Raw genomic sequence first — 576,716 nt, 5'->3', positions numbered from 1 at the left:
ATGCGTTGTAGTGTCATGCTATGTAATGGAATGCGTTGTAGTGGATGTTGCGTTGTAAAAAATGCGTTGTAAGTGCATGCGTTGTAAAAGTGTGCGTTGTAACGACATACATCCTTCTAGTTCTGTGCTGAAAGCTCTCAGGTCCGACGGTGTCCCTTTGGGCTTGTACAAGGAGAACCCCGAGCTGTGGGACCTTATTGTGACGAATATTATTAATTGTGCTGCTACCAGTAGGTTCCCTAGCTCCTGGCATGCTGCAGTAATCATTACGGTTTTCATAAAGGGAGCTAGGCAGGACCCTCATGCACAGACCCATTTCGCTCCTAGATTGTGCAGTTCATACCATAAGACAAATAGTCCTTAATAGGGATGAGAGCTGGGGTAAGCTTTCCTATCCAATATGGCTTCAAGAGAAGAGATTGGCACTCTAGAAGTGTGCCTCATCCTATGTCTAATCATTAATAAGTATAAACGCCCAAGGGGGGGCGGGGGATTATACCTCTCATTTATGGACTTAAGAAGCATCTTCGATAGAGTGAACCAAAGTAAACTCTGGAACATACTGTTAAAGTCGGGCTTAGATCAAGATTTGATTGATTTTTTAAGAGCCTTGCACTGTGGGGCAAATGCTTCGGTACAATATGGCCCTGGTGGAAAATGTTCTGCTTCTTTTATGGTAGAGTGGGGTGTGCATCTAGGACACGTGCTTGCACCCATCTTATTTTTATTCTATCCTTTGCTTTCTCACACATGAATGACCTGAGAGCCCAGGCTGAAGGCTTTGTGACATTTATGGATAGCCTTGATCTTGAGACAAATTTTTCCACAACCAAGATTATAGTCTGTGGATCCAGAATGACTAAACCAGGCCTCATCAGAATAAAAGGGCAATTGCTTGACAAAGTGACTACCTTTTCGTATTTGGTACTAATTTTTGACTCCTGGAGTACTTGGCCTACTTGTACTATCAATAGGTGTCTGCGTGTTACCCAAGCCTGTGAGGGCGCTTTTTGATTTTGCTTGCTTGCAGAGTGGGCAATAAACCAATACAGCCACTTAATGAAGTATTTGTGCGTAATCCTTTACCGCTTTTAACATATGGGGCAGGGAAATAAGGCATTCAGGATGTGGCCAACTCACTTATCAGACCTTCCCCAATCGATCCTCCATTTTCTTCTTCATGAGGAACTGGGTTTGCCTTATGTAATGGGCTCAATAAAAATGGCTCCTCTATTGCTTTGGGTCTCAGTATGGGCCAATAAACACTTACGTTTTAATCAGGCTGTTATTTTAGATTGTTTAGCTCAGGGGTCTCCAACCTTTTCTGTGTTGAGAGCTACTTCTGCTCAAGGAAAGTCCTGCTGAGCTACTAGCATATGTTATCACTGTAAAGTAGTGGCAACATGTGTTAACATTACATTAGGACCACTCGAAGCAGGATTGTCAGTAATAATCACCCAAGCATTCAAGATAAGGTTACCAGCAGAAATAGCAGGAAAGCGTTTCTCTCTATTAAATGCCACCCCCTCACTAATGAAGTTACATTCAAATTATCAAATGCTCTGCGGCACAAAGGGCAGAACTAGAGCAGTAAGTCCTTCCCCCAACTCAGCTTGAATTAGCATTTGGCTATCAACTTTAAATGTGTTTTAGAAATAAAATATTTTGTCTTCGTCAGCAAATTAGTTATTGAAAATACGCATATTTTTTTTCTATCAAATACCACTTTCCATTTTGGGCAAACAAACTCAATTTCCAGAATAAAATTCTTTTCTAAAAAACATATTTGCCAATAAAATATCAGTTTTCAATTTTAGAAAACACACAATCCACAAATATCAGTACTATCATGTAAAAATACCTCACATAGACAGATTCTGCTTAAAGTACTCAGGTAATACAATCATAGGTAATGGATTTTCACCATAGCACCAAGTATGCTTTTGTTATGCAAATAATGCCCACCGTTATACCAGGGCCAACGTACCAAGGCTGGGCGCCATAACATCCAGGATGCCCAACGTATATCAGTTATGACAATTTTTATGCAAGAAACAGTCATCATTTTGTCAGGGGTGGCTAAAAGTAGGCCAGTCAATATGTCAATGATGGCAGCCGGTATTGGAAAACTACACTAAAAGATACCCGTAATAGTCAAGGATGACCATTATTACAGCATGAGCACTATTATGCCATGAACGGAAACAATTGCACCAAAGATAAAACCGTTATATTGCAGGCGCGCATACACATTTGACGGTCCTTGACTCTAGACGTAGCTTCCAGGAAACAACACTGTTTATTAGGGAGCGACACCATTGTCAGATAGACGACACATAAAAAATGCAGATGAGGCTATTATTTTACACTGCTCCTTTCAGCTCTTGGGTTGATCATGCTCCTAAAAAATTTTCTCTCCGGCTCCTACAGTCCCACACTTTGGTGGGTCAGCACTGATAACTACTGTCATTCTTTGATAGTGCATTGTTCACATATGTGCTGGGACTGAAAGAGCAGGGCGTATACCATGGCCAATCTCCTTGAGATTTAGAGTTAGAGTGGAGACAGACGGTCATGTGGCAGACCCGTAACCCAACTCAGTTTGTGTTTGAGTGTTATTAGAAGGGTCTGCTATTGGTTTGATTGGCTTTCACGCTAAGTGTTTTGAGATGAGCGGTGCGGCCTTCTTTAATATGCATAGACTCTCTGAGATTGTCTTGACTTGTCTTCAACTCTGAGAGCTACTTTCAGGGTACTGGCGAGCTACCAGTAGCTCCCGAGCTACTCGTTGGAGACCCCTGGTTTAGCTTCTGATAACGGCAACATGACTCCCTGGCTCAAGTTTGTAGAGTTCTCTGCAAAAGCAATTGGTAGAAGTGATTTGATTATGACTCCTCCCCTTCAGATATTAACCGGGTTAAGAAACAATACCAGTCATTTTGGAAGGCATCCGGGGAGATGGAGGAATTAGCATAGTCAACACTGCAGGCCTCTGTCTTGATGCTAACCTCCATGGGACCACTGCCTGCTCTTAAAAAATATTTCCGCTGCCAAACACAAAGGGGAAGGGTTCCCCTAGGGACCCCTTTCCATTTGCCACTTGCTTACCACCAATTTGAAATTGGTGGTAAGCAATTCGCTATTAGGAAGGGGCACCCTTGGCACAGCCCTTCCTACTAGCAAATCACAAACCCTATTTTGCAAGTCGGTAATAGGTTACCAACTCGCAAAATAGAGTTTGTACATGCTGCAACCCTTTTTAGCGGTCGCAAACGGCCCTAATTTTCCGTTTGCGACCGCTAAAGCAGTCATAATTCTGGCCCCAGGGCTTCAAAAAAAGGAAGTTGGACCTTCAAACTGACATGTGGGAGAAGCTGGTTTACGCTTGCAAGATAAAGGATACCCAAATGTTTTGGAAAATAGTTAATCTAAAAAAGCTTTCCAACATCTCGAAGGATAGTCTGGGAGTGAACATAGGTCCCAATTGGTGGGCAGTTCATTTTAAAAGGATCTACTGACGACCAGCAAGCGTGATGGCTCTGGCATGGCCTTGCCCCAATTCCCTCTCACTATAGAATTCTCATTGGAAGAGATAGAGGAAGCAATTAATAAAATCCCCTCTAAAAAAGTGCCAGGCCCAAATTGGGTCCCCAAGGACCTCTACAAAGGAAACACTGAGGTGTGGACCCCGCTCCTTACCAAAAGTATCAATGCTGATTGTAAATACATTTTTCCAGATTCCTGGAGATCAGCTATTATAGTCCCAATCTTTAAAAATGGAAGGATTTGCCAAGACCCCCAATGTTATTGCCCAATTTCTCTCTTGGATTCCATGGTGAAAGTCATTAGCAGAATCATCCTTGATAGGCTGATGCTTTGGACAACGGAAACCAATATTCTATCTGAAGTATAATATAGGTTCAGGACAGGTTTAGGGATGATGGAACAATGCGATAATTTACATCAATGAATAGGCAAATTGACAGTTGCTAAACATAGTGCCATGCATCTAGCCTTTATGGACCTCTCATACACTTATGACAGTGTTAACAAATTGAAGCTCTGGGCCATATTGAAATCTATGAGGCTGGAAGGGGTGCATGCCCTTCATTTTGATCTCTCTGCCCCAGTAAGATATGACAATCCTTTTGTAATTGTACATCAATGAGACAGGATATGGCAGTGGGTAAGAAAAAGCCTGCATATGTGTTATTATACGACTATGATGCGGCCCCTCTCTTTAAAACCTCAAATGGTCTAAAAATTATACAGGGTGCCTTGTAAACTTTTTCCATGGTCTGTGGCCTCCAAACAAAACCTAAAATGTTGTAGCCTGTTTATTAAGGGTAAACCCATAGAAAGGATTTATGAGTTTCCCTATCTTTGGGTAACTTTTGATTCTTCTAGGACATGTGACCCATGCTCGCCTAAGGAGACAGTGATTCTTACAATAGGCCCCTCTGTTTGAACTTTACAAAAGGAAATGTATTCCAATTCTAATTTATGGCGCAGGAATTTGGGAGTACAAAGAAGTCAGTGGCTTGCTGGTTAAGGAACACAGGGCATATAAGCGTATGTTGGGCCTCCCTATGAGCAGTTTACGTCATCCATCACAGCTCAGCTTGGGCTACGTTGAGAACCAGATTAAATTAGTTGCCATCTTACATTGGTGCTCAATCTGGTGTAATGCCCATGCCTTAATCAATAAAGATATAATTGATGATTGCCTTTCATGTGACCTGGGTAACCAGTTCCCTTGGCTCCAATACTTCAAGCAAACATGCATAAAACTTTGCAGCCTTACCATTTTCTATAAGCAATTAGAGCAGAAAAAAACTGATAGGGTTGGCTCTCAAATAGATTTTCAGTTTTAAGATGGTAATACCTTCTTATCAAGATTATGCCACGATCGGGGGGGCGTGGCCAAGCCGCAGTTAGAGATGGCTGTGCTGCTCTGAGGCTCCGCCGGCCGCATAGGCAAACATCCTGTAACCCGCAAGTCAGAGCAACCCAAGGGCTCTAAAAAGGCTGCCAACAGCTGCGGACTGAACCCTGGACATCGGGAGCCCTTCGCCGCCTGAGCTTTCAGACGGGAGCGAGAGATACGACTCGGGTGGCACACCGCCGCCCATATCTCCAAAATAGTGGCGCGCGAAAGTGGAGGACAGCCTAGGGAGAGTGCAGCGGCGACGAAGTGATCAGCGGGACTCTGGACAGATGTAGGGAGGTGAGCTGGTGGGGGCGGACCAGTGCGCTGCGTGTGGGAACGCCGGCAAGCGCAGAAGAACACTAGCGGGAGGTCCATAGGCCTCCTGAAGGCGGATACCGGGAAGACTCCTGAGCTGCACGCTGACCCTAACATCGAGACACACTGGGACAGGGCCCGCGTATATGTCAGTTTGTGCAGTAATTAGCAGCGCTGAGATCCTGCAGTGTGTGAGCGTGGGGATGCGCTAAATTTACACGATTTGACTGCCGGTTTTGCCCCCTGCTGATCTCTCCACCCCTCCCCCACTCCCATGTCGGGGGCGCCCGCATCGCCGCATTCTCACCTGAAATGGATTCAGCATGTAGCGTACTGCATGCGGCCACACTGTGAACAATCCTGATCCCTGCTGACACATGAGGTTGTGACCCCCTCAGCGAACTGGTATCCTATTGCAGTGTGCAAGCTCTTAAACAAGGGCAAATAAGCGTGGGCAGCACTAGTGCCCTGGGACTGGTGGCACTTAGAAGGGCATGGGCCTTGGCATGTCGGACCTGGGAACACGTGAAATCGCGCAGCATGGCCGACCATTGCGGGCGCTGTTTTAAATCTATGAACTCCTGGAGGCACCTTCGTGGCGTCTGCGCTCAGCCCTGTACACACTCCCCTGGGCCTATATAGACAGGCAAATCAAGGCATGGGCCGCAAAGATCAGAGACAACGCCTGCTGCCATTTGAAAAAGTGACAGACTCAGATCAAGAACAGCCCAGCGAGATGGCGGAGGGTGGACGGAAGACGACAGCCCTCGAGGAGTCTGGAGCTCAGATAGGGGCCCTCCTGCAGGAGATGCGTGCTGGCTTCAAGTCACTGAATGTTCGCTTTGACGCATTGGATAAGAACATTACAGATATGGGTGTCAAAATCCAGGCACATGATAGACGCCTTGATGTAGTGGAGTCACGCACCTCTGAACTTGAAGATGGCGTGGCGCAATCCCTCAAGCGGCTAGAGCATGTTGAAAAATCCTCAAAGACGTGGCGATCAAGAACGAGGATTTGGAAGCGCGCAGTCACCAAAATAACGTACGAATTCTTGGGGTGCCCGAGTCCACAGCTACTGGTCGCATGGACACCTTCGTGGAAACGGTCCTCGTAGACTTATTTGGTGGGGAAGCATTCACGACTGGCTTTGTGGTGGAGAGGGCACACCAGTCTCTTGGACCTCAGCCAAACTCTGGATGCCCTCCCAGACCGATAATAGCTCGTATCATGAACTTCAGGGACCGAGACGCTGCGCTGCGTATGGCACGTGAACGTGGCGAAACAATATGGCAGGGCTCAAAACTTTCACTGTTCCCAGACTTCACCATCATGGTGCAGGAAGCCAGGAGGAAATATAACGGGGTAAAGGCCACCCTGAGAAACCTTGGACTGAAATATGGCATGTTATACCCCACCAGGCTCAGGGTGGAAGTTAATGGGAAGACCTGCATCTTCTACAACCCTACAGAAGCTCAAGAATTCTGCCACAAGTACAAGGCTAACAACGCTCGCACTAATGAAGAACACAGAAACTCCCCTCCGCTGAGTGGGTCGGACGCCAGTATGGAACTCTTCTCCGGAACGGGCCATGGATAAACTGTATTACAGTTTCTATTCTCAGTTATGGGTTAAAAGTGTATACTTAATTTTAGTTTACATTGCCTAATGGCAGACGTGGCGTTGTCACCCCCCTTGGTGATCACCGTAAGACTGTTATATGTTGTGTTAATGCACATTTCACGGAAGGCTTTTTTGGTAATATTACTGTTCCATATATTCAGTTTTTGTTCAGCAAAGAAGGGTTTGCCTCCTAGGAAGGGTAAGGAGGCTGGGTGGGTGGAGTGGGGAGGGGCTTTTTTGCTATTGAGATGCGTGATTATGCTAGTTACACAATGGAATACGGTCGGAAGAAACAGTCATGATCAAATGACACTTGACATAGATGGGATGTTAAATTTAATATGGCGCAAGTAGTACATAACTCTGCCCCCTCGGAACTGTCTGTGGTGACGTGGAATATTAGAGGCCTAAATGACACTCGCAAGAAAAGACAGGTGCTGCATTATTTGATCCGGCATGAGATTGACGTGGCATTTCTGCAGGAAACGCATTTATCCAAGACTGATCAGAATCGCTTTGCTTCTAGCTGGGGAACGCACAGATACTTCGCAAATTTTAGTAATTATGCTAGAGGTACCGCCATTCTTATACATAAGAGTCCCTTTCTGCTTCCACTCTGCGACGGCGGACAATGAAGGCAGGTATATGGTGGTTCTGGGCACGTTAATGGGGCAAAGAATAGCGTTGGTTTGTGTTTACAGCCCTAAAAAAATAAAAAAAAGAGCTTATGCCACGATCCAAACTTCTTTAGGCTTGGACCTTGTGACCAATTGTTTGGAGCTTGGATGCTCTTGACTAGATTTGATTGAGATTAATTAGATGTCAACTTTGTTTCTGTATGGGCGAGTTTGATGCAGCTATTATAGTCAGCTTTTCTTGTGACGAATCGTTGCCTCGGAGTTTGCTACACGTTACCTTTGTTTGCAAATAATATCAGCCATTTGTGAGGCAATTTTTATTCCTAGTACTTAGGAGTTAAAATTTAGAGAAATGCAAACCAGCCCTACTGTATCTCCAGATGCTTAATTCTCTTGAGGTGCGTTTTAGAGTATGTCTTTTTTGTTAAATATGCTATACGACATCAGAAAAATCTAATTCTTTTAGCACGGGTGGTTGATATTATATTCCACTGGTGTTTATGAACTTCAACTAGTTGTGTTTTATTGGACCTATATAAGCAAAGAGCTATGGTTTTATATTTGTTTTTAGCTGCTGGAATCTCCTTTCTGTTTTCTTTTAAATTGTTATTAACATTATGAATTTTCTCTTATTTCAGACTTTTGGAAGTTTCTTGTCCATTATGTTGATACTTGCTTGTTTTTTATATAATTTCTCTCTGGGATTGCGTTGTTGATATATTATACCTTTTGCAATTATTTAGTAATATTGATTCAAGAAATAAGGAAATAAAGAAGAAGAAAATGAATGGGCAGGTAATGAGTGCCTGCACTTATTTAGCATGAAAGGAAGAGTACCTGCAGTTCTCTGCAATTAGTGGGAGAGTACCACCACTTTTCAGTAGAGGTGGGCGAGTCACTTAAGGCTCAAGCCAGAGGCCTGGCTTTGGCTCAGCTCAAGGTCCTCTTCGACTTTTTTGCCAAAAAGGAACCGAGTTTTAAAATGGCTTCTGCTTGCCACCTACACTCTACCATCAGGCTCCAAAAATTAAAAACAAAGCATAAACCTTTGGTGTTAAATGGGAGAGAAAGAGGTAGCCATCTAGTAGGTGAATTCCATAATATAAAACCAGATACCCTGCAACCAACCCTGGCTTCCCTGCTGGACTAAATTGTTTGATCCTAGGCAAATATTTAATCTTATAAAGCCTCTGTTTAATTTGTTATCCCATATAAGAGCGTCTTCCAATACGTGAGCTCAGGATGTGCACTGTACAAACATATCCTGAGGTAGTAAGTTGAAACACTTCAGCATGTTGAAGAAATACTTGAAAAATATTTTTAGTAAAGAGACTATCCTGTTTTCACATGATATTTGTTGTATGATGTAGATGTCTACTATTTTCAGGGCTCAGCTAGCGCACTGGCTTTTAAAGCCCAGCCAGACCCTTGACTTGGCTCTGGCTCAACTCCCTAGATAATTATTAACCAATGCCCAAAGTTCCCCTAATATTTTGGCAGATATTATTGCCAACAGAAAAACTACTTTTGCTGACCCTCAAGCCATATCTGCAGACTCTAAAGGTTCAAGTGGCTTTTCCTGCAATGCCTTGAGCAATTTGGATAAAATCCATGTAGCAGTCGGAAAATGAATTACTGGCTTTTTCAACCTAAATGTCCTCAAATGTTTTACCACCAAAGGCAGAATCTTGTCAACATTAACAAATGGCTCTCTAAAACTTTCAACATAGTCCCCCTAAAGGGGTTTTCCTATATCTTACTAGGCTTTCTGGACCCAAGGATCACAGATGAGAATGATCGTTATTTGTTAGATCTTATGCTAACTTTGGCTTGTAAAATTGTACTCAATAAGTGGAAAAATTCCAAAGAAGTCTCCTTTAGGATGTGGCAAGAATGGTTGTCCTTCCTCAGAGGGGCTGACAACATCTCACTTCACGCATCTCACTGGCGTATATCACATAGGAAATTATGGAGGTCCCTCGATGCCTTTTCCATTACATACGACCCACCGTGAAAATTATCTCAATCCCCTATGATGCAGTGCTTATAGTATGCTATGTCCTCTGTGGTGCACCTGTACTGTATTGTAGTTTTTTTTCATGACACGTGAAAATTGTGTTTGATAGACCACCTGTATTTCTTTCCAGTTTCACTGCGACTTCCACGATAATGCACTTGAGTAACTTGCTGTTTTAATTTTTTTATTGTTTGTCTGTATTCTTGTGTTCACTGTAATTTTACCATTGTGTTTATCATGTTACCATTGTGTTTATTATTTATCTGTTCTTTTCTTGAAAATTCAATAAAAATTATTTGAAATAACAAATGGCTCTCTAAAGCATACAATAGCAGCCCATTGTGGTGCCAGGATTGAGGGGGGCAACCCCAACTCAAACCCCTCACGCGAAAAATCCAAAATAAGAAGCTGGTCACAAGACATGGGATCAGTTCCTTTCTTTTGACACCAAACTTCTTCTAATGCATCACATATAGATCAGGAGTTGATGGTTACTTACAAGCTTGGATCAATAGCCACTTCATTTGACCAGCCTAAAGCTTGTAGGGTCTTTAATTTTTTAACCTCAAGACTGTGAGATGCAAAGTTTCATCTGTGCCAGCGACAGCACTGGAGACTGAATGGATGGAGTAAAAAGCAGGAGGTGGAAGAACTGCCTCTGTACCATCTGGGTCAAGAACAAAACCACACCCATCTAGGCCAAAAAGGTGTACACCAAACCACCCTTACAGGCACATGCATCAAGCGTTTAAAAAATCGCAAAATCAGCGAATCGCTAAAAAATGGCTTTTGCGATCACAAAATACCGTGTAGCAATGCATCAACTGTATATTTGCGAAAACACAAGTTTTCGCAAATATAAAGAATCGCTAAAAATTCTGCGATTTATATAGCGATTCTGTATTTGCGTCTCCCAAATAGCGAATCGCAAATATAGAATCGCAAAATATATGCATGAAAACTCGCAAATTACGATTTCACAGAAAATCGCAATTTTGCGAGAGCTAAATAAGAAGGATCACAACCAGGTGGTAATCCTGAGTGCAAATGAGATACAGCTGAAAATCAACTTAAACCTATTTAAACACACCCAGAATGAGCTAGCACAATTCACAATGGCAGGGATTTACCTGATGGTGACGAGGATGAGGCTGCAGGCTGCTGGACACAGACGGAGGCGAATAAATGAGCGCATTTTCCGCATTACTTTGCTAGGACAGCAAGAGGATGAGATATACGATAAGTATAGGCTCAATGCAGCAATGATCCATGATCTAATCAATGAATTGGATCCCATTCTGCAACAACAGACACGTAGGACCAATGCTATCCCAACAACGCATGCGCAGGTCCTATGTTGCCTACACCTACTGATGTCAGGCAGTTTTCAGGGGGTCATTGCTGTAGTGGGAGGTGTGTCACAAAGCGCACTTTCAAGAATATTCAAAGCATTCCTTGATGCCATGATGGCCTTGATCGGGTCACACATCAATTTCCCTACCACCGCGCTTGACCTTGCGAAAACTAAACAGGAGTTTTACCAGATAGCTCGCTTCCCACATGTTTTGGGTTGTATTTATTGCACCCACGTGGCAATATGTCCCCCTGCTGCACAGGAATATTTATTTAGAAATAGGAAATGTTACCATTCCCTCAATATTCAGGTTGTTTGCAATGCCAAAAACATAATAACTGACATTGTTGCGCAATTTACCGGGAGTGTACATGATTCATATATATTCAGGCAAAGTGGCATACACACCCGTCTTGTCAGGGGAGAATTTGGAGAGGGAAATCTGGTTGGTAAATATGGGTAATTGATTCTCACAGTCATTGTACGTATGTCAATGTCAAACTGCCACTGACCCTTTGCTTACTTACATGTAGGTGACAGCGCATACGCCTTGCGTAATTACCTTATGACGCCTTACCTCAATCCCACATCTGCCAATCAACAGAGGTACAATGAAGCACATATTTCAACAAGGAACATCATAGAGCGCACATTTGGGCTGCTGAAGAGCCGATTCAGATGTCTCCATAAGACGGGTGGAGCACTTCAGTACAATCCTGAACAATGCTGCAAGATAGTAGCAGCATGTGCCATGCTGCACAATATTGCGACAAAGGGAGGAATGGAAATCGAGGTGTCTGACAGCGACTCGGAGGATGGGAACCAGCAAGTGCCACACCGCCCTGCTGCACAAGGGGCAAGCGCAGCAGAAAGGCGCAGGAGAAGATTGGACATCACACAAAATTATTTCTGAGGTGAGTAATGATGACACAGAAACTTTATATTGCAATCAAAGTAATCTTTAATGAAATAAATAATGACATGAGTGTTGAAGCACACTTTTAATGTGACCAGAGGCACAGGATTCTGAGTAATGGACATAAGTGGTTTGAGAATAAATAATGACTTGTAAGTCAGTCAAAAGGTCAGATTACAACAATGGTTACGTCACCATATTGGAATGTTATTGTACATGGCAGTCTAGCGCTTTCTCCCACGAACACCCAGACACCTGTCAGAGCCAGCATCGTCATCCCTAATGTTGGAAGCGGAGGGGGTACTGCTGCGTGTGTTGCGTCTTTCTGCAGTGGCGACTGGCATTGCCAAACTACTTATGCTTGAGGCCCCCTCACTACCCTCTTCCTGCGTGGAAATGTTGGCCGCAATTGTGGAAGCATTAATCAATTCCACTGCATTGGTCACCTGGTCCAGTGCTTTAGCCACATCCCCGCTACAATGGCACATTTCTGTTTGCATGGTCACAGACCTACGTGCCAGCAGTACAGTTGTTGTGGCCAGCCTATTGTTTGATTTAGCATACATTTTGAGGTGCTGCATTAGTTCACGATGGTGTCTTTTCTGGAATACATGTCCCTCATGCATGACCTTGGTCAGTTGCTGCACACTATCGGACAGTACTGCAATGTTGCTTGCCATCTCCCTAATTTGTAACTGTACTGCACGTGTGTTCTTGGTCTGCAGGCGCTGCACACGGAGCATCTGTCCCTCAAGACCACCTCAGACATCATTTGGCATTTACCCTGTTTTGGATTCGGAGCCATATTTTTCGTTTTTCTTGCTCTGCCACTTTTAAGGATAATTTGCCAAAAAGCTTATCATGGCTGTGGACTACTCCCTCAATGAGGGTGTCAATTTCTTTTTCAGAAAACGTTATTTTCCTCTTCGTGCTTGTTTGGCTGTCCTCTGCTGTTTGTGAGGCTTCCATTTCATTGAAATTCCAGGTGTTTCAAATGTCTCTGTCCCACTCCTGTTCAGCTCCCAGAGCCAGCTCACTCCTCTCCCTGAGACTGTGCACTGAAAATGAGGCTGGAGCTGCTCACTTCCTGGTTCTGATGTCATCAAGATGCATCAAAATGCGAATTCGGTAATTGGTAGTTCGCTAAAAGCGAAACTGCTAATAGCGAGTTCGCAATTGCCGGAATCGCTATTATATTTGTGATTTTTTACGATTCATTAAATTATCGCAGTTTTTTTGTTGCATCGCGTTTTGCGAGTCTTTATTTGCGATTCCTTAAAAATCACAAATAAGGAATCGCAATCTTTAATATTGATGCATGTGTCTGTATGTTCCTTCCAATTTGAGGAGTTTAACCTCTTTGTGTTTGACCACTCTCCTTTTGCTTGCAGCCCCTTGAGAGTGGCTCCCCAACTCCATTCACTTGCATCTGACGGTACTAGCTTGAAAATTGAAAGTAAACACCCTTTTCTAGATTTCTTGGATACAACCATATCTTTAAGTGGCCCTTTTTTTCTTCTGACACTTGGATCAATGTCTCAAACTCCTGAGTGACTGGGCACCAATTGTCTAGAAGATGATGTACCACTGGTTTCAAGTGGTGATGGGACCAGGAAACCACAGATGTCGTAGCTGACATCAAGAGTTAATCACTCTCTGGCTGTTGCTTGGGGAAATTACACAATCTGGGACACCGTGGCCTGAAGAGACTGGATCATGCTCACTGGCAAGAACTCGTGCCCTTTCTGAGTATCTATTATTGCCCCAATAAATGTCTCCAACAGCACTGTGAGCAGACTGGACTTCTGAAAGTTCACAATGAATCCCAGATTCTTGAGACAGGAGCACACGATCTTCACATTGGACTCTTATTTAAAAAAAAAGGAGCCAGATATCAACTGTTCGTCCAGATATGGAAACAATCAAATCGACTTCAATTGTAAAAAAGAAACAACTGGAGTCAGTACCTTTGTGAGCACTCTTGTGGATGACAAGAGTCTAAAGGAAGGTGCTCTGAATTGGACATGATGGTCTTGAATTGCAAACAGACATACTACTAGGTATCCTGCCTTTTGGGGACATGAAAATAAGCACTCTGTAAATCCAGAGTCACTGGAAAGTCCTGTTTCACCAGGATTGAAATCCCCATCTGTGAAAGGGTGTACTGCACAATCTTATTTAGCTGCTTCAAGTCCTGAACATACCTCTATTTCCCCTTTAGTTTTGGAACAAGGAAAATTATAGATTCATGCCACACGCTTTCTGTGAGACCAGAACTTGGACTATGGCTCCTTTCTGGATCATTGTTTGGATCCCATCTCACATTGCTTGTTTCCTTGCCATGTCCTTTTAGAACTGGGGTAGATTGGAACCGATTACCTGGAGCTCAGTCGGCCAACACTATGGAATAATCATCTCTTACCACCTGCAAAACCCATTTGTCCTTTACCACACGAAGCCACTGTGGATAAAGGTTTGTTGGAAAAACGTTTTTTAGATGTGCTTCCACTGCCATGCCCTAATTACCAGGATTATCTAGTTGCTGACTGTCTGACTGTGGCTGGGCCACATTGTGAGAACGGCATACCACCCCAATCTTGGGCACTGCCTTTAATGGGGCCCTTTTTATCTCTAGCAACTTGACCTCGCTTCTTTTCACAGAATGACTTATTTTCCAGAGAATCATGCAAAGGAAACAGCATCTTTCTTTCCTCCGCTGATTTTTTAACCATGTCATTCAACTAAGAATCAAATTATTTCTCTCATAAGGACACCAGGCGGCAAACCCCTCATCTTTAGAGCAAGAGTCTAAGACCGTTGACACTAACCCACACATTTGGAAGGTTAATCTGTTTGCTGGATTAACTTTCCACAGTTTCAGCCACATCAGCCGCTTGCCAGCAATTGCTTCCCCTGAAGCAGTTGATGCTGCCCATAAAGAATCAAACAACAAAAATTGTGCCAGAAGTTCGTTCTTTCCCAATATCTCTGTAGCTTCTTTATCTCATGCAAACAGTCAGAGACAAATTGGAAGACTTTCAACATAGCTGGGGAAGCATAGGCAGAATAGGTGTTAGCTATTCTCTGGTTCAGCCATGCTAAATTCAATGCCTTCTTTCTGTGGAACTGCTCTCCCTCTGGTAATAGAAATCAACTCCTTGTCTTCCAGTTCATCAGGAGGCACCGATACATCTTTTTTCTGAGCACACTGCCTGGCCTTCATTACATCCTTCAGAGATTGTTTCATCAGCCTGACTCACACTGATTTTGCTGTACTCTGAATTGTACTCTGAACATCCCCCAGCTGTAAGGGCGAGCTCTTGTCAACGCAGAACGCAGAAAACGGCAGCACCCCCGCGCTCCTTCAAATGGCCGCCGTGGGCGGCAAAAGCAGTGACCACAAGGGTATGAAATTGTTACTTTACTGACAAAACAATTACATCCTTTTAAACTCCTTTTGGATCCATTGTATATAATTGTTGCACTTTTATCGTCTTGATGATAATTCTGCTTTTATGATATTTGTTTATCTAAATAAAGCTATTGAATAATGAATACAGTGACCACAAGGGCTAGCTATGCCACTGGTCAAGGGTCTGTAATTAACCAATTAACCTCTTGATTAATCTCAGACATCGATAAAAAAGTGCTATGTTAGGTCCTCCCTTTCCTTTTGCCAAAAATTAGACACTTAAACACTTGGCCTGAGGGCGTACATGGGGTGAAAGGTAAGACAGAACGAAACCTTCAGAAACTTTGCTCTACTACTCTAGAGTCTAAGACATAAACCACCAGCCCACCAGTGACTCTACTCTTTTTACATGACGCCAGAATTATTTTTCATTAACAAACCAAGGTTAAAAAAAACATTGAAAACATGTCTCGCTTTCACTACAACTCAAACACTGGCCTCCCTGCAGCTGAGCACACCCAAAATAACATGCGTGTGTTAAAGTTTTTGTGCATTTTTTTTTGTATACTATTAACAACGTGCAGAACGTACATTTACTTTTGTATTTACATGTGCACGCTGACATTGTGCTATTGCATTCAAAATGAGTTTTCTATGGCTATAGAAGTGTGGTTTTTTCGCTTTTGAGAACTAGACCTCAATTTAGGCACTGACACCATCTTGTTCAAAATGGATGCATATTCACTGTTCATCATTTCTGCAGCACACAGTGAAGCAGAGTCATGTTTAGGTCTCGCCTGAGCCAGCGCATGCACTGGTCTGGCGAGACATTTAGTGAGTGGGCTTTAGAAATCCCACCACAAGCTTTAGCTGGCCGAGAGCGTGCGGTTACGCGCACAGTAACGCGCATTCCTCGCATCGTGCGATCAGGTGCCATCTGGCTTTCCTCTCAAACGCTCCTCCCCCTCCCCCACCACAGAGCGTGTCCTGCTGCTCCCGCTGACTGCTGCTGCTCCCAGTGCCATCTGCCTTTCCTCTCTTGTTTACATTTGCTGCTCAGTAACACAAACCCCTGCTCTTAAGAGCGCGCACGCTGTTCAGCACCAGGACAGCTCCCTCACGCATCACATCGTATGAAACGTGGTTCAACGTCTGGGAAGAGTGCGTGGTTTATTTGAACCTTTCTCAAAAGAAAAGATGAAATGAAACCACTCAATTAATGTGAAATTTTTTGGCACAGCAGCTATGCTGCTCAAATTACCCACAACCAGCATGTAAAGTAATGCGACAGTAGTGAATGGGAAGTTGGTATTCACGAGCTATTGCGTGATCGGAGCTCCGGACCCTTTCAGCTTCGCTTAAGGTTCTTCTGAAGCTGCAGTAAGGTATCACGAGTGCTCCTCTGTAAAACACATGCAATTCCTTATTGATTAGTTGATTAATCAATGAATCGAAACTCTTTTTAGTCTACCTAGTTAAATGACAATGTTTGCAGAGTTGGAATCCACTTGCCACCCATCCCCCCTACCCCCCACTAAGCTAACCTAATTAAAATCTCACCAAAGCGGGGCCTCAGGGGTGACGCTGGCGTAAGTTACACTTTTCACGTAACTGCAGCTTTCCACCGCACGAGGAGCGGGCACCAGCTAGGAGCTGTCACTGAATTTTAGTGCTGTATCTTCACACTTTTGGCCGCTTTTGATACAACCTTTCTCTCTTCGTTTGGTTGAAATGTTCCAACATCAACACAGCCCCTGAGAAGGGATTTACAGGGCCTTCAAACACGTTCACCAGTATCAGGACACTTCAATAAGTGTCACTCCCGCACCAGTGTTACCTCACGTTACATCGGAGGCTCACGAAAATATTTCCAATTAAATTAGTTAATACATTTACGCCATATGGAACTCTACGACCTCTCGCACTATGCAGTTGATCATTCATTGTAGAATGAGAAAAAGAATGTGCCTCAGATCACACAAGGAGCCACTGGGTAACCGGGACTTGAATGTGTGACTTCCACACACCCTTAACCATTTGCCCAAACGTCTTGGTGCTTCTGACATCACCCCTTTATCAAACTCCTTCAGATCTCCAAATATGGGACCGTTGGTTCATGTAAGAAGGTTGTGAAAACAATCTGCAAACAGTGTAGTGACCATCCTGGAAGTTTGAGCATGCACAGTGTCTGTACATTGCACAACGCCTCATCCTGTACGACTATTGTGTGTCTGTCGCTATCAAACAAGAATATCACAGCCAGAATACTGTCTGGTATAAACATGCGTCATAATATCGTCATGAAATATGAACGCTGTAGCATTAGGCCCTTGTTTACATAACAATACAGACAAGGTACATTTAACCCCTTCTGTGCCACGCCCTTTCCCCCTCCTGTGCCGGGCGTTACATTAGTGGGTGGGGTTCATGACGAGATAGTCTCGTCATGGGCACAGCGCAACCGTGCTCCATGACGAGACTATCTCGTCATGGGCACTGAAGAGGTTAACTCACCAGTATATCACAATCACCTTTGTATGAAATATACCACAGTCCAGGTGCATTGTGCTCACTAGTGCATCGCAGTACCCTTATTTGGGTGAATTGTGTTTACTGGTACATCACAATGCCTTTTGTTTGTATTACCACACAACAAGGCTACATTGTGCACAGTAGTACACCACAATGTACTTTTTTTACACCAGCCACTGTCAGTGGCACAAGGTCTCTCTCTCTCTCGCTTTCTCTAAATCTCTCTCTCTCTAAATCCCTCTCTCTCTCTCTAAATCTCTCTCTCTCTAAATCTCTCTCTCTCTCTCTCTAAATCTTTTTAGTTGAATAGGAGGATCAGCATTGGGATCAAGGAAAACCCCCAGTTCAGCTTGATGGATCCAACTGATAATACTATCTCCCTTCTTTGAAACATAAATCTTCCCTGAGATGATACTTCCTTTTTATTCCACAAGACCAAAAAAATATCCATGAAGGTTGATGGGTTCACCACCATATGCTAGAAGTCTTATGTCAGGTTTCAAGAGCTTTACCTTCCCCTTCAAACTTTCCATGTAAAATCCACAAGATACTATCGTAATTTTTGCACCAGAATCAAATAGAACTCTAGTGCTGGCTCCTTCAACTAGAATGTTGTCACAAGGACAACTTTTCTTTTTATCCCCACTCACAGCTTGTACTATAATTTATCCACATTCATAATCATCTGTGCTTGACTCACCATTCTCCCCATCATATACTTCAACCTCTTTTACTTTGGATACAGGTTTACTATTGCACAATGAGGTTGAATGACCCTTTTGTTTTTACATTTAGCGCATATTTGACTCAGAGCAGGACATTTCTTGTAGTTAGCTAAATGTCCTGTTCTTCCACACCTGAAACATTTTATATCTACCCATTTTCCACTCAACTTTTTCTCGTTGAATGTAGCACCTTTAAAGTTTTTATCTTTTACACTTACTTTACTCTTACTTTTGATTTCTTGCACCTTGCACTCCTTATCCGAGTCTTTCTTTAAAATTGCAACACATTTTAATGAATGTTCAATCCTTTTGGCTACGCTGAGAAGTTTGTCTAATGTTGGATCATCGCGTAACCACAATTCCTCCCTTACCTTCTCCATACTACAACCAAACATGAATTGGTCTCGAATTTCGTTCATCCGTCAAGTTATCAAATTTACACGACGATGCAAGTTTTCTTAAATAAGTAACATACTTTCCACCGTTTCATCCTCTCCTTGCATTCTTTTGGCGAAATTCTACCTTTCTAAGATGGTGCTAACCTTGGGCAAGTAATGCTTGTCAAGCTTCTTGATACAAATTTCATAATCATTGAGTCCATTTGCCTCTTCCATAGATAATTCCGGTAAATGGTCAAATACATCCTGACCTTCCGAACCTAAACAGTGCAATAATAACGAAGATCTTCTCTCAGCACTCAGTGAAGGTCCACACACCCTTGCATACCTTCCATTTCTTCCACTGAATAGGTGGATTTCCTGGATTGGTAAGAAAAAATGGGGCCGCAGTAACATTCTGCATCTCAAAATTCCTAAAATACTCAACAGTAAGGATAAATATAAACCTTCTAATAGGATTACAATGCACTGCACTTAACTATATAATAAAGTGTATGACTAAGTTAACACATCTGATATGACACTTCAGTTATTACATCTAAATTAAAATAATTATGCAAGAATGTATTTGATTTGATGTACCTTAAAAATGACTCCACTTTTTATGATTGTTGTACATACACACTGCTTAATACATGCCACCCAGAGCTTCACAATGTATGACACTGCTTAATATACGGCACCCAGAGCTTCACAATGTACGAGAGTGTCTTTCCCTTTCCACAATGCTAAATAGATGACTGAGAGCTTTGTGGTATAAATGTTGATGAGTTACGCTGAAAGCACAATGTAACTTACTGTGCTTCAAGTGCTGTGCGTATCAGCGGAGATATATATACAGCTGAATGCATCCACGACGATAAAAATGAAGAAGTTACAAGAAGCTTTAAGTGCTGTGCGTATCAGCGTAATTATGCACACAACCGTGTACATCGGTGAAGCAAGCGTTGAACCCACAACGGCTTGACGTGGGAAAAGAAAGAAGAACTAGACTGCAGCCTCTTGTTCTTTCTTTTTTTTTTTAAAGAAAACTTTCTCTCAGGAATTAACAAATCAACAGGCAAAGTCGTAGTGTTGTAGGTACAACTTCACTTCCTTCAAGATGGATGCCAGACAGCGGAATGACCGGAATGACGTCTATCGCGTTATGACGGGGTGACTTGCTTTATCACAGAACACTTTCTGGAAGAAATTCTATGGGACTGACGCGTAAAAGAACCTTGAACTCCAGATTCCACTGAAGCAATGTCATGCCAGATTCAAAGGAAAACATATAGAGGTAACGTTAATGTTTACTTTCAGATCTTCTAGAAATATAGAGGTATGCTGTTCCTCAAAAAGTGATCAAGGAGGGTAGAAAATGGTATTGGAATGTATGAGTCTGCTGAGTCAGGAGGAAAATCCTCCTTTAGGAAAAAGACCCTCACACATCCAGCAGATTAGCTGTCATATTTCGTCAGCAAATGGCCTAGATGTCATGTATCATCATCAGGTCTGCTCCGAATCGGGGCGGCGCTGCAATCCCCGATCGGCGACCTTTGTGGCGCCTTTTAGTGGAGATCTTTTTTCCTTTAAAATGCCGGTTGGTGTGGTGCAGGTGAGGGCCCTAAAGTGAAGTGTGTGTTGGAAAAGGTGTACTAAAAATAAGTAGTGGTGATCCTAAGTAACTCAGTTTAATAAGGAAGGTCCCACTCTTAATTAAAAACAACAAAATGCGTAATCCTACAGTAACGGTGTCTGTTTTACGCTATAGTGATTTATGGTCAACATGTTTCTTGCAAAGGTTAATTTAACCGCAATTCGTCAGGACCGGAAAGTTCACACACTTATTGGTAGTGGTAGCAACTGAAAAGGCACTTACCACCAGTACAGCACCCTAATAAGTGGTTACTTATGTGGATACGGTTAAGCACGCCCTAAAGTGCAATGTTTCAGGTTCCAACGAGCGGCGCTGGATTGTGACACTGAATAGTGCAGTATCATCAGTCCTCCATGTGGGACGCCTCGAATCCTTCCCTGTGTCCGCGCCGTCTCGGGAGAGGCAGCAGACCCGGAAGCAGAGGACGGTCTGGGACCAGGGTTCAATTCCCGACGCGGCAGGGTCGTGGACCAGGGCCAGCGGACTCGATAATTCTCGCCTCGGTGCCTACTCTAACCAGGGATCACACTCGGCAACTCTGGGCATTAGCTTGCCTCATCTCCACAATGGCCTCCCACATTCGCCGGGGATGCCTGGTTTCACCTTGGAGATACCCAGTAGGGACCATCTCACAGGGATAGCCAGGACGGGTTCCCCAGCGGTCTACAGCGCCACGACGCCTCAGAGCAGCAGTGCGCTTTACAAGACGCATACATTTACATTTACATTACATTTACATACAAATCTCCTAAAGAATGCAGTGACATAGATGGATTACACCTGTAACATTCTGTAAATAACATACTATAATTCTACTCCAGCACAGCAACACCTGGGAGGAATACCACAATCTCCTTCCCCGCTGTTCCCTTCCCACACCCTTCCCCTCACCTGGTCACTCCAGTACTCAGCGCTTTTATTGCATCCTGAGTTGAAGGTGTCTGGAGTTGGGCCTCAAAAATCATCACGCAGATCCTGAGGAAGACGCCCATTGTGATACAAGACCTCAAGATATTGTTGTTGAACTTGTCTGCAGAAAAGATAGTGTATGAGGTGCCACATTCTCACAGGTTGGGATTATTCTGAATTAAATTGTTTCATTTCTAGGGTTTATATGTTCACTGTGTTGGTATGCTTTGCTCATTGATGCACAGAAGTAAGTATTCTAGCCAGATATGGATTGTCGCTTACCGGGAGTCTGTTTTAGTGTGAGCTGAGTTGACAAGTGCTGCAGAGGCACTATTCTTGTTTCTATGTTTTTGAGATCCTTTTAATTCGAATTTATTGATTGTTTTCCTATTTAGGTTGAGCAGACAAGAATTATTTTGTTTATTTGTGGGTATTCAATGAGAAAGGTTGTGCATTTTTCTTCTCATTCACAGAGAAGCTGAGGATTCACGCTGGGATTGGTGAGATGTCACCACCAAATAGTGCTGTCATTGGCTGGTTGCTGTTAAAGTTACACTGTAATTGGTTGACTTTAGGCATAGCCATGCTGGGATTGGTTGCTGCTCACTTGCTTGCTTTGTGCATTTTTTGGATTATTGTGAGCTGGAATAATGGGTGCTGTGTAGAACAAAGCCCAAAGCCCATTCCTAATGGACAAAATACCTACAGTGGGTTTGCTTGTGATGGAGCTTAGAAAGCTGCAGACATGAGTTCTAAAATGGCACGCAGATTGTGGCGCAAGCAAGATGAAAACATAAGGCCTGATCAGAATGCTTCAGTTTGGAGGTGCTTTCATGTGAAAACATGCTCAATTAGTTGACCAGCCCTGTTTATATGTGATTAATCAATATGTAATCTCACTATAGAATGCACATTGATTTAGAAAATGTATTTGTACTTTCAAAATGGCATCATGTATTTTTGCAAGAGTAGAAATGTGCTGAATTGTGTTTCACAGTGTAAAAAAACAACGTGATTTCAGTTTGCTTTAGTGGACTCAGCTTACTGCAGTTTTTGCCCTTGAACATTAGAATGGAATATGCTCCTCTTCCCTACCAACTTTCAATGAAAGTGCTTTGTTAATAAATCACGCCCTCCTGTTTCCATCTCTACGACCTTCACTATGTTTCATATTTTTGTAGCCTGTTTAAACGTGGAGTGAAGAGCACACATTTTATTTTCATAATCACAAGACTGAAATTTGAACAGGAACACGCCTGATTAATAACGTATCCAGTCAGCCCATGGGGAGATGATGTTTCTTGAAGTTCTGATTGGATCAGCTATGAGGACCGAGCACGTGAATTTTTGCTTGAAATATGGCTTACAAGTGGGAGGAGTACCTCTTTTTGCTCATTTTTTTCTGAGGGCCAGGCCCAGGTTCTGTGCTGGACACAGAGACGGGGAGGAGAAGGAAGGAGGGGCTGCATCTGTGGGGGCTATTTTGCAGCCCGAGACAGAGACTCAGACTAGCACAGCAAGGCAGAGAGAAAGAGTTGAAAGGATCAGAACAGATTAGGATTTTAGGTGCTAAACTTTAAATTTTATGCTTTAACTAACTGCCTTTGAAAAGATGTATTTGTCCTATGCATTTATTTCTCTTTATGGGAGATTTTTGCCATTATTAATTATTGATTAACCTTGTAAGACTTACTCTTTTTCTTAGAAACTCTTTAAGAGTTTTGACTGACAATTTGCGCCACATTTCCCTTCCTATATGTGATGCTTATATGCAGACTGTAATATGTTCTGTATTAATGCTATTTTTTCTATTTTTCAATTCTGTAGCCTGATTGATATTTGACTAATGAATAAAAAGTCAGAGAACCTTAACTTTTGACTTAAAAATAAAACCCTTTAAAATAACTCACCACTCTCATTATTGCCTTAAAATATTGTTTGCATTTAATTTTCATATTTATGTAAAGTCTCCTGTTTGGTGAAACATGGTCATCAAAAGGTCCATCATTTCACCCTTTACAGCGGTAAACAATAGGTAATGAGGTTTTGAATAGGGAAATTACCAGGTAATTACCGCGGGACCAGTTTTTGATAGCAGCGTTAAGGTTAGTGCCATCACCAAAAGGAGCATAGTTAGTTTAATGCCTAGCGCTAGAAAATAATTGCTGATACCTGTGCTCAGAACATGAGGACTGGCAAAGCAGTACTGGAAAGATGATGCAAGAAGGAGATTGCTGGAGTGGTGTGAGTATTAATAGGGTTGTGAAATGTTAACGTGCTTGCAGGTATGTTTTTGTAGTGTTGAAAAATAGTACGTGTTTTGACTGTGGAGAATATTTTGCTCATTTTGACTTGATGTTTTTTTATTTTTCTTTATTGATTAAATTGGTAATTTCATAGGACAGATTTATTGATTATTGATTTATGTCTAACATTTTATGTTGAGTTTGTATTGCCTTTTATGTTGTCAATTGTTTTAAAGACTTCCGGGAAGTAGGAAGTTGGTTGCCCTGTATGTAGACAGGGAAATGTGTGGCAAGTGAAGTCGCACGGTGCATTGTCTGGTTGCCCTGTATGTAGATGGGAAGAAATGTGTGGCAAGTGAAGTCGCACAGCCAATTGTCTGGTTTCAAATCGGTAACATCGTTGTGTGTTATCTTTAGGGATATTTTCCGTGTGAAAGTGGTGTATGGATAGCGAAGGCCACCTGTGAAATTTCAGACTTAAGAACAGGAGTCAATTGTGAGCTCTGATTACGCTTATCCCCGGGAAGGTTACAGGTCTCCCCTAAGCTTGTAAGAAGGGTGAGGTAGAGGGAAGTGCTACTTTATCGGCGAAATGACATAATTCTGTGATAGGGTAGACGTAAGCGCTGTCTACTGGAAGTACAGAATTCTTGTGTAAATGGACAAGACTATCCCTTTGGTTTAGCGAAACAGGCAATGGTGGTGTTTTTATGTTGTTGCTAACGGAATTTTGATTAAAGAAAACTCAGAAAAAGGTTGCCGTAAGATTTTGTAAAGGGAGGGCTAGTAGCAGGAGGAGAACTGACATTCCAAAGGGCTGCGCTGGCACTGGACGAGACAGTGGGTGTGTAGTGAGCCCTGTCTGTAAAGAAAGGGTCAGTAGCAGGAGTTAAATGGACTGAAACTGTCAATTGTGGCAGGATTGGAGAAAATAAATTGCATTAAGATATTGCAGACATGGAATTGTTTGAAGGTCTAAAGAAGCTGTTAGGAGGTAAAGTCAAAAATTCATTTTTTATTGGTGATGCTCCTGAAGGAACACCTGTGCATTTTATGTCTACCAATTTGGGACAAAATTCATGTATGTGGGTTCACCAATGGTGCAAGATTACTGGAAAAGAGGGTCCTTTGAGGTTTTCAAAAGATGGTACTTTTGAATTGCAAGTTATTGACAAATTAAGGGAGGTGTTATGTGAAATAAATACACCATCTAGAGATGCACAATTTGAGGCCTTAAGCATGTGGGAAAAGACAGCAAGAGACAAAGCAAGTGAGGATAAAAAGGTAAAGCACCAGATGCAGGAGAAGAGAATTAATGATGATAAAAAGCTTCAAATAAATAATAATTCAGGGGATGAAATAATGGTTGCATTGTTAACTGAGTATCCGCCACTTTATGTGGTTCTCATTAAAAATACTGAAAATAGTGTACCAGTAAGTACTACAGTGGCTACTGCTTCTGTTGAACAGAGAGAAATACAGAATGAGAGAAATGTGCAGACATTTCAGATTGACCCACTACCTGTTGATTCAGCACTGACAGTGATACCTCCAGGTGTTACTGCTTTAAATGCGACTGATTAAGGGAAAAAACTACAAGCTGCAGATGCACAGACAGTGCCTAGACAAATTGTGACTGTCCAAATTATTATGAGCCCTACTCAAAAGGTTCAAAGAGTTGTAGAAGGAGTAAATATGTCAGGGTTTATTTCGGAATCTCAGAATTCACAGATTATTGAACAGAAACTACCCCAGACAGTCCAAGCACTGAAAGGTGGGGGGAAATGGTGTTTACAGCACCCACAGCCTAGGATAAAATAAATATATTTGGAGATGGGATTTTTCAAACCTGCTTTGAGGAAGCAGCAGTAATTAAAAAGATAGAAAGCATAGGGGAACAAATTAACCCAGACCCCGAAAAAGAGAAACAGTTTAGTGTTTTAAATTCAACATTAGAGCATGAAGAAATTAACGGTCCTTGCTATTTAAATCATGAAAATGTGAACCAGTGTCAAGAAAAATAATTAATTTCCCTGAGTAAGGAAACAAATACATGTGCAGTAACTACACATGGCAGACTGACCGATTTGGCTCAAAAATATGAAATTAATGTTTCAGGAAGTTATCCTTTTCAGAAAAGTTTCAGGGTACATATGGATGAAGAGGCAAATGAGACAATGTGTTCTTCAGGAATGCAATTGCACATTGCAGAAACAAAATATATTTTTAAATGCAATGGGTTTGAGAAATTAGGAGACAAGTGCACAAGAAAACATGAGAAGAAAAAGAAACCACCAGATTTAGTTGAGGAAAATAATAAGCAGAATGAGGGAGAAGCTTTTGCTTCCTCATTGAGAGAAATGGTGGGAGAAGTGTATGTTCATGTGCCACGGAACAAAAGTGAACTTGCAGAATTTCTGATCACATTCCCGATGCTGAGAGACAAACTTATGCTGTGGTACCCACAAGTTGATGGATTTATCGATTTTTTTTTTAAAGGAGTTGGGTACTAATTTGGAAATGATTTTTGACACTGCCATGCAATCTGAATTACGGTTTGAATCTAAAGTTGCAGTGCAAAGGCCAAGTGAGGAGACAGTGAAAAATGTTTGCATGATGTTCTCTTGTTGTTGAGAAAAATGAAGCAGTGATTACTTTTCTGAAGGGCAGAGTGCCAGCAAAATATGTTAATTGGGTACAGATTAAAAGAACAAAACAAGAGCTAAAATTGGTTGATGAGTTTTGTGAAAGTGTGTGTTTAATGTTTCAGCAACACTGCGGTAGAGTATGTCCTGATGCCACTAGCATACGATTCTTTGCGACTCAGGTGGTTATTGGTTTAATATTTTCTGATCAGATCAGTGTGCACATACAGCAAAAGCTGATAGAATGGCATCTGAAGGATGAAGGTTACTATTGTGCTGGACAGAAAATGAAGCCAAAAGAGTTTGAAGAAAAACCTATGATGGTACAGAGAAGGTTTGCACAGAAATGTTTTCAGAATACACTGTTTGCAGAGAATAAAATTGTGGTACAGGGTGATGTTTCACAAGCAGAGGTAAAAAGTGCTCAAGGAAAATTTGGTGTTCCACAGGATGGAAATAAAGGTGTTTTGGTTTGTGCAAATTCAGGTATGGATGTTGTACTGCTGTAAAAAGTGTCCTTTTGCCATCTTTGTGACAGATTTGAGCATTGGAAGAAGAAATTTTAATTTAAACATGATGCAGCAGTAGGAAATGTGCACAAACAGAGAGAAATGCAGGTGCAAGAGGTGCCAGCTAAGCAAATGAAAATGTCAATTCAGAAACAGGTACCAATGGCAGTACTTTTTTAAGCCCAAATGGTCCCACAAAATATGGGAAATGATAAAATTAATTTAAGTCTGTTGTCCAGAGCAAATGTGAATTATTTCCAGGAACAAAATCAGAACCCAGTTCAACAGGTTACTGTACATGAAAATGAGAGTTTTAACCCTAACAATTCTGAATTTACCAAGTCCACTATGAAAGCAGTGGAAGGTCGAGATTTAGTTGGCGTTTTAAACAAAGAAGTTACAAACCCAATTTTAAAAGAATTTGCACCACAAATAGGCTCATTTGAGGGAAGTTACCAATTTATTGTTTGTGACTCAGGCCTGACAGGAAAACAATTGCTTTGCAAATTAAACAGCATACATTACTGTACACCAGATAATGTTAATTTTCAGATTCCGGTTGAGGATGTACATTTTAAAATGGCTCAACAAGAGACAGCTGTAGCATTGTTTTCTGAAAAGACAGTTGAAAAATTACCTTCTGATTTGAAAGAAATAATAAAAACAGAAATAAGAGAGTTCACAGAGAAGGGTGTCAGATTAATAAAATGTGCAGAAAATGTCTTATTCAAATTAGAATTAGATGACATGTATTCAAGAACAGCATCAGTTGCAGGAATTTTACCAATACAAGGATTTTTGATGGAATTGATTAGAAGTTTATGTAACTTTCTGATCACAGGTTAGCAGAAACTAAATGAAAAGAACAGATTAGAACAGGAGATTAATAGCATATTTTTTCCATGTTGTCCTATGGTACCGAATCCAGCCAATATATATTTTCACTTTCCATGTGCTGAAGAATGGCTTAGTGTTATTGATTTTTGCCAAGTTCATGTCACAGTGCCATTGCATGAAGGTAGTGAGGAGTGCAGTCAGAAAAAAAATGAATGTCTGGGACACATAATTGGAAAGGGAGGTAGAAAGGTGTCACCACAGAGAGTGGAAATAATTTACCAGATGAATCCACCTCAAATTCAGAAAGAAGTCAGGAGCTTTTTGGGAATGGTTAGCTGCTGTAGAGAGTGGTTGCTAATATAAAAAACGGAGAGGGACCCTGAGTCAGTAAGTAGGAGGGGAGAGGAGGCAGGGAATAATCAATACAAAAATCAGTGACACAATCCCCCCACTGATACAATATTCATAGGCATTAAGTCCATAAATTGAAGTGTACCCACAGACTAACCATAGTATTTAAATTGTTTTTACTTTCATTTTCATTTATTTATCAAAAATACGTTTATACATGTTGTAGTGATGTCACTACTAATATTCATTTGTTATATATAAAAACAAACACATTTTGAATTCAACATAAACACAATTTATAATTTAAAGAAGAGAAGACAATCCAATTTCCCGACACAAAAGCAATTAAACAAAACAAACAATACATATAATAAATTCATACATATAAAAACACATACCATAAATAATACATACTACAGTTTACCATACACAAAAAACAATGACCAAGACAACAAAGCACCGACGCGCGTTTCGGAGATCCCAAAATATTAAATGAGCTCCTTCCTCAGGGCGCAGATGACGTAACAGTCTTAGTGGGGATAGCCAGATAAATTATTAGAGACTGAATAATTGTTTACATGTCGGGCTGCAATCACATAAAAGCTGAAGGTCGCATAGAAAGAGCGGAGATGCAGCGGGTGGTTCAAAGAGATTATGTAATGATACAATTGTCAGGTTGGTAGGGAAAATTTCATGCCCCCCAACTGATAAACCACAGGCTAATCGTTGGTTTGAGTGAGTACGATGAGAACCGAGAAAACTCAGCAATCCCCAGAAGTCCTGGGAATCGAATATGTCCCCAGACGGATGCCTAAATAGAGACAGCAGGTATCGCAGCAGGCCACCATCAGCATAGGGGCCAGAGTTAAAATGCGCTACTGAAATACTGATCAAACAGGACTAAGAAAACTCAGCAATCCCCAGAAGTCTTGGGAATCGAATATGTCCCCAGACGGATGCCTAAATAGAGACAGCAGGTATCGCAGCAGGCCACCATCAGCATAGAGTGGTTGCTAAACCTCTCCCTAGTGGCTAAGCCTTTACTGAGGCTGATACACAAGGATGTGTCTGATCCGCTTCCATTGGACAACAATTGCACAAAAACATTCCTAGAGTTGAAAGTGAAAAAGTGTTGCGCGCCGGCACTAGGAATGCATGTTTATTTAAAAGAAAATACACCGATGTGCAGTGAGAGGGAGGGCTGTGCTCTCTCAGTGCCTGTTCAAAAACATGAATGTGTTCAAAGGTCTGTGACGTATTTCCCAATGATCCTTGACCCCAACGTCACAGAAATGCCCAGCTGTCTTAATTTAGTAGCTGTGGTAGATGTCAGTCATAAAAAGAGTGAGTTTATAATAATGGAATTCCCAATTATTGAAATGGTTGCTTCCTTTGTGGAGTTGTTTTGGGAAAATACTGTGAACAAGAAATGTCTAAATTCAAATGTATTTAGCTTACTGCCAGCAAATGAAATTGTTTGTGATCAAACTGAACCTAAATGTTTAAATGTCATGAATTTCTGCCTGAAACCAAAGTTAGACTTTAATGATGAACGTCTGATTCAACCCAACAATTTTGTAGATGGCCCATATTTGAAAGGTAACAATGACACATTAAGAGCAGCACATGCTGTGCTTCCTATATATTATGTTGTCAAAGGTTCATGGCTGTCAGCAGTTACCTCAGCCCAAAATTCGAGATTGATTGCCCTTACCATAACATGCAATATAATTTCTCAATTGGGAGTCACTGTTGTCCTGGGAAAGAGAAATGCTAATTCAGTTGCACAATATTGTATCCTGTTAGTCTCAAATGTGTTATTGCAAAAGCTGATGCCCAGGTATAGATTGCCAGTTTCTCTGAAATCAGATCATAATGAGGTCTCAAAGATGATGAGTGCAGAACCACAGACTGGACAAGAAGTGGATTGTAGCTATCTGCCTGAAGTTTCAAGCGTAATAAAGCAACACAAAGGCAGCACAGAGTTACACTTTGCAAAAGACTGTGTTTCAGCATCACCAAAGTGGTTTGAGTATTTACATGCAAATGCACTTGTGAAAACAACTAATGAAAAGACTAGCCATTGCTGTGAAGGTCTGACTGGTGTGGGGTGTGCAGTTTCTCATCAGATTGCATCTGCTATACAAGATCTACATAATGAATGTTGCCAAAACTTTGATCTGAGAGATGCTGTGAAATGGAAAGGCCTGTTCCAAATGATCCTGGCAAAAACTGTTGTGAAATGTGGTAACCTTCCAAATTGGGTGCATGCCTCTCACACACGTATGGTCCTGTGTCCCCCTGATAAAACAGCTCCTCTTCAAGAAGATATGCCAGCAGTGGTCAAAAGTCAGAAGAGGGTCAGTCAACCTGTAAGGGAACACACAGAGTTTGAAGCAGCACTAGAGAAAACTGAGGTGGCACTGGAAAAGCAAAAAGTGGAAACTGACTCAGATGAAAGTGGTGTCCAAAGGGTGAAAGAGTCAGATGCAGCCTCTGAAAAAGATATTAGTGCTGTGGGCCTACGAGTGGAGGTAGGAAAAAGCTGGCTGAAAGGGAATCCAAAAAGTTTGCAGTGGTCCCTTGAAAAATAATTTGCACCCATAGCTGAAACATCCAAATCTGATCAAAGGGAAAATAAAAGTGAAAGGCTTTGATTGGAAAAGTGCAAGGAATTGATGGTTCTCTGTCAGAGTTTTTCAGCACCTGAGTGGTCAAAATGCATGAAAAAAGTACAGGATGCCACACTGTATGAGCCACCTTGATGACAAGCCTGGTGACAAGCAGCCACAATTTGCTGAAACAATAAATGAGAACTGTCAAACTGTTCCAAGAAGCTACTTACAGAAATCTGCACTACAACGTTTGAACTTGGCCATATATGATCTGCTTACAGACCAAATGTGTGTGGCATTAGAAATAGAGGTAACATTGTTATATGCTCAGCTGTTGTAATAACCAGTGATAAAGAACATACTAATTTAGTAGGGTTTTCTTTTAGATACCTGTGTGAATTAAGTGTGCTAATGAACACTAAAAATGAGTAGTAATATTTTAGGTAGAGAAAAACATATATTTGACTCAACTAATGATGTGATTTATTTAAACAAATGTAACATGTGAAATTAAATAAGAGTTATAAATTTAGAAATCATTTGAGGTACAATGATTTGATATTTATCAAAACGGTGAATTGATGGAGCTTAGTTTTCACCTATAAAATGTATGCATTATTATATGACAAAAGCTGCAGACATGAGTTCTAAAATGGCACGCAGATTGTGGCGCAAGCAAGATGAAAGCATAAGGCCTGATCAGAATGCTTCAGTTTGGAGGTGCTTTCATGTGAAAACATGCTCAATTAGTTGAACATCAATTTAGGGAGGTTGTGGAAAACCATAACCTACGTGAATCACTGCTTGGACCCGAAGGTCTCAATAAATGTAAACCATAATTGCATAGAATATTCAAGAAAAAAGTGTTGTCAATAAAAGACACAGAGTGATACACTTTTGAAAAATGAATGCGAATATAGATCAGTACAACAATTTACTTTGTATTTCGAGCAATTAAACATAGATGTACTGTTACCATCACAATTCATCTAACACATAAATTAGATTCCATGATATACATAAAAATGTTTCATAAACGGTCCCAATGCATTTCGGGTTAATTTCTAGCCCTTCGTCAGGGGTTATATATGATTCACAACAAGCAATGAATTTAGTTTCTCTCTGTCGTGTCTTGCAGATCTCCAGCCGGAGCTACAACAAAAGCCACATAAATATAATTTAGGAAAGACAAAATGCATTAATTTCTCATAGGATTTGCACTCGAGGAATCGAAAAAGGAAAGAAGGCCAGTGAAACAGAACCCCTCACCTGAGAGGGATTGTGCGCAACAGACGTCATGTTGCCAAAGAGTGCTTAATTGAAAAAATGCCTCAATTTTAACAGACCAGCAAAGTACCCAAAGACACTATATGTGTGCTTACCACAAAGTTATATGAACTTGGATCAAATAGATGCTCAAGCCGATAGGTACGCAAGCTTCTGCAAAATAAACATACAGTCACTAACTCATGTAGCCCCTGACGTTTCATCGAACCTCAGAACACAGGAGACGCAACTGTTAAAGAATGGCTTACCCTCGTCAACCGCCTGTTTCCGTGTGGTGTGCCTCGACTCTATCAGTTGGTAAGAATATGGATTTAAAACCAGAGACATAGACGATAGAGAGACCTTCTAGCAACTTTAACCGCTGAAACCTCAAAAGTATGTATTCCAAAGGATGCTAAAAGCCTTATGTATACAAAACGCCTTCGTGTCTCACCTTAAACGAAAAGGAGCCACCTATTCCCAGGGTTACTTCCGGCAATGACCAACGTACGCCAAAGCGCATGCGTCAGATAGAATCGGCTAGTGTCTTATATAAGAAAAGAACTCTCGGGTGACAAAAATAAACAAAGGACTTTCTGTTTTGGACGTTCGTGGTCTGTGTTATAAAGAAACGCGTAAAGAGTGAAAAAAATTTCAAGATATTAGGAACGGCAAAAATCGATATAACACCACTGTGAAGTTGAAAAAAATGAAATACAAGAATGAATGAATAACCGAATTAAAAATTAGGGTGAGCTCTAGCAGTAGACTATAAAAATGAATATAGATGTGCAAGTAAAGTAGACTCCGAGTGCAAATCCTGTACAGTAGAAAATCAGGTTAATGAACAATGATGTACACGAGTGTGAAGAAAAATCTCAAATGAAACATAATAATTCGTAATGATCATTTAATCCTTTGAACAGCCATGTTTATATGTGATTAAGCAATATGTAATCTCTCTATAGAATGCACATTAATTTAGAAAATGTATTTGTACTTTCAAAATGGCATCATGTATTTTTGCAAGAGTAGAAATGTGCTGAATTGTGTTTCACTGTCATGATCCGGTGTGCGGCGGCGCAACTCCGCGATGAGCGGACTCCAAGTCCCAGGAGCCCCCACGCTTACCCGCAGCATGAGACCACACGTGACCCCGGACACGGATAAAGTGCGCGTCGACCTGGGAGGCGGGGCCAATGATTCCCGTAAACTTGTACCTTATCAACGGCTCCGCAGCAAACCCTCGGAACATCGCAGCGACCTCTGCTCCCGCATCTTCAGACTTGCTGAGACTCCACGAGGAAGTAATAGAAGCACGCCGTGACGCTTCCCCCGGCATCGTCGAGGAGGTGAGCGCGCCTCCGTGACTCTTCTTCGCTTCGCCCGCGGCCCTCGCGGCGGTGCAGTCTCCCCTACCCTTATCATACCTACGTCCCAGACAGGGAACCTTACCAGCCCCTCAGGCGCTCCTCCGCCCCAGGATTTCCGGGCGTGACGTGGCAGCGCCTACTACGCCTCCAGCCTCTCAGGCGCTCCTCCGCCCCAGGATTTCCGGCATAGAGTGGCAGCGCCTGCTTCACCCAACACCGGCTCCTCTGGTGTCTTTTGGCTCTCTCTCTTCGCCTCCCCGTGACGTAACGGGGCAGGTGCATGAGGAGGGCGCCCTGAAAACAAACCCGCACCAGCTACACTCAACGCTGGCTCCTCTGGTGGCTTTTGGCCCTCTCTCTCTTCGTCTCCCCATGACGCAACAGGGCAGGGACATGAGGAGAGCGCCCTGAATCTAAACACTCACATCAGGGACCCCACCAGCACCTGTGAGTTGCCCCAAGCGGGGATCCAGAAGCAGGAAGGAAGGAGTACCAGGTAGGGGGAATGACAGGCCTGGGGTGGTGTCTTGGGAAAGGGAGTGAGCCTTGGGCTAATCCCTCTCCTTGTTTCTTGCAGGTCTCTCTTCCCGCTGTTCCTACCCTTCCTTCCCTCACCCACCTATCTTCTCGTCCGAGAGTATTACACGTACACCGGACAGGGGACGGATGGGCGGTGGACCCACACATAGCATCGGCGTCATACTGAGGAGAGGATCCAAGGGGACCGTGACAGAATCATTGGCTCCGCCTCCCAGGTCGACCCGCAACCAAACACCTGTGCGGCCATGATAGAACTGGCTTCCAGGCTCTAATATCGTCTCAGGGAACGAAAAGGCGAACATAAACGAAAGGACAAAACACCGTCGCCGTTCGAGCCTCCCCGAATGTCGGAACCAACGCCAACCAGAACTGACCCCATGGAGATAGGGACGGTGAGAGCTTCCTTGACCCTTTCTGAACGGGACCACCGACGAAGACAGGGCCTCTGTTTATACTGCGGCAAGAAGGGCCATTTCTTGCGCGAGTGCCCTGTGCGCCCGAAGACCAGTCGACTCCGGACGGGTCAAACAGCGGCCAGCCTCGGCGAGGGACCGGCGGAAAACCTACGCGCTTGAAGGAACGGGAAGGGAAACCTTCAAGCTGTCATTTCATCCCTTCTCTGGAAGCCGACGTCACCAAAGAACCCGACCACCTGTTTATCACAGCGCAAGTGACGCTTGACAACGGCCCCCTTGACGTCAGAGCCATGATTGACTCGGGAGCCACGGGCTGCTTTATGGATGTCAAAGAGGCGGAGAGGTTACGGATTCCGCTCCATCTCAAAGAAGCTCCTGAACTAGTGTATGCCGTCGACGGCAAGGAGTTGGAATCCGGTCCCATTCGGCAAGTCACTCCGTCCCTGTGGGTCACTATAAGGAAAGACCACGGAGAATGGCTCTCCCTGAACATCATACAAGCACCACGATGCAAGCTCATCCTTGGGTTGCCATGGTTAAGACGACATGAGCCCTGTATACAATGGGCGACGAACACGATCACGTTCAGCTCTCCCTTCTGCCAGACCCATTGCCTTCACAGAGAGAAACCTCAGGGGAGGGAAGACGTAACCTCGCACCATGTGGCCACCGCAGCAGAGAAGGAAGTTGTTCTCCCCGATTGGTTTGCACCGTATAAAGGGGTCTTTGATAAACAAAAGGCCGAAGAACTGCCACCGCATCGCGACTATGATTGCCGCATCGATCTGATCCCGGGAGCCACCGTCCCGTGCAGCATGGTGTATGCCCTCACCGGTCCCGAAACCTGCCACTTGAAAGAGTACTTAGACAAGTACTTAAAACTGGGATTTATTCGCCCCTCCAGCTCTCCTGCGGCATCCCCCCTTTTTTTTATACCCAAGGCCAACGGCGAACTACGCTGCTGTATCGACTACCGCTCCCTCAATGCAATGACCATCAAGAACCAGTATGCCTTGCCGCTCATTCCCGTCTTATTGGAACAAGTCCGGGAAGCGCGGATCTATACGAAACTGGACCTCCGAGGGGCGTACCATCTGGTTCAGATACGCGCGGGGGATGAGTGGAAAACCGTGTTTAAGACACGATTCGGCTTGTTCGAATACTTGGTAATGCCGTTCGAGCTCTGCAACGCCCTGGCCGCGTTCCAATACTACCTCAACAAAGTATTGAGGGACTTCCTGGACAAATACGTCGTGGTGTATATCGACGATATTTTGATCTTTTCGTCTGATCCCAAGGAACACGTCGGCCACGTTCGGTCGGTGTTGAGGGCCCTTGAAAGAAACCGCCTGTTCTGCAAACTCACAAAATGTGAGTTTCACGTTACCACCGTGGAATTCCTTGGCGTCCTGCTCACCCCGAGGGACAGATCATGACTGACCGGAAGGTTCAAGCCGTTGCCAGGTGGCCACAACCAACCACTGTGAAGGAAATACAGAGCTTCCTCGGCTTCTCGAACTTTTACCGGAGGTTCATTCATCATTTCTCTCAAATGGTAACACCACTCACCAAGCTAACACGAAAAGGGGCCCCCTTCATATGGTCTCCGGAAGCCCAGACCGCCTTCGAGCAACTCAAGAGAGCTTTTACATCCGCTCCCATCTTACGACATGCCCAGCCCGAGCTACCTTTCATCGTAGAAGCCGACGCTTCCGACGAGGCTGTGGGAGCTATACTGTCTCAGCGCCACCCGGACACCGGGCTACTCCATCCGGTAGCCTTTATGTCCAAAAAATTAAGCCCGGCCGAACTCAACTATACCATATCCGAGAAGGAGTTGCTCGCCATACGAGAAACATTCTTGGAATGGCGGCATTGGTTGATGGGGGCTCGTCATCAAGTGACCGTGTTCACGGACCATCGAAACCTCCAATTCCTACGGTCAGCTCGCCATCTTTCACCCAGACAAAAGAGGTGGATGCTCTTCTTCGCGGAGTACCATTTCATGGTGACATATCGTCCCGGAACGCTGAACAGAAAAGCCGACGCCCTATCACGCCAAAGTCCTCCGTGTCTCCCCGCGGTGACCCCCGAGCAATCCGTTATCTCTCCGGAACAGGTCGTAGGCAGTCTAAAGACCGAATCCTTTTTACAGGGGGTGAAGAAAGGAATCCAAACTTTCGCCTGGGCTTCATGGCTGAGAAGTCACAAAGAATGGCGTCTACACCACGGTCTTCCCCTGTGTGGCTCCAGGGTGTTAGTCCCCACACTCCAACTCCGGAAACTCGTCTTCTCATGGTGTCATGAACTGCCCTGTGCTGGACACATGGGAGGGACCAAAACCTTGGAAATGGTGTTGAGACAGTTCTGTTGGCCTTCCGTTCGGCCGGACGTGTTACTATGGGTGAAAAGGTGTGCGGTATGTGCACAAATGAAATCGGACCATCAACGAAAACAAGGGCTTCTGATGCCCCTTCCTACCCCGATGAATCCATGGGAACGAATCTCCATAGACTTCGTGGTGTGGCTGCCGAAGGACCAGGGATGTACAGCCATCATCGTAGTCGTGGACTATCTCACAAAGATGGGACACTTTATCACCTGCAAACAAGTCCCCACGGCGGGGGTCTTGGCGACACTTCTGTTGAGACACGTGGTGCGTCTTCATGGACTTCCAGTGGGGATTGTGTCTGACAGGGGGTCGCAATTCACTGCCCGGTTTTGGAGGGTGTGGTGTGAACAGCTCGGCATCCACTCCTCCCTCTCCACGAGCTTCCACCCTCAGACAGATGGTCAGACAGAGCGGCTCAACCAGACCCTTAAACAATATCTGCATTGCTACGCAGATAGAGCAGCGGACTCTTGGGTTGACTTGCTCTGGGTAGCTGAGGTGGCGTATAACAACTCACAACACTCCTCCACACACCACACTCCCTTCTTTCTCGCATCAGGATTCCACCCACGCTTTGTTACCTTTCTTCTCCCACGGGAGAATGTGTCTCTCCCTGATTTACAGAAAAGGCTCGGCACCATACACTCCGCTCTGAAAAAAGCCAGGGCTAGCCTTCAGGTAGCAAAGAAACGTTACAAAGCACAAGCAGACAGGCGGCGCAGACCTGTATACCGCAAAGGGGATAAGGTGTGGCTGTCTACAAGAAACATCCGATTCCGCAAACCCAGTGTCTTCCACCCATAATATATAGGGCCCTACCCTGTAGTCCGTCATGTGAACCCCGTGGCGGTGCAGCTGCGGTTGCCCCCTCAGCTGCGCATCCACCCGGTGTTTCACGTGTCACTGCTCAAACCCTCGCTGTGCCCTATGAAGAAGGCCCCAGCCCCTGTTTGGGTGCACAACGAACATGAGTATGTCGTCCGACGAGTCCTGGATTCCAAGCTGGTGAGGGGCAAACTGTGGTACCTTTTGGCCTGGAAGGGTTACGGACCGGAGGAAAACTCCTGGGAGCCTGCTTCGGCGGTGCACGCGGCCCGCCTGGTGGCGGACTTCCACCGCCGCTCGCCCTCCAAACCCGGGGGCTCCGGCGGCCCGGTGACCGGGGTGAAGGGGGGTGTGCTGTCATGATCCGGTGTGCGGCTGTGCAACTCCGCGATAAGCGGACTCCAAGTCCCAGGAGCCCCCACGCTTACCCGCAGCATGAGACCACACGTGACCCCGGACGCGGATAAAGTGCGCGTCGACCTGGGAGGCGGGGCCAATGATTCCCGTAAACTTGTACCTTATCAACGGCTCCGCAGCAAACCCTCGGAACATCGCAGCGACCTCTGCTCCCGCATCTTCAGACTTGCTGAGACTCCACGAGGAAGTAATAGAAGCACGCCGTGACGCTTCCCCCGGCATCGTCGAGGAGGTGAGCGCGCATCCGTGACTCTTCTTCGCTTCGCCCGCGGCCCTCGCGGCGGTGCAGTCTCCCCTACCCTTATCATACCTACGTCCCAGACAGGGAACCTTACCAGCCCCTCAGGCGCTCCTCCGCCCCAGGATTTCCGGGCGTAACGTGGCAGCGCCTACTACGCCTCCAGCCTCTCAGGCGCTCCTCCGCCCCAGGATTTCCGGGCGTAGAGTGGCAGCGCCTGCTTCACCCAACACCGGCTCCTCTGGTGTCTTTTGGCTCTCTCTCTTCGCCTCCCCGTGACGTAACAGGGCAGGTGCATGAGGAGGGCGCCCTGAAAACAAACCTGCATCAGCTACACTCAACGCTGGCTCCTCTGGTGGCTTTTGGCCCTCTCTCTCTTCGTCTCCCCATGACGCAATGGGGCAGGGACATGAGGAGAGCGCCCTGAATCTAAACACTCACATCAGGGACCCCACCAGCACCTGTGAGTTGCCCCAAGCGGGGATCCAGAAGCAGGAAGGAAGGAGTACAAGGTAGGGGGAACGACAGGCCTGGGGTGGTGTCTTGGGAAAGGGAGTGAGCCTTGGGCTAATCCCTCTCCTTGTTTCTTGCAGGTCTCTCTCCCCGCTGTTCCTACCCTTCCTTCCCTCACCCACCTATCTTCTCGTCCGAGAGTATTACACATACACCGGACAAGGGACGGATGGGCGGTGGACCCACACATAGCATCGGCGTCATCCTGAGGAGAGGATCCAAGGGGACTGTGACATTCACACTGTAGAAAACCACTTGATTTCAGTTTGCTTTAGTGGAATCAGCTTACTGCAGTTTTTGCCCTTGAACATTAGAATGGAATGTGCTCCTCTTCCCTACCAACTTTCAACGAAAGGGCTTTGTTAATAAATCACGCCCTGCTGTTTCCATCTCTTCGACCTTCACTATTTTGCATATTTCTGTAGCCTGTTGAAACGTGGAGTGAAGAGCACACATTTTTTTTCTCATAATCACAAGACTAAAGTTTGAACAGGAACACGCCTGATTAATGACGTACCCAGTCAGCCCATGGGGAGATGATGTGTCTTGAAGTTCTGATTGGATCAGCTATGAGGACCGAGCACGTGAACGTTTGCTTGAAATATGGCTTACCAGTGGGAGGAGTGCCTCTTTTTGCTCATTTTTTTCAGAGGGCCAGGCCCAGTTTCTGTGCTGGACACAGAGACGGGGAGGAGAAGGGAGGAGGAGCTGCATCTGTGGGGGATAGTTTGCAGCCCGAGACAGAGAAACAGACTAGCACAGCGAGGCAGAGAGAAAGAGTTGAATGGATCATAACAGATTTAGATTTTAGGTGCTAAACTTTAAATTTCATGCTTTAACTAATTGCTTTTGAAAAGATGTATTTGTCCTATGCATTTATTTCTCTTTATGGGAGATTTTTGCCATTATTAATTATTGATTAATCTTGTAAGACTTACTCTTTTTCTTAGAAACTCTTTAAGAGTTTTGACTGACAATTTGCGCCACATTTTCCTTCCTATATGTGATGCTTATATGCAGACTGTAATATGTTCTGTATTAATGCTATTTTTCCTATTTTTCAATTCTGTAACCTGATTGATATTTGACTAATGAATAAAAAGTCAGAGAATCTTAACTTTTGACTTAAAAATAAAACCCTTTAAAATAACTCACCACTCTCATTATTGCCTTAAAAAATTGTTTGCATTTAATTTTCATATTTATGTAAAGTCTCGTGTTTGGTGAAACACGGTAATCAAAAGGTCCATCATTTCACCCTTTACAGCGGTAAACAATAGGTAATGAGGTTTTGAATAGGGAAATCACCAGGCAATTACTGCTGGATCACTTGCGTACAAAATATTGACGAATGTTGGGCTCTATATGTGTACCTGGATTCATGATTGGCATGAATACACCTCTGGAGATAAGCACTAGCAATTTCCATTAGAGGGTACCTTCAACATTAGAAAGCTAGATTTCTTAAGGCAGACAATGAATGAGAGAAATCCATTACCTAGACCTACATAGTTTTAGGCATTTAATAAATAGGATCAGATGGCCATGGAGAAGGAGAGGATGAAAATGAAAAAGCAGGCAAGGGTTTCTTATAGAAAGTGGTTTTAAAGCAAGTGGGACAATCTGTAGATGCTGGAGATCAGATATAGTAGAAGGAGTGAGATTTGTCCCTGCGGTAGTTTAGGAAACAGCAGACAAAAAGAAAGTTGATGAGGGAGATGGAGAGAAGCAGAGCAAAGAGAATGATTTGAATAAGGAGGATATTTTTTTTAATTATCTTTTTAATTCCAGCCCTCCTCCATATACGGACGAGATGCAAAGACAAGTGAAGGTCTCCATGGTGTCTGATATGAGTGCAGCAACAGAGGGTATGAGTAAACAGGCACAATGATTGACAGCGCTTGCAGTAGTGGGAACATCAGCAAGTTTCCCATCTGAGAATACATTGATAACCTTGCCAAGTACTAGCAGAGATACTACTTCCGTCTCTTCAGTTTCTAATGTGATGTCTACTACTGTTTCTGCTGCACCTCCTAAAGAGAGGGAAATTAACATTAGACAAAGATTGTATTTGAAGAAATTTTACTGGGGACGTTGATTATAATAGACTGATATCTTACAATGTTGATTTAATTAGATATTTGTTTAGAGAAGCAGCAATGTGTGTGAAAGAAACACATGCTAAACCTGGGGAATTAACTGAAGAGTGTGAGGTGGACATCAGCAGAATGATGAATGTACAGAGAAATTATAAAATGGATTTGACTAAAGAGGAGATAAAAGAATTGGGCTGAGTGACTTTATGAGGTCCCTTTAAGGATCTAGTTGAGAAAACTAAACATCGGAAGGATTTGAAGAAGTACAGAGATAAGTTTAAAACAAAGTAACTACTTGAAAGAAAGATACAGAGGCAGGAAAAAGTGAATGTGATTTGTAAGACCTAAAAACAGAGTCAGAATTTCCTGAGAGAAGTGCATAGAGGGAATTATGTGTGGGAAGCTTGGACTAGAGGTAATCTTAATGCATTTACAATTTTTCCAGATTTGTGAGAGGAACCTTGTGGTATTTTAGGATTGTGTTTGCATGTAAAGCATTTAGAGTGTAAGGACATTCTAACCCAGCTATGACATGTTGTAGGTTTCATGTTCAATGGCAGTTACAACTGGACTGGAGCTGCTGCCTGGCCTATGGATGAGATGCTCTTTTAATAAAGAACCTACTTTCACCTTGTTAGAAATGGGGATCTCTAGTTGGCAGCGGCTGGTGCCGATGTCCAAGAAGGGATCCTTCTTCCTAAGTCAGAGTAAGGGGCTACACCCTTTGATAACCCCTGCTCAACCCTGTGGTAACGTAGCACGACAAGACAGGCCTATCTCAGAGGCAGTGTGTGAAGCATGTATGACCATACACAACAACGCAGTGAAGACACTACAAAGGGACACCACACATGTAGCTATAGAAAAATAAGTATCTTTATATAGGCTTAACACAAGGCTCAAAAGCGATCAAGAAACCACATTGCACATAATTACTTCAAATGCAATAGAGGCACTCAAAAAGCGTACGGAACGAACTTAATTCGAGGCCGGGGTCCACGCGACCCAGTGATACACAATGTACCTGAGATTTAAAAGGGCACGCCACGCAACCTCACAAAAAAGCTGCGGTGGTGACAGGCGGACTCGCAGCGGCTACAGCTCCCCGCTGTAGCGGTCCGTGATGTGCACTCACAATAATCCTGGGATGGGGCTTAAAGGCAGGCACCCAGCGGCACCCACAGGTGATAACAAGATCCTCGAAGTGATGACTAGTGCGGGCACTCAGCGGCAGCAGCCCCCAATAGCGATAGCGATGATTCTCTTAGGACGGCAAATGCAGGCACTCAGCGGCACAGCTCCTCAGCTGCAGCGCCCAGAATAGCGATCACGATGACTTTGGTAACACAAGCAAATGCGGGCTCTCAGTGGCAACAGCTCCTCAGCTGCGGCGGCCCACAATAGCGATCACGATGACTTTGGTATCACAGGCAAATGTGGGCTCTCTGCGGCAACAGCTCCTCAGCTGCGGCGGCCCACAATAGCTATGTGGTGACTTTCAGCCCACGTTCCCCGCAGTAGAACCAGATGCTCTGGAATTCTCAACAGAGGCCTCACCTGCGAGTAGAATCCCTCTCAAATAGGAATCCGGATGACTGATGGGTGAAGTCTAATGTCCCTGAGACTTCAGCAGGAGGCAAGCTCAAATCAGGCCCTTGGGTAGTTGCTTCAGCAAGATGGATAAAAGTTTCAAAGTCCTTTCCCTCTCGGTACAGGGACAGAGGTTTGTCTTGACATCCAGAAGTAACACACTGTGTAGGGGTTTTTTCACAAATCTTTATACCCCAAAAGTCTTTGTTCTCAAAAAGTCACAAATCACTGAACCCAGCCAGAACCAGTTTGGTGTCGTCCAGGAGCACCTTATTTACGAGGCTACATCCTGCCTTTCAGGGAGAGGGGGTCTGCCATCGGACGCACAGTGGGAGATGGAACCATCATTCACCTTGCCAGGCACAGCCCTGCTCGGATCAAAGGGTCACTCCTCCCCATACTCCAACTGCGATCTCTTTATTTAATCCAGGTCGGTCTCAGCCTGCCCTGACCCTCCAAAACCAGACAGCCAATACACATACAGCAGAGCACACGGGAAGGCTTAGGCAAGAAAAACCTACTTCCCAAAAGTGGTAGTTTTAAACACAAAATATAGAAATAATCATCACTAAAAGATGCCCTTTCATATTTGGAGCTCAGGCATACTAAATTCGACTTTCCTATCATGTTCCTTGGGTCAATTAGGATTATACCAATTCATACAGTCAATTTACAATAGGGAGCATTCACGCTGTGGCACTGAATGGCAGTGGCACAGCGCCCAGAGCATCTAACACCAGCAAACACAGAGGAGACAAAAGCGAAAAATGGACGGGAGACCCACACCAATGGTGCCAGGTCTAACACACCTTAAAGGCTTTTCTTGCTTTATTACACTGGCGGCGAACTGAGAAAAGCATCTTAACATACTGCTGCTCATTTTCCAGCAGGTCTCTTCATATTTGTGTAAAGATTTTATTCATTTATCCCTGGAGAGGTTACTTTTCAACTACATTCGGGATCAGGGAAGAAAAGTATTTTCTCCAAGCAACCTTGTAAGTAATGTTTTGTTACTCTATCATCGCTTCTACAGTTTACCTTTTCCCTGTGTGACTGTGTGCATCGTTGAAGCCATGCTCAGACCTGGCATATTTCAAATTCCAGTGCGTGTATACTTTCAGGGTGTCTCAAGCATTTTTCCGCATTGCGTCTCGAGTGCCTCAGTTTATCGCACTCACCTCGTCACACCAGAAAGCTCTTTGAGTCAGTGTGTCTGAGCTTTCAGTGTGTTTTGAGTGCTTTTCCACATCGAGTCTGAAGCGCGTTGTTCATTGCGCTAACAATGTCACATGAGCAGGCTCTTTGGGTTTCACACAGAGACTAGTACATACTGCTATGTTTGGTATACAAGGCCTAATTCCTGAAGAAACAATGGAAAATCGATGTACGAAGGCCATTTTTAATCTGTTTTTTGTTTGTGCCTGTGTACGGTGATAGGCACACCTTCTTGTTGCATCAACAAGCTTTCTTGCATCACCTGTATGACAATAGGCACGCATTTTTGTGTTTGGCCTCTCTCCTTGGCACACCTGGACGAGGATTGACACCCTGTATTTCTACATTTGTATATAGGGCAATTAGCATGCCAGGACTGGAATTGTCTCTCCTGTGCCGCTGCATTTCTATGTCTGCACATGTTTTTTTTATCATTCACAGCCATTTGCGTGCTTTTCCAATATTTCTTTCAGTGTTCTATGCACAACAATAAGCATGCTCTCTGCTGTTTAATTCTGGATAAAAGCAACTAAAGTGTAAGTAAGTGTGCAATTTCTTTTATCATGACCCTGTTCAGCAAGGAACCTATGATCTTTTTCACACACATCTTGTAGTTAGTGCATTGGTGTTTCTTATTATTCGGACTGGATTCTGTATACTGTAAAATGTTGAGTTATCTGTTCTATTGTCTTTGTGCAAAGCATATATTACCATGCCGAATGTAGTTCCACACCCTATTTTACTACACTGGCGGATCCACCAATTCCTTGGAAAAATAGAAAAAAACATGTATGCATTTTGCTAGAGTGTGTGGGTCAAATCTAAGTAGTGAGAGAAATACGTTGCTCCTTTTACATTGTTTAGGCTCCAAAGTACGTTCCATGCCTATGTCAATGAGGGAGTCGGTTGAGGTAGAGGTAAAGAGACTATGTTAGGAGGGTACCATTGAGGCAGTGATAAGTTGTGAGTGGGTTGCACCAATTGTACTGGCTTGCAAGCACTCAGGAGATATTAGGCTATGTGTTGACCTCAGAGCCCTTAATATGTATGCCATCTGTGATAATTTTCCAAACCCCAATATCATGGAGATGGTTTCTTTGTTGCATGATGCCAAATATTTTACCACTGTGGATCTGATAGAGGCATATCAGCATATAAGCTTACATCAAGATTCCAAGGATCTTACTACCTTTATCACACCTTTCAGGGCCTACTGTTTTGTGTGCATGCCTTTTGGTTTAGTGTCCACAGCTGCAGTGTTTCTGTGTGTCATGTATCATCTGTTTGGAGCTATTCTGGGAGTCAAGTGCTTAAAGGGAAAGACCAACTGTCAAGAAGAAATTAGGAAACACTGACAATCTGAGTTGTTTTGATCCTTTCAAAGAGTATTTCATCATGACGGATGCAAGTATTAAGCGACTTGGTGTGGTTCTTATGCAGAGGGATTCAGAGGTGGATGGATTGAGGCCAATTGTGTATGTTTTTCGGTCTTTGCTAGGGGCAGAGATGAAATATTCTACCATTGAAAGAGAAGCTTTAGGCATATGTTGGTTGATCAGGAAGCTGAAGAATTGTGTGTGGAGTAAACAGTTTACCGTTTTGACTGATCACAAGCCATTGGTTGAAGTGTTGACTAGGAAAGGACTGGACATGATTTCATTGAGGATTTAGAAGTGGATTGTTGGATTGCAGGATTTCAAATTTTGAGGTGTATTATATTCTGGGTCCAAGAAACAATGTCACAGACTGTCTTTCCTGCATGAGTTCTGTGGTTGAAGAAAGTAGTAAGGATGATGAGGAAGTGAAGGTTTGCGGTGTCAATGAAGGGAGCATGTCTCAGGAAAAGTGGGTCATTGCAGTTGCGGCTGATCCAGTTTTGCAGCAGGTGTCTCATGACATGTAATAGTTAGAGCTCTTAATTGAGGAAGAGTGCAGAGCTAGGAGGTTAATGGAAGATAAGAGTAAAATGATCTGTGGCTGCAGATACTATTTTGTGTGGCATGAGACTTGTAGTGCCTACCGTGTTGAGAAAAAGGGTCATGTGTTGGGGACATGATGGACACTAGGGAATGAGTAAGATCAAGGCGAGAATACATTTGAGTTACTGGTGGCCAGGAGTTGATTTGATGATAGAGAGTAAATTAGAGAGTGACAAGGTGTGCAAAGTCAGGAACCCCCTTATGAGTTGCAGAGATTTGCCATCTAAGCCATGGAAAGTAGTTTCAATTGATATTGTTAGACCAATGCATTTAAGAGGAGGTTCAAATTATTTGTTGGTTTTCAATGATCAGTTTTTGCGTTGTCCAGAAATGGCATTGTCACTGGCATTGAAACCAAGAGAGTTATATAATTCTTAAAAGAGGTCTTTAGTCGTGACGGTTTGCCCAATGCCATTTTGAATGACAACGGTCTCCAATTTGGGTCAGCTGATATGGAAGAATTTCTGCTAAAGAGAGGTATCAAACACAGGAAGTGTTCATTGTATCATCCTGAGGGAAAGGGCACTGTGGAAAAAATTCAACAGAGCAATAAAGGAGTGTGTGCAGTTGGAAATGAGTGCAGGAAGAGATTGTAGGGAAGTGATGTAGTGTTAGAACATTACTCCGTTCACTAGCTAAACTACAGTTTCCTAACTTATTGTCAGTTACTATGTAAAACAACAGGTTATGATTTCATCATCACCATCATCGTCAAACTTTATTCGGTTTTTTTCAGTTAAAACCATAAAAGTAGTACAAACATCAATAAAACTCCACATATGTGCATTAGCAATATAGTACAACCGATGTATTCTAATTACAGGGTAAAAGATAGGTCCCATTAACTAAATTAATCACAGCTCGACCTAAGCCTGATAACAGCCTGTTAAAAGCTAAGAGTATACAATACAGTATCATGTGAGAGAAGTTGTTAAAAAATAAGAGCAGGTCTCACCCTCCTAAAGCAGGCCTTTTTAAGAATAGGGATAATAAAAGACTTTCTAGGAACCGCATACAAACTACAAAACATTAAAAAGTGCAACATATCCTGAGGAGACTGGCCGTCACAGCCTCAGAGCATGAGACACTGCCCTCTATGAACACCACGTGATTGGGCTAAATGATAGTGAAAAAAGATCAAGCTGAAATCTGTTCAGAAGAAGCGCTCATGGTTGCTTTTAACCCCTAGAAGCTTTGGTTCAATATTTGGCACGGTTTTTAGTGTAAAATACCAGTGCACACTGAGCTTACTCAGCTCTAATTCTTCTCTATCACAACAGCGCCTTCTGAAGCACCACTCTTTTAGCCAGGTTAAGTCCCTCTTAAATATGCCGTCCGGGTTATCAAATAGACCCGCCCTTCCCAAACTATGATGATTTATATTTGTCATGGCCTCAATGTTCTGCATTCCTTCTCCATGGTTGCCTACCATGACTCTAGTCAGTTTCTGTTGGAACCACTGGAGAGAGACCTACAGGACCTTTGGCTCCTATGCGTGGAATGAAGAAAATTTATTTTTGTAATTCTGGATGTCTACAGCTTTATATACCCAACTCCACTCTTCATTTTGCGACGAGTTTAAAGAGGGAGCCCACCGATAATTTCATCAAACCTCATCTTGCTGTTGAGGTTTTCCTCTAACCTATGCGGAACGCTACACTTTGTCAGAAGTGGCTTGCACAGGATGCCCACTCACCGAGATACCTTGTGAGGCATCAGCCCACTTTTCTTGCCGAACGCCTCTAAGAGCATGTCTCTTCAAGAACCCGGGACGCTTTGGAGGTCCCCGGTATATGGACTTGTGACCTCCTCACCCGTTCTTCAATTGCACCCGCTTGCTTACAGGCGCACAAGTTCAAATCTATGGCACACACATAAGCGCGGAGTTGGGTTACCCTTGAAACTGGTAAGCAACTCAGTAAATGTTTTGACACAACCTCTTAACGTGGTGGCCATCTTTAATATTTGTTTGTTGTTTCGGAAACAAATTTCTTCACATCGCAAAGCATTTTCTTTATTAATATAACCGGATTTCTTCAATTTTAGCCAATTTGGTATGTACATTTAAAATTTCCAATATTTTGGAAACTGTGGCAAGATTGATTTACAAGTTTTTCTATGCAGACACAATCTTTCATTAATAACATTCACTCATCCACAGTATTTCTGCAGAATTTTTGCATACATTAACATGAGTAATTTGACACAATTAGTACATCTGCAACCTTTCCTACAGCTTCCTAGGAAACCAACTTTAACATGGAAACAGTGGTCTAAAGTATTTGAGAGCTATTTGTTTGCTCTAGAAGCAAAGAAGTTTGCTCCCAAAAGAAAAGCAGCTATTCTTTTTTAATAATTTAGAAACTAAAGGGCAACACGTCTTTGACAATTTGCCAAAAATTATACCTATACAAGAACCTAAGGACTGGAATGAATACAAAGAAAATATTGCAAGATTAGAAAAGAAATTCACAAAACAGCACAGTGTACTTCTGGAATATTTCAATTTCTTTAAAAGAAACCGAACTCAGGATGGTACTGTAGAAGATTACGTCCCTGCAATTCAATTCTGTGGCTAATTGTAATTTTAGATGCACCCTAGACATTAGAATTTGAGACCAGTTTGTGTTTGGCTGCAATTCTAAAAAGATTCAGGAATGACTCCTAAATTGCAGAGATCCAACTCTTAACAGTGGTCATAGATTTAGCCAAGTCACTTGAAAGATTTATTATTTCTAGCAAACGAATGGGTACTGAATTGGTCTCTCATACTGTTAATGTAATTCAAAATGCTGACACGGGCTTGGGTTATCTTTTAAAGAAAAGAGTGTTAAGTCTGTTCTGAAGAAAGGATCAGTGTCACAAAGTAGGACACTTTCAAGGTGTGTGCAGGGTTAAAGGTGATGTACACATCCATATGATTGATACAAAGGCATCACCCTCTCAAGATACTTCTTATTTGCAAAACTATGTTCTTACTCTAGATACTATTGATAACAGTTCTAAACCAGTAAAAGGTCCGCTATGTGAGGCACTTATTGGGAGAATCAAAATGCAGATGATGGCTGATTCTGGGGCCCCCATCACAAATATTGTAGACATTTTGTATTAACAATATTGGTCTGATTCCCAAAATTTGTCTCCTACAGATGTGAATCCTAAAGCCTATGGGGAGCAATACATTACTATGTTGGGAGTTACTTTAACAAATATTTATTTTTTAAGAAGTAAACAGATCATAGGATGGCAGGACTGAGCTAAATTGAAACAAAAGTCAAGATGTTATTAGATAAATTGGTCAAAGGGAAAGTGATTGCTTTTACAGACTCATCTGAATGGATAAGCCCCATTGTAATAGTCCAAAAAGATAACGTGATCTACACTTGTGTGCTGACTTACGCTCTCTTAACAGTAATATTCTGGTGGATTGCAAACCCCGCCCCAGAATTTAAGATTTATTAGCAAATTTGTCTGATGCTAAATTATTTTCCTTATTAGATTTATGCTCAGCGTACCACCAAGTCCCACTCGCTGCTGACTCTCAAGACTGGACCACTTTTGTACAACCATTTGGAGCCTATACATTTTTGAGACTTCCCTTTGGTCTGGCGTCTGCAGCGAGTGTCTTCCAAAAATTCATGGATACCATTCTTACAGGGATAGAAGGCACACAGGCATACAAGGATGATGTCTTGATTTTTGCAAAATCCTTTGAGGAACACAACTCCATAGTGGTTAGAGTTCTTGATATTTTTAAAAAGGTTGGTGTCACATTGAAAGATAAGTGTTGCTTTTTAGTACAACATTTGGATTACCTAGGATATCACATATCACTGGAGGGTATTAAACCAAACTTTTCTAGAAATTTCTGAGGTACCTTCTCCCAAAGACAAAGAGGACTTGAAATCATTCCTTGGGAGGACTGAGTATTACTCTTGTTTCATCCAAGGTTATGCTTTTATTGTTCAACCTTTACGAAAACTATTAAAAAAAGGGGAGAAATTTATTTGGGATCAAACTGCTGCTCAAGCTTTTGACTCTATCAAGAATTTAATTGATTCTTATAAATCTGGGTCTGAATGTATTCTGATAGTTGACACAAGTCAAATAGGATTGGGTGCAGTATAAGCCCAAAACTTTCAAAGAAATGAACAAACAATTATTTTTGCATCACGTCAACTCTTACACTCTGAGAACGCCTACAGCACAATAGAAAGGGAGGCATTAGATGTTCTTGGGCCATAGAAATAATTAAAACATTCTTATGAGGTACACATATCATGCTCTGCACAGACCATGAGCCCCTTCTACAGATGCTAAATGGGAAAAGTTCAGGCAAAGCATCAGCTAGACTGGTGAGACTCTTATCACATCTTCAGGAATCCAATTCTACAATTGCACACATTCTTGGAGGCAAAAATGTCAGGGCTGATTGCCTCTCTAGGTTGCCTGTAACTAATCTGAATACTGGAGACAATAAAAATGATGTTGAATGTGTTGTAGCCAGTATGGATGATGCATTGGAACTGTCTGTTGGTGCCATTTCTAAGGTTGGTTGGATGGGTGCTTTGAATAAAGATGAAGTTTTGTTGAAGGTTAAATAACTCATGCTAAAGGGATTGCCAAGAGAAAGATCTCTAACTCCACCCCTTAAATATGTTGCTCATATCCAAGAAGAATTGTCAGTGGTTGATGGGGTTCTCATGAGGAATGATGTGTGCATTCCCCCATTGTCACTCAGAGACAAACTTATTGAGGCAGCTCATTTTGGGCACTTGGGTGTGGGCAGCACATGCAAACATTTAAAAACAATTCTTCTGGTGGCCCTCTTTGGACACCCAAGTCTCCAATTGGATCTCTAAATGTAGCACTTGCTTACTTTCTGACAGGCGTTGGTCAACTCACTTCACAGTTCCCCTACCAGAAGATGTCTGGTCAAAAGTTGCGTTGGATTTTGCTGGTCCATTTGAGATTCTTCCATCTGATCAAAGGTATTTAATAGTCCTTGTTTACGAGTTCTCAAAATGAGTGTATTTTGACTTTTTACCTGCTGCCTCAACAACCAATGGCATTTAATTTTAATGGAATTAGTGACAGAAAATGGTACCCACTTTACCTCAACTCTATGCTCAATGCACCTTTACCTGCAAAGTTTAAAGATTTTTATATGAACTAAACTTATGTGAACCAAATGTTCTTATATATATATAATTTCGTTATTGATACTTTATTTGTGTGCTCTTTTTCAGTTATTGATTTGCTATTTGTTTAGAAGGGGGGAGATGATGTAGTGTTAGAGCATTAGTACTTTCGCTAGCTCAACTACAGTTTCCTAACTTATTGTCAGTTACTATGTAAAACAACATGTTATGATTTACATTAGTCATGGCCTCAGTGTTCTGCATTCCTTCTCCATGGTTGCCAGCCATGACTCCACTCTTCAAGGACTCAAGAGGTTTCTATATACATATCGGTTCTCTCAACATTCCCACTACAGGTGGTGCTCCTTTTGAATTGTTCCAAGGGAGGAAGGGGGACAAGGAGTTTACTCCAGGTTGGATACCTTGGGGAAAGGATGAAAGTGTGTCTTGTGAGTCATTGAAGGGTGGTGTTGAGAGAAAATTGAGATGTGTTGAGAAGTGGAAGCAGAATTATGGCATCAGGAAAGGTGTAAAGCAATTGATCTATCTGGAGGAAACATGATAATGATTAAAAAAAACTGTAATGTCCAAGGGTAGTTCTACGTTTACAGGACCTCACAGAATTAAAAATACTCTTCCACTATGCTGTGAATTTGGAATCTTAATAGAGTGGTACTATAATTGAAATTATAATTTTATACATTCATGTTCGATTTATTAAAACCATTACATGACTAATGACTGTACAATACATTTTCGCTTATAATAAAAACATGCCCACTATGACCAGAATGGAGTTTCAGGAATTTAAAAACAATGTTGACTATATTATTTCATGAGTATAAATAGAATTAAAACCAACCCCACATAATTAAAGTAAAAACAATGTCCAAGATTTTACAGATAAACAGATAAAGTTGTACTATACAAGGGAGATAATGTTGTCTAGGTCTATTGCAGTGGATTTCTTGGATTTGGGTGTGAATCAGAACACTTTTAAATGTTTTAGTTTTTGGTCAGAATTTTGCTTTTGTTTCTTTTATTATTTTGTTGTTGTAAGGAGGAAGGGGTATGGTATTTAAGGATTGTGTTTGCATGTAAGGAATTTAGAGTGTAAAGGAATTCTAGTCCAGCTATGACATGTTGTAGGTTCCATGGTCAGTGGCAGTTACAACTGGCCTGCAGTTGCTGCCTGACCAATGGATGAGATGTTCTTTTACGTAAGAACCTAATCTCACCATTTTTTTGGTAAATTTCTTATTTGGCTTTTGTTGTAGGAAACAACTTACAGAAACACACAATACCACTTCACAGTAATGACATTGCAGGCAGACCAGTCGAACATCCTGACAAATGTTATTACACCCATGAGGGAGATGACCATAGACCCAAGTGCCCAGGTGTGTGAGGCTGCGGCCTCTGAGTGGACCGGCACGTGGAGGGCGTGAGAGAGCAGCTAATTCCCCATCCCCATTCCCCTCAGTGTGTGGCTCAGTGTCTGCGTCATCCGCCGCAGGGTGTTCTAGGAGATATGATTGGAGGGGGGACCAGATGTCCCGAGGGCAGAAAGAAGGCGGCAGAAGTCCAGCATATGTGGTCAATTGTTCTTGGCAATATAGGAGGGTCCAGTAGCCACTCTTTAAATTTAGGAGCCCGTCCTCTGCCCCATCTGCAAGCAATCTGTCTCTTTGTGAGAAGAAGTGGCAAGGAAATATGGCGCCGCATCGAAGCAGCTAGTGTTGCGGTGTGACCCAGAAGTGTTACCAAGGGGTCGTCAGGAACATGTAGTCCAGTCATCTGGTCAAGCGCCGCTAGCACCTCCGTCCAGTAGTTTCTGATAGGAAGGCAGTCCCAGGCTAAATGTCTGAAGTCCGCCCACTCGCAGCCACAGCGATCGCAGCGATCACTGTCGCGGAGATGCCGGCGTTGTAAGCGTGCAGGTGTTTAGTAGAGTCTATGAATATATTTAAAATGTATGATACGCACTTTGCTGTTGGCAGATATTTTTCCAGTCTGTCGGCAGCAAAAGAAGGGGCCGTTTGTTGGAGGAGGGCACGCAAGGGGGTCATGATAGGGGGCTCCAGTGGGAAGCATGGGGTGAGGGCTTTCACATCTTGCCGTAACCTAATATAGCAAAACAGCTCCAGAGGGGTAGGCGGGGTAGCGCCAAAAAATTACGTGCTGGTGCAGAAAGTTACCTTTACATACAACTTCCCCCAGGTCTGGATGGAGAGTTTCCTAAGAAGGCGCCGGCAGCCTCCCTCGCATGTAGCGGTTAAGTCTAGGCGGCCTTGGAGGGGGAGAGAAGGAGAGTAAAGAAAGGGTGCATGAAGGCGGCGGGCCAGGTTATGCCAAGCGCTGACTGTACACTCCACAGTAGTGGAGGCCAAGTGACGAGGAGTTTTAGGCGTGCTGAGGAATGCAGAACAGGGGGTTGGAATCATATAGCCCTCTTCAACTGCGAGGTGCAGCATGTAAGGGGGGTCATCCAGTATGACGCAAAGTGGGCCTGGGCACAGCTAAAATACAACTTTAAATCCGGGATTTCAAAGCCTCCAGCCTCAAAAGGTCACGTAAGAATGTCCCATTGGAGCCTAGTGTGTTTTACTCCCCATGTGAGTTGTATGAGTTGAGCTTTTAGGGCTTTGAAGAAGTGCTGACTAGGAGCGTAGGAGATGTTAGTGAATAGGTAAAGCAATTTAGACAAGATAACCATTTTGATCGCTTAGGTCCGCCCTGCTAAGGAGATGGGCATGGCGATCCATCTTGTGATCTTGTCGGTGAGGATGTCGAGTACGTGGCCATAATTAGCTGTCATGATGTCGTACCGATTACGGGTGACGACTACACCGAGGTATTTAACTGTGTCGTCACACCATGTGAGAGGGTAGTCTGGGATGTACCGTGTAGTAGCATCCATGAGAGGAAACAGCTGTGACTTCTCCCAGTTAATATTGACCCTAGAGAGGTGACCAAAGAGGATAAGCAGCCATAAAATACGGTTGAGGCTCTCTTCTGGGTTGCGGAGGTAGAGAGTGAGGTCGTCGGCATATAAGGAAATAAGGATTTGCCTATTAGGGTAGATGAGGGCATGATCCTGATACTGTTGGTGGATTTTAGCAGCTAGGGGCTCGATAGCCAGGGCGAAGAGGAGGGGTGAGAGGGGACAACCCTGTCTGGTGCCTCTGGCGATGGCAAAGGGAGAGGATCTAGTGCCATTGACAAGGTTGTTGGCCTGTAGGCCAGTGTAAAGTAGGTTTATCCATGCCAGGAAGGGGGTGGGAAATCCCATGCGCTGGAGGACATAAGCCAGATAAGCCCACTCTAGGGTGTCAATTGCTTTGGTGGTTTGGTCAATGTCCTGCAGTACAGCGAATAGGGTGCACAGGTTGTGCGATGTGCCTCTGCTCGGTACAAACCCAGACTGGTCAGGGAGAACCAGGGCATTCATCAGGGGGCTAACCGGTTGCAATCAGTTTGGCTAATACCTTGGCATCGACATTTATAAGTGAGAGGTGTCTGTGTGAGTCACATTGTGTCATCGGTTTCCCAGGCTTCGGGATGGAGATTATGAGAGCCTCCCTCATTGTCTGAGGCAGGATACCTGTCTACCGAGCTTCTTCAAAGACCTGCCTCAGTATTGGGATAAGTAAGTGGCGATAGATTTGGTAAAATTCGGCCGGTAGGGGCCTTTCCCGATTGCAGCTGCATAATAGCCGCTATAATCTCTTCATCTTCGTGATGTGCAAGGAGGAATTCCCACTGCGTGTCCCCCAGCCAAGCAATCATGGTGTTGTCGAAAAAGGGGGTATAGTCGGCTGGATGTGTCCTGCGTCACGTGTATAAGGTTTTGTGAAAGGTTGGAAAGGTTGCCGCAAGCTCAGGGGTATTTCGGTGTATTTGACCGTCTGCGTCCGCAATCTCAAGGACAGTGTTAGAGAATCTGGGTGGGCGAATTAGAGCCACGAGCGCCTTTCCCGGTCTCTCTCCCTCTCCATAGCGGCGCGCCTGGTGATATTTCCCCCTAAATTTACACTCTCGTTCTGCCATCTCTTGATAGTCAGAGAGCAGGTCTCGCAAGCGCGATTGCAGTTCTGGGGTGAGGGTGCTCTATATCAGAGCTTCTGTTCGTTTGAGCTCGGCCTCTAGTTTACGGAGCTTTGAGCGAATATCCTTCAGAATTCCTCCGCCTTTAGCAATACATATACCGCGCACGGTAACCTTGAAGGCCTCCCATATGGTAGAGTACAGCATGACTGAGTGCTCGTTGCGGGGAAAGAAGTCCTCTATCTCCTGCTCCAGTTCAGATTTAAAAACAGGGTCTAAAATAATCTGCGGGGGTAAAGGCCTGGACAAGTATGGTGCCTCTTCGTGAGGGGGGTGAGTGTCATGAGCACCGGCGAGTGGTCAGAGTATGTGCGGGAGAGGTGAGAGGCCCGGGATAGCCACGGTATCAGTCCCCGGGAGAGAATCCATTTATCGAGTCTTGACCAGGAGGAGTGGGCAGGGGAAAAGCAGGAGCCCTCCCTGTCGTGGGGATGTAGTGTGCGCCAAAGGTCAATGAGGCCATGGTCAGTGAGGATTTGATTAAGGGTGCGGTGCACATTGGTGTAGTGGTGGGGGTGCGGATGTGACCGGTCCAGGACCAGGTTTAAAGTAACGTTAAAGTCTCCTCCCCATATTATATGGGATGAGTCAATGGCCAGGATTTTACCCCAGAGTATCCGGAAAAATTCTGGGTCATCCACATACGAACCGTAACATGAGATGAACGTAATAGACTGAACATCCAATCTGCCCCATATGGTGCTATCCAACAAACAAATGATGGACGGAATGCTGACAATGCAGACATTCTCCCCCAGTCAAGAGATCTGGGTTAAATCCATCGTTCTTTTGCCCACTACACCAACCCAGTTCAGACATGGCCATATGCAAATCAGTCTTGACCCTGTGCCTCATGGGAACAGTCCAGCCCGAACTGCCAAGCCATGTCTTCCCTGGACCGGAATCAAGCATCCTAGGACCGGTTTCTGGCTATCAGCCGTCATCAGCCAGGATAGCTTGACTCCAGTGGCGTAGTGAGCACGGGTCCCACGTCTGGGAATACCCATCCCACTTAGGGCGAAAAGCGTTACAACAAACAAATGATGGACGGAATGCTGACAATGCAGACATTCTCCCCCAGTCAAGAGATCTGGGTTAAATCCATCGTTCTTTTGCCCACTACACCACCCCAGTTCAGACATGGCCATATGCAAATCAGTCTTGACCCTGTGCCTCATGGGAACAGTCCAGCCCGAACTGCCAAGCCATGTCTTCCCTGGACCGGAATCAAGCATCCTAGGACCGGTTTCTGGCTATCAGCCGTCATCAGCCAGGATAGCTTGACTCCAGTGGCGTAGTGAGCACGGGTCCCACGTCTGGGAATACCCATCCCACTTAGGGCGAAAAGCGTTACAACAAACAAATGATGGACGGAATGCTGACAATGCAGACATTCTCCCCCAGTCAAGAGATCTGGGTTAAATCCATCGTTCTTTTGCCCACTACACCAACCCAGTTCAGACATGGCCATATGCAAATCAGTCTTGACCCTGTGCCTCATGGGAACAGTCCAGCCCGAACTGCCAAGCCATGTCTTCCCTGGACCGGAATCAAGCATCCTAGGACCGGTTTCTGGCTATCAGCCGTCATCAGCCAGGATAGCTTGACTCCAGTGGCGTAGTGAGCACGGGTCCCACGTCTGGGAATACCCATCCCACTTAGGGCGAAAAGCGTTACAACAAACAAATGATGGACGGAATGCTGACAATGCAGACATTCTCCCCCAGTCAAGAGATCTGGGTTAAATCCATCGTTCTTTTGCCCACTACACCACCCCAGTTCAGACATGGCCATATGCAAATCAGTCTTGACCCTGTGCCTCATGGGAACAGTCCAGCCCGAACTGCCAAGCCATGTCTTCCCTGGACCGGAATCAAGCATCCTAGGACCGGTTTCTGGCTATCAGCCGTCATCAGCCAGGATAGCTTGACTCCAGTGGCGTAGTGAGCACGGGTCCCACGTCTGGGAATACCCATCCCACTTAGGGCGAAAAGCGTTACAACAAACAAATGATGGACGGAATGCTGACAATGCAGACATTCTCCCCCAGTCAAGAGATCTGGGTTAAATCCATCGTTCTTTTGCCCACTACACCAACCCAGTTCAGACATGGCCATATGCAAATCAGTCTTGACCCTGTGCCTCATGGGAACAGTCCAGCCCGAACTGCCAAGCCATGTCTTCCCTGGACCGGAATCAAGCATCCTAGGACCGGTTTCTGGCTATCAGCCGTCATCAGCCAGGATAGCTTGACTCCAGTGGCGTAGTGAGCACGGGTCCCACGTCTGGGAATACCCATCCCACTTAGGGCGAAAAGCGTTACAACAAACAAATGATGGACGGAATGCTTACAATGCAGACATTCTCCCCCAGTCAAGAGATCTGGGTTAAATCCATCGTTCTTTTCCCCACTACACCAACCCAGTTCAGACATGGCCATATGCAAATCAGTCTTGACCCTGTGCCTCATGGGAACAGTCCAGCCCGAACTGCCAAGCCATGTCTTCCCTGGACCGGAATCAAGCATCCTAGGACCGGTTTCTGGCTATCAGCCGTCATCAGCCAGGATAGCTTGACTCCAGTGGCGTAGTGAGCACGGGTCCCACGTCTGGGAATACCCATCCCACTTAGGGCGAAAAGCGTTACAACAAACAAATGATGGACGGAATGCTGACAATGCAGACATTCTCCCCCAGTCAAGAGATCTGGGTTAAATCCATCGTTCTTTTGCCCACTACACCACCCCAGTTCAGACATGGCCATATGCAAATCAGTCTTGACCCTGTGCCTCATGGGAACAGTCCAGCCCGAACTGCCAAGCCATGTCTTCCCTGGACCGGAATCAAGCATCCTAGGACCGGTTTCTGGCTATCAGCCGTCATCAGCCAGGATAGCTTGACTCCAGTGGCGTAGTGAGCACGGGTCCCACGTCTGGGAATACCCATCCCACTTAGGGCGAAAAGCGTTACAACAAACAAATGATGGACGGAATGCTGACAATGCAGACATTCTCCCCCAGTCAAGAGATCTGGGTTAAATCCATCGTTCTTTTGCCCACTACACCAACCCAGTTCAGACATGGCCATATGCAAATCAGTCTTGACCCTGTGCCTCATGGGAACAGTCCAGCCCGAACTGCCAAGCCATGTCTTCCCTGGACCGGAATCAAGCATCCTAGGACCGGTTTCTGGCTATCAGCCGTCATCAGCCAGGATAGCTTGACTCCAGTGGCGTAGTGAGCACGGGTCCCACGTCTGGGAATACCCATCCCACTTAGGGCGAAAAGCGTTACAACAAACAAATGATGGACGGAATGCTGACAATGCAGACATTCTCCCCCAGTCAAGAGATCTGGGTTAAATCCATCGTTCTTTTGCCCACTACACCAACCCAGTTCAGACATGGCCATATGCAAATCAGTCTTGACCCTGTGCCTCATGGGAACAGTCCAGCCCGAACTGCCAAGCCATGTCTTCCCTGGACCGGAATCAAGCATCCTAGGACCGGTTTCTGGCTATCAGCCGTCATCAGCCAGGATAGCTTGACTCCAGTGGCGTAGTGAGCACGGGTCCCACGTCTGGGAATACCCATCCCACTTAGGGCGAAAAGCGTTACAACAAACAAATGATGGACGGAATGCTGACAATGCAGACATTCTCCCCCAGTCAAGAGATCTGGGTTAAATCCATCGTTCTTTTGCCCACTACACCACCCCAGTTCAGACATGGCCATATGCAAATCAGTCTTGACCCTGTGCCTCATGGGAACAGTCCAGCCCGAACTGCCAAGCCATGTCTTCCCTGGACCGGAATCAAGCATCCTAGGACCGGTTTCTGGCTATCAGCCGTCATCAGCCAGGATAGCTTGACTCCAGTGGCGTAGTGAGCACGGGTCCCACGTCTGGGAATACCCATCCCACTTAGGGCGAAAAGCGTTACAACAAACAAATGATGGACGGAATGCTGACAATGCAGACATTCTCCCCCAGTCAAGAGATCTGGGTTAAATCCATCGTTCTTTTGCCCACTACACCAACCCAGTTCAGACATGGCCATATGCAAATCAGTCTTGACCCTGTGCCTCATGGGAACAGTCCAGCCCGAACTGCCAAGCCATGTCTTCCCTGGACCGGAATCAAGCATCCTAGGACCGGTTTCTGGCTATCAGCCGTCATCAGCCAGGATAGCTTGACTCCAGTGGCGTAGTGAGCACGGGTCCCACGTCTGGGAATACCCATCCCACTTAGGGCGAAAAGCGTTACAACAAACAAATGATGGACGGAATGCTTACAATGCAGACATTCTCCCCCAGTCAAGAGATCTGGGTTAAATCCATCGTTCTTTTCCCCACTACACCAACCCAGTTCAGACATGGCCATATGCAAATCAGTCTTGACCCTGTGCCTCATGGGAACAGTCCAGCCCGAACTGCCAAGCCATGTCTTCCCTGGACCGGAATCAAGCATCCTAGGACCGGTTTCTGGCTATCAGCCGTCATCAGCCAGGATAGCTTGACTCCAGTGGCGTAGTGAGCACGGGTCCCACGTCTGGGAATACCCATCCCACTTAGGGCGAAAAGCGTTACAACAAACAAATGATGGACGGAATGCTGACAATGCAGACATTCTCCCCCAGTCAAGAGATCTGGGTTAAATCCATCGTTCTTTTGCCCACTACACCACCCCAGTTCAGACATGGCCATATGCAAATCAGTCTTGACCCTGTGCCTCATGGGAACAGTCCAGCCCGAACTGCCAAGCCATGTCTTCCCTGGACCGGAATCAAGCATCCTAGGACCGGTTTCTGGCTATCAGCCGTCATCAGCCAGGATAGCTTGACTCCAGTGGCGTAGTGAGCACGGGTCCCACGTCTGGGAATACCCATCCCACTTAGGGCGAAAAGCGTTACAACAAACAAATGATGGACGGAATGCTGACAATGCAGACATTCTCCCCCAGTCAAGAGATCTGGGTTAAATCCATCGTTCTTTTGCCCACTACACCAACCCAGTTCAGACATGGCCATATGCAAATCAGTCTTGACCCTGTGCCTCATGGGAACAGTCCAGCCCGAACTGCCAAGCCATGTCTTCCCTGGACCGGAATCAAGCATCCTAGGACCGGTTTCTGGCTATCAGCCGTCATCAGCCAGGATAGCTTGACTCCAGTGGCGTAGTGAGCACGGGTCCCACGTCTGGGAATACCCATCCCACTTAGGGCGAAAAGCGTTACAACAAACAAATGATGGACGGAATGCTGACAATGCAGACATTCTCCCCCAGTCAAGAGATCTGGGTTAAATCCATCGTTCTTTTGCCCACTACACCATCCCAGTTCAGACATGGCCATATGCAAATCAGTCTTGACCCTGTGCCTCATGGGAACAGTCCAGCTCGAACTGCCAAGCCATGTCTTCCCTGGACCGGAATCAAGCATCCTAGGACCGGTTTCTGGCTATCAGCCTTCATCAGCCAGGATAGCTTGACTCCAGTGGCGTAGTGAGCACGGGTCCCACGTCTGGGAATACCCATCCCACTTAGGGCGAAAAGCGTTACAACAAACAAATGATGGACGGAATGCTGACAATGCAGACATTCTCCCCCAGTCAAGAGATCTGGGTTAAATCCATCGTTCTTTTGCCCACTGCTATAGCGGCCCTGTGGATCAGCATAGGAGCCAATGGTAGTGTAGGGGAGGGTGCGTTTGAGCAAAATGGCCGTTCCTCTAGCATAGGTAGAGTAGGAGGACAATCCTCTGCAGCTTGCCCAGTGAAAAACAAATGTTGCTGGGGCGGTGGGGTTGAGATGTGTTTCCTGAAGCATGGCGCAGTGAATGTTGTGCCGGTCAAGATAAGAGAGAATGTGGCGGAGCGTGCGGGGGTCTCCCAGTCCCCTCACGTTCCAGGTCAGAAAGTTGTATTTGGGTAGGCTAGATCGGTCCGTCATGGGCAGTTGTCAACAAAGCTGTCAGTGTTCGTGTGATGTCTGTCATGTTGGGTATCAGAATAGGTCAGACAATGGTCGGTCATATCCGTAAGAAGTGGCATAAAACAACTCCATCCTCCTCCCCCACCCACGTCAGCATCCCCATCCTGCCGTGCCGCAGTTCCACCGCCACATCCCCAGGTCCATGTGCCTCACGCGCCCAACAGGGGAGGGTGAAGGCAGAGTCATGTATGTGCTAAACCAGAACAATGTGGGGATTCCCCCAGTGGGTAGTATCTAGAGGGCAAACCAGAAACCCCCCGCATCGGCGAGGATGCTCGGGGGATATGGAATGTGGGTCTCGGCTGTCCCAATAGCGTTGAGATAAAGTCCGCCAGCGAAGAGAGGGCCAGTACCTTACTGGAAAAGAGCTCAGCAGGTTATGGTCAGCATTCCAGCAGGAGACCTGCGAGAAGTTCAGCCTCGAGTAGAAAAAGGAGGATCACTCCTGGCGATCACAAATGAAGTCCAATGCGGGAGCCCCGGTGCTGGGAGAGGATATCATTCTACATCGGACGTGCCACCATCATCACCTGATTTATTGAGGGAGGAGGTGCGCCCCACAGTCTCTCTGGGCAGACTTTTTATGAAGTCATACACGTGCTATGGGTTGGTGAAGAAGTGGTGTTTCCACAAGTGAGTGACCTTTAGCCGCGCCGTATAGAGCATGGCGTAAGCCATGTTCAATTGCTGAAGCTTTTTCTTCACAGGGATGAATTTGTGCCGGCCCTCCTGAACAGCCATGGTAAAGTCAGGTTATAGGGAGACTTCATTGTTGTCGAAGAGCACCTTTCCTCGCTCCCTGGCCAGGCAGAGCGCAGTGTCCTGGTCCCTGTAGTTGCGGAGTCTCGCCACGATGGGACGGGGCGGGGCACCGGGGATCGGGCGAGGGGCGAGAGAGTGATGTGCTCGCTCGACAACGAAGACAGGCGACGTCTCTTCCAAAGGTAGTGGTCAGCATGCACTCCACAAACTCCTCCATTTTGCCTGTGGCAGTGGACTCCGACACCCCTAGGATCCGCAGGTTGTATCTCCTCGAGCAGGATTCAAGGTCTTCGTTCTTTGCGGCTATGACCTTCAGGATCTTCTCCATATCCAGTGTTCTGTCCGCGGTTGAAGTAGAGGTGTCTTCCAGGTCAGAGATACGGCGCTCCGTCTCCTTAATGTGCTCCTCGTGGTTGTTGCTTTTGTGGGTGAGGGCATCCAGCCGAGCATTCATGGTGTCCATTTGTTCTCTAAGGAAGACAGGCTAGATTGGATGACCAGCAGAGTCGCCTTGAGGTCCTCTGTGGATGTGGCTTGTTCTGGGGTAGAAGCGCCGGTCTGTTCTCCCTCCATATCCACTTGTGTCCTTGTAGCTTTGCGGGCATCAAAGTTCAGTTTGGGCTGTTTACCATCGGTTCATCCCATGGCGGCAGGTGCGGTGCAATGGGAGATGGACGGGTGAATACGTCTCCGGAGTTGCCCACTGGTCCGACGGGACGAGAGAGAGGATCCACTGCAAAATCAGGGTAAAAAGCAGCAATAGCCTCGCACCTGCAAGGGTGGGGGTGAACCTAGCCAGCTAGTAGTGTCAAGGACAGTAGGTCACTATTAATTTGGGTGTTGTAGGCAGTGGCGTACCAGGGATCGCACCAAGAGTGGAGGAGCAAGGTGAGCGGCCATGGCCCGTGGTGCACAGGGCAATCGTTTCCCCAGACGCTGGAGCAGTACCAACGCAGCAGGAGTCGAGAGGGGGACAGCGAGGGTGGTCAGCAGAGAAAGGCCTCAGACAGGGCTCCGCAATGAAGTGTCTCTAGCTATAGCATCAAGGAGGGCCAAGGTTCCCTGAGAAGGCCGAGGGCAAGGCCACTGTCGACAGGGTGCACGCCCCAGGTGAAGAGGAGCAGGACGGGGGTGGTGATGGGAGTGGGCCTGTCTTGTAATTTCTACTTCTTAATCAAAGCGCAGAGAGTCAGGTGCACTGCGTGGCAGGGCCACCCGTCTAGGACCAGCACGGGGCCTTAGGGTCATGGAGCATAGGTGCGGCTCCCACGTGAATTTCGCAGTCTCACTTGCTCGGCGGGGCTACAGCGTGGTGTGCGCCACAGTGAAGGAGTGTAGAGGTCTTCACCCCGGGGTCCCACAAGAGGGGGCAGAGCAGGCGCGTGGACTGGCACAAATGGGGAAGAAGCAGAGTAGCGGCGGCCTTTGGAACACAGGTTGGCCACGGGGGTTCACTCACCCACGCTGGTCCCTCCGTTTTGCGGGGTTAGGTAGTGAGGGCGGCGAGGCCCCGGGCAGTGCCCCGTGGCCCCAGACAGTCCCGGTCAGCCTTTGGAGCCAACGCAGCCACAGAGGAAGCAATGCAGGTCAGGCCAGCATCACACACGGGGGAGAGACAGTCCTCAGGCAACTGCGCAAACCCTTACACGGACGTCTCTCCTACACCAGGCCCCCGTCGAAGCCTCAAGTCGGATGGGCGGGCCGCGACTACAAGGCCACCATCCCGGTGTCGCAAGTGACGGTGCAGCTGTAGACAGTCACCCGGGTGTATGCTATCCGGGAGGGCAGGCAGTCGCAGTAGGTGATGGGGCGGCTCGGCTCGCTCCGATCGCAGCTCCGGCAGTCGGGGGACTAGATGAGAGCAGCAGCCGCCATTTTAGGCCACCCAGGCCCCGCGCCCACCGCGGCGCTCTCCATAGAAGCAGGCCTTGTACAGGAAGGATGGCAGCAGAAGCAGACAGCGGATGGCTTCCTCTCTACATAGGCATAATTTGCAGCGGTGTGGGGCAGGTGGAGACCAGGATACTTGATGGATAGTGCCCCAAGCAGCAGGAGCCTCACGTAAGTGCGGCCATCTTGCTTGGCGCCCTCTAGTGCCCCCAAACCTAATTTCACCTTAAAGGATTTTCTTTCCTTAGTACACACCTAGCAAGTGATACAAGGAGGTTCATAGATTAGTGACACATTTAAAAATGCTTTGGATAGATGTAAATACATTACTTGAGATTATTGTTCCTACTGATCAATGGACAGCTGCTGCAGTTGCCTGGAGGAACCAGCTAGAATTGCACCTAACAGTACTCCATCAGATATGGTTGCTGACAAATATAAAGCAGAGATTGACCATTTGAAAAATAAGGTGCCAAATAGAAAGTGAACTGGGCAAAGATTCTGTGAGCTTTAAAACACAGGGGAGTTGAAGATCTCAAAAAAGGTGTTAGTGGTTTGCTATCGGCATTTGTTATGAGTTTGCGTCTTGAGCTTCATTCGCATATTCAGCAATGTGTGATATGTTTGCAATTTAGGGGTAGCAATGAGATCCTGAAGTATGCCATGGAGTGATATGTTTGCAATTTAGGGGTATCAATGAGATCCTGAAGTATGCCAAGTTGTTCAGATATTGGCAGCAGCAGAATCCATTTAATGATTTTCCTCAATTACCCCCAGATACTAATACCCTATGACAGTGCTTGAGCAGGGAGAAGGATTGGAAGCTTGGTGCAGTCCTCGAGGTAGACCAGAGTAGATATTGAGATGAATGGCCTGTATCATTTCTAATTGACATTGGTACTACCCACAGTTAGACCTGGGAAGGTTTCAAACCTACTCTCACTGAGAAGAGAAATTCAAGTTGTAGGCATTAGCAATAAACAAATTTTTAACCAGCTTCCAGCAGACATCCCTGTTAAAATCGGAGCAATGGAGAACAATCATACTGTGTGATTCAATTCTTCTTAATCTGTTGTGCAGAGATTCGCTTTGTAAAATGAACTGTATGATTGTTGGTCACCGGATAGTGTTGCAATTGAAACTCAAGATGAAGACTGAGGGCTTCATTTACAAGAAAATGACGCAGTGCAATGCCCCAAGCCAGTTGGCAAAACACCTAACATATGGTCCTCGGCGTGGTGGCCAAACTCATTAGGACAGGCCCCCCTTCCCAAAGAAGAAGTGAAGAATCTTGGTATCTGGGTCGACGCCAAATTATCATTCGACAGCCAAATACGTAAAATTGCGGGAAAATGCTATGGAACAATGAAAACTTTAAGGAAAGTTGTGGACCTTCTCCCCGTAAAAACCAGGAAAATGGTTGTTCATGCTGTAATCACATCCCAACTAGACTATGGCAATGTATTGTATCTGGGAGCCTCTAAAAAAGGACTCACGAAACTGCAGAGAATACAAAATGCAGCTGCCCGCCTAGTCCTCAGCCTCCCCAGGAGAAGTAATACGAGGAAAGCTCTGACCACCCTACACTGGCTGCCCATTGAAAAAAGAATCATGTTCAAAGCTATGTGCTATGTACACCGCATTTTGACAGGTAAGAGCCCCCTCTACCTCAAGTCTCTGGTGTCAAGATACTCTCCGGCTCGGGTTCTACGGTCTAAGGATATGGCCTTACTGAATATCCCGAGAATTTTCAGAGCCAGAATGGGAGCTCGCTCATTTAGGTACCTAGCGTCAAAACTATGGAACACGCTACCTATAACAATGAGAACCGAGCCTAACGAACACGTTTTCTGCAGACAACTAAAGACATGGCTATTTCTGAACAACAACTCATAAGCTATTGCTCAGTCTCTATCTAACATACTCGTCTCGAGGTCTCAGCGCGGGGACACACCGTTAGGTATAACCATGCGCTCTATAAATGAATAAATAAATACATTTGGCTGTCATGCTGTGTCATTTTCAAAGCACCGGGATGCGTCGTGTTCACAACAATACGACGCATCTCTGTGCTTTACCCTGCGCTGGTGCACCAGTGACTGCCATGCGCCAGGGTAGGCACCCTTGTGTCATTTTGCAAGGGTGCCTGCGCTGTCCGGATGATTGTTTTTGTGCAGGAAGGGACACCTTCCTGAACAAAAACAATCATTAATGTCATTTTCCTCTTTCTATGCGTGTTGCAGAATGCAACACGTATAAGAAGAGGAAAATTCTGGGAGAAATAAAAGTATTTCTCCTCGTTGTGCCATTCCTACGCCTCCCCTGGGGAGACGTAAGATTCTGATGCTTTCACAGTTTTACAAAATGTTGTAAATCTGGGAATGCATCAAGTTCCATTGATGTTGAGTGGGAGCACCAACACCAATGGAATGCCCCTTTCACGCAGAGTAGTGCGTGAAAGGGGCCCCTATTTACAAAGCCACGAAATGTCACGCAATGTGAGTTTACATGGCCTTGTAAATATGGGCAAGCCCCTTGCCCTGTGGGTGTGTAAAAAAAGTGACGCACCAGCGGCGTAAGGGGCTTGTAAATGAGCCCCTTAGTGGTTAATATCATATCACATGATTCAAGAATTCAATTGTTCCCAGTTCTTACTAAAGATGATCCACCTCTGGATTTAAGACTTACTGCCAAAGAAGAGGTATGGGATTTCACAGGTAAAGAGATAGGATTGATAAAGGGAGCAACACTTGTAATAATGTAAAACCCAATGTAGCTTTCCCTAATCCTCATTACTCTGGGTCCCGTTGTCCTCGTCCCATTCATTACAAAGTGGAGATAATCATCTTCCGACAGAAAAAAGAAAAGAGGAATGCTAGGACCCTAACTCTAGCCCCTCCCACTGGGAGCACATAAGCAGTACTTACCCAGCATCCCGCCTGAACCACCAAGCCCCCAACAGGAAGGTCAGCCATTCGGGAGGGTGTGCGGGGCATAATGAATGGGGCGAGGACAAAGAGACCCGGAGTAATGAAGATTGCTGGTAAGTAATAGAGCATTGCCCATTTCTAGGGAAAGCTGCATTGGGTTTTACATTAGTACAAGTGTTGCCCCCTTTATCAATAGATAGAGCATTACCCCCATGTCCCTCCTGTCCTCGTCCCATTCGTTACAAAGTGGAGAATACCGAAGCAGAAATCCGGCCTTACAAAACCCAGAAGAACACTCTGGAAACCACACCAAAAGGCAGCAACCGAATGGGAAGCAAAAGGGGGAAACGCAGGAAGCAAAAGGCATAGCACCCACACAGAGGCCGCCCACAACAAAAGGACAGCAAGGGGGGCACACAGGAAGAAGACCCCCGGCAGACCAACCGGCCAGCAAGCCAAAACAGGCCAGCAGGGACACAACCAAGGACCGGAAACTGGAGCCAAGAAAAACACAAGGCCACAGTAACAACAAGGAGGCAGCCAACTGGAGAAACGGGAAACAGAGCACCCAGCCCAACCAAAGGGAAACCCCAACCCGCCAAGTAGAGGGGAGCACACCAAAAAGACGACCAGGCCAAAAGGGAAGCAGAAAAGGAGGAACCCAAAGAGACCGCAAAGGCAAAGCCTCAGAAGGGAAACAGGCTCCAAACCAACCAACACCCAGCAAAGCATCAGACCAGAGAAGACGAAGCCCCAACGGGACACGACCAAGAGCGCACACGGAACAAAATGCCGACAAGGACTGCACCACCAGGAAGGCACATAGGCCAGGCGGCAGCAGAGACACAGAGTGAGCCACAACAAGAACAGAAGGGAAGCCCCGACACACAAGGCATCCCAAAAAGACAAGGGAAAGAAAGGAAGCCCACAGCCCCCGATGCAATCTGGCACCAAGGGCGAAAAGGCCAACCAGAGGGACAAACCCCAACGGCACTGGACAGCCACACCAGAGAAGGCAAAAAGGAAAGAGGCCCGGGCCTGAAAACAGGGCAAAAGAACAAATCCAAAGGACCACCCAATGGCAGGACCACCCAGACTAAACTAGGAAGGAGGGAAGAAGCGGCCAGGCACCAGCCGCGCCAACCAGGCCCCCAGAGAGCCAAGAGGACAAAGCCCCCGAAACCCCACAGAGGAGGACCAGGCCCAAGGAAAGAATGGCCAGCACCAACCACCAGAGCCGCCACACAAAAACCACCAAGCATCCAGTCGGTAGGGGGAGACACAGCGAGAGCCCAGGAACGGGCCAAGAGTCAGCAAGGCAAAGGCGCACACAAGAAAGCTGGGGAAACAGGAACACCACCCCCGGAACGCTGCCCAACAAGACCCACAGAGCCTAAGGGAGCAGGCCCGAGCACCCAACGTAAAACCGGCCTCTGAAAGATCGAAAGACCCACCAGGAGGACCAGACAATCAGACTCCAACCCCAACCAAACAGAAAAAGGGCAGGGGAAGAGCCAGAGACCAGAACCCCAGGAGGCCAAACGCGGCCCAGGGACCGTCAGGAAACGCCAGAGCAGAAGGGGAAGGCGAGGCCAACCCCCAAGGCCACAAAGACCAGGGCAGAAGACCAAGCCAGCCAGAGACGCCCTCCAAAGAGACCAGGCAGATAGCCAGTCAAACAACTGACAGGCCTGCAAAGAACGGGGACCAACAACTCGGAACCCGAATTGGCCTGGAAGGGGTGGGACAGAGCCAACAGCCCGTAACCCCCGACCCCCAAGGGGAGGGAAACGAACCCCGAAAACCAGCCAAGCCAGAGAGGCAACAGAAGCCAGGACAGAAGCCAAGCAGACTGCCCAGGCCCACAAACTCCACGGCCAAGCACCCACCAAGGGACGGCAGGAGCAGGGGGTGTAAGAAAGTGGCTCTGTATATACTGTTCCCAAATCGGTACAGTGTGCACAGAGTCCACAGTCCCCAGAGATTTGGCATAGGCTAAAGTTAGATATAACCTTACTCTCTAAAGTGGTAGCTTGGTCGAGCAGTAAGGCAGTATCAAAGGACAGTCTAAATCATTTGTTGTACACACTCAGTCAGCAAATGGTCTCACACACTTAAGAACTAAACTCTAGGCCAATGGTTTTGTCAGGTGTCAGCAGCGCAAGAAGGAGTCAGGAATCACTAACCTCTGCGTAGCAGCCAGCAGGGACGATGTCGTGCAGAGAATATTCCCTCCTCCACAGGACACTGCCTCTCCCCACAGGGTGACGTAACACAGCTATGGGGGAGAACACCCTGGGGAAAAGGGACAGGGATAAAGCAAAAACACTGCTGGGGATCTTGCGTCTGGGGTCTGGTCTAGGTGTGTGCATAGGCAACCTGCATGGAGGACATAGAGACACACAACACACGCATCTAACATCAAGCCTCAACCATCAACGTCACCCTCCCCCGACTTCCCCTATTCCCTTGTTGTCAGTCACAAGTACCTGATAGTTACATGACCTTGTTAGTTTATCTTTGCATCTCTGCTCCTGAAAGTCACGATTTTTTTGTCTGCAGTTCCCAGACAGGCAGAAGACGTGCCACTCCTCCGCTTTTTACTCACAGCAGGCAGGATAGCACTCTTAAAAGGTTCTTAGATACTGTTTTAATAGCACAGCATCTTGTGTGAAACATCTCTTCCTGGTACCAGCACTCAGCGAGATTCAGGTCTCTGAGTGTAGCCAGGCAAAACACACAGGATATAGGGAAAGGAACACACCCTAAAAGTAAAAACAAAAAGAGGGGGAATACTACATGCGCCTCGGGTGGGGGAGCTCAGTACCTGTCCGTTTCCCAGCCGGGAAACGGGAGGCGCTGCCCAAAGGAAAAAGAACACCGGAGGAGCGTTCCAGATTCTCTCGCCGCTCCGCTGTCGCCGGTCTTGGAAATCCGCTCTGCGTGAAGTGAAGGAAGGTAGTATATGTTTTTGCGGGCGTCTGAAATTCTTTTGAAGTCCTCTCTGGAAACACGCAACACTGACAAGGTCCAAGGCAAGTGATCGGCTAATTTCGATCCGCGGGAAGGAAAGCGTCCGCACGTCGCTTTCGTCCAGAAGGGATTGTCAAGCGCCTCTCCCTTGCCCCGGAAGCGCTTTTGTAGCAGGAAGCCGACTTGGAATCCGCGTTGTCACCCGGAAGCGGCCCATGGCCTTCGGGGATTTGTAGTGTAGGAGGTCGCCTGCCCTTTCATACATGCGCCCTTTCACTCGGGGAAGGAGTACGCGATAAGTGCGTCCCTGTCTATGGCTCAGTAAGTGAAGGAGCATGACAGAACCCCCTCTTAAGGATCGCTGACTCGCAGGTCGTCCTGGCTTTCCAGGGTTAGCCTTGTGGAACCGTTCAACGAGATCAGGGCAGTGGAGGTTCTGTACCGGTTCCCATGTCCTATCCTCTACCCCAAAACCCTTCCATTCCACCAAATACTGCACTCGTCCCCTTACCAAACGGGAATCTAGGAGTTCCTGAACTTCATATTCCTCCTGTCCCTCAATTTCCAAAGGGAGGGGATGTTCCGGCAACCTTATGTTGCTAGGGCATGGTTGGAGCAAGGAAATGTGGAAAACGGGGTGGATGCGCCATGACGGGGGTAAGGATAGCTTCATAGCCACGGGGTTAATAGTTTCTACTATGGTATAGGGACCTATGTATTTAGGTTTCAGTTTATTGGCCCCCTTGAGATGCAGGTTCCTGGTAGCTAGCCACACCATGTCCCACACCTTGTATTCTGCTTCCTTGGTTCTCTTCCGGCCTGTCAATCGTTTGTGTGCCACCTGAGCCTTGCTGAGGTGTTGTTTTGCATCCTGGAGTACGGCTCTTAGATGCGCATGATGTTCTTGAACGCTAGGGACCGGTGAGTGGACGGGCCATTCAAAAGGGAGCATGTTGGGATGGTGTCCGTACAAACAGAAGAATGGAGAACACCCTAGTGTGGAGTGTTCTGAGTTGTTGTAGGAAAATTCCGCTGTCCACAGTAGGGTGACCCAATTCGTAGCACTCTGGAGGGTAAAACATCGAAGGTATTGTTCTAGGGTCTGATTTAGGCGTTCCGTTTTTCCGTCGATCTGGGGGTGATAGGTAGTGAACAGTCTGGCGTCGATGTTCATGGCTTTGCATAACGCTCTCCAAAACCGGGAGGTAAATTGTGTTCCTCTGTCCGTGATGAGAACGCCAGGCAGTCCGTGGGCTCTGACTACATGTTGCAGAAAGATGAGGGCTAATTTGGAAGATGAAGGTAGCCCTTTCAAAGGTATGAAATGCCCCATCTTGGTCAAATGATCCACGACTACTAGCACAACCGTGTAACCACTGCAGGGGGGCATTTCCACGATAAAATCCATTGATACTGTGTGCCAGGGTCGAGGAGGGATAGGCAAAGGTCGCAGCAGTCCCACCGGTTTGGTGTGACCAGCTTTTCCTTGAGCACACACTGAACACCTACTGAGGTATTCTTTTGTATCCTTCCGTACCGTAGGCCACCAGAAGGAGCGTTCAATACAGGCAATCGTTTTGTAGGTTCCCAAGTGTCCCCCTATTGCGGTATCATGAGCCCATAACATGACCTGTAACTGAAGACCGGTGGTTGGCACATACAGCGCCTGGTGATGATAAAGTAAGTTCTTGTATTTCGCTCGGTGTCCGGGTTCTTCTTGTATCCATGCCTGGACATCGATACCGGCTAAGGAAGTTCTCATTTCTTCTACGAAGTTCTGGGAGGAGAGTAAGGCTAGGGTCGGTTCTTCGATGGTTCTGTCCGTGAGGATCAAGGGGGGTTCCGGAGTGTCTGTTTCTACGGGGTCCTCAGGGTGTCTTCAAAGCGGGATAGGGCATCTGCTTTCCAGTTTTAACGAGGACGCAAAACCCCAGGAGGACAGAACTGAGGAGGAAGGAATGATTGCCTGGAATTATTCTGCTGAGAAGAAGAAGTGCCCAACTGGAAGGGAGACCGCTGCGGAAGCTGTTGCCCCGAAGTACCTAGACGGACAGGACAGATAGGAGGAGAACATTGAGTCGGGCCCAGAGGAGTGGAGGATTGCCCTGGACCACGCTGATTAGCAGCCGCAACTCTGGAGAGTTGTGGCATTGTGTGTGAATCAAAAGTCAAAGAGAAAATTCCACTTTTGGCACAAAAGAGCTTCTATCCACACATTCACAACTATACCCAATCTGTCACCAGGATAAGACACCAAAGGTAATCCCCAGTCAGGTTTTCATATGAAAAATTCAATGTATTTTATTAAAAATATCATCATGTGGCTTCACACAATCGAAAATTCATACAACACAAAATTAAAACAGTTAAAAACATTAAAAAAGTGTACAATATGATGAATGCACAAACAAAACACTACAAGGGGAGAAACAGTAAGAAAAAATGTTTTCTTATCTACATGGAGTAGGGAAACATATGATCAAGATCAGCTATTTTCCTAATTGGTTCTCTCAACATTCAGTAATTCGGAAAACAGATGTCAATACAATCTATAATCTCCCTCCTAGACTTGCGTCGACGCGTTTCGGTGGAAATCAAAAGATACACGACCACCTTCTTCAGGACAAACATTCTATTCTCCCATGAAGTCAATGTACAATCTAAATCAGATAACAAAATATACATATTAAAAACATTTCCAACATTATTTTATTCTATTCACAAGTAAGAAATCCAATTTAAACCCCACCCTATTCAAACATTAAGCTATGCACAGAAATCTTTAAAGCACAGCATTGATTCGTTCCCATTCTTCCTTGGAATTAAGGCCATTCCGCACTGTATTAAACAGAGAGATATACCATTGTTCTCTTGCTTTCCTTTTCTGTTCCATATTCCCCCCACGGGCCCCCATCCAGATTTTCTCCAATATAAACCACTGTATATCGGAGTCACTGTGGCCAGCATCGATATAGCATTGTGTGTGAATACCAGGGACCAGATTGGAGATTTACAGAGGAAAGGGCAGAGGTTCCGCTTCAGCCGGATTGTACGTGCACCGGCCCTGGTAACACATTATTGAAACACGAGCCTGCCGTGAGGGAAACGGCCATCGTTGGGGGTCCTTACCTCAATTCTGACCAGCACAAGCAGTGTCGCCGCCGTGAGGAGAACGGCCACCGATAGTCTACATTTCCCAGTATTCTCAGCCCCGGGCGCTCGCCGCTGACGTCACCAGGCAGCGCCTGGGTTACATTTAAGCCCTGCAGTTGCCCCGCAGCGCGGGACGCGCTTTTCAGCCCTGGTGCCACATTATTGAAACACGAGCCTGCCGTGAGGGAAACGGCCATCGTTGGGGGTCCTTACCTCAATTCTGACCAGCACAAGCAGTGTCGCCGCCGTGAGGAGAACGGCCAACGATAGACGACATTCCCCAGTATTCTCAGCCCCGGGCGCTCGCCGCTGAACATCACCAGGCAGCGCCTGGGTTACATTTAAGCCCTGCAGTTGCCCCGCAGCGCGGGACGCGCTTTTCTGCCCTGGTGCCACATTATTGAAACATGAGCCTGCCGTGAGGGAAACGGCCATCGTTGGGCGTCCTTACCTCAAATCTGACTAGCACAAGCAGTGTCGCCGTCGTGAGGAGAACGGCCACCGATAGTCTACATTTCCCAGTATTCTCAGCCCCGGGCGCTCGCCGCTGATGTCACCAGGCAGCGTCTGGGCTACATTTAAGCCCTGCAGTTGCCCCGCAGGGTGGGACGCGCTTTTCAGCCCTGGTGCCACATTATTGAAACATGAGCATGCCGTGAGGGAAACGGCCATCGTTGAGGGTCCTTACCTCAAATCTGACTAGCACAAGCAGTGTCGTCGCCATGAGGAGAACGGCCACCGATAGTCTACATTTCCCAGTATTCTCAGCCCCGGGCGCTCGCCGCTGACGTCACCAGGCAGCGCCTGGGCTACATTTAAGCCCTGCAGCTGCCTCGCAGCGCGGGACACGCGTGGGCGAAGCCCGGGCAAAGGGCGGGCCGTCTGTGGCCGTCAGAGGCCGAGGAAGGCCGGGCTGGGCCACCCCTCTAACCATTCAAAGTACAGTAAGACGTTTCGTCTCAATGAGTTAATGCTAACCCATTGTAGTCCATCATTCCTTGCAAAGCATACTGGTGTGTATCCTATTAAATGGCAGGGAAAGGGAAGCGTACGGGGGGGGTGGGACTGTATCCGGTACCTTAGACCAGTTCATAACTAGGGCTGTTTCGGTCCTAGAACATGAAATTGCTATAACTGAGCGGCGCCTTTCTACCGAGCCAACGTATGTTAGACGCTCATCTATTGGGTCAATCGCACTAGTAAAATCCCCTGTTAGGCCAGTAGGGCATGGTATTAGTGATTTGTTCCAGCATGGGGATGTTGAGGTTAGCCCTATTATTCTACAGGACAGTACGAAGAACTCAGAGGCCCTTGGTGAGGCTGCCTCTATAATCAAGGGTTCTTCAAGATCCGAAGTAGCCTATCCCCAGACAAGGGCTAGTAAAAGAGCAAAAAGATCTACCAATCCGAAGAGGAAAAGAGGAGGGGATACTCAAGGTGGGAGGCAGCCTGAAAATATCTAACATTCTGACAAATACACCCAAAGTGTCTGGTGTTATACTAGCTGAGGAACGTCTGGTTCTAGGAGAGGCAAACAATCATCTCCCTGATCAGCCACAACTAGGAGTAACGAATCCCCAGATTGAACAGGTAGTGCGATCATTAATACTCCCCCTCTTAGAAAGGGTAAAACTGGTTAACGAAAGAATCGAACGCCTAGAACAAACGATCCTTGATAATTTCTGCTCATTAAAAAATGTTGTAAAACTAGCAACTCAAGATAGAGCAAATTCCAACTCAATGCCTCCTGACGCATCTACGATTCTTGCACCTATTCCCACTGCCGATCCTGTTGTGACAACTAAAGTTAATTGAGGAACTGATCCACAAAAGGTTTTGGCTAATGCCAACCAAATCAATCTAGGGGCAGGCCAAAAAAGTAAAGAATCTGGGGTAACACTAACAAGGAAAATAAGGGAGTAAGAGAAGATGTAAATAGTGAGATCCATGTCAAACCCACAAAATCCTCCATGGTCCAGATCCATCTTCCTCCAGATTCCCTTCCTTATGTAGCCGTACTAACTGGTGTCCCCGAAATAAAAGGCGGCAAATCTGAATCCTACCAAGAACTTAAAAACAAAGTGACATTTTGGTTAAATAAGAACAGACCAATCCCCAATAACATGAATGGGAAGATCTTATTTGTTAGAAGGGTCAGTTGGGTTGGATCCAGACCAAAAGATGTCTTGGGTGACTCCATTATTGTCAATTTCAAAGATAGGCGCATAGCGCGTTTTATCTGTGACTGTGCATTCCCTGGGGACTGGTCGGGGATTGGGGTGTATGACCTAAATTATTTTTATAATCCAGCCCCTAATCCAGATGGAAGAACTAGACAGGACTGGGTAGGGAGAGGATTAAACTCTGGGTTTATTATTCCCCCCTCTGACTATTATAATGGATTGTGTACACTAGATGATTTGGACTGACCGGTGATAGAGGGGCCGATTCTAACTGTTTCTAGGGATGCTATTGCAATCAGAGATGCGCTCATGGGTGGAGCAGATGTAGCTCATCTTGCATCACCCAGGACGCCTAACTTAAAAAGGGTCCCAAAACTAAATCTGTCCAGGGAAAACCAGAGGCAACATGAAGTAAGTTCCAATATTACCCATCAGGTTAAAAAGTTTGGATCACGGGTGGGTACAATGATTTCTTGGAATGTTGCTGGCCTGAAGGTAAAAATTGATTCTCCTGATTGGGTTGAATTCATCGGTAAATTCGATGTCTGCCTTTTTCAGGAGACTTGGTCCTGCGAGTCGCAGCTCTTGCTGGGATATTTGAATTTTCATGTTCCAGCATTAAAGGGACCTAAAGGGCGCCCTATGGGTGGCCTAACTATTTGGGCTCGCCAAGATTTATTTTCAACGGTCAGTGAGATATCAACTGGGTCTCATGATATTCAACTAGTCAGGCTATCTCTGGGCCCCTTGGGCAATTTGGATATTTATAATCTGTATCTTAGAGGGAGCAAGGGGACAAGGTCACGGGTCCTGGCTATTTTGGATTCCCTTATAGACCAGCACTCGAGTGAGAGGGGAGTGCTCGTCGCGGGGGATTTGAATGTAACTTTTGAACCCCTCTTGGATTCAGACTCTGATTGGGGTCTTGATCCTGAGGATGACCAGTTTTGGGGTATACCTGGACTTGACCTCGAACCAATTAAAAGGTGGTCTGAGGCTGCAGTCCAGGTCAATGCTCTCTGCTACGAGAGAGGACTGAGGGCATTGAATGGTAGGACCCCGGGCACAAGATTGGGGCCAACACATTTGATAATGGCCACCATAACAGCAGGATTGATTATGTCCTCTGTAGCACGAAACTATAGCAATTTGTAAAAGATATGGTGGTCGAATTAAGAGCTGAGAGCGACCCTAATCCTATATGTGTAACGCATTGGTGGTGGATGAGTGGCCAAATAGAAGAAGAGGTGACGGAATTTAGGCCACCCCTCTAATGATATGCGCAGGCTCAAGTGGCGTGAAGTTAAGACTAATGATAAGGCCACTGCTAACATTGACAATGAGTTAGCCAAAGTTATATTGGAACTTGAGGGTGCTATGGCTACCGAGGCAGGTGGTGTACTAGCTACTGGATTTTAGGAAACCTTTTTTGAGGGAATACGTTGGCATTTTTTGAGACCAGTTAGAAAATACAAAAGGCACCACCTAAGCGGTTACGATGGTATGATGGCGATTGTAGGAGAGCCAGAGAAGATCTGGCTGCAGCCCTTTCGAGTGGATACAATGATCGCATCCGAAAGGCTAGACAAATATATAAACAATGTGTAGGGCAGGCTAAATAGAAATGGGATGAGCTATTTTGGCTAGATTTGAAGGGAGCAAGCTATGCCAGGGACTCAAGATTATTTTGGAATATCATCAAGTGGGATAGAGGAGGTTTGCCTGATAGACCCTCAAACTATGTTACTCAAGAGGAATGGCTAAAATATTTCAAACCGCAATATGCATGTAATTCTAAACTCAATCCCACTTGGGTGACAACCTATGTTCTTTATTCCCAAGGTCCTTTTAATAACGACGATGCCTTAATGGCTCTGAGATCCGTTGCAAGTGGGCGAGCTCCAGGACCAGATGGAGTACCATCTGACGTCTTTCTCCACAATATAGTCTGTTGGAGCAAGTATATTACATTATTGGCAAATGCTGTGGCCGAAGGTGCACCAGTTCCTAAATCATGGGGGGGGGGTGCAGTCATAATTCCAGTGGTTAAGAAAGGAGATAAGGCACTACCAGGTAACTACAGACCAATTAGTCTGATAGACTCAATCCAGAAGGTTATAGGGAGGATGGTTTTGAACAAGATATTAGAGTGGATCGAAGATAATAAGATCCTGTACCCTTTCCAAGCTGGCTTTCGTAAGCTAACTAGTACAGTGGACCAGGTCTTTCGTTTTGTCCAACTTCATTGGAAGGTAGTAACCTTGGGAAAAGGCAGTCTCTATGCCGCTTTTGTGGACTTACGAGCTGCCTTTGATCTGGTGCCTCGCCTACGGTTGTGGGCAGTGTTAGAAAAGTTAGGGCTCCCCGTAGAAATTTTGACCCTAGTAATGAGGCTACATGAGACCAACTCTGCTAAAATACAGTGGGGAGGCCCGGGTGATGTTACTCCTGAGTTTCCGGTAGAGCGTGGTGTGCGTCAAGGCTGCACCATGGCCCCCACGCTCTTTTCATTATACATCAACGGGATAGTAAAATGTATGATTAGTGTCAACACAGATGCCCCTAAGTTAGCCGGAGTTATTACTCCGATATTGATGTTTGCGGATGATACGCTTATCGTATCAAAAACACCGAGTGGCCTGCAAAGAGCCTTGCAAGTGTTTGAAGATTTTTGTTTTGGTCATGGTTTGGAGGTAAACGTGGCCAAAACGAAACTTATGGTTTTTAACCCACATCCAAGCTATAGAGGGAAAAAGTTTTTTATGAACGGACAACCGTTAGAAATGGTTAATAATTTTGTTTATTTAGGTATGCACGTAGCAAAAGATAATAAATTGAGTAAGCACATAGAGATGGCTTCCCTGAAATTCAGACAAATATCAGGAGCTCTAATTAGGGAGCACAAAAAATCTTTTACTAAACCTATAAAACCAGTGCTCCAAGTCTATGAGGCCAAGGCCCTAAGTTCTGCGTTGTATGGGGCAGAGCTATGGGGGTTTGACCAGCTAACTTCCTTAACTGTAGCTGAAAATAAAATGTTTCATAGCATAACTGGTCTCCCCTAGAGTACCCCTTTGGTACCTTTAAGATATGAATTAGGTAGGAAGGCCATTATGGATATTGCTAAACTCCGTCCGGTTTTATACTGGCGGAGGCTCTGGACCACTCCGGAGCTCTCCCCTTATGCCAAAGGTCTCATGGATGTTATAAATTAGATGTGTTCCATAAGATCGGATGGTTGAGGAACCTCCACGAGACCTTGATAGATTTGGGTATGGAGGGGCTGTGGAGTGACCCAGTGGCTGCTCTGTTCCCTTCAAAGAGTTCTTTGAAAATTATATATTGGGAACGAGTTGAATATCACATATGGAGCAGAGCAAATTCCTCTGGGATGACTGGCTGTTATCTGGAGGCAAACAATATACCTGCTCTGGAATTGTACTGGGATCTGGTTACAAAACCTGGAGATAGGAAACTTTATTTTCATTTCAGAGCTGGTTCTTTACCACTTAGGTCTCTCACAGGAAGATGGTCTAGTGCATGCGAGGAAATGTGTCCCGCTTGTGGGTTGCGATCAGAATCAATCGCCCACTTCCTGTTTGTTTGCCCTGTACTTGCTACCCCAAGACGAGTTTGGTTGACTCCAATGTGCAAGACTTTAGGTACTAGGAGCAGTGCTGTTGCACTAAGAATCTTACGCACAAGCACTTTACCAATCATCTCTATAGCATTAGCTAAATTTTTGGGTTGGGCATGGACTTTAAGGGAAAAAGCCTCTAAGTAAACACTCGAAGTACCCTCATCAAAACATACAATCGATGAGATGTGGGCTTTCCCTCTTGTATCATGATACGCACTTTATTAATTGATATCCTTTTACCTTGTAGTAAATGCACGTTGTCTATTATCTATGCAATTTTAATTCTGTAGTCTTTCCGATTTGTTTAATGCTTTTTTAAACTTTTTTAAGTATTCAGTGACGTATTTTAATAATTCTATTGGGCATTAGATGTTACGTCTTGCTTTATGTTTGTGTCTTTTATGATCTTTTAAAATCGAATAAAGACTTATGATGCATCAGTTTCCACCACGAAAGGGAGAGAAGAATCAGGATGCCGCAAGATAGGGGAATGGGTGAATCTATTTTTTAAGTCCTGAAATGACTGTTCGGCCTCCTCTCCCCACACAAAAGGGGCGTTCTTTCTCAGTAACAGTGAAATGGGCTGGATGATCTTCGAGAAGTCTTTGATAAAACGCCTGTAAAAGTTGGCGAATCCTAGGAAACTCTGTACCGATTTCACATGATGTGGGGTTTTCCAGTGAGTGATTGCCTCTACTTTGTGATATCCATTTGAAACCCATCAGCGTTGATCACGTAGCCCAAAAAGGCTACCTCTTGGACATGGAACAAACATTTCTCCAGCTTGGCATACAGGGAATGTCTCTGGAGCCGTTCCAACACCGCCTTGAGATGTGTGATGTGGTCCTTTAGACAGGGAGAGTAGATGAGGATATTGTCTATATACACCACACAAAAGACGTCCAATAGGCCTCGCAACAGCTCATCCATGAAATATTGGAAAGACGCTGGGGCGTTACAGAGCCCAAAAGGCATCACCCTGTATTCAAATAGCCCGAATTTGGTCCGGAAGGCGGTCTTCCATTCATCCCCACTCCTTACCCTGACGAGGTGATATGTGCCCCTCAGATCTAATTTGTAAAGTAACGGCACCCTTAAGTTGATCCAAGAGCACAGGAATCAAAGGAAGAGGGTAGCGGTTCTTCACTGTCACACGGTTTAATGCCCTATAGTCGATACACGTCCGTAGCTCGTCACAATCCTTCTTCGGTATAAAGAAAAGAGGGGATGATGCAGGAGAAGAGGAATGTGTGATGAATCCGGAGGCCAGGTTCTCCTCCAAGTAGTTTTTTAAGTACTGGGTTTCTGGTTCTGTCAGGGCGTACATCCGACTGCATGGAATGTCCGCTCCGGGGATCAACTCGATGCGGCAGTTATGGGCTCGGTGTGGAGGTAACTGGGTTGCCTTCTGTTTGTCGAAGAGTGTCTGGTATTCCCGGTAGGCGTCAGGTAACGTGACCGGGTTCTCATAAGCTACTGTAATACAGGCGTTTGCCAACAGAAAGGCCTGGGTCTTGGAGTCATTCTCTGGCACGGTCGTCTTCTTTGTACAGTGCACCTTGCAGTACGGAGAACACATGGAAACGGTGCGGGCAACCCAGCTGACAACGGGGTCGTGCAAGGTGGCCATGGCATGCCTAGGATGAGACGAAACTGGGGTGCATCGATAAGGTCAAACGATATGTGCTCATAGTGATCCGTACCAAGCCGCATCAGGGGAGGTTGGGTATGATTTACCACGGGTCCGGACGTCAACTCTGAGCCGTCCACGGCTCTCACGTTGTCAGGGTTCTTTTTCCTTTCCCAAGACACTCCAATGCTCCTTGCGTATGTTAGATCCATGTCGTTTCCTGTAGCTCCTGAATCAAGTAAGGCCTCCAAACGCACTACGGTAGAACCTTCAATCCACAGGGAGACGCCAACATTTAAATGAGCCACCGAAGGATGGATGGTGTTCACCATGGCAGATGAGATCGTTATGCGTTGTTTACCCGAACCAGTGACCTCAGTCTGACTCGGGCTCTTCAGTTTTCCACCAGCCCTTTGGTCTCCAAGGAGGCTTGGGCCCTTGGCGCGTTGCTCCGTTCCGGGAGCTGAGCCCTGTCACGGCATTCTCATATGAAATGCCCTCCCTTTCCACAATAGAGGCAGAGTTTCATTTTTCTCCGCTTTTCCCGTTCTTCGGTAGTGAGGGGGCCTCGGATTCCCCCTATCTGCATTGGTTCCGGTCCGTCGGCTTCCTTTGAGCAATCGTCAACTGGAGGCCTAGGACGGGGACCGAGAGGACGCACCTCCCCTCTATTCCTATCCCCTTTTCTCTCCTGTAACCGGTGTTCTAATTGAACTGTAAGATCAATCATTTCTTCGCACGTGGGGGGCAATTGTACCACCTGTGCCAAGACATCCTTCAGATCTCCTCTCAGCCCTTGGTAGAATAGAGTGGTTCTTTTCTCTTGGGGCCAATCAGTCTCCACAACTAAATGGTTAAACGAGGTGATGTAGGACAATATGTCCTGGGACCCTTGTCGCAGGGTAAGGAGTTCGCGATCCAAGGACATCATATGGGACTTCAGATGAAAGAGTTTCCTCATCTCTAAACAGAAATCCGCAAAATTTGTGTAACACAGGGTCGTTTCTTTCCATCAACGGTATGGTACAGCTGGCCGCGTTCCCTCCCATGTAGGACATCATGAAGGCCGTCTTTGCAGTGTCGTCCTGAAAGACGGTAGGCTTACACAAGAAGTGATGCCGACACTGATTGAGAAAAGTTTCGAATTTCTTGGGGTCTCCATAGAAGCGTTCCGGGGGTGCCAATAGAATACTGAGGTTCTGGATCACATGGACAGTAGGTACGGACTTGGAGGTCGGTGGGGGACCTGGAGAGGCTACGAGGAACCCACCCCCATGTGTAGTAAAAGACGAGGGAGGGTGAACTGTTTGAGCGGGGGTTGGAGAGTGGCCTCTTTGATGTAAGGACTCGACCCTGGGCCCCTACGGGATAAACCCGCGACCTCCCTACGTAACGTGCTCACTTCTTTACGCAAGTCCTGGTTCTCCAAACGCGAAGTTTGCACCTCCTGCTGCAGCGCTGTTAGGCTCTCCAGCAGTAAGGACAACACAACATTAGTGTCCATCGTCCGGGCTGGGCGTCATTCTTGGGCTTGACAATCTGTCAGGTGTCAGCAGCGTAAGAAGGAGTCAGGAATCACTAACCTCTGCGTAGCAGCCAGCAGGGACGATGTTGTGCAGAGAATATTCCCTACTCCACAGGACACTGCCTCTCCCCACAAGGTGACGTGACACAGTTATGGGGGAGAGCACCCCGGGGAAAAGGGACAGGTATAAATCAAAAACACTGCTGGGGATCTTGCGTCTGGGGTCTGGTCTAGGTGTGTGCATAGGCGACCTGCATGGAGGACATAGAGACACACAACACACGCATCTAACATCAAGCCTCAACCATCAACGTCACCCTCCCCCGACTTCCCCTATTCCCTTGTTGTCAGTCACATGTACCTGATAGTTACATGACCTTGTGAGTTTATCTTAGCATCTCTGCTCCTGAAAGTCACGATTTTTGTCTGCAGTTCCCAGACAGGCAAAAGACGTGCCACTGCTCCGCTGTTTCCTCACAGCAGGCAGGATAGCACTCTTAAAAGGTTCTTAGATACTGTTTTAATAGCACAGCATCTTGTGTGAAACATCTCTTCCTGGTACCAGCACTCAGCGAGATTCAGGTCTCTGAGTGTAGCCAGGCAAAACACACAGGATACAGGGAAAGGAACACACCCTAGAAGTAAAAACAAAAAGAGGGGGAATACTACATGCGCCTCGGGGAGGGGGGTGGGGGGGGGGGAGCACAGTACCTGTCCGTTCCCCAGCCGGGAAACGGGAAGCGCCGCCCAAAGGAAAAAGAACACCGGAGGAGCGTTCCAGATTCTCTCGCCGCTCCGCTGTCGCCGGTCTTGGAAATCCGCTCTGCGTGAAGGGAAGGAAGGTAGTATATGTTTTTGCGGGCGTCTGAAATTCTTTTGAAGTCCTCTCTGGAAACACGCAACACTGGCAAGGTCCAAGGCAGGTGATCGGCTAATTTCGATCCGCGGGAAGGAAAGCATCCGCACGTCGCTTTCGTCCGGAAGGGATTGTCAAGCGCCTCCCCCTTGCCCCGGAAGTGCTTTTGTAGCAGGAAGCCGACTTGGAATCCGCGTTGTCACCCGGAAGATGCCCACGGCCTTCGGGGATTTGTAGTGTAGGAGGTCGCCTGCCCTTTCATACATGCGCCCTTTCACTCGGGGAAGGAGTACGCGATAAGTGCGTCCCTGTCTATGGCTCAGTAAGTGAAGGAGCATGACAGAACCCCCTCTTAAGGATCGCCGACTCGGTGGTCGTCCAGGCTTTCCAGGGTTAGCCTCGTGGAACCGTTCAACGAGATCAGGGCAGTGGAGGTTCTGTACCGGTTCCCATGTCCTATCCTCTACCCCAAAACCCTTCCATTCCAACAAATACTGCACTCGTCCCCTTACCAAACGGGAATCTAGGAGTTCCTGAACTTCATATTCCTCCTGTCCCTCACTTTCCAAAGGGAGGGGATGTTCCGGCAACCTTATGTTGCTAGGGCATGGTTGGAGCAAGGAAACGTGGAAAACGGGGTGGATGCGCCATGACGGGGATAAGGATAGCTTCATAGCCACGGGGTTAATAGTTTCTACTATGGTATAGGGACCTATGTATTTAGGTTTCAGTTTATTGGCCCCCTTGAGATGCAGGTTCCTGGTAGCTAGCCACACCATGTCCCCCACCTTGTATTCTGGTTCCTTGGTTCTCTTCCGGTCTGCAAATCGTTTGTGTGCCACCTGAGCCTTGCTGAGGTGTTGTTTTGCATCCTGGTGTACGGCTCTTAGATGCGCATGATGTTCCTGAACGCTAGGGACCGGTGAGTGGACGGGCCATTCAAAAGGGAGCATGTTGGGATGGTGTCCGTACAAACAGAAGAATGGAGAACACCCTAGTGTGGAGTGTTCTGAGTTGTTGTAGGAAAATTCCGCTGTCCACAGTAGGGTGACCCAATTCGTAGCGCTCTGGAGGGTAAAACATCGAAGGTATTGTTCTAGGGTCTGATTTAGGCGTTCCGTTTTTCCGTCGGTCTGGGGGTGATAGCTAGTGGACAGTCTGGCGTCGATGTTCATGGCTTTGCATAACGCTCTCCAAAACCGGGAGGTAAATTGTGTTCCTCTGTCCGTGATGAGAACGCCGGGCAGTCCGTGGGCTCTGACTACATGTTGCAGAAAGATGAGGGCTAATTCGGAAGATGAAGGTAGCCCTTTCAAAGGTATGAAATGCCCCATCTTGGTCAAATGATCCACGACTACTAGCACAACCGTGTAACCACTGCAGGGGGGCATTTCCACGATAAAATCCATTGATACTGTGTGCCAGGGTCGAGGAGGCATAGGCAAAGGTCGCAGCAGTCCCACCGGTTTGGTGTGACCAGCTTTTCCTTGAGCACACACTGAACACCTACTGAGGTACTCTTTTGTATCCTTCCGTACCGTAGGCCACCAGAAGGAGCGTTCAATACAGGCAATCATTTTGTAGGTTCCCAAGTGTCCCCCTAACACGGTATCATGAGCCCATGACATGATCTGTAACTGAAGACCGGTGGTTGGCACATACAGCGCCTGGTGATGATAAAGTAAGTTCTTGTATTCCGCTCGGTGTCCGGGTTCTTCTTGTATCCATGCCTGGACATCGATACCGGCTAAGGAAGTTCTCACTTCTTATAGGAAGTTCTGGGAGGAGAGTAAGGCTAGGGTCGGTTCTTCGATGGTTCCCTCCGTGAGGATCAAGGGGGGTTCCGGAGTCTCTGTTTCTACGGGGTCCTCAGGGTCTTCAAAGCGGGATAGGGCATCTGCTTTCCCGTTTTGTGGTCCGGGTCTGTATTTGATGACGAAATCGTAATCAGAGAAAAAGAGCGTCCATCGCAGCTGTCGGGGTGTGAGTGCCTTGGCTGTTTTAAGGAACAACAGGTTCCGGTGATCGGGGTAAAATTCGATTGTGTGGCGCGCACCCAGGAGATAGTGTCGCCATTCCTCACAGGCCCTTTTTATGGCAAGCAAATCCTTGTCGGAGATGGAGTAGTTTATTTCGCTGGCAGTGAGTTTCTTGGAGACGTATGCTACAGGGTGTAGCTGTCCCGTCTGTGGGTGTCGCTGGGACAATACCCCTCCTAGGGCATACTGGGAAGCGTCAGTTTCCACCACGAAAGGGAGAGAAGAATCAGGATGCCGCAAGATAGGGGAATGGGTGAATCTATTTTTTAAGTCCTGAAATGACTGTTCGGCCTCCTCTCCCCACACAAAAGGGGCGTTCTTTCTCAGTAACAGTGAAATGGGCTGGATGATCTTCGAGAAGTCTTTGATAAAACGCCTGTAATAGTTGGCGAATCCTAGGAAACTCTGTACCGATTTTACATGATGTGGGGTTTTCCAGTGGGTGATTGCCTCTACTTTGTTGATATCTATTTGAAACCCATCAGTGTTGATCATGTAGCCCAAAAAGGCTACCTCTAGGACGTGGAACAAACATTTCTCCAGCTTGGCATACAGGGAATGTCTCTGGAGCCGTTCCAACACCGCCTTGACATGTGTGACGTGGTCCTTTAGACAGGGAGAGTAGATGAGGATATCGTCTATATACACCACACAAAAGACGTCCAATAGGCCTCGCAACACCTCATCCATGAAATATTGGAAAGCCGCTGGGGCGTTACAGAGCCCAAAAGGCATCACCCTGTATTCAAATAGCCCGAATTTGGTCCGGAAGGCGGTCTTCCATTTATCCCCAATCCTTACCCTGACGAGGTGATATGCGCCCCTCAGATCTAATTTGGTAAAGTAACGGGCACCCTTAAGTTGATCAAAGAGCTCAGGAATCAAAGGAAGAGGGTAGCGGTTCTTCACTGTCACATGGTTTAATACCCTATAGTCGATACACATCCGTAGCTCGTCACAATTCTTCTTCGGTATAAAGAAAGGAGGGGATGATGCAGGAGAAGAGGAATGTGTGATGAATCCGGAGGCCAGGTTCTCCTCCAAGTAGTTTTTTAAGTACTGGGTTTCTGGTTCTGTCAGGGCGTACACCCGACTGCATGGAATGTCCGCTCTGGGGATCAACTCGATGCGGGAGTCATGGGCTCGGTGTGGAGGTAACTGGGTTGCCTTCTGTTTGTCGAAGAGGGTCTGGTATTCCCGGTAGGCGTCAGGTAACGTGACCGGGTTCTCATAAGCTACTGTAATACAGGCGTTTGCCAACAGAATGGCCTGGGTCTTGGAGTCATTCTCTGGCACGGTCGTCTTCTTTGTACAGTGCACCTTGCAGTACGGAGAACACATGGAAACGGTGCGGGCAACCCAGCTGACAACGGGGTCGTGCAAGGTGAGCCATGGCATGCCTAGGATGAGACGAAACTGGGGTGCGTCGATAAGGTCAAATGATATGTGCTCATAGTGATCCGTACCAAGCCGCATAAGGGGAGGTTGGGTATGACTTACCACTGGTCCGGACGTCTGAGCCGTCCACGGCTCTCACGCTGTCAGGGTTCTTTTCCCTTTCCCAAGACACTCCAATGCTCCTTGCGTATGTTAGATCCATGTCGTTTCCTGTAGCTCCTGAATCAAGTAAGGCCTCCAAACGCACTACGGTAGAACCTTCAATCCACAGGGAGACGCCAACATTTAAATGAGCCACCGCAGGTTGGATGGTGTTCACCATGGCAGATGAGATCGTTATGCGTTGTTTACCCGAACCAGTGACCTCAGTCTGACTCGGGCTCTTCAGTTTTCCGCCAGCCCTTTGGTCTCCAAGAAGGCTTGGGCCCTTGCACGTTGCTCCGTTCCGGGAGCTGAGCCCTGTCACGGCATTCTCGTATGAAATGCCCTCCCTTTCCACAACAGAGGCAGAGTTTCATTTTTCTCTGCTTTTCCCGTTCTTCGGTAGTGAGGGGGCCTCGGATTCCCCCTATCTGCATTGGTTCCGGTCCGTTGGCTTCCTTGGAGCGATCGTCAACTGGAGGCCTAGGACGGGGACAGAGAGGACGCACCTCCCCTCTATTCCTATCCCCTTTTCTCTCCTGTAACCGGTGTTCTAATTGAACTGTAAGATCAATCATTTCTTCGCACGTGGGGGGCAATTGTACCACCTGTGCCAATACATCCTTCAGATCTCCTCTCAGCCCTTGGTAGAATAGAGTGGTTCTTTTCTCTTGGGGACAATCAGTCTCCACAACTAAACGGTTAAACGAGGTGATGTAGGACAATAGGTCCTGGGACCCTTGTCGCAGGTTAAGGAGTTCGCGATCCAAGGACATCATATGGGACTTCCGATCAAAGAGTTTCCTCATCTCTAAACAGAAATCCGCAAAATTTGTGTAACACAGGGTCGTTTCTTTCCATCAACGGTATGGTCCAGCTGGCCGCGTTCCCTCCCATGTAGGACATCATGAAGGCCGTCTTTGCAGTGTCGTCCTGAAAGACGGTAGGCTTACACAAGAAGTGCAGCCGACACTGATTGAGGAAAGTTTCAAATTTCCTGGGGTCTCCATAGAAGCGTTCTGGGGGTGCCAATGGAATGCTGAGGTTCTGGATCACATGGACAGTAGGAACGGACTCGGAGGTCGGTGGGGGACCTGGAGAGGCTGCGAGGAACCCACCCCCATGTGTAGTAAAAGACGAGGGAGGGTGGACTGTTTGAGCAGAGGGGTGGAGAGTGACCTCTTTGATGTAAGGACTCGACCCTGGGCCCCTACGGGATAAACCCGCGACCTCCCTACGTAACGTGCTCACTTCTTTACGCAAGTCCTGGTTGTCCAAACGCGAAGTTTGCACCTCCTGCTGCAGCGCTGTTAGGGTCTCCAGCAGTGAGGACAACACAACATTAGTGTCCATCGTCCGGGCTGGGCGTCGTTCTTGGGCTTGACAATCTGTCAGGTGTCAGCAGCGCAAGAAGGAGTCAGGAATCACTAACCTCTGCGTAGCAGCCAGCAGGGACGATGTAGTGCAGAGAATATTCCGTCCTCCACAGGACACTGCCTCTCCCCACAGGGTGACGTAACACAGCTATGGGGGAGAACACCCCGGGGAAAAGGGACAGGGATAAAGCAAAAACACTGCTGGGGATCTTGCGTCTGGGGTCTGGTCTAGGTGTGTGCATAGGCGACCTGCATGGAGGACATAGAGACACACAACACACGCATAAAAGATCAAGCCTCAACCATCAACGTCACCCTCCCCCGACTTCACCTATTCCCTTGTTGTCAGTCACAAGTACCTGATAGTTACATGACCTTGTGAGTTTATCTTAGCATCTCTGCTCCTGAAAGTCACGATTTTTTGTCTGCAGTTCCCAGACAGGCAGAAGACATGCCACCCCTCCGCTGTTTCCACACAGCAGGCAGGATAGCACTCTTAAAAGGTTCTTAGATACTGTTTTAATAGCACAGCATCTTGTGTGAAACATCTCTTCCTGGTACCAGCACTCAGCGAGATTCAGGTCTCTGAGTGTAGCCAGGCAAAACACGCAGGATACAGGGAAAGGAACACAGCCTAGAAGTAAAAACAAAAAGAGGGGGAATACTATATGCGCCTCCTGTCCGTCCCCCAGCAGGGAAACGGGAAGCGCCGCCAAAAGGAAAAAGAACACCGGAGGAGCGTTCCAGATTCTCTTGCCGCTCCGCTGTCGCCGGTCTTGGAAATCCGCTCGGCGTGAAGGGAAGGAAGGTAGTATATGTTTTTGCGTGCATCTGAAATTCTTTTGAAGTCCTCTCTGGAAACACGCAACACTGGCAAGGTCCAAGGCAGGTGATCGGCTGATTCCGATCCGCGGGAAGGAAAGCGTCCGCACGCCGCTTTCATCCGGAAGGGATTGTCAAGTGCCTCTCCCTTGCCCCGGAAGCGCTTTTGTAGCAGGAAGCCGACTTGGAATCCACGTTGTCACCCGGAAGCGGCCCACAGCCTTCGGGGATTTGTAGTGTAGGAGGTCGCCTGCCCTTTCATACATGCGCCCTTTCACTCGGGGAAGGAGTACGCGATAAGTGCGTCCCTGTCTATGGCCCGGTAAGTGAAGGAGCATGACAGGTTTGTATATAAAAGTATATGCTTGTTTTATTTTAGAACCAACAATAGGTATTAAAATATACTTTCTCAGAATGAGATGCTTTAGATACGTACTTTCAGTAGGCAATAGACTTTTGAATGCAATAGATACAGTTGTTGCAATAGACAACACAATTTCAAACACAATTATACATTGAGCTCAATGGGAATTTCTAGTTAAATGCAATTGATTACTTTTTGGATTACTTTTCTTACCACAGGACTGGATACTAGATTCAGTCCTGGGACATCGCCTGTAAACAGTTGAGTAAAAACGTTTTGGTCACAGCTGTGATTTTTAAGGAATATGATTGTATTTTAAACGTTGACAGAAACATTTTCACATAGAATCACCAATGTTATCCTATGGGACGAAATTCACTTAGGAGGTAAATGGGGTTATGGTTACTTTTTCTAACTCAGGGTTGGATCCTGGATCCAGCACTGGGGCATCTCCTGTAAACAGTTGAAAGAATGTGTTTTTGTTATACAGGCAATTTTTAACAAATATTTGTAAGCTTGCAAAATCGACACTGAATTTCTGGTGAAAACCAGGCAATGTTCTCCTATGGAAGGAAAATCAAGTTATAGGTAAGTACGGTTGTAATTACTTTTCAGGGTCAGTGCTGGGCACCAAGATCCAGCACTGGGATCTCTCCTGATAACAGGTAAGTAAATTTGTTTACATAATTCGGCTGATTTTAGATGAATATTTTATAGTTTCAAAACTCGACACTTAGAAGAATTTCCAAGTGAAACCAGTCAATGTTACCCTATGAAAAAAAAGTGAATTATCGGCTTTTGGGTAAGTACTCGACTGGCAGAGGCAAGGTTCTGGGCATAGACTCAGGGGTCTCCCAGGGTCAGGTAAGTACAGTTGTTACACCCTCAGTGGCACAGGGGCAGCCGGGTGCAGAGTGAGTTAAGCCCAATGTTATCCTACGGGAGGCAGGGAGCCTTTGGTTGGTGGCTGCTGGCTAGCAGGCCACACGGCTGTGGGAGCTGGGCTCCTGGTCACTTGCTCAGGGCAAATGGGGAAGTAGATTAGAGTAGAAGTTGCACTGCCCGGGACACTCAGGCGGCTGGGTGCATGGTGCTTTTGAGCCGTTGGGCGCTCAATGGATTTCAATGGAGAAGCTCAAGAACGAACAAAGGCTGCAAGCTCGGGTATGAAGATTCTTCAGGTGCGGCCACCGCTTTGAGAGGTAAGCTGGGTAGTTGGAGGATATGTAGGCACCCAGGAGTTGGGCACAGGGGGCCGCAGGGCACCGGGTGCAGGGGTGCCTTTTGGCATCGGGAAGTCTTACCCTCTACTGGTCGCGGTTGGAGGGGTCCCTGGTTCTGAGGCTGCAGGCGTCGTCAGGAGCGTCGAGGTGGGTCCTTGAGTGCTGGATTTGGGGTCACAGTCGCCGGGGGGACATCCTCGTGGTCTTTGTCCACTCCAACACAGGCCAGGCTTGGCGGGTGCAGAGTGTGCAGGGTTTGCGGTTCCTGGTTGATGCCAGGGGTCAGTTACTTGCTTTGAGCAGTACCACTGCTCGTGGGAGTCCCAGGTAGTTAGAGTCACAAGGCAGTCAGGTCCTCCAGGGTTTTTGAGGTTGCTGACCACTGGAGATGCCGGGGTTTAGCAGGAGCAGATTCGCGGGTCGACAGGCCGGCAGGGCTGGGGCCAAATCAGTTGGTGTCTTCCTCTTGTTAGCAGCTGCACAGCAGGTCTTCTTGTTCCTTGTTCTTCTTTCTTGTTTCGGAATCTGGATCTGAGGAAGGAAGGTTCAAGATGCCCCTAAATACTGAATTTAGGGGTGTTACAGGTAGGTAAAGGGCAGGGACCAATGGGTCCCTTCCCTGGGGTGGGTACACCCCCTTTCCTGCCACTCTCCTGTGGCAGGGGGACAGTAGCCTAGTCCTGATTGGGCAGGGCTTCCCATCTTCAAGATGGCGAGAGCCCAGAGATGTGCTTCACCTTGCCTCCCCCACATTTGGGGTTTCCGGCCAGTCTTCCCACCAGAGTTGGGGGTCAGAACCGGTAGGGGCCAGTTGCTGAGTACAGCAAGTGGCCTGGAGAAGCTCACAAAGGCAGCATGCCTTTGAAGCTTCCCCTGCCCATCCTGGGGGAGGAGACCTAGCACCTCGCCCAGGATGTGCATTGTTGCAGGCCCAAGAGAGCGGATGGCTCTCTACCCAGGGGTCCAGCAACATGTCTGCTGTGTGGCAGCCTAGACAGGCCCTCAGACAAGACGTGGATTGTAGGTTAGGTTCAGGGGGCATCTCTAAGATGCCCTCTGTCGTGCATTGTACATTAAATCCCACACTGGCATCAGTGCGGGTTTAATGTGCTGAGAAGTTTGATACCATACTTCTCAGTCTTCAGTGTAGCCATCATGGTGCTGTGGAGTTCGTGTTGACGATCTCCCAGCACCATATACTCTTAAATGGCAGCACTGCACTTACAGTGCCCAGGAATGGACCTGGGTACTGTAAGGGCACAGGGCTCATGCACCTGTACCCACAACACTGGCATAGGGCAACCAGCTAGAGGAGTGGATGATGTATGCCAGGGCAGTGTGTGTTGTGGGCATGACACACAGGGATGTGTGCCATGTCGACTCTCTGTTTTGTTCTGCACCCACACACTCAGCCTGCAAGGGCAGTGTGTGTGTGTCAGGGTACAGGGCCTCTAAGGGTGGCACAATAAGTGCTGCAGCCCTTAGGGGCCTTCTCTGGTCACAACTAGGGAAGGAACATAGGCCCTGGGTACCTGATTGACAGGAGCCCAGGGCACACTCAGTCAAAGTATATCAGCAATTCAGCAAAAGGTGGGGGCATACCATGCAAGAAAGATGGCACTTTCTCACAGGGGGGCAAACCCCCAGGGCAGAACCCAGAAAACAGAGTGTCAAGCAGACAGGAAGGCAGGACCAAAGCCAAGCAGCTCCCCCGACAAGAAGGACCCACTGGCCCAACCCATAACCGGATAAGGGCCCAAAATGGGGAAGGCTCCAGCAGGGCACAGGCAAAAGTAAAGGCCAGGGAGGGCCACAGGAGCCAGTGGCACAAGGCTCCCAACCACCGCCAAACCACAGCAACCAGCCCCAGAAAACCAGCAGCCAGACACCCAAGGGGCAAGACAAACACCCTGTGAACGCCCCCCCAAACAGAGGGAGGGGGACACAGAACATCAGACACTGCCAACGAAAGCGGACCGCAAAAAGGGGGGGGGGCACGCAGGGAAGACAGGAGCGGCCGCCGAGGCAGAAGACCAGCGCAGCCGGAAAGGGAAGGCCCAGGCCACAAGGCGCAAAACCAGCCCACCCCAGCAATGACCAGGAATCGACCGCAGAGGGAACAGCCACCCACAGGCGGAGACCACACAGCCAGAGACCATGGGACCAATCCAAAAGCCCAAACCCAACAGAGCAGAGGAGAACAGCCGGCAGCAGAAGCCGAGAGCACCCGACCACCCAGGCCAGCACAAGTAGGCCACCAACCAGCCCCTACTCACCAAAAAAAAGGGCAGAGACCAGAAAAGACCAGGGACCAGCAGGCACACCCAGCCGGAGGCAGGGAGAGCCCGAAGAAGAAAAAGGCACACAGAGGCCCCACCGCAGGAGGCACAAACACCACAGCCCACGGCAACCACAGGCGGACACGCAAACAGGGAGGGACAAGACCCAATCCAGCATCACACCCAGCAACCAGGCAAGAACCAGGGGCGGACAAGGAAGCAAGGATGCAGCCCAAAACCAGACAAAAAGAAACCCAAAGAACAGAGCAACTGCCCCGCTTACCGGAGCCCCAGAAAACAGCAAAAGCAACAGGCAAGAACAGGGCCCAACAGGGAGCAAAGGCACAACCCCACATCCCCCACAAACATAGGCAGGCACCCAACCTGGGAACCTCTGGGCCAAAACAAGCAGAGGGCAGACACACCCCAGGAGAAAGACCGAAGCCAGGGCAAAGGGCGCAAGAGCGACAAATGCAGGGAGGACCAAAGGACCACCCCAAGAGGAAACGTGGCACAGGAGCGGCAAGGGAAGCGACCAGGCGAGGAACCCAGACACACACGAGGACGAGCCAGGAACCAGCAGTGCCAGCACCAAAGGCAAGACAGAAGAGGTGAATCGCCACTGCAACCAGCCGTCCCAGGAGGCCAAAACCGCCACTCAGCCCACACCCGGAGGTGGCGGGCCTCTGATACAGAACAAGCCCCCGCCTCGTCCCACGAAGAGACAAACCCCGCAAGAGGGAAAGATGAACAAGCCCAAAAATGGGAACCACAGAAGGAGTACAAGGCAACTGGAGTTAAATCAGGCAGCCAGCAAGAGCACACCGAGGAAACAGCCCCCTCCACGTGGAAAACACCCGGTGGGGGGCAGAAACAGGAACAAGGCCCCCCCAGGCCACCAGAGACCGGGACACCAAAGAACAAACTGCGCCGAGGAGCCACAACACCTGCAATGCAAATAGAAAGAAGAAGCAGCACGTAAAGTTCTTGGTCCATCAGGTCAGACCGTGCTTTGCAGGCAGAAGCCATATTAAGGCGTGGCTCGGTCAGGGCTCGTGGGACCACCAGCCATAGCTCGAGCCAGGCCCTTCCTCACCCAGACTGCGACCCCAGAGGGCAGCAGTGGAGTCAATTGCAAGGAACCCGATGTCACTCAAACATACAATGCATGTACCAACAGTGCCTAATGTGAGCCAGCAGCCTTCGGTGCCCACCACAGGCACCCAATCAACAACAATGGCGTTTAGCATGAGCACCAGTAAAGGACACACACATATATGGTACGCTCAGGAAGCAGGACGTTGAGCTGAAGCCAAGATACTAACCCGCATCCACAGCTCCGAAGTCGGCCGCTCTGGCCATAACACCACATCTCCTCCCCACAACAAGAAGCAATATGCTGTTTAAAAGAAAGCGCCAACACCCATAATGTGACAGCAGAACCACAGGTATCGAACACAGAACCAGAGGAGCAAGAGTCTGCAACCGCAACCACCAGGCCACAGCCAGCCCTCCACCGAATAGCACCCGCACCAGCACTAAAAAACGCCAGAGGCAGCCATAGCAAACCTGCAACAAATGGGGGGGAAAACAGCACTTCGAGCCTCCAGGCATGGCAGCAGCAAGGATGCACGGCACGGACCCCGGAGAGAACCCACCGCGCATTGTAAGGAAGAAGAGGAGAAGCAGCTGTCAGCTACCTCGGCAGGCAGAAGGAGACACAAGGACAGACATAAAAAACAGAAACCGCTATGCGGGACTCACCCGGGGGGGCGGAGCCAACCCAAGGTTCCCAAACACATCCCTGCCAGGGCAGGCGGAAACAGGAAGGCAGAGGAACCAGGCAACACAGCTTGTCATCCAACCGGCCAGGCCCTAGGAAGACGAGGCCAGCAACCCGGAAGGAACCGGGAGGCTGGCGCACCAGCCGCAAAGTGCCGGCCGGCCGGCCAGCATGGAAGAGCCAGCCGGGAAAACCAAGCCTTCCAGCAAGCCCGGCACGCTGGGAGGCAGAGCACCAGACACCCGACCACACAGCCAGGCAGCTGGGTGGGGAATTCCAAGGTAGAAAGCCACTCAAGCCCAGCAGGAGCTGCACCAGCAACCCCATCCCAATTCTGTTGACAGACAGAAAAAAGGACAGGCGAATGCTGGGTAAGTACTACTTATGTACTTCCGGTGGGAGGGTCTAGGGTAAGGGTCCCCGCATTTCTCTTTTCTTTTTTCTGTTGGAAGATGATTATCTCCACTTTGTAATGAATGGCATGAGGACAGGAGGGACCTGGGGTAATACAGAGTTTCAAAAGAAGCAGAAGGGGGAATGAAACCCTCATTGAACAAATGATTGAACAGGTCATTTTGCAAGAGGTGTTTGGTAGTCCTTGCAAATCTCTGATAATGGGCATTTAAAACATGAGTGATAAATGGACAATTCAGCAAATTTGCGGAAAATAAATAAAATATTGATCCTATGTTTTCTGGTTGGACCAAATCCTGCAGTAATAATGTTCCAAATTCCTGCAGAATGGTATACAGTCATTGATTTGAAACAAGAGTTGTTCTCCATTCCTCTGCTTGAGGATAGTCAGTTTCTTTTCACATTTCAATTCTAGAATAAAGTTTTTGTTTGGTGTTGAATTCCACATAGGTATACTGAAAGTCCTTTGCTTTTTAATCAGATTCTAACGAAAGATTTGGAGAATCTACAGTTGCCATGTAACTTGCTTCTGGTTCAATATATTGATGATCTACTTGTGGCTTCAAAGACAAAAGGAGTCTATAAGCTAGAAACTATAGCACTTGTGAATCATCTTGCTGACAATGGTCACAAGATTTACCCTACAAAAATGCAGTACTGCAAAAAAGAAGTGATTTATCTTGGTCATGATTTTGAAGATGAGTCCTCCAGTTATCCAGAGGGAGGTAAGAATGTTCCTGGGAATTGTTGGCTCCAGTCATCAGTTGATTCCAGATTTTTCCCTGACTGTGAAGCCTTTAACTCACAGTGATATCAAGGATGTGGTACAATTTGATGACAAATGTATGAAGACATTCCAGGATTTAAGAGAAAAACTATGTAATGCCACCATCCTTTGTATGCCTGATTACGATAGGGATTTCAACCTCTTTTGTCATGAGAAAGGCCTACATGCCTTTTTGTTATTGACCCCAAAACATGGAGGGATAATGAGGCCTGTGTCCTATATATCTGCTGTGTTGGATCTAGTGGCTGTAGTTCATCCTGGTTGTATGGAATCGGTTTCAGCTGTTTGCATTGCAGTTGAACAAACTGTAGGGTTTGTAATGGGTCAAACACTACTTTTGTATGTTCCTTCTTCAGTTGACATTTTACCGACCTGACCTAGGACTCAGCACATGACAAACAGCCACCCTACCAGGTATGACCAAATCATACTAGTAGCTGAAAACATCTCTATCAGATATGATGTGTAATCTTCTGAACCCTGCAAGAGTGCTTCCTGTCTCAGGCAGCAATGAAGACAGACACATAAATGATGGTAATGATGATCAGCAGTGGCTCCTCTACTAGGATGGAGAAATGCCTCCACTCCTGTCGCGAGTGCAGCAAATGTGAAAAATAAAATGGTAATAAAAGGATTTTATTACTGTTTCATTTTGTACTGCTGCCAGCTCCTGCTGAGTGTGGGGGTAGGGTGGGCCATTGCTGTTGATTGGCAGCAGGGAGGAGAAATGGTGGCCACTCCAGTTTGAAGCATGAAAGTCGATTTGGTCAGCTGTCTTGCGACAGCCACATCGAAATGTGCACTTTAAACCTCTCCTACAGGAGCTTTGTGAGAAAGCCAGGTGGACAGCAGACATAGGCCCCCAGTGTCTCAAGGAGTGCTGAGCCGCCAGCTCCAGTCAATCCTGGCGCTTTTCTCACGCTGGTTAATATTATTAACAGCACAAGATCAGTGTCAGGATCGGTTGGGGAACTTGACTCCGGGACCCCACGTTCAGAACCACAGACTAGAGATGAACACTGTGCAGCCAGTGTGTAAGTAAACATTTCATTTTTAACTCCAAAAAGTTAATGTAATGCATGTCAGTGATTTAGTTACTGTTTGTATTGCATGTGTTTTATTTAATCTTGCATTCCCTAAGCGATTTAGCTATTTCCAGCATGTTGTATTTATTTTCTCCCCATGTAGCTTATTACCCTTATAAAGTGCATACTTTGAACTTAGTCGGCACGGTGTTTTAACATATTTTTGACTCACTGACAGGTACTGTGAGAACTTTGTACTATTTTCAGCCTCAACTCCACAGCTCTCAGTAGTGGTTTGTTATAAACACTGTCTATAATGAGCTACGATCAAGAGCTTTGGCGCTGTGTCTGAAGGCATTGCTGGCTCCTCACAGTGTCTTTCAGGGAGCCAAAATATGCGCTTCGCGTGCCCCTCCACTTTCAAATGTCACCAGCTGCTGCGGAGGAAGATGATGATGATTATGATGATGATGAACCAGGACATGATTGTGCAAATATCACAGAATGATTTATCAAATCAAGACCAGGCATCAATGAAATTGCTCACTTGAAATTGCTGATCTGAATTTTTTTGTGGATGGCTCTTGTCTTTAAGTTCATTGTGGAGCAATGAAAGCTGCTTATGCAGTTTGTTCAATTTCTGAAACTGATAAAGCATCATACCTGCCTAATGTGACTTCAGCACAAGTGGCAGAGTTGATTGCACTGACAAGAGCCTGTTGCATCACAAACAATTTGAATGTGCCGATTTATACAGACAGTCAGGATGGTTTTGGAGTGGTTCATGATTTCAAGCAGTCGTGGTCATAAAGGGGTTTTATAACATCCTTTGGTATCCCCATCGGGAATGGTTCCTATATTCTTGATTTGTTGGAAGCAATTCAACAGCCAAAAGTAATTGTGGTAGTCATGTGTGTTGCCCATAAGGCTGGAAATGATTTGGTCACTCTAGACAACAAATATGCAGACCAGGTGGCGAAATACTGTGCACTTAAGAATGCAACTGTGAGATTACTGAGCAATGTAAGAAACAGACCAAAATGAATCAAATGAAAGTTCTACTGAACGGTCAGAAAATGTAAATTGTTTCTTGTTGAACCCACCACAGGATTCATTAAGTGGATTGAGTAACTCCAGAGGAGCTCCCAGAGGATGAGAGACAGACATACGTGGGAGCAGGCAAGTTGCAAAAAAAGTTACCACAATATTTGGGTATCTCCTAAATACAATTACGTTTATCCTGACAGTATTTTATATTCAGTGGCCAACTATTCATGAGGCCAGGCTCAGGTAGAAAGTGATTTAATGACTAGAAGTTTCAGAAAGTACTGGTTCAATACAAAAATTCAGAAATGTTGCAGTTGATCTGTGTCAGAAGTGTATCATTTGTCACAGAAATAATCAGGGAAAGAGGACTGTGGTGTTGATGAGTCACATTGGCAAATCAGATGTTCAGTTTACGACTTCACGCAGATGTGATTGAGATGCTAGTTTACAATGGCCTTAATTATTTTCCTGTGATTGTCCGCTGGTTCTCTAAATGGGTTGAGGCCTACCCTGCAATGAGATCTGACAGTATGACGGTAGCCAGACTCTTGTAAAAGGAACTGATACCATGGTTTGGCGTGTCAGCCTTTGTTCAGATGGATCGTGAAATTCATTTTAAAAAGAAGATTCTTTAAGTGATTTGTACAGTTCTCTAGATTAACCAAAGGTTTCACTGTAGTTATTGCCCACAATCATCAGCCATAGTAAAGAAGATGAAAGGACTGATCAAAAATATGTTGCAAAGTGTGTGCATCAGCTATTCTGAAATAGCCACATGCTCTTCATCTTGTACTGATGAGTATTAGAAGTACCCCAGACAAAAAGACTGAACTCGCATCTCACAAAGTGCTCATGGGCAGCGCTATGAGATTGGCCTACATACCTTCATCAACCCTGGTATCAATAACTGATGTCATCGTACTAGATTACTGCAAACGTCTGGCTAATGTGGTGAAATATGTTTTCTCATAATGGGAATTTGGCAACAGCACTGTCAAAAGAAACAATGCTATTCCTTGCAACCAGGTGACTGGATTCTGGTGAACAAGCATGTCCACAAAACCTTCCTTGAATAACGATTGTAGGGTCCTTACCAGGTCATACTTGTGACTAAGACTGCTGTGAGGTGAGCCGGAGTCCGATATAGTGGATCCATGCCGCTCAAACAAGGGGAGTGAAGGTGGCGGATGAAGAGGTGGTGACAACAACCCCAGATTCACAAAGACAAGCTCAGGTTTGCAGGTTGGATCCAGAGGAGGATGGAGAACATTTTGAAACTGGTGAACCTGCTGATTAATGTGAAGGTCCTGCAAAAGGTATCAGTGGCCAGTGATCCAGCGAGTTACCAACCTCAGGTACAGACTTACTATACATTTACTTGGGCCCATAAATACACTCATTCATGTAGGCTAGTAAACTCCGCTGGGGTCAATTTATTGTGCTAATACCTGTAAGATCAATTTTATCCTGATTATATCTTACCAAACCTCTTCATCCAATGTATTTTCCTCTGGTCAATGGACCATTTAGTTAACTAAATAAGTGAAATATTACATATAATAAACCTTTATTGAATAACCACAGACTCAGAAGAGTTTAAAATGTTTATCTAGTAAATTTGTGTGAGCCAAGAACCATAATACAGTTAGAACACCGTCGGCTCCAGAGTGAGTGTGTTCGGTTACTTAATGTGTATTTCACGAGATAGATTCAATATATTCTGGTCATTTATTCATTGTATGTTTGTACCGTATATTGCTGCTTTGTTTGTATATCTATAGATGTTTGATGAATTTGTAAATTGGGATACCTTTTTATCTGTTCTGCATATAGTATCTTTAGAATATAATTTGTTTATGTTTTTTAAGGTTTTAAGCACCAATGTCTTGAAATGAACTATGGTTTTATGACTATTAGCTGTTGAATAAAGTATCTTTTGACTTTGACTTTGACTTTCAGTATTTCATGAGTACTCATCCCTGTATTCCTATCAGGAATGGTTCTGAGCCCCATCAGAACAAGAGGTAAAGCATCAGGCCAATCCAGTGGGGTGGATGCACATATTTTCCCCAGTCTTGCTTTTATAGTGCCATTCAGTTGTTCTACCACTCCAGAAGCCTCTGGGCTGTATGTACAGTGCAGTTTTTGTTCAATTTTAAATGCTTCACAGATTAGTCGAATTACTTCATTATTAAAATGAGACCCTCTATCTGATTCCAAAGTTACTGGAAAACCGAATCGAGGAATCAGTTCCCTCAGCAAAAGTTTGGCAACTGTTATACTGTCATTTCTTCGTGTAGGGTATGCCTCCACCCACCGTTAAAACAAACAGACTATTATAAGTATGTACTTCAAGACTCTGCAAGAATAAAGTCAATCTGTAGTCTTATAAATGGGCCTTCTGCTTTTCTAATTGTTCCCATACAGACTACTGTCTTTTGTCCTGGACTCACTTGTTTGTATTGAACCAATCCTGCCTAAAGACTCTGATCATGGCATCCCTGCCTGTGTGAGTGTCTCCGTGATACATTCTAGCCATTTGTGAAGGCATGCGGTCTGGCATTACTGGCCTGCCATCTGGGCAAATCCATACATCATCTTCTGACCTCCTTTGGTACCCAGCTTTAATCCATTCTTCCTTTTCCTTCATCTCTGCCTCATCCTGCAGTTGTCTTACTTCTTCCCATGTCTCTAATCCTGAAAGTAGCATAAGTTGGCAGCTGATTACATTTGTTTCGATTTTCTTGTTTACTGCCAATTTATATTTGGCACAATGTTGGGCAACTTGGTCAGCATACCTGTTATCAACTGTCACATAGTCATTTCCTGACTGATGTGCGGCACACTTGACCACTGCCACTTCTTTTGGCAATTGTATTGCTTCAAGCAATTCCTTTACGAAAGTTCAATCTTTGATTGGGGATCCTGAAGAAGTCAAGAAATCCCTCTGCATCCAGAGTTGGCAAAAATCATGCACAACCCCTTAACCATACTGACTATCAGTAAAGATGGTTACTTTCCAATTTTTCCCAATTTTGCATGCTTTAATCAAAGCCACCAATTTGGCTACTTGTGCAGATTTGACTCCTGGCCAATTGGATGCTTCGACTATTCCAGCCAATGTACATACAGCGTAAGCAGCACTCAGCCCTTCCTCCTCATGGCGCATACACGAGCCATCTACAAACAACTCATGCTCTGCATTTTTCAGGGGTTCTTTCTGTATGTCTGAACGGGGCTTAGTACAAAGCTCCGTCACATCCAGACAATCATGTTCGACTTCATCCTTCACTTCTTCTCCAAAGGCATCTGGTAACAAAGTGGCAGAGTTCAACACTGTACACCTGACTATTGTCACATTTTCAGCACCTAAGATGATCCTTTCGTATTTTGTCATTTGACTAAGAGTGAGATATTGAGTTTGAGTTCTTGTTAAAAGAATTTCCACTGAATGTGGGACGTGCACTTTTACTGGATGTCCCATCACAATTGACTCACTCTGTTCTAAACTTTTACAGGTGGCAGCTGCTGCTTTTAAACAACCAGGTAAAGCTGAGGCTACAGGGTCTAAAGTAGCAGAGAAATATGTCACCGGTCGTCGCATTAAGCCATGTCTCTTGAGTTAAAACCGAGAGTGCACAACTATTCCTCTCACAACAAAACAGTGCGAATTCCTTTGAATAATCAGGCATTCCTAATGCTGGGGCTTCACACAGACATTTTCGTAATTTCACAAATGCTTCCATACTTTCATCATCCCATTCTATTGGATCTTTTGCTAATTTCTTGGTCATTTGTATAAGGGGTTTGGCCAATAAGGAAAACCCTACAATCCACTGCCTACAGTATCCTACAACTCCAAGGAACAATCTGATTTCTCTCTGAGTTTGTGGAAATTTCATTTGTCTTATTATTTCTATTCTTTCAGACGTCACTCTCCCTCACTCCACGTTCTATTTGGTGTCCAAGATATTTGACTCTGGTTTGGCAAAACTGTATTTTTTCTGGGGACACTTTATGCCCATCTTCAGCCAAATGGTTCAACAAGGCAATTGAATCAGCAACACAGTCATCTCTTGTTTTGGATGCGACTAGTAAGTCATCAATATGCTGCACTAATACTGACTCTCTGGGTAACACTAAGGTTTCTAGGCACTTTTTCAGTATCTGATCTGAAAATTGAAGGACTTTCAGTGAACCCTTGAGGAACACAATTCCAAACTAAAATACAATCCTCAAATTTAAAGGATAAAATATATTTGCTGTCTGGGTGTGTTGGACCTGTCAGCCCTAGGGTAGTCTCCCCATCTATTTTTGATCGTGCCTCATTTTTTCCACCCTCATTTTTGATGTTGGACTTAGGTCTCCGGGCGCCTTTTCATTGCAAAATCAGTGTTAAGGTGCAGGTGCTCCCTTCTCCCAAGATGGCTGCCACAGACCCCTGCTACTGCAGAGTGGTCTTTTATAGTAGCACCCTAGCTGCCAGGAGCTGGCTGGAGCCCCACAACAATGTTGCGACACCAGCCCGCCTTTTTTGTCCCATAGGTAGAATGGGGAAGCTCCTGGAATGTGCTGGAACCTTCTAGAAGGGAGGTGTGGTTTTTACTTTTGCCGCCTTGGCTAGAGGTCACCTTACCTAGGGATACATAAGTGAGGGAGGGAACTTTTTCCAGTCAGTTGGCCAGTTGGGGTGAAGCAGAGCTGGAGAATCCACGCAGGAGTGTAGGCGGTAGGGCCTAGCCAGGGACTTATGCCTCTGAGAGTGACAGGGCTTAGGTGCTGCCTCTGAAGTAAGTGAGGGATCCTGTGAAACCCACTGATCTTGCCCAGCAGTAGGAGGACCCAGGGAACCTCTGCCCAGCCTGACTAGGAAGGACCTAGTCGCCAACTCATCCCCTACCCCCAAGGAACAGAACCCCAAGGGCGCCAGTATCATCTGCGCCACAAAGACTGACTTTTGAAACTGCAGAAGTATCCTCCTGAAACTTCATGCCAAGCTGAATATTGTAACTTCATGAAACGACTGATTGCCTGACTGCTGGGGATCGACCAGGTGCTGGCGCTGTGTTTCCTGCGCTGCCAGACCTGACCTGTGACCCCCTGTGCAGATCTGCTGTCGAGCGTGGAGCTGGCCGAGCTCTCGCTTAATTTGTGACCCCCCCGGGTGCCAGGACCCGCAACTCGATCACCGCCGCGGCCCGTAGGCCTCAGGGAAGTGTCAGTGCCAAGTCGGAGCCCGCGGAGAAGCCCGGGGCCCCGCCGCTGCCGTCGCAGTGTCAAAAGGAAGAGCGGGTGTCCGGGAGTGTCCCGCGCCGTTGCGCGCATCGGAAGGAGGACCTGCAGCGGAACCGAGCGACGAGAAGAAGGTAGCCCCCCGGGGGCTGGGAGGTAGCGCGGCCGTGTGGCGGCCTGAGACTCGCCCCCCCCCTGCTCCCCGGGAGTCGTGGGAAGGCCCGGTGCACCCCCTGACAAGTGGGAACGACACCGCATGCAGAAACTGTGACTTTCCCCCCTCCGTGGGATTTACCGCCGTAATTGTGAGTCTCCCCTCCGTGGGATTACCCTCTCCTGGGGACTGCCGTTCGCAGGACTCAACAGTGCTCAATGCGCTCTATGTCCCCGTAGCGCTGATCGTTCAATTGTATTCAACAGTGCTCAATGCGTTCTATGTCCCAGTAGCGCTGATCATTCCATTGTATTTAACAGTGCTCAATGCGTTCTATGTGGGAGTAGCGCTGATCGTTCAAGTGTATTTACCAGTGCTCAATGCGTTCTATGTTAGAGTAGCGCTGATCGTCCAATTGTATTTACCAGTGCTCAATGCGTTCTATGTTAGAGTAGCGCTGATCGTCCAAGTGTATTTACCAGTGCTCAATGCGTTCTATGTTAGAGTAGCGCTGATCGTTCAATTGTATTCAACAGTGCTCAATGCGTTCTATGTCTCAGTAGCGCTAATCATTCCTGTGTATTCACCAGTCCTCAATGCGTTCTAAGTCTAAGGAGCGCTGACCCCATGTGTTGCATCCACAAGCGCTCCTTTCGCCAGTGAAGGTCCCAAGTGCAAGGCGCTTACTGTACCCACCCCGCTTATGCTCAGGGTGCTAGGCAGGCATTATACGACCGCAAGTTATGCTCATGTGCCTTTGTTTCTTCGTAGACACCAATAGCGCCACGTGTGCAGGCCCCGGCCCGCAGCACTAGGGAAGTTCATACTGCAGGGATTGCTGGGAAAACAGTAATGAGAAACTGTAATGCACATGTTAAAGTGTACAGGTAATGAGAAACTGTAATGCAAATGTGAATGTGAATAAGCTAAGATACATTGCCCTCCAAGATCACCGTGTGTGATCCTTTGATTAGATAAAACCTGATTCATTTGCATTCACCTTATTGTGTGGCGTCCATTATTGTGTGCGTTTACTGCTTCAGAGGATGCGTGTGTTGTATGGTCGCTTAACACACAGGCCTTTGGGTGCCCAGCCGCTCGTGTCACGTTACCCCCTTAGGGCCTGGAGATCCCAGGTCTTACATTGGTTGCAGCGGTGGGATTTTAGGACCTGTGACCATACATCACCCTTCCGTGAAGCGGAGGGCGCCACAATTAAACCCCTATTGTTTTTCTCCAAAAAGCTCTGAAACCATTGATTGCTGTGTTTATTGATTCCACTGTCCAGGCTGAGTGTGTAAAAGAATCCTGGTTAGCTGGTTACTGTCACCCATATCCTAGGAATTTCTTCCTTAGTATCTAGGTCCCCACCTGTCACGATGGATTTCCGGTTAGCTGACCTCGAGGGGTACACTGTAAAGCAACTGAGAGAGTTCGGGCAGGGGATGGGGGTGCCTGGGGTGCAAAAGGCCAAAGGACCGGAACTCCGTACCGCCATTAGGGCATGGGTAGAGGCCCACCCAGAAGGGAGAGAGGATGAGGGACAGGAGGCGCCAGATGCACCTCAGGAGGAGAGCGCCCAGGAAGTACTAGACATATTAAATGTAGATGTGTCTGGAAATGTGCCCCCAGGGAGACGTTCTGGGGCCAGTAGTAGGACAGGGTCTAGGAGGAGCACGTCTCCAGAGGAGTACGAGGACAGGAGGGAAGAGAGGCAATTAAAGTGGGAGCTGGCCAAGTTGGAACAAGAAAGAAAATGGGAACTGGCCAAATTGGAGCATGAAAGAGAAAGAGAGAGAGAGAGAACAAGAAATGGGCAATGGAGGAGAAGAAGCTGGCGCACGAGCTTCAGCTAAAAGAGTTGGAGCTGCGCGCCCTCCAATTGAATGCGTCCAATAAGGACAATGGTGGCAGCATACCTAAAGAGTCTCACGAGTCAAAATTCTACCTACCTAAGGAAGTCATTGCCAATTACACAGTGGGGGACGACATTGCTAAATGGTTGGAGGCATACGAGGTAGCCTTGACTGCCCATGGGGTACCCGAGAGTAATTGGGGAGGTGGGTTATATCGGTATATACCTCCCAATGTCAGAGACACCCTGTTATATTTGGCCAAGGCGGATCAGGTCAGGTATGCCCCCATGAAAGAGGCTTTACTGAAAAAGTTTGGTCTTAACCCCGAGAGGTACAGGCAGAAGTTCCGTGGCAGCCATAAGCTGTCCACACAGACATGGGTGGATTTTTTTGATTATGCGAGAAAGGCACTGGATGGTTGGGTGCGTGGCAGCGAGGTGCAGGACTACCAAGGGGTGTACAATCTTTTTTTACGGGAGCACCTCTTGGATAAGTGCTTTCCGGAGCTGCGCCAACATCTGGTGGACCGCAAGTTGATGGATCCCCGTGAGCTTGCGGAGGAAGCAGATATTTGGGTGAGCACCCGGGTGTCTCACAAGGGCCCCGGGGGAGATGTCTCAAAAGGCGGACAGGGTTTCCCCCAGAAGAAAGAGGGGGGAGATAAAAAGGTGGAGTTCTCTAAAGGCCCCCAAAATAAGTTTGGGAAGGGAGTAGGAACCCCACCCCCGTCCAATTCCACAAGACCCACTTACCCTGACAGGAGTCAGCAGCCAAGGATTGTGCGGTGCTACGAATGTGGGAAGATTGGACACTACAAGGGAGATCCCAAGTGTCGCAAGCGACCCCCAGCCCCAACGGGCGGGAAAAGTCCCAGGGTGAGTAGTATAGCTCTTGGGGCGGAGCTGCCCTTAGATAGGGAAGGGGAGTGGACAGGCCTGACGCTGGTTTCACTCGGGGATAGAGAGGTGGTTCCCGTAGAGTCCCTGCCCCCGAACACTGCTAAATATCAGCAGAGGGTGAGAGTTAACGGGGAGGAGGTGGATGCTCTGAGGGACACAGGGGCCAGCATGACCACTGTCGTGCGGCGGCTGGTGTCCCCAGACCAAGTAGTCCCCGAGGAGTTCCATCCCGCCGTATTGGTTGACGGCAGTCTGAGTCACTATCCAGTGGCTCGTGTTCCATTTGAGTGGGGAGGAGTCAAAGGCCTACTGAGAGTTGCTGTGAGCCCTGCCTTGCCTGTGGGGTGCTTGCTAGGGAACGACCTGGAGCACACCAAGTGGAAAGATGTCGAGTTTCGAGCTCACACCGAGATGCTGGGATTACCAGGGTGGACTTGCGTAGTCACGCGGTCCATGGCTGCCCAGCATGAAACTCACCCTGGGTTGGAGCCTGGAATAATGGCCCAACCCAACACCAGAAGAGGAAAGAAGAAGGTGGTAAAGGACACACCCCGTGAGATGGATGGGGAGGCCGCAGAGGTGCCCCCGGAGTCCGTGGAGGTGGATGTCGTTCCCGTGGAGGACTTGCCGACCCTTGCTGACTGGCAAGTGGGAGAAGGCCCTACCCGGGAGGAATTTTGTCAGGCACAAAGGGCGTGCCCCACGCTTGAAGGCATGCGGCGACAGGCTGAAGCCCAAGTGGCCAGTCAGGAGATGGGAGGATATCATGTGTATTGGGAGGATGGTCTCCTATACAGTGAGCCCAGGGTGCCGGTACATGGATCTTCGAGGGCCATAGTGGTCCCCCAATGTTACCGGGCCTTCCTGCTGGAGTTAGCGCACGAGATTCCCTTAGCCGGACACCTGGGCCAGGACAAAACCATTGCACGGTTGGTCCCTCATTTTTATTGGCCCAGGATGAGGATTGCCTCAGACACCTTTTGGAAGACCTGTAAGTCTTGTCAGGCAAGTGGCAAGACTGGGACTAAATTGAAGGTCCCTTTGGAACCGCTCCCCGTGGTCGAGACCCCTTTTGAGAGGGTCGGTATTGATATTGTTGGGCCATTGGACCCTCCGACCGCAGCGGGACATCGGTTCATTCTGGTTTTGGTGGACCACGCCACAAGGTACCCAGAGGCTATTCCTCTGAGGACCATCACTGCACCGGTGGTGGCGCGGGCACTATTGGGGATTTTTACCTGAGTGGGATTCCCCAAGGTCGTGGTGTCGGACAGGGGCACAAATTTCATGTCGGCCTACATGCAGGCCATGTGGAAGGAGTGTGGGGTGACCTACCGGTTCTCCACTCCCTACCACCCCCAGACTAACGGATTTGTAGAGCGCTTCAATAAGACCTTGAAGGGTATGATCCGGAGCCTGCCAGAGGGCTTGAGGCGTAAATGGGACGTCCTCCTCCCCTGCTTGTTATTCTCCTACCGGGAGGTACCGCAGAAGGGAGTCGGGTTCAGCCCGTTTGAGTTGCTCTATGGCCATCCCGTTAGGGGTCCCCTCAGTTTAGTGAAAGAGGGGTGGGAGAAGACTTCACAGAAGCTTCCCCGTGACATTGTCAGCTACATGCTGGCGTTCCGCAGCCAGATGGCCAAGCTGTGGAAGGCGGCCTCAGAGAACCTGGAGGCTAGCCAGACCGTGATGAAGGAGTGATATGACCGCAACGCTCGGACGGTCGAGTTGGACGTGGGACAGAAGGTGTGGGTCATGGAGCCTGGGGAGCTTTGCGCCCTCCAGGACCGGTGGACTGGTCCGTACGACATTGTGGAGCAACGAGGCCCGACCACATACGTAGTAGACTTGAAGACCCCCCGTCAGCCCCTCAGGGTGCTCCATGTCAACCGCCTGAAGCCGCACCATGAGCGATCAGAGCTTGCTCTCCTGATGGTGACGGATGGGAGCGAAGAGGAAGAGAGTGAAGCTCTTCCTGACCTTCTAGCGGTACAAGAGAAGGATGGTTCGGTGGAAGGTGTAGTCCTCTCCCCATCCTTGACCCCAGAGCAACAGAGGGACTGTTGCCATGTCCTGGGACGGTTCGCCTCGTTGTTCTCCCTCACGTCTGGAATCACTCATCTGTGTACCCATGATGTGGACACAGGGGACAGCCCCCCGGTGAAGAACAAGTCCTACCGGCTCTCTGACTGAGTGAAAGATAGCATCCAGCGTGAGGTAGCCAAAATGTTGGAGCTGGGGGTGATAGGACCTTCCAGCAGCCCGAGGGCTAGTCCAGTGGTGTTGGCGCCGAAAGCGGCCCCACCGGGTACGACACCGGAGCTTCGGTTCTGTGTGGACTACCGGGGGTTGAACTCTGTCACGAAGACAGATGCTCACCCCATCCCACGTGCAGACGAGCTGGTGGACCGGCTGGGAGCAGCTCGGTACCTCAGCACCATTGATCTGACATCCGGATATTGGCAGTTTGCCATGGCCGATGGAGCAAGGGAGAAAACAGTATTCTCCACCCCCGAGGGCCACTACCAGTTCCGAGTGATGCCCTTTGGGCTCAAAAATGCTCCGGCCACATTCCAGCGGTTAGTGAATCAGGTACTATCTGGCCTGGAGTCCTTCTCAGCGGCCTACCTGGATGACATAGCTGTCTTCAGTTGCACCTGGGAGGACCATCTGCAACACCTCCAGGAGGTATTGCAGGCGCTGCAACGTGCTGGCCTAACAATTAAAGCCGGCAAGTGCCAGATTGGACAGGGATCTGTCGTGTACCTGGGACACCTGGTGGGCGGAGGTAAGGTGCAACCCCTCCAGGCCAAAATAGAGACCATCTTGGCTTGGGAGCCCCCCAAGACCCAAACAGAGGTCCGAGCTTTCCTCGGCCTCACTGGGTATTACCGCCGGTTCGTCAAGGGATATGGTACCATCGTAACCCCCTTGACGGAATTGACCTCGAAGAAGCAACCTCGCAAGGTCATATGGACAGCTGCATGCCAAGAAGCCTTTGACACGCTGAAACATGCGATGTGTACCGCTCCAGTACTAGCAACCCCAGATTTCAGCAAGGAATTTATTGTGCAGACCGACGCCTCAGAGCACGGCATAGGTGCGGTGCTCTCACAACTCAAACCCGAGGGCCAAGATCAACCAGTGGCCTTCATATCCAGAAGACTCCTCCCTCGGGAACGGCGATGGAGCACCATTGAGAGAGAAGCCTTCGCGGTGGTCTGGGCTCTGAAGAAGTTGAGGCCATATCTCTTTGGAACTCACTTCCTCATTCAGACCGACCACCGCCCCCCTTCGCTGACTCATGCAGATGAGAGGCGCAAACCCCAAGTTGTTGAGGTGGTCCATTTCCCTACAGGGGATGGACTTTCGGGTGGAACATCGGCCCGGAGTTGACCACGCCAATGCTGACGGTCTCTCCAGGTTTTTCCGCCTTAGTGATGAGAACTCCCTAGAGGTTGGGTAGCTCTCCCCTCTTTCGGCTGGGGGGGACACGTGTTGGACCTGTCAGCCCTAGGGTAGTCTCCCCATCTATTTTTGATCGTGCCTCATTTTTTCCACCCTCATTTTTGATGTTGGACTTAGGTCTCCGGGCACCTTTTCATTGCCAATCAGTGTTAAGGTGCAGGTGCTCCCTTCTCCCAAGATGGCTGCCATAGACCCCTGCTACTGCAGAGTGGTCTTTCATAGTAGCACCCTAGCTGCCAGGAGCTGGCTGGAACCCCACAACAATGTTGCGACACCAGCCCGCCTTTTTTGTCCCATAGGTAGAATGGGGAAGCTCCTGGAATGTGCTGGAACCTTCTAGAAGGGAGGTGTGGTTTTTACTTTTGCCGCCTTGGCTAGAGGTCACCTGACCTAGGGATACATAAGTGAGGGAGGGAACTTTTTCCAGTCAGTTGGCCAGTTGGGGTGAAGCAGAGCTGGAGAATCCACGCAGGAGTGTAGGCGGTAGGGCCTAGCCAGGGACTTATGCCTCTGAGAGTGACAGGGCTTAGGTGCTGCCTCTTAAGTGAGTGAGGGATCCTGTGAAACCCACTGATCTTGCCCAGCAGTAGGAGGACCCAGGGAACCTCTGCCCAGCCTGACTAGGAAGGACCTAGTCACCAACTCATCCCCTACCCCCCAAGGAACAGAACCCCAAGGGCGCCAGTATCATCTGCACCACAAAGACTGACTTTTGAAACTGCAGAAGTAACCTCCTGAAACTTCATGCCAAGCTGAATATTGTAACTTCATGAAACGACTGATTGCCTGACTGCTGGGGATCGACCAGGTGCTGGCGCTGTGTTTCCTGCGCTGCCAGACCTGACCTGTGACCCCCTGTGCAGATCTGCTGTCGAGCACGGAGCTGGCCGAGCTCCCGCTTAATTTGTGACCCCCCCGGGTGCCAGGACCCGCAACGGGAAAACCCCCGCCACGGCCCGTAGGCCTCAGGGAAGTGTCAGTGCCAAGTCGGAGCCCGCGGAGAAGCCCGGGGCCCCGCCGCTGCCGTCGCAGCGTCAAAAGGAAGAGCGAGTGTCCGGGAGTGTCCCGCGCCGTTGCGCGCATCGGAAGGAGGACCCGGAGCGGAACCGAGCGACGAGACCAAGGTAACCCCCCGGGGGCTGGGAGGTAGCGCGGCCGTGTGGCGGCCTGAAACTCGCCCCCCCCCGCTCCCCGGGAGTCGCGGGAAGGCCCGGTGCGCCCCCTGCCAAGTGGGAACGACACCGCATGCAGAAACTGTGACTTTCCCCCCTCCGTGGGATTTCCCGCCGTAATTGTGAGTCTCCCCTCCGTGTGATTACCCTCTCCTGGGGACTGCCGTTCGCAGGACTCAACAGTGCTCAATGCGCTCTATGTCCCCGTAGCGCTGATCGTTCAATTGTATTCAACAGTGCTCAATGCGTTCTATGTCCCAGTAGCGCTGATCATTCAATTGTATTCAACAGTGCTCAATGCGTTCTATGTCCCAGTAGCGCTGATCATTCCATTGTATTTAACAGTGCTCAATGCGTTCTATGTGGGAGTAGCGCTGATCGTTCAAGTGTATTTACCAGTGCTCAATGCGTTCTTTGTTACAGTAGCGCTGATCGTCCAATTGTATTTACCAGTGCTCAATGCGTTCTATGTTAGAGTAGCGCTGATCGTTCAATTGTATTCAACAGTGCTCAATGCGTTCTATGTCTCAGTAGCGCTAATCGTTCCTGTGTATTCACCAGTCCTCAATGCGTTCTAAGTCTAAGGAGCGCTGACCCCATGTGTTGCATCCACAAGCGCTCCTTTCGCCTTTGAAGGTCCCAAGTGCAAGGCGCTTACTGTACCCACCCCGCTTATGCTCAGAGTGCTAGGCAGGCATTATACGACCGCAAGTTATGCGCTTGTGCCTTTGTTTCTTCGTAGACACCAGTAGCGCCACATGTGCAGGCCCCGGCCTGCAGCACTAGGGAAGTTCATACTGCAGGGATTGCTGAGGTAACAGTAATGAGAAACTGTAATGCACATGTTAAAGTGTACAGGTAATGAGAAACTGTAATGCAAATGTGAATGTGTATAAGCTAAGATACATTGCCCTCCAAGATCACCGTGTGTGATCCTTTGATTAGATAAAACCTGATTAATTTGCATTCACCTTATTGTGTGGCGTCTGTGTGGCGTCCATTATTGTGTGCGTTTACTGCTTCAGAGGATGCGTGTGTTGTATGGTCGCTTAACACACAGGCCTTTGGGTGCCCAGCCGCTCGTGTCACGTTACCCCCTTAGGGCCTGGAGATCAGGGTGTAATGAGATAGAGAAAAAAGCATGGCATGAATCAATTACGGTAAACAATCCTGCCTTCCAGGATATCTGGTAATGAATCACAGCTGGGTTAGGCACTACAGGGAAACAAAGCACAACAATTTTTACTAATCTTTCTCAGGTCCTGATCTATCCTATATTTTCCGCTAGGTTTCTTTATGCCAATTATAGGTGAATTACAGGGACTACTCATTATTTCATTTAGAATGCGTTGTTCGATCATTTAATCAATGTCTGCTGCAACTCCAGCTTTAACTTCAGGACTCATCTTGTATTGTCGAGTGTTTGGGTAATCTACACCTTCCTTTACAGTTACTTTTACTGGGTCTACAATTGCCATTAACCCTACATATTTTCCTGTAAAATCCCACACATCTGGATTTACCGTTGTTTTGACCTCATCTGGTAAGTCATCTTTGGTCATCATAGAATACATCTCATCTATCTCTGTGCCTTATTTAGCTAAGATAAATTTGTAAACTCTGTCTTCATCTGGGGTTTGCATAGCGACACCGTCCGGTGTGCAAAATATTGTGCAGTTCATTTTGCACGGTAGATCTCTTCCTAATAAATTTACAGGACTAGAGTCACACACTACGAATTTGTGCATTTCCCTAAAATTGCCAATTCGTCCCTCCATGGGTTCTGTAATAGGGGTTCAAATCTGTTTATTGGAAACGCCTACTACTTGGATCGCTTCTCCCAAGAGGGGTAGGTTTGGAATGTCTGCTGTTCTCACAGTAGAACGGGTAGAACCAGTGTCCAATAAGAAGGTAATATATTTTCCTTCTACTTTACCATCAACATATGGACCTAACTGATCTACCGGTAAGGATGCACCAAGTACACACTCCTTTTCCTACCCTCTCAGGCACCTTTATTGGTCGCTGTCATTGAAATAAGGGTCCTGTAAAAGAAATTGTGAGGTTACAGAATTTTTCTTACCACTTCCTCCTTAAAATCCGGTGTCCGCACTGTACTTGGTCTTGTTCACAAAATTTGGCATAGGGGCAGGTGGCAACGGAATCTGTAGATTTACAACCTGCTGCGGTTGATTCATTATCCCCTCATTCTGCGTCTGTGGATTTAAATTTTGATTTGGGCCATTATTGTTCTGTATAATTTTACACTTGTTTTTCCTTTTTTTTTTTTTAGATAGTTTTTATTAGGTATTTTTCTCAAATATTTATGCCCGTCCCCCTCCCCAGCTCAGAGCAAACAAATACATACGAATAACAATTTTTATCTTAAGGTATTACATCTTAGATATCACAGAAGGCAAAGATAAAATTTACAGTTAATAAACATAATATACATTTGAAAAAGGAAAAAGAAAAACGAAAGCTTAAGCCTGTATAGCTTATATATATCCCAGCTATCTTTGTAGCCATCATAGAAGAGGATCCCAGATTGCTAGCCCTATTTTACGTTTAATATGACCCTTTCTTTTATATATAGCTACTTCTAAACTACATGTAGCTAATAGTCGGGATCTCCATTGTTGAAACACGATGTGTTGGTATCTAGCCATACTGAAGCGATACACATTCTAAAAACAGCCATTGCGACGAATATTAACCCTTGCATATATTTAGGTCGTTCAACATTTGAGATACCCAACATGATTTCCACATTGGAGATTTCTATTCTTGTATTAAATACTTCCGAGAGAAAAGCTGAGATATCATTCCCTACATTCGTTAATACCATACAAGAAGCAAAGATATGTATACTATTGGCTTCGGGTAAAGCGCACCTAGGGCATGTAGTTCCTTTCCCAGACCCCCATTTAGCAATTTTATAGGGGGTATAATACAAAAAGAAAAAAGTTTTATAGAATTGAGCCTGGAGCTTGGTTGACATAAAGCTAGACTGATATAATGTATATGATTGTTGAACAGTTTCAGCCAAAAACCCAAGTTTATCCTGCCACTTAATTATATATTTATCCAAATCATCTGGATAGCAATAATTCAATAATTCATAGATTTCTCCAATTTTAACTTTGGGCTTATTCGATAAATTCTCCATCAATTGGACCGTTTGGAATTTTAGTCCATTCCCCCCTCTCTTCAAGAGAAAATCTCGAATCTGCAGAAATTTAAGAAAAAAAAATCCCAATGATCTAAATTAAATTCGATCTGTAATTCCCCAAAAGATTTAATTCCTAATATCGTATAGAGACAACCAAGTTGTGTAATCCCTTTCATTACCCAGCTTTCTATACATACGTCACTGAAGATCCCAGGAAGGCTGTTGTTATTAAGAATAGGGGTATAATAAGATAATCGTCCAATACCAGCTAATTTCCGTACAAAATTCCAGATTTTATAAATACCAAATATTGACTTAAATCTCACTTTTTTAAAGTAACCATCATTCATATGACGCCATAAGCAGCCTCTAGACTCATTTCCTAGCAAAAGCTCTTGTGGTGTTGGAATATCCCCTTCATTGTTGATATTTGTGGGAAATAATAAGCTAACACAAAATTTTAAGGTGGTAGCCCAGTAGTATAGCTTGAAGTTAGGCAATGCCAATCCTCCTCCATCTCTGGGTAAAGTAATAGTTCGTAATGCCCTTCGTGATTTCCTATACCCCCATAAAAATCTACTAAACATACTATCCATATTCTTAAATATTTGCGGGAAAACTCTAAGCAAATTGATCTAAAAAAATATAAAAATCTAGGCAAAAAAGCATTTTAATTAGATTGCATCAACCTCCTATGGATAGGTGAAGATTGTTGCAACAAATCATATCCTTTTTTGTATGTTGCATTGAAGGGGCAATATTATCATCAAATAAATTCTCTATTTTTGCGGTTATACTCACACCGAGATATATAGCTTTTTCTGTCACCCGTGTATCAGTCAGTCAGTCAAGAAGTCTTTATTCGATTGTCATCATAAAAGACATACTATACATATTTAAAAAAGATTCATATAGAGTACAATACAATATCATATAGCAATACAAGATAAAAATATTAAGATCATATAGAATATTTCATAGTAGACAAATTATTAAAACATGATGACTAGACATAGAAAAAATTTATAAAACACACACAAATCTATCCTAAAACCATAGTGGTAACACTAGTTTAAAAACCAACTAAATCCAAGTGGGACACATATCAAGGATTGAGTTTCCGTAACCTAAGAATCCAAGCCCAGCTGATAAATTTGGCAACACCTATAACAACAGGTTTAGATGGATCCGTTTTCAAAATTCTACTGGCAACCTGAGCGGAACGGGTACTCATCAATCTGCATACGGGACGAAGCCATATACGTCGTGGAAGAAGGTATGTTGGACAACAAAAAAGAAAGTGATCCATAGATTCGATCTTATCCACACAAGAGGGGCACTTATCACTACCAAGAGGGCTCCAGCTTTTAGTGAGCCCTCGCAGTGGTAGGGCGCCCACTCTAAACTGATGATACAGTTTACGATCAAGATGTTTCATAATGGTGTCCCAGTAACCTTCGTAAGCGGACTCGTCCTTAAGTGCAAAAAATGTAGCTGTCATGGAGCTACCCGAGAGGGAGGCAAATCTCCTGTTCTTAATCATACACCAATAGGCATCCCTAAGAACAATTTTCGTCGGGAAAACAGCAGTGTCTGGGTTGGCCCAGAGGTCACACATCCCAAGATCAGTCGACAGGGTTTTAACACCAGACAGCCATGATATCCTGTGTGAACCCTCGAGCCATTTAACTTCCAAAAGGGCTTTAGCATAAATAGATAATTCGGGTGTGGTCCACAGGCGTCGCCAAAACGCCAGAGGTCTATACCCTGCCATATCCTCTAGGGGCTGGATTCCCAAGTCATATAATAATGGAATGCGCGGTGTTGATTGTGGAAGCCCTATTGCTGACCTGAGAAATTTGTTCTGGGCAGTCATCAGTTTGGACAAATTACTAAAGCCCCAAATTTCAGCACCATATAAAATGGCAGGAAGGCTCTTGGAGCCATAAATCTTCATTAGGGGAGCTATTGGTTTTGTTAAAGAATGACTATGCTCTTTCAACAGAGCTCCACCTAGTTGGGCGTGTTTAAGAGCGAGGAGGTCCAGCTGATGTGACCAGCTACAGGTCTCGCTAAAGGTAACCCCTAAATAAGTAAACACAGCTGTTTGATCCAAACTGACGCCACCCAAACATACCCGCGCATTAACGCGCCTAGGGCCTCGAAAAACCATAAACTTCGTCTTTCCTACGTTTATTTCCAACTCATGTTCACGACAAAATAACTCAAAACGAGACAGGGCTAGCTGCAAGCCCCGTCTTGTCTTTGAAATCAAAAGAGTATCATCTGCGAACATGAGTAGGGGAATCTTCATTCCAGCCAAGGAGGGAGCATCAGTCGGGTGGTTGGAGAAATAACTTATGACCCTGTTAATAAATAATGAAAACAGGGTGGGGGCAAGCACGCACCCTTGACGAACACCTTTGGATACTTTAAATCTGTCCGTCACCTCCCCTGGTTTGCCTCAACGAACACGGGCATACGTATTGTCGTGAATAGTAACCAGGAAAGACACCAATTCTTTGGGCATGCCCATCTCCAGAAGTGCTTCCCATAACTTGGCCCTCGGCACGAGGTCAAATGCGGACCGTAGGTCCACAAAGGCCGCATAGAGCTTACCACCCCCCAAAAAAACCTCCTTCCAGTATAAAAGTACAACCCTAAATGCTTGATCCAGAGTCCCAATGTGTGAACGAAACCCCGCCTGGAGAGGGGTCAACACATTAGAATCAATCATCCAGTTTTGTATACGTCCCAGTACAAGGCGGGCTATAATAAGACTAATCGGCCGATAATTGGCCGGGGCAGAGCGATCGCCTTTCTTATAGATCGGCAGTATCTCTGCCCCAAGCCACGAGTCGGGGACAGCAGCACCACCCGCAAGGCCATTTACTAGCATAGTCAGGTACGGGACCCATACATCTTGCTCTTGGATGAATAAATTGGCAGGGATACAATCGGGACCCGGGGCTTTGCCACTCCTAATACTTTTTAAAACAGACTTGACCTCACAGGGGGAGAATTCCAAGGGGGTTTCAGGATCAGATAGAGGAATATTGAAAACCGACCTATCACTAACCATAAACTGCTCCTCAAAATACGCAACCCACTGCTGTGGCTCAACATAGGTAGTGGGCCGATTATCCGAGGGGCAATTGCTCCATTTGAGAAGATGCCAAAATTGGACCATATTACGGTCTTGACAAGCCTGATACAACTCCCTCCAGCGGTCCTCATCCCAGTTTTGCTTGGCCTTTAGTTGGGCGGATTTGTATGCAGCCCTACATTTTTGGATGGTGATAGGTAATCTAGATTTAATGGCATGTATCAGGGCACTTTGGGCCAGTCTGCAGTCCTTGTTGAACCATGTACAAGTTCTCAACTCTTTGCCTTTACCGATAGGAGGTGTAGTTCTAACAAAAAAAGATTTAAGTTCGGTAAAGAGCACATTGTGAATTTCCCGTATATTACCCTTAATCAAGTCTTGGGACTTCAGCCGGTTGAGTGTTACCATGGTATTACTGACCAGATTGCTGATGGCCACCCGAGAAGCCTCACTAGTGGCGATTTTCGGCCATCTCACCCTTCTTTGATCGTTAGTGAGAATAACCTCCACAGAGGCACGGGCATCATGGATAGGAAGAGAGCCAGTAAAGCTATTATCATTAATAGAGAGGACAAGTGGGTTATGGTCACTCTCTACTCTGCTTGTTACCACCATATCATCAATAAGCGACCACAACTCCAAATTGACTAAAATATAGTCAATTCGACTCCCAGTTCTACCATTGTCAAAGGTCATCCTCCCTGACCTATCAGATTTGGTTCGCCCATTAACGGCTCTCATTCCCTGATTTAAACATAAAGCCTTCATGAACAGGGCCACTTGTGTCCATTTCCTTACAGGATCCAACTTCAGCTGGGGAACACCCCAGAGAGAGTCTTCAACCTCTATTAGATGCCCGCTGTCAACACCCAAGGGCTCAAAAGAAATATTGAAGTCTCCAGCCACTATCTTATTAATGGACTTCAATTCGAACCCTAAAAAGTTCTCCAAAAGGAGACAAGTGGGTGAGAATTTACCACCCGGGAGGCCCCTCACATAAATGTTTATAATAAGGAGATTAAGGCCATTAAGAGATTGAACCCTAATAATCAGAATTTCTGGACTATCGATTGGGACCTCTACCACAGAAACACCCTCACATTGACGAACCCACGTGGTTAGACCGCCCATCGGTCTACCCCTATGGCCCTTAACAGCAGGTTTAAAAAAGTTCAAAAAACCTATACGAAAAAGGGGGACCGTTGGTCAAGTCTCTTGAAACGACCATATCTCAAAGTCGTCAATAAAAGTGGCCCAAGCAGGAATCTCTAGCCTGGATCCCAAGCCTGCAATATTCCATGACCCAAACTTCAAGGGCGAACTTACAGGGCCGGTTACCACCACCTGACCTGGCACAACCAATGGGTCATCCAAACTAACAAAAGAAGACTGTATGGAAACAGATGGGTTAGGCATGCAAGAAGTAACTCTAGGAAGCGATAACATGGCAATATCCGGGCTCAGTTGACATGAGGGAGCCGAGACCCCAGGTTCTATCGATAGATGACAAGCAGAACTAGCCCTACATCAATCATTATCCTCCAGTGTTGAAAGGATATCAAAGCGATTAGAAGTCAAAATGGGCTGGTTAAACCTTGCTGGGAAACTTGAGAAAGCACGACTATCCCCCGTAAATTGGATACACCCTGGCTTATAAAAGAAGCCTAGTGGGAGAATTTTAATCGAGTTGGACACTGAAGGTTGGTGGGAGGCAACATCTAATATGTATTCGACCAATGACGGGGACCTAAAGCTCCACACCACACAGTCACCTGGTAGGGACTTGTAAGACTGGCCAATCCAGTTAATACGCCTCACCATTTTAAAATCATCGAACAAGGCCTTGCTATTCCCTAATTTAGTACCCAAATAATGGAGGGATTTGTTCTTGAGGTTTGACCAGTGTTCATAGGTCCCATCTATAAGAGGTGGGACATTAGCCAAGACTATGGAGTAGGGAGTGGCTTGGGGTGGGAGGTGTAAATTGGGAAGAGTATTAAGAACCCCAGCTCCCACCTCCTCATTACCAACCCTATTACCCATAAGGGGGCGACTTTGCGCGTCGCGATAAATGGAACCCCTAACTGAAACCACTTCCGAACCAGGGTTATGATCCTTCGCTTCCCCTATAGGAGGGATAACTGGCAAGACCCCCGAAGGCTTGGACGGTCTAACATTACAGACCTCATTGGTCAGACCGACGGACATCACCCAATTTGACTGTAAGGGAGGCCCTATGGCAGAAATCTTGTCACCAATAAGTCTAGCTTCTAACGTATCCAACCTTCCGGCCACTAAATCCAATCTATGTAAGACAGGTTCTAAAAGGCCAGCTAAATGGTCCTTAAGACTAACAATTAAGGAATCCAAGAGAAGCTGGATCGTAACCTGAGTCAACGTATTGGTCTTAGGATCAAGACTCTTCCCTTTTGCGGATGTCCCTCTAGACTCAGGTTGGGGCAGCACGACAGATTGCTTACTAATACCTTGGCCTTTCCTTTTTTTGCTGGGAGCCTCTTCCTTTTTCCCTTTATGGGCCAACCTCCCTCTTGTTGTAACCCTGGGAGAGCTCAAGATACTATCACAGCCCTGGGGCATATCCAACATCCCCGAGATAGGAGAAATAAGCATGGGGGGGGGGTAGTGGTGCTAACAACAGTACAGGGATTGCTAGAAAGGAGTGGGTCTTCCTGTATCTGGGCACAGGGTACTGAAGAAGCGGGATCTAAAGAGAGTCTACGTTCCACAGCTTGGATCTCAAGATTCAATGCCGACTCTGCCCTGATTAAGTAATCATCTAGTGTCCCCCCCACCTTATCGACAGCCCTCCTCTTGGTCATGTTATAGAAAATCCAAAGCCCACCCCACACAAAAGCAGCCCACCTTCCCCAAGTGCCAACTCAGCAACCTATAATGAAGAACAGCAAACAAATACAACGATAAAAGGTAATAAATGAGCTCATCAAAGGTGCCTTTGCTACACCGCCCACCTTATCATAATTCACAACCCTCAGCCACACCCGACAGCTTAGCGGACAGGCCCTGCCCTGCCTCTTCCTGGCACTGACGGGCTAGGACGGGCCCGCCCTTGGCCCGGGCTTTGCCCGGGCGAGCCCGCGCGCGTCCCGCGCTGCGGGAGGCTCTCCCGAAATGTATACACCTCTGCGCCCTCTAGTGACGCTCGGCGTCGATTCGCTAAGCCCCCTGGTAGTTGTAGACAAAGTTCAGCCGTTTCCCTCACGGCGGGACAAGGAGGCAAGCAGCGGCACTGGTGGTGAGTTTGTAGCAGCAGAGAGCCCTTCGGCCGTTCCCCACTCGCTGTTGGCAGAGAGAAAACAAAGTTTGGCGCGTCCCGCGCTGCGGGAGGCTCTCCCAAAATGTATACACCTCTGCGCCCTCTAGTGACGCTCAGCGTCGATTCACTAAGCCCCCTGGTAGTTGTAGGCAAAGTTCAGCCGTTTCCCTCACGGCGGGACAAGGAGGCAAGCAGCGGCACTGGTGGTGAGTTTGTAGCAGCAGAGAGCCCTTCAACCGTTCCCCACTCGCTGTTGGCAGAGAGAAAACAAAGTTTGGCGCGCCCCGCGCTGCGGGAGGCTCTCCCGAAATTTATACACCTCTGCGCCCTCTAGTGATGCTCAGCGTCGATTCGCTAAGCCCCCTGGTAGTTGTAGGCAAAGTTCAGCCGGTTCCCTCACGGCGGGACAAGGAGGCAAGCAGCGGCACTGGTGGTGAGTTTGTAGCAGCAGAGAGCCCTTCGGCCGTTCCCCATTCGCTGTTGGCAGAGAGAAAACAAAGTTTGGCGCATCCCGCGCTGCGGGAGGCTCTCCCGAAATGTATACACCTCTGCGCCCTCTAGTGATGCTCAGCGTCGATTCGCTAAGCCCCCTGGTAGTTGTAGGCAAAGTTCAGCCGTTTCCATCACGGCGGGACAAGGAAGCAAGCAGCGGCACTGGTGGTGAGTTTGTAGCAGCAGAGAGCCCTTTGGCCGTTCCCCACTCGCTGTTGGCAGAGAGAAAACAAAGTTTGGCGCGTCCCGCGCTGCGGGAAGGTCTCCCGAAATGTATACACCTCTGCGCCCTCTAGTGACGCTCAGCGTCGATTCGCTAAGCCCCCTGGTAGTTGTAGGCAAAGTTCAGCCATTTCCCTCACGGCGGGACAAGGAGGCAAGCAGCGGCACTGGTGGTGAGTTTGTAGCAGCAGAGAGCCCTTCGGCCGTTCCCCACTCGCTGTTGGCAGAGAGAAAACAAAGTTTGGCGCGTCCCGTGTATCTATCAACCTTTTTTTACTGTTAGGAATGATCTGAGTTTTGGCTTGATTTAATTTGTAGCCTGATACTTCGCCAAAGATCTTTGCTTCTTCTTCAATCACCCTGATTGCATTCACTGGGTAGCTAGTGACCACCGCGATATCTTCCACATATGCTAGTATTTTTGTAGCCTGGTCCCTTACCCAAACAGGTGAGATCCTAGCGATGTTCTCTAATCTCCGTATAAATGGGTCAATATATATAGCGAATAAGAGAGGTGAGCATGGACACCCCTGCCTTGTTCCTCTGGTTATAGACACCGATTCTGAAATTGACACATTCACCATAACAACCGCAGATGCCTCCTTATACAACGTCTGTACTGCTGTAATAAAGGGTTCCCCTATACCACTTCTTGCCATGGCTGTCCAGAGATATTTCCAGGAGACCCTATCGAAAGCCTTTTCGGCATCTAGTAATATCAGTGCCATAGGGTCTCCTGAAACCTCACACCAATCAAATAATGAAATTACTCTCTGTATATGATCGGTAGTACCCCTACCAGGGATGAACCCATGTTGTCTAACAGACACTAATTTATGTATGTTAGGGGCTAATCGTGTAGCCAATAGCTTAGCATAAATTTTGGAATCGCTAGTTATTAGCGTGATAGGACGGTAAGACCCTAGCTCTGTAGCGTCTTTATACTTTTTTTTAAAAAACTACAATTTTTGCAGGCTAACATCCCAATAGGTACGGAGTTGCCTGAGGCATCCCCACTCGAGGACAGACTGCTTGACGGGCATTTACCAGAAAAATGCATATCCCTTACATATAAAAAGCTAATTCACCACATCCCTGATCCCCTCACTGCACTTCGAGAGAGGTGGGTAAGGGATGGTCTGGAAATTGCCGATGAGGAATGGCAGGAGGCACTTTCCTCACCAAAAGAAGTGGCCATATCGGCTAAACTCAAACTGGTACAACTGAAGATTCTACACAGGGTTTATCTTTCAGTGAAGCAATTAATGCTCATGGGTAAAAGCTTGGATGGGCTGTGTAGGCGACGGCGTGGGATGGAAGGCGGGTTCCTACACATTCTCTGGGAGTGCCCGTTAATTCAAGACTACTGGCAGAAAATCCTGAAATGTATGAGTACGATTTGGGGGGTCCCTTTGATGCCCGAGGCCAAGAGATGCCTGTTGAACATCTGGGAGCCCACAGATTTAAATGTGAAAGGGAGGATATGGGCCACACTTGGACAGATGATCGCTAAGCGCAATATAGCGCAGTCATGGGGAGCCGCTGCGCCACCGACACTGAAGAAATGGAAAGAGGACATGGACTGGTGTATGGTGAGAGAGAAAATAGTCTATGTAGCTCGGGACGTCCTACAAAATGGATTGTAATATGGACTAAATGGAATGTATATCGGGGGGGACTGTGCGAACCCCCATCTATCCCATCACCCGATGATCATTGTATGGTGTAAATCTCACGGCATGTACTGTAAATCTGCCCGCTATGATGAAAGTAACGTACTGATGCCTCTAAAGGACTGCTATTATGGTAATATACGACACACTTCTCTGTACCGCATGACTCTTGTTTTTTTAAGTTCAATAAACAGAAATATAAAAAAAAAAAAACTACAATTTTAGCCATAGACCAAGATCCTGGAGGTCGTCCCCCTTGAAATACGTGAGCAACCAACTCTGCCAATATATCTTTCATTTGTGGAGAGAATTTAACATAAAATTCAGTAGGGATCCCATCCATGCCCGCCGCTTTACCTATGGCACGGCTATTCAATGCAAGAAGAATTTCCTCCCATTGCGGGATCTCATCCATACTTTCGGCGTCATTACTCTCTAGCCTCATACAATCATCTTGTCTTGTGTATTCATTAATTGCTTTCTGAATATCATGATGTATATCATTTTCCTTGTATAGAACCTGATAATATTTTTGAAAAGCAGTCCTAATTGTATCAGGATATGTCATTAGCCCGACTTCTGGATCTCGAATAGCCTTGATAAGGTTAGCAGTGCTTTGTTCTCGGGCTCGTACAGCTAACTGTTGTCCAACCAGTTCGCTTAGTTCGTAGATGTTTTCCATATATGTTGTGGCTCGCTCAAGAGCTTTGGCTGTTAATACCTCAATAACACAATTCTTAGCAATTGTTTTTCCAATGCCCCAATTTTCTGCACCCATGACAAGGAAACTTTTTCTTTGCCTCCTCTCTACTCATTCGTCCCTTCAGTCTACCCCCATTATTTTCATTTTGGCCTTGCCCTTTTCCATGATTTCCTGTCTGGCTATTTAGTTGGAGTTCCTGCTGTTCTGCAAATTTTACTTGTGCCCACATTACTTTTTCTTCTAATTTCTTTAGTTTATTGTCAATCTCATCTCCGCAAAACTTTGCGTATTTGAGAATGTCGTCTATGGGCCTTGCTTGCCAACACAACATGTGTTGCCGAATCATGTCTCCAATTTCTGGTTTTAATCCTGTCACAAATCGATACACAAAATGTCCCATGTCTTTATCTCCAATGTTCTCAAGTCCGCTATACTGTTTAAATACCTGCAGTAAGCGTTCATAATAGGTATGTACGGACTCACTTCTGTCCTGGGTTGTTCTGTCTATTTTTACCCAATCTGTTTCTTTCGAAGGAATGTTCCCTTTCAAGAAAGTGATCACCTGGTGATATTTCTTAATTATCTCATCTGAAGGAGCTCTTGTTTTCTCATCTCTCGGGTATTCATCACTAGGCTAATCAACAGTAATTTTACACTCTGTCCATAAATCAGTAGGCACCACAATGTCAAACAAACCATCCAAATCCTTTAACAGCACCTTAGAAACTTTCACAAATCTTTCAACTTGCCGTTACCACTCAACTGACTTTTTTCTTAACTTCGGGAAATCATTTGTAAAGGATAAAACATCCTGTCCAGTTCATGGGACATGTACATATCCTCCTCCTGGTACCTCCTTCATAGGACATAATCTTTCTACCTTTACTGTTTCTTTCATTACAAATTCAGACGTGGTTCGATTGGCACGTGCTTCTTCCCTTTTCCGCATCCATCTAGCTTTCCATTTGTCTAAGTCATCCAATTTTTGTAAAATGGTCATCAACTCTTTAACCTGTAACTTTCTTCCAGACACATTCATATTTTCTAGGTCTTTATCACTGAATTCTGCTCTGTATGGTTTCTGTAATACTTTGGAATTGCCTATTTCAACTCCCATTTCAGAAGCTAAGTCTGTCAATTTCTCATGCCATATTTTTGTATTTTGGGTGATTCTTCTGCAGATAAACAATAACTCTTCTTCATTGTAAGTGTTCAACCTGTCTAACCCTACATTCCCAGCTATCATTTCTTTCAGTTCCACTTTCAATTTGTAAATAAGATTCTCATTGGTTGTTTTGGCTTGTCTATTCCCTGTGTCCATCTCTTTATTTCTTCTGTGGATACCATCGTGGCATTCTTAACTCCTGTGGCTGATTCTATTTGTACTTCCTTGGGAACAACTAGGTGTAATTCTTCTCTGGGTTTCATTTATCTGACCTCTTATCGGTAAATCAATTAATGATATTACAGACTCACATTCACTACCTTGATCATCAATGATTAAGTTCTCTTTTCTGAGATCAATTGTAGGTGTGGACATGACTGGGGGTTTGTGAGCAATTGTCTTATCCCCATACAAGGGAACCACTGGACCTATACTCACGGGTATGGTTAGGGCTTCAGGGTGAGCGCTCAATTGGGTTATTTTCTGTATCAATTCCTCCCTATTCTTGTTTATTGCCTCTCTTTCCTGCAGGACCCTTTCATTCGTTGTGTCATGCATAATTTGGGGAACTAATGGTGTTCCCAATACCAGAGCACTAGGAGTAGTTCTGCTCTGTTCCTCTTGGTAAAGCAGAGGGTTTTTCAATAAAATGTCCTCGAAAAAATCATCTTCCGATTCCCCACTACCTGTCTTCTCTGTGCATTTGCCTCCTGAATGTTCCTCAGACACAGGTACAGGATATAATCCTTCAGCTACCATCGCTTGTCTCCATTGTTTCATCTGACTATCTTGAGTTTCACGCCTTAGCCTGGGATAATATACACTAAGGTTCCTGCTACTTCTGGACCTATTGCGCTCAAATTCTTCAGTTTCCCATTGCTCTAAAGCTTCATATTGGGTTATTCTTGGTCGGGGCTCTAACTAATTCATTTTTTATCTCAGGTTATGCAGAATTCTCCCATTAAATGTACCATGTTCTGGGAAAGCTAGCACTCCATCTTCTTTTGTATATTCTATCCAATTCTCCAACCATACACAAGTATGATAGCCTCTCTCCATCATCATGTATGATGCACGTGTTTTCGTGGGAGGAATAAGAATTCCCTCTCTAGTCTTAACAGGCTTATCCTTTTAAAAATAATTTTTAATTTTCTGCATAAACATCATCTTTCTCTTTTCTCCGTACATTTTTGGTATTGATCTTTTTATATATATTTTTCTGGCAAAACCTATATACCTTCTGTCAGACCGATTCCCTAATAATGTTGGATCGTGTTTCCACATACAAATCCCACTGTCAATTATTATTGTAGCATCTATCTTGCTAGCCAAATCAAATCTTCGCTTTTACTCTAGTGTCCAACCAATACTAGTGCGGCTTTTATTCTTTCGACCAATCAGATTCTGTTTTACACTATGCGCTTAGCCAATCCTAGCGCCGCTTTTCTGTAACGTCAGTATCACTCCTTACTACTGACCCCTCCTTCACAATTTCGCGTCAGTCACACGCCCGCTGTTCCAACCAATCCCAGCGCGGTCCTTTGTGACGTCACTGCAGCACCCTTAACTGACCCTTCCTTTGCAAGGTAACACGAAACTTATTTTCTTTTCAAATTTTCATACAAATTCATTAATTGACAACATAGAAACATTTGCTACTCTGTTTGCTTTACTTGAACCAGAAAGTCGATTCACATTTACTGCGAGTAAACTATTCTGCTTACTCTTAAAAACACTACGAGTAAAACCCTTCCGCTTACTCTTCATTCAAGCACCGATGAGCCCGCTACTCCTTCAGTACTACCCTTTCTAGGTGATATAGGACCAAGGTTTTACCAGCGAACTCCTTTTCTATCAATCACTCTCACTTTTATACAAAATAGTCCCTAATTCAACACTGTCAGCCTTGCACAGCCCTTCAGTGCTATCTTTTGCAAACGAGCAACCTCACTGCAGTGTGGTTTCCATTCACCACCCGATATTCAATATTCCCGGGAATTTCCAGACAACATAAAACAAGTACAAACCGGTAAGTTAATACATAACCAATAATTCGGATTCAACTTTTCACCTAACTAGCTAATAAATTAAACCATGGCTCTGCTACCAGAAAAACTGATCCAGCGGGTTTCCAACCTCAGGCACACACTTACTATACATTTACTTGGGCCCATAAACACACTCATTCATGTAGGCTAGTAAATACCGCTGGGGTCAATTTATTGTGCTAATACCTGTAAGATGAATTTTATCTGATTATATCTTACCAAACCTCTTGATCCAATGTATTTTCCTCTGGTCAATGGACCATTATGTTAACTAAATAGGTGAAAGATTACATATAATAAGCCTTTATTGAATAACCACAGTTTAAAATGTTTATCTAGTAAATTTGTGTGAGCCAAGAACCATAATACAGTTAGAACACCGTCTTCGACAAGGAGAGGAAGAGAAAATAATTCATTCAGAATAATAAATAAACAGAATTATTAGGATGACAGAACCTTTGTAGCGAGAAAAAGAGAGAGAAGTACATTGACATACTACACAGAATTATATTTACCTAGTATGGTGTGGAAACCAACCCCTTGGACAAGGAATTGGGAAGAGTCCCCTGGGACAGATCAGGCAACCAAAGCTCAGGACAGGATTCAGGACAGGATAGATGACCTCTTCTAGATACGGCATCTGCGCCGCACCCCTCTCTGGCGCTATCTTCCTCCTTGATTCTTCCGCGATGTTCTCTAATATGTGCCTCCTCGATTCTTCCCCGATGTTCACTAATTAGGAGCCTTCTCGATTCTTCCATGATGTTCTCTAATTAGGAGCCTCCTTGATTCTTCCGCAATGTTCTCTAATCAATTGGCTCATAAGTTCTAAGTCTGGACTTGGATCTTCTTCAATATTTTCTCAAATTTCGGACAGCATCTCAGTCTCTCAGCATTCTCTGTCTTTCTGTGGTAACGAATCTAACTAAACTACCTCTATTATACCTTTCTAATGGCATGTACCACCCCTGAATGTTTCAAATTTACGAAACTCCTAACTCTGATTCGACAAGGAAAGGGGAGATGATCATCACACCATGCCAGGTTTAATACTTTCTTTAAGCTCATTGTTCTATGTTCCCTCCCCTTAATTTACTTTCCCATACTTTATTTCCCACCCGTATTCACAAGTTAATCAATACAAAGTATCCAGTTTTATTAACATTTATTCCGTTCTCAGGACATCATGCTTGTTCTCAGGACATGTTACTTTTCTTCTTTTGGATGACATTCAAGGCTTTGCATCACGGCTCTTGGGTTATTTCATCTACGTATGTGAATTGGTCACATGATGCGCAAGTTTCAGTCCTGCAAGGAGGCTGAAATACAAACTAATAGAGAGATCAAAGAAAGAGAGTATTGAAATTAAAAATAAATGATTTCACTGTATGCCACTTATTTCTACTCTATTCCCATTTACTTATATAAATCTTATGCATTAGCATTTTAGTAAACTTGCATGGTTTAGTTTCAGCAAGACAAGCGCATTATCATTTGAGTTTTAAGCAGCCATTTTAAAGGCAACTGCGCAGCTGCAAAGATTTCCCTCCCAGTGATAGTACATCATACTGGGTAGATGCAGTAGACGCATGCGCAATGCAGAATCCTGCGTTTAGCAACCATTATAGAGACACACGGGTTACTTGTTAGTAATACACATAGGCAAGCTTCCCCTAGATTCTGTGTGCGGATTTTTCTGATGCATTATTAGTTTTTACGAACACAATTATTATGGTATTACAAGTTATTTGAGAGCATTGCTTCCGAGCAAGTCTCTTTTATACGAGTCCTTGCTCCATCACCGGTTTCAAATTAAGGATCAGAGTGAAGAGCTGTTGCAAAGTCACAAGTGGCAGCAAGATGAAAAAGTCTCTGATCCAGCAAGTGAAAGGCTCCAGTTGAAAATTCACGTCTCAGGATCCCCCAGAGGGAGATAGTGGAATACAATGAGTTGAGTTGCTGATGTTGATCCAAGCACAAGTTCATCAGTGAGTCAAGAAAACTCACCAGTAGTCACAAGTGAAGATGCAAGAGCTGTATCATCCAAAGCAGTGAAAAGAATTTGCAAGAGAAAGCACTGGGAGAATGACATGTTAAAATCAATCAAAGAAGTACCAGAAGTAGTTGAAATTAAATAAGAAAACAGTGAGAGTGATATGCCCATTGCTAAAAACAAAAAAGAGAATAGCAAACAGAAAGTATGCTTCACATAGTGGGCGTACTTTGCAAATGTGCTTGAAGAAAAAAGAGAGGTAGAGCCAGATACAGAGTTCTACAGTCCAATAAACGATTTGCCAACTTCTTGTGGAACACATATTAGAAGGAGAGCCACCTTGAACTTATGAGAATCTGACAGTGGTGAAATAAGTTCTGAACTTTGCAAAGAAACCACATGAAGAAGTAAAGCTTTGAGATTGACATTAGGATATGAAAAAAGTTTTGGGACTTTGAAGTTGTATTTACATTTTTGAATCTTATTCTTTTTTTTAAAGAAGAAGAAAAAAATATATTATGGCTTTCAAATAAATTATTTTTGAAGTTTCACATTTTCACATTCCCTTTAAATTTTAGTTTTCACCTCAATGGAAATGGCATACAGCAGATGCTGTAAAATTGTTAGCATGGCTCATTGATTATAATACTAATAGTCTTTGTCGGTCAAATGTTGTGCATTAGTTCTCTGGTAGGTTGTCTCCACATGGGTTGAACCAACTACAGCACATAATAAAGTTGAGCCTTATACACTGATCCATAGGGAAAGTTTAATTAGTAGATTAAGTAATAATATTTATTAAAAAAATGTTAGGTGAACACATTGTCACAATGGTGATTAAGGACTGCATGGTGAGTACTTTTTCCTTAATCTGCAGTTTACAGCACTGCAGATCTAAAGCTACCAGTCTCATATTGTATGTCTTGCAATGTTTTTGGTATTATATTTAATAAGCAAGAGTTTCTATCGCCATACCCTTCAGATTTCAACGCTTTGCTGGAGAAACTTCCTGTTTCAGAAGGTGCAGAGAACAGGGTAACCTAATGAAAATATTTGAATACAGTTGCACAAGCCAACCATAACACTAAACACGCTAATCAGTAGTATGTGTGCAGTCTGGTGAGCAGTCTATATATCGACTTTTTAATATCGAGGGACATAAATATCGAGTCAAAAATATCGAATGTCCAAAATATCGAAATAGCTAATATCGATGTTAAAAATATCGTTTTTTTTTTTTACTTATATGTCGATGTAAGTAATATCGTTCGTAATAATATCGACATGTGAAAATATCGTTATTGTGTAATATGAGAAATATTTATATTGTTTTAGGGGCGGGATGTTGGGTTATAGGGGATAAGGGTGGGGAGTGTTTTAAAAAAGTTAATTTATTTTTGTAATATATTGTAAAATTTAATTATTAAATTTAATTTAAAATGTGAAATGTATATTTAATTTTAGGAGCGGGATGTTGGTTTATAGGGGATAAGGGTGGGAAGTGTTTTAAAAAATTTTATATATTTGTACATTTTTTAAAATAATTTTCTAGAAATTCTAAATTAAATTTAGAATTTTATAAAAAAATTTAGGAGCGGGATGTTGGTTTATAGGGGATAAGGGTGGGAAGTGTATTAAAAATGTTTATATATTGTTAGAATTTTTTTGAAATTTATTTAGAAATTGTAAATTTAATTTAGAATTTTAGAAATCATTTTAGGAGCGGGATGTTGGTTTATAGGGGATAAGGGTGGGAAGTGTTTTAAAAATGTTTATATATTATTTAATTAAAAAAAAAAAAAAATTTGAAATTGTAATTTAAAATTTGCATTTTAAATAAAATTTTAGGAGCGGGATGTTGGTTTATAGGGGATAAGGGTGGGAAGTTTTTTAAAAATGTGTATATATTATTTAATTTAAAAAAAAAAAAAAATTAGAAATTGTAAATTAAAATTTGCATTTTAAATAAAATTTTAGGAGCGGGATGTTGGTTTATAGGGGATAAGGGTGGGAAGTGTTTTAAAGATGTTTATATATTATTTAATTTTAAAATAAAAAAATTTTTAGAAATTGTAAATTAAAATTTGCATTTTAAATAAAATTTTAGGAGCGGGATGTTGGTTTATAGGGGATAAGGGTGGGAAGTTTATAAATATTTGTTAATTTTTTATTAAAAATATTTATAAATAGGAAATAAATTTTCGATTTTTACAAATATATTTCGGAGTGGGATGTTGGTTGATAGGGGATAAGGGTGGGAAGTGTTGTAAAAATGTTTATATATCTGTTAATTTTTTAACAAATTAATTTAGAAATTTTTTTTTTTTTTTAGAATGTTACAAATAATTTTAGGAGCGGAATGTTGGGTTATAGGGGATAAGGGTGGGAAGTTAATTTAACATGTTTATATATTGTTACTTTAAAAAATATTAATATTTAGAACATTTAAATTTATTTTTAAATTTAACTAATCCCATAATTAAATATAGATTTCAGTCAGAGTATTAAATTAATTAAGTTCACTGTCCAGCACTTATTTTAATTTAATATAGAATGGAGTGGGAATAGTAAATTAATTTAGTTCAGTGTCCAGCACCTACCCTAATTTAATATAGGTTGGAGTGAGAATAGTAAATTAATTAAGTTCATTGTCCAGCACTTATCTTAATTAAATATAGAGTGGAGTGGGAATAGTAAATTAATTAAGTTCATTGTCCAGCACCTACTGTAATTTAATATAGTTTGGATTGAGAATAGTAAATTAATAAGTTCAGTGTCCAGCACTTATCTTAATTAAATATAGATTGGAGTGGGAATAGTAAATGAATTCAGTTCAGTGTCCAGCACATACTCTAATTAAATATAGGTTGGAGTGAGAATAGTAAATTAATTAAGTTCAGTGTCCAGCACTTATTTTAATTTAATATAGACTGGAGTGGGAATAGTAAATTAATTTAGTTCAGTGTCCAGCACCTACCCTAATTTAATATAGGTTGGAGTGAGAATAGTAAATTAATTAAGTTCAGTGTCCAGCACTTATCTTAATTAAATATAGAGTGGAGTGGGAATAGTAAATTAATTTAGTTCATTGTCCAGTACCTACTGTAATTTAATATAGTTTGGAGTGAGAATAGTAAATTAATTAAGTTCAGTGTCCAGCACTTATCTTAATTAAATATAGATTGGAGTGGGAATAGTAAATTAATTAAGTTCAGTGTCCAGCACTTATTTTAATTTAATATAGACTGGAGTGGGAATAGTAAATTAATTTAGTTCAGTGTCCAGCACCTACCCTAATTTAATATAGGTTGGAGTGAGAATAGTAAATTAATTAAGTTCAGTGTCCAGCACTTATCTTAATTAAATATAGAGTGGAGTGGGAATAGTAAATTAATTTAGTTCATTGTCCAGCACCTACTGTAATTTAATATAGTTTAGAGTGAGAATAGTAAATTAATTAAGTTCAGTGTCCAGCACTTATCTTAATTAAATATAGATTGGAGTGGGAATAGTAAATGAATTCAGTTCAGTGTCCAGCACATACTCTAATTAAATATAGGTTGGAGTGAGAATAGTAAATTAATTAAGTTCAGTGTCCAGCACTTATTTTAATTTAATATAGACTGGAGTGGGAATAGTAAATTAATTTAGTTCAGTGTCCAGCACCTACCCTAATTTAATATAGGTTGGAGTGAGAATAGTAAATTAATTAAGTTCAGTGTCCAGCACTTATCTTAATTAAATATAGAGTGGAGTGGGAATTGTAAATTAATTAAGTTCATTGTCCAGCACCTACTGTAATTTAATATAGTTTGGAGTGAGAATAGTAAATTAATTAAGTCCAGTGTCCAGCACTTATCTTAATTAAATATAGATTGGAGTGGGAATAGTAAATGAATTCAGCTCAGTGTCCAGCACATACTCTAATTAAATATAGGTTGGAGTGAGAATAGTAAATTAATTAAGTTCAGTGTCCAGCACTTATTTTAATTTAATATAGACTGGAGTGGGAATAGTAAATTAATTTAGTTCAGTGTCCAGCACCTACCCTAATTTAATATAGGTTGGAGTGAGAATAGTAAATTAATTAAGTTCAGTGTCCAGCACTTATCTTAATTAAATATAGAGTGGAGTGGGAATAGTAAATTAATTAAGTTCATTGTCCAGCACCTACTGTAATTTAATATAGTTTGGAGTGAGAATAGTAAATTAATTAAGTTCAGTGTCCAGCACTTATCTTAATTAAATATAGATTGGAGTGGGAATAGTAAATGAATTCAGTTCAGTGTCCAGCACATACTCTAAATAAATATAGGTTGGAGTGAGAATAGTAAATTAATTAAGTTCAGTGTCCAGCACTTATTTTAATTTAATATAGACTGGAGTGGGAATAGTAAATTAATTTAGTTCAGTGTCCAGCACCTACCCTAATTTAATATAGGTTGGAGTGAGAATAGTAAATTAATTAAGTTCAGTGTTCAGCACTTATCTTAATTAAATATAGAGTGGAGTGGGAATAGTAAATTAATTTAGTTCAGTGTCCAGCACCTACCCTAATTAAATATAGGTTGGAGTGAGAATAGTAAATTAATTAAGTTCAGTGTCCAGCACTTATTTTAATTTAATATAGACTGGAGTGGGAATAGTAAATTAATTTAGTTCAGTGTCCAGCACCTACCCTAATTTAATATAGGTTGGAGTGAGAATAGTAAATTAATTAAGTTTAGTGTCCAGCACTTATCTTAATTAAATATAGAGTGGAGTGGGAATAGTAAATTAATTAAGTTCATTGTCCAGCACCTACTGTAATTTAATATAGTTTGGAGTGAGAATAGTAAATTAATTAAGTTCAGTGTCCAGCACTTATCTTAATTAAATATAGATTGGAGTGGGAATAGTAAATGAATTCAGTTCAGTGTCCAGCACATACTCTAATTAAATATAGGTTGGAGTGAGAATAGTAAATTAATTAAGTTCAGTGTCCAGCACTTATTTTAATTTAATATTGACTGGAGTGGGAATAGTAAATTAATTTAGTTCAGTGTCCAGCACCTACCCTAATTTAATATAGGTTGGAGTGAGAATAGTAAATTAATTAATTTCAGTGTCCAGCACTTATCTTAATTAAATATAGAGTGGAGTGGGAATAGTAAATTAATTTAGTTCAGTGTCCAGCACCTACCCTAATTAAATATAGGTTGGAGTGAGAATAGTAAATTAATTAAGTTCAGTGTCCAGCACTTATTTTAATTTAATATAGACTGGAGTGGGAATAGTAAATTAATTTAGTTCAGTGTCCAGCACCTACCCTAATTTAATATAGGTTGGAGTGAGAATAGTAAATTAATTAAGTTTAGTGTCCAGCACTTATCTTAATTAAATATAGAGTGGAGTGGGAATAGTAAATTAATTAAGTTCATTGTCCAGCACCTACTGTAATTTAATATAGTTTGGAGTGAGAATAGTAAATTAATTAAGTTCAGTGTCCAGCACTTATCTTAATTAAATATAGATTGGAGTGGGAATAGTAAATGAATTCAGTTCAGTGTCCAGCACATACTCTAATTAAATATAGGTTGGAGTGAGAATAGTAAATTAATTAAGTTCAGTGTCCAGCACTTATTTTAATTTAATATAGACTGGAGTGGGAATAGTAAATTAATTTAGTTCAGTGTCCAGCATCTACCCTAATTTAATATAGGTTGGAGTGAGAATAGTAAATTAATTAAGTTCAGTGTCCAGCACTTATCTTAATTAAATATAGAGTGGAGTGGGAATAGTAAATTAATTTAGTTCAGTGTCCAGCACCTACCCTAATTAAATATAGGTTGGAGTGAGAATAGTAAATTAATTAAGTTCAGTATGTAGTGGGAGTAGTATGTTAATTAAGTTTGGTAAATAGCAAATATTAGAATTAATTATAGAGTTGAATAAGAATAGTTAAATTTATTGGATTTAATTGACAAAAAATCTGTAGATTTTAGTTTGGGTTGGATAAAACATAGAAGTTATATCAGAATGCAAATTCCAAATTATTTTTAAATTAAAAAGTAGATAGGAAAATAATATTTATTTTATAGTTGTTGGAATGTATATTCATTCGAGAGAAAATTTTGTTTATTATTACGCATATTTTAATAATTACATCATTGCAATAAACATGTCTGATATATACCATACGAACTGTCTAAAGCTATCGACCTATTACCTAGATTGAACTCTGGGTCCTGCCGATTTCGTCATACTACCCCCCGTTTTGACGTGTAAATATTTCTTATTGTTGAAACTCGCCTTGAAAATCCCATGTTTGTGCGAAATGCATTGGCTGCGGATCTGGTCTCACTAAATCTTGGAATAAAGGAATTCAAGCAAATACTCAACTACTGTGTGGATTCGAAACACAAAAGTTTATTTTGACATTAATTTACATTTCTTCCAATATGTTGCCTCTCATACTTGTGGATAATTGTTGTCTTGGTGGTCATTTGAGCAGCTGACCATTTGAGGTGGGCAATATTATCGTTACTGATAAAGTGAAAAGTCCAGGCTGAGCATTCACCTAAAACCGTGCTGCTTTAATTTTCAAACTTCCTATGTTTGTTTGGTTCTTTTATTTTGTAACCGCTCGCTGTTGTTTTGGGTTATTTTGGTCGAATCCAGGTCGCGGTTCGGAGCTGTTTCGCGTTTGAGAAGGTAAGAGTTATTTGCTTTATTATTAAATAGTTTTAAGTGTTTTGTGGAAGTAGTTATGTTGTAATAAGTGTGTATTGATTGATGTTTTAGAAGTTAGGGTGTTAGTAATAGTTTGTATACGGTTTTATAATTAACGTTGTGTTCCGTGTTTGTGGCTTTGTTAGTGTTTTGGTATTTCGGTGTGTTAAAGTTTTATAGTGTTTGAATAACGTTTGTAGTGAGGTTTGTACGTGCGTTTTGTGTGTTTGTGGGTGGGTGGGAATGTTTGTTTCTGTTTTGTAGGTTTTACGGAGAAGATATTTTCGTCGGTTTCAAACACCTTATTTTTTTAAAGGAAGTGTGTATTAGTTGTGTTTACTAATGTTTATTTAACACTTCCTTTATTGTTCGGGTTTCCAGGAGCGGTTATTTACTTTTTTTATATTTTTCGGGATTTTTATGGTTAATGGATAGTCATTTTTTGGATAACTATGGATTTTGAACTCCCTGGATTTATTTGGAAGGAATGTTATTATCCCATTGGAGATACTACACAGGTAAGTTCATTTAAATATTTTTATTGTTGGTGGCGAAACCGTATATATTTAATATTGTTGTTGTGTACTTGGTTTGTTTAATTATGTTGTCTAAATATATGTCCATATAATTCATGTATATATTTTAGACCACATAATTAAATATGTGATATAATAAAGTGGATTATTTATGTTGTGATATTTGTTTTAGTAGAATTGTGGGTTAATATTTAGAAAAGGGTTTAGAAGAGAGTTTGAGCTATTATATTTAAGTACTCAAGTCCTCTTGTGGATGGGTATAGCTGTACCTGTTGTTGTAGGTAATTATACATTTGAGTAGTTTGTCTAGACTGTTTTGGTTTTAATTGTAGGACAGATTGTTGCATTCTTAATTCTTGGAAACTTTGTTCCTTTTGTATGGCAATTAGTAGTTTTTGTAGTGTTGGAGTTGTTCTCCCAGTAGAAGTTAGGAATGCATTATGCCAGCCCTCGACGGCGTTGTTAGTTTTGGCTTGTTGGTTGAGTGTACTTACATATACATTCCACCAAGGTATTTGGAACTTGGGCTGACGTCTATGGCCTGACCTGTGCAGTCTCCCCACCCAGGTATCCTCAAAATAATCTAACAGGGGAGATAACTTTACTTCATTTTGTTTGTAGAATGGACTTTCTAATAAAAGATTGTAATGTTCTGCAACATCTGTGGTTGGTACATAAGCTAGGGCTGTTAGAAGTTTTATTTGATGTGCAAAACTTATGTTAGTGGCGTATTCTACACTTAGTGAAGATTTTTGTAAATGTCTCCATATACATTGGTTAAGATGGAAGTAACATCCTTGGATAGCTGTATGGGGGTACAGTTTTAGAATGGAATTTATCATGGCTTGCTCAAAGTCTATGATAATTGTTTGAGGGTAAAAATCATTAGATTCTTGTTTTACTTTTCCTAGCATTTCATTATATGTTGTGTTTTGTTTGTTAGGTAATAGTGCATAAATTAAAGGTATGGAAGTGTTGTGATATTGACCGTGTATTGTGTAAAGCTGATAGAATGGTTTTGGGCATATTGTAAAGGTGCCATCCATCATCCATGTTTGGCATTGTTGCAGTTTAGTTATATTGTTTGCAGTAGCAAACATTATGATTCTTTTTTCTGGGCTTTTGTTATCAAAAAAAATAAAAGGTTCATTATTGTGGGTGATACTTAATTCTGGTGGAATGATGATCTCTTGAAAAGTTTTAGGGGATGGTATAGTTGTCGTGGTTGCTTTTTTGGTCCTAGCAATAGTTCTTTTTATAGAAGCAATTGATGGTAATTGGCCTCTTGCTTCTTTGGGCACTCTAGGTAATAGTTCTTTTAGGATTACACTTGTAGCAGTTTGTGAACCTGTGCTTAATTCTTTGATATTTTCAAGAGTTGATCTGACTTCTATTTCAGAGAGATTGGGTGGATGGTTATGCTCTCTTGTATATAGTACAGTTGTTTCTCTTGTTGTTGCTCGGCCGTAGCATTTGTTAGAATAATATTTAGTACACTTCCAGTTCACTTTTCGGTCCGTCTGCTTTTCTTGGGTGTATGTGTAACCCATGTAACACAATAGGAATTTTCCTTTCTGCGAAGTTATAAATTGGGCTTCTTCTGTCATCGTGATGTGTTACAATTCTGGAAAAAATGTATATGAAAATATATGCTATAGTACTTTATATCTTTATATGAAATTAGCAAAAAAGCATTTTTTTTATATATACTTACCAAGTCTTTTTTGTTGTATTTGAATGAAGATGTTGTTTGTCGCAAAAATGTTGTTTAGTTGATTTAGTCTCTGAAAGTTAAAGAACATTTATTGTTGTGGTTGGTTTAGTTTTTTAAGTGGGGTGGTATTGCTGTTTGGTATAGACTATATTTTTATTGAAGAAACTTATTTTATTGTTTTACAAATTAACAATTCAAAAAACATTCCCCCACCTTCATCTGTCCCGGAAGTACCACACATTTATCATCAAGACCAATTATTCAGGAGAATGAACAACCTTTCCACCCAGTTCTCTACCCCCCCCTCCCCCACCACATGTCAATGTACCCCCGTCTCCTACCCCTCTTACTATGTGCCCCTCCTGCCTAATAAATAAGATGCAGTAGCCTAACCTCTCACTAAGCAAACAGAGCCTACCCTCATGCCCAGTGGTATAGACTATAGGTGTTAATTTATACAGGTTTTTTACAATTTAAAAAAGAGAACATGGATTTGTTTAGGGGTTTAGGATGTTTTGGGGTTTGAGTAGGATTTAATTAATATTTTATAAAGTATTTTGATAGTATACTTACTTTTTAGTGAGTCTTTTCTGGCAATCTTCAATATTTTCTTTAGCTGTTTGGAGTAATATCTGTAGTGGAAACATAAAGAGATGGAATATATAAGTTAGTTATTTATTTGAGTAAAGATAAATTAGTGTTTTAGTTTAATTTGGCAGTTTAGTTAGAAAAGAATATTTCCTTACGTTTTTAGAATAGTAATAGGATGTAGGTTTCTTCTGTTTAGTAGAGCTTCTTCTTCGTTCAATGCTTTGGTTTAAGGCACCGTGGAACACTTGTTTTAATTGGTTTATATAGTGGTTTCAAATTGTTTCTTGAATGTTATTGGTTGTTTTCTGTATGTGGCCTTTCTATTGGATGGTTTGAATTTTTTTTAGTTAATTGGTTTCCTTTTATGGAAAATGCTAAGTAAGAGTATATTTAGTTTTAAAGGAGGAGAGTTTTAAATTATTATATATAAAAAGATTGTTTATAATGTGTACTAATTTTATTTAAATGTGTTCGAAATGCCAATGTGATAATTATTTTAGGGTTTTTTTATTATGTTGTTAAATATAGAGATCGCTATAAATGTTATGTTTATGTTTAAGTAGAATCTCATTTGAAAATGTATGTTTTGGTAAAATATTGTCTTTATGTTGTTGAAAGTATTGGTTTTATTAGTATTAGAATTGTCGATATATTTAAAAAAACGATATTATTGATGTCTATATTTTGGTTATCGATATTTGTGACATGTGTCATATTTATTAACTTATGTCGATATTTAGTATTTCGATATTAATGTGTGCGATATTTGTGTGATCGATATAATTGTATTACGATATTGTAGTGTCGATATTAGTGTAGTTTTTTAAATAAGTATACAATGTCGATATGTTTGATGTCGATATATTTGTTGCGATATTTGTGTAGTTCGATAATGTGTCTGTCGATAATATGTCAGAGATCCGTGCAGTCTGAGTAAACAAGATTATGAATTTGTTAAGAAATATAATGAGAGTAGAGGGAAGATTTTGAGACTGGAAAGATGAAAAGAAAATCAGCAAGCAGATTAAAGCTGAGGAAGAAGTTAGGTTTTTGAATTGGCATCCAAGATTGAAAATGGAACATGAGTGAAAGGGTGAATTGTGCATGGTGTGTGATGAACCTACAGAAAATAGGTTGTTACAATTTGTGGTTGGGAGTGAGTGTCAAAGAAAATATGTAGCTAGTGATTTTCTGGTTGGTGAAGAACCATTACTGAGTGGAATTTACTGCGTGTGTGGTAAGTCTGCTTATTGCAACCTGCCTCATAATTCAGCCCTGCTATTTAGCTTTAGTATTTCTTGGAGTTTATCATATGAATGGATGAATGCTGTTGTCGGACTGAAGAGAGTGAAGCGTGGGTTTAGACAGATAGTATTAGATATATTAAGAGCTATAATTTCATATAAAAGTGCGGCTACGAATGACGTAAAATTAGTAGATTGTCTACACTTATTGACAAGTTTGCTTCTAATACTGAGAGAGCTTTAACCAAGATTAATACTGAGCTAATTGCTAAGCGTATAATGATAATGAAAACTGCTTAGCACTAGATATACTTCTTCCGATGGATGGAGGTGTTTGCAGGGTTTTCAAGATGAGAGAGTGATGTACCTTCATTCCTGAGAACAGTAGTGTTGTTAGTAATACACTATAGCTTTATAGCCAGCAGTAGCAGGCTATATCGGTCATTAAAGGTCCGCTCCCGGATTAAAGGCCCAAGCTGAAGGCAAGTGATTTCAACAAGGGAGCAGGCCTTTAATTTCCGGTATAGCCCAGCTATGGCATGCTGTAAAGCTATTAGAACATTCCGCCCCATGAGGTCAGAACGTTCTAATTAATAAACACAAAGGCCTCTAGAAGCCAAAGGGTGTTGAAATCTCCTCAGGCTCTGTGAGGCCTTTGTTTACAACTCTTGCTGTGAATATTCCACAACTAACAGCGTGCTCAGGGCCTTGGCTGTTACCTCTTGAATATTCACTTCAAGAGTTGTGAAAGAGGGCTGAAGTCAACACCTGGTTCTCCCCAGCTTGGCTGAACTACTTTTTGTAGTTCAGCCAAGCCAGGAAGACCCAGGAACCGAGCAGCAGTCACCCCTCCCTCCTTCTAAAGCCCTAGTGACACTGAGCTACAGGAGGAGGGAAGAGTGAAGGCTGCGTGTATCCTTCTCCACGGCCTCTGCCTTTCGCGGTCCTCTGCCTAAATAATATATTTTTGAGAGATCAGGGAAAGAGAAAGGCAGCTGCTGTGTGTTCGGACATTAAAATGTTGAGAGCTGCAGGCCTATACCAGTTCATATAATCTGCTCCTTCTCCATTGTCTTCAATGGAGCTCTCAACATTTCAATGTTCTAAAACATTTTCTTCTGAAATGCAAACTCTATAAGAACATATCTAGTGGAAATCAGTGGGATCATGGGTTAATGAGCTAGGACAGTGGTTTAGTAAGGTTGGTGAACGAATCAATAGCTTGGGAGATGGTATGCTTAGAACACTATTAACCCTTGCAACTATTGTGAATATTTAAACAATCCCCTTTTCTCTCCTGTTCAAATTCTCTGAAGTAATGTTTCTAAATTGTGGGTGTAATGAAAAAAGAGGACCTTCCAAAAGAAACCAAATGAAACTGAGATGGAGGATGCCAGAAATAGAGTGTATAGTCAACTGAAGCTGTTCGAAGAATCGAATCCCAAGAGGCAAAAAATTATTCAGACTGAGTTATAACTTAGATTAATTGTGGGTATTTTGTGATTATAGAATAATCAGAAGGGTAAGTTTGTTAAAGTTTTTGTGCAGTTTACATTTGTGTGTACTACGAACAACTTGCAGAATGTGAATTTACTTTCCAATTTAGATGTGCACATTGATGTGGTACTATTGCATTCTAAATGATTTTGCTATGACTTATAGAAGTGTTTTTCTGACTTATGTTAATTAGGCCTCAATTTAGGCCCCAATGCTATCTTTTTCAAAATAGATGTCTCCTCCTGCATATTCACTATTCATTATTTCTGCAGCACACAGTCAAGCAGAGACATGTGTGTTTGTTTCCCTTGATGTTCTTGCTGCTCTTGAAGAAGATTTTCCAGCACAGATGCAACAATGTTGCATTTCCAAAGGCCCATCCGCTGGCTGCTCACTGTACTTCAATCACGCATAATAATTTACTGTTATTCTTGTAATTAGTTTGTCCTGCCATCTCTGGATGACACTTAGCATAGAGATGGCAGAATCAATATTCATGTACTGGGGTGGTACTTAGATGCTAAGGCAATGGGATGCTTAATCGAGCTGTGCTCCAGTTTGCTGAGAGTGAAATTATTTTGATCACACAATGGTGATTTTGCAGAGTTTGATGATTTTCTATTCAAGAAAACTGAATACAACCCCCCAGATTTTAAGGGTGAGCCAGAGATTTCCAAAATTTTACTAGGGATGCTGGCTGTTTTCTCACTGATTTTGCTACTCACTTAAAACTACTCTGATTGTGCACTTCATTTTGTGTCCTATTTACTCAGAGGCTTCATGACAATGACTTTATGCATTTCTATTTATTATCTATCTACTGCACCTTTTGAATTTTTGTGATAAATCTATTATAATGTATTTCTGCCCTAGAACTCAATTAATGAATCAGTCCTTAATTAATTGACTGTATCTTTTTATGTGCTGTAAGTTGCCTTATTTCGACACCACATTACCTGATGAATTTGAGGTTTAACACTGTCTCCAATTCACCCAACCATGGGGTGTGAAATTTAAGGGGTTCCCACATACATACATATTAACTCTGTGCTGTTGACTGGGCCAGGACCAAAGGCAATGGTCCTAAGAAAGCTGCTGAGCCTTTCTCTTCCCCGCTACGCGCTCGAGCTCAACACACTAGCGGGGTGCGTGAAGGGCGCAGCTAAGCCAGGGTAGTGCCACCAGCCCAGCTGCCTGCTCCACCCAATAGACCCAAACACAACAAAGCAAGATTAATTCCCGTCCCTCCCTCGCCATCCTTCTAAGCAAATGAGGCTCCCTTGCCTCCAATAGACCCCTCCCTTTTGTAAATAAGAATGCATATCCCCCACCACATCCTGTTATTTTTTGTCTCCAAAGAGACTTACCTTCCGGTGTTTTCCCTTCATGACATAGTCTGAGGGGCTTCAATGGATGGATCCTTGGCAGTTAGTTACAGTGCTTGTGGCGGCAATCTCCCGGCTTAGTGGCATTCCCAGGTTTCCCTTTGGCGTAGCAGGGAAGGATCGCTGTTGTCAGTTGTCGGACGGAGTCCGGCAGTCCTACGTTGGTTGGAACTGTGCTTCCGGGTCGGTTTCTCTGCCAAGGCAGGACACATTTCTGAGGTTTTTTTTATTGTAAAGGATAGTAGGAGCGGGTTCTGTTCTCCATATTTCTGTGTCCCTATTGGGGGCATTGTGTGTGGGGATTGTGTTGATCTTTGGGCCCTGCGCTGCTGGCAAACCCACATTTTTTTATTTCAGGGTGTTTTTGTCCTTATTGAGGGGCTCCGTTTGGAATAAGTCACTGTGGCCTGGCGTTTAAGGTTTTAGACTCTTTCCTGAAGGTTATGTGCTTGTTCCTGGTGTTTCGATGATGGTGAGTGTTTAGTTACGAGGATGGGCAATGGTACTTTAATTGTTAAAGGTTGGATCTGCTTCTGAGTCTCTCAGTTTCAGCGCTGGGACACGCTTCTGAGCGTAACCAAGCGCTTTACAAAACTCCCTCATAATAATAATAAATGTTTTAAAGCTGTATGTCCTATCTATCTCGGAGGATGGAGTTCCTCTCTCTTGCTTGTGACTTTGAAACCCTCAGAGTCCCAGTGCGGGGTTGAGGCCCCTTATGTCTGGGATGGGATGCTAGGCTTGGTTTGAGCTGCAGCAGTGTGTGTCCTTTAGACTGAGTCTGGATTGTCTGTTGTTCTGGCCAAGCACTTGTCCATTTTCTAGGTCATGATTCCTTCGGCCTCGGATCCGGACAGCTCCCTCAACTTTTTCTGTGTACAGGGTCATAATGTGGGATATTCGTATCATATGCATGTAGTCTTGGGTTGTGCATCCTTGCCAATGACAGTGGATGGCGGTGCCCTTTCTTCCCAGTATTTTAGTCCTTCTAGGTATTTCAAACCCTTTTTTAGGGTCCGGTTATGGTTTTCTCGCTGGGGGAGTGGAAGGATGCTGATACAGTTCAGTTCCCTGGGCTGCTGCAGAGGTTGTCCCTGTTGGAGTGATGGCCTGTGACTCTCTGTGTGCCTGGACTCTGTTCTGGCTCACCAATTTGATATGCCTAACATTGATCTGGATGTCTGTGATGGTACGGCTGGCTGGGTTGTTTGCAGCCATATCTATACACATTATGCGCCCTTCAATCATGGCTACTGGTACTTTGGTTGTGGCCATCAATTCACTATGGCTGGGGCAATGATCGTTTTTGGAGTGCGAGATTCCTTGATGTGGGTTCCTTTCGTGGCTCTGGTTCTCTTTGGGGTGTGGTTGCCATCTCTTGTAGAATGTTTTAAGAATGGCTGCTTGCCTTGGCCAGTGAGGGTGGTCTTTGGCTGGGATGAGGTAGATGACTTCCTTCACGACATCGCTAAATCTCATGGCCCCTCGCTCTACCTTTAGAGGTGTTGGTTCCAGCATCACCTTTTTTCTGAGCGTGGTGTTATGACGCAGATGGGTGCTTCGATGAAGGGATCCTGTCCATATCTGTCATGGGGATCTCTGCCAATGGAAGGCTAGTTCTGACATTTTCTTTTAATTGAACGGCAGGTTCTATTCATTTTTTGGGTCCTGGTTGTTGGGGCCGATCACTGCGCACTCAAATTTGAGCACATTCCCCCATCAACTGACGTATTTCTGTTTCGGGTTCCTCTCATGGGCCGGGGAAGGTTTTGGCTGCTGCACTGGCCAGCACCCCTGCGTCTCAGGCAGCCTGACCTCAATGGGTCTCCTGGATGCCTATCTACTCGGCCCTGTCACAGGTCTCCTCACAGCAGTCCTGCTTTTTGTGATGGGAGAGAATCTTTTTCAGTTTTATGACCTTTCCTTCAGCCTCAAATCTGTGCCCTGAGTGTTTCCAGGCATCTGGCCCAACGGATGGTTATTCATCGCACTGAGAGTTTACTCGTTCTTACCTAATTTTGCGACCAATTGCTGCAGCCTGAAATCCCAATTTGTTGTTCAAATGGATGTGGGGTTGCAAGTACTGCAGGGGCATGGATTTTTTATTATTTGAGTGCAGTCTTCTTTGATGCCTTACCCAGACATGATGGCCATCGGAACGTGGTTTCTGACTCGCTGGAGTCTGATACCTCGGTCCGGAAGGAGATTGGTTGGCTTGCAGGTTTTGGTGTGGTCTTTGAAGGCTCAGACAGCCCTACAGCTGTGGTTTGGTTCTGGGCACTGGGTCACTAGGCATTCGACTGGGTCTATGTTCTTGAGCCAGTGTCTCCAGCTGGTCATCTGGCTTCTCTCTCTTTGGTCACCAAAAGCACTTGATCTCCTGGTCCACCTACGGGTATCAACTTTGGCCCGCTGGGTTCTATGGTGTTGGCAGGAGCAAGGTCTTCTCTTGAGGGGTTCTCCCTGTCTCCACCGGTTGCAGTGGTGATGACAATGGACGCCTGCCTCTCCTGGTGGGGAAGGGGACTTGGCTGGAGTGTGGGCAGGTCCTGGGGTTCTGGTCTCTTGTCTCTCAACGGTCTTCAGACTGGTGGGAGTTTTGGATGGTTCCATTGGCACTGGTGCATTTCTGGCATTCCTACTGGGGATGTTGGTGCTGAGGCTGACGGACATTCTGGTGGTGAAATCTTTAGGCAGAGCAGTACCAGGTCCAAGGCTTTGTCCTATTTTTCCACAGGACTTCTTTTTCTGGGCGCAGGGTTGGGTTCTAACCTTGAGTGCTATGTGCACTTGGGGGGTGTTGAATGTTCGGGGGCTCTCTTGAGCCGGGAGCATCAGTCCTCCAAAGTTTCTTCCTGCTCCTGTGCCTGTTTGTTGTGATTGTTCTGAGGTGGGGTCTTCCTGAGTTGGTCTGCTTGGCTTCTCAGGTATCTACTATATTGAGGACCTTTTTTTTTTATAAATCTTTTTATTGCAATAATCAAACATAACATTGCGATGACAACAACCATCATATCACAGTGTATTGAGACCTAATCCAATAGTGGGCAAACGTTAGTGATTCCTAGACAATCAATGTAGCTCAGTCTCCCGGGCAGAACAGCTGTTTCCTGCCCCTTCAAACATATTTTCATCAGACAGTTCTGCATGCACAGTCCGCTTTACCGGCGTGCATAGCATCCCTCTATATTCGTTCCACTTTACCCAAATCTTGGTCCATTTGCCAAGACCCTTGCCCTTGTAAACCACCCTCTCCACCCGCATACACCAATCCATATCCATCTTCCATTCTCTCAGAGTAGGGATGGATGCAGCCCTCCACATCTTTAGCTATGTTATGTTTGGCAACCATAAAGCCCAATGTCACCCAGAGGCAATCCTTGCTATCTATATCGGTAGCCTCCCATACGTTCAAAAGGCACCACTTTGCCGACATCGTCATGTCACCATTGCACTGGGTCATAACACATGATTGTTCCGCCCCCCCAGTAAACCTGGAGCACCGGACAGACCCACAGCATACAAAAGGTAAAATATATGTAGTATTCTGTGTAGTGTGGTATTTGGATCAGCTATATATATAATAGGATGTCGTCTGTGTAAAGGGAGATCATGTCCTCCCACTCCATGGACCATTTTAGCCCCCAAATTAGCAAGTCACCCCTTATCCAAACCACCAACGGTTCCAGCACTAGGGCAAAAATCAATGGGGAGAGCGGGCAGCCCTGCCTCGCAGCATCGGTAAAATTGTTGATGTGTCCCCATTCACCGTCACCTGGGCCAGTGGGTAAGTATATAGAAAAACTAATCCTGACTACGAATTATGGTCCGAAACCCTGTTTATCTAAAACTGCTTACATGAAGGGCCACTCCACTGTATCAAAGGCCATCCGTGCATCCAACGATAGGTTTTTAAAAAGTACCTTATTTGTGTTTTTCAAAAACTGCTGCAGTGGTACCTCGTGAAGACTCCGACACCACCAAAAGCAGGAAGTGCTTTGGTACAGGGAAGTGCTTTAAGGTAGTCTTAAAAACAGAAAAGAGACTACAGTTTGACTTGGTCTTGCTGGACGCTGACAAGGAGGCAATGCCTCAAGCAATGAGGAGACAACATCTGGCTGTTTCACTCAACACTCCCATGTCTAAACTGAGTATTTCATTTTTGTGAACATGTCATATTTTGTTCATGGCGTCACTGAGGTCAAGTGTCATGTAATGATGGAAAGTGCGGGCCCTGGGCTGGATTATCTGAGCCTTTTCTTTCCACCCATGACTGCCTCCTCCCCTCTTATAATATGAATCTTTACTGATGCAAACAGAACTCGGCCTCAAAGCAGTCGTTTCAAAGCAGCGTAGTGCACGTTTTAATTGGAAGAGGAGGGCCTCTGCTCTTTGCTTCGAGCCTTCTTCTCCTGTGCATCTCTGCACTGAGCTCTTCCTCTTGCCTTTCGCTTCAGACTTTTTCTCACATTTGCGTGCATTCTCGGGGCCGGCTCTCTCCTCACGGGTGTCATGACACATTAGGCACAAAAACAGATTATGTTCTGCTCTGTTTAAACACAACAAGCGCCGAATCAATCAGGCGTCACTGCCTCGGAACCGCAAATATAGATTCCATAAAGCCATTAGGACAGACAGAGAGGGACTTGAAGCTGTGCTCGCGCGCAGCCAATGGGAGGCCGGAGGAGGCAGGTGGGTCTGACCGGCCTGCTAGATGCCCGTACACGTCACTGCGCAGGCCCCGGCCCCGCTGCCCTCTCTCTGCCTCTGACTTTCGCTCATCTCTTTCTCAACGTTCCCTCCCTCTTCTTTTACACATTTCTCTCCTCAGGCTATGTATTCGTTGTAACTCCTCTAATATTTTCGGCATTATGTGCTTATAACTCGATGCATTCCTTTGAGCCCAACACCACTCGCCCCCTCCCAACACACACACCTAATCTACCGCCTACGGTACATGTTACAATTCCAGTGTGATCGCATGGATCTGTGGTTGGAATCACTGCAGAGATCTGTGTGTACCAGAAAATCACTAATTTGCGTCTCAGTAGGAAAGCTCAGCGGGTCAATGCATTTGGTTTCGAGATCTTTGGAACCAGGTCACTGGGTTCAAATCCCACTAAAATAGCTCCGATGAGCACGGCGCCTACTGCAGAGATGTGTGCCATCTCACGAAACACTTGCAGCCTCAGTAAAATAGCTCTGTATATCAACTCACTTGCAAAATCTCCGTTAAATCTGTAGATCGGCTTTGAATGTCATTAAGATAGCTCAATGCACTTGCTTCAGCTCATATAGATTAGTAAACAGATGTTGGCAGGGTCGAATCTCAGCAACCAAGCGCAGTAGGTCGGTGTGCCTGCTGCAGAGACCAGTTGTAATCCTTAGGTTAAGTTAAAAGGTGTTATGGTTCAATGGATTAAGTGTGCTCTAGAGAAATGCGTGGATGTGTGTTTTTACTGATTCCGGTTCGAATATGGTAGGGACTTCTTAGCATCTCGCTTCTCATTCATTCTGCCTCCCTCATCTCATGCATCACTCTCTTAGTCTATTACAAATATACCATATACTGTCAAATATATATATATTCTGCTCACCCCCTCCATCTTTGTCTCTCTCCCTCTGCGCCCCCTCCCTGTCTCCCTTAAGTGGGATACGCATTGAGTGCAATGTTCCCTCTGGCACTGGCTCTCTCCTCATCACAGACGGACTCTTCCGTTGAGTACACAGCTGCTCTCAGGCATTAACCCCCCCCCCCCCCATCTCTCGCTCTCTCTCTCCCCCTCCCGTCTCTCTTTGCCTCCACCTCCCTTTCCCTCACATACACGCACGCAGAAGACGTGTTTTTTTATTTCTCTTCGGAGACTTGGCCAGTACCACACGTCGCCTTCCTCGGTGGAGCCGCTGAAGATGATGGGGACGCCTGCCGGAGAGCGGGACGCTTCTCGTCACCTGGCGCTCTAGCAGCCCAGCCAGCTGCCGGCTGTGAGAGAAACCCCGCCAGCACCCCACCAAGCACAGGTACAGCTCGCGCGCGCCGGGTCCCGCGCCTTCTGTCAGTGGCAGCAGCACCTGCCCTGGACTCCCAAGGCGCCTCTTCCCCGAAACACCAGGTCGCGTGCCTATGTGTCCGCGTGGCCGGTACCGTCTGGCTCTGGGTTCGACAGCCCTGGACTGCAGTGCTGGGCAGCTGCCCTGAGGAGGCATCCAGTAGCCGAATGTGAAATTCCGACCACCGACTGGGAAATAAGCTTAAACCCTGCGTCACCTGCGGCATGTTTGGGTTTACTCTTACAGATTATTAATTGACAAGATCAGTGGTGGCTGGGGGTAAAGGGGTAGCCTATCACGCTTCACTAACAGCTACAGAATTTAAGGGGTGCCTCAAATATAATCTGCACACAATTATTTATGTATGCATTTATTTATTTGTTTGCTTGTGTATTTTGTTTTCTATAGCGCCTACACGTCCCTTTACCACCACTTCACAGCACTTTGTTAGGCATTATCAACTCACTGTGTTAGTTGCAATCTCTGATTGAGATGTAAAGTGTCTGCTGCGATATGGTGGATACGGTGCCTGAACTGAAGAGATCAGCTTCAGCTCTGGGTTATTTTCTAAAGAAAAGAGACCCAAGTGCCCTTAGTGGGGCAAACTCTGAACTACCTTAAGGAGAGTTAATGGTCTTGGGAGATGCCCCTGGCCGCGAATTGGTGTATTTTGAGAGCTTAGCTATATTCTGTAAAGATTCAAACATATTTTGTTGAGGCTTGAACAATTCCCCCCCCCCCCTTCCCCCCCCCCCCCTTCAACTCAGCTTGGCTGTTCTGCACACACCAATGTCTTGCATTAATCCCTAAATATGTTCCAATTTTCTTCAGCAAATTATGAATGGTTAGAGGAAATGCTAGCAATGAAAATGGTGTATACCAGCCTGTTTCCCCGTTCCATTCATACCGTGTATGTGCGCGCGTGCTGTTGGCAGGGTGTTAGTGTGGGGTGGGGGATGGAAGGGGTCGTCGACCATCATCGCGAATAATTCCGTGGCTCTGAGTCAGCTGGCCATGCCACCTCAGCACAGTATTTTCGGTTTGCAGTAGCTGGGCTCTTAGATTTGGGCGTGCAAAGCAGAATGCGTTTTGTTACTGGTAATAACACGGTTTTAATGTGTTAGCCGCCTATATGCTACACGTTATGAGATATACATATAACCCCAGTATTTTGAATTCTGCAGTGTATTTGGAAACAGAGCTTCGCGAACTGATATCTCCTTGCTTCCGGTGCATCTGGATGTGTAAGGCAATAAATCCTGGTTTTCCTGTTAGATATGAATGATAGGGTGTAGACCCAGGGGGCTCTGTGAGGTCGGTATGTAAAGACGGACCATTGACCATGAATGACCTACCCACGCTGGTGGCCTACGGACGGGGCTGTGCTCCGGAGTCTGGTAGATGGTGGGAAGGGGATGGTGGTGGGAAGGGGATGGTGGTAAGGGGTGGGGGTTGTGTGAAGTTGTTTTACTCAAGATGCACGTCCCAAGGGTCTGCACACCGGTCCGTGATATATCTATATGTGAAAAGAGATGAAATATGTGCATCATTAATATATCATTCGAGGACAGAATAAACGTACTTTACGGAGGGAGCACTTGCTTTCCTCTTGCCACACAATTCTTTGAACACATCTTGATGCCTTCCAGATTTTTTTATTCTGATAGATGCTATTCAGTGCGTGTTGATAATAGGACCCCTTGGAGCCCATGAATCGTCCATTTCCTCACCAGGGCGTGCTACGGTCAGCCCATGTGCCCAGCTCACTTCCTCCACAGCAGGGACATCTTAGGGATTTTGGGGGCCTTGGGCCAAATGTATTTTTGGGCCCCTGTTTAGAACAGCTTTGAATTTATGATCCAATTTCAGCTCTTTCAAGTCCTGTGTGGCCGGGTCACGGGGAGCGCACAGACACACTCGTCCAAATTGTAAATGGGTTTACATCCTATATTCAGGGATAGTGAGGTGGGTTTTCAATATTGTAACATAGCAGCAGCTCACCAATAATGCTACAAATAATCTATGTGACACCCTCCCATTTCTCATGTGAGGTCCCGTTTGATAAAAAAGAAACTTTGTCATGGATATTGCATGAAACATAAACACAATATTTCTCTGCAAAATATCTGCACACACCACCCACATTAAAAATAGATTTAAGAAAAACAGCATTTAAAACAATCTGCTTACGAATTATTCAAGGTCATTAGGTAAAGACTCTCTGCAGAACAGAGATGGCTCTACCTGAGGGACCCCCTGAAAGGTTTCTGGGTGGGCATGTCTCACCGCCAGGTCCACCCTTACAGGCCTGGCAGAGCAAAGGGCTCGGTGGGAATGCAGGGCTCTCCCGGGGTCGGACAGGGCGACACTCTGCTGGTAGGGTGTCTCAGTAGCTTGCGCACTTGTAATCAGCGCCATTATTATTTTTGTATTGCGCGGCCTCATAGGACATTTGAAGGGTTTTGTTTACAACGAAATGGGGAAAACGTACATTACGCGCAAGGAGGGGTTAATTCAGAGGGATCGGTAGTCTCGATGTGGACAATCTACAGTCCTAATGGGTGGAGGAGGTTGGTTGGACAGCGGTGAGAGAGTGAAAGAGAGAGAGAGAGTTAAAGAGTGAGAGACATCGACAGAAAGGGAGGGGAAAACGGCGAGGGAGGAATAGACATGAAAGGTAAACGGAAAAATACGAGAATGAAAGACAGAGAGAGAGTGGCAAAGAGAAAAAGAGACAGAGCACGATACAGGAGGATATGGAGATATACAGAAAGAGAGAGAGACCGAGACAGAGTTAGAGAGAAACAGACAAATGAATAGACAGGGACAGCCAGAGTCCAACATATAGACAGACAGAGGTAGAGAAAGTGAGAGAGAAAAATAGAGAGCGGAAGAGTGGCAGAAACATATAGAGGAAGAGAGACAGAGAGGGAAAGCGACAGAGAGAGCACGAGACAGCGAAAGAGAGAGGCAGGGAGAAATGGAGAGAGACAGAGACAGTGAGAGGCAGACGGGGACAAAACATGCAAAGAGGCAGAGAGAAGCAGAAAGAGAGAGAAGGGAGGAGAGAGAGATAGGGAAAGAGACTGAAAAAGATAGAGACAGAGTGAGTCAATCACAGATGTAAAATATAAAGAGGGAGGAAGAGAGTGTGTGGTAGAGAGAGTCAGAGCTAGGCAGACACAGATAGACACAGGAATAGAGAGAGGGGGAAAAGGGGCTGAAATCTAGATAAAGCCATAACGAGAGTAATGAAGAGAACGAAAGGGATGAGAGAGAACAGGAAATAAGGAGAGCAAACGAGAGACAGGACACAGATAGAGAGAAGGGCAGGGAGAGTAAGAGAGAACGGGGGAGAGAGAGAGAGGGGGAAAGAAGAACAGTGTGCGAGAGAGAGAGGGTTTTAGAGAAGGAGAGAGAGAGAAAGAGAGAGAAAGAGACCATGGTCTCCACGCAGACGCAGACTCCACAGCCGGTGGATGCACACAGTGTCCATGGCTACATTGCAGACCGTGGGGAGGCAGAGCCCCTGCTTTCCTACACACCGTGGATTTATTCAGGTAGTTTTAAGTATGGCTGTAAAAACAAATGGCTCTTTGCGTACCTCCATCGTCGCTTGAGTATTATATGTTCCCTACCCTCGGAGTTCAGTTTTAAATCAATGCATACTGGGAGCTGGAGGGGCTTCTGGTGAAAGAGTTTGTTTTGGGAAAACACAGCCTTGTACGTCATTCCCTAGGTGTCCATAAGGAATTCCTACTTATAAATATTACTGAGTGATGCAATAAATACAAATAGCACAGGACAGCGCCTAGACCCAGGAGTTTTCCGAAAGTGAGATCTTAGAACACTGTCATAATATTTATGCAGTGCTGTTTTTACCAGGGCTTTGTTACACAGAAGAACTCAACTGATTGATGGGTAATTAAAAAAAAATATATATTTTAAAGCGCATTATTACACTGTAACCTTGGGCCCTGGCTCTAAAATGCTAGCCAGAATCTCAGACAATTCACAGCTCATCCATGTTTAACTATGGGAGACACGTTTCACCCCCTGATGTAGCTGACATGCTTTGTGAGAACTAAATTGCAGGGAGCGGCGAACACCAAAGAATGTCAATCATTTGGCGGGAAAAAAACAATACAAGCAACTCTCATAATTCCGCATGATTGTCTGCACTAGAGGTGGGTGGATGGCTCGGGCAGGATTCCTGGAGGGGATCGCGTGGATCCAGCTCTTGCATTCACCTTACCCCCTGCCCCCCCCACTTATCACACTACCCTGCCATGAGATGCCTGCTCGGTGGCCTTCAAATAGTGGAAGACCACAGAGGGCTTCGCATTATATAACTGGCCAACCTGCAACCAATAAGGTCGGCTGTGGATGCAGAATTGCTCTCTCTTGACCTCCTTCCTGTCACAATGACTGCAAAGACCCCTGCTATAGAGTATGACTCCTCTGGGAGCTACTTTGTTACGCTGACTACAGAGTATGTCTCCTCTAGGAGCTACCATGTTACGCTGACTACAGAGTATGTCTCCTCTGGGAGCTACCTTGTTGCACTGACTATAGAGTATGACTCCTCTGGGAGCTACCTTGTTACACTGACTATAGAGTATGTCTCCTCTGGGAGCTACTTTGTTATGTTGACTACAGAGTATGTCTCCTCTGGGAGCTACCTTGGTACGCTGACTACAGAGTATGTCTCCTCTGGGAGATAACTTCTTACGCTGACTATAGAGTATGTCTCCTCTGGGAGCTACCTTGTTACACTGACTGTAGAGTATGTCTCTAGAGTATGTCTCCTGTGGGAGCTACATTGTTACACTGACTATAGAGTATGTCTCCTCTGGGAGCTACCTTGTTACACTGACTATAGAGTATGTCTCCTCTGGGAGCTACCTTGTTTCGCTGACTATAGAGTATGACTCCTCTGGGAGCTACTTTGTTACGCTGACTACAGAGTATGTCTCCTCTGGGAGCTACCTTGTTACGCTGACTATAGAGTATGACTTCTCTGGGAGCTACTTTGTTACGCTGACTACAGAGTATGTCTCCTCTGGGAGCTACCTTGTTATGCTGAGTGTAGACTGTAGAGCTTGACCTTTCTGGGATTTACCTTATTACACGAGGTAAAGAGCATGTCCTCGCTTGGATTTACCGTGTTACACTGACTGGAGAGCACGTCATACCTGACTCTGTTCTCTGTTACAGCTACTACAAAGGATGGCCTCCCAGGGCTTGACCATCTTACCATAGCTGTTGACCCTCACCCTGATCAGCCTTGCCTCATTCTGCTGAATGTAATCCTGTCATCTGCTAATAGCATGATAATTGTATTTGTAATTACATTTATATAGCGCTTACTACCCAGTACGAAGCACGGAAGCGCTTTTTCAGAGAGTAGCACGCTATTCTGGAACCCATAGAGGATTAGTAGTGAATTAGTTTAGGAAAATCCAAAATTAATTTGAGTGGCAGACATGTGAGTTTGTTATTTGGATTGAAAAGGGATATTGGAGTGATAAAGGAGGGAAGGGTTTGCAAATCATATAGCTCTTGCTACCCCTGATGAGGTGTTGAAGCGCTTTTTGGCAGGTAGCGCACTACTGCGGAACTCAAACAGGATTATTGGGGAATTGGTATAGGGAAATATGAAATCAATTTAAGTGGTAGACATGTTAGTCTGTTAGTTGGATTGACATGGATAGTGGAGGTATAGAAGAGGTGGGTCTAGAAATTGTTTTTTTGGGAGCTCATGCCAGTAGGAGAAGGTTTGGGATGAGTAAAGGGGGGCGGGGGGTAGAGTCAGAGGGAAGGGTTTAGAAAGGCGTGTTTGGGAGATCTGAATAGTAAACAAGGTATGCGATGAAGCAAGGAGGGGTAGAGGAGGGAATAGTTTTGAAAGGGTTATTTTGAAAGTCATAGCAGTAGAATATAGTTTGGGGTGAGTAAGAGAGTGGATGTAGAAGAATATTTTGAGAGAGGTATAGGGTCAGATTTAGAGTAGTACATTGAAAATGCTGAAATAGAAGTAATAAATATAAAGATACATAAGTACATGGAAGGTGTATATGTATGAGGAAGGTAATATATGTAGATTTAAGTTGCATTTAATAAACTCAGACTTTCAAATGTTGCTGTACTTTAAATTAAATTTTTTTATTTCAACAGTGAAGCAATTGTAGATAGTTATGATAAAAAGATGTACTTGTTTATGCAGCCACTTATATACATGTTAAACTTAGATTAATATAACCATAAGTAATATCTACATTTGTTTAGCAGAACTAACGAATACCTATATATTTATAAACATAATTATTATACAAGTTTTTACAAAGCAATACACATTTCTAGGTACACATATATAGTGGAGGCCCATTGGGTGCTGCCCATCAACACTGTACACTGCTGAGTTCAAGTTCTGCTGGCTTCATGCAACATTGATGCATACAGACAATGACCCAACAGCCTATCAGATCCTTTGCTTTCAGGAACACATTGGCAGAGGTCTGGAGAATGTCTGAGGACCACCGTTAGACACACACACAGGTGTATCTAACAGGCCAGGCAGTTGCCCAGTCATGAAAGCGGGCAAATTAAATCTTCTCTGAGCAGAATTCACCAGCAAGGCTGAACATAACCCTGGCTGCACTTCAACGACTCACAAGTGAATGTGCAGCCACCATGTCCCCACGCTCATGGCCTGTGCCACCTCTTCGGACTCTGGTTGTGCATTTAGCACTACCTACTCTTCTAAAACCCTGTTCCATCCCTTCCACCCTCCTCTGTAACAGCATCTTTCCATGCGCCACTCCACTGCCTAGGTGAAGGGGAGCTGAGACACTTGGACTGCTGCCTGCAGCCTGCTACTGAAGATGCCTCTTATGCCTACTGCTGCCACGACGATAAACTTAAGGCTGGGAGTAGGGGAAATGTTTCACTGTTTGTATCTCATTGTGTGTGTATGTGTGTTGTAGCATTCCATTTATGTGTTGCTTTATGTGTGTGTGTTTTAGTCCTGTCTGTGTTGGAAAAGAAGCCTCTTTGTGCCCTGGCACCCCGAACAACAGCCCTGGCACACTGAGCATGATATTATTAGAAGCAGAGCAGCCAGGCAAACCATAACTCGCACACCAAATGCAATTCGTATGACCTCACAATAACACCCAAACGAACAAAACATTTAAATAACACATTCAGACCAATAACTAATGCTACATTTAGAGTAGTCTTTGAGTGAATGATAATGTGACATATAATCTCATTTGTAAGGTTATTTACGACATTTGTAACTGCATTTGTTACATCAAGAGTGAGGTCATGTACATTGCATTTGGTGTGAGATTTATGGTGTGCATAGCTGATGTGTGAGTTATGGATTGCGGAGCTAAACATAACTTGCTAATTTTAGGGGGGTTTTGGTTTGAATTTGTAACTGTACTTTTAAATGTTTTTTTAAAGTGAATTTACATAAAATCTCTTTTTCTAAAAGAAAGAAAAAAATAATATATATCTTTATATATATATATATATGTATTCCAATGACGCAAAAAGAGAGGCCACGGAGGTAACGATTACCAACCGGATTGGCACTGCTGCTGAGCCATCAAATCAACCAGAGAACTCGCCTGAACCCTACCAAGGGAACCCTACTAAGGAAAGTATACTTGCTGCAAAAACGAAGTATTTGAAAACCCACTCTGGGAGAAACTATATGTTCCAACATGCTCCTGTGCACTTTGTAAACACCCACTAAGGGCGGGATAACACTTCAAAGCATGCTGGACACTCAGATGACTTCATAAGCAGCCGCCCATGAAGAAGAGGGTATTCACCTCGAAACGCGTCGGCAATCAAGTTTTAAAATACAGGTGTGAATTCGCTGGCTGGCAAGATAAATAAAGCTTTGCTTTTCAGTGGCAGTGAGTGCTTTCAGAAATGCTTCGGGCCATTGTGAAACAAAATATATATATATATATATATATATATATATATATATATATATATATATATATATATATATATATATATATATATATGATTCGAATCCCTTTATTCGAAGCAATTCAGTGAATAAGAGGACAGCACACCAGGAAACCGCACAAAAGTTTATTGTGCACTAGCTTTAGAAGGAAGACGCGTTTCGGCGTTTGCCTTTGTCAACTTGACAAAGGGAAACGCCGAAGAACTAGAATACATCAGAATGGAGAGAAAACAATCACTGAGGCCACGCAATTCAATCCAAAAGGGATTCGAATCGTATTGCAGTGGCTGCTGCTGCCACTAACAGCACCAACGTCGAAGGCCTGGGGAGTGCTCGTGCAGCAATCTAACAGATATATATATATATATATATATATATATATATATATATATATATATATATATTCACTTAAAAAACCATAGGTTTCACACATGTTATAGTTAGCTGTACATTTCACTCGTAAAAAACCAATGAAATTCCACGTTATAGTTAGATCAGGTAACTATAACTTGCGCGCCCACAATAAACTGCTGATGACGTCACATAGTACATCACTCATGACATGGTCAGTGACATCACTCATGACATCAATGATGACATCTGAAATTACACATTGTGGATTGCGGTCGCGCAAGTTATAGTTACCTGATCTAACTATAAAGTGGAATTTCATTGGTTTTTTACGAGTGAAATGTACAGCTAACTATAACATGTGTGAAACCTATGGTTTTTTAAGTGAATTTGCAAGGTTTTGTAAATGATAATTCCTAACTATAACGTGTGTGAAACCTATGGTTTTTTCAGTGAATTTGTACGGTTTTTTAAATGCTAAGTTATGTATTTATTTTTTATTTTTTTTTCTGGTTTTTCACTATGCGCACACCCTGCGCGCACGGTGCGCTTCGCGCACCGTGCGCGCGCTGTGGGCACTCGGTGCACTTCGCGCACCGAGCGCCCACGTTGCGCAGTCCATGCCGTGCACGCCTCGCCTTTTTTTACGCAGTACATTTGTTTTTTTCTCCCTTGTGGGACCTTTAATTTATTTAATAAATGTGATTGTTACTTCTTTATTTTTTTATTTTTATTTTTTTTGCCGTGCGCGTACGGTAAGCTTACCGTACGCGTACCCCGCGATTTTTTTTTAAAATTACTAAATTTATTTTTCGTACTTTTGGGTCCTTCTTGGACCCCCTGACAAACACTAGGGGGTCTGCAACTCTCTTCGTTGCCCCCGTTTCACGTTCCCCACCTTTGTTTCTCAGTGCGAGAGACAGAAAATGGCGGCAGACACTTCCTGATTTCGACCGATTCGAATGTTTACAGTCATGTAACCACCAATCAGAATTGAGCTCGCGCACGGCACCGTACGCGTACGGTAAGCTTACGGTAAGCGCACGGAGCGCGCTTACAGATATATATATTGAGTTAAATGCTATTTTCTCAGGACCTACTGAACAGATTTACACCAGACCTACAAAAGGCACATCCTTGACCTGAGGACTACCTCTCTGCCAAATTTCAAGTAATTCTGTTCAGCCGTTCGGGCTGTAGCTGTGTCTAAAGGTCCTATGGAAAAATGCATGGGGAAAACGCGTTTTGGGACCCCCCTTTTTTCTCAGCCCCCACTTGACGAATCCCCCCGAGACTTTCAGGGTAGGAGCGGAGCGTAGCGCCCCATTAGTTTTGAAACTTTCGCGAGGATTCGTCGACCGGCGCCAAAGTTATTCCAAATAGAATGTTGCGGATTTCCTATGGAAACACGGTCCTAACTATAACTATCTACTGGCGACCGCCAGTAGATAATATATATATATATATATATATATATATATATATATATATATATATATATATATATTACCTACTGGCGTTCGCCAGTAGGTAGTTATAGTTAGGACCACGTTTCCATAGGAAAACCTCAACATTCTATTTTGAATAACTTTGGCGCCGGTCGACGAATCCTCGCGAATTTCTCAAAATAGGTGGGGCGCTACGCTCCGCTCCTACCCTGAAAGTCTCGGGGGGATCCGTCAAGCGGGGGCTGAGATAAAAGGGGGGTCCCAAAACGCGTTTTTCCCATGCATTTTTCCATAGGACCTTTAGAACGAGCTACAGCCCGAACGGCTGAACAGAATTACTCAAAATTTGGCAGAGAGGTAGTCCCTAGGTCAAGGAAGTGCCTTTTGTAGGTTTGGTGTAAATCTGTTCAGTAGATTCTGAGAAAATAGCCTTTAAATCAATATATATATCTGAGCCCGCTTACGGTACGCTTACCGTACGCTTACGGTAAGCGTACGGTGGCGTGCGCGAGCGCGATTCTGATTGGCTCTTAGATCTTAGTAAACATTCGAATCGGCCGAAACCAGGAAGCGGCGGCCGCCATTTTGTGTATTTCACTCTGAAAAAAAAGAGTGAAAACAAGGAAAGGGGGCAATGAGGAGAGTTACAGACCCCCTAACATTTGTAAGGGGGTCAAAGAAGGACAGAAAAGTACAAAGAAAACATTTATTGATTTTTAAAAAAATCACGGGGTACGCGTACGGTAAGCTTACGGTAAGCGTACGGTAGGAAAAAAAAAAAAAAAAAATGAAAATCAGATTTAAGTGTTTAGATATTAGGGGGCTCTAAAAAGAGCCGTTGTGTTTATGAAATGATTTTTTAGTGGTACCTACAAGTAAGTACCGATGCAGAGTCTAAGGTTCAAGAGGAAGACTCTGTTCCCTTCATCATTGAAGTGCACACCATCTCCTCTATAAATGTCTTGCATGTCATAACGCAAGTTGTTGTGGTAAATGGCACCCATACCATAGTCACGGAGGAAAGCAGAAACAGATTTGTTGACGTGCTTTCTTGCTTTGTCATCGCACTGCGTGCCCACCGTGCGTGCACGGCACTAACTGCGTAAAGTGGGCGCGCGGTGCGCGAAGCGCACCGCGTGCTCTCTGTGCGCGCACGGTGCGCGAAGCGCACCGTGCGCGCACGGAACGAACTGCGTTAAGTGGGCGCGCACGCCACGAATGGCGTAAAGTAACTTAGCATTTAAAAAACCGTACAAATTCACTGAAAAAACCATAGGTTTCACACACGTTATAGTTAGGAATTAGCATTTAAAAAACCTTGCAAATTCACTGAAAAAACCATAGGTTTCACACATGTTATAGTTAGCGGAAATTTTACTGATAAAAAACCAATGAAATTCCCCCGTTATAGTTAGTGCAGGCAACTATAACTCATGCGACCGCAATCTTCTGCTGATGACATATGTGTCTTTATGAAAAAAAAATATTTGTAATATATGTATAGCTAAAAATGTATGGAAGAAGACATGGGCAAATAAGTGTCTAAATACAGTATTAGCATCAGCAGAGGATTGCGGTCGCGTGAGTTATAGTTGCCTGCACTAACTATAACGGGGGAATTTCATTGGTTTTTTATCAGTAAAATTTCCGCTAACTATAACATGTGTGAAACCTATGGTTTTTTCAGTGAATATATATATATATATTACCTACTGGCGGTCGCCAGTAGGTAGTTATAGTTAGGACCCCTTTTCCATAGGAAAACCTCAACATTCTATTTTGAATAACTTTGGCGCCGGTCGATGAATCCTCGCGAATTTCTCAAAATAGGTGGGGCGCTACGCTCCGCTCCTACCCTGAAAGTCTCGGGGGGATCCGTCAAGCGGGGGCTGAGATAAAAGGGGGGTCCCAAAACGCGTTTTCCCCATGCATTTTTCCATAGGACCTTTAGAACGAGCTACAGCCCGAACGGCTGAACAGAATTACTCGAAATTTGGCAGAGAGGTAGTCCCTAGGTCAAGGAAGTGCCTTTTGTAGGTTTGGTGTAAATCTGTTCAGTAGATTCTGAGAAAATAGCCTTTAAATCAATATATATATCTGAGCCCGCTTACGGTACGCTTACCGTACGCTTACCGTAAGCGTACGGTGGCGTGCGCGAGCGCGATTCTGATTGGCTCTTAGATCTTAGTAAACATTCGAATCGGCCGAAACCAGGAAGCGGCGGCCGCCATTTTGTGTATTTCACTCAGAAAAAAAAGAGTGAAAACAAGAAAAGGGGGCAATGAGGAGAGTTACAGACCCCCTTACATTTGTGAGGGGGTCAAAGAAGGACTGTAAAGTACAAAGAAAACATTTATTGATTTTAAAAAAAATCACGGGGTACGCGTACGGTAAGCTTACGGTAAGCGTACGGTAGAAAAAAAAAAAAAAAAATGAAAATCAGATTTAAGTGTTTAGATATTAGGGGGCTCTAAAAAGAGCCGTTGTGTTTATGAAATGATTTTTTAGTGGTACCTACAAGTAAGTACCGATGCAGAGTCTAAGGTTCAAGAGGAAGACTCTGTTCCCTTCATCATTGAAGTGCACACCATCTCCTCTATAAATGTCTTGCATGTCATAACGCAAGTTGTTGTGGTAAATGGCACCCATACCATAGTCACGGAGGAAAGCAGAAACAGATTTGTTGACGTGCTTTCTTGCTTTGTCATCGCACCGCGTGCCCACCGTGCGTGCACGGCACTAACTGCGTAAAGTGGGCGCGCGGTGCGCGAAGCGCACCGCGTGCTCACTGTGCGCGCGCGGTGCGCGTAGCGCACCGTGCGCGCACGGAACGAACTGCGTTAAGTGGGCGCGCACGCCACGAATGGCGTAAAGTAACTTAGCATTTAAAAAACCGTACAAATTCACAGAAAAAACCATAGGTTTCACACACGTTATAGTTAGGAATTAGCATTTAAAAAACCTTGCAAATTCACTGAAAAAACCATAGGTTTCACACATGTTATAGTTAGCGGAAATTTTACTGATAAAAAACCAATGAAATTCCCCCGTTATAGTTAGTGCAGGCAACTATAACTCACGCGACCGCAATCTTCTGCTGATGACATATGTGTCTTTATGAAAAAGAAATATTTGTAATATATGTATAGCTAAAAATGTATGGAAGAAGACATGGGCAAATAAGTGTCTAAATACAGTATTAGCATCAGCAGAGGATTGCGGTCGCGTGAGTTATAGTTGCCTGCACTAACTATAACGGGGGAATTTCATTGGTTTTTTATCAGTAAAATTTCCGCTAACTATAACATGTGTGAAACCTATGGTTTTTTCAGTGAATATATATATATATATATATTCAATTAAAAATCCAAAGGTAAAAGTAACATTATAGGTGGTAGGTGGGTGTGATAAAAAGATCTGGTTTTTTTATTTTAAAAAACTCAGAAATTCACTGGAAAAAACAAAGGTTAAAGTAACTTCACAGTTAGGTGAATTTGTCAGTGACAACATAACTGTTTTGAACAAAAAAAAACCACAGAAAATCTCCCGTTACAGTTAGCAGAACTAACTATAACGCACACCCCCTCCATGCACTGCTTATGATCTCACATATCACATCTTTCATCACATCTTCTAAGACACTATTTATGACATCATTTACAGAAACCACTGTTTACACATGGTTCGGAATTACTTGTTGATAGGTATTTAACGAATCCAATAATTATTTGATACGTTAAATACCTCAACCTTCATAAAATTTCGGTATGTCAAACCTTCCAAAATTTAACAGGGAAAAAGCATAAGGTATTTACAGTATCATGGAGATTTCTGTTGTGTTAAATTTAAAAATCTGCATGTTATTCCCTAATAACTCCTAATAGATGTTACATATTATGCCCAATCAATAACACACCCCGTGGTATAGCTATTTATCAGGTGCGATAAATAGCACCTAAACTCATAATTATGCCCTTAATAGGCATCATGACTATTGAAAGTGTTGCTCACTTCTGCAAGTTCATACAACATGTAATCTGTGAGAATATATATATAGCGAAGGATGCAGGTACAAAATAGAATGACTTGGCATATTTGCATTTGTGCGTTAGATACAAAACGACAATGTCTGGATTTCATTTCTAAGATTCCTATATTGCATTATGTTTACTCCACTATTTTCAATAGCTATGTGCTTTTATTTTTTCGCATTTAAATTGCAGCCATGTCTTTGTATTTACAGCGAGGTTTTCTCTAAATAAGGAACACAATGTGAAGTATTTCTTTCATGTCTATTTACTGTCGATCACGTGAACCGGAAGTGCTCTGTGGTTTAAATTTCCCGGTTTCCAATATGTCGCTAAGTGATCAAGGACACAGTCCGTGTCTGAAACGCGTCTGAGACTGCACCTTTCCTTCAAAAAAAGCACTGTTTATTGGCAACAGCATATTCCGTGTCTGTGGTCCTATCTGTGTGCGTCTGCATGAGGACTTTGCCAGCAGATATATTCGTAGGAAAAAGGCTGCTTCCTGTTTTTGCACAGACCCCTCGCCCGAAAGTAGGCTGACCTGGAATCCCAGCCGCTGTGGAGTTTTCGCTCGGTGAGAGCGTTGTTGGGACAGCCCCCTACAGAGTGCGGACGACTGCGGTATACGCGAGATAGAGGTGAACGTCAGGAGTCGGAGGACTCGTGAAGTCGCTGAACTACACGCGGTAAGTAAGTCGGTGGTATCTGCACTTAGTAGGTGGGGAGGTGCTGGACATTTGCCTGAATTCACGGTAGCGTTATTGACTAACCGTTGAAGTTGTGCATAGAGGATTATATTCAAAAGGTGCTATGTCTGACGACGTATTACGGGAACGGGAAATGGCAGCTGATGAACTTTTTCTTAATTTGCCAAAAGTCCCAAATGGTGGAAATAGTAAGAAAACGACAAATGTTGGCACTAATGATGAACTAAACGCCTTATAAAAGCATTAGAAAGAAATAGTAGAAGCGAACTCACAAAATGATGGGAGATCAAATCGTTGGAGAAGCACCATGAAGTTGGGAGAATATCGAGGGGCTGAGAATTATGTTGGCCCCTAGTTTTGATAGCCCCAATCCCATGCTCCTGAAGGAATGGGCAGAAAGCAATCTCGATGCATCAATGCGTTTAGTTTGTTTGCTGGTCAAATATGTCAAGATCGACCGTGACAAAAATAAGGAGGAGATTGCAAGAATACACAAAGAATTGAGCAAGCCGGAACATCAAAGTCAAAAGGAGTATATCGAAAAAAATATTAAAGATATCAATGACCACCTGAAAAAACAAGAGATAGTGATTAAAACAAGGAAAGCCTATACATTTGCGAGGGATAAGAACGATTATGAGCAAGGGCAAGTATTCACATTTGCACGAAAGTTTGACAACCTACGTAGACAAAAAGGCATGATGGCGAACAAAACACTGACAGCCACCAGACCACCTGAACATGCAGGAAGTGATTCAAATCTGTCCACATCGGATGCCAGCCTAGTCCATAGTGATACTGAGTCTGAAATAAGCAACCCAGGATAAGAGCAAGGGGATTTGGGTCAGCTGACATTTACAGAAGAACTAGAATACATCAGAATGGAGAGAAAACAATCACTGAGGCCACGCAATCCAAACGCCTCAACAAGCAAAGGAGAAATGCCCGAAGACGCCAAAGAAGGAAATGCCTCAGGCATAAGAGGGCGCAAAAAGCAGAACCAACACTGGAAAAAAGCTCAATAATGGAAGACAACACTATTATCAACCTCACCAATATAGATCTTGATCAGTCGGAAAAACAACTCCTTACATTAGAACTCTCATTCTGTCCCGAAAGTAACTTTGGCTATTGCAACACTCGAGTGGATGTGTACAAATTTATCAGGAAAATCAAATTGAGGAAGTATTTTACTATCAAGAAAAATTTGGAAATCACAAATAGAAAAGAGGAAAATGTTGACGTAACACAAATGACAAAATTGCAGGCTAAAGACATATATTTAATGCATACGTTATACCAACTACGTGACCAGCCATCTGTAGAGATAAGTACACAAGAAATAGCCAATACAGAAGGGGTGGACATTGCAAAACCAGGCAGAAGTCCATTTAAACTGACCTCCACTTTTGTCCCTAATATGCCACGTGACGCTATTGTTATCTACCATGAGCGAGTGATAGAAGAACTAAAAAAACTATCTAAGATCACGCAAAAACAACGAACTATGCCTAAATATAACACCAAGCAATATTTTGAGCTCATGAAAAAATTGAAAAACAATGATGCAATAGTAGTCAATAAATCTGATAAGGGTGGTAACGTAGTCATATGGGACAAAAAAGACTATATTAAAGAACCATATAATCATCTGGATGATGCCGCCTGCTATTGTAAAAGTAATCTGATGAATGTGAAAAAAATTCCGAAGAACTATAAACATGATCTTAGCAAATGGAAAAGGGAAGGATTAATTTCCAAAGACGAATTTTCCTTTCTAAACAATGATTTCCCTGTGCTGCCCAATATATTCTTTATACCCAAAGTGCACAAAGGGACACTGCCTGTCCCAGGTAGACCAATTGTTTCATCTATTAAAAGTACTTTTGAAAATACATCAAAGTATTTTGATTTTTATCTTCAAGACTTCGTGACACAGTTGCCGACTTTCATAAAAGACACTACGGATTTTCTATTCCAACTTAGCAAGACAGAGTGGTCAGATGAATATCTGTTTGTGACTATGGACATCACTGCCTTAGACACAAGTATAGCCCATGAGGATAGACTCAAGGCAGTGGGATACTATTTGGGCAAAAGACTGATTCAAATGTATTGTCACAATCAAATGCTGTTGTGCATGACCAAGTGGTGTTTATTCAACAATGTATTTATGTTCAATAACACTGTATTCCAACAACTGCGCGGTGTGGCCATGGGGGCATGCTTCTCCCCGAGCAACGCTTGCTTGCATGTGAGCTGGTGGGAGGAGCATGTCCTCATGGTCCAGCACGCTGAAGAATGGTCCAAACACATTATAAAATGGTGGAGATATATCGACGATATTTTTGTCATTTGGAGGGTAACTGAAGATCAGGCCCAGAACTTTGTCGATTCCATCAATATCAATGATTTGAATCTGCAGTTCACTGCCCATATCGACAGAACCAGCGCCAATTTCCTAGACATTACTGTCCAAGCCAAACAAGGTGTAATAGAAACTAGCCTCTATTGAAAGCCCACATCTGGAAACTCGGTACTACATGCTAAGAGTTTCCATCCTCCTCATACGATAGCTAGCATTCCGTATGGAGACATAGAGCTTGCAGCACAGAGGAAGCCCAAGACTATCATCAGGAATTAACAAAGAAACGGTTAGAGGCAAGAGAATATGTCACTAAGAGGCTGGATATGGCTAGGAGAAAAGCAAATATGAACGACAGGACAACTCTACTAGATCCAAATAGAGTGACCACCAATACCAACAGTGATATGGACTGAAAAACACATGGCGAGGGAGATGAGCTCAGACTAGTGACCACATATAGCAAACAGGCCAAAGCTATTACAGCTATAATTAAAAAAGAATGGCCAATAGTCATGACAGACCTGACCCTTAAAAAGGAGCTCCCTCCCAGCCCAACCGTGACATTTCGAAAAGCCTACTCTATGCGAAACGATCTAGTCAAAAATAATCCAGAGAGCATTAAGTCTAGGAATTGGCTCACCCCGCAAAAAGGTTTTGTAAGGTGTAGTTCATGTAGAGCTTGTAAATTTGGCATCAGTACCTCTACATACAAAACACCTTTTTCAGATTTTGAGTATCCACTAAGAGAACACTACACATGTAGGACTGACCATGCTGTGTATGTACTTAGATGTAGTTGTGATCTATGCTATGTTGGAAGCACAAAACTTCAGGTACATATGCGTATATTGCAGCACCTCCGTGCAATTGTAAATTCTGATCCAACATATCCAGTCGCAAGACATTTTAAAGCTGTGCATGAGAACAGCTTAAAATATTTACAATATTTTGTAATAGATGCAGTACCCCTCAACAAGAGAGGTGGGAATCAGGAAAAACAGCTGCGCCAACTAGAATCTAAATATATCATAGAGTTAGACACCAAGTTCCCGACTGGACTGAACACAGGGGAAGATTTACACAATTTCTTATAAAGAGGGGCTACGACTACTATTTTACATGTACCTGTATCTTTTAGATTAACTTGGTCTCCCTTCAAGATGCTTTGTTCGCTTTTATCCTGACAGGCCCTAGTAGTATCAATCTGCTGAGTTTCCATTCCAAGATAGATCGTTTTTATCTATTTAAGATTTGGGTCACACATGGCAAAACTGGAACTACATTATTATGAATAACCATTTATAGCATTTGTATTAGAACATTGGATATTGTATTCTTTGTAGTAAATTCCAGCTCATAATGGCATTCGCTGCGTAATCCATTGTGGGAGTAGTTTTTTCTATTTTCAAGCCTTGTTTTGCACATACTATTCATTTTGCACCCCTCACACCAATAGCACTTTAGCGATAGCATGTGGGCATGTAATTTTCGCTTTTTTTCCATTTGGCTCATCAATTTCAATATTACGTATTTGCACATTTGACAGGAAATTTCAGCCATCCTATTCTGTATACAGGTGATATAATGATACATTGCTGCTAAATATTACACCTATACATATATTTTAATATGCTAGCAATAAGCTTTTTAATTTATGTAAGAACTAGTTGTTTTAGCTATACTGTATTTATATCTGTTATATTCTGTAGCGTATTTGCACATGTCAAACATAGATTACATTTCTATCATTACCTCCTGTATCAGTTTACATCGGCATATTTGCACATTATAACAATATCATTTGTAAGTGCTTCGGCATAAGGAACGAATTCCCGACATGTAAAAGTTTATATTAGTGTATATGAACATTTCATATGGATGCCATAGCGAGGGATGCAGGTACAAAATAGAATGACCTGGCATATTTGCATTTGTGCATTAGATACAAAACGACAATGTCTGGATTTCATTTCTAAGACCCCTAATATTGCATTATGTTTACTACACAATTTTCAATAGCTATGTGCGTTTATTTTTTCGCATTTAAATTGGAGCCATGTCTTTGTATTTACAGCGAGGTTTCACCTAAATAAGGAACACAATGTGAAGTCTTTCTTTCATGTCTATTTACTGTCGATCACGTGAACCGGAAGTGCTATGTGGTTTAAATTTCACGGTTTCCAATATGTCGCTGAGTGATCAAGGACACAGTCCGTGTCCGAAACGCGTCTGAGACTGCACCTTTCCTTCAAATAAAGCACTGTTTATTGGCAACAGCATATTCGGTGTCCATGGACCTGTCTGTGCGCGTCTGCACGAGGACATTGCCAGCATATATATATATATACATACACCAACTGATCCTCAAAGCAACACAATGACATGGCTCCCTGTTCCCAGCGGATGCTTTTTCAAATGCACTTAATGCAAGTCTTGCATACATGACATAAATAAGAGCAAGTATGCAACAATCTATGGTACAACGAACAAGATACAGGAGAAAATCACCTGCGAAACTGAATCAGTTGTACATGTCCTGGAATGCTAATGTGGCACCAAATACGTGGGCAGCACCATCAACAAGCTTAAGCTTAATATACTACAACATCTGAGGGCAATCACAAATAAAGACTCCCAATATGCCATGGCGAAGCACATATGGGAAAGACATGATGGGAAAACCGAAAATATGAAATATTACGGCATCAAACATGTACAGAAGAAACCACGAGGAGGTAATACAGAATTAGAGTTACGTCGTGAAGAATCCAAAAAGATTCTCCTACTAGGTACAGAGACCCCCAATGGGCTGAATAGTGATGCCGAACTATATATCCACATCTAAAAAGCTGGGGCAGTATGGGGTCTCTTAGTATCCCTTGATCTCAATGTGCAGCCCATACCTTACTATATCTGGAAACATGGATACTTAAGGAAGACACTGATATGTATCCATGGGCTAACAATAGAAACTCTGCACTTGTTTTCTACCTATGGGGTCTTGAGAGGTTTAAAGCGTGCTACTTTAATGTTGTAAATCCTTGATGGTTTGTAAAAGAATATGATGGCTGAGTATATGTAAACAGAACATAGAATGCTGGGACCATGAAGGCTTGTTATATATCTGTTGTTTGATTTTTTAGAGGTTATACTCCCTATAGTCTATAGAAATCAGGTCACTTTACATACTTTGATAAGCGATGATTAGGTACCGTGACATTAGCCTTTTTTACTTGGTTGATTGTTGACCAGCACTTTAACGTTTGAATAAATCCGTATTTTTAAAGGGCTAAGTGTTATTGCTTGAAAAGGTCAAAGTGCCAACAAGGGATTTTGTTTGAACAAACTAGTTAGTTGTATATTTCAGCAAATTAATCGCTAGGTGTGTTTAAAAAAATGTTTACACCAAAAAGATATCAATCAACTAATACAATCATCAAATATAAAAAGCACACACACGGGAATTCTTTTTTGTGAAATAAACACAAATATTTTTATGTATAAATCAAGGAGTACAGGTGAACCATTGGTTTGAGCAATAAATCATGAAAAAAGTGTTACATCAAATCCACATTTCATCAAAAGGCTTTTCTGACCTGGATAGACCTTAGCGCGTCCGACTCTTTACAAGATATTCTTGAAATCATACGAGGAAGGATTCTCTCCTATACTTTTGCTGTCAGAGATTTGGAAGAAAATCTGCATCAACTAGAAACGCCAATACCACGATTTTAAACGAGTATCGTGAGTTTTCTATGATTTATGAAGGGTCTTTTATATGCAATAATATCTGTCCTGAAGATGGTCTGACGGATTGACGCCACCCAAGACCGAAACGTCGACTCCATCATCTATTTTCATAATATCTGCTATATACAGTTGATTATCTTCTCATGAATGAGATTAGTCTCTGTGAAATTGCACTGGAATAGATGTCTCTTGATGAAATGTGGATTTGATGTAACCCTTTTTTCAAGATTTATTGCTCAAACCAATGGTTCACCTGTACTCCTTGATTTATACATAAAAAGATTTGTGTTTATTTCACAAAAAAGAATTCCCGTGTTTTTTATATTTGATGATTGTATTAGTTGATTGATATCTTTTTGGTGTAAAAAAAATTTTCAACACACCCACCGATTAATTTGCTGAAATATACAACTAACTAGTTTGTTCAAACAAAATCCCTTGTTGGCACTTTGACCTTTTCAATTTATCTGCCCAAGCCCTCAAGGGTATATTGGGTTTGCCCTCCAAGTGTTATTGCTGGCACTTTTTTAAAAAAAAAGGGATTTTAAGTTGTGGAAAAAAAGTTTTTTATTACTATACTGTTTACAGCACTTAGCACTTTGAGGATCAAGGGTCATAATGAGAATTTAATTATTTATGCATGAACAGGAATATCAATTTTGCGATTCAAGTCTTTTAATTGCAATATATATTTGTTATGAGACTAATTTTCGATATACTGACTGACTCATGGAAATGTTTGCAGCATATTGCACTTTGATATCAGAGTACTGTTCATTGACGTAAATATGTGATTGAGTCGTGGAAATGTTTACACCACATAGCACCTTAAATATCATAGTACTGTTCATTGACGTTAATACATGACTGGGTTTCTAAGTGATAGCTAGATTACAATTGAGATAGCATTTGCTCAGGACATTTATGGAGTGCCCACCATTGGTGACATTACACAGCACCTTAATAGCAAAGTACTGTTAAATGACATCTAGGGTCCTCGTTCTATTTTCCAATTTTGAACAAGAAATTCATCAGCTATGTGTATCCTTGACGTTAGAGAGAATTCCAGGTGAGAAGAGAGTTTCTTGGAGTTTTTAGAAATTTTTAAGAACCTCAGTTTAGTTGGAGGATACGATCCCACTCATGCTATGTTTAGCTCGACTTTATTGTCATCTCTATTGTATACTTATTCGAACATTGGATCAAACCATTATACAATCATGAATTGCACACTCGCTTGCACTCTTTTGCACTTTCTATGACACTAGATAGCACCTTATGTAATCTCATAGATCACGCTGTTATGTCTTCATATGACAGCAATGTCCCATATTAAGCTTGTTATGAACAACTTCTCGATATTATGCTCTAATGACACTTTTCTGCAAATTACCAATATACCACCCACAGAGTAACAACTCGGTAACCCTCTGTGGTAAGACCCTTTCACTTTCTGAAAATCGATTGTTTGTCTCTCCTTTGAGGTACAAAATTAGTCCCCCACTTGTTATTTAACAAATTTAGATTTTAGGTGGCTGTAGATCAGATTACAACCACCACCCAACATATGGGTACTTTAGCGTAATTAGAGAATTTATCTGAAAATTCAACAAGAGCATTACATAATGTTTCTGTGCATATATCAATTAACACATCAAGTTGTGGGGATTTGAGAGAAATTTATTGAAAGACTTTTGAAAATCTGCCTGTTTCCATGTTTTTGTAATGTATAAAATGTTTAAACGTTAAAATATCTGTGTGTTTCCCTTTAAATTGTGGAGGTTATTTTGGAGGCAATTTTCCCTTTAAATAGTTTGTTTTTACAAACATACTCTAAGACCCAGTTGAAGGCTCCGGCCAAAATGCGTAGGTCTCCCTGTTGCACTGTCGGTGGTTTAAAGAAATAAAAAAGGACTACTTACAACCTGCTGCTGTTGCCTGGCTGTGCTGCTTCTCTTCTACGCCCTCGGATTGAGGGGGCCATTATTGATTGAAGAACTTTGGAACATATATATATATATAATGTGTGCATATAATCATGTACCATTAACTTAGAACTGGATGCAGTGAACAAGGCGGTTGTTTCCGCCGAAACGCGTCTGGGCTATAGTTGGAATAAATCCTTCTTTGCTAAATTACTCACGGAGTCGGTGCCTGTTTGTTGGACGCTGTCAGGATGGTAATATATATATATATATATATATATACAACCTACTGGTGGTCGCCAGTAGGTAGTTATAGTAAGGACCTAGTTTCCATAAGAAAAACATTTTTTGACTTGCCCATAAGTTTTTGCCAATCTTCCTGAAATTTTCCCCCAAAAGTGATAAGGTAGGTTCTGGTTGTCATGGAAAGTTTGGGGGTGATCTGTGTAGTGGGGACTGAGAATTTGAGGTGTGAAATAAGGGTGCATTTGTAAAGTTAATGCCGATAGGAACCTTTAGCCAAAGCTACAGCCCGAACTGCTGAACATAGTTACCCCAAATTTGATAGGAACGTAGATGTTGGTCCAAAGATGTGCCTTTTGCCTATTTGGTGTAAACCCATTCAGTAGTTTTTGCAAAATTTAAGCCAAAAATTATAGCGATATCTCTGGCTGCGGATATTTCATGATGGTTTTGCGAATAATCATTAATGCTTGCGCCAATGGGAATGCTCTGATTGGCTAGAAGGAACTGAACAGAAAGTTACAGCTGTAATTTTTTATCGATCGGGAACAGTTCTTGGGGCTGAACATTTCTGCAAAAGCTAACATAAGGGGTCAGAGTAGAGGTACTCCTACCCCATGTTTGAGAATTGGGGGTGTTAGGGACACAAGTTATATGTCCAAAATGGATTTTTTGAATCGCGTGTGATATGCGCGACAAGGCCGCAACCGCAGTCACGGGCCCCCATGTACAGTCGCAGGGACGACGCAACTTCCGACGTCACCGCAAATATTGGTGGGAATATAAAAAAATATATCAGGCAATCATTAATACGCATTGTTATAGAGATATTGAGATTCTGATAAATGTTTTTAGAGTTATTCATATAGTGAGTTATTTACTGTGATTGTTAAAATCAATTATATATTTATAATTATTGAATGTGTTGGTGGTCATTAAATGTCTGCTTTTGTTTCCCATTTTCGTGACATGTCTGGGGGAATCGCGATTACCGACGTCATCGCGCTCTCCGGAGTTACCGCAAAAACATAAAATAGGTTTTTGAGATGGTTTTTATAGAAACTGTCTAGAAAAACATGACTGTAGAGAATACTGTAAGAAACCCCTTGTGTGTGAAACACTATAGTATGTGTGGATATATGTGTTTTAGACTTTATGGAAAAAGCGCGATCGTCGTAGTTAATGATGTCATTGCAAAACCCTGAATTACTGCGAAAATGGAAATTAGGTCTGAAAGATTGTTTTTAAAGAAACTTAGTACAAAAATATGCATTGAAAAATGCTTTGAAAGAATTATGTAAATAGTAACATGTGTAGTGCAATGTTCATAATGAATATTTTAACACATTATTTTTGGATGTCCGCTTATGTTTTCAGTTTTTGTGACATGTTAGCGGGGATCGTGACGTCGTCACGAAGATTGTCAAAAACGAAAAAAAAAACATTTAGATAAAAACTTCACAATATTCTGGGTACTAGGGTGACTCTGACAAGGGCCGTTGCATTGGTTTTGTGTATATGGCTTCCACACATAAGACTAGATGCAGAGTTTCAGGTTAGTTAGAAACACCCTGTTCCCTTCATCTGTAAAGTGCACTCCATAATTTCTAAAACTTCTGTGCAGGTAAAAACGCAGATTGTTATAGATACAGCCCATGTCATGTGATGGTCTCTGAGGAATTCAAAAACAGTTTTATTAACATGTTTCCTAGCTTTGTCAATCTGTGGACAGAATTATTTGGACCTCCTCCATTTCTGTCTTTGTCATATGTTAGAGTACACCAGGACAGTGTGAGGGAAAAGCTTCATCAACTCAGCAAAGGTATCCTTCATTAGGATTTCCAGTCCTACTCCAGTTAATGTGCTTAGGTCATTTCCACCACAGTGCACAATCATGAGTAAGGTTACAGGGACATTATAGTTGGGAATTAGCATTTAAAAAACCTTAGAAGTTCACTGAAAAAAATAAAGGTCACAGGGCCGTTTTTTTGTTAGGAAATAGAATTTAAAAACCCTGAGAAATTCACTGATAAAAACAAAGGTTAAAGGGACGTTATAGTTAGGCTCAGATTTCACATGTACAAAATCAGATCAATTTAGCAGTTAAAGTTAGCTAATCTAACTATAACTCGCTCCCCCGCAATGCACTTCTTACGATCTCACATATTACATCACTGATGACATGGTTAGTGACATCACCGATGACATCTCAATTGACATCACTGATGACATAATCCACAGAATCTCTGACACACCTGCACAAACCCCCCATATAACCCTTCATACACCCACTCCAACTTCTACACTAGCATTCTCAAAACTATTGACTCACCCATACCAGTACTAACACACCCACTCACTGATTATGGCAAGTATTGTTTTGCCATACTGTACAGCAGCATGGCTGAAAGTAAAGAGAAAAAAAAGTGATATGACGCGGTCAACACAGACTGCATATAGCACTTTTTCCCTTTACTTTCAGCCATGCATCACAGCAGCTGCTCTGCTGTACAACATGTCTAGCACACATTGACAAAGCAAATAGCTCTTGTGTAAGCGCCACCTATTGGCTTTGCCAATGATTGTGTGCTTGTTCCACTGAGAAAAGTGGCACATTATACCAGATACTGCTTCAGTGTAATGCCATACTGCTTCAATGATATGCTACAAGTAATCATCTAGGCTTTCTGTTGTGTGTGCATATACATTGATCCATATTGATCCCCATTGCCCCTTCGTTATTTCTAATTGTGTTTTAATCTGAAGCCCTAACCAATCTCCCACAAGTCAATTCTGTTTTCTGAAGATAACTCGGTAGTCTTGGAAATTAAACCAACTGAAAGCTAAAGGGTTGTTAGCGTTTGGTGGTGTCATTTGTGTTTGCTCGCACAAAGTGAGCTTTGCACTCAAACATACCATTTCACAGAAGGAGGCCCCAACTCACCATTCCTATCATCACCCCACGTCGGTTTGTCTGTTGGTTCAGGCCAATTGTGGTTTCCATCAGGAAATCAACACACCCGATGCCAAGGACCCATCTATAAATCTTCCCGGAAGGCACTAATGAATTATGGAGTTCGGCTTAATGTGTGCCTGTTGAAACATGGCTGCCAGATAGCCAATGGCTAATCAATCATCTCGACTTAATTTTTATAGCTGAGCCTCAGAGCCAAAAAAACAGCGCCATCTTTCCCAGGCTCCCTGCTGCATTCTGATGTATTTTAATTTCCTCAACTTATTTCCCAGAAAGGCGGCGTAGAACTATGGGCATGATGTATCAAAGTGATTTTGCTTTTCTGTGTCTCTTGGAAAATGCGTGAGTAAACACCGGGCTATGTACCTTCCTAGATAAAAAATGTGGTTAGCCAGTTATATGTGGATGTTACAAGTCAACTACAACATCAGTAACGTGTTTCCTGTAGGAAACTAAAATCGGTGACTCCCAACAGGAAAAAAACCTTCAGTTTGAACAACATCTTTACAGTAGGGATATTGCCTAGTGAGAAATCTTAGGGTTATCTTACATGTATCAGACTGGCTTTATCTATTGTGCTGACATTCAGTGCTTAATTTGTGCTGGCGTTTTCTGGCAGTGAGCACTGGTACTCATTTCGGGGGACCCAGACTTATTCTTCATCATCTGGCGCAGAGCAAAATGGAGAAAGGGAGAAAAGGAAGAAAGAAGGACGAAACAGTGACACAGGGAGATAGCAGGGATGAAAAGGAACAATCAAATGTGAGATAAAGTGAAAGAAAGTGTAGGGTGGGAAGAGACATGACCTGGAAGCTAAACTGCCATCATCATGGGTATTCAGGGCACCTAGGCATTCAGCAGTGCCAGCGGCAGGCTCCTAGAAAAACTTTGGGCCAGTTTACTTACTTATTTTCACAGTTTAATAGCTCTCTGTATATTTTTAGTTTCCCGCATGCGGAGACCACTCTCACTGCTCCATTAGATATGTAGTTTCTGCACATATCAAAGACATCATCCTTCCAACCACACACCCTACATGATGTAGTGTGCTACCCATGTAGGCAAACGGTTTGTAACTGCTGTGTAAATACTGCAATAGAATACCATGTCCTTGCTATAGGTCGTCAGGTATTCCAAGGAAGAGGCTGCAGTGGTTGCAGACCTCTGCATCCTAGTGCAATGGCAACGATTTAAAGAGACGCCCTGGCCTCTGCAATGTTTGCATTTCAAACGAGCTCGTGGTCCTTTAATTCTGGGTCATGTCTGTTTAGACCTGGGGCAACAGGCTTGGCAAAAAAGGGCAATGTCACTGATGCTAGGCATTACTTACCAGACTGCGAGTTTGACCAAATCTTGCTGATTTAGGTCTTTAAGTCCTGGTGCCCAGTTCTTACCCCACAAGCCCCTCTAATCTAACCAAACCTGTTAGCATACCCCACAAACATCTCCCATCAGTAACATGATTTCAGTTTATGGGCCGCCTTCCTTATGTATGGAAGAGTGAGCTCCATGACCCCAACATCTTTACGGGGAGTCATGAGGGTCACTGGAAATCGGTAAGCACTGAACAGTTCTCAGTGCTGTTGCCTTGACTGTTGCCAACCTTCCGATTGTCCCTTCATTGGGAGAACAAGTTTGTTTAATTGAGGCAACCTCCTAAGTCAAGATGCTCATTGTCAGTTCAAGACCAGCCCATGTTGGCAGTACTCCAGAGGATTTGTGATGTAGCAGCTGTTGGATGAAGTATGGGATATGGTCTTAGTGAGTGCAGTGGAAGCTCACCCCACACAACCAACATCTGCTATCACTGTTAGGTGCTCATTGGCACACTGGTTGATAGTCGCAGGCTCAAAATGATTCCAGCATGTCAGAAGAGGACTCCCGGCACATTGATAGATGGCATCTGGTGAGCCCCGCACTGGGGCAATACCTGCTGTGTCTGGTCTGCTGATACACACATTTATGTGTGTTTGTTAGGGATAAACAGGGCAATGGTGTGGGCATATGTGTGGAACACAGGGCTTTAGCTGCTTGAGTGAATCATGTCTGTTCAAAGTCCAATCATTATTAGGAAAAAAGAAGAAAGAAATAATGATCAATTTTAAAGGCCATCACACAGGTGCAACGAAGAAAATGATGTTAATGCTCAGCAGGACAGATTATTAATGTCTGACTAGAGGTTTCCAATTCAAAACCACAGCTCTCCATTTTAATGAGAAGGCTCTGCATCATGCTCAGCGAGGGCATAACTCTTACATCTGATGTCAGAAGTGGGTTGCATATTAAATGTTCAGGTAAAGGATAGGCTACATTCCTTCACCGAAGAGTGCATAATTTGAGGTAAGGCTCCCTGTTTTCCATTTTTACTGATTTTTACAGATAAATACAGACAGAAAAACATTTATTTTTCTGTCTGTATTTATTTTTAAATGTGGATGAAAACGGAAATATGGGTTGTTTTTAAGTGATTCTAAATGCTGTCAATCATGACTGCCAGGCCAATAGCTGTGCGGATTGACAAGCAAGGGGATAAAAAAAAATTCTATTTTAATACAGAGCCTTAAACAGCAGTAGATTAGCACAACCTTGATACTAAAATGTACATATTTTTTTACAAGTGCATATTTTACCATCTGACTGTGTATACAGCAATGAAATCTATCCGGCGTTGAGGCACGAGTGCAAATTAACTGGTTAAATAAATGCAGAAATATACACATTTCAGCTTAATTTTTTTCACAAAACCTAAACTAAATATGGATAAATACAGTTAACTAAGCAACAAAAAAAAATGGATAAAAACAGGCTGAAATGACAAAAATATAAATACCATAAAACCGGGAGCCCTGATTCTAGGTTATGAGATACAATATTGAAGGAGCTCCCTTTGTGAACTGGAGGCTGCAAGGTAGGTGGTACAAGTTGTTTAAGTAAAATGACCTTGCCCAACACAATTTGGTAAGAGGTCTCTAAATGTTCGCTTAAACTCGCCACCTCACAGATATACAAAGGCTTTGGGTTGAGCAGTACACACGTGAGAGTTAGCTGGCTCTCACCACAGCCACCACAGGAGCCTACTTTAGATCTCCGGATGATCCAACAATGATGTAAGGGAGCAAAAATCCGATTGGCCGCACTCTGCTAGTCCTACCAGCGTGTTACCCCAAAGAATTGTGGTCCATGAAGTAGCGTTGGCGGGTACGCCTATGCCAAAAGTTTAAAATGAAAATAAGTGTTGCGTTAGCCATCCCTGGACACGTGTTTCGAGGTAGTTGCCTCTCGTCAGCAGGGAGTAGGTATGTGTGTAGGGTTGCTGCGTAGGCTGCCAAAAAATATTCTCAGGTAAAGTACCACTCACGGCGCGCAGGTGCGTAGCCATGGGCTCGTCAGCCCCACCGGCTCAAGGGAGCCTGATGTAAGGGAGCAACAGAGCAGAATGATATTCCTGTAGGAAGACTAATTGTCTGATCTACATATTGGCAGAGGAGGTTTTACTCTATCAGGACGACCGAGTAAAGTACTCTGTTGCCCTGACGGAGTCACCGCCTGCCAAATATTGTGATGTCCGCTGGTCCAGTTGACATTTCTTGCATGGGTTACTGTCAGTGCATTGTAAGTTTGACAGACAACTCTGTCAACATGAATGAACCACATGGCAAACTTATAACGTTTTTCTATTTTCCAAAAATAAAACCCAAAGTGGGATATTGTTTGGGGCAATAAAGAAACTGCAGTGCCCCCGTTGTCATGGGAGTTTTCCTTTCTCTGCCGGGCCGTCAGCAAGTTATGTCACCTGAGGAGCTGGAGTAGATTCCGCCATCGATATAATGAAGGTCCGTCCGACTCTAATTGAAGTGGGTGGATCTTCTGTTTGGTGCAGAGGGTACTCTGCCACCCTACCCTCTTCGCCAAACAACAAATCAATCAAACAATCAATCAATCAATCATATCACTTGTAAAGCGCACTACTTACCCCTGAGGGTCTCAAGGCTCCGGGGGTGGGGGGGTGCTGCTACTGCTCGAAGAGCCAGGTCTTGAGGAGTCTTCTGAAGGTCAGTAGGTCTTGGGTCTGCCGTAGGTGGGTGGGGAGGGTGTTCCTGGTCTTGCCGGCGAGGTGGGAGAAAGACCTTGAGCCGGCAGTCGTTCTTTTGATGCAGGGGACTGCGGCGAGGGCGAGGCCGGTGGAGCGGAGCTGGCGGGTGGGGGTGTAGAAGCTGAGTTGTCTGTTGAGGTATGCTGGCCCGGTGTTGTGGAGTGCTTTGTGTGCGTGGGTGAGGAGCTTGAAGGTTATTCTCTTGTTGACGGGGAGCCAGTGCAGGTCTCTCAGGTGGGGTGTGATGTGGCTGTGGCGGGGGATGTCGAGGATCAGACGTGCAGAGGCGTTCTGGATGCGTTGCAGCCGTCTCAGGAGTTTGGCCGAAGTTCCTGCGTAGAGGGCGTTTCTGTAGTCCAGCCTGCTGCTGACGAGGGCTTGTGTGACCTTTCTTCTCGTTTTGGTGGGGATCCACTTGTAGATCCTGCGGAGCATGCAGAGGGTGTTGAAGCAGGAGGAGGAGACGGCGTTAACCTGCTTAGTCATGGAGAGGGATGACCCCTAGGTTGCGTGCGTGGTCGGTGGGTGTTGGAGCTGTTCCCAGTGTGGTCGGCCACCAGGAGTCGTCCCAGGCCGAAGGGGTGGAACCGAGGATGAGGACCTCCGTCTTGTCTAAGTTCAGCTTCAGTCGGCTATTCCTCATCCATTCGGTGACGTCCTTCGTGGAGGTTGGTTTTGGCGGTGTGAGGGTCTTTGGTGAGGGAGAGGATCAGCTGGGTGTCATCGGCATAGGAGATGATGTTGAAGTCGTGCTGTCGGGCACTGTGGGCGAGAGGTGCCATGTAGATGTTGAACAGCGTTGGGCTGAGGGATGAGCCCTTGGGTACGCCGCAGATGATCTCTGTGGCATTGGAGCGGAAGGGGGGAGGCGGACGCTCTGTATTATGCTGGAGAGGAAGGATGTGGTCCAGTCCAGGTCCTTCTCTTGGATCCCAGCGTCATGTAGGCGTGTTCGTAGTGTGCGGTGGCAGACCGTGTCGAACGTGGCTGACAGATCCATGAGGATGAGGGCCGCTGTTTCTCCGTTGTCTAGCAGGGTCCTGATGTCATCGGTGGCGCCGATGAGGGAGGTTTCGGTGCTGTGGTTGCTGCGGAACCCGGACTGTGACTGGTCCAGGGTGCTGTTCTTCTCGAGGTAGCGGGTCAGTTGTTTGTTGATCGTCTTCTCAATTACCTTCGCTGGGAACGGGAGCAGGGAGATGGGCCGGAGGTTCTTGAGGACCTTTGGGTCCGCCTTGGGTTTCTTGAGTAGGGCGGTGATCTCGGCGTACTTCCAGCTTTCTGGGAAGGTTGCTGTCTCGAAGGAGATGTTGATTACTTTCCGGAGATGGGGTGCGATCGCTGTGCTGGCTTTGTTGAAGATGTGGTGTGGGTATGGGTCTAATGGTGATCCGGAGTGGATGGTGTTCATAATCTTGCTGGTGTCCTTGTCGTTGATGTTGGTCCAGGAGAGCAGGCGGTTGGTGCGGGTGGTGGTCATGGGGGCGGAGGTCTCAGTGGTTGTCAGGGCGGTCGTGGCATTGAAGCTGTCGTGGATGTCGGCGATCTTGCGGTGGAAGAAGGTGGCCAGCGAGTCGCACAGGTCTTGCGAAGGTGGGATGTCATTGGTGTTGGAGTTGGGGGTTGGAGAGTTCCTTCACAATGTTGAAGAGCTTTTTGCTGTTGTGTGCATTGTTATCTAGGCGGTCTTTGAGTGCGGCCCTTTTGGCGGATCTGATGAGGTGATGGTGTCTGCGGGTGGCGTTCTTGTGGGCTGCGTAGCTGTCCGGTGTTCGTTTGCGGATCCAGTTCTTCTCCAGTTTTCGGCATGTTTGTTTGGAGGCCTGGAGGTCTCCGGTGAACCAGGTGGCTTTCTTGCTGGTGTGGCTGTTGGAGGATTTCTTGAGCGGGGCGAGGGTGTTGGCGCAGTCGTCGATCCACTGTCTGAAGTTGTGGGCGGCGGTGTCGGGGTTGGTGGGGTCAGCGGCTGGGCTCTGGGCGAGGGTGGTGTTTAGCTGGTTTTCGGTGACTTTGCTTCAGCAGCGGCAAGGCATCTGCTGGGTGCGGTGGTGCGTGGTGGGCTTCCTGAAGGCGAAGTGGATGCAGTGATGGTCGGTCCAGTGGAGTTCGGTGTTGTGGTTGAAGGAGACGTGGGAGCTTGCGGAGAAGATGGGGTCAAGTGTGTGGCCGGCGGCGTGGGTGGGTGTTGTCATGAGCTGTCTGAGTCCGAGGTTGGCGAGGTTGTCTATCACGGTGGTGGAGTTGGTGTCGAGGTGGAAGTTCAGGTCCCCGAGGAGGATGTAGTCCGTGGAGGTGAGGGCGTGTGTGCTGATGAAGTTGGCGATGGAGTCGCTGAACTGTGATCGGGGTACGGGGGGTCTGTAGATGAGGGTTCCGCTGAGGGTGGTGTTGGGGTCGGTGTGGATCTGGAAGTACAGGTGTTCGGCGGTGCTGAGGGTGTCGTCGGTGTTGGTCGAGACTCTGAGGGTGTTCTTGTGGACGATGGCGATTCCTCCTCCTACTCTGTTTGTGCGAACCCTGCGGGTGATCTTGTAGCCTTCCGGGATGGCTATGGCGATGTCGGGTGCTGAGGCGGGGTTCAGCCAGGTCTCCGTCAGGAAGGCGACGTCTGGGTAGGTTGAGTCGAGAAGGTCCCAGGTCCTTTGCTCCCTAGTTCGGTTCTGAAAAATGGGAGCAGGAGATTCCTGATTTCATTCCTAAGGCTTGTGTACATTAGAAAGACAGAGCGAGTGCTTAATTTGTGCAGGTAGTTGTAGGAGAAGGGCACCGGCACCCATATTTAAGGAACCAGACTTATTTTTTATCATCAGATTCTCTAACAGACCAACAATGAGAAAGGCAGAAAAGGAAAAATGAATCAGAGGAAAATAGAGAAACAGTGACAAATGCACAAACCAGGGATGAAAAAGAACCTCTAAGAGTAAGATAAACAGACAGGAAATGAAGGGTGGTCAAAGAAAAAGGGTTGAGGTGAAATCAAGACTAGGCAGACTTGGCGTTCGGCAACGCCTGCATTTGGCAACCCTGAATTCAACATCACCAGTGATCGCTCCTAAGAAAAGTTTTGGGCCCCAGGAACTATTTGTTCTTGTTTACTGTTTAATCATTGGACATACTGCAGGACATAGACCACTAGGGATGATGTGAAACCTACTCTTCGCAATATGAGGAGGAATGTTTCTTCACAAAAGCATTGTTCCATCTGCTGTATCAAGAGACGTGATGGCGCAATCATAGGACAGGAAGGAACAAGCAACTGGGACAAGCAATGTCATGAAGTTAAACTCGCAGATTCATTTCTTCATGTCACTGATGTAATTCCTTTGTTCATTAGGAATAATATAATGCTGTGGTTCTGTCAATAGCCCACGATGTGCAGAACTCGTGCCAATGGTGGGAGCTGGAGAATATACTACAGATAGTTAGTAATGGGCACCCATTCAATACCATGCTAGTGAGGGCCTAAGAACCAGTGGCGTAACAAAGGCACCAGCAGCCCTCGCAGTGCGGGGGGACCCCTCAGAACAGTGCCATGGCATGAGATCTCCTGGGTGAGTTGGGAGGGGGCCCCTCCATGTATTTTGCAGGGGGCCCCCTCAAGTTTCATTACCCCACTGCTAAAAACCCATGTATAGAAGGAGTTATGTTGGAAACACTGTTACTGCTTTAGAAGAACAGACTTCAGGAGACTGAGCTTGTAGTGAGAATAGAGCATCAAGCCTTGAAGGACAGAAGAATATTGCACCAACACACGTAACCAAGTTCACATTAGATCTGGCTTGACTGCTCAGCGGTTTGTCTGTCCTATATTTCCAATTATTTCATATATACACAAAGTGGGCTTAGGTTCTACTCAGAAGACTATGGGACTGATTTGGAGTTTGACAGTGTGGTTGACTCCATTGTAAACATGACAGATCTTCCGTAACCCTTATTACAAGTGAATATGTCACTTGTAATACGGCAGAAGGTATATCAGTAACGTTTGTGACAGAGTGACCCGTCCACCAAACTTTAAAAAAGGCCCTACATATCTATAACCTCATGCTATTGGTTGTTTTGCTCAGTTTGTCATTTTACCCTCTATAGAGTGCTCGGGTTGCAATGCACAGGGCCTATTATATATCTCAGAGATACACTAAATCATCATACTTTAAATTATGTATTTCCTCAGTGCATTGTACACCGAAAGCAATTGCCCTATGATTTGTGTTTTTTTTCATTGCGCCTGATTTTTGTTTTTTTAATTTACTCCGGACTCAAATGCCAGCCAGATATATTGACTCTGCCAGTGGTTGTTTATGTAACTGCCCGGGTACATTGAAAGGAATCTAAAAGAGGCGGGGCAGATGCCAACATTTCCCACCGGTATAAACCAATGCCCTTCCTGGTGAAAGAACCCTCCCGCCTGCGCAATCAGTTCGTACAGCGTGGTCCCGAGTGGCTATCACTAATTATGTACACAATAACATCGTGTTGAGGTGCGCAGGCGGCTCTGTGGTTTTCCTTTCTGATGCAAATGGGTGTGACGGCTGAGCTCATGCAGTGGAAAATGAGGAGAGACAAGAGCGCGAGCCATTTTGGGGTGTTACAACTGCACCGACAGCGCGCCAGCCTCGTCTGTTCAGTCAGCCGAAGACAGCGCTGCGGCAAGCCGAGGGATGCAGGGCACGGACTGAACTCGACGGCGTGCAGCCCCGTATGGGCTTAATTCATGTAGGAAGTGGGAACCCGCGCTCATTTTTGGAAACCATTAATTATATTTTATAATCAGAAATAGACCCAGTACAAGAAAAAGAGAGGAAGGAAGCAAAGGGAGAAAGGAAGAGGGAGTGAAGATAAGTAAATTGACAAAGAGTGAAAGCAGGGATGGGAAAAACCAGATAAAGAGACAGTAAGTGTATTGGTAGGGGCGAATTGAGGAAGTAGAATTAAGACTATACATTATTGGTATTCGACAATCCTAGCACTTGGCAGTATAGCAAGATCCTTAAAAAAACATAGGGGCCTTCGCACTTTTTTTTTTTTTTTACAAATGATCACCTCAACTCTTATTTCATCTAAGAATCTATTATTTTAAGTTCCAACTTTCACTGACAGGCACCTCTAGAATGAAAAAAAAAGTCCCTCTTCTCCTCTCCCACGTCCTTCCTGCTTTCTGACCCCACTCTGACCTGTGGAACAAAGGGAGAAAAGGCCCTGAACACATCTTGCTGTCTTTATCTGGATCCCAAAGGGATTGTGTTGACATAGGTGGGCTAGGTTCATAGATCTAGCTGTAGGAGGCTTCCCAACCCGTGGCAAGTTTTTAGAGTTACAGGGCTTTCTGGAGGGACTGGGTAACCATGATGTTTCTTTGGTCCTCTGGTAGGCAGTGGCATAATGAAATTTGAGGGGACCTCCTGCAAGGTACATGGAGGCCCCCCCTCCGATCTGAATCAGGAGCTCTCAGGTCAGGGTACTGTGCTGAGGGGACCCCTCAGGCCACAGCCACAGCTGGTAGGTATTGCGGTGGGCTTGGCTTGCTGCTGAATCTGGAGCGACAATGAAGCATTCTGCACCCATGAGCTGACGTGGGGAGGGCAGGAAGCTCTGATGATTCCAGCTTATGCTCCAAGCTCTGTGGTACGGTGGTAGTATGTGGGGCTATTCATCGGGGATTCGGCCGGGTGTGGGGAAAGGAGCTGTTCTGTCGCTGGAACAGGCAAGAGAAGATTCACTGTCAGGGGATGCCTTAAAGGTAGCGGCTCTGCATCCACTTCTGTCTGATGTCTGACCCTGTTTTTCATTATGTTACAGATAATTCCCGGCAAGTGAGGATCTTGAATTAATATTTGAGGATATTTGTAATTCAGGATTTGAAGATTTCGAGACCTAGATCAAATACTTGTAAATATGTAAATTCAGATTTTAAAACATTATGGATTAAAAAAAATAAAGAAATAGTGTATTTCATTCAGACATTAAGAGTGACCACATATAGGGCCTACAGGGCCTATCTGAGGCAATATTTAAGGGAAGACATTTCTTCTGCTGATTGTTTGCTTGTTCTTATTCAAGGATCAAGCACAGAAGGTACACTTAAAAAAGGCACCCTTGCACCATTGTTACTAGGGTTCTGGAGGTAATTTCGACAAGAAAAGGCATGCATTTCAGACTTTTTTCCTCCCCACCCCTCCCTTGTTCATTCTGAGAATCAAACCCTCATTTCTTCTTTGGCTGATGCATTCAAGAGGTCCGGAGTCATTACACAGGGACAATGCGTGCCTAAATCCCTGATCCTTCTACTTTCTCTGTGTGATCTTGGGAAGTTCCTTCACCATCATTTCCTTCAACTTCACATTTTGAGAGTTTGACAATGATATTGACTCCAGAACCAATTCCTAGGGGCAAATGTGATCAGAAATCTGGACTTCCTGTACTGTTCAAACACTTAGCAGACAATCTTCAGATTCCTCTGGATTAAGACCAGCCAAGTACCAGATCATGTAGATTCTAGCAGCTTCAGTTTCATCCTCCACTCTGTCTTCCTTGTAACCATGAAATTTGGGAATTATTAAAAAGAGAAGAAAAGAACCCTGGAAGGCAGATCTACCAAAATGTTTAACCATCTATATCCTTTGGCAAAGTGTGAATTTATGTTAACCTCTTCCCTGAAGCTTGATTCTATGCGGGCCAATCTTGCAGGACATACTTTTATTACTTCTGAACTGAAGAAGCAGCAATGTCTGATTTAGTAGGACACAAGACAGAATCAGCATTAAAGAAAAGTTTTTCTGGCCTGAACCTTACCATGAGTGCGGCCATCTATGCTGGTCATACTTCACAATCCCTGGTTAAGGATTTTCATTCTGTAGATCCTGCTTTCCAGGCGGGTGTAGTGCGGCATGGAAATGAAGCCAAAGTTCTGATATGGCCTGCTATATTTTCAAAGCATCTGCTTTTGTTGCTGTCTCCAGGGTTGTCGTTTGTCATCAATTTTAACAGAAAGACTGGAAGGTGTTAGTACCTCATAGGTGTAGGAAATTTGCCTTTTCTACATGGTTATCCCTATTTATCTGCCTTTTGCTGGAACCTATATGTTTGCTGTCTTTAGAACTATGTGGACTTAACCCTTGCTAACCAGTAGTAATGTGCATGTGCTCCCCCTTTAAATGTGGGTAAATTCGCTTTTTGTTAACTGGAACCTTTAACTTGCTTATAACTCCCTAAAAGGATACCATAAAACCACACAATACATCTGATATACATTTCTCTACAGTAATGTAAATAAATGCATCAACTATTGAAAATGAATAATGACTAATATGACCCAAAACCTCAATGAACAACTAATTAAAATATAATATAAGGGAGCTCTTAGCAGATATATAAGGCAAAATATATCACAGCTTCTTCCCTCCAATCTCGGCAGAGAAGTCTTTCTTTAGCTCCCTGCTCTATTAGTTCTTCTTACAGATGCAAGCAAGACTAGCTGGGGAGCAATAGTAGGTACCCAAATGGTTTAGGAAATGTGGCTTATTGGAGAGTCTTCATTCATCGAACAGGAGTGAGATGATGGCAGTCGTTTGTGCCCTACTTTACTTTGCTCCTCTTTTGAAGGGTAGGTAGTCTTGGTTTGGACATGCAACACTTACCAGAATTGATATCAACAATACGCTAGGAACAGGGTCTCTGACCCTAGCTATGTTAGCCTATCAGATAGTGAGGTGGAAGTAAAACATCTTCTTGTTCTGTCAGCCTCCCACGTTCAGGGCAATGTGGTATCAAACGTATTAAGCATAATCTTTCATTCTTCCCACAACTTATTTCTAGCTCTTCACATCTTCTCATGGATATGAGAAAGGTTTGAGGCGCTGGTGGTTGCTCTAGTTGTCTGCTCCAAAAATGCTCTGCTTCCTAACTTTCTATCCAGATTCCTGGAGGTTGTGTCCTGCGGTAGATGTTGTAAAATCTCCAACGCCTCCATTTCCTATTCACGCCTTAACCTCCTTTCCTTCTTGTAGCCAAATTACTTGCTTGCCTTCAAAGGGAAAGGGCAGATCTCATTCTTTTAACTCATTTCAGGCCAAGAATGAGGTGCTTTTCTTTGATAATGCTTATAGCACAGGATCTAGACTTGGTTTTCCCTACAGATCCTCGTATCCTGCAGAGTCCTCTACTTTCCAACTCCTCATGCAATGTCCCCATGCCAGCGGGTGGATCGACTGTCTTTGCGGTTGAAATGAATAGGGTTTGTGTAAAGGAACCGGTTCATTGTTCTTCTGTTGCAGCTTCACACCAGGAATCTCTTCATCAGTCTACCACATGGTTTTATAATCATCATTCGGCATCGATTTCTTCATGGTTTGGTGATAGATCCAAGGACCCCTCTATGACCCCAAGTGGTTCTTCTCTTTCTTTGGTGTAGCTTTGACCAAACTTTAGCAGTGCCTACACTGCATGTTCAATGGGCAGTGATTAAAGCAATAATATATTCCTGTGGAGTCTTGGCGGTGAAGCAGTCCCAAAATTGAATTGTTCTTCCTTAGTGGGTTCGCTCTTCAGCGCCCTCCAGGTAGACCAACAGTTCTTTCTTGGGATCTACCTCTGGTCCTTAACACTCCGCAATCTCTCATTTGTGCTTCTTGCAGAGATTGACCTCAAACTCCTGTCACTTGAAGTATTTTGTTTGTGGTGCACATTATTCCCAACTGGAGTTTGGAGAACTGGGATCCTTATCAAAAAGATCTCCGTATTTCTGCATGTTTTCAAAAGATTATATGCTTATTGCAGTTTCCATAGAAAAGATCTTCAATTCACAATTAAATGCTCAGCGGACTCAATATGTTGATGCAAGTGACACAATACTGTGAGGCGCTCTTATACTTTTGTCTTTCTGAATGCATGGGTGACATCATGCCTCCCCTTGGCTGGCTCACTGAAGGATGCTGAGAAACACTGCAATGTGTTGATTTTATGTTGTTGTCCTTCCTCTATGCCAATGTCCTTTGTGAGACCACATCTTGTTCTAGTTGGCTGGTTCTGTCGGGCACACCAAGCTGCTGCCTTCTCTCCTGCTGCCTTCCTTCACTGTTCATGTTCTTGCTCCCTGTTCTCCAGTAACCTGTTTCTCACTGCATCCTATTGTGCCGTACCTGCATGACCTCTGCTTGATCTCTGCTACCTGTAGTCCTTACTCCTGCCCTACCCCATGTTTTTGGTGCGAGAGGTTTGGCACGCAGAAGGAGCACTCCGATAGTGAAGAGTCACCCAGGCCATAACGCTGGCCGCTGCAGTGCAGGAGGGCTCCCAAACCTACAGGGGGCCCCATTCAGCCCAAGGTCAAATAATATTTGTGTAAGTAACGGAAGACTCAGGGGTCCCTCATCACATTCTGTAGTGGGTCCCCCATGATTTAGCATTTCACCACTGGAGTCACCAGCTCCTGTTATAGAAAGCGTGAAATTGTGTGGTGTCTGGCCCGCCTCTCACTTTTCCCAGTGAGAGACGTTACACACTGAGTAAGTTTCGACGTGTCGGGGCATACTAGTATTGTTTGAACTTCCAGCACCAGACATGCGTATGTCAATATACATTTTGTCATCGGAATTATATTAGTTTTACTGTCCTGAGATCTTTTTTCACCATCACAAAACTCCCTTAAAATGAATCCTGTGTGAACCTGTGTGCTTTGTAAGGCACTTTCATCTACTACACACACGGAAATGAAATATTTTGAAAGCATTCTAATTCCCAAGCTTTAGCAAGCACAGCAATATAAGAATGAGTATGCTTGTGCTTGCATGCATTCGCACATTAAAACCAGACCTATTATATCAGTCTGAACAAACAAAAACATGTCCTGCAATACCATTTCACGTTGTATAGAGTGACATATGACAACTATCTGTTTTGTAAAGCGTCCTCAAAAGGCACATGGCTTCAAAGAATCACTGCATAAACGTGTAAACTACAAAAACTATAGGAGGCATCCATTGTTCCGATTAGAGAAGAAAATACGATGTTTATTCATATGTTCATTATAAGTGGTGTCTTTTTTGTATGTAAAGTACAACTAATATTACACCAAAAATGGCCATACATACAATAAATTACATAAATTTAATTGTTCCTTGACATTGAACGTTAGCTGACAACCTCAAAGATTCTCATTTGCTGAGCTCTGCGGGATTAACGTTTGAGTTAGCCCTGCTTGGATTCAAACCTATGACCTACAGGCTATCTTTGCATGTGCCCGTGAACTCAGTGAGCTGCCTAAATTAAATCAAAACTTTTCATCTGCAGTTTATACATTGGTCATTGTAACAAATGTATAAACCCACTGTGAAAAAGTGCATTATTAGTTGGGGTGCATGGTAGTCCACCACAAGTTATAATATCGCTATTCCTTTTAGGTCCAGTAAAGGTTAGACTAATTTAAACCAGAGCTCAACCCCTGGTAGCCATGGCACAGAGCAGAGAGCCTTAACCATAGAAAATGTGTAAAGCATTTACAAGCAGCAAAACAGTTAAAAAGCTACAGTGAACATAGCTTTTAGGGCATTTTACCAGCAAGTTGAACATTAAACTTTTACATGCCCTTTTAAATATCATGTACCCTGCCTTACGGGCATTGAAAGGCTACTTAGGTGATGTATTAATATTTAAAAGGCAGATTTAGGCCTGGCAAAATGTTTTATTTTGTCAGGTTGAATATGCAGTTTAAAAATGCTCAGCCATGTTACTGGTTGGAGGCCTGCAGTCATGTTTCTCATTGTCACTTTAGTGGTGGCACAATGTGTGCTGCAGCCCACTGGTGATATTTAACTTACAGGCAATGGGTACTCTTTGTAACAAAAAGTAGGGGCATAGAGGTGAGCTAAACATGCAAAGTAGGAGTATAACAATTCAACTTGTTTTTAGACGGTCAGAGCACATACAATGGACACACAGAACAGCATTGACCCAGTGTGCAGAGTACACAAACTGCAGAAGAATGTAGCTAAAAATGGGGGTGACCACGCAATAAGAGCAGTTTCCTGCACTCACTATTAGTGGGCACAGTGTTTTCAGCTGTAAGTTGCACAGTGCTCTGCAGCAGGCTTATTAACCCCATGACAATCTTTTGAGCAGTCATACCTTTCACCTGTAGGGTACAGATCTCTTCATCAAGCACATTTACATGCTGAAGTACTTTAATAGGGTTCAAAGCTAAGACTTGCAGGTTACATACAGATATCTACAACTGGTGCATTAACCCCCAGAGCTGTATTACAAATACTAGAGTCTGAAAAAGGCAGAATGCATAAAGGTTTTGCCCGGTCGGCTTCAGTCTCCCTTCCGGCTTTCCTCTCGGTTAGGACGACTAGAGACGCCATTTTTGGTGCGTGCATGCTCTAGTCGTCCAAGGGGGCTCCATATAAAAATGCGCGCCGTGCGGACGCTCAGCGGACACGCGCTGTGGGCGCACCTAAGGCAAGGCCTTCTGCGCCCCTCAGTGCCCCGGAAGTGGCCCGCGCAAGCCATGCTGCCTGTGTCACTTCCACTTGTAAGTCCCTGTCTACTTCCTATAGCAGGGAGGAGCTTCTTTTCTTGAACCCTCTGAAGTGTGGTGGAACTTACAGGTGGTATGTTGCAGCGAACGTGGTTCGTGTCTGTAAAATATGCATGTTTTGCTTATCTCCGGGCCCCCACCCCTTGTTCTAATCTGCCTAGAGACAGACACAGGGTATGCACAATAAAGGCGGCCCTGATTAATTCTCGTTCGGTCTCTAAACATGCTCACAACCTCTTTGATTTACTCACCGACGAGTCTTTAGACTTGTTCCTTCTCACAGAAGCCTGGCTCACGGAGCACTCTAGCACGGTTATTGAGATGGCCATCACTGATGGCTTCAAAATCTTCAGAGTAGATCACAAATCTGGACATGGGGGTAGTGTGGCTGTGGCAGTGATGGAAGAATGGGAGTGTCAACGGATTAAAACTTAGGAGTTGCCGGAGGTGGAAGCCCTTGACTTTTGCATCAAAGTCTCCTCTCAATAGCTTTTGGGGAGGCATACTGATGTATAGACCTCCTGGTCCAGTGGGCTCATTTCTAAAAATCCTTGACGAGGTGATCACCCCTCGGGCACTTCGTTACTCTCACTTTGTGCTCCTTGGAGATTTTAATATCCATGTGGATAATGATGAGTTGGGGGATACACTTGTCTTTCTCAATACTCTGCACTCGGCCCAACTTCAACAATGTGTTACCTCCTCCACGCATCGCAAGGGCCACATTTTGGACCTGATTTTCCCTAGTACTCTCACTGTTGCTGCCCCCTTGCCATTATCGTCAATTGACCACTTTTTGATTCTCTTCTCATGGCAAACCCCTGACAAATCTATGCCGACACGTCCACACACAGGTCAACAGGGTAAAGCTGTGCATAGAATCGACCCAGTGGCCTTCAGTCTCTCTTTAGCCGAAACTCATCCAGTGAAATCTGATGATTTGAATATAGCACTAGGGAATCTCTATAATTAGATTGAGAAGGCGGTGGTGCTCCTCACCCCAGAGTCTCGGCCGAGGCATTTTAAGAAACCCCTCACTAAGCCTTGGTTTTCTAGCTCTTTGAAATTTCAGAAACAGCAATGTAAAAGGCTGGAACAGAAATGGAAAAACACACAAGATGATGGATGGAATGTTGCACATTGGCAAAACATTCACCCCCAGTCACAGATCTGGGTTTAATCCATCGTTATTTTGCTCACCACGCCACCCCAGTTCAGACATGGCCATATGCAAATTAGTCTTGACCCTGTGCCTCATGGGAACAGTACAGCCCGAAATGCCAAGCAATGTCTTCCCTGGACCGGAATCAAGCATCCTAGGACCGGTTTCGGGGTTTCACCCCTCTTCAGCCAGGATAGCTTGACTCCAGTGGCGTAGTGAGCACGGGAACAGAAATGGAGGCAGGCCTAATGCCCCATGGCCAGAACCCCCCTCAAAAAGGCACAAAAGATTTATTATGCTGCTATTGCTCATGCTTAAAGCTCACATTATGCGGAGCGTATTGCTTAATCAGGCAATAACGCCAAAGCCATTTTTAATATACTTCTAAGCTTTGTAGCTCCTAAAGCGGAGATCAGCAGCCTTGCCCTGTCTCTTCTCTGTTGTGAGGAACTCTCTAGCTTTTTTATTAACAAAGTTCAAGCTCTGCAATCCTACTTTGGTGACCGAGAAAGATGTTCAGTAGCTATGGTACCTGTCCGGCTGTCACCTCCTACCACCCTTGCTACATTTTCCGCCTTTGAACCCATTTTGGTTGTGGACTTGCTTGCTCTCCATTCCACCCTCAAATCCGGCTCACCCGCAGATCCGTGCCCCGCCAAACTGTTTGTCGGCTCCTCTGCAGTGATTGATCCAATGATGAACTCGCTGATTAATGCATACTTAGCATCTGCCACTGTTTCCTTTTTGTGGAAGCAAGCGACGATTGTCCCTCTATTAAAAAAACAATCTCTGGATCCCAATCTACCTGCCAACTATCGTCCTATCTCTCTTCTTCCTGCTGTGGCCAAGGTTTGTGAGAAACTGGTCAACAAACAGTTGTCTGGCTTTGTGGAGCTGCACGACCTTCTGCACCCAGCACAATCGGGTCTCAGAGCCTCTTATAGTACAGAATCTGCTTTGGTGGAAATCTCGGAGTCCATATGCAAAACCTTAGACACAGGAGGCAGGGCAGCTTTGGTCCTTTTGGACCTGTCTGCAGCGCTCTTGTCTCGTCTTCAGGACATTGGCATAACAGGCTCTGCATGGAAGTTGTTGAAATCTTTCCTTGAGGGTGGAACTCAGCAAGTCTGAATCCCTCCCTTTACGGCCAGCCCCCAGAATTTGTTGAGTGGGGTTCCGCATGGGTTGGTCCTGAGTCCTCTACTGTTCAACATCTATATTTCTCCCCTCATTTGGATGACAGAAGACTTGGGTGTCAAAGTCATCGCTTATGTTGGTGATACCTAGCTTCTTTTCATTTGGAAGAAAAATGAGACGTCCTCTTCCCATGTCAATACCTGTCTGACAGCAGTGTTTGACTAGCTCACTGCTGTACTGCTAAAATGTAATGAGGAAACAAACGAGATTCTCTTCTTCGGCAACTTTCCTCCTCAGTATTGGCACTCCTTCTGGCCAGATGAGTCTCCCCGGCCTATACAACGGGGTCAACCTGTTAAGAACTTAGGGATCTGGTTCAATGGAAAGCTGAGCTTTGACTCTCAGATCACCAAGTTGACTGGAATGTGCTTTGGAATTTTGAAATCACTGAAAAGGTTTCTGCCTTTCCTTCCTCTATTGGCAAGGGAAACGGCCACTCATGCACACATTACCTTGTGTATTGATTATGCAAATGCATTGTATTCCGGTCTGCCTGGCTATCTGTTGGACAAACGTCAGGTAGTTCAAAATGCCGCAGCCAGAACCCTCCTTATCATCCCTAAGAGAATCAGCGTCAGGCAGCACCTCCTTAACCTGCACTGGTTACTGGTGAAAGCACAGGTGAAATTTAAGTCCTTGGTTACAGCACATGCTGCTCTCCATGGGCTTGGCCCGGTGTACCTTAGAAAACACTTTCAGTTCTAAGTGCCCACCTGGCAGCTTCTCTCCTCCTCAAAGTTGATGGCCTGCATCCCCAGGTTCAGCCTTAAAAGGGTAGGTGGCAGCTCCCTTGCTTACATGGTGGCAATGGCCTGGAACCAACTCCCTCTTGACTTACGCCGTCTAAATTTTAGGCAGAAACGTGAGACTTTTCTCTTTAATTAAGCAGCTCTTTCTTCTTTTTCTCTTTCCTCACTGGGCTCATGCCAGGACACTCTTTGAGTAAATGTGCGCATTACAAAACGCCAATACACAAAATGTGTTTTCACCCCTCCACCCAAGCCGTCTTCCTACCAGATAAACCGATACTCATTTAGAGAAAAGTGAAGCTATATAATATAACACAAAAATGTGTATTTAAGCCGAATACTTTCTATGTAACATGATTTTGATATTGGTAATACCACATTACAAATATAGTAATACCACCTTACTGCATGAAAAATCCTGCCTCAGTACAAGCAAAAAGTTGTTACTGACTATGCAGCTTTAAATTTATAAAATATATGTTACCTGCATGCTATTCTCATTTAAACCAACTTTTATGGCAATTATATGATTAATGGGTGGAGTAATAGTACTACCACCACACTTTTTTGCCACGGTCTCTAAATGTGTGGCATGGTGAGCAGATACAGCTGGCCCATACCTCAGTGTTTTAACCTTTCGGAACACTCAAGGTCTCATGATTCAATCACAGTGTAGTAGACCTTGCCTGTACCCCTTCTAAAGTTGTTCAAATTATTGCAACTGATTGAGAGAAATAACAGCACCTGTTATTTAGTTATTGTGGTATTGGTGACCAGCAATCCGGATGACACTGCATCCCGCTACCTTGACTGCATGCAGTAAGTCGGAAGCTGGATATCGAGTACCTGTTTGAAACTGGACTCGGGTAAAACAGAGGGCCTGCTATTTGGCAGGAACACATCGTTCTGGTCCCCTAAATGGTGGCCACAGGAGTTGGAGATGCTCCCTATTTCTGTTACCAACGTTAAAAATATTGGGGTTTACTTTGACAACAAACTCATCTTTGAAGGACACATAAACTTCATCACTTCCTCTTGTTTTTTCGTGCTCAATTTTTCGCTTTATTACTCTGGACCTACAGAATTCTGTGAATTCTGCACATATCTTTGCCAAAATATACTATTGTAGCGCTCTATTCTCTAACATTCGGAAAGATTTCTGAATAAACTACAGCTTGTCCAGAACACAGTCGCTCAGCTGCTTTTGGGAATACCTAAACACCAATCAGTTCCTCACGATCTTCCCTCACTTCACTGGCTTCCGGTCAAAAAACGGGTTGAGTTCAAGTCTCTGTTCATCACATTTGAGGCACCGAATAACTCTAGTAACTAATGCCTTAGGCAACGCTTCCAATGGTAGGTCCCTAAAAGATCTTTGCGCTCCTCTTTTTACATCAAATCTTGTAATACCTAAGGTCAGAAGAGCTAAATGGGGAGGCAGAATCTTTCTTTATAGCTCGCACAGCCAGGCTCCGGAATTCTATGCCGCTGGCTCTCAAGAAAGAATCAGATCTGCTTGCTTTCCGTAAAGCCTTAAAAACCCGGCTGTTTGATCAGTAGGTTTTTACATCAGAATTTCCCATCTACTCTGTTTTCCCAGGTTCTTTCTTCTTTCGTCTCTCATCTTTTCTCCGAGTCTCAGTGCCTAGACACCTTTGGGTAGTAGAGCGCTCTACAAATCTCAATTTCATTTAAGATTTGTATTCACAAGATATGGCACATTCCTGCCCTTTTCCCCTGCGCCAATGCAGGTACCCTTGCGCCATAGTGCAATGTTGTCTCCGTTATAGACATGATTGTTTTTTTTGCAGGAAGGGACACCTATGTGCACAAAAACAATCATGAGAGGTGTTTTCTTCTTTCTATGTGTAATCAGTGGTAACACGTGCCACATTAAGGAAAAGTATGTATGAGTGCAAATGTGTGGTATCCCATGCACCTGTGGGCATGTGTGTGCCCAGTTTCTTATGAGCTGAGGTACTAGAATCGATTTGCTTTAAGGAAAACAGGAACTCTCAGGAAAAGAGAGAAAAGTCGCATAACAAGAGATTATGCGACCTACTGTCAGTCAGTGTGTGCCTGGGTTTTGTCTAATGGTTGCAGCTAATATTGTTACTGGGAAAGAAGCTATTAATGGATTGAAATCGTCATATAAAACTCGTGTCCTGCTGTTTTTCTTTTTTAATAGTTATAAACAAAGGTATTTAATCTAAACCCAGATTAAATCCCTGCGTGAAACAAAAGCACAGTAAATAAGCCTTTTGAGTAAAGGCAGAGCTCTTTTCTGCTGTGAAGCCATTTCTACGTGCAGTGTGTTCTAACTTTAATCAGACAGCACTATGGTAATAACGTGGAATTTAACCTATGTACTGATGTAATAATACCGGACGAATATTCAGTTATTACTAGCCTGTCCCAAAATAACATATATTATTCAGCGACATCTATTTTCACTGGCATGTCATAGACATACACAAATACATGAGCCAAAAATTATAGATTCATGTTTGTACCCTGAGTTTTTTTTATTACACCGGATTCAAAATAAACAAAATATAGTTTCTTGTCTTCCATGGAGGAGTCCTGAGTCATGCAGTTACAAACCAATCACTGTTCGTCCCTGCATCCGTTGGTTACATCAGCCCCTGATGCTGCATATTACGCTACCAACTACTATTGTTGAAGGACCTACTCAAGGCCTCTCTTCAGCCATAGTCACTTAACAATAAACAGCATCTTACACTCTGCACATATATTATGCGTTCATGTGAGTACCCACCCATGTTCACATGCATATGTGTGCAAGGAGGAGTATCTTTATGCTGCTATGTATGTCATGGTATCATATGTTATTGGCATTCAGATAGCACGCAGTCTTTGATTTGTATGGGCTTCTAGTGGTTGATGGGTTCCATAGCATGAGTGCCTGGGTCATCTGGTGGCTATTGTCTTCCAGTGTGTCTGAGTGCCTGTATTTTATGCATGCTTACGTACATACATGTGTGCCTGTCAATAAGTTTATAGTTATTGACTAAAGATTGTCGCTAGAGAATGCCTTTTGTCTGCTATGGGAAAGACTCCCCTAAATGGAGTCACCTATTCATCTCTGGAGTTATGCAAGGAAAATATATTAATGCCATTATGCCAGCTTGCCCTTCGTATTTCAAAAAAATACAGTTTGTTAAATGATTTAAAAAAAAAATGTCATGGTCATGATGTCTTTATAAACCTTTCTTATCATACACTCAACTTGAATGATGCATAGGACTAATAAAGAATATGTTCATATTTTGAAATGTAGGTGAATTTTGGGTTAGATTGAGGCCGCAACTGGATAGTTATCGTAAGGACCAAGTTTCCATAAGACAAGTATGTTTTGTTTGCTTATAACTTAGGCGCTGTTTGAGGAATCTCTGCAAAAAGTTCGTCCACCTCAGCTCCTTCCTGGAAAGTTTTGAGGTGATACATCAAGCATGGGTCGAGGAAAAAGCATTTGCCCCCCATGCATATGAAAGTTGAATAGAGATACAGTCAAAATGGAGTGGAATTACCAAATTTGGCAGTAGTGTAAATCTGTTCAGTAGTTTGTGAGAAATGAAGGTTTAAATTTATAGATCTATCAGGCCGCGGTAGTACCGCAGGACTGACAGATCAAAAGATAAGATCTGATTGGCTGCTTTAGATCAACAAAGGTGTTTGGCAGTCATTTCAGGACTTGGGGACTGAGTCCTTGTGTCCTGAAAATAAAATTTGATACCTTAGGCCTTGTGCTGAGGTTCCAGAGAGACTCTCCTGAGACCAAATACAGATTTTATTTTACCAGTACCGTGGTACTACTGTGGTATGGCGTAAAAAGAAATTGTAAAAAAAGGTTGAGCTCACTCCCTTTTGAATTTGAATCCATGTGGGTGGGTCAGAACCTGGGGAATTGCCACATAATGATTATATGGGGAGAGGTGTGCAGCCTTTCCCAGAGCTATTTAAGGCCCTTGGGAACCCCATCTTTAAAAGAAAAACGTTCATTCATCTCAGCCCATTCCTAGAAAGTTTCAGGGTGATCTGTCAAGTGGGGGCCGAGAAAAGGAGAGAGGATCCCAAAACATGTCATCCTCATTTCATTTTATGTAGGAAAATTAGACACAGCTACAGTCAAAACTGCAGAACGGAATTACACAAAATTTGGCAGAAAGCTAGATCTTGGTCCAGAAAGCGTGCTTTTTGTAATTTGGTACAATATGTTCAGTAGTTTTTTTTTAGAAATTAAGGTTTAAAATGTTTGTATATTTCATGAAGTGGAGGCTCTGCAGATCTAACAGATCAAAAGATATGATTTGATTGGCTGCCACCACATCAAGAAAGATATGGCAGCAACTATTTTAGAACTCAGGTAGTCTGTCCTCTGAAGGAAGTAAAAAGATCATGTATTGGGGAAGGGTAGGAATACCCTGCCCCCCTAGGGCTGTTGGGGGTTCCCACAAAGACCGCCGCCCCCTGAGGCCAGAAACAGTTTATTTTAACCCCTTGTGTGCCCCGCCCTTTCCCCGCCCTGTGCCGGGCGTTGAATTAGCGGGCGGGGTTCATGACGAGATAGTCTCGTCATGGGCACAGCGCAACCGCGGCCCATGACGAGACCATCTCGTCATGGGCACTCAAGGTGTTAATCGGTGTGTGGATCAGTGGCGCCAATTTAAAAAAGGCTGTCTCCTGCCTTTACAAAAATAATCCCAGCCCACTAGGGCCTGGGGTCTGTGTGGAAATCTTTATTTTTAGAGGAGGGGAAAGTGCGACCCCACCCCCTCCCGCAGCCTTCCATAGACCTCGCTCATCCCCCAGGGCCGATTAGATAATTATAGGAAGAGGGCAGGTGGTCCACCTCCCTCAGCCTCTCGAAGGCCCCAAGGTCCCATCTCCTGGGCTGCCAAATGTTTTATGATGATGTGAGCCTGTAGCCACCTTCCCTGAGCCTTTTTAGGCCCTGATAACTGCATCCCTGGTGCCGAATTTTCTTATACTATGGGGAAGAGGTGCATGTATCACACCCCAGGCCATGGAAAGGCCCCAGGAACCACATCCACTGGGGAATGTTTCCCCCTCCCCAAGCCTCACAGAATACTCCGTCACAAATGTGATGGATATCTCGTCCATCGTATTAAGATCTACATAGGATATAATGAGATTGTAATATGGCGGACGAGATCACCATCACGTTTGTGACGGAGTAGTCCCCTCCGCCAAGATCTAAATTAGGCCCTATGTCCAAATTAAATTAAATCTGAAAAAAACTAGAAGCAGTATATAACATAATTTCGTTACTGCTATGCGTACATCTTTGGAGTAATAGATTACTTAACTGTGGTGTAGGAAAATGTTTTTAATGCTATTGATGATGTAACATTACTCTCCTTGAAAAAAAAATACATTACCATTGGTTTCCTCGTATTCTGAATTCTTTTCAAGGACCTGGCAGATAATGATGAAGAGTTTAGGAGAAATTAGGTTAGGTTGGTGCATGTTTTCAGTTGACACGTGCATGGCATATGCTGCATACGATGTACTTATGGTTCCTCTAATGGAATTTAACATAACTTTGTTTAATCTTGTACAACGTGCAACATATTATTGCATAATCCTGAATCTCAGCTCACTGAAGGTTTGGACAGAATATGCGTCTATGTGTTTTTTACCCAGACAAAAATCAGTTCCTGAAAGAGAACAATAAGGATGCACCCACTCATGATTGTTTATTCTTTGAAGTATAATGCATCCTGTGCTTGGCAGGAGCTTATTGCATTTCTGAAGCATATTCTGGAGACTGTGCAATGTATGGATCCTTCCCTCATATCCATGATTTTAATACCTCAGACCATGTTAATGAGCTTCTCTTCCTCCTGTGTGTATATTATCGAGGTACTCGAAGTTAAATATAATAAATCTTAATGAATCTATAAATACTTAACTTGACAATATACTAATAGTCAATATTCTGGATTAAATGGGCCTCATTTAAAATATTTTGGTGTACTGCAGGCGCTGCTGTACGTCAAAAGAAAGTGACAGGAATGCGCTGTATTCACAAGATAGGGCACATTCCTGCCCTTTTCCCCTGCGCCAGTGCACAATGGGCTGCCATGCGCCAATGCAGGTACCCTTGCGCCATAGTGCAATGTTGTCTCCGTTATAGACGTTATTGTTTTTTTTGCAGGAAGGGACACCTATGTGCACAAAAACAATCATGAGAGGTGTTTTCTTCTTTCTATGTGTCCTGAAGAATGCAGCACACATAGAAAATGGAAAAACGAGGCGAAATAAAGGTATTTCTCCTTGTTGCACCTCCCTTATGCCTCCCGTGGGGAGACATAGGACTCTGACGCATTCCCAGGTTAACAAAACCCTGTCAATCTGGGAATGCGTCAGGTTTCGTGGATGTTGCCTGGGAACACCCACAGCAACACTTATGGAACGGACCTTTGACACAGAGTAATGCGTGAAAGGGGGCCATATTTACAAGGCCATGAAAAGCCAATCAGGGTGGCTTTACGTATCCTTGTAAATATAGGCATGCATACTGCGCCGCTGATGTGTCAAAAAAAGTGACGCACCGGCGGTACAATGGACTAGTAAATAAGCCCCAAATGTTTTGTGGGGTCATTTAGAAACCAAAAAATGTGGCTTAAAACTAGTATGGGATCTACAGAAGGAAAGTAAAACACAGCATGACTTAATGTTACTACAAATGCCAATAAATAATATTTAGCAATGACAGACAATCAAGCACCAAGGACTAATAAATAGCTTAGTTTGTTCCATTTAAATGGAAAGGGAGGTAGAAGTAACAAACAACTTTGCACAGTGTCACTTTAGATTGCAAGTACAAAGACAGCCTCATTTTGAGTGCTACTCCAGGAGTTGCTACTTAGCATTATAGATTGCCCTGTTAGTAAGCAAAGGTGGTGTACACAACTTATTTACTTATTAAGGAGTTTAGTTCAAAGCCACACATCATCTTATCTATTTCAGAACACAAGCTGAAACACCTAGATAAAGGTTTTTGAATCAGTATCTGTCTTTCTCTCTATCCCCATCACCTGATTAGTTTTTACATGATTGCTTATTTGAATATCTCAATTTCCAGTAGCTTCTGGTTAGTGTCATGGGCTGAGAGAGCTCAGGAGTCTTGGGCCATGAGCCCATAGATCAGCTAACAGCTTCAGTTTCTTTGATGTTAATGTTAAATCATGGAAAAAGAGGCTTATTACAAATTCTTGAATTTACAAAGTCTTCAGCTGTGGAAAGAATGAAACGCCAGAACCAGTCGGAACGGCATGGCTCACAAGTGGGGGGGGGGGGGGGGTGCTTGGTCACGTGGGGTGGGGGAACGGGCAGGTGTTCGTGAGGGAGGGGGGTCGTGCGGGGAGGGGGGGTTTGAATAATATATATGTTTTTTTTAACATACCTTTCCCGGGTCCCGCGTCTTCACTGCTGGGTCTGCTCCTGCTTTCCTGCCAGGAACAGGAAGCAGGCATCTTCCCTCCCATCCACTAAGCCAATCACAATGCTGAAATGGCAGTGTTGTGATTGGTTGGGACGCCGACCACACAGGCGTCTATGGGCAGGCCATTTTCTCCAACCTATGAGGAGGCCATTTTGTCCGACCAAACAGTCAGGGCCCGCAGTATTGGGCTAGCCACTCCTCCCCTGCCCTCGAGCAGACCCACCCACCCGCCCGCCCCCAACCAAACCTTTCTGCTTTCTCGCAGTGCAAGAAGCAGAAACATAAAATGGTATTTATAATACCATTTTATGTTTCTGCTTCTCGCACTGCGAGAAAGCAGTGGGGTGACGCTCCTCTGCCCACATGGAGGAGCCGCCCCTGGCCAGAACAACTCCGATTAGTTTGTCATGTAGGTGCCAGCCACAGAGGATCTTTCAACCCATATGCATCTGCTCAAGTGCAACTGTTACCTAATGCAGACCAGTTCATTCATCAAAATGGGGAGCTGAGCGGACTAGAAAAGAGGCACCACTTGGCCCCAAGGACCCTCAGGAGGAAAGTGGACTTCATTCCCCAATCAGAAAAAACACACAAAAGGGAGTGCATAAATTACCCAACAATTGTATTATAGAGTTTGTTCTCTTTGTTTCTTCTCCCCGCCTTTCATGAAGTACACATAGTTCAATGGTGTCAATATCAATGAACTCTTCTCCAATCTCAAAATAACATGGGAGCCGTGGTATGAAGTCTCAAAACAATTCTCTTTATTATTCTTCAATACATCAAAGAAACAACCCAGCCAACGCGTTTCTTCCTCCGAGAGGACTTCATCAGTTTAATGTATTTCTTTACAGCAATGTCACATCAAAGTATAAGTGTAAAATGGATCAGTTCTCCACGTATATCTTGGAACACTAGTACTGCTCCATTATTTTTGTAGGGAAATACCAGGTGACCATATATAAATATTACAGCGTAATACTCACACCCCATTGGGTTCTGTAATCTCAGACCGGATAATACGACACGCCACCACCGTCACTGACCTATACATTTTTTATGGAATGGGGCTGTGTGGCCTCCTTCCCCAGATCGATTTTGGCTCCGGGAACCCCATCCCCTGGGGCCTGGACGGTTATTTTTTTTTAAATAAATAAGTAGTGGGAGGACGGCCACGCTGCACCCCTCCAGGGACAATTTTGGTCCCAGGGACACCACCCAGCCTCTAGTGTGGGTGCCCTGGCTGACTTCTTAGTGTTGGGAACTGCGGGGGGAGCTGGCATTGCTTTGACAGAGAGGGAGCTGATGAACATGCAGCTTCCTCTCTGTCAAAGCAATTGTGCTCTGCTTTGAGCAAGCGAGAACAAAATACTCTTGCTTGCTCAAAGTGGAGCACAGTTTGCTATGCCTTGGCAGGAGCGGTGAAGCTCCCACCAAGCCATAACAAACAGCTATGTCCTGGGGTGGACACCACGGGACAAGGCAGGACCTGGCCCAGGGGGGTGGTGGTCCCCAGGGCCATCTTTGGCTCCAGCAGGAGGGTCACGCTCCCCCCTCCAATGTTTAGTTTGGCCATGGGAAGGTGGTAGTCCCCGGGGCTGGGAGTCTGCAATGGGCCCTCTTCATTATATTATTTGAGCCCCAGGAGGTGGCTATCCCAGGGGCTGCCCGGGGCCACCTAGGCCCCTCCAATTTCTATGTTAATTTCCCCAGGGAGGTGGCGGTCCCCGGGACTGCAGGTTGAGGTGAGCCGGCATTGAGTTGACAGAGAGGGGGCTGATGAACATGCAGCTCCCTCTCTGTCAAAGCAACTGTGCTCCCCTTTAAGCAAGCAAGAGCAAAATGCTCTCACTTGCTCAAAGAAAAGCACAGTTTGCTATGGCTTTGCAGGAGCAGTAAAGCTCCCTCCAAGGAATAGCAAACAGTTATGTCCGGGGGAAGGCACCTCGGAACATACTAGGAACCGGCCCTGGGGGGTGGTGGTCCTCGGGGCCATCTTTGGCTTCAGGGGGAGAGCCGCACAGTCACTCTCCAATGTTTAGGTTAGCCCTGGAGAGGTGGCGGTCCTCGGTGCCAGGGTTCCACAACAGACCTCCTTCGTTACATTATTTGAGCCCCGTTAAGGTGGGACTCCCGCGGGCTGCAGGGGAGGGCCGCATGGTCCCCCCACATTTGTATGTTAATTGCAGCCGGGAGGTGGTGGTCCCCGGTGCTGTGGGGGAGCATGCCCCTGCACTATTATAATTCATTGTCCTGGGGAAGTGGCGGTCCCTGGGCAGCGGTGGACCTGCACAGGACCCCAGCATTTCAATAATTCATTGCCCTAGGGAGGTGGTGGGCCCCGGAGCTGCAAGGGGGCTGCAAGGCCCCCAGCATTGTTATAGTTCATTGCCCCAGGGAAGTGGCATTATCCGGGGCTGCGACAGCCACACGCCCCCACATACTATGAAATATGCCCACCCGGGGGATTTTTTTAAACACAAGCTCAGGAGCCCACGCTTGTGGTTTTTGTAAACAATTTACAGTAAATTTATAGTGACCTCACAGCAACAAAAAAAATGTTTAAATGCTTTTCTTTCAATGTGGGGACCCCAAAACAATGGCTTGGGGGTCAGGGTATTCCTACCCTGCCCCCTTTTCTTTATTTTCACTTTATTTGGGGGAACTCGCCCTAGACGGCTGCTAGCACTTCCTTGTTGAAGTGTTGGCAGCAGATCAAGCTGTGCATTTCACTGCATGAGCTCGTGTTTTTTCTTGAATGCTTCGCGACCACAGGCTTCACCATAACTTTCAACTTAAAATTATCAAAAACTATTGAACGGATTTGCACCAATTAACAAAAAGCATAATTTATGTAACAGCTTCTACCTTTCTGTCAAATTTGGTGTAATTGTGTCCAGTGGTTTGGGCTGTAGGTTTGACTACACGTCCTATGGGAATTATAATAGGAAAAAGTACTTTTTTTTAGCCCCCTTTTTCATTACGGATCACCGCAAAACTTCCCATGCACAACACGACTTGCTTTGAAACTGTTTTTAGAAAGTTTTGTGAAGATTTGTCAAATGACGCTAAAGATATAGGCAAGTCAAAAATGAGGCAAAGTCCCCCTCGTGTAAATGAAGCCCAATGCATTTCGAGCACTCCTGTGCTCTTGTTCACAGGCTGAGAGTGAAAGAATGAACAAAGCGGCAATTTCAAAGGCACCTTTGTATGATAACAGGTCCGGCCCATGTGGGCGTATGCCCATTGGCATGATGGTCCTTGTAGTTCCTTTGACTGTGTAATCCCAAGTGGGTGCCGTTTTGCATTCAAGTAAGCTCAAAGAATATTTCCCCAGTGGGTCAGGCAGGAACAGTGTATCACGCCGAGCTGGTCAATTAACATCCCTCGACACGGCTCTTCCGTTCCACTGTGCTTGAAAGTTGCAAACACTGGTTCCTCACATATCGCGGCAGGGCATCTCCGCGACCTGGGCCAGGCTGCTTAACCATCCAAACAAAAGTTTGCCCAATGAGGAGATGCACCACAACGGAAATTAACACACCTTTAATCGAGGAACAGCAGTTCAGCAATGAGGTAAAGTCCCCCTCGTGTAAATGAAGCCCAACGCGTTTCGAGCACTCCTGTGCTCTTGTTCACGGGCTGAGAGTGAAAGAATGAACAAAGCGGCAATTTCAAAGGCACCTTTGTATGATAACAGGTCCCGCCCATGTGGGCGTATGCCCATTGGCATGATGGTCCTTGTAGTTCCTTTGACTGTGTAATCCCAAGTGGGTGCCGTTTTGCATTCAAGTAAGCTCAAAGAATATTTCCCCAGTGGGTCAGGCAGGAACAGTGTATCACGCCGAGCTGGTCAATTAACATCCCTCGACACGGCTCTTCCGTTCCACTGTTCTTGAAAGTTGCACACACTGGTTCTGCACATATCGCGGCAGGGCATCTCCGCGACCTGGGCCAGGCCGCTTAACCATCCAAACAAAAGTTTCCATAGGAAATCTGAAAATTCTATTTTGAATAACTTTGACGCCGGTTTACGAATCCTCGTGAAATTTTCAAAACTAATGGGGCTCTCCGCTCAGCTCCTAACCTAAAAGTCTCGGGGTGATTCATCAAGCGGGGGCCGAGAAAAAAGGGGGTCCCAAAACGCGTTTTCCCCATGCATTTTCCCATAGGACCTTTAGTCGAAGGTACAGCCCGAACGGCTGAACAGAATTACTTGAAATTTGGCAGAGAGGTAGTCCTCAGGTCAGGGAAGTGCCTTTTGCATATATGGAGTCATCTGGTCAGTAGTTCCTGAGAAAATTGCATTTAAAAGCACATACATATCTATAGCCGTGCACTGTGCGTGCACCGTGCGCGCACCCTAACGTGCGCGAGCGTAATTCTGATTGGTGGTTACATGTCAGTCAACGTTCGAATCGGTCGAAATCAGGAAGTGTCGGCCGCCATTTTGTTTGTTGTGGGTGCGAGAGTGAAAAAGAGAGGTGGTGAACGTGAAAAGGGGCAGGGTAGAGAGTTCCTGACCCCCTAGCCTTTGTCAGGGGGTCCCTAAAGGGTCCTTAAATCGCGGGGTGCGCGCACCGTGCGCGCACGGTGCAAAACCATTAAAAAGAAACAAAAATTTAAAAATTAGCATTTAAAAAACCGTACAAATTCACTTAAAAAACCATAGGTTTCACGCACGTTATAGTTAGGAATTAGCATTTAAAAAACCTTGCAAATTCACTTAAAAAACCATAGGTTTCACACATGTTATAGTTAGGTGGACATTTCACTCATAAAAAACCAATGAAATTCCCCCGTTATAGTTAGGTCAGATAACTATAACTCGCGCGACCGCCACTCTGTCACAAGGATGATGTCATCAGTGATGTCATGAGTGATGCCACTGACCATGTCATGAGTGATGAAATATGTGACGTCATGAGCACTGGATTGCGGGCGTGCGAGTTATAGTTATCAGTTGTACTGCCACTGCCCTTCCTGCCTGCCCAGTGTGGTCAAAGTGTTGCCTCTGCACCTTCAATTTTCAGAGTCCTTGCCCCTGGCCTCTGCCTCTCAACAGTATCCTAATGAACAACTAGATTGCTAACATTCTATATTTATTACAAAAGTGTGGAACGCCTGACGTCATCTTGATGTAATCAAAACTGTAATACCTAGAGCATTTCCTTTAGAAATTACATATATGAGAGGGTCTTATTGGCATCAAAATTATGGTTAGTGCGCTAAAAGACTAAAATAAGGACATATTTTCTGAGTTTTCAAATAGCGACAAAGCACTTTTTAATTATTTGTTATCTTTATGTTTTTTTTATCCAGTTGACCACTTGATTAAATGTTGCACTTAGGGGAGAGGATGTGGTGTTACTTCCAGAGCTGCAGACTTTGCAACTGGGGAACCAGGTTGGAGTTTCTGCTTCAGCTCGACATTCTGTGATTCTGGTCAGCTACTACTCACTCTCTACTACACACTCTCTACTAATCACTCTCTACTACTCACTCTCTACTGCTCAGTCTCTACTACTCACTCTCTACTACTCTCTACTACTCACTCTACTACTCACTCTCTACTACTCTACTATCTTCTACTCTCTCTACTTCTCACTCTCTACTACTCTCTCTACTACTCACTCTCTACTACTCACTCTCTACTACACACTCTCTACTAATCGCTCTCTACTACTCACTCTCTACTGCTCAGTCTCTACTACTCGTTCTCTACTACCCTCTACTACTCACTCTACTACTCACTCTCTACTACTCTACTATCTTCTACTCTCTCTTCTACTCACTCTCTACAACTTTCTCTACTACTCACTCTCCACTACTCCACTACCCTTTACTACTCACTCTCTACTACTCACTCTCTACTACTCACTCTCTACTACTCCCTACTACTCTCTCTCTACTACTCACTCTATACTACTCACTCTCTACTACTCTCTACCACTCACTCTCTACTACTCTACTACTCACTCTCTACTACTCTCTACTACTCACTCTCTACTACTCACTCAACTACTCACTCTATACTACTCTCTCTCTACTACTCACTCTCTACTACTCTCTACTACTCACTCTCTACTAATCGCTCTCTACTACTCTCTACTACTCACTCTACTACTCACTCTCTACTACTCTACTATCTTCTACTCTCTCTTCTACTCACTCTCTACAACTTTCTCTACTACTCACTCTCCACTACTCCACTACCCTTTACTACTCACTCTCTACTACTCACTCTCTACTACTCACTCTCTACTACTCCCTACTACTCTCTCTCTACTACTCACTCTATACTACTCACTCTCTACTACTCTCTACCACTCACTCTCTACTACTCTACTACTCACTCTCTACTACTCTCTACTACTCACTCTCTACTACTCACTCAACTACTCACTCTATACTACTCTCTCTCTACTACTCACTCTCTACTACTCTCTACTACTCACTCTCTACTAATCGCTCTCTACTACTCTCTACTACTCACTCTCCACTACTCAGTCTCTACTACTCGCTCTCTACTACTCTCTACTACTCACTCTACTACTCACTCTCTACTACTCTACTATCTTCTACCCTCTCTACTTCTCACTCTCTACTACTCTCTCTACTACTCACTCTACTACACACTCTCTACTAATCACTCTCTACTACTCTCTACTACTCACTCTCTACTGCTCAGTCTCTACTACTCACTCTCTACTACTCTCTACTACTCACTCTACTACTCACTCTCTTCTACTCTACTATCTTCTACTCTCTCTACTACTCACTCTCTACTACTTTCTCTACTACTCACTCTCCACTACTCCACTACCCTTTACTACTCCCTCTCTACTACTCACTCTCTACTACTCCCTCTCTACTACTCCCTGCTACTCTCTCTCTACTACTCTCTCTCTACTACTCTCTACTACTCACTCTACTATTCACTCTCTACTACTCACTCTCTACTACTCTCTACTACTCTCTCTCTGCTACTCACTCTTTACCACTCTCTACTACTCTCTACTACTCACTCTCTACTACTCTCTACTACTCACTCTACTACTCACTCTCTACTACTCTTTACTCCTCTCTACTACTCACTCTCTACTACCCACTCACTACTACTCTCTACTACTCACTCTCTACTACTCACTCTACTACTCTCTACTACTCACTCTCTGCTACTCTCTCTACTACTCACTCTACTACTCACTCTCTGCTACTCTCTCTACTACTCACTCTCTACTCTCTATTACTCATCCTCTACTCTCTACCGCTCTCTCTTCTACTCTCTACCTCTACCTCTCTACCTCTACACCTCTGCCTCTCTACCTCTCTCTACACACACACATATGCACATATATATATGCATATGCATTTATATATATGTATGTGTATATATATATACATACATAAACATATATATAATCTGCATATCTATATAAATATAAATGCATGCATACATATACATATTCATATATGCATACATATGCATGTTATATACATGAAAGTTTGAAAAACACTAATAAAAGCAAAGCTAAAAAGCCACCTAATTACAAACAGAATTTCTTTAACTTAAACGAAATCGAGACCTATTGCATTTACAATGCTTGTTTACTTTGGTTCCATCAAGAAGGCATTCAGATGTGTCACACATTTGCCATAAATTCTGAATGTTAGCACTCTAGTTGCTCATTAGATCACTGTAGTAAAGCTAGTGCTCAACAGGGAAGTCTGCTGCTGGTATTCAAAGTGCATGTTTCAGTCTGCATGTCAGAATTTTTTAATGAAATAGAAGAGGATTTGAGAAGTCAAAATGTGCCCTAATTTTTATTTCTGCAGCACTAATCATAATTTCTATGACAAAATGAACCCCCCCCCCATTTTGTTCCTTTGCAAATTAAATGTTTTAAGTGTTACCACTTTATTCCAATCAAGATGGGTCCAGGTGTGCCATACTTTTGTCATAAGTAAGACTGTTAACGCTCTAGTTCTTCTTTAGAACACTCTGGGACATTCTGTCATTGGGCTGTACTTGGGCTACATCTGGGTGATATTTGTGCTACATTTGGGCTCTTTTGTCTCTGGTGGCCATAAAAGCAAAGCTAAAAAGCCACCTAATAACAAACAGAATTTCTTTAACTTAAACGAAATCAAGACCTATTGCATTTTCAATGCTTGTTTACTTTGGTTCCATCAAGAAGGCATTCAGATAATTGTGCTACATTTGGGCTCTTTTGTCTCTGGTGGCCATCTTGGGAGACTTATTTGTTATGAAGTTTCCTAATTTCCTCATTTACTACAGTCTCCTCAGTAGGAATACTCTCAGTTTTTTACTTTGATTCCATCAAGAAGGCATTCAGATGTGTCACACATTTGCCATAAATTCAGATTGTTAGCACTCTAGTTGCTCATTAGATCACTGTAGTAAAGTTACTGCTCACCAGGGAAGTCTGCTGCTGGTATTGAAAGTGCATGTTTCAGTCTGCATGTCAGAATGTTTTAATGAAATAGAAGAGGATTTGAGAAGTCACTCAAAATGTGCCATAATTTTCTTTCTGCAGCACTAATCATACTTTCTATAGCAAAATAAACCCCCTCTTTGTGTTCCTTTTTCATATTAAATGTTTTAAGTGTTACCACTTTATTCCAATCACAATGGCTTCAGGTGTGCCATACGTTTGTCATAAGTAGGACTGTTAGCGCTCTAGTTCTTCTCTAGAACACTCTGGGAAGCTACAGTAGAACACAAAGGAATCAACTGACAGTCTCTGCCCTTGTTGGATGTACATGTTTTACTGAGAATGTCAGACGTCATTCTCACATGACTGAGAAAGATAATGTGAATTTACAGAAAATATGCTCTCAGTTTAGCTTATAGATCACCTTCCAAATCTCTGTGGGAAAAGCATGAGAAAATAGTTTTCTCTCAAACATGATTCATGATATCACAGCAGAAGGCTTTTTCACATGGTAAAATCACCTTAGAACACACCACAATTCCTAAAATGAGTATGGTACCATCAACAAATGATTTATAATGTAACTAAAGTCTTAAAACATTCTATTAACTGCAATGCTTTTTAATGAGGTGCTATCATGTATATTGGTCCCAAGATGGCTGCCAACACTTCTTGGATGAAGTGCTGACAGCCAATCAGATCTCACGATGAGATGTGTGGTTAGGCTCCGCCCAGATATAAATGTGATTTTGATTTTCTCAGGAACTACTGAACGGATTTACACCATTTCAGCAAAAGGTATGACTCTGAACCAAGGTCTACCTTTCTGCCAAATTTGGTGTAATTCCGTTCAGCAGTTCGGGCTGTAGCTGCGACTAAAGGTCCCTATGGAAATTTGCATGGGGAAAACACATTTTGGGACCCCCCTTTTTTCTCGGCCCCCGCCTGACGAATCACCCCAAGACTTTCAGGAAAGGGGCAGACCTGAGCGGGCCACGAGTTTTAAACATTTGCCAGTAGGTAATATATATATATATATATATATATATATATATATATATATATATATATATATTACCTACTGGCGGTCGCCAGTAGGTAGTTATAGTTAGGACCACGTTTCCATAGGAAATCCGCAACATTCTATTTTGAATAACTTTGGCGCCGGTCGACGAATCCTCGCGAATTTTTCAAAATAGGTGGGGCGCTACGCTCCGCTCCTACCCTGAAAGTCTCGGGGGGATTCGTCAAGCGGGGGCTGAGATAAAAGGGGGGTCCCAAAACGTGTTTTTCCCATGCATTTTTCCATAGGACCTTTAGAACGAGCTACAGCCCGAACGGCTGAACAGAATTACTCGAAATTTGGCAGAGAGGTAGTCCTCAGGTCAAGGAAGTGCCTTTTGTAGGTTTGGTGTAAATCTGTTCAGTAAATTCTGAGAAAATAGCCTTTAAATCAATATATATATCTGAGCCAGCTTACGGTACGCTTACGGTACGCTTACCGTACGCGTACGGTGGCGTGCGCGAGCGCGATTCTGATTGGCTCTTAGATCTTAGTAAACATTCGAATCGGCCGAAACCAGGAAGCGGCGGCCGCCATTTTGTGTATTTCACTCAGAAAAAAAAGAGTGAAAACAAGAAAAGGGGGCAATGAGGAGAGTTACAGACCCCCTTACATTTGTGAGGGGGTCAAAGAAGGACTGTAAAGTACAAAGAAAACATGTATTGATTTTAAAAAAAATCACGGGGTACGCGTACGGTAAGCTTAAAAAAAATGAAAATCAGATTTAAGTGTTTAGATATTAGGGGGCTCTAAAAAGAGCCGTTGTGTTTATGAAATGATTTTTTAGTGGTACCTACAAGTAAGTACCGATGCAGAGTCTAAGGTTCAAGAGGAAGACTCTGTTCCCTTCATCATTGAAGTGCACACCATCTCCTCTATAAATGTCTTGCATGTCATAACGCAAGTTGTTGTGGTAAATGGCACCCATACCATAGTCACGGAGGAAAGCAGAAACAGATTTGTTGACGTGCTTTCTTGCTTTGTCATCGCACCGCGTGCCCACCGTGCGTGCACGGCACTAACTGCGTAAAGTGGGCGCGCGGTGCGCGAAGCGCACCGCATGCTCACTGTGCGCGCACGGTGCGCGAAGCGCACCGTGCGCGCACGGAACGAACTGCGTTAAGTGGGCGCGCACGCCACGAATGGCGTAAAGTAACTTAGCATTTAAAAAACCGTACAAATTCACTGAAAAAACCATAGGTTTCACACACGTTATAGTTAGGAATTAGCATTTAAAAAACCTTGCAAATTCACTGAAAAAACCATAGGTTTCACACATGTTATAGTTAGCGGAAATTTTACTGATAAAAAACCAATGAAATTCCCCCGTTATAGTTAGTGCAGGCAACTATAACTCACGCAACCGCAATCTTCTGCTGATGACATATGTGTCTTTATGAAAAAAAAATATTTGTAATATATGTATAGCTAAAAATGTATGGAAGAAGACATGGGCAAATAAGTGTCTAAATACAGTATTAGCATCAGCAGAGGATTGCGGTCGCGTGAGTTATAGTTGCCTGCACTAACTATAACGGGGGAATTTCATTGGTTTTTTATCAGTAAAATTTCCGCTAACTATAACATGTGTGAAACCTATGGTTTTTTCAGTGAATATATATATATATATATATATATATATATATATATATATATATATATATATATATATATATATATATATATATATATATATATATATATATTTATATATTTATATATTTACATATATATAGTGAATACAAACATAAATGTATCTAGATGTAATGTGAAAATTAATCATCCTAAATAATGCATTACTTGCAAAGGTGCAGTGTTGTATTTTCATGTGGGAATCACACCCAAGCAATATTTCATGTTAGTCACTTGTTGTTCCTGACAAAACCTACAGGAGGCTGAGAGAAGAGGCAGTTGTATTCCCCTCCCCCTCACGAGAGGTTATCATGAATGATCTGTGAATAAGGGAAATTGACAAAGACCCTTTCACCTCTGTTATCATGCACTGTTGCTGGGTGCAGCTTTTGAAAATGTCACATCGTTCACTATTTTGGCTAAATGCTGCTGGGAAGATAAATATATTATAGCAGTCTTACCAGGACATTTGCAGCATAGCGTGATCACTTTAAACAAATACACTCAGAACATTTTATTTAATCATTGAAACCAGATTTTTAAAATATACCAACAAAGCTTGCCTCTGCTTTGTTGTAAAATGTCACTGAGCTTGTATAAACTCACCTGCTCCTTCATACCTAAAGAACACAGTAGTGAGTTTTGGAAGTATATCATGCTTGACAGTCAACTGGGACAAATCGGTCCTGTTCCCGATGGGTTCCTTAAGACCGCTGTGGAGCCTGCAGTGGGACCGGGTTCACCGAATCTAGCACTCACGAAGGACACCACAAATAAAATGGACACGCAGCTTTGGGGATGATGTCTAGGCATGTGTCCATGCATGCAACCGTTCTTCAATTTATTAATCCTACTGGTCCAACACCTGGTGTCAGAGGTGCTGAGATTTATTTACTGCATCGTGCTGTTATTTCTCTTCCCTCACATGACCTATTACAGAGCCAAAGCATTCATAATATCCTGTTTCCATTGGCTGCCGACACTTGCGGACACACCTTGCACAAATGGCAAAGAGATGAAACAAACTCGGTAATAAAAATCTAATATTTACAAATCACTGGAAATAACTGACTTCATGGCTGTAACTCTCACTATTGCTTTCAAATGCACTGTGCTGGCCAAAATGATTCCCCCCTACACACACACACACACTGCCCCTTTCTATAAATCTTTGTTACATACACTCCCTCCCGAGAAGTATGTTTATGGACTTGAATAGTAAAGCTAACACCTTGATACAGGGGGGTAAAAAAGAGTAAAAGTAGATACATTTTGAGTTTGCAGTCCTAAATAGCAACTACAAAAATATTGATCAACAATAATATTAAGGTCAAAATAAATCGCTACATTGATTTTGACAACCCTATTAAAAATCAAATATTGATTCCATAATATCTTTCTACAAAGATATCTACAGTTTAAAAGTTTCTAATGCAAAAATATGTTACAAAAAGATTGACTTTTAGCATTAACATTAGGATTAAGAAAAATATGGAAACCTAAATACAGTTTCAACAAATATTGAAAATATAATTTTAAAGTGTTAAATGTATCAAATTAAAATGTACTTTAATTTTCAAAATGTTATGAAACTTTAACAAAATATATATTATATAATTAAAATGCCATTATTTGGTAATTATTCTTTGCAAATCTGTACTTTAAATTACAACTTTTCAAAAAATGAAAGAACATTTTGCCACAAAAATGTTTCATTCATAAAATATAGGTCAATTAAAAAAGAAAATATTTTTTGTAAACTGTATGCATATGTAAAAATACAATTAAATATCTTCACAAAATAGCTTCTTATAAATCCACATTAATGTAAAAGACATTTTCAAATTTTTTCTTTTTTTTTTAAATAAATCAATATATATTTGGGGAAGGGTAACATTTAATATTCCATTTCAGTTGAACCAAAATTGGGGGAAATGCATCTAATTCAGGGTTTCAAGTAACATTGGTGAAAATGCATATATTTAGTGATGTCAAATTTACTATTCTAAATCCAATCCAACTAGTATTGAAGAAAATGCATATATTGGGGGACAGATTTACTGTTCTTCAAACTAAGTAACATTGGGGTAGTGTTAGACTCTTCAGAGGTTAAAGGGACTTTTCATACTGCAAACTAAGCAACACACAGGAAAGTGTAGGACACTGGAGGGGTCCAATGTACTATTCTCACTCCAAAATAAGCAACACTGGGGAACGTGTTGAATTTTGTTCTGGGAAGGGAGCTGCTGGTGGGGAATGAAGTGAAAATGAAGTAGTTTCATTCCAAAATAAACAACATTGTAGAAAATATTTGTTTCTGAGGAGCCAAATTTACTATTTACTATTCACCCTCCAAAGTAATCAAAATAAAAGAAACAGAATGAAACAATGTATTTAATTCAATATAAAAAGTAATGGCTAAATAACAGCAATGTATTACTGATTAAAGTCAAAAAGATATCAAAATTAACATAATGCTTTTAATTTGGTAAAGAAAATTCTGATGCTAGATCTGCTTTTGAACTTCACACTTGCTCTGGAAATCTGTGGATTTACAGCTATAACTAACTTCAAAATGCGTTCATTAAGCACATGGAGCAATTATAACAGTCCTTGTTTAAACTCTTATTTTCAAAAACGCTTTCATTAGTCACCATTTATGAAGGACACATGTGGTCCAAACACATTACATGTACGTGTCAAATGTGGTGAAATGTCATGCTGACAGTTTTGAAAGTGTATGTGTTCTGTGTTAAAACCTATATTAAGTGCAGAAAAACTGACTTAAAAAACAGGTTTTAAACTAGGAAACCCTTGGCCAGTGTTCACCAAACGTCAGACATAAGAGCACATGTGATTCCCAAGACACTAACTGAAATTAGGTTGACTTTGGTACTAAGTGACAAAAGTCATACGTTTGATGTGATTTTTGAACTACCTAAAATATTGCAATATAACCTTAACTGTAATGGCACCTCTGGGGAGTAAAGTCGAGCAACATATTTTGTCATCTTCATCAGTTTGCTCACAGATCCCTCACACAGTGAAAATTGAGCATACTGGTTGTTTTGATGGACATATGCATAATTGATCAATTTATTTAATTGAAGGTCTGCCAAAGAAATTTCTCTGGAGATTACAATGTGTCCAAAATGTAGACCTAAAATTGGTTGGTGGTCTCAGAAAATGTGACCATGTTTCTGAAGTGTAACGAGCACCTCCAGTTGTAGAAAGAGTTAGCTTAAAACTTGCCTCATGGTTCATGGGTAGGGTCCCAAGTGCCAGTAGATGTATCTGGTCCATCGATCACTGGAGGACAGTTGTCCAATGAATTAATCTCTTGCCAACAGGAACAAGGAGTATTCAGGGTGCAGGAAACACTAATTCCGAACCAACTTCCAGTTAATTTACCGATTGATGATGCAGTTGTAGCTATTAGGAAGGATTCAAAGTAGTTTTGTTCAATTAAGTTGGTTTGTGTCTTTGAAAATCATCACTTCTTTAAGTTGACAAGTGCTTTCTGATGGAGAACGTGGGATCATGAAATGTTCTTCGAGAATCTATTGAGTCACAAGTTGTAGAAAAAGGTGTTGACATCTTAAACAAGGTGATTTGCTCTTCCTAAAAGTAATACTTCTCCACATCACATACATAAATAACCCTCTAGTCCAAGGTTTTTCTAAACACGTCATGTTCTTGCAATCCTTTAATAACCCAACTTGTTATGTTCATTTTCAACAACACTGCGTTGTTTATAACCTATCATTGATTTTTCTTGCATGAACTGATGATCCCTTCACTGCCTTCTACTAAATCATAATGGGGTCCTGACTTACAAGTATGAGTGAGTAAGAAGGTCTTCCAAAATTATCTTAATATTCATACCTTTCAAAAGTGTGTCCCTAAACCATAAACTACTCACTGGTAAACACAGAATGCCTCCTTGCTACCAACGATTAAAACACACCCAAGCTCATATCTTTATGTCTTTACTTAGTGGCTATGTAATCAATCACATTATATATGAAACCCCATACGAACAATGCAGAAAGGGGATCTTTTAGAGAACTTTGGGGCATATCAGCAACAACCGGCGATAATTATCACTAAGTGCACCTAGCGCTAGGATAATTATCGCCGGCTATCGCCGAGTTTTATCGCTGAGATAGCGTGCTATTAGCAATGCTTATCTCAAAAGCGATAAAACTCCAGGTGCAAGCTGCCAATTGTGCGATTATCACTGGAAATACAGCGATAATCGCACAACGTTTGGTGATAGCTTGCTGATAGGGCAGGGCAGACTCAGACATGATATCCACCTTCCATTGGATATCATGGCTAAGTCAAACTAAAAGCAGGCGTAAGGAAAGTAGCGATAACCAAGGTTAGCGTTACTTTTCTTATCGCTATGCTTGTTAGCGTGCCCATTGATAATTGGAGAAATGTCGGTTAGCGACATTTCTACAGTTAGTCTGAGCTGGAACGCCCACTTTGCATCTCAATAGAGATGCAAAGTTGGGCGTTACGGGAAAGGACGCTAAGGCAAGGATTCACGGGATAGCGTGACTTTGCTGATATAGCGATAAAATTATCGCCGCTTTTTGGCCAAAAACGGCCGAAAAATGCGGCGATAATTTTTTAGAGCCGCCTTGTTGATATGCCCCTTCATCTTGCATCTGGCAATACCAAAATATGGTAATTGCATTACTGCAATTATGATATTACATTACGTTTTTATGTGGGGTAAATATACTGGAAATCATTTTTAAAACAAGAAACAATAGTTCCCTCAGAGAGAGCTTTTGACCTAAGCTCTGCTGGCAGAACAAAGCAAATTTGAGGGATCAAAAACACATAATTATATTTGCATTATGGTATCTTTTTACTAAAATACCATAATAAACAACATGTATGCGCTCCAAAAGAAATGGCACAGCGCAGGTGAGTTTTAACCAGGGTGAATAATGATGCGCATGTGGTATCAGAAGAAGAATTAAAAACTGTCAACTGTTTGGTAGGTCAACTTTAACCATAGAGCACTCCCATGACTAACTATCAACACTTGAACTCCCTAAACACAGTAAGACACTTTTAATTAAAGGCCTAGCAATCCCCTGGTGAGACATAGCCAAGTGGTGTGGAAAGATGTAGGTGTCCAGTTTTTAGCAGTGGTGCCAGAATATGGACTAGGGTATGGCAGCCAAGAGAGAGATACAAGAGTAGAGGATGCCTGCAGAAATTCCCCAGGATGTGGGGCGAGTGGTGGGAGTTTAATGGGTTATCTTAGTTGGGTCTAGACAAAATCGCCATTATGTTGGCATAAATTGATTTCTTGTTACGTGAAATTCCTGAAATATTGCTATTACAGCACATCATGTAATTATACTCCATTTGCGCTAAAAATGTTACGTAAATGCGCAGGAAGAGGCAAATGACCAGATCACGAATGGCTATTGCTTGCAGCACTTGTGCTTGTTAGACTAGTTTAGTGCAAAATGCAGCCTTGCATCCAATATTGCTGCAAGGATACATTTTGCGCTAAAATATAATAGCTTTAACCCCTTGTGTGCCCCGCTCTTTCCCCGCCCTGTGCCGGGCGTTGAATTAGCGGGCGGGGTTCATGACGAGATAGTCTCGTCATGGGCACAGCGCAACCGCGGCCCATGACGAGACCATCTCGTCATGGGCACTCAAGGGGTTAATTGAGTGTAACCGTACATTATTTTTCATAATTTTCTGTAATTATGCAAATACAAATTATGTGACTTTTGCACACCCCTAGTATTAATATGCCTGTGTATGGTAGACTTTCGACTACCATGTACTGTCCGATTTTATGTTTATGATTGCTTAAATTATGTATTATTTATATGCACTAAGTCTTTCTCTAGGTATCCGTTACAACCAATAAAAATTGTTTTTGTTTTTAAATCTACTTAAACACTCTTTCCGAAAATCTTTTTAATTAGCATATCGAAAGCTTATTCCCTCAACACAAATACTCACTGCAGATGTAATGTATAACAAAGGGTAGAATCCTTTATATTTGATCCTCCCTTTTACTCTCTGAATGAACGTCTTAGTGACTGAACTACTCACAAACTACCGTGAGGACGGAAACCCACATTACACCATAATAATCCACATTTGTAAAGCACGAACAATCACCCGTGAGGGTCTCTAGGCGCTGTCGGGAAGATTAGGCAAGATATTGCCCAGAGTCACATGGTGCTGGACTAATCTGCCGCCAGTGCCGGGGATCGAACCGTGATCCACAGATTCCAGAGTCAGTCGCCCTGGCTGCAGCGCCACACCTCTTCCCATAGATTCCCTAAGGATAAAGAATGAACAAAACACCTCTCTTTCATTGGCACACATGAATTTCTATCAAAGATAATTTGACCACGCTGCCCCCCCACCCCCGGACTATCATAAATTGTCAAGTTAATATATACTTCTCTTGTTCATAAAGCCAGTGCCTGATTCGGTACTAAGTCGAAGCCTGTCAACATTTTTTCAAAGTGGCCCATATTGCACCATCCGCAGTGCTGGAAATGTAAAAAAAATACTCCAGGATCCGATTAACTGAGGGTCAATGTGTGACAGCAGGAAGGGGCGGAGTCACAATGGGAAGAGCCTGACAAGTGACATTCAACTTTTACATTATTTTAAAAAAAAGAAAACTCTGCTGCACTGAAATTGCAACAAGGACAAATGTGGCAGTAAATCTGTTCTGGCTCAGCCAGTTAGTCACAGGCTAAATTTTAAAATATCTTCTAGGGATAAGGCACTTGCTGTAGAGATCTTTGTTTGCCCAGCATTTTTCAGGGTATAAAAAATGGTAAGGTAATTTTGGGGCCTAATTTGCTTGCTGGAGAGATCTGTGTTTTGTCTAGTCACAGTTTTGACTCATCTTAAAGTAGCATAGAAGGTTAATGTGCCTGCTGCAAAGCACAACGGATAACATGTAGAGCAAAGATTTGTACTGTAAATAGCTCAGTGTTTACAGCTTTTGTCACAGAGGTCCTTATGTTACATGCAGTTCCTAAGTTACAGTTCTGATACTATAGCACAGTGTGCTTTAAAACGGCATCTAGGAGCTGCAAGACACTGGTTTAGAGCACTATTGTTTTTTGTTTCAAACTATCAATATTCTAAGGTTGCTAAAACGTTTTTTTTTATAGTGATGAAGTGTTTTTAGTTTAGACAAACCCAACTAATGCTTTACGTTTTAAATCCTGACTGTGTTTCTCCAGATCAAGCATTCTTAACATGTAACGGCTATCAGTATGGATGATATGAAGCTCTTACACCTTGTAACATTCATTGTCTTATGTTATATTGCCTGTACATTGATTTACACATCTATATACTTCCACAAAATGTGACTGTAATGTAAATAGCTCTGAAATCCCAGATTGGGATGAGATGCGCTATAAAAAATTGCATAAAAAAATAAATTAATAAGTGCTATATAAATATTTCTTAGTGTAGCTACTCATATAGGCCGATGTATATGACGTTCTTACAGTGCATGCATATGTGTATCTGATGTTCTTATAGTGCATGCATATGCCTTACATACCGGGGGTAAAAAAAAAGTCAAAAACCTGTCTCCAAATCATATTTTGTCTTAAGCACTTCAGGTCAGGTCAAACAAGCTTCATTGCGGTTTAAAACAAACCATAAAAGCACACATATAAAAACGCATTTCAGTGATATATTAAAAATAATATTCACATAGAGAAACAGTGCAAGTGATATGTAAAAAGATAAAAATAGCACAATCAATTAATTAATTACATGCAATACTACAATATTAGTGACATGTCTTAGGCACTTGATAACACACCAGTGGTCAGATGTAGTAACATTAGGAATACCGATTTCCTAATTGCTATTCTCTTAGAACCACAATGAGGAAATCAGTATTCCTAATGGAAGAAACTCTCTTGAGTTACGAAATCGGTATTCCTAATGTACGAAACTCTTTTCATATACCTACCGCAAGCATATTAATGAGGTAGGTCGCAATTTGCGACCCATTAGGAATAGCAGCCATCACAGGGATGGTGGCCTGCTGAGGTCAGCAGACCACCATGTCTGTGATTGCTTTTTTGTTAAATGCAGCCCGTTTTCCTTAAAGGAAAATGCGACGTGTTTAAAAGAAAAAATGAAACTTTGCAATCTCATTTTTTAAGGTCCGGTGGACCACTGCCTGCTTTTAAAATATATTTGTTTTCCATTCTCAAAGGGGAATGGGTCGCCACCCCCTTCAAGTAGTCGGTAAAATATTAATGTTTTGCAATCGTAATTGGGTCGCAAAACATTCATACATCCCATCCAGATTCGGTATTTGGAAGGAACGCCCTAAACACACCCCTTTCATACCGGACCGATGTCGGCAAATTGCACCAGGATAAATTCAGCTTATTTTACTGGGGCCTCCACAGGTCCTGTATCCTGCTCAATAATAGCTTCCTGATCCGGGATCCAGCTGGATCCCCTTCATTTCCTGCACTGACATTCTCTAGTGGATTTGGGTGGAGGTTCATCTCACAAAGACAATTTTAGAACTATAGGGCAAGAGGTGAAAATTGCAGACTATTTTGTCAAATATCTCAATAAGGGAGGGGTTTTGGAACTCTATTAGAACTCACAGCAGCTCATACATTCCTAAAATCAACCCCATAGCTTGCAGCCCTTGAGGGAACCCGCCAGAAAAGCCTGAATGGCCAGGCCAGCCCTACATAAAGCTTCCTCCATCTAAGCGATAAAATAACATTTTAGGATATTCAATAAACGACACAGATCATACTGTCCACACCTGAGTAAAGAAGCTAAAAAGCGACCAGGAGGCCATTTGTCACTAATGGCAGCATCAGTCTGAATGCACCCAACCCAGGCGCTATTTACCGGAGACAGCCATTTTAAGAGATGCAGCAGTACCAGAGGCATGATATAAGGTCAAAGGCTACAGCGCCTCGTAGGGATAGAAAGCGCTGTAGAAACGCAAATATAAAACAGGACAAAAGATTCACAATTTGCCTAGCATGACAATGTGTGAACGCACTCATCGAGATAGCAGCCACCGAATGGATCTGTCCCCGAAACTGTGAGGGGGATTGCGTGTGCACAGCAGAAGTGTTTTCATCCCGCTCCCAGAGGAGCGCACGCAGAGGGGACATCAAGGGTTTTATTCAGCAGATGATTAGAGTGATTAAGGATTTTCTCCCTGTTCCGCGCGCAGCGCCGTTTCAAAGGATTCCTCCAGCAGAGGGTTTTGTAGCGGCTTTAAAATCCCCTCCCCTGGCATTTCTTCCCGCGTTCGTCTTTCTGAGGGCTTTGCTTTTACTCTGTTTTACTCTTATCGAGCGTCCCCAGTCAAACGCACGCTTGTCCCACCACCTCCCCCCTATCGATATTAAAAAGAATATATTTGTGCTTCCGTCTGTATGCCTTAATACATTAGGGGGGATTTCTGTTTCAGTGAGATAAAACCAGCAAAAGTTCTGACAGCCTTTAAGGCTCGCCCTTGCCCAAAAATGATAATAAATTAGCATAATGACAGCTGCAGCTGAAACAATATAAACTGGCTTCTAGTCCTTCTAAAAACAAAATCTAAAAAAAACAGCATGAGCAGGATGTGTATATCTTTGGCCACGTGTTTTTTTTACACCTTAAAGATAATCACAGGAAAAATAGAATTTCTCTGCTGTTTTTTTTTTAACATATTCTGGACCTCAGCACCTTATTAGTTTGATTTACATTAAACTTTTAATATCTAATGTCTTTGTGCAACAACATCCTAATAGTTTTTGGTGTGTTTAATTTCACACTAGATTCCGCTATTATTATTATTATGATTAATAATTTCTGCAACCACATGAAAGAGCAAGATACGGAGTATTTAAGTGGTTTGCTGGGAGTGTGACACTGTGAACATGTATTTAAAGAATAAAATGTTCTCTGCTATACATTTTAAGGATATTGTAAGTCAATTCGGGGTTCCATGACCTTAGAAAAGAACTAGGCCTGTGGCCTTGTTTCTCTATATAGTCCTAGAGGTCCTTGGTGACTTGCATTATTCTTAAAATGTACCGCGGAGGTACTTTATCCCATATACTATCTAAAGTGACTGATATTATTAAATCATGTTCACACTATGGATCCATGTCAAAACAACAACATAACGTTATAACCTATTGTCAAGGGCTGTGCTTATGTTATGTGTATTTGTAAAGCGCACATTCACCTGCAAGAGGGTCCTGGTGGAGAGCAAGTGTCCGCACTGCCAATGGTAGGTTGGTTAATTGAAAAGCCAGGTCTTGAACTTCTCACTGAATTCAAGAAGAGAGGAGAAGGCTCTGATGTGGAGTGGGAGACTGTTCCACACTTTAGGAGCTATGTAGAAAATGCCTATCCTTCGGAACTTGTTTTCTGTATCTGTGGGATGTATGAGTAGGAGGAGTCCTGTGGAGCTGATTTGTCCGGGTAATTGGTGGAAGGAGATTCGACTGTTCAGGTAGGTGGTCCTGAGTTGTGGAGTGCCTTGAATGTTTGTGTGATTAGTTTGAAATGAGCGTGTTTGAGTTTGGGAACCAGTGGAGCTCCCTGGGGGGGGGGTGGTGTAATGTAAGTTCTGTGTGGGAGGTTGAGGAGTCTGGTTGCCGAGTTCTGGATCGTTAATGTGCAAATGTCTTGGTGATCATGGCATAGAGGGTGACACCGTAGCCCAACTTGCTGGTAAGTAGAATATGATTGATAGTTTTTTAGTGTTACTTGTGAGCCATTTGAAGATTTTCCTCAGCATCTTCAGGGTGTGAAAGCAGGTTACAGTGACAGCGTTGACTTGTGCAACCATGTCCAGTTTTCTGTTGATAATTATTCAGAGGATCCTGGCATGAGTGCTGGGTGTGGGTCTGAGTTTGGGCTGGTCACCAGTTAGAGTCCTATGGTGAGGTGTTCTTTCTGAAGATCACTACTTCTTTATTGTCAGTGCTGAGCTTGAGATAATTGGCTTTCATCCAGTTAGCTATTTCGGTCATGCAGGTGGTGAACTTGTTTCTTCTGTTGAGGTCTTGTCTGAGAGGAAGTGTATGAGTTGCATGTCGTCAAGGTAGGAGATGATGTATATGTTGTGTGTGTGGATGACGTTGGCCAGAGGGCTCATGTATCTGTTTAAGAGGGTGGGGATGAGCGAAGAACCTTGAGGCACTCTGCAGATTAGTTTGCGGGCTTCCGAGGAGCAAGGTGCCAGGCTGACAGTTTGTGTTCTATCTGTTAAGAAGGAGTAGATCCAGCGTAGATTGGGCCCTTGGATGCCAATCTCATGCAGGTGCCTTATAAGGATGGGGTGTAAAGTGAGACTGTGTCAAATACTTCACAGAGGTCCAGGAAAATGAGGGCTGTTGTTTCTCCTATGTCAAGGATCATGCGTTAGTTATCTGTGGCAGCGATGAGTGCTGTATCTGTAATGTGGTTGGGCCTGAATCCGGACTGCAGCCACCAAGGAGCTGGTGGGCTCAGATGTGGTTGGTGAGGCACTAATTGATTAATTTCTCTAAGACCTTTTCTGTGTGTAGCATCTTCCCCAGTGCTGGAGCATGCAGATAGATTACGCCCCACACAGGAGCTGCAGTCAAACATATCTTTATTCTCCAGCATCCATTCATGCTTTGCTCATTACCTCTTACCTCCCGGAACCACACCCTAACACCTTCCCCACATATCACATAGTTCCTGTTCAGAGTCCTCTCAGAAAAACAAGGGTCCTAGTGCATAAGGCATCAATATAATACATCTCCCCCTTTGTTAAATAATAAGTGGCGGGCATCATTTGAAATCACATCTCCTCAATCAGTCCACGAAAAGCTTGCACTTGTCTGCCGGCTCAAGTGATCCAAGGTGATCAAGGTTCACCCTCATTCGCAACAGCGGTACAGGCTCAGGCTCCGGATCTGCGTGTGTGGTCGCCTCTGCCGTAGCTTCAGGACCTGGCAAGTGTCAAGGTAGGCGTTTAAAGTGTGATGTGTCCAGAGTATTGGACTTACAGGACAAAATGCTGCCATCATGTGTCTCTTGCACACCACTGTCTGTAGAGGGTCAGCTGCAAAAAGGGGTGTGTGTCTTTCATTTATGTCTTTGTTTTAAAATACCAGTCTCCTTTGTCAAAGACTGCTTCCTGGGCGTGACGGCGCTGATCAGCGTATGATTTCATTTTAATCTTACATTTAGCGCCTGTGGCACAAAGTTTGTCAGTATTCACTTTTTTATCTAGTGTCCATTGAGGTCGTTTTGTTCTGATGGCTCTCCCAAATAACAAAGTAGCTGGGCTCTCGCCCCTGGTGGAGTCAGGAGTTGATCAATAAGCCCGGATGGCCTGGCACATCGCTTGGCTAAAGTCAGTTCCGTCCACAGATGCTCGTTGAATTCTCCTCTTGAGGGAGGCCATAATTCTTTCGAATAAACATTTGGCACGGGGCCAGAGGGGTGTACTCTTTTGGTGTTTGATGTTGAGACATGCAAGAAGCTTTTTGAACTTCTTGCTTTTGAGGGGCGGGCTATTATCAGATTTGAAGATCTTGGGTACACCCAAATTTCAAAGATGTCATCAAACCTTTCTATGACGTTATCGTGAGTTGTAGAAAGCAGTGTTTCCACAAAAGGAAAACAGGAATATTTGTCACAGACTACCATAAGATGATATCTATCTCCTATTGTTCCACAGAAGTCAATGGCAATTCTCTCCCACGCACGGGCAGGAAAGTCAGACAGTCACTGGGTTCTGCGTCACATTGGGGGACAGGCAATTACAGATGTGACATGCTTTCAGCTCCTTTTCTACTTGCTCATCTAGCTGAGGAAACCGCGTTCTGTCTGTCAAAGCTCTTTTGGTGGCTGCCATGCCACGATGTACTTCATGGGCCAACTTGAACACCCATTGCCTCAGTATCTCAGGTATGACAATTCTCGAGTCTTTCAGTATTATCCCTTCTTGGTTGACTGCTAACTCATCCTGTATGTTTTTGAACTTTTGGAATTCTGTATCATCAGCCAAAAGCCGTGGGCATCGTATCCATGATTGGGTGTCAGTGAGTTCTTTAACAATAGATTGGTCTTAGTCTGCCTCGGTAGCAGCAATGATTTGGTCCACAGACAACACCGCTGGTGTGTAGAGGCGCTTGTGAAATGTAATTGGCTAGGGTCTTGATCTTTCCCAGGTTTGTGTACAATCTCATAGTCATACTCTTGCAGCCTCAACCCCCACCTTTCAATGCAAGGAGGTATCTTAACCTTCGGGTACCCAAAAATAGTGAGCCACGTCAGGTGGTCTGTGATGACAGTAAATCGTTTCCCATACAGGAATACATGAAAATGTTAACAGGCCCATACCACAGCCAGACTCTCCTTCTGTGGCTGAGAATAAGCACATTCTGTTTCAGACAGGCTACGACCACAACGTGTCTACTTATTCGGATGGCCGTTGTATTGAGGAAGGATTGCCTCCAGCCTCACCAGGCTTGCATCTACTGTAACTTCAGTATGCAGCTTGGGGTCAAAGTAAGCCATTTCCGTTGCATTCTCAGTTGCATGTTTGATTTCTTTGAAACTCTGATTTCATTGAAAAGACCACTGAATAGGAACATTCCGCTTTATCTAGCCTCTCAATGGGGCACTTACTGTGGCAAAATTGTGAATGTGACGCAAGCAATACCTGGCCATGCCTAGAAAGGATCACTGCATGGTAAGATCTTGGGCAGGGGGTTGTGTGGGGGGCAAGTTGATGACAGTGCTTGCATCGTGTCTGGATCTGGAGTCATTCACCAGTCAGAGAATATGTGCCAAAAAACATGTTTGGCTTTGTGAAATTCACATTTCGCTGCATTCAAACTGAGACCCGCATCAGCAAGTAACTGGCACACTTGAGTGAGGACTTTGTCGTGTTCTTTCTGGGTTCTTCTGAAAACCACTATGTCGTCACTGTAACTGAAAGTATGTGCCACAGGTTGGATTAATCTACGGATCATATCCTGAAATATTTCAGAAGTCGATGACACAGTTATGAAGTGATTCTCTTTCCCACAACCCTCACAGATTTGCCCTAGAGCTGGACGTTTGCCTTCATGGGGAAACAAAAATCCACATCAGAAGCATGGTTTTATTTTCTTCGACAACATCAATTTGTGTGCATCTGTTGTTTGCTTGTGCTTGCTTTTCATGGTCAATGCTGATACAATGTGCACTGTTCTTGCTTCAATGTCAGCAGCTTGTTGTTCTACTCGTTCTTCTGCTGTTGCATCCATTAGCATTTTCTCCAGACCGAGTATCTCTATCAACATGCGCCCAGCCGCGGCCCATGCAGGTAAGAGCGTTGGGGCACTGGGGCCTGGTGGGGGGGGGGGGGAATTTGACAGACGACCACGAGGGAAAATTAAAAAAATAATTAATTTTCCCTTGTCGTCGTCTGTTGGAATCCCCCCACCCGGCCCCACTGCCACACCACTCTGCCCTGCACGGGCCTCGGCTGCATGCACCTTCTGAAAGAACCTGAAAGGCAGCCATCAGTGATTCTGAGGTGCATTGCTTCTTCATCGTTAAAGTCATAGAGCTTGCAATGTTTGATAAGTGCGTCAAGTCTTTCAACAAACTCATCTATTGTTTCACCAGTCTATTGTCGTGCTTTGCTGAAGATTCCTTTTATATTCAACATTCGGCATTGGATTGAACTTGACTCCCAGCTCTTCTTTCACCATATGGTACGACTTTGCATCAGTCTGTGAAATTTTCTTTACCGCTTTTTTCACTCCATCACCTGCAAGGTTTTTCAAATATTTGATGATTTTCTTACCATCTTCCTCCTCTAGTGCATCTAGGAATTCATTAAAGGTTTCAATCCACGCCGTCTATCTAACCCCAATTTTCTGTTTCTTGGATGTGTCAAACAGCAGTGGTGCCTTTAAGAATACGACTGCATTGTATTTCGCACTACCGTCTGCTGACATTTTGCTAGCATGTGTCATTCAGCTGAGCAGGGCGACTCAGACAAATTCTGCGAGCATCAGCAATGGGCAGAAGCTTTTGTTGCGGTATACTTTAATCACCCCTGAGTGTGAGTATGCTCTCTTTTTTTGTATCCTGTTGGCATTATGTTTATTTTCTTACTTTGTCTGAGTAGTTGTTTTATGCTTGGGGCACAGCACAGCGTCTCTCCCGACAACCTCATCAGCAGCTTTCAGGCGTTCTGAATACTCTCCTCTGCAGGACCTTCGAGTGTTTCTGCGGCCGTATATATGGGCATGGTGAAGACGTGGTGGGGGTAAGGGTCAGATGGGGATCCTGAGTGGATGGTCTCATTGTATCAGCAATCTTGTGGGTGAAGAAGATGGGCCAGGAGGTCAGGGTTTATTCTTCATCCATGATGGGAGGTTGAGTTGTGACAGTGGCAAGGTCCGGTTGAGGGTCGAAGTTGCTGTATATAAAGGTGATTTTGTTGCAGAAGAATCCTGAGAGCTTGTTGCAGAGGTGAGGTGAGGAGGTGATGATGCTGGAGGTGGCACGAGGCGTGTTGAAATCGTTGAGGATGGATAAGATTTCCTTGTTGTTTGCTGCTGTTGATGCTATCTGCAATAGCTGTGTTCTTGGTGTTCTGTATCTGCTGGGGGTAGCATTCTAGGACTGATTTGAGGATTTCTTAATCTGTGGTGTCTTGACTTGTTCTCCATTTGCACACTAGTTGCTTGCAGTGTAGTTTCGTCAGTTTGAGTTCCTGTGTGTTCCAAGTGGCCTGTGGTCGGGCTCTTGCAGTTGAGGGTGCACTTTAAGGGAGCCACCATGATGGTGCATGTGGTGATCCCGCTGTTGAGGTTCTTGATGGCTTTTGGCAGGTTGCTGGTATACTTGGTCCGGAGTGCAGACAGGGCGGAAACCCCATCCTCTTCTGTGATGCTTTTGCCAGCTGCAGAGGGAGGTTCCGGTGGTGGTAGGTGTGAGGTAGTGGTGCAGGTGCAGGATGGGTATGTTGCAACTGACAAGGGCATGGTCGATTTAGGTCATAGTTGCTGGCTTGTCAATGGTGATGTTGCGGATTGAAGACAAAATTTGGTCCAATAGGTGTCCAGCAGTTGGATCATGTGCTGGGTGAGGCCAAGATTTTCTCAGACTATAGAGTTTGGGTTGGCGCGGTCCTCTAGGTGAAAGTTAAGGTCTCTGAAGAGGATGAAAGGGCTGGTGTTTTTGATGAGGGGTGCAGCCGAGTTCATGATGTTGCTGGCGAAACTGGTGCAGGGTGCTGGTAATATATGTACAAGCGTTCTGCCCATAGAGAAGTTGACTGTGAGGTGTATCTTGAATGTAAGGTGTTCCATGTAGCTGGTGGTGTTTCCATGTAGGTGGCGCAGCTGATGGTATATTTGAATATGAGAATATTCCACCTCCGGGCTTGTGCTGACAGTCTTTCCTAGCGATCTTGTAGCTGACAAGGATGGCCTTAAGTGAAGTTCTGTGCAGAGGTTGGGTTTAGCCATGTTTCCATAAGGGAGAGCAGGTCCCGAGCGTGGTCATGCAGTAGGCCCCATATCTCTGCGGCATTTTTGGTTTGCGAGTAGGTGTTGAGAAGCAAACATGTGAGTGTGGCATGTTGTGTGCATAGAGTTTGGTTTGTGTTGGTGACTGGCTTGTGTGAGTGTGAATGAGTCAGGTGCTGGATGCTGTTTGTGCAGGATTGTTGAGTGTAGGGTGTGGGAGAGTGCATGAAAACTTGCAGAAAGCACATGTGAATGCTTCTTCCGTATTGTGTGGTGCGGGGTGGCAGCAGTGCCGCTAGCGGCAGCCAGGGATGCTCTAGTATTTACATTGGTATTGTGTGGCCATATATGAAGGTGTGTGGATTCATGGGACTTAAATGTCAGTAACTGGATGGAAGGTACCCACTACCAAACTTAGAGATGATGTCTGTCACCCAAAAAAATGCAAGTGTATTTAGTGTCAGAGATGTCTCCTGCGCATCCTATCAAGAAAATGTATATGCCAAGTGCAGTCCACTTACATAATTTGTTATCCACTTAAGCCCCGCTATTATTTGATATATGTCAGCTGGATTGTCCTCTGCAGCTATGATTTCCCAATGCTTGGTGTGTAAAGTGCTTGAGCAGAATCCTGTTCTTATAGGGTGATATAAAAGAACACTATAACGTAGTTCCTTAGCTTTGTGTTAGGACAACATTTGGCTATATATATATCATATGAGCATATCAAGAGGTGAGAAAAATGTCAGTTGAGGTTTGCTTCTATGTCTTGGATGAGGATACAGTGTCCAAGGATTGTTTTAATCCAACACACACTTTTGTTCATAATGTTCCAAAGGTCATAGAGCAACTGGAGAAAGACTGGCTGAGATAATTCCTTTGACTTGTGGACCACTGTGCAATGTGCGTGATTAATTTTATGTGGAAGTGAGCTTCACTGTCAGGGGTGGTGGTGAAGGAATGTCGTTCAAGGAAAACCTGAGATGCAGAGGCAATTGAAAGTGTGAAGAAAGTCATTTGTTTGGCAACAAATATGGCAAGAAAAAAAAATATTTGGCAACTTACACCAGTACAATGGACTGATGGGGATATTTGCAGAGGTGATGGTAGATAAAGAGAGTGGTCCATGACAGATTGAGAGGCATTGGCCTGTTGCTAGGCTTCCTTATCAGGCAGTAACAGCAGTCTTTTTTTAGTTTAAGAGGACACCCCATGAAATCTCCATCCAGACAACAGTCAATCATTCAACTGACAAAAGATCCCTTCTAGTGGAATGGTGTGCATTCCACCGACTTAAGAACCTGGAAATAGAGCACCTCCCTTGACTACAAGAAAATTACAACCACGCTCTTAGTACAAACTCACAAGTTCCCAAGACTACTTGTGTCTTCTTGTTCTCTTTTTGTCCACAGTATATATGGGATCTAATGACTGGCCAGGTTCTTGGCCAAGAGAAGATCCATTTTTTCATCCTTCATTGATTTCATGAATGAAACTTAAGGGTGATTGTTGGTTAAGTAACTTTTATTTTTCACTTTCCTCTTCCCTTGATTACTTCTGTCAGTGATAAATGGGACTGGTACCCTTACATTCCCTCAGTACCTTTGAAGACTCCATCACAGTTGTGTCTATTCCACCCATCTGTATCTTGAGCAACCTGTTTCAGATGATAAAAATCACAAAAGCTCGCAACATGACAGAACTACAAAAACTCCACACGAATCTGAAAACATACTCAAGAACGTGCCCCCTCTGGTCTTTAACTCCTCTAGCAATGAACAATATGGCGGGCAATGTATAAACAATGCAAATTCCTAAAACAAATAAAAAGCAATTCAATGATTGGGATATCCCTGCCAAGCAAATATGTCCTTTTCACCTCTTATTAAGCAGCAGTGAATACAATATTTGTGCTTGAAAACAATGATAAAAATGCTTTCCTGTAGCCTGTCTTAAAGATGCAAAGCTAGGACACCGAGTCTTGAAATGTGCTCAGTTTTCTTGCTATTTTCTAAATTTCCCTTATAAAAATGAATAGTGCTTGCCTAAAAATAGCTTTGAAAGAAAGATATTTGAGGTTTTGAAGTTACATTAACACTGATAAATTCACCGTACATACTGGGATGTTTGAATTTTGTTTTAGAAAACATAAAAATCTTCATGTTGTGCCCCATATTTAAGAAATGGAGTTGTATTAGGTAATAATCATGGCACCTGATAAATTCCAACCTTGGGGCATTGGATGTTCTCGGGCACGATAATTAACAACCCCTTTGAGGCACTCATCATCGGGGCCTGAGAGTGAGATTTATATTGACATACCCATGATAGGCAACAACAATATATCATTAAAGTGACAGTACAGTAAGACTTTACAAAATATATATTGCATAAATTTGCTAGCTGCAGTAGGAGGAGTGAAATAGTCAGGGTTAAATAAAGTGGGAAAGGTAGACAAGAAGAGATCTTCAATTCTCTCTAAGATTGTTTCGAAGTTGATGACAATGATGACAGAGATTCAGCTTCTGTTACTCTTTGGACTCTTTTCAGTGGAATTAGTCCCACTGGGTATGGTGTAGTTGCCTTTTGTAACAGTGAGGTCCTGTTCCTGAGTGCTGGTTCATAGTGCGTGGTGGGCCGAGTATGTGGTGTTACCTGTGTCCATTAGCATGAGAAACACACTCACTGTAATCTTAGTACCGCCACTGGAATTTGTGCGGGCCATGAGTTTACAGCTACTTAGTAATGAATTTTAGTTGTTAAACTTGTAAGAGAGTGACTATGGGATTTTGTATTGTGGATCCTTTGATACCCAAAAAGAAATATGTTGGGTAGAACTTCCCCATTAGTGTGCCAGTTCGACTTCTGTTAAGGTGACAATGTAGAAGGAGTCCCTTTCTGGTCCCTCAGAACAAAGCTGAATCTTAGACATATAATCATTCACGCAAGGTATCAATCATAAGAAACGGGACCCTAGCGGGCAATTTTTGGGTGCCTTTCACTGCACATCACATTAGGACTTAGGCTGCTGGGCACTATAGTCTATCCATGCCCTAGAGGGCTGAGAAGGAGCTACACTAAATAGCAGGCCGCCAAGGCTAACGTCGGGGGCAAAGTAGGTCTTGCCTGTTTGCACTGCTGGGTACTTACGGGACAGCACCCAACGGAATAAAGAGAGGATGCCTCCCCGGTGCAGACATCCACCTACATGGTAGGTAGCTCTATGAGATAGCCCACGTAGGCTGTGCCACGAGGATCAGGCCTACTTCAGTCTAATAAACACAACAGGAACATCACATAAGACAATACTATTCTCTCAATTGGCACATAATTGTGATCTGGTCGCTGAATGCATTCAGCCAATCTCTTTCCAAGCAGGGTGCATAACAGAACAACCCTTGATCAGTTTCTAAAAAGACTGATCTGGGTATGGATTGGAAGGGGGCAGCCCTCCGCCTGTCACTGACAGTAATTGGGATTAGATTATAAGTGGAAGGTAGGAAAATCTTTGCCCTCAGTATGAGCATTCATTTTGGGTCAGAAAGACAGAGGACGAGGAACTCACTGGCCAGTAAGCAGGAAAAGTACTGGAGAAGGAACACAGAGAGATAGAAATGTGATGGCGCCAGATTCTTATCTACTTTACCATCACCAAGAATCCTCTCAGGTCGCCAGGATCTTTTTATCTGCTAAATAGTGTAGAGGAGAGGAAATCAAATTTTAACACATAATGAATTTTTTTTTTTTTTGATTTTCAACAAACTTTATTGGTTTCCTCAAGATCACGACATACATCATCATCAGTACACTGCATACCGAAACCTTATTGACAAGTGCCTCGAAGGGACTCTAACCCAAGAAGGCGTAGGGCAGTTATCCTCTAATTACCAAGGGACCAAGCCCACACAAGGCACCCAGCAGTGGTCTGGCCATTGCGTCGTCCAGAAGCCTCCTAGTAAGTCCGCAGCAATCTTGCCCCCGTAGGGGTGCAACACCTTGTAGAGGCCTTTCTCTTCCATAATTTACAGTCGATGTCACTGCGAAATCGCTTTATCCAAACCAATCTTAATACAATACCCACCTCCCATCTGCTTCCCCCAACCACCCCCCCAACCCCTCCCTATCCCTCCCCCCCCCGCTGCCGGGTCTCCGTAACTCAAGGGTCACGTATCGGAGTACTCACACGGGGCCACCTGCGATCTCCCTCCCTCGACCTGGGGTCTCTCCCACCCCGATGGACAGTCCCGCTGTACTGGATATAGTGACCTAGGAGGCCTGTCCCGCTATATCCTGCATCATTGCCCCCCACGCTAGTAGCACCTCAGGCAACTTGGGGACTTTCCTAATGCTTCGTATGTGTCCCTCCTCTGCCAGGGCCCATTCCCGTAAATCTGACCTCCACTTTGCCACTACGGGACCTTGCTGCGTCAACCAGTGGATAGCTATACGCCGTTTGGCTATCACTAGCCCCAGAACCAGAAACCGCCTGCTTAGCTTGCGATTCGGGTCTCGCGGAATCAGCCCCAGCAGACATACACGGGGATCCAATACGATCATCCAACCGGTTATCCGGGTCAGCTCGTCAACAATCGCCCCCCAGAACGTCTGGATTATTGGGCACGTCCATACCATATGCAGAAAATCTGCAGGCTCACCACGACATCTGGGACAATGGGGGTCCCTGGAGCCATCAATGGCGTGCAGCCTTCTAGGGGATAGGTACGTCATGTGTTTAACACATAATGAATAAGTTAAGGTTAATCTCTAAAGGACCACTGACTCCGAATCTTCAAATTTTAGGAATTTATTACAACCAAGAATAATTGGACATACAAACACCTTAGTACAAGGCGAAGCAAATAAATGGGCACTAATACAAAAGAAATGCTACGCAGGAGTCTCATCCGAATAAGAAGAAGAATCAATTCCAGTAGCATTGGAAATGCGATAATTACTCCAGTCTCTATATTTGAAGTCATTAGCCTAAAAGAAAATCAGTTAGTCTATCCTTACACTACCTCTAAGGTGACATCCCTACTTAGCATTTTCCCTTCCAGGCAAGAGAGTAAAAAGGTGTCAGCAGTGAAGACTTCCTTAGAAGTACACTCACTGAGTCAGAGCTCGCTCTAAGATGCTCCTTCTAGCTTCCCATCTAAGCCTCAACTGCTCAACCCACGGGGCACTGTCCCTAATACAAAATCCCAAAAACATAGAACACGCCCTCCGGCACACCTCTTCAGCCAAGTCTTCTTCCAGTACTTTTCCAACTAAACTTGTATTCCATCCAGAGATGGTTATCTTGACCTTGAGTCCCAGGCACCTGCTCTGCCGAAAGTATCATCCTTAAATTTTGGTGTACTCCCATATTGGCTTCCCGTACCATCCTAACTCCTAAAACAAAGGCCTAGTCTCTTTTAACGAGCTAAGTGTCCTTGCACCTGCAACAGAAACATGAGAACGAGAAACTTTCCACTTCTCTAAGATTTTCTAACCCTCCTGAAACCCAAAGCCTTACCAAGGGAAATCATTTTCGGCCTACAGCATTTAGCTAACATAAGAAATGAACAGGCCTTTCTCTTTAAACGTATATGCGATCAGGCCTTTACACTTTTAAACCTACTCTTCTAAAATCACATTATAAGAGTTAACTTCGATACATTTTATATATGAAAAAGCAAACTACATGTGCAGATTTTAATATGGTGCACATTTAAACCTAATGCACTGCATTACATGGAAACCAATCATTATGCGTTAACTAAAATACATTTGCGGTAAATTATGACATTACTCTTCATGAAAAGCATGGTTACATGTCTGATCATACTATTATAAGCAGATTTGAGTAATACATTTCTAAGTCACACATTAATACAATTTCGATTAATATGTGGGTGCGGACTAACGGTGAATATGATGCACCCCTACAATTTTCTGAATAACGTGGCACTCTATCAAATGTATCTCCCTGGGGTGATTAACTTACAAAAACATAAGAGCAGGGTGCCAGGATCTTTATTAATAGCCCTTCCCTAAATAAAATAAATACATCAAAATCCGGTATTTGTAAAGCGCGAACTACTCACCCCTAGGGGTCTCAAGGCGCTGGGGGCCAGTCAGGGAGATTAAGTGAGCTACTGCCCAGTCACATGGTGCTGAGCTAAGCTGCCGCAGTGCCGAACAATGAGCCCTGCGCTCCAGAGTCAGCTGCTCTAGCCGCTGCCCCTCACTTCTTCCTTGTGCTGCCGAATGTTAGGTTGCCTGTAAACTAAGGAAGTTGTCTTGATTCCACTGCATGCCTCTGTATTCCGCCACCTACACTCCCACCTGTCTCTTATGACAGTCTTGCAGGCTATTTTGTAATCCCTACTTTCTCCTTTTATCACTGCTTTCTGCTCTTTCTCCTTTTCACTTCTTTCTGCTTCTGCCTTTTTCTATGTTGCTTTAGGTCATAGTCTGGTGACAAAAAAAATTAGTCTTAGTCCCCACAAATACGAACTAGAGCCCTCCACCTACAATCATCTACACGAATTAAGTAAACTCTGCATCCCAGTAAAAGTCATTCAGACAGGATATATAAATCCTGAATATCATTGACCCAAAAAGTCTTCCTGCTAGAGATCTCCCTGATTTTGCACATGTATTTCCTGTAACTGATTTAGAATAAAAACATCATCACCTTCAGTTCACACAAGCATCAGCTTCAGACAGAAACACGTGCTACTTTAGTTTATTTTTGTGACGTAATTGGTTAAATAAAACTGCCTCTGTTGCTCTTCGCTGCAATTGGGTGACCTACTTTCTCCAGCCTCATTCTGTCTCCATGGCACATCCCCAGGCAAAGAAGAAGCTCATTAAGGCAGTAATAAACCAGCCCTTCTCTAGGAATGAAGATTTGCGGCTCATGGGATGCCTGATAATTATTAATTGGCTTCCCTCCTTGGACACGGAATCTTTTTAGATGAGGTGTGGGCCAGTAGGCAGTTCAGTGGGAACCTGGATTTAGTTTCTGATGGTTGTCCACAGTTGGAATCAATCCACCCTGTCTGCTGTGTCTGGGCCCTCGATTCTCAGACACACGACTGCATGAACAATTCAATTTTCAATAGTAAATGAGCAGGTCAGCTGCGGGCGGAAGGCTTGAGGAGGACAAGCTATAGTGTGGGGCCCTGTACTCAATGAGAGCCGTCTGAGCCTTGGCTCTTCAGAGATTCCTTGTTTGATCACAGAGCATGCCCAGTTTCTGCAGGTATCCCGGGCCCTCTTCCAGAGCCCCTTCATCAGAGTGTATTGCACTTTGAATGTGATTCTCAGAACCCTTGGGACCATTAGAGTACTCCTACTGCCCGATCTCAAATGATCACAGTTCTTTCACCTGGAGATCTATCGGCTTCGAGATTGTGTCTTTGCTAGACTTGCTTAGTGGACATTGTAATAGATCATTTTTGCCTGACTGGTAATCTGGTTAGCCCTCCTTGGTGATCCATTTGAATTTTTATTAGGCCCTGGTGTATTAATGCCAATTAGCATTTGGAGTGGACAGATTTCACAATCGGCTATTATCCTAGAGACAAGTGGAAAATTGTTCCTAAATTTCTGTTGTTTTTGGCAGAAAATGTGACTGGCAACCATGCAAAGAGGACAGTTTTCTTCAAGAAGTGGGCACTGGCCGAAGTTCTGTTACATTGTCAGTGAGGCAGAGAAAGCTTCACCACATCCAATGGTAGATGGGGTTCATGACGTGTGTGATTTTGGCTCCCACTTTCATTTTCCACGAGGCAGTAGACCTGAGTGTCGTTGAAGTATGTGGAAGCTGCAACAGATGATGTTTAATCCATATTTTGCTTAAGCCAGCATGGGGTCGCGAGTCAGCTCACTCATTCATTCGCTATCTTGCCAATGACTGGAGAGTGTCTTGAATGACAGCATTTATACTGATGACAAGTGCACATCCACCTGAAATGGAGCACAGTTCAGTGTTGAGGCTGATGTGCCTGCACTAATGAGTTATTCCTTTTTTGTATTTTATAAATGTTTGCAATATTTTGCACATATTTTGCACATTGTATACTTTTTCAATAAAGCCCGACTTTTTGGCTTTGCAAAGCTGTTCCATCCTATGCTTCTCTCTCTCTCTCTCTCTCTCTCTCTCTCTCTCTCTCTCTCTCCCTCCCCTCTCTCTCTCTCTCTCTCTCTCTTTCTCTCTCTTTCTGTCTCCGTCACTCGCTTACTCTCTCTCCCTTTTTCTCAGTGGTTCCATTGACTAATGTAATGGGCTTTCAGGTGGCTTCAAGAAACAGAAATTCACAGATAAGCAAAAAAGGCGAAAGAGATTGATTACCTGCCCAATAACATGAGGTGCGCTAAAGGCATAGCTGTGACTTGAATGAATACATGAAGGAGTGCCTTAAGACTACAGACGTCCCATTCTATTCCAAAGAGTTTCTATAGCTTTGCTCGGTTGTCATGTTCTGTTTGTGCTTTCATACTTCTCCCCCTCTTTCAGTATTCATTGTCTTCCTCCCTGGCTCTCTTTCTTCTGAGCTGTTCCGTTGTCTAAGTATGTAATGGGGCATAAAGGTACCTTCTAGCTACAAAAAACGAGTTGAGCAAAAACAGAATGCAACGATTGATAGTGTGACCAAGATCACGTATGCCATAGACATATCTGCGCCATAAATCAATGGTAGCTGGCTTCAACAGCGCTAACTGAAAGATCAGTTCCGGTCTCTATGGTACTCCAGCAAGCCCCTAAACATTTGCTCGTTAGATCTTGTTCTGCCTGTTGGTGCCAACTTCCAGAGAAGCTTCTTTTCCTTTTGTCTACCATTCCTTCTCTTTCTCTCTACAACATCTCCTGCCCTTCTGCCCTGACCCTCCCAGTCTCTTCTGCAGTTTCTGCTCCCTCTCACTCTTACCCCTATCTCTGTCTCTTCATCTTGGCTGTTGCTACCTCTGTATGTTTACCACTGCCTCTCTCTCTCAGTACCTCTTTCTACCCCTGCCAAGCCTGTCTTTAGGCCCCTTCCTTTACCGCAGGAGTTGCTGTTTCTGCCTTACACTCCTTTTTCTCTTTTCCAACCTACATCTGTCTATCCCTCCTCCGAACTAGGCTCATGAATGTCAATTCATGAAAATGCTAGGGTTAGCAGAAGTGACACCACTCCCCTAGAGGCCACAATGACATCACCGTGTTATCCCCTTGTCCCACCTTCGCCGCCTCAACAGAGCGTATTTGTTGATGAGGACTTATGGGTGAGTCAAGGACTGGCACCTACAGCAACAAACAGGGTTCTGAGAGCCCTCCTTACCTGCCTGTTTCTGCCTCTGGCTTGATAATCCCTGAGAATGGGGAAAGCAATTGTCGTGCCATCGGTACCACAAGGTAATCCAGGGGTAGTGCCTGCTAGCCTTGGATGCCCATTAATTTAAGTCTGTGCCAGTGCATCTTGGAGACACTTGATCTCATATCATGCATAGCATATGTTGCCTGGCCTACTGGTAACACTTGATTTCGCAACATTCCTGGTACCGCTGTAAAATAGGAGGGGCTGGCATAGAGTCAGTGGAACGCAGTGGCCTGACAAATGAAGGAATGTAACAAATAATTTGAAAGTGGTGGCTGAGGCACTAGAGCACACCTCAGTTATCATTTTTGTTGTCAAAAGTAAACTTCAAATTATAAATAGTGCAGAAGTTAAACAGGCATCAACCCTTACCATCCCCTATTTAGGGGCAACCGAAAATGTCCAATCACAGAATTTAGGTGAAGGGTGACTGGACTGTGAATTCTGGTAGGGCTGAGTTTTGAAGAAAACTCAGCGCTCAAAAATGGGATCCTCCAATCAGCCCAGAACCCTAGTCAGGTACATTTGACATATATTTAAATATTAGACTCTCCAAGATGAATTTATTGCATCATTTTATTGATCTATAAGCCAAACCCTGATCTGCCAACTGAGACAAGAAATTCACGATCAGATGTAAATCTGCATCCATGGGATCCACACCCCGTTCGTTGCACCAACAAAACTATTGTTTCCATGCTGAAGCATATCGTTTGTGAGTGCTGGGAGCCCAGGAGTGCTCGAGGTAGAAGGAAGACCATTCCGAAAGCCCCAGCATGTACCAGCATCCCCCGAAACCCCCCAAACCATCAATACCAACCAGCCTGCAAGAATCAGTGAATGAGGAAACACAAATGGGTCAGTGAGAACGTCCCAGAAAGTTGGAATCCAAATCGGAGTCTGATACGACATTTCCAACAACAAAGGGATCCAAGACTGAACTCTCCAGAGGGGATGTATAAGAATCAGCTCCGCCAACTGGCGTCACATCTGAGAAATTACCCTTGGAATATGATGAATAGGTAAAAGCATAGAGGATGTTTCCCTGGCAGTTCTAGGGTAAAGTATTCAAGCTCACTGCAAGGGTATCCAGCCTCCAAATGAAGAAAATCAGAAGATGCAAGTTCAGATGGGGAGCAGAGAGATCTACTACACACGGGCCCCAAAGGTGATTGAGACAGCAAAAGACTCTGGGGTATGTACTCTGCTACAACAGAAATTTGGTTCCAGAGACAAAAGTGCCAAAATTCCTTGGAAATCTCTGCTAAGGGTCGGGATTGAGTCCCCACCAATTTGTTGATGTATCATACCAAAAAGACATTGTCCATCCGCAGGGGAATACAACACAGAGCCTTGTGGGGAGACAGCATCTTGATTGCAAACGATCCCGCTAACAGTTCTAAGCAGTTGATATGTAACTGCAGCTCCGACGGGGACCAACAGCCTCCCGTGGACACTAAGCCACATCTCGCTCTCCAGCCTCATCTGCTGGCGTCCAATTCCATAACTGCATTCAGAACGCTGCTGAATATGTCCCTATAGTTCCAAGGCTCCAGCCACCAAGTCATCCTTGCTTTAACTTGCTCAGAAAGGGAAATCAGTCCCAAGTACGACAAACCCCTCTGCAGATGGAGGATCTTCAGGCGCTGAAAGGCCCGGTAATAAAGGGGACCAGGAAAAATCACCTAAATAGATGATGCTAAAAGCCCCACAATCCTGGCCAGGTTCTCAAAGAGACATTCGAAGAGGAGAGATCTCATCTCAGCTCCTTCTTGATCAGCAAAATCTTTCGAGGGGGAAGTTTTAGGTGAACCTGAACAGAGTTAATCTGGAATCCCAGAAACTCCATCGACTGGGAAGGGATCATACATGATTTTGGAACATTGATTATGAAACCCAAAACCTGTAACAACGAATCATCCTGTTTAAATGGAGCAGGACCTCTATCTGATCTTCGGCCATTATAATCAAATCATCCAGATAAATTATATGATGTACTCCTCTGAGTCTGAGAGACTCCGCCACTGGTCTCATCAACGTGGTGAGGCATCAAGGGGCTGAAGAAAGTCAGAAGAGAAGACCAGCAAACTCATACCATTGAAGATCCCAGTAGAATTAAAGGAAGCCTTTGTGTGGAGGAAAAATAGGTTCTGTGAGGTATGAGTCTTTCAAGTCGAGCCAGATCAACCAATCGTTTTCCTGAAGGAGGTCCCTGAACAAGTGAATGCCTTCCATCTTGAAATGGCAAAAGACTACCCAAGCATTGAATGGTGTGAGGTTGCGAACTAATCTGCAGCCACTCCCTTTCCTTTTCACCAGAAAAATTGTGCTGACGAAACCTCCCGGATGTGGGTCAGCAACCATGATTGCTTCTTTGTGCAAAAGTTCCAAGATTTCTACATCGACTAAACACATCTTTTGTTGAACAACTGACAGGGAAGGAGGTCTCTCCTGTTGACTTGGCACCCCATAAAACTCCAGTGTGAACCCCTGTACAGTCTCTAGAACCCATGGGTCGTTTAAAATTTGAGCCAATTTGAGAGAAAATTATGCACTCTGCCCTCCAGTACTACCTTTGAAGGAGGAATAATGGGTACCTAAGTAAGAGGAGTCTGCATTCCCTCAGCTCCACCTAGATAATTGGATTTGTTAAAATGTCCTCCACCTTGTCGTTGTCTGGCAGGAAAGAAGTTTCCTTGACTCAGGTCATTATGATAACCCCCTCTGCCTCTGGGCTGGTAGCCTCTGAAGGTGGACTGGCTGAATCCCGGGCCTGACGCTCGGCCGGTATAGCGCCTAGCCCTGGTAAAAAGGGTATTGTGAAAAAAAAATTTAATGGAGGACTGTGCTTTGTCCAAAGTGGAAAAAGTGGCCACAACTTTACCCAAATCCTTCACAAAATGGTCTCCGAAGAGTTGTCCATTAGCAAAAGGGCCCACTTCTGCAGGAGCTAGTTCCACCAACTTCGGGTCTATGAGCATGAGAATGGAGCAATGGCACCCTGATGAAATTGCGCAATTGGCATTTCCCAACAAGCAGATTACCCTCTGGGCCTATCCCATAAGGACATCTGGATCCAAAGGAGAATCTGTCTCCTTAGATTAAACAGCCATTCCCTGTATCTTAGTGAGTCGGCCAGATAAATCCAATAGCTTATCCTGACAGTCGCGCCAGACGCTGTGGATGCCCTTCATGGGATCTTTAAAATACTTCCTCATAAAGACCGCCACACTCTGTTCAATCTCAGGATTGTCCGCAACTCTTCCAGTAAGAGAAAGGCAAGGGCATTTACTGTACAGCTTCACTCCAACATCTTTTTCTAAGCTTTTGCGTAGTCCAGATTGGACATATTCCGCCACTTCCGAAGAAGGGCACTACTCCTCAGACCTAGGGTGCACAATTTCCTCCGGGTCGAAATCCAGGAGTTTGTCTTGGTGGCATGGCAGCTCATTAAAATGAGTTTTGCAATTACTCTTCTGTGCTGGCAAGGAGGAATCCTCCTGTGGGATGTTAGACTTAGAGGATAGAGATGAGGTTTCATCTCACACAGCTTCAGAAGGCACTGAAGCATTAGACGGGCTTGGGAGATCCACGGTCCTATAGTCATGGTCAATCAGAGTGTATTTTGTCATTCTGCCTAGGGTTTTCTTATGTGGCCAAGATGGATCAGTCATACAAACTGGGAGGGGGGGAGGGGAGGGGGGTGGCGTCCTGTAAATCTTGCCCCATGTCACGTAGGGTATAGCACTTTAAAGGACGTCTGAATGGTCGCAAAGCGATGGCCAAAGCCTTATCTATTGAGTATTAAACACAGTTGTCTATAGTCTCTACAAGTTGTTCCACCAGCTGGTAGACAGAGGGTTCATCATATTCATAGTATCCCTCATAATCACCCTGGAAAAACCAGTCATGATAGGAGAATAAATCTGATCTGAAATCACCCAGGCAAGCTTCACAGGAAGTAGGAGGTAATGGGGGTGGGGCAACCCCAAACAGGCTGAGCAGAACACCTTCTTAGGCAAAATCTGCCATGAAATTAAGCTGGCTTACATATACATGGAGGGAGCAGTCTGAAGTCTGTAGAGCCCAGCTCTTGAAGTTTATTTCAGCCCCCGGAGAACATAGAAGGAGGTCCTAGAAATGCGCTGTACTTGAAGAAGTTTCAACTCTGAGTCACGCTTGAAGAAACGAGGGCGCTCACGCATGTGCGATCTGGGGCCCACAATAAAAAGTGGACTGCACGTGCTAGAGTAAGTGCTGCCCCATCCTCAAACTCTTTGCTCCCACTCCATCTGGCATGTTAAAGAGACCGCAAACTTAGTTACCCTTTTACAAATAGTAAATACTAACGCTACATTGATATCGCGTCGGCCTGGAGACCCGATCTCGCTTACCCGCTGTGACGATGATTGAGAAAAGAGATAACGCCACAAAAGCAGAACCTAGCATGAGCACATACTTTAAGCGTGATTTTCAATCATCATAGGTGTTAGACCTGGCATCCTTGGTGCGGTTTCCCCTGAGTTTTTGCCTTCTGACCTCCTGTTTTGCTGACTTTAGTATTCTGGGCATTTTACCATGGCTATCCAGTGCTGAAGCGCATATTCCCTGTACTCAGAACATGGTAACATAGGCTTATCCTCAATATTTAATTTACTTATGAGGCTCTAGTAGAGTGCACTATGTGGGCATGGTTTGTTTATTAAATGCTACTAGTGGGCCTGCAGCACGGATTGTGCCACCCACTCAGTAACCCTATAAACATAGCTCAAGCCTGCCACCACAGAGCCTGTGTGTGCAGTTTTAAAGTGCCATTTCGACCTGGCAAGTTAACCTACTTACCAGGCCCAAACCTTCTCTTTTATTACTTCTGAGTCACCCATAAGGTAGGCCCAGGCAGGCCTATGGGCGGGATGCTGTGTATTTAAAGGTAGGGCATGTACATTTGAGTTTTATATGTCCTGGAAGAACTGCTAAATTAGTTTTTCACTCCTGGTAGGTCCATCTCTCCTATTGCCTTAAAACATGTTTTAAGTATAATAACCAATTGGGAAAAGATAGAGATTTGGAGTTTGCTGTCTCTGGACTCACAATTTAAAATCAAAACTTATGGTGAAGTCAAATCTTAAATTGTAAATCTGAAAATGCCACTTTTAGAAAGTTCCGTCATGAGAATGGGATGCACTCCAGGTATTCCATACTTTTCAATTTTTGTCCCATATTCAAAGAATGCGTGCAGAATGGTAGTGTGGCATGCCCAAATGCCACTAATATAACAACAACTGAATGAAGTGGGGCAACATCTTGCCCCCGACCAGACGCACAGCTGAATGCCATTCTTCTTGGCAATCATATATACTTTCAATTTAATCAAAATATTCATTTTAAATGCTTTTTCCTCTTCTTTAAACCATTTTTAATTTTCTTTGGTTTCAAATCCACGCGCTGACTTTGTTGCCTTTTTTCAAGTTTCTAGTATTAAAACTGTGCCCATCCGGGCCTCTTGTAAAAATACATTAGATGCAGAGTTCATCACAGGCAGTGTTTATTCTGTAAAATCCCAATACATTTCGGGCTACGGAACGCCCTTCGTCAGGGGTAAATGATTACCAATTAGTATTCTACTCATAAGTACACATTTTGATTAATTTAACAACACTAGTCCATGTGCAAGTCAAACACAGTACTGAATTTGCAATACATCTCTTTTGTTATCCCCACAGTGTAACCCTTTATCAACGGTCTGCCCTTCTCAGGCTACTTGCAAAGTGCACCAATCCCTTCATCCAGTTATATCCCTACCTTCTTTTCTAGCTCCCACCCTTCATGTATGACTATCGCTCAATTCCCCATATGTCATCATTGTCGGTCTACACCCACAACCCACTCTTTCTGAAACATCTATGTCACCAGCTGTTTATACAAACGTTCTGAGCCCTTCGCATTACTTCCTCTCTGAACTTTTCACTTTCAACTTGTTTCATCCGTTCCACTATGGCTCAGTTCATCACAGACATTGGAGTTGAAACGCAGAAAACATGGATGTTTATGTATTAATTGTGATTAGATGGTTTATTAATGACAATCACCATGGGTGTTTAGTACACGACTGTAACATTCAGATAAAGTTTTACCGGTGAATTGCCTTCTGGGAAACTGAGTTTGTCTAATGAGTATGAAGGTGTAACACGGGAAACATTGAGCATCAGGCCAATCGGGAGAAAGAAGGGAGGGGTAGGTGAGTTGCTAAGACGCAGAAAGAACAAGATAATCATCACAGTTTGGAACGAATGTGAAAATGGAAAGCTCTTAGCACGCACGGCAGGTATGGGAAGAACTGAAATGTTGTTTGTAATGCAAAGGCACATACAGAGAGGGGGAAACATGGGTTAGTACTAGAGTCATAGTGGAACGGATGAAACGAGTTGAAAGTGAAAAGTTCAGAGAGGAAGTAATGAGAAGGGCTCAGGACGTTTGTATAAACAGTTGGTGACCTAGATGTTTCAGAAAGAGTGGGTTGTGGGTGTGGACCGACAATGATCACATATGGGGAATTGAGCGATAGTCATACATGAAGGGTGGGAGCTAGAAAAGAAGGTAGCGATATAAGTGGATGAAGGGATTGGTGCACTTTGCAAGTAGCCTGAGAAGGGCAGACCGTTGATAAAGGGTTACACTGTGGGGATAACAAACGAGATGTATTGCAAATTCGGTACTGTGTTTGACTTGCACATGAACTTGCGTTGTTAAATTAATCAAAATGTGTACCTATGAGTAGAATACTAATTGGTATTTATTTTATTATTATTTAGTGACCCCTGACGAAGGGCGTTTCATAGCCCGAAATGCATTGGGATTTTACAGAATAAACACTGCCTGTGATGAACTCTGCATTTATCGTATTTTTACAAGAGGCCCGGATGGGCACAGTTTTAATACTAGAAACTTGAAAAAAGGCAACAAAGTCAGTGCGTGGATTTGAAACCAAAGAAAATGAAAAATGGTTTAAAGACGAGGAAAATGTGTTTGAAATGAATATTTTGATTAAATTGAAAGTATATATGATTGCCAAGAAGGATGGCATTCAGCTGTGCGTCTGGTCGGGGGCAAGATGTTGCCCCACTTCATTCACTTTTAGAAAGTTGGCATTTTCTTACTTTAACCATTCTGTGCCTCTACCTGCCTCTGAATACAGATCTGGGTTGGGTGTCAGCTGGGCTTTCTGCATCTCCTCTAGACATTCACACAAATGGAGCCGGGGTTGTGACATTTGCAAACCGATGGCCCATCACAAGGCTGATGGGCCTTGCTGAGGTAGATTGGGAGGGAGGAGCTGACACGTGCACCTGAATAGGGATGTGCCTGTCCCCATACAAAGAGCTGCATCCCCCCTGTAGTGAGTCTAGAGCTATGGCAGGAAAGGCAGGGACTGTTTGATCTTCAAAGGTCTCTTTGAGGTCTCCCCCACTTCAAAGGCACATTTGGGTATAAGCACTGGACCCCACCAAGTCAGAATTTTGCTGGAACCGATGACATTCTGTCTGAAAGAAGAACTGCTTGCTGCAGGAAGGACTGCCACTGTGCTAACTGCTTTGCTGTGTTGGCCTGCTGCCTGCTGGTTGCTGTGCTATAGGAGGGACTGCCACTTTGCTATCTGCTCTGCTGTGTTGGCCTGCTGCCTCTTAACTGGAAATGGGAAGGACTGGACCCCATCTCTACATTCTTGAACCCAAGTTTATCTAAGGGCTTGCTGGCTTTCTTCTCGTTTTCTGAAGTCTCAGGGTCATAAAAGTCTTCTTGCAACTCTGCTGGTGCTGCTGGGCTCTGCCATCTGTAAGTCCTGCCCTTGCTTGAGGTGCCCCCTCCAGTCTTAGGTCTCGGAAGTGGGTTCTGCAGCTGTTTCTGCAAAACTCGATGCATCATCTCCACTGCGCTGATGCAGTGCCAATCTGAGGAGATCCCTGCATGGCTTGACAATTAAGCATCAACATGACTGCGAGATTTGGCAACAACGCAGTGCCGATCCAAAGATGCCGCCTCAAGGCTCGAATTCAACATATCAGCCCCACTGCGTGAATCAGAACCGATGAAGCCAGTCTTCAACACTGACGCTTGCTCCATCCAAGGTACTTTTTCAGCAGGTCCTACAGCTGGCCTGCCCTCAATCGAGGTCGCTATTGACTTCTAAGCACTGTTTTGGATTGAATCTTTAAAAATTCATATCTTGCGTTTTACATATTGGAATTTTGTCATTTTGGTCTTGTTTTGCTCAAATAAACATTCTCTATTTTGCTAAAATGATGTGGAGTCTTTTTGTAGTGTTTTCACTGTGTTACTGTGATGTAAGTGTTGCACCAATACTTTACACATTGCCTCTTACATTAAACCTGGCTGCTCTGTGCCAAGCTACCAGAGAGTGAGCAGAGGTTAATTTAGCCTGTGTATACAACTTAGCCTGACTAGGATTCTGGCTCATGCTTGGACAGGGTGTATACTCTGCCAACAAGAAACCTCAATTTCTATAATTGGTGTAGCGGTGAGGATAGGACTTGTGTGCGTGCAGTACCTTACAGTAATTTGGTGTACACTACTACCCACATCTACACCAATTGGAATCAATTGTCTCTGATCCCTATTGGCCTTTTTTCCTACTCTCCTCAATTGGCATTTTCAAGTTTTCTGTTCTCCCTGATTGGCAGTTTATGCTTTTTCCTAAAATCCAGTCTCTGATTGGAGTTTCTGCATCAGAATGGAGTATGAGATGGCCAAACTTGAGGGTTACACTGTGGCCCAGCTCAAGGACTTCTGCAAGACTTTTGGGCTTGCTGTAAAGAGCCCCACCAGGAATATGAAGCTGTAAAAGGGACTGAGAGCCTGGTCGGAAGCCCATACTGTATTAAATGTGACCCCAAGGGAGGGTGAGGCTGAGATAGAGCTGGATGAGGAGGATGATCTGGACCAGGGTCTAAGATAGTGATCTTCAAACTTTTAATATATTGCCCCTCCTGTAAAAAATAAAAAACATCCCCCTTCCCCTCAAAAGTTTCAACAATTATTCAATTAAACTGGCGATGTGTAAATATGTCTAGACTTATTTAAACAGTGCAGTTTAGTTCTGTTACCGTTTTAAAATTGTAATCAAATACGTGTTTGCCAATCATACAATTGTGATCAGGCAGGCCTTACTAACAAGTATCCATAGTGTGAGTATCAGAAATGGTTGCAGGGGTTTGAAGAACATTTTGAGTCTCTTCCCTTTGGACAACTTTTCTCAGCCAAGATATAAATGACAAAATAGGTTAGTGATGGCCCATTACAGAGCGGCATAATGCTTCTTTTGTCCAGAGCCTGGTGCCCCCGTGGGATCACTTGAGGCCCCACTAGGGCTGCCCGCCCCGCAGTTTGAAGACCCCTGGTCTAAGAGGAGGCCTTGGGCTGCTGTCTGTGGAGGGCAACTTACTTCCAGGAATGAGGGTTTCTTCTGAATTGTGGCTTCTGCAGGACAGGGTGTGTACTCTGCCAACCAGAAACCTCAGTTTCTAACAAAAAGAAAAAACATCCATGTACACATATGTCTAATGCTGTGTACGCTGTGCACATGCAGATTGCCTCAAGTGTCTTCAGTAGTGGCAGATTGCATGGATCAGGGGTGGCGGGGCGAGGAGGTTGTAAAAAAAAACAAAAGGAAAAAATCTTACCTTATCACCAAACATTTATGTGCACTTAGGAGTGGGCAAACCACTCCTCCGCTACCCTGCTCTTTCATCGGAACAGCCCCGCCAACCCCTGCCGCAGGAAAAAAATAAAATGAAAACGTTCAGTTATTATCATTATTTTTCCTTTGTTAAACTGCTTAAATGTAGTGGGACGACGCTTCTCCGCCTTAGTGGAGGAGCCGCCACTAGTCTGCAGCCAAGCACAATGACATAATGTCATGCTGCAGGACTCGGCCCATTTTAGCCGGAATGCTCTTCTCTATTCCTGTGCTCGCTGCATTAATACTGGAGTAGCTGTTTATTCGCAAGCATGTGCAGATGAACGCATGCTTGCCAAAAACAGTAAAAAAAAAATCAAACGGGTAGATTTTGCAAAGTGTCACTTGACTGCATAACTTACCACACCACTCCTGGGGGCCAAGACTGGCCTCCACGGGGCAGAACCGACCTCCAGGGGCTCCTGCTTCTCTGAGGTTTGCCTGCTTTCTTGCTGGCTGGTACGGCAATGTCCATACTTCAGTTTAATGGCAAACATAAACAGGACCATCAGAGCCATCTGTGTGCTATATCTGGAAACAATTGATCATGTTTTATGCATTTGTTCTCATTTTCACCACTATTGAGTTAAATACTTTAAATACATATTTATGATGCTTGTAGCAGATCAATAATGGCAGCTGATGTAGTCTGCTACAGGGGTAAGACAAACAGAGCAAAAAGCAGAGTTACTAAATCCTTTCATTTAGAGGTTGGTAGTGGGGGAGACCCATCAAACATCGGACATACACTTGTCCCACCAAACCCGCAATTCCCAGCCCCATTTAAAGATGAGAGAACTGCTGACTGCATGCTGGTAGAGCTTTGCCACTTCCTCAAGTTCCATTGATACACAATCATTTTGGTGGCCCATCCACCACAGGGCCGCTCGCTGCCTTTAGTTGATTCGGAGGTCTTCCATAGTCCTCCAGATGTAAGTTTTTCCTGTCTGGGTCTGCAATCGGAGGCATATAGACCTAGTCAGGAAAGATCAACAATGACCCCCACACGCATCACAGTAAAACCTCCCTGGATGTCAGGGTCATTGTTTTAAGAAACAAACTCCCAAGCTAGCAGCAGGAACATAGTGGCTCACTTGGCAAATGACCTTCCACCATAGCAGTGGAATAACATTTGTCAGTCTATCTTAATACGATTCCCATTAGGGTCTAAATGAGAGTCTAAGTTCCTGGGTCTGAAAGCCACCAAGTTATGAAAACTTTAACCGTACGCCCCCATGTCAGTGATATTGTGGTACAGGGAAAGGAAACATGCAATAAGACATCTGATAAGGTTAAGGTGCAATTAGATTTAGTTACTGCATTCTGTATTGTTTAATAAGTTAATGTAGCACCCTCCCCAGCCCGGGTACTCACCAATGACTATGCCACACATGGAGCTTAGTATAACACGTCTTTATTCTTCTGTGTGTAACCGTGAACCCAACATCCTAAACCTGCATTTAATTCACTACGCTCTAATGCTTATGTCACAGTTCTACAGAGCCCATCAGGAGCCACAAAGGTTCCGTCATTAGATGATCAAACGCCACTCCAGCTAAGACATAATAATTGTTTTGCTATGGTCAGATGAATTGATCACTCGTGATTTTAAATCCTGAAAGAAGTGTGACTAACAAAGCTTTAATAATTTCTTTATAGGGAAGGACTAGATACAATTATTGAAATGAATTAAAAGTCTACTTTAATGATTGTTATGTGGAATTCCAATTTTGTTATTGCATGTAATATTTCATTATACAATAAACAAATGTATCACTAACTTAAACAAATTTGTCAGTGGAGCCCTCCACTCCTCCTAGCCCCCTGATGTCATTTTATTTTCTCCGTATTCAGTCCCTTTTAAAAGCCAAAAACATAATAGATCATTATGATTACGAACACAGTCCTTCTGGTTTCAGGAGCCAGGAATTTCAGGTAAGCTGTTGTATGATGTGCTGAGCTGCTTGCACTGTTTTATGTCTGATGAATATTTGAGGCAGAATTAGAACTTATCTCTGGTATGTCATGATGCAACTTACCTGTTATAAAAGGGGAATTCATATTTAACACTTATGGCCATCCTCTGCTCCATTAAAATTCAGAGTTATTTTACCAATCAGTACTTCCTCCATGGGCCAATTAGGGAAAAAGGCTTTGGCAGCAGGAGACACCTAGACAATAAAACCCGTTTTCAGCAGTATTCCCTTTTAAACTCAGTTCTTTTGAAAATGTCACTGTGTAGCATTATCTGCTGTTATAACCCTGTAGATTTAAAATGTCTTGGAGGTGGAGATGGGGGGCAGGGGTGATTTCAAACTCATTTTGAAGTTATCCTGGGTCAAAAATGAACTTCCTTAAAGTTTGCATAGGGTTATTGCCAGTACCCGGTAGGGCGGTGTGGAGGAGGGGACAGGAGATGTTGGAAAAAAAGTAATTAAAAAAACACTTACCTGCAGCTCTGTGCCTGCTGATTGCCGCCTTGTTCCTCCTGCTCCTCGCATCTCGGAAACAGGAAGAGGATGGGCCTAAGGGCACAAGCTCCCCACTCAATCCAGACGCTGCTCTCCATGCCACTGGAATCAAGCTATCCTGGCTGAAGAAGGGTGAAACCCCGAAACCGGTCCTAGGATGCTTGTTTCCAGTCCAGGGAGGACCTGGCTTGGCAGTTCGGGCTGGACTGTACCCATGAGGCACAGGGTCAAGACTGATTTGCATATGGCTGGGTTCAAACTGGAACGGCATGGTGAGCAAAAAAACGATGGATTTAGGCCCAGATCTCTGTACTGGGGTGAATGTATGACATTGTTCTGCATTCTGCCCATCAACTGTTGTTTTTGCATTTGTCACCCCGAGTGGGAAGGGTATGCCCAGACGTGGGTCCCGTGCTCTCCATGCCACTGGAATCAAGCTATCCTGGCTGAAGAGGGGTGAAGCCCCAAAACCGGTCCTAGGAGGCTTGTTTCCAGTCCAAGGAGGACCTGGCTTGGCAGTTCGGGCTGGACTGTACCCATGAGGCACAGGGTCAAGACTGATTTGCATATGGCTGGGTTCAAACTGGAACGGCATGGTGAGCAAAAAAACGATGGATTTAGGCCCAGATCTCTGTACTGGGATGAATGTATGACATTGTTCTGCATTCTGTCCATCAACTGTTGTTTTTGCATTTGTCACCCCGAGTGGGAAGGGTATGCCCAGACGTGGGTCCCGTGCTCTCCATGCCACTGGAATCAAGCTATCCTGGCTGAAGAGGGGTGAACCCCGAAACCGGTCCTAGGATGCTTGTTTCCAGTCCAGGGAGGACCTGGCTAGGCAGTTCGGGCTGGACTGTACCCATGAGGCACAGGGTCAAGACTGATTTGCATATGGCTGGGTTCAAACTGGAACTAAACAATGGATTTAGGCCCAGATCTCTGTACTGGGGTGAATGTATGACATTATTCTGCATTTTGTCCATCAACTGTTGTTTTTGCATTTGTCACCCCGAGTGGGAAGGGTATGCCCAGACGTGGGTCCCGTGCTCTCCATGCCACTGGAATCAAGCTATCATGGCTGAAGAGGGGTGAAAGCCCGAAACCGGTCCTAGGATGCTTGTTTCCAGTCCAGGGAGGACCTGGCTTGGCAGTTCGGGCTGGACTATACCCATGAGGCACAGGGTCAAGACTGATTTGCATATGGCTGGGTTCAAACTGGAATGGCATAGTGAGCAAAAAAACGATGGATTTAGGCCCAGATCTCTGTACTGGGGTGAATGTATGACATTGTTCTGCATTCTGTCCATCAACTGTTGTTTTTGCATTTGCTCTAGCACGAGAGCAGCACCAGGATTGGTCTGAGCAGCCTTATTTGCAGCTCAAACAGTGCCTGGGAGCCTGTGGGGTTTATCCAACTCGGCTGTACAATACAGCTGGGTTGGAGAAACATAAGTGTGCATGTGTGTTTGGCCGGCCTGAGACGGCTGGTCAAACACATATGCACATTATAAGTGCAGAGTACTCTTACCTGCCCTGGCCGGCTCCTCTCCTCCTGTCGGGTGTAAGTGACTCCGACAGAGATAAAACGATAATAACAAAGTGCTATTATCATTTTCTTTATCATTTGCCAGCAGTGGGGCAATGCTCCTCCGCCATTAAGGAGGAGCAGCCCCTGGTAACTTCCACTAATATAGCAGTTTTATATGGCCACAACTTAGATCCATATTTTGCGCGCTGCCAGAGATTTTTCCTCGTATACACTCATAAACTAAGTATAAGAATGGGGGGTTGGGCTCATTCAAAGCACCTAGGCTGAGCCTCTTTTACGAAATTATCAAAAGTAACGGTGTCTAGGTGCTGAAATCAACTAATTCAGTTTTTTTGTAAGAACCATATTTACAATATGATGGCCCTCATGATTTATTTCACAATCAATTCTCTGTTTGGAAGTCAATTACAAACATTTATCACATGTTTTTTTTGAAGGGCAACTTTTTTTTGTCTTTTTTCTATAACCATTTTCCAACAGTGATTAAACATACTCAAACAATAACATTTAAATGAAAAAGAAAAAACAACACATTTGTGAAAAAGACCAGTCCTTCACTATAAGAATAGAACACCTGGCGGTTTACACATTTTTCAGTCAATCACACTATGCATCCTGCTGGTGTATGCTAGTGGGGGTTTGGTGTTACAGGAACATGCTGTTATGCCGTATTTCCTAATTTCAGATTATTAGTTAGATGATCTTCCTCCAACCAGCAGGGTCAACACGTTTCGAACCCTTGAAATTTCTTGGGTTCTCCTCAGGACCGGAACTGGGTCAATGGTTATTCCTAGATGATGGTAAGTGGAGTCTGCAGTGATTATGTTCAATAGGTTTCAAATTTCGACTATTCAGTCTGTGTTTGGGCCAATATCCATTTCAGGAATTGTTGGATGTTGTATTTTCAAAGACCGGCATGTCTTTCAATAAGGATGCCTTGTTTCCTTTCCGCGGTGTGACTCGCAATGTTTTGAAGACCAGAGCGTCTTGTGGGATTAGTCACGTCCATGTCTTTTTCCTTCTCCTTCTCGGTTGATCAATGGCATGCAAAGGCAGAACCCACTTCTGAGGCCCAAGACTGGAGGGGGCACCTCAAGCAATTCCAGTGTTCCAAATCAAGCTTCTGAGTTAGATATCATTTCTGAGGATAGACATTTTATGTAAATCAACTTAAAAAAGGTGCATTCAAAATCCACTGTCACTCACCACAGTCTCGATTAATATTATGATCCGGATACAGTATTTAGAAGGCAAAGATATGAAATAAACGCCATCTTGCGTTGTATGTCACGACCTGTGCCATGCCCTTACAATTGTATTGTGGAATTATCTCATTTATATTAGAACGCGAGTGCAAAGTATGTGGTGGGAAAGAAGAAGAAAAAAGAAAGGAGGGTGCCATCCTACGTGCATCTCCATCAGACCAATTCAACAGCCCTACAAAGCTTTTATGAAATGTCCCACCTACTTCCCATCATATCTAACACATTCAACTGTATAATAACATCTGCTAGAAAAATGAATTAAAGTAATACCCTATTTTGTATAGCAACCCGAGCTATATCATCATTCGACCAAACGAGTTTTCATTATCTCCAATACCATATCTAATGATGATCAGTTAGTTGTCCTTACTCTCATGAAATGAGGCAAATATGTCTCATTGTCCAGAATGTTGTCCTCCTCATTCCTAATTCAAATAAAATAATGAAATTCACTAACAGTGGTGTCAGGGAATTTACCTAAATAAGCTTTATTAGAACATTGGAATGTGGAGAACTCAATTGAATACAATGGAGTGCTCCGTGCTTCTATGGGCCGGTAAAGGCCCGCAGAGCAAAATTCCAATGTTGCTTTTTTTCACAGCTATTGCTGTGAATAAACGCCTCTCGGAGCTAGAGGGATTTAAACCCCTCGGGCTCCTAGACACTTCTGTTTCATTTCTTAGAACATTCTGCCCTCTAGTGTCAGAATGTTCTAACAGTCTTATAGCCCTTGGTAGCTGGGCTATACCGGCTATTAAAGTCCCGTTCCCTTGTTAAAGGCCCGAGCCAAAAGCGGGTCTTTAATAGCCGGTATAGCCTGCTACGGCGGTCTAGAAGGCTATATCCAGGCTGTGAAGCTGAAACACACTCTTCCTCTCACACTTCAACCTCAGGCAAACCATAATAGAAAGGCAAAAAATACAAACCTTAAGAAAGGGAATGGAGTGAGATGATTCCTACTCGACCTGTCACCGTCCATAAAGCACAAGTTTAGGCAGCCAACACACTAAGGTTTCAGAGCCTTTTGGGCCTCTAGAGACTAAATACATTTCTCCATAAAGCCAACATCCAAGCAAGAACAATCCTCACCACTCAGTGAAATGTGACTATCACAACGATCTACATAAGGGCTTAAACACAAGACTGAGGACAAAACAGCAAAACATTCACAACATCGTAGCCCAACCGACGTCAGACAAAAAAAGCAGATGTGATCATATATCTCCCACCCTCAAAAATATCCATTGGCCACCAGTGAAAGAAAGATTTCAGTTTTAAAATTCTCATCAATGTACACAAAGCAGAACATGGAAGATGTCAGAGAGGCCTAACATGGTACATCCAAAACTATACTACACCCTGCTAGTTAAGCATCGGCCAACCTGGCAGTACTCAAGGCGGCCTCTGAAGGTTGAAAGGACGATTGTTACTAATGAGAGGACTCACTCTCTGGAACACTTTATCCTCAGAAAGACATCAAAGACCCTTTTCCCTTTAGTAAATACAGACACATAGCTGTTTCATCAAGCTTTCAAAATCCACCAAGTGTGAAACATCACAGTCCACTCAGGCCCAAATGCCATCTGCTGTTCAGTTCTCAGCCCTTTTGAGTGTTCCCCGATTTACTGAACTACAAAAGGTCATGAATTGGTAGATGAATATATAAATATCCTACCTTTCTTTTAAATCGAGCACCTTAGGTTTTCCCTGGTATGAGCCTCAAATTGATGTAGTTGCAGGTATGTGGCTCTTTGAAATGCTCACCTTCAAAAGCTGCCTGAAAAAAGGCATATATTTCGGATTTTGTTTTGCAGTTTTATATAGCGTGAACTCGACCTGATTTGTTTTTCTGGCAGAGTAAGATAATGGCCGGTGCATAAGACCACATGTACTCAGCAGCAACACTATGAATAATAGCTCAGTTAGGCAAAAATATAACAGGTAGCTTTATATTTAAAAAATCCACTATTTGCTGTTTTACATGAGCACCAGTTACATTACACAAAATCACATTCCCTTATTTGTCCCCCTTCCCCTCCGTTTAATGCCCTCGTTTCTCGTACTATTTAAATATTTGACTATCTAATTATCCAACTATTTATGCTATTGTATTTATATTTAATATATGACTATTTATGCCTTCCATATTTATATGTTTTTCTTCATCAGCAAAATGTCACATATTTAATGTTTTTCTTCTTCCTTACTAAACTACTCATCTTTTTATTAAGATTCTGCAGATGTTTTACTGTTTCCTTCATGTATTTTATGCAAAAATTAATAAAAAATTTCACACAAAACATAATATTCATATTCATGTTTTTTTAGGCACGAGGAGATTAATAGCCTTATTACAATTCAGCGGTCTGACTGCCGAAGCTGCATCCACACAAGACCACCGCATTATGACTGGACCGCCGGGCCGGCAGTGTGCCAGCCGCGGTCTTGGCTGTCGGCATGCTTCGGCCCACTGAGTGAGCCTGAAGCCAATGCAGCAGGCCAGGAACGCCTGCACTGTTGTGTGCGCACTGCTGTCATGCACCATGGCGTGTATGCCACACAGTGTACACTCATCAGTGCAGTCGTAGGGGGACCCAACATGTGCCCACAGTCACATAACAAAATGAGCAAAGACCCTTCCTTGCCATTCCACCAGCTTTTTCATGGCGATTTCACCACAATGAAAAGGCTTGCGGAAAGGCAAGTCTGAATAAGGACGGTGGTGCCGGGCTCGGCGCCGCCTCCATTCTTCCCCACTCTAAACACCGCCAGCACCACAGGATCCAGGATCCTAGCACTGCTGGCGGTGTTGTGGCAGTCTGGTGGCTGTCCGACTGCCAGACTTGTAATCAGGTCGGTTGGACCACCTAGGTTATGGGGTTGGATGGCCACCACGGGTTCGGTGGTCTCGAAACCACCGAACTCGTAATAAGTCACTAAGTGATTTTCCAAAAGTCGCAGGTTGTTGAGCCGATAATGAGCTGGAACATGGTTCCCCAATTTCAATGTCAGCATCTTTGGCTGTGACACCACATCCACTATCCTCTCATTAGTCACAAAGAGTAGGCTTAACTAAGAATCCATGCATTGTTCATATGATTCACTATGGCTTCAGTAAGGTCTGACCAATCAGAGACCATTGAAATGGTGTTAGCCCAGCTTCCAATGGTATACCCTCAGTATTATACTGCATGCCTCATATCGCATGAGAATAACATCATACCCACTACATCGACCTAATTACTACAGTGAATGTTAGGAATAGGTAAGATGTGCAGCTAAAAATAGGAAATATATATTTATCATGGCGGTGTGGTCATCGGCAATGTAGAGTATGCGATGTTATTGTAGGCCAATGTTATAGTTTAATAATAATAACCCACATTTGTAAAGCGCAAACAATCACCCGTGAGGGTCTCTAGGCGCTGGGGGCCATCGGGAAGATTAAGCGAGCTATTGCCCAGAGTCACACGGTGCTGGGCTAATCTGCCGCCAGCGCCAGGAATTGAACCGTGATCCCCAGATTCCGGAGTCAGTAGCCCTGGCCACGGCGCCACACCTCTGCCTTAATTATAATGTCATACAGTCCTTAGAGTAGGAATATGTAGGCCATATGGCTAAAAGAATGTGGGCAGTTTTAACACCCTGCTTGTTTTTTCCGGTTGTACTGGTTCCATCACCCTGTAGCTGGGCCTGGACACAAGGGATCTGGTGGCAGGTGTTCAGAACATGCATTGATCTCAGAATGTACAGAATAAGTCAGTGCCCCCACAAACTATGATTATTTAGAGCATAACTCTTCCACTTCTGGATTGCAAGGTTGCCTTTGAGGAGAGATGCTGGAAATCGCCTGTAGTAGATGAATAGGCATACAATTCAGACTATGAGTGGAGGTAAGACTCAGGACAATTTGCATTTTTTTCTTTGCTATCTTTCATAGTTGTGTACTATTTGTAATTAATAAAGCATTTTTATTTCAATGCGTTTTTGCAGACACACCCGAATCATGTTGCAATGTCGCTAATGACCACTGTTATTTGTGGGATATTAGGAAATTGTAAACGATAAGACAAATTCTCAGAGGCATCTTCAAGAAACTCTCTATTTAAGTATGATCTAACAAAGTTTTTGTTAACAACAATAGTGTCACTTGAATTTAGGGCAAATCTGCGGATTTTAATGCACATAACATGTGTACTGCACTATATATTTATCTCCTTCTAACTTCCTCTGTTATATAGACCTTGCTTGCACGCTTAGCAATAATGCTGTAACAGTAGACAAAGTTTTACAAAGTTAGTCACTTTTCAAAAATATATTTAGCTTGTAAAAAATACCATAGAAAAAGGATGATTTTTCTAAAACTTTTATTGAAAGATCAAGGGTCTGATTACGAGTTTGGCAGTCCTGGAGCGGGCCACCTCGCCTGCTCCAGGACCATGAAACCAGTCGGCAGACCGCCCGCCAGATTAGGAGTTTTCTCCTGGTCTGGTGAGCAGCCCTCTGGCGTTCAAAGGGCAGTGCCTATTGAAACGGCACTGCAATGGGAACACCACAGCCCGTTCCTGCATGGCATGGACTGTAAAGTCCATGCCGTGCAGGAAAGGGGGTGCATGCAGACAGGGGGACACACCATGTGCCACCCTGCATGCATCTCATGGCCCTGAAGCAACAGGGGGCCCTGTAGGACCCCTTAAGTTTCCTTACCACTGCATGTTTAATGGCAGGCTCACCGCCATTGAAAGTGAGGCGGTCAGGAAATTCCTAATATGCTTGGTGGTGCTGCAGCGGCCCCGTCAAGCATATTCAGGTCTCTGGCCGCCGCACCACCACTGCAGGAGCCATGAACCCCATCGGTTGCAGCTGTCCTGTGGCGGTCCCACCGCCGTATTCGTAATATGATGGGCAGACCACCAGTCTGGCAGTCCAGGGACTGCCACCACGGGTTTGGCGGTCCGATGGACCGCAAACTCGTAATCAGTCTCTTAGTTGGTAAAAGTGGTTTTAATGGTGTTTTAGCCCCACAAAGCCCACTTGTGTGTGAATCTTGTCCCAAAGAAGATTTTTGTAATCCTCTGCAACCTTTGTGGACCTCATGGAGGTTATGACGTTATGAGAAATACATCACGAAGTTTGCAGAGGAAAAGCTTTGTAACTTTACACACCCCTTCATCACAGACTATGCCAAGAAGCTTTATGTAATTGTGATTGTAATTGCATTTATATAGCGCTTACTACCTCTGACTAGGCGGGGAGGGGGTAAGAGTCAGAGGGAAGGGTTTATAAAAGTTTGTTTGGGAGATCTGAATAGTAAAAGAGGTTTGAAATGATACAAGGAGGGAAGAGTCTAGAAAGGGTTATATTGGGGATCATAGTAGTAGAATGGGGTTTGGGATATTAGGTTTGGGCTGAGTCAGAGTGGTGGCAGAGGATGTATTGAGAGCGGTATAGGGTGAGAAATAGGGTAGTTCATTGGATACAGTAGTAGAATGAGGTTTGGGATGTGTTAAGGCATAATACACATCTGTATGTTTTATATCTTATGCCCTTTTCTAATTGTTGTTTATCAATTATTGGTATAGTCCACTATGCAGGTTAACACTTTCCAACTATTTTTCCTCACTCATAATGCATCCTTTCTAAGCATAGACTTTTTAAAAAAATCATTGCTCTCTTTGTAAATGAACTTTTATGTACTTAGAACAAGTTTCAAATATGTAATAATTAATATCCACATAGCTTAAATATGTCAATTGTTAAAGAAAAGATGACTATCGACTTTGCTTGAACAGGCTTCCCTTCACTGAATTTACATTTATTGCAAAAGGTGCCAATATTCTAACTTTTACCAACATTTTAATTTTATGAGCTACAGTTTTCAACACCATTTCCTACTCTTTGAGACTCTTAGGATATCATTCCTTCAAGAGTCTACAGATGTGGGAGTGTGGTGGTACCCAGCTAGCATCTCTAACATATTGGGTGGCTGTGTTTTATGCACATGGCCTGGGTGATTGATGGATGCACACCTCCCATCCTGCAGAACAATGAGTCACCCTCATTTAATGCAATGAAAAAGACGCCACGATTCCTCTAAAGTCCAGAATATCACAGATGTGAAACGCCTGAAGCGTGAGAGTGCCTTTCTTCGTGAATTCACACCTTTCAGATGTTGAATATGGAGGAATACAAAGGGTGACGAGTTGAGGTAGTTTCTTTTTTTTCCTGCAAGCCATTATGAAGAGTTCCTGCTCTCTGCAGAAGACACCTTGAATGTAAATGTCAGAGCCGTGTATGAAACATTTACAAGTTATTAATTCCTATAAGATGTGCCGCTATTCACCAGTGGTTACATCCTGTGGTTAGTAGCAGAACCCATAAGGTAGCCCCACCCTTCTCCAGACACTATGGCTAAACGCCCAGCAGTGTGCCACAAAATAATGGCGCCCCCTGCAGATTGTGAAGAGGGGCCCCTGAGAATCCCATCCCTCACAGATATTCATTGGTCTCAGGCAGGTGTTGGGGAGGGGATGGATTGCCGGGCCCTGGAGGGATGGGGGCTCCTTGCAACACAGGGGCTGCAGGGGCCCTTTATAGCACCCATGAAAATACCCACAGTTCTTCATGCTCGCATTCCTGGTCTGTTGAGCAACCTCACCCAAGATCCTCTTTTTAAATTCTAAATCACAACGCTTCACTCCTCCTAAATGTTGATGACGAAAAAGGGGGAACGTTAGTCTGACTGCTTTTGTTACTGGGGGCTGATATAGCAGCACCACTGCAAACCCGACCTCCAGGACCAAAACCGCTGAAAAACTAGCCCCCACAATTCCAGCCTCCTGGTGAAATGCCCGATGCCTGCTACGGCCAGTCCAGCAACCATTCACACACCAAGCGGGTGTCCGTGTGAAAAAACCGCCTCAGGATGTAAGTTATACATCTTACCAATTGTCTTGCTGTGCGTTATTACAATAGAACTGACACAATTTAGTGGTTTCCGTTATGGGGTAGAAAAGAGAGAGCAGAGGCGTCACCCTGTGTCACACTTACCAGAGGTGTGGATTTTGTTTGCTGGGTTTCTCCCTCCCTGCATCTCCTCTATTTCACTTTGACTATGACTTCACCCGTCACGGATTCAGGGATGTTCTCCCTAGAAGCAACTATGTAAGGGTGCTGGTCATGCCAGAGGAGAACTTACAGAACAGTAACCCTCCCAAAGGCTGAACTTTATGCCTCTTTGCTTCTATCCTCTGCAGTGCACACAAAAGAATAGGATGTGCGATCCTAGAGGTGTGGCGCAGTGGCCAGGGCGACTGACTCTGAAATCTGGGGATCACAGGTTCGATCCCCGGCGGCAGATTAGCCCAGCACCATGTGACTCTGGGCAATAGCTTGCTTAATCTTCCCGACGGCCTCCAGCGCCTAGAGACCCTCACGGGTGATTGTTTGCGCTTCACAAATGTGGATTATTATTATTATCCTAAGTGCCATAGGGCCGTTGTTAGTGAGCGTGCAAGTGGGGTCAAAACCATGGCTAACAAAAACACAATATTCTTTAACAATTGTATTATCATCACCTACATCACCTACAGGCAACTGAAGTACTTTTCAACTTTATGAAACCGTAATTGGTTAATGTGGTCACTGCAGAAGTCAGAGTATGAGTCCAGCGAGTCATAGATTTGAATACCGGTTGGTGCAGTGAGCAATTGTGACTCGTCTATTTATAGTGTTGAGAGGTTCCAGCCTGTGTCAGACAGGTAAGCACTATGAGTATGTTGTCACTATTTTAAAAGTGTACTACATACTGGATAAGATAGGCTACCACAAACATGTGGGAAACGATTTAGTGTTTGAGATAAAGCAAGTGCTTTCAAAATATATATTTTAGTAGTAGGCAATCAGAGTTTACTTAGTGGAAACATTTTTTATTATAAGTGACCATTAAAAGGATGCACTCCACAACTCAGCTGATCACACCCTTCCATTGCCTCTCAAAAGGAATAAACCTTTGTCACCATGAAACTTCAAATGATTCTGTCAATTAATGCTGATGTGCCCTCCCAAGCAGCCTTTGAATTTGCTGATTAAGAAATGACTGGGGTAACAAAACTTGAGGGGGCCCCCTGCAAGGTATGTGCAGGGGGCCTCTCCGGACTCATTAAGGAGATCTTTGGGCAGAGTACTGTGCTGAGGTGCCCCCTGGAACTTTGGGCACCCCCTCACCGTGGGGACTGTGCGGGCTGTGCGGGCTTGTGTTACGCCACTGTAAGCAATTGCACACGTACATTTGTTCCTTGTATCTGGCAGCCTGGCTAAAAGGTTTGCTTCTTACATAGCTCTATGTTCCTCCGTTGGATTCACCCCACACTCCCTGTGCTTTCAGCCGGAGGCACCCCAAGATCTGCATTAACCATTCAGGGATGGTTGATTTTTTAACGAAGAGTATGGGAACTGGTTCTGAAATTTTTTAAAGAATGGACACGTCATTCCCAGAGATCCTGGCCTCTTCGAACTGTGGTTGCTTCCTCTATGAGCTATTCTCTTCTAACTAGGACAGGCCATGTGACCTACCACATACCAAAAATGTATTCAGATATCCCTAGTCCAGGCTTGGATGGCTTTAGAGCAGGCAATAGCACTCATTGACAAGGGTGGAAGATGCAAAACAGTATCTGATTGAGTCTATGTGCATCGGAGGAGGAGATGCAGAAAGATGTTATACCACGGCTAGAAGTAATCCTCTTTGCATTGATCTGCTCCCTAAATTCACAAAAGAGGATCAACACCGTTCAACTTTACTTTAAATAGATTCCTCCATATAAAACAAAGAGGTAGGCCCTTAAAACAAGGAACATTGAAAAGAGCCTGGATTGAATGGAATCTCAGCATAATGTCTCAAAATCACTTAAATGAGGCATTGCATTGCGTATGTGTAATCATAGTAGAGGTCATTTTTCACAATCAGATATAAATTATAGCATCGCAAAAGGGGAAAGTGACTCCAGGATTCAAAGACAGCACTCAATCTCTCTAATGTATAGAGATATTGAAATAGAAAACATCTTAGCTAAATGTACTTTTCACAATCAATCATTTTTGTTAAGAGAAGGGAACATGAAGCCTATTATCTGTACTGGAACATCCACCACAAAACTATTTGCACAGGAGTGCTGTATCCGAATGCCATATTTGAAAAACTTTGAGTGCTTTGACCTCAGTTTCTGTGACCACTGATGCCACCAAGGAAACGCTGTTCCCTGGCAGTGGCATGGTGGTCCTGAGGTCGCAATATGCTTGGCAGGACCACTGCGGTACCAACAAGCATATCACGAGTTTCATCTCTGCAAACGGCTTCCACTACGGTTCCACCTCCATGAATACCGTGGCGGGGAGGAAACATTGGAGGTACTACAGGTCATTCTGTTGCCTCATGCCATGTGGATGCACACAGGGAGCCACCGCCAGACAGGAGGAACTCCTAATCTGGCAGGTGGCCGGACCACAGCTTTGGCACAGCGGGAGCATGGCGATGGTGTACCGCCCACTCCTGCTGCGCCAAAAGTCATATTGGGGCCCAAAATCTCCCTCATCTACAAGCCAATAGTTATCAATACACCTAATTAGGGAAATTAAGGGAGGCATGTGAAGCTGATGGTAGGTGTCTCCTCAATTTCGATGAGTGGAGGGAGGCACTGGCAGCTCCCACAGAAATATTGTCTCATTCAATTTGAATGCCTACATCAGTTGTATTACACACAAGAATGGCTCTGGCGCATAGGTGCTGGAAGTATGGGTGCGGGGTGCTCAAGCAACCCCAAAATAACCATGTTGGAGTTCAGAAGGTGAATGAGCAACAAAGGAAGCATTTACATTTTGTTTTTATCTTGTCACATTTGCTATGCATTTAAAGGCAGACATCAAATGTCAGGCTCTGTCTTCTTACAAATTGCTGCGTATTCTTTTAACACAGTGAACAGTGTTCGCTTTTCTTTACCGACTGCAAAGGTTGAAGGTTTTGTTAAAGTTAGCTACCTGACAATCTTGTTGGGAAAAGGTTGTAGGATGTCAGCTTCTTCCTAATACGCAACAACATTTAAATACCTGTAAATGAACTGTACAAATATTTTAACACAGATCAGCAATTAGGAAAGTACAAATGAATCACATTTCTTTTGTAAATCTGAAGTGAGTTGTGTGATGGAATAAAAAGATTTTAACAGGATCCAAGCGAAGCAAGACACTTTACTTGGTGAAGTGAAAATGATAAATATTTGCTCTAACTCACTTCCTCCCATTATTTGTGCGGTATATAGCTTTATCTGTAAAACTGGGTGTCAGTGCGAATTTTATGAGCCATTTTAATAGAAAATGTGCTGTCTGTATATGACAGTGTACTACTACACCATGTTTTAGTAATAATGTTTGTTACTTGCTCCAAAATTGATCAGCAGTTCCATACCACACACTTACCACTCGCCTGCCGAATGGGTGTGGTTCATTTTCTGCACTTATTCTTTGTGTGACGTTTGGTTCTATAGTCAATCCATATGAGTCCAGTGATGTAACATGAATGGCAGCACCCCCATTCTGAAAATTGTTCCAGCACCACTGCACTGGCACATCAAAAGCAACTCATCACAATGGTGACTCTGATGTCAGGCCAAGATCAGGTATCTGTTGGACATGGTGTGGCAATTTAGGGTCTTTCTCGGATTCCGAGCCACGGTCGAAAGGAAATTTAATGAGTGGCACCTGGTCTTTGCCTTGCCATTCTGAATTTTCTTGATCTCGGCCAGTCAAGATATCAGAAATTGTTTCTTGGTATTACCTTAATTGTAGCTAAGTGCAATCAATGGGACTAGAATTGGTGTACTCCAACCACCCCCAGCATCACAAAATGGAAATAGAGATTAGAAAATCTAGGATACTTCAAAAACCTAACTATGAAGAATGAAGTTGCCCACGAAAGCACATGGGTGAGTGCGATGCCTGGGGACAATATTGTGGAATCGCTGACTGCTGATTCTCACTTGTAGTCATTAAATGAAGGCAGATCACCAATGCAATAATTCTCATTTGTACTATTTGGACAAAAGAGACTTTGTTTAGCTTATTTTTGCATTCTCAGTGTTGTTCGTTCAGTTCCTTATTTTTTTAGATAGTGCTGCAGCTAACCATACTAAAATTTCCTGTAACCTGTACAACATGCTTTTACGCTACTTAATGTTGCAAATAAAAAAATAAATTTCTAACAAAAAGAAACCCCGGAGAAGGCATACCTTGGTTAGTACTAAAGTCACTAGATGACATCCTGCGGAAGTACAAGAAAAGTGCAGGCAGTGTCTCGTTGCATTGAGCCAGCTCAGAATGGTCATGGGTTGAAAGGGAGGAATGGACTGTGAGCTACATACTGGAAGCATGGCTACCATCTTAGAGGGAAGGAGAAACAAGCTTATGGTGCGGATAGAGGAAACAGCAAACCAATGGTGGGCGTGATAATTGGGGGGTAGGACAACCAAAAATGACTCAAACAAGGACGCCATCTTGGAAATAACTAGCAGCAGAAAGAAGAGCTTGACAGAGGAGGGTAGTACACAAATAACACACGCAGTGACATGTGGAAAACAAAGGATATAATAAACTATAGCTGAATGGTAAAGGGTGGGAGGAAATATCACCAGGGAATAAGTAGGTGACAAGTTGGACAGAAATGATACTGGGACTCAAGTACTCAAAAATAACTATATGAGCACAAAAGAAAATAAATAGACACAGGCCAAAGATGTACATCAGAGGAAGCATGACATTTCAGGTTTATCATTATGCTCCTTGGGCTGGCAGCTAGAAAGTCTATTGATCCAGAATGCCTCTCTTGGTAAAAGCATTTTGTTGTTGTCTCTGTCTAGTCTTATGTCAATTACTTCCACCTCCTGGAATTCAGTAGGAAAATATTGTGGCCGTAATCACTTGTCTACCAATTGCTGACTTCTCCAATTTGTTCCTAATGTTGTTCTTTTGTTCATATAGTTGTGTCTTGATTTTCCTTTCTGTTTTGCCAATTTAGATTTTCCTACAAAAGCAATTCAGAAGATACATGCAATTGCTGGTATCACAAGTTAAAAGATTGAACTCTTTAGTGCGCTAGAGCCTCGCAGCTCTTTGTATCTGTGGATCACTAGTGCCTCCCAATGAAGATCCTCCCCAGAAACAATTTACAGCCTTCAGTATGAAATTTTATTTTAGCTGTTACACAACAAGCAATTAATTATTTAAAGGAATAAATAATGTTTTAAAGTTACAAAATATGCTCTTTTTGAACTCTAATAAAATTGAGAACACATTTGAAGAATGTTAAAACTGGGGTTCTACTCCATACAGAAGGAAACTTCCCAAAAGGACAGTCTGCGTTGGTATACACTGTAGCTGGGTCTGGTGGTTTAATGGACTAATGCGCCCACTGCAGGGGCCTGTATTCGACCTCACAATCCCAGGGTCATAACATCGTGGGTACACACAGCCTTTCATCCTACTGAGGTTGAAAAATTGAGTACCATTGAGTTGGTATTCAGCGCCAAGAGACCTACGGGGGAACATGCAATTTACAAATAAATGTTATGTTATGTAGTTAAAGACCGAGGGCCCGATTAATAAACTGAATTTTGTTGTATGTGTAGTAATACCACAGCAGTACTATATACTTACTACAAAAAATAATTCACAAACCTACAAGTGGAAATTTCCACCTCTGCTGTATTTTCTATGAGATCTCTGCACATGTAAGATTAGTACTTAGTAGTAAATGTGGGAGGCACTAGGTGGAATAGTTGGGAAATGGGGAATATCTACTACTAAATAGGAGGGGTTTATAGAGGGGTAAGGAGGAGTTTAGAGAGGGGCATGCAAATGCAAACACCCATCCACAAAAGAGTAAGACTATTTCTATCCAGAATTTCCACTTCAAGCTAATGCTGCCCTAAAGGTGACGAAAACAGTAGTATAGATACACAGCCCAGCCTCAGACAAGGTCTAGCACCACACAAGGCCTCTCACAGGTACTGCAACTCACTCCTATAACACATAATGGATATAAGGACCAAATATAACACAGTATAGGAAATATTGTTAACTTAAATTATTTTGACTTATCTATGTTTATATATATCCAACCAACATTGCCCTGATGCGGGAACGAGACTCACACGGAGTGGCTGTGACACCATGAATTTATTAAAACAGCCTGGCAGTCTAAAAATCTCTCATGTCCCAACGCGTTTCAAAGCCAGGACAGCTTCTTCTACAGGGGAGACCGTCACAGTGAACAGAGCTGCTGCGCTAACGGGTACTTAACCGCATGCACCAAATTAAGCCCAGGTGGGCGTTGCAAGGCATGCTGGTACCCGTAGTTCATATCTATAGCGCCAGTGTTACCCCAGTGGGTCTCCGTCACAATGTGACCAATAAATGCCAAATAACACCCAAGTGGGCCTCCGGGCCCCCAAAGCTGGCCTTTAAAGTCGTTACTGACAATAGCGCGTTGGTGCTGTAATATCCTGACATGCACCTGCAATTTGGTGCTTCCCACATATCTGAGTCCACAGGTGCATGTCAGGACATACACAGCGAACTCAGTCTTACAGGCGAAATCACCCCTTATGGCTATCTTTTCTGGGCTGAAGGATGAGAAATAATGTGTTGTATTTATACCGAACTTACAAGCCCTACAGGTGGTACATTTAGTAAAGCCATTCTTGGGCTGTAGCCACATTTTGGCTGTAGTCAGCTCAGGGCATGCCCTCCCAATTTGTGTGCACATAGAAATGCCCTTCCTGTATGTGACAGTCGGTTGAGATGGTAATCTCGCTGACAGGACCCCATCTGTAAGAACAATCGGCCAATGACGCTTCACAATGGCGCAGATTTTCCTCTCTTGCTTGTTAAAGGCAGTGATCAACCTGGGGGCAGGATTATCATCAGGTAATTTCTCCCCTTGATTAGTGAGTATGGATTCTCTTGATCTTTCCCTTGTTTTGTTCAAAGCTGTTTTAAGTATCTTCTCACTATATCCCCTATGTTTGAATCTGTTGTATGCCTCCTCTGTGCATCTAGTTAAATCTTCGTTGTTTTTGCAGATCCTTTTTAGACGTAAGAATTCCCCATATGGGATATTATGAATCATATGCTTGGGATGTGCACTGCTGGCATGTAAGATTAGATTGCCAGCTGTTTCTTTCCTATACAACGTGGTACCTAATGCTCCATCACTTTGGTAGACCCTCACATCCAAAAAGTCAATACTACTCCTGCTAATATTAGATGTAAATTTTAAATTAGCAGCATTGATATTGATTTCCTCAATAAATTGAGATGCTTTGGCTTCACTGCCTTTCCAAACTATAAAAACATCATCGACGTAGCGCATCCAATACAAAACATTTTCTTTAAAAATATTGGCATGTGTAACTTTAAGGAACTGCTCCTCCCACCAGCCCACATGCAAGCATGCGTAGCTGGGGGAGTAGCAAGCCCCCATAGCTACGCCTCTTTTTTGTAGATAAATATCATTGCCAAATAAAAAATAATTATTGTGTAGGCACCATGAAATCAAACTTAAAAGCATCTTATTATGTTGGTAAAAGTCAATAGATCTCAACTCTAAAAAATGCTTGATGGCCACCAGCCCTGTAGAGTGTTCTATACTGGTGTACAAGGATTCAATATCCAAGGTAATAAAGAGTAAATCTTCTGACCATGCGATGTTTTGTATTTTTGCTAAGAAATCACCAGTATCTTTTATGTAGCTCGGCAGTTCTTTAACAAATTCTTGGAGAAAAAAGTCAACATATTGAGTCACTGTTTCCCCTACAATGTTGATTGCCGATATAATGGGTCTACCGGGAACTGGTGTTGTCTTTTTGTGTACTTTAGGGATGAAATAAAGTTTGGCCAGTGTTGGGTGTTCAATGTTTAAAAACTTGAATTCCACCGTATAAATCACCCCTTCTCTTTTCCAAGCCATTAATTCCTTTTTTAAGGTCTGTCTAGCCACATTATATTTATTATGAGAAGTCTTTTCATAACACTCTACATCCTGTATATGCCTGTTAGCCTCTAACACATAGTCCTTCTGAGGCCAAATGACCATGTTGCCACCTTTGTCCGATTTTGTTACTATGATTTCATGCATATTGCTTAATTTTTTAATCAATTTGGCATAGTCTACTTCATGTTTACTTTTGTAATGTTTTTATGCTTTGTACGGTAGTGAAGCTTTTTTATATCCTCAATTATAACTTCATGATAAATGTCAATGGCGTCCTTAAGCATAATATGTTTAAACTTGGATTTTGCTTTGAACGGACTGATACCGGCTCCCAATTGTGATATGTGTTCAGTGCGCAGACCCTCCTGCGTGGAGCACAAATCTTCATCCAAATCTATCCCCATGGCTGCCTCTCTATTTAGATGTTGCATATCTCGCAATAAAGTAGCATCGGAGGCTTTCAATTAGCTACTAAGTGTTTTTTCTTTAGTTTGCATATATCCTGGTTACTCTGCATTTCCTTTAGCCCGTCCTTAATAGCGAAAAACTTTTTAAGCTTTAACTTTCTGATAAAACAAAATACGCCCACTCTAGTTTGAGACTAATTATATACACATATATATACATATATATAAACAACGGTTAAAGTAACAGTATAGTTAGGTGAAATGTTCAGTAACAACGTAAAGTTTTGAGCTAAAAAACCAAACAAATTCACAACATTTTTATAATTATCTCACAAAATAGTTATAGTTATCTCAAGTAACTAGAACTCGTGCCCTAAGGTAGCTATGAACAGTTTTCTCATCAATAATTTCATTCCAAATGTTGCAGTGATACTATCAATGATGTCATAGATGTCATGAGTGATGTAATATGTGGCGTAATTAGCAGTGCCTGGCGAGGCCGCGAGTTATAGTTAACTTAGGGCACGGGGTATTAATGCTTGAGATAACTGTAACAGGTGAATTTCTTTGCTTTTTAGAGTTTAATGCGTTACGTAGTGATTTATTTTACTTATAAAGTTTTGTATAGTGCGAACAAGACCCAGATGAGTATCAGAGCACTTCACAATTTAGAGGGTCAGAAATAGGAAATAAGAAAGGGAAAAAAAACAATGTCATTTGAGAATGCAGGCAGGAACAGTGACAGAGGGGCTACAATAGTTTAGAGAATCAACATAAAAAGAGAGATTTCTGCCATTCTTTGGAACAGAGGAACATTTGGACTTCTGGGAAACTTGCTGTCTTTCTTTCAAGTCAACAGACTGAGAACACCCTAGCTTGCCATAAATATAGACTGCATTGCAGGCTGAGTTTCTGAACATTTCACCTAACCATAACTTTAACTTTTCTTTTTTTCAGGGAATTTCTAGTTTTTGTTTTAGAGCAAAGCAATATTTTATTACCATACCTAAATCCAATCCGCCAACTCACATGGCCTTTGACAGTGCGCAGTGGGAGGTTTGCTGCAGGGCCTCCAGCCACCACCCACATGCAGTCAACCTCCCAAAAGTAGTAAAGCCCACGCTTCGCAGGGCCTTTGGTCCTGCACAACTAGAGGATGGCCACAGGTAGCCAACCCCACGCTGTGTAGGGCCTTCAGCTGTGCATTGTAGGGGGTTGGCCACAGGGCCTGGCCTGCGGCCAATCCCTTGCCATCCGCCAACACAACGGGTTGAACTTTTCCCACACCGTGTGCGATTGGCATTTGGCATTTGCCGATTGGCCCCAGGGACCCCATTCCCCAGGGCCAAACACAATTAAACAGGGGAGGGGCATGCAGCTCCCCATCCCAAGCCATCTAGGGCCCACGTACCCCATCTCCCAGGGCCAACTATATAAAAAAGAGGAGGGGGCCACGTAACCCTCCCTCCCCTAGCCTTATTACGCCTCGGGGACCCCATTCCCCAGGGCCCTATGTACTTTAAAGCGGGCCATGTGGCCCCCCTCCCCAAGCCTTATTAGACCTTGTGTACCCCATCCCCCAGGGTGATTTTTTTAAAGGGGAGGGGGCCGCATCGCCGCCATCTCTGAGCCTCATTATGCCCTGAGGAACCCCCATACTCCTGTGCTGTAACTCGTTTAAAGGGGGGGCCATGCAGCTGCCCTCCTTGAATCTATTATGGCCCCGGGGACCCACACCCTTCTCGGGCCCCCATTATTTTAAGATGGGTGCCCTGTTGCCCACCCAGAGCACTAATCATGCACAATGCTGGGGGCCACGGGGGAGCCCCATGTTCCCCTCGTCCCCAGCTGGCTCCCCGCATGCTGCGGGAGCCGGCATTGCTCCCACCCAAAGGGAGCAGCTTCTTATGCTGCTACCTCCAGGTGAAAGCAATCTGTAAATTCTTTTCCCTGCCCGCGTGATTGCGGGTAGAGAAACAGATCTCAAGTCTGCTCCCAGCTGGCGGGAGCATTTGTAAAACGAGTAGGTTATACTACGAGCCCGCTTCCTACTTAGGTATACCCGTTCCAGTGGTCGGGTCGTCTTCCCTCATCTATGAGGCCTTCCATCCAACCTCTAGGAGGTGGAACGCCTTATCAAGAACACTAGACTAAGGATTTTGTCTTTAAGAAGGGGAGTTTCCATCCCTTGACTGACGACTAGCGGTCAGATCATATCGGTCCTGAAGAAGTGTCGCTTTACCCTAGAGCACCAGACACGAAACATGTTGACCTAATCAACAAAAGACTACTCGAATACCCTCACTTATTAAACGTAGCCTCACTGTTTTTAATTAGTCCCTACCTTGAGTATTAATAAAGTGGATTAACAAGGTCAGGGGCCATTTTAAATCACTTTCTGCACCCTCTAGAAAACAATGTTTCTCCTATAGCCCCACACACCTCACTCACCAAACGGCGTTCTCAGATCAAAAAGATCTCCGATAAAGATGCCACCAGGCCCGTCGGACATTGCAGCGCCGGTCCGACGAGGAGCGCCCAATGATGAAGCATGACACCCTAACAGGTGTGTGAGGGCATTACGATCTGAACTTGCAGATCCCCCCAGATACCATCCTCAATTGTGTAGATAGTCATTGTAACTCCCTACTCAGGCCCAGAGAGAGGAACTGTTCCCTTCTGATATTCACTGACATGCCTTGGAGCATAGGAACAGGACCTCGATAAATAACAAGCTCTGACGTCCCCCCTTTTGATTATACGCATTTGTAAAACTACAACCCGCTGGAAGCAGGCTTTGTTTTTCTCCCATTTGGCAGGAGTTTTAAAAGTGCTCCCACCAGGCTGGGACAATCACAAGTTTCCCAGGCGGTGTGGGCAGGGAAACTACTGTGTCCCGGGGGTAGGCTCCCTGGACACAGCAAGTAAAATGGTTCCAGGGTATGGGGTCCCCAAGGCGAATAAAGGCTCCGGGAAAGGGTCGCACAGCCCACCTATCTTTAAAGTGTACTGACAGTCCTCATGGATGGGATCCCATGGGCCTTTTAGAGGTTCAGGAAGGGGAGAGCTGCATGTCCCCCCTTAAAAAATACAGTGGGTCCTGGGAGTGGTCAGTGAGGGGGGCCACAAGCCCTCCTCACCTAATTTATTAAATTTAGCCCTTGGGATGGGGTCCCCTGGTCCGAAAACAGCTCAGAAAGGGGGGTGCATGCCCTGCTCCACCGTAAAAATACGTGGGGTCAGGGGGAAGGGCCACCTTAGGGCAAAAAGTGCCTGGTAAGGAGGGCCATGTGCCAACCTCCACTTACAAAATTCTTTGAGCCCTGGAGGATGGGGTCTTCGGGGCCAAAAATTGCTAGGGGAGGGAGGCAGATGCCCCCCTCCCATAAAAGATAAACATGCATTGTCCCCCTCTGGGCCTGGGCCACGCCGGGGAGTTAAAAAAAATAAGCTTGCGCTTCTTTTTATTTTCAAGTGGCTTGCTGATTCTGTGCAAATTCACGGCAAAATATAAAAAAAGTGTTTGCCCACAGGTGAGGTCCTTCTGGGACCCTGCAACCAGGCCTAGGTGGTCAGAGTATCCTTACTCTGACCCCTTTAGACAGCTCATGTGCTGTCTTAAAAGAGACATGTTGTATATACTTTGCCGGCTTCAGCTCGCCCATAGGCTTCCCATTTACTCGCTTCACGGTCACTCTTCTATTTTTTCTCCACATTTGTCCATGGCATGCATGCTTCTTGCCTCTTCCTGTGTTTAGCCCTCGTGGAGAGCATGGGCCATTTACTACTATCTATCCACTGCTCCCATTTAATGAACATTTGAGGATCTCCTTTTATCTTAGAACCAGAATCAGAATCATCTTTATTTAGTTGCGAACAGTCATAAAAACATACAATACATGTGCAAAAATAGCAATAGAATACATATAGCATTGTGTAAGTCAGGAACACACAAATAAAATACATAAAATCGTTAAATAAAAATAAAACTAATTAAACAACAATCTGAATAAACAAAGGCCAGGTACTGGTTCATCAATCTTGTGGAGCAACAAGTAAATTAATCTGAAAGCATCGACCTCCTAGAGCAGTCTGCAGATTGAAGAAATAAGGTCATATAACCACACGTTTCATCATCTGGCAGCACTGATAACAAATGATAAGCTTGTACACAGAAATGTAGATACCTAAGCCTCAGAAAAGATACAAGACATTTTTGGGGTCTCCATTTTATAAAATTCACAAAAAAAGAGAAATGTATCATGGTTTGTTTGTGCAGATTACTACATGGACGTAGTCTGGAATCAAGTTTGGGCTGATGTCAAATCGGAAAACAAAGGGATCATTTCACAGGACCAGCCCGAAAGATGAACAGTAAAAATCTTTTCCAGCTCTTGCTAATATTGCACAGATAGTTAGCAGAAATGTCCCTGGGGTTAAGATATAACAACAAGAACACTTGGTTTTCGACCTCCAACCTGCAACCTCTCTTCTTTAGCGTGTTCTAGCAATAGAGCTTACACTTGCTTTCTGCCAGTGGCTGCCACTGTGCTCTATCTAAAATAATATCAGCTAAACCAATTGCTTCCAAGGATTTTTTAATATATACTATACAGGGAAAGATAAGACCCTTGTCGCATACCGAGCAATCTAAAATGATCTTTCATTTTAGTTACGCTTCTTCTGAACTTCAGATTGATAACCACCAAAAGAACGTAGGGCTGCGGATATAATCACTTCGAAATTCTAAACCTAGCTCATTGTGACAAATAAGGCTAGAGGCTGATACAGGGGCTTACAGTACTCTCTGGCAAAAACGATTTTCCATCCCATGGAGATTAATCAGGTCACCCAAGCCCAAAATTGTTGCCCATAGGTTGCTATAGGTATACATTGAGCAGAGTATATATGTAAGAGTTGGCCTTACCTCCTTTGGGTGATGGAAGACTGAGCACTGAACCAACAGCCCTTAACAACTTAATCCTATTTTGTGTAATATGAGGGGACCATGACCCAGATGATCTAAAAGTAACCCCCAAGTAGGAAAAAGTGCTAGTGCTTAATAACACATTGGTGCCACAGCATTAGATAGGGGTCGTCTGCGCTGTGGACCACAGGTCATTATAAAAGACTTATTAAAATTAATTAGTAGATTCAACTTGGCTATACAATTATCAAAATACTGCACTAAATGACTCAAGGCTTTGGGGGTTTTAGCAATTCACACTGCGCCAATCACGTAAAGTAATGCCGGGAAGGGGACGCCATTCACCATGGGCACATCTGGGGTGCACTTACTAAGCTCCATACTAAGAGCAATAAAGTCCAAGATAAAAATAAGCAGAGCTAAAACGCACCCCTGTCAAACCTCTTTGTTTGAGAGCCTTCTTTGGGTGCTCATGTTTTCACTTGCTTTAAGTGCTATCGTAAACAGGGACATAAACCATGTTCTTATCCCATCACAATTGCTGAGCATTCAAAGACCAAGATCAAATGTCAGGCGCTGTTTTCACTGTTCCGTGCCTCCAATCCTCCCATTTTGCTGCTTGTTCTAAAACGGTGGTACTCAAAGTACGGCTCAAGGGCCACTTGCGGCCATCCAGGCCTTTCCATGGAGCCTCCATGGAAAACAACAGCAGTCACAGATTCAACACCATTTCTGTCTGTTGTGATTTCTCAGGGGCTGCATTTGCCGGGAAAAGCATCAAAGGAGCATGCGTAGACAATCAGTGTCTTGCCTGTTCACTTGCGCCGCCCCACCCTCATCGGCCTCTGTGACATCACCTGCTTGCGGCACGGCAGTGGATTTTAAAAAGGGCATGCAGGTTGCTGGCTTTCTTTTCCAGCACAGACATTCTGTCTTACACACCCTGAGCCTCACCTCAACACCTACGACATTGCCAACTATGCCTTGCCACCAGACAGCGTTGCCTCACTCTGCTCCTCCAATGCCATGCTGCCTGCAGAAGTGCACTTTGAAAGAAAGGTCAGTTCATGCACATACTCGAGGATCTGCAGCAAGAGTGTCTTTTTAAAAAGTAAGTCCTCTTGCCAGGATTTAGGAGACGCCAGTGGAACAGCAAGGAGGGGCAAGGGAGGGTTTGGTGAAACAAAGTGTAGAAGCTCGTAGGATCTTTGACTGAGCCTTAGAGAGCCATGGGCATTATTTATAAATGTTAGAATATGCTTAACATAAAAATTCTATATTTTTACTAATTAGTGAGGGATTAAATATATGTTCTTGGTCCGTTTTCAATCTTTAGTTTTTCAGCCACCCAACATAGTTTTTTTTTGGGTTGGGCTTTTTTCTAAAGGAATTTCAGCTTAGGCACAGGTCTCCTCTTTCAACATACACTGAAATAGCCAGATTATTTTGCAGTAAGGTGGAGGCTGTTTTCACCACATTTAATGGTCCTACAACAGATGGAACACTGGGCGTCAGAGAGAGATACAAATCTCGTTCGGGTCTCTATCCGAATTTTGAAGAGTTCGCACCTTTATCCAGCGGGGAGATTCATAAGTCGCTGATGTCTACCAAATCAGGCTCTCCTTATGATCCATGTCCGGTGGCGGTTTTAAAACTAGCCCCAGAACCCATTGTTATAACGCTGACCGCTATGATGAACGCGATGTTCAAGGAAGGACATTTTCCTAAATCCTGGAAAACTGCATCAATTCTACCTCTACTCAAAAAGCCTAATCTGGACCCGAAGGATCCCAATAACTTTCGACCTATCTTGCGCATTCCTCTGCCAGCTAAACTGGTAGAGAAAAGCATGAATGCACAACTAAGTACATACTTACGAGAAGCACAAGTATTGGATCCAACCCAATACGTGTTCAGAGCGGGGCATCGTACGGAGTCCACTCTTTTAAAATCTACAGAGGAAATCAGGGCCATACTGGACCAGGGAGGTAAGGCCGCAATGATTATGTGGGACTTGTACGTGGCCTTCAACGCGATCCATCATGAATTGCTGATGGACCGGTTGTGGGGATGTGGAGTCCAAGGCAAAGCATGGGAACTTCTGAAGTCCTTCCTCTCGGACAGAATGCAAACAGTGTCACTCTGCACATTCGGTTCTAAACCCTTCTCATTGCCCTGCGGAGTTCCGCAGGGTTCCGCTCTTAGTCCTTCGCTTTTTAATGTTTATGTTTCCTCTCTGGCCCCCTTGATCAAATCCTTTGGATTTGCTCTGACATCGTACGCAGATGACACTCAGATTGTGGTGTCCCTGCTACCAGGGCAAGAGATGGGGACAGAAAAACGATTTCACGACTGCATGGAAGCAGTGGGTAAATGGATGTCTCAAAACTGTTTAAAGCTTAACTTGGGTAAGACAGAAGTTATTCTGTTTGGCAATGACCCCAAGTTCTGGACCCCAAGTTGGTGGCCAGCTTCGCTGGGTGTACTTCCGATTCCCACCAGGAAAGTAAAAAACTTGGGAGTTCTGATTGATGATAAACTCAATTTCGAGGACCAAGTTAATTCAGTTGTCTCAGCTACCACATTTGCTCTTAGAACATGCAAGAAAATTCTACAGTCTCTACCTAAGGAAAATCAATGTACAGTAGTGACCGCATTAACTATGACGAGGCTGGATTATTGTAACAGCCTCTACCTTAACATGCAGGAGCGATTGCTGCATAGACTCCAACTTCTACACAACTCGGCCGCTAGACTGCTCACAGGGACGGCTAAATTTGCCTCTGTCTCCGGTGATATCAGAAGACTTCACTGGTTACCCATTAAGAAACGGGTGCAGTTTAAATCACTCTGTACTGTTTATAAAGCTCTTCACGGGACCGGTCCAACGCATCTGAAGCAGCAGTTTCAGTGGTATGTCCCCAATACACCACTTCGCTCTCTAGGAGCAAAATTGGTAACAGTCCCTATCTCTAAAAAAGCCAGCTGGGGAGGTAGGAGTTTTCGGGTAGGGGCAGCCAAAGCTTGGAACTCCTTCCCTTTCCAGGTTAGAAATAGTATGGATCTACTGGCTTTCAGGAAAGCCTTAAAAAACTGGCTATTTGGCATTTAATCTGTGGCCTCATATGTGAGTCCCTTTGGGAGGTTTTGTAGATAGCGCCAGGACACCTTCGGGTAACAGTTTGCGCTTTAAAAATATTATAACATACATAACATAACACTAGACCTGGCGGAATACAGTGTATCTAAAGCCCAGGCATGGGGGCTGCTATTGCCTCACCAACGCCGGTGTTTATGCCTGTGGTTACACAAAGGAGTAATGCGCATCAGCTGCGGGTGCTTGGGTGCTGCATCTGCCTGGAGAACACTTATCAACTGGCCATGCAATGCTGAAACACGTCGACATTGACAAAGTCAATAGCTCTCGCATTGCTGAGACCCATTGGTTTTCACAGTGCTTGTTTAGGTCTTGGGACTGAGTCAGAGTCCTAAGATGGCTGCCACCACTTCCTGGTTGTGGTGTTGGCAGCCAATCAGATCTCAGTTTGAGATCTGTCGGCTCTTCAGATCCTCCATGGTGTCCTGTATGCAATTATTTTTTACCTTCATTTCTCCAAAATCGCTGAACAGATTCACACCAAAATATAAGCACTCTTTCTGGACCAAGATTTAGTTTTCTGTCAAATTTGGTGAAAATCCGCTTAGAGGTCTGGGCTATAGCAGTATCTATAGTTCCTATATAAAAATGAATGAAGATAACTCAATTAGGGCCCCCCTTTTTCAGCCCCCGCTTGACAGATCACCCTAAAAGTTTCCATGTATGAACTAGTCAAGAAGTCACACTTATATGGACGGTTTTGTGGAGATTCGTCAAACGAGGACAGAGCAACACAAAAAATATATTTCCTATGGAAACATGCTCCTAACTATACCTACCCTACTATATATATATGGAGGGATAGATAAAAAGGTAGAAAGAGTGAAATAGAGTAAGTCTTAAAAATAAATCAAAATGAAATAATTAAATATATTATTAGTGTACAAATTAATGGTTAAATTATTAAAAGAGTTTATTTGTTTGAAAATTATTAGTTAACTTATTAACAAGATATTTGTTTAAAATATATTAAGATTATAAAGATGTTAAAAAGTTAAATGTAATTTACATTGATTGAACACAGCTTTTAATTGCATTTACTAAATAAAAATTACATAAATATTAATTGAAATTAATTTGGGCAATAGGATGTTTATATTTTCTTTTGTTAAAAAATTAATATTTATAACATAAATTAGTACATTAACATTATTTTATTATTATTTAGTAAACATTTTGTGAAGAGGTAATGTGATCAGACATTTTATTTTATTACTCATACGATTAAAAACAATCATTTTAATTTATTTTACATTACTATTGTACAGTAAAATAAACATATTTGTTTAAATAAATACATTTTAATCATTATGCCTATTCTTTCTCATAAGGAGATCACCATCATAGTGGCAGAAAGCTCCACCACAGTGGCAGAAATATCCACCAAGGTGAAGGGGATCTTAACGTATGTGTGAAAAGCTACAAGAAACAACTTTAAAATCGTAGATTTGGCTCCACCCATGGTTTTGGGGGAAGAGAATTGCAAATGTACACTTTGGACTAAATTTACACGCCAAAATGGTAGATTTATTTATAGATAGAGCTTATATTCTTTCTTTTAGTGACTCCAGACAATTATTACGTATGCATCAGTCCTTCTTACATTCATTTCCACATTTGCTGTTTTCAAATGGACTATTGGGTCCATTGAGGGATCGCCAGATGTGGGACATCTGCCAACAGTCAGAGGATATTTTTGTCCAGGATATTTTTGTCCTCTATCTCTCGGTTGCCCTACCTCCTACAGAGGCAGGTGAACAAAATGGTTTCTAACGGTAGGGTATCAGAAGGCTCTGTGGCCTAAAACCATCATCCGGCAGCCCATACAAAACTGTGCTGCCTAGGGCGGATCTTCCTTCACGTAGTTTTCATTTTCACAACTACCATGTAAACTACTGAGGTCACAAAGAAGAAGAATTCTGAAATGTCCCAGACTCAATGGGTTTTTTCTTTCAGTACATCAGGGGCATTACATTTTTGTTTTACACAAACAAGCCCCTTCTTTGGGGTTTGTTTCTGGAAAATAAATACAAAGCCAAGAAGGAAATGGGTTTTCACCATACGTGCCCTTGGCATGTCAGCGGGAGCAATTTCAGCAAAAATACTCTGCCACTGTGGCAGAATATTGCAGGAGGCTTACACTGGTGAAAGCAGAAAACCGCCATTTTAGGAGATTGGCAGACTGTCCTCCACAGTGCAAATAATCCCCCATGTGACTGGTTGATTATAGATTTCTAAGTGGGTCCTATTATGCCCGCTTCTCCATTACACTTAATTTAGTTTACTTGGAATTTTCTGGACTTTCTGTATAAAACCCAATTAGATCCACCTGGACTCATAAAAGAATCACTAGAAGAAAACATTCAGATAGATTTGCTTGATCTGTTGGTTGCCCTAATTGTGTAAGGGAGGGATCAGCATTCATCTACCTACATGATTTCAACTGAAAAAGAGAAAAAATAATCCTGAAGAGGCCTCAGAACCGATTTCAAGATTCCAAGAAATGGTATATCGATAGCACATTGGATGTGGTTGCCAAAGAGTTTGCTGCGACCTACTCTTTTAGTACTCCTGCTTACTACAAACAGGAGGAGTGAATTGGACAAACTCCTGATTTTCTCTTTATATTTCTGAGTAAGTCAGGGATACCACAAGCCTAAGTCACTCCTAGTACATCAAAATCTTTGTGAATCAGGCCATAGATCTTCCACTGCTTGAAGGAGACAGAAGAAAGATTTGTAATAGAGACTCAGTTTGTTTCACACTGTGGGGTTTCTTAAACTCTAAGCGGCTGATGGCAGTTGAGAGTAGATTTCAGATTTTGATTAAGTCAGTACAGTTAATTAAAACCATTGCAATAAAAATGTCTCCGTAGCGTCTTTACCACATTAAAAACAAAGTGAAGCAAACCATCAAATTCATAACACATGTTTCTAACAAGACAATCTTGTACTGTGAGCATCACAGTAATTATGAGCTTCAAAATCAAGGATAAAATGAGCCTTGTGGCACAGTTAGGTGAAGAGACACTAGGACAAAGTGCAAAAGTAGCCTGCGATGAGTTTTTGAGGAGGAGGGACCGGTTGGGAAGAGGCAAGAGAGGGAGTGAGCAGGTTTTCCAAGAGTCTCATATATTTTCCAGACCTTTTGAGCGTTTGATTATCTGTGCAAGTAAAACAGAGAGCAGATGCTCCCAACATGTGCTGATGCCCCTTTTTAGATATAATAGTTTTAGGAGAAATGTTCTAGGCACGTCTAGGGCAGGACAACAGCACAGAAGATGCAGTCATGATTCAGACTTGTAATTGCACAGTCTACAAGCCCCCTCCTCACCAGTTGGAGCCCATCGGTTGAAGGCAGTGGAGCGCAGACCTACAAGACGCATAAACATTATATTTTTGCAGGCCACTGCGTTCAAACTATCAAAAAGGTATGATTGCGGTACCCCGGGGAGGTATGAATCGTTCAAGGGGAGCAAGATAGTTGACGTTTTTAAAACCCGAGTGTCCATCTGGAAGGAGATTTGTCTTGCCTGCTTATTGATAACCCTTTTCCAGACTGTGTATGGAATAGAATCTGCCGTTAGTGATGTTTCGTCGATATGTAGCGTTCTTATGGCTTTTACAATTTGACGATTCCATGGGTTCCCAGAGCTGGCAAGGGTTACTTTTAACCGGGCTTTAAGCGTATTATCTGCGGCTTTTAGTACCCCTATGTAGTACTTCAGGGTGTCAGCCTCATAGGAAAAAGATTTTGTTTGAAGACCCAACTCCAGTCGTAGTCTTGCCCTGTGAATATAATTCGGGAGACGGAAGATTTTTTTATAAATGGTAACCTGGGTGTGGTCGAAACTGGCCGTGCATGCTTCAGGAAAGGCCTGGTGACCATAACTTAGGGCAGGAAGAAGGGTATCTTTTATCACCTTCAGTATGGGTTCGGCGGAGGGACTACTCGGGGAGTGGTTGAGTCGAGTCAGGCTGTATGTTGTTACTCCAGCTCTCTTTTTCAGGGCAGCTAAGTGGACTGATGGTCTAGAAGACTCGTCCAATGTTCCACGTTAGAATTTTCTTTTTCTTGCAACGGCCAAAAATCAAAACCTTGGTCTTATCCTGGTTAATTTTAAGAGCATTAGCTGTGTTGCATTCGTTGAGCTTACACAAGGCTCTTTGGAGGCCAGATTTGGCCTGGTCCATTATGACAATATCGTCAGCATATTGCAGAATGTGCAAATTTGTTTTTCCGTGGCCCAGATTTGGCGGAAGGAGGCTGCTTTTCTCCAGGAATCTCCCCAGGTCAGCGGTGTAGAGGTTAAACAAGAGGGGAGCAAAAACACATCCTTGCTTTAGGCCGTGTGAAGTTGGAATTTTTGCATAGACTGTCGTGGAGCCAGGTCTGACTCGCACCCATGTGTTTTTGTGCAAGGAGATAAGGGCTCCGAGCAGGCTCCGTGGGATCCCCCACATGTCCTCCATAGAGTGTTACAAGACACTTTATTGAATGCGGCACTGTTAATCTATAAAGCAGCAATAGAGGGGGAGCTGATTTTTTGATCAATTGTGGAGGCAGAAGCTCGGAACCCAGTTTGAAAGAATGGTAAATTATTATTTTCCGTGACCCGTTTTTCTAGTGACTTGAGAAGACACCGAGCATAGACCTTGGCCTCAAGATCTAATAGGGCTATAAGTCGGCAGTTAGCTGGAAGGGAAGGGTCATCTTTCTTAAGAATTGGACATAAGATCGAGCCTTTCCATGAATCTGGTATCTGAAAGGTAGTAGACGCATAGTTGTATAAGGGAAGTAATAGCTTAGTCCATTCTTCCGGCGCACATTTGAATACAGCAGATGGAAGGCCGTTAGGCCCTGGAGCACCATCGTTTTTCATAGATTTCAGAAACTTGCAGACCTGGACCGGGGTAGTCAGCTCACGGGTATCCATCACCGTAGTGTCAGCAGGATCTTTGATTACGGCCTCAGCGAGGTCCGGGATATCACAGCAGTATTGTTGAGTCACGTACTGAGACCAGACTTCTTCAGGAAACGCGTACTCCTGCTCTTGTTGCAGGAGCGAAGTTTGTTTATGTGGTTCCAAAAGTGATTCAGGTTTTTTTCCTTTAACAGAACAAATATTTTTAGCCAGTCCTTCTGTTCTATTTGTTTCTTAGCTTCCCTTGTTGATTTTTTGTAGGCTTTACATACTAAAGCCATATTATTGGCAGTAAGCACTATACCTTTAGATTTATGGAAGCGCACGGCCCTCCTTAGGGCTCTTCTTTGGGTGATTAAAACCGGTTTGGAAGTTTGCCGCAGGGGAGGCCTAGGGAATCTCTGATGAACTTCAGGGCCTGTTAGGAGGTCTCTTAATTTAGTAATGGCTGTGTCCCACCTATGATGATGATCTGTGCGGGAGTTTTGGATGAAATTTGGAATTATTTCCATGAGCCAATTGCCCACCTTATCAGCACCTAAGAAGTCCCATTTCATTCTTCTGACTAGAGTGTGGAGTTCGATCTGCATTGAATGCCCCACTTCAGTTACTTCAGCAGCAACGGGAACTTTCAAGTCCATTGTTACAGTCAGAGGGTTATGATCGCTCTCTGTACAAGTGGGGATCTCCATTTTAATTAACTTACATGCCAGAGATGATGATAAAAAAATATAAGCAATGGTCGAGAGATTCTTAAATGTTGCAGATAGATGGACGCTGGGTTCCTGTGCCAATGTAATTTGCTTTGCAGAATGTAGACTGTAATTGGTCAAGAGAGTGTTCATGGCTTCTTGCTGTTTCGTTTTGGTGACTAAATGAAAGTTGAGTCCCATATCTCTGATGTTAAAATCGCCTAATAACAAAACTTTAGCAGGAGCGAACTTGAGTACAAGCTCTTCCAGATGCATGATCACAAGAGATGTTGACAGTGACTTTGATGTTTTAACTGTGTTGTGTTAGCAGTTGATTAAAAGCAAAGGGAAGGCCCTGGTTGGAGTTAAAAAAAAAACTGTCATTAGTAAAATTTGCCCAGCCAAGGGGTTCCGATTAGAGGGGGGTAGCTTCAATCCTGCAGGTATGTTTAATGAAAATGGAGAGGTCTCCAGAAGGTCTGCCATAAGAATTAGGTCGGGATGCTGGTTGGACGAATTCATAATAGCCGTGGAGAGCTGATGGAGACAGAGACCAGGTCTCTTGAAAGCAGATGATATCACTTTTGCTCAAATAGTCCACTGCTGATTTGGAGGAAAGGGTTGACTCTAACCCGGCAGCGTTCCAAGAGGAAATGGTCAGTTTAGAATCTGACCGCTTAACTGGGCCGTTAGGAGGAATACTGCTGGGGGCAGAGGGCTGGAGGCTCTCGATGGGAATGCCCATGGCGGCTGTGAATATTGTGGGGGACAGAAATGATTGATTTACAGCTCACCAAATGTTGGTTGTTGTTATATGAAATATTAATGAAGTTATCCACTTTTGATGCATCTGGCAGCCAGTCGTGGGTTGCACCCCGTGACCCTTTCAGGATGCTTGTGTAAGACCTTGCTGGTTCTTCCTGAAGAAGTACGTGGGGATATTTCTGTTGGGAGGGAACCCAGAGTTCTATCCCCCAGTCTTCGAAGAAACTAACTTCCCCAAGAATTGAATCCCTTAGGGATTCTCATGACCACATAAAAACAGTTGCTTCTGAATCCCCTTTGCCTGGTATTGAGACAAACTTGACTGCAATGAGATCAGAAGAGGTATTTCCAGTGAGCACCGAGACGTGCTTGAATAGGCGAAGAAGGTTGTTTCTTTTAAGAATGTCATGTGGGCCCTTGTAAGCAAAGTGAGGAAAAAAACAAGTTTTACATCTTTTTTCAGGACCTTGATAATTCTGTCTCCCAACCGTTTCAGGAGTAAGCAGAGAGGCCTTAAAGAGTAGAGGCATAACATCAGATAGACAATGATTCCCCTCTAATTGTCTTTGCCCCACCGAGGCCTGTGAAAGTTGAGACTTAGAAGGCATTGGCATTTTGGTCCAGTCACCTGTTGGGAGTCGCAGAGAGGGGCCCATCGGTACGCTGTCTGTTATGGCATGTGGAGCGGGGGTATTATGGCTTACATTTCCCGAGCACTTATTAGGACCACTCCATGTATTTGGGACTTCCCTTGAGGGCTGAGTTGTAGTGACTTGCCTGCCCAAACTTTGACCTTGTAGGTGTATCCCCTTGATTTTAGATAGCAATGACCCGGGCTTCGTGATGGTAGAATATAATTTACCGGGGGCCGGAGAGGTCACCTTAGCAGCTTCTTGAATGAATGACCGAGGGTTATCAATGGAATCATTATTTTCAGTGAGAACCACTCTGGAATCAGGGATTTTCGGTTTTAATTTTAAAGCCTGATTGAAAATAGGAAAGTAAGAGAGCCCCCTCTCTTCAGAGTCTGGCTTAGTAGAAACCCCTGTCCCATCAAGCCCCGATCTCCGTTTTGCAAGACATTGTTTTTGGTTTGTTTTTTTAGTTTCTTTGTCTCCCTTCTAGACATTGGTAGTTTTGATTGGAGGGTCGGTGGACAACATTTGAAAGAGCTAGGTCAGCGTGTCCAGGCTGCTTAGTGGCTAATTGGTTGGTTGTTGGAGTGCGAGCGCTAAGGGTCCCCACGCCAGCTTTTGGATCACTAATGCCGGTCCCCGTTGACTGAAGAGGAGAGGAAATTGACTTTTTGAGATCTGGTTCCAAAGAGAGAGAATTAGTTCTTCTCGGTGATAGTGATGTATCTATAGTTGCAGAGCACTAAAACTGTTTAGAGGGGGACCCGATTTGAGACTTTTGGGTAAATTTAGGTTTGCCACTACTGATTGAGTGGAGCTTCACGCTGTCCAAGAGCGAGCCCAGAATTTCTGGAAGAGAAGAAAGTTTATTATTTAGTGGGGAACAGGGACAAGAATTAGTGCTGTCGGGAGGCCCTATAGTCCTTTCAAGGGAACTTAGCCTACAGCCCAAGACGGTCAAAGTTGAGGCCAAAGTTTGAATTAAATCGATCTGAAGGTCCATTTTCTGTGACTGCCATAATAAGGCAGTTGCAATAGAGTCTTGTTTTACATGTAGGGCCGTCAATGAGATCGAGAAAGGACTTGCAGGCCCCGAGGGCGTTGGCGAGTCCTTGTCTTCTTGCACAGTGCTAAAAGAATTGTGATGAGAACTGAAGCCCGGTGTTTGCGCTAGGGAGGCCTCAATTCGGGCTTCTAGGGAGGCCAGAAACCGATCGGACAGGTTTTTAGGCACAAGGGGGCCTTCGTACATTGGCCTCTTCCTTGGTGATAAGGAGTCAATGAGCTCAATTTGATGTGCACCCGGGCTGCGGCATGGGGCAGACTCAGGTGATGTATGAGCTGCTGCCGAATCACCGCTGCCTTCTTGAAGGTTTAAAGGGGCGGACGAACTGCAGTCATGAGTTTGTGCTTATACTTGTAAGTTAGCTGCAGTAAGTATTGTAGAGTCTAAGATAGTAAAATCTCCAGAGCCGATGGAGTGAGCACTTAATGAGTCGGTGAGAGTGACCTGGGTCATAGTCTCAGGGGAGACCTGGGCTTTAGGCAGGCGGGAACGGGATTCCTCAGAAAATGATCCATCGATGGGGAGTAGGATGGAGGCTGATCATGGACCTGTGCTTCTGGCCCACACTGCGGCGTCGCGGAAAAGACAGGGGCAGTCTGGGTATGGGTCTGGGTCTGTAGTTGAGGTGAGGCCTTACTGAAGAACTCGCTGATCCGCACTTGTGACAGTTGGCCTCCTGGTGATGGTAATTTATCTAGCAGTGAAAGCGACTGTTGCAGAGCCACCCCGGAAGGGACCTGAGTGGTGTCAACTTGAAGGGTAGTACCCCTTCTAAGGGGGAGTTTCCTTGGTGGCATTGTAACTTGTCCTTCCATAGGCCACCTGGGAGATACTGCTTGCTCGTGGACGTGGGTTGGTGCCGGGTTGGTGCCGGTAGCTGTGGCAGTTGCGGTCCGCTCACGGGAGTCACAGCCCGATGGTGGGGGGGAAGACCTGTTGTGGAACCCACCCCCCCTGATGGGGGATCAAAGGTTGAAGGGGAGCAGCCTCTTTCCCTGCTGCCTCACACCCGAACTGAGCATCCTCGCAGAGCTGGACTATGCGGCTCCCAGAAGCCTCTCGGGCTGTGCCGGCTGCTCCAGACCCCCGAGCTAATGCAAACTGAGGCGATGACCGGAGGGCAGACCGAGGGCAGTTGGCAGTGTGACAGAGCTCTATCCACACAACTCCACACAGCTCCACTCGTCGCCTGCTACTCCCTTGACTCCGCTTCACTGGCGTCCTCGGCTAATGCCAAACACGGACCGGATTCCTTTTGGTTTGGGAGCACCAGCTTGAAGACTCAAGTTAGAAGGAATGCTGCTTTCTCAGGCTTTGTCCTTGCTGCTGGGGATCGCCGCTCAATGTGCCACACAGGAGCGGAGAAGATTTTCAAGAGAATCGGGTTTACGAGGCACGCTTGACTTCTGCATTCCCATAGAAACCATGTCTGAGTCTGGCAGATACGGGAGGAAGAAACAGGAAGCCAGACGAGTGCCAGACCCAAATGCTGCAGAAGAGCTTCCGTTGAAGCTTAGGGCAGTCGGACGTGGCTCCCAAAACAGCCGCTGCACAGGACAGCTGAGCGCGGCTTAACATCGGCCGCGCCACCAAGCAGACGCTGTCAGAACCCTTCGCGCCACGTTGTTAGACTCATGCAGAGGAGTAGAGAAATAGGGAAAATCTCTCCAAAAGGATCAGTGAGGGACGCAAGGGCCGTGACTCGGCAACTCGGTGGTGCACAGCGCCGCAGAAGCAGAAACGCCAAGATTGGCGGAAGCCAGGGAAGACCTCGAAGCAGCAACTCGGTAAGTCGGCAGGTCGGCGTCCTCCTCTCCTCTCCTCTCGTACTCACGCTTATACTCTCTCACTGGCGGCTAGCACCATCCGGGCAGGAGCACTGTGGGGGGCCTAGACTCAGTCGTGCTTGGCTGCCCGTAAAGAAGCAAAAATAAGCGGGAGCCACGGAATCGGGTTCGGCGTCCTCCTCCTCGTTCACTTGCTCACTGCAGTCAGTGGTCAGCAGTTGAGAGTAGGGTGGGTGTAAATCAAGTAATGTCCTGTAACAAAATTGAGCAAGACTGTTCGGAAATCCGCGAGGAGCGTAAACATGCATTTATCTCTTTAGCTCTATTTCCTTACCGCAAAATGCACCTTCGCATCGAAAATAGACCCAACGAAGACTTTTGCTCTAACAAGAAAACTGCTAAATGCAAAAGAACATGAACAGCAGCAGCCGCTCGTGCGCACTAAGTTCATTGCTCCTGGGGTATGATTTTTGTCCCAAATTACTCTTAATTACACAAACAGGCGTAACTGCGTACTTTTCAGTAATTTTGCATCACAAGAATAACGTGGAATTACCAAAATGGCTCTGATTACTCGGATGTAATTACAAATTCACCCAGGTCTAGTAGAGCGCATACTATCAGATGAAAACAAGCATTGGCATAGCCATATAGGTCTCGCTTTTGGGACCTTATAAGTATTTAGTTATGCAGCACAATATCCTTGGTGCAACAACATCAACCGTTGCATGGCTAAACACTTATAAGGTCCCAAAGGCGAGACCTTTTGGCTATGCCAATGCTAGTTTCTTTGTCTTTGGACATGCCACTCAGCATCAGCGATGCGGTACAGATTCACCAAAAACCATTGTCTAAGCCAATAGGTGGTCTAGGTAAAAAAGAAGCACAAAGATCCCTCTGCGCTTGCGCAGCCCAGAAAAATGCATCTTGAGGCCCCTGATGGATGAGGCATCTACATATCAGGTGTTTTACTAAACCTCTTGCTTAGGTGAACAAAATGGAGAATGGGGCTGCTCTTTGGTGGGTGGATTCCTGCACCTGAAACATAAGAGGAAGCTGGCTCTTGGTTTCTGCCTGCAGACTAGAGATTTCTGAAAAGTAGATCCTCGTTGAGCCGCACATTCTCAGACCAAGAAATGGTTAAATGCACATGTTGCAGCATATTACTGTCACAGTTGCTCATCCTAATGTCAGGTAGTTCCCCCAAGATGCTGATTATTCTCACTACAAAAGACTGAAATTAGACCTTTCCCTTTCAACAAGTGGCATTAAATGAGGGAAAGGGAAAATGACTTGGTACAGTTAATTGTTTTCTTGATCAATTGTGTAGTGTTTGCAGATAAAACATTTATCGGCACATGCATCAAAGGAAAAACCGGTCGCAAACGGGCAGATTCTCAGAATGCACTTTTGTGCATTTTTAAAAGTTTCATGGTGCGCACACAATGCCCTTAGAGCATGTGTGTGTGCAACATATGTGCACAGATCAATTTCAGGGGTGCAATAGGGTGTCATTTTGACACCCTTGCACCCTTGAAATTGCATGTACCTACTGGTACTCGCAAATTGCTCATGCAATCTCCAATTCATTCCTATAGGCCTGGAGGCCGATAGGAATGAATGGGACGGCATTCCTTAATTGCGACTCGCAATTTGCGACTCGCAATTAAGGAATGTGTAGGAATCGCAATTTTTATAGCGATTCCTACATGCATTGGCTTTTGCAATTCCTTAATTGCGATTCCTTAAAAATCGCAATTAAGGAATCGCAAAAGTCTTTGTTGATGCATGTGCCTGTTAGTTGTTGACCGCTGTGAAAGTATCATTCCTTGCTTGTGACGGTGCCCATGTCCACAGACCCTGTGCACGAGTTTTACTTCACACTTTACTAGATGTAGCAGGTAAATATTGTTGCCAAATGGCGAGCTAAGAGGAGGTGTACAGGTCCTCTCCCGAAGTCCTGATTGCCCAGCATCCGTTATCTTGCTATGCTCTTCCTGCTAGAAACTTCTGAAGATCCTCTTCCATTTTACCTGATATCAGATAGTAAGGGTGTGCCCACCCGGGAGAGGATTTTACTACCATTATCAGATGGTGTATTCTTTGAGAAAATGTACCTGTTTTGACCTCAAGGTACAAAGTGAAGAACCAGACCAAAACTGAGTGTGTTCATTTTTAGGCCACCAATTTATGGTTTGCTCTATTATTTTGTTTTCTAATTGTAAGAAATTGTGGCATGTAGAACTTTTCACAAATATTACTTGAGCTTGCTTGGGTTTGATTCTCATGCTATACCACTCTTCTGGTGTGTATGTGCTGCAGATCGGCGCATATAAAATCTCCCTACTTCCACGGACAGAGTAAATCCACAGTCACATGCACATACACTCATCATACGCTAGGGCCCATCACACTGAAGTCACACTATTACTCTATCCACACTGAATATAGGAGAGAAAACCTAGGAGAGAAACCTAAACCAATCTGCATCTGAACGAGGTCAATGCGACCATAAAGATATTGTCCTGAGTCATGATTTTAAACATAGGAAATACATTTGAAACTCAATAAATGACAAGGAAATAACCACCCGACACTGGAATTCAAACAAATGGTCGTTTATCTAAATTAGTTCAAATGAAAGTCAATCAATAGCAAAATCTTTATTCTCATAGTTACCTATTCTAGCTAAATGAGTCAGGACAGGTCTCTCGGTAAAGTCTCTCGAGCTGCCGTCCTCAGCATAGGTTCAGGAAGAAGTGGCCTCCGAAATCCAAAATGCAATGACCACGGACCCTCTCTAGTCTAGTATATTTATAGCAAAATTAGCGAAAATAAAGTTACAAACAAATTCTAAATGTCCGTTGAGCCGCTGAGCAGAGCGAGCAGGAAAGGATGTCACTTGGTAACATTTAGAAAACCTCCGCTCAGGAGAAAATCACAAAAATAAAAACACGGAAGAAGGAAACTCGAGTTTGCAAGCGATACATTTATGAATGCTCTTCCTTGGTACCATAGCAGAGCCACCGCAGATTTATCAATGTTCATTGTGGCTTTATTCTTTTCCAAGGGCAATTGGAAGCATGCCCGGAGCTGCTGTCCTCACGGAAACTTTTAAAGCAGACAGAGGCTGTGGTCAGGTGACTTTCAACCATGTTCAATAAGGCCTCTCGTCACATCTCAATCACTCGAGCGCAGGCTGTAAATAGCAGCCATCTTTGTTTAGGCCAAAACGGACCATCTTAATTAAAAGAAACACAAAACAACGTTACCACATCATAATGATTATACAGTGTTAATCCCCACTAATACCCCTATGTGTATGTAATTACCTAGCTGTCTGCAACACAAAGAAGCATTAGCACGCGTTATTTTAAAAACGCAAACATAAAAGAAATAGCACTTTTGCGATACACATTTAATTAAATTGCACATTTTATTAAGCAACAAATATGCATTCCCACGTGTAGTTTCTCTCATTAGTAATGTTGATTAATTTAGACTTTTAACGAAACTAATAATTAGTGATTATAAATTAGTAATTTTAATCATGACATATAAACAAAACCGGAGCTTAAAACTCGATAAATTTTCAACAGAAAACTCTGCTCCAGCAACCCCTCCTTTGGTGATATATTATCACCACAAAAACCAACCCAAAAAAAAAATGTAGTCCCAATTTTTAGGAGAAATTGAAAATGTCTTTTATGACACAACATTAAACACCAGACTCTCTCACATCATCCCTCTTCGACTCCAAGTACACACTCTCCCTCAATTCTTCTAATTCTATTTCTTGTGGATCTCTCCTTGATCTCTCTTGTTTCTTTTCAGTATTTCCTCTAATTATTCTCTTTTTCCCTCCCCTGTTTTTACAACACAAACACCCCAATCTTAGTATTAATAAAGCAACAATTACACATGTCAATGGAAATAATATTTTACCAATAATGGTACTACCTATCTTAGCAATAAAACTCTTAACTGCAACTATCTTATTAGCTATTTTAGTCCAGATACTTTCAGCTTCCAGTAGTACTAATTCTTCATGCAAATCAGTAATATTTTTGATATAGACCTTTAGGTCTCTGCTTTCGTCACGAATGTAAGTGCAACAATGTTGAACTTTCAGCATTCCACAGACTCCACCCTCCATGGCCAAAAGAATATCAAGGGCAAGTCGATTTTGCATAGACATGGAACGTACAGCAATCATCTCCGTATTTTCCAAAAGAAACCCTCCAGCGGTACTTGTCGATAAGCGATCCACCACTGTTGACAGTTTCCGAATTCCATATGCATTTAAAGAAATTCCCACTGCTGGAATTAAAGCTCCAAAAATATCACCCACGATTTCTGACCAAGTTTCTCTCTTAAAACGTGTTAGGATATTAATATGTTCTACATCTTCTATCCTATCTATATGAAAAATCTTTGGAAAGACCAGGCCAACATAACACGTGCCATACCAATGGTCAGGCAACTTGTAATAAGCCTTGTTCCCACAAACATAATACACTCCTGGGAAAACTGGATCTTCTCCACTTTTAAAACCCCATCCTGTTGCAATAAAGTATGTATCATGACACTCACTAGTCCCAACAAAATAACTATCATATTGGGATCTCCTTCTGGTAATGCATAGTTTACCCTTCTGTGGTGCATCTAAAGCCAAAGTTGGACTAGCCCCATTCCTCAACTCTTTTCCCATCTCAATGTCCCATATTGTCTCACTCATTTTATACATTTCCCTGCCTTTTCATGCATGTTCATTCTCCTTTCCTCTACCATGTCTAGGAAAGCCTTCTCCTCTTCTTTCAAACTACATGTTAAATTGTTTCTAAAAATATAATCTAATGTTAATTCTTCTTTCTCAATAAAAATCTCACCAAAAATGTTAGCTTCTTTAGCTGGATTCAGCTTTTTGTTCATAGGCAATTGCCCAAAAATGTTATCTTTGTTAGACATCTCATAATCTATTTTCCCTAACAAATAAAAAACACTACTTAGCACACTACATGAAATCCCATACGTAGCTGGTAAATGGTGATAAGTAACACCCTCTGAAACGGACGCAGGTAATTGCATACATACGTAGCAATCCCTAACCTCCATCGTCTTTACGTATTCGTACAACAACTTTGAAAAAACATTACTAGAAAAATCATTAATTGACCTATCTTTATGCATGTAAATGTTACTACTTCTAGTTGGAACTACTTTTTGTGAATTCTTCTCTATATTAGTCACATTCTCAGTATGTATTCCAAAAGTGTTTATTGTAACTCTAAAAGTAACTAATAAAGCTAGTACACCCCATAATAGCATTAATAATCCAGTACAGCAGCAGCACATTCTACACCATCTTTTCAAAAAGGCACATCTACTTTGATTATTTTCTGTGTTAGCCATTTTACTACTTTGGCAGTGTCTTTTGACTTAGCCTCTTCTACTCCACTACCGAAATTTAGAACTCTAGATTATTTCAAACAGCTAATTTCAGATTTTCTCTTTTCACTTTACTCCAAGTGACTCCTTCAGTTCACTCAATTTGGATTTTCATCACTTTTCACTTCTTCTTCAGCAACATCAAATTGTATCAGATCTTCAACAACATCCTGTGCATCCGACTCTTCTCCAATGTCAGTCAGGATAACTTTCAGGATTCCAACAGTTTTCTCCTCAACCACTTCTCCAGGTGATACTCTTGCACATAAATAACAACTCTCCATCATGATGGTTTTTTAATATTTCTGTAGGAATTGTTCCTGCAATAAGCTCCTCCAATTCTATGCGCAACCTGGCTACATCAATTGCCTGTGAATCTTTATCCTTCTTTTGAAGAACTTTCAACCAATCATTCAAATCTTCAGCTGTTATTTCAGTAGACTTTTTCACTGCACCCACTTGTTCTGTCATTCTCTGTGGTTCCAAAATCGTTCCTCCCAAACAACCAGTATTCAATCCTGAATTAGGCTGCACATCTGATCCTCCACTACATGTGTCATGTCTCGACTGCCTCAAATTATTTTCACCTGTCCTCATTCCCGATTCCTCCAAAGTGCAAGTACCAACCAAACCATTTCCAACATAAGGAATCGTCAAACTATTTTCACCCATTCTTTGTTTATCAAAAATAGGCACTACCGGACCAATCGTTACAGGCACTGTAACTGCTTCAAGATTTTTCGTCAGCTCTCTAATTTTCTCAGTCAGCTCAGATGTGGTTCTGGCTAATTCCCTTGTTTTCTCATCACCGATTCGATTCTCTCTCTCTCTCTCGCTCTCTCTCTCTCTCCATTTCCGTGAAAGAGCTACTACTTTTCAGATCAGGTGTCATAACCTCAGTTTTCACAATTCGCAAAGTATCTCTTATTGGAGTAGCAACTGGCGTGCTCTCTTCCGGTACTGGTCTATACGGAGGTGGTCTCTTGTAAATCATGTCATCCAAGACCTCATCCTCGTAATCATTAGGCCCATACCTTCTCACTTCTGTATCAGGCACCTTTCCTGCACCTTTCCTCCCTTCCGCTTCTTCAACAGTTCTCATAGGATATAATCCTTCTGACATACTAGCATCTCGCCATCTCCTCATTCGATCATGATGAGTCTCACGATCATATTTCCTCCCGAACATATACCTATAGTTGCCTCCACTCCTCTGCTTTTCTCGCTCATGCACCTCATCTTCCCATTCCACCAACGCCTCGAACTGTGTCGGCCTTGGTCTAGGCTCTAGACACATCATTTTTTCCCGTAAATTTCTCAACACGGCCAGATTAAATGAACCATGTTCCGGGAACGCTAAGACACCATCTTCCTTAGCATACTTAGCCCAGTTATCTAACCATATACAGGTATGATACCCATATTTCGCAACCATGAAGGATGCAGGAGTTCTCATCGGAGGTAGCAATTCACCCTCTCTAGTCATTATGTTTTTATCCTTGTCGAACCACCTTTTAATTTTACCGAACAAGGATTTTTTCTTCTTTTCCTCCGGTTGATAATACATTTTCGCGCTTACTACAACCCTCTAGTCCTTACCGCAACTGTACGATCTTTTGTCCAATAACAGCGCAACTCACACCAACGCACCAATCCTGGAGCATCTACGTCACCCTGTACTCCTTCCAATCCCTGCGCGGCTCACACCAACGCACCAATCCTAGCACAAGCACTGTTCTGATCCACTGCCCAATCACAGCGCGGTCCGTATGACGTCAGCAGTCGCTGCAGTCGCTTCTGCTCTGTCTCCTGTCACTCGTCTACCCCTCCTTTACAAAGCCTTCTCAGTAGACTTCGTTTCAGATTCTACAAAATCTATTAGTTAAAACATATAAACATTTCCATTGTCTGCTTCGCTAACCACAGAATAGTAAAGATATTCTTTCTCACAAGAATCCCGCTTCTCTCTAGAACAGCGCTTACCTCTGCTCCACTACGGAATAATTACTTTCATTGACACAGTAGCACAACCCTCTACTCTGCCCTTCTAACATGCATCCATTAACTGTTTCCTCTAGGACTGCTCCAAAGAGTCTTACAATCAACTAAATGCTCATACATTCACGCACTTTCACACCAGAAAATGTAGCACATGCACACGGAATCCTGCCTTTCCCGAGAACAGCGAACAGTCTGTCCCACTACAGAATTATAACACACGTTAACCAAGCAGCGCTTACCTCTGCCCAGTCCTTCAGACAAGCTCAGAGAATACCTATTACTCTTCCAGCGATAAGCTTTAACGGCAAACCTTACGGATCCCTGGGACTAAAGACCAGAGTTTCACAGATAACCTTCGCTACCATACGCACTCCTTTTATACTGAAAATATATCCCCAATAGTAACACACGACGATGTCACTGATTCCGAGCCCAGACAATGTGACGCGCAACTTCAATTGTCACACGTTTTTCCCCGCATACGTACAGGGCCAACAATCCCGTTTTTCCCGAGAGCAGCACTCACTTCCCTCTGCCCTACTACGGAACCGTCACCAGCTCCCCACGTTCCAGAAGCCGTACACACTACAGAGAACTCAATACGACGACCTCAACATATAGTATTAGTACATATACCAACATCAATCAATAAATCAATGAATCAAAAGCCTATGTACAAGCAATCTATCAGATCAAGACAATAATCTAAAACCATCCTCTGCTACCAGGAAACTGCTGCAGATCGGCGCATATAAAATCTCCCTACTTCCACGGACAGAGTAAATCCACAGTCACACGCACATACACTCATCATACGCTAGGGCCCATCACACTGAAGTCACACTATTACTCTATCCACACTGAATATAGGAGAGAAAACCTAGGAGAGAAACCTAAACCAATCTGCATCTGAACGAGGTCAATGCGACCATAAAGATATTGTCCTGAGTCATGATTTTAAACATAGGAAATACATTTGAAACTCAATAAATGACAAGGAAATAACCACCCGACACTGGAATTCAAACAAATGGTCGTTTATCTAAATTAGTTCAAATGAAAGTCAATCAATAGCAAAATCATTATTCTCATAGATACCTATTCTAGCTAAATGAGTCAGGACAGGTCTCTCAGTAAAGTCTCTCGAGCTGCCGTCCTCAGCATAGGTTCAGGAAGAAGTGGCCTCAGAAATCCAAAATGCAATGACCACGGACCCTCTCTAGTCTAGCCAAATTAGCGAAAATAAAGTTACAAACAAATTCTAAATGTCCGTTGAGCCGCTGAGCAGAGCGAGCAGGAAAGGATGTCACTTGGTAACATTTAGAAAACCTCCGCTCAGGAAAAAATCACAAAAATAAAAACACGGAAGAAGGAAACTCGAGTTTGCAAGCGATACATTTATGAATGCTCTTCCTTGGTACCATAGCAGAGCCACCGCAGATTTATTAATGTTCATTGTGGCTTTATTCTTTTCCAAGGGCAATTGGAAGCATGCCCGGAGCTGCTGTCCTCACGGAAACTTTTAAATCAGACAGAGGCTGTGGTCAGGTGACTTTCAACCATGTTCAGTAAGGCCTCTCGTCACATCTCAATCACTCGAGCGCAGGCTGTAAATAGCAGCCATCTTTGTTTAGGCCAAAACGGACCATCTTAATTAAAAGAAACACAAAACAACGTTACCACATCATAATGATTATACAGTGTTAATCCCCACTAATACCCCTATGTGTATGTAATTACCTAGCTGTCTGCAACACAAAGAAGCATTAGCACGCGTTATTTTAAAAACGCAAACATAAAAGAAATAGCACTTTTGCGATACACATTTAATTAAATTGCACATTTTATTAAGCAACAAATATGCATTCCCACGTGTAGTTTCTTTCATTAGTAATGTTGATTAATTCAGACTTTTAACGAAACTAATAATTAGTGATTATAAATTAGTAATTTTAATCATGACATATAAACAAAACCGGAGCTTAAAACTCGATACATTTTCAACAGAAAACTCTGCTCCAGCATATGCAGTGTGACTCTTCTTCTGTACTTGTAGCTGGAGCAAACATGACATTTGATTGCTTTTGAGCTGGTGATTCAGCCAAAATAATTGATGTCACTGCTGTCTGTTGAATTCTGGTGCAGGGCTGTATAAAAATGAACAGCACTGTGGATGTACTGCAATCATGCTATTTAGGATGGGAAAAAGGAGAAATCCAACTTACAGCAATTTCCTGATTTGCTCGAGTCCCAAATTCTCTTTGGATCCAAAGAGCCAGAACCAGGGTCAGAATGATACAGCTGAACAATATATACCCATTTGCTAATTACAACCTAAGGGTAAAAATGAGAACGTATGAAAATTCAAGCTATGTAGGAAAACAAGGCGTATGTTTCCAGAATGCCCCCCTGGCTTTATTTGAAATCTGAGCTACTCTCCTATTGTGGCATATGCCCCTCTGGGATACGGATAAGTGTGGCCCAATGTGGAGAAGTGTGGCTCAATGGTTAGAGCGGCAAACCTTGATGCAGAGCTCTGGTCCGGGACCAGAGTTCGATTCCCACCTTGGCGGGGCCTCGGGCTAAATAGTTCCTTGGACCTGATATTCTCGCCTCAGTGCCTATTCTAATCATGGGTCCCACGCTGCAACTCTGGGCAATAGCTTGCTTAATCTCCACAACGGCCCCAACAGCGCTGGGATGCCTGGCTACACCTTGGGGGTGCCCAGGAGTGGACACTTCACAGGGAAAGCCAGGAAGGGTTCCTACAGTGGTATGAGTACAGCGCCGAGATGCCTCAGTGGTGAGTCATGCGCTATACAAGTACCAAGTTTACAGGTTTTTTTTTACGTGTCACAATGTTGGTGCAGTTGTTTAGTAAGGTGAGCTTGAGTGTTGCTGTACACTGTTGATTATTATTATTATATTTTTACTTTTTAAGGACCTGTGTATCATAGCATGCAGGGGTATCATCTGTTGACTTTCACCAGCGACACAAGGTTGGGCAGTCAGCGGTTGGACTAACTTAAATACATCAGATGTCTTATCCTTGTACCATATCATGGCTATAGCCTCTAACCCCCCATAACAAGATCATACACCAGGTAGAGGCGAACAGTGCTATGACTGAACATAATAACTTATCAGGCACACCCAATGCAAATAATTTATGTCATAAAATAGATCTATCCCCCCCCGGTCAAAAGCAGGGGAAAAATCACTAAACGCAGTATAAACCACTTGATGTTTTCCCACTACATAGCTATCCAAAACTAACTGCAAGACTGAAATTGCGGAGCATGGGAAGACACTGGAGCAGAAATTGTGAATAGCACTGACAACCGCCAATTAGGAACGGCGTAGACAACAAATATAAGTAGGTTTTGAACAGTCAGGTAATGAGTGGCACTTGTAAGCAAGGGTTCAGAGATATCCCGGGTAGAGCCGACATCAAATGGGGTCTGTGGTGCAGCAAGTGTTAGGAGAACAGTCCGCACGCTGGGCATGCTGGGCTTTCCCTCTCTTCAAACACTAGGGGGCAGATTTACAAGCCCCGTGCGCCACTTTTGCGCTGCCGTTGCGTCACTTTTGTGACGCAGCGGCGGCGCAAAGCTAGCGCCATGCTGTGACAGATTTACAACGTGACGCATCTAGGGAGATGTGTCACATTGTAAAGCCCTGTGCCGCATTAAACCCGCGTCAGGTTTAATGTAAGCAGGGTGGGCGTTACTTCGGAAAAAGCCTCGGAAAAGTGACGCAGTGAAATCTACAAGATTTCACACAGTCACTTTTCCGACGATGGTGCGTCAATTCCTTACGCCTGCTTCAAGCAGACGTAAGGCGTGACGCACCATGTTAGGGACAGGGCAGGTTGCAACAGTGCTGGAGTTGCATCGCGCTTGCGACACAACTTAAGCACTGCGCCAACCTTACCCCGGCAGATGCGTCACGCATCTGCTTGTCCTTGCGCCACGATGCACCACATTGTAAATGCGGCGCATCTGCGGTGGAGTAAGGGCAAACTTGCGTGACGCATCTTCCCTGGCGCATCCCTGCTGATTTGCAGGGATGTGCCAGGGAACGTAAATCTGCCCCTAGGATTCTCTGTTTCTGACAGAGAGCTTAAAAGGGGATCTTTTTATTTCCCGTAAACATTGCTGGTTTTAGGCCGGTTCCCTGTAGCTGAAATGAGAAAGAAGAGGTTAGACACAGTTTAGTAGCCAGGCCTCCTCGTACAGGCAGACTGCTCTCTGCTTGGAGCAGGGTAGTCCAATCGAGTTTCGGTCACTGCTTCAAATCCCCAGACCCGGCACAATAACATCTGCTTAGTTTCCATTAACAGCACAACTGCCGTCCGACATACTCCAGTCGCCTGGTTATCTGCTCCAGGGTTTCCAACCCGATAGGGACAGGTACAAATATGGCGGCTGCATATGAACTGCCTGGATCACAGGCCGACAAGAACAGAGAGACCGAGACCCACACTCAGAGAACACTGGAGAGTGGGAACATCGTTTTTAATGTGTCATGCGGATTTTAGAGCAGTTCATGTCATTCTGTAATTTAAAGACATGTGGTATTACTACATTAACTGGTGTTCATACCACGTTGTAGCATTGGAAGGGCCGTGCCTGCAAGCTGAGAAGTATGTGCAATAATCACATGTAGAAAGATTTGTGTCAGCATTCCTTCTGCTTGGTATTCGCCAATAACGGTAAATTTGCAGTACTATCACGAATACCGGTTGAGGTAACAGTTATCGAATTATGGTATCGAACCAAACTGACCACGAAACTCTAAATGGGGCTGCAAGAAGAAAAACAAGGGAGAGTATAAAGGGGTGGAGGGCTGCTAAAATGTGGATCGCTTAAGCACGTGAAAACAACAAAAAAACAAGGGAGAGTATAAAGGGAGTGGTGCGTGCGCAGCTGTCGCGCGAAAGTGAAAGTGGTCGCGATTGCGATTAAGTGCACGGTGAGCGATGCGCTTAATGAGCATGAGGAATGCCATATGGCGCCTCTGCTCATAAGCGCGCGCCCGCGCACATGCACTGCAAGCTGTAGCCGGCGGTAGCATTTTTTGAAGCCCTTACTTAAAGTCTTGCCAGACCAGCGCAAGCGCTGGGTCAGGCGAGACCTAAAAAATAATTAGTTAATCAAACGACAGATAAACATGAGCAGGAACATATTTTGTAACAGTCAAAGAATGCATCTGGACTTACGTTTCGCTTTGAACCCCATAATCCACTTTAATGAGAACATCTGAGTATTGTTTCAGGTGTACTCGAGTCCACAAATTTCCCCACCACTGATATTGGGCTGAAGAAGCTGTGACTGCCGCTCCCGATTCCTCTCTACACTCTCTGTGATGGTGGATAGCAACATCGGCCAGATTGTTAAATCTCAAGAAGGTTTCACGTCTTTCGTGGACCAGTGAAAAAGGGTGCCACATCCTCTCTAAGACCCTCATTACAATTGATCTCTAAATTCCCATGGATTCGGTAACAGCAGATTCGTGGAAACTGCAGGACTCTTCACTTTCACTCGGAGATTTTGACAACTAAAAGCAGCCGAAATCTCCAAGTTAAAGTCCTGCCCAATGTCAGGAATTACCAGGGAACTCGGATTACTTATTCCACTGGTCATTCCATATTTCTTAGTGGACCCTCAGGGTCCAACTAGTAATGGGCTGGATTTTCCACACCCCAGAGTTAATGGTAAATCGGCAGAGGTATCGGTAGCTCCGGTTGGGAGGGGGGGGATGGGGGCAGAAAATCCAGCCACTCATAATGAGAGCCTGGTGGGTTTTTGAATGGAACAGAAAATATCCTATCTGTCACATTATCTAGTTTACACAGAGGTGCATACCATGCCACTCATTTCAAAATTGTTAGCAAAATGTGCGCCACCTTTGAATGAGTTAGAGGGCTGAACACAGTATTGAGTGATTAACAACTCATTTCAAGGCACATTTAGAAATCACAGCTGAGTAGGGTGTGAATTTGTATAGTCTGCACTGTCTACATTCTGGTGGTCTACTGCCTTTCATTAAAAAGACGGTTTTACTGTTGCGTCCTAGTTTTTAGGTCTCGTCTGAGACAGCGCTTTAGCGCTGCTCTGGCGAGACTTATAGTAAGCGAGTTTTGGAAGTGCAAACAGTGGCTTTTCAGGCCGCCAAATACAGTGCATGTGCGCCGGGCGCGCGCACCATTTGGCAGCCTGAAAAGCACTGCCTGATCACTTGTTTTGATGTCCTCAGTGAGCCGCGCGGCCACTGAGGACATCAAAGTGCACACCATTTGCCACCCCCTTCTTGCTTGTTTACTTTGTCTCTGGTTCCCCTCAGGCATCCAGACTCTGCCTCTCTGCGGACTTCTCTGGGTGACCCCTGCTTGTGGACACCGCCTCCTCTGGGCACGGACCGCTCTGCTAATGTCGTTTGTCTTGAGCAGAATCAGCTGCCCGTGACAGGCCTCGCCCCTTTCATGTAAACAAAAGCATGTGTGCCCTATTCCCGTTGATTCTTCTTTCTCCCGCCCATTCTCCTAGAGCTCGCCTTTATTTCATTGATTTCTATTTTTGTCTGATCCCGCTTTCCTCTCCCTGATCCTTCTTTCCCCTCCCTAATCCCTTCTTTCCCTCGCTGGATGCTTCTTCCTCTCCCTGATCCCTCCTTTCCCTCTCTGATTCCTTCTTTATATTCCTGATTCCTTCTTTCTCTTCCTTATTCCTTCTTTCTCTCCCTAGTCCACCCCCCATTCCCCCTCTCACACTCTGACGCTACTTTCTTTCAATTCCTGCCTATTCTCCATTCGTCCCCCACTTACTTCGTCTCCTCTTTGTTCCCTACTTTTTCTGTCTCACATCCTTAAGCCAACTCCACAACTCATCTCTTCGCCATTCCTCCTTCTATTCTTCTCTTCTCTTCCCAGGTTTTCTTCACTGACCTGTCTCTCCCTCCTCCTATTCTTCTTACCTTTGAGCACCCGCTCCCCCCTACCCCCCTCCATCATTCCTTCTCTGTGCTCCTTTCCCTCCTTCGGCTCTACTCGCCCCTTCTTCCCTGTCCTGCACCGTCTCTCCCTCCTTCCTTCCCTCTTCCCCCTTCACCCCCCTCCCTTTGTTTCCTTCTGTCTCCGGTCCTCACCCCCTGCAGCCTCGGTGCTGATTAATGATCACGGAAGCCCCTCCCGGGGGCTTCTCCAACCTTGAACGGTAATATGGCCGGCTGGAGAGGGCGGCATCCGGGATGCAGGGCACACAATGCTGCTGCGGCGATGCCGGGCCTCGCTCCTGTCCCCCAACGCGGGAATTCATTCAGTGAGCCCCACACGCATCGAAGCGCTGTAGGTACAAGGCACGCATGAAGCACTGCATCTCAAAATGCATTCAGTGATCCAAGTGCGCTCATGATAGCGCTGTGAGCCCAACAAAAAGCGCATAAAGCGCTCTGTCGCAAAACTCATTTACTGAGCCCAAGGCGCGCTTAAAGCGCTCCTCCACAGAATACATTCACTGAGTCCAACGTGCACAGGGAGCGCTCCTTCGCAGAATTCTTTTAGTGAGCCCAAGGCGCACCGAAGCGCTCCGTGGTAGAATTAATTTTGCCAGCCCAAAGCGAGCACGAAGCGCTACATCTCAGAATTAATTCAGTGAGCATGACCGTGCCATCTCTCAGAATTCATTCAGCGAGCCCAAAGTGCGTATGAAGCCGTCGATCGCAGAATGAATTCAGTGCGTCCAACACACGCATAAAGCGCTTCATCTAACAATTCATTCAGTAAACCCTATGCCCGCATAAAGAGCTTAATCTCATATGGTATTCAGTGAACCCAATGCTTCCTTGAAGCGGTCCCTCACAGAATTCATTCAGTGAGCCCAAAAAGCCGCAAGAAAGCTCTCCATTCCAGAATTCATTCAATGAGCCAATGGGTGATGAAGAGCTCAGTTGCATTGGTCCATCGCAGAAGTAATGGCGGGATCCCAATGTGCGCTTCAGGCGCTCCATTGCAGAACTCATTCAGCGAGCTCCACGCGTACCTGACACTCCCAACGCAAAATTAATTAAGTGAACCCAAAGGGAGCATGTAGCGCTGAATTGCAGAATACTTTCAGTGGGCCCAAGGGACGTATAAAGCGCTCCATGCAGAATTCATTCAGTGTGCCAGATACAGAAAGCGCCCGATCATCACAGAATTCATTGAGTGACCCAAAGCGAGCATGTAGCGCTCCATCGTGGAATTCGCTCACTGAGTACAAGGCATGCATGAAGCGCTCTATTGCTGAGACACAGAAGCAGCTCCTCTCAATGCCTTACCCTTCTGCCCTTTCGCACTCATTACTTCAAAGGGATGCACGTTCCCTTTACTAATCTCTCAGTTTCCTTTGTGACATTGCCAGTTTTTAAATGCGTTGCCTTTAAATAATGAACTATCCGTTTACACAATTAACATTCTATTGGTTAGGGGGTAACCATTGCCTACAAGTCGCCTCGAACTGAGCTTGCTACCCCGATACGGGGTTTAGGTGATCGTGATTTTACATGCGTGGCCGAGAAGGAAAAAGACTCTGTTTCTTCCTTCCTGCCCAGGGAAGACAAGGACAGTGTCCATGTCTCCTGCTCTGCTGCTGGCAGCTGCCCACCGCCCCCAGCAGCTGCCCCCCACACTGTCTTACTCTACCATCCTCTCTTTCTGTCTTGCTCCTCCTCACTTATTGACTTCAAGAAACAGTTATTACTTCCTCTTTCCTCTCCTTTCCTTTATTTGTTTCTCCGTGAAATGGATCCCAAAAAAAAATTCCCTCAGGAAATGTCGTCTTTTTGGGCCATTTTTCTATTCCAAAGTGCAGCCTTGGGAAGGAGAGAAATTAAAGGTTCAAAATGTGGAAAATAACGAAGTAACCGATACAATAATAAGAAGCATTTGCAATGCAATAGGTCTCGCATTTACACAAGTTTAAGCTATTGGCATAGTATATATTATAGTATAAATAGCATTTCGCCGAGTTTACTTCCAGTCCAGGGAATGTTTAAGCAAGTGTGTTTATGGCTCATGCCAAGTAGCTGAATACCATAGTTCAGGTAGTGCACGCCACACACTGCTGCACGCAACACACTGCTGCATTACTCACTGCTGCATGCTGCATGACACTGCTGCACGCAGCACACTGCTGCACGCCGCACACTGCTGCACGCCACACACTGCTGCATGCCGCACACTGCTGCACGCCGCACACTGCTGCACGCCGCACACTGCTGCACACCACACACTGCATCATGCCACACACTACTGCATGCCACACACTGCTGCACGCCGCACACTGCTGCACGCCACACACTGCTGCACGCCACACACTGCTGCACGCCTCACACTGCTGCACGCCACACACTGCTGCACGCCACACACTGCTGCATGCCGCACACTGCTGCACGGCGCAGACTACTGTACGCCACACACTGCGTCATGCCACACACTACTGCACGCCGCACACTGCTGCATGCCACACACTGCTGCACGCCACACACTGCTGCACGCCACACACTGCTGCATGCCACACACTGCTACACGCCACACACTGCTGCACACTGCTGCATTACTCACTGCTGCATGCTGCATGACACTGCTGCACGCAGCACACTGCTGCACGCCGCACACTGCTGCACGCCACTGCACGGCACACAGTGCTGCATGCCTCACACTGCTAGACAAAACACTGCTGCACGCCGCACACTGCTGCACGCCTCACAGTGCTGCACGCCGCACAGTGCTGCACGGCACACAGTGCTGCACGGCACACAGTGCTGCATGCCACACACTGCTGCACGCCATACACTGCTGCACACTGCTGCATTACTCACTGCTGCATGCGGCACGACACTGCTGCACGCCACACACTGCTGCACGCCGCACACTGCTGCACGCCGCTGCACGCCACACAGTGCTGCATGCCTCACACTGCTACACAAAACACTGCTGCACGCCGCACACTGCTGCACACCGCACACTGCTGCACGCCTGCACACTGCTGCACGCCTGCACACTGCTGCACACCTGCACACTGCTGCACGCCTCACACTGCTGCACGCCTCACACTGCTGCACGCCACACACTGCTGCACGCCGCACACTGCTGCACGCCGCACACTGCTTTTATACGAGTTTACGCTACTGACATTGTAAATGACAATGCCTTTTATTTGTATTAAAACCAAAACATAAATAAAAGGCATTGTAATTTTACAATGCCAATAGCTCAAACTCTTATAAATGCGAGACCTATTGCATTGCAAATGCTTGTTATGTTTTCATCTAATTACCATCTGCTTCTATTTTCAAAATGTGGGAGATGCATGCTAATGACAGTCTGCTGATAAACAGAGGTGATAATAATCACAGCACATTTGCTCATACAGCCTGTGAAACTCCTATTGAATACAAAACATACCAATGGCATGGAAATGTGTAATGCCGTAGGGAGACTGGGGGAACACAAATGTGAGTCGTGCTAATGTGCCCTCCTGAAGCGGCCAGTGTCAGAGGAGAGAAGCAGGGCGGGGTGGGGTGTAATTGAGGAGACAAAGGCGACAACGAAAAAAAGGGGGGAAAAGAACTTACCTGCCGTCTGCAGCCCGCCGCATCACCAGTCTTCTGCTCCTCTCATGGCTCCACTGCAGGCACAGGCTCCCAGATTCCCCTGCGGCCAATCCTGAAGCTGCTCAGATGCATGAGAGATCGGCCTAAGTGCCCCTGATTTGCACTCCCAGGGAGACCGGGAGCCTGTGCTTGCTGTCTTCAACTTGGCAATGCAGCTTGGGTTGGAGACAGCTTCAGTGCGCATGTCGGTTTGGCCGGTCTGAGAAGGCCAGTAAAACCGCCATGCGCACTGATAGCAGTGCATTCCACTCCCCATCGGTGCCTCTCATCCCCCTGGCCCCGCCTCCAAGACTCGGCCAGGAAACAAAATAAAATGATAATAAACCTATGTTTATTATCGTTTTATTTGTATTTTCGTTTCACGCTGCTGGCAGGGGAGGCAACACTCCTCTGTTATAGCAGAGGAGCCGTCGTTGGTGCCCTCTCGCACTTTCTCGCATACACTATTAGTCTTTCTCATGTGCATTATCCATATTATTTCTATGCATACTCGGTCTCTCCCCGTGTAGTTTAGTTCATTCTCCAGCCATAGTGGGTTTTATCTCTTTGCATCTTTACATTTTCTCCAATGACCTTTGGGTATAACTTTCATATGCTGTTGGTAACTTGTGTACTCAGGGTGTTCTTCGCATGCATTGTTGTTCTTTCCCTCATTTACTGTATCTCTTTCTGCCACTGGTCACAGGGCTGTTTCTTCAGCATGTGTTCAGAGCAGGGTTTGGTTTTGAGGCAGGCGCACAGACCTGGAGCTGGTTTACAGTTATGTGCACAAGTCACATTTTTGGCTTCTGCAACACAAACACAGGCGTGGTGATTGGGTCTGTAGCATATATTATGCAGTACGTACTATGTGACTGAATGAGCTGTGCACATGAAGTGGAAGAGTTGTACTTCCTGGAAACTTTGAATGTTTCTATGAGTGCATACATCGCTGTATAGAGTGCAGAAATGTTATCCAATATTCTCCATATACAGAAAATAACTAACATTCTCCCTGATATCCTCCAACCAAGCTGTTAGTTTGTTGTCCTCTTCTTAAGACCATCCCTCTACACCCAACCCTCTAAGAGGTATAATGGCTCTTCTCTGATCCCTGCCTGCGTGTAATTCATAGATGTTTTCCATGGCCCAGTTCAATCTACTTCCTTGTCCCTCCCCACACAACGCTCTTTGAAAAGCAGCTCCTCTTAGTCACCTTGTCTCTCGGTTGGCTCTGCTCTTAAATCTCCAGGTATCTCATGAACACGATACAGGACATTTGAACTCACTCCCTCAGTAATCACGCCCCGAGCAGATGCTCTGACACAATGTACGTTGAATCTAAGGAGCAGGGGTGGCTCCTCCTCAGGAAAGGAGGAGCGTCACCCGGCCTGCTGGGAGCGCAACAGGCAAACACAAGCAAATAAAATGGCATTTCAATGCCATTTATTTGCCACAGCACCGACTCGCAGTGACTCCAGTGTGAGGGCGGAGCTGAATCCTGCAAATGCAGAATGACAGCAATAGTTCTCTGTGCGCATGTCGGATTGGCCGGCCGTTTTGGGATAGTCATCCCGACATGCGCATTGTAGACCCAGCAATTATAAGGCTGTGAAACAGCCTTGGGATTGCTGGCACAGGCTCCCATCCTCAAAAAGAGCACTGGGTGAGCCTGCTCCCACCAATCCTGGAGCTGCTTTCACAGCATAAAAGCAGCTCCGGGATTGATTGTAGTTCCGTTCCACATGCAGGAAGGAAGTCCTTCCTTTTCCTGCTCGTGGAAAGGAGAAGTGCCGCAGCGGTCGTGCTCCAGCTCAGCATTTCTGATGAGTAGTGCTTTCGCGCATCACCACTTTTTATTGAGGCTATCCGTCACTTCTAAGGAGAAGTTAGAAGGAGGGAAAAAACCTTTGAGATTGCCCAGTGCTGCTGGTGTCTTCTATTTGCCCTGAGCTACTGGAGTGAAATAGTGTTTTCTACAGTACATTTTCTACAGCGCTACCTGACTGGTAACTGATGTTAGACTATCGACCTCGCCGCCCCGGGGCATCTCACCAGAGCAGATTACCAGGCAGCCTGGGATGCTCGCAACCTATGTCTGACAATCCTTGAATCTAAACGGGGCAGCCAGTGTCCATCTGGATCCCAGGGAGGACTTCTCTCTTGAACCCTGATACCCCTGTCTTCCAAATAGCCCCAAGGAAACGAAAGAATATGTAAGCAAAAGCCCCAAGCTCTTCCTTCAGTTCAGAAAGTTAATGTATTGATTAGAGAGAGGAAAGAGGAAGGCCCTGTCCCCATTGTCTTCTCAGAGTTCTGGGAACACCCCAGCTCAAGTAAAGGGAGTAAACCAATGCCAAGAGAAAGGAAACACAAGACTCCCACAGAGGGACAAGGAGAACTAATGAACACAATAACATAACTCAAGGCACACTGATCACATTCACAGAGGTTTGTGGGAAGGTTGTATGACCACTTAATAATCTCCTTCATTGGGATGAACCACAACAAACTGACACCAGTCAGCATGCCTCAATACTAAGAGGACACGGCTGATGGTGTATTACACAAAAAGTACGTAACATATCCAGGAGACGAAAGCTTCTATCACTTAGTTACTCAATACAGAATACAGTATTTGTCATAAATATTTTGTTCCTGATCATTCAACTCAAATGCTTATTATATCCTTTGAGTTGCATGTCAAAATAATTATCAGGTTTCAAATCGATTATATTCAATTATTCTTTTTAAAAAAAATCATATTTGCCAATATTCCCTAAAGCCTAATTTATTTTTTAATATCATGTCATTTCTCAACTATGTTCACCCACGCAGACTTCAGTAACTAATGCACCACTTGTTCGGTATCTAAACACTTGCTGCGCATTGTTGCCTAACATCTTTGTGTAAATTAACAACAAAGGCTTGAACACCCATACCTCTTTTGTCCATCACCTGTCTAACACTATGTGGCGCGGCTTGTTTACCGGTGTTTCCTCCACTGATGACTGGGAAAGCTTATTACACATAAAAAGTTTAATAAAATTAAAAAAAAAAACATCTACAAATTTCCAAGTACGTAAATATGTATGTATGTATGTATATATGTGCCACAAGGAATCGCCTCAACAATAGCACAACATGTATGCGCAAGAGACGAACACGGACCCAAAAGTAAGTGCTAGTGGTTTTTATTCAATCCAAAACCCAATAGCCGCCATGACGCGTTTCGGCCTTCCAGAGGCCTTGATCACATGACGCTGTCTTGGGAAGCCTGAGCTTTTAAAGTGCAAGTGCAAAGGTTGATCATGACATCATCACAATGAACATAGAAGACAGAATAACACACCATGTAAAATACATCTGTGCAAATTACGCAAACAATTGTAAACATTGTTTCATTCTTCCTCTAATTGACTTTCTATGCCATCCAATGAGTGTCAAATACAAAGTCATATGAAACAGCAACAGAAAGTTGAAGGGAGAGAAAGAAATATATATATATGTATATATGTATATATGTATCATACCTGCCAGCAAAATAACTTCACCGTGTGAGAAGGGGGCAGGGCCCTGATGGGGCGGGACCTTGTAGGGGCGGTACCTGGTGCTGAGAGACATCTAAGAGGTACTCTGCCACTCACCCCCTCCCAGAAAAAACCCAAAACAAAGTGCCATTGAGGCTGTCGTGGAAGTCCTGGGGTGTTTCCACACCTTTTAATGGACTTCAACTGGTTTCTGCCTCCGAATAGGAGCTGAAAAGTCACTGTTTACAGTGGTTTTCAGCTTGTTTTCCCTGCCTCACTGGGTGACTGTGTGAAGAAAGCCGAAATCGTGTGACACACGGTGGCACCGTCAGAGTTGGCCGGTATGATGCATGTTTGTATGAGGTATTTCTGTATCGCAAAGCTAGCCAAAAGGCTAGCCAAGTCATGAACAGAGAGCACAGCCAAAGTCTGCAAGTTATCATTTCTTTCTACCCTCTAGCAAATTCTACCTCCCGCGACTGGGTAGCACACATACATGAAAAAACAAAGCAAAATGACGTCAAGTCACAGATATGACCATACAATACTCTCAACGACATATGTTGCCAATTAACTGTAGTAGCCAAAACAGATATCCTGTTTAGTCATCGTCAACGACATGATTAATGACCATCTTGTCATCTAATGTTATTATCAACCTCACAACAAAGTTATGGTGGACAGATGCTGCCACTGACAAAGATTAGGACAGAGCATTTCCAGAAAAAGGCTGAGACGTGAGTAATACGACACTCCAAGCGCAGGTAGACAGCGACTCCAGTGCAGGCAGTGTGTGGGCGAGCACTGACCCAGTGCAGTGAACACTGCAAACAGTAGTGGAATGTGCCATTAACCCGATGCCATGGTGAGACGTGGATCTAATGGTCTCTTTCAACTCATTTTAACCCTTAAATACCATGGACAAGTATTTGGTATGGCATTAGTAATGAGTAGTGTAGTATGTCGTTGAGCTCTGTACTAGGCTGACTGCGTGCTTTGGGGCAGCAGGTCCAGCGGCAGTGGAGCATAGGGTTTGAGGGGTTCACTGCACCCCGATTATGATACTGGTGGCGCCCCATTTTTCTTGCTTCTTTAGACCCGTGGAGTCTTGCCACTCCACAGCATTCACTTTAAAAAAACATTTTCAAAATCTATGCAAGACTCTTCTGCACCATTAGCCTAAATACGTGGGCCCAGTTTATTAGTTCTGGCATTAGCCAAAATCTTTTGAATTTACTTACTTATAGACAGTGCTTAATTTGAGCTGGTGGTTTCTGGTGCTCAGCACCGGCACTTAATTATCAACACTGGCGCTTTCATGAGCACCAGTTAAGGACACTTTTATTTATGGGGAGATTAAGTGATTTGACCAGAATTACAGGACGTTGAGCTGACACCGAGGCTCGAACCGTTTCCCAAGCTCTGAAATCGGCAGCTCTGGCCATTACACCACATCCTCTCCCCTCTTTCATGGCTAGTAGTTGATTAATTTTAGGCGGTTCTGACAGAAGTAATGGCTGGTGCAAGCTGCCTCCTGACAAGAGCCTCAGTACTTATGTTTTTTTTACAAATTAACCACTGCTTATAGGGCTTTCAGCTGGTCCTCTTCATCCATTGGTCGGTTGTTGTGCCATTCATATTTTTCTTCCAATACAGCATATTTCTTGGGGCAATGTGTCAGCCCATTTATCTATGGGCTGACTTCACTGTGAGCACATCTGCGCGAAGACAGGGACTACTACGGCAAGGTGTGCTTTTTGAGAACAAAAAATTACTTTTGCTTTCAGTCAATGTTTTTTTTAGATTGACAAGGGTCGGTCAGCTTTGCTCACAATAAGGTTTTGACAATACCATGCCAAAATAAAGCAGGCGCTGACAAAGCTGAAAGGCTGGCAGCCAAAACCTACTGACTTTGCCAATGCTTGTGTGTTTTTTAATAGGTTGTATATCAATATGCACAGGAAGTAAAGTGAAATAAGAATTTGCCTTTTTCTGTTCACAATAGGTCAATAGAACTTTCCAAGGAAAGTACATCTTGGACCACTAATTTCTTTTTACATATTAACAAGTATCATATGGTCCATTTATTGTCCAATAACGAATAACTACAGTCTTCAACTTTCTGACCGCTGTCTACACTCAACAAAGAAATAAAACCAAGCAAAGTTATACTTTGGTTGGTCAATATTCACTTCATTTATCAACCCCCAAAATACATTTATAGTCCAACTATTTTCTTCGTCTTATCCAATAATAGACAATTATGAATATATGCCAGTTGTAACATTGTGAAACCATGGGAATAACACATGGAATTACAGATGGCTAACTGCGAATAGCGAAGAGGTTTTTCAACAAGGGCTTCTGAGTGACATCTGATAGACAGTAAGAGCAAAGCAAGGCTAAACATCCCACCATTCACAGCTACCCATCTCTAAAGTTCTTTTATATAGAGGCTCCATACCCATACACAATTATTAACAGTCTTTAAGAATTTTGGAATTGCATGGTCGTGGTTATGTAGAACATCTTTAATCATATAAGTTAAATAGCACAAGGCATGGGAGTAGGGAAGTGCTACTTTTGTTAGTCACTTGACACTTTAAATTAAGATGGACCTTTGGTTTTGCTTTTTGTTTGCTGTCAGGTAAAATGTGTTTGTTGGGTGAACATTGTTACATTACAGAAACTAAAGACAAGATTTGTGTATTAATTGCAGTAAATAACTGTCTTTTGAAAAACCTGTTTGCAGTCGATGGTTATGGGACCCATATATAACAAGACATTTATTTGCCGGCTATTGTCAGCATAATGGCCGATAAAATATAATGACCAGATTATCTAACTATTTTTCCTGAGGTTTTTCTATAGCACAGGCGAGGCATCTAATTTTACTAGAGGACTAAACTCATACATTCATAACTGCATAAGAGACAGAACAAATGAAGAACATTAGTTAGCACTTGAAGTGGAACGTCGCGAAATGGCCCAAGATCAAAATACTGTCTTTGCAGGCTAAATTTAAGACTGCAGTCTGTGGCTGGCCAGCGGCCAAGATGCGAGAGCTGCAGAAGCTCGAGCAACCTCTGGCATGAAGGGTTTGTTGTAAAAATGACCAGTGGCTTCCGTCACGAACCTAAAGTGGTGCGGCAGGTGGAGGGCGGGAGGGGAAGCGCGATGCTATGAGAGCAGCGCAGGGATTGGCCTAAGCGGGCTACTTTGACATCCCCTCAGGTATCGGGAGTCTGTGCTGTTTCTCCAACCCAGCTGTTCAATTTAGCTGGGTTGGAAAAACCTAAGTGCGCATGTGTGTTTGGCTGGCCTAAGACTGCCGGCGAAACACACATGCACACTTAGAAGAGCACCAAAAGCAAGTGCAGGAACCCGAACAGCTGATAGTGCGCTGCGGCAGGATGGAGCCATTTTGTCAACCAAAGATTCAGCTCAGAAGCTGCTAGCGCTTCCACAGTGCTGCTACTTTTCAGGTTAGCGGAGCCAGGGACGACAATATCGTTATTGCCCTCTCCTATAGGAAAATATGACCAGTTAAATAAACCTGCGGCTCGAGCCCATACCTACGGGAAGGGTACCTAACAGCTGTTATTGCGTAGAGGTGTAGTCAACCAGGGGCATAACACAGTCCCCCGCAGCCCTTGCGCGTTGCAGGGGGGGCCCCAAGCTCCAGGGGGTCCCCTCAACACAGCACTCTGGCTGCAGAGCTCCTGATTTAGCCCGGAGGGGGCCCTTCCACGTGCCTTGCAGGGAGGACCCCTCGAGTTTCTTTACGCCTGTGTATTCAATAACGCTTAAATACATGATAATAAAGAGATTGGAATTCACCAGCAGCAGCAGTCGGTTGCAGGGGGTCTAGCGTACATGAAAATAAAGAGATATCGATGGTGGATGTCTACTCGCAGTCCACTCTGGGTGACTTCAAAGAAAATGTGTCTTAAACACAAAGAAGAGGCAGTAATTGGCGAATGTTACTTTCACTTCCCAAAAGGAAGACCAGTCCAACATTAGTGAATGAGATTGGTACCCATCAACCAAGTTAGAGGGGTATGTCCCAGAAGGCAGATTCATGCTTGGTGTCTGAAAGTGCTTTTAGGTGCCAAAAAGGAAGCATACCGGAACTGTACAAAACAACAATAAATGTATATGGTTAGTTTGCATTTCCACACACCCTTAATTTTACTGTTTAGTAAATCAATCTTTCCTTCTTTCAAATGATCCTGCTGTCCTCACCTGTATTTGATACCCATGTCTTTCTACTGTATCACACAAAGTGAGCACTGCATCAGTGAATTTAAGTCATGATCCCTGATACAATTTTGGCTGACTGGTGTCTTAAACAGATGAAGAGCTGTTGCAGCCTCTTTTGCCACCTTAGACAGTGGTGAATTGTTGGTTATCACAAGAAATGTAAAGGCTTTGCCCATTTTAGGCTATAACTCTGCAGCAGCATAACAAAATAGCATACTGAAAACAATGTAACTACTTCATTAAAAGATCAGGGTACAACAGAAAAAAAGTCAAAAGAGAATGCATCACAACTACCACAATACAAAGCAAGAACACTGCAATAGTGTAGGACTAAAAAATGAGAGAACACATCACCACAACAAAATACCACACAACAAATATCCACATAAAAATCTTGCCACACATTACCACCGCCAGAAACCTGTTTTCATAAGAGGTGTTTGCACCAAGCACTGCCTTAAATGACCGGCAGGAACATGAAATAGCGCAAGTATAAATTGTGTTGTGATCTAGCCTCCTGTCTTTACTTCAAACCCTCCCCATCTACTGTTCCCGGGCCTTCCATGTTTTTAAGTCCATGCTCTTTTGCTCCTCCCTCTCTCCATGTCCTCAAACAGCATCAGAATACGATCAAAACAATAACAACATCAGAGACAAAACGAGTCGCATCACAGTAGTGAAGGCAAAGGGGACTCTACATTATTATGATTTCTTCAACTTTTTATATTGGACCCCAACACAATGAGCACCACCATTGAGCCAACACTGTTGTTGTGTTGTGTTGTGTTGTGTTAGTGATGCCTGAGTTTGGGCCACAGACTCTTAATATTTGGTACTTTGGTTGTTTCAAACATTATCTTGCCACCAATCAAGCATGTGTGAGAGTTCTCCAGCAATGAAACACTGTGTTGATACTTAATAACCATGCTTTAGCCAATCTAAATAAACCATTTGCTAGAGAACAAACATTTCTGTAATGCTGAGGAAATGAGAGTGGACCACAAGTGCAGTCACTTGAGAGGTGTAAATGAAAGGGGGTTGAAAGCCACTCCTGCACACTCACATGGACTACCAGGACAGTTTGCTGTGCGAAGGCCCTTTTTCAACCTCATCTTGCTGCTCTGACTCTTGGTACTTTTGGGAGTAAGACATAAAGGTGGATCAGATTGGGGATCTGCTGTGGTGGGAGGACGGGTGGATGGAGAAAGTAGACTATAGAGCAGGGCAGATAAAGGAAGGGAAATTGAGATGGGAAACAAAGGCGATGAGGGAAGAGAACTGAGAGTCACAATTACATAGGAAAAGGATAAGAAAGAAATGGAATTTAGATAACATAATCTAAGAGAAAAGCTGGAGAATTGGGGAGGCTGAACACCTCTGAGTCAACCAATAGACCTTTATAGCATACTGAGTCAGCAACACTAGCCGTGGAGTAAGATCTTTGCATCATCTTACTTCAAGGAGGCTCTGCTCCACTGATCCTGCCAGATCTCACCACAGCTTATGCTAATGCCTCACACTCAACATTATTAGCTGGCTATTTCAAACAGGCATATGCGGCTGAGCTCTGGAGTGGTTGAAATCGTTCCTTGCCAGCTGGATTCAGTCTATTACGATTTCTGCAAACTGCGACAGGGAGAATTTGATAATGTGTGGTGTTTCTCCAGGATATCTCACGGAGACATTCCCGGTTCAATCTTTGTTTCCCCTCTGGCCACACTGATTAGATCCTTTGCGTTCAAGGCAATGTCTTATGCAGATGAAACCCAAATTGTGGTGTCACTCTTTGATGACAGTGTGTCTACTCAGGAGCACTTCTGCTCTGGTATATCAGCAGTAGCTGAGTGGATGCATACATACTGTTTAAACCATAGCAGGAACAAAACTGAGATTCACCTTTCAGTGTCCAAGCTTCTGTCTGATGTGATGCTTGGTGGCCTGCTGAGCTTGGATCCACTGTGCTACCTTCCACCCAGGTAAGAAAACCTCAGAACTGTTTTTGATCATAAGCTCTCTTCCTCTGTCTAGGGTAACTGCACAGGTAACACTGTTTTAAAAATAATCAAATCGCTTAGGAAACTTGCCATTTCTCCCTCTAATTCAACCGTGAGACCAGCTAGCTAGTCTTTAATCCTCTCATGATTGGATTATGGAAACTATCTATTCAGGCTTGCCAGATTTTCTTATCAAACATCTACTGATTCTGCAAAGTGCAGTGCAATGCCCAATTCTCCAACTTTCTCCTCATAAATCAGTGGTTTCCACCTTGAAACATCTGCACCTGCTTCTAATTCGAAAACACATGCTATTTAATGCTTTTGTGCTATGAATAAGACTGATCCTCTCTATCGGAGATGAAAATGTTAGATCTAGAATGTGAGGACGCTCTTTCTCCTACCTAATGGCAAAATGGTGGAACTCCCCTCTGTTTGATTTAGGATCCTCTGAATCCCTAGTCACCTTCAGGAAATGGTTTTAAAAATATTTTTTTTCATTTGATTGAAAGAAGAGGGGTTTTAGAGAGACTGGAAAGAGGGCATGGTTTCAAGCCCATCACTGTCTTTCAAGCGATGGTGATGGTCTTGGAGACAATGGGGCCAAAGAGAGGAGGCAAGGTTGATAGCCCAGGACGGTTTGATAACATACTCCTACCCACCCTACAAAACACAGCAGAGGCTTAGTATGCTGCTGCCCATATTACAGGGAGGCAGCAAAATCCCAGACAAACATCAGCAGGAAACATCTTGCATTTGAGTGTCAACCCCATTCTGTGCAAGTGTTTCCCACTCATCCTGGGCTCATTGTGTGATATCTGCTCTTCGCCTAAACACTGTGAATGGAGCAGCTATTGTAAAATATACAGTGTGAGATGGCAGGCCTGGGTATCCTTTTGTTACAAAAGAATCTGAAAATCAACTGCAGAAAAGATGCCAAGGTAATCATGCGGACAAGAGGACATGAGGAGCAGATGCTGATTGGCAGAGGAGCTAGCACTCGGAGAGTGTGAGAAGCTGGCATTGCTTGACTATAGGAGTAGCTGTCACAGTTTGGCAGTGGTATAAGAAGGCGTTGTGGGTAGTGTGCCAAGCAAACACCGGTGAGAGGACATCTCTGCAAAAATCATTAAATTACATAAAATTAACACTTCACCTCCTTGTGTCAAGAAAATATATATTGTAGGTATAGCTCAGTGGTAAATTCACTTCCAACCATTCCATCCCACCAGCTTCAAAACACCTTCATTAGAAATTTAGATCATCACCCCTTCCAATTCACCCCATGGAATAGGGACAACAAATATTCTACTTGACATCACAGAAGGATGCGATACCAAAGGGGATTATGGACGGAGCGCTTGAGCAATTCAAACACTCACCCCCAGTCAACTGATCTAGGTTTAATCCATCATCATTGTTTAGCTCACTCCACCACCTCAGTTCAGACATGCCCAAATGCAAATCAGTCTGACCCTGTGCCTCATGGGAACAGTCCAGCCCGAACTGCCAAGCCATGTCTTCCCTGGACCGGAAACAAGCATCCTGGGACCGGTTTCGGGTTCATAACCCTCATCAGCCAGGCTATCTTGAATCCAGTGGCAAAGTGAGCAAGGGACCCACGTCTGGGCATACCCTGCCAACTTAGGGCGAACAAAGCGATACCAAAGGGGATGATGGACGGAGCGCTTGAGCAAATCAAACACTTACCCCCAGTCAACTGATCTGGGTTTAATCCATCATCATTCTTTAGCTCACTCCACCACCATTCTCATGAGGCACAGGGTCAAGACTGATTTGCATATGGCTGGGATCAAACTGGAATGGCATGGTGAGCAAAAAAACGATGAATTTAGGCCCAGTTCTCTGTACTGGGGTGAATGTATGACATTGTTCTGCATTCTGTCCATCAACTGTTGTTTTTGCATTTGTCACCCCGAGTGAGACGGGTATGCTCAGACGTGAGTCCCTGCTCTCCATGCCATTGGAATCAAGCTATCCTGGCTGAAGAGGGGTGAAACCCCGAAACCGGTCCTAGGATGCTTGGTTCCAGTCCAGGGAGGACCTGGCTTGGCAGTTCGGGCTGGACTGTTCCCATGAGGCACAGGGTCAAGACTGACTTGCATATGGCTGGGTTCCAATTGGAATGGCATGGTGAGCAAAAAAAGGATGGATTTAGGCCCAGATCTCTGTACTGGGGTGAATGTATGACATTGTTCTGCATTCTGTCCATCAACTGTTGTTTTTGCATCACAGAAGGATGAACATGATGAATATGACAGAACACAAACAGCACACCGGGGACCCTGGGTACAGGCAGAATGAGACATGTAGACAGAGTCAACTAAGAAGGGAAATGTGCACATCTAGCACACTTATATTGAGACAAGTCCTGTTGCCAGTATCTTTTTTCAGGGGGCAGTCACAAGTTGTTTTAGGCAGCAGTAGCCCCCGTGAGCTATATTGGATATCTCCCAAGGTGCTTCCTCTTTGTAGTGAAGCTAAGCCTTATGAAGTATCACTCTCAACCTTAAGGCTTTCTACAGCAATTTGTAGGTCGAATCCTACCACACAGGACAGCTTTCGGGTTGCAAAGACATATTGGGACATGCTGAAAGAAGCTTCCTTAGGAATGCATTCTGCCCATTGATTACCATTGGCTTTGTGTTTTGTAACTGACATTTGTTTGCTTTCCGTTTGCTGGTTTTATTTGTTTTAGACTGTTCAGCATGTCTTTGTCCCTCCCATGGAGCGCAGTCTGTTTACAGCCTCTCTGACTGGCCCTTGTAATCTTCCACAAGTGCTCTCTTTCTGGGAACTCTGACTGCATGTGTTTTCAATTGTCTCCCTTATGCTATTTCACAGCAGTAAACACACTGTATTTCTTTGAAAAGGTTTCCTGCCTCTTATCTTTCTATTTGATGGATTCTCCTTCTCTCTACCTCTCACATGCTGTTATTGTTATACAATTTTCTGTGTACAAGCTTGTTTATTTTGCTTGGGGTCTTTACTAATAGGATAACTTGAATAATCCTCTACCTTAATTCCATGCCCATGCCTTAGATGCTGGAAGGAGGGAAGTGGGGGTGCTAAAGCACCCAGAGAATAACAATGCTGAAGTTCAGAAGTGAATCAGCAATAATCAATACTTTACTTTTCTTTTTACCTTCTCATATTTGCTGTGCATTCAAAAACAGAGGTCAAATGTTAGGCTCTTCTTTCGAGGGTGGTTGGTGTTTACTTTTATTTTACTGACAGCAAAGTGAGAGAATTTATGAGACAATCTTGCTGGGGATTGGGGGTTAAAAGGAAAGGCTGTGAGATGTTATTTTTTTTCTAGCATACAACAAAACTTAAATGCCAGTAAATGAACTGCACAAATATTTCAGAATATATACAAATTAGGAAAGCACAAATGAAGCACATTTTTGGTAATTCTGAAATGTGGTGTAAACAAATATTTTACTAGCACCAAACCAAAGCAATACATTAGGTGATGCCAATCTCTTCACATTATCATTTTTGAGCTATATAGGTTTATCAGTAAAACTGTTTATCTGTGTAAATGTAATGGCAATTTCAATTGAAAATGTGTTGTCAGTAATGGCAGTGCGCTACCACAAAATGCATACTCCACTCTATACCACTCCACTTTAATCCACTCCACTCTAAAACACGCCACTCTATGCCATTCTACGTCACTCTACGATATTCTACTTCACTCTATGGCACTTTATGCCCCTCCACTCTATGCCACTACACTTTGCCATACTCCACTCTATGACACTTACATCTGCGTCAGTCTATGGCGCTCTACTCCACTCCACGGCACTCCACGACACTCCACTCTATGCCATTGCACTCTGCACCACTCTACACCACTCCAATCCACTCTAAGCCACTCTACTCCACTCTACTCCACTCTGCTCCACTATTCACCACTCTACAACACCCTACTCTGCAACACTCCACTCTTCAATACCCCACTGCATTCTATGCCACTCCACTATATGCTACTTCATGACACTTTACTTCACTCTGCGCAATTTCACTCTACACCACTCCATTCTACTCATTCTACACCATTCCACTCAACTATACGGTATGACACTATTCTCCACACTATACCACTTTATACCATTCCACTCTAGGCCACTACACTCAATGACACTCCATGACACTATATGCCACGCCACTCAACAATACACTACTCCATTCTACTCCACTCCACTCTATGATACTCTCCTCCACTGTACACCACTCCACTCTATGACACTCTACACCACTCTACTGTTCTCCACTCTATACTACCCTTTATTCCACTCCATTCTACAACACTCTGCTCCATGCCACTATATGCTACTCCACTGACACTACACCACTCTATGATACTCTACAACACTTTACTCCACACTACACCACTCTACACAACTCCACTCTATGGCACTCTATGCCACTCCATTCTATGGAACTCCACTCTACGACACTCCACACCACTCCACTCTGTGCCAGTCCACTCTGCTCCATTCCACTCTATATCACTCCACTCTAATCCACTCTATGACACTCCACTCCACACTACTTTACTCTACTCCACACCCTGCCAGTCTATGCCACTATACTTCACTCTATGCCAATCCACTTTATGGCACTCAATTTTACTCAGCTCTTCTCAACTCTACTCCCCTACACTCTGCCCCACTTTACAACACTCTACGACACTCTACTCCACTCTGCACCACTCTATGCCCCTTTATGCCACTAAACTCCACTCTACACTACTCTAGAACACTCTACTGCGCTCTACGACACTATACTCCACACTGACTCTTCACCACCACACCACTCCATTCTACTTCACTCTACTCCATTCTACCCTAGTCAACTCAATTCTATGACACATTATGACATCTGTGACACTCTCCATCATTTCATTCTACTCCACTCTACACAACTCAACGCAACTCTATGACACATTACAACACTCTACACCTCTTCTCTCTATGCCTCTCCACTCTACACCACTCTTCTCCACCCTATGCCACTCTATGCCATTCCACTTTATGGCACTCAACTCTAATCAACTCTACTCAAGTCTACTCCACTCCACTCCACTTCACTTCACTTTTCTCCACTCAGGTCCACTCTAAAACACTTTATCCCACTTTACTCCGCTCTACACCACTCCACTTTATAACACTACAATATTTGCCATTCTACACCACTCAACTCCACTTCACTCAATGAACCTCCATGCCACTCCACTCTATGCCACTCACTCTATGCCACTCCACTCTATTCCACAACACATTAGTCCACAACACTCTACTCCATGACACTCTACTACACTCAACAACACTCTACTCCGCTGTAACTCGCCACCACCATGCCACTACACTCTGCAACACTCTACACCACTCCATTCTACTCCACTCTAATCCAGTCTATGTCACTCAACCCTGCTTTACGCCACTGTACAACTCTCTAGACCTCTCCTCTCTACGCCTCTCCACTCTACACCACTCCACTTTATGCCACTTTATTCTACTCTACGACACTCCATGGCGCTCCACTCTATGCTACCCCACTTTCTGCCACTCCACTCTACAATGCTCTACTCCACTGTATTCCACTCTACCCCACTCTACTCCACTCTACACCACTCTACTATGCTCCACTCTACTCCACTCCACTCTACAACATGCCACTCTACACTACTCAACTCTAATCCACTCTGTGACACGTTACTCCACTCTACATCGCTCTATACAACTTCACTCTATGTCACTCTACTCTATGTCACTCTACACCACTCTACTCCACTCTACTCAATGCCACTCTATGCCACTCCACTCTACTCTACACCACTGCGCTCTACGCCACTCCACTCTAATCCATGACACCTTACTCTGTGACACTTTACTCCATGATACTACTGCACTCTACACCACTCTGACTCTCCACCACAATGCCACTCCACTCTGCAACACTCTACATCACTCTATTCTACTCCACTCTACTCCACTTAACCCAACTGAACTATATGACACATTATAACACTCTACTCCACTCTACGACACTCTACACCTCTTTTGCTTGTGCCTCTCCACTCTAGGCCACTCTACTCCACTCTACACCATTTCACTTTATGGCACTCCACTCTAATCAACTCTACACCACTCCACTCCATTTGCACTGTACACAACTCTAGTCCACTCTACAACACTGTATGCCACTTTACTCAGCTGTACACCACTGAACTCTATGGCACTCCAATCTACAACACTCTACACCACTCTACTCCACTCCACTCCACTCAATGCCACTCCACTCTACGTCCCTCCACTCTATGCCACTCCATAACACTTTATTCCATGAAACTCTACTCCACGACACTCTGCTGCACTATACAACACTCTACTGAACTCTAACTTACCACCACTATGCCACTCCATTCTGCATCACTCTAGACCAGTTCATTCAACTCCACTCTATGTTACTCTGCTCCTCTCTATGACATACTACGAAACTCTATGACTCTCTACACCTCTCCTCTCTATGCCTCTCCACTCTACACCACTCCACTCCACTCTATGCCACGTTATTACACTCTATGACACTCCATGATATTCCATTCCACTCTATGGCACTTCACTCTATGCCACTCCACTCTACGCTACTGCACTATATGGCACTCTACTCTAATCATCTCTACTCCACTCCACTCTATGAAACGCTACTCCACTCTACGCCACTTTAATTCACTCTACACCACTCTACCTTATGACACTCTACACCACTCTAGTCCACTCCACTTTATGGCACTCTATGCCACTCCACTCTACTCCTCTCCACTCCACTGTACTCCACGACAGTCTGCTCCATGACACTGTACTGCACTCTACGGCACTTTACTCTACTTATACTCTCCACCACCACACAACTCTGCTCTGTGAAATTCTATGACACTCCATTCTACATCAGTCTACTCCACTGTATGCCACTCTACTCCACTCAGGAAAACAGTGGTCCCATACAATTTAGATTGAAACAATATCACAATTTAAGAAATCAAAATTGGACTTACGAATGTAACAAATGAAAAATAGGATTTTTAATAAACAATTAGGTAGAACGCACAATTAATAATCAAAAAGGAGAGTGAGCAATCAGCTGATTTCCTTACCACAAACAAGTGACTTTCAAAGGTGACTTTTCAATATGTGAGAATGTAGGTGAAAAAGTCACAATCTGAGTTACATCTCATACTCCACAAAATAAAATCAGTATAGAGGTGAAGATGTATGTGTCAACGACGTTTCAATCCCAGTAAGGATATCGGGATTTCATCCGGACTAACCAATTTATTTATTTTATTTTATTTTGAGAGTTTTATGTAGCGCTGGCTAGACCCGGAGGTATCAGAGCGCTTTACATAAGGTTCCACAGAAATTACAAAATTACATCAGTTACACGTTACATCAGTTACTAGAAAAACATTTCAAGAGAGTAGAAGACAAAATACATGGATCTTAGACGGGTAAAGGGGTGGGGAAAAGGGGTAGGAGGTAGATAGGATGGAGAGACGAAGGAGAGTCTGCTCAAAGTCCAGCTGGGTAGGTGACGGCCGAGGAGGAAGTCTACAGCCTATCTCCTCTTTAGCTATCGCGTAGCTCCACCGGGCATCAGCCAAACAGCTAGGTCTCAACGGGAGAGGAGCAAAGAGGAGGGATAAATGGAGCGTAAAGGAGAAAGGGGGTGGAGTAAAGGGGTAAGAGGGAAAATACTTCAGTACAGGAGTTATTAGCGAAAACGAGAAGCAGGATCCAAACAGATCAGGGAGAGTTGGGAGTCCAAAGGAAGGAGACAGCAGCGGAGGAGAAGACAAGACAAATGTCCGAAAACTGTCTGGGTAGGTGACGGCCAAAGCGGTGTGCCAGAGCCAGTTTCCCCTATAGCTGTCGGAGCAGCTCTACCGGGAATCGGCCATGCGGTTCGGACTTCGCCGGCATAGGGTGATGAACAGGGGTAGGTCGAGGTTGTTGATCACTGTAGCTCTGAGGCTGGGGGTTTTCAGCCACGAGGCTTGTCCATGTGAGATCAGTGGCAGCCATTTTAGGGTCAGGCGCTGAGTGTTGTGCAAGTCTTTTGTTGTTACAAGACAGGCCAGTTCCCTGGATAGAGATTATGGTCTACCAGTAGACTACAAGATGATCCAGGGCCGTAACGTCCTGCCCTAAGCAAAAGCAACCTGGGTGCCATGTTGGGGTCAGGCGCGGCCGGGAATCAGTAATTGTTTAGAGAAAGGAGAAAGCCCTATGGTAACAGGGGCAAGTCCAGTCCACCTCCAGAGATAGTTATGGGCCCATTGGGTAATTACATGGAGTCCCCACTCACCGTTGTCTCGAAGGAGGTCAACGGAGTCCCGAGGTGCCATCTTGTCTTTTTCAACGGATGGTCCTTATCACGAAAAGGATGATGACAGCAGCGCTGACTACCCCAAGCACGGACAACGCTCGCTGGGTCAGACGCCGGTGCTCAGGGTGCAGCTTCTCTGTGGCGGCGCTCAGGTCAGTGCGGGGCTCGCTGCTGTTCTTAGTGGCAGCGGCAGGGGTGCTGGCCACACGGGCCCCGCTGCTAGTCGCGGGAGTAGCGGCCAGCTGAGGGGTTTTCTCCTTTGGAAGGGCGGCCCACAGCAAGCCTGCCAGGGAGAGGATTAGAACGGCCTCGAACCGATAGACCAAGTGCCTGGGAAGTTGCCAAGGGGGGAGAGAGAGCGCGTTGCATGGGGCCAACCAATTCTGGCTTCGGAATGGACCAGGAGAGGAATCACTGTGAATGGTCCAGCGCGAGATCGGGGGAGGGTAAGCAAGGGAGATGTCTCGGCAAAGATGGGGTCGGAGGCAGAAAGGTTCCCGTCCGGGAGACCGGGGACGCGCGAGCAATGGCGCTGGTGTTCGCGTTTGATGAGATCCTGATATTCTTACTGGGATTGAAACATCGTCGACACATACATCTTCAACTCTATACTGATATTATTTTGTGGAGTATGTGATGTAACTCAGATTGTGACTTTTTCACCTACATTCTCGCATATTGAAAAGTCACCTTTTTAAGTCACTTGCCTGTGGTAAGGAAATCGGCTGATTTCCCTCTACCCTGTCACGGTTTGCTCATTCACCTTTTTGTATATTAATTGTGCGTTCTACCTAATTGTTTATTAAAAACCCTATTTTTCATTTGTTACATTCGTAAGTCCAATTTTGATTTCTTAAATTGTGATATTGTTTCAATTTAAATTGTATGGGACCGCTGTTTTCCTAAGCATACATTCACCCTTGGTCCCGTCAGACGTATAGGATCTCCTTGTTTCTTCGTAACTGTACTCTACTCCACTCAACACTTCTACACTCTGTCACTCCACTCTATGCCACTTAACTCCCCTCTGTGCCAATCTGTGACACCATACACCAGTCTACAACACTCTACTCCACTCCACAACACTGTACTCTACTTTCCACCACTCTCCCCCACTCTATGCCACTCTACTCCGCTCTATGCCACTCTACTCCACTCTACTCTACAAAACTCTATGCCACTCCACCCTATGCCACTCTACTCCACTGTAAGTCACTTAGTTCCACTCTACTCCCCCCTACAACACTCCAATACACCCTAAACCACTATACTCCACTCTAAGTCACTCCACAGCATGCCATTCCACTTTACGCCACTCCACTTTATTCCCCTCCATGACACTCCACTCTATGACATTCCACTCTACGCCTTCTACTCTATGCACCACAATCTACAACAATCTGCTCCACTCTACTATGCTACTCCATTCTTCAAAACTCTATTCCAATCCATGCCACTCCACTCTAGGCCACTCACTCTACGACACTCTGCGCTACTTCTTTCTATGACACTCCACTTTATGCGACTCCACCCTACATCACTCCACTCTGCGACATTTCACTCCAAGCTACTCAGCTCTTCTGTGCACTACTCTACTCAATGACACCCTACTCCTCTTTATGACATTCCACTCTATGATACACCACTCCACTCTACAACACTCTACTTCACTCTTCACCACTCCACTCTATGTCACTTCACTTTATGACAATGTACTCTACTCTACACTACTCCCCTCTACAACACTCTAATCCATTCAGTGCCACTCCAGTCTATGCCATTCCACTCTACGACACTCTACGCCACTCCTTCCTATGAAACTCTGCTCTACTCCATGCCACTCCACTCTGCACTACTCCACTCTGCAAACTTCCACTCCACTCTATGCTCCTCCTCTCTTCAACACTCCACTCTGCAAAGGTCTGTTCCACTCTATGCTACTCTACTCCTCTCTATGTCACTCCACTATTCATGACTGCACTCTACGATACTATACTCCTCTCTATGTCACACTCCACTATGACACTCAACCCAACATCACTCTATGACACTCTACATCACACAACTCTATGATACTCCATTCCATTCCATGCCAGTCCACACCACTCTCCTGTATGCCACTAATATTTAACAATGCTGAACAGCAGCCACACTGTTGTACAACATGGCTAAAACCCATTGGCAAAGCCAATAGCGATTGCATAGGCAAAAACCCTATTGGCTTTGCCAATGCTTGATGTTTACCTGAAGTCGCACCAGATGCGATTCACATCCCATACCCCGCATTTGTAAGTGCAGTCTTTCCATATGGCCAATGGAGAAGTGCTAGGTGCCATTTCTCCACTGCCTTGGAGCTGTGAGCAGGGCTTACATTACTAAACAGGTGCTCCAGCTCTGTGCTCCATCCAACTAGTTACTCGCCCAATAAGAAGTCTTATAAATTATAAAATCGTTCTCTAATTTAAAGTGTTTTCTCTACAGTCGTATATAAAATCAGCGTCTAGCTGAAGGAGTATCTTCCCCATGCACAATGACCAGAGAAGTCTGTACTGCTGTCATAGGAGCAAGGCTCCCCAAATTATTGGAGGGACTCATCAAGTGAGCAGATTAAAGGGGAAGCAAAATGATGAGTTTTCCTCTCAGGATGCCTTTTTGTGCATGATGGTACATGGAATAACATAACTTACCCGAACTCGAGAATAATAAATAGGCAACTTATATAGGGATGGACGCCCAGGCTTGCCATTACCTGAAAAGCAATTACCAGGTCCCAATACAAATAGGAAGGGACAATGAGCTTAGGCAATGTGCATCAATGTCTACATCACTTCATCATAAGAGGTGTTTACAGATCTTGGTGAGGTAAATTGTTATAAATATATATTTATATATGCATGTCAGTATACAGTTAAAATTACACGTTTTCATAAATATATCACATGCATGGATCTAAGAGGTTTATGATTGTGTTTTTTTGTTAGTTCCCTGAAGAGAACACCTGAGTGTCTGAGCGCTATAAAAATATTCTCAATTTTGGCCCAAATGGAAATGTGAAATAACATTTAAGATATTTTACTAATGTAAATCACATGCACTTTCCACCTACTGAGGAGTTGACCTTATGAATGAGTCAAAATGACATTTTAAAACACAGTTGTACACCTGCTGGGTGCATTTAGGAAGGATAGATTTTTGCAAACAAGTAAAGTAAATGTTCTGCCTAGAATGTTAAAATGCTTTGGTGGTAAATGTATGGTAAATAAGAGATGGCTTCAACTTGCAGCCATATGTGTCTCTAACCCCCACCCCGCCATCTTTAGCAATGATGATCACTCTTTCACACCGTGTCTTTTTAAAGTGGGCCTGTGGCAATTCAAAAGCCTTGCGTGTGTTCAGCCAGTAAGCAACTTGAAAGGTCATGGTCGGACCTTAGACACATCATAAATTATTGATGGTGCCTAAGCCACACAAGCCCTTATGATTGCTGTAATGCTGGCCACTGAGTAGAAGTGGTGTGGTGCCACAGTGTGGATTTTAAATATTTACTCAGACCAATATCAGCTTGACCAATGTCGTCTAGGTAAGTAGATGTAGGGGCTAGAACAGTAAATCTACCATATGCTTACCTAAAAGGTATTAGTCAACACCGTGCAATCTAGTTTGTTGCAGGTTGATATTTTTGTATTCAATATTTTGACATAGAAACCATCACAGAGCATCATTCTTAAAATGATGTATGTGAATTAATGGAAGAAAAAAAACGGAGAAACCGCATTGGAGGAAACCAGATCATGGAAAACCAATTTTAAGGAAAGACAATGTTAAGGAAATACAACTAAATTGAAAAATACAGGAAACAATTTTAGGGTGAAATTGTTTTAAGAAAAATTCCAGAATTATTTTAAAATTGAGTGGAGTTTAGGGGTTGTGAGAGGTTTGTATGTCAGGGATGGGAGATGTTATGGAGTGATGGTGGATCTTTGGGGTGGTGAGGGTTTTTTTATGAATCAGGAATAAGTGGAGTTTAGGGGTTGTGAGAGGTTTTCGGGATTTACAGAGCAGTGGTGTTTTGGAGTGTTGAGGAGTTTTTAGGGATTAGGCATGGGTGGAGTGAAGGTGTGTTGAAGGTTCTTTGGGGGTTCATGAATGGGGGGAGTTTAGGGCTGGTGAGGGTTTTTAAGGTTTAATGATAACTAGAATTTAGGGGTGAAGAACGTTTTTTATGGTTGAAGAATGGCAGGAGATTAGGGATGATGAGTGGTTTTAGGGGTCAGGGATAGCTGTAGTTTAGATGTAGAAAGGGTATTTAGGGTTCTGTTATGGGTGGATTTTAGAGATGGTCCGGGTTTTATAGGGGTCAAAAATGGTTGCTGTTTAGAAGTGGTGAGGGTTTTTGTTAGGGTTCGGGGATGGGAGTAGTTTAGGGGTGGCAAGGAGGTTTAAGGGTTCACGGATGGGTGGTGCGTAGGTATAAAAAGATGTTTTTAGGGTACAGAAATGAGTGAGTCTATTGGTAGCAAGGAGTGGGAAGGTTCAGGAATGGGTGTGGTTTAGGGGTAGGTAAGTATTTTAGGGTTTAGGGATGGGTGGAGCTCAGTGGACAAGAATGAGTGGAGGTTAGGTGTGGGTGTGGTGAGAATTTTTTAGGGTTCTGGGATGGGTGGAGTTTAGAGGTAGTAATTGCCTTAAGGGTTCAAGGATGGTAGTAGTTAGGCATGCTAAGGATTTTATTAGGAGGCAGGTATAGATGATGTTTGGAGGCTGTGAGTGTCTTAGGGGTGGATGGTGTTTAGGGACGGTGGGGTCAGCAAATTATAAATATCCAGAGTAATTGTTTGATAATGTAAAAAAATATAAATCCCCTGAAGTAAAGCACTGAAATAAATACTTCAGACAAAAATGTTTCTGAAAGTAAGACTGCCAACCATTTCATTAACACCATAAAAAATGATCATACAGAAGCCAAGTTTGAAACAAAGTAATTCTATGAATTGGTTTCTATGAAATGGTAAATACTCTTCGTCCTGCAAATTTTCACTAAGCAGTTTAAGTGAAACAGTTTCTCTGTAATGGTATTTTGAAATCATTTTTCTATGAAATCACATACATTTGTCTCAAACAATTTACCTTGTGCAAGTTCCTTCTCCATTAATTCTGGGTAAAGCCATAGTCTAGATGGGACTCTATCCTGATCACCATTATAACAGTTCTCACCAGAGAAGTTGAGCCTTGAAACCCAACTCGGCCAGAAATTCCACAGAGCCTCTCATTATGAGTTTAAGCTCCCACAGACAAATGCTTCCATAAACAGATGTAAGTCACAATACTGTGGTCACAATGTGGTCACAATGTCGAACTTTTAACATATTGACTCCACATTATCAACTATCGCTGTATCATCAAGGTAAGAATATACTATAGCCTTATAGACCGCCGTAGCTGGCTATACCAGCTGTTAAAGGCCCGCTGCATTGTTAAAGGCCCGAGCCGAAGGCGAGGGACTTTAACAAAGCAGCGGGACGTTAATAGCCGGTATAGCCCTGCTACGAAGGGCAATAAGGCTATTAGAACAATTTGCCACTAGAGGGCAGAATGTTCTAACAAATTAAAAAAAGCCTTCAGGGAGCACGAGGGGATTCAAATCCCCTCAGGCTTCCTGAAGCCTTTGTTCACAGCCAGAGCTGTGAACAAAAAAACATAGGAATGTTGGTGCTCTGGGCTTATACCAGCCATTATAAGCCCGGAGCGCTCCATTGTTTTCAATGGAGCTTCCAACATTCCAATTTTCTAATGAGAAATATAAATGAACTGTTCTTAGCTCCACATTGTCTTACTTTGAGAAGATGATGATAAATCAATATTGTGGAGTTGATATTGTTGCAGTTCAATATTTTGACCACCATACCGTGACCGTCATGATCACGTAGTCTATCCCAAAGACTGGGACACAGCGCCCAAAAATCCATTCTAGATCCCAATATGCTTGCTATATCTGCCCCATGAGGAACTCTCTCTTTCCTATTTAGCTGATCATCTGAATCATTATTTGAGGACAACTGTTCGGTGCTCACATTTGATTGAATTTAGCCCTTCCTTTAATTAGGTCTCAAAGTGACGTGTTTAGCGTCACACAAAATCCCTGAAGTTAAAAACAAAATATTTGTTAAATGCATAGATGCTCCCACATTTGCTCTGCCTTAGGATTTATTTAGTTATATTTTTGATTAGTTTGGGCAAAACCCTTGTGGATGTTAGAGTGCTTAACCTAAAATGAATGAATGTCATACAATAACTAGTTTGCAGTCTTCGGTGACACAAAACAATTAAATTAGTGGAAGTGATTCAATAATAGAAACTGGTCCGTAAAATATGAATGAAACATTTTTATCCTCTGAAAAGCAAGGAGTCACCGGGTTGTGCAGACGTCAGCTTCCAAAGTCGAGCTATTTACTGAAATTGACACAGCTATCATTGCTATTTCACAATGCAGAGAAGAAAGTGCCTCCTACAGGTGAAAAGAAAAATCCCATTTATCTTCCAGCATCTTCAAACGCCCCCAATTCATTGAAAACAGCAGGCCTTTCAGGCACTGGGCATCAATTATTCTGGAAAAGGCAAGTAAAGGATTTTCTGTCCGCCTCGGTTGATCACTGAGAGATATTTACAAAGACGCTCCTCTAATCTATTTCTAAATGGCGGCTGGGGGAATTACTGCTCAGCTTCAGCACTGAACGGGAGGCCTGGTCGCGGATTGATTGGGCTCGTCTCTGGGGGGACTGGCTAATGAAGCCAGTTTACTGAACATCTTCTCGGACTGAGCCACTCTGGGCTGAAAGGAGAGCCGCGGATCAGAACGGCGCTGGCGAGATTGGAGTCAAAAAGGACATTTCAGACACTAACATCTGATGGCCCCCTCTGGAGAATCGGCCTGGATGATTTATTAAGCAGACATATTGGATTGATCTGTGGGTTGTTGATTCAGAAGAAAGCGCCTTGGGCCCATGAGGCAGGGTCATCCCGGCGCTGAGGTACTGTTACATCTGTGCAGGGGCATAACACAGGCCCCTGCTGCCCGTGGGGGGGGGCACCCCAGACATTCAGCATTCAGCGGGTATCCATTCAGCCCAGGGCCAAAGAGTACCTGTGAAATGGGAGACTCAGGAGGCAGAGGTGCAACTACAGCCAAATTTCGGGGGGGGGGCGGGTGTAATTTTTCCAGCAATAGACAGAATGGAGATGCAGGGGATGCGGGGACTCAGCGGCCTTGGTCCTCTTGGACTTAAGTGCCGCTTTTGATACGGTGTCCCATAAAATACTCCTGAAACGTCTGCAGGACATTGGGATCAGGGATTCAGCCCTGGCCTGGATTAAATCATTTCTATCGGAAAGATCTTTTCAGGTCTTGGCACCTCCCTTTTCCTCACAGGAGTTTGCTCTGCACCAGGGGGTACCACAGGGCTCCATATTGAGCCCACTATTATTCAATCTTTATGTTAGCCCGCTGGCGGAGCTGGCGAAGGGGAGGGGGCTGTCGTTGGTATCGTACGCTGACGATACCCAATTGGTGATAGCCTTCTCTAGGAATTGTACCATCAATCTAGACAATTTCAAGGACGATCTGTTGGCTATCTCCGATTGGATGGCAGCTAATTGCCTACAGCTTAATTCCGGTAAATCGGAAATCCTGCTATTTGGGAAGGACAGGGAGCTGTGGACCGATCTTTACTGGCCGGACCGCCTAAAACCTGCCCCAGTCCCTAAGGATACCGTAAAAAATCTTGGGGTATGGTTTGACCGAGGATTGACCTTTGAGAAACAAACAAAAGCTGTCGCAGGGGTCTGTTTTGGACTCCTTCGGGGTCTAAAGCAGTTGCTCGGGTTTTATCCCCTTCGGTGCGCCAGACTATCATCCAGGCATCTGTTTTATCTAGACTGGATTACGGCAACTGCCTATATTTGGGAGCAACAAGGGCCAGCGTAAAGCGCCTCCAGAGGGTCCAGAATGCAGCAGCACGGATTCTGGTCTCACTACCTAAGCACTGCTCAGTCGCCCAGGTGCTTCCCAAACTCCATTGGCTGCCAGTAGCGAAGCGGATACAATTTAAAGCACTGTGCATCTCACACAAGATCCTTGCAAAACAGGCTCCGCCGGGCCTTCTCCATTTGGTGGAGGCCTATGTACCCAAGCGCCCATTGCACTCTGCTGATCAAGCTATGGTCTGCGCTCCTCGAGTGTGGAGGGCTTGGGCAGGGGGACGTTCGTTCTGCTGCCTGGCGGCAAAACTGTGGAACTCACTTCCGACCTCTACTAGAACTATTTTTTTTTGTGTTTGAAAAACCTTTATTGAACCATTGAAAGTGTACACTGCTGTTTAGCCAACAACCCGGAGGCAGGCAGCTTGTATTTGCGGCATCGCGCCGCAAGCTCGGATCAAAGTCATACACTTGAGCAAAATCTCGACAGCAGCGGTGTCTCGGCTTTCCACATTTTACCATACAAAAATAGAAACTGTACAAACTACCCCAACGGCTGCAATCTGAAAACGGAGGAGAGCCCCCTAGCACCTGCACAAAATTTCCTTGCAGTGAACACCCAGCGATAATGCGGCCATATTCATACGCCGCTACATGGAACCCTGCACAGACTACCCCTCGTCGCAGTTTCACGCCATTCCCGCAACAATTACTAGAACTATTTCTAATCACCTGGCTTTCCGCAAGACCTTGAAGACATGGCTTTTTCCCATTGCTACCCTTTAACTGCCTCGACTCTCTTAATCTCTCGTTTCTAGTCCCCTGTGCTGCACTGGGACGCCTCGTTGCTGTGGCAGCCATGCGCATTATAAATTCGAAATAAATAAATAAATAAGAAGAGGTGAAAAACAACAAAGCATTGTTAACAAGTAAATGGTCTTTTAAAGACCTGTGAAGTACTCGGGTGCAGCTGCAATAACAGGGACGCAAGATCAGCCAGCCCAGAGCAGCTCAGAAACTGTGTGTGTGTGTGCCAGGGAAGCTGTCTCAGCCCAGCTGACTCACACGACGGGGGTGGGGGGCTGAAGCCCTATGAGCCCTATGAGCATTGCGCACGTGCCCCTATTCACACTCAGCAGGGAGGCCCCTTCATTAGGCTGAGCATTCGAGACCTCTTGTATTTACTTTAGCATATACTTATATATGTATGCACTTTGTGAGCTCTGGAGATCAGCCCTAGGACTTGTCTGCTTCAGCTTAGGGACTTTTTTTCTGTTCAACTGCCTCCATTTAACTGTCTTGATAGAAAACGACCAGTTGAGGTCAGTAAAATACCAGCATTGCTTTCTACTTGTCCAACTGCCTCTATTTAACTGTCTTGATAGAAAACGACCAGCAGAGGTCAGTTAAATACCAGAATTGCTTTCTGCTGAGGGACTTTCTTTTTTTAATTTTTCTGGCAAGTGCTTCTATTTAACTTTCTTGATAGAAAACGACCAGCAGAGGTCACTAATATACAAGAATCACTTAAGCATTCTCTGGATTCCAGTCCATTGAAATTGTCTTCCACGAGCACCCGTAGACAATCATATTTTTTTCAAATCTTGTATTTCGAGTAATATGACCACCGAAAGCCCTGATTTTATATTAAAAACAGATCTTTGGACTATACCATTTCCTGCTGAAAGGCAATATTTCTCTCCATGTGTTCCCATACCTGCCGTGTCATACAGTTTGGTGCCTACTTTCCCTCCATGTTAAAGAACAGTAGATGTTTCAGCACCCAGGCTAATATGCTGCATAACTAAATACATATAAGATCCCAATGGTGAGACCCATTGCATTGCAAATGCTTGTTTTGGATTAAGCCACTGCCTCTGTGCTGCAGCATTTACAGCATGTTAATTTTTCTATTTAACTGTTTTCTACAGCGCTGCTGCCCCGGAAGTTAGTAACATGCTGTTAGTAATACTCTAATGCTGCGCAGGGTTGGCAGTGGTAGGTATGGGAAACACACCTAATGAGTAACAGTATTAGTAGTGAGTGTACTCAGGGCCCCTGGAATTATGCCGTATAACGGAGGACTGAATAATGCAGCAGGGCTGATTATGTGGCAAGAAAATTTAAATTGCGCTGCATAATGCTATACATATTGTGACGTGTAATTGCAGTTCGGGCTGGACTGTTTCCACAAGGAACAGGGTCAAGACTGATTTGCATATGGCTTGGTCCAAACTGGGGTTGTGTGGTGAGCAAAAGAATGATGGATTAAACCCAGATCCTTGTGACTGGGGGTGAATGTTTGCATTGTCCAGCATTCCGTCCATCGATTGTTTCTTTTCCTTACATTTTGTGACAGCATAGTGTTCGGCTTTGTCATTGTAATGCAAATACCATCTGGGTGAAAAAGTAATCTCATTAGTACCAGTTTCAGACCCAAATACAGGAATCAGAAACTGACATTTGTCCAAGTGACCTTTGGAAAGGGTCTGCTAATATAGGGCACAATGTGTAGTCTTTTTGTAATCTTTGATTCCTTTGAGATATACTTTTTTGTAGAAATGTACAAATTACGCAGGAAGTGTTAGACTACGTGGAAATTTCGGTAAACCCATAACCATGCAGACATTTGCGCCAGTCGCGGAATCACATAAGTCAAGTGGCAGTGAGTATACAGTACTGGATTGGCAGAGCGAGCAGTGGAAGTGCTTTGCAGGACTGGCCACTATAGGTATGGCAATAATAGCGAACGTCCAGCCTTCTTAGCAATGGTAACTGTACATTAACGGTGATGTAAGATTTTGGCATATAAGCTGACAGGGCTTTATAGAGCACTGCCTCTGTAGCGGCAAAAAGGGACATAGCTGTGCACTGGAAAGCCCCTCGATCACCAACACTGGCGTTGTGGCATCGGGGGGTTGACTGGTGTAAGCAACAAGAAAAATCAGTGTATGAGGTCAGGGAATGCCCGGCTAAGCATGTAAAGATTAGGCTTGTGTGGTGAATGTTCATTCACGGAGTTTTCAGAGTTTTCCGCACGCATGAAGAGTTTGCAGAATATAGTTTTTTCCTCGCTCGTACTCACCAAAGTTAAGTTTGCGGGTTCGAGTGAGAAAAATCCAATGTTGGACCACCTCCCGGCGAGATTTCTCAATGCGGGCAGTCACAGAAAATCGCTACCGCTCGTATTGAGAAACCATGCTTTCGCGCTGAGGAGGCTGCTGCTCGAGTAGAAAATGTACTCGAGCGTCAGAAAGAATCAGCGCCTTCTTGCGCTGTGCATGATGCCGTTCACACTGATTTTCCAGCGGGGGACAAACACCCAGTGCTAAAAATCAGAGTGAAGGCCATGACCTAACGCACTCCGCCTCTTGGGCTGCGCAGAGTTCCACATAGCGGAACTAAGCAAACTCTCCCGAGGCCTAGCAAAGATTTGGAGTAAGTGGCTCGGGGCCACGGGTGAGAGTGCCGATCTGGTGTGAATTGTGCTATGGTTGTGCTTTTCCCTCTTTTGAATGCTAAAATGGACGACAAGACAAGTTTACTGTTATTTGTACGTGTCATGGGATGGGGCACCTTCCAGACTGGCCATGTGACTTGTTGTTATTCTCATAAAACAATACAAATTTGGTTATCAAAAAAATATCGGCATATTGCTCCAGCAGGCAGGAAGTGGGTATGCTGCTTATGGGTGGTGGCGTCAGCAGTATTTGTGCTTCTCTAGTTAGTGGGCCCGGTAATCTAGCACTCCCAGACATGTGCATGCAGTGGCAGGAAATAAGGGGCAGCAAAAGACTTTCATCCATCCATTTCATCCCAGCCTGATTGCTTTACTGCCAGGAGTGAGATGCACACGTATTTGTGATCCAAGGCCAGTGCTTACTTTTATCATACCAATACCTTACTTTTAGAAAAGCAGTACATATATTTTATTCTGTGGCCGTAAAAAAAAACATTTGCAACTCAATTATATTTGGTCTTTTTATATAACTGGCAGCAAACACAGTTTTCACAGACATTCCCACATAACACTCTCTTTTACACACACAATGCTTTGTAACTCACAAACACAAGCAAACATAGTGGTGGTTGTAGGGGTAATGGTGGTCATGGTGCTATTTGTGGTGGTGGTAGTAGTAGCAGTGGTACTGGAGGTGGTGATGGTGATACTGGTGATGAAGGTGATAGTGATGGCGATAGTAACAGTGCTTTTGAGGTAAGTAGCAGTGGTGGTAATAGTAGTGGTAGTGGTGTTAAAACTGATGACGTGGTATTAGTGCTGGTAGATAGTCATGGTTATGCTGGTATCATTGATGATGGTGGTATTAGTGGGCATGGTAATGGCGTGGGGGCAGCAGTTGCGGTGGTGGTAGTAATGGAGGAGGTGGGAGTAATGGTAGTGGTGGTGGTGGTGCTAAAACTGATGACGTGGTATTAGTGCTGGGGGTGGTAGATAGTCATGGTTATACAGGTAGTAGTGATGCTGGTATCATTGATGATGGGGAGATGGTGGTATTAGTGGGCATGGTAATGGCGTGGGGGCAGCAGTTGCGATGGTGGTAGTAATGGAGGAGGTGGGAGTAATGGTAGTGGTGGTGGTGGTGCTAAAACTGATGACGTGGTATTAGTGCTGGGGGTGGTAGATAGTCATGGTTATACAGGTAGTAGTGATGCTGGTATCATTGATGATGGGGAGATGGTGGTATTAGTGGGCATGGTAATGGCGTGGGGGCAGCAGTTGCGATGGTGGTAGTAATGGAGGAGGTGGGAGTAATGGTAGTGGTGGTGATGGTGCTAAAACTGATGATGTGGTATTAGTGCTGGTGGTGGTAGATAGTCATTGTTATGCTGGTAGTAGTGATGCTGGTATCATTGATGATGGGGTGATGGTGGTATTAGTGGGCATGGTAATGGCGTGGGGGCAGCAGTTGCGATGGTGGTAGTAATGGAGGAGGTGGGAGTAATAGTAGTGGTGGTGGTGCTAAAACTGATGACGTGGTATTAGTGCTGGTGGTGGTAGATAGTCATTGTTATGCTGGTAGTAGTGATGCTGGTATCATTGGTGATGGTGGTATTAGTGGGCATGGTAATGGCGTTGGGGCAGCAGTTGCGGTGGTGGTAGTAATGGAGGAGGTGGGATTAATGGTGGTGGTGTTGCTGGTACTAGTCATGATGTCATGATGATGCTGGTGATTGCAGTGCAAGTGATGGTGGTGGCGAAGAAAGGCCAACAAAGGAACAGAGTCGAGGTTGCTCCCTCTATACTACTTTTAAAACTTTGTGTGATTACTCCAGCACTGGCAAACAGCTGCACTGTCAAACCACTCCTGAAAAGTACGTTTTTACCATGCTAACTGAGGTAACTTCATTTTTGTGCAAAAGGAATATATGTGACTTACGATTGGTGAAAGGGACATCTAAATGTTGTTTCCACAATTATATGTGTAATGCTGCTTATTATATGTGTTGCTTTCACACAGCACTCAAGCAGTTAAGAGGCTGCTTCAAAGCGCTAATAAAAAAATACAATTATTATAACTCTCAAATACATGTATTTTTATGTAACCCTGATATTAAGTTGAAGAGTTTGAAATATAGGTGTTAATAACGTTAAAAGGCATAGTCTTTTACAGCACTCTCTACATTCATTCATTTATATTTCATAATTGCTTGACAAGTAAACCCATCATAAGTGCAGCACAGATATGCTTGCTTGAAGATAGCTATGAAGTCTGCATGAACATTGCACTATATAATATTTATAATCTAATATTTCCTATGGATCTAGTTATTGCAGTAGCACGGTTCTGGAACTGGGAACACACTTCCTCAGTAGCGGTTCGAACAGGTAAGAGCGGAGGGGCTGGGTGGGGGCAGGGTGGGTGGTGGTGGAAGTTGACAGACGACAGGATAAGCACTATTAAATAAATGAATAAAAACACGTACCTTGCGCTCGCTGCATTGCCGAGTCAGGGATGCACCGAGTGCAAAGTAAGTGGTGTTAATGATTTATTTATTTAATATAACTTATCCTGTCGTCTGTTGACTTCCACCACCCCCACCCCGCCCCGCCCACCACTCTTACCTGTGCGAGCCGCTACTGTCAATCCTGACTGTCAATGCTCAGAGTTGGCAGTGTTAACTGTGGACGTACTGCTCATAGCCGGTATTGTTAGCAGTGAGCACAGTGCTCAATCTAGCTGTGGTAATACTGTAGCGCCCACCAGGACCTTAACTCTGGAGCCTGCATAGGTGTGGTGTAGCCATCACAGCATGAGTAATTTGCACACTACCTGCTTCAATGGTACTAAGTCTGGGCAACCGCTATTGCGTTATCTGCTTATTTAGTGATTAGGCATTGCATGTCTCGGGGTATTATCAAAGTGGGGGTGCTGGCATCAATGTGACATCACCGAAGTCTGTCAGAATGTGTTTCATTTATTTGCAAATAAAAACGCAGCACATTCTGTCAGAACGTGCTGTCGTTCTTATTTGCAAATAAATGCCAGCATTTCGTCGAGTTGTGGCTTCATCATGTCGTTTTTCTGCTGGATTAATTACGGGCTGCTCCATGCCCGTTTTAAAGCCGCCCTGCAGGGATGGAGGCTCCCTTCATTTAGAGAGTTCATGTGCAGGACACACACACATATATATATATATATATATATATATATATATATATATATATATATTCACTGAAAAAACCATAGGTTTCACACACGTTATAGTTAGGAATTAGCATTTAAAAAACCTTAGAAATTCAGTGAAAAAACCATAGGTTTCACACATGTTATAGTTAGCTGGACATTTTACTCGTAAAAAACCAATGAAATTGCCCCGTTATAGTTAGTTCAGCTAACTATAACTCGCGCGCCCGCAATGCACTGCTGATGACGTCACATATTACATCACTCATGACATGGTCAGTGACATCACTCATGACATCACTGATGACATCTCAAATGACATCACTGATGACATCACTGATGACATCATCCTTGTGATAGAGTGGCAGACCTCCTCTCACCTTAATATAAGCTTTGATACACACATTCAAAAATAGAGACTAAAAATTTCAAAACAATGGACATACCAATACCAGTTACAACAACCTCTTCAGTAATTCTAAGATCCACATACACATCCACTCATTCACCAACAGTCCTATACAGTCACTCATACATGTACTCACTCATCATATGTACTCATACACCTATACATCCTGTTACATAATGCCACTCATCCATAGAGTTACTCACACACATAGTCACTCATGCTAATAAAGAATCAAACATACATTCACCTGCATATACAGTTATACACACACCACCACACTTACTTCTACGGAAACTTACACATACTTAGTCTTTTAAACAATCACTTATAGAAACACATACTTATTCATACAGGAACTCTTTCAATCTCTCCCTCTCACATATACTCACATATATACACCAATAGTCACATATACTAGTTTAAAACATATGTAGTTACTCCTGAAGACACTATTGAGACAGTCATTCACTCACTAACACACCCATACACACACTCATCCACCCATACAGTCCTGCACACATGCTGTCTTCTACACATACAAACAGTGAGTCACTCATTCATGCACCTATGCACTACGTAATACCCCCCACCGAACCATACAGATACTCAGACTGATACCCAAAAAAACAACTAATAACCTATATAGACACCCATGTAGCTACTCACCAACCCATGCAGCCACTTATACACAAAGTGAGAGATACACTTAATCAGTCAGTTACACAATCAATTTTTCAAAAACAAATCATCCATTTAGACACTTATATACCCATTTATTCTTCCATCGACCTTGAGATATACATATATAAAACATATTTAATTTTCAGAAAAACACACATTCACTGGATGATGTCATCAGTGATGTCATCAGTGATGTCATTTGAGATGTCATCAGTGATGTCATGAGTGATGTCACTGACCATGTCATGAGTGATGTAATATGTGACGTCATCAGCAGTGCATTGCGGGCGCGCGAGTTATAGTTAGCTGAACTAACTATAACGGGGCAATTTCATTGGTTTTTTACGAGTAAAATGTCCAGCTAACTATAACATGTGTGAAACCTATGGTTTTTTCACTGAATTTCTAAGGTTTTTTAAATGCTAATTCCTAACTATAACGTGTGTGAAACCTATGGTTTTTTCAGTGAATTTCTAAGGTTTTTTAAATGCTAATTCCTAACTATAACGTGTGTGAAACCCATGGTTTTTTCAGTGAATTTGCAAGGTTTTTTAAATGCTAATTCCTAACTATAACGTGTGTGAAACCCATGGTTTTTTCAGTGAATTTGCAAGGTTTTTTAAATGCTATTTTTTTTTTTTATTCTTCATTTTTTTCAAACATATTTTTAATTTAATTTTCTTACCTTTTATAAAGACTATGCTTAAATTTTTAAAATCCTTAAATATTTTTTTTATATATATTTTTTAAAATAAACATGTAAAATTTATTTCCAGATTTTTTTTTTTTTTTTTTTTTTTTTTATAGTACGCGTACCGTAAGCTTACGGTAAGCGTACGGTTTACGCAACGTCCGTAATTTTCCTACGCTGCTTGCGTATAGTTACGCAATTTGCGTAGCCGCGCGTACTCCGCGTGGGACGCGTACGCGTGTACGCTACACGCGCACGTTACGCGGAAGTGCCGGGAGTGACTGTTATGCGCATGCGCGCAAGCGCGTGTCTTTTTTACGCGCATGCGCATTTTTGCCGTAAGCGTACCGTAAGCGTACGGTAGGTCATGTGATCGTGAAACACAACTTTTGATTGGTTGAAACTACTTTCAGTTCTAGAACTCTCCTACACCACACCCATTCCCCTCATTTCTGCTTGTGATCCCTTAGGAGAAGGAGCTGGTTTGTCTTTGGGATACGATGGCAGAACAGCAGAGCCCTTCTGAGAGTGAGGCTAGCACCAGCAGCACTGTCTTGAGGCAGAGAGCGAGGAAAGTAAAGCCTTCTTATGTTTGGGATTATTTTACTTTTCCAGAAGGCCAGCAAAAGGTGAATGCACCCTTAGTTACTTGCAGGCTGTGTCAGCGTGTACTTTCTAGAGGTAATCCTGACAGGAAGTATTCCTTTGGGAATCACACCATGAAGAGACACCTCCAGGATGTACACAGAAGGACACATGGTCATCTTTTTGGAGGTAACTCTTCAGAAAGACGAGCCAGTACATCCACAGCAGCTCAGCCTGGACCATCATCTGCAGGGCTGACTCCTTCTTCTGCAGGTCAGGTGAGCCCTTCATCTGTGGGGGGAGAATCTCGTTTTGCTGGCCCTCTGGAAATGAACCTTCGATTTCGGAAGGTTGATATTCATTGCACATTTTGTAAAGGTCTAATTTGTCATAGGGAGACCAGTGTTTCCCTAGTGAACAACAAAATAGATCAGCACATTTGTAGCTTTGAATGATTTTCCCATGCTTCCTTTCCTCTGTCCCTGCATGAACACAACGGTTCTTTTAAGAGCCAACCTTATCTTTCATCTTTTTTTTACATATGTTTTTTAAAACCTTTTTTTTTTTTTTTTTACCGTACGCGTACGGTGCGCGTACCTTTTTTTTATTTTTTTAAAAAAACACTAAAAATCAATTATCACATTACAAGGTCCTTGAGAGACTACAATTATTATTATTGACTTACCATACTCACTCAAAAAAATATTTATTCATTTGTTTTTTTAAAAAATAGTTTTAAAAATGGTTGTAGTTTTCGAAAATTTTCTATATCGATCTGAAAAAAAAGAAAAAAGTATTAATATTTTTTTAACAATTTATAATACAGTACACATATTTACATTTTTTACCAAAAAATATTTTTGCCTTATTTTTGCTGTTTTCAGAATATATTGCATTTCACTATAAATTGTGAAAGCAATTGCATTCATCATTTTACAGCGGGCAAAAAAAATTAACAATCTCAAAGATTGTATTAAAAAAGCCCAGAATCTCTTCTCACTTAAACTTATCATTACAGAAATGCATATTATTCTAAAAAAATATCATCTAAAAACAATACTTTTTTCTTTAAAATACCGTCTGATATGTTTGTTTCAGAAGTATAATCACAATATTATATCTCAAATAACTCCAAAATACATCTGATTTTATTTCCTTTAGGCCAAATAGTATTTTTTTTTTTTCCTGGAATAAATTTCCAAGGGAAATCCATTAAAATTCTAAAGTTTAATTTGTCCAGATCTCACCGATTCTCTGTAACATTTTGGTTCACGAAAATTTTTTGAATAATTTATTTAGTCCACAATAGAATTGCTTACTTTTCCACATGGCCAAATAGTAATTTTTTAAATCATTTTTGAAAAAATTTCCAATGGCAGTCCAATAGCATTCCAAAATTTAAAATGTGCAGAAGTTACCGATTATCTCTAAATTATTGGTTTTTCAAAATTGCATTAAAAATTAAAAAAGTCCACATTACAATTGGTTATCTTTCCTTTAGGCCAAATGATAATTTTAAAAATATTTTTTCTACAAAATTGCAATGGTAATCCAGTAAAATGGTAAAATTATTTTGTCCAGATCTTGCCAAGTCTCTCTAAAATTTAGGTTTCAGGAAGATTAGATAGGAATTTGCTAAATCAAAAGGCAAACGTTGTTTGAAAATCAATTGGGAATCATTACACAGTGTCCAGCCTTTTTCACATTTTAGATAAACTGTGTAATGTCCAGAAGTAACAGTAGGTCCATCATGGAAAATTATTGCAACAGTTACAAAAGTTTTTCCTGAAATTGATAATTGCTGTCCTGTAAACTTCTTTATTAAAGTATCCAATTTTGATCCATCAGCTCTACATCGTTGCATCATTAAAATTACATACTGTCCGTATTCCTTTAAAATTAATGTTGAAAACATGTCAGAATTACACTCACCACATTTCATGCTATGATTAGCATCTTTAACTAATTTTGCAAAAGTGACTGTTTTACTCTCTGGCAATGTCAAATAAATAAACCTTTCATTATCAACAATAGAGCCACATATATTATAACAATTATCACAACTATGTTCCCATTTATAAGAGAGACCAAAAAAAATGTCAATGGGAACTCCTTCTTCTTCCACTACCTGAAGAAAATACATCAAAAATTCGTGTGCATCTTGCTGTTCATTTTGAGAAAACTGTGTTCGTCCTGAACATACATCTAAAAGTTTTCTAATATCAGTAGCACTTTCTATTTGAGTTTTATCTTTACTCAGCTTTTGAAAAAGGAGACTCAGCTCTGAACAGAATCTTTTTCCCTGATTTACTATTATCTGCTCTTGCAAACTTTCCAGATAAAATGCAACATTCAGCACTACATTAGCGTAGCAGTTGACACCAGAGCTATTTTCAAAATGACATCCTACAACCTGTTCTTCATTGTCCTTTTTCTTTTTGTTTGCAATTACATCACTCCTCTTTTTTTTCCTCTTCTCTATATCTTCATTACAGATATTCTCATTTCTCCTTTTACGAGAAACTACACGTTTCTCCAACACAGGATACTGACCTAAATGAGGAGCATAGCTTCTTCTTAATCTATTATACTCCTTTACACAGTTTGTATCAGCACTAACTTTTGAGTCATCAAAGTCTATCATGAATAAACCTGATAATGTTTTGACTCGTGACAAAGCTACATATGCCATACCTTCTTTGAACACAGTTGAACCAATGTTCACAAATGCACAATCTACAGTCAATCCTTGAGACTTGTGGATAGTTACAGCATATGCTAGTGAAAACGGAAACTGCTTCCTACGTACATATAAGTCTTTCACAAGCATAAAACGAACTGTACAACGACAAATATCTTTAACTTCTTCTATCTGATCAAATTTTATTTTTAAACATTCAATTCCTTCTTTTTTCTGATAATTAATAAAACCCACAACTCTTCCCATCGCTCCATTCACTAAGCCTTTCTCAACATCCAAATTTCTCCTTAAAAACACTCTACAGTTCATGCAAACATATAGATTTTTTTCTAATCCTGCTGTTTTGGAGATGTTCTTCTCTAGTGAGTCCAATTTATTTTTCAGTTTGCCTGTTACTGTGACAGTAATTCTTCCATCCTCAATTTTGTCCACTGCTTCCAATTTCCTGATGTCTTCCTTTTCCAATTTCAAAAGCTCCTCATTAAATATTGAGCATTCACGTAGAGTTGGCATTAAGCAGATGACACTTTTGTTTTCTGCAATATTCTTGTATATTTTCTCTGCAACTATTTCTTCCTTTGGAAATAAATTATGTAGCAGCCGACTCTGTAATGCTTTTTTCCCAACTTCTGTGAGTAGTCCAATCCTGATATCTTTCAGAATACTTCCATATTCTTCATCGTTTGCTTGCCTCATATTAGTTGTAAGTTCCTTGTACTCAAAGAAGGACCAAATATTTGTATTTCCAATGCTTCCCAATGACTTCTTCGTGTCTTCATGTGTCACAGTATTAAACACTGGTTGTCCTTTAACTGGAGTAAGTTGCAAAAGATCCCCAAAAACTATGACGTGTTTTCCACCAAATAACACGTCATAGTCTGTCTTCAAAATTTGCTGCATTCTTAAATGCACAAAGGCAAGCATTAAGTTTGATACCATGCTCACCTCATCAATAATGAGAACTTGCATCTTCTTCAATACTCTTGAAACTTCCAAGGATGCTTCTCCAGTTAGCTTGTTGAATTGTATTTTGTTCTCATGCTCCACTGGTAACATTAGCAAACGATGTAAGGTGATTCCTTTTATGTTATATGCTGCTAACCCAGTTGGAGCAGTAACCACACAAGACAAAGTAGAATCCGTTTTTTGCTTTAGGTAGCTTCTGATGACTTTAATTAGGAAACTTTTTCCAGTGCCAGCTTGTCCGCTTACATACATCCTGATTGGATGAAATGATGTGCATGAGCACTCTTTTTTGATATGTAGAAATCCGTGATCAATTTTGTTTTTGATCTCTTCATAAATTTGTTGCTGCTCTTGATTCAGTTGTCTTTCCAAATTTTCTAAGTCTATAAATTCTTCTTGAGCTTGATTCATAGCCGTTTCCACTTCATTCATGGCTATTGATGCTTCATTTTCAACGATTGGTTGTCCTAGGGGATCTTGACTGTATGTTCCTGAACTTTGGCTGTCCTGAGAACTGTCTCTAGCTATTTCTGCTGCAATTGTAGTTTCCTGTTCAATTTCTTCATTTAACATTTGCAGATAAGTTGAGAATGTACTGCATTGTATGCTGTCTTTGCAAGCATTAAAAGAATCTTCATAGCTCTGGAATTCTCCCAGTAGTTCATCCTCTGTACGCCATGGTTTAAACAACTGTAAAAGAGCCAAGTAGTAAAATTCTTTCTTGTCGGTAGTGTCGCAACTCAGCTTCCGGTGATTTATCAAACTTCCTTTGGTTTGCTTCACCAAACATCCTTCTTCACCAACAACTTTATATTTTCCACTGTTGATGTCTTCTGCAGCTTTCCGTGAATAAATGTAGTTCTGTAACACTTCATAGAGACACATGTTCTCCAGATGATGACTTCTCTTGGGATAATATGTGTCCAACATGTTTGTTTTCAATATATCTGTACTTTCTGGGTCATTCTCAGCCAAATATTCAATTTCTCCAACAGATTTCAGTACCCGATTTCTCATTGCTGCAAGGCCTAAACTTGCCCAAATTATTCTTCTTGACTTCGAGTAGAGACTTGCAGAAGATAACCTATCTGAACATTCGTAGGATCCAATTTTTCGATGCGATAACATCTTCAAACTGAAACTGTACAGCTTCTTACTGACAGTCTTCTCGTGAGAAATCTCTTCCCACATTTCCTTCAATTCTGTTTTTTCTGATTTCGTAATGTAAGACGTTACATATCGAGCAACAGCAATGGAATTGTCAGCAACATACTGTATATCCATGTTAGCGTTCCACATGGATAAAATGACTGGGTTGTAGTCATTTATATTTTTTGATTCTTCTTTTCTTTTAAGGTTGTAGGTATTCTTAGGTGATTTTCTTGTGATAGTATGTCTCACAGCTGACATAAAACTGTTGACTCTTCCATTTGAAAGAACAGGTCTAGGAAATCCAAATCGACATTTAGTGTAGTATTTTTCTTTGCTCTTGTATTTCCGTCGACAGTATTTTCCACACCGATGACTTTGGAAACGTAGAACTTGCTCCTTTAACTTGTTCTCTTCTGTGCTTTTAGGTATAGCACATGTTGCATATTCTTCAATGTAAGATAACACTGCTTCATCAGTATCTGTTCCAAACTTTGGGGCATCCTTGATCCACAGCAGCATATGAATATGAGGAGCACCTCTTGCCTGGTACTCTTTTCTCCAAAAGAAATCCACTACTTCTCCAAGGGGTGGATTTTTTTTATTGCAGATGAAGGATATCATAGCCTCAAATCTATGATTGAAATATCTGCAAACATTAACCGGATCCAATGAGCACAGTTCTCCTGCTGTCTTGTATTCGATGTTTTTAATGTTTGAATTGGCCTCTCGTAGAAAATCCAGTAAATCATCCCAAGCGTACTCGGCACAGCTTAGGGTAAGGAACCATGTTGGTGTTCCTAAATTGCGTAACATGCATTTTAGTTCACCATGGCGTCGGTACCAATATTCATTTGTCCCACGCTGACAAGCCATCAGATTGATCAGTTGTGTTTCCAAATGATCATCTCGGTGCTGCACTTTCTCCATAAAATCCTTAGCAGACACATTTTGTAAATGTACTCCACTTTTTAAAATGTGATTTACTGCATAAGACAGTGCAGACAAGTCGCTTTCAAATAAAAGATGGAACAAATAAGGAATACTTTGTCGAAATCTGGGATCTTCAGCATATAGTCTTGTAGTTCGATACTCTGAAGCTGGAATCTGTTCTGGACGTTCATCGTATCGTCCTCCTTTTCCTTTAGGAAACAGCTGGGGAAAACATCGAGCTTCCAAGCTCTCCTCCCATACACTCACGGGATTTCCTTTTGCTTTCTTCATCTGAAAGAGATCAATATTGTCTCCCATAACTTCTTTCGAATGGAGAGGATGTATGCTAAAATGTTCATAAATTTCTTCTTCCTTTGACTTGTCCACTTTTTCAATTTGTCCAGTTGGTGTTTCTGTGTCTCCTTGTAAATCTTCTTCTTCTTCTTCTTCTTCTATATAAATTGATTCATACCATTTGTTATTTTTTTTCAAATACAAATTTGCTCTTTGTACTTTCCGCACATCTACCAGCTCCTGCCAAATCTTCTTATTCTTTGTAGGTACACCATTAACCAGAATAATTAATGGTTCAGTTTCCAAAGTATCCGCATCAATAGTTTCCATATTTTTTTTCAAATCCAAGGGCAAATACACCACTCTACCTTTTAAACCTCTCAGTAAATCTGAAGGAGGTAATTTACCAGTTTTGGGCTCCATACGTACTATGGTCTGGAACGGATGAACACATTGAATGAGTATAGACTCATATGTATTTAATTCAGAAAGTTCAGCAGGAATAGCATCCAATTCTAAATTATTATGTACAGCTCTGGTCGGCATTCTATTTTCCTCTAACTTGTTATAACAGTATTTACAAATACGCTGATCTTCACCCAATTCAAAACAATTTTCTAGAAATATATATGTGGCAAAATCCTTCCACTTATAATTATCTTCATTTTCACTCTTTCTGTAGAGATCAACATTCCTAGTTTGTTTTCTATAATGAGTTCTGCGGCAACAAATACAAGTAAAATTTGGTCTTTCATTAGAGACTATTGCAAATTTTGTTATGTGATCATTAAATGTGTTACTTACAGAGGGTTCTACATTGTCTTCCACTTCTGCCTCATTTACTGTGTCCTTCTCTGCACTGTTTTGTTCAGGACCAAAGTAACAAAACTGAATTTCATCAACAACCTTCTCTACATCTGATACCGTTCCTCGGAACAGAGCCCTATTCAATTCATTTAACTTTATTGCTGGACTTTTGGCAAAATACAACCGTCTCACAAACTTTCTCATTTCAGTATGATGAACAGCCAGCATCCTAAAATGATGGAAAACACTATTGCACACTTTTCTAGATAGACAAGCAAGAGAATGACCCTGCAAACCAGTATTCTCTCTCACTCTGCATGGATCCAGACTTTGAAGCACCTTAATCTTTTGTTTTACACTTTTTTTACTATATTCTCTTAGAAACTCTCGAAATCTGTCAATAGATTCCTGACGCACAGTGCAAATACTACTACAATTCCAAGTGTACACTGGGGCTTTAGGACGTCTCCCCATAGCCTCATCTGCCATCACTTGTACCTCATCTCTTGGAACCATTATCTCCTTCTCCATTATGCAACCATTTTTTACTTCGTATGAACGACCTCTGGTGTCAACTGCATGCAGCAAACTATTACTTTGAAAATAGCTCTCTTCATTAAAAAAAGGTTCACTACTTGAACTATGCATCCACTTTCCTAAAAACACTTTACAAAAGTTTGTTCTGTTCACTACTCTTTTGCTTTTGCTTTGTGATTTCAGTACATTAACCATTTTATCTAATGTACGCATCCTATTCAAAATTAATATGAATAGTTTCCTTTTTAATTCTAATGCTTTTGCTGCAATGGCTTCAATTTCTTTTTTTCTCTTGTAATATTTAGCCTTTTGCTTATATTTCTTTATATCCTTTATCAAATTGGACATAACTCTTCTCTGAAACATTTTTCTACGTATCTCTTTAAATGCTGTTTTTCTGTTTATGTTAAACTTTTCAATTGCAGAAGGTATATTTGCATTAACTAAATTCTCAATTTTTTGCTGTTCTCTATGTTTTGTTACATTTTTCCGAGAACAGACATTTTGTACATTTTTCTTTGTTTTGAATATTTTGTTTAGAAATTGTTTTTTTTGCTTACCAGAAGATTTTTTCTTTTTCCCAACATCAGCATCTTCTACTAACTTTGGTCCTCCAGTTGTCTTCAAATATAGTTTTTTTTTTAGCGTTTTTTGAACTCGAGATTTTGTAGGCATCTTAAATTTTGTTCACTGTTCTTCAGCAATACCTGAAAAAAACTAAAAAAAAATCTGTTATTGTATTTAAATATATTACTACATTTCTTTTCACAATAGTCACAAAACGAAATTTCTTTCCCAATTTGAATGCACACAAACTGCTCTTTTTTTTGGGCAAGTGAAAATCTCTTTTACAAACTGTCACATTATGAAACCACTTTTCAGATTTTTTAAAAAGCCCATGTCCACAGTGCTACACTCCACCAAGGGCAACCAGCCTTAGTGATGCTGAATGTATTTGCATTACAGACTTAAACCTGAAAACCCCACTGGCTTGTAAATACTGTGCATGACTATACACGGCAAGGACATGGGTGTGTGCTAAGCCTCTGCTTCTTCCCCCAATAATTCGCTCCCCCTTTCCATCTAATGCAACTGTGAAATCACCAGAGCAAGACGCAATAAATCTCTGCCTATAATTCTTCTATGCACACAGAGTCATGTTTTCACATTAGTGCCAAAACGAAATTTCTTTGCCAATTTGAAAGCACACTTACTGCTCTTTTTTTTTTCGGGCCAAGTGAAAATCTCTTTTTACAATTTGAAATCACTTTTACAGACTGACACATTATGAAACCACTATTTTTGATTTATTTAATTGCACGTGTCCAAGCTGTTTTTTTTTCAGACCACCACCATGTGCATTCTCTGTGACTGCCTACACTCCACCAAGGGCAACCAGCCTTAGTGATGCTGAATGTATTTGCATTACAGACTTAAACCTGAAAACCCCACTGGCTTGTAAATACTGTGCATGACTATACACGGCAAGGACATGGGTGTGTGCTAAGCCTCTGCTTCTTCCCCCAATAATTCGCTCCCCCTTTCCATCTAATGCAACTGTGAAATCACCAGAGCAAGACGCAATAAATCTCTGCCTATAATTCTTCTATGCACACAGAGTCATGTTTTCACATTAGTGCCAAAACGAAATTTCTTTGCCAATTTCAAAGCACACTTACTGCTCTTTTTTTTTCGGGCCAAGTGAAAATCTCTTTTTACAATTTAAAATCACTTTTACAGACTGACACATTATGAAACCACTATTTTTGATTTATTTAATTGCACGTGTCCAAGCTGTTTTTTTTTCAGACCACCACCATGTGCATTCTCTGTGACTGCCTACACTCCACCAAGGGCAACCAACCTTAGTGATGCTGAATGTATTTGCATTACAGACTTAAACCTGAAAACACCACTGGCTTGTAAATACTGTGCATGACTATACACGGCAAGGACATGGGTGTGTGCTAAGCCTCTGCTTCTTCCCCCAATAATTCGCTCCCCCTTTCCATCTAATGCAACTGTGAAATCACCAGAGCAAGACGCAATAAATCTCTGCCTATAATTCTTCTATGCACACAGAGTCATGTTTTCACATTAGTGCCAAAACGAAATTTCTTTGCCAATTTCAAAGCACACTTACTGCTCTTTTTTTTTCGGGCCAAGTGAAAATCTCTTTTTACAATTTGAAATCACTTTTACAGACTGACACATTATGAAACCACTATTTTTGATTTATTTAATTGCACGTGTCCAAGCTGTTTTTTTTTCAGACCACCACCATGTGCATTCTCTGTGACTGCCTACACTCCACCAAGGGCAACCAACCTTAGTGATGCTGAATGTATTTGCATTACAGACTTAAACCTGAAAACCCCACTGGCTTGTAAATACTGTGCATGACTATACACGGCAAGGACATGGGTGTGTGCTAAGCCTCTGCTTCTTCCCCCAATAATTCGCTCCCCCTTTCCATCTAATGCAACTGTGAAATCACCAGAGCAAGACGCAATAAATCTCTGCCTATAATTCTTCTATGCACACAGAGTCATGTTTTCACATTAGTGCCAAAACGAAATTTCTTTGCCAATTTCAAAGCACACTTACTGCTCTTTTTTTTTTCGGGCCAAGTGAAAATCTCTTTTTACAATTTGAAATCACTTTTACAGACTGACACATTATGAAACCACTATTTTTGATTTATTTAATTGCACGTGTCCAAGCTGTTTTTTTTTCAGACCACCACCATGTGCATTCTCTGTGACTGCCTACACTCCACCAAGGGCAACCAGCCTTAGTGATGCTGAATGTATTTGCATTACAGACTTAAACCTGAAAACCCCACTGGCTTGTAAATACTGTGCATGACTATACACGGCAAGGACATGGGTGTGTGCTAAGCCTCTGCTTCTTCCCCCAATAATTCGCTCCCCCTTTCCATCTAATGTAACTGTGAAATCACCAGAGCAAGACGCAATAAATCTCTGCCTATAATTCTTCTATGCACACAGAGTCATGTTTTCACATTAGTCCCAAAACGAAATTTCTTTGCCAATTTCAAAGCACACTTACTGCTCTTTTTTTTTTCGGGCCAAGTGAAAATCTCTTTTTACAATTTGAAATCACTTTTACAGACTGACACATTATGAAACCACTATTTTTGATTTATTTAATTGCACGTGTCCAAGCTGTTTTTTTTTCAGACCACCACCATGTGCATTCTCTGTGACTGCCTACACTCCACCAAGGGCAACCAGCCTTAGTGATGCTGAATGTATTTGCATTACAGACTTAAACCTGAAAACCCCACTGGCTTTTCAATACTGTGCATGACTATACACGGCAAGGACATGGGTGTGTGCTAAGCCTCTGCTTCTTCCCCCAATAATTCGCTCCCCCTTTCCATCTAATGCAACTGTGAAATCACCAGAGCAAGACGCAATAAATCTCTGCCTATAATTCTTCTATGCACACAGAGTCATGTTTTCACATTAGTGCCAAAACGAAATTTCTTTGCCAATTTCAAAGCACACTTACTGCTCTTTTTTTTTTCGGGCCAAGTGAAAATCTCTTTTTACAATTTGAAATCACTTTTACAGACTGACACATTATGAAACCACTATTTTTGATTTATTTAATTGCACGTGTCCAAGCTGTTTTTTTTCCAGACCACCACCATGTGCATTCTCTGTGACTGCCTACACTCCACCAAGGGCAACCAGCCTTAGTGATGCTGAATGTATTTGCATTACAGACTTAAACCTGAAAACCCCACTGGCTTGTAAATACTGTGCATGACTATACACGGCAAGGACATGGGTGTGTGCTAAGCCTCTGCTTCTTCCCCCAATAATTCGCTCCCCCTTTCCATCTAATGCAACTGTGAAATCACCAGAGCAAGACGCAATAAATCTCTGCCTATAATTCTTCTATGCACACAGAGTCATGTTTTCACATTAGTGCCAAAACGAAATTTCTTTGCCAATTTCAAAGCACACTTACTGCTCTTTTTTTTTCGGGCCAAGTGAAAATCTCTTTTTACAATTTGAAATCACTTTTACAGACTGACACATTATGAAACCACTATTTTTGATTTATTTAATTGCACGTGTCCAAGCTGTTTTTTTTTCAGACCACCACCATGTGCATTCTCTGTGACTGCCTACACTCCACCAAGGGCAACCAGCCTTAGTGATGCTGAATGTATTTGCATTACAGACTTAAACCTGAAAACCCCAATGGCTTGTAAATACTGTGCATGACTATACACGGCAAGGACATGGGTGTGTGCTAAGCCTCTGCTTCTTCCCCCAAAAATTCGCTCCCCCTTTCCATCTAATGCAACTGTGAAATCACCAGAGCAAGACGCAATAAATCTCTGCCTATAATTCTTCTATGCACACAGAGTCATGTTTTCACATTAGTCCCAAAACGAAATTTCTTTGCCAATTTCAAAGCACACTTACTGCTCTTTTTTTTTTCGGGCCAAGTGAAAATCTCTTTTTACAATTTGAAATCACTTTTACAGACTGACACATTATGAAACCACTATTTTTGATTTATTTAATTGCACGTGTCCAAGCTGTTTTTTTTTCAGACCACCACCATGTGCATTCTCTGTGACTGCCTACACTCCAGCAAGGGCAACCAGCCTTAGTGATGCTGAATGTATTTGCATTACAGACTTAAACCTGAAAACCCCACTGGCTTGTAAATACTGTGCATGACTATACACGGCAAGGACATGGGTGTGTGCTAAGCCTCTGCTTCTTCCCCCAATAATTCGCTCCCCCTTTCCATCTAATGCAACTGTGAAATCACCAGAGCAAGACGCAATAAATCTCTGCCTATAATTCTTCTATGCACACAGAGTCATGTTTTCACATTAGTCCCAAAACGAAATTTCTTTGCCAATTTGAAAGCACACTTACTGCTCTTTTTTTTTTCGGGGCAAGTGTAAATCACTTTTACACACTGACACATTATGAAACCACCATGTGTAACTACAACAAAAACAATTCCCATTTCTATTATTCATTTCTTAAGTTACCACATACATCCCCTCTTAAACTGTAAACTCACCTTTAAAATTAGTTAGTTGTGAAAGAAATGTGACACTCAAACAGCAGATTATCAGAGCCAGGATCTCTGTTGTGTTCACCTCTCTCCTCTCAGCAGAACCAGATAATGGCAAACTTTCCCTCTATTTTTCCACACATATACATGTAAGTTTCAAATCTCAGTGCTTCCCCCTTTTTTTCACATGTATTCACACATTTCTATTGGTTGAAAACGAACCCTTTTCCAAAAGTACCCTTCCCCCAACTTGACTTCTGCCTAGTACCCTTCCCCCAACTTGACTTCTGCCTGCTACCATAGCAACAGCTCATGGAACACTGCTGTGTGCAGTTAGGTCAGAAGTTCGACACACAATGTTTCAATTCCACAGAGCAAGAGTGCTTGACTTTTCAAACCTAACAGCAAATCCATAGTACTGTTCTTTGGTTACACATTTTTTTGTACCAATACAAAACATGCTTCTATTAATTTTCACATACAGCCTAGTTTTTATTCTGGAATGGTATGAAACAGCCAATCAGTTCTTTTTGTTTTAAAAAAATATGTATGCCTCCATTTCCAAACTGTCTTTCTTTTCATATTGCCATTCTACTGAAAGACACCTCCTGAGTGCATCCAGTTCTCCTTTGAAGATGTTCACAGTGTGGATTGTAGGGCACAGCTATGTCTTCTGGAGTGAAAAGTTTGCAGAGAAAACAGATATGGTGAGAGACCTTGCTTTGCCAAATGTAGACATTAAATGGATTGGTCAGAGAGGGTTAAAGTGGCACCAATTGATGCCATTGGTGAAATCCTTCATTCAAATCCAACACCCTGACCTCATAATAGTGCACTGTGGTGGCAATGACCTAGGCACTTTGACTGGGGTAGGTCTGGAAATGCTTATGAAGGACACCTTTGCACAACTGTTTACACTTTTCCCTAAAACTGCCTTTGTGTTTTCCAACATATGCCAAAGGCAAAAATGGAACTGGTCCAATCATTTCTGTCCACAGATTGACAAAGCAAGAAAGCACGTCAACAAATCTGTTTCTGCTTTCCTCCGTGACTATGGTATGGGTGCCATTTACCACAACAACTTGCGTTATGACATGCAAGACATTTATAGAGGAGATGGTGTGCACTTCAATGATGAAGGGAACAGAGTCTTCCTCTTGAACCTTAGACTCTGCATCGGTACTTACTTGTAGGTACCACTAAAAAAATGACTTCATAAACACAACAGCTCTTTTTAGAGCTCCCTAATTTCTAAACTCTTAAATCTGCTTTTCATTTATTTATTTATTTTTTTTTTTTCCGTACGCTTACCGTAAGCTTACCGTACGCGTACCCCGTGATTTTTTTTAAAATCAATAAATGTTTTTTTGTACTTTTCTGTCCTTCTTTGACCCCCTTACAATTGTTAGGGGGTCTGTAACTCTCCTCATTGCCCCCTTTCCTTGTTTTCACTCTTTTTTTTCAGAGTGAAATACACAAAATGGCGGCCGCCGCTTCCTGGTTTCGGCCGATTCGAATGTTTACTAAGATCTAAGAGCCAATCAGAATCGCGCTCGCGCACGCCACCGTACGCTTACCGTAAGCGTACGGTAAGCGTACCGTAAGCGGGCTCAGATATATATATTGATTTAAAGGCTATTTTCTCAGAATCTACTGAACAGATTTACACCAAACCTACAAAAGGCACTTCCTTGACCTAGGGACTACCTCTCTGCCAAATTTTGAGTAATTCTGTTCAGCCGTTCGGGCTGTAGCTCGTTCTAAAGGTCCTATGGAAGAATGCATGGGAAAAACGCGTTTTGGGACCCCCCTTTTATCTCAGCCCCCGCTTGACGGATCCCCCCGAGACTTTCAGGGTAGGAGCGGAGCGTAGCGCCCCACCTATTTTGAGAAATTCGCGAGGATTCGTCGACCGGCGCCAAAGTTATTCAAAATAGAATGTTGAGGTTTTCCTATGGAAACGTGGTCCTAACTATAACTACCTACTGGCGACCGCCAGTAGGTAATATATATATATATATATATATATATATATATTCACTTAAAAAACCATAGGTTTCACACATGTTATAGTTAGCTGGACATATCCCTCGTAAAAAACCAATGAAATTCCCCCGTTATAGTTAGTAAAGGGAACTATAACTCACACGACCGCAATCCACTGCTGATGACGTCAGATATTACATCACTGATGACATATGTGTCTTTCTGTAAAATAAATATTTATTAAATATGTATAGCTAAAGGTTAAAGGAAAGAAAAATGGGTAAATAAGTGAATAAATACAGTGATGTAATATCTGACGTCATCAGCAGTGGATTGCGGTCGCGTGAGTTATAGTTCCCTTTACTAACTATAACGGGGGAATTTCATTGGTTTTTTACGAGGGAAATGTCCAGCTAACTATAACATGTGTGAAACCTATGGTTTTTTCAGTGAATTTGTACGTTTTTTTAAATGCTAAGTTATGTATTAATTATTATTATTTTTTTTTTTTTAAGGTTTTTCACCGTGCGCGTACCGTGCGCGCGCGGTGCGCTTCGCGCACCGCGCACCCACTTTACGCCGTTCGCATAATTTTCACGTTTCTACCGTGCGCGCACGGTAAGCGCACTCCGCGATTTTTCGTAAAAATATTAAAAACATTTATGGCCCTTGGGGGTCCTTTGGGGACCCCCTGACAATGGCTAGGGGGTCAGGAACTGTCCACCCTGCCCCCTTTCATGTTCTCCACCTTTATTTTTCACCCCCCTCGGACTGCGAGAGACAAAATGGCCGCCGACACTTCCTGGTTTCAACCGATTCGAATGTTTACTAAGATCTAACAACCAATCAGAATTGCGCTCGTGCACAGCAGGGTGCGCTTACCGTACGCGCACGGTGCGCGCCTATAGATATATATATGCTTTTAAATGCTATTTTCTCAGAAAATACTGAACAGATTTACACCAGACCTGCAAAAGGCACATCCCTGACCTGAGGACTACCTCGCTGCCAAATTTCAAGGTTTTCTGTTCAGCCGTTCGGGCTGTAGCGCGGACTAAAGGTCCTATGGGAAAATGCATGGGGAAAACACGTTTTGGGACCCCCCCTTTTTCTCAGCCCCCGCTTGACGAATCCCCCCGAGACTTTCAGGGAAGGAGCGGAGCGCCCCACCTATTTTGAAAATTTCGCGAGGATTCGTCAATCGACGCAAAAGTTATTCCAAATAGAATGTTGCGGATTTCCTATGGAAACACGGTCCTAACTATAACTATCTACTGGCGACCGCCAGTAGATAATATATACATATATATATATATATATATATATATATATAAAACCTACTGGCAGTCGCCAGTAGGTAGTTATAGTTAGGACCTATTTTCCATAGGAAATCCGCAACATTCTATTTGGAATAACTTTGGCGCCCGTTGATGATGAATCTTCGTGAAATTTTCAAAACTTTTGGCCAGCTCCAGTCCGCTACTATCCTGAAAGTCTCGGGATGATTCGTGCAGCGGGGGCTGAGAATAAAGGGGGGTCCTAAAATGTGTTTTCCCCATGCAATTTCCCATAGGACCTTTAGCCGCAGCTACAGCCCGAACTGCTGAACGGAATTACACCAAATTTGGCAGAAAGGTAGACCTTGGTTCAGAGTCGTGCCTTTTGCTTAAATGGTGTAAATCCGTTCAGTAGTTCCTAAGAAAATCAAAATCACATATATCTCTGGGCGGAGCCTACCCACACATCTCATCGTGAGATCTGGTTGGCTGTCAGTACTTCATCCAAGTAGTGTTGGCAGCCATCTTGGGACCAATATACATGATAGCACCTCATTAAAAAGCATTGCAGTTAATAGAAGGTTTTAAGACTTTAGTTACATTATAAATCATTTGTTGATGGTACCATACTCATTTTAGGAATTGTGGTGTGTTCCAAGGGGATTTTACCATGTGAAAAAGCCTTCTGCTTTGATATCATGAATCATGTTTGAGAGAAATCTATTTTCTCATGCTTTTCCAACAGAGGTTTGGAAGGTGATTTATAAGCTAAACTGAGAGCATATTTTCTGTAAATTTACATTATATTTCTCAGTCATGTGAGAATGAAGTCTGACATTCTCAGTAAAACATGTACATCCAACAAGGGCATAGACTGTCAGTTGATTCCTTTTTGTTCTACTGCAGCTTCCCAGAGTGTTCTAAAGAACAACTAGAGCGCTAATAGTCCTACTGATGACAAACGTGTTGCACACCTGAAGCCATCTTGATTGGAATAAAGTGGTAACTCTTAAAACATTTAATTTAAAAAGGAACAAAATGAGGGGGTTCATTTTGCCATAGAAATTATGATTACTGCTGCTGAAAGAAAAATGAGGGCACATTTTGAGTGACTTCTCAAATCCTCTTCTATTTCATAAAAAAATTCTGACATGCAGACTGAAACATGCACTTTCAATACCAGCAGCAGACTTCCCTGGTGAGCAGTAGCTTTACTACAGTGATCTAATGAGCAACTAGAGTGCTAACATTCAGAATTTATGGCAAATGTGTGACACATCTGAATGCCTTCTTGATGGAATTAAAGTAAAAAACTGAAAGTATTTCCTACTGAGGAGACTGTGGTAAATGAGAAAATTAGGAAACTTCATAACAAATAAGTCTCCCAAGATGGCCACCAGAGACAAAAGAGCCCAAATGTAGCACAAATATCACCCAGATGTAGCACAAGTATAGCCCAACGACAGAATGTCCCAGAGTATTCTAACAAACAACTAGAGCGCTAACAGTCTTACTTATGACAAAAGTATGTCACACCTGAAGCCATCTTGATTGGAATAAAGTGGTAACACTTAAAACATTTAATTTGCAAAGGAACAAAATGAGGGGGTTCATTATGCCATGGAAATTATGATTAGTGCTGCAGAAAGAAAAATTAGGGCACATTTTGACTTCTCAAATCCTTTTCTATTTCATAAAAAAATTCTGACATGCAGACTGAAACATGCACTTTGAATACCAGCGGCAGACTTCCCTGGTGAGCAGTAGCTTTACTACAGTGATCTAATGAGCAACTAGAGTTCTAACATTCAGAATTTATGGCAGGTGTGTGACAAATCTGAATGCCTTCTTGATGGAACCAAAGTAAAAAACTGAAAGTATTTCCTACTGAGGAGACTGCAGTAAATGAGGAAATTAGGAAACTTCATAACAAATAAATCTCCCAAGATGGCCACCAGAGACAAAAGAGCCCCAAATGCAGCACAAATATCACCCAGATGTAGCCCACATGTAGCCCAATGACAGAAGTGTGCAAAACACTTATTGTTTGTGTTTTTGCAGTTTTATATAGTGCAGACTTGTCAGGTATTGGAGTGCTTTACATGAGCATTGGTTACATCACACAAGATCAAATTCATTTTGGTTGTAGACATGGGGAGATTAAGTGATTTGACCAGAATCACAGAATGTTGAGCTGAAGCAGAAACTCCAACCTGGTTCCCTAGTTGCAAAGTCTGCAGCTCTGGAAGTAACACCACATCCTCTCCCCGAAGTGCAACATTTAATCAAGTGGTCAACTGGATAAAAAACATAAAGATAACAAATAATTTAAAAGTGCTTTGTCGCTATTTGAAAACTCAGAAAATGTGTCCTCATTTTAGTTTTTTAGAGCACTAACCATAATTTCGATGCAAATAAGACCCTCTCATATATGTAATTTCTAAAGAAGATGCTCTAGGTATTACAGTTTTGATTACATCAAGATGACGTCAGGCGTTCCACACTTTTGTAATAAATATACAATGTTAGCAATCTAGTTGTTCATTAGGATACTGTTGAGAGGCAGAGGCCAGGGGCACGGACTCTGAAAATTGAAGGCAGGTAGGAGGGTGCAGAGGCAACAATTTGACCACACTGGGCAGGCAGGAAGGGCAGTGGCAGCACAACAGACTATGGAGGGCAGTGGAAAGGGGGGCAGGGGCAACAAACTAACCATACAGGACTGGCAAGAGAGGCTGTAGCAATATAATAGACCATTGTGGGCAGAAGGAAGAGGCAGTGGTAGTACAACCATACATGCCAACAGACCCGATTCAGCCAGGAAACGTCCAATGTTTTTAAGCTCAAATGGGCTTTATTTGATCTGTCTCCTGTCTACAATCTCCTCTTTTTCAATGTAACTCAAAGGGTAAAATCAATACCCCCGTTATTTTTCAAAATCTCCCTCTTACCAAGTTCAAAATGTTCGCAAGTATGGTACATTGGATCATGGAAGGCAGGAGGAATTGGGGTAGGGACATGGACTCGGATAACAGAGGACAGGAGGTACATGGGGAGGTGCACCAAACTAACCCTACAGGGCAGGCATCAGGGTTTGCAGCAGCACAATACACCACACAGGGCATGTGGGACAGGAGTGCAGCACAACAATCCATAGAAAGCAATAGGGAGGGGACAGGCCCATGCACATGGACAACAGAGAACAGAGGGGAAAGAGGCAATGGTAGCTAGTTGACCATAATGGATAGACAGGAGAGAAAGCTGCAGCATAACAGACCATAAAGGGCAGGAGGGACGGATCAGGGGCATTACAATGGAACAGACAAGCCAGGAGGGAGGGAATAGGGGTCTGCACATGGAAACAGAGGGCTGGGGGCAGGGCAAGAGCAGCAAGATGACCATGGAGGTCAGGCAGGATGGGCACTAGAAACAAGACACACCATGGGGAGCAACAGTGAGACTATGATGGCATACACACAGACCATGGAGGGAAGGTGGGAGGGGGTCAGGGGCAGCTAGCTGACCACAGCACAGAAGACCATGCATGGCAAACGGGAGGGTTAGTCACAGCACAATGGCTATGTTGGGCAAGAAGGAGGGTGCAGGGGCATGCACAAAGGACCATGGAGGATAGAAGGGAGGGTCAGGACCTGGGCGCAGACAAGAGAGTTCAGGGGAAGGGGCCTCACAACAGACCGCACGGGGCAGGCAGGAGGAGCAGTTGCAGCACAACAGACCAGGGAGGGCAGAAGGGTGTGGCAGTAAAATGGACCATGGAGGACAGGAGGAAGGGGATAGGGACATGGCATGTGGACAGGCAGGGTGGAGGTGGCAGGGACAGGTTACAGTGATCTGACAATGCTAGGCAGGTGGAAAGGGAGTGGCAGCTCAACAGAACACTCAGAGTAGATAGGAGTGGCAGGTCCATGGAACATGGTGGACAAAAAGGATGGAGCAGGGGCATGCACAAAGACATCGGAGGGCAGGGGGAAGGAGAATAGGGGCAGCAAGCTAAGCACAGAGGCTAAACAGGAGGTCAATGATGGGGCATAGTATTGGGCAATGGAGGGCAGGAGTAGTGGACTGGTACATCATGCTAAATGGAGGGCAGTGGCAGCACATCAGACCATGCATGGCAGGAGGGAGGAGGCTAGTCCATGGATTCAGACAACAGAGGATAGGGAGGAGGTGGATGGGGCAGCAAAGTAACTGTTCAGAGACGGTGGGTATTAGGAACTTTATTGTTTTTAAAATGTGTGTCTGTGCGAACTACTTTAAATATGAACAAGTATGCAGCATAATCTCACTTTTATTCAGGAAGAAGAGGACGTTTGTGACTGTGACTCCGGACTCACTTGGCAGAAACACACCCTGACCCTCCACCCCCATCGCAAAATGTAATGCCCGTGAAAAGGGTAGGTGAACGCAGTGTTATATAGAACATAGTCCTGAGAGCACAATTGAAAATGAGAACTAGATATAGTGTATGGTATAAACTATATACCAAAAAGTGTGATATAAGATGAACCGGGGCATGAAATATAATATGCAATACATTGTGCGCAATGACAGATTCATTGGAGAGCGCAAGATAGCACAGGCACTAGCGCGTGCTATGCGATATGCGCCTTGGAGTGTATTATGCACAGGGCAGTGTTGTGTAACCTAACTAGTCTCTAAAGTTGTAATATAAAATATGTGCTGGGGAGTGTAACGTTGCATATGCACTGTGACAAAGATATGGATCCCAGATTGTAATATGTATGGCATAGCGCTGTGCGTTATAATATAGGCATCGAGGAAGGCACGTTAGATGGGGCAATATAACCCGTGCAAAGTCAAGTGTGGCATGACATATTCACGGGGTGGTGTTACAGTGCACATGGGCTAGAGAGTGTCATAGCATACGCACTAGCTGGTGGAATACAACACAGAGGTGTGTGGCACTCGGCGGGCACTGGTGGGTGTAACACAGCATTGGGCTCAGCCAGGAGCGCGCTGTGACTCTCAAGTGAGGTTCATCTCCTTTCCAGAGAGTAAAATAAAAAGTATTACACATCCGGCCGTGGATGTGTGTTTTATTAACCGTGAGGAGGGTTTCTTGCATAGTTTTGGTTTAATTTTTGACGAATCCCCTTTGAATGGCTTGGTGTGCGTGTGTATTAAATGTGCCCGTCAATAGCTACCCATGTTTGTATAAATAAACGGCAAGGGTGTCTACTTCGAGAGTACCCACCGGCGGGGGCGCCGGGATTAGGCACGGTAGGGCATCAGACACGTCAGAGCTTCACTAGCGGTGTAAATACATTCCACGTGGATTCATTGTATGCATAGTCGCCTTTTAATGAATATCACGCAAATCGTCATGTTGATAGGTACAAACGGTTTGTCCAGCATGTCCTAGGTGTTTATATAAATATATATTTAAAAAATAAAAATAAAAAACAAAGGCCGGCCCCAGGGGATGGGGTCCCCTGGGCCAAAAGTGGCCTGATGAGGCGGGGCAACCAAAAGGCCATGCCCCGGGGGTTGGGGTTCCTGGGGCCGATTAAGGCCTTGGTAGAGAGGCCACGCAGCCCCCTTCCAAAAAATGTTTGGGTAAAAAAAAAAAAATTAGGGTGCAGGCCCTGGGGGATGGGGTCCCCAGGGCCAATAAATTAGAAAAAGAAGGGGGGCCACACAGCCCTCCTTCTTAAAAAAATAAAATAAATAAAAGACCGGCATCGCGCTGGAGGCCACGCCCCCTCCTTGCAGCACTCTGCAAAACGCGCCCCCTGGCCAGTTGTAAGTTGGGGAATTAATTCCCCTTCAATACTGAGGGTGTCTGAGGGCCAACTAGCCCAAGAGGAATCTCCAGGATGCGCCAGGGAGCTGCGTTGCAGACAGGTGTTCTGAGGCCACGCCCCTTTTTACACCTCTCTGTAACACAGCTCTGTGGCGCTTACTGGAGGCACCTAGTGGGCTACTTTGGCCCTAGGGACCCTTAGGATTCAAGGGGACTTAATCTCTCAACTTAGAACGGCCACAGGGCACGTTTACACAGTGGTGAAGGGAGGGGATGGGGACTGAGTTGACGTGTGCAAACACACCCTGTGACGTGTTTTAAGTTGGGAAAATAATTCCCTTTCAATCCTGAGGGACCCTGGGGGCCAACTAGCCCACCAGGTGCTTCCAGTAAGCGCCACTGCTCTGCGTTGCAGAGAGGTGGTGCAGGCCGTGCCCCTTTTTACACCTCTCTGCAATGGCGCTTACTGGACGTACCTAGTGTGCTATTTTTCCCCTAGGGACCCTCATGATTTAAGGGGACTTAATCTCCCAACTTAAAACGGCCACAGGGCGTGTTTACACAGTGGGGAAGGGAGGGGATGGGGCCTGAGGTGACGTGTGCAAACACGCCCTATGGCGCGTTTTAAGAGGTAGTTTTAATCCCCCTGCCCTATTATATACTAGGGGCTTACAGAGGAGGTCATGCTAATCACAGGGAGATCCCAATGCATAGTGTTCCCTAGTGTATGTAGGTGTTTTCACTGTATTCTTTGTGTCTTTTAACATAGCACTGGCTCTAGGACTGGTTAGTCAGACTCAGTTACCACCAGTATCTGTCTGAAAAAGTTAAGGGTACAGGATGATTTTGCAACAAGGCTTCTTTCTTCTCTTCTGTTTGTTCTTTCTGCACGTTATCCTTCTTCCTGCACTTTTCTTCATCTTTGAGGACTTCTGTTGCTTCTTTCTGCATTTCTTTTTTTTCTTTCTGTGCGTTTTTTCTTATTTCTTCACATGTCCTATCTCTGGAGGCATAGTTAGAAATTAGCGTTTAAAAAAACCTTTGAAATTCACTGAAAAAACCATAGGTTTCAGGCACGTTATAGTTAGGAATTAGCATTTAAAAAACCTTAGAATTTCACTGAAAAAACCATACGTTTCAGGGGCGTTATAGTTAACTGGACTTTTCACTCGTACAAAACCATTGAAATTCCCCCGTTATAGTTAGTTCAGCTAACTATAACTTGCGTGCCCGCAATGCACTGGTGATGACGTCACATATTATTTCACTCATGACATGGTCAGTGACCTCACTCATGACATCATTGATGACATCTCAAATGACATCACTGATGACATCACCCTTGTGATAGAGTGGCAGACCTCCTCTCACCCTAATATAACCTTTGATACACACATTCAAAAATAGAAACTACAATTTTCAAAACAATGGACATACCAATACCAGTTACAACAACCTATTCAGTAATTCTAAGATCCACATACACATCCACTCATTCACCATCAGTCCTATACAGTCACTCATACATGTACTCACTCATCATATGTACTCATACATCTATACATCCTGTTACACAACGCCACTCATCCATAGAGTTACTCACACACATAGTCACTCATGCTAATAAAGAATCAAACATCCATTTACTTACATATACAGTTATACACACACCACCACACTTACTTCTACAGAAACTTACACATACTTAGTCTTTTAAACAATCACTTATAGAAACACATACTTATTCATACAGGAACTCTTCCAATCTCTCACTCTCACATATACTCACTTATATACACCAATAGTCACATATACTAGTTTAAAACATATGTAGTTACTCATAAAGACACTATTGAGACAGTCATTCACTCACTAACACACCCATGTACACACTCATCCACCCATACAGTCCTGCACACATGCTGTCTTCAACACATACAAACAGTGAGTCCCTCATTCATGCACCTATGCACTACGTAATACCCCCCACCAAAACATACAGACACTCAGACACTCATACTGATACTCAAAAAACCAACTAATAACCTATATAGACACTCATGTAGCTACTCACCAAACCATGCAGCCACTTATACACAAAGTGAGAGACTGATACAGATATTTACATATTTAAACATTACTCACTAAGCCATGTATTCACTAAGATACACTTAATCAGTCAGTTATACAATCAATTTTTCAAAAACAAATCATCCATCATACGATATGGCAATGCCCGAAGATTAGGGTCTATTGGGTGAAAGTGATGAGGACGATTTCGCAGACAGAGGGAGTGTCCCTCCTGCCGGAGCCCAAGTGTTGTCTGGTAAATGTATGGGACCCAAACGACTTAACAAAGTTGGCGCAAGAGTGGGCAACGCTGAGGATTATGACGGCCAAACGTAACATAGCACAGAAATGGAGGGCGGTGGAGGTGCCATCGCTTAGCGCATGGTGTAAAGATATGGACACGGCCATGGTAGCGGAAAGAACAGTATTTGTTAACCGCGGCTGCCCCCAAAAATGGAACAAGATCTGGGGGGCGTGGAATAAATACAGAGGCAACATCTGTGACCCACCAAGAGAACAGGCGGAAGAGAGCATGAATGGGGACTGATAAGGAAGAAGGAGGACGTTTAATGTGTGCTACGGGGTCTCTATTTGATATATTATGATTGAACGCAACGAAGAGCCAAAACTGTGGTTTAATGCTTAATACTATGTATGTCTAGCAAATGGGAAAAACTCTGCCTTGATGATGTTATGATTTCTAAACTAAAATAAAAAACAAAGTTTAAAAAAAAAACCATCCATTTAGATACTTATATACCCATTTATTCTTCCATCGACCTTGAGATATACATATATAAAACATATTTAATTTTCAGAAAAACACACATTCTCTGGATGATGTCATCAGTGATGTTATCAGTGATGTCATTTGAGATGTCATCAGTGATGTCACTGACCATGTCATGAGTGATGTAATATGTGACGTCATCAGCAGTGCATTGTGGGCGCGCGAGTTATAGTTAGCTGAAATAACTATAACGGGGGAATTTCAATGGTTTTGTACGAGTGAAAAGTCCAGCTAACTATAACGCCCCTGAAACCTATGGTTTTTTCAGTGAATAATAATAATAATAATAATAATGATGATATGTTCAGTTGATTCATTGTGAGTACTATCTCAGAATATAAAGCGGATAGTGTTTTCTCTATGTCTATGGTCACATGATCTAACACGAGCAAACTGTGGTGATACACCTTTAAGCATCTAAATAGAATCAGTTTCACTGCGACCGCTGTGTGATCAAGGGCTTCCGAGCTCGAAACGCGTCACTGCTGTACCTGGGCTGAATAAATTTCATCTCGCCGATTCCCTGTGGTCAGTCTCCTTCTTCGCCGGCTTTGCTGGAGGTTGCTTTGTAGTTAAACTTTGCTCAATATTGTTGCGGAAGTCGGTTTGCTTCCGATAACGGACCCCCTCCCCGGAAGTTGGTGGCCACCTTCAAACCAATTTGTGTATCAACCCGTGGCGGAACTCCGGCGGCCACCCCCTATTATTGCCGAAATACGGAAGAAACCAAAACGAAAAGCGACCGGCGACTAGGTCGGAGGACCTGTTGAAGATCGCATACTTCGATGCGGTGAGTGTATCTGGCATAGGAATAGGTGGGGAGGTTTGGCAATCGGCATTAATAAACAGAAGCTGTATGTTATCACTACTACAGCAAGATACCCAGTTAAATTACAGCATGTCAGCAGAAACTGTCCGCGAACGAGAGGCGGCAGCAGATGAGTTATTCGGTAATAGACTTGTGACGGCAAGCAACAAGGAGATTTCTCTAAGTACCAGCAATGGAGGGGAACCCAGTTTTACTACGCTTATTAAGGATCTGGAAAGAAACAAAAGAATTGAAATAACAAAATGGTGGGAACATCGGTCATTGAGTAAATATGCTGAGGTAGGAAGAGTCCCTCGGGGGCTGCGTATTCTTTTAGCTCCTAGCTTTGATAAACCTAATCACTCCATGTTAAAGGAATGGGGAGAGAGCAATTTGGCAGCATCAATGAATTTAGTTCACATTTTGATTAAATATGCGGCCATTGATCGAACAGCAACCTTGGAAGAAATAGATAAATTAAGTGGAGAAATTGAGAAAATGGAGGAAACTGAGAACATGAAGAAAATGGTGAATGCTATGAATGAGAGGCAGCGTAAGCATGAAGATAAAATAAAAATCAGAAAGGCGCACAAGTTTGCACGAGATCAAGCTGATTATAACAATGGCCAAATCTTCACTTTCCCCCGAAAATATAATGCAATTAAAATACAAGAATATAGCAAGAAAGGACAGACAACAGTCTCCCAACCGACTTCATCTCTCAATACCAGATCCAATATGGAAAATGATTTTTCGAGCATGGAAACAGTCTCTACAACCAGTGGGTCCAGTTTAGATTCAGATTTCACTAGGCAACATCTCTCAACTAAGTTAAATCTAGAACAAGAATTGATTTTTTAGTAGAAGAAAGACTACAAACATTGAGACCGAGACAACAAAGGAAACAAATAGAAAAAGGAGAAATAAATGGAGACAAAATAGAAGACGCAAGCACAAACAAAAATCAGCCAAAAAAGAAGAAGAAAACCAATTGGCAAAAGAAAAAACAGTAAACAACAATACTATCATCAATCTTTCTGCCATCACTTTAACAGAAGCAGAAGAACAATTACTAGCACTTGGTCTAAATTATTGCCCCAAACAAAGTTTCAACTATGCCAACACCCGCATAGACATTTATTGTTTCATCAGGAAGCTCAAACTAAAGAAATTCTTCGCTATGAAAAAAGCAAAAGATACTAATGGACTGGACACTAATATTAGAGAACGGACTACAAATGAGAATATATTATCTTCTGATGTTCCTACCCTACTAACTTTAAACGATCTTGACAATGCCTCTAGCTCGCAACCGGAAGGACTAGATTCTGATTTAACAACACAATTGAGGCTTAACAAAATCAATATGGCACAAAAAGGAGCTGGCATGAGTCCATTCAAAGTGAAATCTAATTTTACTCCACTAATGCCGAAAGATGCAGTAGACATTTTCCACGATTGTGTAATCAATGACATTAAAAAATTGTATCAACATAACAATGGCAAAAATCCAACAAACAAAACTTCAATATGCTAACCTTATGAAAAAACTAGGTGAAAACAATGAAATTGTGATTAAAAACTCAGACAAAGGTGGGAACTTGGTTATTTGGCCCAAGCATGAATATATCAAAGAGGCCAACTGACAACTAAATGATTGCAGGTGCTATGAAAAAACAACAGATAAAAAATACACCAAAGCTAAAGAGACTCTCCATAAGCAGCTTTCACAATGGCGCAGGGAAGGACTTATTTCATCTGAAGAATTCAAATATATGAATAATGAATTTCCAGTTCTCCCTGTCTTATACCTAATTCCAAAAGTACACAAAGAAATAACTCCGACACCTGGAAGACCTATTATAACGATTGAATTTCACAAACACAACAAGGTTATTGTTGATCTCATTGAGTGGTGTTTATACAATAACTTCTTTTTATTTGGAAAGGAACTGTATAGACAAGTCAGAGGAGTTGCGATGGGTTCCTGTTTCTCCCCCAGCTACGCGTGTTTACACGTGGGCTGGTGGGAGGAACAGGTCCTTCATATAGAACACAAAGAATGGGTAAATGAGAAGATAATATGTTATTTAAGATATATCGATGACATATTTATCCTATGGCAAGGAGATGAACAAGAAGCCATAAGCTTTGTAGAAACTATTAATTGCAACTCCCTCAACCTTCATTTTACATCACACATCAACAAAATGAGTGCAGAATTTTTAGATGTGAAAATGTACATTTCTGATGAAAAAATTGAAACTACTCTATACAGAAAACCCACGGCGGGTAATGCTCCGCTGCATGCAACTAGTTTGCATCCTAAACACTTAATAGCAAGCATTCCCTATGGTGAGATATTGAAGCTTAAAAGAATATGTAGCTCAACTACGGATTTTAAATCTTGCCTAAACGATTTAATCAAGAGATTAAAGCTAAGAGGATACACAGACAAGATACTACAACTAGCTATCGACAAAGCAGAATTAAGACCTAGAGAAAGTCTTTTTGAATCTAGCAAATTAGAAGTGGTAGCAAAGGTGGCAACTCGAGAAGAAATCATGTCAAATGAAAGCCCTAGATTAATAACTACATTTAGTAATGAAGAAAGAAAAATCAGGGCTATTGTGAAGAAAAATTGGCCCATATTACTAACAGATGGAGTACTTAATTCAAGACTGTCTAGCACTCCTACTATTACATTTAGAAGAGCTAAAAATATGGTTACCGTTTTAAACAAAAGCAGCCCTGAAACTAGACAAAATGTAATGTGGCTTCAACCTTCACATGGTTTCCGTAAGTGCTCAAGTTGTAGAGCCTGCAAATTTGGAATCAATAAAACTCACTACAACACTCCATTTAATAAGCAAGACGTAGCTATTAATGGAAGTTTTAACTGTAAGACCGAATTTGTGGTGTATGTCCTGACGTGCACCTGCGGATTGAATTACATCGGAAGCACAAAGCTGCAGGTGCATGTCAGGATTCTACAACACCTTCGCGCAATTTTACACAGTGACCCGACTTACCCCGTGGCACATCATTTTAAAAGCACTCATAATAATGACGTCACTTGCCTTAAATATTTTGTGGTAGGCTCAGTTCCTAAATCACGCAGAGGGGGAAATTGTGAGTTACAGCTAAGACAACTCGAAACAAAAACAATTCTAGAGTTCGACAGCAAGTGGCTCAATGGGTTGAATAATACAGAGGACATGCACAATTTTATTTAATGTTTTCAGTCCTGCATGCCTCATAGTATTAGTAGTATCTCTATCTCTTGGCACTCTTATCAACTACAACAAATGAATCTAAATTTTATAACACTTGGGTTTTCCTTTTGTTTTTGCTGATGCAATACAATAGATGTAACTCTAGTTGGATAGTGAGCTTAATATATAGGTTCCCTAATATTAAGCACAAAAGTAAGAAACTAAAATGAAATTGACCTTGTTAACCGAATCAATTTTTATAACTCCAATGATTGCCTTATATAATATCAATACACATAATTTTTCCTCTCTTTTTTACCACTGTGTTATTATTTATCGATATGAGGATATGTTTGAATATTGTATATATGATTTTAACAATAATGTCCAGAAATTGCTATTTTATTGTTATCAATATGTATTTATATATATTTATTTATTCATTCGGTATGCACTTTAGGGAATATTTGCACTAATTTGCACAGTTTTTGCACAGTGTATTGTTAGCTGCTTTGTTATTTGCACTTTATAGGCTATCTGTTCTTCAATGAATTTTACTTAAACATGCTATTGGAATATATGCATTTTAACTGGTTATAGGCGTACAATAACTGGACAAGAGATCTGGTATTGATACCAGTTATCAATAACCAGCTGATGTAGTTTGGATCTCATAGAATGTGGAGTAAGACAATAGAATTTTTATGCCAATAGAAATTATAATGTTCGCCCTCCGATTGATTCATATGTATATACACAGACTTAGATACAAATTTCTATCCAAAAATCTCTATTTAAAAACTATAAGAATAATCCCAGTCACTGAAAACCGGTTTTGCACATGTTGTAAAGATGCATGTAATTTTGTACATATTTGTGTATGTGAATATATATGTGTGTATATGCATGTATACACACATATATATTCATATATTCTTTGCATGTTATTAATACAGGTATTCATACCAGTATAATATATTTGAGATTTAACTCGACATAATAATAATGATATGTTCAGTTGATTCATTGTGAGTACCATCTCAGAATATAAAACGGATAGTGTTTTCTCTATGTCTATGGTCACATGATCTAACACGAGCAAACTGTGGTGATACACCTTTAAGCATTTAAATAGAATCAGTTTCACTGTGACCGCTGTGTGATCAAGGGCTTCCGAGCTCGAAACGCGTCACTGCTGTACCTGGGCTGAATAAATTTCATCTCGCCGATTCCCTGTGGTCCGTCTCCTTCTTCGCCGGCTTTGCTGGAGGTTGCTTTGGAGTTAAACTTTGCTCAATATATATCTATATATATAAAATTCAAGACCACTAAAAAAACGGGACAGGCCAGATAAAAAAATTAGATTAAAGGCTTTAGTTCTACTTTTATATCTGAGTTGTCCCAGTTTTTGCTTCTCAAAATCTGGTCACCCTAATTAGAGAACATCTATTTAGCTCATCCACCCATAATCCATCCTCAGTCTTAGGGAAGTAGTATTTATTTTGAATTGCATTAGGTTTGTCAACATGAACTGGAGACTTGAAATGTGTTGTAGCATGAAACCACTTTTGAGAGATGACTGAAAACAAGTTCTCATGCATTGAATTAAATAGATCATTACATAAACGGCATCTATGAGGAGAGAAAGAGGTTGAACATAAAGGTTTAGGGCCAACATAGATTGTTAATTATGCGTTCAATTGTCTGTTAAAATGTAAAAAGAAAAGAAAATGTTTTACACCCAAAGCAATTGTGTGGACATTTGTTTACAACAGCAAGCTGCGAACCATACATTCATAAATTATGTCATTAGGGGTCTTGAAAAAATCATATAGATTTATATATCTATGTAGATGCAGGAAGTGGAGGCAGAGTGACTATTTATTTGATCATAAAATACATGTATCACCTCAGGGGGAAATGTGCTTTTTAACACCCATATTTCCTTTAGGAGTTTCCAAAGAGTTCAGGTTGGCTTGGCCTCAACCTTTTTACTCAAATAATAAACACCTTTTCTTGTTAGTCACAGTACACTGCCAATGTAAACATGCACCTGGTTTGTGACTGAGTATGCCTCAATACTGCGACATGTGCAGTCACTCATCTATTCATACATGCACTCATTCACTCATCATCTATTTCTCCCCCTTTGACTAATCCTTATATTCATCCACTCATAATTCCGAAATACCACACACAAACTCACCTGTCATAGAATCAGGGTCAGACTCGCCGTACCGGGCACCAGGTGTTTCCCCAGTAGCCCAGAAGGGTGGGGGGAAATTTTTGTACCGGTGTGGGCCACTTTTGTTGCTGGGGGCTGGTATTGCAGAATCTGCCCCTTTGTAACAAAAGCGCAGCAGCAGTGCAGTCGCAGAGTTCTAGCCCTGGCAATTATGTCCAAATCTCACTCCCCCCGCCCCCCCCTCCCCGGTGGCCGTCAGATGTAATTGCCAGGTCTGGTTTGCAATCCCAGTCTGGCCCTTTTCGACCACAAAATCAAAGTAAGGAAATTAGTGGGAGTGACTCAACAACACAAACTCCATCAGCCCCAAATAATTCCTTTCTGTGCAGGAAGAAATTTGAAGCCTGCCCCTTCTATCCTGCATGCGGGCAGTGGATTGCTGAGCGAATGAACGGAGAATGCCTTAAATTAGTGTTGGTAGTCGCCTCACATCTATTGATGCTCCAGATCTCCTCAAGGATGCAGGATACCCCCTTCTAGCTACCTGTTCGTCTGTCTGGTTTCTGTGCTCGTCCCAAATCAGCTGTCATTGGATGCTTCATCCTTCATAGCTGCATATTTCTGGTCTCTCAGATAGGGCTCCCAGGTCTGTAGGCTGTTGATACAGCGAGGCAGGGCTGGCTTTAGCGCTGGTGGCGCCTGGTGCGACAATCACTTTTGGTGTCCCCACATCTCACGACCGCCTCCTAAGATTCTCTCGCTACGACCTTCAAAAATGCCCCTCATCTCTCCTATCATAAGATATTGCTAAACACAGCGCCCCCCTGAGGTCACAGGGCCCCTGCTCCACAGGTCAGCGCCCAGTGCGGCCGCACCAGTCGCACTGCCCTAAAGCCGGCCCTGCAGGGAGGCTCCACCACTCACAACTGGTAATAAATTGCTGAGAAATGTTCAGAGTTCAATGGATGACAAGTCTGAGGCTTTCTTTAGATGACAACCAACCATTTTGGATGTATGAGACTCTGGCACCTGGGACTGAGCTGCAGGGCTGAGGTCGGGCCTGCATTCCTAGGTCTAGTACTTCCACTTGCTGCTTGCAGGCCGTTGCCTACAAGGAGTCTGCTTGGTTTGTCTCCTCTCCATTTTCTGTGCCTAGAAGGTTTCTGTGCGGGCTTGCATGTCCACTACTGTTTGATACAAAGGATATCACATAGGCATAAATGCTTTGTATTTACAATCCTTCAGTTGTAACATGATACATTTTAAGATTTGTCATGCTTGTTTATGTTTGCTCATTCAAAGAGTGGAATACCTTCCAAGGTGCAGCAGATGGCCATCACCTTTATTCCTTCATTCTGAGCTGAGTCCCTTCATGCGCTGGGCCTGTTTAAATGTCTTTACGAATCAACGTTTCTAAACCCCCTTTTCATAACTACCAGTGCTGAGCACCAGCAGGACCCGGCCCACTTAAAGCTCTGCTTACAGCTATAATGCATTATTTATTAATCAAGGTGTCTTGTAGTGTGCTGCACACCACCTTTCTTGTACTTCAGAGCACTGCAAATAAACCTCTGTGGGTACTTAGTATGTTGTGGAGACCAGTGCATAGTTTATTAAAAACCTGAGGCTTTCACTGGTGCTGTCGAATGTCGGGATTATCGAACATAATGGCTGCCTAGTCTCGATTCCACCTCGTTCTTCCACCACTGTACATTTCCTGTCTGTTTACCCCATGAAAACCAAGAATGTCTTGTCTTAATTTCACCTCACCTTCCACCTTCCCACACTTCCTGTCTCTTTATCATGAAGATTGTTTACCTTTACCAAATTCTTACCAACTCAATCTATTGATAATGAATTTCCTCTGGTCAATGAATCTAGTTGCTAAGTTATATTAAGTAGAAATGACACTAAAGTTTTAATTTCTAAATAACCACAGACTCAAAGAGTTTTAAGAGTTTTATCTAATCAATAATTTTGTGAGTCATAGATCAAATACATGTTACGCCGTTTTCTTTCAGGAAGAAATCAAGTCAGGTTCAATATAAGTCTCAATTTAAAATATCATGATGACAGTACCTGAAGAGGGAGAAAAACAGAGAACAGCACAAGGACATACTACATGAATTAAATTTACCTAAGGTGGTGTGAAGACCAAACCCCTGGCCAAGGAGTCAGGTGAAGTTCTCCAGGACAGATCGGAAAATAAAGGATCGCGACAGGTTTAGGACCGGGTAGGTGACCTCCTCTAAGTGCAACGCCTGCGTCGCACCCCTCTCTGGCACTACTCTCCTCGATTTTTCTTCCACGAATCCCTTCTTGTATGTGCCTCCTCGATGTGTTCTTCCGCAATCCCCTTCTAGATGATTAGATTTCTTCGATCTGTATTTCGGTCTCTCGAGCAGGGTCTCTGGCATCTGCAGTCTGTGTAGGGTCTGTGACATCTATCTAACTAAACTACCTCAGGTATACTATTCTATGTGTATGTGCCACCCCCAAATGTTTCAATATCATGAAAACCCCTACTTCTGATTGAGCAAGGCAAGAGGAAGAGGTCATCACACCATACTAAATGTAATAATTTACTTTAGGTTCATTGTTCAATGTTCCCGCCCCGTAATTCACTTTCCCAAGCTTTATTCCCACCCGCATTTCACATTTTGATCAATACATTGTATACATTTTGTACAATTTTCTTTCCTCTGTCCGGGTCGTTCCCAAGAGATTCTTGCCAGTGCGACCTTGGCTGAATTTTAACTTAGTCATCACAGTTCCGGGCAGGTTTGAGTGTGCTTGCACACAGATCAGGTGGGGTAGGGATTTCAGACTCCCTCCGAGACCCAAATATTAACTAATAATAAAGTCAGAAAAAGACATGTTAGAATACGAAATAAAATGAATTCACTGTATATCACTTATCTCTACTCTATCCCATTTACTTATATAAATCTTTCGCATTAGCATTTAGTAGAACTTATAAGGTTTAGTTTATGCAATAGCATGTGCATTAACATGTGAGTTTCAAGCAGCCATTTTAGAAGCTATTGCGCAGCTGCAAAGTTTTCCCTCCAAGCATAGATAACGCCATACTACGTAGATGCAGTAGACGCATGCGCAGTGAAATCCCGCGTTTTTGGCGGCCATTTTTAGGACACTCGGGTTACTTGTTAGTAATACACATAGAAAAGCTTCCCCTAGATACCGTATAATGTGTGTAATGCAATATTAGTATTTACAAAACAGGTTGATTATAGTGTTACACGTTATTTGAGAGGATTGCGTCCGAGCAAGTCTCTTTTATTACGAAACCTTGCTCCATCAATCATACAAATATGAGACTACCTAGTCTTGATTCCACTTCAAGGAGCGTTATTACAACACCTTACACTTCTACTGTCTTTAATACATGAATGCCGAGGCAGCCTAGTCTTGATTCCTGTTTTCCACCACCTTACGTTTCCTCTCTTTTTTCACATGAATACTAAGGCCACCTAGTGTTAATTCCACCTCTTGTCTCTTTCTTTACCCACCTAGACTTCCTCTCTCTTTATCATACCCTTGGAGATTATTTTCCACCATGTTTTCCCCATTTGTTATTGTTTTCCTACCTTTGTCTTCCTCCTTCTTTCTCGCTTTTCTTCATTTGTCTGTCTTCCTCTTGGCCAAAGTCGTTATGGTGAAAAAAGTTGTGGTCCTCAAAAATGAGAGTTACACCCACAGCCTGTAAACACAGGACACATTATGCATAGGGGAGGGTTAGATTACAGCTGGTGAGTCTGGGCTGACTCCAATAGTCTTCAATGCAGACCACAGCTGCCAAGCAGTTCAGTTGAAGGCGAGCTGGAATTGTTCTGCTTTCAGGCTCTTCCTAAAATGCATTTAGTTTTGTTCTATCCATAGTCTTGGATTGAATGTGCTCCAGGGTGTGGGGCCCTGGTCTCCAAAGGGTTTCCCTCCATTTCATTAGATGCAACACCTGTTGGCTTATTGTGCTGACACAGAATGCAAGGTCCTTCTAGGCGTTTAGGTTGGTGCACGATTTTAAGAAAAACGTTGGGTTCAAAAAGTGGAGTTGGACTGTTACTGTATTATTAAGTAGTGTTCGGTAAAGAGATGTGTATCAGATCTTTCCTTAATGAGACCAGGGGTGGGTGGTCTTGAAGGAAACAGAATTGTCGTTCCACATCCTGGGTGAATAATGTTTTTAGGTTTCACCTGCTGACAGTGTACACGCTGTCACTGTGAAATGTATTGTTAGCTGTAAGGAACTTGGACCCCACCCTTTGCTTACCATTCGTGGCTTCATTGTCACTCTTTTCTTGCTGCCTCCTTCCTGGCCAGCCCTTGCTGATGTTACTGCCTGTTCAAGAGTCTGAAGCAGCGACCAAATACTGAATAATTAACTTTTTCTTAGTGTCCTTCCGCTTTCCATCTGCTGCTCCCTGTGCTTCAGGTACTATTTTATTTATACATCCCCCAGTTGCTAATTCACCTTCCACCTCTTTTCTCCTTCCCATCCCAAACCCGACCCATTGTCTGTGTTGCTTTTTCCCCTCCCACCCCCACCCTTGTCTGTGTTGCTTCTATTCACCCACCCACAAGTTGTCCTTCTGGCTTCTTGCCTCCCATTTTCTGTGTCGACCCCCACCTGCCAAAAGAAAATCGCAATGATGTGGCCAGTGCTTGACACGTCACTGTGATTTTTATTACCGTCCCGTTGCCCAATAATGTCTATCCCTCCTGTTGTCCTTTTTGCCCAAGCCGACCCGCCTTAAGAAAACAAAACCACTATGACACGGTCAGTGATGGTGATGTCATAGTTCTTTTTTTATAACTTGACTTTTATCCTTGCTTCATAGCCATATCGCTGTACAACATGGCTAAAAGACATAGTCAAAGTCAATAGGTTTTCCATCGGCGAGACCTACTGGCTTTGCTTGTATGTTTGCTGCTTTTCTTTCTTTTTCTCTGGGTCACAGTCTGACATTGAAAAATAAACCCTGGTCTTCAAAAATTAGTTCCAGTGCCCAAAACTGGCAATCACTGCCATGAATTAAGCACTGCTGAAGCATTACCAATTTAGGGAAATTATAGGGTACTGTACAAGTCAGACCAGGTGTGTGGGAAGTCAAAAATCATACGACTGTGAATGAGCATAGGAGGAACTCTCAAACAATGGCGCAGCAGCAGAAGGGGACACTTACAGGGTCGCATTGTGACACAAAATAGACCCAGAGACCAAAATAAATGTGCCCCCCATTAGTGAATCAGATAATTGGGAAGTTTTGAGCTTATAAAGACATGTTGCACAGGTGCTTTGGAGGCTACCCATCCACTTGCTGATTGCTGTAGGCAATGTTTGTGGTAATGACATAGAAATCAACAGTAAAAAACGGCTTCCCAGACCTTCAAACAGGCCACAACCAGCCATAAAACCAGCACACCCAACAGCCTGTTAGACCAGCCCTTGTGTCACTGCCAGTTTTCCAGTCCGACCCTTATTCGGAAGATGCCTAGGCTGTGCTGCAAGTCTTCTGTGTTATTGTTTTCCAGTTCAGTTCAGAGTATGCTTTATTCGAATTTCATTCATAAAAGCAGAATACAATTACAGTGATCAATTACATACAATAAATTAAAAATAAGATTAAATTTCAATCAAGGGATCGATACAAAACATACATTAGCAAATTTTTGACTTAATAATAATGACCCTAAGTAAAACATTCTGTTCTATTAACAATGGATGTTGTTGGTTTACTTCAACAAATTTCTGACTTAATAAAAACCCTAGGTAAAACATTCTGTTCTATTAACAATAGATGTTGTTTGTTTAAAAGCAAGAAAAGAAGAAAAGTAGGAATAAGTTTAAAAACAAAGTACAAGGAATAAAAATGCAGAGAAATAGCATGGGAGAGAATAGTCGAAAGACTAGCAGTCTCTCCCTAATCAAGAGAGTAGTCAAACGACTAGCAGTCTCTGTCTAATCGACCACGCCCATCCTAAATATTTTGCAGTGGCTACAGAAATCCAAGTCAATGTACTGGTGCATATGATGCGCAGAGCTACAGTACTGCTAGTTGTTCCTAGATTTTTACACATCGGAGACAGCCAGTTACGCCTTGGTGCCGCATAGAGTTTGCAAGCAAATAAAAAATGTCCGAAGGTTTCTTTGTTGGTACCACAAACAGGACAGCCATCACAGGATCCCACTTCCCACTTGGATGTCAAAGATTTGAGGGGGAGTGCACCTGCTCTCAGTTGAAAAAGGAGCTTCCTGTCTCTGGGCCTTGTTATAATATCCCAATATGGTTCTAAACAGGGATACATCTTGGCCTCTAGGAACTCTCCGGTCATAGTGCCAGCACTTGAGCTGCTCCAATGCCGGCGGGCGACCATCTCCCAATAAATGATCTTTAGAGTACTTTTAGATGGAAAAGTAGAGCTCACCGGATCATCCCAGAGTGAGCTCAAACCGAGCTCAGACAGGGACATCCTAAGCGATTTTAACCATCCAATTTTGTGATGAACATCCGTTCTTATGATGTCTAAAAAACCTTCAGCATAGTGAGAAAGCACAGGAGTTGTCCATAGCCTGCGCCAATACAAAATCGGACGAAGTTGAGCCAAATCTAGGATGGCTCTTCTGCCCAAGTCATATTTAAGGGGCAACAATGGGGTGCTTTTAGGGACGCCTGTTATGGCCTGAGAAATTTGTTCTCTGAGGATTGAAGAGCAACCATCTTCTCATAACCCCACAGCTCGGCGCCATAAAGTGCAGATCCTAGAGATTTTGCTTCGTAGACCTGTAGAACTGGTTTTACAGGTTTAGTCAAGGATTTTCTATGCTCTGTACAGATAGCACCAACCAGTTGCCTGTGTTTAATTGTAGCGATATCAATATGATGCCGCCAGCTCTTCTCACTAGATATATGCATGCCCAAATAAGTAAAGGTATTCACTACCTCTAGCGGTCGATCATTTAAAATGATTTTTGATTTAAAACTGCGATGGGGGTTAAAAATCATAAGCTTTGTTTTGGCAGTGTTTACCTCTAGGCCATACTCGCCACAAAATTTGTCAAAGATAGACAAAGCACACTGCAATCCGCTTGGAGTTTTAGATAGGATGAGCGTGTCATCAGCAAACATTAAAATGGGGATTTTAATCCCAGCTAAAAAGGGAGCATCCACTTGTGCAGAAGTCATGCGTGCAACAACATCATTAATATATAGTGTAAAGAGGACTGGAGCCATCGAACAACCCTGCCGGACTCCCCTCTCAACAGGGAAGTCCGAGGTTACCGAACCTAATCCCCCCGCTGGATTCTGGCATAATTAGATTCGTGAAGCCTCATTATCATGGATAATAAATCACTAGGAAGACCCTGTTTCTGGAGGACCGTCCATAGCTTAGATCGGGGGACAAGGTCAAAGGCGGCCCGCAGATCGACAAAGGCCGCATACAAGCTTCCTTTACCTAGCACCACCGTCCTCCATTGTAGCAAGGTAAAACGAAAAACCTGGTACACCGTACTTGTAGATCGTCGAAAGCCAGCCTGGAATGTCGAGAGGGCATTGGTCTCTTCCGCCCAATCCAGGAGCCTATTGACGATCACACGTCCCACGACCTTTTGAATGGTATCTATGAGGCTTATTGGCCTATAATTACTCGCCAGGGATCGATCACCCTTCTTAAACACAGGGATGATCACTGCACCCTGCCAAGATTTTGGAACTGCTGCGCCCAGAGCAATAGCATTGATAAGATGATGGATATACTGACACCAACGCTCTTTGTCGTTTACAAATAAATCAGCTGGCACTCCATCAAGACCGGGGGCACGTCCACAAGCGACTCTGTTAAGGGCCGTCATAATTTCACCAAGACCAAAGAGGTTTATTTTTGGGAGATCTACTCTAATTTCCTCGGCCAGGTTAGCATTATTTGGTGCAGCATACTGATTTTTAAATTTTTTTATCCATTCTGCTTCTGGAACGTTGTTATGAGGGGACTCGGGGACGCCTGATTTACCCCGTCTAACAATGTGCCAGAATAACCGGGAATCCCTTCTATCACTAGCTGCCTTTAGCTCGGTCCAATGATATTCGTCCCAAGCTTTTTTAGCCTTAAATATACTATTTTTATAATTCTTTCTGGCAACTTGGATTAATGCTGTTTGCCCCCCCTTAATAGCTTTACCAAGAGCAAGTCGTGTTTCCCTACACTCTTCATTATACCACTTAGCAGGCTTTGGGGCTCTGTCGCCTTTATTTTTCACAGGTTTAAGGAAATATTCCTTGATTGTACAAAAAAGGGAATTATGTATTCCTTCTACCTTGTCAGAGCCAGTGCTAAGTGTATTACAGTGCTCTATGGCTGATATTGCTGTGTCAACATGGCTATTGATATTAGCAATAGCTTGATGGTTAATTGCTACCTTTTCCCATCTTAATCTCCGCATATCATTGGTGGGAACAATCCGGGGAGGGGCAGACTCAGAAGAATCCGTGGGCGAGTTGATATGAGACCACCATTTATGAGTTAAGCACAAGGGGTTGTGATCACTCTCGATCCTCCCTACAACCTTCATATCACATATCAAAGGCCATAATTTTAGACTACATAACACATAATCAATTCTACTGTTATATCGGCCATTGTCAAATGTACTTGTCCCATTCCTGTCTCCACTAGTCCTACCGTTTAGGGCTCTTAGTCCCTTTTCATAGCATAGGGCATTTAGGCCGATAACATCGGCAGTCCAGCGCACAACGGGAGGGAGCTCTAATTTAGGAACACCCCATTGTCGATCCTCCTCATCACCAAATAAATCGTCATCACTTATCAAGGGTTCAAATGTTCTATTAAAATCACCCGCAATGACAATATTGTTATTCATGGATTGTGTATCGAGAAGACTGACCAAGGCTTCTAATACCTCAGACCTCCCTCCCCTCTTACACCGGACGTAAACATTATAGATATCCAAAGTTCCCAATTTATCAAAATCCAATCTGATTAGTTGGATATCCTGATTTTTGGTGTCAACAACCTTAATGGCCAACTTTAGAGATTGGCGAACCCATATTATTAGGCCCCCCATGGGTCTACCCCTAGGTCCTTTTAACGCTGGGACAAAATAATTCAGATATCCCTGCGCAAAACAGGGTTCACATGACCAAGTCTCCTGGAATATGCATAGGTCAAATTTGTTAACAAAACACATCCACTCCACAGATTCCAGTTTTGAAGTCAACCCTGCAATATTCCATGAGAATAAATTCCCCGTTGATTCCTGAATGCTAGCCAGGTCGTTAAGAGATGTTAGAGGATCAGGGGCAATAAGTTGATTGGGACAATGCTCTACGCCTACTACCAGTGGTACATTCCTTGACTCATTAGAAAGGATAAATGAGTCAGTCAGTGGCTCATCAGATGACACTGTCGTGGCCTTATAGTTATTGAGTCAATCTACGTCCTCCAGATTTGCTAAAACCTCATATCGATTTCTCAACTGGATCGGAGGAGTAGGTTGAATACGAGGTGAAACCCCCAAATTAGAGGTAAAGACTGGCCTGGTTCTTGGGAAAAAATAGGTTAATTTCCACGTGGTAATGAAAGACCTCCTGTGATTTGTGTACCAGTTTAAAATATGGCTAACAGCTCTAGAGTCCCTAAAATTAATTAAGATGACATCCCCATTTATATTTTTTGGTATATTACCCAACCAAGGTAGGCGCCTTACGTGTAAAATTTCCCTGTTAATATACGAAGGAAGAGGGCGATTTTGTCCTAGCCAATGAATGACCTTGTTTTTTAATTGTAGGTATCCTTCTGTAGCATCAGCTTTTAAAGTGGGGACCCCCGCAAGCACAACTACAAGAGGGACAGCTTCTGGTGGTAGATTAATAGAAAGAGGCCCTCGTATCTTAGCCGTGGGATCCAAATTGTGACTTATTCCATCAGGCGGTGGACCCCCTTGATTTGGAATGTTTTCTGCCGGGCAATCCCTGTCCTTGTTTAGATAATTTGACTTAGGATTAATGGTTCTACCTGCGTAGTTATTCCTTTCATTATTTGTACTCGTGTCAGCTTGGGAAACTATCTCATGTGGTGGTAGAGTGAAAGATGTATAGCAGAAGCTGAGACAGTAGGAAGCGCTAATGTTGATTTTGCAGAACTCATAGTTAGGTCCCTTTTACTACCCATTAGAGTTTCTACTTTCTCCAACCTTTTTTCGATGGTCTTTAAACTCTCAACAATTGGTAGCATAAGAGATTTAAATAGTTTATCTATTTTATCCAATAGGTCCACAGCAATTGTATCTTGTATAGGACGGGATGCGGTGCTACCGGAAAGAGATATATTGTCAATGCAGGGAGTAAGATCTTTATCAGGATGAGCCAAAGTAGATTTACAACTGGATTTCTTTTTGCTTTTACGTGGCTCAGGATCTATCTTCCTCCTTTTCCTAGACAATGAACCTGAAAATGTAGGTTGCCTAGATGAGATGTCATTGTGAGATAGCGGCTCGATGACTTGTGTTAAAAGCCCATTCGATACAGCCGGGACATTGATTACATCAATAGGAGAAGGAAAAGCAGTTAAGGACAAGTCATTCAATGAATCCCCCATGATTGGATTACTAGAAGGTATTGAAGAGTCATTATTGCCCAAGAGTTGAAAGGACTCTAGGGGAGGAGAGGCACTCTTGTCTGGAGAGATTGCTTCAAGAGGAGAGGCTCTAATCAATGGCATATTTTTGATGTGCTCAATAGAGCTGCGACGCCTAGCCCTTAGTTCTGCAAGAGTAGCCTCCCGATCTAAACCTGAATTAACTTTCAATAAATAACCATCAAGGGTACCTCTTTTAGAGCAATTATTCATGATAGTAAATGTAATAAAACAACCACTAACAATGGCGTTCGGATAAGCTAGGATGCGTCAACAAAATGTATTACGATACACACTAGTACAGATATCCGCAATTACAAACATCCATGCGCGAACAGAACAAATACAAGTCAAGGGGGTGAGCCCGGCCCGGCCTCCTTCGGCTCCTGAGGGCTACAGAGGGCCCGCCCTTTGCCCGGGCTTAGCCCGGCGTCGCCCGCTCGCGTCCCGCGACGCGGAGGGAGCCTCGGCCTTTTGTGCGCCTCCGGGCGCGAAGGGAAACGGAAGTTGGCCGCAAGGCAGCCTGGGAGCTGTAATCTCCCCCTGTTGCAGGCGCGATGGAGCCAGGCGCCGACAGAGGAGACCCACAGCGTCAACACCCCAGGAGCGGCGAAACACCAGGACACTTGCCAGCAGGACCGCAGATAAGCACACGAATCACCAACAGTCACCCCCGCTCCACCGAGGGAGCCTCGGCCTTTTGTGCGCCTCCAGGCGCGAAGGGAAACGGAAGTTGGCCGCAAGGCAGCCTGGGAGCTGTAGTCTCCCCCTGTCGCAGGCGCGATGGAGCCAGGTGCCGACAGAGGAGACCCACAGCGTCAACACCCCAGGAGCGGCGAAACACCAGGACACTTGCCAGCAGGACCGCAGGTAAACACACGAATCACCAACAGTCACCCCATTGTTACCAGATGACTCAGGGCTCGAGATGATGGTAGATGCTTTTTACCCACTATTTTCGGAGGATAGACAACATCTACCCTGCTGCAAAGCTGGCCACGTTCCATTCCTACTTCTCCCGGATTTACAGAAATATGCTGAACTCGTCCAGGTGTCATTTTCTGACACTGGGTCACTTTCATCAGTGCCCGCAAGTTGTCTGCTTTTGTTCCGGGCAGCAACGTGCAGGCGGGGAAGGAGCTTATCAGATGCAAGCTGGGCCCATAACAAAGGCCATTAGCCCTCTTTTCGTTGGAGTATCCTGGATGAGAGTTATAGGAAGCCTCACACCTAGATGCAATGGTGGAGAGAAAAAGGAATCACGTCACAGGTACTTAAGAGAGAAATGCTTTGGACTTTGCTCAGTCCCTGTATATTAGAAGTATATTTACATGCACTGTATGAATGTCAGATGTGTTGGTCGCCCCGTATTTAATCAGATAACAATTCAAATGCTATTTTGTTTTATTTTAGTGCTAAAGCGCTGTTGGAAACGGGTAGCGTGGTGCAGAGCGGGTGGGCCAAACTCTGGAGGAAATGTGCAAAGCATTCACGCAGTACACATAGGCGACACACAAGGCACACTACAAAAAGAGACACTACACCAGTTTGTGTGAAAATAACTTTTGTATTGTCAAAACACAGTATGTTTGGTAATCTCTACATGGCGCCAACTGGCGCTGGGTCAAAATTTACCGGGGGGAATTATATACAGGGCATGGCCAATCGGGCCCCTGCCGGAATCATTGCGACATAGAAGACAATAAAAATAATTCCATCAGCCTCAGACCTGCAAGGAAATCATCATGGCATGACATTAAGCAATAGTCCGGAACACCTGTAATAAAAAAACATCATGGCATTCCCCTAAGCATCACCAATATGAGTGACCCCTGAGCCTGAGGCAGAAATTAGGGTAGGCAGTTCATTGACACATCAAACCCTGGCATCGCAACACAGCGCTGCACATAGCAAGTTACTAGCACTTCAAGTAGAGCCTTTTAACATAGCGCTGCACATAGCAAATTATTAGTGCTTCACATATGGCATTCTAACATAGTGCTGCACATAGCAAGGCAATAGCGCTTTAAAATATGGCATATAAACATAGCGCTGCACATAGCAACTCAATAGCCCTCCGAACCTGGCATATAAACATAGCGCTGCACATAGCAACTCAATAGCCCTCCGAACCTGGCATATAAACATAGCGCTAAACATTTGGCCCCCAGGCATAACGTGGTACTCAGTGAATCCATAGCGCTTCAGATTTGGCAGTTCTACATAGCGCTTTAACGCAGGGCACTCAGCACAGAGCACTAAACCTTCTAGAACACCGCAGTGCGAATCATTCTATCCGTGGAGTACCCACTTTACAGTTCCCTGAGGTGTCACCGGTAATCCCATCAGAGCCTTTCTTGGGGGGGGGGGGTATTACCCCGGGTCCCTTCTGTGGGGCAGCTATGGTGCCAAACCGAAACAAGGGCAGCTGGAGCCCCTCACTGGGCCCTAAAATCACCAATGCCCAAATGAGTGGCAGCTGCCCGCTACTGGCAGTGCAACTGGATCCAGCAGGTTAGGCCAGGAATAGGAACCGGCTCTGACGTTGGAGCCGTCCGCAGCGAGTACTGGCACCGGGGGCGGGCACCGACTGTACCCCGACACACCCCCCAACCAAGCAAGCCCAGGCCCTACTCACCAGGGCTCCTCCGGCGGCCTTCACTGAACTTCACCCGGGCCCCCTCCTGGGACCCGGGACTTCGAGGCAGCCTCCGCGAGGCTGCAGACGTCCTTGGTGGCGGCTTCTCCATCCTCCACCCGGGCAGCACTCACCGGCACTCTTCTGGCAGGGGGCAGGCACCGAGGTGTGCCTCGAATGTCCCCTGCTCTTTCCGGACCTCTTTGGCCAGCTTCCCTCTCCACGACAGCCAGCACACCTCCGGACCTTCACCCGGGCCCCCTCCTGGGACCCGGGTCTTCTTCCGCGGGGCTCTCCTCCCAGGCGAGAGCCCCGCCCAGATTCCAGCGACACTCGGGGCTCTCCTCGTCGCACGGGGAGCCCCCACCGCCTCCTTAGCGATGCGCCAGCGTGGGGTAGGCTCCCGCCTGGCTTCCTCTTCCCGGTCAGGGAAGGTAGGTCCCGCCCTCCGCGAGGCTTGGGCTTCCGGGTCGCCGGAGGCAGCGCGGTGGCCTGCTCCTCGTCTGCACCCTGGGCGGCGGCGGTGATTTACGGCGGCTACCAAGTGCGGGGTGGGCACCCGCTAGTATCAATGAAAACACCGCGTGGTGGCACACGCACGGCGTGGGCTCCCGTATATTACCGGAGCATGGAAAGGGCCGCCACAACACGGGGTGGGCACCCGTGATAAAAATAGGCACCCCTGCGGCAATGATGCGGGGCGGGCTCCCGCTTTGATGAAGGCAGTTCTCCCACACTCACCAGCCGGGCTCAGTCAATTAGGAAGGTAGCGCTCACCAGCCATCGCGCTCTCCTTCCACGGGCAGCTGGAATATAGCGCTCTCTCCCTGCAGGCGGCTTGTAAATAGCGCTCTCTCTCTGCAGGCAGCTTGTAAATAGCGCTTCCTCTCTGCAGGGACTGCAGACCGGGTCCCACAAGGCGCTTTTTGGTTCCTGCCCCTTGGTTGAGGGTTTCTTGAGGGGGGAAGTTGCGTTGGTGACTGAAGGCGGACTAATTAGTCTCTGCCTGTCGTCCCTGGGTTCTCCTCTCGCCGGGCCAGATCAGTGGGTTAGTTCAGGATCCCTCACTCACTTAAAAGGCAGAACCTAAGCCCTGTCACTTTCAGAGGCAGAGGTCCCTGACTAAACCCTACCGCCTAAAACTCCTGCGTAGGCTTCTCCAGGTTTGCGTTGCCCCAACTATAGCTTTCCCTCGCCCTGGGGACAGTAGAGGGGGGTAGATAGGCTCAGGGCCCAGCACACAGGCCCAAGTGGCGGTAACCCCTGGCAGCAGGTCCCCTCTCTCTCAGGTCCACCCTCTGACTGAGCACATGGCAGCCCAGCTCCGCCCTTTATACGCCCCTCACCCCACCTTCCAGACAGTGCCAGAAGCTTCTAGAAGCGTCTGGGGAGACTGGCTCTAACTGGCCGAGGGGTAGAGCACCCTGGGTGCCAGGCTTCCCTCCAAAAGCTGGGGTTGCTGGGAAATAATAACTAGACTGTTAACCCAGCTCAGTCAATTGGCACAACCACACAGCCATGGCATCCATTTTAAAAGTTATATGTTTAAAATGGGGAAACTCAGGCTGCGTACTTTATCGCAGAGCATTCAATCTTCGCATTTACACATCATGCGATTTCCCAGAAAAGCGAAAAATTTAGGGGAAAAGGGCCAAGTCCAACAAGCGCTATAAAAGAAACAAAACAAAATAGTGGCATTTAAATTGTTATTTGCGTCCATGTGATGTAAAGCGCTCTGACACCCTGCATTGGGACACCCTGCATTGGGATGAGCAGTGCCAGTACTCGTCCCAATGCAGGGTGTCAGAGCTCTTTACACAACATGTACAGAATATACATTGACAATAAATCATGTGTGTACATAATATAAAGGATGTGTTACATAAGACAGTGAGGGTTACAAGGTGTGGCAGCCAAATGTCCTTCATAGCTCACTGTGCTATATTAGAAGGATTACAATTTATGAACTTCAAGTAAAACAAGCATTTGCAATGCAATAGGTCTCGCAGTTACGCGAGTTTAAGCTATTGGCATTGTAAATAACAATGCCTTTTATTTAGGTTTTTAAAAAGAAAACAAAAAGAAAAGGCATTGTTATTTACAATGTCAATAGCTTAAACTCTCGTAACTGCGTAATAATCGTTGACGCTGCCCTGAAATCTAGTTCTGATCCTTGCATGACGTAGCTGCCAGCTGCATAATAAACCAGAAGTCTGTAAAAAGTAAACAGTTTCGAAATTACCGACAAATGCTGTCTGTTATCAGATCAACAACCTGCAACTAGCATCAGGCTGAAATTACGGACAGTCCGTGTAATTTGCAGACATTTGGAATTCAAAATATTACGAGCATCAGCAATTATTTCACTCTGTGCTGTTCTTTCGGTGAAGTTTTATTTTGAGAGTGAATTTAAATGTACAACTACATGTCCCAGAATACAATGCTGCTGACGGCGCTTCCAAACAAGCGTCTAATTTGCTACACTATTGGACCTTTCTCCATAAGCATTTCCTCTGCACTGGATGCATTTGATTTCGCTATTGCTGCATCAATTCGACAAAAAAAACCGAGAGATTGTCGACATGCATGACTCCAATGCACTTCCGGTCGCGTCTCAAGGTACGTCACTTTGAAAGCCTTTTGATTGGTGTACACTGCAAGAGTGAGACGGTGGAGAACCACTATGGTCTTTTAAAGTGTGGGTATGGCGTTTCTCGCGCTTTTCGTTTTCTGCTATCAGCCAGACCTTGAGTGCGTGGTTAGGTAAATGTTTTGTAAACTAAGCACGCGGATTTCAGATTCGATGTTATTCTCATCTTTGCTAGGAGGACGGGTCGGATAAGAATTGCTTCTTGTTTTGGATTTCCGCTGTCCGATTAAAGTTGACGTTTTTCAAGTACAGCTCCACGGAACACAAACAAACACGGCAGAAAATTAAATGCGACGCTTATGGCACACACTGTTATTTTGTAAAAAGGTAGCCGTACGTTGTAGGTTTAATTTCTCACAAGGGCAATTGGTAGTCAGTGGTGTATAGTGTAAATGCTTGTTTTGTGGCGTTATATCCTTTGCGCTTATCACTTCATTTTCATGATGGAGAAGTGATGTGGTGGCTTAAAGCAGAGTTGGGTGGTGTTCTAGGTGCACCAGTGTCTTAGGTAACAAGCATTAAAATTAAATGCGACGCTTATGGCACACACTGTTATTTTGTAAAAAGGTAGCCGTACGTTGTAGGTCTAATTTCTCACAAGGGCAATTGGTAGTCAGTGGTGTATAGTGTAAATGCTTGTTTTGTGGCGTTATATCCTTTGCGCTTATCACTTCATTTTCATGATGAAGGAGAAGTGATGTGGTGGCTTAAAGCAGAGTTGGGTGGTGTTCTAGGTGCACCAGTGTCTTAGGTAACAAGCATTCGGCCGCGCGGCCGAAAACGAAAGTAATAGCGATCGCGATCAAAGCGAAAGTGATCGCGATCGCTTGGACGGGAGCGCTGTGTGGCAAGCATGCGAGTGGTGCGCGCGCAGCAGTGATTGGCGGCTGCGCGCGTGCACGTTCACGTGCACTGTAGCTTTAGGCCACAGCAGCACTTTGAAAAGCCGAGTTATAAAATGTCTCTTCGAGCCTTTGGCTCGCGAGACCTAAAAAGTATCTCTGTCTTAAAAGCAGTAACCCACTTACCCATGTACATAAAATATCAATCTGTCATCTGCATGTTACATAATGTGCTCTGCAGGAAACGTATTAACCCTCTATGATTCTACTAGGATTGAAACCGAGAACTAGACAAAATACAGATCTCTCTAGCAAATACGTTATCCTCCAGAGTTATCTTACCATTATTATTATTCCCTGAGATTTAGCTGTAACTCAAAGATCTCTGCAGCAGGTGCCTTAACCCATAAGATATTTTTAAATGCAGACATTTCAGTCAAGTACGCAGAACAGATTTATTGCCACATGTCTCCTTGTTGCCAATTTCTTTGTGGCAGGGTTTAAAAAAAAGAAATTTATAAATTGAGGCCCAGATTTTGGGTCTGGGTTGTATCAATATTTTGGCACAACCCCAGTGCAAAATCTAATTTGTTAAATATTGTAATGCAATCAAATGTACTCATGATAGATCTGATAAACATAAGTGAGGTGTTAAGATCTGATGTCACTTCCTGTGAGGTCATGGGTTGTGATACCACTTTCTGTGATGCAAGAAATGAAAAATCAAAGGGGATTAGATCCTGCACTCTGGAGTGCAAGCAAGTATAAACCAAAGCTCTGCAATATGAAGGTAGTTTGAAGGCGTGCACCGAGGAATCATCCCCTAGACCTGGGCGTATTCTAAATAGCTCTGTTGCACCTCCCCAGTGGGAAGTGTCCCTCGGGATGCACTGCCAGATCCAATCTGAATTTATCAGATCTGTGAAATAATGTTCAAATTTTCGATAGATGATCCAGCACATCATTTATTGTAAGCTGTATGTTTGTAATCACGTCAGATTCATGAGATGTTTAATTCTACAAATCTGTGTCCTTCCATGTTCAGTAAACCAAGCATATGAATTGGACCCAATGCATTTCGGGCGTGTCTCTGCCCTTCATCAGGGGTTAATTTCCTAAAGAAACTAAGAACAAGCGAATGAGACGACCATATTCAAAAAGAAAAAGAAAATAATATTCATTTCATCTATAACGCATGACATGCTAAGTATCGTGATTCCTCACGTCTTAAAGTCCCATAGTAATAGAGGGAAATTCAGTGAAGAAAACAAGACAGTACAATGAAAGTTAAAAATGGGTGAATGAAAGTTAAAAGTGGTCACAACTAAACCATTTGACAGAGCGTGAAATTGTGTTCAGGCTTATAACACGCTGTGAATAGAGACATAGGAGAGCTAAAACCGGATTAAGAGGCATGCGATTATCGACGCTATGGGTGAGCAAATGTGTTATACAAAAGTCGTGAGATTACTATACACAAAACACGGGTGCTCCTGGCTGTATATTAAAGATGAAGAATTGTGGCAATGTAGCCAATGTGCACTCACAGTTGTGACTGAATAAAAAATAGTATGCTGGTTTGTTGCAGTGTGCTTCCTTGCCAATACGCCGTGTCCTGGGTGCGTCAATAGTACCATGTGACAAGAATGCTGGAGAGAAGCCCTCCCTGCTGGCAGGAGCACTTTTAAAAAACTTAAAGTTTATGGATTGCTTAAACTTAAATCTTCAGTAAGTTCAAACACTCTGAATCCGAAGATAACTCTTTTATAATGATAAATTGCGATTATTGAAGATATCATGCCAAAACAATAGTTCTTCATAAATCAAATCATGTTGAATTGACAAATTTCCAGATCCCAATGCATTTTGGGCCGAAACATGACCCTTCCTCAGGGGTCACTTCATGAAAGTTCGAATGAAAAATGAAACAGGAGGCGTTTCACAAAACAATCCATCCCTCATTTATGGCTCAGCAAATAAATGGTTGCTCGTGCACGATGTGGTGTTGTATTATAAGCGAAAAAGCGGTGCTCATCAGAAAGAAAAACCCTGCCTAATAGATCGATCACCGTGAATTAGTTTGATCTGTATGCGATAAAAAAAGAGGTCAAAAGAGTGCTTATGTGGAAACGCGATATTTGTGCTGTCTATAATCAAACCGGCAGTGCTTTTAAACGAGTGATTGCATGAAACGTTAATAAATTATACGCGTGTGGCTCATAAAAATAAATGAAAATAAAAACGTGACTACGTATAGCGCGTAGTGCTGTAAACTATGCTGTGAAACCATGTGAATTATGCAATAAACAAGACTATAAAACAGAAAGTCCGGCGCTTACAGATAGGGCGTCTTCCACCTGGACGCTTTACCAGGAATGTTAGTTGCGTGACGTACAACGGGTGAAAGGTTAAATAAGCGACGTGCTCTCGGCGATGTTAAAGACACAGTACTCATACGTGAACGAAAATCAGCAATAAAGTTATATGAAACTTGTGCAAAAAGCGACCGTATTTAAAAGGCTAATAAACATTGAAAGGGATGCATTAGGAGAATATGCTCTGATTGCAAACAATTAAATTAATTCTTTGCAATCAGAGGTCAGCTTCTTTAAATTCATGCCTTCACTGAGGTTGAGGCACTTTTTTGACAATGTTATAACTGAACCTCCTACGAAATCAGAGGACACTCTTAAAGGCTTACAACCAAGGAGTATCTATATGGCACCCATCAGTCATAACGTGCTTGACACTTTTGAAACTCTTGTTAGGAATGACCTACAAAATCTGTTCAAAGGTCGAAGATTGAACCAATCCAATTTAACCATGAGGACAGAGGTGTTGTTCAACGGCTAGCTAACCAACCAGAAATCATAATTGTCAAAGCGGACAAGGGTGGTGCTCTCGTCGTCATGGACACGTCCTATTACAAACAGAAAATCAACGAACACGTAAATGATCCAACAACCTGACAAGCAGTTTAATGAGTGGATCACCTCATCCCTAGATACTCTGCTCCCAAAAACTGCGACCCTCAAACATCCTAAAAGACTATCTTCTGCTCTATGGTACACCCCAGAGCTCAAAGCTCTGCGCCAGGAGTGCAAGAGAACAGAACGCTCCTGGAGAAGAGACAAATCGGAAATTAACAAAAACATCTACTCTACTTCTCTTCTATCCTATAAAATCGCTATCCGAAAAACTAAAAGAGCGTTCTTCCAGGAGAGAATAGAGAAAGCGGGATGCTCTAGCAAGGAATCATATGTCATCCTTAAAGAGCTTATAAAAACCCCAGAACAGAGACCAGGATACCCTTCCGATCCTAAAGCCGATCAGGAGAAATGCCAACTACTGGCTAATTTCTTTCACGAGAAAATCCAAACAATTCTGGATTCAATTCCCCCTGCGAGTCCGTGTGAAGAAAACGTTCTCCCCTGCCCTACACCACCTACTTGTCTCTCCTCGTGGGGCCAAGTTACAACAGAAGAAGTACGAAACACGCTTAAATCTATGAAGAGCGGATCCCCTAGGGACCCTGCTCCACTCCGAATCCTCAAGGAGGTAGCCCCCACAATCATCCCCCCTCTCACTCATCTGATCAACACCTCACTCCAACAAGGAGTTGTACCCCTGAGTTGGAAGACGGCCGTCGTAAAAGCCCTATTGAAGAAACCATCCCTCGACCCTGAAAATCTGGCTAATTACAGGCCCATTTCCTTACTCCCAGGAGTCAGCAAAATCGCTGAAAAACTGGTCAATAGGAAACTCTCGCAGTTTCTGGAGGCCAACAACAAGCTAAAAAGTTCCCAGACGGGCTTCCGACCAGGGCAGGGCACTGACATCGCCCTCCTGGCAGCGGTGGAGGAGGCCAGAGCGCTATTGGATGGGGGAGGATCAGTGGCAGTGATCCTCCTCGACCTAAGTGCGGCGTTCGACACCGTGAACCACCAACTCCTCATCAAAAGACTCAAAAGAGTTGGTGTGGAAGGCACAGCCCTGTCCTGGCTTTCATCCTTCTTGGCCCAACGGACCTACCAGATCTGGGAGAAGAACGCCCGCTCTTCCGAAATGCCCCTCCAATGTGGTGTGCCTCAGGGCTCCTCTCTGAGTCCCACATTATTTAATATCTATATGTCCACATTGGAGGAGGTCATCACCCCATTCGGAGTGCGCGTTATCAGCTATGCTGACGACACGCAACTAGTGGTGTCTCTGTCCCACCCCAGACAACACTCAGCTGACCTATACAACTGCCTCACGCAGGTCCACCGCTGGATGAATAGGTCAGCCCTAAAGCTAAATGGGACGAAAACTGAGGTTCTTCTTCTTGGCCCGAAAGGAATCTCACTCTCCCCGAACATCTGGCCAGCTTGTCTGGGCCCTCCCCCTGACCCAAAAACAGAGGTAAAAAGTCTGGGCGTGTGGATTGACACTGACCTCTCATTCACTATACAGGCAAAGAAGGTAGCCGGGACCTGCTTTGGTCTCCTGAAATCTCTGAGGAAAGTCCTGCCCCTCCTACCCTTCAACTCCCAAAAATTGCTAATCCAAGGCCTAATAGTATCGAGGCTTGATTACAGCAACGTGATCTATCTGGGCGCTCCGGAAGTGACCCTCAACAAGCTTCAGAGAATCCAGAACACCGCTGCCCGGATTATCACAAATACCCCTGCCAGAACCTCTGCTAAACCTGCTCTCAAACTTCTTCATTGGCTCCCCATAAGGGAGCGAGTCAAATTCAAGGCCCTATGCCTAGTCCATAAATCACTACAAAATCAAGGCCCCCCTATTCTTAGCAAATTCATCACCCGCTATAAAACTACAAGACCCCTCCGTTCAGACTCAGAAAACCTCATCAACACCCCCAGATTCAAGAAAGCCCGATCAGGAGGAAGACGTTTCTCGGTCCAAGCTGCACGCCTCTGGAATTCGCTCCCCCGCTACCTGCGACTCGAATCACAATACCTGCTCTTCAGGAAGCAGCTAAAGACTCATCTCTTTCCCTAAGGTCTTAAGTCCTCCCATTATTCGGAGCCTTTGCTTCCCCCCCCCCTCCTCCCCCCCTCCTTTGCTCTGCCCCGGGTCCGCCGAACTGTAGAATTAGGGTTCCTAGCGCTGGGATACCTCTTGGTGACTATGCGCTCTACAAAAATAAATAATAATAATAATAATAATAACAACCTATTTAGAAATTGGATACAACCCAACAGAAATGTTCCGGTGTGAATTCAAGTAACTCATTGACAAGGCAGTATCCAAGGGTGTTATCACCGAAAAAGATAGACGATACCTCAGTCAGGAATTTCCCAGGTGTCCTACCTTGCCTAAGATACATAAGGATATGCATAAGCCACCAATGAGACCCATAGTCTTGAGACGTGGATCGATTCATGAACCCGTAGGTAAATATCTTGACAGATACTTACAAGACTTCCTACAAGACATGTAGACATACGTCACAGTCTCTACTGAATTACTGATAAAGATCAAAAACATCGTTATTGATTGGAACAAAGAGATATGTCTGTGTACAATCGACGTGACAGCTTTGTACACGTCCAATCCCCACGATCTGGGCATCAAAGTAATCGAACATTCTCTCTTACAATCTAACCTCAGTCAGGAATTGAAAGTCTTTTTACTAGAACTGCGCCAATTCACTCTATACCATAGCTACTTTGTTAATGATGAAAAATTCTTCCTTCAATTACCAGGGACTTCCATGGGGAATTGCGCAGCCCCCAGCTACACAAATCTCTTCATGTACAAGTTCGAACTTGATAACATCCTCAGAATGGAGACCTGGAATAAACATCTGGTATCTTATTTAAGATACATGGATGACATCTTCATTGTGTTGCAAGGACCTAAAGAAGATCTAAAGATGCCCATTGAGTCTCTAAACCAGGTTAATGACCGGATCAAGTTCACATACAATATCGATCACTCGAAGATCAACTTCTTAGATGTTGTTATACTCATCAGCAATCAACAGTTGGAAACCACTTTGTACAGGAACAACACAGACCGCAACAACTTACTGCATTTCAGCAGTTTCCATCAACCTTCTCTCAAAGCACATTCCCAATTACTAAGAGTAAAGAGAATTGTTTCTCAACAGGAACAACTATCCTTGAACATCACAAACATGGTGGATCGCTTTCACGATAGAGGTTATCCAGAAAACGTTTTGAGCGATGCTACCATTCGAACAGCTTCGATATCCCGCAACCATCTCTTGACCACACAAAAACGAGCAACGCAAACTAAACGAGCGGTTATAGTTTCCAAATTTTCGACTGAAAGTTGTTGATTCAAAAAGATCACATTAAAGCATTGGCCAATGCTTCAGGTTGGACCTGACATCAGACAATCCTTCTTGGAGAAACCACTCTTTGCTTACCAAAGGAGCAAATATCTGGCAGAGCTCATTAGAACAAAAAGACCTGTAACCAACGTGACCACCCACAAAGGCACTGTGTCATGCCATAACTGTAGCAACATCATTGAAGGGAACACAGTGAATCATCCAACAAAAGGTTTTAAAATCAGACTCTATACCACAGCCACGTGCGATTCTAAAAACCTGGTTTATCTACTTAAATGTCCACGTGGACTGGCATACATTGGCAAAACTGAAAGGAAGATTAAAACCAGACTCAGATCGGTGTTGGCCACACATTTTGCACTTCACAATAACAACATCAGTCAATTGCGGTTTTTAGTTTGTGAAGTTGTAGACATCAGAGAAGGAAGAGATAACCGCAAGTTTCTAATACAGCGTAAGACATTTTGGATTATGAAGATGAACACCCTGACACCCAAAGGTCTCAACGACCGGATTGAATATAGTTGTTTCTTGTGATCCATGTTGCTTATATTTACTATCCATAATGTCTTTATATGTATAATACCATCTTTTCTCTTTTTCTTTTAGTCCACTTCTTAATAATTTCTCAATTTCTCATGCTTGTTTACACTATTAACCCCTATTTCGTTATTTAAAACATTTCTTCATTTTTTTCATTTTTGGTAAAGGCACTTCCATGCACCCCTCCAAGATGGCCGCAACAGTTGGTGGTACGGGGTTCAGTAACGCTGTTTTCACTTTCTGAACTTTTGTTAATAATGGCGATCGTTAGGACACGCGTCCCGAGTGATTTGTATAACTGGCGGCACCATGGCAGGTCCCAAAGTTTAGCGATCTAAGATACATTTTTGCAGCTACATGAGCTGTGACACGTGTAAGCTTGCATGTGAGCCACCTTTTTGCGCGATCACTTCACTATGTTCGAGCGGCCGAACATTACAGCAATATTGGCTTTTAGCCACATGGGATCTTTAATATACAGCCAGGAGCCCCCGTGTTTTGTGTATAATAATCTCACAACTTTTTTGTAACACATTTGCTCACCCATAGCGTATATAATCACACGCCTCTTCACCGATTTTAGCTCTCCCACGTCTCTATTCACAGCGTCTTATAAGCTTGAATTTAGTTCGCAAAACTATCACAATTTCACACTCCATCAAACGGTTTAGTTGTGAGCACTTTTAACTTTCATTCACCCATTTTTAACCTTCATTGCACTGTATTATTTTCTTCACTGAATTTCCCTCTATTACTATGGGACTTTAAGACATGAGGAATCACGATACTTGGTATGTCACGTGTTATAGATTAAATGAATATTATTTTCTTTTTCTTTTTGAATATGGTCGTCTCATTCGCTCGTTCTTGGTTTCTTTAGGAAATTAACCCCTGATGAAGGGCGGGGACACGCCCGAAATGCATTGGGGCCAATGCCTATGCTTGGTTTACTGAACATGGAAGGACACAGATTTTTAGAATGAAACATCTCATGAATCTGATGTGATTACAAACATACAGCTTACCATAAATGATGTGCCGAAACATCTATCGAACATTTTAACATTATTTCACATATCTGATAAATCCGGATTGTATTCTGGCAGTGCATCCCGAGGGACACTTCCCATTGGGGAGGTGCAACAGAGCAACTTCCTGTGATGCCACATGTGATGTCACTTCCTGTGAGGTCACACGCAGTGATGTCACTGCCTGTGATGTAACTCGCGGTGTTGTCACACCCATTCTGTCTAACTTAGTGAGTCCCCCCACTTCTGTTTTTTGGGACTTCATCTCAGAAATGACTGCATGTCATGTGGCCACGCACACAAGGTTCTAATCCAGGTCTTTCATTTAACAATCTAATGCATTCTGGGGTTGAAGTCTTCTTTTCACTGAACGGGAAACAATCGGATTCATTTACCACATTACTACAGGTTGACAAAGGATAGCAAATGGCAGTCAAGTACAAACCATATTTTCACCATGCTTATTTCAACTCCTCCCCTCTGAACCACCCCCTGCACACTGAAGGATGTCCTTCAGCCCCAGGGGAGGGGGGAGCAACATATCTGACGTGAAGGGAAGCACTTTATCACAAACTCTCACTCCCTAAATCAAATATAAAGGAGACTCATGCCTCAGCCCTTTGCTCTAAATAGATAGATGCCAGCTGTCTCCATTCACAAATCTGCTTACAGGCCCATTCGAATCTTGCCCTCTCTCTTTCTCATCTCTGCCGTCTCAGTGACCCAGGTCAGGAGGCAGAGTAATTAGAAAATGCCTCTGCCAGTGCTAATTAACTTGCCGTACGTGGCTTCTCTTTACTGGTTGACAGATGTGAAATCAGGGGCCTTTGCTTTACAAATGTAAGTCCCCTGCTTAACCTTCCAAAATTGCTTTTTCTGGGGGGCTGGAATAGTCTGGTCTGGGGGAAGCGTAATTTATATCTATACAGTCCAATTCATAATCACTCCTACACCTTTACATTGCGAAGTGATAATATATATGATTGGTAATTAGTGGAATTTCCTTGAAATATTGCAAATAGTGACATTGAAATGCGATTTCTGTTTAAATTAATTGTATGCTAAGCTCATTTTGAATACTCAAAGAAAGAAAGTATTCTTTTTTTTCTTATAACAAGGTCTCTTTGATTTGCGATACTGACATAATTTCTTTTGGGAACAGCAGGTGCTGAGGGTGCTTTTTTGAAATCATATTTGCCTGCTTGCAACATATTCCTTGCTAATAGACTTTTGTAAAGTGTAAGTCTCTCTCAAAACAGCCTTCTGGGGCATCAGTGCGCCCTCAGGCAGCTGGGGTGGGCGAGCAAACAAATCAACAGGGGCAGCCTAGGGATAACTAAGCCAATGGTCTAGCTCGGATATTAGAGCAGAAGCCGAACCCTTTATTTGCTATGTAAATCATACAACCAATAACGTAAAATATGATAAAGTCTCTACAAATTTTTTAAAAAAAGCTTATTTCTTTAATGTGTAGCGCTGAGAGGTACTTGTTAAAAGTGATAGTTTTGTACTGCTGGTAGTCTGAACATATTTGAAAGTGCTTTCAGAAGCGATAATGAAGACATTTTTTGGGTGAAGTAAAATATTTTCCACAAGATCACACAATTAAAGCAGGGAAGCTGTGATTTGTCTATTTGTGTTTCCTTATGTTAAGACTTGCTTTTACCTCTTAGTACATATTCTGCAGTTTTTAAATATAGCATAAACTCTACCTGAAGGCCCAGCACTTTAGATGAGCACCAAGTTTAATTACATAAGGTCACATGCATTATTTATAGGCATGGGAGATTAAGTGATTTGTCCAGAATGCAAGATGTTCTCACACCTCCCACAAAGAAAGGACATCCTCACATCGGCTCTATCCAATCTAAGCATCTCTCTGTCCTCTCGTTGCTGCTCCCCTCATCACCTCCTGGGAACCTTCCCCACCAACCTCCCAGCATATCTAGACAGCCATCTATACAGACCCAAATGGACACAATCTCCCTTAGTCAACTCAGATCATGAGAGTTATGCAGCCTCAAATTCCTCTACCCACTCCTCTCATCCCTCAGAGGGCTGCCCGATTTCTACCATCGTCTCAGACCACAGTCAAACTCATACACACCATCTAGGTGTACGATCATCCCCTCTTAATTTGATACAAATCCCAACTTCCCTCCCTGAACAGCCAAGTCTAAAAGACAACAGCTTCTTCTGAACTGAATGCTACACAATTGTCGGTCTGCAGTCAAACACTGTCTAGAGATATCAGACTCGCTCTAGGCCCATAATCTCGATATCCTGATCCTCACTGAAATGTGGCTCAATCACTCACCTAACCACGCTCTAGACCTTCTACTTACTTCCAATTACTCCATTTTACGTTGACACTGGGAAGATAGACAGGGTGGAGGTCTCACTCGATTCATAGAAACTCCCTGAGATGCAGGACCCTACCAACAACTCATTTTCAGACTTACGAATGCATGTCGGTGGAAATGTCCACATCCACTACCTCCAACATTAGATTGAATGTGAGTTACCATCCACCGGTTGAAAACAACACCTTCATCAAGGAATGCATGGATCCCTTCACCTCTCAACTTATCAGCTCGGACAACACTTTCCTCCTTGGAGACTTGAACACCCACTAGGGAGATGAGGGTAACAGTTATTTGGGCAATTTGACCTCCTTTCTTAAAGACAACGATCTCCAACAACACTGCCATAAAGGTGCCATCCTGGACCTGATAATCTCCAATTACCCCAACCTACTGTTATTTGGCCCCATTCCAGTCAACTGGGTCGACCACTTGCAGATCTAATTTTCCCCATCCAGCTCTTATACCAAAACATCCAGGCAACCCAAGAAAGAGAAAATATGGTTCAGGGACACATCCGACCTTGACACAGAAGCCATGGCCATCATAGCCCTTCCTGCACTAATATTGATTATACCTCATCTTGATATTAATGAGGCCACCGACAACTACAGCTCCTGCATGGAATCCCTTATTGACAAATGTGCGCCCCTAAATTGCAAATTATCCAGACCAAAGCCCTCTTGTCCTTGTTTCTCAAAAGGACTTTATGAAGAAAGAAAGCGTATCAGAAATTTGAGAAATAATGGAGAATAGCACCCTCTCACCTGAGTATGATTAAGCATTGCAAAGCAAGAAAGCATTACAAAGACCAAATCCTCAAAGCCAAATCCTCCCATATTAGAGCCCTCGTGAATTCTGCAAAGAACAGACCGAAGCTCCTGTTTGAGGTTATCGCACAGACTACAAACTCCTCCACCACTTCCGCTCCTAAGTCTTCAGTAGCCCACTGCAACAACTTTATGGATTTCTTTGATAAAAAAGTTAGAAACATCCATATCTCGCTACACACCAGTGAATCCTCAGAAACAGTGGAGTTTCTTCCATTAACGGCACTGCATGCATGGTCATCTTTCTCCCCAATTTCCAAATGGGACCTAGAACAAATAATCCCCACAGTGAATCCCACAAATCACCTTCAGGAAGACATTCAGGGTTCTATTAGCAAATCTCTTACCACACACTTACTCCCCATATAGAACAACACAGTCTACTCCTCTCGCCAACAGGGTCTATTTCCAGAACGACTAAAAGTGGGTCAAGTTTCTCATCTCTTGAAAAAACACCCTCTTGATCCAGAGAACAACTACCGCTCAGTCGCCACATTCCCATTTTTAGGCAAAATCATGGAAAGTTGGGTAGCGTCCCAAATCACTTCACATATTCAAACAAACAACCTCCTAGACACTGCAATTCTCCAATTAGCCAATGACTCCCTTACAATTCTTGCCTCAGGTAACTCCTGCCTTCCGGTTCTCCTGGATTTGTCGGCTCCATTTGACACTGTCAGCCATTTAGACCTCCTTTGCACTCTAGAACAACACAGGGAATGTGAAGGTACAGTCCTCAACTGGTTCTCCTCATACCTAAAAAAGCTTTCCCAAATTGTGAAAATGGGTAACTCGTACTCGAGAACAGTCAGTGTACTTCAAAGAGTCTTTCAAGGCTCGATCCTCTCCCCAACCTTCTTTAACCTCTACCCTGAACCACTATGTGTGATTCTCAGAAACACTTTCTCTTTCTTAGATTCTCTTCCTCCTCTATGCCGGCGACACTCAAACATACATGAAAATCTCATCCCCACAAGATGTTGCCATGCTTTCAATCGCGCTCTTTAAGATTCAAAACTGGCTGTCTAACAACCATCTAAAACTCAACCCAACTAAAATAGAATTTCTTTTGATTTCGACTCTGAAAGTAGAAAACTCCAGTACAGGACTGGATGGCTAACTTTCCCGCCCTAGAATTGCTACTCTGTCATTGTCCAGAGTGTTATTTCGCTTGGTATCCCCCTTGACAATCATCTCAATCTTCACACTCATATCGCAGCTATGGCCAAAAGCAAACAATACCAACTTAGGCAGCTTTGGAGCACTGGACAATTGATCCCTGATCAAGGGCTTTAAACAGTGGTGCAGTCTCTCGTTCTCACCAGACTGGATTATGGAATTGCCCTTCTCTCAGGTATTCCCAAAGTTCACCTAGGCCCACTGAGAGCAACACTACTTGCAGCAGCGTGCTTCATTTTAGGTCTCAAGAAATCTGACCACATTTCCCCTGCCCTGCTAACCCTCCAATGGCTACCCGTGGCAGCACGGGCCCTATTCAAAATCACCTGCATTACCCACAGTGCGCTGCACTCCTCTTCACCCTCCTATCTAATCGAGAAGCTGAAAATCTCTGGATTAAACAGCAGTTCCAGAAATGCTCATTCCCTGCTCCTGGAACCCCCACCTTCAGTCAAGAATGATACCTGAGCCAATCATTGTCTGGCGGTGCCAAAAGAATCCGGAACTCTCTACCTCCCTCCCTCCCTCCCTCCCTCCTCCTAACCACTTGCCTATTCACCTTCAAAAAGGACCTCAAGCTCCTCCTGTTTGACAGACGCCTTGGTTAATCAACCTTAACCATACTTAAGTACTCTCTCTACCAAGATCTGAACTACCTTCACCATCTAAATCTATGTTTTAACTGTGTACAAACTTTGACCAAGTGTTGCAGTTGTCCCATGTGGTAACTCCTGCACACATCCATCAATGTAAACTTCTGAGTTTAATTACTGTAACTGGAACTCGCTGTACCCAATGTATCATGCTACTGTTGTAAAACTCTCTGATGCCTTTGGACCGTGTCCACCCTATAGAAAATTGCAAAAATAAACATAAAATAAAAACAGCTGCCAAGCTCGAGACACCATTAGTCCAGGATGAAAAGCACCAGCAGTTTTGTAAGAAGTGTTGGCAGTAATCATTTAAAGCAGTGCAGACTGAGCAGATCGGCATGAAATTGCCAGAAGGCAGGGGGATAACCATACTTGAAATATTGGTAGAGACTTGCATTTTGCCAACATGTCAACAATCTGGATAACTGAGCTAGCAGGTAGGTTAATGTACCTGTAGCCAAGATCAGTATGAAGCCGGCAGAACATTAATTCCTGTCTCAGTGAGACCGCTCAGTGGCTTGTGCCTGCTGAAAAGATATGTGTACAATTTAAAGATCAGATTGTTTGGTGAAAAAGTAGAGTATTAGAAGACCTTAGTAAGAAGATATCTGGGTGAAAATGTTAATTTAGAAATTACTAAATTTCCTCAAACATGCAGACTAGCCCTTCTAGACAAAATGAGCACGATTACAAAAATGTAAACACATGTGAGTGATATAATCCATGCTGATTTGGGAGTGGCTAATTGATAATGTTATGTCATTTTTTCTGTTATACCCATTATATCCTGCTTAGAGTACTTTAAAAAAAAGTACCTTTTGCCTTTAATTTCTCTATAAAATAATACACTTTTAATTTCCATGCTGTCATGACCAGTGCACATAAAATATAATGGGGTGACCCAGTGTCTCTCAGAACCTGGGCGTCTAGAAGATATACTGCAACTGGTTCTGTCGGGTGAACACTTTTGTTACAGTTCCATCAATAAATGTACAAAAATAAAAAGGAAACACACATGGATTGAATCAATCAAAGTTAGTATATTGTAATGTTTTTTCTTTTTGTTTTTGCAGTTTTTGACACAAAATTGTATGACTGTCACGAAAAAACATTTTTTTGAATTGAAAAAGACAAAAGGGTGATTTATAAATGAATAAGTGATCTAGAAGTGACAGAGTGTTTTAAGTGAAGAAAATATGTACAGTGCTTTGCACAAAGTATATAAAATGTTAAGATCAATGAACATCCGTCCCTAGATATATGAATCTCCAATAAGCCTCTTATACATTCTGGTATTTCGTGTGGGATGGAGAACATGGGGTATGGATATTCCTATGCGATTATAAAGAAATCAACCGTCCGGTTGGATTCTTTAAGGAGCATACATGGGAGTTAGTCATGTTGCTCAGGGTAGAATCTTATTCCATAGATCAAAGCTTCAGTTCAGCAGACCGCTGACTGATTGGGAAGCCCAAAGACCAGTACTGCTGACCTAACGTTTTTTAAATGATTCCATTTGGCAACACTGATTTAAAAAAAGTCATTAAGTAAGAATACAAAGTCCACCTAGAGGTGTTTTTCAGTCTTTATAATCTTTTGCCAACTTTAATGCCTCAATATGCTTTAAAATGCCCCTATTTGTTACTAGTTTTCACACAAAAAATCACAGAGATAAGTGTCTGACCTCTTTGTAAAGATTATTTTACAGTCAATCCAGTTTTGACTATTTTTAGTTTCCGAATGAGTTTGACCCAGCCATTTAACGCTATCATATTTTTAGTCAACGTTCTGGTCTAAAATTATTTACAATTCTAGATTTGTCACATATAACCTCCGAAAATCCATAGGGAAGGTAGGTGAGAGAAGGGTAAGAACTGCATTTTTTATCTAAAGATTTTTTGAGTGTCAAACACAGTGAAATGGTTCCGTATGCGGTAAAATGCCACATTAACTACTATTTTCTCAACGCAGTCCTTGTGGCCAGACCATACCCCTGTAAAATTATTACTTTTCCATACTCTCTAGCATGATAAACCCCACAAATGTGGGTGAAACGTTGTCAGTGTGGGGTTGTCCCCACTTGTGTTTTTCACTGTTGCAGCTTCACCAATGGAGAATAATAAAATATTTATCTACCTTAAGTCTCCCTGCAGTGTGAGATCATTGGGACACCAAAGATTTCTCTGCATTTTGTTTTTGCTAAAAGCTTCCAACTTTGCCAGTCCAACCACTTGGCCACAGCCCAATGGTTAGATATTCATGGCAAAGCCCATGCAATGAACTTACAAAAGATGAGTGATGAGGGAGTCTTGAATAGAAAGACACATAATATATGACATACTCAAACTTCCCATCTACTTTAGGGAAGGAGGCAGGTGTTGTGGGCTATTCTACCCATCAGACTTCTAAAAATGCCAATTTTCTTTAGGTTGTTTGACTGTTGGAGGGCATTTTTTCATTTTTGGCTTTCTTAAATTTTTGAAATATATTATGAGATTAGGTTACAGAGCATTCACAAGGACCATTACACACCCCGGTATGTGACTTGACTCACCGTGTGCAAGATGAGCCACCTAAAATGAAGGTGGAAGACTCAACCCATGGAAATGTCATGTTGTGTTGGGAACATTTCACAAGAGACATTCTACACCTATATCACACAATCCCCACATCGACATAAGATACCCTGGCCCTACAGTGTCCTATATATAGCTTCCAGTGTATATTGGAACCACTGGGGTCACACACGGTACCCCCACAATATTATTGCAAGCGCCACATCAAGGGGGCAGAATACGCAGAGATCTGGCACAGATGTTGTGTAACTGGCCATAACTTCTTGGTCGAAACATTGGTGGTGGTGATGGTGGTTAATGTGCTGATTAAACTGAAACTGTGAACTGAGACTCGAGGAGTGCAGTGATTCTTTGTAGAAAAATTGATTATGAGGTTAAGTCCAACCTCGACGCCTGGCACCTGCTGTGTGCGTGCTGAATCAGGACTGTTTATTTGTGGAGATTATATATATATATATATATATATATATATATATATATATATATATATATATATATATATCAACCACGATGTCTCTGCACCTCCTCCTCGGCGAACAGAGACACCACGAATCCCAAAACCCGTTGGGAACCTTACTGTCCAATTCTAAAATCATTCTCGACTCCAGCTTCCTGAACATCTTGACCCTGTCTCCTCCTCTGTGTGGTCTCGGAATTGATGCTATTACAAAATACCTGAGACACTGCAAGTCATTATTGTGGACTGCCTTAAAATGTCTTGCAACAGGGTATGAGCTGTCGTTGTTTACGATTGCTCGAAGATGCTGGAGAATTCTGACATGCACCAGCAGTTTGGTACTACCAACGTATTTCAAGCCACAGGTGCATGTCAGAACATAAACTGCATATTCTGTTTTACAGTTGTAAGTTCCCTTGATTTTGATCATATCTGGAAAAAAGGGGGTGGCATATTGCGTAGTATTTGTTCCAAACTTACAGGCCCTGCAGCTGGAACATTTGACAAACCCCAGCCGGGGCTGCAACCACATGGAGTCTTTGCTCAATTCTGGAAAGCTTTTGGTAATTTGAGCTCTCATTGAGGGTCCTTTTCTATAGGTGATAGTGGGTTCTTTGGGGAGTCTGGGGGCTAAGACCCCATCAGTTAAATAAATATATATATATATATATATATATTCACTTAAAAAAACCATAGGTTTCACACATGTTATAGTTAGCTGGACATTTCACTCGTAAAAAACCAATGAAATTCCCCCGTTATAGTTACTGCAGGCAACTATAACTCACGCGACCGCAATCCTCTGCTGATGACGTCAGATATTACATCACTGTATTTAGACACTTATTTACCCATGTCGTCTTCCATTAATCTTTAGCTATACATATATTACAAATATTTATTTTTCATAAAGACACATATGTCATCAGTGATGTAATATCTGACGTCATCAGCAGAGGATTGCGGTCGCGTGAGTTATAGTTGCCTGCAGTAACTATAACGGGGGAATTTCATTGGTTTTTTACGAGTGAAATGTCCAGCTAACTATAACATGTGTGAAACCTATGGTTTTTTTAAGTGAATTTGCAAGGTTTTTTAAATGCTAATTCGTAACTATAACGTGTGTGAAACCTATGGTTTTTTCAGTGAATTTGTACGTTTTTTTAAATGCTAAGTTATGTATTTATTAATAAAATTTTTTTCAGGTTTTTCACCGTGCGCGCACCATGAATTTTTTTTTTTTTTTAAATCGCGAGGTGCGTGCACCCTGCGCTTCACGCACCGTGCGCGCTCTGTGGGCACTCGGTGCGCTTCGCGCACCGAGCGCCCACTGTTCGCAGTTCATGCCGTGCGCGCAGGGTGCGCGCACCTCGCGATTTAAAAAAAATAAAAAATATTGTTTTTTTCTCCCTTGGGGGTCCTTCTGTGACCCCCTGACCAAGGCTAGGGGGTCAGGAACTGTCCACTCTGCCCCCTTTTCACGTTCTCCATCTTTTTTTTTCACCCCCTCAGACTGCGAGAGACAAAATGGCGGCCGACACTTCCTGGTTTCGACCGATTTGAATGTTTACCGACATCTAACAACCAATCAGAATTGCGCTCGCGCACGGCAGGGTGCGCGCACTGTGCGCGCACGGTGCGCGCGTATAGATATTGATATGCTTTTAAATGCTATTTTCTCAGGAAATACTGCACAGATTTACACCAGACCTGCAAAAGGCACTTCCTTGACCTTATGGCTACCTCTCTGCCAAATTTCACGTAATTCTGTTCAGCCGTTCGGGCTGTAGCTGTGTCTAAAGGTCCTATGGAAAATAACATGGGGAAAACGCATTTTGGGACCCCCCTTTTTTCTGGGCCCCCGCTTGACGAATCACCCCGAGACTTTCAGGGTAGGAGCTGAGCGGAGCGCCCCATTAGTTTTGAAAATTTCGCGAGGATTCGTCAACCGGCGCCAAAGTTATTCAAAATAGAATTGTGAGAATTCCTATGGAAAGTAGGTTGTAACTATAACTATCTACTGGCGACTGCCAGTAGATAATATATATATATATATATATATATATATATATATATATATACACATGCCTTTGAAGAATAGGGTATACCTCAATCCGATCAGCTATAAAGGGCAATAAAGAATTAATGGTTCTAGATCATCCTCGCGGTTGGTGTTTTGAGGTGTTTCAGTTTCAACAGTCTCTATTCAAGCTTAGATGGACCATTTTCTGCTGTATTCTGTATTCCAGCCAAGGAAGGAACTATCTTGCTGTTAATCTTTGAGCAGTGGACAAATTGTTCCAATCAATTACTTCCATTAGCCTTGCAGAAGTGTCTGAGCTTCTAACTTCGCAGAATGGTCTCAAGACTTCATTTCTGTTTGATAAAGATCGATTTATTCAAGGCAGTTGCAAATGTAAGTGTTTTATTTTTGGCAGCAGTGAGTAATGTTTTAAAAAAAAAAAAAAAGAATAGAGATTCCACTGTTGTTGAGGTTGCATGGAATATCCCACTGCTCAACGACAGTGAGTGAAACTCACCAGCAATTTCTCACCCCATTTCCTTGTTTCGTTCTTGTGCTAATGTTTATGGGAAGCTATTGCTGCTGTATTTATAAGAATGGAAATTCCCGAATTAATCCATATCCCCAGTCCAGTCCAGTTAGGATTTAGTGAGGGGAGTGCTATTGCTAACAAGGTCTGCACCCTTTAAGCTTAGTACTGAACATACACCAGAATGATCATGTGAACGAATGCTCCTTTTCCGCTCGCCCGTGTCAGGATGTTTTGTTACCACGCTAGAGGATGGCCATAAGGTGGGTTTTTGATGGCATGAGCCTTTGAGGCGGTCAGTCAAAGGAGTCTATTCACCATCTTCTGTTTGTCTCCCCATGGTATGCTCTTTTGAACTAGTTCAACCAGCTTCTTCTAAAGTTCAGTAGTGTGGAGTGGCAAAAAACAACTGCGCTTCTTTTGATCCTAGTTACCCGGGATGATAATACTGCTGTCTCTCTATTTTTAGTACAGGTTTTTAAAAGACAGAGGACTCGATTCAAGGTGTGGTAGACAGTGCTCAGTCACAGTGATTCCTTTCATTGAACATAAAGTTCCTAGGCGGCTTCTGTCGGGCTTGTTGGATCTTCACCAAGTATTTTAGGGCTTTATGTTTTTCAGAAATAAAAACCTAAAAGCAGGAGTTTGTTTCTGAAAAAAACAAAAAATGCTGACCGCCCCACAACATGGAAGTTTTTTTCCCAGGGTGTTGCAGTCATTGTTGTATTCTTCTGTAGTTCACCACCAAGTATTTCCTGGTGGTGAAGGACAGGGAAAAAAAAAACATTAAATGGTCTACTCTAAATAGGGTGCGTGGTGTAATATCCTTCCTCAAACAACTCCTACTGCTTTGAGGGATGGCGAGCAAGGCTGGTCCCAGCGGAAACGCGTAACGAAGAAGCGGATTAAATCTACTCAATCCGTGTCTTGAGAGTGCATTATTCTGCATCTGCGGAGGAACTTTATGTGATAGATAGATAGATGAATGGATGGATGGATGGATGGATGGATGGATGGATGGATGGATGGATGGATGGATGGATGGATGGAGGGATGGATGGATAGATACCTTCCCATGGGGAGCAGCAGTGCACTACCAATAGAAAACCAATGGGGATCAATCACCGTTGCACACCTTGGGTCTCAAGTGTAGCCAAAAGTGTCGTGCAAATGCAACACCTCTTCCAGTGGCAATGCTGTAGGGCTCCAATTAAGTTCAAACATAGGAGGCTGGTTACAGTGACACTGGAAGTAGAAAGGATGCAGATCCACAGTACAGGCTAAAAGTGGGAACAGCTGGTGAGGGTTGAGAAATGGGGAAAGAGTGGTGGGAGTCGCTGTAGGTAAGTAGACAGACACAGCATGCAACAAGGAGTGCGTCACCGAGAGCCATGTGTGAAGGAGGGGTGTATATGGGTGCTCTCCCCTTATAGAAAAGTTAAGGACTAATGCATGGTCAATATTGATGATTTTGTTTGAAGTATTTTGAGTATTTTCATGGAAACACTTTTGAATTATGGGGATCTTAGATGTTAACACAGAACCATCTCTTCAGCTCTTTGTATAGATTTCTAACTTGGGCATGGTTCAAACGATTTCCCTTATTTATCCAGTCAGCTGCAGGAAGCTAATACTAGTACCTATGGGCCACACTAAGAACTTGGCAAAAGGGGACATAAAGATGTTTAAGCATAATTACAATGTAATGTCTGTCATTCTACACTGCCGTATTGTCGCAATGTTTGCATGTCAGAATATGATTGGCAGAATATAATTTTACCAAAATATCATGGCCGAAATATTGCTTACAAAAATAATGTTTTATCGGGTGTTGTTGGAGCTTGGAACTTTGAGTAGTCATTATCGAAATACCTTAATATCATAGCCAAAATATTGAGGACCAAATTATAGAGGAAGTAAGTGAATATAGTTAAATACTGATTTGTTATTCTTAACACCACCTATGTACCTATGTACTTTGAAAGTGTATATGTCGTCAACATACATATATAAATATTTAAGTATACAAAATCTACTGCTGCCTCCCCCTTCGGAGATTTTACTTTCTTAACATATAGACACCACTCCTCTGCAGAAGTTACTTTTAGTTTTTAGGGGTTCCCTTTTTTCTTTTTCCTTCCTTTGTTCTAATTTCGTTTTCTCCTCCTTTGGCTCAAACTCCGTTAGTAGTATGATATGAATACGAAATCGAATACTATGTATATATGATGGGCCAACTATGGACGGCTACCCATATAACAGATGTAATATGATAGTGTCAGTGGAGCAACCGTTGGTGTCTGTAATCCATACTTGATGCTGTGACTAGCCTGCCAGGTTACTGTGCTTAGCTTATATAGTGGCTGAATTGATCGCCAGGTGACCTATATGATAGCATTATTGTATCCAGGAATGTTTTGGTCACAAGGCGGGCCAGTAGAAAACTTTCGATATTCTTATATTGCATAACCTGGACTTATTTGAGATTATGTCCTCCTTTGTTTCTCATTTTTGTCCTGTAAGATGTTTTGTATACAAATGGCAATAGAAAAATAAAAATAAAAAAAGTATAGAAAATCTATACATGCCTGTCCATATTTTGGTCCGAAATATGTTGGCTACGATATTAAGGTATCTCTATATCGCCTACTCAATATTATGTACCCTCTCCATTAGGTGTAGATTTTGTATAATTAATTCCAATAAAGCGATATTTTTGTAACAATATTTAGGAAACAATAATTTTGTCATTTGATATATATAGTCTACAATATTCTGGAGCCTTACCTATCACAACAGTGTGTCTACAATGGGAAGTTGAGACAGTTCTCTCATTGTGAGTAAAATAAGTATCCAAAGCTAAGCATTTCTGTCAATGTATACCTAAGTTATGCTTGATTAAAAAAGGGAATTTTCTTACACAAATATATGACAATAATTTTTACAGGGTCAGAAGAAACATTTGAAGGAACATTGTTAAAAAGTTCAAATGATTTTGACATTCACATTTTTTTCTTACAGCTTTCTTGTCCTTGCGGAAATGGATGCATCTCCATCCAAGCCCTATGCAGCCAAAAAGAGAGTCAAAATACACCCCAACACAGTGACTGTGAAATATACATCTCATTACCCCCAGCCTGGAGATGATGGATATGAAGAAATCAGTGAGGACAATGGTGGCTTCATTGAAGAAAACCCAAAGAAAAGACTCCTCGGGGATAGCAAGAGGAAGGGAAGGACTTTCTTTGGAACAATGGATGGTAGATCCCGATCAACCGAAGGCAAAGATAGTGAGCTAGCACAGCAGTTTCAAAGTTTTGCAGAAAGCACAATCTCCCAGTCAAGAAAAACTTGGGCAGTTCTCTTTGGGTCTGCCCTGGCCCATGGATGTGTTGCTTTGATCACAAGACTTGTCGCCGACCGCTCTAAAGTGCCCTCACTGGAGTTGATTTTCATCCGTTCTGTCCTGCAGGTGTTGTCTATCGTGGTAGTGTGTTACTACAAGGAGGCACCTTTTGGTCCCTCGGGCTACAGACTGAGACTTTTCTTCTATGGAGTGTGCAATGTAATCTCCATCACATGTGCATACACGTCATTCTCCATTGTTCCACCAAGCAATGGAACAACACTATGGAGGGCCACAACCACTGTCTTCAGCGCCATCTTGGCGTTTTTGCTGGTAGATGAACGAATGGCTTACATTGATACCGTAACCGTGGTAAGCAGTATCTTTGGAGTTTGCCTAGTTATGATTCCAAACGTCGTTGATGAGAACACATCTTCTTTCAACATTTGGAAGGAAGCCTTTGGATACACTATGACAGTCATGGCTGGGTTGACCACAGCTCTTTCTATGATAGTCTACAGGTCAATCAAAGAGAAGGTGAGCATGTGGACAGCTCTCTTTACGTTTGGATGGACTGGGACAGTGTGGGGAGCCTGCAGCATGTTTGTTCTTCAAGAACCTATCATCCCACTTGATGGGGAAACCTGGAGCTATCTCTTGACCATCTGTCTTTGTTCCACTGTGGCATTCCTAGGTGTTTACTATGCATTAAATAAGTTCCACCCTGCTCTGGTCAGCACAGTTCAGCATCTTGAGATTGTAGTGGCCATGATACTTCAACTCATTGTGTTGCGCATGTTTCCCAGTGTTTATGACCTCATTGGAGGCGCCATCATCCTAATCAGTGTTTTTACCCTAGCTGGATACAAGCTCTATTGGGGCAAGATGGGGAGACAGGATTATCAAGAAATACTTGACTCCCCTATTAAGTGAGCTACCACGTGAAGTCAGGGGCTGTTTGCTAGCACATCATGGAATAAATAACATACACTGCCATGTGATATGAGTGTCTGTTTTGCCAAAGTCTTTTGCATTGTGTTGTTGAAAGAGTTCTATAATGTTTGTGTCTATTAATGTGACATGTGACTTGAATAAAATGCATTCTACAAATGTCAGTGTTGGGTGATACAAAAAGAGTCATTATTATTTTTGTTTTACAATATTCCCTAGTCCATGTTTTTTTTAGTTACACACAATCAGTCAACTTTCTTGTGTCTGCACCAACAATAGCCAAAAGGTTGACTGTTTAAAAACTGAGATCCAAAATCAGAAGATTGCCAGGAGACTATCAGTTATTGTACAGAGTGCTCCATTTTACTCTATTCACTCTACCAAAGCAAACACACATGCAACAGTTTACAAAACATAAAGTGCTCATACGCTTATGGTTCTTTTTTGCAGTGTCTGAGTGCTTTATTAGACTGTCAAGCTGATGGTGGTAGCCGATATGTGTTTTGCTCTTTCTAGTTTTTTATCCTAAGATGGTTAATAAACTGTTGAATAAAATGGTGCCACCTTGGAATTTGCCATGAGATAACTAGTACCCAGGCTTGAAAAAAATACTAGTTAGTACTACCCACATATCGGGTGCCTCAGAATGGTTGTCCCTTATAAAACCCACAAGAACTGTCAAGAAACCTTAATAATGTGCCCTCAGTTTTGTAAATGTATATTTTCATCACTAACGGGCATATACAAATGCCAAATAGAAACAGTATGAGTGGTTAGCTGGAGCTCTGTACCAAATACTAATCCAAAGACAGCAAGTGAGATTGCAGAGTCACCCTAGTGAACATTGAAGAAGATACCTAGCAGTTAGGCTGAAGTTCCTCATCCAAGCCTCATCCTACGGTGACTAGTCATCCTTTACCATTTGTATAATTTGACTTCCTGCACCCTTAGTCTGAGAGCTGGGTATTATAATTTCGGCGATTTTATGGCTTTGGCAAATTTTTCGCAACCATAGATTTGTTGTGATTTCAATAAAATAATGCTTAAGGCTCAATGGATCACTTATGACCTATTATGATGGATGCATTATACAATTCAGCTTCTTTCAATCTTCAAAAAGTGCCTGCACAACTCTGGCCAATTGATTCCTGTGCTGGTGCTTGGGAAGGGTGGGTATATCCCTCATCTTATGTCAATTTCCAAAATGAAGATTAAATATGGATGTGTGTTTGCAATTTTTGTTTCAGTAGAAAACACAAAAACACTTTTAAAAGGCATTAAAAACCAGATGGATTGAGCCATACCTGCTTATAAAATGTCTTTTTTCAAATATTTTAGCAGATTGTACTTGCAAAGCTCAAAGGAGCAAGTGACGGGATGAAAAACAACATCACATCTATAAAACAATCCAGATGAGGTAACAAATTTGATTGATGTCACAGCTACATTTTGTTTAAAATATGTATTTTGTATGACCTTTGACCTTGTTTTTCAGAATTGAAGCTGATTCCGGTTTAGTTCGCAGTTATTTCAAAGGAGCAGACGGCAACCGGAATTTAAATGAATCCCCAACATTAAAAATATGATTTTTGAGATCTAATATCACCAATTCTAAACACCTTTGAGCAAGGTATTAATTAGTTAACTAATGCTGTTCTTTAGTTCTTGTTCTTGTTTGAAAATGGTGCTTAGAGAAGATCCTTAGAGCAAATATATAAAAACACAAGCATTGGCAAAGCCAACAGGTTTGGTGTTGGCTTCCAGTGTTTTGTCTTTGTCAATGGTTGTTTTTTTGTTTGTTTTATCATGGCTTTTGTAAAACTTTACTGTTGGGGGAGCTGTTGGGGTCTGCCCAATAAAAAAAATGGCTAAAAGCAAAAATAGTTTTTGTCTCAAAAACACACATTGCAATAGTAGTTCCTGGCGCTGAAAGGTACTACTTTGAATGTGAATGTGCTCCTTTTGAAGTGGTCTGACTCTCTGCCCTATGCTGTATGCTGTAGTGGGCAGAAGATAATTGTGAGGACTAAATCTAATCTTTGAAAGCATTTTCGGAGAATGTTGCTCAGTTCCCCTGCTTAGTCATCTTTTCCAACACTGACTCTTTTTCTAATTCTCGACCTACCTCTTTACGTCAGTTCAGATTGCTAGCTATCCAAATTGTCCACAGACCTACGATAAAGTCTTCCTACACATTCAGTTTCTGAACTGTCTCTGGTTTCAAATTTGAGCCCCAGTCCAGATTCAGCCACCATCTGTCTCTCCTTGGAGGCCTCAAGTCTGTAAGAACCTCAAAGTTAGTGTGCTGCAGTTTCTATCAGCCACATGCTGCGTCTTTAGCCCAGGACTGGTCCTAGGACCTTTGGGGCCCCAGCCAGAAAGGAAATGTGTGAGGCCCCCCTAATTTGCATACAGCATGAAATCACAGAAAACCATCACAGGAAGTGCCATCGATTGTCTATTTTTGAGCAACTTTGCAAGAAGCAACTTAATTGGGGTTTCCTTCCCTAGACGTTCCCCTCATGATCCAGAGCTGCGAGGGCCAGGTGAGTGGTTAGGAACTTTTCCCTGGGCCTCACATCTATGGTCTAGTGCTGTGAGGCCAAGGGGGTGTGCTCCCACTCCACTATGTCCCTGGCAATGGTCTAGCACTGCTAGGCCAAGGGGAGGGTGGCGGCCCATCCCCAGGGTGAGTCCCTTCCCCTGGTCCTCAAATCTACAGGCTGGTGTGGCAAGGCCAATGAGAGGAGGGCCCACTGACTTGAGCCTCACATGGTTTAGTGTTGCAAGTCTCAGAGTAAAAGAATCTCCATTCCTAGGCCACGCAGACATGACCCATCACTGTGAGTCCCAGGAGATGGGGCCCCCGTCCCCTGGAGCTCACAGGCATGGTCTAGCACTGTGAGGCCATAGTAGGGTGGCCAATTTCCAATTTTCGTTTCATAGGACACTTTGTGCCTTTTGAGACACATTGTGTTTGCAGAGACACCAGAAGTTTCTTGTGAAGCAAAGGAACTGCAAGTCACACAGAAGATTTTTGGAACATCATTGTAAATCTCTACCTCTGACACCGACCATCTTAAAAAAAAATCAGCTGGAGATTGAGTTTATTGATTGTGATTGATATTCATACAATATATGATTTCTGATCCTGTTACCATGTCCTGGATTCAGCCTTAGCTACTCACTATTGCAAATTTTGAGGGACATGTTTAGAAAAAGAACTCTGGTATTTAAATGGAATGAATTGCTTAAGCTTTTAAATACCAGTAGCAAATATCAGTTTCTAGCTGGCAAATATTAGTTTCTAGCAGTTTCTAGTAGTAACCACCACCGCATGACCTTGTCCAGTGGGTATGTTTTAGTCAGCGAACTGTGCTATTTGACATCAAATCTCAGCTTTACCATTTGAACTAAATATGATGGAAATAAACATTAGAACTAGAATTACATTTCCCTGAGAAGGGCACCCTCTTGGCCTTGCAATAAGAATCACTGACACACCAGTTGTGTTCCAGTGGACTGGCTGTAAATGTGGAACGAGGAACCTCTTTTTTTAGTCCTGGCCTCCCACCTGGACAAATGGTGTGTTCTTGGGCAATCACTTTTCTGAACTTATTGCTGTGCTCCTTTTTTTGGCAAAATTGGGAGTATTTTGATTCCATTTAAAACTGCTAGAAAGCGTATGATTACAGCATGGACTAATGGCCTGATTACGACTACGGCAGTCCATTGGATCGCCATAGTCACCATGGCAGTCCACCTGCTGTATTACAACTTTGGCGGATGGACCGCTACATGACAGCTGCAACCGGTCAGAGGCTGCAATATGCTACCGGTGCCGCTGCGGCACAGCCGAGCATATTACAAGTTGCCTCACTGCCATCCTTTTCATGGTAGTGAGACTGCCATGAAAAGGTTGGTAGTGAGGCAACAAAAGTGGCCCCTGTATTTTTGAACCCCCAGTTCCTGCACGGGTAGGAATGCATGACATGGTGCATTCCTTCCCTTGCAGGATTGTACTGCAGCAGTCCAATGGCGGTGTCTCTCTAAGGCTCTCCTAGGAGCCTTAGAGAGGCACCGCCACAGCACATCCACCCGCCAAGTATTACAGTTGTAAACCAGCGGGCAGTGTGGGGATGGCTCCGGCTGTCCTCGTGTGGAACACTGGTGTGGCGCTCCACAGAAGGACCGCCAAAGTCGCAATCAGGGCCTAAATATTATCTGGGCGAGAAGTATCCAGTCACATGGTATATTCACCTAAATGCAATACAGTGGTAAATGTATAGCCAGGGCCACTGAAAGTATGCAATTGTGTGGCCATGGTGGTTTCCCATAATTATGGATTTGCCCCATTTGCCACATAATCCATCATCTGCTACATAATCTAAATATTTTAAACCAGAACAAAATTTCTTGCTCAAAGGTTTAAAAGTTACTAAAAACCCAGCAACACGTGTTGCCATCCAATGAAAGGCCCATTTCAAAGCTTCACTGGTCACCTATCCTATTGGTTGGTTATTACTATGTTTGGGTGTTAAACTGATACTAATGAGGGGAAGCCTATGCGCTGACAGTGTTAAGAAGCGTAAAATGAGAGAATAATAAAGTAATACTATGACAAAATGTACTGCATTACACTGCACACATTTTTTTAACAACATAATTTAGTGAACCCTGCCACACAATTTGTCTGTCCTCTGCTGCATGATTACAGTGGCCCTGTGCATAGCCTTTGCACCAAGTAGAAGTGTGCCACAGTCCTGGCTCTACTAATTTAATCAACTGTTTGTTCCTGGGCAAATAATAATCTACTGTGCCTCCTTTAGTGATTTAACATTGTGACAGCACTTTGAGATAACCTTAAAGGGCATACGCTCAGTACAGGGCCTGAGAATAGGTTCCAGGCACTCATTTCAGGATGTTTGTTTGCATCCCGGTAGCTGAAGGCTCTACTGAAGCTGCTTTGCGCAGGACCCCTGTTGTGCTGCAAAGCCTCGCTGTCTGCTGTCCACAAGCATCTCTTTGCTTGCCGTTTGAAGGGTTAAAAGTGCAGGATTTGGGGTGTCCTGCAGTGCCTTTGTGTGGGCAACACCAGACTGGATCCCCAGTCACAGGCCGTGATTAGCCTGGAGAGGCCCTTTGTTCCCTGAGCATCGCACTTACGGTGTAGAGCTGCAAGGCCCAGGGGATGAGGCACCCTTTCCCTGGACCTTGCAGTCATGGCAGTGTGGCAAGGTCCAGGAAAGTGCGTTCCTGCACTTATTTTGTCCTGAGCTGCACATGATTGAGACGCCTTGGGCCTCGCAGCTTTACATCACAGTTGTGAGGCCCAAAGCAGAGGCCTTAGAGGTGCGGGCCCCATGTACGTCAGCTTGGCGGGGGGCCCTGATAAGCTTCCCATACTGCCCATGCCTAGCGCCGGCCCTGCTTTAGCCAATGATTTGTGAGCCTAATGTGGCTGGCACAGGAATAGTAGATACATTATCTTTAATGATTATACTATCAACTCATATTACTGTGTGATGAACAATAAACACTGAGGAGACTTCAGACATCACCAGCTCCCTTCACAGAAACCCACCAGCCACACGACACAAGTAAAGCAACTGAATACTTGCAAACTAGGGAGCTTATTTATGAGAGCCTTGTGTCACTTTTACACCATGTAAAGTGGTACATGCGTGACGCAGGGCTCGCATGAAGATTTATGAAGCCTCGCTAAGCCACCCTGCATGACTGTGAGTGGACTCATAAATCATGGGTAAGGCGATGCAGCACAAATCGCTGCGTTGCCATGCACTGAGTCTGAGAGGCGTTGCATGGGTGTTGCAGTGGGTTTTCCCACGCAACACCCATGGAACTTGAAGCTGCCCCAGATTGACTAAATCATGTAAACCTGGGGAAGCACCAAATCTGTATGCCTCCCGAGGTGAGGTGTAACGATTAGAAATATGTTTATTTCTCCTCGTTTTTAGGTCCCGCCTAGCAGCGCGCATGCGCTGCACTGCGAGACTTATTGTAAGGGCTTTAAAAAGCTCACCACACACACGCTTGTGCATGTGTGGCCTATTGCTTGCGGTTACCCGAACGGCGCCATATGTTTTGAATTATCCTGCCCAGACAAGGGCCCGATAATTCAAAATATATGGCCTGGTGCTCGCTCTCGCGTGTACCACTTGCGGGACGCTGCATTCCTTGTTATTTAACTGCTAGACTTTCTATTGTTTTACCCGATTGACGTATTTGTCCAGTGTACAAAAACGCAGATGCCACGACTGGATCTAATCGAAATCATTTGTAACTGGTCAGTTGTATTTTCCACCAGTGTTTACGGCCCCGCCCCTCTCCCTTCTTCATCATCACCCTCATGCTCAGTCTTGAGACTACTTCATTCCCCAATAGACGTTCAGCCAGTGAAATATACACTCTGACTGTAACTGACTAATTTGTTATTTTGCTGGCTGATCTGCAATGCATAACTGAATCGGCAGAGTTTGTTTTCTTAATTAGTGACTTATGTCTCCGCGCCCTGAAGCTATCTTAAGACGGAGATTGGCGCTTTATTAAACACCTAAGTAATATAGTTTGGTGATAGGTCGCTTGCTTGTTCTTAATTTCTCTAGGGGGTGAACTCCTGGAACGGGAGTGATGTCTCTGCTGCCGGAGTGCTGCAGTAGCAAAAGGCGGGGTGCTCTCTTCGCATCGAAGGGAGCTCTCCCCAGGTATTCACTGTTCTACACAGAAGTTCTTTATGAGACGTGGTTGCAAAAACCCCCTTCCAGGGAAAATATTTTCAGGAAATAGAATATCGTTTCTAAATTTAGTGTTGAAGGAAGTGTTCCGTGTGCACGATTGCTCCCTGTAGTGTCTTCCATCTCATGGTGTTTTACGTTCCTTCCTCTCTCGCCAAGGAATCTTTGCGACCAAATCTAGGAAAATTTGTTTAACTGCAGCAATTCCGGAATCCCACCCAATTACATTGCCGCGTGGTCATTTCGGATAGTCATGTATGAGAGCTACCCGCACGCGCGAGGGCGCTGCCAGCCAAACGACTTCCATGACAACTTTATAGCGCTGTTCTATTTTCGAGTCAATTGCGAAAAAAAACGAATTTAAAACTAAATCTAGCTTTCAAATAAATACTTTTAATTTCAGCCTGCCTTGGCCCCACCACTTTCTCAAGAGTAAGAATGGCATAATTTTGGCTTGCACTAATTTGCCTGTAGAGGGTAACCTTTCGAATGTTAAACAACAATACAATTTTATTATATAATTATACGTTTCATAGAAAGGCGCCACACCAATATTACACCCTGCCACTCGGGCAGTACTGAACTCTATATCAGTTTATATATTTTATAAAGCGTTCATCTGCCACCAGGGTTCGTGGAGCTATCTGATTACTGACGTATCGAGACAGTCAGAGCCTAGAGTCTGACCAGCGGGGAGCCAGGTCTTAAGAATTTTAGAAAGTGAATGGTTAATTGGCAGGCTAAGTTCAGAGGGTTACTCGACCTTGCTGTTTGTATCCCCAGGCGTGCCACTGGGTGCTTTCCGAAATGACTGAACGTTAAGCAAAGATTTCTTCGCTTTGTTTAATATTTGTAATGTGCAAACGGTGCCAGGGGCAATGGACAGAGCAAACTACAATACAAAAATAAACAAATAAATAAATCAGATGAAATAGCAAATCCGCATCCACGAGGGTTCTTGCAGATAATAACATGTTATAATACAAGCATTGGCATAGCCAATAGGTCTCGCCTTTGGGACCTTATAAGTGTTTAGCCATGCAACAGTTGATGTTGTTGCATCAAGGATATTGTGCTGCATAACGAAATACTTATATGGTCCCAAAGGCGAGACCTATTGTCTATGCCACTGCTTGTTGTCTCTTTCCACGTGTGCTGCAGAATGCAGCACACTCAGAAAAAGGAAAATGCCTTGTAGGATTGTTTTTGTGCAAGAAGGTGCCCCTTCCTGCACAAAAACAATTCTGCCTCCAATGGAGGTACCGTTGGACCATGGTGCACAGGTGCCTGTGTTGACGCTAGGCTGCCAAAACGGCATTAGCACAGGCAGAAAGGACAGGAATGCACCTTATTGCTTAAGTATGGTGCATTCCTTCTCTTTCACTTTGGCGTAGGGCAGTGCTGTGCTGCCCTACGCCAAAATAACATAAATGAGGCTCTGAGTGCAAAAACGCATCAATTTTGAACTTTGGCCTCTTGGGTGACCCCAAAATACAGTTAATTCCCAAATCAGTGTTATTATTTTCCTTAGGTATCTGCCAATCTAAATCCGTAAATAACATGCGTTTTGCAAAATCTGTTACAAATTTGACACTAAAGATGCCATTCTGTCCCCAAACAACTGCTAATCTGGCCCCAAAGACTCAAAGATATGGCACTATGTCAACAAATCATCATTAACACTTGGAGAAAGAGGCTATAGTAGACCCCGCATCTGCCTCTAGTAATACATCACAACACCCAGAGACACGGTGGTCGGTTGGTTAGGGATTATTATGTTTCATTAGTACCTACTCTGAGAACTTCTCCAGGGTAGACTTGACCTCAAGGGGGACTGTCTTGAAAGAGTTCTTAGAAATTATTTATATGGATATTTATCCGGGACCCAGTTTTCCTAACTAAAAATACCTTGTGATAAACCAAAAGAATGACTATATTAGGCGGTACCCTTGGTATGAGTTAAAAATAATAGAGGAGTATCTTGAGAGGACGTTATTGGGTGTTATGGCCTACACGTACCTCTATGGTGCTGACATGTTTCTGCCCATAAATCAACCTAAATAAAGGTCTCGGGCATTCATCAGGGTTTTTAGGTCCCTATATTATTATATTTGTGAATATATATGAAAGAACCTACCTTACCTTGTTAAGTCAAAGATACAATAACCTGAGTGTAGAAGATAAAACGTAATTATTCGGATTCACCCCAGGAAGGAGAAATAAATCTACCAAAAAGTGAAAATAATTCATCAATAAATGCCAAGACATCAGTTGTCCTTTACTCTCCCTTTAAATAATTTTCTTCATTGAAACCTATGACCTGCCCCAACACCCCCTGTTGCGTTGGACTTAGACTATCTTCAAATGTCCCCTTCCCTTCTTTTCCAACCCCAAGGGAGTGCCTCCAGCCAGGGCGATGATGGCCGCATGAAAGAAATGGTGCATCCATTCGGGATTGTGCAGCACTATGGGGGAGGCCCTGTATCTTGGAGGTGGTTTACTGACTCCCATGGCAAAGCACAGGTCCTCAGGAGCTCAAGGATCCAGCATGGTCTGCAGCACTTACAAGACAAGCAGGATCTCCACGTTGATGAGGGGCGTGAGGGACCTGTTGATGCCGGCAGCGTCCTCTGTACTAACCACGGTACCTGCTGTTCCATGGCCTAGGTGTATTAGTGTGGGGGGCAGGCTGGTGGACAATGCCGCTCTACCTTATCTGGAGTCCTTAGTATGCTCATGCTCCAAGCACGCCACTGATAAGTGCATTGCTATGCGTTCCAAAAAGTGCGTACGTTCCTGAATGTCTTCTCTTGAATGACGAGTTTAGAGTGAGAAAGGGTATAACATTAAGTTTACTAAAAGGAGGAGGAAGGAGTTAGGTTCATGAGAGGTGGAGGGATGTAGTATTGCCACAGACTCTGGTGGTGGCACGATGCTGATATGAACTGAAAGAGGATGGGCTAGGCAGCGACCTAGTTAGACAGAAATACAACAGTGGACAGAGCTCTACACAGATACATTTAAAACACGAATTGAATGTGGATTATGAAAGATTAACTAGGAGGGCGATTTAAAGCAAATGCATTGAGTAATTCAGAATAGGAAGAGAAGACTCTCCCACCTCCCTTTTATGGCAGGTACATGAGCAGCAGTGGACTTCCCATAATTCTAATCATTTTCCACCCACTGCCCTCTCATTAAGGGCACATGGATTGCCATGGGCCATATTTGTCATCATTTATCCACCCACTGCCCTCTCATTAAGGGCACTTGGATTGCCATGGACCACATGTGTCATTAATTCTTCTCCCGCTGGCCTCTCATTCAGGGTTCTTGAACAGTAATGAACTGCCTATGTGTGCGATAATTCACAAGAGAAGGTATGCTTATTAACTTGGACATCCATTAGCAATGTACTGTGTTGCAAGCACATGCCTGAAGCACATGTCTGGAGATGACCCCATCTTTGCAAAGAAGAGCAATTTTAAGTCTTGCAGCAGTGATTTAAGCAACACTTGCCTTGTCTAAGCATGTAATACAGGATTTGTGTATGTCCCCTACTTTAACATCATTTTATCACTGCCTTTGGGTTACTGTCAGCCCTAAAATAAAAGGCAGATAGTGTGTTGGGGTTCTTACCGCGTTCGGGTTCTTTGCACGGAACCTGGAATGAAGGTTCCGTGCAGGGAATGTGGAGCCGTCGGGGATGGCAGTTGCTGCCGGGGAATCAGAGTGTCAGGACCGGAATAAAGAAGCTCTACTTCACCAACCTCGTATCTTCTTTTCATTGGCGACGGGCTGGTCCGGCTCTCGGTTCCCCTTCATCGGTTCTGTGGTTCCGTTTTCTGCCTGCACTGCTGTTGAGACGGCGAGAATTCGAGGAAATTGAGCGTCGTCGAGCTTGGGGATTGCCGGATTTGAAGTCTTCCTCTGCTGCTTTCTCTGCTGCTCTTCCTCCAGCCTTGATCGTCGGCGGTGAGAGTGTTTTTTTTTTTTTCCCCTTCTTCTGGTGTCTGCTCGGCGCGTAGATCGGCGCGCGGCGTAAGCGCGAGCGTCACGCTCTGACGTTCCTCGCCTCGTTGTGTACTGTAACCTTGGCAACTGGGCGTTCTGAAGCATGCGCTTTAGATAAAGACTGTGCTTGGAGTTCAGCGTTAATCCTTACTGTGTTTTTTTGTTGAGATGGCATATGGAGCAATTCAGAAGGAATATTTTTTACCCACAATTCTTTAACCTTGGGGAAACGTACAGTCTTGTTCACGGGAAAGCACTTTTGCTTATGCAGGAAATGACTATATACAGTTATGTGCACATATAATCATTCTTAAGCTTAAGAGAGTAATTGTGAAGTTTAATTAGTGCATTATATATATATATATTTTTTTTTTCTCGCCAAAAGACACTTTTTGTAGCAGTAGAAGGATTCCTAAGTGACATTTGCAGCATAGAGTTCATCTTAGTGGCAGCAACTCACCCACGCAAGATTGACAATGGATAACATTGCTGCTCCACCTCCATTTTTACAGTTACCTGGTCCTCCTCCTATGCTATGGCCACAATGGAAGGCCACTTTTGAGGCTTATTTGGAAGCAATCGATGGTGACACTTTCACATCCAAGAAAAAGAAGGCCTTACTAATGTACAATGTAGGTGCTGAGGCAAGGTCAATTTTGCAAACTTTACCTCTGGAGTCGGTGTGGACGTGCACCAGTGGTGGTGAAGATGGGGATGCACTAATTGTCGATGATTATGCTTCCCTGGTAAAAACTCTTGATAAAAGGTTTAATCCCAAGCGCAATGTAGTTCTGGAACGGCACAAATTTTTACAGTGTGCGCAGATGCCTGGTGAATCCATTGACGACTTTGTTGCTGCTCTCAGAATTTTGGCTCTCAAATGTAATTATAGAGAATTTCGTGATGAAATAATTCGTGATCAGCTAATTGAGCGTACGTGTGACAAGAAAGTCCAACAGAAGTTTCTATCCTCTGACGATCCTGATCTTGAGACTGCTCTTATCTTAGCAAAGAGTGTTGAACATTCTCAACTCTGCATGAAAGAGTTAAATACACCTGTATCGTCATCCGAAACCATTTCTGCATCTCAGGTCAAGCTGGTCACCACAAAAGCTTCTGTTAAACCAGCCAAGAGTATTAATGTCAATGCTTCCCGGACACCATCCGTGTCTAATTTCCCCAAAACGAGAGTTGAACAACATCCTTCGTGTTATCGTTGTGGTAGCACCTCTCATCTGGGAAACTTCAAGTTTTGTTATGCCATAAATCAGACTTGTTTCAAGTGCGGGAAGAAAGGACACTTAGCGCGGATGTGCAAGGCAACTGTACCGCAGAGAGTACCTCCTCGTACTGTGAGGGCCATAGAAGAGGACTGCGTGTATGAAGATGATGAGCGCTACGAATTATTAATGTTGTCTTCATCATCTATACAAGAAGAAGGGGTTGTAGAAATAGCTTCTATCGGAGAGGGTCAAAGAAGGAAAAGTCCTGTGTGCATTATAAATGTGAACGGGAACGGCATGAAGTTTCTTGCTGATTCCGGTTCCCCTTTTACTCTGGTTAATGTCAAGGATTCTAAAGGTTTGGGCAGTATTCCGGTAGTCCACTCCAGTATAAGAATTTTTGCGTATGGTGGTAAAAGAGTGAAGGTACTAGGCAAATTCAAGGGAAAGTTAGAATTCAAGGGCGAGTGTATTTTCAGTACTGTATTTATAGTGGAAGAAGGTGCGAATTTGTTAGGATGGCATGAACAAGGCGAACTTGGGATCATCCTTGATCCTAATCACGCCGACATGGTGCTATCCAAACGGGAGGCTATACAATACTATGCTAGTCTTTCAGAAGCTCCTCCAGTACATACTATCACAACGGATGTGTGCGTTGAGAGTGATTGGATTAGAAGTTATCCTGAGGTTTTTAGTGGGAAGTTGGGCAAACTTAAGGGCTTTCAACACCGCATTGTCCTCAGAGATGGTGCAACGGCTGTGGCGCACAAGGTACGGAAAGTACCACTCAGTATGCGTGGGGAATTGAGGCTTGAGTTAGAACGGTTATGCGCATTGGGGGTGATTGAAGCTATTGAAGGGTCTGAGTGGTTGTCACCCATTGTTTTAGCGCGCAAGGCCGATAAGTCCCTTAGGATGTGTGTGGACTTGCGCGATCTGAATGCGTGCATCTGGGTGGATCGACAACCTCTACCCAACATTAATGAGATGTTGTCGACTTTGGAGGTTGCCAAGTATTTTACTTCTTTTGACATATCTTCTGCGTACCACCAAGTCGAACTGTGCAAGGACTCCAGACATCTTACGTCATTTGTGACTCCTGATGGAGCTTTCCGATATTTACGCATGCCGTTTGGGTTGGCATCAGCTTCCGCAGTGTTCCAGCGTCTCATGGGAAACTTGTTCAGGAACACTGTGGGAGTGGTGTTTTTCCAGGATGACATTCTTATTCACGGGAAGACCATACAGGAGCACGATGTCAGAGTTAAGCACGTGTTGGACATAGTCAAATCTAGTGGTCTGACGTTAAGAAGGGATAAATGTAAGTTTCTGCAAGATGGGGTAGATTACCTTGGTCACCATATCTCTGCTAAGGGTGTAGAACCAAAGATGAAGTTACTGGATGCCATTAAGGATGCACCTGAACCCATAAACAAAGACCAGTTATGCTCTTTTCTGGGGCTAGTTGAATATTACGCTAAATTTGTACCCAACTTTTCAGACAGAACTGTATGTTTGCGTAGTCTTCTTAAGAAAAATGTGAAGTATACCTGGTCTGAGCAATGTGCGTCTGATTTTAGGTTACTCAAGGAGGCTATAGTACAGGCACAGCCACTTAAACTTTTTGACATCAATGACAAATGCATTGTCACCACCGACGCCAGCAATGTGGGTCTAGGTGCTGTTTTAATGCAGAGGAGATCGGACAATAAGGAAGAAATTATTGCTTTTGCATTCAGGACACTTCGTGGTGCTGAAGGAACCTATTCTACCATCGAAAAGGAAGCGTTAGCGCTATGGTGGGGTGTACAGTATTTTCGTAATTTTCTGTGGGGTAACAATTTTATTCTCAGAACTGATCATAAACCTTTGGTAGACCTGTTTACCACCAAAGGTGGTGGTAGAGCTACGCCTCGCATTGCTAAATGGCAGTACAGACTGAATGAATTCAATTATTGCCTGGAGTATATTGCTGGTGTGAAGAACTGTGTGGCTGACTGTTTGTCCAGGCTGCCTCTTTCTGGAAGTGTTACTGAACCTGCTATTGACTTTGTGGAAATGGTGTGTGCAGTCAGTACTGTTGCTGATACGGGAGCTGCCTTATCTGAAGGGGATTGGAAACTGGCCATTTCTGAAGATGTGGAGCTTTGCAGGGTAGTTGATTTGGTAATTCAGGGTTGGCCCAACAGTACTGCTATTCCTGAGGAATTGATTCCCTACTCGAGAATTAGTGACGAGTTGTCCCTGGTTGATGGGATTTTGCGCAGGGGTGGGTTGCTGGTTGTTCCCTTGTCATTACGCAAGAAAGTTTTAGACCTAGCCCATGAAGGTCATTTGGGTATTCGAGCTATGAAGCGGAGGGTGAGGGAAGATTTTTGGTGGCCAGGTGTCGATAGGTCCATCGAGCATTGCGTCAGGGATTGTGGTGCGTGTGTGCTGAGTGACAAATCTCAGGTAACTTGTCCGTCCTCCGTCAGTCCCATTGCAGTCAAGGAGACACCATGGTTTAAACTGGCTTTTGATGTGGTTGGTCCATTCAGTGGCTTAGGGGTTTCTCCTAAATACGTGCTAGTTTTGATTGACTATATGTCCAAGTGGCCGGAAGTTAAATTTGTGGATGGTATCAACTCAAGTGTGATTATTAAATTTCTGATGGAGGTTTTCCTTCGGGAGGGATTTCCGGAAGAATTGGTGACAGACAATGGTACGCAGTTGGTGTCTACTGAGATGCAAAGTTTTCTGAGCAAGCATGGCATCAAACACACACTTACCTCCCTTTACCATCCACGTAGTAATGGGTTGGTTGAGCGTTTTAATCGTGTCATCAAGGAACAGCTACAGTTGGCCTCCGTTAATGGTCTTGATTGGAAGGTTGTGATTTCGGATGTGTTGTGGGCTATGAGGACAACTCCACACTGTAGTACTGGAATGTCTCCATTTTCCTTGTTAAGGGGGAGAGTTGCGGGTTCAAAGCTCAACAAGGATTGGATGCTAAGGAAGGTAGTGGATCCTCTAAGGTTGGGTGCGGTGGCGGATGTTAGAGCTGCCACTCAAGCCAAGTATGGTTCTGATTGTCCTAAGCAGTCTTCTGTGTGTGAAGGGGATTGGGTAAGGATTAAGAAACCTGTTTTTGTTCGTAAGGGTTTCTCTCGGTTTTCTGCTCCTGTTAAGGTCAGTAAGGTGAGAGATCATGTGGTTGTTCTGGAAAATGGCAAGGTCTGGAATAAGTCTGCTGTTTCTGTGGTGCCTAAGTCTAAAGTGGAGTTTGTGAGAACCAAATTTGGTGTTGATACTCAGGGTACAATTCTACCTTCCAGCACTGATATGCATGGTGGTTGCACTTCGGAGAGCAACCTTGCTCCTCAACAGGGTCCTTTGAGAACTAAGTTTCTTCCTGCCAGAACCAGGTCATCTCCTGTTAAATTACAGGATTATGTTAGATTTTGACTTTCTGTATTTGGGTGATTAATGTGTTTACATGTGGGTTGTGTTTGTTTTTAGGTAATTAGTGGTTTGTGTTTTTTTTTGCGAAGGAAGGGGGGTGTGTTGGGGTTCTTACCGCGTTCGGGTTCTTTGCACGGAACCTGGAATGAAGGTTCCGTGCAGGGAATGTGGAGCGGTCGGGGATGGCAGTTGCTGCCGGGAAATCAGAGTGTCAGGACCGGAATAAAGAAGCTCTACTTCACCAACCTCGTATCTTCTTTTCATAGTGCATTGGTGCCAAACTGCAGCACAGCGGCTGTCAAGGACACTACCGGGCAGATTTACAAAGCGGTCAGCAATGCAGCACAGCAGCTAGTGCTACTTTGTGTTATCAAGGCCTACATTCCAGCACAAATAAAGCTTTGTGCTGGAAAGTACATCCCAAATTAACATTTGGTGATGGTTAACTAATGCAAACTCAAACCAAAATGTAAAAACAAATCTGCCCCAACATGCCTTTTACTGGGGCAGAGCACGGTGCATCTCAATACTGAATACAGTAGGCACTCCACTCCCTGTGTTTACAAGCAGCCAAAATAATACCCAAAAGACACACAAACAACTGCAGCGGTACAATTGTACTGCAAACTCCAGCCTAGAAACAGGATATCGATCTGCCCCGAAGTGCTGTCAATCAAGCTATACAACTACTATGAATAGCACTTCATAATATCTCTAAAAAAGCCTCAAAATGTGGAATTTGGCTAGAGAGCACAGCACAGACCTCTGACAATTTGTAGTGTGAAAAAAGGCAGGTTTAATTAAGCATGTGCATACCACAAACATTATACAACCCCAGGCAAATAGTCTTACTAAGCTCTCGTCCTCACTGTACATCAATATGCATGTGCCGCTCGGCCTGTCCGCAACCCCCTATTGTCCTCCCAAAATACCCCCAATTCCGCTGCTTGTCACTGCAACAATACTCCCTGCACTAACTTTACCTCCTAAAACTGTAAACCTTTAACTTCCTGCCTTCCAGAAGTATAAACTTATTCCTGCCCTCCCCTTCAAACGGCTTCACCCACCCCAACAGCTCTAAAACCGGTGATCCAGACCACAAACACATATTGACAAGCTGCCAACTCAGCACCTGCACATCAATCTCTCAATGCCTCACAGAGCTGCAACAAGTAGAAATCCATCAGTGTGGTAGAAAGATGCACTCGGTCGCCCCTGAAGAATTGAGCTACCTTAAACAGCAATTCCGGATGCACTATCCAGCCCACTCCTTCCCTGCAGAATTTACACAATTCCATATTCACTTTCCACCTCTCCTTGTCTATGGCTGCCAGTGGTTCCTCCCTTCACCTTTCCGTCGTAGGAATCAACTCTGTCCACAAAATAAAAGTCCCTGTCCAGTACCTTTTTATCTCCTTCGGTACACTTCATGATGAGCTTATTAGAGAAGAAATTATTGTGCATGTGAACAATGAACATGTGCAAGAGAGGTTGTGGGCACATGGAGATGCTACGTTAGAGGAGGTAAAGCCGTGGTGAGAAAAGCCGAGGTATCAAATAAATGTCCCAAACCAACATGGTAAGTGTCATTGGTGAACCTTAAGTAAGTAGTTGCTAAAGGTAACCAAAATAATTTTTCTTAAAAGCAAATAGTCCAAAAAGAAAGGTCAAAAGAGTAAAGGGCACTAATACAAGTAAGAGTGGTCAGAACATGGGCAAAGGTACCATCAAGGTATTAAAGATGTGGTAGTTTGGGTTACTACAAATGTGTACAGTAATAAACCAAAAATGCTCATTTTATGGTATAAGAGGTCACTTCATGAAAGTAGGCAGGAAGAGTACTAGGGAGAAAAAGTCAATGTGGTTGAAAAAGACAACACCACTGAGGCGGAGTCTACCACTTCTGGGGATGGAGAGCGTGCACTCAGTCTTGGTACACATAACAATAATGCAGAAGGAATTGTAGGTATCCATAACAAGTCGTGGAGGAATAAACCGCTGTGCGAAATTTGGGGGCATATTAACAAGGGCCGGCGATAAACATCGCAAAGCGCGCATAGCGCTTGCATATTTATCGCCAGCTATCTCTGGAATTTATCGCCCGGTTAGCACGTTATTAACAACGTGCATCGCTGAGGCGATAAAAATTCCAGAGATAGTGTGTATATCGCCGTTTTCCATGGTGGAAAACGGCGATATCCTAGATGATAGGGCCTGTGGTCTTACCCACAGGATCCACCCCCCATGTTAAGTATGCCTTAGTCAGGAATTTAACAGACGTTAAATTCCTGCGTTAAGGCATACTTAACGCGATTTAAAAAATCACTACCCTTCCTTGTTAATATCGCGAAGCTGCCTTCGCGATATTTTCCCTGGTTGGTTTCACAGCCACGCCTACTTTGCATCTCATTCGCGATGCAAAGTTAGGCGTGCTGGAAACGGGCGCTAAGTCAGCAAGACACGCGATAGCGTGTCTTTGCTGATAAGGCGATGAAATTATCGTCGCTTTTCGCACGAAAACGGACGCAAAAGCGGCGATAATTTCATATCGCCGCCTTGTTAATATGTCCCTAAGTTAGGTGGGGTCAAGGTTTTAATTGGGCGGATTTAGGTTCACCATATTCGATTATTGAAAAAACTGAATATTTGTTGAGGAGCTGGGAGATCGACTATTACAATCAGATATAGCCCAGAGAGTTTCACTGGTGATCCTATAGCAATGGTTCGGTATAGATCTGTAAGATTTGAATTCAAAAACAGGAATACCATTGGAAAGTTATGTTGCTGAATATGGGCCATAAGATTTAGGATGAATCGATAAAATGCCACTTGACGTCATTTTTGACCCCAACCGTGCATCATTTCAGACCCCAACATTGCTGACCTGGTGTGGTTGTTAGCACCAGTGACACTATGAGGCAAGAATTGTTCAAAGTGTTTTCACATGTATTTTCAGGGAAAAATAGCACTTTGAAAGGATTATCTCATTAAAAAAATTTTAAAAGAGGATGCTCGCCCAAAAGTACATAAAATATGGACTATTTCCTGGTTTGTAAAAGAGGACGTCAATAAGGAAACTGTTAAAAGACGAAATAATAGAGCCGGTGAAAGCTCACCACTTCTATGGTATTCACAGTGTAATTTAGTACATTATTAAGGCAGAGGGATGTGTAGTATTCTTGGTGCATCACGGAGACCCAGCATAAGGATTATGATGCTTAGACCTCAAGTTATAGAGACCTGGCGGTGGGGGGGGGGGGGGGGGGTATTGGGCAGGGGGCGGAGGGGGAGTTGGAAGGGAGGTGGAGGGGAGTTTATTACTGTTGAGTTCTGTTTAAGCACGAAATGATGACGAGAATATTGAAGATTGAGGAATCTCCACGGATGTAACCATTGGTCTAGACATGTATTGTTGTTGAAACATAAACCACCTCGGCTGAGGCGGGCAAGCTGTATGATTGTATTTACACTTGATCTACTGGTTTGGAGGTATAAAACTAATAATAAAATCAACAAAAAAAACAATAAAATCTCTTCAACGTTGGTCTAGGGCTATGTCATTGGTGTATGTCATCTAGAGCACAATATGGGTTAGGAATGTTCTTAGTTCGACTGTTAGAGATGCACAGCCTGAAAGAAAAGGTGTAGCTGGGCTGTTGTCCAGAGCAGAACAAAGTATTTACTTGCCTTTGCTTCCTGTGATCGTTTGGAGCTTACACAATACTTCATGAGCTCTGTGATGCACTGAAAAGCAGCTAGGGTCACCAGAATTGGTAAGCAAGACTCTGCAGATATCTTGGGCGAAGGGGGCAGAAGTTTGCTGTAAGTCCTCTGCCATTCAGGCACAGTGTGAACCCCTCACCATTCCTTTCCTGTGATCTTCGAACCATGCGTGTCAAGATGACCTGACTTGAGCTGTCACTGTGCAGGTCCTGGAACGGTCGCAAACTCATCCGTGTTAGGAATGGCATCGGAGCCTGAGTGGCTGCAGGCCAGGTGTGGCCGCTACAGGTAAGAGCAGTGGAGCGATGGGGCGGGTGGGGAGGAGTCAACAGACACTTACACATAAAAAACACTTACCTTGCGATAGCCGCATCGCTGAGTCGATCCCGCCCTATCACTCTTACCTGTGCCGGCCGTGCATGCTGCAGGCAGTGGTGCACACCACAGGACCCACATCAGAGACACCACTGTGGATCACCACAATGCTTGCAGAGCAAGAAAGCTTGCTGAGCATTTGGTCCCAGAGAAGGAAGGAGAGAACATAGAACAGATACATATAGAGAACGGGCAACAGGGCCGTCTCTGTCCTGGGCACCATAGATAAGGAGGAGTCTCTTTCTACACCTTGGTTTCAGAGCCCGAAAGTGATGGTGGAGATAGGAGAGATCTACCTTTACCAACTAACAACAGTTGTCATAATGAACAAAGTCTTACTGAGGGACAACATAGCACCATATCCTCATGTATGCCTGGCACATGTCTCAATGGGATTGGCAGTGGCTGGACTGCAGCCTTGTTACTCCCTCACACAGGCACCTCTGGGGTCTGTGGGTGATATCACAATTGCTGGCAATAGCAACACCCTTTGTTTGGCACAGTTCACATTGCAATCTTGTTTACATATATTTTTATCTAACACTACAGCAGTCTGTTGTAAATGTGTTGTAAGCCCTGATTTTTGTCCTACCACACACAATCCAAAGCAGAGCTGACCTGAAATGGTGGGGGATGTAAATTGGGGAGTACACAAATGAAACTGTAAAGGAGTTTGCATTCTACTGCTTAGTGCATTAAAAGCCACATTAGCAAGCCCTGATTTGAAGGAGGGCCATTATATTTATCACATGCTTGGCAAAATCAAATAAAGCCTACTTAGATACATGAGCCATAGAGACTCACAGATTTGCTGGCTAACTTGTGCCAGCGAGAGGGTGACACCTGCCATGAGTCAAACACTGGGATGAGAGCCATGACCTACCAACTAAGATAAATTCATGCTATCCATAACATTTTATAAATAAAAAACAAGTGGTGCATGGTCCCTGCAAGCTATCCGAAAACCAAAGGTAACACATTCCCTACGAATGGCACTGCACACATGCATTAATAGGTATGGGACAATCCTCCCTTAGCACAATCGATCCCAACACGTATGTGAAAAGCCCCGCGCATATAACGAGCAGATCTAAACACACATACATATAGTGAGAGGGTGGGTATTAGAGCACATATGCCACAGGAAGTCTAATGTATATGGATATAGTGGGAAGGAAATGATTCTTGCAATATGAGCTTAACCTTAGCACAACCTAGGGCAGCTTTACACAGAACATAGACCCTATTTACTGATGCTACTGCTAATGGGTGTGGTCAGCGACGGAGGGGCCTGTTCTTCCTTAGCACAGCTTTACCTAATACAACCCATCCTCATGTTCTACTTTTGTGACAGTTTGTGGGAGCTTATGTGACCTAGTGGGTAGAGCTGCAGACTTTTAAACACGTGTAACCAGCTTCAAATCCCAACCTGGTCAAATCGCCAAACATACTGAAGAGCATTAAACAACCGAAAGTGCCTCTAAAAATTTAGAGGCGCTAGAGTGAAGGCAGGAGAGTGTTTAAGGAAGGGGCGGTGACGTGTCTTGCATGAGGGAAAACAGCCTTTACCACGCAGGCTTTACCACGCAGGACCTTTACCATGCAGTCTTTACCACACAGATAAGTACGACACAGGTAAGAATTTGAAACTTGACTATCACAACTCACAGTACTGGGAACAATGTGCCCGCATAGTCCCCCCACAGAATGTGGTCAATGGAAAAAGAAAATTGGTAGAATCAAAATAGAGAAAAGTGATACAACAGACAACAATCCTACCGCTAAGGAGTGTGGATATGGAAATTGTTAACATCAATACCAAAAGAAAACAACTCATGACTGTCTGGAGCACTCCATATAAATTCAATTTCACGTAAAGTTACAATTATATTCAGATTTTTCACACTATATCTTGCAAAAAATCAACATTAGATATAAATACAAAGCACCATTTTCACATAACAGAGCACATTGTTTTCTTCAATACATTGCAGGAATAACACTGAAAATGTGCCAATCTATTAAGTATTTGGACCTTTACCACATAATACTTTACCACACAGGTAGATATTTTTTAAATGATATCTGTTAGACCTGTCAGCCTTAGGGTGGTCTTTCCCAAAACATTTTACCTGCTTACCTCCACTATTTGCTGATTCTTTCCTTTGGCCTTTGGACTCTGAGCTCTTTACCACTGCTGGCCAGTCCTAAAGTGCATGTGCTTCTCCCCTAAACATGGTAACATTGGGGATTACACAATCGGCACATTTAATTTACTTGTAAGTCCCTTGTAAAGTGGTATTCCATATACCCAGGGCCTGTAAATTAAATGCTACTAGGGGTCCTACAGCACTGATTGTGCCACCCACACCAGTAGCCCCGTAAACATGTCTCAGGCCTGCCACTACAGAGCCTTTGTGTGCAGTGTTACTGCCACTTTGACTTCGTATTTAAAACTCTTTGCCAAGCCTTTTAAACTCCCCTTTTATACCTTAGGTAGGCCGTCAGTAACCCTAAGGGCAGGGTGCTATGTAAGTAAAAGGTAGGACATGTACTTTTATGTTTTGCATGTTCTGGTAGTGAAAACGCCCTAAATTCATTTTCACTACTGGCCTACTCTTCTCATAGGTTACCATTGGGAATATCCCCGAAGACCATTTAAATGGTAATTCCTGATTGGAAAGGAGAAGCTGTGTCATGTTTTATATCTTTGGAATGGTAATGATAAATCCTCTTTACTAGTAAAGTATAATTCAACGTTACTGTTTTAGAAATTACACTTTTAGAAAGTGGAGATTTCTTGGTTCTTACAGCTCTGTGTGTCTGCAGCCTGTCTCCAATACACGTCTGAGGTGGGTGACATCTACACTTTGTGAATTCCCTCTACGCATCCACAAACACAGGAAGGTTAGGTGTGTCTAAGTACTCATCTGCATTCTGATGGCTTTTCCTGGGCAGGGAGGGAGGATTGACACTTACCCCTGAGTAGACAGTGCCCTGTCCCCACACCAAAGGCTGATTACCCCCTACTGATAGTTTGGAGCCAGGGCTGAGAAGCAAGTGCTTCTGTGCACTTCAAAGACCCTTCTATAAAGTCATCCCCACTTCAAAGGCACAACTGGGTAGAGGTACTGGGTCTCTGACCACACCAAATCAGACACTTCTGGACCTACAAATGGACTTTATCAGAAGAACTGCTGTGCTGCATCAAGGACTAACACTCTGCCGGACTGCTGCCCTGGGTCCACATTATGGAAGTCTCCCGGGGGGGGGCCACGGCCATTTGCGCCCACTTTGCGTGCCCCGGGGTACTTTGGTATTACAGAAGGCACCGTAGACAATTGTGCGTCCCCTTCTGTAATACTGAAAGCACTGGTGCACATACAGCACCAGCACTTCCTAAAGAGGGCGTTCCCTCATCTGCATGGGGGCATGGCCCCATACAAATGAGGGAATCCCTTTGTCTCTGCACCCGTGCCGTATTACAAATGTGGGCGCAAAGGCAAAGAAGCTCTCAGGAGGTGCACTGTTAGTGCGCCCCCGATGGCAGCCTTCTGGAGGAGGTAAAGGGGTCCCATGTACCCCGCAGACATCCCATTGCAGGCGGGTGCAGTCACTCACTGCACCCGCCTGCAAGGGGATCTCTAATCCCCTTTAAAAGTGCACTGTGAAAACACAGAGTGGCTTCAAAGCAGCCGCTCCATTTTTCACATGAATGCGCTGCCCCCAAGACAGCTTGAGTTCGTGGTTGCCCCTGGGGCAGTGCATTCACCCTTATATGGCGCATTTACCTTGTTTGCACCGGACGCACTTTTAAAAGGTGCACCTGGCGCAATCAAGGAAAATGCAGCTTATATATGATACAGCCACTGGAAGGCTTGCTTTTCTGCTGTGCTGTCCTGCTGCCTGCTGCTCTCTGACCATGCTGAGGAGAGCTGGACTTGGCATTGCAAACAAAGTGATCTCCAAGGGCTTGTTGGCTTGCCTCCCATTGCTTGAGAATCAGGGCTATCAAAGTCCCAACACCTGCTCCTGTGCCTGGTTCACTTGAAGTGGACTCAGATACGTGCACCAGAGAAATCGACCCTGCTCCAGCATGCATGTGGCAGAACCAGTGAATCAACCCTGTTGCAGGAGTATAATTGGCTCATCGAACTTAGAACCACCATATCACATTCGGAACCTCCACTTTGGAACCAACTCATCAACACCACTGCATGGAGAAGATCAATGCATTGTCCCTCCAGCGTGAATAAACCTGGCGCATCGTCTTTGGAACTACCGCACTCAGAACCAGTGCTTCACTCAATGGACCTGAGGTTTCACTTCCACAGTGTGAAGAAATTCAATGCATCACCTCGACTGAGGGCGCAACATCAATACAGTGCTCGTCTGCACCCTGCATCTCGGTGTTGCGACCCAGGATCAAGGTACTCTGTTCCCCGGACCTGCGTGGCCTGCAACACTCCATCGCGGTCGGCTTGAACTGTTGACTTTGTCCTGGTTCAGCACGACCAGATAACCCCCATAGGCACTTGCTGCTTTAAGCGCTAGAAACACTTTTATTCTTAAAAATGTATATCTCAACTTCTACTTATATTATTTTTGTCGTTTTGGCCTTGATTTATTTATAAAATATTGTCTATGTTCTTAAACATAGTGGCGTCATTTTGTGGGGTTTTCATTGTGTTACTGTGTGTGTTTGTTTGTGTGTGTGTGTTGCACAAATACTTTACACATTGCCTCTTTAGATAAGCCTGACTGCTCTGTGCCAAACTCCCATACCTTTTATATTATTTTTTTTAAACATGATTTTAGGGTTTAGGGATTGGCAGAGGTAAAGGGAAGTGAGGGTGAGTTTAGGGTTCAGGTGTGGGTAGAGGTAAATGGAGATAAGGTGACTTGAGGACTCGGGGAAGATAGAGCTAAAGCAAGGTGGTGGTAACTTGAAGGATCAGAGTGGGTAGAGGTAAAGGGAGGTGGGGTGACCTGAGGGCTCGGGTGAATAGAGGTAAAAGGAGGTGGGATCACTTGAGTGCTTGGGGTTGGGTAAAGGTAAAGGCAGGTGGATGACTTCAGTGCTTAGAGTTAGGTAGAGGTAAAGGGAGGTGAGAGCGATTTGAGGGCTCAGGGTGGGTAAAGGTAAAGGGAGGTGAGGATGACCTCAGTGCTCATTGGTGGGAAAAGGTTAATGCAGGAGAGGGTGACTTGAGCACTTAGGGGTGGGTATAGAAAACGTAAGGCAAGGGTGACTTGAGGGTTTAGGGGTGGGTAGCAGCAAAACGGAGATGAGTGTAATTTTAGGTGTTATGGTCAGGGAGAGGTAAAGGTGAAACAAACCTTTTGAAATCACAGCTGAATTGATGAATAAAACATTCTCTAAAATATAAAAGAGGTAACCAACAAATAAATAAATGTGACACAGCAGTAAATTTTATTTTGAAAACACGTATTGTATTGCAACAGTCTTGACCATAGGGAGTATGTTTCCAGCTTCATTATCAAAATTGACAAACTGAAAAAAAAAATAGTTTTCAGAATTTGATCACATGCTACAAAGTTTTGTTATTACTAATTGTTTGTTTTCAGCACTTGGAAATACAGAGAAGCACAAGCTTCAATTCTGATGGTTTCGAGTTGTGTTGCGTGCTAAAGCAAAAACATAAAATAAGTACCACAATCAGAGCGCAAACAGCTCAGAAGAACACTAATCAAGAAATCAATCACTACTTTGCCCAAGCTTCAGAGAAGAAAAGAAACACACAGAGAGTGAAGCCTACAATGCTGACCAAAGAAAAGGAAGGAAATTAGACTAACAATGAAGCCAATCAATGGTACGTAATAGGTGGACCAAAAGCACATTTTTGTAGCTTTATTTTTAGAAACAATACATCATTTGCAAGCGACAGAATCTGAGCTGTCTCAGGCGAGACCTAAAAAGCTGCATGACATAGAGTCGTACTGTTGAAAACTGCTCTAATTCCCCTGACATAAGGTCACGCTTTAAAAAATACAGAAGAAAAAAATATGCAGCAACAAGAGTGTCTACCGCTATATCAATCAAAAAGCAGGTGACCTAAACGTCTGTGTTAATCTTAGTGCCCTGAGAAAACAAGCATTTTCAATGGAATCGGTCTCGCATTTGTGTAAGTTAGAGCTATTGGCGTTGTAAATGATAATGTTTTTCACTTATGTTTTTTTGTGTACAGTTGAGTGGATGTATTTTATTGGTAATGGAATGATGCTGTCTGAATTGTAATTGTTAGTTGTGGAATTGTATGGGGTGGAATTGTGTGGTGTGTAGTGTACTTTTGTAGTGGAATTATGTGGCATGGTGAATAGATAGAGGTGAGAGTTGTATAGAATAGATAGAAAGGAATTGTGGTAAAGTAGGATCTGCTTCTATGGTTATCCCCACTTTTTGCTTGATATAATGCTGTTTTCTCACTAGTCTGACTCGGATCCTGCTAATCAGGACCCCAGTCTCTCTGCTTTCTCCCCTAAATGGTTATGGTAAGTACTTAGGTGCATCCCAGATTGGATACTGGGATACCCATATCAGTCCCTAGTATATGGTACTAAGGTACCCAAGGCATAGGTACCCCAGAGGTCCCCACTAGGCTGAAGCATGTATTATGCCACCTATGGGAGACCATTCAAACTATCTCTACAGGCCTGCCATTGCAGCCTGTGAAAACTGGTGCTAGCACCACTTACGAAAGATATAGGTTTCCCTATATCTAAGGTCACTGCATTTAAAACCTATAAGACACCCCTAGAGCAGGCCTTTTCAAACCTGAAGGCAGGGTGCTTGGTTCTAAGTGTGAGGGTGCCCCTGCATGAGCAGTCCATTCTCCTGGGCTGTAAGTGAGACAGCCATATAACATATAGAGGGGCACTGAGTCATTAAGCAATGACCATCTCGAAACTAGCTGAAACGAACCCTGTCGTGTTGGAATCCCGGTGTGGGAGGTATAACTCTAAGTACTGTAAAGGCCCTCCGTTAGGTCCTCAGTGCTACTGGCACCAGTCGTCTAGACACGGACAGCACAACATGGCTGCTGCCGACCAGAGACATGATTCTGCTCTCCTGCTGCTGAGCCAAGCTCGAGCAGGAGAAGGCAGAACAATGGGCATCCTGTCACAGGGAGGTGTGACCACCTCCCAGACAGGGTTTAGTGTATTGGGGCAGGGTGGGATGGCTTGCCAGTGCCGCATGGTCTGCGTGCAGGGCACATTTGGTGTCCTCTATTCACAGTCCAGTTCAAACCAGTTCAGGGAGCCGTTGGCTCCCTCTCTGGTGTGAAACTGGACAAAGAACAGGGGAGTATCCTCCCCCTTGTCCAGCCCCTCCTTAGGTAGGGACCCCTGTATCGTCCCAACCCTTTCCTTAGGGTACTTAAGGGCTTACCTGTGGGTGAGTCCCTAGATTCGTCATGTGATATGATACAATTCAGACACCACTTCAACTTCGACCGTCTGGGCACTCTTGACTTCGCTGCACTTCGCTCTGGGTATCAAGGCTGCAACCGGGAAGACTCCTTCTGCTCCTGATCTCTTCACCCTGCTTGTCTGCTGCAAAGTCCATGCCTGTGCTCCATACAGGAACCTGCCCAGGGCCTGTGGACATCCAAGACACCTGAAGGAATCTCCTTTGAAGTGAAGGAGTCACTTCCCTGCATCTGCAGGCACCACCACTAAGCTGACTGGTCTGCTGATCCTGGACTCCCATGGATTGTGAAAGGCTCAGCGACACAAGTGGTGGTTCTTCACATCCCTCAAGCCTTCCCTGTCCTCTCACCATGTTCAAGACCAGTATACCTTGTTGGACGGCGGGAACCAAACCCCTGTGCACTGCGTTGATTTGCAGTTGCAAAGGCTTGTTGGCTTCCTTCCACCAAGATCTTCAGGCTCCAAAAAGCCCCACCCTCAAGCATTTCCAGTGACCAAGAAGTTTGTCCTCACCACATCACTTGCACTGTGGGCCTGCATCTTTGGTGAGCTGCTTGAGGTCCTCTGCGACTCCAGTGCCTCCGGTCTGTGGGTCCTCTTGAGGGTCACTTTTGAAATCTTTTGGGCTCCCCTGATTGCTTGGGCCTGCCCTGACTCCCCTGCTTGTGGTTAGTCTACCTTGCTGGTCCTGACCTTGCACCTTCCACGTTGTTTGCAGTTGCCAAGGCTTGTTGGTGCCCCCTCCAGACACCAACCCCTCAACTCTCAACATCCGAAATTGGACGGCTCATGTACGGCTCCTGGTCTTCTACAACACTACATTGCCTTGTCCACACAGCTGCAGTTCCAAGATTGCTGTCAACTCTTCTACAGCACCCGACTTCGGTGGGCATTCGTCTTCCGTGCCTCCTGGTCACTTCCAAGTGGCATAGACTCTGTCCCCTCTGCTTTCAGGTACTTCTCGACCTGAATCCACCTTTGGGTTCCACCGGACACTTTCACATTCTCCAGCAGCGGCATCTTCCTGAAGTCCTCCATTGGGTTCGACCGCGGTTTCCAACACCACTTCACACCTATGCACCCTGCTCCCCTGGGGTAGGTTTCCTGGTTCCTAAGGTATCCACTGGTTGGGTGGCTCTCCAACCTTCTGTCCTCCACTGGATTTCTTCAGGGTCCTCTGGGAAGGGTCCTTCGCCTTTAAAATTGCAACAACAACTTACACGTTGATTTGTACAGAGAACGTGGTTGTGTTACTACACTGCACACAACCTCCGTGGGGCTCCTCGATACTCACCTTGGGTGGTTCCTTGGGTCTCCAACACTTCTACGTCCTCTGAGTATTGTCTTGATTTGAGTTGTGGTTCGCATACCACTATTTTAGTATATGGTATGGTCCCCCCCTCGTGACACCTGTGTATTCTGCGCTACTTACCTGTTTCTATTGCAAAGTATTGTGTGTATTCAGGTGAGGAGCAGACACGTCCTGTTTTGGCCTGCCCCCCGCTACTTTTTGGTGGGACCGTTCCAGTGGTCCGGTTGCTACTCCTTCACCTATGAAGCTCTGACCCCCTCACTCTGAGGCGGAGCCATCTATTCTGTACCATATTTAGGTTCAGCTTTACATGTGGTTGACCTTAAGTACCCCGTTATAAGAAATTGTGGTATATGTACTTATAATTGGTCCCACGGTCCTGAAGAAGTGTCGCTCGAGTTTGAGCATCCATGACACGAAACATGTTGACCCCTGTCAACTATAGGCTACCCTGATACCTAGAATCACCTGAGTAGCCTCCCTGGTTTTACCTAGTCCCAGCCCTACTTAACCTAATTAAAATTACTGAGGGGCCAGGGTCTATTTTAGTTTTTTCGAATCCCCACATTCTTAGGAGCTATTACCCTCCACAGTCATACACATGGTCTTCACATAAAACGGCGTTCTCAGATCAAAAGATCTCCGCTAAAGATGCCACCAGGCCCGTTGGACATTGCAGCGCCGGTCCGACGAGGAGCACGCCCAATGATGAAGCATGACACCCTAACAGGTGTGTGAGGGCAACAAGGTCTGAAATTTAATTTTCCCTTCCCAGATCAGATTCAACAGTAAAATCATCACGATCTTTTCCAAATTGGCCATTTAGAGGAACTGCTCTTACCTGTCTTTTCCTACGGGACAGAGTCTATGCCACTTGGAAGTGACCAGGAGGCACGGAAGATGAATGCCCACCGAAGTCGGGTGCTGTAGAAGAGTTGACAGCAATCTTGGAACTGCAGCTGTGTGGACCAGGCAATGTAGTGTTGTAGAAGACCAGGAGCCGTACATGAGCCGTCCAATTTCGGATGTTGAGAGTTGAGGGGTTGGTGTCTGGAGGGGGCACCAACAAGCCTTGGCAACTGCAAACAACGTGGAAGGTGCAAGGTCAGGACCAGCAAGGTAGACTAACCACAAGCAGGGGAGTCAGGGCAGGCCCAAGCAATCAGGGGAGCCCAAAAGGGGTGAATACGTGGGCCTGCAGTTGGTGGGGGTGAAATAACTGTCGTGTCTCTGGCGCAGGGTGTCCCGGGCAAGATGCGCCTGCACATAGTGACAGTTCCGCTGCCCCACATGAGGTAAAGAAGGGACTGTGGAAGTGGAGCAGAGCCTGTGAAGTCAGGCAGGGGGCACTAGACATCGAAGAGGATAGGCGCACAAGCTTGACTACATTGTGCAAACTGTTAGAATCCGGGTTCTCTGGTTGGCACTGGTAGGTACTTGTGACAAGCAGGGAACCTTTCCTCTAGTCAGGGTAAGGGGTTACACTCCTAAAATAACCCCTGCTCACCCTCTAGGTAGCTTGGCGCGAGCAGACAAGGCTTATCTCAGAGCGTTATAGGTTAAGCATTTGTGAACACATACAGTAACCAAGTGACAACACTACAAATGGACACCACACAGGTATTTATATTAAAAATAAGGATTCTTTATATAGGATTATCACAAGACCATTAAACGATTAAAAATACACAATACGGTTGCTTAGTTGGTAGAAGATTGCTTAGTTTCTCTTAAGTTCTTAAATGCGACACTTTAAGTCAATGTACCTTAGATGCGACACGCAGGGCAACAAAAGTGTTGCAGCGATGCAGATGCGTTGAAGTTCTTGGTGCAAAAGAAATAAAGACGGGATCTTCCAGATGCCTTATGCTTCTCCGATGTTGCGAGAAGGCTCGACTCGATGCGTCAGCTACAGCGGCGTCACCTTTGGCGAGATGCAACGACAGCGGCCTTGGCAGCGGCACTCTCCTCCGGCGTTGCGAGACGCTTCCGCTCGATGCGATGCTGCAGCAGCGACACCCCTTCTACGAGATGCGACGACAGTGGCTCCGACGGCGGCACGCTTCTCCGTGGATGCGAGGTGCTTTTCTGGATGCGGTGCAATGCGACAACTACGATGGCTGCGATGGCGACACGCTTCCTCCTCGATGCGAGACTCTCCTCTCGATGCGGTGCAATGCGACAGCTACAATGGCTGCGATGGCGACACGCTTCTTCGGCGTTGCGGGACACTTCCGGAATGATGTGAGACGCTTAAGCTCGATGCGATGCTGCAGCTGCGACACTCTCTGCGAGATGCAACGGCAACAACTCCGACGGCGGCACGCTTCTCTTCCTTGCTTCGCGCTTCCAGCTCCTTGTGACACACAGTCCCTCAGAAGGCCCAACAACAGCAGCAGGCACTTCCAAAAGACTTTGGGGAGCTGGGGATGAAGTCCACTGGTCCTGGGACTTTGTTCAGGGGACAAGCTCAGTTCAAGCCCTTGGAGATCTTTAAGCACAAGTTGAAGCAAAGTCTTTAGTAGTCTTTCTCCTCTCCTTCAGCAGCAAGGCAACCACTGCAGGCCAATCCCCCAGGTCAGGGACAGTTACTCCTCCTACAGCTTTCCCAGTTCCTTCTCATCAGGCAGAGGTTCTTCTTGTTTCAGCAGGATCTGATCTAATTTCTTGAGAGCAGGGTCCCAATACTTATACCCCTAATTCCTGTGTTCCTCTGGGGTAGAGGGGCCTTTGCCCAGTCCAAACCAGTTCTTGAGCACTCTGTTGACATGACTCTGCCTTTCTATTCAGGGTGCAGGGCAGAGACATCAGCCGCTCCGCAGGAGGTGGAGCCAGCATTGTGGTAGCAGAGCACAACCCTATTCAGAGCCCCGGTGTACTCCTCCCACCCATCTGACTGCCAATCTTCCTATTCACCACCAGGCTACCTAGCCCTGCCCCTCTGGGTTTCCCCAGCCCTGTCACTCACACAACCAGACAGGCAGATACACATCATAGCAGAGGTGGGCTGAAATGGTCAGGCAAGCAAATACCAACTTTCTAAAAGTGGTATTTGCAAACACAGAATATTAAAATAAACTTTACTAAAAGATGTATTTTATTATTCTGAGTTCAGGCATACTAAACTCGAATGTCTACCATGTTCCCTGGGTCTGTTAGGATCATATGATGTAACAATTCTAACAGCCCATTCTGGCCTATGGAGAACAGGCAGCCTTACAATAGTGAAAAACGTAAATGGCTGTAATTCACTATTAGGACATGCCACACACATCAGGGCTTGTCCTACCTTATGCTTACAATGCACCCTGCCCTTGGGCCTACCATAGTGGTGACTAATATGAAGTAAAGGGAAGGTTTAGGGACTGGGAAGTGGGTACACTTACCCAGTCAGCATGACAGTACCAGACTGCACGCAGGTTCTGCAAGGCAGACCCTAGATACATTTTACCAGGCCGCTTCTGTGGGTGGCACAACCAGTGCTGCAAGCCCACCAGCAGCATTTGTATTTACAAGCCCTGGGCACTCCTGGTACACTTTACTGGGGTCTGACAGTAAACCAAATAAACCAATCATGGAATCCAACCAACATATACATTTTAAATAGGGAGAGCATATGCACTTTAGCACTGAACAGCAGTGGTAAAGTGCCCAGAGTCATAGAACAGCCAACAACAGGTCAGAAAAAGTACCGGTGGAAGGTAACAATTTCAGGGATGACCCTGCAAAAAGGGCCAAGTCCAACACGACCCCCTTCCAGCCAAAACGCAGGGCAGACCAATCACCACCGTGATGGTCTTCCCTGCTTGGGGCGATAGAACAAGGACCTGGCCCGCAACTGCAGGGGCAGACTCCAGTTCTACGCTAATCTGAACCTATTGGAAACCCTCTGTCCATACTCTCAGGGCCCACCAAGCCAATCCATGGGGAACCCTTCTTCTCACCTGTGGACACCACCTGTGCAGTACCTAACCTTAACTGGCTCACAGGTGTGTCCCAACAGACAGACAGCAAAATGCTACAGTGGCCACTGACAGTAGTCAGGGATGAGACCCAGGCGTATGCCTCTCAGGGCTCTCAAACCTCTGTGGTGCCAGGGAGCGGGGGGCAGTAGCCCCAGGTGCTTGGCAACCTTTGTCCACTCTCCCTCCTGTCAGGTCAGGTATGACATCCTGGCACTGACCCACCGGCCCCAGGCCTGTACCCGGCGGCTGGACCAAAAACTGGGGTGGCCTCTCCCACACCCGGTCCTCCTCCTTGGGGCTCTGTACCCTCCCACTTGGAGTGGCACCTCCTTCCAGAATTGCCAGGGCACCTGTGGCAGGTGTCCTGCGCAATTCGCCCACCAGTTCAGGGGTTCTATCCTGCAACTGGGTGTCCAGGTCGGGGGGGACACCCTGAACCTGGCCCTCCAACCTAGGGCCTAAACCCTTCAGTTGAGCAGTGGTCAGAGGCGAGGACTCCCTCCCTCTGCACCCCCTTCCAGATGGCTGTAGCCTCCCACCTGGAGTTGTACACCAAGAAGACAGACTGGTAGGGACACTGATTACAGATGTCCCTCCCTCCAGGTCAGACAACACCTGAACCTGGTTCTCCAACCTAGGGTCTAAACCCTCAGGCTGCACCGGGGTCAGAGGCGAGGACTCCCTCCCTCTGCACCCCCTTCCAGGGTACTGCACCCTCCCAACTGGAGTGGTACCCCTAGAAGCAACATGGGTCAGGACACTGATTACAGATGTCCCTCCCTCCAGGTCAGACAACACCTGAACCTGGCTTCCCAACCCTGGGACCAACCCATGCGGTTGAACGCTCGCCTGGCGCACCAGGACTTCCCGGGGAGCACGCATGCCCCCCCTGAGGGTGACACATAACTCCTGTGTCGTGTGACAGTCTGCCTGGCACAGATCTCCCAACCCTTGTCCATCTGACAGTGCGCGAAGGTCCCCCAGGACAGAAGTGGTGTCACCATGGTCATTCACTGTGGACGCAGCCCTTCTGGCTGGCCCCTGACCCACTGGTTTTTCCACTGGGGACTCTTTCCCCCTCTCACCCCTCAATCTGGACTTCTGCACCCTCCCAACTGGAGCGGTACTGCCAGACACCAGAACTGAGGGAGACCTGTTTACAGACACTCCCCGTTCACCAGACACTAGGGGATCCCGCACAACGGGCAGCCCCTCAGGCCAGACTAGGCTCCCCACCTGGTGTTCCCTTAAAGAACCATCCAAGTTCTGAGACTGAGGTTGGGCACTACCGGGACATAACCCCTTCTCACTCCTTCCCCTTAAAGACAGGACGTGCGGCCCTACACCCCTCTCACTACTACAGCACCTAGTTGTGCTACTCTGAGCCACTTCCACCACACTGGGTTTGAAGATACCTGAACCACTCCTCTTGGGATCACTCCCCAATGCCTTTCCAGACCCTCTGGACTCCACCAAAAGGTCTGCCTCCAATGTGAGCTCCCTGCGGTCAGGGAACTCACTCTCCAACAGGTGTTGGCATAGCTCTGGAAAACAGGGACTTACAATATGCTCTCCCACAATTGGATTACACAGCCCCCTAGCAGGGTTAACCAAACTATCCTTCACCTCACCATCCAGTGCCTCACACACGTACTCCACACCACTTTCCTGAGACTGGCAAGACAGTATCTGACTGCCTCTGTCACACAACCCACACTCTTCTGGGTGGTCTTCACACTCACCCACCAGGACTTCAATTTTGGGGGAACCCCTCTCCCTGCACCTCTCAGCTAGAGTCAGTAGAGTGTCCCTCCCACTATTAGGACCATGAACCCCTGCGCCAGTTACCCTATTCCCTTCAGGGATACTGCGCACTACTGGAGCTACCTCATGCCCTTGAACCTCCTGGTGTATGTTAACCCCCTCCTTCAAGTCAGGCGCCACATCTCTGGGTGTGTGTACTACTCTCTCAGCACTAGAAAATTCAATATTGATGCCACCATCTGAGCTGGATTCCTCCTCCCACTCAGCAAAGCTCAATCTCTGAGCTACACACATTTCTTGTGGCTGGGCTGAGACACTCATGGTCTCAAGCCTCTCGAGCTCTAAGTCAAGCTCCCTCATGATCAACTCATGCTCCATTTGGATTCTTTTCTCTTCCATTTTCATTCTTTTCTCTTCTATTTCCAGCCTTTTCTGTTCTATTGCCAGTTGTCCCTTTAGTTTGGCCATCTCTCTTTCATGAGCTCTGGTTTCCTTCCTTTCTGCCAACTCCTCTGGAGATAAACTTTTACCAGAAACACTGCTACCTGCAGGGGAAGGGGTTCTCCTTCCTCTTGAACCTAGTGGCTCATCCAGCTGCTCATCTGCACTATCATCATCAGTAGCATTCCTTGCTTCTACCCAGGCCCTCAGCGCCTTGTAGTATTCTGCCTTGTTTTTACATCCAGTTGTAGAAACTTTAAACTTTTTGCAAAAGAATTTCAGCTGTGACACCTTGTAGCTTTCCAGTTTCTCTTCTTCCCATTCCAATTCTGTCTTCACAGAGACTATGGATGCTGCTTTCTCCACCATGGTTAAGTTTGGCAGTGCTCAAAAATAGACAGTCCAAAAGAAATCTACCAACAAGTATTGGTTGCGTTTAAGGTCTGCACTCATTAAGTAGTGTTCACCAATCACTGTACATGAGTCACAAATGCAAATACAGAATCCTCACCGCTGACCACCAATGTTAGAATCTGGGTTCTCTGGTTGGCACAGGTAGGTACTTGTGACAAGCAGGGAACCTTTCCTCTAGTCAGGGTAAGGGGTAACACTCCTAAAATAACCCCTGCTCACCCTCTATGTAGCTTGGCGCGAGCAGACAAGGCTTATCTCAGAGCGTTATAGGTTAAGCATTTGTGAACACATACAGTAACCAAGTGACAACACTACAAATGGACACCACACAGGTATTTATATTAAAAATAAGGATTCTTTATATAGGATTATCACAAGACCATTAAACGATTAAAAATACACAATACGGTTGCTTAGTTGATAGAAGATTGCTTAGTTTCTCTTAAGTTCTTAAATGCAACACTTTAAGTCAATGTACCTTAGATCCGACACGCAGGGCAACGAAAGTGTTGCAGCAATACCGATGCGTTGAAGTTCTTGGTGCAAAAGAAATAAAGACAGGATCTTCCAGATGCGTTACGCTTCTCCGATGTTGCGAGAAGGCTCGACTCGATGCGTCAGCTACAGCGGCGTCACCTTTGGCGAGATGCGACGACAGCGGCTTTGGCAGCGGCACTCTCCTCCGACGTTGCGAGACGCTTCCGCTCGATGCGATGCTGCAGCGGCGACACCCCTTCTGTGAGATGCGACGACAGCGGCTCCGACGGCGGCACGCTTCTCCGTGGATGCGAGGCCCTTTTCTGGATGCGGTGCAATGCGACAACTACGATGGCTGCGATGGTGACACGCTTCTTCGGCGTTGCGGGACACTTCCGAAATGATGCGAGACGCTTCCGCTCGATGCGATGCTGCAGCGGCGACACTCTCTGCGAGATGTGACAGCAACAGCTCCGACGGCGTCACACTTCTCTTCCTTGCGTCGCGCTTCCAGCTCCTTGCGACACGCAGTCCCTCAGAAGGCCCAACAACAGCAGCAGGCACTTCCAAAAGACTTTGGGGAGCTGGGGATGAAGTCCACTGGTCCTGGGACTTCGTTCAGGGGACAAGCTCAGTTCAAGCCCTTGGAGATCTTTAAGCACAAATTGAAGCAAAGTCTTTAGTAGTCTTTCTCCTCTCCTTCAGCAGCAAGGCAACCACTGCAGGCCAATCCCCCAGGTCAGGGACAGTTACTCCTCCTACAGCTTTCCTAGTTCCTTCTCATCAGGCAGAGGTTCTTCTTGTTTCAGCAGGATCTGATCTAATTTCTTGGGAGCAAGGTCCCAATACTTATACCCCTAATTCCTTTGTTCCTCTGGGGTAGAGGGGCCTTTGCCCAGTCCAAACCAGTTCTTGAGCACTCTGTTGACATGACTCTGCCTTTCTATTCAGGGTGCAGGGCAGAGACATCAGCCGCTCCGCAGGAGGTGGAGCCAGCATTGTGGTAGCAGAGCACAACCCTATTCAGAGCCCCGGTGTACTCCTCCCACCCATGTGACTGCCAATCTTCCTATTCACCACCAGGCTACCTAGCCCTGCCCCTCTGGCCGTCCCCAGCCCTGTCACTCACACAACCAGACAGGCAGATACACATCATAGCAGAGGCGGGCTGAAATGGTCAGGCAAGCAAATACCAACTTTCTAAAAGTGGTATTTGCAAACACAGAATATTAAAATAAACTTTACTAAAAGATGTATTTTATTATTCTGAGTTCAGGCATACTAAACTCGAATTTCTACCATGTTTCCTGGGTCTGTTAGGATCATAGGATGTAACAATTCAAACAGCCCATTCTGGCCTATGGAGAACAGGTAGCCTTACAATAGTGGAAAACGAAAATGGCTGTAATTCACTATTAGGACATGCCACACACATCAGGGCTTGTCCTACCTTATGCTTACAATGCACCCTGCCCTTGGGCCTTACATAGGGGTGACTAATATGAAGTAAAGGGAAGGTTTAGGGACTGGGAAGTGGGTGCACTTACCCAGTCAGCATGACAGTACCAGACTGCACGCAGGTTCTGCAATGGCAGACCCTAGATACATTTTACCAGGCCGCTTCTGTGGGTGGCACAACCAGTGCTGCAAGCCCACCAGCAGCATTTGTATTTACAAGCCCTGGGCACTCCTGGTGCACTTTACTGGGGTCTGACAGTAAACCAAATAAACCAATCATGGAATCCAACCAACATATACATTTTAAATAGGGAGAGCATATGCACTTTAGCACTGAACAGCAGTGGTAAAGTGCCCAGAGTGATAGAACAGCCAACACCAGGTCAGAAAAAGTACCGGTGGGAGGTAACAATTTCAGGGATGACCCTGCAAAAAGGGCCAAGTCCAACACAAACTTAGGGCCATATTCACATGGAGCTATCGCCGAACACATGCGATAGCAGCCGCAAAAAATATCGCCACAGAGGACCCCTGCAAATATCGCTAATGTGATGCAGAGTAGGCGTTCCCGTGCCAAAAGCCACAACACCACTCCTCAACATTCACAACGACTAGATAGATCTGCGATAAGAACACAAATCCGGTGATAAGGCGCGTTAGCACCAGGAAATCTACACCTGCTCTGACCTGGTGTTAAGTCGGACGGCAGCCTGCACCACAAAAGGGAGACCAGCCCAAGGCCACATCGGAAGGGCAGCAGATGCCATGGAGCCACTCATCGTGTAGCCCGGACACCCAAGGGGGCCACAACAACCACCGACACCACACCCAGGCCCGCAACACCCCCCTACCCGGGACCACTCCCAACCCCAGACTAAGAAACTGCACACCAACACCACGAATCCCAATACAAACATTTTGCCTGATGTCGCACAAGCAGGAAAATCAACAGACCTGCGTGGCCTGAAAATGGAGACACAGTCAAACAGCAATGCAATCAACCAACACAAAACACCATACAAACAAAAGCCAAGACAACCCTTAGGATGAGTCCTAGCGGCCCCTCAATGGGCAATCCGTAGCACACAGTCTGGAAGACCAAACCCAAGAGAAGAAGGTGTGCCATAAGCCCACCAAATGAAAGAGAGGGAGAGAGCGAGGGAGAGAGACGGAGTGAGATTGCACAAGCAGCGCAAGGCCTCTCGGCCACCTGGCTCCTCATGCCAACATACATGTATGTGTGTGTATCGCCATTCGTACACCATGGGCCCAAGGCCGTGTCCCAATCTGAGGGCCAAAGCCACATCACATTCCGAAAACGCAAGTAGTAGTCAGACGAACATCAGGGATGAAAGCTCCATTGTTACAATGCAGAAGGCGGGAGTACTCCTGCACCTCTGACCTTGGACCAGAACGCGCCTGGAACACCCTGAGAGAGATGCCATGGCAGACGGGGATGACTCCCACACCACGCATTCCACAAATGAACTATCCGACTCATCCACTCCCCTCACACAGAAGCCCCTGCCTATGGTACCCCCGCATGGGATGTCCTTGACATACACGGAAACAGAAGCCACTCTCCCCACCGTTGCACACACATTCAAATCATTGCTGAGAGCTGTGGCATATCCTCCACACAACTGCTGCAGTTCAGAAGAGTGCTGGTTCCACGAGACGCACCAATGCAATGGCAGGCCACACCGGGCACATGCACAACCTCCGTCACATGGAACAGTACCGTGCACGTATGCTGCCTTTACTGGGCGCACTACCACTGGCAGTGCTGCGAATCAATTACTGGCTCAGCTTCCGCCCTGCCTACGTCACCTGTGTCCAGCCCTGGGTCCACTGCCGAACATTCAAATTAGTGTCCCATGGATGTCTGCCTAGCCAACACAACTGTTGATGAATTGGACTATGACTTGTGTCTGTGCCCCCTGTTGGATCAAGAACAGGAGTGTAACCGAGACAGCCGTGCATGGGATGCCCTGACATACTGTGTATGTATTGGTAGTTGTGCATGGGAGATTGCACAATTCCTCTTGTGCAGTGACCACATCAAGGCGCTTCCCTATTGGGTAGTGATGCAGATTGGTGAAACGGCATGGGCTGAGCACACCTTTCCAGACCACTTAATGGATTGGCTCACCCTGGTGTTCCTTGAACATGACAACAACGTACTATTGGAACACATTGCACATGAAGCTGCACGGGCATAAATGGATGAGCAACTAAGTTCCTGCAGCCACATCCAATTAGCACCCACAGCACATGTCCAAACAACCTGTTGCATCGTGGTGAATGTCTACATATCGTCTGGGCCCTGGATGCATGTGCATGAAACAACGCGTGTGTACACATACATGTGCGAGGTGATGCAGGACCATTCCCTGGTGCAACACAGTGTTGTTTGGCAACGTTGCCAATTCGGACACACTGCTGGAGGAGAGCACACACATGGCAATGTAGCACGACATGTGAACCTGTCTGGCTCTCACACCTTATCACCGTCAGCAGAGCAGACAATTTGCGCACTCCGGAGGCAGAGCACTATGCAGATCCCATGGGCAGTGAGTCGTGCCCCCTCACACGGGGCAATGTGCAGACGCAAATAAAAACATGACTCATCCAGCAAGGCAGGGTGGGCTGAGAGCGTTGCCAACCATGATGAATGTTGCCCATTTTAGCCCCAACATATCATGAACCTCAAAATGTACCCATGCTGCGTGTAAGTGTCTTAAACATGTCCCTGCCTGTTGTGGCCGTTGCCTCGTCCGTACTGACACACACATGCCAATAAAGTCTATGCAACTCCACTGGTGTCTGACTGTGAGGTGTGTTATTTGGATTCTCCGCTCGTGTGCCACAATGAGCATCATCCCTACACAGGTAGGAACTGACTGACACCTGTGCAATGGGGGGGTGTCCCTTTGGCAAGCTCCACCTCTATGAGCGAGACAGTGTTATTGGATAGGTGATGGACGACATGTGCACTTACGTGACTACAGCAATGTGAGTATGGTGTCCAACCTCTGACCTTGTGGAGCAATGTCATATATCACAACAGAATGTGTCCACAGATATGTGTGTGAGTAGGTATGCGATGTGAACTTCTGGTGTCACATGTGGTGTAGGACACCACTCCAGGCGTGCTTTCGTTTGGGTCAGTCCTACACACATCCCTATTCAATACATGGACGTGTGCCTACATTTGGAGTTGTGAGATTGTTGTTGATGTGCAATGGGGACACAGCTAGTACTCACCTTCACAGTCATCCAATTGGCCATGTGTCTCAGGGATACACATGCGCATATGTGTCAGTTACCAGGGTGTACCTTCATGTGCAATCATTGTTCCTACATCCAGCTATACCTCCATACATGAGTGAACATAGTGATGACACATCTGTGTGATTCAGAATGTTTTATTCACATTCAGGTGATTGCGGGAACTGGGGCTGTGCATGGCCATCCAAGCCCACATCACATGGAAGCCCAGTGGTGGGCCAACCAGAGTCCTTTGGGGATTGCACAGTGATTAGGAAAAGGGAGTGTGCAGTCCGCAGCAGGATTGCTGTGTAATTGTCCAGCGGTGACGAAATAGCAGTCCGTGTCGGGGTCCGGGTGAATGTCGCTGAGTGTTCCGGAGGTCAGTAGGAGGTATTCCCAATCCTGCCACCATCTCCTCACTGCTGACTGTGGCCACCATTTGCTCCAGCTCATCCAGCTCCTCCTGTGTTGCTGGAGGCCCACCTCCAGTCGCCGTTGCTGCCTACCTGTTGGCGGTGAGCTTATGTTTGGTCTACCTTTTCAGATCATACCAGGGCCTCTTGACATCCTCCAGTGACCTCCTCGACACTCCGACTGCATTGACGTTAATGACGATGGCCTGCCATATTTCGGTTTGGGTTGCCATTGCCGCAGTGGAGGTGCCGAACAGTTGTTGATGGTGTTGTGTCACCTCCGTGGTGATGGTCCGGTCTTCCTGCAGACTGAACCCCGTCTTCCTCTTCCTCTTGTCCTTGCCCTTCCCTGAAGGCGGGGTTCCTGGCTGGTCCTCCGTGGGGCTTGTCCTCTGCACTCGGTCCGGGTGCATCCATGTTGTTACGCAGTTTGGATTGTTTGTGTACCGCGATTGGCCTCATCGCATGTTTTTTTGCGTTCGTGTATCGCATTTTTATGGCGTGGCATTGATTTTGACGCGGACATTTTGCACGTTATCTGGTGTCTATAGCATGGTACCGCCATGTTGTGAATTCCTCGGTGAGATGGGGTTATTTTCCCGCGATGGGCTGCAGTATTGAACGTTGTGTTACGCTACTCATGCGGTAGTTGTCACGCGTTCTTGTGAATATACCCCCTAGTAGTTAAGCAACACAGTAGGAATGCAAAAACGGGACTGTGGTATGTGCCGCTTGGTAAAAAGTGACAGGAAAGAAGGAAGCAATAGAGGCAGAAGAGGATTGGCAGACACACAGAGCACTGTATTATGGCTGGTCAGTGACGTTGTTTATCACCCCCCACACCCTTCAGAGAGAGAACGCTGCCTAGTCGGTTGGGTAACCCTTTCTGCAATTAACATTTAAATGTGTTGAAGACTAATTAAAAGTCTTTACTCATTTATGAAGAAACGCTTAAAAATTAAAAAGGCCACCCCATCAATTCCACTACCCGGAACCTGGAACCCATTACAAATTAACGTGTACCATGGGTAGACAACATCATAAACAATCTCAGAAGATTTTTTTCGATACTGTTTCTTACAGTCAAAACGTTAATACAGTGTGAAAGATCGCCATATCCAGAAGAACAAAAATATGATGCGACCTAGCGTAATATAAAAAATGGTTCAAAATAATCAACAGGTAGGCGGTGGTGGGGGTACTGCTGCAGGAAATAAACAAAGAACAAGCAGGAGTGAGCAGCAGGAGGCAGCTTCAGCCTGAGGAACAAGCTTGGGTGCAAGCCAGTTTCTGAGCCTAATCAAGAAAAAGAAATACTCAAAGGGTGGGAGGTGGTGGTGAGGGGATGGCTGCAGAAATGAAAAAATAAACAAGCAGGAGGGAGAAGGAGGAAGCAGCTTCAGTCCAAGAGAGAGAGTAAGTGTGGGTGTGAGTGAATTCCTGAGCCTAAACAAGCAAACATAAAAAAAGAGTGCTCACAAAGTATTACATAACATGAAGAGTAAGAGCACACAACAGGGGCAGTCCTAAAGGGAGGTTACAAAAGTATAAAAGGAAGGACTACTGAGCATATTAATTAAACAAAATCAGCCATTTACGAAGGACAGTAAAAGGAGCCAATTAAAAGGATAGGACCCCATGTTCTAGATACAGCATGTCTTGAAAGAGACAGCGCATACGCTGCTTAGGCAAGACCTAAAAACAGCAGGCACACACACAACGTACGTCATGTCAAAACACAATCTTGATATATTCCTCCATGAATCAAGCCATGTACAACTTTTCAGATAGGTGGCCCACAAAGAGTGAGACTTTTACCACAGTCTAATCAACGCAAGCTATTTAGGCTTTCTTTATGTAAACTACACGTATGATCCCCTAAATTCGACAGAAGTGATCCAGTCAAGACATGAGCAAGATGGCTAGATGGTAGGAGTCCTACGTACAGCAGTATGCTTGCAAGCAGTGCACAGTTTATTAAACGTTTGCTGATAACTGCATTTGAGGATGGGTAGTTGAAGGGCATTGAATTTTAGCAGGAAATATAACTCTAGTACATCCTAGTTAGAGTGAGCGCACTGGTACCTAAACTACACTCTTAGGAGGATATGGAAGAAAGTTGATGACACCCACAACATGTACAGCTTTGTATTCCAACCTGAATGACCACCTCACCCACCCCCTTGTCTCTCATGCAACCAACTAAACAACTCTCACTTCCAAATCTTATAGACATCCAGGAATCAAAGGTTGTACCTAGGACTGAACATGATCTTGGTGCCACAAGCATTGGCAGCCTTGAAAAATCAAAGGTGCAGCTAACATCTCGGTAATTGGGGGTGTCTAGAGAGAGAAGGAAATGAAAGGAGCAGGGGATGGTGTTGTTCAACGGTACAAACTATCATTTCAATCAAAAGAAATAATGAAATTTTAGTTATTTTAATGACTGGCAAAGGCACAGATGGAAAAGTTTATCTCCTTGCTCATGAAACCAGCAATACAATGTTTTTGGTGTTCGATGTGTGTCAAAAAAATAAGCAATAGGTTTTGCCCTGTAGACCTTTTGGTTATGCCAAAAGCATTTGCAAAAAGAAAATGAAAAAAAGGGCACTGTTGATAGCCATCTCACTCTGTAGTCGCACATGTGTTATGACGTATGAGTAGGAAAACACAAATACTCTCATGGGGTGCTTGGCAAAAAAGAAAATAAATAGTTCCCTTAATTTGAGCAGTAGAAGGACATAGGTAAGTCATTCAAAAGTATGGTAAAGAGGTTATACTCCAGGGAGGGACAAACGCATGAAGAGGAAGTAAAGCCATTGAATAAGATGCAAGCAAATGAGAGAGACAATAAGCCAACCAATGGTAAGGCATACATTGGCTGTAAACCCTATGCAGGTTTTTGGTACAGTCCACAAGAGGCTTTGGCCTACAGAGAGCTAATAGCTGTTTAGTAAAAACATTGTTTATGTACATCCTCATGTTCCATAGAGCAAGGCATCTTGATTTGTTTAATTAACACATTAAATAAAGTTTCCCCATCTCTCGAAAATGTATGGAGTATAATATACCATCTACTGGTTCCTGGACATCGCAAAGCCTCAGCAGCAGACAGATAAGGCCTCTTAACATGGAGTTTGATGGAAGGGCAAAAGGTCACCTGGGCTCTACTCCTGCCATCATCTTATGCAGCAAATCATGGTTTTCTAGGCTCCAGTGATAAGCTGTCACAAAAACTGCAATAGCCCTTGCATGCCCCAAATACACACATGGGCCTGTAGTATTTTTTTTTACAAGGAAACAGATCTCTAGAAATATATTCTGTGTAGCAGTGTATATAATGCACTTAATATGTCGAAAATAATATTTTAGCACGAAGATGAGACTTTCTAGTGTTGGGTCATGTGCTCATGTCGTGGGGTGCCGAGGACGAGTCTGGCTGCGGTGTTCTGGATGGTCTGAAGTTTTTGTAGCAGGGATTTGTTGATTCCCGCATGGAGGGCGTTTCTGTAGTCCAATCTGCTGGTAATGAGTGCGTGGGTGATGGTTTTACTGGCTTCGGGTGAGATCCACTTAAAGGTCTTGGGGAGGATGCGGAGGGAATTGAAACAGGTGGAGGCAACGGGGTTGATCTGGCGTGTTATGGTGAGGGAGGAGTCGAGTATGATACCCAGATGCCGGGAGGGGGTTGTCAGGGTTATCCTTCACAGTCAGCATGCTCAGCCTCACACCACTGCCCACCTCGCCTGCTCCACGGGTCGAACACTCTCCATACATCGCTGCCTGAACTTTTTCACAGTCCTTGATTCCCAGGGCAGCGTGCTCCTTTCTACACCACTACCCTTCTCTCCTCTGTCATGAGGGCAGTGTGCTCCTCTCACGTCGTAGCCTATCCTCAGGTCCCCAAGGGCAGTGTGCTTACCACACGCCACTGGCCCAAGCCTTCACCACAGTCCTTGGTCACGCCACTGCTCGACCACTTGCTTCCTGGGTACAGTCCCAACACACCGCCACACAATCCCTGGGCAGAGTGCTCCCTTCATGCCACTGATCCCACTCCAATGCCGGCCACCCAGTCAGCCAACAAAAACCAGGCAGCAAGATCACCTTACGCCCTTGCCCGCGTTCTGTGAAAATGCCCAGAAGCATGATCGAGGCAAATTCTATCTAAAGGTGGTGAATCCAACAGAGACAGCAAATCCTCCTCAACAGCAAAGGCACATGATTCTTTGGAGGGGGTCCACACCCTTTTAACCTAGTGGCACACACAGGGGGCCCCCTGCCAAATGGCTGCATTAAACCAAGATGACCAATCGGCTCCCATTGTTTCCCCAGGCTCAGCTGCTCGGTTACCGCCCCGGGAGGGGTTTGTCGCAGCCCCTCATTGGTCTGGCTGCTCCTCTCCGGCCTGTGTGCTTCCATTTGTGTGTTTTCCTCTCTTTTGCCGGCAGTCAATAGCTGATGAATTAATATTAGTGCTGGTCCCCAAAAATGAGTGCTGGTGGGTCCCACCTGCAAGCACTGCACAAATGAAGCACTGTACCATGCAGAAGATGGACATCTCAGCCAGAAGATGACGTTCGGAAGAATCAGAAAGCAAATTGCTTCATAAATCTTGAATCTGCCAAGATACTTGCATACAGCAAGGCCACTTTGTAAATAAAGCTGTGATATCAGGACTAGCTAGAAGTGTCACACATGGCATTGGTGCCGGAGGTAGATAACAAATTGTAATTTGGTAAAGACATGTTTAGGGCATCCTTCCAAGTGTTTAAATTGAGCTATTGCTTGCAAGTATGGCCTACCCCCACTCATTTTTGGGATCCAGCACTTATTTTTCCTCAACAGACTTGAAACAAAGAGAGAGCAAAATATATCAGGGGGAAAGAAGGAGGAAGAGGAAAATGAAAAAAAGTGCCAAAGAAAGAAGGTAAGAAAAAAAGCCTGCAAGAGTGAGATTAAGAGGCACAGAGTGTCTGGTGGTGGTTTAAAGCAGCATAAGGTGGAATCAAGAGTAGGCAGCCTTGGAATTTCCAGCTACCTCGAAAGCACCGGCCACGGGCTTCTTAGAACAAGCTTTTACAATGCAATAGGTCTCGCAATGACATTGTTTTGAGCTATTGGCATTGAGAATGTTATTGGTTTTGTTTTCCCCTTCTTGAAGCATTAATCAAATGGTGTAATGTAAACTGAGTTTAGAAGAAAGAAAACAAGAAGCTGCGACCTCGGAGGGTTGTTGTGGGCAGGAATTCACTGTTGTCAGAGGGGTGAAGTGGTGTGGGGAAGAGCACTGGGACATTAACATCGGCACTGGGAGCCCGAAAAAATGAGGCATGCACAGGTTTTTTAGTGTACAAAAGCATTTGCCAATGCAAAAGCAGCACACATTTCAGATGGTGACTGCTAGTATCAGCACAGACCCTCCACCATTAACTGCTGGAGGCAAAGATGGCGGCCGTAGCCTTGGCCGTGTGAGCTGGCGCTTCTCCACTGGCCTCTACCACCTTCCTAATATGTTCTTGAAGCACTGAGACTACCCCCTACCTTACATCTTCAGAGACCGGGCAGTGGCATGTTAAGGCTGATTCTCCGTTGCACACCGGAATCTGGACCGCGTAGTGCTTTTCAGCGCTCTGCCGTTCTGTGCTTGGCGGCGTCCCGGTGTCCCGCTCGCGGCCTCGGTGTGTCTGCTCTCAGGGGGTACTGGCTCGGAAACATGGCCCCGAAGGCAAAGACGGCCGCGGCAGCTGCAGCAAGGGCGCGATCTGCAGCGAGCACTGCCTCTACCTCTGACGATAATCCTGCAATCCCGATTGGTGCGGGAGACCCACTGAGTGCGGTGGGAGGGGGGGGGCAGAGGACCCGCAAAGGAGGGAGGCACTATCCGTAACGGTGTTTACGTTAAAGCAGCCGGTAAGGGCAAGCATACAGTCCCGGGTCTGTTTAAGAATGCTGTCTTAAAGATCAAGCCTCCCTCTGAGCATGGAACAGCAGAGGCAGCCGGGGGAGCTGAACTGTCTCTCGCAGAACCGCAAGTAGGGAGGCACTTATCCCTAATCACATCTGGTTCTCTTTCGGCAGATAATACTTTTATCGGGCTAGAAGATTCAGCAGCGGAGCAACAGTGGTCAAAAGATAAGACTACAAATAAAGTAACTACAGGAAATGGTCATGTGTCATCGGGCTTAAACACGATAGTGAATGGAACTATGGGGGATGTAGTCCAGAGTATTAAGAACCTTACAAGCTCTGGGCTCTCTCTCCCTACTTCTGATATTTCGACCTCAAAGGTAATCAACTCCCCAACTGCTAGCGTGCTCAACGGTAACGAACTCTGTAAGGAGCCTGAGGGCGATAAATTCTTTTCCTTGTCAGAGCACACAGGCTCTTCTCTGGGTGAAGAAGATGAAGAGGATGAGCACGATCCAGAGTGACTGATGATGGCAGCGAAGCTGGTGATTGGCGATTGAACGAAGTCCTTAATGAGGAGCTAATGTCTTGCCACCTTGGGACGGTACGTAAAAGTAAAGGGCCAGGTTCTCGGGCCCCTGAAGCTATTGTACCGCCGCCTAGTAATAGCTCTCTCATCCAACATGGTCCAAGCAGTAGCATAGTACCTGGCTCCTCCAATCAGTCTGATCTGCAGATGGGGGAAACTACACTTGCATTAATTTATCAGACGATGATGGTGCATCGGGAGGAGGCTAGGCAGGAGAATATTCGTGCACAGGGGGCCTGTCGAAGAGTACAGAATTCCATTCGCAGAGTCGCCAAAACCTGCAGTGACATTGCTACTCGAATCGGAGCGGCCGAGGAAAGGATTTCTAATATTGAGGATGCCTTAGCTGCGCAGAAGAGCGTAACGAATTTGATGGGTGCTCAGAAAGATGACATTCTTTGGAAATTAACCGATTTAGAAAATCGAGCCCGAAGAAATAACCTCAGGATCCTTGGGATACCTGAGGGCTTGGAGGGCGGGGATACTAGACAATTTGTTGTCGAATTGTTCTCTGAGGCATTCCCAGAAGTAAAGGAGTGGGATTGGCAGCTGGAGGTACTGCGTGCTCACCGTTCTCCGATAAAGCAGCGGCAAAAACCTGGAGTTTCCGGGGACAGACCTCGGGCAATATTGATATGCCTCAATAATTGTCTGGCAAGGGAGAAGATTTACGATTTAGCGAGGCCCGATAGAAAGAGAAGAGGGAAAGATTGTGATTTTTTTGTACGGACAGACTTCTGTCCTGCCACAGTAGAGCGGAGGTGGCAGCTCCGACAGTTGATTTCTCCCTTCCAAGCAAAGGGTTGCCAGGCTTTTTTGCTTTTCCCGTCCAAATTGAAAATTATTTTTCAGGGGCAGACTAGATTTTTTTTGTCTGAGATTCAGGCTAAGGATTATCTGTGTACTATATAGTTAAGGCTCATCCCCGGTGCTCTCTTTTTTTTTTTTTTGTGGGCGGGGGCTCGGTTTAAATAGTCTTAAGAGATATTGGGGAGTGATTGGGGTGTGATTCACCTCGGGTTTATATTCATGGTTTTCCTCAAAGAAATAAAATAGTGAAAGCAGTATAACATTTATTCAATTATTTATTTATCTTCTGGGATACGGAAACTATTTGAGGTTGATTGTCTCTTGCTTTGATTTCTTATTTATTATTGGGGGGTGCGGGAGGCCAGGGGGGAATGTTTAACCAGCTCTCTCATCTTTTGGACTTAGGTCCAGTTGCCACATATGGGTATTGTTAGGGGTGGGTGGGTGAAGGGGGAGGGTTATCTTGGGGAGGTTGGGACTGGGAGGGAGATTCGAGGGGGGTTATCGGTATTTAGGTTTTGGAAAGATGTTACAGTGATGGCTTCAGTTCTTGATATATGCTTTTGTATAGTTGTTATTTTGGCTATTTTGTTTGTAAATTTGGAGAAAGTGCAGTCTAGGTGGAAACGATACCCTAGATCTCATGGGGCAGGATAGACTTATTTGCTGTTCATGGAATATATATGGTCTTAACGATCCTAAGAAACGAGCGCTATTTTCTAAAATGGTCCACGCCATGCATGTTGATTTACTATGCTTACAGGAAACACATATACCCTGGGGGAGGCGTGATTGTTTGAAGCTGCCAGGGTATGATTTAATTGCATGCTCCAAACAGACCTCAATGGTTAGAGGAGTGGCTATCCTTATGAAGCGTGGGACAGGGGTCTGTAGGAAAATTTGTGAGGATAAATTCGGCAGATGGACTATAGCCGAGATTTCGGTTGGGCAAAGATCACTAACCATCTGTACGGTTTATGGGTCTAATAGCGACGACCCGGATGTATTCAAATTCCTAAATGTAGAATTAGCTACCTGGCCCTATCCACTTTTAATCTGTGGGGATTTGAACATCAATTTACTTAGTGACTTTAACTTGGCAGTCGATAGCAACTATAGTGGTAGGAAGCCCAAGGTGTTTAAAGCACTTCAGGCCTTAGTACAAGAGCATGGGGTGGCAGATTTGTGGAATCGACACAAAAAATCGGATGATGGGTATACATACTATTCTGCCCCACATAATAAATTGGTCAGGCTTGCTATTTTCTTGTCTCAGAGCAGCTTGCCGAAGCATCCTCCATCTATGTCTCTCCTAGTACTTTATCTGACCAAAATGCATTAATTGTCGAGTGCTCCTGGCCTCGAATTAGGAAGCCCCCCAGGCAGTGGTCTTTCGAAAGGAAGCTTCTGTTTGATGAGGCCTACCAGGCACATATAAGAAAATGGTTAATAGAGTTTCTTGATATCAATAGAGGTACAGCCCCCGATCAGGTGGTATGGGATGCTTTAAAGGCTGCAGTTCGCGGAGGTACTAAAAGTTTCTCTTCATTTCGGTGGAAGCAAGAGCAAGAGCAATTGAATTGTCGTATGGAGGAGCTTAGATTAGCAGAATTAGAACTAGCTTCCAAAATTAAAAATGCTTGTGATGTAGAACACGCCCAGCAAGCTGCAGCTATATTAAAATCTAAATTTTTGGAGTCTTTCGGCGTGGACTTAGCTACTAAGTATTTACAATATCGTACCATGATGTTCGAATTTGGTGAAAATTCCGGTAGGGTATTGGCGAAGAGGCTCCATCAGAAAAGCGTACAGAGTCGTGTCACGCGAATTCAGGATGAAAATGGTTTGGTTAAGGATACTCCAGAAGGAGTAAATGGAGTATTTTTAAAATACTATGCAGAGCTTTACACCGAGGATGTTGAGAGCAGCCAGATAGAATCAGAGATTGGGGACTTTTTATCGAGCGAAAACACTTCTAAGATATCACCTGAACAGAACGAATCATTATCTGCCCCTATCTCATGGGAGGAGGTGGTACTGGCGGTCAAAGCATTGGCCAATGGCAAGGCCACAGGCCCAGACGCGGTGCCTCTCGAGTTCTATAAGATTTTTTTAGCAGAGATTCGGCACGATCTCCTTACTGTCTTTAGGGCTGCCCAGAAAGGAATGGTCCCTGACTCATGGAGGCAGACTACGATTGTCTTGTTTAAAAAAAAAGGTAAGCCAGAGTTGAGCCCATCATCTTTTCGGCCAATTTCTCTTATTAACAGTGATTCCAAAATATTTTCGAAAATATTAGCCTCTAGACTAGTCGAGGTAATAGTCCCATTAGTTCAAAAGATTTTATTGGAGAAGTAAAGGTGTCAGTACATACAGAAAAGATACAAGCATAACTTCAATATGAAAGAAAAAATAAAACATGGCGGTGAAAATATACAATAAATCAGAGGATAGGAAACATGTGAGGCTATATACCAAAAAAAAGAAAAAACAGCATTGGAAATAATGGGCAGTAAAATAGAATATATATACAAAAGAAAATTGCAAAGGAACAACAAGGTCAATCATGGAGGCTTAGAGACCTCTTGCTGAATGGGAGACAAATTAGAAGAGCGCTTAGCACAAGTATCTAGGTACAGGGTAACAGGAAGCCATAAATCAAGACGCTTAGTAGCTAAACTAAGGGGGTACACGGCAACAGTGTCTAGCCTGTGATTATGACATACATTGTACCACCATGCTCTGAAAGAGATGTTAGTGAAATTTTTCCAATTAACTGTGATTTGTTGAAAAGCAACAGCTAGCAGCACGTCAACAATCTGCGTGTTAAGAACATTGTCATCCCAACAAGGAGAAAGACTCCCTAAAAAGATATTGACAAAGGAGAAAGGGGATGCAGTGTGGAATATGGCATTAATTTGGGCCCAAACTAGTTTCCAAAAGTTATGTATAATAGTGCAAGAAAAAAGCATGTGAAAAAGAGTAGCCTCAGGTGTCGAACAAGACCAACAGAGGTCAGGGATGGAGGAAAGCCTCTTACTCAACAACTGAGGGGAGAAGAGAAGTCTGTTATAGATAAAAAAAAGGGTTTGTGTGAGAGAAGCAGCCCTAGACGTCTTGCGACTTTTGATCCATAATTTATCCCAAAGAGAGGTGGGCCAAGAGATGGCAAAATCAGATTCCCATTGTACCTCTACCTTGGATTTAGATCTAGGAGTGAGAGTAGTGTGAAAGGAGTGGTAGATTGTGGAGGCTGATGGATGGGTGCGGAGCAAGGAGTGAAGCTGCGAGATAGAATTGGGAGGGTCAGGATGGATGGGAGAGTCAAAGAGAAGGGTATAGGCGGACATAACAGCATTCTTAAGCGTGAGGTATTTACGAGCAAAAGACGGAGGAAGATTGAAGCTTTGGCTAAGAACAGGGAAGGACAAGAAATCAGATTTAGAAAAGAGTTGAGATACCCAGATCAAACCTCTCTGTCTCCAAGTTTTCCAATAAAAGGGCTTGCTGTTGATGGAGATACTGTTATTATACCAAATAGTGTATTTAAGAAAATCAGCTACAGAGGAAGGGGGATCTGGGGAAGTGGAAAGGAGCAATTTGGTAGTAAACTTATGAATGGGAGTAGAGGTAAACTGGGGCTTACGTGAAAATGAGAGGTACTCAGCGAAAGTAAAAGGGGATAGAGAAAGACGTTCAATGACAGCCCACAAGGGGGAAGGCTCATCAGGGCCTTGCAACCAAAGGGAGGCTTGTCGCAAAAGGAATGCTTTATGGTAAGTAGGAAAATCCGGAAAATTAACCCCACCCTCTGACTTGGGGAGTTGTAATCTGAGCAAGGACATACGAGCTTTTTTACCAGACCAGAGGAATAAGGAAAGAATAGTATTAATTTTCCTAAAGAACTTGGCAGGGATAGAAACTGGAATATTGGAGATGATGTAGAGGATTATTGGGGAGAGCATCATTTTAATTGTGTCAAGACGACCCCACCAGGAAAGGAATAACGGATGCCATCTGGAAGTGAGGTCCGAAAGTTTCTGAATACATTTATTGAGACACAACGATACAGTATCGGAAAGAGAGGGGGTAATATGTAAGCCAAGGTATTTGATATGTGAAGGGCTCCAGGTAAAATTGGATGCCTCAAAATCCGGCTTAAATGTGAATTTAGTAAGAGGTAAAATTTCACATTTGTCATTATTCAATTTATAACCAGAAATCAGGGAGTAGTCATGGACTTCGGCCAGGAATGCAGGAATAGAGGTGACAGGGTTGGATACAAAGAGTAAAATATAATCTGCATAAGCAGCAAGTTTAATGTTTGTTTGGGAAATTTGGAAGCCATGCAAGTTAGGGTTCTGACGGAGTTTTGAGAGAAAGGGTTCCAAGGCTAGATTGAAAAGGAATGGGGAAAGAGGGCAGCCCTGGCGAACACCTCTACCCAAATTGAAAAAAGAGGAAATTAGACCATTGGCGCAAACCGCCGCTCTGGGACTAGAGTAGAGGAAGGAGACAAAGGAGATGAAGTTAGGGCCAAACCCAAACCATTTGAGGGCGGAGAAAAGGAAGGACCATTCTACTCTGTCAAATGCTTTTTCCGCGTCTAGGGCAATTGCTGCTAATGAATCCTGGAAATGTGGGGATTTGGAGAGGACATTAAACAAAAGTCTAGTATTATCTGTAATAAAGCGGCCTTTAACGAAACCAGATTGTTCAGGACCTAACAGTTCAGGAAGGAAGGGGTCCAATCTTATGGCGAGAGATTTGGCATATAATTTGTAATCAATGTTAACCAGAGAAATTGGTCTGTAATTCTTACAATGCTGGGTGTCTTTTCCTTCTTTGGGAATAACACAGATGTGAGCGTCTGAGAATGTACCAGAAGAAGAGCCACTAATTATGAAAGAGTCAATAAGGGAATGCAACCTGGGTAATAACAATTTAGAAAAGTGCAAGTAAAATTCAGCTGTGAACCCGTCAGGGCCAGGAGCTTTATCCTTCTTGAGGGATTGAAGTGCAATAAGCAATTCACAGCTAGATATGGGTAGTTCAAGAGCAGAAAGGTCAACAGGAAAATTGGAAGGGGCCTGAATGCTGGAGAAAAAAGCAGCAAGAGTATGAGCAGTAGGATGTGTTTCAGAAGAATAGAGTGTGGAATAGAAATGTGCAAATTGGTCTAAAATGTCAACATCCGTATGCTTTAAAACAGAGTTACTATCATAGACAGACACAATATTCAATTTATTTAGCTTGACTTTTAAATAATTAGCTAGAATCTTTCCCGCTTTGTTCTTACCCCCATAAAATTTTGAACTGGATTTCAGCAAATAAAATGAAGCATCATCGGTGGAATGTTTGTTAAATTGCATCTTGGCTTCTATGAGAGTAGTCAAACTTTCCTGCGAGTGGGAAGTATAGAAAGAATGCTCTAGTTGTTTAATCTTAAAAAGAAGATCGCTGGTGCGTTTACGAGCATTCTCACGTTTACTAGCTACGAAACCAATGATGAAACCCCTGGCAGCCGCTTTGTAAGCGTCCTAAATAACGTGCTTGGGCAAGGTGGGTGAGTCATTAATGGCAAAAAATTCTGTGGTGAATTCGACAAAGGAGGTGGTGAATTTGGGATCCAGAAGTAAAGCATTGTTGAAGCGCCATCTTTTTGGCCCAGTAGATTTGGGTAGGATGTCAACGTTAATCAAAACAGGGGCATGATCAGAAAGTAAAATGGGGCCAATGTCAACATGAGTAAGGGATTGGGACATATGATGAGAAAGAAAAATGTAATCGATGCGTGATTGCGAGTGATGAGTTGGGGAGTAAGAGGTAAACTCCTTTGAAGTAGGGTTACAGAGACGCCAAGCGTCAATGAGTTTGTGTTGGGATATCGCTTGAGCAAAGAGTTTTTGAGACTTATTAGGAACAAAATATGCTTTGGAGTGTCTATCTAAAAATGGATCAAGGGGTAAATTGCAATCTCCTGCTAAAATAAAATTATCATCGATGTACTCAGAAATACGGGAGGCCATTGTGCGCCAAAAGGCAGGATCACCACCGGTGGGGGCGTAAATATTAAGAAGGGAGATGGGGACGCCCCTCGAGGAAAGTTTGACATACAACCATCTACCCTCAGGATCTGATTCAGAAGCCAAGAGCGAATGAACGAGAGATTTGCGAATTAATACAGCCACACCATTCCTCTTACCATCACCAGGAGATGAAAACACAGCGCCTACCCAACCTCTTTTGAGCTTAGCAGCTTCAATATCAGACAAATGGGTTTCTTGCAGGAAGGCAATGTCTACATTTAATTTGGCTAGGTGGGAGATAATTTTTTGTCTCTTGATAGGAGAATGAAGACCTTTAACGTTTCCAAGAACCAATTCGGACTGACATTAATGGATAATAAAAGAGTGATACGGACAAGAACTAGGACAGCAAGAAGTAGGACAGCAAGAATGAGCCTCATGCCAAGTAAAGACATAGAAGAAAGAAAAAATGAAGTAAGAATAAAAAAGATGTAGCGCTAACAAAGAAAGAAGAAGTAAAAGAAGAACCAGAGAAGCCATGCTAGTAGAAAGAAGCCAAGACAGTATTAGGAATGTTAAGAAAAGACAATGGGGCACGAAGAGATTGGTAAGTAAGGGCCAAGGGGGAATAAAATGTGTAAGGAGAAAGAAGCACAACCAGGGGAGCCAATATACGATGAAAAGGAGAGAGAAGAAAGAAAGAGAAGAAAAAAAGAGCAACGAAGAAGGTAATGACACCAATAAACCTGATCGCAATGAGGAATGAGGTAAAAAAAGGAAATAAAGAATAAAGAAAAACGCGATAAAAAGGGGATGAAGGGTACTTACGAGGAGTAGCATGGGAAAATACGATCAGGAACTAAGACAGGCAAAAACGTACGTGGAGACGGGAGGAGGGAGGTAGGGCCAACTGGAAAAGGCAGGGCACTCGGGGTGAGTGAGACGTCCAACCAGAGAGACATGACAGAACGTAAAACAATGATCTGTGGGGGAAGAAAAATAACAAAGTTAGGCAACCACAAGCAACAGGGGCACAGAACAAGCAAAGAATAGGACCAACTGAGGAACCAGAACTGCGATAACGAAGGCTAAAGTAGAAAACATAAATTCGGCAAGAGAACATGCGAACTAAAGAACCTGTGGATAAAAAAGCAGCAATCATAACAAGCTAGAGTAACAAAGTACATTCACAGAAAAAGTCATGGCGGGAAAGAAGAGGAAGGGCCAGGCAACTCCATATCAGTATGGCCGCAGGAGTTCAGGAAGCTCCGAAGCCGCGTAGGATCTTCAAATGTTGTAGTCTTGTTATTATGGGTGACTTTAAACAGACAGGGGTGAAAAAGACCATATCTGGCACCAATGGAGCGAAGATCAGGTCTCATATCCAAAAAGGCCTTGCGACGAAGTGCAGTGGACTTAGCGTAATCCTGAGAAAAAAACAAGGTGGACCCCGACCATGTAAGACGAGGAGAGGCTCTGGCTGCTGAGAGAACTTTCAATAAGTCTGTGTATTCTAGGAAATACATTATTACACCTCTAGGCTTCGCTGGCCCGGAAGGAGAGGAGGACGCTCGACCAAGTCTGAGGGCACGCTGGATATTAAGTGAGGTGTCATCAGGAAGGTGCAGAAGCTTAGGAAGAAAGGACTTGAAGAAGTTGATGGGGTCATTTCCCTCGCAGCCCTCCACCAGGCCGTAAAGACGAAGATTGTTGCTTCGATTACGATTTTCAAGGTCCTCCACCTGCTTCTGGAGAGAGGAAATCTGCACCTGCATATGAGAGACTTTGGATGCAGATTCTTGAAGAGAGGAGACATCACGCTTCACCGACGACATTCTTTCATCCATCAGAGCCCAATTGTCAGTGAGTATCTGCAACTTAGCATTAGTCTCTTCCATGTAAGGGCATAAGGCCCGTATCTCCTCAAGGAGTAACTCCATAGAAATGACCGAAGAAGACTTAGGAGGCGAAGGAGGATCTTTTTTTAACCTCTTAGAATTGGCTTTTATCGAAGACTGCGAGGAGGACTCCATGTTCAACGACGTCTCAATTGAAGGGAGAGACTGAGAAGCTTCCAGATGTGCCAATGCCGTAAACAATTTGGAATTTTTTATGTAATTACGTTTTTGAACTTTACTGGAGCAATCCGCCATCTGCACAACTATAGAACGTAAGGTCACTAAAATCGCACTGCCCAACTGATGAATAAAAATGAGCGTTGTATAAGATCCACAAAGGAAATTAACATGAAAGTATGCCAGGCCAGAAACTGGATTCACAGGTATCAGAGACTGGAGTCATAAAATGGCCGCCAACGATGAGGAGAACTGAAAGTTCCAGTCAGATCCATGAGAGAAAAACAGTATAATTTAAGATAGGAAAAAATAAGTAAAAGTCACCTTAGATTACTGGACTGCAATGCCTGTGCTCCAGGGGCCAGTGGGATCATTGCAGAACACGCAGGGATCCAGGCGCGGTAAGACGCGCTGTGAAGGCATTCGCGGGCATAGGCAGACAAAATGGCGGCCGCGGCCGACAACGAGCCACGACCGGAGGCAAAGAGGGCTGCAAAATCCAAAGCAAGTGTGCTTCAGCGCTGGAAAAGGGCCACAAGTGATCCCGGCATGTTCCGACGCGAAGGACTTCCCTCCGCTGGTGAAAACATGAACTCGAACCGCCGATGGACTCCGGCGAGGACGGAGCTCCTACCCGGATGCCGCCATCATCCACGGGCGCCTAGCCACGCCCCCTAATAGTCCCATTAGTATCCCTGCGCCAACATGGATTTATCCCTGGCCGTGACACAGCAGACCATGTTCGGCGTGTCATTGCGCTATTGGATTGGGCCCAGGCCACGGCCTCTCCCCTCGGGGTGATCCTGTTGGACGCTGAGAAAGCGTTCAACAGGGTCTCCTGGGGGTTCTTGTGGGCCGTGCTCATGACAAGTTAAAACAGTTATCTGTCAGCAAATACACGATGTTACCAAATGCTTCTCTCACAGTGGTTCCCAAATGCACACAGACTCACTGTGTGATTCTAGACAAACAACACTATCCCTTGCACTATACCAAAACACATTTCTTCATCTAGAAGTAGTACTACATTTTAGTATAGAAACATAACATAAGTCATTTCACAAATTCATAAACAATGACTGGTTTCTAATTCTACCAAAATATAAAAACTGCACAGTTATCTGTTTACAAACACATGAAAAACACAAATGCTTATCACAGAATGGTTTCTACATGCACACACATTGTAGAGAAAAAAAGTACTCCCTACACTTTAGCAGGAAAAATACATTAGTCTGATTAAAATCAAAATAGTCTACATACATCCCCTCACAATTAAATAACTCATCTTTCAAGTTCTTTTGTAGATTGAGAAGTATATCAATCACTCACCATATTTTCTTTTACTGCACTGTGCACCTCTCAGAAAAAGCAAAGAATGAAAAAGTTTCCCTTTCATTTTCCACACAAATACATGTAAACATCAAATCACAATCCTTCGCACATAAACTCAAAAGCAAACACACATTTCTATTGGTTAAACATTTCAACCCTTTCCAACTGAAATACATTTCAACCCTTCCCCAATCTGCCTTCTGCCTGTTACCATAGAAACAGGTCATGGAACACTACACTGAGCTCACAGGTCACAAGTTCAGCACACGCTGGGGCAGATTTATGTTTCCTGGCGCATCCCTGCAAATCAGCAGGGATGCGCCAGGAAAGATGCGTCATGAAAGTTTACCCTTGCGCCACAATAGATGCGCCGCATTTACAATGCAGCGCATCGTGGCGCAAGGATAAACAGATGCGTGACGCATCTGATGGCAGAAGGGCGGCGCATTGCTGGAGTTGCGTCGCAAGCGCGACGCAGCTCCAGCAAGGCTCGGGGGTGCCCTATCATTGCAATGCTGCGTCAAGCAGGCGCAGGGTTTTGACGCAGCATTGGCTCAAAAGTGACTGAGTGAAATCTTGTAGATTTCACTCAGCCACTTTTAGGAGGCGTTCCTGCGACGGAACGCCCCCCCCCTGCACAGGTACGCCTACTTCAGGCGCAGGGCTTTACAATGTGACGCATCTCCCAGATGCGTCACGTTGTAAATACCTCGCAGCATGGCGCAGGATTTGCGCTGCCGCTGCGTCACAAAAGTGACGCAACGGCGGTGTAATTGAGGCGCAAGGGGCTCATAAATCTGCCCCAATGTCCCTACACAAGACAGGAAGTGTGCTTCACTTTTCAACATATCAGCTTATCATATATAATGTTCCTTACAATCTGTTTTTGTTAACCGATAACAATCATACCTATAAAAAACAGAAATATACACCCTACCTTTCAGTGTAGAAAGTTGTCATACCACCAATGATTTCTTGTCGTTTTTCAAAAAATGTTGCCGTGGATCCGCGCACCCACCGCGAGAGAATCCGTGCATCCACCGTGCGTGCATTTCCCCGTGTTTTTTTTTTTTAAAGAGGGCCCCAGGGGGTCCTTCTGGGACCCCCTAAGCACCTCTAGAGGGTCAGAGTATTTCCACTCTGCCCCCTTTATATGTTTTACACACTTATTCCCCTTGCTTCTTCAGCCTCGCTTCTACCGAGGCAGAAAACGGCCGCCAACAGTTCCTGGTTTCGAATGTAGAGAGACACTCGACAGCCAATTAGCATTCAGCGCACGATCGAGAGGGTACACGCTCGGTTCGGGGAGGGTGCGCGCTCGGTTCGGGGAGGGTGCACTTACGGTGCGGGTACGGACCGCGTATCCTCCGCGGCCATAGATATCACTAAATTTTTTACCCTAATTTTCTCAGGACCTACTGAACAGATTCACACCATATATGCAAAAGGCACGAGTCCGAACTGAGGACTACCTCTTTGCCAAATTTGGTGTCATTCCGTTCAGCGGTTCGGGCAGTAGCTGCGACAACAGATCCTATGGGGAATTGCATGGGGAAAACGTGTTTTGGGACCCCCCTTTTTTCTCGGCCCCCGCTTGACGGATCACCGCAAAACTTTCAGGGTAGGAGCGGAGCATATATTATATATATATATATATATATATATATATATATATATATATATATATATATATATATATATATATATATATATATATATATATATATATATATATATATATATATAACCTACTGGCAGTCACCAGTAGGTAGTTATAGTTAGGACCTATTTTCCATAGGAAATCCACAACATTCTATTTGGAATAACGTTGGCGCCGATTGACGAATCTTCGCAAACTTTTCCAAACTTTTGTCCAGGTCTGGTGCGCTCCTATCCTGAAAATTTCACGGTGATTCGTCAAGCGGGAGCTGAGAAAAAAGGGGGGTCCCACAACGCGTTTTCCCCATGCATTTTCCCATCGGACCTGTTGACGCAGCAACAGCCCAAACTGCGGAACGGAATTACACCAAATTTGGCAAAGCGGTAGTCCTCAGTTCAGACTCGTGCCTTTTGCTTAAATCGTGAAAATCCGTTCAGTAGTTCCTGAGAAAATTTGAGTTAAACAGATAGATATATCTGGGCGGAGCCTAACCACACATCTCATCGTGAGATCTGATTGGCTGTCAGTACTTCATCCAAGAAGGGATGGCAGCCATCTTGGGACCAATATAAATGATAGCACCTCATTAAAAAGCATTGCAGTTAATAGAAGGTTTTAAGACTTTAGTTACATTATAAATCATTTGTTGATGGTACCATACTCATTTTAGGAATTGTGGTGTGTTCTAAGGTGATTTTACCATGTGAAAAAGCCTTCTGCTGTGATGTCATGAATCATGTTTGAGAGAAAACAATTTTCTCATGCTTTTTCCAAAGAGGTTTGGAAGGTGATCTATAAGCTAAACTGTGAGCATATTTTCTGTAAATTCATGTGAGCAGTAGCATTACTACAGTGATCTAATAAGCAACTAGAGTGCTGACATTCTGAATTTATGGCAAATGTGTGACACATCTGAATGCCTTCTTGATGGAATCAAAGTAAAAAACTGAAAGCATTACCTACTGAGGAGACTGTAGTAAATGAGGAAATTAGGAAACTTCATAACAAATAAGTCTCCCAAAATGGCCACCAGAGACAAAAGAGCCCAAATGTACCACAAATATCACCCAGATGTAGCCCAAGTATAGCCCAATGACAGAATGTCCCAGAGTGTTCTAACGAACAACTAGAGCGCTAACAGTCTTACTTATGACAAAAGTATGGCACACCTGAAGCCATCTTGATTGGAATAAAGTGGTAACACTTAAAACATTTAATTTACAAAGGAACAAAATGAGGGGGTTCATTTTGCCATAGAAATTATGATTAGTGCCGCAGAAAGAAAAATTTGGGCACATTTTGACTTCTCAAATCCTCTTCTATTTCATAAAACAATTCTGACAAGCAGACTGAAACATGCACTTTGAATACCAGCAGCACACTTCCCTGGTGAGCAGTAGCTTTACTACAGTGATCTAATTAGCAACTAGAGTGCTAACATTCAGAATTGATGGCAAATGTGTGACACATCTGAATGCCTTCTTGATGGAACCAAAGTAAAAAACTGAAAGTATTTCCTACTGAGGAGACTGCAGTAAATGAGGAAATTAGGAAACTTCATAACAAATAAATCTCCCAAGATGGCCACCAGAGCCAAAAGAGCCCAAATGTAGCCCAAATATCACCCAGATGTAGCCCAAGTGTAGCCCAATGACAGAATGTCCCAGAGTGTTCTAACGAACAACTAGAGCGCTAACAGTCTTACTTATGGCAAAAGTATGGCACACCTAAAGCCATCTTGATTGGAATAAAGTGGTAACATTTAAAACATTTAATTTACAAAGGAACAAAATGAGGGGGTTCATTTTGCCATAGAAATTATGATTAGTGCTGCAGAAAGAAAAATTAGGGCACATATTGACTTCTCAAATCCTCTTCAATTTCATAAACAAATTCTGACATGCAGACTGAAACTTTCACTTTGAATACCAGCAGCAGACTTCCCAGGTGAGCAGTAGCTTTACTACAGTGATCTAATGAGCAACTAGAGTACTAACATTCAGAATTTATGGCAAATGTGTGACACATCTGAATGCCTTCTTGATGGAACCAAAGTAAAAAACTGAAAGTATTTCCTAATGAGGAGACTGCAGTAAATGAGGAAATTAGGAAACTTCATAACAAATACATCTCCCAAGATTGCCACGAGAGACAAAAGAGCCCAAATGTAGCCCAAATATCACCCAGATGTAGCCCAAGTATAGCCCAATGACAGAATGTCCCAGAGTGTTCTAACGAACAACTAGAGCGCTAACAGACTTACTTATGACAAAAGTATGGCACACCTGAAGCCATCTTGATTGGAATAAAGTTGTAACACTTAAAACATTTAATTTACAAAGGAACAAAATGAGGGGGTTCATTTTGACATAGAAATTATGATTAGTGCTGCAGAAAGAAAAATTATGGCACATTTTGACTTCTCAAATCCTCTTCTATTTCATAAAAAATTCTGACAAGCAGACTGAAACATGCACTTTGAATACCAGCAGCAGACTTCCCTGGTGAGCAGTAGCATTACTACAGTGATCTAATGAGCAACTAGAGTGCTAACATTCAGAATTTATGGCAAATGTGTGACACATCTGAATGCCTTCTTGATGGAACCAAAGTAAAAAACTGAAAGTATTTCCTACTGAGGAGACTGCAGAAAATGAGGAAATTAGGAAACTTCATAACAAATAAATCTCCCAAGATGGCCACCAGAGACAAAAGAGCCCAAACGTAGCCCAAATATCACCCAGATGTAACCCAAGTGTAGCCCAATGACAGAATGTCCCAGAGTGTTCTTAAGAACAACTAGAGCGCTTACTGTCTTACTTATGACAAAAGTATGGCACACCTGAAGCCATCTTGATTGGAATAAAGTGGTAACACTTAAACCATTTAATTTACAAAGGAACACAATGAGGGGGTTCATTTTGCCATAGAAATTATGATTAGTGCTGCAGAAAGAAAAATTAGGGCACATTTTGACTTCTCAAATCCTCTTCTATTTCATAAACAAATTCTGACATGCAGACTGAAACTTGCAATTTGAATACCAGCAGCAGACTTCCCAGGTGAGCAGTAGCTTTACTACAGTGATCTAATGAGCAACTAGAGTGCTAACATTCAGAATTCATGGCAAATGTGTGACACATCTGAATGCCTTCTTGATGGGACCAAAGTAAAAAACTGAAAGTATTTCCTACTGAGGAGACTGCAGTAAATGAGGAAATTAGGAAACTTCATAACAAATAAAGTTCCCAAGATGGCCACCAGAGACAAAAGAGCCCAAACGTAGCCCAAATATCACCCAGATGTAGCCCAAGTATAGCCCAATGACAGAATGTCCCAGAGTGTTCTAACGAACAACTAGAGCGCTAACAGTCTTATTTATGACAAAAGTATGGCACACCTGAAGCCATCTTGATTCGAATAAAGTGGTAACATTTAAAACATTTAATTTACAAAGGAACAAAATGAGGGGGTTCATTTTGCCATAGAAATTATGATTAGTGCTGCAGAAAGAAAAATTAGGGCACATTTTGACTTCTCAAATCCTCTTCTATTTCATAAAACAATTCTGACAAGCAGACTGAAACATGCACTTTGAATACCAGCAGCAGACTTCCCTGGTGAGCAGTAGCTTTACTACAGTGATCTAATGAGCAACTAGAGTGCTAACATTCAGAATTTATGGCAACTGTGTGACACATCTGAATGCCTTACTGTCTTTCTTATGACAAAAGTATGCCACACCTGAAGCCATCTTGATTGAAATAAACTGGTAACACTTAAAACATTTTATTTAAAAAGGAACACAGTGAGGGGGGTAATTTTGCCATAGAAATTATGATTAGTGCTGAAGAAAGAAAAATTAGGGCACATTTTGAGTGACTTCTCAAATCCTCTTCTATTTCATTAAAATATTCCGAGATGCAGACTGAAAAATGCACTTTTAATACCAGCAGCAGACTTCAGTGGTGAGCAGTAGCTTTACTACAGTCATCTAATGAGCAACTAGAGTGCTAACATTCAGAATTTATGGCAAATGTGTGACATATCTGAATACCTTCTTGATGGAATCAAAGTAAAAAACTGAAAGCATTTCCTACTGAGGAGACTGCAGTAAATTAGGAAATTAGGAAACTTCATAACAAATAAATCTCCCAAGATGGCCACCAGAGACAAAAGAGCCCAAATGCAGCACAAATCTCACCCAGATGTAGCCCACATGAAGCCCAATGACAAGAGTATGCAAAACACGTATTTTTTGTGTATTTGCAGTTTTATATAGTGCAGACTTGTCAGGTATTGGAGTGCTTTACATGAGCATTGGTTACATCACACAAGATCAAATTCATTTTGGTTGTAGACATGGGGAGATTAAGTGATTTGACCAGAATCACAGAATGTTGCGCTGAAGCAGAAACTCCAACCTGGTTCCCCAGTTGCAAAGTCTGCAGCTCTGGAAGTAACACCACATCCTCTCCCCTAAGTGCAACATTTAATCAAGTGGTCAGCTGGATAAAAAAACATAAAGATTACAAATAATTTACAAGTTCTTTGTCACTATTTGAAAACTCAGAAAATATGTCCTCATTTTAGTTTTTTAGAGCACTAACCATAATTTTGATGCAAATAAGACGCTTTCATATATGTAATTTCTAAAGGAAATGCTCTAGGTATTACAGTTTTGATTACACACGTTCCACACTTTTGTAATAAATATAGAATGTTAGCAATCTAGTTGTTCATTGGGATACTGTTGAGAGGCAGAGGCCAGGGGCACGGACTCTGAAAATTGAAGGCAGGTAGGAGAGTGCAGAGGCAACCATTTGACCACACTGGGCAGGCAGGAAGTGCAGTGGCCGCACAACAGACTATGGAGGGCACTGGAAAGGGGGGCAGGGGCAACAAACCAACAATACAGGACTGGCAAGAGAGGCTGTGGCAATATAATAGACCATTGTGGGCAGAAGGAAGAGGCAGTGGTAGTACAACCATACATGCCAACAGACCCGTTTCAGCCAGGAAACGCCCAATGTTTTTAAGCTCAAATGGGCTTTATTTGATCTGTCTCCTTTCTACAATCGCCTCTTTTTCAATGTAACTCAAAGGGGAAAATCAATACCCCAGTTTTTTTTCAAAATCTCCCTCTTACCAAGTTCAAAATGTTCGCAAGTATGGTACATTGGATCATGGTAGGCAGGAGGAATTGGGGTAGGGTCATGGACTCGGTTAACAGAGGACAGGAGGGACATGGAGAGGTGCACCAAACTGACCCTACAGGGCAGGCATCAGGGTTTGCAGCAGCACAATACACCACACAGGGCATGCGGCACGGGAGTGCAGCACAACAATCCATAGAAAGCAATAGGGAGGGGACAGGACCATGCACATGGACAACAGAGAACAGAGGGGAAAGAGGCAATGGTAGCTAGCTGACCATAATGGACAGACAGGAGAGAAAGCTGCAGAATAACAGACCATAAAGGGCAGGAGGGACAGATCAGGGGCATTACAATGGAACAGACAAGCCAGGAGGGAGGGAATAGGGGTCTGCACATGGAAACAGAGGCCTGGGGGCAAGGGGGCAGGGCAGGAGCAGCAAGATGACCATGGAGGTCAGGCAGGATGGGCACTAGAAACAAGACACACCATGGAGAGCAACAGTGAGACTATGATGGCATAGACACAGACCATGGAGGGAAGGTGGGAGGGGGTCAGGGGCAGCTAGCTGACCACACAGGGAAGGTGGGGAGGGGCCATGGCAGCACAGAAGACCATGCATGGCAAGTGGGAGGGTTAGTGGCAGCAGAATGGCTATGATGGGCAAGAAGGAGGGTGCAGGGGCATGCACAAAGGACCATGGAGGATAGAAGGGAGGGTCAGGACCTGGGCGCAGACAAGAGAGTTCAGGGGAAGGGGCCTCACAACAGACCGCGCGGGGCAGGCAAGAGGAGCAATTGCAGCACAACAGACCAGGGAGGGGAGAATGGTGTGGCAGTAAAATGGACCATGGAGGACAGGAGGAAGGGGATAGGGGCATGGCATGTGGACAGGCAGGGTGGAGGTGACAGGGACAGGTTACAGTCATCTGACAATGCTCGGCAGGTGGGAGGGGAGTGGCAGCTCAACAGAACACTCAAAGTAGATAGGAGTGGCAGGTCCATGGAACATGGTGGGCAAAAAGGATGGAGCAGGGGCATGCACAAAGACATCGGAGGGCAAGGGGAAGGAGAATAGGGGCAGCAAGCTAAGCACAGAGGTTAAGCAGGAGGTCAATAATGGGCCATAGAATTGGGCAGGAGGAGTGGACTGGTACATCATGCTAAATGGAGGGCAGTGGCAGCACATCATGCATGACAGGAGGGAGGAGGCTAGTCCATGGATTCAGACAACAGAGGATAGGGAGGAGGGGCAGCAAGCTAACTGTTCAGAGAAGGTGGGTATTAGGAACTTTATTGTTTTTAAAATGTGTGTCTGTGCGAACTACTTAAAATATGAACAAGTATGCAGCATAATCTCACTTTTATTCAGGAAGAAGAGGACGTTTGCGAATGTGACTCTGGCGTCACCTGGCAGAAACACCCCCTTACTCTCCACCCCCATCGCAAAATGTAATGCCTGTGAAAAGGGTAGGTGGACGCAGTGTTATATAGAACATAGTCCTGAGAGCACGATTGTAAATGAAAACTAGATATAGTATATGGTATAAACTATGCACCAAAAAGTGTGATATAAGATGAACCGTGAAATATAATATGCAATACATTGTGCGCAATGACAGATTCATTGGAGAGCGCAAGATAGCACAGGCACTAGCACGTGCTATGCGATATGCGCCTTGGAGTGTAATATGCACAGGGCAGTGTTGTGTAACCTAACTAGTCTCTAAAGTTGTAATATAAAATATGTGCTGGGGAGTGTAACGTTGCATATGCACTGTGACAAAGATATGGATCCCAGATTGTAATATGTATGGCATAGCACTGTGCGTTATAACATAGGCATCGAGGAAGGCACATTTGATGGGGCAATATAACCCGTGTGAAGGCAAGTGTGGCATGACATATTCATGGGGTGGTGTTACAGTGCACATGGGCTAGAGAGTGTCATAGCATACGCACTAGCTGGTGGAATACAAGACAGAGGTGTGTGGCACTCGGCAGACACTGGTGGGTGTAACACAGCATTGGGCTCAGCCAGGAGCACGCTGTGACTCTCAAGTGAGGTTTGTCTCCTTTCCAGAGAGTAAAATAAAAAGTATTACACATCCGGTGGTGGATGTGTGTTTTATTAACCGTGAGGGGGGTTTCTTGCATAGTTTGGTCGAATTTTTGTCGAATCCCCTTTGAATGGCTTGGTGTGCGTGTGTATTAAATGTGCTCGTCAATAGCTACCCATGTTTGTATAAATAAACAACAAGGGTGTCTACTTGGAGAGTACCCACCGGTGGGGGTGCCGGGATTAGGCACGGTAGGGCGCCAGACACGTCAGAGCTTCACTAGCGGTGTAAATACATTCCACGTGGATTCATTGTATGCATAGTCGCCTTTTAATGAATATCACGCAAATCGTCTTGGTGATAGGTACATACAGTTTGTCCAGCATGTCCTAGGTGGTTCTATAAATATATATTTTTTTAAAATAATAATACACAAAGGCCGGCCCCGGGGGATGGGGTCCCCGGGGCCATACGTGGCCTGAGGAGGGGGGCAACGCAGCCCCTCTCCTACAGAATAAAAAAAAAAGGCCATGACCCGGGGGTTGGGGTCCCCGGGGCCAATTAAGGCCTTGGGAGGGGGGCCACTCGGCCCCCTTCCACATCTATTTTTTCAATAAAACAAATTAGGGTGCAGGCCCTGGGGGATGGGGTCCCCAGGGCCAATAAATTTGAAAAAGAAGGGGGGCCACACAGCCCTCCTTCTTAAAAAAATAAAATAAATAAAAGACCGGCATCGCGCCGGAGGCCACGCCCCCTCCTTGCAGCACTCTGCAAACGCACCCCTGGCCAGTTGTAAGTTGGGGAATTAATTCCCCTTCAATACTGAGGGTCGATGAAGGCCAACTAGCCCAACAGGTATCTCCAGTATGTGCCAGGGAGCTGCGTTGCAGACAGGTGTTCTAAGGCCACGCCCCTTTTTACACCTCTATGCAACGCAGCTCTGTGGCGCCTACTGGAGGTACTTAGTGGGCTAGATTGACCCTAGGGACCCTTAGGATTCAAGGGGACTTAATCTCTCAACTTAGAACGGCCACAGGGCACATTTACACAGTGGTGAAGGAAGGGGACGGGGCCTGAGGTGACGTGTGCAAACACGCCCTGTGGTGCGTTCTAAGTTGGGGAAATAATTCCCTTTCCATCCTGAGGGACCCTGGGGGCCAACTAGCCCACCAGTTGCTTCCAGTAAGCGCCACTGCTCTGCGTTGCAGAGAGGTGGCGCAGGCAGTGCCCCTTTTTACACCTCTCTGCAATGGCGCTTACTGGACGTACCTAGTGGGCTATTTTGCTCCTAGGGACCCTCAGGATTCAAGGGGACTTAATCTCCCAACTTAAAATGGCCACAGGGCGTGTTTACACAGTGGGGAAGGGAGGGGACGGGGCCTGAGGTGACGTGTGCAAACACGCCCTATGGCGCGTTTTAAGTTGGGGAAATAAATCCCCTTCAATCCTGAGGGCCCCTGGGGGCTAACTAGCCCACCAGATGCTTCCAGTAAGCGCCACTGAGCTGCTTTGCAGAGAGGTGGTCCAGGCCGTGCCACTTTTTACACCTCTCTGCAATGCAGCTCTGTGACGCTTACTGGAGGTACCTAGTGGGCTAGTTGGACCCTAGGGACCCTCAGGATTCAAATGAACTCAATATCACAACTAAAAAAGGCCACAGGGCGTGTTTACACAGTGGTGAAGGGAGGGGACGGGCCTGAGTTAACGTGTGCAAACACACCCTGTGGTGCGTTTTAAGTTGGGGAAATAATTCCCCTTCAATCCTGAGGGACCCTGGGGGCCAACTAGCCCACCAGGTGCTTCCAGTAAGCGCCACTGCGCTGCGTTGCAGAGAGGTGGTCTAGGCCGTGCCCCTTTTTACATCTCCCTGCAACGCAGCTCTGTGGCGCTTACTGGAGGTACCTAGTGGTCTAGTTGGACCCTAGGGACCCTCAGGATTCAAGGGGACTTAATCTCCCAACTTAAAACGGCCACAGGGCGTGTTTACACAGTGGGGAAGGGAGGGGACGGGGCCTGAGGTGACGTGTGCAAACACGCCCTGTGGCGGGTTTTAAGCGGTAGTTGTAATCCCCTGCCCTATTATATACTAGGGGCTTACAGAGGAGGTCATGCTAATCACAGGGGGACCCCAATGCATAGTGTTCCATAGTGTATGTAGGTGTTTTCACTGTATTCTGAGTGTCTTTTAACAAAGCACTGGCTCTAGGACTGGTTAGTCAGACTCAGTTATCACCAGTATCCGTCTGAAAAAGTTGAGGGTACAGGATGATTTTGCAACAAGGCTTCTTTCTGCTCTTCTGTTTGTTCTTTCTGCACGTTATCCTTCTTCCTGCACTTTTCTCCGTCTTTGAGGACTTCTGTTGTTTCTTTCTGCATATCTTTTTTTTCTTTCTGTGCGTTTTTTCTTCTTTCTTCGCATGTCCTATCTCTGTAGGCATAGTTAGAAATTAGCATTTAAAAAACCTTTGAAATTCACTGAAAAAACCATAGGTTTCAGGCACGTTATAGTTAGGAATTGGCATTTAAAAACCTTAGAAATTCACTGAAAAAACCATAGGTTTCAGGGGCGTTATAGTTAGCTGGACTTTTCACTCGTACAAGACCATTGAAATTCCCCCGTTATAGTTAGTTCAGCAATGCACTGCTGATGACGTCATTACATCACTCATGACATTGTCAGTAACATCACTCATGACATCACTGGTGACATCTCAAATGACATCACTGATGACATCACTGATGACATCATCCTTGTGATAGAGTGGCAGACCTCCTGTCCCCCTAATATAACCTTTGATACACACATTCAAAAATAGAAACTAAAATTTTCAAAACAATGGACATACCAATACCAGTTACAACAACCTATTCAGTAATTCTAAGATCCACATATACATCCACTCATTCACCAACAGTCCTATACAGTCACTCATACATGTACTCACTCATCATATATACTCATACACCTATACATCCTGTTACACAATGCCACTCATCCATAGAGTTACTCACACACATAGTCACTCATGCTAATAAAGAATCAAACATCCATTTACTTGCATATACAGTTATACACACATCACCACACTTACTTCTACAGAAACTTACACATACTTAGTCTTTTAAACAATCACTTATAGAAACACATACTTATTCATACAGGAACTCTTTCAATCTCTCACTCTCACATATACTCACTTATATACACCAATAGTCACATATACTAGTTTAAAACATATGTAGTTACTCATAAAGACACTATTGAGACAGTCATTCACTCACTAACACACACATGCACACACTCATCCACCCATACAGTCCTGCACACATGCTGTCTTCAACACATACAAACAGTGAGTCACTCATTCATGCACCTATGCACTACGTAATACCCCCCACTGAACCATACAGACACTCAGACACTCATACTGATACTCAAAAAAACAACTAATAACCTATATAGACACTCATGTAGCTACTCACCAACCCATGCAGCCACTTATACACAAAGTGAGAGACTGATACAGATATTTACATATTTAAACATTACTCACTAAGCCATGTATTCACTAAGATACACTTAATCAGTCAGTTATAAAATCAATTTTTCAAAAACAAATCATCCATTTAGACACTTATATACCCATTTATTCATCCATCGACCTTGAGATATACATATATAAAACATATGTAATTTTCAGAAAAACACACATTCACTGGATGATGTCATCAGTGATGTCATCAGTGATGTCATTTGAGATGTCATGAGTGATGTCATGAGTGATGTCACTGACCATGTCATGAGTGATGTAATATGTGACGTCATCAGCAGTGCATTGCAAAGATTACGCGGAACGCTAGGTTTCAGCTCATACAATTCTATGTGCTCCACAGGGCATATATGACCCCGAAGCACATCCAACAGATTTTTAAGGTGGAGAACGCTAGCTGCCCTAGATGTGGGACTATAGAAGCGGACTTTCAGCATATGTTGTGGTCCTGCCCGAATCTGATAGTATATTGGAGAGAAGTGATAACAGAGCTGGAGGTGGTTACAGAGCGAACACTTAACAAGGATATGGGGGTGAGCTTGCTGCATTGGTACACGCACACAAAACACAACAAGGTGACCAGCAAATGTATTGATCTGGGACTGATAATGGCTAAAAGGGAGATAACCAGCCATTGGAAACACAGTCCGGGACCTAGAGTCCGGAGATGGAAACACAAATTTCTTAAGTGGGCAGCGAGCGAAAGTGTGACTAAACTGCGGCTGGCGCATTGATCGCAGAAAGAGGTAATGCTGGACGGAGCACGGGCCTGGGAGGCATTAGTAGAGGCGCTGCGAAGGCCTGTCAGAGACTTGCAAATGAACCAGAACCTCTTTTGGATGGCGGGCCACAGGGAGCTGTAGGGGGAGCGCGAGACCAGGAAGAGCATTAGACAGGCAAAGCGCCAGGCAACACGGGGAGGGAGGCCGTACCTTAGAGAAGGCACATTTCCGGTAAACCATAAGGATCAGTCAACATGAAACATGGTATATGGAACGGAGCACACTGGAGGGGGAGGGGGGGAGCAGGGGTGGGAAGGAGCTGATAGATTGGCGGTTGGGGGGGATTGAATGATTCGGAAAATATTTGTGACTCTATATAAGGATGTTAAGATGTTACTTGCACATTAAAACAATAAAAAACTTTAAAAACGGCCTAGCGCGCAACCAAGATGGCCGCGTAGGTGCGAGGCTCCCGAGGACCTCCGCGACCTCCTGAATTAATCCTGGCGATATCCTGTCCTTGTTGAGGGGACTGTGTTGGGGAACCGGAGCTGAGGCGCCACCCGTTTTTTGGGCTCGAATCGGACCCCGGATGCCGGTGGGAGCATCGATCGAGGGTTGTGGCCTTCTCCTCGCCGGCCCCCCGGATTGGAGTAGTGGGGCGATCCGGGGACAAAGTGAATAACAGCGGCGAACGGGGCTGGGCGACTGGCGTACCCCACGCTTTCGCTTTCGCTTTTGCGCCCTCCTAGCTTTCAAGCGGGGTCGGACTGCGGAGCGGGGTGTGGTAGTGTGGCCTTGTCCAGGAGCCCGGCTGACCCGCCGGCGGTGGGTTGACCCGCGGTTCGGTGGTCGCCCCTGCCCCCCCCCTGGCACCCGTGACTTGGTATAGCGGCCCGTTTGGGGTGCTTGGCACGACGGTGGAAGAGCCAGCATGTCCACCAAACAAGATGGCGACCGGGCGAAGGTGAAGACGACCCACCGTGGCACGGCACACCAGGCCAACAGTATGGACCGCTACACGCTCCAGAAGGGTTCTCCGGAGACATCGCGTGCATCCCCGGTGGGCCCGACGGAGGCATCCGCTCATCCGGTGGATCTGACCCTCCGGGACGTCATGGGCGCCATCGCAGAGATGAAGGCCTCGGTGGACCAGCGTTTCGACACCTTAGCGCAAAAAATAGACTCGGTCCTGGTGGATGTGAGCCTTGTGAGGGCGGACTTGTCCAAAACAAATGACAAGCAGTTTAGTGGTGATGAAAATTTGAGTAAAAAAGATTTAAGTCACTTTGTATACCGATTTGTATATGGGCTGCGTCCAGAAATAAGTGAAATGATTAAACAGCATACAGTGGACTGGCAAAATAAGAAAATAGATGAAGTACTAAGACATGCAAAATATTTAAGTGATGAAATTGAAGCCAAACAGCGTAAGTTAAAAGAAAAGGCTATGTGGGCACAGGTAAAAGTGGCAGAAAGACAGGAAGCTCAATTGATTGAACAGGCAAATGGTGCAGGTATGAAACCCAAATTTAATGTTGGAAAAGGAAAGGGACAATTTAATATAGAAGAAGCCAAAAAGAAATAGCCATGTCATAATTGCGGAAGAATAGGGCACTGGAAAACCTAGTGTAAATTTCCCCCGAGTACTAATGGTGATAATGCATCATTGAATTCGCAGGTGCAGAAAGAGGTGAGTTGTCAACCACAGCGACAGCAGGTTGTTGCCCAACAGAATCAGGCACCAAAACCGCTTTTTCCACAGAGCGTAAATCCTCAGAAATACAGTAATGAGACAGGATTCTATAACGAAGAACAGGTAACTAAGCTGCCGTGCGCTAGTGCTGTTTCGCAGTATTGGCTACAACGCGATGAGAGTGAGTCAGAAGAAAGCTATTGACGGTGCCGAGGGGAGGAAGAAGAGTGCGTACTTGGCGCAACTCTAGAAGTAGACCAGACAGGTCCTTTTGTGGATTGAAAGGTAAATGATGAAAATATTACTTTCCTAGTAGACACTGGTGCTACTCGTTTAACTGTCAGGTCAGCTGATGTTAAAAATCTTCCTCTCTCGGACAAAAAAAATCCAAGTAGTTGGAGTATCTAACAGACAGAATAAAACGTATCTCACTGAACCAGCAAAAGTTAACATTGGGAAATTTTCTGAAATACACTGTTTTGTCGTGTGTGATTCAAGCCCTGTAAATTTGTTAGGAAGAGATTTGCTGTTCCAAAATGAATTGCACCATATTTTGCACTCCCGATGGTATAGTATTTGAGACCCCTGATGAAGATGTACTGTATAAAATGACTATGGTTAATATGGAACCTGAGATTACTGAGGCATTTGCTGTATTTAACCCTGAAGAACTACCAAAAGAACTGAAAAAGACAGTAAAAGCGGAAGTCTGGGATTTCACAGGAGAAGATGTGGGATTAATGAAAAATGTAGATCCTGTAAAAGTGATTGTAAAGGAAGGAATAAGTTACCCAAATATTCCTCAGTACAAATTGACGCCCGAAATAATTGAAGGAATCGCCATCGTCCACAGAATTACAGAATTACCCTCAGAATCTCGACCAACACCGAAGACACCCTCAGCACGGCTGAACACCTACACTTCCAGATCCACATCGATCCTAACACCACCCTCAGAGGAACCCTCATCTACAGACCCCCCAGACCCCGGCTACAGTTCATCGACTCAATCACAGACATCGTCAGCTCGCATGCCCTTGCCTTCACGGACTACATCCTCCTCAGAAACCTAAACTTCCACCTCAAGAACACCAACAACAGCAACTCCACCACACTGCTGGACAACCTCGCCAACCTCGGTCTCAAACAGCTCGTCACAACACCCACCCACTCCGCCGGACACACGCTCGACCGCATCTTCTCTGCCAGCAGCCACGTCACCTTCAGCCACACCACCCAACTCCACTGGACAGACCACCGCTGCATCCACTTCTCCTTCGAGAAAAACACCGCACACAAACACCCACAACGAATCCCCCACCACAGCTGGAACAAGGTCACCGAAGACCAGCTTATCACCACCCTCGCCTGAGACATACCGACTGACCACACCGACACAGCTGCCCGCAACCTCAGGCAATGGATCAACGACTGCGCCAACACTCGCGCCCAATCAAGAAACCCTCAAACAGACGCACCAACAGAAGGACCATCTGGTTCACCGCCGACCTCCATGCATCCAAGCACACCTGCCGAAGACTCGAGAAGAAATGGCGCCACGAGCAAACACCGGACAACCAAGCAGCCCTCAAGAACGCCAGCCGCAGACACCACCAAGTAATTCGAAACGCCGAAAGGACCTCCTTCAAGGACCGCATCGACAACAACACACACAACAGCAAAGAGCTCTTCAACATCATGAAGGAACTCGCCAACCCCAGCTCCAGCTCCAACGACATCCCACCGTCACAAGACCTCTGCGACTATCTAGCCACCTTCTTCCACCGCAAGATCATAGACATCCACGACAGTTTCAACACTCAGACCCCCCAACAGCCGCCGACACCTCAGACTCTCCGCCCCCCAGTCACACAGGCCTCCTGAACTCCTGGAGCCACGTCAATGATGAAGACACCATCAAAACCATGAACACCATCCACTCCGGCTCACCGTCGGACCCCTGCCTCCACCACATCTTCAACAAAGCAAGCTCCATCATCGCATCCCAACTCCGAAAGATCTTCAACAACTCATTCGAGACCGCCACCTTCCAGGAAAGCTGGAAGCACGCAGAGATCAATGCCCTACTCAACAAACCCAAGGCAGACACGAAGGACCTCAAGATCTTCTGGCCCATCTCCCTGCTCCCGTTCCCGGCGCAAGTCATCAAGAAGATCGTCAACAGACAACTGATCCGCTTCCTCAAAGAGAACAACACCTTGGACTCATCCCAGTCCAGATTCCGTAGCAACCACAGCACCGAAACCGCCCTCATCGCTGCCACCAACGACATTAGGATCCTGCTGGATAACAACGAAACAGCGGCCCTCATCCTCCTAGACCTCTCGGCCGCCTTCGACACCATCTGCCACCACACCCTACGCACACGCCTCCACAACGCAGGGATCCGCCACAAAGCCCTGAACTGGATTACCTCCTTCCTCACCGACAGAACCCAGAGAGTCCGCCTCCCCCATTCTGATCCGTACCCCAAGAATCATCCAGTACCCCGACCCTCTTCAACATCTACATGACACCGCTCACCAACATCGTCCGATCGCACAACCTCAACATCATCTCATACGCCGATAACACCCAGCTGATCCTCTCCCTCACCAAAGACCCCACCACTGCCAAAACCAACTTCCATAAAGGAATGAAGGCCGGCGCCTAATGGATGAAGAACAGCCGCCTGAAACAGAACTCGGACAAGACGGCGGTCCTCATCCTCGGCTCCACCCCCTCTGCCTGGGCCAACTCCTGGTGGCTGGCCTCGCTGGGAGCTGCACCGACACCCACCGACCACGCCTGCAACCTGAGGTTCATCCTGGACTCATCACTGTCAATGACCCAGCGAGTCAACGCCGTCTCCGCCTCCTGCTTCAACACCCTCAAGATGCTTCGCAAGATCTACAAATGGATCCCCACCGGAACCAAAAGGACGGTCACCCAGGCCCTCGTCACCAGCAGGCTGGACTATGGCAACGCCCTCTACGCGGGAACCATGGCCAAACTCCAGAAGAGACTTCAACGCATACAGAACGCCTCCGCACACCTCATTCTCGAGATCCCCCCCCACAGCCACATCACTGTCCACCTGAGGGACCTGCACTGGCTCCCCGTCAACATGAGAATCACCTTCAAGCTCCTCACCCATGCTCACAAAGCACTCCACGACGCGGACCAGCATACCTCAACAAACGACTCACCTTCTACACTCCCAACTGCCATCTTCGCTCTGCTGACATTGCCCTCGCCACCGTGCCACGCATCCACTGAACGACCACCGGCGGCAGATCCTTCTCCCACCTCGCCACCAAGACATGGAACAACCTCCCCATCCACCTGCGACATACCCAGGACCTTCAGGAGACTTCTCAAGACCTGGTTGTTCGAGCAGTAGCAGCTACCCCCCCCCCCCCCCCCTCAGCACCTTGAGTAGTGCGCTCTACAAATGTCTGATTGATTGAATGGCAAACTCTGCTAATTTCCTTTAACAATAATTTGGTTATTGTGCACTATAGAAAAATGCCACTTTTGACATGGTCACCCCCATTTATTGCCTGTTTTTGTTGCACTTTTGACTGAAGTGCACTGGATTCCTGCTAACCAGTTCCCAAGACCTTTAGCAACTCTGTAAGTCCCTAGTAAATGGTACCCCTGGCACCTAGGGCACGGGTATTAAAGAGGCACTCTAAGGGCTGCAGCATGTATTGTGCCACCCCAAGGGACCCACCACCAAACCCATGCTGACTGCCATTGCAGGCTGCTTGAAATTGTGCAGACAAATGTGAAAACACGACATGGCATAGGCCATGTGTGCTGTGCCCACAGATGCTGCATTCAATATATGTAAGTGACCCCTACAGCAGGGCTTATAGCCCTAAGGCAGTGTGCATTATATTACAAGTGAGGATATATCTGCATGAGCCGGTATGCCCATGTGCTGTCTAGTTCAACTGCTAGATAGCACAAGTGAACAGGGGAGCCATATTAAGGTATGTACTGGGCAGTGGTCATTACGGCTTCCCCAGCTACATGATGGTTTCACTGAAACCTATAATGTTTGGTATCAAACACCTTGTCATAATAAATACCAACTGATGCCAGTAGTGAATTTAGTAAAACATGCACCCAGAGAGCACCTTAGAGGTGAACCTTAAAAACCTACCAGCCTTTTAGTGTGCTGGCTGACTGGTATCGTTCAACCTGCCACCACGGGAAAGTTTATGACTCCCTGGAGGTGAGTGTCCGTGCTCTCAAATGTCACAAACAATGCCTACTCTGGCAGGATGTATTTACACCTCCTCCAGTAAGATGGCTAGTGAATCTGCATACCAAGGCCAGGGACTTCAAAGCCCCTGCCACCTCCGATATGCAACCCCAGCTTCCCCCAGAGCTGGGTGATGCCACCCCCTGCCCTGAGGCCCATTTGGCATCAGGACAGGTGGGAAATTTGCTATGCAAGGAGTAGTGGTGCACTACCAGGCCAGTCACACCCCTAAGGTGAGCTGCCTGATGTACCCCACGAAAGAAGGATTCCACCATCTTCTTTTTGGAAGAATTAGGAACTCTGGGAAAGGGTTATGGCTACTCCCCACAGGAAGTGGTTATATAGGGGGTCTAGTGACACCAAGGGTTAGTAGCCCATTGGCTACTACCCTTCACTCCCCTTAACGCCACAAAAATTTAGCATTTAGATGTCCTCTGACACCAGGATCTCCGATTTCCCTGACACAAGAACAACCACCCAGAAGGAGGGCACCATGCTCCAGGAGGTCAGATCCGTCTCCTCACCAAATGTGAAGGCACCAGGACCAATCGGAGCTGCCCTGCACCAATACCTGGACTCTTTGATGCAACCCAAAGCTTGTTTTAAGTCCAATCTGGACTCCAACACCAAAACGACAATGAGGGACATCAGCATCCGAGAGGCCAGCACCAAGAGTGACCCAGCTGTCCTGTTTTGCCCCCCTCTGCAGGTCTAATCAAGAACCCTGAGTGCCTTTGATGCACAGGCCCAGCCAACCAAATCCCTCTGCACCTGAGCTCCCTGGCCCAGGTCCACGACAACCGACTGTGCCCCCCCTGCACCCAGGACCCTCATGAACCAAGCCCCCCCATTGGAAGCCCCCAAACTTGTCCCTAAGTCTCCCTCTGCTGTGTGTTTCTCGGTGGCCCCTCTCTTTACCTATGGTGTAGTGCGCAAATCTACTTTTGCATCCAGCACCTCTGCACCGGGACACTCCAGGACAGGTAAACCCGAATTGCTGGTGGTTCCTTGGACCTTAGCCTCCTAGCACCTTAAGTCCTAAAGTGGATCCCCGAAATATGATTGCAAGTACCTGTATGCAGTATATGTTTCTTTCTCCTAGGAAATCATTACCGCGTAAAAGCGCATTTATATGACATTTATTTACTTACCTGTAAAAATTGATATCTCGAAAAGTACTTACCCAATGACGAAGTCCTTAGAGTTAAAACATATATAAAAATATGTTATTCTCTAAAACTAGTCCCGAGTTTCTTCTTGAGTGTGTGTCTCATTTATTGACTCTGAGTGTTTAGCAAATACTTAACATTACCCTATGATAAGCCTAGACTGCTTCACCAACACTACTGCAAAAGAGAGCATTTGGGTTTATTAATTTAAGCCTGTAAACCAATAAGAGTTGTCTGGACTTTCTACATAATGTACATGGTTTTGGTACACTAGATAAAAAGCCAGCTTCCTACATTGGTGGATCAGCGGTGAGATACAAGACTTTGCATTTGCTGATACCACTTGGTCAATAGGTGATTCCACGAAGAAACCCACGGTTGACGTTAGTCAAAAACATTTTTGAAATGTTTTCAATTTTCAATTTTCTAAACTTTCTGTTTGTAACTGTTATGGCCTTGTGTTATGTCCCCCAGTCATTTGGTATTAGAAATGTTAAAACGTATACTAACCAGTTAGGCCTTTAAAAGTATGTTTAGAATTTTTTTCCAATTTTCTATAAAGGTGCCAACTGTTCTAAAACATGTCTGGCAGAGGATATAGTCTAGGAACTCAACCTGACCCTTTACCTGCATCTTAGTATAAAACAGATAAGGAACCTCTGTACATTCAATAAAATCAGAACTGGTTCAAACGCTACAAAAGTACAGCTCTAGGAGCTTCTTGCAGAGTTTGATTGAACCAGTTCCACGAGACGACCCTGACACTTTGGAAGTGACTGGCAGTGATCACGACAGTGGGGACAGTACTCCAAAAGGCTGTCCTCCTAAACTCACTAAAGAAGATGATGTTGTGCCTACATACATCTACCTAAAAACTGTACCTGGAGTGCCTTCCTGTACTGAGGGTAGGTCAGACAACTCAGGGTCCAGAGAAGGGCTTGAGGATGAAGATATTGCTCTTGAGAGACTAGCCAGAAGAGCATCCCTTGAGATCAAAATTCTAACCATAGAAAGAGAAAGGGCCGACGTGAACCTAGAACCCATGAATGGTGGCAGAAAATAATTAGAGAAAAGAAGGAAACTTTTTATACCACAATCCCCAAACGGATTGTCCATAAATATGTTGAGGGTGATGACCTCCCCCAAGGGATTGCCCCTAAATATGTTGAGAGTGATAACATTCCCAATTACTCCCTTTGAGAGGGCATGTACAATGAGGAGGTTAAACCAGAGATACTAGGTCTATCTACTCTGGGAGTTGTAAAGTGCAGGGATAGACCCCTGGAACTGGATGAGGCAAATGCTGAGTCTTATGACTTCATGAAGGATACACTGATTGACGGCGTTGGAGTCACCACTGAGGAGTATATGATTAATTTTAGGGAGACTCACAAAACCTCGAGTCAGTCCTGGATGGATTTGTAGACTTTTGGGTCAAAACATTAGGTGGTTGGTTAAAACTAAATAAGGTGCAAGACTATGATGGGCTTAATAATTTACCTATGAAGGATCATCTGTTAAGTAACTTTACATCTGAAAAATTACATCAATACTTGGTGGACCTAAGTTTAGTCTCTCCCTAGGAGTTGGGAAAGAAGGCTGACCATAGGGTCAAGACTAGGGTGTCCAAAAAGATAGGGTTGCTAATCCCCCCAAGGAAAAGATGTGGGACAGTCTAAAGAAAAAGTAAAGAGTCTTCTAAAGTGCCCCAAAATCCTGTTCAGGAGGGTGGGCCCAAGACACTTCACAATCCAAGGGTGGGTACCGGGGTAAGTCCTGGGATCCCATGAAGGCTTGATGTTTCAATTGTAAAGTTAATGGCCACAGAACCGTGGACTTTGCCTGTCCCAAAAAGGGTTCCACTAGTGCACTCCCTGTCACCACTGGGGTGGTCAGTTTCCTGATGGGATCCTTGGTGTCCCTTGATCAGTTCAGAGAGTACACTGAAGCCACCTTGATCTCAGAGGGTAGACCAGATGCAGCTGCCCTGGCTGTCTGGCCTAGTAACCTGGAGAAATACAGAAAACAACCACATATCAATGGGGTTAGGGTAGAAGCACTGAGGGATACAGGTGCACGTGTCAGCATTATGACTGAAAAACTAGTATCTCCAGAACAGTACTTGGCTGAACAAGCTGATCCAGTCACCAATGCTGATAACCATGCTAAGGTTCTTCCCATGGCTATGGTGTCCTTAGAACGAGGAGAGGTTACTGGCCAAATGAAGGTTGTTGTGTCCTATGCAATTCCTGTTGAATGTCTGCTAGGAATGAGCTGGAGATCTCATCATGGGCTGAGGTAGAGATATGATCCCCTGAAGCCATGCTGGAAATACCAGAAAGGGTGTTGGTAAAAACCAGAGCACAGAGCAAAGCCCACGCTGAAAAAGAGGTATTGGAGCCTAGAATAATGGCCCAGTACTCCAAGAGAAAAGGCAAAAAGGCTGGGAAACCATCTTCTGAGTAGCCAACAGCTCAGGCCCCCTCTCCTCTGGAAGAAGACCTGACAGCACCAGAGGGAACTGAGCCCCAGGAACTTGGGTCTTACCAGGCAGAGCTCCTAGGCCCAAGGAGGCCCTCTAGGGAAGAGCTGTGTCAGGGACAGAAAACTTGTCCCACTCCTGAGAGCCTGAGACAGCAGGCTGTTGCACAGGAAAAAGGAGGTGTTGGTGGTTCCCCCAGGACCTATTGGGAGGAGGGGCTCCTGTAAACTGAGGTCAGTGATCCCAAACCTAGTGCCTCTACGATAGTGGTAGTGTCTCAGCAATAGAGAGAGTTCTTACCCTCATTGGCCCATGACATCCCTTTAGCTGGGCATCTTGGCCAGGCAAAGACTAGCAGGCAAAGACTAGTCGCCCACTTCCTCTGGCCAAATATGTTCCAGAAGGTGAAGGAGTTTTGTAACTCTAGTGCTACCTATCAAGTCAGTGGCAAGACAGACAAACACCCAAAGGCCCCTTTAATCCCACTTCCAGTGGTTGGGGTTCCATTTGAAAGGGTAGGTATTGACATAGTCAGTTTCCTTAACCCAGCATCAGGGAACAGATTGATACTGGTGATAGTGGATCATGCCACCAGGTATCTTGAAGCAATTGCACTTATGACCGGCACTGCTCCTGCAGTTGCCAGGGCCCTCCTCAGTATCTTTACTAGAGTGAGTGGGCTTTCCTATGGAGGTGGTGTCAGAAAGAGGTATTAACTTCATATCTGGCTACCTAAAGGTCATGTGAGCTAAGTGTGGGGTGACATACATGTTCAACACTCTATATCACCCAGAAACCAATGGTCTAGCTGAGAGATTCAACAAGACCATGAAAGGTATGATCATGGGACTCCCTGAAAAACTCAGAAGGAGATGGGATTTCCTTTTGTCATGCCTGCGTTTTGCCTACAGAGAAGTGTCACTGAAGGGAGTGGGATTTAGCTCCTTTGAATTTCTGTTTGGTCATCCTGTGAGGGGACCACTATGTCTTGTAAAGCAAGGCTGGGAGAGGCCTATCAAAGAGCCCAAGCTAAATATTGTGGACTGTGTGTTTGGCCTACGTTCAAGGATGGCTGAGTACATGGGTAAATCAACCAAAAAACCTTGAGGCCAGCCAAGAGCTCCAGAAGCTCTGGTATGACCAAAAAGCTGCACTGGTGGAATTCTAACCAGGGCAGAAGATATGGGTTTTGGAGCCTGTGGCACCTACGGCCCTTCGGGATAAATGGAGTGGTCCCTACCCTATCCTTGAGAGAAAAGGCGAGGTCACATACTTCGGGTGATCCATGTAAACTGCCCGAAGCATTTCTATTATAGAGCTGATGTGACCATGCCGATGGTCACTGATGAGGATCAGGAAGAAGAGAGAGAACCTCTCCCTGACCTCCTCTCCTATAGTCCTAAGGATGGGTCAATTGAGGGAGTTGTCTTCTCAGACACCCTCTCTGCCCAAAAGCAAGCTGACTGCAGACACGTTTTGAGGAAGTATGCTGGGCTCTTTTCCCTAACCCCTGGTCAAACAACCTGGGGTACCCATGATGTGGACACTGGAGACAGCCCACATGTCAAAAACAAAATTTACAGACAATCTGACCAAGTTAAGGAAAGCATCAGAACTGAAGTCAGGAAGATGCTGAAAATGCTGGAGTTAGGGGTGATTGAGCCCTCTGAAAGTCCCTGGGCTAGCCCAGTGGGCTTAGTTCCCAAGCCTCATTTCAATGGTGGTAAACCAGAGCTGAGGTTTGTGTGGACTATAGAGGTATGAATGCTATCACCTAGACAGATGCAAACTCTATCCCAAGAGCTGATGAATTAATGGACAGGTTGGGGATAATGTTACAAGGCCACTAGGTTAGTGTTGTTCCATTTCTGATGCTTTGCAGCTGTTTTAAAACCTTCTTTAGAGTTTTTCATTGCTCAAATGGGTGTAATTTATGATATTGACATGACACACACCCTGTGTGCCATGCCCACAGACGCTGCATACAATATATGTAAGTCACCTCTACAACAGCCCTTATAGCCCTAAGGCAGGGTGCATTATATTGCATGTGAGGACATATCTGCATGAGCAGATATGCCCCTGTGCTGTCTAGTTCACTTCCTAGATAGCACAGGGGAACAGGGAAGCCATCTTCTGTATATGTACTGGGCATTGGTAATTATGAATTTCCCAGCTACATGATGGCTTCACTGAAACTTATGGTGTTTGGTATCAAACTCCTTGTCTTAATAAATCTCTACTGCTGCCAGTACTGGGTTTATTCAAACATGCACCCATAGAGCACCTTAGAAAACCCACCAGCCTCTTAGTTTGCTGGCAAAATGTTATTGTCCAGCCTGGCATCAACAACAAGTTTTTGACCCCTTGGAGGTGAGAGATCGCATTCTCAGAGAACGGAAACAATGCCTGCCCTGGCAGGAGGTGCTTACACCTTCTCCAGCAAGATGGCTAGTGAATCTGTATACCAAGGCAAGGGACTTCAAAGGCCCTGCCCCTTTTATATGCGATCCCGGCTCCCTCAGACCTGGGAGACACCACCTCCTGCCCTGAGGCCCATTTGGCACCAGGACAAATGGGAAATTGGCTATGCAAGAAAGCATGGTGCACTACCAGGCCAGTCACAACCCTAAGGTGAGCTGCCTGATGTGCCTCTTGAAAGAAGGATTCCATCATCTTGTTTTTGGTGGAATCAGGAACTGTGGTACAGGGTTATGCTGACTCTCCATAGGTGGTGATCATATAGGGCGATGTAGTGACCCCAAGGGTAAGTAGCCCAGTGGCTACTACCCTTCACTCCCCTCTACACCCCGAAATGTAGTATTTAGGAGGCCCCCTGTCACTAGAAACTCAGACTCCCCTGACACAAGAAGAAAAAGGACCATGGAGAGCTGAAGAAGCGAGAACTGTGGACCACTAGTGGACTGTGGCGCCAATCCTGCCAGCCTACTCCTGGCCAAACAATCATGACAACCCAACTCAATCTACAGCTTTATGAAAATAGGTGCCTGCTTTGCGACTTTATTATCTGTGTCCTGCAGGGATGGTCAGGAAGAAGGTGAAGAGGATCAACAGGATATGTATAGCTGTTAAACCATTGAAGAGAAGGCAGTAGGAACCCGAGATTTACCCATTCTTGACCGAACATACCAGACTGCCAGCAGTGGCATAGCTTCAGGAGGGGGCGTTTAGGGTGTCACCCCCCCGTTCAATAAATGCCCAGTCCGGACGCAGGACCCTGTTACTGCTAGGTCTGGTTTTCAGTGCAGGCAGGGCTGGGGCGCAGATCTGCCCCCTGAAACAATTAGTACAATAGCATTTTCCTCGTAGTGCTTGGTTCAAGACACACCTTTCCAACAGGTAAAGTAAAGTTGGGTCTGAGTTCTCGCAAGAGCATTTTTTGTTCTTTTTCATCTTTCGGGCCTCGAATATCGGAGCTGCATATGTGCATATGCAGTGCATGACAGCTGCTTTCCTATGCAGTGTAATTCACACAGTTAGGGGACAACTCTGTGGTGGCATCATCGACTGTGTTAAACTGAGTGCACCAGGAAGACTCCAAGTCAGACCCATTTTTATTGACCAGCATAATAACAATAATTTGTTTCGGTTATAGTGATTCATGCCATCCGCAGTGTGTTTTTGAAGTGCTCTGTTAATGGGTGTTTCTAGTGACCTATGGTGCAAGATAACTTAGGTGGTTAATAGATTGAAGGGTTTGTGTTCCTGCTTCAGAGTATTGCATGCAACACTTGGCATTTGCTCTGTATTTAATGTAGCAACCCAACATGCAGCAGCTGAAGCATCAGTAATCCTTGCCAGCAGTAGCTGGTCAAGTGTCTGCTTAATGTACGTACAGTCTGTAATCTATCCCAATTCTGCATCTATATGTATGTATGTGTGTGTAGTTCGAGGTACCAGTGAGCTATATTTGCAGTGTGTGGGTAAGTGGAGAATTATGAGGTGGGGGGTTTCGACCTCACCATGTAATACTACCACAATACCCCAAAGATGGTCCTTGGATTCACACTAATAAATCCATAGCTCAGTCCTGGTAGCGTGGCAAAGAGCAGTCAGGCTTTACTAGAAGACTGTGTTAAGCACTTCAGAGTACCAACATGGACGACAAGTAATTGACACGACTGGAGAGAATTTATAAAAACAGAGTTTACTTTTATCTTAATTTAGACACCAAAATGAATGGAATACCATATATATAACCAGAGTTATAGATTTTTGAAGAAATAATAAATCAGTGCAAAATAATACATGAAAAAGATAACATTGTGGTCAATGGGAAAAACCACTAGTGGCAATCTGTCACTTGCAGGTCGAGTTACATGGAACCCTTACAGGGTTAAGGTAATGCGGGACCTTGGACCAGGCCATGAGACAGTCAGTTCAATTGGCTAGTCCATGGAGTCTTGGTGCAGAGTCCCCTGATTGTCCATGGTGCAGAATGTGAGCCGCGGGAATGGTGATTTTATAGCTGACTTGGTGCTGCAAGAAACAGAATGCAAAAACACAACAGATACACAGCTGCAGACATCAGATGAAGGTTGCACAATGTTCCCTGTAGATGCAGTGTCGAGTGTGGGGGTTAGTTGTCAGATTGACAACCAACAAGCCTTGGCAGTAGTAAGCACAGCAGAAAGGTGAGGTAGAGACCTGCAACTTTATGGCAGGTGAGACTACAACTCCCACAATGCACTGGGCCACCTGCAATTGGGCATTCCCATGGAGGGCCCAATGGCCAGTGATTCTTCGAATCCGGTGAGTGTTTTTACCTGCAGGGGACTAGTGCCACTAGGACAGGTGAGACCTGTTGCCGGCAACACTGGTCTCCTCTTGGTCCTTTCTTCATGCAGGTTGTTCAGATCTGACGTTCAGGTGTCAGGGATATCCCTTAAATCCTAGAATATGGGGAGTTACGAATGTAGGAGCTAGTAGCTAATAGGAAGCTATCCCTGCAGCTCGTCCACCCTTCAGGTGAGCACATCTTGGTGATGTAGGTCACCTTTTCTACCCAGAATCCTCTATTCTGCCATTCCTAAAGACGGCAGGAATCAAATTGTGGTGTACAGACCAGGCTGCTCACTCTGGAGGTGTGGCTAGCCTTCTGGGGCTGCATAGCTAATTTTCTGCCTGTCTGGGTGCAAATGGGCCTGGGGCAGAGAGTAGGCTGTTTCTTCCACTGAGAGTCAGTCCTGATGCATATCAGAGGTAGTGCATCCTTTGAAGCTCACCGCCTTGATGTGCCACTTCACTAGTCTGCTTGGTAGGAGGGAGGTGTGCCTCTTTCCTGCCCAAGCCTTTGTTCCTGACTCCTGGGAATGATCACACTACCTGGCATGAGGTCAGAATCCTGTCTTGGTGGTAGCAGGCGCAGGAAAGTGTGGACTGGTCAGTCAGAGCTCAAAGAAGCTTCGGCAACCAGGTGGGCAACCTCTAAGGTCATCACCTGGGTGCATGTCACGTCACCCAGGGCACGAGATTCATGTCAGGGGGTGAGATGGTGCGTTGTCTGATACCAAACATGACATATTTCAGCTGTACCATCACGGAGCAGCCAACCTTGAGAATGCCAGGGTGGCAGGCCACGTTATCCTATTGACCGCTAACACTTATAGTAGTCTCCAATGGGGAACAGCACTATAGGGACATATAGGCTGACACTTATATGTCCTCACCTTTAATATATTGCACCCTGTCTCCTGGGTTGAGAAAGCCCACCATAGGGATGCTTAACATATATTAAAGATAGTGCATTTGCCTGCAGCGACAGCTGGTGTGGGATGGGAGACCACGCATCGCTCTTACTAAGCTGACTCTTCCATGGTACGATGGTGGCATAGCTCTTCCTGATATCAGACGGTATTACTGGGCGTCCCAGCTGGTGGCAGTGAACCATGGGACGTATGGCCCGGCTTTGAACCCCGCGTATGAGATGGACAAGCTACTGTTGCCGGGTGGGGATTTCAATCGAATGCTTTATTCCAAAAAGGGACGCGCTAAACTCACGGGCCCCACGAACAACGCTGTACGTGCATGGCACGGCGCCCCTGCCGCTATGGGCTGGAAGGGTCGCCTGACTCGGGCGACTCCGCTGTATGCTTCTGAAGAGTTGGGTGGGCTGTGGCGCACTAAGGGATTTGAGAAGTGGGACACGATTGGTATTAGCCGCGTTGGGGATCTGTGGGCGAAGGGCGCTTTTAAAGCGTTCGATGTCCTCCGGTCCGAATATAGCCTGAGCGATAGGGAATTCTTTCGTTACGCGCAGATTCGCCACGCCCTGCTTTCTGCCTTTCCGAACCCGGCTGCTATCCCTGAGGCCTCCCCTTTGGAAGACCGTATACTTGATGGTTACTTGCCAGATAGCACCATTTCCCTGATCTATAAAAAAATGATTAATGTTCGCGCTGACCTCCTCACCCGCCTGCGAGAAGTATGGGTCGCAGATGGCATAGAACTGGATGACGAGGACTGGGTTGCGGCTGTAGCCTCGCCGTGAGAGGTGGCCATACCCGCTCGCCTCAGATTTGTGCAGTTAAAGATACTGCACAGGGTCTACGTTACCGGTCCCCGCTTGCTTCGCCTGGGATATTCGAGTGATGGTTTATGTAGGCGTGGCTGTGGCCTGCTTGGTACTTTTCTGCATATTTTGTGGGAATGTCCAGTGGTTGTCCGGTTCTGGGCTAGGGTGCATGCAGTGATGGAGGAGGTCACTGGTGTGGCCCTACTCCCGGAGGCGCGGCGCTGTGTGTTGAATGTGTGGGAACCGACTGATTGTGACGCGGCCCAGGAGCGCTGGGTGACTCTGGGTAATATGATAGCCAAAAGAGACATTGCGCAGCTGTGGGGCTCGGGTAGGTCTCCTACGGTGTCGAAGTGGAGAGAAAACATGGACTGGTGCATGTTCCGGGAGAAAACCGTGTATGTTGTTAGAGGTAAACCCAAAAAATGGAATAAGATGTGGGGTCCGTGGAATTCTTACCGTGGTGACATATGCACGCCCCCCCTGGTGATTGCCTCCGACGTAGCCCTGTCCCCTTAGCTCGGACATTCCTGTTCCCGCCTGGAATCGGTACATGTATACTTCCCTGCCCCCCCTCCCGCCTCGCTTAATACTAGCTTTTGCTTACAGTGCCGCTGAGAGGAGGCTGCCCCCCCCCCCCATGGGAGAGCTAGTTCCTGTCTATATAGTTTTCATGCCTGGTGTTAGTTTTGTTTTGTGTTTTTCGTTTTGTAAAATGTTAATTCAAAGCCTTCTTGTTGTATGGAGTCTTGTTGTGGGCAGATTAGTCGCCCTCTGTGCAGGTTGCTCATTTGCTTGCTGTATTGATTCTCCTTCTTGCACACTAGCGGCCGGCCTCGGAGGTTGTAGGCCCGTGACTGTACATAACTGCTGTGTCAAATAAAGGTTTTGAAAAAAAAAAAAAAAAGATAGTGCATTTGACTGTGTCACACGTTGTGAGGTCACAGTTGAGTTCAAGCAGTTTGCACTGTTCCTGCAGTCTGCAATGCCTCCAGGGTCAATTGGGTCAACCAGGGTGGAACAAAACCGTGCTACCACCCTGGGGACCTCTTTACTACTTATGCCCTGGGCTCCCCGGTACCATATACTGGGGACTTATAAGGTGGTAAAGTCTTTGCTAAGTTGAGAACTTAACAGTTTTGGGAGATAGCACAGGTACTGTGGCCTGGGCAGCAGACTCCAGTGCACTATCGGAGACATAACCATCAGCATTTGGAGCAAAAAAGTCAGGGGTGGCCATACAATGCTGCTTGTCCAGTCTCAATACTACTCCAAGAAGCATGCGCTCTTTCTCTGCAGCCTGTAAAATGCTTGTATAGATTAGATGCCTGTACGCTACCTGGAGCCTGCTGTGTGTGTGTACTTTATAATTGTGGCATATGAAGTGCCTCTTCAAAGTGTATGTACAGAGCACTTCTACACTCTCCATGTAAACTGTATCCTAGTTGCGCTGCAGGTCTGTGTTTGTCTGCGCCTCACTTCCTGGCACTGAATTGTGTCATTAGGGCATGGCTCGCCATGCAACCTGTGCCTTTGTTGTGCTTCAGGGCTGTGGTTGTCTGCTCCTCACCTATCAGCACTGCATTGTGTCATTAGAGCATGGCTGCCCATGCAGACTCTGCCTTTTGTGTTGCAGGGCCCTGGTTGTCTGCACCTTCCTCCCTGGCACTGCATTGCATCATTAGGGCATAGTTCCCCATACAGCCTCTGCCTTTGTTGTTCTACAGGGCCTTGGCTGTCTGTGACACTCCCTGGTGCTACATTGTGTTGTTAGGGCATGGCTCCCCCTGCAGCCTTTGTTGTGCTGCAGGACCCTGATTGTCTGTGACCGCTCCCTGGTGCTGCAATTTGTCATTAGGACATGGCTCCCCATCGCTCGCTGGTGCTGCATTGTGTCATTAGGACATGGCTCCCCATGCGGCCTGAGCCTTTGTTTTGCTGCAGGGCCATGGTTGTCTGCATCTCTCTCCTGGTTCTGCATTGTGTAATAAGGGCATGGGTCCCCTTCATGTGCCTTGTTATGCTGCGGGCCGTGGTTGTCTGCACCTCTCTCCATGGCACTGAATTGTTTCATTGGGGCATAGCTCCTCATGCAGCCAATGCTTCTGGTGTGCTGCAGGGTCCTGTTTGTCTTCTCCTCACCTTTCGGCACTGCATTGTGTCATTAGGGCCTTTGGAACCAGTATTTTGGTCATGCTACAGAACTGCCTTGTTATGAAAGTTACCAATAGTTTGCAATAAAATGAGTTGAGAAGAGGCAGGCAAAACTCCTTGTGAAGACTGTTACTAATGAACCTGTTTGGAAAGGACTTCCAATGCAGCAACATTAGAACAGGACGAAAACGTACACATTCCAGGAATATTCCAAGCCAACGTGACCTATTCTGATCACAGCCAAGGGCTTCCATCTCAGGAAGACATCTTAATCAACATGCTTGCTATATCTGGATTTAATTTCAAGTTTAGGGTTGCAGAGTCTCTGGAAAAAGCACAGGGCATTTGGGGTTACTGACTCCAATTGGGGTGAGGGGGTTCTCTATAGCCAAGTTCAAGCTGGAATTTGCTTCCTAGAATATGCTTCCTTCGATGCTGTCCTAGAATATGGTAACTTTGGTGTTGAAGCTCAGATGCAGCTGGGGGTTGGTTAAGGCAGAAGTGTTCTTCAAGTTGTTTTTGCCTGGTAGCATGAAGAGGCTTAACCAGAGTGCTGGGGACTTTTCCTATCGGTATGGGGGGTGGAAGAACAGTACCCAAGAAAGCATGAGAACATGGTAGCCTCAATAGAGTGATTTTCCCATACGTAGAGCACCTTGGCTCAGATGATGCAGAGGGACAGGCTCTTCTTTACTAGGTCTGGAATATTATAGTTCAAAAGTCCCAGATCTTTTTTTTTTTTTGTGCCTTGTGCCACGCTTAATATTAATAGACCCTGCCACGGTCGAATTAATGATTACATTTGCCACTGCATTCTTATACAAATTCTGAATTAAGAGTATAAAAGACGTTGGAATATTAAAAGAATTCAAAATGCCAAACAGCGTCTTCCAAACCACTAAATCGAAAGCTTTTTCCGCGTCTAGCAATAACACTAGCGCGGGGATGTTCTGAATTTCAAAATAATACAAAGCTTCTGCGAGAAAATGGGTGTTGGTAGCTAATTGTCTGCCCACCAAAAATCCATTTTGGTCGACATGTATCAATTTTGCCGCATATTTATTAAACCGGAGAAAAAAAAGTTTTGTGACAATTTTGTAATCCGAGTTCAACAATGTAATTGGGCGATAAGAGTTGGGATCCCTTTTATTTTTACCCTTCTTCTGAAAACTAAGAGAGAAAGAATTCACCAAACGCTTTAAAAAAAAATTGTAAAATTCGGCGGGTAAGCCACCTGGGCCACAAGCTTTAGCGTTAGGTAAGCTCTTTATCACCTCTTCCAACTCTATTAATGAAAACGAGCGGGCCATAAGATTTGTATCTATTTCCATCAACATGGGCGGTGGATTTTCAAGCAGAAACTTTTTCAACAACAGATCATCAACTGACTGATGTTGGCGATAAATGGTCTGATAATGTGCAAGCATAATGCTATTAATCTCCCCTGGGTCCTCCGTAAAACCTGCGACGCATGGGCAATTCAAAGCTTTGATTTGATTCGTAGCTGCTTGTTCCTTGGCCTGCCACGCCAACAACCTACCAGTAAAGTTACTCTCCTCATAGATTTTCTGCTGGGACTGTTGGAAAAAGATCTCGCTTTGAGTACTATATACAGTGCAAAGCTCACGCTTAGCTTGTTCAAGCTGAGCTTTGGTGGTGGAAGAGGGATCCTCTAAAAAGGCCGCATTACAAATATGGATCTTCTCTTCAAATTTTAATTTCTTAACCTTAGCGTTTTTGGCAGTAACTGCCTCTTTGCTGACTACTAATCCCCGGATAAAGGCTTTAAGTGTGTCCCAAATTATTTTGGGTTCTGCAGAATGAATGTTCTGGATTAAAAATTGTCCGATCTCAATATCCATAAATTTTACCCACTCGGCATCGTTCAGATACAACTTATTAAATACCCAGCGTTTAGGTGATTTTAAACCAGAGCCCACGTGAATTTCCAAAGATAGCATTGCATGATCCGAAAATCCATTAAAAAAGAAATTTTGTTGACAGAAATCTAAATTCTGAGACATAAAAAAAAATCAATACGTGAGGAAGAGCTAAACCGTCCTGATCCACATGTAAATTTCTTTAAAGTCGGAAATGCTGTTCGCCAAGGATCTTGTAGATTTAGCATATCAGAGTGATTTTTCAATGTTTTAGGAGATCTAGGCTTTGTCTGCTTTTTCCCTTGGACTGTGGAATCCAGATGTGGATTCATCAAGATATTAAAATCCCCTCCTACAATCAGATCTCCTACAACATGATTTAAAGAGAGAAAAAGATTGTCATATACTTTGGCGTCATCTTCAACGGGTGCATAGTAGCTTACAAAAGTCAGAGGGCATGGTTTGGATCTAAAAGAGCATGTCACCCAACACCACCTCCCAAATTGATCCTTACCCGAATTAATGCACTCTACTTGTAAGCCTTTTTTTATAAATATAGCTGTCCCTCTATGGGATGCAGAGGCAGATGAGAAGCCCCTGTAGCTGGCCCAGGTTTTAAACATTAAAAATTCCAAAATGTTTATAGTCGAGATATGAGTTTCTTGTAACAGAGTAATTTCAGGATTTTCTGTTTTTAGCCAAGCCTCAATAGCCCGCATTTTTTTCCGATTATTCAGGCCGTTAACATTAAACGAAATTATTTTTAGCCTATTAGCCATTTAAACAAGGAGTTGACCTATCAATGTAACATTTCCAAAAAAAAAAGCAAATGTAGCATACAAAATAGCCGACCAATCATTGAAACTACCGGTTGCATTTTCCCTATTTTTTAGTCCCCCATCCCACCCCTAGAAAAGTAGACTATCCCCCCTCCACCGCTCCTTCCACTTTCCCCAACCCCCACTCAATTTGGGTGTCATGTTATTACACTCTGGTGAATCTACCACTTACACCCCCCCCAAGTTGTAACTTTTCAGAAAAGAAAGGGGGGGAGGCGTCTCTTGCAAGGGTCGCAAAACCAAATCCTCTTAACCCCTTCAACTGCAGCCCCCTCACCTCACCTCACTTCACCTCTGATCTTCAATTAATTCTCTGTAGAAAATCCGTTTGTCGTCCAGCATTCTGTCCGTTATTCAGAGGTTTTTACAGGGGGCCTTCGAAAAAAAAACCATCAATCCGAGGGCTCTGAATCTGACCCGGGAAAAAAAAAAGAAGAAGCAAGGAGCTGCCAGCAAGTTCAACCCTCAGCCGACTCAAAGCCAGAGGGTTCCTATACGAGTCATCCAGCGCGGAGAAACCCCTCTCCCGGAAAAGCCGGGCCGTCGCGCCGTCACGTCGTCACGTCGTCCTTTCTGAGTCTCCCTTTACCGATGACATTTCAGTAAACAATCCGCTGCTAGGGATGCCTCTCCATCACGGTGAAAACAGCTCCGGCGCCGCCACTGCGACTGCTAGTTTCATGCTGGAGCTACCGATCGCCATTACAGGGGGCGGGATCATGGGAGAATCACCTGAGGCTACGCGTAATGCGCCGCCATCGTCTCCACCGAGTAACCCCTCGGGATGCTTGTATTCTCGGCTGTGGAAGTACTTGGCCTGGAACCTTTTGATACCTCGAGTTGTGCGTCCTTTCACCAAACTCACGTAGGACTTCAAGCTTTTCAGGGCTCCATCTTGATGTCAGCACTCCGCACTTTCCACTCCGTCCTGCTATCAGCACTCAGCTCCAACCAGACGGACGAAGGACCAATAGGTTCGGGGGAAGCACGCAAGAATCCTAATGCCCACAGCTCCCCTTCTGACACTAAACATCGCACATCAGAGAGCAGCTCGATAAAAACACACCGCAGAAGAGCAGGTCGGGGGTGTCACGAGAGTCTTATCCAGATGATTTAGAGTCGGAGATTGACCCGAGTATCCGCCATCTGAACTCGGCGTTCGCATCCGCGTCTTGCCTCGAGCTCCTCCGAGCGAGAGATTTCAATTCCAACTATCGCGTTTTCGCAATGAGCTCAGCATACGCTTCTCTTCTGTCTCCTTCGGTGTCCACAGCGTCTTTCAGCAAAAAAAAAAAAGTCCCAGATCTTGAGGAGCTTTTTTTGAGTTTTGGTGGGCTTACTTAAATAGAGCACAGGGCCAAGATAGCTTTGGGGATTCTTGTTTAAGTTTAGTTTCAAATTAATTAAAACCAGTTCTCCTAATCTCTCCTTAACTATCCGCCCAGCTGCCCCAGCCCACTTTTAGTTGGGTACTTTACATATCATATTGGGAAATATCAGACTCACATCACCCTAACATTATTGCCTTAGCTACACCCCTGACTGCCAAAGACTATATAAAACAGTGAAGCTATCCATCTTGATGTTTGCCTCTTAGGCCCTCTTACCAACTCTCTAACTCTGGGAGGGGAGGGTGAGTCTGTATGTTGGCGCATTGAACTGTGTTTTCTGTCCTTTAGCGCATTCGCAAGACCAGAGCAATCCTACTGGCAAGCAGTAACTCCTGCTAAGAACCATTATAATACTCAGCCTCTTCCTACAGAGAATATCACATGAAAAGCAAACAACAAACACTTTAGTTTTGCTACCTTTCTGGTCTTGGTGTGTTGCTGTTCATTTCCCAGGTCCACAGCACTACATTTATTAACCCTGATCCACAAACCAGTGTGTACAGCAGCTGATGGACTGCAGCCTCCACTGCTATGTTGATTCATAGTAGGTGAGGGCTGCTGTAATCTTTCAAGGTGAAGTGTGGTACCTACACACCTGGCATTTGACCCACCAGTGTCCGCCACACCCTACTTTGTACAGGGGAGTCAGGGAAATGAGATAGACGATCATAGCAGAGCAGATCTGTTCCTCCAAAAATACCTTCAGCACAGTCTTGGACCCTGTACTCATCTTAATAAAGACAGGCAAAGAAGAGGTGTCAGAGGTGGACTGCGAGCACACCTGGGGAACAGTCCAGGAGACGGTGGGGTTAAGGAGATGATTAGTCGCCAGAACTGAAATTTAACCGGCAGAGGGTAAGCGTGGAAAAGTGGTAAGAGACCTACCTACATTCCTTATCTTAGCAGCCGAATTATTTGGTTCTTCAAGAAAAATTGACTTTTTACTCATTCCCTCTTTCCAATAATGCCCTGTCAGGTTATTATAGTGGATCCATTGGTTGTACTCTCTCGTATTCGATACAGACCGCATGAGATGCTTACCGTGGGCAAAGACGGCCCATTGCTTCTTTCAGCCTGTCTTGGAATTATTGGTCAAAGAAAATAAATGTACATATGCAACCACTTTTATGAGGTAATCACTTGTGCCAATGACTTATTGACTCTAACGAGAATCCTCCCATACCTCCCAGAAATTGCTCTCTCAAGAATCAACTTGATCTCCAATTAGCCTTAAAAAGTTTCAAGCTTAGTTGCAGCTAAACTTGCTATGTAGTTTCCCATCTTTCTAGTTCTAATGAAATATTTCATAACTGACAAGCATCTCTCTTGTCTCTCACAGTGGTAAATGACGTAGTCATTCTAAGATGAAGACAGGCCCTTCAAACCCTCTCTTCATTGATTCTTCCGCTTGCGACTCCAGCCTCAGCTAGCAGGCATAATAAAGGATAGAATACACTATGAATTCTGATGCTTACTACCATGGAAACGTGCATCGTCCTCAGATGAACTCCATCAATAGCAGTGAAAAGCATTTCATGCCATTGACAAGTAGAGCTATTAAAACCTGCATTGAATCAGCAGAGATTGCATCAATGGCTGGACTTCTCTTATTGCGGCCGTGGTGTTCTACCACAATACTGAGAACACAATATCGACCTGCAACCATGATGAGTGCAGAATACCAACTAACACTATACCACCAAGGTAAGTGTATATACGTAAATAAAAAATTCTATCCATAACTCCATATCTTTGTATTTTGACAAAATATACAGCAGCAGCTCCTCCGCAAAGGCGGAGGAGCGTCAGCCCACTGCTTCAGCTGCAAGCTGAATACAAAAAACGAAATGATAATCACGTTCCGATTTTATCATTTTGTTTTTTCTATTCAGCTTGCAATTGAAGCTGCGTAGTGGGGTTGAGCTCCCCGCGTCACTGGGGGGAGGAGTGGTTGCAGCATCTTAAGTGTACATGATGGTTTGGCTGGCCGTCTTGGGCCGGCCAAACCATCATATGCACTTTGTAAGTTCTCCACCCAGGCTGCATTACAGCCTGGGTGGAGAACATGCACAGCCTGCCAGCCCCTGTCTGAGCGCCGAACCATGGCGCTCAGACCAATCACAATGCTGCTGTAAGGCAGAATTGTGATTGATCAGGGGATTCTGGGAGGCAGTGGGCTTCGCTTCCTGGTTCCTGCTGCAGAGAGGACGGAGGAGAGGGGGCGCCTGGTGGTAATAAGGTAAGTGTTTTTTAAAAAAATTATTCTCCCTCTGTCCCCTCGCCCCACCACTCCTGTTGGGTAGTAGCTGCTACTGAAAATCTATATCTTCAAGGTACATACATGTGGAATTAAGAATAGTAAATCTACTCTTACCTATGTACATCCACCATGACAAAGTAGTAGGAGTCGATATTCCGCACTCAATATAGTTGCAAGTCGATATTTGGTTACAAGACATTTGGTCATTCGACCAAGTGATTTTTTGTCCAGAAACATAGTTACAACAATATTGGAAACATCCTCGTTTTGAGTAATGGCCGCCTTTCTTTTCAAAATTGATGTTGAAGGAGCTCAACCGGATATTATTCCACGGAAGCAATTTTGGTGCATTCTTTACATCCAAGATGGCTTAATCTATTCGTCCATTTGACACTCACACTGAAAATTTGGTGAATGAGAGTTCCCATTTCCGTGATGTGTTCTGTGGTATCCTAGTTATGCAGCGGAATTCATCAAGCAAAATAATATTTAAGACTTAGGGAGTCTTTTATAGTCAGGAAGAGCATGAAACCCACCATAAATCAGTGAGCCTACCACCGAACAAAAACTGTGGCTTCTCTGCGTCATTTAGAGGTGAAGAAACCACTGGTGATCAGCATGAGTGGCCTACTCTCTGGAAAGCTTTTGAAAATCCGCTACTGGGCCACATGTTTGTGTATAACTGAAGTGCAAGACTATTTAGAGCAGTCCTTCCACCAGAACATGGTGGTTCCTTGCAGGAAAAATGATGAATGACTTCCAGATGCAAAGCTAAAATTTCCTGTGTGTAAAAATCACTGATTTAGGTTTCTCAGAAGCTACACCCCAGTTTGAGGGTTGTTGTTTGGGAAAAAACACTGGCAGGAAGACCTCAATAACATGGCAGGACGGTAGGCAATGCCTTTTGCCAAAAAGACTCCTATTGTACCGTAAAACGTAGTTTAATCGAGAAAAAGCCCTCAAAGGAGATGGCAGGTGGAAGCATGCAACGCTGCCACCTTGTCAGTATTTCAAATTGCCCGTTGGGATATAACTTAAGCCTGAATCAACTTCGGCTTGTCTCTTGCTCAAATATTGCATATGTCTTTAAAAATCCTCATCTGGAAGATCCAACATTTATAAACCTATAATTTTCAAGAAAATAAATTATTCATTCTCTTCTAAAAGCTTAAAAATATAATTCTTTGCTTACTGGCCTCTCAACGCAGATGACAGTGGTGATCTTTTGCCAGTCTTTATATCTGAGCTCTCTACCAAACAGCACAATCCCGATAGTACCCTAGTTTACATGCTTATCAATGCCAAATCTGTGACTAAAAACACACTAGAAATTGTGTACATCAATGAGGGCTCATGTTCTGTGATTTCCTTTCACACTATTGGTATTTAAAACATAATGCTTGAAACCCGGCTTGAAGTCAGAAGTGAGGGTGTTACTTTGTGTTTACAGAATAGTTTCAAAGAGCCAGGGTTCAGTCTCCCAGGCTCTCTGGTTTTCTGGCCCTTCTAGTTTCCTTCTCTATTTCCCCATCTCATGTGGCCCAATTAAAAAGGGTAAATTTACATGGGTAGATTTACTTAAGTGTAGTTCTGTTCCTATACCTGGTGTAACTCTCAACTTTTGGCTTTTCATCATTTCTGAGTGGAGATTTACAACTAGGTGAGGACTTACATGTCTTCTCCCGCTCCAGTGAGGGACTGGAGCCTCCTAAGACTGATTTTACGAGTGTAAAACTATTTAATCAGTAACTTTTAATCTGCTAGTTGTCCTCTCCACTGCTGGGGGGAGATCTCCCTTTGAGAAAGTATGCAGGAATTTAATAAAGCTTTTTTTGGTAAATAAAATATTTTAATATAAAAAATAAATATGGAATAATTTTTAAAAAATCCTATCCTAATAAAATAGAGGTTCAAACATATAAACGCCTAACAGTAAATTTGCATTACATTTTAAATTAATTTAGGTATATTCTGTAAATGTATACAAATACATTTTTAAATACTATTTTTGAAAAATACCCCCTTTGCTCACATTTTTATTTGTGTTTAATGTGTAGCATATTTGGTTCAAAGTTATGTATGAAATTAATGTAAATAATTTTTATATTTTTAAAAATTAAATAAAAGGTTGAGTGTATTTTTTTAAATTAAGTGTAATGTTAAATAAAAAGAATAATAAATCAATAATATACTTATTTTCTGTCACTAAAATATATAAATTCAAATGTAGAACTTATGATAATAATTTAACATCGATTCCTATGGGGTTTTGGTTGAAACCCTCGCGGCCATTGTTTTCTATGGGAGTGTGATTCAGTACAAGAGGTTGGCCTTCTGGGACTTCATGGTTGGGCTGGTTTATGTTTAAGCGTGTCTTGACACTATTAGGGCTATAGTAACTTTAGATGTATATTTTCAAATGGTCTTCCTCTTTTTTGGTATGCTGATTTTATATCAGCATGTTCCTCCAAAACCCCTTCTTAAATTTCACTTAACTTAACCCATTTTTGATTATTTCCTTATTTACACACCACCTCCCCTTTTCCCTCATACATTTGCTACAAAATAGTATACTAATGTGTGCAGTGATCTAAGCCACCAGGGTGAAGATCTTCACACACACAGAAGATAGGCGATAACTGTGGGTTCTTGAATAGTATTTCGTAGAAAGTAAGTAAAACTACTTCACGTACAGAAAAAAATGCAATGTGTGCGTCAGGCCAATAACCTTTTTTTAGTCAATAAATGTATAGACCTTCAGGTCACAATGCACAGTTTGTCTAGAAGATTACACATATTTTACTCCATTGACACTAGTAACCACGAATGTAAGTAAGTGTAGTGACCGATTTCAACTTTTCGGCTGGAGATGATTCACTAACGAAAAATCAGAAGTGTTTTTCTCAATTATTTTCCCAATTGACTCTTAGAAGTCACCCATAAATTCAGGTACAATTTTGATTTCATTTATAAGCTGTATTCTTCCATTATTGTGAACCTCTCCATGCATTCATTTATTGTGGACAGACCATTATGCAGTTCTTTCTTTTCCCCAAAATCTAAGGTATGCTGACCATGATCTGAGGGTAAGAGAACTGTTGTCGAGAAGTACCTAGGATAAAGCGTCTTTGGTCATGAAGGAGTTTACTGTGAACATTTCAGCCAGACATTCTGCTGCTGCAGAGGATCCCCTGTTACTTTGAGGACTTTTAAATAACAGTTTTAAAGTGGTATTGATAAATTTCCACCACTGAAACTGTTTGGTGATTATTGTCTGCACTACGGCCACATGGTTAACTTCTGAGATGTTGCTGTGAAAAAGAAGAACCATTGTTGCTCAAATTATCCACCGTAGGTTTGCAATGCCTACAAAGCCAATGTTATAGGATGCACGTTAACAGCCAGATCTAATTTTTATGCTGCTCATAGGATTTCAAATACTAAAGTTCAAACATTACTCAATCTATTGTAACCAGTGGATTAAATACTTTTCCCGAAAAGGAGTCACCCAATAAAAATACATTGTGAGTTGTAAACCTGCACTGTCATTATCCCTAGACCCCAACATGATTAAATTGAAATGGAACATCCCAAATCACCTCTTAATCAAGGTTACTCCTCTCTCCAAATATCAGCCTTTCACCCATTTCTTCATAGCAAGTGTGCAGGTTACCCTTGTCATTCAAAGATTTAAAAAAGACGGCCCCAACCTATTGTCCTATGTACACGATGCTTGTGCCCGCTCAGTTATAACAGGCTGTTGAAATGCTGCTTCTAAAGAAGTACTGTGTAACCTATAGGATAGAGACAACTTGCATTAAAAGTTGGTATGGGAACCAAAACAGCGCTGGCACAACTGTTCAAATCTGCCCAGAATTTCATTGGTAATTGCTCGATGTGTTGGGAGCAAGACTGACAACTCAAGAGGGGTGAAATTAGAATTTTAAAAAAAATGTTTTTAATTAACATAAATGAGACACAAATAATGTAAATACGTTGTATTTTTCATAATGAAGTTTAAAAAGTTGACATACTAAGGCCTCAAATCCATTTGAATGTGTTATGCCATGGGAACTCTCAAACATTTTTGGCAGGGCCGGGTCCGCATTGTATGGTTTGTGGTATGCCCGGGGGCTGCATTGATTCCAGCAGGGTATGAGTGGGGCCTTGCAAGAAGTGAATAAGGTGTGCATTGGAACGGCAAATCATTTATATGGTGTAATGGGTGAATCATGGAGTTATTTTGAGGGTTTTATTCCATACTGCCCTCTAAATTAAGCCTCTAGTCTGTAGAAGAGTCATAGGTTTGACAACACTGTGTTATGCTGTATCTGGATCGCTCTCCCTCTTTTGCATCTTATGGTAAGCCTTTTCTACTTGCTATCGCTACCTTGGGAGAGTCAAGTGTAAAAAAGAAGTCACTTCATTATTGAATTGAAATGAAATAGAATTGCACAATGTGAAACCAGAAAACCTACGATCAATTGCAGCTTCCTCACTTGACCAACTAGTGCGATCCTGGGCAATTGTTTTATTTCACTTTGCCTTCTTTTTCTTCCTTATCACAATTGCACCTTGAAATACATGTGTTCTGGATTTGCCCCCCCCAAAAAATCTTCTTTTATGTTTGGTTTAATAAACTATAATGTTGTCCATATATAATAACAACCCATGTCACCCAGGCGGTTCAACGTGACAAGTGACTTGCCTCTTATTTCACTATTGGATTTGTTGTCAGGGTGAGAAAAGGCATAAATGTTTCTATGTTAATTTTTTTTAAACTACCACTTCAAAAAAAATACTTTCCAATACAGTGGCATAATCTGGTGTACTAAGATGAAACACTTCCGCATGCTAATAAAGTACACTTTTTTTAATTTTGAAGAGACCGTCATATTTTTTACGTTTGTTGCAAGATGTTCCTAAACCTAAAGTTTTGTAGTGCAGGATACCTTATATGCTTCTTTTCTTTCACTTTTCTTAGCTTGTAAATAAATGCTTGCCCATTTAAAATATTTCTGGTTGTTAGTGCTCTCTTGAGTAAAAAGCAGCCCAGTTTAGTCGGTCTGTGAAGGTCAGGAGGGCCACATGTGACCCTCAGGCTAAATTTTGAGTATCACTGTTATACTGTGCACATTTTAAATGTGCTTCCTTGTTTCTCTGCTTGTGCACGGAGAGTTAAAATGGCCTTCAGTATTTAATAAAATGAAAATTGTTCTAATGTCCGGTTTAGCTGTACTTAAGAAAAGTAATTCTTTTTGTGCTTGTGATGTTCCTAGAGGAAGGAGCTTTGCTCTGCTCAACTATAATCAATTCCGGCTAACGGAAGTTGCATATGTAATTTCAAATGTGCCGTTGTTTGCTATTCATTAGCATTCAGCGGAAAAGTCACTATTTAGTATTCGTATTCAAAGCTTTATTCGAGGAATATACTCATAAAAGCACAAACATACATTTAAAATACATCACATTAAAATTTTTTCCTATTTATACATACTTTTAAAACAGTTGTTCGTACATAAACAATAAAAATCTTTGGTGTACATTTACACAGAAATCACTTGATACCCCAGTTATATTACATTAATAGAAATTGCCCTCCGTCTAATGGACCATGCCCACCCCAGATACTTTGCTGTTCCTAGAACAATAGGCATATCAGTGGCGGTGCAAATAATTCGTAGCGCCTCAAAACCCCTGGATGTCCCCAGATTTCTAGAAACAGGAGCGAACCAAACTCTTCTCGGGGTGGCATAAGCTTTACACAAGAATAGAAAGTGACCTATATTTTCCTCAGTTGCACCACAAACCGGGCAGCACGAGGTGGTTGAACTCCTCCACCTACCCGTCAGTGATCTCAGAGGAAGGGCACCTGATCTTAACTGGAAGAAAAGCTTCCTATCTCCTGGGTTAGTAATACTGTCCCAGTATAGTTCCAATGCAGGACACAGTTTGATTTCTAAGAAACGCCCCGCCATTGTGTCTGATCTCGTTCTACTCCAGAGTCTGCCATCTATCCAATCCCAATATAAGCTTTTAATTATGTTTTTGCTTGGAAAGGGTTCCCCAGATGGATTATCCCATAGATTGGAGAGGCCCAGATCACCTAAAACAGTCCTAAGATTTTTTAACCAGACTATTTTATGAAAGGTGTCAGCTTTAATTATGGCAAGGAACCCCTCTGCATAATGCCGTATCTCTGGGGTAGTCCAGAGGCGTCTCCAATAGAGAATCGGGCGCAATCGCACTCGGTCACTAACTGATCTTCTCCCTAAATCAAGACCAAGCGGGATTAGTGGTGTACTCTGAGGGAGACCCGTGATTCCCCTGAGGAACCTATTCTCCGATATTTGCAAGGGGAGAAGCCTCTCGAAACCCCACAGCTCAGCCCCATATAGGGCAGACCCAATAGCCTTGGCATCATATACTGCCAGGACTGGTTTTATAGGCTTTGATTTAGACTTTTTGTGTTCCACCCGAAGTGCCCCCGAAATCTGTTGATGCCGCAGGACCGCCTTTTCTATATGTTGGGACCATTTTAGATTGTTTGCTATCTGCACCCCAAGGTAGGTAAATACAGTAACCACCTCAAGCTCACAATTATTCAGAAGTATTTTAGGGCGGGGTCTACGTTTTGGTGAGAAGGCCATCAGCTTGGTCTTGCCCACGTTAACTTCCAGGCCATGTTCCCCACAGAAAAGATCGAAGATGTTTAAAGCTCGCTGCAAGCCAGCCGGTGTTTTGGATAAAATCAGCGTATCGTCGGCGAACATCAGGATCGGAACCCTGAGACCCGCCAACGAAGGTGCATCGACACTGGCATCCAGCATCCGAGCCACAATTCCGTTAATAAATAGGGAAAAAAGCAGGGGGGCCATAGCACACCCCTGTCGTACTCCGCGTTCAATCGGAAAGTCGGCAGATGATTCACCATTCATACCCCACTGAACTTTGGCGAAGTTACACTCATGCAGCCTCATTATCAAGGTGAGTAACTCAGCCGGAAGGACTATTTCGCTCAGAACTGCCCAGAGCTTTCTCCTTGGGACCAGGTCGAAGGCAGCCCGCAAGTCGACAAAGGCAACATACAGACTGCCCTCGCCGAGCACCACCGTCCCCCACTGCAGCAGAGCAAAGCGAAACACCTGGTCAACTGTGCTTGTAGCCCGCCGAAAACCAGCCTGATAAGGGGACAGGGCATTGTTCTCGTCTACCCAATCCATTAGTAAGTTTACCACCATTCTTCCTACCACTTTTTGGATAGTGGCAATCAAACTTATCGGCCTATAATTGGCCGGGAGGGACCGATCCCCTTTTTTATATATGGGTATATTTGCTCCCTTCCATAACTCTGGGACTGCCGTTCCCTTCGCAATAGCGTTTCCCAAAAGGAATACATACCTAACCCACCTCGCCATATCGTTTATGAAAACATCAGAGGGTATCCCATCTAGACCCGGGGCCCTTCCCCTTTGGGCAGTGCATATTGCAACTTCAGTTCCTTTAAGGGAAAATAAATTCCCAGTGGGGAATACAGCTGAAATTACTTCCAAATCCTTAAACTCTGTAGTCTCAGTATATTGGGGTTTAAAATAATCCACCCAGGCACCCTCAGCGACGTTATTGTCGGGTTTATTTGGAGTTCCACCTCTACCCCACTTGACAATATTCCAGAATAACCTGGAATCCTTAGCCCCCGAGGCCTCCTTTAGTTCTGCCCAATACTTTTCGTCCCATGTTTTTTTTGCTAGCGATACGCTAACCTTGTAGTGCTTCCTAGCCTCGCTAATCGCTGCCCTGTCCCTATTCCTGATTGCTCTTCCCAAGCTTAACCTGGCTTCCCTACACTGATGATTAAACCACCTAGCTGGTTTGGGTGGTTGTTTCCTATTTATCTTGCGGGACCTCAAGAAATGCGGTTTTAAAAGGGAAAAGAGCTTGTTGTGTATGTCCGTTATTTCCCTAGAACCTGGGATTATGGGGTTTGCAGCCTTCATAGCAGCGATTGCAGTATCCACCTCGGAACTTATAAAGTCCATAGATTCTGCATTCGCCAATACACTCGGCCAGTTAAGTCTGCGCATGTCATTGGCCATGGTGGGCATTGGGCCATCACTTGATTGAGGGTTCCCTGATATGGCCATCCACCAGTTATGGGTCACACAAAGGGGATTGTGGTCACTTTCCAGTCTACCCTCGATTTTCATGTCGCATACCAACTGCCACAAATTGAGGCTGCAAAGGACATAGTCTATCCGACTTTGGTTATGACCATTGTCGAATGTACAGGCACCTTCCCTATCGCCCTTCGTCCTCCCATTTAGTGCTCTCAACCCATGTTCCAGGCAAATGGCATTCAGTTGTAATATATCTTTCGTCCACCGCTTAACAGGAGCCAGATTTAAAGTCGGAACACCCCATTGCGTATCCTCCTCTTGCTCTAGGGGATCGTCCGAACTATCCAATGGTTCGAAAGTCCTATTTAGGTCACCAGCTACTACAACTTTGTTACCCAGGGACTGCAATTCCAAAAAAGTGGACAAAGCCTCTAGAATGGGTGAACTACCAGTGGTACTGCCCCTGGCATAGATGTTGTATATATCTATCCCTCCCCACTTTTCTGAGGCTATTCTTAGCATTTGGATGTCCTTACAACCCAGATCCACCACTTTGATTGTTATTTGAAGACATTGCCTTACCCAGATTGTAAGGCCTCCCATCGGTCGACCCCTAGCGCCTCTACTGGACGGGATTGAAAAATTTAAGTAGCCAGGAAGAAATATAGGGTCGCAAGCCCATGTCTCCTGGAATAAACAAACTTCAAAGCCATTGATGAAATCCATCCAGTTTTGGGACATCAGCTTGCTACTCAACCCCGCGATGTTCCATGAAAAAAACTTCCCTAAACTGGGGCCGTCCATGGGTACTACTCCTACACAGGACATCCGAAAGTCGTTTGTTAAGATTCAGTCATACCCCTCCCTCTCTCGGATGGTATCCTCAGTGTTGTGATCAACCTCCTGGGTGCCAACAGTGCTAAGTGTAATTAGTTCCTCATTTTCAGAGTCCCCAGAAATTGGAATACACTCCCCACATGTTTCCTCCAAAATCACAGTCTCCCAACCAGTTCTCATTTCATTTGATTCCACATTTTTAGTCAAAACAGTTAACACAGGCTTCCCACATATATCCCAATGGGTCATACCTTCCTTACTGTTCGTGGAATAATCAGAATTTGGTCAATGAACCCACCCCGGATCTTTCATCACTTCAAAACGATTGTACGTCGGTCCATTATAAAAGTTGCCCCGTTGTAAGGGTACAGTGAAAGGAACAAACCCTGGGGAGGGGGAGATTGTTATAGCAACCTAATTCACTGGTCGTACCAAATTGAACACCTGTTGGTCTTGGATAAAAGAATGTAAGATCAACAACACCAATTCAACCACTGCTTGTGCCCCAATTTTGCTTCGTAATCAGACGTGCCACCCTAGGATCTTGGAAATTAACAACTATACACTCCCCCCCCCAAGTGCTTAGGAGTACAACCTATCCAGTCTGTCCTTCTCACTCCAATAATCAGCCCGTCCACTTCCCCGGGCAATGGTCTATTTGCCTTTAACCAGTGCATTACCTTCTTTTTTAGCATCTGGAAGGATTCTCTTTGCCCGGCCAACAAAGATGGTACATTAGTGAGGACAGCCACGAAAGGATAAGAATCTGGGGTGAGATTCATAGGAGGTATCCTACGGGGTGCCTTCATCGGGAGGGTGTTAGGCAGGCTAATGGCAGGAGCAGCAGGACGGGATGTTGGAATACTTGGTGGTGGTTGGGAACTATTCAATACAGTGTTATTAGTTTTGGAACTGTCTTTGTTACCCCTAACAGGAACGCCAAGACGGGGTGTTGAAGTGCTTGGTGAGGTTTGGGAACCATTAGATACAGGATTGCCACTTTTGGAGCTATCTTTATTACCCATAGCCACAGTATCAGGCAGCTTGTTTTTTTTAGTGGTATTATTACTTGGACGGTCCGACAAATCTAAATTAGTCTTGGGGATTTGTCCCTTCGACTGAGGCCTACTTGCAATGCTGACTACGGGGGGAGGAGGCTCAGCGATGGACACACCATTTGCCTGGCCATTTGGTTTCAGAAGATTGATGCTATCCCCCGTCCTAGGGTGGGACTTGATTAGGGATTTGGTGGAAAAAAAGTTATCTAGAGTAGCCTGCTCGAAATGTTCTAACCGATCAGCTAATTTTTTAACTCGTTCCTCAATAGGAGTCAGGAGAGACCTCATCAGCCTCTCCAACTCGAGGAGCAGGGGTGGAGCAGAAGATAAGGTCTCAGCCAATACCATCGCTAAGGGGTCATTCATGTTAGATACAGGACTAGCCGGAACAACTCCGTCCTTGACAATCTTAACCCCACCAGAGCCAGCCCCAGTAGGCTCGCAGGAAGGGCGCAGGCATATTCCAACCTTCCTTATTTTTTTCGGATGTTTGGGAAGATAGCACTTCTTCGGGGCAGCACTTCTTTTGGTACTTGGTTTAGTTTTGACCACGTGAGTTGACACACTCGGTTGAGCAGTGGTCACCTGCCCTGTAGGTAAGCCAGTTGGTATAGTGGGCGAGGTAGAAGGCAAAATGGGCACGTCGTGACCCACAGACGAGCCAGCCAACAGCTCTGGTGAAGGGGGAAAAGCATAAGGCGTTTCCAGTACAGCTGGCAGGGTTACGGATGACAGGGGAGGAACCAATGCCGGGAAACCCTGAGGTGGCCGTTTCTCCAAGGGAATTTTAAGGAGTTCAATAGATAACCTACGCTCGGCGCGCCTCTCCGCCAAAGCGATCTCTTTATCAATATCTTGGGTTACCCGACTAAAGTATTTGTCTAAAGGGCCCAAGATGGCTGACCCCGCCTCGGCCTGAGTAGAGATCTGGGCAGTGGTATTTGAAGGAGAAGACATACTTTGCAGCCAACGAGCTTTAAAAAGAACAATACTATATAAGCAAACACCAGAGATCTCTAGATACAGGGAACGTACTGTAACAAGTAGTCAGAAGGCGCAATGTCAGAGAGCGGGCCCCGCCCAGCCTCCTTCAGCCCCTGACGGCCACAGACGGTCCCGCCCTTGTCCCGGGCTTCTCCCGGGACGCTCCCACACGCTCCCGCGCAGCGGAAGTAAGCACCACTGTTATAGGTCAGACGTGACACGCAGGGGGCGGGGCTGACAGGGAGAGCGGGCCAGGTGTTCTCAATCGGCCAGGCAGGGACTCCTGGGAAACGGAGTCCCTGCAGAAACGCTCGCAGCCCTGCCCAAAAGCCCCAGCACAACACAGACTGCACAGCCTCTCCACAGATTCCCCAGCGGCAATCCCGGTGAAGCGGGACCCGCGAAGCGGGTCCGGCGAACAGTGGGCTCAGAGACAGTACAACAGCCCAAGGCCAAGAGTCCAGGAGCAAGGGTCCGTCAGACGCACTTTCAAATCAACAAGGGATCCCGCAGGTAAGATGCAGGCAGGCTCTTTAACACACTCTGTGCGCAGGGGCCGGGGCTGACAGGGAGAGCGGGCCAGGTGTTCTCAATCGGCCAGGCAGGGACTCCTGGGAAACGGACTCCCTGCAGAAACGCTCGCAGCCCTGCCCAAAAGCCCCAGCACAACACAGACTGCACAGCCTCTCCACAGATTCCCCAGCGGCAATCCCGGTGAAGCGGGACCCGTGAAGCGGGTCCGGCGAACAGTGGGCTCAGAGACAGTACAACAGCCCAAGGCCAAGAGTCCAGGAGCAAGGGTCCGTCAGACGCACTTTCAAATCAACAAGGGATCCCGCAGGTAAGAGGCAGGCAGGCTCTTTAACACACTTTGTGCGCAGGGGGCGGGGCTGACAGGGAGAGCGGGCCAGGTGTTCTCAATCGGCCAGGCAGGGACTCCTGGGAAACGGAGTCCCTGCAGAAACACTCGCAGCCCTGCCCAAAAGCCCCAGCACAACACAGACTGCACAGCCTCTCCACAGATTCCCCAGCGGCAATCCCGGTGAAGCGGGACCCGCGGAGCGGGTCCGGCGAACAGTGGGCTCAGAGACAATACAACAGCCCAAGGCCAAGAGTCCAGGAGCAAGGGTCCGTCAGACGCACTTTCAAATCAACAAGGGATCCCTATTTAGTATTAATGCAGGATGGTGTTCCCATTTTCATGTGGAGTCTTTTCTTTTTAGCATTGGATGTTGTAATGTCACTTTCTTTCACACCTCAGTGACAGCATGGTTTCTCTGTTTGAAACGCTATAAAAAAGTGTTGTTTTTATGATGTGAGGGAGGTCTATCTCTTATTCCACTTTACGGAAGACTCCATGTCAGTCCTCTCTTCATCCAGTATCCTTAAAATATTTTCACGATTCTCTCCTGCCTTTAAACTGAGCAGACCTTTTGACTATTTGCTCTTTGATTTAATAATACCCTTATGCTAGGCGGTATTTGGTTCTAGTTATTAACTAGAATAGGACTCAGGTTCCATTGCTAATGATGATTCACATTTATTTGCATTTTGAGTACTTTGAATTGCATTGATCAACCATTGCCTTCTTGCATTCTATAATGATCCTAAAATGAAAATAAACCTTCCTGGTGTGTATATGATCATTTTCCCATGTAGGTTTCCTATCAAAATTACCTTATGTTAGTTCTATGGGTTTTATGAAATTTTATGTCTAGGGCTCTCGTCCTTTGGGAACTACACATAGCTACAATCTATCTTATCGGACCGTTTAATGGTAGAAAGTTTTAACATCATCTCCAATAGGTTTGGGGGTGTGCTTCCAATCAAAGATTTTTTTAAAGAATGGATCAAAATTTTGCATATGCAAAACAAGTGTTTAAATATATGGGCTAAGGGCTTTCAAGGGCTTTCAAGGCTTTCATGGTACCCTTTAAGCAGTACTAATAGCTCACAGCCTGCAACCCAGGGGAAAAAAGCCAGAAAGCCCATATGGTCAGCCCGGTCCTGTGTACATCCCAACTTGAGTGTTCTGAAGCGTGAACAATTTACGTTTCAGAAGTTTAATATACGTAACAATTGTACAGTGTCGGACAAAATTCGGTATTTAATTGAAAAGGAGCGTTCCAACCAAGTTTCATACATTAGTGATGTCATTTGAGATGTCATCAGTGATGTCACTGACCATGTCATGAGTGATTTGATATGTGACATTATCAGCAGTGCATTGCAGGGGCACGAGTTATAGTTAGCTCAGCTAACTATAACTGCTGAATTTCACTGGTTTTGCATGAGTGAAATGACAGCCTAACCAAAACGGCTCTGTAAGCTTTGTTTTTTTCTGTGAATTTCTAAGGTTTTTTAGATGCTAATTCCTAACTATAATGTCCCTGAAACCTGTGTTTTTTTCTGTGAATTTCTAAGGTTTTTTTTAAATGCGAGTTCTTAACTATAACGTCTCTCAAACCTGTGGCTTTTTCAGTGAATTTTTAAGATTTTTTAACTAGCAGTCGCATTTGCAGAGTGGTGGAAAAAGGGGGCTGGGCCTCGGACCAGCTCTCAGGAATTCTGCTGCGTAGGGTATACAGGATGTACCAGGAGGACTGCTTGATCCCCAAGGTCCCTCTGGAGTAAAGAGGACTTCATCCCCCAACCAGTAGTGCACCAGGAGATGCGTTTGCATAGTGGTGGAGAAAGGGGGGTTTGGCCTCCGAAGACCTCTTAGCAATCCCACTGTGTGGGACTTACTGAAAGTAACAAGAGAGGTAGTTGGCCCCAAGGATGTCCCTGTGGGCCATCTACCCCTCCTGTTACCTCCAGTAAGTCCCACACAGCAGAATTGCTGAGTTGCCATATTGTACATGCAGCACTACCACATGATACCATCCAACACCACGTATTATTATACTGCATCACATAACACTATACATCATACTACACTGCATCATGCAAACAGCATTATATAATTCACCCTCACACAGTACTGCACCACATAATATCATGCTGCCCCATACAGTACCATACCACAACATAACTTGCAAAATATACAAACAATAGCACTTGCAGAGTACCACACCATGCTAAGCCATTCTAAGATACATGATGACTTATCACATTACACCATTCCACAGCATATAATCATAGATTAGGCCATATTAATAAACATGGCACCAGGCCTAGGCATGCCACACCATACCACACCAAATCACAACGCAACAGACCACGCCATACAATGCTACATTGCAATTCTTCAACACACCACAGAAGCAAATACCTAATCACACTATTCATATCCACATCATGACACAATACACCATCCAAAAACATGCCACACCACACAAAACTATAATGACCATGGGATATACCTGTCATGTGCAATCCAGAAAGAGACAAGAGTTGATGTAATGCTTCACCAGCTGCACCGCCCTGATTTCACCCCACAACATTGTGGTACCCCAAAACAATGTATATACAAAGACAACATTTCTGATTTTCCTTTTCTAACAGGTCGCCATGTCTAGGAAAGCTCTACTACTTCATTAGTCAGTTGCTTAGACAGAGGAAAAAGTAAAACATAGGAAGATGAACAACTAATGAAATCTGGCAGCGTGAAAATACAAAGATATATTATAAATGGACAAGGAACCTTGACAGACATGAAGATCATCAACTCTCCAAACCAAGGAATAACGGCAGACCCTCTCAAAGGTGGTCACATTTAAAAAAAAAAAAAAGAAATGGACATAGATTACTTATACAACTTCCTCCCTGTAACTAACCTACCCTTTTTAGTGAAAGTACTAGAATGCGGTATTGAAACAAGGCTGAAGCGCTTCTTAAAGGACAATGAACTCCTTGATGAACTTCAATTAAACTTCAGACCCCAGTGCAGCACCAAACTAGCCGCCCTGAAAATCATCAGAGGGATAATATATTGTTTCCTATCTTTGGTATAAAAAGTGCAAAAGAACAATATGTGCAAGATCGATTGAGGTGACTTATTATTACATGGGCAAGGGGGGAGTTGTGAGGTTGAGAAAACATTTTATGGATACCCCATCATTATCGGTATATAATTCAATTGAAATCTAGTTCAAATGAACCGGTGCTGGATGTTTTCTACAAAAGAAAGATATGGTGGAGCCCCTTGCTGTGAGTGTGGTGGACCATTGTAGGTCGTAACAGAGGTTTTCCCCCTGCATCTGTCCCACCTATCAGAAGCAGTTTTCTTCATAAATATTTCCTTTAACCCTGATTTAGGGAAACCTTCACAAGGACTAGGAGTGTCAAAGACTTCCGTAAGCCCCAGTGATGTCAAGGTGTGTTTTACGTAGGAAAGCCACAGGATTTTATGACTGTGATCTAGAGACAGAATGTATTTCAGGATCCATTGGTTTATTGCAACGCTATTCCTTTTCCAAATTGACAGCCACAAGGAAAGCGGAGCCAATTTAATAACATCACTAATATAGGGCAAATCAGCTTCCTTGTGAGCAACGAAGTTGCTGCAAGCTGTTGGGACCGCTAGCAGCCGCTTAATGAAATTGTCTTCTATTACTTGTAGGGGTGCACTGTCCACTATCCCCCAAATCGCTGCCACATAAGTGGCAATAGACCTTGATTTAGCTAAATAGATTTTAATCATTTCCGGCATGGGCTTCGTGCCCAATTCTTTTGAAATGCGGAAATTGCAGCTATGCTCTTGCCCATGCGCTCTGCCTTATTCTGTAATATCGCCTTCCAAGATTGTAGTGAGTCAAAGACCACCCCTAGATAGTTAAAGCTTGGAACTTGTTCTAATTTTTACCCATCAAAATAAAAACTTGAAGGTTTCTTGTTGGCACATCCCATAGCTAAAATAAAGGTCTTAGATTTGTTTACCTTGATGTCCAGGTTGGACACAAAAGCTGAATAGTCAGAGATAAGATTTTTGAGTGCTATGGGGGTTCTTGCTAAAAGAACTGTGTCGTTTGCATATAGCAAAATTGGAAGGGGGTGTTCTGGGCTTGAGGGTGTCTTATGATGTTTTAACTAGTGCTTCATACAAGCTATTTGTGTAAAGGTTTGGTGCATTCCCCTTGCCGACCAAATCGAACCGAAGCAGAGGCATCTATATAAGACTCTCTAATAAAATTGGTGACTGCCGCCTCCACTCCCATGGCCTCCATGATATCCCACAGTTTGCTGTGTACCACACAGTCAAACGCCTTCGACAGATCCATGAAGGCCATATATACCTGTCCTTTTTTGCCAGGGAGTACTTCGCAGCTAGTAGCGACAAATTAAGACATTGATCAATGGTACTCCTACCCTGCCTGAACCCATAGTGGACGTCTGCGACAATTTTCTTCTTTGCCACCCAAAGTTCCAACTTATTCAGTAGTAACCTCCCCTTTATTTTAACCATGCTATCTAGCAAGGAAATAGGGTGATTGTTGAGTGGAGTAGAGGCATCGCCTTTTTTAAAAATAGGTATTATTACCAAGGTTTTCCAGGAAGGCAGGGGACCCATTAATGCAAATGAGTTAAAAACTACAGTCAATAAAGGTGACCACAATTGTCTATTAGTTAAAAAGATATCAGTTGGGACTCCATCAGGTCCTACTGCTTTTAAGGATGGTGACTGTGAAAAGCAGTCTCTACTTCCTCAAGTTTGAATGAAAGACAGGTTGGAGCCTTAATAGGCAAGTTGTCAGACATGGGGGTAAGGCCTGCCAGGTTGTAGAAAATATCCTGAAAGTGGCTTATCCATGTCTTCTCCTCTATATGAACGTACAGAGAGAGACCACCCCTATGTGAAATGGAGACTGAATTAACCACATTCCAGAAAGTTTTACTATCTTTCAAGGCAGATGCTTTCTTTAAAGTTGCCCTTGCTTCGCGTTTTATCTCTTTCTGCCCTGCCCAACCTATACAGAATTCTTTATTCACGAATGTGCTCCTTATCTCTTTGGGAAACTTTTAAAGCCTTCCAGAGATTATGTGAGGCTGTTGAGCAATTCTTATCAAATCATGTGGGCTGAGTTTGTGGGAATTGGGCGGGTCAATAGGTTTTTAATGTTTGCTTGAATATTAACAAAATCTTCTATCACGAAATTGCTGCTTAGTTGTGGGTCTACGCTGCGGTAAATGGCCTCATAGTTGGATGGTAGAAGGTTTGCAAGTAGCTTAGGCTCATCCACTTTGTCCCATTTTAAGATAAAGCTATTTTTTCTCGGTAAGATAGGTTTAGGGGTGACTTTACTGCAGCTCTTCTTGGCAGTGTACCACACAAGAGCACAGGTAAGCATACCATGGTCGCAAAATTCGTTGAAGGAGACTTTTATCTTGGAAATATTAATGTTTACAGAATCACACGTAATTATGTAATCAATCGCAGAACAATGTTCTGCGCCATGAAAGGTGAAAGATATTTGGCTAGTTACTGAATACATTTCATTGCGGGGTTCGAACTGCCTGGTCATCGGTAAATTATTCAGCGCAGTGCCATGTTTATTATGAATGAAGTGAGTGATTGGCTCACCCCTATGATCTTCTATCCTTCTACCCATGTAAACTAATGTATCATCTGTATCTGTTTTTAAACAGTTAAGACATTTCTGTCACTCATTGTCATTTCAAGAAAAATCAAGTGTTCATTGCTACGTCTGTACAGCATATTGTCAGACTTCCGATGTAAATTACAGTCATTCAACCATTGTTGTAGGAATTTCCTTTTTCCATTTTGATTGTTCTCACATTCACTTTCGGGATTTCACTTTCATCTGGGTTTTCAGTACAAAAGGCACATTTGTCAATGTGCACTTTTTCACTAGATCTTTATTACACCTGTTTACGCTATTGATATCACCTATTTTCCTTTACACATAGTCCCCGCTTTCACTTAACGGGCGCCGTTGTGCACCGCACCAAGATGGCACCCATAAAGACCCATTACAACTATTCTTCTCCAGACGCGGGAGTTGTTCCAATCACCTCATCTACGTTTAGCCCAAAGCCCACAAGGGGGGTCACTTTAACCCCGGACGCCCGATCATCTTTGGGGTGATATCACCCACTGAAAGGATCTCAGAATTTGTGGATCTTAGGCTCCAGAAATATGTTACAAATCGCCCATCTTTTATCAAAGACAGAAAAGATATCCTGGTCAAACTAAAGGATTTTCAATGGTCTGAAGACCTAACCTTCGTGACCTTTGACGTTGTAGGCTTATATACCTGCATTGTCAAGGATTTTGGGTTACGAGCGGTGAGGACTTTTTTAGATAAAGAAAGTGCAAGTTTGTATCAATTCAATGAGATGGTTGTAGAAATTATCATTCTTATTTAGGACAATAACATTTTTCTGCATGGCAAATCTTGGTACCAGCAAATACTTGGGACTGCTATGGGCTCCAGGTTTGCTCCCTCATATGCCTGCCTTTTCATGGGCTGGTTTGAGAGGGAGTATGCCTGGAGCCGACATGCCTTCCCCTGGACAGAACACATTGTGTACTGGAGGAGGTACATGGACATTATCTACCTATAGTCAGGATCCAGAGAACAACTGCAGCAGTGTTTCTCGTACCTTAATTCTAATGACTTCAATGTCAGGTTCACCATAAACTGTGACAAAGAGAGAATTAACTTCCGCAACATACAGTTTTACGTCAAGGATCAGGTAGTTGAAAGTACCCTTTACAGGAAGGATACTGCTTGCAATGGGGTGCCCCATGCTGGGAGTGCTCACTCGCGGTCTGTCATTAACAATATCCCCTTTGGGGAAATGACAAGAATCCGCAGGAACTGTAGCAAGGAAGAGACATATCTGAATAACTTATATGAATGTGAACAAAGATTTTTAAAAAGGGGATATACGAAGGAGATTTCATCCAAAGCACTTACCAAAGCAAAGCACTTAACAAGGGAAGACACTCTTCGTGACAACCCTAAAAGGATGAAGGATACTGTACCAGATAGGCCAGTCAGCTTAGTCACACAATATAATCTTAATAGTGGCAAAGTCCGGAACATTTTGAAAAAGAACTGGGGACTGTTATTTGATGTACCAGGTTTGAGAAAAAGTATCTCAGATATAATGAATGAATGAATGAATGAATGAATGAATGAATGAATGAATGAGTATTTATTGCTGGTTACTTAAAACCATAACATAAAACTTTAACATAAATCAGAAAATATCAGCTCATAAAAGAAGACAATAGTTAAAAGTCCATGGGCATCAGGCAGACTTGTAGTTGACTGAGGCTCCAGGTAGTGGAGTCGTCAGCAGGGTTCGAGTCTGTTGGATGAATTTGCCAAACGAGGCCATATCTTTTACTGTGTATCTCAGATATACCGACTTTGACATATCGTAAAGGTAGATCATTATGCGATACCTTATGCCCTAGCTATGTCTTCAACAAACAGGGTCATAACACTTGGCTCCCCCCTAAACCTTTGGGCTTCTAAATTTGTGCTTCTTGCAATATCTGCCCTTTTGGCCGCAATAAAATCAGCAGTTTTACATACAATAACTCTAGGTCCTACGACATCGGACACTTTATAAATTGCAATATGACCAATGTTATCTATGTTTTAGGATGTGACTGTGGTACCATTTATGTTGGTAGTACTGTGCATCCACTAAAGGCACGTATACAGGAACATCAAAGGGCGATACTCAACAGTGACAGTCGCTACCCCCTTAGTGACCATTATAGGGACATACATCCCAACAACAACAATTTCTGGTTTCATGGTATTGACCATGTCCCCTCTGGGAATAGGAGTGGGAACCGTGAACTGCTGGTTAGACAAAGGGAGGCAAAATGGATCTGTCGCCTCCAAGCAACTCTGATGGGACACAATACAGATAGGAAACTATATTACTTTTTGGGATAATGCATGATGGTTATATTCTTGTGCCCCTTTCACTCTTTTTTGTACAGTAGGTCATGGGTGTCCATTTACATTTCTAGCTTTTTCTCTAAACCATACTAGCTAGGACTCCCTTCTGAGAGTGTTTGCATCCGTCTTTGAACTTGAACAGTAGTGATTGTCTATTGCTGGGCCGGGACCCACCTTGGTCTCTGTGATGTTTTAAGGTTCCTATTTTCTTGTATGCAACCTACATTATCTAGGACCCGTTTTGCTGAGTGTTTTTTTCTTCTGCTTTTGTATAGTGCCATATGTCACTTGGTGATTTGGGACTTACTATGGCTCTGTTGTGTTGATGACTTTTTGATACAATCTTTTCTCTTGTTTTTTCTTAGTTTCTGTATTTTGAGGATTACACTAAACGCTATGCATTAAGATCTATTCCTTTAAATAATGTGAGAGCGAGTAATTTAAGTATCTGATTCACTATCTCTGTTATTTCTTTTATTCTTGGCACTTTGTTGCTAGCTTAAGATGGCCACCACTGCACTTCTTGAATAAAATGATCTTGTGACATGCTTCTTTCGTTACTTTTTGTTTATGTATCATCAGTCATTAAGGTACATTTTTTAAAATAAAAAATCAACTCTGCCGACTTTATACTTTGTTACTTAACTAAGCTGGATCATTCCGCCTCCTTTGTTAGATAGCCTGCACCTTTCCTGCCACTATAAGATGGCCACCATAAGTTACTTAAACAGCACTATTTGTGGACTATTTGGTGACAATTCCCTTTTGTCACTTTTTGTTTCTGCTTCAACAGTCTTTAGGCACATGTTCCACTGAGTTGATTCATTCCACTTTTCCTGCTAGATTGCCAATACTTCTTTTGTCACTATATGATGGCCGCCATATGTTTCTCAAAGAGGACTACCTGTGGTTTATGTCCCTCATTTATTTCTTAGGTTTTGCCATCATGCCGACATTTACGTTCATGCGACTGGAATTGTCGACATGACGGAGCAGACCTTTTTGGCTTTAAGTAATGGCGTGACCGCGCATGGAGTAGCTTTGCCGGTTATCATGCCGTCCGTTGGAAACACGCTATAGAGGTAAGCAAACTACGGGTACAGGGACATTACACCTCCTCCCCCCCTTTTTTAAACTTTAAAGCCCGTTTTGTTGTAAAGCACGTGTCTGTGATCTCCATCCTTGGCAAGCTAATAAGATATTGTTTCACAAGTTCGTTAAAAGAGAGCGCGTTAAGAGGAGGTGGTTTTTTTTTCCCTCCTAATATGTTTAAAGCAATATTCAGGTTGTGTTACACTGCCATGAGATTTCTTCCTCCATGTGATTGCGTTTCACGCTCAAGTTTATGCTGATTCAATGATACCTAAAATAAATATTTTATGCAAGAAGCGCTAGGAAATATTATTTTCTCCTTTCGTACTTCAAATCTCCTTATGTTTATAAAGCCATATCCAGGACATCTTTTACAGCCGTGAGTTTTTTACCCCTCACGTGTTTGCGCTTTACGCTTGCTGGCATGCTGATAAGATAATACATTCCTAGGTTTTAAAAATAAGCGCGCTAGGATGAGTTGTCTTTACGTCTATTCTTCCCGTATTTCCAACTTGACGCTTAGGATGCATTATAGCTAAATGGGAGCTCAATGTGGCCATGGGTATCTTTTCCCCGTATTGTTATTTCTTCCTCTTGGGCATGTCACACCAGGGTCATTTTACTGATTTGTTCGGCATTATCGTATTCATTTTTGTATTGAATGTAGATACTGCACATTTCTTATAGTGTGGTTACTTAATATAATGATTTTTGATGCAACGGCACATGCATGCAGTGCTTTCTATAACATTTCTATAACATTCATACTTTCCATGTCTAATAGAGTCAGGATCTATTGGTAAATAAGTGGTGACCTGAAATCCGACTTTTACTACTATTGAGAATCCTCCGAAATATTTCTCCAAATGATTTGGTGTAAGGTGAGTCTCAACTTGGGTTTATTATATATTTTCTGTTTGATAGTATCGGCTTCTACATTCATCATAAAGCGAGGCGGACCTAATTATGTCAGCCTGGCCTTCTCCTCTCTTCCCTCATTCTTTCTTCCAATACTACCAGTGTTGTTCTCACTGCAGGAATACTATGTTTTCCTTGTATATATTTTTTATCTTTTCAGTTTCTTGTCATGATATAGAGGGTACTTATATTCGGCAGCTTTCATTGCTAAATCAGTATTATATTTCTTGCTCTTACTTTGACTGGCTATATGGACGTTGACATATCTCTGTGTTCTAAGACTATTTTACGCTCCAGCATTTTAAAATGATGCGTTTTTTTGTTCTAGACTTCTACTTCATATATTTTGTCTCAGGCGGATTGTACCCTATAAGACTTTACTTCTCCAAACACATTGTTTATTACCACTTATTGATTGGATATTCAAGAGGTGAGAAATAGTGGAAAAACTTGCTCAAATTACAATCGGTCTTTGTTTTAATTTGTAATAGCACTATTTATGCTGTTGTTTTGCTCTCTTTGGGATTATTGTGTTATTGATAAGCATTATGATTTTTTCTTTTTGTTCAAGTATGAAAGCATTTGCAATATATGTACCTGACAGCCTTGCAATTCTCTCTCTTCTATGTTACACTGTTATTATATTTCTTTATCCCCCAGGATATGGTCACGTTATTATTTTTGGTGTCGTGTTTCTCTGCTGTATATATTGATGAATATGTCATTTTTTGTCTAGGAAAGCTTTTTACTTACATTAAGTATATTAATAGTGTTATATATATAGTTTTTAGGTATCTGTGTGGTCTTTATTTTTATTGTTATGTATATATATGTTTGTATACATTTATGTGGTAATGAATTTCTCTGATTACATTTGTGGGTCATTTTGTAAATTTTGTGTGTTGATTTTTTAAATGTTGGTTACCTATTAGTAATGTTATGTCTTGTCTATGATTGTTACAGTCCTGATGAAGTTCCCTCTTGGCACAATTGGTAACGAAACGTGTTGGCTGTGTGCCGGTTTTTGAGACTATTGAATAAAATAAGTATTTTTGGAATCATTGCTTACGTGCCTGACTTCGCCACGAGTGCACCTTCCGCTCTTTTTTGAAAACTTTGGCTGTGATTTGCACCTTGGGACGACGGGTGCAGGAAGTGTTTTTGCACCACCCTGTAATTTATTGTACATGTGGACTGGTCGTCTGTTCTTGCTGTGTTAATTAACTCTTCATATGTTTGCACTTTCTAAAAGTGGCATTTCTAAAATAGTAATGTTAAATCCAACTTTACCAGTACAGAGGATTTATCATTATCATTCTAAAGATATGAAACATGACCCAGCTACTCCCTTCTGATCAGGAATTACAGATTAGAAGTGAATTAAGGAATTCCCAATGTTACCCTACTAGAGGAGTCGGGCTCAAAGTAGTGAAAAACGAATTTGAGTGTTTGTCACATGCAAAAAATAAAAGTACATGCCATAACTTTTACTTATATAGCACCCTCTCTTATGGGCTACCTAGGGCCTACCTTAGGGGTGACTTATGCGTAAAAAAGGGGTGTTTAAGGATGGCAAAAGATTTTGAATGGCAAGTCAAAGTGGCAGTAAACTGCACGAACAGGCCTTGCAATGGCAGGCCTGAGACAGGTTTGAAAGGCTACTTGTGTTGGTGGCACAATCAGTGCTGCAGGCCCACTAGTAGTATGTAATTTACAGGCCCTTGGTATATGGTATACCACTTTCCAGGGGACTTACAAGTAAATTAAATGCGGCAATCATGTATACACCAATTCCATCATGTCTAGGAAAGAAGCACATGCACTTTAGCACTAGTCAGCAGGGGTAAAGTGCTCCGAGTCCGAAGGCAAACAAAATGAATCAGCAAAAACAGGAGGTAAGCAGGCAAACTGTTTTGGGGAAGACCACCATAAGGCTGACAGGTTTAACAAGTAGGATCCTGCCTTCTAGCCCTGCTAAACATGTCTGTGGCTTTTGATACAGGAAATCATGTCTGCCTTCTAAACATCATCAGGGATTGGATGGGCATCAGTTATGTAATTCTTAAATGATTCTCATCTTTCTTAAACAATTAGAGCCAATTAATCAAGGTCAACATTTACATACGTATCTCAAAACTCCCATGACTTAGTACTTGCCAGCTATTTTAAAGTAATCAAAAACCTGCAAAGGATCTTGCTATAGAACGGGAAACCTTGTATAGCCCTCGCCAAACTCAATCTGGGCTGGTACTATGGAGGGATCGCCCTCCCAACCTCAAAAAGTATTATTGGGCAGCACACCTGGCCGCCATTAACCATGGCATTTACCGCCGAATAGACGGCCCAGGCTATGCCATGGATCGATGGTTACTACCCGGGGGACATTATAACAGAGCGCTATACTCGAAAAGTGGACGAGCTCTTCTAACGGGCCCAACCAAACACTCGGTACAAGTTTGGCACGCAGCCAACAGAAGTTTGGGAAGAGATCACAGGTTGACGCTTACCACCCCCCTATGGGACTCGGAACTGCTTGGAAACCTGTGGCAGTCGAAAGGTTTCAACAAATGGGACCTCATACGTATCTCGAAGGTAGGAGACCTCTGGGTAAAAAGGGACATAAAATCCTTTGCTTCCCTGCAACAAGAATATGACTTGGCCAAGACGGAACACTATAGATACATGGAATGGAAGTACATTTATAGAGCGCAAATTGCTGCCCGGGGGCGTCCAAGCGCTTGAAGATACTAGAGAGGAACCTAATAAGGTGGCTGAGAGGGACTTAGTAGGGAAGGTTGAAAAGGAAAGTTTTTAGCTTCTTTCGGAATGACGAAAGGTTGGAGTTGGCTCTGAGATGCAGAGGGAGAGCATTCCAGGACTTAACTGCATTATAGGTGAACGTCCTGCCGCCTGACCTGGTCTTTTTTATTCTAAGGGGTGTATGCAGGTTCACCATGCCCTGCGGACAGCGCTCCCGGCAGGGACTACTCCCCGGAATCCTCGATTCTGGAGGATAGGGTGTTGGATGGCTACCTCCCGACCAAGGCCATCTCCCTGACGTTTAAAAAACTAGTTAATCACTCAGGTGACGTACTCCGCGACACTAGGGAAAAGTGGGACAGAGACAGTATAATCTTGGACGATGAAGACTGGGCAGTGGCGACGGCGTCCCCGCGAGAGGTGGCTATATCTGCAAGGCTGTGACTTGTCCAATTAAAGATACTACACAGAGTATATATCACTGGGCCCATGAGAGTGAAAATGGGAGCAGGAGGGGATGGGACTTGTAGAAGGAACTGTGGTAGTATAGGGACCTTCATTCATATATTGTCGGAGTGCGAACACATCCAACGATACTGACATAGAATACATGCGATCATCAGTGAAGTACTCTCACATACTATCCGACCAGAAGCTAAGAGGTGTCTCCTAAATGTGTGGGAGCCCATGGATTTGATTAACAAACACATCCTGTGGGTAACACTAGGCCTTATGGTGGAAAAAAGAAACATAGCACAACTGTGGGGAGCTGTACATGCACCAACAACAGAGGCCTGGGAAAGGGACATGGATTGGGGCATGTTAGAGAGAAAACAGTGTATGTAGCTCGTGGATGCCCCCGAAAATGGTTACAAATATGGAATGATTGGAATATTTATCGAGGTGAGATTTGTTCCCCCCCAACTGTACCTACACAAGATGACCCACCGTCGCCGTAAATGTCATTGCAGCAACTATTTAATAGCTCATGTACTGATTTGAAAATCTAAGTCAAAAACTACGTACTTTGTTTACAATGTAATGTACCTTGTGTTGTCATTTCCTTTGTTCAATAAAAATAACTATAAAAAAAAAATCAACATTTACTTATTTGACAAGATCTCACTGAGACAAGGAGTCTTTCAAGGCTCTATACTATCTCCCACACTCGTCAGCATCAACCGTGAACTGCTAGCCCACTCCTGGAGCCTATGCGAAATCAATTGCACGTTCTATGCAGATGATGTGCAGCTAAACAGAAAAATGAAATCTCCCAAAGAATCCTATTGTAAACCCTGCAGATGATCCACTCCTAGTCTAAAACATATCACCATAAACTTTAAAATCGGATTCCTCTTCATCTCCCCTCAACTGCAATCTACCAATAAAAAAAAGAATCAAAGTTATCCCCACTCCCAACATCATGGAGTCAGGAAAATCACTGGGTCGCCACCTTGACAAACATCAGAAGGTAGACGATCACATCGACAATATTGTCAAAAGTGCTCAGTTACAGCTCAACCTGCTATGGGGAAATTGAACAATACATACCAGAACAAGACTTCCAACGAATCACAAAGATTCTCGTTCTATTCAGGCTGGGTCATGGAAACTCCATTCCAGGATTGCCTAAAACGCACCCGACACCCATCAAAGCAGTTCTGCATTTTGCTGCCAGATTGGTGGCAGGGACCAGAAATTTGAGCACATCTTCCCAATTCTGAAAGGGCAAAGTTTAAATTAGCGTGCATAACCGACACAGCTTACGGGAAAGCTCTCTGGGCTATGTGGCAAAAACACAACATATCTCAGGGAGGCAAAGACAACTGAGGAGCACAGATTAATTCCTTCTAGATAATAATTGAAAGTAATTAATTAATGAAACAATACTTCTACAGGGGTGTTCCCAGACTTCCATTTACGCAGAGATAAGAACACCAACACCAACGAGATGTTCAAGAAACAACTAAAAACCGTTGTGCTCGAACGCCACTCATCTTTTTGAAGTATTCGTTCCTCAGCTCAAAAGAAGGAGCACACTGTAGTGGCCCCAGAAATGTAAGACTATTTGTCACAACCGCCCAATTAGCTATATTGAATCCAGTACACACTTACCCACCTACCACTTGTGCATGTCCCATACTACCGGGTATGTTTATTGTCACTCTGCACTGTGTAAGATAGGATCCTAACCCCACAGCCTCGGTAGAATGAGTACAGTGAATTGACTAACAACCATGACCCCCAACGTATTTCTTATTTATTCCCAGTGCATATTTGCTCACCTTTTTGGTTCTAATTTTGTATTGTACTTCTCTGTGCAACTCTAAAGCAGTGTGATACCCCAGGGTTGTTTTTCATGCTATAGAAAATAAATATAAAATAGATAAATTAATAAATAAAAACCAAAGGCAAAAAGCATCAACAGACAGTGAGCCCATAGGGAAAGACAGCCTCACTTGGCATGTTAGTGATTAAAATTATTGAAGGCAAAGAAACACAGGGACTAGGAAACTAGGAGAACAATGAGGAAGAAAATGATTGAAACTGGAAAGGGATCATTGAAAATATCAGAAAATTTGCCACAATAGGGAACATGGAATGATGCAGAAAGATAAGACTCGGGGCAAGGAGGCAGGTAAACCAAGATGGGCGACCCCAGTAATGAAAGAACCTAAGTTAGGAAACCTATCACTTATAATTCAGTAGTCCATAAATCACAAGGAATGTTCAACGAATGACGCTAGGCCTTTCACTTGCAAAGGATCCCTACAACAAAAACAATCAACAGCATGGCTATATCTAGTTAGTATGCCGTAGATGAGGGCTATAACACACAGATTACACAGGGAAACCCCACAGGAAACACACCACTGACATAGATCACACTCATTCTGGTTAGGGGGAAGATTGAAATATCCCCTTTTTCCATCTCAGCACATTAGCAAGAACGTATGGAAAGCCCACACTCTACAGACCATATCACCCCCACTTACTCACCCAGGGAAAGATCAGATAACCCGTAGTCATCACCCCCAACACTCAGGCCATCAACCACCTGGAGAACCCACCAAACCCCAGACCTCAGTCATATCACTGAGAGCCAAATGCACAAAAGGGCCACGGAACTAGTCAACAGTGGACTCTACGCAAAAGCTAGCATAACTATAATTACTCTAAAGGCAGTGATATTCACCTACAACGTCACATGCCTGGATAATTTAAAGTGTATGGCAAAGCAGATCCTTAGAAATGGCCTTTGTGTGATTTCCTGCTTTCCCTTCTGTGTAACAGATTTATGTAATCTTCTTTATTTAGATTGTGCATTAGGAATAGCATCCCCTAGCTGGTAAGATTAAATATGCACTTTAGTAATTACATTATCTTGTCTGTTTCAAAGTATGTCTGGCTTGTACTCCACTAACCACATGATATTTCACATAAAGTAATAACTTACAATTCAATAACAGTAATTAAATTAAAAAACCTCGATGAAATCGCATCCACTATTTAACAGGCTGTAGAAAAGGTATGCTTCTTGTTATTATACGTTCCCACAAGCTTTAATGTTGCTGCTATAGTTCATATTTGTTTTTGTCCCGGTGATCAAAATTGAAAGCAGAATCCACACTTTAATAAATATGTTCTAAACTGTTTGATGTTCAATTTTTGTAGTGGTTGAGTTGCTTGTGGGAAAACAGCGATTTAAGTAATTCTTTACTATATCATTCGTACAGAATGGTTTTTATAAGAAGTGTCCCTAGAAAGTGCTCTTAAGAAAGGCACAAAAACATTTAGGAGGCAACGGCCCCTAAAGGGTAAAACATGACTGAAAATGTTTAAGTATACTCACATTTAAAATAAATACACATTTAAAATAAATGCACTAATAATCAGTAAATTGATTCAATTTTAAATTAGAAGAGGACATTGGTTACAAATCTTTAGACCCAAATAACTTTAATTTCTCCCTAAAAGGCAAAGCTATGAGACCTTATCGGTCTGTGCGTGTTTTGCAAACACTGTAACAAATCATAATGAAGCAAGCATTATTCCCGCAAGTGGATCATTCACCACCTCTTGAGCAATAACATTAATTCATTAATTTGATACTTTACACTGCCTACTGAGGCTTCTAGGGGCCTATCACAAATTGCATTTTGTGGTATATTTAGTAGTACTACTCACATACTACAAAATGCTATTAACAAACCTCTATGCGGAGGTCTCTGCCTTTCCCATCTTTCCCTGCAGGGATCTCCGCAGGAATCTCCACCTGGACTGTGGATCTCCCTGCACATGTATGCATACAGTTTTTTGTAAATGTGGACGGGGTGGAGGGAGCGGGTGGAAAAGAGGAATCCAAGTTACTTACAACAACTGGTGAAAGCCTACCAACCCTCCTGGACATTACGATCGAGTGAACGCTCCCTGTGCGTTGTTCCTCCATTTAAACGGACAAGTATGGGAGGCTGGTCCTTCGCGTTCCAGGGTGCAAAACTTTGGAACGGGTTCCCAGAGGCTTTGAGAAAATGTCCATCATTAACGGCATTTCATAAGCAGCTTAGGACATGGTTGTGGTAAATCTGGAATAAGCCCATCCTGATGCTGTAGTGCCGGGAAACCCCAATGGAGTAGCTGTGTGCGTTATTAAAATTCTATATTAATAATAATACTACAAAATGGGAGAGGTTTAAAGGGGAATAAGGAGGGATTTAAAGGAGAAAGGAAATAATGTTAAAATAAATTAATTAAGTTAGACTGATTAAATAAATATATATTTTAGGACCATGTTTCCATGGGAAAAACGTTTTTTGACTTGTCTATACCTTTGACGAATCTTCACGAAAATTTCCATAAAAATTGTACCAGTGATTTTTGGTTTTGGACGATCTGCCATGTGGTGCAGAGAAAATGGGGTGATCAAAAAAAGTGTTTTTCCAATGTTAACTTTAATAGAGATGTTAGACACAACTACAGCCCAACCTGCTGAACTAAATTACACCAAATTTGGCAGAAAGGTAGCTCTTGGTTCAGAAAAAATCATTTTTTATTATTTGGTGTAAATCCATTCAGTAGTTTGTGTCGTACTATAAGAATTCCAAATTTGTATATATATAGGGACACAGATCCTCCGAGGATCCAACAGTCCCTGTGCTCATATCTGATTGGCTACCAACACTTTAACCAGGAAGTGTTGGCAGCCATCTTGAGATCTGGCTTCAGCCGAGTCCCACAAAAAAAGGTTTAATAAAAGAAAAGGGGCAGGGTAGGACTACCCTGACCCTTAGCTCTGGTCATGGGGTCCCAGAGGGACCCTAAAACACACAAGATGATGGATGGAATGTTGCACATTGGCAAAACATTCACCCCCAGTCACAGATCTGGGTTTAATCCATCGTTACTTTGCTCACCACGCCACCCCAGTTCGGACATGACCATATGCAAATCAGTCTTGACCCTGTGCCTCATAGGAACAGTCCAGCCTGAACTGCCAAGCCATGTCTTCCCTGGACCGGAATCAAGCATCCTAGGACTGGTTTTGGGGTTTCACCGGTCCTAGGATGCTTGATTCTGGTCCAGGGAAGACATGGCTTGGCAGTTCAGGCTGGACTGTTCCCATGAGGCACAGGGTCAAGACTGATTTGCATATGGTCATGTCCGAACTGGGGTGGCGTGGTGAGCAAAATAGAGATGGATTAAACCCAGATCTGTGACTGGGGGTGAATGTTTTACCAATGTGCAACATTCCATCCATCATCTTGTGTGTTTTAGGGTCCCTCTGGGACCCCATGACCAGAGCTAAGGGTCAGGGTAGTCCTACCCTGCCCCTTTTCTTTTATTAAACCTTTTTTTGTGGGACTCGGCTGAAGCCAGATCTCAAAATGGCTGCCAACACTTCCTGGTTAAAGTGTTGGTAGCCAATCAGATATGAGCACAGGGACTGTTGGATCCTCGGAGTGTGGCTGGGTTCAAACTGGAACGGCATGGTGAGCAAAAAAACGATGGATTTAGGCCCAGATCTCTGTACTGGGGTGAATGTATGACATTGTTCTGCATTCTGTCCATCAATTGTTGTTTTTGCATTTCCCAGAGGGACCCTAACAGGGCAAAAAAGCATTGTTTCAAAATGTTTTGCAGTGTAAATGCAACAAAGCCATGAATCTGCAGCAAAAAGCCCACGTTTGTTTTGAATTCAGTCTCCAGTTGGGCCAGGTCCTGGGGGCATTTTTTTTTAAAGGAGGAGGGGTAATTGAGCCCCGGGGACCACCACCTCCCTGGGGTTTATTCAAATAAAAGAAGTGGGGGTGCATGGGCCCCCCTCCTCAGGCTCCATCTACCACTACCTCCCTGGGTGAATCAAACATTATTCGTGAGCGCGTGGACCACCCTGAGCCCCGGGGATCACCACCTTCTGGGGCTAAATAACACAAAATATGGGGCTCATGTACCTCTCAGGAACCACGGACCAACACCTCACCGGGGCCCAAATATTTTCTCAGATAATGAGAGAGAGGCCATGTGGCCCGCCTCCTGCGCCACATAGGGCCATAGGACCACCACTTCCCCGGGCTGGCCTTGAAAAGTAAAGGAAGGGGGCCGAGTGGCCCCCTCACCTGAAGCCAATAATGGCCCTGGGGACCGCCACCCCCCAGGTCTGCCTCCTGTTATGTCCCGGGTGCCCACCTCTGGGACATAGCTGTTTGCTTTTGTATGGCGGGACCTTTGACAGCTCCCGCCAAGCAAAAGCAAAGACTCTGGTTCCAGTGGCGGGAGCTTTCAAAATTGTCCTGCATGCTGGAAGCAGAGGTTTCATCACTTTCCCTGCCCACAGACAAGCGGGCAGGGAAATTGCTCCTGCCTTTCCAGCAGCTCCGTCTGTTCAGCAGCAATGCTGGCCCTCGCAGGTGGTGGGGAGCCAGCTGGAACCCTGGGGGAGCCTTAAGGCTCCCCCTGCAGTTCCCATTGTGCTCACTGGGTGCCCAAGACACCCAGTTGAAATGGCTTGGCCCTGGGGAATGGGGTCCCTGGGGTTGAACTCGGTCTGGGGAGCTGTGTGGCCCCTCCCCCATTTTGTTATGGCCAGGTCCCAGGAGATGGGGTCCCGGGAGCCAAAATCAGCCTGTTTAGGGGGACTGCATTGCCCCCCATTAAAAATTAATGTAATTTACAGCCATGCCCCAAGGGGTGGGGTCCCCAGCCTGGAATTGGCCCAGGGAAGGGGACCGCAGATCCCTCTTCCCCCATTGAATTTGTTTTATATTTTAAGGCTGGGTCTCGTGGGATGGGGTCCCCATAGCCAAAATCGGCCAGGGGAGAGGGGACCGGTAGCCCCCCTCCCAGCAGTCTAAGTGCATTGAAAGAAGTTAGGGAGCTGTTATGCTGTGCTCAATGGGGGTGGGATTTAAAGCGTGGCAAAAAAAAACCTGTAACGTTTTATGGTCTTTCACCTTCAGGTATGTACACATAAAATAACACACAGCTTAAATGTAAAATAAATGCAAGTCAAGTTAATCAGTCGGAAATGCAGTATCGTACTTTATGAAACCTCAATTAGTCAATGCACTGCAGCGGTCTGTGTCTGATAAGAGACCCACGGAATAGAATCCTGGTTGAAGCAGTGGAGAATAGTTAGGAGTGTAATATATTGGAACCTGCAGCCCCTTCAGCGCAGGGCTTAAGTTAAGCCCCTTTAAAAAGCACACACTTCACAGCTCAGCTGGTAACTCAGACACTCATGCACCCAGTCACAGACCCACTCAGACACTCATGCGCCCACTCACAGACTCATGCACCCACTCACAGACTCATCCATTCACTCAAATACTCACAAAGAGAGTTATGCACCCACTGACAGAGCCACACAGACATTCACACAGCCATTCACAGACCCACTCAGAGACTCACACACCCACTCACAGACCCACTGAGACACTCATACTGCCACTTACAGACCCACTTAGAGACTCACGCACCCACTCACTGACCCACTCAGAAACTCACGCACCCACTCACAGACCAATTGAGACTCAAGCACCCACTCACAGATGCACACACAGACTCATGCACCCACTTACAGACCAACTCAGAGACTCATGCACTTCCTCACAGACCCACTCAGAGACTCATACACTCACTCACAGACCCACTAAGAGACTTATGTGCTCACTCACAGGCCCACTCACACACCCGTTCACTGACTCACTCAGAGACTCAGGCACCCACTTACAGACCCACTCAGATACTCAAACACTCACTTACAGACTGACTATCACACTCATGCGTCCCACCTCCTTTGATTGTGAGAGGCTTGCCCCAGGGAGGTTGCGGTCCCCGGGACCTGAATGGCCCAGGAGGGGGGCCACGCAGTCCCTCTGCCATTGTTTTGAAAGTATTTTTGCCCCAGAGAGGTGGTGGTCCCCAGGTTTGGTCGGGTCTGAGTGGCCCCCCATCAATGTTTTAATAGCCCCAGGGGAGGTGGTGGTCCCCAAGGCTTATAGAGCCCATGGAGGAGGGCCCATGCGCCCCCCTAATTTTTTATAAAATGCCCCTGGGACCTGGCCCACCATGGGGACCTTTCCAAAACAAGTACAGAGCCCCTTGCTTGTTTTTTTTGTTTTGGCCATGAATTCACAAATATTGCGATTTCACTGTGTAAACTTTATTTTTTAAAAATCATTTTTTGGCTAGCAGGGTGCCTCTGGGCTCCCGTGACCAAGATTTATGGGTCAGGGTCCCTGTCCCTTTTTCTTTTTTCTAAAATTTTTTGGGGAGACGCTGCTGAAGCCGAGTCCCAAGATCGCTGGCAACACTCCGCGGTTGACTTGTTGAAGTATTGGCAGCCAATCAGAGCTCTGCATTTCCCTGCACGAGCTCATCATTTTTTGCTATTATTCACAAAGGACCCGCGGCCACAGATATCACTATCTTGGTTTTCTTAAATTTCTCAACCCCTACTAAATGGATTTACACCAAATAACTGAAAGCATGATCTCCGTAACCAAATCTACCTTTTTGCCAAATTTGGTTTAATTACGTCCCACGGTTCGGGCTGCAGGCTCAACTAAATGTCCTATGGGAATTAACATGGGAAAACACACTTTTATTACCCCCTTTTTCTCAGCCCTTGCTTGAAGGATTGCCCTGAAACTTTTCATGCACAACTAAACTCACTGGGCACTTTTTCTGGACAATTTCCGGAAGATTCATCAAACGGCGCCACAGATATAGGCAAGTCAAAAAAACGCTTTTCTTATGAAAACATGGTCCTAACTATAACTACCTACTGGCAACTGCAAGTAGGTAATATATATACATGTGTGCCTGTAATAAATGACAATATATTATACACATTAAAAATAATTCTTAGATTAATTGAAATTATTTTATTAGCCTTTTAAAATTTCAAAATAAATGTCATTTTTTAATATAAATCAACTTAATTTAAAGCAACTCTATATTTAACTTGTGATAGCTTTTCATATATAGTAAATAAACTTTTCAATGTAAGTGTTTTTTCTTTTTTTTTCAAACATATTTTATTAAATGTTTGTATATAGCATACATCATACCACAGAACCAACAAGTCACCTCTCTCAGGAGGTCGCCAGCTGCAATGAAGCTGTAAAATGGCAATGACATTTAAGGATTCCTAACAACCCAATCCCATCATCACTGAGCAGCTAAAAAGAGGTTACAGTTCCTTATAATGACGGGGCGTGAGCGAAACCATTAATAACTGTTAAGAAGGATCAGTGCAGCAGCTAGCATGCTATCGGTCTTTCGCGATGGCGAAATCATTGAATCCCTCCTCAGAGAGCGGCACTTGACCAGTCCACATTTGTGCAGTAACAGTCCCCAACCAGGGGGAATCGAAAACAACAATTAGAACGAAAAAAAAGCAAAACAATCCCTCCCTTCCTCCCCCCCCTCCCAGACAATAGTGGTGGCGGTATGTAAAATCTAGGCTGACTACAATTGTGTAAGATAGCTTATAGTTGAAAAAGATGAAGAGCTCTAATAGACGAAGGGCATACCGCAGACGGTAGTCCTCGTGACAGGAAGGCCACCAGGGGACCCCATTTGAATTCAAAATTCTTAAAATCATCTCGAAAGACAGCAGAAATTCGTTCCAAACTAAGAAGTTTCCACAACCTAGCATGCCACAGGGAAATCGCTGGGGCTTCCCTCCTTTTCCAGGCTGCCGCCAAGGTAACTTTCGCTGCGCCTATACAGAGCCACATGATTGTTTTGTCTGCTCGAGTTTGGTGTTCTAGTACCGGATCCCGAAGGCCCAGGAGGACCCCCCTATGGTGGTTGGAGTAGGGTTCCCCACCATATCCTTAATGTGGGTGAGTATTTCCTCCCAGAAGGGCCGAATAGTCGGGCAATCCCACCAGATGTGTTGAAAATCTCCCAGTAACCCACACCCTCTCCAGCATCTATCGGAAGCGTTAGGGAAAATCTGCTTGAGCCTAGAGGGGTGGAGGTACCAGTCCATCATGGTCTTTAGATGGGCTTCCCGTAGGTCAGAGGAATGATTGAATCGTGTAATGTCCGTCCATAGATGTCCCCATTCAGTATCTGAAATGGGATGGCGTAGGATATCCTCCCACATGGACATGTAACGTGGCCTCGGGGAAACGGAAGTGGTGAGAAGAAATTTGTATATGAAGGAGATCGCTCCCTTCATTACTGAGGTCCTGGTAAGGAAGGATTCGAATCGGGTGAGGGGCCGGGTGGCTGCAGCGCGTATATGCGGAGTGAGGGCCCAATGCATCAACTGGGAGTAGTGGTATCGTTCGGAACTTCCCAAGTTATAGTCCCGTTGGCAATTGGCGAAGGTGAGCGGGTCATAATTATGAAAGAGATGAGTCAACGCAAGACAACCCCCCTCCCTCCAGGCATCAAAAGGTCCCTCTTGAGCACCCGGCTGGAATTCTGGATTAAAGTGAAGCGGTGTAAACGGGGAGGGGAAAGAGGTTCACCTTCCGTCACCTACCACAGTATCCCATACTTTCAGTGTAGTGCGTGTGGGCGTAGCGATGTACGTATTTGCGGGTCTATTTTTTTAAGGACGCCAGACCAAGTCCCAGATGGTCCTCCCAGTCACGCTACGGTCCATGTGCAGCCAGTGTTTGTCGGATTCCCGTTTCGACCACTCGACCAAAATTCTGAGCTGCGCTGCCTTGTATTATAACTGGATGTCCGGAAGGCCCACTCCCCCCTCCGAGCAGGGGCGACGCAGCAGGAAGATGGAAAAACGGGCACGTCCCCCTTGCCATATAAACTGTAGGATCATAGTCTTGACTCGTCGGAAAAAATCCCTGTCTATCTCTATGGGTAGTGCCTGAAATAAATAAAGAAGCTTGGGGAGGAGTGTCATTTTTACTGCGTGTATCCGGCCCAGCCAAGACAAGAAGAGGGGCCTCCACCTTATAAGGTCAGCTTGGATATGGTTGAGAATAGGCGGAAAGTTAGCCTTATAGAGCCCTTCAATCTTGGACGTGAGGTGGACCCCCAGGTATTGTATGGAGGAGGTGGCCCATGCGAGGGGCCGGAGTCGAAGGACTTCCGTAAGTGGGATTGTGAGGTTAAGGATATAAGATTTGTTAACATTTATTTTAAAGCCTGCAACAAGTTCGAAGCGTTCAAGTTCTGTCTGTAGGGCTGGAAGAGAAGTGACCGGTTCGCAAAGGGACAGAAGAACATCATCTGCAAATAAGGAAATTTTATGCTGTTCTCCAGTGAATGGTATACCCCGAATACCGGGATTATTTCGGATTGCCATAGCTAGGGGTTCAATGCTAAGGGCAAAGAGAAGGGGTGAGAGGGGACATCCCTGTCTAGTGCCTCTAGAGTGGGAAAAGGAAGCCGAATGAACCCCGTTAACTACCACTCGGGAGCAGGGTTGTCGATAATTAGCTCTGAGCATGGTCAGAAATTTGGTAGAAAAGCCAAATGCCTGAAGGGTATGAAACAAAAACGACCAATTGACACGGTCGAACACTTTCTCCGCATCTAGACCCACCAGAACAGCAGGGATCTGACGACTATTGGCCTTTTTCAATGAGATGAATAATTCTACGGGTGTTGTCTTGAGTCTGGCGGCCCTTAATAAATCCAGACTGGTTCGGATGTATGAGGTCAAGCATGAGGTCATTCAAACTTTTGGCTATTATGGAGGATTATAATTTGGTATCTAGGTTGAGAAGGGCGATAGGACGGTAGGAGGCGCAATGGTGCGGATCCTTACCGGGCTTCGGGATCACTGAGATCACGGCTTCAGTCATAGAAATAGTGGATTCCCCGGATACGACCATCTTATTGAAAAGCCGCGTACGATAGGGGCAAATGTCTGGGGCGAAAGTCTTGTACAAAAGAGCAGAGTACCCATCTGGGTCCGGGGCTTTGTGGGGTTTGAGGGCTTTAATCGCTAAATTGACTTCTTCACAGGTGAAGGGAGCAGAGAGCACCTCGTTCCATTCGTTGGAAACCTGAGGTAAGGGCAGCGTCCAAAGATAGTCCTGCTGGGCATCACTATCTAGTTCCTCACCGGAATATAAAGCATCATAAAATGAGCCAAACAGGGCCGCCTTGTCTTCATCCTTATGCATAACCTCCCCCTCGGGGCCTACAATGCCACCAATGTATTCTTTCTCCCATTTATCACGCAGTTGCCCGGCAAAATGTTTACCAATTTTGTTGCTTTGGGAATAAGATAATTGGCGGAGTTTGAGGAGAGTGAACTCAGCTTTGTTGTTATAAATGGCACGGAGCTTGCCGGGGAGTGCCGTCAACTGGCGGAGGGTCTGTTGCGTGGGGTTCAATTTATGGGCAGCCTCGACAGAGGCCAGTTCCTGCTCTAGCTGCTCCGTCTCTCTAGCCCGTTGCGCGTTTAACGCAGAGTTAAGGGCGAGACACTTCCCTCGAAAGACTGCTTTGAAAGCGTACCAGGTGGTAAACTCCGACGTGTCCTCTGGTGCGTTAAACTCAAACAAATCTTTAATGGCGTCCAGGAGTATAGCACAAGAACCTTTATCTCGCGTTAAGGACGCCGGAAAGTACCACCGGGGAGTAGTCGGTGCGTCCCCGCGCCAAGACAGACAGATGGAAAACAAGCTATGATTGGACACAGAGAGAGGGAAGATTTTAGCATCCTGAAGGGAGCCCAGCAAGGACTGACTAATAAAAATATAGTCAAGCCTAGAGTATGTGTGGTGCACATGCGAATGGAAGGTGTAGTCTCGGGCTTGGGCTTAAAGGGTACGCCATGAGTCTAGTAAACCAAGGTCTTGGAGTCGTTGTTGGGAGTCAGCGGAAAAAGATCCCAGATCTGAGCGCTGTGAGTGTGTGCTGTCTAAGTCTTTATGCCAAGTCAAACTAAAGTCTCCCATGAGGATGATCTGTCCTTCCGCGAAATCCAGCAACCTCCCCAGCAGTGTATGTAAAAACAATGTTTGCTACAAAAGTGCAAGTCTTCCCTCTAAGACGCCCCTTAACCATGATCCACCTGCCCTCCTTGTCGTGCAGAACATCTAGGGGTTGGAATTGTACAGCAGAGCGAAACAGCAGTGCCACCCCTCTGTGTTTGGTAAGAGCCGAGGAGCTATAAATCAAGGGGTATTGTTTGTGTTGAAAACGTGTGTCCTCAGCTCTAGCTAGGTGCGTCTCCTGGAGCGCCACTACGTCTAAGTGATGATCAAGAATGTACTTCCAGACTTTCTGGCGTTTTTGAGGGGAATTAAGACCTTTGACATTCCAGGTGCCAACCGTAACTGTCGAAGTTTCAGTGGAAAATGGACAGATTTTTTTGGAAGGCCCCGTTTCTCACAGGTGTACCGCTCTGTCGCAAACCCCCCAAGGATTGCGCGGTGCTCGTTCATCACAACCACAGGAAAACAACTACGCAAGAGCCAGCCAAAGCTAAATGGTAAAAAGTCACCACCATGCCCCCTCCCCCACCCACCCCAAACCCCCAAAAAAAGGCAACAAACAAAGAAATAAATACAATTCTAAAAAACAGCAACAGAACGGAACAATGGGTCCGAGGTCCCCGTCCGCGCCCACCCCGACCACTGAGTCCAGAAAGAAATCGTAACATTGTCTAGAAACGGCTAAGTAACAATGACAGGCATAAGGCCCTGCCAGAATGAAAGCCCATATAGGCCTCCCTCTAAGAAGGAAAAAGCACATTAAGACATGTCGCCAACTCTGGCGATGGGTATCCTGATATATGCATACAGTAACGCCCGTAGGCAATGCTGACTCTGCGGGCCATGTAAGGAGAAAGCAAAGGTCTTACTTTGAGAAGGGATCAATCTGTAAGTGTCCAAATCCTTCCCCAGGGACCGAGGTCCCCAAAGGCCGGGTCAAGACGGATCCAGGCGACACCGACCCCCAGCTGTGACCGGAGAGCTGCAGTGCGGAAGGTGGGCCGCCCCCGCCTCTCATTGGGGGGGAAGAGCCAGTAAGCAACCCTTCTCGCAAAGGACCAGCTCCCCCAGAAGGCTCAGGGTATCGGAAGACCAACGACCCAAAGGCGAGCCTCCAGCAGCTAGCGATGGCCCCTGCGAGAACCCACCGACCAACCCGAGGTCGTTGGTGTTCCTCGTGATAAATCACCACGTTTGTCTGAGGTGACGGCAGAGTCCTCCGGTGTGAGGCCCAAGAGCTCCAGTCCCTCCTTCACCTCCGTGATATGGTGACATTTGTTCTGAAATTCAAAACTTAATCCAAAGGGATATGTCCACCTATACCGAATGTGTTCCTCACAAAATTTGGAAGTGATACTTCTAAACAGCTGCCTCCGTGCAAGAGTTGCAGGTGCCAGGTCTTGGTAGATGGAGCATGGATGGTTTTGGAACGAGATGGAACTCTTTGTCCTGGCCGCCTGGAAGAACGCCTCTTTCACTTTGAAAGAATTAAATTTTTCTAAAATGTCCCGCGGTATTTTCCTCTCACCAGGTTGTGCGATGCCCACGCGATGCACCCTGTCCAGTTTGATCTTGAGTGATTGGGGCGCCAGAATCTCCGCGAACAGACCCTGCACGAAAGCCGCCAGGTCGGGCCCCTCCGCTCCTTCCTCAAGGTCCCGAATACGTAGGTTCTCTCTCCGAGACCGGTTCTCAAGGTCCTCTGTCTTGAGGAGAGATTGATGGAGCTGTTCCTGTAGGTGGCGAACATCTTCCTGCAGCACCGTGGACCGACGCTCCTGCTCCTGAAAATGCGTCTCCAGGTCGAGAACCCTGGTGCCCACGGAATTCACATCTTGTTGGAGGGTGGTCAAGCGAGCAGTAGAGGTGTTGATGTCCTGTCGCAGATCGGCTCGGAGTTCTGTTTTGAAGTCTTTAAACATAGCTGTCAAGTCTGCTTTCGTGAGAGCCATTGTAATGGCTCCTGCGTCTTCTCGCAGAGTCGGGCGCTTATCCGAAGCAGGGAAAAAGTCTGAGACTCTGCCCGGCTGCATGCTCGTATTCTTCTTCGGCGACATAAGGTGCGGACCAGGCGGGTCCCTAAGCAGTAGTCTGAGAAGACGTAGGTACTGTGCTCCCAATAAACGAGTAAGTGGGGAGGGATGAAAGCAAAGAGAGGCTGTCAGACGCCCAGGTGCTGATTCAGCAACAGTTGCGCGGCCTCCTGCGTAGGAACACCTCACGAGGAGCGAGCCAGTCGACGTCCGCAATGCAATAGAGGAGGGTGACCTGCAAGGAGGGACCGATGCGGGATGATGTAGTCCGTAGCCAGACCGTGCGCGCCAGCATACAGTGGGGGCCCACCAGGAATCGGTGGCTTGAGCCGGGGGTGGCCTCCAGGTGCCGGTAGGTGTTGGCGGTGTGGTGGGAGGGGACCAGGAGCCCCTGAAGCGCGCTCACTACCGCAGGAGCGCAAGGACAGAGCAGACCTGGAGGCAGGCTGAGGTTATTCCGGGGAGCATCGCAATCAGACAGCAGTGGCAGTATCCCAGACCGTTTATCCACCTGGCAGCAGCTAGGAACTGCAGGGAGCGATCGCAGCTCCTGCAGAGCTCAGGTCCGTGGCTGGGTATAGCCTGATGAGGTACCAAGCAGCAGTGGAAGGTCACCGGCAGCCACCATCTTAAGGCCAGGCATGAGGAGTAGGGTGGAGGTGTACTGCCACTAGAACGAAGCCTGTAGATACGTCCCCCAGCCCAGATGAGGCAGCAGGGGGACTCTGCCGGGCGGCAGCACGTGGGCAGCGAGCCTACCTCCCGGGAGCAGCCTCAGACTCCAGTGACACCGGGACGGCGACGGCAGCCATTTTGTGGATCACTGCCGCGCTCCTCTGCCGCAAACAACATCCGCGACCGGGTTCCCAGGGCCAAGAAGAGACGCTCCGCTGATGCTCCAGGTTCCCCGCTTCAGGAAGGAAGCACCATCGTCCAACAGCAAGCTCTGTGGCCGTCTAGAGCCGGGCCGGAGCAGCGCGTGGACCGGGAGCCGAGACGAGCTACGTTCGCCACGCCCCCGTGTTTTTTGTTTCATTTAATCTTTAAAATTATTTAGATTAAATATAATATTTTTACATTAATTAAATATTCAATTCAAAATTATGCTCAAATGCTGTAGATTTTTTTAATGGTCTACAAATAAATTAAACTTATGAAATTAATTTACATTATTATTTTTCTTTAAAATATTTGTATTCACTTCATGTCAATTTAAATAAACTTTAAAACTTTTCCCTATACGATACCATAGAGATCTCTCTGCTGCAGTGGCGGAGAACTCCGCCTCTACGTAAAAAAGTTAAAGTAGTAACTTTCCACTCTGATTAAGCTCAACCCTGACATGTAAGCCTACACTTTGTAGAACATTTGCATTTGTAAATGGTGAATAGTGAATAGTACAGAACAGAAAAGTGCCTCTGCTAATGCGTGGGTACAGACAAAACCACTGTCGAATTGTCCCCGGTTTGCTGGTTTGCCTGATTATGTCCCGGATGTGTTCACCTTGAACCCCAATGGCTTTATGAATACCATGCTTGACTCAATCATCACAAGGTTAGAATTGATTGAAGCTTGTTTTGTGTAAATAATGGACCAGCTGAAAAGCACATCTATGCTAAATAAGAACCAGAGTTTTTACTTGGAGCAGGGCCTATTAATATCACCCCAGCCCGATTACACTCTGTCTCAGTAAATTCCACTGAGTAAACCCCTTTATCCTTGCAGCCATCTAGGATCGCCCCTATTGTTTCTCATGCAACTTCAAGCTTTATAATTTCCATGGGTGGTCTATGCCCTCCTGTAGCAATGCATTCTTTGGCCTTGCGGTCCGTGTGGTGATCATCCTGCCCCCAGAATCAACACCCTACATGGTTGTTCTAGGGAATGTCCCTCCACATAATAACTCAACATCAGAAACCTTTGAGGAATTAAAGAATAAGGTCGTATACTGGTTTAAGTCTCATTTTAGCATTGGTGTGGAGATTTATAAGTCAATCATTATAGTAAGGAGGGGGGGTTGGCTGGGTCCTGATGTCAAGAGATGTGCAGGGGGCTGTGTGGTAGTTAACTTTAATAAACCCCACATTGCCGTGCGTATCCTGAACACTCTCGGCTCACATAAATCACCTAATTCGACTGACATTTCGGAACTTCCCCTGGGCTTTTTGTATGAACCAGCGATTGTATGCCAGCCTCCATGGATCCCAGTACATGGAGGGTTGGCTCATGTTGGAGGCCGTTCCACTCTGGCTCCATTGGTTTCTTCATCTTTGCCTTTAGCTAATATAGTTGCGCATCTGAGCAATCTCAAGTCTTGTGATTGACTCGTCGTTCCAGAGTTATCACCGTTACCGGTCTTGCCTAAGCCTCCCTCCCTGAATGTTCCTTCTTTTAATCAAGAGGAATTGAGGCTGTTATCCTGGAATGTTTCAGGTTTGTCAGTGAAGTTTTGTGATAGCAACTTGGTGCAATTTCTCAGGACCTACGATATCATTTGCTTGCATGAAACTTAGGAAGTGAGTAACTCTTCCTTCATTGAAGGGGATAAACTTATTTTTCCCCTGCAGTACCGTGAGTGTCAGGTAGGGCTAAAGGGGGGTTGGTCACTTTTGTGGCACTCAAGATTTGTGGTTCCATCAAAGATCTCAAGTAGGACTCACATTTGTTTCAAGCTTTGAAGTTGCATGTTTCTGACTCCATACCTATTGTTTTGATCAATTATTACAATGTCAAATCAGGGTTGTATGGCACCTCCAATCTTCCCAGTCTTTGCTCCGCTATTACCTCTTTGGTGGGGCAAGGTGTTGGTCAGGATAAGCTAGTATTAGGAGGCAATTTTAACGACCATTTGTGTACCTGTCCCTTACCTTCACATAACATTAAGTCTAAATGTGTGATAGTGGGGGGGGCTTCATACGGTCCACACACCGAATGGTACGGCACTAAATTTATTTTTAAACACTTAAACCCTGGGTTTTGCCTTAGTAAAGCTGGCAAATTTGATAAAACTGCAATTCTTAATATGTTTAAAAGGAAGGGCTGTCCGTCATAATAGATTTGTTTTTGTCTCTTCTTCCCTGTATTTGTTTATTTTAATATTAAACATAATTTACTGTCCCTTCAGTGACCATAACCCGTTGTCCGTAGTTATCGGTGGAATAAGTGGCAGGATTAAGCCATTGGAGGAGACATCACGAGCACCTACTCTTTCTGATCACGGTAGACGATTAAGATAGTTGCATGTAGACCTAAAGGAATTTAATTGGCCGCTCTTTTCTGAATACTGGCAGGAGGTATATACCTGTTTGGATATGAGTGCCTCAGAGGGAGCAATCTTGACTGCATTTGTATGTATTACCCAGAAGGTGGTTTCACTATCATCGATCCCAGTTACAAAACCTAGATCAGATGAGGCAAAATGGTTTGATCGAGATTGTTCCAAGTGCCTTCGATTACTGAAGGATTCCCTTAAGCAGGCTCCCAGTGATAGGGAGCATGTAGTTTGCTACCGGAAGGAATACAAAAAGGCCCTAACTAGTCGAAAGCTTATTCTACACAAATCTGTATGGAAGCATTTAGCACAAGCTAGCAAAACCAGAGACAGTGCCCTCTTTTGGAAGGTGATAAACAGGCCTTGTTTTTGCTGAATTGTCAAGGCCTGCTTCATGTCACCATATTTCGGAGCAGCAATGGGTGGGGCATTTTAAATGTATGTATCATTATGAACTTGCTGATGGTGTTGAGGCCCAGGGTGGTCTAGTGCTGTGGAGAGCCAAAGTTGCTTTTACCTTAGAGGAGGTTTCCCAGGGTATTCAGGCGCTATCCTGTAATAAGGCCTTGGGACCTGACGGTATACCTCCGGATTTGTTTCGCCCAAGATGCAGTGCTCATGGAGCATACTGCGGTGGGACTTCAGCGATTATTAGATACGTTTGTCTCCTTTATGGATAAGTTGACTTTGAGGTTAATTTTACAATATTGTATGTTATGGTTAATGGCCCTCGGTCCACTAGTAACAAAACATTTAGAGTGGTAAGTCCCAACCTGTCAAAACTCCCATCCTTTTCCTATCTTGGGGTGTTATTTGATGTTAACATGAGCTGGAAATCACTAGTGGAGGGAATGAGATGTGATCTGGTCAAGTCCACGGGGGCAGTAGTTAGTTTGCACAGAGATTGGGTTCATGGTCATTCGACACTGTAGTTAAGCTTTACCAGTCTAAATTTGTTTCTAAGGTGCTATATGGCAGTGAGGTATGGAGTTATATAATCTCTGATAAGATTCAGCTTGCAGAAAATACGTTATTAAGACATATTTTGCAGTTTCCGCACAGTACCCTTGCTTTTTCTGTACATGAGCAGCTTGGTTTAAGATAAATTGGCGACCTCGTTGCTCTAAGGCCCTTACTGTGCTGGATCAAGATATGGACAGAAGAAGGCTCCTGACTGAGCAGATTGATTTTGTCTTCGTCCCTCGATCACGTGTACGAAATTCTGTGGATTGCATATCTGAAGGCAGCTTTTACCAGTATAGGCAGGGCCGACATATTTCATGGCCCTCAGTCCCTGCGCCTCCCGGAGCTTTAAAAAGTAAAGGATTTGTGTTTTTAACGTACTGCATTGCAACAGGAACACACAGAGCTGGTGAAACCCATGATAGGAGCCCACATATTATTAAAAACTGTGGAAAGTATGGAGCCCTATTATTGTAATCTACATAAATGGAACATTCCATTCTTCCTTCTCCTGTTCCTGTCCCCTTCCCCCCTCCCCCTTTTCCCTCTATTGTCTCTCTCTACTTTGGAACCTTCAGGTGAAGCTCACAATAGAATGTTCATGTGAGCCACTTGAACGGATGGTTGTAGAGGATCTCTGCATATAATAAACTTCTAAACCTTTTGCATGCTTTTGGACAGATTATTTAACAATTTGGCGACAAGTATGGGATTCAGAGAGAAGACATTATCTTTCAGATTGAAGGTGATAGTGGAAATCCAGGAGATTGTTATCCCATATGTAATATTCTTTTGGATGGGGTCCCTTACACTGTGTATGCTGACTCTTGTTCCCCTTATACCTTGATTAATGAGAACAGGTTGATGGAAAACTCTCAGGGTAAAGTTTACTCATTATTACCTCTTGATATTAACCCTGGGGGCTATAATAAAGATATCATACCCCTGGTAGGGATGTTGCTTCTGCAGATAATTTTCAAAGGAAGATCCACTTTGGGAAAGGTTTACATAACTAAAAGTGGTTAGAACCTATTAGGATGGAAACACCAAAGGGATCTGGGGATCAAATTGGATCCCAATGTGTTGGAACAGGTATATTTGATAGACAGATCTATTGTTGATAGGGATGTATGTAGTATATTTCCTGAAGTTCTTTCGGAAACATTAGGTTAGCTTAGTGGATTTCTTCATAAAATAAAACTGAAAAGTCAGTTTAAACCAGTAATTCACAAAGCTAGATCCATTCCTTTGCTAAGATTTGGACAAGATTAGTCATCACCAAAATGATTATAAAACCAGATATGACCAGAAATGGGGTACTGTTAGTAGAGATTGGAGAGAAAGTCAATGGGTCACTATCAAGAGTCCTAACTCGAACCGCCCCAAAATCTCTTTGATTTCTAAACCTGTGAGAATCAAGTGTGTCAAGCACAACTCAGTGGTTTTAGAGAACGGACGTACATGGAGTATGGACAGTGTGGCTCGTTGTCCGGATGTGTTGATTCCCTCGTTGTCCGGATGTGTTGATTCCTTCGTCAAACGTTGGTGGGGTGGAGGATGGAACTGTGTTGGACTCACAGAGGTCCAAGGATGTCAGAGTTCACTGTCTTCCTAATTGGCAAGCAGACTATAAGATGTAATGTATTCTTCATGGTTTTGACATTTTGTACTCCCTGTACACTTCTCTCTTGTTCGCTTTCAATCTTTTGATATATTTTTGAACAGTCAAATGGTATCTTTTCATATTGATAAAGGGAGATGTGTTGTAATCTACATAAATGTAACATTCCGTTCTTCCTTCTCCTTCTGTTCCTATCCCCTTCCCCCCACCCCCCTCCTTTTCCCTCTATTGTCTCTCCCTTCTTTGGAACTTTCAGGTGAAGCTCACAATAGAATGTTCATGCCAGACACCTAAACGGACGGTAGTAGAGGATCTCTGCATATAATAGACTTCTTACTTTTCGCATGCTTTTGGACAGATTATTTAACACCTATCTATCTCTTTTATTTAATGAGAGGGACAGATGTGTGGTGACGAGATTTAGGTTTAATTTGCTGTACCACTCTGTTCATCTCCCAGCGGTTGATCCTGCCCGGGCAGCCTGGGTCCCTGTGGCTGTGACAATATGTCCCCACAGGACACATTACATTTTGTACTAGTTTGTAAATATTTTAGTTTGCCTAGGAAAAGGTTTGTCCACATGTTGCTGAAAGCTCTGAATTTTACACAAGTGCGCTCTGTGTTTATGTACATGCAGCCTTGAGATCAAGGCAATACAGACCTGATTCATTTTCCTGTGGTATATGAGGGATTTTAATTATGCCACAGGGTTACTTCCATTTTATCCTTTACTCTTTATGGCGATTATCACAAGGAATGTGTATTTGTTTTTATAGTTTTATGAAATGTATGTTTCTTATGATTGTATGTGCTTTTATGGTTGTCTTTTATAACCGAATAAAGATTTATATGAGGATGAATAGTGAATAGTCAAAAGAAGCAAATTTACTACAAGGAGTAAATGTAAACTTACACATGTAGATTAACGCACATGTAAGTTTAGGGTAGTGTATATCCCCTGAATTGGCAAGTTATGTCTACTCGTTAATAAGTAATGATTTTTTCACAACCCACATGTATTTGGCACTCTGCAGTTCCTATACCACTGTACTACAGAATCCATGGAATATAGTTATGGTTAGATGGGTTGTCTGTTGTAGAGTTTGGGGATAGTTCTATGGCTCTGTAGTTGGTGACAGTTTAAGCTGTAACTGGGCTGGGAGACACACCCTACTCCAGAGTTGCAAATAAATGTCATAAAGGAAGCCCAGTGTTGAAACGTAAACTTCACAAGCATTTCCATTGGTGCCTAACCTAACCATGCACATATGTTTCCATTGTGTAAATACAAAGAGAAGCAAAGTTCACTTCTCTTTGTATACCCTCGCTCTAGTGTAACATCCTCTTTGGTTACCTTACGAGTAAGGCTAGGAAATGAATATTTCTCTTTTAGTCTTTATTTCGCCCGTATAAACAACCCTCTGCCCTGCCCATAGGATGCTCTATAGTTTACCCACTCTAATTTTTGAGGGCAGAAGTATAGTAGAGGGCATGGCATGAAGCAGGGGTGCTGATTGGGCAGAGGGTCTACTTTAAATGCCCAAAGCTTACATATTGATATTGCTTAATTTTTTCTTCTTGAACACTGTGCTCTTTGTTAAAATTGTTTGCTGGGCCTTCGCTCACCTGATCCTGTGCCCACACACTAAGGTTGGACGCTTAGGACTTTTACAGTCCCCATGCTAACCGTCTGTGGTCTAAGGTGAGAGTGTGAGGAGAAGAGGAGGGGCTTGCAATAGGATCACTGTTGAGCCAATGGCCTGCTTTAAATTTGAGTTGTATCTGTTGTTAGTTTCATTCGGTTAAATTAACTTATATGTTGGAGAATCTAAGTATCACTTCCTGTTCATCGATTGCTACCAATGTGACACACATTTGGGCTTAGTGTAAAGGGAAGAGTAACAAGCATTTACAATGCAATGGTCTCGGCATTGGTAAAGTTAGAGCTATTGGCATTGCTCATGACATCATTTTTGTTTATGTTTTTGTTTTTAAAACATTTAAAGAAACGGCATTGTTATTTACAATGTCAATAGCTTAATCACTCTCAAATGCGAGACCTATTGCATTTGCACCCACACACAGAGCCACCTACACACACACTGATTAAGCTATTGACATTGTAAACAACAATGCCGTTTCTCTACATGTTTTAAAAACAAAAACATAAACAAAAATAATGTCATGAGCAATGCCAATAGCTCTAACTTTAACAATGCCGAGACCGTTGCATTGTAAATGCTTGTTCCCATTCTACCTGTATATGGTGAAACTTAATGCCTGACTATCTTTGAGCTCAGCTAGATTTTCTAAGGTTTAGGAAACAACTGAAAACTTGGCTTTTCTGCTCCTTTGTTTAAAAATCAGTTCCATGCATTTGTTCTGTCACCACATTTGACATTAACGTCAAAGCGCCAATTGGTATTTGTGAGCTTTATAAAATTATTAACATTAACAAAATTATTAACAGTAACAAAAGTATCCATCAGAAGAAAAGTTACTCAACTGCGGTAATGCTCTTTCTGGTGTATTTTCTATCTAACCACAGATTCCTCACTCACCCACCCACCTCCCTATTCGGTGGAATGGACCTTTGGTCAATACTAAAAAAGATTCCGAATTAGAGATCTGCACACTGGCACAATCTGATTACTAAGGGCTCCACATCCACTAACGGATATCAGCTTGTGAAAGTGGCAGTTATATTGCAGCCCCTTAGAGAATTGATTAGAAAGGTCTTTGCCCAGGCACTTCCCGTGTACGTCTTGCGCAGCAGGATACCCGGCGGCTGTAAATAGGCACCTCCTTGTGCTGGGTGCAACGTTGGTGTTGTGGGCTGCTCCTGTGGCGCAGATGTCTTTGGCTTTGAGTCCTGCCCCTGCACTGTTGTGTCCCGTGTAGCCAGATTCTCGCGGATGTAAATAGGTGCCTCCAGACGCTGGGTGCATAGTCAGCGGTGTGGGCAGCTCCTGCCGCACTGATTTCTGGGGCTTCGAGTCCAGCCCCTGCACTGTTAGCGGTGTACCGTGCAGCGGGTGTCCCGCGGCTTTAAATGGGTGCCTCCGGACGTTGGGTGCAATGTTGGCGGTGTCGGCGACTCCTACCGCATTGATGTCTGGGACTTCGAGTCCTCCCCTGCACTCTTTATTCTAGTATTCAGGGGCCCTCCTTTGTTCTTTAGGCAGGGTAGGAATTGTTGTAATTAGTGTCTCCCCCCTACCCCCTCCCATGGGGGCTCGGTCTAGGTGGGAGGGGAGCCCTCACGCTGACTGAAGACAAACTAGAACTTTAGAGGGAAAACAGTCCCGGGCGAGGTGGAACAGCAGGGCACCCCCTCCTAATGAAGTGGCAAGTTCAGACTTCACTCGCTGCTGCTGCCTGCCTGGTGCCACTGCCTTTACTGTGGCTTCAGCCATGCCACAGCAGTAAGCGGCAGTGGTCCACCCTCGCTGTATGCGCTGCCTAATGCTCATATTCATTTTTGGGCGGGTGATCCAGTTTATGAGCACGTTAGCATACTTGTTCCCTAAGTGTTTGAATTGTGATAATTTCCAAGTCCTACTCAAGGACTGTAGCAAAATTAAATAATATTAAAATTAAATAGGTTAAAATGAATCAAGTATAAACAAATAAAAAAGCTAAATTGAAACGTGAAAACTTGTTTATGTTTGATCGTAAAGTAAACTAAATATTTGAGTGTTTGTTTGGTGTATACATGTTTTTGTATATTGTTTTGAGGTTCAAACAAATCATAGAAATTGCTTAAAACAGGGGTCCCGAGCTTACAATAATGACGCGGGCTGGGGCTCGGAATCCAGTAATGATTTAGTGGAAGCGCACAGAAGACAAAACAGTACGTTTCCTTGTGTGATGTAACTGGTTGGTGCTCATCTAAAGCACTCCAACACCTCCGGGTAAAGTTCGCGCAATTTTTTTTTTTTTGTATATTTATATAGCGCGAACTCGATCTGAAGGTATTGGAGCGCTTTACATAGCACCGTATTTACATTACACATTCAGGCACGGGGAGATTAAGCGATTTGCCCAGAATCACAGGAAGTGGACGCTATGTAAAACTACAACAAAATTATATATCCAGATTGAGTAAAGGGTATTAACTGGTTAAGCTACCACCATCTCCTCTCTGAGGGACGTGGACATGGCATCTGCCCCGCTAAATGTTAAAGATACGCTCTTCGTCCGCAGCACCTGGTGACTGGACACAAGCAACACCAGCGTTGTATCCACTCACTTCCTCTTCGGCAGCCTACACGCACACACAGAGCTCCTGCACCACTTCCTGTTTACTAGTAAAATACAGCTTCCGAGGGACCGTGGCAAAATTCTCTCCCCGCCCCCGGCAGAGTATGGTGGCCAGCGGAGATGGCCATGCTATATAACGCAGCTACAATTCAGTGCTCCGGGAATTTCGTAAGATTGTTTGCACGCGATATGCTGGAAAATACCAAATTACTGTCTTTGTTCAGAGCAATGGTTCCCTGGAAAAAACAGTCCGGAAAGAAAAAGCTTGTCTTCAAACGTGGAGTGAAAGCGTACTAACCCTAAGTATCAAGAAACCCCCCAACCACCTAGAACTTGTTTGGCGTTTAACTGTCTTGATTGAGATGTAAAAAGCCTGAAAAGTAGTTTACGTGGGTGCGCGTGCATGCGGTGGCGGCAGCACGTACAGACACACCGCCACACAGGTCGAGTAAGCCATGGCCATCTGTCAGCGAGGAGGTTTTCCTAGCGGGTTCCACTGGGGGGTCGAATCATCTCACGTTATACTCCTACCGGTCTGATAGCATCAGCCGAGTTGTGTTTTGTTTCCCCAAGTGTAATTGTTGTTCAATTTCGTGCGAAGCCAAGGAACAAACTTTTGGATGGGATAGTAATAGCCAAAATCCGAACTTCGCTTTTTAGACAAAATCCGCACTTCGCTTTTTAGCAAGAAAGTTAACATACCAGTTCTTGAGGCATCATAAAGTGCTGGCTTTCCGTGCATGCAAGGCCCTTCAGGGCCAGCCAGTATGCTAACGTGCTCATAAACTATACCGGCACCATTTAAAAGACTTAAGTGACACGAAAACAGACCGGCCAGGGACGGAAGCAGCGAGGAGAGGGGATGCCTGTTTGAAGACATCAGTCCCAGCGCCGCCGCCTTTCTCCGAGGCGAAGCAGAAGTGCCTCGGAGAAAGACAGAGGCGTTTCCGGATTCGGGGGCGTGTTTTGCTTTTCTCTCCTCTTGCCATTGGCTGGAGGAGATAATTAGAAAAGTTGAAAAAAACACGCCCCGAATCCGAAAAGGACGGGGCCTGTTCGGAGTGACAGACCTCTTCTCCAATGGCTGGCCAGCATTCAAGAGGCCAGCCAATGGAGAACAGGGGAGAAGAGGGGCGGGTTCAAGCCCCTCTTCTCCAAGTCATTATCTCTCGCAAGCGAGACTGCGCAAGCGCAGCCTTCGCTAGCCGAGACCTAAAAAGGAACTCTTGAGTGGGGCCTCTCATTTACCATTGCCAAATATATTGAACATTGCCCCAGAGTTTTGAACTTCTAGTTTTAAACAGAGGCCGATTTGCAGTTATGTTTATTAAAACAAATATCAAGACGTGGATAGGTTAAGATGAGAGTTATCTTAACCTCTTCTGTGCCCATGACGAGATAGTCTCGTCATGGAGCACGGTCGCGCTGTGCCCATGACGAGACTATCTCGTCATGAAACCCACCCGCGTGGGAAACGCCCGGCACAGGAGGGGGAAAGGGCGTGGCACCGAAGGGGTTAAAGGAGGAATTGTCCTTAACTGACTCACCTTTAGGTCGTGGGAAATGTTTCTTCTACATTGGTAGAAATGGTTGACGTTATAAAAAAAATATACCCTTCCAAGAGTTAATAGATCCAGCAGGTGTAACTGTGGCTCAGGGACATTCGAATGGATCATATTAATCTCCCATTGGATCCCCCCCCCCACTAAAGTAAGGATGGAGGGATTGGTTTTAAAAGCCAAGAGAGAAATAGGGGAGGGTAGTTTCCCACTCCAGCCTAACAGATCAACGTACTAAAGTATTACCAGCATTATTGAGTGATTTTTCCTAATCAGTTACAAGGCAGAGGAAGATTATTCAAACACGTTCTCATAAACAGAGCAGGCTACCCTAAAAATCAGTGTTTAAGGTCGCATATTTCTTCTGGTGACCCTGTTAAGGGAGGCACTCCGGGCCGGACTGGCCATTGCGGGCACCGGTCGTTTTCCTGGTGGGTTGGAACAGTGGGGGCCGGTTTTTGGATCGGATGGGGCTGCTTTTGTTAGAGGTGGTTTTGCAGCAGTGCTGCAATATCAGCCCACTGTAATAAAAGCGGCAGCAGTGCTTCACACTACCAATCTCTCCCCCCACACTTGTGCTTCTCACTAAGCAACCTCCACAGGGGCCGGTCCTGCTGAATTGCAGGGCTGGTTTGTGTTCCCAGTCCGGCCCTGGAGGCACTAGGAGAACTCCTAGAGCTTTGATTAAAATACAGATAGATGCTCTTACAGTCTTGGATGGTAGGTAAATTGAGTCCCTATCTTCCCAGCTATTAATTGCCCTGTAAGTCTCGCTCAGGCACAAGGATAGTTGTTCATTCCTCTAGCTAGGGTGATTAAGGACCCTCAGCATTAATCAGGCTTTAGGTTCGAAGGTGTTATACCAGTTCATTTAAACTCAATCATTTGTCTAGTATTGAGGATGGGCTGCAGGTGGTCAATAAAGGGACCTAAGTAGAGCAGGCGTTTTCTGTAAATTGAGGATCATAAATTCAGGAGCCATCTCACATGATTTGTTTCCTATCAATAACTCAAACAGTATTTTTAAAGTGCAGCTAATCACCCTGAGGGGTATCCAGGCGCTGAGGTTTTGCAGGTCTTAGTCGAAGAGCCAGGTTTCGAGTCCCTTTCTGAATTCCAAAAGTGAGGTTGAGGTTCGGAGGTCAAGGAGAAGGTCATTCCAGGATTTGGTGGTGAGGTAGGTGAAGAAACAACCTCCACTGTGGCTTTTGTGGATGCAGGGGACGTGGGTGAGGGAGGCGGAACAAAACTGTCTGGGGGGTCAGTGAAAGATGCTAGGTCAATCAAAGTGTCTTGCTATCAGGGTATAAAACATATCTATGGAACAAACTACTGGCTCTGACTAATTCAGATCTTTTTTAAAAACAATTGCAGATTTATATAGCTCAAACTCGACCCAAAGGTATTGGAGCGCTTTACATGAGCACCGGTTACAAGGACACATTAATTTTTTATTTTTTTGGGTAGACATGGGGAGATTAAGTGATTTGCCCAGAATCACAGGATGTGGACGCGACCCCGACGCTTGAACCTTGGTTTCCAGCACCAAAGTCGGCACCTCTAGCCATCAGACCACATCCTCTCTTTAATTAACTGATGTTAACTCATATAGCAGCCACTGGTTCATGCATTTTTACAGGTAGAACTGCAAAGTATAAACGGTTATTGTGTCTCTAGCCAGGAAGCTTGAGGGCCTTTTGAATTCTACTTGCTTAGAAAGTTAATGTAAGCGAGCTAAATGTTCCAAGCACAGAATGACGCCCTATATATTGATTAGGCAAAGATATTGAGTCGTGGGAACTTTCCTGGTGTAGGGAAACTATCACCATTATTGCATGGTGCAGCTATAACAGCTTGTGCTTCTATATAAGGTGTGTTTTCACTAGCCCACTAAGTTGTGTGATTAAAATATTAATGTATAAGAATGAAATGTGTTGGAGATGGCCGTCTCTGCAGGGTCACCCTAAAACATTTTGTCTTCACCCCTCCTGTTTTGCTGAATTCGTTTTATTTAGCCCTTTAAAAACATGAGGCAGGCCTGACATTGCAGCCGGGGTGTGCAGTTTTAAACTTCCATTTTAACCTGGCAAAATAAACCTTTTGCTAGGCCCAAACCTTCATTTTTAATACATATGTCACCCCAGTGTAGGCCCTAAACAGCCCATAGGGCAGGGTGTGTTGCATTAAGAAACACTCATGTTCATTTTTCACCATTGCAAGGCCTACCTCTACGCTAGGATACCATTGGGTTACCTTATTACACGTAATAAGTGATAATGTTTGATTGGGAGTAGGTAGTGATGTTGGGGTTAGTTTCTAAAGAATTGCAATTTAAAACCCTATTTAACGGTGGAGACAGATTTTAAGTCACAATTATGAAAATACAATTTTTACACAGTAACCATTTGGTTCCTGGAGCCTGCTTCCTGGGTCACAAGACTTGGTGTAGTTGTCACTTGGCCTTATTGTATTTCTCAAAGACAGCCACACACTATAGGGGCTGCGTGTTGGCAGGCTGGGGGTGGAGCTGTACTTTTCAAAGACATTGCCTCAGCTCACAAACAAAGAACTTCACACTATCCTATTGTGACGGCAGGCAGACTGGGACCTGGGCAGGGAGGCAGGAAATTGCAGACACTTCTTTGGGTGGAACACTTGAGAGATTTCTTCCACTTCAAATTGGGCACAAGGTATCAAAAAGGAGCTCTCAGACCCACTCTTCCGTACACTCCTGGACCTGTGGATCAACAAAATAAGGTCTGCCCTGCTGCCCAAGGCCTTAGTTTCTGTCTGAGGAGGAAGACTGTACCTGCACCCTTCATTCCAGGCTGAAGTGACTCCAAGGGTCAGGCGACTGACCTCCTGTTCTGCGCTACAGGGACGTAACAAGCTCCTTCTCTGAAATTGCCCAGCTGACCTGCTGCACTGGGCCCACCTGGACCTGCAACTAGACCGCCCTGAGCTCTGCTGCCCTCTGGTGGACTAACTTTCTGATCACTAAGATGCGCCAACGGGTACCTCCTGGTCCTGGACCCTTTGTGTGGCATCAGGTGAGCTCCTCCTAAAAGAAAAGGAGAAATCCTGAAGTTTTTGGCACCCTACAACCTACTCCCTATATCAGGCCTGTTGTCCACTGAGGTCAGCCTGAACTTTTAACTTTCACCCGATCTCACACGACCATATAATAGCAAGTGGCACTTTGTGGTGGCGCTTTGTGCTTTTAGGCACCATACTTACCTTAAATCTTTGAAATTACATATCTCTAGTTCTACTGATTAGATTTTTGCTGTTTTGGTCTCAAATAATTGATTACATTCTACTGTATGTTTCTAAATTGTTTTGGGCATTTTCTTGTGTTGTGTTTTTGCTTTATTGCTGTTTGTGTCCGGCATAAATGCTTTACACATTGCCTCTAAGTTACGCCTGACTGCTTCTTTCTCAAGCTACCAGAGGGTTAAGCTCAGGATAATATATTGACTTTTTGTGATTCACCTTGACAAGGATTGTAGCTGTTTGTCGAGAAGTGCTGACAACCTCCTCAACCACCAACAGAATTTCTCACAAAATGTAATTCAAAAATAGATTTTCTTTGGGCTTATCTGGAGCATCTCTCTCCTCCTGCTCGCTTAAGTGCAGGGACATTGCAAGGTCCTGCTTTGGCTGATATCCAAGGTTATTAAATGCCTTCCAATGTCTTGGACTAAAGCAAATGTGCACAGGCAGCATCTTTCATTATTAACAATATTCAATGTTTCTGGGATGTATTATATATAAAGAAAGGGGCAGAGAGATCTGCATGCAGAATGGGACACTGCAGCTGGACAGAAGCTACAAAAAGCACAAGCAGAAGCCTTTGCTGGCATGCTTTCCCTGCCTGGATACTCAGTAGGGACAAGAAGCTTAGCTGCACAACTCAATAGATAGATGCTGGTTCTCCCCTCCTAGATTATATGAATGATATGGAATGAGAGTCCTCTGTTGGGTATACCTGCAAATGTGTGTGTGTCTTTTATTATACTTACCTTGGTTTAATTGTATTACCAACAAATAACTAGAGCAGAGTTGGGTTACATTATGATTTAGTGTTGTGGGACAAAACCAATCACTGAAAGGGTTTGAATTTGATTTAAGACAAATATATTGTCTTTGTTTCAGTTTTTTCTATTATTTACTCTGATCATAGTCAGTATAATTCAAATGTATCAAATGAAATTACAAATAGTGCCTAATATTCCTCTGATAAGAATCATTTGGTGTACTATTATTGGTGTGTGCACCCACTTCCAGAGTCACTGTGTCTGAGGTTCCTTGCATAATAACCCGTGAGTTTCTGACAGGTTATGTAAAATGTCCTGATCAAAAATACCAGCTTCTATGCATGGAGAGAGATACAAAATACCTACCTGTGTGTTTTCTTTTCTCATCAATAGAGTAGATATCTGTGACTTGCTACTTGCGTGGACTGTGAAATCTAGATTTAGTGTTCCTTTCCCCCTATTAGTGTGTTTGGGACCAAAGGTTATGACAATGGGTCACAATTTTCATATGAATTTACTAGAAATATCTATTAGTCGTCAAAGAATGGACAACTAGTTTCAATGTGGACCAATGTGGACCAATTTAAGTATCCCTATTATAGTATTTACTCTTCCAGATGGCTTAACTAGTGTTCCTAACAGCGTAATTAATTGCATTTTGTGAGTATTTGGGTGTATTATAGGGTTTGTTTGTGCGACCTTACCCTTATCATGTTATACACTCACAAAAAAGTGTCTTAGGTCCAATCAGGCTTGTTTGTAAAACCTTAAGCTCAACCCTCAGTAGCTAAAGGTTCAAGAAGCAAGGCTTACAAGAACTATGTACCAGTATCAAATAACGAAATAAGAAAGTCACACAACACAAATTAAATACGACGCAAATTCATGAAAATAGATTCGATTTTTATGAAGTTTTAGACCCCAAGATGAACAAACTCCACTAGAGAGTTCTGGAGATACAGCTTTTTAAAGAAAACGTAAAGCTCAGTTTAACGCAATCAAGCATTGGCAACTGTAAAGTTTGTAAACTTTTGAAAAGTTTGTAAGAGTTGTGTTCAGCTACTCCGGCCCGACTGGGGCAACCAAACACAAAAGGGAAAAGGTCAGGGGGTCACTAAGAAGTACTGGGACAGTTACCTGGCCACCAAAGTGTTCTTCGGTCTAGTTTTCAACTTTACAGCACGGCTGCGATAGACCTCAATAAAGTGGTCCTGATGCTGCAGATGCAGGAGCTGGAGGATGCTCAAGGATGCTCTGGGTGCAGTGCAGGCAATGGGAGTGCCTTTGAGATTATTCCTCGGTCCATGGGTCAGGTGGGATGACTTTGGCCACAGAAGTCAGGCCCCTGGAAGTCTTCTTTGAGCTAGTGAAAGGACAGCTGCTGCTCGGCTATCGGGCTCCGTCGACAGCAGTCCCAGCAATATCCTTTGGTAGAGGCTGGTATCCCCCTTGGGTGACCAATCTGGACTCAAACAACACTCCCAGGTCTGGCAGACTCGGGCGTAAATTTGGCAATCGAGGATTGGTCTCTTGGGAGGGCCCAGCGACAGTCAGTGATGATTCCTCAGAAGTGGCTATTGACTGTTGAGTTGGGCTACTTGGCGCTTTGATGGCCCTGGTGCTGGTTCAGGAGAGTCAGCCGACTGACCCGTAGAGACACATATTTGGTATGAGGCTTGAGAGCTAGTTTTCCTCAAGCCAGGAGCCACAGGCACAGTTCTGTCTTCACTAGCCCAAGGTGAGGCAGGTACAGTCCAGCAGACTGTGCAGCTTCTCTTTAACAAGTCCATGGGTCAGCTAAGAAGTCCTTTTTCAGTCCTTTTTCCAGTTCTGGCATGATGTGAGGTTCAGGGTGCAGGGATGCCACATTTATGCCCAGAAAGTGCACTGAGGAGATGATGAGGCCACTAACCAATGAGCTACCTGGTCCCCTCTCACTCTATGATGACTTTCCAGCTATGTGTGGCATTTAGCAATCCCTGAGGGCACTATTCTGCCTACTCTAAAGATATCTAAACCCTTCCTTGGATGTTACGAGCTTGGTAACCCACCATAGATGAGTGGCTACCAATGGGCTTCACACCCAGAGGAAAACCAGTTTGTGTACTTGTCTCGCCTTTCTGTTCTCACCGCCGGCCTGTCTACCTGAACAAAGATCAGCTCCTCAGGAGTGTGCACACCATTTGCCCACCAATGAAGGCTTCGCCTTTGAAGTTCGAATTTTGATCTAGCGCTCTGAGTGGTTTCTTGTGAATGGGAGGTAACACCTCACCGTGTAGCAGGGTGCTAGTGGTCCTAAGCCTGGGAGTCATTCACACTACACCCTCAGGAGGGCAGAAAGCTAGCTGGTGGCAGTGACCGTGTGAGGCCACTGGACAAACTGGGTCACAGAGTGGCAATTTTCTAAAAGGTGCATTTCTGTAAAAGTGACATTAAATTTGACTTGGGCATCAAGTCGGGTTGAATTCCACGATTAATTTGATACCCTGAGTACCTATTTTAGTAATCCCAATCAGAAGTTTGCCGGGCTAAGTGGTGAGCTGGTACTTCCATGATAGCCAATGGGGTTACTAACTCTTCAACAGCAAAAACAACAATTTGGAAGTTTTGGTGTTAGTACTTATATAAACAAGCATTGGCATAGCCAATAGGTCTTGCCTTTGGGACCTTATAAGTGTTTAGCCATGCAACAGTTGATGTTGTTGCACCAAGGATATTGTGCTGAATAACTAAATACTTATAAGGTCCCAAAAGCGAGACCTATTGGCTATGCCAATGCTCGTTTCTAACTTTCAGCCATGCTATACATCATGGCTAAAAATCATTGGCAAAGCCAATAGCCCTGGTAGAGACGAGGCTTATTTGGCTTTGACATTGCTTGTTGCGTACACCCTCCTACACATGAAAAAAGGAGGAAGTGAAGGAGGGAAACTCTTAAAACTAAGGGCCTGATTACGAGTTTGGCAGATGGGATACTCCGTCACAAACGTGACAGATATCCCGTCCGCCGTATTACGAGTTCCATAGGATAGAATGGAATCGTTATTTGGCAGACGGGATATCCGTCACGTTTGTGAGGGAGTAAGCCCATCCGCCAAACTCATAATCAGGCCCTAAGTGTTGTCAATACTTAGAATAATAAAAGCACATTTCATAGAAATCAATAACTGTGCCTAGAACCACGTCAAGCATGAGTAACTCGCCCAGTGCTGTCTTTTTAGGTCGAGCATTCGAGACCTCTTGTATATACTTTATTATATACTTATATGTGTATGTACTTTGTGGGCTCTGGAAATCATCCCTAGGACTTTTCTGCTTCCGCTTTGGTACTTTTCTTTTCTGTTCAGCTGCCTCTATTTAACTGTCTTGATAAAAAACGACCAGCAGAGGTCAGTAAAATACCAGAATCACTTTAGCATTCTCTAGATCCCAGTGCATAGAAATTGTCTTCCACGAGCACCCGTAGACAACAATATTTTTTTCAAATCTTGTACTTTCAGTAATATGACCACCGAAGGCCCTGTTTTTATATTAAAAACAGAGCTTTGTACTGTACAATTTCCCGCTGAAAGGCAATATTTCTCTCCATATGTTCCCATACCTGGCATGTCTTGCGGTTTGGTGCTTACTTTCCCTCCATGTTAAAGAACAGTAGATGTTTCAGCACCCAGGCTAATGTGCTCCATAGCTAAATCCATATAAGGTCCCAAAGGCGAGACCGATTGCATTGCAAATGCTTGTTTCTTTGGGCTATGGGTTTAATGGTGCATCGATGATAATAGATAGGAACTCAGGGAGCTACTCAGCAGTCACATCAGTGGCGCAACATTAGCACCAGCTGTGCGGGGGGCCCGAGCTCTAGTGGGCCCCCTCTGGCACAGTGTACAGGTGAGCTCCTGAGTGGGTGGGGGGGTGGGGCCCTCCATGTACTTTGCAGGGGTACCCCTCAAGTTTCGTTACGCCACTGAGTGACATATGGCAACTTCAGAGCTCTGTTAAAATGTTAAAAAGAGTGAAATGTTAAAAAGAGTGAAAGCAAACAGGTGTTCTGTTGGGTGTGCCAGATTTGGGTACTTCCTTGTTTTATTTATTGGATTGTCGTGAGAGACAAAAAAGCTCCCAATAGAGAAAGAAAGGAACAAATAACAAACATTTGCAATGCAATAGGTCTCGCATTTACGCAAGTTTAAGCTATTGGCATTGTAAATGACAATGGGTTTTATTTATGTTTTAAAAACGAAAACAAAAATGAAAGGCATTGTTATTTGCAATGTCAATAGCTCAAACTCGCGTAAATGCGAGACCTATTGCATTGCAACTACTTGGTATCCAAGTGAAGACTGCAGTCTCTGAGCGATTTCCAACTTTCAAGGACTCAGAGCTCAGAAGAAACATGGCTCTGAGGACGAGGGGGGCTAACGTGATGTCCCCTTCAAACGAGTTGGTATATGAAAAGACAGTCACAGTGGAACAATTTAGCTCAATTAGAACACAAGTTTATAATCTAAATTTAAGTAGAGTTATGACAACACCTTATTGAGATACACAAATGACTGCATTTAATCGTTTGAGCATAGAAAAAGGTCAACATATCAACCTGTTCGACAGACAAACGCATGTCAAAATCATCATTTTCAATTAATAAGGGTGTAAGTAAGGTGAAAAGTGCAACATAAATAGGGATAAGTGCAGACAATGTGAAGGGGAAGGTCGTGTGTTTAAGAACATCCAAAATCAATTTGAAGACCTAACCTGCCACTTGAATGGCAATAACACAAATGCAATAACATGAACAAAAAAAGCAGTTGTAAAATCACTGTCAGTCTCATGTATTGAACAAAGGGAAAAAGTCGTCGACGTTTCGACCCCTAATCGAGCCAGCAATTAGGAATTCTTGGAAGCGGGGTCTTCTTCAGGACCAGTGGGGGGTAGAGAAGATGGACTTACACCTAGGGATAATGAGTAGTATTAATACGGTGTGTCTATGGGATCATTAAATGTCATTAGGTAGAATTAAGGTATTATTTACCGACATCAGCAGGGATGACTCATGCTGGACGATATGTGGAATGGGCCCGAACGGCTCCTAAAACAAAAAGACGGAACAAGAGGAGAATGTACATCTGTATGGGGTCTCAATTAAGGCCTGATGATCAAACCAAGATGGTGTACTACTCACCATTCGATGTTGAAAAACCGGTGCTATTGCTGAGATTATTCTTATCGGTATCTGAAGAATCAGAGTGGGCAGAGGTTCATACGTAACCAGAGCTGGGGGGGCAAGAACACGGATTTCAAACCTCAAAACCGGGTTTGGAAATATACCTAAAACATTATGGTATAAACATCAAGGGACCCACAAGAGTAAAGGAAAATATTTAAAAACAAATTGGCGGCAAATATATCAATTGGTATTGAAAAAGGAGTCATCGTGAGGAGACAACAGGGGTACGGGAAGTTGGAGCATAAACAACGCTGCGGGGTCTTTAAAGTTTAAACCATCTATAGTTGGTGAACACCCAGCGTGTTACGGAATTAACGTGTAACTCGCTTGGCGGCTCTACAAGCCCGGATTCCAGTCAATTGATATGTGGCTGGCAAAGGCCCATATAGCGGCTTTTACATCTAAAACCCAACACAGGCGATGTGTCTCGCAACGGGAGTTTCGCAAAAGGAAATATGAGGAGGAGCAACACCCAGTCTCTTAGTGGGGCAAAGGCAGGCGAGCAGCGCGGTGAGAGAAGCTCTCCAGTAAGAAGAAGACGCACGCATGCATCGCGGTCTGACATACCTCCCGGGCAGCGTCAACAGCATCTGACAGCTAACCCTGGGCGGTGTCACGTGACCCTTTAAGTAGCTGACGAAAGCAGGTACGTCAAGAATTTGCGCGTAACGCGCTCATTGGACAAAGGCAGGGGATGTGTGTGTGTCAGCGCAGCTGAACACTCAAAAGAGGCAAAACTGAAAGTGTTTTCACCCGAGCGGCAAACAGAGTTCAACAACGCACGAAGGGCATTCAAGTATGCCGATAGAACCTGCTGTCAAACAGCTTACAATCTAAATATCTTGCTTCTAACATTGAGGCATGGTATTCACAGTACTGTACATAAGTTCAAAGATAAGTAAAAACACTTTGTCAGATATACATAACGTCAACGGGCTAAACGTTAACCAATTCATTAAACAGCATAAAAATGAGAGAACAGTTCAGCTTCCAGGGTGAAATATATGCAAAGATAATGGCCTGACTGCAAAGGCAGCTTACATTCTGATGCAGTGATAGACTGACCTCGTCGGATTATTAATAAACATCTAGGTAGAGCTTTGCTCAGATTTTAAACGAAGGGAATAGAGGCAATTATAAGCTTGCAAAGATGGAAAGAGTGTCGGTAATGTGATATGTGCCATGTAACAAAAATCCATAACAGGTGTACATGGACGGAAAATGCCCCAAATGTAAAGGCTAGGTGTTATTCAACAGGGATAATTGTGCATATGTAGCGTCAAGTTCGTTAAGACCATTGCGGACAGAATCAAACCTGTCCATCCATTTGCATTCACGGGTATTAAGAATTGCTCCCAAGTCGCCTCCCCTGACGCCCAAAGTGATGGCCTCAAGAACTAACCATTTCATCGATTCAGGGGGATGGTTAGATGCTGAAAAATGTTCAACCATGGGGGCCCCCGTGGTGTTGCACCTTATTCTGCTACAATGTTGTAGGATGCGGCACTTGATCCTCTGAGTAGTCTGTCCTACGTATATTTTATTGCAGGGACAGACAATCGCGTAAATGACATTCTTAGTATTGCAGTTTGTCAATGTTTTAAGGGGCACCGTGCAATTATTATATTGAAACACTTTAGTTTCAATGGTAAGATTGCACGCTTTACATTGTCCACATTTGACATGGCCTACTGGTGCCGGAAGTTGCCACATTGATTCAATTGTTGGCTTAGGAGGTGTGTCCAAAAAGGACTTTACCACTTGGTCACGAACATTTCTACCCTTCTTGAAGGAGTGCATTGGTGGTTCAGGAAGATGTAGTTCCGATGATACCAGATGCCAGTGTTTGTTTATGATATGTCGGATTTTGTTGCTCCTGGTGTTAAAGGTGGTAACGCATATTAGCCTGTTGAGGTCCTCTTCACGGTTCTTTGGAGTTAGAAGCATATCCCTGTGATTGAACCATGCTCTCTTACGGGCCCTCTTAACCAACCGTCTGGGGTAGCCACGCTCAATTAGTCTAGCAATCAGATCATCAGATTCATTAAAAAAGTCCTCCTTCCGTGTACAGTTTCTCCTGATCCTGAGAAACTGGCCAAAGGGCAGATTATCACGTAGGCCTCTTGGATGGTGACTCCCATATCTGAGTAGCGTGTTTCTCTCAGTAGGCTTTCGGTAAAGTGTCGTGTATAAGCACTCATCCGCAGTTTTGATAGAGATATCCAAGAAGTCAATGGTGGACTTGTCTTTGTGAATAGTAAACTGGATATCACCTGTTCTCTCATTGAGCCATTTGAAAAAATTGTTGAGTTCCGAATCACTGCCTGTCCAAATCATGAGGACATCATCGATGTAACGCTTCCAATACGCAACTTGCCTTTTAAATGGATTCATGATGTTGTTCACAAAGGTCTGCTCAAAGTCGTCCATATACAGGATCGCCAGGTCCGGAGCAAAGCTGGCCCCCATCGCGACGCCTTTAGTCTGCATGAAGTACTCATTTTGGAAGAGAAAGAAATTTTGTGTCATCGCTATAGTGAGTAATTGAATTATGAACTCGGATGGGACATGTGTAGGTTGTGTTCTTGCGTCCAAGTATTTTGACATCACGTCTAGAGCATGTTGTTGTGGGATGCTGGTATATAGTGACACAATATCCAGCGTGACAAGGATCTGGGTAACTGGATTGAAAGACATACCATCAATTAAGTTGATGACCTGCATCGTGTCTCGTACATATGACCCGGTCTGTTCAGCTAAAGGTTTTAGGAAGAAATCCACGTATTTACACAGGGGTTCAAGAATTGACCCACATCCGGAGACTATCGGGCGCCCAGGTGGTCGTTGTTGATTCTTATGAACTTTAGGTAGGGTGTAAATCGTTGGAATGCGTGGGTGAGTCTGGTTCAGGTAGGCAAATTCCAAGTTTGAGAGGAAACCTTGAGCAAGGCCATCCTGAGTTGTCCGTAAAATCATGCTACTGATTTTCTTGGAGGGATTATGATTTAATCTGGTGTAACTAACACCATCATTCAGTTGGGAGTAAATCTCGTCCTTGTAGTCCTCCACATTCTGAAGCACGATGGCACCACCCTTATCAGCAGGTTTGATGACAATGGAGCGATTGTTTTTAAGGTTCTCAAGGGCTTTCCTTTCACCACTGGTAACGTTGTGCGTTACATATTTCTTGATGGAACACGTGTTGAGGGCCTCCTTGAGCACAATGCTCTCATAGGTTAACAGCCGATGTGAAACCATTTGTGAGGTTGGAGTAAAGGAGGATGGAGTCCGGAGTCCAGTACAAGATGTCGTAGAATGAATGGGGGACTGATGGAAAAAATAGCGTAACCTCATCTTACGAAAGAAACGGTGTAATTCAGTTTGCAGATTAAATTTGTTAGGATATGTGGTGGGGACATACGATAACCCTTTACTGAGAACCTTATGTTCATCATTGGTCAATACATGATTGGACAAATTCATAATAGGGTCCTTGATGGTGGTCACCAGCGATAGACCCGGCGTCTCGTTTGAATTTCCCCGTGCTGTTCCTGGGGGAAATGCACTTGCTTCTGGGCAGGAGTCATACCCTGGGGTTGGCCTCGACCCCATCCTTGTTGAAGGTAGCCGCGTCCCCGGCCTCTGTTCCAGTTCCAGTTCGTATTCCTTCCTCTTGGTGGTCGCCATTGTCTGTCCTCTAAAAAAGAAGGTCCAGATGGTGGGTAATATGCCGTGTCCTGGCCTTGGTAGTTGAGACTGATCCCTGCTTGTTCGCTGTCACTTCCAGTGGATCCTGTTGATTCAGAGAAAGTTGTGAATCTACGGGTACCTCTGAAACCACCCCTTCCTCTATTGAAGAAACGTCCCTGTTGATCCTGTTTGTAATAATCGTCGTGTAGGTATGGGTAGGTCAACTTCTTGTCATAGACACGGACGTCTTTGGAGAGTTTATCAAGCTTCTTCGCTTGAGTATTAATGTCGAATTCTTTGATTGTTTTCTCGAGACGCTCCAAGGCTTCTTTGGCATTCGTTAAAGCGCTGTCAGTAGAGATATCGCGTTTAAGATCTGCGATTTCTTTCATAAGTTTCTCGACCTGTTCAAGGGCTGTTTCTACCCCCAGCACCATCCAGTGCCGTGAGCAGTTGTTGGCAACAAAACTGAAGCCCTCCTTGAACTTGGGTTGGTCCACAAAGATCGCAGGCTCGTTCTTGACTTGTAATCCTACCGGGATGACATTAGCCTGTAGGTATTTGGTCAGGACGTGTCCGTGTAATCTTGTACAGATTAGCTTTTTCTCCAGTCTTTCCAGTTTGTTTATCTTTTCGTTGAGAGACACATCTATGTTGGGAGTGTTGGAGGTTATGAAAGGATTAGTGGGGTCCTGAATGAGATTGGCGATGTACTCCTCAGTATATGATAAAGTTTCACTTGCCGTCATAATGTGAAAATGCAAATTAAATAGGCTAAAAGCAAATACCCTCGCAGGAAAAACCTGCACTAGGATGAGTTATGTATCAATGGGGTAACCCGATAGACCACTGGACTCGGGTGTATATATTGGTATATGAAAAGACAGTCACAGTGGAACAATTTAGCTCAATTAGAACACAAGTTTATAATCTAAATTTAAGTAGAGTTATGACAACACCTTATTGAGATACACAAATGACTGCATTTAATCGTTTGAGCATTCTTGACGTACCTGCTTTCGTCAGCTACTTAAAGGGTCACGTGACACCGCCCAGGGTTAGCTGTCAGATGCTGTTGACGCTGCCCGGGAGGTATGTCAGACCGCGATGCATGCGCGCGTCTTCTTCTTACTGGAGAGCTTCTCTCACCGCGCTGCTCGCCTGCCTTTGCCCCACTAAGAGACTGGGTGTTGCTCCTCCTCATATTTCCTTTTGCGAAACTCCCGTTGCGAGACACATCGCCTGTGTTGGGTTTTAGATGTAAAAGCCGCTATATGGGCCTTTGCCAGCCACATATCAATTGACTGGAATCCGGGCTTGTAGAGCCGCCAAGCGGGTTACACGTTAATTCCGTAACACGCTGGGTGTTCACCAACTATAGATGGTTTAAACTTTAAAGACCCCGCAGCGTTGTTTATGCTCCAACTTCCCGTACCCCTGTTGTCTCCTCACGGTGACTCCTTTTTCAATACCAATTGATATATTTGCCGCCAATTTGTTTTTAAATATTTTCCTTTACTCTTGTGGGTCCCTTGATGTTTATACCATAATGTTTTAGGTATATTTCCAAACCCGGTTTTGAGGTTTGAAATCCGTGTTCTTGCCCCCCCAGCTCTGGTTACGTATGAACCTCTGCCCACTCTGATTCTTCAGATACCGATAAGAATAATCTCAGCAATAGCACCGGTTTTTCAACATCGAATGGTGAGTAGTACACCATCTTGGTTTGATCATCAGGCCTTAATTGAGACCCCATACAGATGTACATTCTCCTCTAGTCCCGTCTTTTTGTTTTAGGAGCCGTTCGGGCCCATTCCACATATCGTCCAGCATAAGTCATCCCTGCTGATGTCGGTAAATAATACCTTAATTCTACCTAATGACATTTAATGATCCCATAGACACACCGTATTAATACTACTCATTATCCCTAGGTGTAAGTCCATCTTCTCTACCCCCCACTGGTCCTGAAGAAGACCCCGCTTCCAAGAATTCCTAATTGCTGGCTCGATTAGGGGTCGAAACGTCGACGACTTTTTCCCTTTGTTCAATACATGAGACTGACAGTGATTTTACAACTGCTTTTTTTGTTCATGTTATTGCATTTGTGTTATTGCCATTCAAGTGGCAGGTTAGGTCTTCAAATTGATTTTGGATGTTCTTAAACACACGACCTTCCCCTTCACATTGTCTGCACTTATCCCTATTTATGTTGCACTTTTCACCTTACTTACACCCTTATTAATTGAAAATGATGATTTTGACATGCGTTTGTCTGTCGAACAGGTTGATATGTTGACCTTATTCTATGCTCAAACGATTAAATGCAGTCATTTGTGTATCTCAATAAGGTGTTGTCATAACTCTACTTAAATTTAGATTATAAACTTGTGTTCTAATTGAGCTAAATTGTTCCACTGTGACTGTCTTTTCATATACCAATATATACACCCGAGTCCAGTGGTCTATCGGGTTACCCCATTGATACATAACCCCTTCAAACGAGTGGCTGTGACCCTTTCTACCCAGACTCTGCGAGATTGGGTGTGGTGGGGCGTCCTGGTTTGTAGTGTTAGTGGGGGGGGCGCTTTTTTGCTCTCCTTTGGGAGCAGGTAACTACAGACCCCCTCACCCCCAGCTACTCCTATTATCTTCCAGTCTTTCATTAATAGGGTCTTTCACGTTCTTCTCTGTGACAGATGAGTGTGCACTGTACGTGTGGTGCAAGGTGAGTGGGCAGCTGAGTAATAACACAAACACATATAAGTATATAAATCATGTCAGATCAAACAGCTCACTAAATGGAGGACGTTCATTTGGCACTACAAAGACATATGTGGTGCTGGTCTGCAGCACTTTGAAATTAGAGGGTTAGAGCTGTGTGTTCACAATGTCACGGTTTGATCTAGAACTGTCAGGGTGTGGTGTGTGCCTTGTGTTTGGTTGTGTATATTGTCTAGAAGCCTTGTACCAGCAGAGCTGGGCATTAATTACATAAGAGCAGTGGCACACAGGTGGGTAACATACACATGACCTGGTGACCCTGGAGGCATGAGTGGTGGGACATTGAGACACGCCCACACATACTCAAACAGTGACGCCAGCTGCATCATGTCACAGGGACCTTTCAGGATGTGTTGTAGATAGAAATGCACTTCCTAGTAGCAAGAGGATGGGTCGGAAACATGACAGTCAGTGATAAGTTGTTCCTGGAGTCGGGGTGTGCAGCTGGACATGTGTGCGTGTGTACGTGTGCGCTTGAGCCTATGTGCCTGACAGTGTGTCTCTGTGTGTTGTGTCCTTGTGCGTGTGCTGGAGCGGGTAATTCAAAAAATGTGTATACCCTCCCCATTTTGCATGTTTATGTTAAATAAATTAATTACTCAATTATAATCGAACTAATGGATTGAAGTGGAAATTATTAATCAACCTTATTAATAACTGAAATACACGTGGGATTGCTTTGCATGACTTTATTCATTCGTAAACTAAATTATGTACGCATACTAATGATAGACAATTAGAATATTGCATGATATATTTTGCTTTTGTGATGTATTTGTGATTTGTGCTTTATTTAGTAAGTATAAACCGCTTGAGTGTTGCTTATTGCTAGATAAATACATACACAAATGGGTATTAGCGAGGGAATAACATTTTATTAGTTAATTCTATGTATTAATTGCGTTTTGTGTTTTTTTTTTGCTTAAGTTGACCATTTGGGCCTGCCACCAAATGGCTGCCTCCGGTATCTAACTTGACCGTCGACGCTACACGAGGTTTTGGGTGAAGTGCGCCTGCGCTAACGCCAGCTACAGTGGCCTCGTCATGACCCTAACCAGACTGTACCCACCAAGGTCGCCCTGGGAAGCAAGCCAGCTTTTCGAAAGAACAATAAGATGCCTCTTAAAACCGGAACAAGCAAGACTGATGATCTAAGAGACATTATTTCATGAGAACCCTGTCAGACGATCTTCGATTGTCCAATCAGAGGAGCTGGAAACCAATACTTGTTACATTTTGTCAATGATTTTTACTATAAATTATGGTAGAATAGAGAGGTGGGTGCTGGTTCATTTTCGGCTTTTCTCGATTTCCTGACGTTATGCTGACGGAGAGGACGGTGACGCTGCAGGACAGCTGTTTCCTGAATCTTTGACGGACTGAATTAATGCCCAAACTCCTGATGAACTGGAATTACTAAATTTGATGGGCATAGATTTGAGAGACAACCTGATTTGACTTAGAGGACGACAATTAGCCAGAATAGGTAAATATGATTGGAGACTTGATTAAATGAATGATTTAATTTCCATTAATTAGATAAAGATTGAATTGATTAACTACAGAATGAGTTGGGTTGTTTATTCGTTGAAAATGTATTAATTTAACCCCTTGAGTGCCCCGCCCTTTCCCCGCCCTGTGCCGGCCCTTTCATTAGCGGGCGGGGTTCATGACGAGATAGTCTCGTCATGGGCACAGCGCAACCGCGGCCCATGACGAGACCATCTCGTCATGGGCACTCAAGAGGTTAAAGGTAAATTAGAGAATTGGAAGTCAGCCTAATCCTGCAACTAACTGATCCATCCCGATTTATGAGAGGAATACTAAAGGTGAAGTTCAGGGCCTAATGAGTATCAGAAGGTTGCGTGGATTTGTTGCTCATTAGGGTAAAGAGGTAATTCCTTTCATGTCAGTGTTTAGAAGATAATCGCCTCCCGAGAAACACAGATTGATGAAGAGTGAATGTTGGTGTTATGGGCCCCACCAGTGAATGTATGGATAGTGTATGTTTGTGAGATCTTTGGTCTGTGACGGAGGGAGGGATTTTGTACTCCACGCTGCAGCAGTTTTTCTGGTAGCAGAATGATGGTTGTTATTGTTTTGGTTTGGTGATTATTGCTTGTACATTGCTTATTGATTAATGATTGGTATTGATTTATGTACTAACAATCTATGTTGAGTTGCGTTGAGTTTTATGTCGTTAGCACGGCTTCTGGGATGTAGGAAGTCAGAAGTTTGTAACGATTCCGTAGTAGAGCTCTCGGGAAAGACGGAATTGTTGTTGCCCTGTAGGTACACAGGGAAAACTTGTAACAATTGAAGTTGCACGACGCATTGTCTGGGTTCGATTCGGTAACATCGCCGTGTGTTGCCATTAGAGACATTTTCTGTGTGAGAGACGTGTGTATGATAGCGAAGGCTACCTGTGAAATTTTGGTCTTAGGTACCAGGAATCCAAATGGCATTCCGATAACGCTTATCACTGGAAAGGTAATAGGTATTCTCTGAGCTTGCTAGAAGGACAAAGTAGAGGGAAGTGCTGCTTTGTTAACGTATGTCATAATTCTGTAGTAGGACAGACTGTTCGCTGTTCTCGGGAAAGACAGGATTCTGTATGAATGTACTACATTTTCTAGTGTGAAAGTGCGTGAATGAAAAGGCATTCGGGTTAATTGCGAAACTCTGGGTTTATTTCTCAGGAGCATTGGGTCTCCAACTATGTGTCTTAAATACTGGAGAAACAATTAGCTAATGCTTGTTAGAAGGGTGAAGTAGAGGGATGTGCTACTTTATCAACGGAAGTAACGATTCTGTAGTAGGGCAGAGGTAAGCGCTGCTCTCGGGAAAGACAGAATTCTCGTGAGAAAGGTCTTTTGCTGTTCTTTGGTTAGCGAAGTGGACAATGGAGTCGTTTCTATGTTGTTACTAACAGAAATGTAGAAATTGAAACAAAAACTTACTGAGCAGATTTGTAAAGGAGGGGTAGACAGGAGCAAGAGCTGCCGCAGCGGCTGCTGACGTCAGAACGACCGCTCTGGGATTGGACAATCGGTCAGAACTGTGAAAAGCTCCGGATTGGTGCGTTAGTGTACGCCACGCTAGGAGTGGAGAAATACAGGGTGACGTAGACGCTCCTCATTGGTGCGTTAGTGTGAGTCGCGCTGGGATTTGAGGATTGTGACAGTGACGTAGACGCTCTGAATTGGTGCGTTAGTGTGAGTCGCGCTGTGATTGGAAAGAATAACAGTACAGCTGTAAAGAGAGTTTAGTGATACACGAAAGACAAGAAAATGTATTACGATCCACCAGAAAAAGAGAGAAAGTCATGGTTCGGAAGAATCAAGAAGTGGTTTAAGAAGGACAAACCGGTCAAAACTAGGGAAGGACAGTTACTTCCTCCACCGAAAACCCCCGCATCCTTTATGATTGCGAAATATGGGTATCATACTTGTATTTGGTTAGACAATTGGGTGAGATACACAAAAGAGGACGGAGTATTAGCTTTTCCAGAACATGGTTCATTTAATTTGGCTGTTTTGAGAAATTTGAGAGAGAAAATTATGAATTTAGAACCAAGACCTAGACCGACACAGTTTGAGGCTTTGACGGAATGGGAAGACGAAATGCATGAACGAGAGAGACAAAGAAATGGTAGAGGATATAGGTACCTGTTTGGTAGACCATACGGACATGAAACGCATAATGATCGAATGAGAAGATGGCGGGATGCGAGTATGACTGAGGGTTTGTTCCCTGTAAGAACTGCAGGAGAGAATGAAGGACGAAAGTGCGTAAAAAAGAGGCATGATGTGGAGTCGAGAGGGTATGGGGTGAATGAGTCTGAGGATGATGTTCTTGATGATATGTTCTATAAGAATCCACCACCGTATCGACCAGAACCAGAAATATTAACTCCAAGTGCCCCAATGAAAGAAACAGTACGAATTATAAAATCGGAACCAGAGTTGCAAAGTTTGGGTAAAAACAATGCCATTAGAGAGATAGAAAAGAGGTCGGAAGAGAAAACAGATGGAGAGAATTCTGCAGAATTAGCAAAAACAACCCTAGAATTAACTGAGAAAATAAGAGAATTGACTAAGAATCTAGAGGCGGTAAATGTTCCAGTAACGATAGGTCCAGTAATGCCTATTTTTGACAAACAAAAAGACAGTGAGCATTGTTTGACAGTCCCTTATAAAAAGTAATAAACCGGTTGAACAACCAAGAGTGAGTCAGAATGAGAATCCATGGAGACAAACTATGAGTATAGTTGAACCACATTTTTCAAATAACCCGTTTGTAGGTCAGAGCTGTGCAGAGAGACATATGACAATGATAGAGACAATGTCAGAAACACAAAAAGATTTTGGACAAGGAAATGTAGAGAAGCCAGTAGGACCATCGACAGAAGAGTTAAGTGAATGGTTAAGACGTTTGCAGAGAAAGAATCCCAATCAATTGATGTAGCTAAGTTACGAATGGTATTGGAAGAATTAATAGTTGGGACTATCCCAACAGAAAAATTGAAAACTTATCAGGATGAAGAATTACTATTTTTGTGCAAAAGTGTGACCTTTTGAGCGAAAAACTTACATGAAAGGTTGGAAGAAGTGGCAAATCAGATGGGTATTGATATTGAAAAGGTAAAAGCCTTACAGAAACCATATCGAGTAGATTTCACCGAAAAAGATATTGAAAACATGAACACCACAGGACGAATAGGTCAGATTAAGGACATAATCATTTTATTGAGAAAATGGGGAGATGTGGATAAATGGAGAAGCAGGTGGTATAGAAAATGTGATGATGCCTCATATAAAACATTTTCAGCGTTTCCTGTAAGAGAAAACGAAAAGGTAGTGACAGAATGCCCTATGAGAGAGATTCCAGGAGGAGGATATGTACACGTCCCATGGACGAGACAGGATATTTTGTCTTTTACGAATGATTTCCCTCGACTGCGCGAGAAGCCCGTCGAGTGGTACAGGCAGGTAGACAGATTTGTAAAATTGTCTAAAGTACTATGGATTGATTTGAATAGTCTATTTGACATAATTGTACCAGCAGATTTATGGACAAAGTGTAAGCTCATGATAAATTGGCCAACCCAGGAATATCCTAGGGATCCTAAAACAGGAGCTCCAGATCCCGAGGTAATGAAGAAATATGAACAGGTTATGGTATTTTTGAAAAACAAAGTGCCCCCTAAAGAGACAGATTGGGTAAAAATTGATCGAACACATCAAGAAAGTAAAGAGTCAGCACATGCATATTATGAGAGGCTAATACTAGCTTTAAAGCAGTTTAGCGGAGATGAGAATCTGAGTGAAAAGGATTTGAGTCATTTTGTATACAGATTTGTATATGGTTTACGTCCAGAAATTGGTGAAATGATTAAACAGCATACGGTAGATTGACAAAACAAGAAAATAGACGAGGTATTGAGACATGCTAAATATGTCAGTGATGAAATTGAACCAAAACAGCGGAAACTAAAAGAGAAGGCAATGTGGGCACAGGTAAAAGTAGCAGAGAGACAAGAAGCACATGTAGTGGAACAAGCAGGGTCAAAGCCGAAATGTAATCCTGGGAAAAATAAAGGGAATATTGAGGAAGCTAAAAAGAAATTTCCGTGTCATAATTGCGATAGGAAAGGGCATTGGAAATCCGAGTGTAAATTTCCCCCAAGTACTAACAATGAAAATCCATCATTGAACCCACAGGTGCAGCATGAGGTGAGTGGTCAACTGCAGCAACAGCAGCAAGTTGTTACCCCACAGAATCAGGTGCCAAAACCGCCTTTTCCACAGAGCAGAAACTCACAGAAGTATA

The 576,716-nt window shown here is 44.2% G+C and overlaps 1 protein-coding gene and 1 long non-coding RNA gene across 2 annotated transcripts; one reads left to right on the top strand and one right to left on the bottom strand.

Annotated features, from left to right (window-relative positions):
* Nucleotides 1–136,131: 136,131 nt before the first annotated feature.
* Nucleotides 136,132–137,189, bottom strand: LOC146785354 (uncharacterized). The gene is made up of 3 exons (XR_014970971.1): nt 137,129–137,189; nt 136,556–136,625; nt 136,132–136,465 (listed from the first exon to the last, which is right to left on the bottom strand). It is a non-coding gene; the product is annotated as an uncharacterized LOC146785354 (long non-coding RNA).
* Nucleotides 137,190–147,096: 9,907 nt separating this feature from the next.
* SLC35G2 (solute carrier family 35 member G2) lies at nt 147,097–408,431 on the top strand. The gene is made up of 2 exons (XM_085634339.1): nt 147,097–147,293; nt 406,992–408,431. The coding sequence occupies exon 2, from the start codon at nt 407,011–407,013 to the stop codon at nt 408,247–408,249; it is 1,239 nt and encodes a 412-aa protein (XP_085490465.1). The 5' UTR covers nt 147,097–147,293; nt 406,992–407,010; the 3' UTR covers nt 408,250–408,431.
* The last annotated feature ends 168,285 nt before the right edge of the window (nt 408,432–576,716 follow it).

This window comes from Triturus cristatus, chromosome 11, assembly GCF_964204655.1.
Source record: "Triturus cristatus chromosome 11, aTriCri1.1, whole genome shotgun sequence".
Classification (NCBI taxonomy): domain Eukaryota; kingdom Metazoa; phylum Chordata; class Amphibia; order Caudata; family Salamandridae; genus Triturus; species Triturus cristatus.
This window is presented reverse-complemented; position numbering and strand designations above follow the sequence as displayed.

Coding starts and splice junctions, on each gene's coding strand:
- SLC35G2 (XM_085634339.1), top strand. CDS start 407,011: ATGGATGCATCTCCATCCAAGCCCTATGCAGCCAAAAAGAGAGTCAAA.